Here is a 465,266-nt window from a genome sequence, read left to right on the forward strand (position 1 = left end):
CGCCCGCTAATGTCACCTGTGGCCCAAGTGCAAAAGGTGAGCAAACGTTGTGCAGCAGGGCAGCCATGACACCCTGGCCCCCATTGCTCCACTGCACTCGCCCAATTTTTGCACTTGTCCAGTCACACTCGTGCACAACGGCATGTGTCACGTTGCGCTGGATCCAGCTCCTGCAGCTTTTGTCCATGTCAGAACCCACCCCACCACTGAAATAACTCTCGCTTGGGGGGGGGTGTTACATTTCAACGGATTCGTTTTCATGCCGAGTGAAAAGGCTCACTCTAATCCTTTGGATGGGACACCCTGCCAGCCGAGCCCCCACCCCCACCCCCCAGGCCAAGCATGCAGACATGAAGGGCTGCTGATGGTAGGAACCTGCCAGGGCTGCTGCACAACTGAAAAGGCAACCATGAGGCCACTGGCATGGCAAAGAGCTGCTCTGGGAAGGCTGCTGGGCACTGGAAGAGTGGCAGGGGAAGGGAGGACGCGGCAGGAGCGAAGGGATGCTAGGAGGAGCCCCAGGGCCCTTGGCACCGCTCTAAGCAAACGGTATGTGCGAAATACGGTCATCCTCAGCCACAGTGGTCAGCATCAGTTGCGCAGCCCGGGTTGGATACAGATCACCCATGTTCTGGCCCACACTGGGTTCTGGAGGACAAAAGGGGTGTGGCTGCTCTGCAACTGCAGCACGTGTTCCTGGGTTATCTGAAAACAACAGGGTGAGTTAGCCCTGAACCTTTGAATGTGCTGACTAGGCTGCTCTCTCCGACCTAGCTACTGCCGTGCCATTCTCCTTACCTACCTGGAAGGGCTCCACACCTCAAAGGCCTTTGCTTCAGCCATGGCGGTGGAGCAAGTGCAAACGTAAACACTCCAAGCAGTGCAGAGGAGGCCTGAGGGTGGGGGGTTGACCATTTGGTTGACCATGGATGCTGCTTCAAGCCTGGCATAGGGCAGGGAGTTGTAGTCCAACATCATCTGGCCTGGGGAGCCTACATTTGAGAACTCCTGCTATATGGGGGGAAAGGACAGCAATGGATAGGGGCTCCAGAAAACTCCTGGGGGCCTGTAGCCTAGCAACACTTTCTAGAAAGTGGGACTACAATAGTCTCCCCAATGGACTGGCCAATAAATGATTGCGTGAGAGAGAGAGAGAGAGAGAGATGGATGATACCCCTACCTCTAACCCTTATATTGGTAGTGAGACCAATGCTCATTCCTGACTGAATTCAATTACCTCCCTCCCCAAAACTGGCCATTGTGCAACATGTTAATTAAAGCCCTTGCTCCCCTAGAGCTTGTAGGGCAGCAATTCCATGAATGATGGGTCAAAGAACCCTTCAGAATATCACTAGAAGAGCAGCCGACAGTGGAGATAAAGTGACAGAGGGCAGGTGAGGAATGAGGCCGAGATCAAATCAACCAGTCTTTGTGTATATTTGTACAACTTGTCTCTCTTCACACGCACCCTGCCTGCAACACAAACTAATGCTGTGTGTGCAGAGAAGGGCTAACTGCATAGCAGCTGTCAAAAACTAGTTTCATACATAGAACTCAAGACTCCTGAGAGATTCATTTTTTTAAAAAACACAAAAACACAAGTTGGCAGCCCTCCTAGCAGCAGATATCTTAAAAGGCAAAAGGCACGGACCACACTTCAGGTTGCCAAAGTGATTCCTCTTCCACCCTGTTCAAAGGCCCTGGTAGTTTCCAGTAGGTCCCCCCTCCCGTTATCATCTCTCCCCCACACCCTTCTCCACAAGTTGTCTCCCTCCACTTGTAACAGCACAAGAGGGATAAGTCAAAGGAATGGTTACCAATGATGTAGAGTGTGTGCATCCTCAATTTAATATATCTCAAATCTATTTGATTGCTTTACTAGATCAAACAAAGTAATATTTACATGATTTTTTTTTCTTATACCACCGTTGCAGAATTTGGCATTCCTAAGCAAGGAATGTTGATTTCCATCTGGCAGAAAGCCCACACCTGGGTGGGTCATAGGGCACTTCTGAAGGTGTCCCATATATAGCTTTAGATTCCAAACGGATGAAAACCAGTGGCAACGTTTCCACACTCTTGGGTGAGCAAAGAAGCTGACCATTAGGGGCTCATGGGGAAGTGACAAAAGGCTGAAGGACGACTGCCAGCCATCAGAGGCACAGTTTCCTGGGAACTAGAAAGCATACAAACCTGCAGTTCAAAGAAAAATCTTGATTTTTAAAAAATGTTCTCATGGACCATAAGTGCATGCTCACTGGTCCCTGGGGAGGGGTGGGAGGAGGAGAGAGAAAGTGTAGTTCAGGAGATCAACTCTGCCTGTACTTTATCTCAGTGACCAAATACCATTTCAAAACATGTCTTCTATGGAATCTCCTGGACCAGTTTCCCTAAAACAGCAGACTGGCCCCTCCATCCTTTCCCAAGATGCCTCTTTGGAGCCTCAGAAAGCAATGTTAGGGGAAGGAACTTGAGCAAATCCCATCCCTTCCGAGATTTTAGACTCCGCACGAAGATGCAGTAGCTGAGCACTCTGGTGCAGTTGCCCTTATGGTGAAAGGGGCAGCCAGAACGGCTCATCCAGGTCTTGGCTTGGAGAGTAAGAATGGCCACAATAGGTAGTTTAAAACCCCAGCAGTCGTGAGGAAACCACACCTGAAAGAGGTACGGTTGCCAGAGACCCGTTCTAGAAGTGATCCCCAAACAAGCCAGCAGTCCAGAGTCCAGGAGGACATGTGCCCATGTGGGAACTGACCCCAAACTATGAGCTTCAGGGGATACTTTTGCACAGAGAGAACAGGGCACCTTCCCACCACTGTCGTGGCAGTCTCCATCTTTCAATCTTTGTCAGCGTCCATTCTGTTACCAAGAGCATCTTGGCATTAAGCTACTAACGCTCAGACCCATTCCTGACCTACTGAGAGTGAAGAGCGAGTAGTCTCCCCTTGCTCAAAGGCACAGGGAGAACAGGAGAGGCAGCGGCAGCAGCAGCAGCAGCAGCAGGAGAGAGAGAGAGTGAGTGAGAGAGAGAAAAGGCCAACAACCACAGTTATGGTACCAGGGAGAGCACAGAGCTGGAAAGGTCAGGGGCCACCAGGGAACCCACAGGGAATCGCACGCAGATGGAAAGGGACCGAGCGGCTACTGCATGGAGGAAGACAACCCAGCAGTTCAGGTGGCACTACTGACTGCAGAGCAGAGGCAGAGCTGTTCCTTGGCAAGGAGGGCGGAGTCATGTCAATGGCTGCAGGGGCAGGGCCCGGAAATCCCCCGTCCACTCGGAGGAAGGACTCGAGTGTAAAAAGCAGGAGGCAGCACCCTGCCAGCCCTTTCCCCATGTCTATGTCCCAGCGTCCAGAAGAAGAGGCAGCAGGCCCCACAGCTGCCCTCAGCTCCTGCAGCAGAAGCCAAGCGTCTCTCGGCTGCCCTCCAGCCAACCTTCTTCCACCTCCCCATACCCCAACTCTCCCCTCCCCTCTCCAATCCCAAAGCGGGGAGGCCTCACTTAGGACCAGATCAATTATTTCTTTTAATAATGAAGGAACGGCTGATGAAGGGGGAAGCCCAGCATGCCCCAGTTTGTGCGTGTTCCAGCTCCTTGTAGAGAAGGTCCTGTCCCTCTCTTGCTCCTCTCCCAACACACCAGGGGTCGGACGCAGAGAGCAAAATGGGGAGCCCAGGGCAGCCAAAGGAGTGGTGATCAGCAGCAGTGGAGGAGGGGAGGGGTCCCAGGTATTATCATCCTTCCTGCCAAAACATGCACCTAAGGGGTGTCAGGTGAGCACCGGGGCCATAAGCGAGTTATCAACTCTTGTCGGAACCACTGTCTCTGTGCAGGGCACTCTTTTTCATGCTTTCCAAGTACTCCTGTTGCGACACTGCCAGCACTGAAGCCAGGATCTCGTCGTCATCCCAGTCACTCAGGCCTAGTGGAGGAAAAGGGGGAGGGAGTGGTCATTGATCGAGCCATTGATCCCTCTACTCTGATTTTAGCCAGGCTCTCCCCACCACCCACACCGCTTTCCTCTTTGCTGGCCTAATTCCACATGCTGCCCATGCCACTCCACCACTAGTATTCCCGAGCTCTAAATGGGATGGCAATATGGCTGCCTTCACATCAGCTCCCTCAACATTGACTACAAGACCCACACAAAGAGACGTGAAACTAGGTTTCATCCAGATGAAGAAATGCCAGAGTCAAAGCTTTGAATATATCCATTTCAGAACTGGTATTTGCAGTCTGGCACCTAACCCAGGAAAGAAAATGGAACAAATGGGTGCATTCCATCCCAAATTGAATTACCCATTTTGGAATGGAAGTTTGCAGATCGGAATTAGGAACATAGGAAACTGCCATATACTGAGTCAGACCATTGGTCTATCTAGCTCAGTATTGTCTTCACAGACTGGCAACGGCTTCTCCAAGCTTGCAGGCAGGAATCTCTCTCAGCCCTATCTTGGAGAAGCCAGGGAGGGAACTTGGAACCTTCTGCTCTTCCCAGAGTGGCTTCATCCCCTGAGGGGAATATCTTGCAGTGCTCACACCTCAAGTCTCCCATTCAGATGCAACCAGGGCAGACCCTGCTTAGCTATGGGGACAAGTCATGCTTGCTACCACAAGACCAGCTCTCCTTTCCAAAGGAATTCAGAACACAGTCTGCATAATTAAGGTCCTAAATTTAGAATTGGTTTCTGCTCTCCCCACAAGACATATCCACAATTCCTTCTCACACCACTTTTTATTTTTTACATTTATATCCTGCTCTTCCTCCAAAGAGATCAGAGCACTGGACATGGTTATGTTTATCCTCTTAACAACGCTATGAGGTAAGGTAGACTGAGAGATAAGTGACTGGCCCAGAGTCACTTTTCTTTCTTCTTCACCCTTGCCGAACCTTCAGATCTAGCAACCATCTCTGAATTAGGCAAAGTGCATCTTGGCTTGGGCCATAAGTAATTTCTTCCACATGAGGTGGTCAATCCACCTCTGAGAGAGGCTGCAAGAGGTTAAAAATCTGTTGTCCTGGAAAGCCACATGGCTATAATCATGCCATGTAACAAATGTGGCATCTATTGTGGAATTCAGCTATTTATGTGGAGTCTTGAGAATTACAGCTTCCCTTGTAAAGCAAGTTTAAAAGCATATTATTCTGGTAAAAACTGTGTTGGGCAGATGAAAACACTGAAATGAGAGGAGACGTGTGTATGTGTGTGTGTTTCCAGTGGTCAGGTGTTCCCATTCCCTCAAGATGGCTGATCCCTGCCCTTGCAGACTCTTCTTTCACGTCTTTTCTATTCTCCTTCAAGGTTAAATCTATCTACATAATTCTCTAAGGCATACCGGTGGCTAATCTCGTGTGTGGCAGCTCTCGTGAGAGTTCACGAGCAGAAGCAATGTGGTGATTGGGCAGCGGGGATTCCATATGCAGATAGGGGGAGGAGCCTGTGGCATCATGGTGATTGGGCAGGGGGGATTCCATATGCAGATAGGGAGGAGGAGCCTGTGATGGTTAAGGTCAGTTGGAATGCAACTGCTACTGGTTGGAAGATGTTCTTGACTGTAGAGGAGAGGAATCTATCTATATATAAAAGGATAGTGGGCAGGAGTCTGTGAAGAGAGGGGTCGTGAGGGAGGAAAGAGCCCCTTCAGGAGAAGGAGGCTACTGTTGTGTGAATTAGATGAGGAAACAAGATCTGTTAACTCAGAGAGAGAGGGGAGGGGGAGTGAGTGAGTGACAGAAAGACAGGGGAAGAGTGAGTGGAGGAGAGAGAGAAAGAGAGAAAAAGGGAGGGGAAGAGAGAAAGAAGGGCGTGGAATGGACCTGAGCCTGTCATTTGCCTGAGGGGAATGAGTGGCCATGGTGGTGCCAGCAAGGAAGGGCCCAGTCAACCACTGCTGCTGTTTGGGGTGACCAAGGCCATTGGTGGAGGCAGGCAGGCAGGCAAGGGACAGGCCAGGGCTTGTCAGCGGCCTGAGGGGAATGAGTGGTCATGGCAGTGGTGGCAGCGAAGAAGGGCCCGGTCAACTGCTGCTACTCCTGTGGGGAGAAGCAGGAGCAGGGCTCGGATGAGGAGATCTCTGGGGACAGGGGGCTGCATCTTGGCCAATAGGCCTACAATGCTGCAGCCGCAACCAAGAGGGGCGAGGGGGATGGAAGCAATGGGATGGAAGAGGAGGAGTGTGGCTCAGGTGAAGGTGGAGAGATCTCTGAGGTGAGGGGGGCTGTGGCAGGGGGTGAGGGAAGCAATCAAATACTAGCATGCAGATGCTCTGCACAAGTTAAGCTAGGTTTTTAAAATTTTGATTATTCCTTCAGTTGCTATACCACCTTTCATAAGGCATCCCAAGGCAGTTTAAAAAAAGTTAAAATACAATAAAACTCCATAAAAACCACACTTAAAACCTTCAGTTTTAAATCAGTTAAACAATAAAAATCATCACACTCCAAAAAATCACAACCATAAAAAAAGATTAACAGAAGCAGGAGGGCTGCGAAACCTGGCAGCCCCTGAGGGTTAAAAGCCTGAACTAATAAAGAGGTCTTTAGTTTTCCCCCAAAAACAAAAAGCAGCCACAGATGTCAGACATCACTGGGATGGCATTCCAGTGCCTGGGGGCAACAACAGAGAAGACCCTGTCCCGCGTGCACAACAATTTAGCCTCTCCATGTCTGCACACAGAGCAAAGGCCTCTCCAACAATCTTGTCTGGTGGGCAGAAACCCTTGGGAGCAAGTGATCCTTCAGGTATCCAGGGCCCAAACTGTTAAGGGATTTAAAGGTAATAACCAGCACCTTGAATTGGATCCAGAAACAAATTGGCAGCCAGTGTAGCTCTTCCAAAATAGGTGTAATATGCTCTGAGCAAGCAGTTCCAGAGAGAACCCTGGCAGCTGCATTCTGCACCAACGTAAGTTTCTGAATATTCTTCAAGGGCAGCCTGATGTAAAACACATTGTAGTAATCCAGCCATGACATGACTAAGGCATGGGTAACTGTAGCCAGATCTGCCTTCTCGAGAAAGCTGACGCACTAGCTTTCTCAAGAAGCTGTGCAAAGGCATCCCTGGCTACAGCCTCCACTTGAGCATCCAAAAGCAGGGCTGGGTCCAGCAGCAACCCCAAGCTGTACACTTGCTCTTTCCAGGGGAGGACAACCCCATCCAGATCAGCTTTGATCACTCTTTCCCGACTGGCTTTTCTTCTGACCAATAGCACCTCTGTCTTGTCTGGATTTAACCTCAGTTTGCTAGCCCACACTGTCTGCATCACCACCTCCAATCCCTGGTTCAGTACACCCACTGCTTCCCTGGGATCTGATGTCAGAGAGAAGTCGGGCTGAGTCTCATCTGCATATTGATGACACTTCAGTCCAAACCTCCCGACGACCTCTCCCTAGCTCCCTAAAATCCCTAGTTCTGAGCTCTCTCTCCTCCCCCAACCTGGAATACAAACTAGAAGCACCGAACTGTTCAGATCAGCAGTGGAGTTTGGGATTCTATGCAAAACAAAAAAAAACCTACAGAGGCTCTTGTTCTAACATAAAGAGGCCTGAGAGGACGAGAGCGGGATGCAGTTCTGAACGGTTGAAAGCCTGAAGCCAGGACTCCCAAACTGCCCTCCTGGCTTGGCTGCTTTGCCCAAGGAAGGGCACTTACCAAATGCCGTGGGCGACATCTGTTGCATGATTGCCCGACACTCTAGGGCTGGATACAATGACACTAAGGGAGGGGTTGCTCGGCCACCACCTGCCGAAAGCTGGCTGCTTGTACCTGGGTGGATGGGGAGATTTAGGGTGGAAGAGTTAGCTGTGCCAGAAGATGTTCAGGTGAAGTCAGCTTTCAGGATTTGTCACAGGACCATCTGCAAACCAGTCTAAACCTTCACAGCTTCCTTTAAAAGAATGCAGTATTTGTTGCAGGGGGGTGGTGGTTTACTGAGAATCAGAGATCCTCATCCCCTTCATATAAACCATTTCCAGGGTTCTTAGCAGAAGCTAAGACTATTAGAACTGGCTAAATTTCATTCGCAGACATGGCCAAAACAGATTCTCAAGAATCTGAGCATTCATTTCTCTCTGCTGTGATAGGAATTTCCATCTAAGGTAGACTGAAATTCCCAGCACAGCAGAGAGAAATTTGAATCCTCCCATAGGCATTTCCAATATCCAGCCAAGAAAACACAGAATGGTGCCAAAGTTCTTTAAGATGGGCAGTGCAGAAATACACCTTCCCCTCTAGCTCAGCTGACTCCTTAGATCACCTTGTTGCGTGGCACGTAAGGAGGCAAAATTGGCAAGAGTATGGAGCAGGGCCTTCTCTGTGGTGGCACCTCAACAGCCAAGCAGCCTCCCCAGGAGACTTGCCGGGCAATTCTGCTTTCCAGATTCAGTGCTAAGTTAAAACGCATTTTATGCCTTTGGGCTTCTCAGCATGTGTTGTTCTTCCTTGTTTTAAAATGGCAAGCTTTCCGCTTTCAGTCCTGCAGACTCACAGCTTTGAGACCACCCACAGTTTACGGGAAAGTCTCTTGACTAAAAAAGGTGTCATTTTTGACTGTATTGGATTGTTAATCATTTATTTGGAGATTGCATAATGTCTTCAAAGACGCATTCTGAACTTCCTTAGGCAACATAACTGGAAAAGTGGAATACAATTTGACTTATTTTCTACCATTGGGTTCCACCTTTCCAATCTTATCTGCTCCCCACCTCTATCCACCCCACTCTTCCCACCAGCATCCCCTGAGAACAGAAGAGAGGCTCCAGCCCTTCGGAAGGCTGCTGTGGTGCAGCCTTGCGGCAACCACCTGTGGCTCTTCTCATCTCTTTTTTAGCCCCCACCCCACACCCCCAGTCCTTGGAGGACTGGGTTAAGAACAGAACAGCACCATAGTGCCTCCAAGGATGGCGTTATCCCTACTGCACTGGCAGTCTGACTTCTGGACACTCATCCAGGGCAACCATTACCTCGCTCGAAAAGCGTCAAACCAGACGACCCTGTCCTGTTGTACGGTCTGCCCAAATGGGCACAGAGCCACATGGCTGGTAGGCATGCCCTAGGCTGGAATGGCATGCCCTGCACCTGAGGAAAAAAGCTGTCTGGTCTGGATGTTCTTGGAGACGCTCCCAAGCCCCTTCCACAGTGTGATGTCTTGCTGCCTGCTGCCCGAGAAGTCCCTTGCCCAGCCCGCCCAGGATAAGCTCCTCTCGGCCCCTGCCAGACACGCTTCTCTCCGTGACCCAAGGGGCACTCACCGGGAGCACACGGCGAGGGGGGTTTGGCCAGGGCGAGGGCGGTGGTGCTGCCAGGGGAAGGCGGCTTGGCAGCATTCAGCTCGTTGTGGAGGTCCGGGTGCTCCGGGGAAGACGCCGAGCTGCGCTGGCGAGGAGAACGGCCGCTCCATTCTTCCAAGCCACTGGCTGAGGCTGCTGTGGCAGAGCTGCAAGTCGCACTTGCTTTCCGGGGCTGTGGGGAGACAGCGGGAGGGATGCGGTTTAGTAGAGCAAAAGCATTTAATCCATCCGATCAATCCGTCGACTACTCAAGTGCCCCTGATCAGTTGGGTGGTATATTTAAAGACCGTTCTCGTAGTCTAAGGACGTCGAGGAGCTGTGCAGGCAGCAAGCACCATCCTGAAAGAAGCATAGGAGCACTCCCTCCTCCAACAAAACATGCTTCTCACCTCAGGACGGTTGCCTTGACTCACATGCAAAGTGAATCAATGGATTAACCTATTAACAGGGGCTAGCACACACAAGACTGACTCTGATTTCTTCCAGCGGCTGACCACCTTGCTACTTATGGCCAGAGATCTAGCTCCTCACTTCCCCTGACCTAAGTTGGCGTGAGAGTCCCTTCCCATGGGAGGGGAGAGGCCCACTGCGTCACTCTCCCAGGGATCCCCGAGATAAACTGACAGCCCCCCCTTTCCCCTTAAGGAAATAAGCGGAACCTGTCTGGCCTGCTTTTCCTGGTCACGCAGCCACTGTAAATAAGACTCCCTGGCAACCTGCTCTTCAATGGCCTCGTTGGTTGCCTCCCAGTCAGTTGCTCGCTTCTTATCCTCCAGCATCTGCTGCTCGATCCACGACTCCTCAGACGTCTTGATTGCATTCTTCATCAAAGACTGCTCTGCATACTGCAAGGAACAGGGGAGACTCAGCACGCCCACAAGACCACGAAGCCTAGTCCAAGCCCCACTACCCGAGCCTTTTCTTGAAGCAAGAAAGCCCACTGATTAGGAGAACGCCCTGAACTGTGGTTTAAGATGCTGGGATGAAATGAGAAGTGCCTGCATCATCCTCATGGTCATCTAGGAAGGGGGCAGGCTTTCACTTCCCCCCCCTGGTGGGGAGGAGGGCAAGGGGCTGCTTCATCACAAATGTGGTGCACCAGCCCTGGACTAATGACCGTTTTGCCCGATCCAGGAGGAGGAAATATGTGGCCATTTCCTAGCAGCCACCATGTATGTGCTTCTCCAGCTTCTTCAAAGCTGGCTTGGAAAGGCATCCTAAAGCTGTCCCATCTCCCTGTGCTTCTTCAAAACAGTCCTACCATAAACACAGAATAGTCACACCTGAAGTGCAATGGTAGTAACAATGAAACTGGCAGGCAGCAGTCCAGCACCCTGGACAGATTCCCCTAGCTGACAAGCAGATGGGTTGGCCTAACTCCAATCCATTCCCCCTATGAAGGCAACACATTTCTATGCAGGCCAACAATGCCTTTCCTCTAGCAAATGCACAGCCAGCTGCATCAACAGCACACTTCTTTGTAAGCCACACCTCTCCCCATCCCCTCCATCTGCCAGCCGCCCACCCCCCGCCCAATTTCCAGAATGTCCCTCATTCAATTCAGTCCAGTTCCTCCAGGTTTGTACCCTGAAAAAAGAAGACAACTGCAAGAAGTGGGGATGGGAAGGGATAGTGGCCCCCAACCCCTTACTCAGGCGAAGAAGCCCTCCCTTCCTCAGAACCCATCCAGAAAAGACTCACCCCTGGCTTGAAGGAGGGTAGCCCCAGTCCCACCCCAATGGTAGCTTTGTTGGGGTTCACCACGGAGTTGTAATGTATGTTGCGGTGATAGCTAACCCGGATGGGTTCATCCTCATTCTGATGAATGCCATGGAAAGTGTTGATGGGCTCTGGAAGGAAGAAGGTGACAGTTCAGTGAAATGTATAGACTGTCTCCCGTATCTTGCCCAAACACGTGTGACATAATGATCTGCCTTGATAGGGGCAGATGAGAGGCTGGGCAATATATCCAGCCCAGGGTGGGCAGGAACAAGGCTTAGGGGACAGATATGGAGATCGGGACCCCAGCATACCTGTGCCATATTGGTAGACCTCCACAGGTCGGTTGTACATCTCTGCCATAGCCTGCATCTCAATGTGGTTGCCATGACAGTTGTTTTTCCGCTTCCGGTTGATGTAAGTGGTGAAGTCTTCTGTCACGTAATTGGAGAAGTAATCCGCATTCTTCATCTGCAATGAGGAAGGACCTCAAGATCAGCAGGATGAAGAAAGACTCCCACATGGAGCAAGCAGCAGGGCAAGGAGAGAGAAGAACCTTTCTAGGAAAGGACTTGCAACGTGAACCCTCAGGAGAGTCCATTTCTTTGCAGTGTTAGCCTGGCTAAGGGTGGGGGGCCTCTTTGCAAGTGGTTCCGACGTGACTGGAAGTAACATTTAAATGACCCAACCACAGAGGCTCATTTGGGATAGTTACACTTAAATGGCTCCACCCGCATGACCGGATCGTTCAACACTACCCCAGCCACACAGAAACATGAAAATATAGCCACTAGCATATGGCTAGGGTGATGTTGAAAGTGCCCCTCAGGACTGACACATTCGTAGTTGGGCAGAGAGAATTTGAGTGGAGAGAGGAAACTGAAGCAGACATTGCAGGGCTCTGTAAGGGAGGATGGGGGAAAGAGCGGCTTCTGGGCTTTGTGACGGACACCAGTCAGCAATGAAACAGGCAGCTGTGCTGAAAAACAGGAGGTGGCTGTCACTTCTGCTGGTGCTTCAACACCAATGCAAGAAGAAAAAGCTGGAGAAGAAGAAGTTCGCCAGAGACCCAGCTTCAATGCTACCTGGGGCCCACGTGTGCTCAGCCTTTGTTGGCCGCCTGTGTTCTCAGGACAGGGAGAACTTGGTGGCTGCAGTCCTAAATGCCAGACCTAGAACAAGCAGAAACAACCCACCTACCCTCCCTCACTCACTCACCAAGTAATCCATACAGTGCTTCCTAACAACTTCGTGCATGTCTTGGTCACCATATACCTGGTCAGCTGCAAGAAAGAAATGGGAGAGCCTCATCAATCAACCCGACAGCTGCTTGCTTCTTGAAAAAAGAAGAGGGAAGCCCCAACAAACCCCACTTTCCGCACGTGGTGTGAATTCACAGGCAAAGTGACCCGTCTGAGGCAAACACCAAGTCAGGTAGCAATCCCCGTTCAATGTTACAGAGCAAGCCCTCAAAAACATTGGCTTGGAATGAAGTCTCATTGGTTGAGACTGAAGTCAGTCCAAGGCTGGCAAGCCTAGTTTTCGATATAAACTGTGCATCTGGTTCTGCTCCCTGAGTGGACACAAGTGCTGAAGATGGCATGAAAGACTCTAGCTTCTTCCCAATATCAAACCCAAAGACGACAAAAACAAGTGTGGCTCCCAAGCCTCAAATATTTACTTGGAAAGAATTGTGTATCACCCTGATGGGCCTGACTGATTACATATTTGGGGTTTGGAAGGAGATCTCCTTACAGGGCAGACTGGCCGATGGCCAGGGCTTGCCCTGGAGCAGGGAGCACCTTTTGCAACTCTCTCCGCCTGCTGTACACACCGTTCTCGACACCAAGAGGACCAGACCTCTTGCCACACAGTCATTTATTCCAACAGAAAAACCTTTCACATACTGTTTCCCCTGCTGAGCTGGTCTACAGTTGGAAATGTGCTGGGCCTGGAAATTGAGCTTTTGCTGCAGGTTTCTTCCTCCTCTGGTTTTGTGTCTGGTGCTACTTTCTGCAACACTCATCCCCCCCACCACCGCCCCGCTCCCTGCAGTTCACATTTCTGCTCAACTGAGTAATCTAGCAATTGAAAATGATTCAGGCTGCAACCTGAGTTTCATTATTGGTGAGCTGAGCCACAACAAGGCAGCGAACGAAACTAACACCGGCTAGCAGTGAAACAGGCAGCTGTGCTGAAAAGCAGGAGGTGGCTGTTGCTTCTCCTGTTGGTTGTTCAACACCAGTGCAAGGCTTTGCAGGTGTGCAACTCTTCCCAAGGCAAGACCCCAGACGCCAGCTTTGGGAAGTTCACTGGACAATGGGGCAGAATCCAACAGTGTTAAAAACCAGTCATGAAAAACAAAAACAAAAAACGAGCACAGTCCTGGCTATCGGCAATAAGAGATGGAGATGTGCCAAAGTCTCCTGCGATTTTGATTTGCTCGCATGCATATTGCTGCAGCTTCCTCAATGAGTGCAATGGCTGCTACAGTTCACTCAATGGAAGTATTCTTCAATGCAGAGTGTCTATCTGGGGGAAGACCACTCAAGCCAGGGCACGGGCACCCACCACAGGGAATCTCAAGGGCTGCCACAGTCACCTGCCCTGAACCGAGATTCACACTTCAATTCTTATTGGGCATAATGAATCAGAACCAGATAGTTTGCTTGGCACCGCCCACGCTCACCTAGTACTCCGGGGTCGTCAGATCAAAAGAACGAGGGAGAGAGCCAAGCCAGACCCCTTCTGGGAGGTGGAGCCCCAGCCCAGGGCTGCTTAACTACCAGCACGGATACCTGACACCGGGCTGGAGGGAGCACAGCTCCTGGGTTGGGAAAGAATCAGGACGGGCTGGGAAAGAGGAGTCCAAGGCAGTTTCTCTTTCAGCAGCTCTTATGCGGAGCTGAGCAAGCAGGAAAATCAACGCATGGAGTTCAGGGGCAGAGAAGCTCCACCAACTCTGCTGAGTCACATGCACCTCTGGACCACTTATTCTTTTATTTGCTTAAACACACTTGTATGCATTAAGTGCCATAAAGACACAATATAGAAGTAGAAGTTGCAAGATGTAACAGGAGCAAAACTAACACACACCGAATAAGCAGAGCTATAGAAGCAATCGTCTACGTATTGTACCACCACAGCCAGAACACAAACAAAACCAAATTAAGCCAGCTGATGAACACCAAAAGCCTGCGGAAAGCAGCAGGGAGTTTTCCCAATACTTCAAGGATAACCTGTTTGCTCTGTACCTCCTGGTGCAAGTTCAGGCTCACAGTTGCAAAGCCACATCACGAAACGTGGGCGGCTCACAGTTGCAAAGCCCCATGACAAGATGACATGGGGGAACCACAACATGGCTACCTGGGGACATGCCTTGCCTCATATGTCCCTACCCAGACTCTGAGATCTTCTTCAGAAGCCCTGCTCCAGATACCCTGCCAAGTGAGGTGAGTCGGATGACTAATAGGGAGAGGGCCTTTGCGGTGGTGGCTCCCCGGTGAGGCTTGCCTGGCATCAGCACTTTGTTCTTTTAGACACCAGTTGAAAATATTTATGTTCAACCAAGACTTAATTTTTCCTTTAAACAAAAAAAAGGTATTTTATCATCTATCTCACTATATAAAACGCTAAGGACATACGTGGCAATCCCTACCCTCACAGTGCTAAACCAATCAGGGCACTGCTGAGGTGGTGGAGACGCTCCGAGGGCCCGGAGGCGGCGGCTGTGGCTGTCCAAGCCAGGGAGAGAGGGGAGACCAAGGTGAGGATGGTGGTGAAAAATGATTCCATGAACCCTGCTGCTGCCCAAATGACAGGCCGGGCGGTTTGTGGCCCATTGGGGGAGAGGAGCTCTCTGCAAACGCATGCGGAGTGCCCTGAAATGGGCCAAAAACCGTCCGACCTGTCATTTGGGCGGCAGCAGGGCTCACAGAAGGAGCTTTTGCCACCTGTACCACCATCCTGGAGTCGGAGAACTAGCACACAGATGCTCTGGGCCGGCCCAGCTCGTTATCTTTTATTTTGTTTCAAGTGCTTTGCTTGCTTTTTATGTTTGTTTTACCTTGTCCAGAGAACAAGTTGTTATGGGCGTGGCCAACAAAGCTGTTGTTATTATGGTAGGATTGGGAGAAAAAGACGCCTGGGATAGGCGTAAGTAATCCTCATCATGGAGTTTTCGACAGGTACTTCTGACCATGGAGGCCATGGTAGCAGAAACTGGCGCACAAGGCCCAACAGCTCTACTAACCAGAATAGGAAGAGGACTCGAAGTCTGGGCCAGCCACACAGGACAACTCGTTGAAGAGCTGAAGAAGAGACAGGCTGCTCCATCTGGACCGTTTGCCGTTCTGAGAGAAGTGCTGAATAGCTGGCCTCTACAGGTGTCAGAGTTGCCCACCCTCATAGGCAGCCCCTGGGGGGGGGGGGGGGCAAGGGGAGTGAAGTTTGCATCTTCTTGAGCAATCGTCCACGCCTCTCAAGAAGCAAGATCTGCCTCTCACTTCGGAGGACGACTGGGTACCAGATGCACACAAATGAGATCTAATAGGGTAGGAGGCAAAAGCAGATGCATTCGGGCATAACATATCTGGCAGTGGAGGGGAGCAACTACTGGAATGGATCAAAGCCTTTGGCACTCCACCCCACAGCCACTGAATTAGAACCAAAGCATGACAGTGAATGAGTGGCAGCTGGCAAAGAAACTTCTAGCTCTGCCATCCATCCCAGCATCCCATGCAACGTCGGCACAACATACCAGGTTTCCCCTGCTTCAAAACATTTACTACTGCTGCTGGCAAGGAAAGGAGAAACTTGGTACATCATCACTTCACAATGAGGTAGCGCTATTACAGGGAAGGAGGACTACGATAGGAAGGCTCTTTTTTTTTTTTTAAAGCAAGCAGATCCATATTTTAGTGTAATGTCAGCTTTGACCTTGAGACATAAGCTGGATTCACTGCTAGCCTTTGGCTAGTTACAAGTGCAGGAAACTAGAGCGTTCTCTTAAGTCACTCCTGCATGAATATTTCAAAACACAATACCAGAAGGTGATACAGACAATTACTTTCAGGTGCCATGCTTACGTCGAGCCCAGAGAAAAGACTGACAGCCGGGAGGTGTGTGAAGCATTTTCCCAGGCACGCTGTTCAGATTAACATATGTGAGAGCTGGGGCAGCCAGTGGTTACGTGCGCGCGAGTTAGGCAGTCCCCACTCATCTCTCACTTCAGTCACAAGGTGATGAGGTTTGAAGCAAGCCACCATCTCAGCCTCAGCCCACAACCTGCCACACGAGGACATCACCTCTGGATGGCCAAGAGCCGCCGCTGCTTCTCCAACCACAGCAGCTCCTTCAGACTCGCTTTCCCTTCTCAAAGCATTGCAGCAATGGTTTCTCCCTCTCCCCTTTTCCTGTGCCTGCTCCTCTCCTTATTTCTCAAGGCTGCCTCTGTTCTACCTACCCTCCTCCACCGCAGTCCTATTCTTCTCAAGTTTGAGTATCTGGAAAGACTTCATTGTCTGTGAGCATTGCACTTGCTCTTTCTAAGCTGCCCCCGGGGAGTCATGGAAGTGGGTGGCCTTGAAACAGTGGTGCACATGCTGGTAACTTCCAGGCTCAACTACTGCAATGCACTCTATGCAGGGCTTCCCTCGTGCTTAGCCCAGAAACAGCAGTTCGTACAACATTTGGCAGCCAGGTTGGTCTCTGGGGCAACCCAGAGAGGGCATATTTCTCCATCTTGAAGACACTGTGCTGGTGCCAATAGGTTTCTGGGTGAAATATCGAGTGCTGGTTATTGCCTAGAAAGCCCTAGATAGCTTCAGCCTGGGGTACTTAAGAGGATGTCAACTTCTACATAATCCTCACCATTTACTAAGGCCATCCAGGGAGGTCTGCCTCCAGTTGCTGCCAACCCATTTGGGGCAACTCGGGATCAGGCCTGTTTAGCCCCATCTGGGCTTTGGAATGTATATCCTCCCCACCACCACATGAGATATGTGGGTTGGCTTCATAGCTGGCTTTTGAGAAGGCTTTAAAAATGCATCTTTTAAACCAGGCCTTTGGTGTCTGATTGTTTTTGTATTAACCCTTTTAACTGTTCTTAGTTATTAATTGCCAATCTAAAGATTGTAAACCATCTAGAGAGCACTGATTTAGGCCATATGAAAATGTAATGAATAAACAACAATGGAGAGCTCACAGATAGCCATGGAACTGGAGACCCGGATGCAATGTTATTTATGAGCATTCCAGTGTGGAGGAAACTACCGTGACTGAACCCGAGACAGGGCTAGGCCAAGTTGTTTTGATGCCCAGAGAAAGGTGCAATCATCATCAGCCCCCGCCCCAAATTAGGATTCAAGAACAAGCCCCATTGTGAAATTCGTGGGAGTTGCGCAAGAGCATTTCAGTGGGGTTGTGCTTCCCTTCAACTTCCCAGCGAATTGTGCTCCAAGGATCAGGTCCATCTGCTGCCTTTGTGTCAAAACTCTTTTCCGATACAGCTGCTTCACCTTGCCTCATGATATGGTCAATTCCGATCACATGATGGAACGGCAGTGGGCCAGCTTACCAATTATGGGACTTTTATTATGCCAGAGATTGCAGTGCCTGTGCAGCAGTTAAGGCAAGTTGTAAAAACTGCATTCCACCATTAGAAGTCCTGAACATTCTATTGGTCATAATACCCAAACCATCTGTCCAGGCCATCTGACATTGGCATGGAGCAACGAGGTGATAAGTGGAACCACCTGTCTGATTTTCATACAGATCTGTTGAGAAATGACCAAGAAACAGCAGTTTGAAAACTGACCTATATATATGCAGTAAGATGGTTTTACTTTTTGGAAATATATATGTAGCCAAGGAGAGATAAGGTCATAGATTGCTGATCCTGATACATCAAGGATTTGAGGGCAGAGTTGGGAGAGGAAACTATTGGCAAGTGGGGCTGCCTTTGTACATAGTCCGGAAACTACAATTGGTTCAGAATGTGGCAGCCAGATTAGTCTCCGGGACAACACAAAGGGACCACATAACACTGGTTTTAAAAGAACTGCATTGGCTGCTGATATTTTTCCAGGTGAAATACAAAGTGCTGGTTATCCTCTCTAATAAAACGCTTGGTGTCCGTGCCTCCCTGCCCTGTTCTGCGCCTGCGCGAAGCGCAGGCCCAGAACAGGGCAAGGGAGACACGACCGCCAGCACCCGGCGGACATCTTGGATGGCCACAAGCGGCCGCCCCGAAGAAGCCGGAGAAGCGCTGGCGGGGGAAACTGGCCGAGGCGGCGGCAGAGCCGCCGCCTCGCCCAGAAAAGACAGCAACCAAGCTGGGGAAACGGGGGACGGAATGGAGGCCAACAGAGGCCGGCGGGACAGAGCCGACCGTGAAGGGCCCGGGCCGGCCGCGGAGGATGGCAGCGGCGCCTCCAGAGACCGCCCGGCCGGTGATTGAGGGGGGAAGAGGCGGCAGGGGAAGCCTGTCCTCCCGCCACCCGCTCACCCGCCCTCCCAGCTTTCCAAAATCCCCTTCCCCGCTCCTCCCCCCAATTGATTACGGGCCAAAAGGGCCCATGAGAAGGCCGTCGCCCCCGCCTATCGCCCACCCAGCTGCCCGAGCCCACCTTACCCGCTCCAGCCCGCGATAGTCGGGTGAAAAAAAAAAATTATTTGCACAGTGGAAGTGAGGAGCTCAGGAACAGAGCTCCTCTCTGTGCTATGCTGCTGCCCAAACTGCCGCTATGGACGCAAAGGACGTCGCGTCCTTTCGTCCATAGCGGCAGTTTGGGCAGCAGCATAGCACAGAAAGGAGCTCTGTTCCTGAGCTCCTCACTTCCACTGTGCAAATAATTTTTTTTTTCTTCGCCCGACTATCGCGGGCTGGAGTGGGTAAGGTGGGCTCGGGCAGCTGGGTGGGCGGGTGGGCAATAGGCGGGGGCGACGGCCTTCTCATGGGCCCTTTTGGCCCGTAATCAATTGGGGGGAGGAGCAGGGAAGGGGATTTTGGAAAGCTGGGAGGGCGGGTGAGCGGGCGGCAGGAGGACAGAGGGAGGAGGGGATAATGAAAAAAAAAAACCAGAGAGAGAGACAAAGAAAAAAAAAACACTTAAAAAAAACCATTTAAAGGCGGGAGAGAAAGCTAGCGCCCGTTATCATAATGGGCTTAAAAATACTAGTTACCTATAAAGCACTTAATGGCCTGGGTCCAGGCTATTTCAGAAAGCACCTCCTTTGTCATGAACCCTCCCGCCTTTTACGATCTTCTGGAGAGGTCCTGTTATAGTTGCCACCAGCTCGTCTGGTGGAGACTCAGGACTGGGCTTTCTCTGTGGCTGCTCCAGGGCTTTGGAATATGCTCCCTGCTGAAATAAGAGCCTCCCCTTCTCTGTTTGTCATCAGGAAGACCCTCAAGACTCTCCTGTTCTTGCAGGCTTTTAATTCGAATTTTAATAATTTTAGTAATATGTTTTAATAACTGTTTTAAACTATTGTTTTTATTATGTATTATAATGTGTGTTGACTTTTAAATATTACCAGCCGACCCGCACAGAGCATCTATGCACTCTTTGGGGCCGGCTGTTCTCCCCTCCCCTCCTCCTGCCCGCCCGCCCGCCCTGCTCTCCCTCCCTCCCTCCTCTTGACCTCCCTCCTCCTCCCACCCGCCGCCACCTCCTTGCCCTCCCTCCTCGGCCCGCCACCATCTCAACTCCGCGGCTGGGCCAGGTCCGCCACCACTTGTCTCTACAGCCAGGCCAGGCCCGCCGCTTACCTCCGTGGCCCCCACTGCCACAGCGACCAATCCTCCTGGGTGCTCCTCAGCCAATCAGGCACCTCTGCCGCCCAGCCAATCAGCTGGGCACTGGGACACACATTTTAAGGCACACCCAGGAGAATTAATAATTTTAAATTTTGTACACCACCTAGAGATGTACATATCAGGCAGTATAAACTATTATAAGGGGGGAGTGTTTGAAAGAGAGAGTTTTGCTACTTAAAATGGGTGCTTGCAAGTTTAGCGTATTTTATGCGGCAATGGACATTTTTCAGTTGTTTTGGGAGCAAATTTGAGCCACCCCATCACCCCCTCAAGAGGAAGACCCATAGGAAGTGGGTCTTCCACCTCTGGGCCTTTCCCACAAAGCAACAGAAAAATGGCACTGAAACCTCCCTGACTCCATTACATTGTGGAGGCCTTTTTCAGTAAAGAGCATTGTACAAATGCTGGCAGTGTTCTTAAATCCTGCGCACCTCCCCCCCCCCCGCAAGTCCCTGTGTCTTTTTTCACTTTTCACTGACTCTGAGCACATATTTGCAAAATTATGATAATGGAGTACAGTACATAGCAGCATTATTGTAACAGTTTTCTCAATGTTACGTCCCCATAATCTGGTATTGAGAGAGAAAGTGCTACAGAATATGAAGGTTCCACTTAGCTATCTTGGCTAATAGTTGTTGGTGTTCCATGAATTTCTTTAAAGGATTATTTCATTTTCTAATGAATGACTGGAATTGCCTCACTTGTGTCAGTTACTGTTTGTAAGATTTTCGTAAGGGTTTGTAATCTTTGTGTTAAGTGCAGAATTAACAACAACTCAGCACAACTACTTTTGTGTTTAATGAAAACAACATAGTTGAAGTAGCTTAAACAGCTTGAGAAGCCACCTAATGGCGCAGCAGGGGAATGACTTGACTAGCAAGCCAGAAGCAGGTTGCCGTTTCGAATCCCCGCTGGTACATCTATATTGGGCAACAGCATCATCTCATACTGCATGGGAGTTGGCAATGGTCAACCGCTCCTGTATGCTACCAAAGACAACCACAGGGCTCTGTGGGCGCCAGGAGTCGACACCAACTTGGCGGCACACTTTACCTTTAAACACCTTGGTGCTGTAAAGTGGGAGGTAAATCCTCCCTCCCTCCCACTCACACCCTGCGTTGAACCAGAAATGAGGAGATGCAGGTTCCCATTTCCACTCAGCCTTGAAGCTCACTAGGTACCCCTGGGCCAGCCACACTAACCTACTTTACATGGTTGTTATGAGGCAGACCCTTGTATTATTTTTACATTTATATCCCGCTCTGCCTCCAAGGAGCCCAGAGCAGTGTGCTACATACTTGAGTTTGTCTTTCACAACAATCTTGTGAAGTAGGTTAGGCTGAGAGAGAAGTGACTAGCCCAGAGTCACCCAGCTAGTTTCATGGCTGAATGGGGATTTGAACTCGGGTCTCCCCGGTCCTAGTCCAGCACTCTAGCCACTACACCACGCTGGCTCCTTGGAGGGCAGGTAGGGTAGAAGTGTATAATTAAATAATAAAGTGATGATGTCCCTTTACAAAACACAAGGAAGGTAAAAATATATTTTAAAAGGCCCGTTTGGTTTAAGATTAGAATGAAGGTGCTCACAATATTCACTTACATTCCCACAAGTTTGGAGATGGCAAATTCAGGTGCAACCTTAACTTCCAAGCCATAAAATACATGAAATACTTCCTACGGTCTCGTTTGCAACTTCGCTTATCACTCTTGGAGTGAAACTTTCTCTTTCCCCCATTCAGATGGCAATGCAAGGGGCTTTCTCCGCTTGCAGCTGGAATGGAGGAGGAAGCAAGAATTCGCCAGGTTGCAACTCTTCCTGGCAACTCTTCCTGACAATACAGTACAAGAAGATGTGGAAAGATGCCGAGCTCACGATGACACATTCCTTCCTCCAAAACAGCAAACATCCAAGGCACTTGCAGGGTGAAATTGAAGAAGTTTATGAACCATCTCTCCCTGCCACCGCCCCCCCCCCATTTGGCTTCGCTTTAACTGAAGTAGCTGGCTGCAACTGCCCCCTCTTGTTCAATGTTCCCTTCTGTTCTACTTTCAGAGAAAACACTTCAGTTTGCCTTTTTCTTGTACATAATCTGAATGTGTCATTACCGTTTTCATGTCACTGAGTTCCAAAGATCAACTGGCAACAACTTATTTCTACTTAAATATTTATGGCCATTTCTATTTAGAGATATGCTATTCAGATATGATTTTTCAGGTTCGAAAGAAGTTCCTCTGAAATGCTTGGGAAGAATCAAAATACTTTATCCAGCTCTCTTCAGTTCCTCCAACTGCTGACACTACTTTTGGTTGAAATGTGAGCAACTGGTGTCAACTGCTAGGCAATCTTCCAGGGCTGGAAGTCTCTGTAGAATCCTGTGCCGGTTCTTTGAGGGCCACAGCTGGATGCTGATCGAAAGGACCTGTGTGATCCTGATGGCACATTTTAGCAGCCCATTCATGGGATGCTCTGGGAAATGTTGCAGTGCATCAGGCAGAAGTCCACCAGGTGCATCTGCAGCACAACTGCTGAATTTCTGACCCAGACTACAGCTGATGGCATTTTGGGGAAGTGCTATGCATTGTAGAGACGCACCAGGCAGAAGTTCATTAGGTATATATCTCTAGTGAGAGAGCAGGGAAGCTATACCTACTGAATTTCTGCCTGCTTACATGGTCCAGAAGTTAAGATGACCACTTTAACTTGCAATTTCCATCCTCTGTAAGCACGAGTGAAAACTCTATGCCCCTTGACTCTCAAATGGAAGGCTTTATGCTATTTTAATAGGACCAGTAACCTGCACTGCATGAAGAGAAGGGCTATTTCTGCTATAACCCAGTACGGAATTAGAAGGGCAGAAAAAGATGGTCTGTTTCGTGTGGCAACCGTGGCATGATTGATGGGGAAGCAGAACAATAACTAAAAATCTACATGCCACCATTCAACAAAAAGAGTTCAAAGCAGTTTACATAGCAAAAGAAAAAGAATAGTTCCCTATTCTTAAGAGGCTCACAGCTTTAAAAAAACAACAAGGGAGACACCAGCAACAGGCACTGGAGGGATGCTATGCTGGGGTAAACAGGAACAGTTGGTCTCCCCTTGCTAAATAGAGGAGACACGCCTCTCTAAAAGGTGTCTCTTTGCCCAGTCAGCAGGAGGAATGCAAGAGTGGCACGCGGGTAACAGAAGCATGGGGCCGAGACCCCCATTGTCTTTAACAAATCACCTTTCTGCTTCTTTGCCAGTACACTAGTGCGGGTTTGTATGAGGATTTGGTAGGGTGGGGGGAGAGAAGAGACAGCAGTCATTATTAGAGCCAGTGTGGTGCAGTGGTTAGAGTGTTGGACTAGGACCAGGAAGAGCTGAGTTCAAATCCCCATTCAGCCGTGAAACTCACTGGCTAACTCTGGGCCAGACACTGATCTCTAACTTGCTGAAGCTATCTCACCAAGTCACACATAACCATGTATGGGCTCCTCAGAGAAAGAGCAGAATATACATATAAAAATAAATAAGTCAGACCCTTCCCTATCAAGAGTCCTGATTGTAGCACTAGGACTCCCTTGCCTGCTAGAGAGAAGCGTCCTCCAAGGCCAACTCTGTGTCCTATTCTCGCTCCTCCCTCCTCCTGCTAGCTGCAGCAGAGCAGCAAGCAGGACAGAGCGACATGGATCAACAGCTTTTTGGCGGGCTGCGCACTGCATCATGGGAGCAGGTGACTCATCTCTAACCCCCATGTAAACAAGGATGTGGTTTCTGGTGTGGGGAAGTAGAGCTGACAGTTCCAGCAAGTCACATGGGGCATGGGCTTTTCTCCGAAACCTGTGCTGCGGTCAACCCGTGCCCCCACCCCCCGCCACAAACCAAGTTTGTGTTGATTATTTGCTTGTATGCACACCCATGCATGCTTGCTAATCTATACGGAGGACATGAAAAGTAGCCCATGGCCCTTCCAAATACATCCTGGGCTGGGATATAACTTGGGCCTGGGATAACGATCAGGGAGTCCTACTTCCCAGTTCTGTCCATAACCCCTGCTAACTTGGCAAAGAGGCACCTTTTAACGTGGCAATTCTCTTTATTTAGCAGGGGGAGAGTAACTGGCCCTACCCACCCCCAGCACAGGATCTCCAGGGACTGTTGCTGGTGTCTATCTTGTGTTTCTTTTAGACTGTGAGCCCTTTGGGGACAGGGATCCATCTTATTCATTTATTATTTTTCTATGTAAACCACCCTGAGCCATTTTTAGAAGGGCAGTATAGAATTCTAATTAATAATAACCCCCTTTCTCCTTAAGACCAAAATCACAAACACACAAAGAGTCACATGCAGGGCAGTTTTCTGCAGCCTGCACACTCAAAATCCTAAAAATACCTGGCATCAAAAGTATGCAATGTCTCTAGGTCTCATGGTTGTATCTGAAAACAAAACCACATAATGACAGAAATGCTCAAGAGCAGAAACACAGAGATCAGAAGCAGCCCCTGTTCATTTCATGCTGCAGCTCTCCGGACTTCTAAGAATCCTAGCAAAGCTGTTCAAGAACTGACACAAGCTTGTGTTTGCATTCAGAAACTCTGCAGGAACTCAAGAACAGAACTCATTTATTTACGGTCAATGACCAAATAAACACTACAGCAAAGAGCAATACAGTACAATGCAATAACTTAAGCAAAAAATCTAAAAATCAGTTTGCAGACACCTTATTTTACATGCCTCTGAACAAAAAGCAAGCAATCCTATGAGTAACTTCTTCATGCCTATCTCCTAAAAAAACAACAATAAAATGTTCCTCAGACCAATCCAAATGTTTCTTTTGAAAGGGGGCGATCTAAATGGAACAGGCAATATCATAGAAAGGGCAGTTAAACAAAATATGTGTTAATGTCTCCACCTCATGCAGGAACTCAAGATTAGGAGGATGGGACATGTCCCACCAGGCATAGTCCAACATTTACCAGGTTTGCAAAACACAGGGAAAGTGAGTTAACTATGGACATCTCAAATATGCAAGTCAGCTCACTTCTCCAAACCCAGGGTGTGCACTACTAGCCAAGGACCAGCCAGCACAATAGGCCACGAGGGCTCTTGAACCTCTTGGAGTACTTTGCATTGCCTACCTTCAAAAATGGCTGGGGGGTGGGCATGGGGTCACACAACTGAGGCAAAACAAACCTTTAATGCAAAAAAAGTATCTTTCAAAAGTATTGCCAATGGCCTACATCCAAACTAAGATTTGTTCGTGGGGAATGCTTCCATGTACAGGATGGGGAGATTTTGCCTTCCCTTTGCGGCGGCCTGTGCCTCTCAAAAATATGCCCCCGAGTGTCCCACAAGCCTCAGACATATTTCTGGGAGACACAGATGGCTGCAGAGGGAGGGAGGGCACGCCAAAACCACCTGCTTTGCGTATGGAAGTGCTCCCTACACACAACTCTTCGTTTTGGACGTAGGTCACTCATTGATTGCCAACACAGAACTTCTCAACAACGATCTTTCGGTCAAACAGTTCAACATACGATTATCACACCTGCTCTGCGCTTACCATTGCTCAGTGAATGCCCATAAGCCATCAATCCTGAACAACAAATTTCACTTGGTGCTTGCGACAGGCTTTTATGTCCCAGTGGGTCTTTGTTCTCACATAAATGAATCAGATGTTCACGAGTCAAGCCTTCTGGCTGCCATTGGCTTGGCTAGACCTGAGGCCACAGGCTGTGGTATCATAATGCAGTGTTCTTCACTGTGAGGCCCGGGGGCAGCCCCCTCCCCCCCCGGTCAACCCTAAACGCAGCTCCCTAAGTCTTTATTGGGCCTGTGCAGAGCTTCAGCCAAAGCTGAATACACTGCATGGCCCCCCTGGCACCATGGGGAGATGGCCATTCCTCTCCAGCACCAGTGGGGCTCCTTCAAGGGAAATAGGGCCCTCCTGAGCCCCTGCACCACCTTGGAAGGTGAAGATGGAGGTGTTGGGAAACAGCCCTTCCCAGCACTTTTGGCACAAAGAAGAGAGGCTCTCTGCCTCTCTTAAAGGCTCTCTGCTCCCCAACACTGAGAAGAGTGCAGTACTGCTCTTGCAATAAAGGTTGTTTTTCAAAGTGGCCGCTGCCTGCAAAATAGTGCAGATCACTGCCCTAACGAGTCCAGCAAACCTGGAGCCACATAGCAGCCTGGCTTAGGGCAATAGGGAAACCTACAATGCTACAGTCCAAGGTTGCTGGGCAAGTTTTGCTTAATTAATTGGCAGAAGTCAGGCACTGATGCCATGAGAGGGTGAATGCTGGTTCAGAACGATTACGTGGTATCTGAGAATATCTACCTTCTGCCATGGAGTATTACTACAATAATCTGGTGTTACCGAAATAGAAAGAGTCAAGAATCAAATTATACTTGGAGGTGGGGAGATGGATGTAAAGGACTGGAAGAAAGGTGATCTATAACACATTATGAAGAAATCTGGTGATTTTACTGCTATCAATCTCCCAGCTTTCAGAAAACAGGGGTCTCCAAAGATGCCCAAATGAAATGCCCTAAAGGAAAAAACTGGAATTCCAGAGGACAGAACAGAAGAGGGGAAAATGGGCTGGAAGAGAAAGAGTTCCAACAAGGGCAAGATAATACAGTCCAAGGTATCTTGAACACAAGCAGCAGAATGGAGAGTTTCTGGATTGTAGCAAGAGAGGAAGGACCCATCCTGTCTGCTCATGTTCCCCACACCCATTATAATCTAAACCGTCTCTCCCCACTGCCCCCTTTTGGCAGCCCTTCTCTTGAGGATTAGGATAGGGTGCAGTAGCGGTAAAGAGGGGGTGGTGGTAAAATAGTGAGGACAGCCAAGGAAAACCAGTTTCACAGCAGCAGCAATAGTTACACGGAAACCTAAACATGCACTGGCTGTTTCTGCTAAAGGGTTCAGAAACCTCAGTGTTAACCACATCTTGAATCTTTTTCGTACAGCAAAACGCAAGGAATTCAATGGTGAAAAGAAAACAGATGGCAAAACTTCACAGAAGTCTCTTCTCTTGACCCTTTATAGATCTATCCCACTCTTTCCTTTTTGTCATTTGATTAAAGGCTGCAGATTCTGAGAAATTAAGGGAGACCTCAAATCACACAGTGGATAAAAAACGGTGGATCTTTGATTTCTGCCAGTCTGCATAATTCACTGGCTTTCAGACTGTGCTCCAGGGAACCCTGGGTTTCCAGGAAGCCCATTGGGGTCCTCAGGAGGAAAATAGGTAGTGGTTGGTAAGCAGTGTTCCCTCTAAGGCATGCACATGTGCACATGCTCACAAGTTTTTTTATGTCCGCTCAGTTCATTTTAGATCCTGCTCAGGTTGAATCAGGAAGGCTCCACTCTGAATGCATGTGTGCACACACTGCCTTGATACTGCCGCCCAGAACAAAACTCATTACACACACCGATAAAAAGGATTAGAGGGACCACTGTCAGTAAGGTGCCTTAAAGTATGCTTATCCACCATGGATCTCCTCCTGTAACCTGCAGCCACAGGGAGGGCTGTGCTCTAGGCACACATACACACACTTGACACAGGGGGACAGTGAGGATGACCCTAAAACATAACCCAGAATCCACAGCAGTACAGGGAGGGTTTTTTAAACCCTCATTCACACTCACTCACTCAAGGAACATCAAGCGGAATCATTTCCACGCAACCTACTTTTCTCCATTTTTGAAAAAACTACCATGGCTCCATGATCTAAAGTAATCTTTGGCACCTGGGAGGACAATTTTTTTTCATCCTTTCCTGTTTTTGACAAAATACCATCTTTAAAAAAAACCCCAATCATGCTTTCCACTTGCCCTGCTCCACCCACCAGTTTGTGGCTTCAGCATCATGTTTTCCTCTAGGTGTGTGCGCATGCGCCACATTCAGCCATGTCTCTCTTCCTCTTGCTGATAAAGGGAAAGACCCACTCCTGAGAGGATAGTAAACAAAACTGGTTGATGATAGAGAATGAAAACGAGGCCATGGGCCCATGAGTCCCCAGATACAGCTTGCTTTCGTTGCGGCTTTCTTCAGGGCTGGGACAAATATTTCGCATTCCTAAGTGCCAAGTCCTACCTGGGAAATGTGAAAAATGACCGGGCCTCAGCCACACTGCTTTTGGACACCCTGTTCTTTTGCTTTATTATTCCAAATTAACGCCTCATTTGAAGTCAGTTTTTATTACAGTCTTTGACCAACAACACAACATCTAAAACAATATAAACTTTTAAACATAGCCATATTAATAACATAACTGTACATTGGATCTAATCATTAGCAAGCAGAGTGCGACAAACTCGTATTGCAGAACAGAATTTTGCCGTTGTATGTGTGATAGATGAATTCACATCTATTAGCAGATATTCGGCATAGAATTCGTCTGATTGACCTGGCACATTATGTAAAAGAGGGTCAATTAACCTTCAACTAAGGTCTATATAAAAGACACACCGCAGGAGCACATGTGCAACTGACTCAATCTCATCAGAGTTATAGGGGCAATATCTCTGTTCAATTAGAATTCTATTGTATCTAGGAGCCAAGAATTCTGAAGGGGGCAGGGCGTTCATACGGGCCCTCGAAAAGGCCCATCTATGTTTGGGGAAAGTGAGGAGAAACAGATAATCTGCTGGGCGAATTCTCATCCCTCCATGAGCAGGAGGAATGACCTAGATGTCCTCAACAGGTCTTTCTGAAACTCAATATCCCAGATCCTTCATTTAATAAGTTCTTTGGCCCTGTCCAAACCCACAGAGAGGAGCATTTGAAGTCAAGCTCCAGATAGGAAGTTTAAAAGCAATAAGTGTTCTCCAGAGGTCTTCTGTAACCTATCATCTCACATGGGCCTTGGAAGAGTGGCACACACATGGTTCCCTTCTTCTGCCAGTTTATAAAGGAGGGGAAATTTCCCCTCCCCCTCTTCAAGTGATTTCCCCCCAGGCAATACACCTTCGGGAGGTATTGTTTTCTGGAAAAATAAAAATAAAGGTGCCCCCTAAAGCTAAGAGGATCGCCAAACAGCTAATAAACTAGGGGTTGTCATGAACACACTTCAAATAAGTCCAAGGAGCTAAAAACAGCAAGAGGAGGGGATTTAAGAATCCAGGTGAAGAATGACCCCAAGTTGAAAAATAGAAGGGAAAATCTGAGAATGTTTTGATAGAAACTGAAACTGTCAGTTACACATCGATTAAAAAACCCAAGCCCTTTGAATATGGAATTCCCAGCTCCTCTTCCCACGCTCAATTACAAAATGGCATAAGCTACTCATGGAGGTCAGGTGACTGGGGAAGAGAGAGAGAAGTGAAGTCCAGGTGGGTAGGTGGCAACCAAGTTACAGCCAAGACTGCTGCACTGCAGCCCCTGTGGCTTCAATCACACCACCCAATAGAAGCAGAATGACAACAGGTAGGGTCTCACTCCTGTTGAGCAAAGATAGAGGAAAGCCACTACAGTCTGATCTTGACTGTAGTTTTGTCAGTAAGTGGCAGGGTGGGAGAATCTCCCCATTCCTTTCTAAATTTCCTACTCCAATACAACTCAAACACACTTCAATTTGTATAAAACTGATATTGGTCACAGAATTCAGCTTCTCTCAACAAAAGAGTTGGATTTATTTTTTAGCACAGTAGAAGGCTTTTCTCCTCCTCAAGATATTTATCTGGCAACTGAGCAGATGCCAGTTCCATGCATTTAACTATTGTTATAGCTATGGTTATTAAACATGCGTAAAGGACTTTTTACTCAGGACTCAAAGCTCTTCATCTTATAGTCATAAAGAACTGAAAAATGTTATGATCCTTATGGATGTATAACTGGAGCACTTGCAGGAAAGAGGAAAGCACCAGCAAACTCTGGGGTAAGTTGCAGTCAAGTTGGTTTCACAATCTAAGAGGCCAATCCCACCCACCCATGCAAAAAAAGGGAAAGAAAAAAAAAGAGCAACTCGTTACTCATTTAAGCGATTTCTTAGCTTTAAAATATAATCTCAAGACAGTCACAATCCCTTCCAGTTCTGGGAAGAAAGGTGCCTAACAGTTTCACCATGCTTAGGCAACATGTCCACATCAAGGATACACTGCAACATTTTGTTGCAGGTCCATACTTGTCCTCATTGACCCTGTGAAGCCAATTATTATCCCCATATTACAGACTGGGAACAGGGATTGCTGTGACAGAATGTGGCTTGCTTATGGCCACCTGGTCATTTTGGAAGATCTGAACAGAAACCCTAGATCTCCCTAGCTCTCCTTTTGAAGCAGTAGGCCCACTTCCCCTATTTAATCTCATTTCCAGTGAAAAGGCAAGAGAAACCACAGAGTCTATCTGGAGGCTCTTCTTCTAAGGAAATGTTCCTTCAGAGAGGAAAAAAAGAGAGAGTAGTGCAAGAGAAGCGTAGAAGTGACGACATTCAGAACAACGGTCAATGGAAAAACACACTAAGGGGGGGACATTTTGTGCTAAGAGAGTTTATGGTCATGGCAGAGGAACCATTATTGCATTAAAATTAATTACTTAAAATATTAATGAAAGCAGTTAATAGTTGTGGATCTTTCCCCTTTGGCAAGGGACCCACGATTTTAACTAAGCACAGTGGCCAGAAAATAGACTCTGTCCCTGCTCAGTCACTGGGGCACCTAGTGACATCTCCCAATGCCAGCCCCATACAAATGCAAAGTCCTCTCCTCTCCCTAAATTGCTGTTGCTTTCACGTTGCAATCCTAATCATGCTTACTTAGGAGGAAGCCTCACTGGGAGCCCTGTGGGAATATTTCCAAGTAAACATGCATAGGATGGTGCTGTAAGGCAGTTTCAGAGAGGATGAAAAGATGAAGAGGGAACTAACCCAGAGAGTGGCCCTCTTGTCTTTCTGGGGTGCTGTTGCTGCAGATTATGCCAACAAGGGGGTCAGCAAAGAAGTCCCTGGGGGCCTCATCTGGTTCCCGGGCCTTATGTTGTGCAGGCCAGGTCTCAGGAAACAGAAGCCCCACCTTCAACACCAACGGCTGAAGTGATGTTCAAAGCCCATTTGGGTTGCCAAGTCTTCAACAGACACTGCCTGCATGTATTTAAAAATTCTCTGAAAGCCTAAGGATGAAGCATGCCCCTGAAAGCAAAGTCTAGATTCTTAGAAAGTCGATTGTTACGTCAGAATCCAGATTCCTTGTTAGTGTAAGTTGCTGATATGCTGCATGCTAACAGTTCACAGCACATGGAGAGTAAACAGCCTCTGCCCTGATGAGCAGGAAGGACAGATAACAAAAGGGGAGAAGCAGAAAGTTAAGACACTGACCAAGTTAAGTCACCCACCAGGACTGTCAGAAAGAAAGTCCCAGCCAGGGACATTCACATGTAGATAGTCCGACGTGGAAGTCTATGATGCAGGCTGCAGGGACACGAAGCATTTCTGTTGGGATGATGCTGTTCACATGCACATTTTAAGAACAGGAGCCCTCAATCATTCCCTTGTCCTAGAAAACCACATGTGGGAAATCACACGAGGACATCCCAAAGTGCTTATGGCTGCCTCCCACAGTGCAAATGAGCTCTCTGTGGGTGAGAGAGATCTCCTAGGAAGGCAAAGATCAAGCTCAATATCTAACGCATTTATATGAGCATCCAACACAGGGTTAAGGCATTACTCCACTGTAAAGACAGTATAAGTTCCGATCCCAGCCTCCCTTGCCTCTCGATGCAAAACACAAAATGTTAAGGACTTACAAGTGTGCCCCAACACCTGTAAGTCCCCCAAGTGGGTCTTAACACAGCTGCCACCCCAAATGAAACTGAGCAAGAGCACTCAAATAGGTTATGCACATCTTGTATGGTTCAATATGAAATCCAATACAAATCTCATCCAGTGGCAGTATTCGAACAATGTCTTTGTGATAGACCCACATCACATTACATGCTCTCCTTTAGATGTCAAGGAGGCCAGGAGTGAAGGGGAGGAATCAGAGAGCAAGTATGGTAGTAGGGAAGTAAGGCTGCTGAGAAGGAAGAGCAGTTCTTAGGAGCAGCACAAGACGCTGCCTTATACCAATTCAGACCCTTGGTCCATCTAGCTCAGTATTTTCTACACAGACCGGCCACAGCTTCTCCAAGGTGGCAGGCAGGAGTCTCTCTCAGCCCTATCTGGAGAGGCTGCCGGGGAGGCGAGGGTACTTGGAACTTTCTGATGCTCTTCCCAGAGTAGCCCCATCCCTTAAGGGGAATATCTTACAGTGCTCACGCATGTAGTCTCCCATTCAAATGCAAACCAGGGCAGACTCTGCTTAGCAAAGTAAACAATTCGTGCTCACTACCAAAAGACCAGCTCTCCTCCATAGGCCTGTAGGAGAAGCCTCTGGCCCTGTTGGGGAGCTGTGTGCACTCCTGACTGGCCATTTTGAGAATCAACCAATCATCTTTATTATGGTCCAAGACCAGCATAAGATAGAGCGGTAGAGCATGATTGAAATGAATTATGAAACCATAAAACTGTGTTATTTTACATTTCTACACTAAGGCTTTAATATTAAAAGGCTGCTACCCTTAAAAGAGAGGGTAGCTATGAAATTATTAAAATTCTAAGCATATAAAAAGTGGAACATATAAAATGCAAAAAAGTGGCTAAAATATATAACAAAACAAAACATCTAACTAAGAACATTAAAAATATAGTATAGTATAAACAGCAGTTCAAAACTATGCAGAGTTGATGCAGAGAAACGGCCTGGCAGTCACGATCCAGTGGATCTGGATGCAGAACTTGGCGGATGCAGAACTTGGTGGGGTTACACATGAAGACTGGATCTTCATTGGAGAGCAGCAACCGTATATAGTCATGGTTTGTGCAGCCAGGGCGCTTGCAAAATAGCATAAATATAAACTTAGTCTGAATATCTCTGTAAGGGGGGCAAAAAAAGGAGTACATGTTCTGTGGTTTCTACCTCCCTAGTGTCACAGGGACTAAGTTTCTCTGCAACTGGGATCTTTCTGAACTGGCCTTCAAGCAGAAGGTTGCCAGTTTGAATCCCTGCTGGTATTGGGCAGCAGCAATATAGGAAGATTCTGAAAGGCATCATCTCTTCCTACACGGAAGGAGGCAATGGCAAACCCCTCCTGAATTCTAACAAAAGAAAACCACAGGGCTCTGTGGTGGGCACCAGGAGTCGAAATCAACTTGTCGGCACTTTACCTTTACAGTGGTGGCAAGGGCATGACAACGTGTGAGAGTATAAGCCCTTCTGTGGCTTGGGATTTCTAGCTGTGACAAGCATGCAGTAGAGGAGGCAGAATATCTGAGCCTTTCTGAGGTCAGGAAGGATGGAACCCTGCTGAGGTCAGCCTGGTGCTCGGTATCCATTAGCCTCTGTTTTTTGCCTGGCCATGGCCCATGGCAAGTAGCCGGGGTGGGGTAAAGCCCAGGGGTGACAATTCAGTTCACACGGCCCTTGTCCAGGAAGACTGAAAATTGTCCAGTAGGGCCAGAGGAGCCAAACTCTGAGGGTTGAGGGATAGTTTAAGCCAAAGGTTAAGAATGGACAGCCACACTCAACTGTTATCATGCCTGTTTCCAAACAGAGACTGGCATTTGAGACACAGCAAGGTACTTGGAGGAGCACTCTTAGGAATGTGGACTACACCAGCTCCAAGGGGGCAAGATTGGAGGGGGCTTCCCCGATTCGGCACCATAAAGGAGTTGTGCCAACATCTTGGCCTCAAACAGTTTGAGTGTTGCAGGAGCGTACTGGCCCCCTCTAGTCTGTGAGAACTTTAGAATGGTGATGGAGCTCCTCTGAGCGGTGAGGGCAACATGATCGCAATGGGCCTTTCTTGAGCCAGAGGCATGTAGGATCACTCCCAGATATTTGAACGCCATTGTGAGAATGCTACAAGGAAGATGTAGGGGAGAGAAACAAGCTGGGTAGGGAGGCGCACGGTGGCAGCAGCAAGCTCAGAACTTGCACCCAGCTCCAGAGTGAGGGTGGGGGAAAGTACTCCCCCGCCCCACCCCTCCCACCTCTGTACTAAGCTCCCAAACGAGCATTTCCCTCTCCTCCTAACCTTGCCTGTAGTCCTCACAATGGCCAATCAGAAGAAGGCCAGTTCCTGTACTAGGGTCAGAGGCTTCTCCTACCCTAGCGATCATTGTGAGAAAAGCCCTATTATGGCACTGAGTCTAGTCCCCTGAAGCTGACCCCACATTACTGCTTTAAAGCTCAATGCCTTTGCCTTTGAGCTTAGCACCATCATTAGGGCTACAAACTATACCTTTAAAGAGAGAGAATGAAAATAGGATGAGTCCAGAGTATGATAGACAACCTGGAAAGTCATGTTCTGTAATTCAGACTGCATATAAATTCTCAGCAGTGAATGAGGGCATCCATCAATAAACTTGTCCAAAGAGTTCTGCATTACGACAGAGTGAGAGGAGTAATTAACAACTACAGCCATTTGAAAGTCAAGAGGCCTGGATAAAGACAACCAGTGTCTGTTCAGTAGATTTACTAGTTTACTCTAGTTTTTCAGCAGTACGAACCCACAGATTGTTACAGTACTTCCATAACGGTACCAATTCTTGCACACATTTTTTTCTGAAGGTTTTTGAACCATGCCGCAAATGACGTGTGTAAAAATATCACAAAGGCAGGTAAATAAAGAAAATAACTAAATCACTAATGTGATTTTCGTGCTGAACTAGACTCTACAGTTACTGCAGAGTCTATTGTGGAAGTGTTCAAAAGCTCATCTTGTGTGATTAAATTGGATCAATATCCTTTAGTGACTCCCAAGGATGTGGACAAGATACTTGGGACACTGTGCCTTACCAACTGTTCGCTCGACCCTTGCCCAACATGGCTTATACGATCTAGCAGCAAGGTTACTGGAGAGGGCCTTGTTAAGATCATTAATGCTTCTCTGAGGGAGAACAGGATGCCTCTTTATCTCAAGGAGGCAATTAGACTGAGAACTTGAGACGGTGGCTATAAGTTGTCAAGAAGCCACAGTATTGTGAGTGAGTTGGCGGCCTTGTGGGAGTTGGAGGCTAACATCATTTAGCTTAAGTCATCCTTGATGTGCTTCATGCCTGCTCCCACAGAGAGGTGTCCAAGTAGACAAAGGGGGTGAGGGCAATGGTACTGCTGAATCGTTCGAAAGAGCACTCCCAATGAATCACCGTCTCCACTTCTTTCCTAAGTAGCTCTGTCCAACACAGAGGGAGAGATTATTTCCTTCCATGGCAGATGCTTCTAGCATCTGGTAATGGACAGAGCATGTGATTAGCAAAAGCTTACAAGGAATTCTAGGGGAAACTCTGCAGGATACTCCTGAGGTGACTTCACTTTACCTGGCTTCTTCTGCATGGTGAAGAGTGGAGCTTGTATTCCTGCACACAAATAAAGCAAGGTGCTCACAGTGACTCCACCAGGAGAACTGAGCTAGGGTCAGGTGGAGGGTGTGGGCCAAGACTGAGAGGGAACAGCAGAGCTGAGGGAAACCAGAGCCAGGAGGAGAGCTTTGGAAAGAGCACATACCACAAGCTTAGTGGTCAACACAAGAGAAGATAAATGTTATCTGGTGGGGACAGAAAACCTTGTGGTCTCAGAGGCTTCCTTGAATCCCGTTACCCTTAAACACAGCATAGCTCAAACCATACAGTTACCAGGATGGGACACTGTGAAAGGCAGTGGTTTTACAACACTGACCAAGGCCCCGACAAGTCTCTGGAGCCCCACCATAGAAAGGGCCACACTTTTTCCACAGCTTTCAGTCTCTAAACCAGCTATGTGCCTCTACAGGAATGGGCTGAAGGACTTGCTTGGATTAGGCCTACAATGTCTGGAAGCCCACTTTGACACAGGTGCCAACCCCTACCACTGCCATCCTCCAATCCATCCTCCCTGTACCCTATTAAGGCTAACTTAGCCTTCTAAACTACAGCATGCTACAGTTGTGGCACAACATACTAATACACCTTTTAAGTTGGTTGGTTTCCTCCAATTCGACACATCCAAGGTTTTGCCTGCCATTTGGTACTTGGTTCCTGGAGGCTAGGTCTACCAACAGCTATTAGCTATGATAGGTAAATGAGAATTCCATGGTCAGACTCTGTATCAGATGCTGGAGACAGACAACAGAAGAAGGCTATTTTCTTGTCCTATTTGTTGGCTTTACTGGAGACACTTGGTTAAACTCTGCGAGAAGTAAGAAGCTGAACTGGACTTTTGCTTTTATACAGCAGGACTCTTATGTTCTTAAAAATCCTGAGGATCTGCTTCTTTTTTAAGCTCATTTTTCGATCTCAAGGTTGTGGAAGTGCATCTGAGCACACAGAGTTTGCACCTTGCAGGGCTTCATATCCCCCCCACCCCCAATCAGAGTCATGTTCTTAGGGATCTAACCGTTTGGGGGCTATAGGTCCAGAAAAACCCTGCCCCTCCCATGCTACTGACAGAAATGGCTTACTTTTAAAAGTACTAACATATAAAATATGTATGAAAAAAAAGTTACAAGCCTCATGATTACATCTGAGTGTCAGGTTTTTAAAAAAGACCCAACAACTCACACTTCGAAAATGCTCTTACATAAAACAGAGCTCTGGGGGAAACCTGGGTGGGACCCCTCACTGAAGACTGTACCTTGTATCCTGCTGGTTTGTCCACACATTCCCCTTCCCCATTGCTCTCCTCCTCCTCCTCCTCCACACTTCTCCTTGCCCCAAGTTCTAACAAGCCTCAAGCATCAGTTAAGAATAAACCATGCTGACTTCAGGCTTATGTAAATTAAGCATATCTGAACCTATGCAATACTAATTTGTTATTTTTAGAACATAAACACCTGAGTTTGAAGAGCAGCATTTTAAGTAGTCGGATAGGTTACAGCGTACCAATGGCTCCACTCTTATAGCCACCTTATTTAGCCAACAGCCCAACCATGGCTTCCACTTGCAGTTTTGGGCTCACAACTTTATTAAGTTTGCTTCACGCTTACACAGAGGCACCAAATAACCCTTGGGGCTTTCCCTTTCCTGTCACACACAGATCAGGACTCTACTGGGGGAGCCCCACCACTCAGCTTGCAAGGCTGTGTGTCAGAAATGGTGGGGAGGTCAACATAGAGGCAAGTGTAGATGCCATCAGTGGAAAAAGAGTGGGGGGGGGGGAAATGAACTGTGACTCAGGGGAGGGCTTAAGCCCCTTGGGTCAGGGCTTTTATGTTTCCAGGAAGGCCACCCCAAGGACATGCTGAGACACAAATTTGGACAATGGAGAGGAGCTGCTTCAGGAGTTCCTCCAGGACCATTTCTGAGACCCATTCTTCACTTATTATTTGCCAGTGACCTTGGGAGGGGAAGAAACTTATACAAGCTGTTGAGCAGAATACCTGGGAGGTTATTTGGAAATTATGTAAACTGACTAGGGTGACCTCAAGCACTGGAGTTAAGGAAACAATAGCCAGTAGGGTAAAGTGTATGGTGACACACTTGAAGGGCCAAGGGCAAGCCTGTGACTGGGGACATCAGCTGGAAACAAAAGAGGAAGACAGCTATTACAGAATCTGTGCCATTCATAAGACAACAAGGAGCTGCCAAAACAAAATTGCTGCCTGTGGCAGCAAATACAATTCTTGGGTGCACTAGGGTGTATTTCCTGGGGAGGGGAGGGACAGACACTATTTAAGACACAATTACTACAAGACAGACAATTGCACACAATCAGAAGCGGCTGGTTTGGGGCTTGGAAGAGTCCTTACTCTATCCTGGACAGACAAGTAGAGCCTCCGGTTGGGGTCTACAACCCCTGCTCCCAGATGAGAGCTACAGTGGCAAGCTCAAAGCTGGGAAGGCCTCAGAGCATCAGGAGAACCTTTCTGAAATGCACCGCACAGCCAGCAGACAGGAAAGCCCATGATGTCAGCAGCCACACTCTGATTCACCACGAGGGAGAAGGAGGCTACACTAGTCCCATTCAAGTCATTTCAAGCAAATAATCATAGAGTTGGCTGTGCAGAGCAGCACATTAACTGAGCGCAACCTCTCCAGCTGGAGCTCTCTCTTAAGAACATGATGGATGGCTGACGGGACTCACAAACAGAACAGTAGGTGGGCACAAAATCCACAAACCCTGGTACCGTGGTTCCTGCTCTGCACTAGCCTAGCATAGGACCCTGGATTAGAAGCAGGGTTACCCGGCTTTGGACAGCCTGGACTTGGGTTTTCTGTCCTGGTTCACACATGCTTGCAAATCTGGGTTAGTGGCAGATCACCCAGCCTGGGTGATCATGTGTGAGGCTCAATGGCTTGTAACATCATCCAGGTTGGGTCACTTGCATTCACAAATGAATTAATTCAAGCCAGGCCACGTAAGGACTTGGATACATTTACTTATTTTTATATTTATATCTCACTCTTCCTCCAAGGAGCCCAGAGCGGTGTACATGGTTATGTTCATCCTCACAACAATCCTGTGAGGTAGCTTAGGTGGCAGATACATGATTGGCCCAGAGTCACCAAGCCGGTTTCATGGCTAAGATGACTTTAGGTATCTCAACAGCCAACTGTCTATGCTAACTAAAAACAGCAGCATAGTTAGAGCTCACCATCTCCCCCCACAGCTTGCATGAGCGCTGTCCACCATTAACAGCAAGATGATGGCCCCCATATCATCATCATCATCTATTCGATTTCTATACCGCCCTTCCAAAAATGGCTCAGGGCGGTTTACACAGAGAAATAACAAACAAGTAAGATGGGCTCACAATCTAAAGAGAAACTCATAAAATAGACATCAGCAACAGTTCTGTAGGTACTGGACTAGGGGTGGACAGGGCTAGTTACTCTCCCCCTGCTAAATAAAGAGAATCACCACGTTAAAAGGTGCCTCTTTGCCAAGTTAGTAGGGGCCATATGTAATAATGTCAAAGTTTGGTAGACTAAAAGCCAGAGGCTCTTGGCCTGCGGTCCTAGGTGCAAATTTGCAGTGTAATTGGAGCAATTTTGCAGAGTCATGTTTTCTCCAAATGCTGTAATTTGCTGAGTCAAGTAAAGCAGGGTGTGATAACACCAGCTCTCCAGGCCTCAAGGAATGGAGCATCTTATCTCTAGGTGACAGTTGAAAGCGAGAGAAAATAAGCAAGAGAGAAACCTCATACTGCCCTCTGCTGGGCCCAACTGTGAAGACGCTTAAACAGACAGCCATGGCTGTTCCTCCAATTTCCTACTTAGCAGTGGCGACTAATAGTTCCTGGGACTGCGGGGGGGGTGTGTGTTTGTGCGCGCGCATTAGGCAGGGCAGGTGATAGGTGAAGCCACAGGTAGTGAGAGGTACAGCTAGTTGTGGGCAGCTGCAGAGGTGGAACCAGGACTAGGCAGGTGTTTGAGTAATAACTGGGAAAGTGTAGATTTGTAGCTAACAATTGGGATCAAATCACAAAGATGTGTGTGCATGCGCACACATACACACACACACACCCAATTGCTCAACAGCAGAGGCATGGAGAACTATGGAAAACATCAGCTGCTTTATAGTGCTTAACGGGACTACAGTAGGGTGTAGATTTGTATAATACAGCAGGATCAGAACACACACACGAAAAGAACTGTACAGACCAGCTACAAAAGGCTGCTTCTGTGGAAGTAATGCATTCTCAAGTCACCAGGGCAGCTCTCATTATTTCAAAACAAATACTAACCAAACAACAACAACAACAACAAAGGACTCTGAGTCACAATGGTTAGTGTGCTGGACTAAACTGAGGAAAGCCAAGTTCAAATCCCCATTCAGCCATGAAACTCACTGGGTGACTCTGGGACAGTCACTGATCTCTCAGCATAACCTTCCTCATAGGGCTGTTGGGAGGATAAATGTAACCACGTGCACCACTCCGGGCTTCTTGGAGGAAGCACAGGCTATTCATGTTCAAGTAAATAAACTTACATAAGCTGTAGGTAAAGCAGAGACCAGCTAGAAAAGTGGAGAACAGATGCATTACAAGGGCAGCTCTGCCTGCCTATTTCAAAAATGCATACCTAAAAAACAGAAAACCTCAGGTTTTTCAATGATGCTTGCAACAGCTATGAATCATCTCCTGTAACTCAGAGGACACCATGGGAAGCAGAGATGCATGGGGACACCACCTCCCTACTCCATGCCTGCTGAACAGCTGGGTGCCCCTCTGCCCTCCTTGGGTGCCCACCACTTAGCCTGGGTAAGTGGCAAGCAACATTTTTTAAAAAATAGAGATCACTTCCTTAATCCTTGTCCAATGAACCATAACGCCCAATGGACATATTAAAGTTACAGATACTGGCCACAATCCAGAGGCAAACACTGTCCAGCTCTCTGCACAGAAAGTGGATTTTAAAAATTATTTTCCTGACCACAGAACCCATTCCCTCTCTACACCACACCCACATGGAAAGCCACTTTTGTAATTATCTGAAAAGCAGTTTGGACTCAGAAATCCACGTGTATGCCTTAAAAGAACTTTCTGGCTTCTTATGCCAGTTTCTAATCTAATTAGTCTACAGTTAGCTGTTGCTTCCAATGTTTTACGGCACATCATTGTGGGAATGGGCCATAGTGATTTGCATACACATTAGATCCGAGAGCAAGGGAGAGGAAGCAGAGGTTGCATTCCTCCCCTCCAAACACATACAATTTTACCAACAGCCAGCCAACCTGCTCTCTATCCCAAATGGGGATTGGATTCTTCTGAGTAACAAAACCACCCTCTGGGCATTCTGATTGGCAGCCTGAGGAGTCAATCAGCCAGTAAACTGTAACCTGATGAGTTCACAGGGTGGTCCTCAGACCGCCTACTTTGCAGAACCAAAAGTGAGCAGGCTTATTGGCTCCAACCTTATCTTCTTTATATCTGTTTCTCCAAGGCATACGCATTGCTAATCCCATGCGTGGCAGCTATCACGAGAGTTTGCAAGCAGCTGCCTGGTGAGTGACAGGGAGGGGTGAAAAAATGGGAGCAGGAAAAGAAGGGAAGGAAAGCACTGGCAAGGCCAGCTGGCAAGGGAAAGTGCATTGGGAGGGAGAGACCGGACTGGAGCTGAAGTGGGTGGGGGGGAAATGAAGATGGGGAGGAGAGACAGGGAGAACTAGGAGCGCAGATGCTCTGTGCCAGATCAGCTAGTTAATATTATAGAAGATTTGGGGCTTTTCATTTGTTCTTTGAGGCTGGTGCTACTGCTGCCCAGCTCACAACTGTTAAAGCAGAAGCAGATTGCAGGCAAGAGCAGCAGAATAACAGAGGGAGGCAGTAGGCACACAAAATGGAGGCAGAGATAACATGGCTGACTGAGAAATTTAAGGTGAATGCTAACCACTTTGCCCATAGATAAGATCCACCCCTGCTACTTGGGGAATAAAGTTTTTTTTTTTATTTTAATTGTTTTATTATGGTGTTTTCCCCCCTCCATTGTAAACTGCCCTGAGCCACTTTAGGAAGGGCAGTATATAAGTTAACTAACTAACATAAATACAATAGGAAAAAGAGAAAAGAGAAAGCTGAAGAAAAAATGGCCAGGAGTTTAAGTCAGCAAACTTCAGTGAAGAAAGGAAGAAGTGCCCTTTTGGACAAAGGAGTCTAAGCCAAGATCCAAACACAGGCTTAGCATATACTAGCTTAGGCCAGTAGTGCTCTTGGCTTATTTCCTTTGAGCAGCAGATCTCCACCCCACCATCCGACACCACATCATGAGCAGAGATTGAATCTCCCCTCTGTTTCAAAACCAGTTTGTCTTAGGACATGTAAGGAATCCAATAACCTTCCATCTCTCACACAACTCTAACTACCTCCCTCCAAGGTGTGTGTGTGTACACGTGTGCATGTATATGGGGGGGGGAGGGCAACCTCAACATATTGAGGTCATTCACACGATTGGGCAGGCAGGGAGGCTTGGCTTCACTCACCTTCCCAAGATCACTGGCAAAATGTTGGTGGAAGTGCCATCCGCACTCCCACATGAACCACTGTTGGAAAGCCGAGATGACAAGTCCCAGCCTCCGGGAGTCCCCCAATGCACACGCCTCTGTGTACGGTCGGTATTCACTTAACCTTGGCTAAAAGCCGGGCTAGCCAGCGCTGCCCTGACCAGATTGGGCCCAATCCCAGCAGTTCTCATATGCAGTCTAATCCAGGCTGGGCTTCCCTAGCCTGGGTTAGGCTGAGTGCGAGAACAGCCTCATTAAATGATCCGACAGCAATCTAGATGTGTTGAATGATAGCATACTATATCTGCACAATTTGTTTCAGTGACATCACAGGCAAGGTTTCTGGATCCCCAAGGTCTGGTGTTGGAAAGGCAGAATTCTAGACCTCCAAGGATTAGGAGTAGCTATTGATTTAGAAGTTTCTGGAGGAACAGCTGCCATGGCTTCCTACAACAGAGAAGCAGCTACCTCTGGGGCAGAACAGGTGCACTGCACAACACATGGGCCAAGATGTCATGTCTCGCTTAAGTTATAGGAAGGCACTGTGAGAGACAGAACAGAATAAGCCCATACCATTTAATTTGCAAAGAGTGGAGGCTCTCCCATCTGTAAGAGATATCTGTCCTTTCTGCAAGCTCTCTATTAGGTCTGCAAGCTCTCTGGGGAAGATACAGTCATTCAGCACTTTACGATGAGAAAGATTTAGAATTACTTTGCACATTTGAACTCCCACACTATGGTGAGGCAGGGCATAAAATGACAATTATTGACCGAAATTTCTAACTTGCACCATCACAAATGTTAGAGAGATTCAGTTAAGAGATGACTCAGGTGCCTTTTAGACACACATCAGCTGCGCACGAGTAGCTTTTCCACAGTTTCACCCCAATATTGTAATGCTTAAAGGCCTATCACCACATGGGCAAAGCTAGTTGTACAGCTCCTTACTACCTTATTGTTGCCCCAATACTAGCCAGGCAAGACTGTGTGGTGAAGAGCTGCACAGTTTGTCCTGTGCCTGTAGGAATGAGCCTTTAAACTGTCCCCTGCTAACTGAGCAAGAGGCACCTTTTCAAAGTGGCGGTTCTCTTTACTGAGCAGGGGGAGAGCAACTGGCCCTATCCAGCCCCAGCACAGCATCCCCTCCAGTGGCTGGTGTCTGTGTGAGGTTCCTTTTTTAGATTGTGAGCCCTTTGGGGACAGGGAGCCATTTTATTTACTTACTTATAACTATGTAAATCACTTTGAGAACTTTTGCTGAAAAGCAGTATGTAAGTATCCGGCATATTCGCATTCGTACAGCAGTGCTGTGGGATGAATCCCTGGAAAACCAGCTCCCATGCTACAACACCTAAATGGCATCTCAGTGGATGGATGTTGCGAATACTCTGACTGATGGCCTGTCATCATTTTGAGACCAGGAAGATCTTAAATTTGCCACCAGGTCAAAGTGGTCGGAGCTTGGGGGCAGGGTGGGGGGGGGCTGCTTCCTCAATGTGGTTCACTGGCATGAATCATCTGGAGTTGTTTCTGGGGGGCCCTCCCACCCATGCGTGCTTTCTGAGACAGGGAGCCACTCAGGAACAGAACACACACTTGGGAGGTAGGGAGTCCAGAGACCTTAGCCCAAGACATTGGGGAGCTAACTGGCAATCGGAACAGAAAATGCCAGGCTGAGTAAGCCCATGGCTTGAGAGTCAAAGGCAGGCTGGACGCGAGCCCATGAGGCTGCCTGATACAAACGCCAACCATTTGTCCATCTAGCTCAGGGTTGTCTGTACTGACAAGCAGCAACTCTTCAGGATTTCAGATGGGGGCTTTTCCCAGCCCTACAAGGAGGTGGCAGTGACTGGATGCCACTGAGCCACAGACCCATTCCTGGGCTAATCTGCAAGAGGCTTGTAGATGCATGGCCCTGCCTTGCGGCAGGGGACTGAATTACTTACTCACAGGTCCCTTCTGACACCAGGATTCCAATATAAACACACTCTTTGAAGGCTGCAACAGGAGTGGAATAAGACAACTTGTGGGGTAACCAACAAGGACTCCTCACAGCAGAGAACATCAGTATTGGAGAGTCTGTGTTTTCCAGGAACGGTTCAAAGATGCTGCTTTTACTAATGCCATCTCAAAGAGATTGGTCCTGAAATACCTTGGACGCCACTCTGACATGGAGGAAAAAGTAGAAGGGCAGCAGGGAGAGGGCCCTTTTTATTGGCTGCTCTCCAGCTTTGGGATCCCCTCACCCCCTGAAGACTTGACCAAGCAGGAGTCTGCTTCCTTAGAATCAATGCTTTTAGTGGGTGCAAAGAGGAAGGGAGACATGTGAAAAAGTATCACCATTAATGTGTAGTATGTCCCCATAGGTATTTTTAAAATAATTGTTACCCACCCAAAAGGACAGGGCAGACTAGAAGTTTATGTTAACCGCCCAGAGACAAAAGTTGGGGCGGTATAGAAGTTCGTTCAATCAATCAATCAATCAATCAATCAATCAATCAATCAATCAATCAATCAATTGGCTTCTTCTCTATTGGAAGGGGACATTCTTGATCTGGCTGGGAGACTGCAGTAGGACAAGAAAGCAGCTGGATTGTTAGGCATGCTGGATGGAGGCCGTTGACAGGTGGGGAGACAAGACTGACAGATAGTAAAGTTGCTTGAATTCAAAATGGAATAATCACTTGAATCCAAATTCAACATTTTGTCAACTCCAGGACTGCCTGGTCCCATATAACCCTCTTGGTTGTGTCAGCTCAAGTGAAGCGCTGCTCCAGACTATCATTATTTTTATTTTTACATTTATATCCTGCTCTTCCTCCAAGGAGCCCAGAGCGGTGTACTACATACTTAGGTTTCTCCTCACAACAACCCTGTGAAGTAGGTTAGGCTGAGAGAGAAGTGACTGGCCCAGAGTCACCCAGCTAGTATCATGGCTGAATGGGGATTTGAACTCGGGTCTCCCTGGTCCTAGTCCAGCACTCTAACCACTACACCACGCTGACTAGAGATGTGCAGGGAACCAGCAACTGCTGGTTCGAAGGGGTGGGTGGGCGGATAGCTTTAAGGACAGGGGAGGGTGCCCTTACCACCACCACCCCACTGCATTTCTCCCACCGGCACTGTCCTGAAAAACAGTCCCGCGGGGCGGCAGCGTAACCTCCTTGCTGTCCCGGTGAGCTGCGGACTGGGAGTGCCTGGTGCGTGTACGGGGGTGCCAGCGGGGGAAATGCAGTGGGGGGGGAGACATGGGGGAGAAGAGGACCTTCCCCAGTCCTTCAAGTTATCCCCCCACCTTCAAACTGGCTGAACTGCCAGACTTCCGAACAGGTTTGGAGGTCCATAAATGGTCTCTGAACCGGTTCTGTGCACATCCCTACTCCAGACTCTACTGTTTTGCAGTCAGGCTGATGTCTACTATGGATTCGAATCACTGTCTTTCCCCCCCCCTTTTTTTAACAAGTCTCATCTTTCAGTAAGCACCCTGTGCATGGATGGTGCTATTTACACAAATAAAAAAATAATAGGCACAGGTCTCGACACGCTTCTCTTTGCTGGGCAGGGAGCCCCAAAGAGGCCCAGGCTCTTCCAGGTATAGATGAGGTTTTACTGAGAAGACTCAGATCACGGGTAGCACAGTGGTCAGCGCATCACACTGCAGCGATCTCAGCAGGAAACCCTCTGGAGTCTACCTTCTCGTAAGAGCAACCGGGTTACTGCCCTGGTAAGTGCATTTCAGCTGTGGGAAGTAAGTGCATTTCAGCTGTGGGAAGGGAGGGAAAGGCGAGTTTCCCCTACAACCTGACCCATGTGTAAACGTCTAATCTCACATTTTTACAAGAAATAGAGCTAGGTTATCAACTCTAAGAGAGCTGTTTCAGGAACCGCTTCCGAATTCTCTTAAAATTTAGGACCCTCCATTACCTTTTTTGTAAATAACTTGACACCATCTATGTGCGTTGCACTTTACTGAGTTAACATATGCAAAAAGGTAGGTTTCCCACATAGTTTTCTTTACAAAAGACAACCACAAGGCCGCTGATCCTCTGTGTGTGTGCGTACGCACACACACAGAGAGAGGATCAGGGGCCTTGTGGTTGCCTTTTGTAAATGCACTCTTTCCCTAGATGCTATTTTCCCCCTTCAATTAAATCATGACTGGATAGATCAGATACAGAGCAATAATACAGTACTATAATAAAGCCCATTTTATTCTCCCCATTGAAAATCCCCCCCAAAGCAATGTACCCCAAAATACCTATCTGCAGCAAACAGCAGGTTTCAGGGTAGGTGTGTGTGTGTGTGTGTGTGTGTGTGTGTGTGTGTGTGTGATATTTTCCAGCAGGAAAACTGCATGGGAAGGGACTAAATCCCACTACTAGAGTCAGGGGCTCTATGGCTGCATTTCATCAAGAAAACAAGATCTGGGAAATTCCAAGCATGGGGTTCAAGTGTGCCATTAAAGTAACTTCTTGTTTGGTCCTCAGCTTCTGAAGCAACTAGGGACTAAAGGATTAAGCCAAAGGCTTTATGGGAAAGTGTGGGTTTTGAGGAGCAATTTGAAAGAAGAGAAGAATAGCGTCTCGGACATAAGGCCAGCACCATTTGTGGAGCTGGATAGAGGTAAGAGGAATGAGGAATTTTTAGCCTACTTTCCAGTAGGCTTATGAGATCACTCAGCATTCCATCCGTGTGTCAGTAGGGGTGTGTGTGTGTGTGTGTGTGTGTGTGTGTGTGTGTGTGTGTGTGTCTCCCCCTATCAACTTTGCAATGCCTGGACCAATATGAACCAAATCAGGCACAGTTGTAGTGAGTGACACTTAAGGACACCTCAACAGCGTTGTTTGTGATGATATCATCCGCCAAGATTCAAGATGGTGAATGCGTAAACTTTTGAGGCTCAAGAAGGCTAACATGTGAACCACCTAACTGATTTAAACCAAATTTGCTACAGCTGCAGGGACACATGGGGACACCTCAATGGCGTAGTTAGTGATGATGCCATCCACCCAGATTCAAGATGGCAGATGCGTGAATGTTTGAGACTCAAGTGGGCTAATATGTGAACCACCTAATCCATTTGAACCAAATTTGGTACAGCTGAAGTGAGTGGCACAAAGGGACACCTCAACAGTGTGGTTTGCAATGATGTTATCCACCCCAACTCAAGATAGTGGATGAGTGAACATTTGAGGTGCCATTGGGCTAACTTGTGGACCGCCTAACTGATCGGAATCAAATTTGCTACAGGTGTAGGGACACATAGGGACGACTCAAGAGCATAGTTTGTAATGTCATCCACCCTGATTCAAGATGGCAGACACGTGAACATCTGAGGAGCAAGTGGGAACTGATTTGGACCAAATATGGTACAGTTGTAGGGACACCTCAAAATGCAGAGTTTGTGATCTCATCCACCCCAATTCAAGATGAACACAGAGTGAGGCAAAAATCGGTTAATGTGGTCTGCCTAACTGATTTGGACCAAATTAGCCCAGCTGTAGGGATACTGAATGGAAAGCAGGCAGATTAGTTCTTACTAAACTTGTTAGAATTTTTGCACAGTTTTACAAGGAGAAGGTGATATGACCTGATGACAATCTGAATATGAGAAACAAGGGCAGAGAGTCAAAGACAATGGCCAGGCAAAAAGCTTTGACAACAGGTCAATGAATATCAACAAGGGAATGGCTTGGGAGAAAAGTTGAGCAGTTCAGTCTAGGACATAATAAGTTTCAGACTTCACCAGAAGTATCAGATGGTTCTGCCTAGATGGAGTGGGGAAGTTCTAGGGTGGAGAGGAAAAGCTAGTGTCATATTTTAAATGGCAGGTTTTTATACTGTCTTTGAACTGGCCTGCCTTTAGAAGTTTTCCCCTGATGAAAAGCAAACTTCAGCTCAAAATGCATTGGAACCATCGTTTCTGTAATAAATCCAGTCCTACATATCTATGTATGTCTCTAAAATGGGGCCACTTTCTCCTCTTTCCCCAATACAGGTAAACCCTTTACTTTTGTGAGTTCATTTCATGCGGTTCGCTCATTCACAGGCAATTTCCTTGAACACCAATTTCATTATCAAGGGGATAGTTACCTGGTTATTTGTGAAGTTTTCCACCTGGGAAACGACCCCCTAATTAAACGGTGTCCCTGGAGAAGCCCACGTGCCAGCTGAGCAATGTGCATGTTGCTCCGGGGGTGGGGTGGGGGTTAAAATTTAAATATCCAACCCTGTGAGCCAGCTGAGAAACGGTGAGAGATTGGGCATTTACACTTTAAACTCCCAAGAGCAGCCAAAGTACCATTCCTCAGAAACATACGCCCATATTTTGAGTATTTGAATATCGTGATTTGACGTTTGTGGAACTTTCCTGGAATGCTACTTCCACTATATTCAGGGGTCTCCTGCATTCACAAAACACATAAGAAGGCACGAGACACAAGGCAGCAATGACGCCTTTAACTCTGCTCCATCTATGGTCCTTCAGAAACCCAAACGCTAAGTGCTTCTGTATGCTGCTGCCGCCGCCACCTCGTTCAAATCCCATCATTTTGCCTCACAAGGCCCTTCTGCAGTGACTTCTGTCATGCCTCACTCACAAGCCTTTCTGTTTTTCCATCCCAATTTTCTGTTGTGGCAGATCCATGGTGTCTGCACACACCAAGAGACCTATAAAATCTATGTTAGGCCACTACAAATGGTCACAATGTGCCTGCCAGCCTCCCGACCTGGCCACAGTCTCTGCCAAGAGCAGATGTCAAATACCAGAACACTCTAAGTTGTCAGCCATCAAGTAAGAAGGCCAAAAAAGGAAAAATGCATTAACGTTTTCTAGGAGACAGACTGGAGACCTGAGCATGTCAGAGAAATCAAAAGGAGTGATCCTGTTCATGCTGGCATGTTCTGGACTCCCAGTTTCACACACTGCCCTTCCCATCTCTCGCTGCTAGCCCACCTCTGTCTGAGAGTGCTGTAAGCCAAGCTGCCCCCAAAAGGGGAGAAAGCGGGGGAGACATGGCAGTGATCAGACCCTATAAACAGCTGTACTCCTGGGAAGGAGGAGGAGACCCATTTCCTGCCCTCTTCAGCTGCCAGGCTCAACTATCATGTGCCAGTGGCTACTAGGCACCTGGATTTTTGCACTCTGACTGCAGGCCCAACAACAGCTGTCTAATGCTAAAGACTGCTGCCAAGTCAATGATCAAATCTAACACGCTGAAATATAATGGCAGGTGACAAATGTTTTATCCAATATTCTGCAAATATTTGATCTTAACATTTGCAGAGGGGACTTTGAAGATAACCGAGGGCGGGGATTTGTTTCTAGTGCCGCCTGCTGCCCAATCTCTAGAAGGAAGAGCCGTCAGCAGGCAGGACTTACCCACAGCCCGGAACAAGCAGGCCCCGTCTTCCTTCATCTGTTTTATGATGAACCCTTTCTTCTCTCTCAGCGCCTTCTCGAACCTGTGTTCCTGCTGGTGACAGGAGGGGCAGATGTCAGCAAGTTAGACAGCATCCCCATCCCTGAAGCCAGGGAGGGTGGAATATCCTATTGTCTCCCCAGTTCCACATGACAACCCACAAAGAAAGGTACCAGCTTGAAAATCCATACTGGAGGGGAAAGGGCATCCCCCACAGACAGCATGGCTCCACTGCCCTCTAGAGGCTGATTTGTGTAAAGAAATAATGGTTATTGCAGTCCTTGAGTTAGCAATGGACATCCCACCGATTAATAACCAACAGTGACCCAAATTGTGAGACAGTTTTGATGCAGGTTGACAGGTTCTCATGCCCACAACTCAAGAGTGATGTAAAATGGCTGTTCTGCTTCTATAGCTCTGCACAGAGAATGTTGCAGGCAGTCTAATACAGACACAGTCTGAGGAGCTCATATAGCACAGTGTAAGTCTCTAGCCCTCATGATCAGACATGTGGTAACGCATCCACAACACACTTTAAAGGGCAAAACTTCCATGCTAAGCTATGCATATGCTCCTTTCACACTTCCTTACCCAGACAGCTCCCACACTCATTTTCCCACAGCAGTAATCCTTGCCAAAAGTAGCACATTCTACTACTCTAGCAATAAGGGCTAGAAACTTGCTTTATAAAGCAAAAGGTCAAAATCAAGTTGCTCAGAATTCTAAGTTCGGAAGCTTCAGTTGGTTCAGAACACAGCAGCCAGGTTGGTCTCTGGGTCATCTCGGAGAGACCATGTTACTCCTTTACTGATGGAGTTACACTGCCAATAGGTTTTCAGACAAAATACAAAGTGCTAGTTATAACTTACAAAGCCCTAAACGGCTTAGGCCCTGGGTATTTAAGAGAGTGTCTTCTTCGTTACAAGCCCCACCGCCCATTGAGGTCATCTGAGGAGGTCCGTCTCCAGTTACTGCCAACTTGTTTGGTGGCTACACAGAGACAGGCCTTCTCAGTCACTGCCCCGAGATTGTGGAATGTTCTCCCTGCTGAGATACGATCCTTCTCATCTCTGGCAATTTTCAAAAAACACCTGAAAACCCATCTTTTTGCCCAAGCTTTCTCAGCTTCCTAATATTTTGGGGTTATAATCTCTGGTTATTTTTAAATTGTTAAAGTGTTTTTAAGCTTTTGTGTATGTTTTTAACTGGTTTTATGTTATTGTAAACTGCCCAGAGACGAAAGTTTGGGGTAGTATACAAACTTGATAGATAAATAAATAAATAAATAAAGCAAGCGTTTTGCTGAGTACTAGACTCTGCTTACAACAGCAGACAACTGGCAGCTTTAACTATTCTTGCCTGCCGCCCTTGGCATCAAGTTGCATCAGAGGAGAACATGCAAGCCAATTATACATTGCAAGCTATACACTGGAATCCTGCACTGCAAGGCCTGTTTCAAGAATACTGGGCAGGAACGTCTTCATTTGTTGGGCTTGTGAACTAATGCAGACCTCCTGCAGTAGCTCAAACCAGCTCAAAACTTTACTGACAGAACTTTCTGTGAAGGTTGTGCTGCCATCTTCTGGTAGTAGAAAGAATAGGCAAGTTCACTGTGCTGCCACGTTTTTCTGTCAGAGTTTCCTGAAAGAAAACCATCCCTTGTTCTTCCCATTGTTTTGTACAGGTGTTCATCATCTTTGGCCATCAAACTCACTAGGCAACTTCCAGAATGAGAGCAAATGGATTAAAAGACCATCTAGTCTGGTCCCTCTGCTGTAAAGCAGGACCATCTTCCATAGTACTGTATGGTTTAGTATTTCTATCATGCCCCCCACCCCAAGTGCTACTCATAGAGAACCGTTGACAGAGTTACCAAGAAAATGTCTGGTAGGCCATTGTTATGCCCATTTTACAGATGGGGGCTCCGAGGCTGAGAGACTGTGGCTTGTCTAAAACCACCTGCTGGCTTTATGGCAGAGGCTAGTTGTGAACCAAAAATGGCCCACAGGTGCTCATTCTATTACCTGCCACATTGGCACCACAGGAGCCTCCACTACCTGTCAACGGATCAGCCTATGCAATGCAGACCTAGTTAAAGAGGTCAGATGGCTCCGGAACCAGCACTTTGGTGGGTTCTGCCAGCTATGGCTCACTTTCCACAGGACCCTCAAGTCGCCTTTTTGCAGAGCGAGGTAGAACCATAAAGAGCTCAGACAAACTGCCGTGGGCCACTTCACAACAGCTGCATTGGTCATGCAGAGGATTTCTGCTCTTCCCCCCAGAGGAAGGGGGGCAGGGCATTGACAGGTGCGGCTCAACAGGCTGCCTGCCCCATGCATGCTAGATGTGCTGCTGCCCCTCTCCCCAGCTGAAAAATGCCAAGTTGAGCAACTCCAACCACAGAGACTAAAATGTGCTTTTAAAAAGAAACACTGGTAACAGAAATTATGTTTCTCCCTCCTTGTGATTAGCAGAGCTACAAGCTTACTTTTTTCCTCTCTTTTTTTTTTAAAAAAAAGTTTAGATGCTTAGGAATGGTGTTGGAGGACATATTATCTCCTTCGTAAGATGGATCATGACCCTATCGGAGTCAAGGTGCTGCCCGCCCCTTGGGCTAGGTCAAGACTGGACTGTGCAAAACCTTTGCAAAGGGGGACAACTCCAAGGTACCTACTCAACTATATGTGGATGATCTTGTGAGTTCACAGAACACCACGGTCTATTTCATGGAGACTTAAGACATTCTACACCAAAATGTAGCAGTGCCAAGTACTAAATGCTGTATAGAAGTAACATAGTCCTGCTCTAGGCAGCTAACAGTGTACATCAGATGGGCAAGACAGGGACACACTGACCTGGAAACTGTTTGGTTTCAAACCAATAAACTGATCTAGGAAATCTAGCAACAGAAGGATGTGCAGAATATACAAAGCGGCTTGCTATTCATCTGGTAGCATGCTTAGTAGAGAAAGTGCCTGATAACTGTTATAAGACATAGGAAACCCAGCCCTGATACATGGAAGCAGACACAAACCCAGTGTTCAAAGATGGATGTGCATGGAAAGAGAAGGTACCTGGTGCTGGTGCGTGGCTGCCACTACTGCCTCCATCCTCTGTGAGGATGAGCAGCGGCTGCTTTTAGGCTTCCTCATTCTGACTTTGACAACAGCATCTGCTCATTAACATGCAGCACCTTCCCAGCCTCAAGAACTGTTCTCCATACTGAACAAGACACAACTAGTTGATGGAATCACGCAGCAGCTGCTCTAGTCAAGGACAGCTAAGCAGGTGGAACACAAGAAAGTTGAGGAAGGCCACACACAGGCCCTGTTCTCAGCAGGGAAGCAGAAGAGGACTTGCCCACTTCTTCTGCAAAACCTTTCCTGGACCACAATAGCCTCCTTTCCCCATCCACTATATCACCTTCACCACCCTTTACCTGAAACACCCACACTACTCTTTTTATTAAGCTTGGTCCTCTCATTGGTTAAGAAAATACACTTTGCTTGGTCTGCCTTCCTCACTGGCATTTCTACAACCTAAAAGAGGGGAAGCATCAGATTTTCTGACTGGACTATTTAGGGGAAAGTGCCAATAGAGTTTTAGGCTCCTGGGTCCTTGACCCTTGCCTATTATGATTCACTGCCTTGCTGATTCAGGTGTTAATTACTCACTTCCTCATGGCCACCTAATGGCACTGCAGGGAAGCAACCTGCCTAGAGAGCAGAAGGCTGTTGGTTCGAAATTAATTCTGGTGCGGTTCCCAGAATATGGGAAACTCCTATATCGGGCAGCAGTGATATAGGAAGGTGTTGAAAGGCATCATCTCAAACTGTGCAGGAGAAGGCAATGGCAAACCACTCCTGTATTTCTACCAAAGAATCACAGGGCTCTGTGGTCGCCAGGAGTCAACACTGACTTGAAGGCACAATCTTTCCTTTTCTGACGAACAATAGGCCTGCATTGGCTTTGACACACAACCAACTAGACCAACAACCCCATCCACTTCAACGTGATAACCAAGTAACTCAGTCTAGGTATTCCCACTCACAGCTCTTTAGCACGTGTCTACTGCCCTTGCCACTTTACATGGAACTCATCTGCTGTGAAGCGTCTGAGTGGAATCTCAGCAAACACAAAGCTAAGATCTTGCCAGCCTCCCATTCAGTTCCATCCACAGCATCTCTACTGCCTGACAAGTTCAGATATTCCACAATCTCATCCCTGTTCACCCATCCTTGCCAGTCATACAACATTTTAAAATGCACCAGGATGCACTTCGAAATGAAGACACAGATGCAGAGAGAAGAATGCAGAGATTGCCAGGAGTCTCTCTTTGTCTTGGAAACCTGGCAGATCTAATCTTCAGGAAAATTATTTTCAGGAAAATAAGATGTTACACATTTCCTGCATGAGAAGCACCTTCATGCAAGAGACACAGTAAAACCCCACTGTCACACACAACGATTTATGTTTCGTGCTGAAAATACACATACTGTATATAACCACATGCAATGCACAATTGCCACATGTGACAATCTGCTACATGCAGGTGCTCTTTCCTACCCAAATGTGCTTTCCATGTCAGAACCCATAATATGTGGAACTGGTCTTACAAACTGATTATATGGACTAGAGTGAAGACCAGGATTCATTAAGCAGAGAGTTGTCTTAATTTACTATAGTACGGTGGCCAACCCTCAACCCTTTCAACCACAGCTCTTCTCCACTTCTTTCACTCTGAACTCTGCCACAGCCATACAGCCATGCAGCATTCAAAAAGCTCCTTTCTCAAACCTACGCTACAGTTACTAAATGGTAACCTAACCCACACCACATTGGCATCATGCAACATTTGCAGAATTTGCTGGTGAAGAGTGAGCATAGCAACTCATTGCCCCCCACCATCACTAATATTTGTGTGTATGTGTGTGCTTTGAAACCAATTATGTGATAGCCTACTGTGGGTGGGGTTCTAGTACTGCTCCTGCATCAACTGAACACTTTAGTGCAAACCATTTGCCAGCCACTTTACAGAAGAGGCACAGACCCCACTCGGAGCTTTCAATCTACCTCACAATCCTTTTCTCCATCAATGGAAAGCGTCCCAAAAGCCTCCTCCTAAACCAACTTTTACAACGGGGTCATTTTGTTAGCTCTAAGGTACCAAAGGATTCTGTTTTTGACACAATAAACTTAATGTGGCTATCATTCTAGAATTTCTCAAGGTTTACTTTGCTATTTCTGAGCAGCAAGGAGTATTTCTGCGTGCATCCATTTGTATGAAATAGTTTGTAAAGAGAGTTGATGGAAACCGAAGGAAAGAAACCATGTGCTGTTTCTGGGAGATTAACATTCTAGACAAAGCTGTGCTTGAAGGCAATCTAGATCAGTGTTTCTCAACCACCGGTCCCTGGACCGCTGCCGGTCCCCGAAGGGTTGAGTGCCGGTCCCTGACTGGGAGTCAAACCCCCCCCCCAACTGAAATCAAGGCACTCACTTCCTCAGTTTTGCACATGGCACGGAACAGGAAGAGTATCACGGAGGCATGGGACCCTTCTTGTGCCTTGCCTCCACGTGCTGCTGAGATCTTCCTACAGCTATCTTATTCCCTATCTTTACAGCTTCAAACTGTATGCGGTGCGGGGGCATGGAGGAAAAAGTATGGCAGTGGGCGCCACTTGAAGGGCTGCTGGTTCTTGCATGCTCATTGTTTGCAGCCAAAGGTTGGTTGATTGAAGCTGCCTGTTGTGGTCGAGGTGCCTTGAGAGGGAACGCTGTTTCCCTCTTGCATCAGTGGGGCTTGCTTGTATGTTGTTTTCATTGGCCCCATGTAGCTTTTGAATTTTTCTAATGGCCCAACATCCCCTCTCCATTGAGTAATCACAAGCACCTCCACTCCAGACATACTGGAGACAAATTTGTTCACCCAGGCTTTTAGATTCAGGGGTTCTCAACCTTGGGTACCCAGACGTTGGTGGACTTCTACTCCCATAATCCCCAGCCATAATGGCCAAATGCCATTGTTGTTGGGGGTTATGGGAGTTTAACTGAGGGACCCAAGGTTAAGAACCCCTAATATTCCATGTTTGCAAAAGATTCCAAATTTAATTATTTTAATGCTTATATTATTTTCATTCTAAACTGCCCAGAGATGCAAGTTTTGGGCAGTACAGAAGTCTGATAGATAGATAGATAGATAGATAGATAGATAGACAGACAGACAGACAGACAGACAGACAGACAGACAGACAGACAGACTTGAAACCCCTTTACTAACTGCTGGTCCGGGAAACTGCGCATGAAGAATGTAGCGGTCCTTGAAACTCTGCACGAAGAATTTAGCGGTCCTTGACTCCAAAAAGTTTGAGAAACACTGATCTAGATTCTGCAGCTGATTCAGAATACAATGCTTTCAGCTTCCAATGGAGTGGGCCTCCAGAGGCACTGGCTCCAGAATCTGTGCTGCCCATCTACAAACCTTAGGGTGCAAGTTAGGGCTGGTGTTTATCTAGAGCAGCGATTCTCAACAGTTGGGTCCCCGGATGTTATTGGACTTCAACTCCCATAATCCCCAACCAAAGGCACTGGGGGTGGGGATTGTAGGAGCTGAAATCCAATAACATCTGGGGACCCAGTGTTGAGAATCCCTGCTCTAGAGAATGCTAAATGCTTGGAATTGACAGTTTGCAGAAGGGACGTACCTCAAGCCTTTGAGGGCCATTACACATTAATGAAAGCTATACTCCATCCAGTCATGTCCCCACCCATGAGAAAGTCCTAATTTACACATGAACCCCTCAGAACAACTTGATGAGCTAGTGCCCATGTATGAGTTGATCCACACATTACCACAAGGAAACTCTCTGCCATGTGGAAATGTGCTCCCTGGATGGGCATGCAAGAGCTAGATCAGGCATCCCCAAACTGCGGCCCTCCAGATGTTGCTGAACTACAATTCCCATCATCCCAGCCACAATACATTGTAGCTGGGAGTGATGGGAATTGTAGTTCAGCAACATCTGGAGGGCTGCAGTTTGGGGATGCCTGAGCTAGATGATCAGAACTCCTGGGTGTGGGGAAAGACACTTTTCTCTCCAAAGAGTTATATGGTGTTAAAGACAGAGCTTGGCTGAGTTGCACAGCCTTGTAAAAAGTCATTAACTTAATCAACTGGGATAACTAAAAATCATCCTAGGCAACTTTGCAGGGGAACCTTTATATAAAAAAAAAATCTGTCCTGAATGCCACAAATGACAGAACAGAGGTATGTATGGGTACTCTGACTAGTAAAAACTTTGTGGAGTAGTAACTGTTGGAGGTTTATTTGCAAGACTGGTCCTATGCTAAGAAGAAAACTTCAGGGAAACCTCAGGACAACTGCTGAGATCCAGCACTGACCAGGGCAGTGGATCTTCCCTGATCTGTGGAAACCCTGGGTTCCACTAGAATAAGTACAGTCCACAGTCTACAAGAGCAGAGTTTTGATTGCTTCTCCAAACACATTTCAGGCTTCAAGAAGACTGGGGAGCAAAATCAGGAGAGGGTTATTGCCTTCACGTCCAACTAGTAAGCTTCCCAAAAGATCTGGATGGCCAGTATGGGAATAGGATGCTGGACTAGACAGGCCTTTCTAAGTCAGAGAAACACTCACACATCTGCAGTAAGTGTAGCCTTTCAAGTCTATCCCCCCAAACAGGTTGTCTGCTGAGCCTCTCCAGGCTCCGTATCAAGCACATGGTGAGCTGCACTGCACGGCCTGAAGGGCAGTGTGGTGTGCAGGCCTGGCTCCGACACCCTCTCCTTCCATATGCCCCATCATCAGATCACAACTGATGACTAAGGACATCTTAGCAGCAGCTTCTTGGCACAACATTAAAACAGCAACAGTACACCGAGGCATTCACAGCATCTGTCCTGTAACTTGTAGCTCCCATCCCTCAAAGACTGCTCATGTCAAAGCATTTCCCAGAAACAGAGTAAGGGTGAATTCACACAATGTTCACCACCTGATAATTGCATCATGTGGTGCATGACTGAAACCATCATCATGGATTGAATATCAAACAGAAGTTTTCTGTCCTACTATAACCGCAGAACACATTGCTTTCCAACTGAGCCAATACTCACACTCAAAAAAATAAAGTGACACACAGGCGTATATGTGAATACACCCCAAGACTTGCCTGTTGGTAACCAGAGCCCAACCACTTATTGGTAACCAGGGGCCAACCATATTGGTGCAACCCATTACACATTTCTTCACTGCTTACATTTGTTGCCAACACTTCAGTCCCATACATCATAAGGAAGCATGGCAACTTAATACTAGCATACTAACAATGGGGTAAGGGATGGGGCAAGCTGACCCAGTGCACCATTCAATTCCACTACATTGCTGTTTAAGAGCCTTTTAATTGAATATAGGGTTATAGCTTTTGACTTGGCATGTTTTCATTTGTTTGTAAACAATTTACTTGCGCTAAGCTTTTAGAATAGGGGCATAAACATTTAAGGAATATTGAGTCAGTTCCTCATTCAGAATACAAAATTCTGCAGTTTCCTCCAGACTTTTGCTTTGTTACCCAATTCTTACATTTAAGACACTTCCCTCCAATATTCAGGCCAAATCCACAGTGCTGTGATTTAAAACAGCTGCCTTGTCTTTTTGCTTTACAGCAGTGGAAACTGGTCTTTCAATCTCTTTATTGCTGCATCTGGCAGAACCTTAAGCTAAATTCCAAGCTGACATGAATTCAGTTTCAACCATTCAACATCTGGATTTCACATTGAGTTAAAAAAAAAAAAGCCCAGCATGGCAATACCAGCTATTCCAACTCTACCTACCCACATTTGCCACGTTTGAATATCAAACTGGCCTGAACCTCTTATTTCTAGACTGGACTGCTAGTGCAAAAGTCTGTTTAAGAGAATAAGAGGTTTGCCTCTATTGGGCTGGCAACGTAGCATACATCCCAGGGTGGTGCTGTAGAAGACATTCATGAAGGGATTCCTCAGTGAACTGTCAATGGAGAAAGTGTTCCCTGGAGATCAAGCACTGCTCTGGGGTCACCACAGCAGTCACTTTCTCAAACTAGCTTGCAGAAGCATTTTAGTGCAGTGGCTCAGCTTGCTCTCCGCCCTTTCCCTCTGTCTCCCACTGCTTGCAACCCTGACATCACAGCCTTGTGGGACATCGCATCAGCTTAACATAAAGAAAGATGTTATGCTTCCATCTTCCAAGCAGATTCCAAAATAAAGAGCTTACAGAGCAGACTTCCGCCAGTAGCAGTTGAATAGTACAGGGCTACTTTGCTCTATTATGTGGTATGCTGCTCTCTACAGAAAAGGATTAGCTTAAGCCACAGTTTGTAATGATCCCAACTAGAAACATTTTAGAGATTACCTACGGAGTCCTTCTGCATAGACAAGTCATGTACCTAACCCCACAATGGAGTGATCCTACAGCTTATTGGTAGAGTACATACACGAAGCTCTAGGTTCGAACCTCAGCATCTCCAATTAGAGGACTTCAGATAAGCATGGCTGAGAACTGAACCAGGAGAGCACCTCTCAGTCAGAGGAAAGAATACTGGGTTAGATGCATCAGTGGGCTGATTCAACAGAGGGCAGCTTAATCTGTTCATGTATACCAGGGCTGCACATTATAGCAGCTGTAGTCCAACAATAGCTGGGGAGCCAAAGTTGTGCAATAGAGGCTCTTGTGGGAAATACTCCTCTCTGTCTCATGCACAGTTTTCTCAATTCCTCCAGTTCACAAAAAGCTTTCCTCCATGGATACGAAGACGACAAATATTTATATACCGGTTTTCAACAGAGGTCCCCAAAGCGGTTTACACAGATACTCCCAAGATGTATGTATTTATAAGGACAAAACACAAGGTCCTACAGTGTATTTCTTATTGCCTTCTAAACTGGTCCCTATTCACATCAGTACCCCTCTGTTATCCCTTCCCTATAAAGGGATTATCTCCATTTTCCTTACATAAGCAAGCTTTCCTCAAGAAAAGTAAACTTCTCCTTTTGAAAACAAGCACACCATTTTCATTAGCAAGAGACTAACTGAAGTTGGAGGAAGGAAGATGCCATTTCTTGTTCAAAGGGAACCACTACTTTTGATTCTAAAAGTGACCTCAGGGGTCAAACCAAAGGCCCGATCTCTTCTCACACTGCAAGATGGTCATGTATGGACACAGGTCCCTCATGTCCTCCAATAAGAGGCCATCCTTGCTTTCCCTCTTGCACATCCAGATCTCACAGTCACTTCATACAGATCTCCACAAAGCACCCACAAGGTACAGACTCCCATCATATCTTATTACATAGAATGTAAAGGTCCCTTGTATCCTTCCCAGGGATGTGGTCTCCAATTGATTTCTAAGGTAATTTCATGTTTTACTCAGATTATGTACAATATATTTCCTTTTGAGTAAGGTCACCAAAGCCCTTCCCATCAGCAGGGCAGACCAGCAAAGGCTCTTTTCCCTCACACCCCTTTCCTCTTGTACAGTTCCCACTGTTTTTGTGATACTGCCCCCTCACCAAAGCACTAGAATAAGATCTTGTTGCAATCTTCAGAACAAACCTTCCTTTCAATCAACCATTGTTGTGCATATGTTTTCAGAAAGCACCCCACTATTTATTAAATACATCTACAATACATCGACAAGATTTCATTTCCCACAGAGAGTGGCCTCACGATTTAGCAAGCTGTTCCAACTAGATTGCTGCCAACTGAACGCTATTTCTGTGTGCAAGGGCACCAGAGATTAAACATGACTGGAAAGATGGCCCAACTCTTTTCCGTGTGGAAGACTTGCAGGATCTGTTCTCTCTCCTGTAGTTACTTCCAAGAAGTCATTCCCTGCCCTGAGCCCAGCAGGAGCGATTCCCCAGGAGTCCTTTGGACACCCCACACCAAGTGTTCTCCCACCTTGGGGCAGCAAACCTTGGGGTAAGTCCACACATTTACGTGATGAGGTGCACACTTGTTAGAGAGTGCGAAAGCGACGAACACGTGTACCACACCAATAAACTCCTCGCGGAGCCGCGCGACTGGCTGCCACTGCAAGCCGGGGCTTGGCTCCGCCTCATGCGCTGCAGGGCCTCGCTGGCTCTAAGGGGGCAAGGGAGGGACCCCGTTGCTGGCTGGCTGGCCGGCCAAAGCCCCGCGGGAAGAAGGCGCTTCCTGCCCTCCCTCCCACCCACCGGAGCCGCCCTGCCTCGCGGTACCTGCTCCACGGTGGCCGGGTCCATGCTCTCGATGCGGGCCGCCGCCGTCTCGTACTCGTCCTCGCTGTTGTAGCCGGCGCCGGCCTCATCTTGCTCAGGGCTGTTGCCTCCCCCTCCGCCGGGCACCGCCGCCCCGAGGCCCCCGCCGGGCCCCCCCTGCCGCCGCCTCTTGCTGTGGCCAGGCCCGGAGCAGCAGCCGCCCCCGACCCCGCCCCGAGCCTCGCCCACCCCGGGGTCCAGCAGGCCGAGGCCGGGACCATCGCCACCAGCTCCGACCCCGGGGTTCGGCGGCGGAGGGGACCCGGCGGGGGGCAGCCCCCAGCGGGGCGGCGGGGGAGGAGGCGAGGCCCGGGTACGAGCTCCGCCGCGGCCTGAGTGCGGGTCACCGGGGCCGACCCCTCCTCCGACGCCTCCGCCGGGGCCTCGCGGGTGGGAGTCGGCTCCGGAGCAGCCCCGGGGATCCGAGCCCCCGACGCCGCCCGGGCCTCCTGGGCCGCCCGGGCCTCCCCCTCGAGAGCCGGGTTGGTCCCTGTCCCCGTCCCCTGCTGCCGGGCAGGGCTTCTTCTTAGGCAGGATAGTCATGGCAGAAGCGGGCACAGGCGGGAGGAGGAGACGACAGGGTGGGGGGGGGAGGAGGAAGGCGGCCTCTGGGGGAGCACAGGTGGGCAAGTGCCCGGATGAAGAGGCTAAGAAATAGCTACCCAGACGGGCAAGGTGGGTTTGGAAAGTGCCCGTATGGAAGGGGTGATGTGGGTCAAGTCCGAGGGGGAGGGGGAGGGGAAGGAAACTGAAGGAAGAGCACCCTAACCGGCAGGCGAAGAGTAGAGAGCTGGGCGAAGAGGGACCTGGATGAAGAGGGCCCAGAGAGAAGCAGGTACCCGGATGAAGAGGGCCAAGAGAGAAGCCGGTACCCGGATGAAGAGGGTTAAGGAGAAAAGCAGGGTGGGGGGAGCAGATAAGCAGGTGAGGAGCTAAAGGGGATGATAATCACTCCTTTAGAAAGGGTAAAAGGGGAAGGGGAAGGCAAATGCCCGGATGACAGGATCAATCACAAGATATTGCTTTCCCCACCACCATAGCTCAGCGGGGAGACGAAAGAGGGCGAATCAATCAATCAATCCTTAGAGATGCCCGAGAGGAAAGCAGCAGTCCTGAGCAGCCGAAACCGGCCAATTCTGTCTCTTTCCGGTCCCTTCTATGGCGTTCAGGCCTTTCCTGACAGCGGCGTCTGCTATGGCCCGTCTGAGGGCCCGGCCTAGTGTCAACATCAACACAGCCGGCCTCTGACCCCGGCAAGCTCGACTTCCGTTTCCACGCCCCTTAGCAACAGGTAAGGCGGTGCCTAGACAGTCAGTAGCAACCGCGCCGCTCTCAATGGCTGAGGATCACATGACCACAAGCTCGTGCGCCAGGAGTGACGGAAGTCCTTTACTGAGTGGTCAGAGTGTCGCTGTCAGTTACAGAAAATCTCGCCTCCTACTAATTATCCTGCTCTCCGACTACCGTAAGAACGTCAGAAGGAGGTGGGAACAGCATCTCGCTTAGCAGCAGATCTCATCCTGATAGGGTAGATAAAGTAGTTACGATCTGTAATTCGTCAGGAGAGGCAAGTTTGAGGTATGATTGGTTTAGGGGACTGATTGTCTCTGATTGGCTCTAGCTGCTCCCAGGGTATGGGAAGTGATAGGTTGGGATGCAGGATTCTAGCCTACCTGATTGGTGGCGGTACGTTCTTAATTATGTTACGTCGTCCTCTGTTTGGTCCTGGACTCCTGGTGTTTGCTCAGTATTCTAAACCTTCTAAAGTAATGTAATAATGTAGTAATGCTGGGTTGGTACCTGCGTTTTTCCTCAATACTTTTATTAATGTTTATTTGGTGCATTTCGTGTTCATCCACTGGGAAGTCGGATGTTATTATTTATGATTATATTTTTAAGCCCCACCCCCTTTATATGGCTCTAATTATTTGGCTTGTAAGTAGTGTTCCCTATAAGGAATGTGTATATGCGCATGCACACACGGTTTTTTAAAATGTCCATCCCGTTAATTTTAGATCCCACTCAGGTTGATCAGGAAGGCCCCACTCGTGCACACACTGTCTTGATACTGCCACCAAGAACAAAACTCATTCTGTACAAAAATGAAAACAGGGAACTGGTTGTGAGCCCCAATGGGGACAGAAGTAAGGTCAGGTTGTTTACCCTGCCCCCTCTCTTTGAGCTCATAAGATAGAGCTGAAAAAATAAATATTACCAAATTGTAACCTGGAACATTATTTGAGATGCTGGTGATTGCCCCTAGTTTAGCTGGCTTTAAAAGAGAATGACAAATTCATGGAGGAGAGGTTGATTAATAGCTTTTTGAAATGATTATTTCATAGAACTTCCAGGTTCAGCAGCAGTTTACCTCTAAATACCAGTTGTAGCAGCAGTTTACCTCTAAATACCAATTGCTCTCATGTTCTTTTTGGGCTCTTATAAGTCTAATCCTGTGCTCTGCTATCACTGAGAAACAGAGGGTCAAATTATAAATTTAAAGTATTAATTCACATTCTAGGTCTTTACATTTTCAGCCACTTTGGTTGTTTTCTTCCAAACCAAAAGCAGGATGTAAATTTTAATAATAATAACTTTGTTGGCTGATCTATAATAATTGTTCTCTAGGTAGAGTTTATTTATATATCTAACAATCTCAAAATATATTTTTACTTAATATTTTCTCAACACAACTCTTAACATTCTCTAATCTGGACTACTCCCAATACCAAACCACAAATTCTAGCCAATTTTACATCTAGGTATCAATATAATCTTCAACTAGGATAGTTTATAACCAGGTCCCAGTCTTGGGCCACATCAAAACCTTGCCCTATGTTGTATTTAATGAGGCTACTGTGTTGTTTTGTTGTTTTGTTTTTAAAATGGCTAGGAAAATGTTACAGAATTGTAGAACAGATGGAGTTGGTAAGCCCAGGACCCTCAGTAACTGTTATAGCCATCCTTAAATCCTCAGACATATCTACAACCCAGAGAAAGAATAGGTCATCACATGAGTTTTGTTTGAGCTGTCGTCCAGTTTTTTTTATTGACACAAAACTACAGCAGCATCCACTTCCTTTTGAGCAGCCTCTTCCTCCAGTTCCCTGTTCCCCACTCAATCCACTCCACACCCATCGCTTCAAGATCCAAATAGCTTCGATATCAGTGTTTCTTCTAACAGAGATTCCCAGATGTTGACTATAACTCCCATAAGTTGACTATAACTCCCATAATTCCCAGATGTTGACTATAACTCCCAGCCAAAGGCCATTGCTGCTAGAGATGCTGGGAGTTGTAGTGAACAATATCTGGGAATCCCTGTTAGAGAGAACACTGCTTGATATCCATTGTCTTTTTCTTTCTTCACACACATTTCTTTCCTTACCCCAGGTCAGTTTTATGCTCCTTATTTCTGCACAAACAAGAACATGAGTTGAAGTGACTAGAGCAAGGTTACACAAAGCACGGGGACCGAGAGATGGCCATACCTTCTCTATCACTCTAGACTCGAGTGTAGAACTTACCCTTGTGGGGGCCTAAGCCAGCCTAATTAATACATTCAGCACAATGTCATTTTTTTCCTGGACTGTTCTACTTCAGATTGAATGCTGAGAGAGGCTGCTTATTTCAACACTTCTTCAATCAGAAATATCTGCATGCATACAGTTTGCATGTCAGGAGATGGATTCAGCCTAATCTCTCTGGCCTGCTATTTTTAGGTGCAGGAAAGATCCCGCTCCACCTTAGAGGAACATTCAAACATGCAACTTGCAGTTTGAAGCTCCTCAAGTCCAAATACAGCTTTACCACTAGATTCTGGTGCAGTGTTGTCAGGTGCTCAAGAATTCAGCATAAACAACAAATTAAGAGGTACAAGACCTTTTCCATGAGAATTTAGGATTGCTCCTTATGAACTGTGTGGTAGCAGTTCCTGATGGGTGGTCTTTTGTTATTATTTTCCTTGCTACTGCTGTCTCAGGCAGGGGCATTGGAGAGTTCTAATTGTGTATCCTCTCTTCTCAAGCCCACCCCTCAGTAACAGAACCTATAGCAGAAAAATGAGATGTGGGGCTTTCCTTCTCAGTTTGTCTAAATGGATTGTGGCAACATAGTTTTGCTGAGCTTGGGCCTATGTCACATGAACAAGTTCTCATGTTGAGAAAGTTGTCTGAATAGATCAGCACAGAGTCAATAATGATGCAATTGTGCGATTTCTTCACCATATGCCTATCTCCCAGATCACCCGTAGTGGCCTGTACCAACAAGCTAGAGGGGCAGAAATCTAGCTGCTTGGGTAGCCGCAGCTGCCTCACCCTGGCTGCAACTGAGCCATGTGGGCAGGTCATTCATCCTGTACCGGGGGGGGGGGGGGGAGATCCCTGAACTGGGTGAATGACTAAGCAGCTGGGGCTCATTTTCTGCTTCTCCAGCTTGTTAGTACAGGCCACTACTGCCACTTTTAAAAGGGGCTTAGACAGATTCATGGAGCACAGATCTATCAATGACTACTAGTCTGGTGGCTGTGGGCCATCTCCAGCCTCAGAGCAGAGTTGCCAGAACCTAAGGGGTATACTCGTGGGTCAAATGGGCCGTAAGCCAGAATTTGGCTTTTTAAAAGCCAAATCTGGCCACCTAGCCTCAGAGGCACGATGTCTTTCTATGCCAGTTGCAGGGAAGCAGCAGCAGGAGAAAGGCCATGCACATACCTCTTGCCTGTGGGCTCCCCAGTGGCATCTGGTGGGCCTCTGTGTGAAACAGGATGCTGGACTAGATGGGCCTTGGGCCTGATCCAGCAGGGCTGTTCTTATGTTCTTATTTATTTTGTGGCCACAAAAGTTATCAAAAGAGGGTGGGAATGCAGACCCACTGGGCAGTAAATCAGCTTTGCAGAAGCCCACACAGTTGTTTACTAGCCCATATTTCCACTTCTGTATTGGCTATATGCCCCCTAAAAGGAAAAACAAGTGCCAAGTCTGTCAGAGCTTTCTGTCCAATCACATAGGAAGCTGCCTTATCCCGAGTCAGACCACTGGTCCATCTTGCTCAGTATTGTCTACACAGATAGGCAGCAGCTTCTCCAAGGTTACAGACAGGAGTCTCTCTCAGCCCTGTCTGGAAATGCCAAGGAGGGAACTTGGAACCTTCTGCATGCAGGTGCTCTTCCCAGAGTGGCCCCATCCCCTGAAGGGAATATCTTACAGTGGTCACAATTTGTCTCCCATTCAAATGCAAACCAGGATGGACCCTGCTTAGCAAAGGGGACAATTCATGCTTGTTGACCAGCTCTCCTCCAGCTACCAGGTAAATAGTTATATAGCTTGCCTAAATGTAGACAGTGTGTGAGGTGTCATCTAGTAATGAGCAGCAATGATGAGAGCCACTTTTTTTCTACCTTATCTTGTTGGTTCTTATCTGTGGATACTGGACAGCCAAGGACAATTGTAAGATCTGCCAACGGAGATACTTTGCTGTGTTTATTCTGTGGGCTGCCGCCAATCTTCTGACTAATTGTAACAAACTTTTCACCTGGGTCTGCTGCTAGAAGGCGGGGCTAGCAGCCATTGCAACTATAAAGGCGAGGACTGTGTCTAGGGTGCAGCCTTTGGCACAGCCAACAGTGGGTTGCTGGTTGGGTTGTTTGTAGGTGCCTGGCTGGCCTTTGCAGTTGGGACAGAGGGCTGAGGCAAGCTATGCTGTTGCTTTAAAAACTCCTCTGTTTGTTAGATTTCATGCAGGTATGTGTTTTGGTGAACCTGGAGTTGTGGGGGAGCATGTTCACTGTTGAGCAATGTTGTCTAGGGTTGTGAGAGGGCTCGTACATGCCCCTCCTCCACTGAATGAATATTTGGCTCCACCAGTTACCCACTGTGTTGTTTTTGATGAGTTTTTTGCAGATAAAATCTCTCGAATTCATATTTGAGCTGAAATAGACTCTACAATTACTGCAGAGTCAACTCTGGAGGTGTCCAGCAGCTCCACGTGTGGTTAAATTGGATCAATTTCAGTTTGTGACTCCTGAGGATGTGGACAAGCTACTTGGGACACTTCATCTTACCATCTGTCCTCTTGACCCTTGCCCAACATGGGTTATATGATCTAGCAGGGAGGTTATTGTTTTTAAGATCATCAATGATTCTCTGAGGGAGAGCAAGATGCCCCCTTGACTCAGGGAGGCAATTAGACCACTTTTGAAGAAACCTGCATTGGATCCCTCAGAATTAGGCAATTGCAGGCCTGTCCCCAACCTCCCATTGTTGGGCAAGGTGATCAAGAGGGTGATGGCGTCTTAGGTCCAGACTGTCTGGGAAGAAGTTGATTTTCTGGACCCATTTCAAACCGGTTTTCAGGCCGGCCATGGGGCTGAGATGGACTTGGTTGACCTGTTGGATTATCTCCAATTAGGAATTGACAGGGGGAGTGTGACTGTTGATCCTTTTGGATCTCTCAGCAGCTTTTGATACCATCAACCATGGTATCCTGCTGGGGTGCCTGAAGGAGTTGGGAGTGAGAGGCATGGCTTTGCAGTGGTTCTGCCCCTATCTCTCAGGTAGGTTCCAGATAGTGTTGCTTGGAGACTGTTGCTCTTCAAAACAAGAGCTTTGATATGGAGTCCCACGAGGCTCCATACTGTCTCCAAATGCTTTTTAACATCAACATGAAACCGCTGGGAGAGATCATCAGGGGATTTGGTGCAGGGTGTTCTCAATATGCTGATGACACTCAGATCTATTTCTCCATGTCAGTTTCATCAGGAAGTGGCCTAACTTCCCTAAATGCCTGCCTGGAGGCGGTAATGGGCTGGATGAGGGAGAACAAACTGAGGCTGAATCCAAACAAGACAGAAGTACTCATTGTGGGAGGTCGAGACTAAGGAAGTGGTTTAGATCTGCCTATCCTGAATGGCATTACACTCCCCCAGAAAGAGCAGGTATGTAGTCTGGGAGTACTTCTGGACCCAAACCTCTCCCTGATTTTTCAGGTTGAGGCAGTGGCCAGGAGTGCTTTCTATCAGTTTTGGCTGATATGTCAGGTACATCCATTTCTGAAGATAAATGACCTTAAAGCAGTGCTGCATATGCTAGTAACATCCAGACTTGACTACTGCAATGCGTTCTACATTGGGCTGCCTTGTACATAGTTTGGAAACTGCAGTTAGTACAGAATGCAGCAACCAGTTTGGTCTCCGGAGTTGCCCAAAGAGATTATATTACACCCATTTTAAAAGAACAACACTGGCTGCCAGTCAGTTTCCCAGCAAAATACAAAGTGCTGGTCATTACCTATAAAGCCCTAAACAGCTTGGGCCAAGGTATTTAAGAGAACGCCGCCTTCTTCATCAATGCTGCCTATTAAGATCATCTGGGGAGGTCTAGTTGAGGTTGCCTCTGGCTGGGTTGGTGGTGACTCGAAACTGGGCCTTTTCCAGAGTTTCCCTGAGACTCTAGAACACACTTCCTAATGAAAGTTTTCCCTCTCTGAATGTTTTTAAGAAGGACCTGAAAACATACCTGTTTAGCCAAGTATTTAGTTTATAGTTTTAAAGCTTTGAGGTTTTGAGTTTTTATTTGTATTTTTAAATTGTTTTAATTTGGTTAATGTGTTAATGATCATTTTTAGATTGTGTAGGGACTTCTGTATGGGGTGATATAGAAATGCAATCAAGCAATCAATCACAGAAACAGCTCACCACATACTGAACTCTGAATGGCTTCACATGCCAGCTTCCTTACATGGCTTGTTCTCCTAAGCCTCCCCAGGTCAGGATATGAATGGACAGTATCTTCCCAAGTGTAACTAAATAGCCACAACTTGGCTGGCAAGCACAGAGCCAAGAAAAGTAAGAAAAGGTGACATGTGTTAAAGTTCTTGAGGAAGGGAGTCCAGGGAACATCCTTCCCCAACACCCTACAGACATGAAGGAGATGCTTCACTAAGAGTTGACATCTTTGGCTGGATCAAAAATTCAAGGCCAAAAATCCCGGTGGCAACTACCTCCACTTTCCACAAATTAATGTGAGGCACAATCTACTGGACTCCTGTACAGACCTTGTTTAAAAGAATAGGAGCAGCAAAATGACAAAAGAAGATTGCTGCTGGATGATATGAACATTGTGTCTAGTCTAGCATCCTGTTTCCAATGGTGGCCAGCCTGATCCTTTTGGCAAGTTCACAAGCAATGCCTGAAGCCAGCAGCTATCTCTTGGTATTTTTACCCAGTGTTGATGTACTGCCTCAGAACATGGAGGCTCCAATCAACTATAATAGCAAATAGACCTATCCTCCATTAATTTGTCAAACCCCCTTTTAAAGTCATCACCACATCATGCAGTTAATTCGTTAAGCTGAGTGGGTGATGTTTGAAGATATAGTTTCTTTTATCTGTCCTGAACCTACCATCAGTCAGTCAGTTTCATTGAATGATCGGGGATATTAATATTCTTGAAAGAAAAGAGAGAATAATTTCTCTCTCCACATCTTTCATAATGTTTAAACCTCTTTTATGTTTCCTTTAGGTCAGGACCAAACTAGACAAGATAGCTGAAGACCCATTATTGGCTCTCTTGTGTTTTTTCAAAGACTAAATGAAGCCACTAAAGGCCCCCAATCTGGCTCAGGGCTATGGTGCAGGGATGCGCAGAATGTTTCACTTCGAAATGGGCCATTTTGAGCTTGAAACAGAACACTCTTTAAATAATAGGCCTGTTCCAAGCTTGCAGCAGACCCCCCGTTTCAATCAAAACATTCTGAGTGCCATTTTGGAGGTCTGTTTTTCACTTGCTGATTGGCTTTCTGGCACTGTCTTGTGATCAGCTTGCGATCTTCTTGTTTCTTGGTTGGGTTGTTATCACAGAAATCAATTGTTGTTATAGAAATCAAGTGAAATCAAGAGCAACTGTGCTCCCATTGGCTGGGGAGAGGGAAGGGGGAAACATAAAGGGAGGGAATTTCAAATTTAAAATGTATTCAAAGGGATTGGGAGGCAGAGAGCCCTTATACTGTGCCTCTCTTGAAGAAGAGGATACATCAGGACTGGAGGAAGGAAGGTTTGATTTTGTGGTTTTCTTTTCTCAGCACTGAGTATAATATGCTGTGCTGCTGCTATAATTATCTGGTTTTGCTGGATCTCAGATTGACAAAGGCATAACCTGTGGTTTAGTTTGTTTGTGAGACGGTGTTGTGGTGAGACATGGACAGTGCCAGGTGTGTGTGTATAAGCGTAATATTTCTTGGTGATTGCTGTGATGAGCTCCATGTCCGGAATTGAGACTAACTTGTGCATCTGCTCTGCAATCTGCATTGCAAAGCATACTCAGTCAAAATGTGGCTGAAATTGCTCTAGTTGAGCTTATGGCTATGCTCGCTCAAAACGCAAAACCAGTTTCATACACATCGCTCCTATGGTGCTGAAGAATCGGAGTTAATCCTTTCCCTCTGCATTGTTTTGCCAAATGGACCGACCCCCCCCCAAAAGCTATTTGTTCTGCAGGGCAAAGCACAGGAGCCCCACCCTCCACAAAGCCTCTCTCCATTTTTAAATTATTTGTTTATTTAAATAAATGAACACAAAGTCCCAGTCTCTGCTGCCTTTCTTCATATTTATTTGTTTATTTAAATAAATAAAAAGTCCCAACCTCTTTCATCATAGGAACCCCCGAGGTTCTAGTATTGTGAGAAAGGGCAAAAGGTTTCTCGCCGTCCACTTTTCTCACATCATTCATAATTTCATAGACCTCTATTAGATCCCCCTCAGCACATCAGTATCTTTTTATTTCTACATTTAAAAGGCCTTAAACACTGCTGCTGTGCTCTTGTGCAGCTCCTTTGCATTGCAGTGGCACTTGTGCAGGAGAACTTCCCAGGGGATCATGCCCAGGGATCAACTTTGTCTTCCACTTTGCTAGGGATGGCAACTCAGGCTTAAGCTGTTCGTGGATATTTCTTCCCCAGTAGCTGATATCATGAGAAAAATTATTCAAAGTAGTGCCACTGAAATTAAAAATTAATTTCAATGGGACTATTTTGAGTCATCTTTCTCACCACGTCAGCCAATATTTTTCACCCTATCAAGCCATTAAAATCTCCAGGAGAGCTTTTGATGCCAATTCTGGAAGGTTGGCAATGCTATACTCTGCTGCCCTTTGAGCAGGTGGTCACATGGCCATTTTCAAGAATTTGCACTTGTTAATGTATAAATTAAATGTGAACATAGGGAAGATTGCAGCAGCTGCTTGTGACCCAAAAGTGGCTTACCATTTTCCTAGTCTGACATTGTTTTTCTTTTTCATGCTTCTGTACTGGTCAAAGACTGTAATAAAGTTTCTCTCTCTAGCTAGTCACGAAAGTAGCTGTTGTAATCTTCTGTGTGTCCTCACTTCACACATTATGCTGCTCACTAGAGTAGGCCAGTTGCTTGGATAGCTATTTACAGTTGGCTGTGATGCGCTAAAGATCCACAGTAGCACTAAAAAACCCCACCCTCGGATGGCTGCCTGTACCAGCACCATCTTTAGTGCATAAATGGGGTGGCACGATGCTTTTCATTCTACATTAGGAAACATGGAGGCAGGAAAAACGCTGTCAGGCCTTCTTCGTGGCCTAATCAGGATGTGAACAAAGAACTGGCCGGGGGGGGGGGGGAGAGAACTTTCATGTCACCTGGCAACGAACCGAGTCTCCTTACTTCACACTAGTAGGCCTAGTATGAAGGCCTACTTCACACTTCAGCAACTCTGAATCTGGCATACACACAACCTAATGCTATAGCCTGTTTTTGTTTTGTCCCATCCCCACACATTGGATCTGTGCTAGGAACAATCCAGATTACAATGGGCCAAAATCTACCAGGTGCAGATTTTCCCAGCATGGAGTGGTGGGTGGTGCAAAAACGGCACCTCCTGGATTTCTGTCTGTTAAAAGCTACAGAATCTTTGTCGGTCAAAGAGGTGGCAACTGTACCAGGGGTAAAACCCAGAAAATCTGGGTTCCTAAACAGTCCATAAGCCAGGCCTCCCAATTTTTTGACCAAGGTACCATCTCGGGATGAATGCTGATAGTAATTCTTAACAATGTCTGCTGCTCTAGAGATGGAAAATAGATGATATCATTGTTGCATTCCAGGTTTCTGGGTGTTATCACCCCTTCTTTATCCCTACCCCCAAATGACTGTAGTAAAATTGCAGTCATTTTTGCACAAAGGGTTAGGATAGGGTCATGGTAACAATGAACACGTACTTTCTCCACCGAGTAATCCTTGGAGGACGTTCCTGCCAATTTTCATTTCAGAGTCTTTTTTGTGTTTCCGATAACACCACTGCAAATTTGGCTGGTGCAGGCCCAGTGGTAAGGACAATGAAAACATGACGACCCACTGAAAGCTGAAGGTATTGCACTGCTAACATCTGCTTTCCATCTCCAGGAGTGTAGACAATCAAAAATCACAATGAGCATTCACACACACGCCCCGCCCCCGGATGGTACTGACCACCCCAGGTGGCTCATGTACTAAAAATATTTTACTAAGCAACTTGGGAGTGTGACAGGGAAGGAAGAGGAAGAACAGTCTCATAGAAGCCCACTTTTGCCTTGGTTACTCTAAATGGAAGAGGGCATTGTTTGCCCTTTGCATATATCAAATCCTGGGAATATTGCTACCAGTTTTATGAGGCTGGAGATCTCATGTTGGGCCTTGATGGGCACCGAGGAAGTTAAGCCTTTGGATGTTGTCGTTTGTGCTGTGCTAAGGGAGGCATGGTAGAAGTGGCCGTGGGGTAGTATTTATGTTCACAGTAACAGAAATAGCTACACTATGCTCCAGAAAACTGTTCACATTGTATTTTTCAATATCTCAGGGGGGAAACAGCATTACATTATGGATTGATCTTCCAGTAATAAAGTTTCTTAGCAAATTACTGCTAATCAGGTGTGAGCCCTACAGTGTTTAGGGAGGGTCACATTCAAGGTAGTACCTGCAGTGAGCCAGTGGTAAACAGCCAGAATGAAAATAATCTACATGGGCTGGACATTTTATTTGCTAGTTCTGGGATTGGAATCCAGGAACAGGGCCAGAAAAACATTCTGATCTGATCCACATTGACTTGGGAATAGGTTCTACTCACATACTTCGCAGGTGAACATCAAGAGTTGCAGCACTGTCAGCACCTCTCCGCTTGTGTAAACGCCATCTATGCTGCTGCGCTTCAGGGCAATACTGCTCCATTGTAAATTTCAAAAATGCAGTTATGCAATGCCCATTACTTGCGCAACTTTACGATGAAGTGGTATTGTCCTGAAGCACAGTCATTTACACACACCAGCACTTCTGCAGCTGTCGACGGTCCCTTCGTAGTATGAGAGCAGCTGTGTGCAGTGAGGCTTGCTCCCAGAGGGAGGCAACACTAGGATATAATGATTTCCCTACCTTTTTCTGTAGCTTCTGGAGTACAGAAATACAAACACAGTGCTTTCTCCAGCTAACCTCCCCCCCAAAAAACCTTCCTTTGGCTCCTCTTGCTTCTTTTCCCCACATCATTGCCTTTGCAGCAGCCTTTGAGATTCCATTAGCAGATATTTACACCTCCTTTAAGGCCATTCATTCATCACCCAGCAAACTCCACGTTCAAAGTGCATTAGAGTTAATTGATCAGCACTAAAGTGCAATGAAGACATTTATCAGGTATTTCTTTAACTGTCCAGCAGGTGGAGCTATTGCTTTGCATAACCATTTTTAGGACAGCTCTGGTTAAATGAATAGCAAATCTGGTGAAGAAATTGATTGGAGAGGGTGAGGAGGATGGGCTGCAGTCCAGATGAGCTGATATGTTTACTGTGGGCCTGTGAGTGCCACAGCACACACTAGACTTCACTCCTTTGCCAGAGCTGGGAACTGAACCTATGAATTTGGTCCTCACGCATCATGCCCCCTGTTCTTGCCTGCTGGGTTGCTGCTACTTTCCCACCCCCGAACAAGGAAGTTATCATCTCCTAAGCCTAACCCACAAGATCTTCTTTCTCTCTCTTAGAGATGACTTAAAATTACCAGTGATTCCCAGATGCCTCTTTTCTAAAGCAGGCCATTTCTCCACTCACACACAGGAGAATCAAGATACTTAGCTAACAAGGAGAGAAAGATAGCAGATCAAAACAAAAGGCGGCTCCTGATGAGAAAAGACCCTTTTCTGGATGCTGAGAGCTAGCCAGTTTGACGCATGCTACGGGGCTTGTGGCCCTCCTGATACCTAGAACGGTATCCATCATCTCACCAAAGTTTTTTTTCTGCTTTCTGCCATGTTCAACTCCTTCTTCATTGACAATGAAAGGTGTGAGGTTAGTATCAAGAGTCAGTCTGAGTCTATATATATTTATAATAACCTAAAAAATGTCCAGAGGGGGACTGCAGACTGCCCCCCCTGCTCTGCAGGTTTGGTTCAATTCTTCACAGCGTATCTTCAGTCAAGGTGAGGGGGTCATGGGGAGCAGCTACGCATGCATTTGATGCTTTGTAGCTGTGGACTTGGGACCCCACTCTTGGAGGTATAATACACATGCACAGTCTTGATGCTACGCGGTGGGGTGCAGGTGTGTGTGTGGGGATGATGCATGAAATTCCCATGAGGTGTAGCGTTTTGGTGCAATAGACTTTTTTTAAAGTGCAGTTTCCGAGAGACAGAACAGGTACTGGCAAGGAGAGAAAGAGAGAGGAAAGGGAGGCTTATAGACTCCTTCCATCCCGGTAACGTCTTGACTCAGCCAGTGGAGGCAGAAGATAGAAGAAATAGTTGGAAGCTTAGTTGATTCTGTCACTTTTCTGGAGTACTTACATCTCACAGGCAATGACCTGAACCTGAACTGGAATAAAATCCAGATTCCCCTGCTTTAATTGCTAGGCACTACTTCCCTTTCTGTGCTGGGGACAGAGCCCAAGAGCCTTGCTTCTCAGCCTTTCCTTTCTTTCTGCAAATCTAACCTTGAGCATGTCACCCATCACCCACTCCTGGTGACGTGAAACCCAACTATGGACTGCAACGGAATCAGTAGACTCCCCTTTCCACACACAGCCATGAGTAGCGCCCACGAGCCTCTGCTCCCCATTCCTGCTACTCTTCACTCCCAATTCCATTGGGAGTTTCCGCTCTCCTAATAAAAAGGCAGGCGTCTTCGCTCACCCCAGCTCTGCCTCGCCCACACAGGTCTGCTCCCCACCCAGGGGACAACAGGTTTGGTCTAGTGAAAGAGTCTCTAGGACAGGGTCCCATGTTAGGATACCTTCCCTGTGACCCTCCAGGTCCACCTACAAGGACCCAGTTTTCCCTGCATCACTCCGCCCCTCTGCGGTTGCATAGCATCTGGGACCCGCTTCCCCTTCCATATGGCTTTGATTGCAGCGGGGAGAGCTGGGCAGGCATCCGACCACCGTGTGCACTGGCTCCCCCACTGGTGGCCACCGCTATCGCCTCCCAAAAAGAACTGTGACACCCCCCTCGGATCTCCTCCCGTTTGCAACTAAAGGGTGGGGTGGGAGGCTCGTGCAGAGGAGCCCGTCCCCAGCTCATAAGCAGGACCCAGGTGGCCAGCAGTGATTCTGGGTAGAGAGAAAGGAGGAAGGGCCAGCACCCCCACCCCCACCCCAGTCTCCTCTTACAAGGAGGAGATCTTGACAGTCTCGTGGAGTATGTAGGGGGTGGAGAGGCTGGAGTTGCGTAGGGGTCCACCAGGGCCTCCCGGCGAGGGGGGCTGGCTCTCATCCGGCGTGTTGGCAGGAGGGGTGGGGATGCAGATGATGGCTGCTGTGAAGTCTGTGGTGTCACAGTTCAGCTTCAAGTTGTCATGGGTCTTGGCATTCAGGTTGGAGCGGCTGGGAAGTGGGGAGACAGAGAGATGGTCAGCGTGGCTTCTTTTCCCACCCCTTTCCCCAAGGTGCAGTCTTGGTGCCAATCAAGTGCATAGACCAGCCCTTGAACACATGAAATAATAATAATGATTTTAAAGAAGAGTGCTCATGTGCAGAGTGTCTCTTGCTTCACTGAATGACCCTTCGTTATTTGCCACCTAGGAACAGCCCTGCTGGATTAGGCCCCAGGCCCCTCTAGACCAGCTTCCTGTTTCCCACCGTGGCCCACTGAGAAGTCCACAGGCAAGAGGTGAGGCCATGCCCTCTCCCCTGCAACTGGTATTTAGAGGCATCTTGCCTCTGAAACTGGAAGTGGCCTATAGTCACCAGATTAGTAGCCATTGATACTAATGTCCTCCATGAATTTGTCTGAGCCCCTTTTAAAGCCATCTAAGCTAGTGGCCATCAACACATCCTGTGGCAGAGAATTCCACAGATCAATTATGTGCTGTGTGAAAAAGCACTTCCTTTTGTTGGTCCTAAATTTCCTGGCCTTCGGTTTCATGGGATAGACTCCTGAGAATTAAGAAGGGCTTATCGGCTGGAGCAGTTTTGAAACCCAGCACTTTTCATTTTGAAATTAATTGCCTCACCCATTGTTTTTTCACTGTTTGCTGGGCAGTTTCATTGGTGTTCGCTGCCCATCAGCAGTACATTTAGCACAGATTTAGTGGTAAGTACATCACATATTCTGCATGCATAGCCCCAAAGTCAAGTTGTTTGTGTGTGTTTTCATTGCTGTTCTCATGCCAAGAGAAACAGTGCCTTGGAGAACCTGGGCTACAAGGCTCATAGGGATCAGCAGCTGGAGGGCCTGGGGCCAAATCTGGCCCCTAAGGGCCAACAAAGAGATGAAAGAGGTGTGGCAAATGGAGCCTCTGTAGCAAGAGAACCGTGCTACCTATATAGCCAGTCTCTATACACCTTGAGAAGTGGGGGTCCATCAAAGTCAAGGAGTGTGCCTACCAAGGAAGCTTGGATTCCAGCACCCCTCTTTTGAGAAGCACAGGTGCTATAACACAACAAGAGTTCAGCTAGGGACCATTCGTGTGGGACTGCTACCCTCACCCCAGCAGGTGGCAGCAGATTCCACGCTTACACAAAATTACTCTAAAATGCATCGTGGAGAAGGGTCTGGTGTGGGAAACAGCAGCACTGGAGACCTGCTGCTCAATACCTGGCTTCATATTCCAACTCATTCAATAAATTAAATTCTGCCCTTGTTGCCTCCTTGGTTCCCTTGTCCTCCCATCTCTCTCTTTCCACAGATATTTCCACTTCTAGGTCCTAAGAGCTTTCCTTCTACCTCCTCTGCTCTATCCTTTCCCCATAGCTCTTTATCTTGTCCACTCATTTTTCTCTTAGTCAAGTGACCACCCCCTCCCGCATTCATTTCACCATCCTAACCCTGTGCTCACTTCTTACTCTGCAAGCAGACAGGACCAAACTACACGGTTTGTTAAGCCGGTGATTAGCATCGATGTGCTTGGTTTTTACAACAGAAATAGCCGCTGCAGGGAGGAGAAATCAGGACTTCAGTATGGGGGATGTGGGTTAACCCCTTGTCCTGACTATGGTTTTGATCCAGATTAGACCCACAGCTGCTATTCTCCCAAGGAGGCCAGCTCCCACTGTGGGAGGCGCAGTCACGGAACTCTCACTACAGCTACTCGTTGATATTATATGACTGAACCACACACACACCCCAACCTCACCAGTTGGAATGAACATTCTGCAGCATCACAAGAGCTCCGTCAGTTATTTGGGAGTGTGGCGTAAAGCTTAAAATAGCCAGTTTGCAGCGAGTTGTATCTTTCTGCTTCTGGGACAAGCTCTTCCTTCGACTGGAGCAGTCTATATAATTGGAACAGGCTCATAGTCAAATCGCAGTGAACTCCTCAAAGCTCATCTAGTCCACAAAATCCTCAGCCTTAAAACATCCCCAGCAAATGCTGATTATCCTGACTCTCTTGCTTCCTCCATCGCCCAACCACGCTTGCAACTAGGAACCGTTTCCGGATGTCCAAACTCTGCTGGCTTGGCTGCAATTGGTTCTTATCCTTCCCCAAGGAGGGACCCTGATAAGCATTCAGTCACTCTCCCTCTTCCTGACATCTTTTCCTTTTCATGTCCCCTCCCTTCAGCCTTTCCTCATACATCATTCATTCAAAACCCTCTGCCACCTCCTCTGAATCATTCCTGAAATGCGTACACAGATTTAAAGCTACAGTACGGTGGTGCTTCCTACGTTCCCGCCCAGTATTATGACTGTCCTGGTTTTGTCAAGACAGTCGAGAGCAGCGTTTGCTTTTTCTCTTCTCCGTTGCAGCAGGTTCACATTGCTGACTCACGTTGATCATCTTCCACTGTAAGAGTTAGATGGGTGGCCCTCAAAATAGGAGGTGGGGCTCCCCAAGGAGATGTAAGCAGATACATGGGGAGATGGAGGCCTCCCTCTGATCCTTCCTACCTCGCCTTTCTGACAGAAATGGATGGCCCCACTGCTCTGATCTACTGCAGCTACGACACCAAGCCTGGAAGTCAGGCTTCCGTGGACCATAAGCCGAGAGTGGTACATAGGCAGCAAACAACCAAGACTTCGGACCTGTGCACATCCCAAAGTATGTCCCATTGAACACAGAGGGGCTTACTTCTGAGTAAATGTGCATAGGATAGGGCTGCACAGCTGCAGGCATATGCATACGTACCTGTATTTACCCAAATAGAAGACAACCTGAATTTAAGGTGGAAACCCCCAAACACACTTTAAAAAAAATAGAGGTTAAATACAGGTTATACCTGTATTACATATATTAATAATGTATTAATAATCATGTAGTAATAATACACTATACATTAATACATTTAATACATACTGTATTAAACACAGGTCATACCTGTATTTACCCAAAAAGAACAGCACTCTGTATTTGAGACTACCCCCACAACCCCCAGCCAATTTCTAATATCAAAGGACTTGGAAAAAGTTAGTCTTGGATTTGGGTAAATACATTACTTGGGAGTAAGCCCCATTGAATTCAGTGGGGGTTGCGTCCAAGCAAACATACAGAGGATTGGGCTGCCTGGCTGAAAAGCTCACTATCTAGAAAGGTTGCCACTTTCATAATTTTTATGGTCTGCACATTGTTTGGGAACTTCCCGACATCCTGTCTAAATTTACTCAAGGAAGGCCCCTTGAGATCAAAAGGATAAGTAAGGCAAGCCTTTGATTTCAATAGGACATCCTTGGTTTAAAATTTAGTCAGGATGTCAGGCATGCCTAAGGTATCCTTAGGGTTTTCAATGGGACTTTCTCAAGAAAATTTAGTCAGGAAGAATTCCAGCCTCTGTCCTTATTAAATAGAAAAGTTATTATGTTCATTCTTTTCTTTTTTCTTTTTTCTTTTTTCTTCTCAAAAGCCAAACTGTGAATCTGAATCATTTTTCTAAAATAAGCAAAAGTTGCTTATGGAGTCAGAACAATAGGAAGTCATTTTTTCTAAAAATTTCTGTCTAATGACTTGTTTCACTTTGTGAATTGCATTTAATTGTGTTTTGTTATTCTGTGAAAGTGTTTTTGCTTCCTTTTATTTTTATATTGTAATTTTGTATGATGTACACCACCTAGAGATGTATATATCAGGCGTTAAATAAATAAATAAAGGGAAGGTTTTTTTCCAGTGCAGTGCTTAGTGTTATCTTGTTTGTCATACTCACTCTGAACATTTAACGTGCTGCATAGAAAAATGACAAGCATTGGGCATTAATGGCTACTTTTATAACTGCATTTTAATAATGAAAATAATTAAAACACCATGACTAATTTTTCTTCTAGGGTTATACTGGAGTCTCAACAAGCTCTTTGGTTTATTGCTTGTCTTTGTCCTACTGGTAAGGTGAAAAATTAGGTTTTTGAAATAATTTGTCAAGACAAGATAAAAGGTAGCAACCTGCGTACCAGGGAGTAAGTCTCATCAAACACAGTGGAACTTCCTTCTAAGCAGGGCTGGCATTGAGGGTTGGCATTGCTGGACAAGTGCTGAGGGCCCCAACACCACCTCTGTGCCCATAGCCTGGTAGGCCTGTGGAGGGCAGTTTCCACAGAACTGCCTGAACCCTGGAGCCAGCTTTGCTTCAGAGTAAACTTGCATAGGGTTGTTCTGCATATGCCTCCACTTGACTTACTCAAGTGAGTCAAGCTCCCCACTGCAGGTGAAGGCCCCAAACCTCTAAGTTTGCTAGAGGATCTGACTTGTGTGGGGATTGTTTCTCCAGGAGGAGGATGACCAACCTGAGTCTCTCCAGTGGTAGCTACAGACTACAGCTACCATCATTTATTTATTATTTAAAAATTTTTATATTTATTTATTTAACATATTTTATACCGCCAAAAACCTACGTCTCTGGGCAGTTCACAACCAGATAAAAACAAAGATAAAACATTAGTTTAAAACAAAACAAAACTTAAAACACAGCAATTTAAAAACAATTTTAAAAACAATATTCTAAAAACAACATTAAAACAATATCAGTTAAAAGCCTGGTTGAACAGATGTGTCTTTAAAGACTTTTTAAAAATTGTCAAAGATGGGGAGGCTCTTATTTCACTAGGGAGCGCATTCCAAAGCCTCAAGGCAGCCACGGAGAAGGCCCGTCCCTGAGTAGCCGCCAGACGAGCTGGTGGCAAATTTCCTCTGCCTATTGGTCATCCCTGCCTATTGGTCATTGTGGCTGGGGATGATGGGAGTTGTAGTTCAACAACAGCTGGAAAGCTTCAGGTTGGCCAGGATAGGCTCCACTTTAAAGCAAAGCCCCATAGCCAGAGCATTTGAAGAGCCTGTGGTGGTCTTTCAGAAATGGCAGACCAGGAGATGGCCAGTGCCAAAATATGAAGGTCCATATCCACCAACATTCCACAGATGCTCTTATGAACTTATGTAACTTCCCTCTTCACACACCACATATTACTACCTGAGTCTCCTGGCATGACTATTACATTGCTCTGCTGAAGTCTCTTCTAGTTCTAGGTTGTCTTCATTTACAGTCAAATAGCCTGTCCTGCTATTGTAAAACCCAGGGTCGTTTTGTTAGCAAACTGACCATAAATTTCATTGTATGGAAAAAAGAAAGCGTTTAGCATGTTTAATTGGCTGTTTAAGTGCGCAATGGATCTGGTTGTGTTTATAGTAAAGCTTCAACCCAGACAAATTCAGCCACACATATTATCTGGATAAGCACTTATAGAGCTGCGGTGATAGGGCTGTGTCCCCCTTGTTTGTTATCTGTGTACGACTGCTTTTTTATGTTCCCTTGTTATTTTGTTAAGTGCTATTTTATTGTGAGCTTGCTTGGGTTTAACAAAGAAAAGTGGGATAGAAACAGTAAAGATAAACAAGTAAATAAATACACTTTAGGGAGACATGGAAGAAAAGACGTCACTTTATGCCTGTGTGCATCTATTGACATACATACATGTGGTCTAACCTTAAGATGCCTTATTCTCTCCACAGAGACCCTGGGAGGGGGCTGAAACCTGTAGGCCACTAGTGCACCACTAACAACATTTTAAAAAGGCATCCCCAACATCTGCCCCAAAGGACAAAAACGTGGACAAAACAGGTCCTTGTTCTAGCAAGGACAAGTACCAGAAAGCATAACCTGTCCTTAATACATAGGGTCAGCTGGAGTCTCTCCCAGGCTGCAGGTTGATCTGAGCCCAGTTGTGCATGCCTGGGTCAAAGCCAAGTGTGGAGAGAAAGAATCCAAATAATCTGTCTGGTCTGGAGCCACAAAGGCAGGGATTTGGGAAACAGGAAAATGTAACTCCCAACCAGGGAGTGACCATTAGCACCAACTGCTGCAGGACCGACAGCCCTTATAGTCTCAAAGGTCTCTGTTGAGACGCCACCCATGTAGGCCTCAATCCTGCCTCAGTTAGTAGCACTCACTTTCTGCACAGGGTGGCCAGCGAGGCAGTGTTCCCCTATTATGCCCTCCCAAAAAAGTGATAGTAACAGTGATAAACAAGTATCACTGAGAAATAAGCCATGAACGGTAACGTATTTACAAACTGAAGTGCTGCCTCACCTCATATACATACATGGCAGGCACAAACTCTCTCACTCACTCACTCATGTTTTCATACACACACACACAGATCTGTGGCGCTCTCTCATTCTCATTCTCATATGCATATACATGGAAGCAAGGGTTCCTCAGAGCTGGCCTTTGCCACCACAAAAACAGCTGCTGCTATGTTTTTAGCAGAAAAAACACACACTATTTTTCACTACCATGACCAATAGATTCAGCGAGTTCCTCAGCAAGGGAACAAGGACTGGGTGGGCAGGCTTTCTCTGTTTTCCATATCTCCTGTAACCTCCACAGCAATCAGCTGATATAGCCAGAGCTGGGTTAAGAAGGACTTGGGGCAAGTGGATGAGCTCTGAAGAGCAGCTTGAATAATCTTGGGTTTCCAGCTATGTGTGGTTTGAAGTACATGGGCTCACCAAGAAATAAAATGCTGATGCATGGGTACTCTTCCATGCATGTGCACGCACACACACACACAACCTTGCACTATCTGAAGGGAAGGATTCATGTTGCCTCCATTCCTCCCCACCCCCCATTTTCTTCAGGCACACTAGGCCATTGCACCTAGGGAATATGGCGGCAACTGCAACATTAATCAATTCTTCATGTCAAGATGACTAAGTATCAACCAACAATTGACAGGTGGACTACCGACCACGTTTCACATATTTTAAGCAGTTGTCTCTCATTTTTCTGCTATGTTCAGGAATAAACTTTATTCTGTCCCCGATTCCTAGAACCAGGAGGATTCTGGTCTATGGTGCTAGTGTCTTGGTTCAAGCTTCCTATAGTCTCATCCTCTAACCAGAGGCCTTGCCTTGGCTAAGCAGGGAGCCAACAATCGGTACCTGAAGTACAAGCATCTTTGTCTTCGAGTACTGTGGTGTGTGTGTGTGTGTGTGTGTGTGTGTGTGTGTGTGTGTGTGTGAGAGAGAGACAGACAGACAGACAGACAGACAGACAGGACAGACAGACAGACACCGACATCCCTTCTGGTCCCAATATACCAAATCAGAAAGTATCCTATTAATGGAGGTATCTTGGTCTTTTATCTTGTCTTTGTTCATACAAAATGTCCAAGAAGACTCTTTTGGAATGCGACACCCCTAATAGTCATGAAACATTTCCTGGTATCTAACCTAAATTGGCTACTGTCCAGTTGGTAAGAGCGCAGTTTTCTTTCACTTAAATTGTTTATCCCCCTTTACGATTTCCTGTGTGTAATATATGTGCTACTCCCATAGGAAGGAAGTGCCCTAACCTAATGTGCCCTAACCAATTAAAGTGCCCTAACCAATTAAAACTTTTTAATTAGTTTTAATTGTTTTAATGCCAGCCTGATTTTCAGGGTTTTAATTGTTATGCTAGTTTGATTGTTTTTTAAGATGTTTTTTAATTGGTGTTAATATTTATATCTCTGTTTTAGTTGTTATTGGTTTTAATGGTTTCTTTTTAAATTGTAAACCGCCCTGAGCCTTTTCGGAAGGGCGGTATAAAAATCAATCAATCAATCAATCAATCAATCAAATAAATAAATAAATAAATAAATAAAATAAAGTTGCTCTCTTTCCCCTCCCCACCAGCAGGGGGCAACAGGATGCAAGCATTCCCTTACCTCTGGGGGACAATACTCTTCTGGCTGTGCAGCGTATCCAGCTCCTGAGCACTGGCACGACTCACGGACATTGTGGAATTGGTTAAGCGGGTGGTGCGGCGCTTAGTGCGGCGAGGGCAGCATGAAGTGCTCAAGCCCTTTCCAGTGCCTCCTTGTTGGGAGGAGAAAGAGGTGCTGCGGCTAGTGCGGTAGCCCAGGGGTTCAGTCAAACAGAACTCACTGTAGGTGTGCTCATCGGTAAACTCGTGACTCTACATGTGGGTGAAACAGAACAGAAAGAAAAAGAGAGAAACAAAACATCATTAGAGGATGTGGCTTGCGTTAGTAATGCTAGAGCAAGCCCGCTATTACAGCCTATTCCCACTCCACAGAACCTTCTTGCTCATGTCACAATACACAGTTTTCATTTAGTTATTGCACTTATATTCTGCCTTTCTTCCATCATGGAACATCCATCATGGTTTCCTACACAGTCACCTGTCCAAGCACTGCTGTGCTTCAGCAAGTTGACTATACCATGTGCCCTCCGATTATGTCCTGGGACGCTGTTAAGGGCACCACTGTGTGTATTTGATGTGTCTCATACCTGCACTGCATAAGCAAGGGACTCTGAATCTGGTACAGAATTCACTGTCCTGAGAATATCAGTGTGGATTGTTTTGTTTTTCAGAATTACATTTCTAGTCCTTGTGGATAAAGCAGAGATGTCCTTAGAACCACATAGGCAGTACCTGGCTAAATCTAACAAGCCAGGCAAGCTGCACATCCAGTTATCAAGGGGGGCAGGCTGGCTTTTCTGGTCTGCAAAGATCTGTGTCCTGAGCCAGAAAATGTATACAGTCAAATATATTCTTGTTTGAATAATTTATTCAGACTGCAGGATCTGGTTTTTATTGGGATAGAATTTGGATTTTAGAAAATGATGCCTACACTCAGCTTTGCTGAGTTTTGTATTTCCTTGCTCTTTGGCATCTCAGTTTCCCCAAGGTTTTGCTTCGATACATGTGTATTTCAATCCTAACCATGTCTACTTAGAAGTAAACCCAGTTGAGTTCCTAAGGCATTTTCTCCCTAGTTAAAGGGGTCCCTTACAGCACTGTTTGCCATTGAATATACTTGTTGATGGCATAGTATTCTAAGTCCAGGGAACTGTCCTGGACACTCGACATAATCACTTTTTTAAAAAAAGTCCTATTTATTTAGGCAGTACTGGATGGAGAGCAAACACCATTGCCCAAGCAAAAGGCCCCTTCCAGGGACCAAGCCCAATCAAGCTCACTCTTCATGTTGCCTGAACCCCTCCCTCATTTGCCACCCTGCCCTGCTACTCACGGTGGTTTTCTCCAGGCAGTGCAACAGGTGATGATGCTGCTGTTCAAAAGCTGATCGGTTGCGTACAGCCAAGGCATGAGAATCAGGATCTCTATCCTGTGGAGGAGAGGAGATGTCTGCAGATGGACTGAAGAAGACAGCACACACACACACACACACACACACACACACACACACACACACACTTGATTTCTGCAACTGGAAGATCCAGTGTGAATACCCACATGCATGCGGTCACTCAGTACATATGTAGCCGGGCACTTTCCAGATGTGTGGGGAGGAGCGTGCAAATCTTTGTGGATGGACAACCCATGTATTGGTGCCAACATAAGAAGCAGCCTAAACATGTGGATAATAAGACAGACTGATCATGTGGCACAGTTCTGTTAGCTGGTTCAGTTGGGCTCTGTTAGGGTGCATTGCCAATGCCAGAAGAGCAGTCGCCACAACATACCCTAGAGCCCCATATCTGTGAGGGACTGGGCCCAGTCACCACCTTATCCCACAATACCCTAGAATGACACTGTATGGGAAGAATTCGGAGGGGGGATGGTGGCAGCTACCTGCTGGGGATTGATGAGAGGAGTTCTGCTGCCACTGCGGCCTGTAGCAGTGGTGGTGGTGGTGGTGGTGGTGGTGAACCTAATCATAAAGATTGCAAGCTGCCATCCAGGTAGTCTGCAAAGCTTAAGGGGGCCCATCCACGTAGGAAGTGGGGGCCTAAGGCCCTCCCAGCTTCAGACCTGCAGCAAACCCTGTCTGTAAAGACTGTGTGGCTTCAGAGTGCAGGCGGAGGACTGCGTGCATACAAGAAGTGGAGTAGGCCCAGCTAGATAGGCCAGTCCCTACCTCAAGGCCTCCGTTCTGCTTGTATCGCAGGAAAGCATTGGTGGTGCGACTCTTGGCCAGCCGGATCCGGGCCAGGCGGACCTTCTGCGGGGGGGGGGAGAGAGACGAGGAGAAACATCTGTCAAAAGAGACACAACTGGCCTCCCCTCCCCCACTCTCGGCCTGCCCTGTCACCCACTGCCTTCCTTCCCCTTCCCCCAGTGACACCAACCTGCTGGGCTCGCCGCTTATCGGCCCGCTGGTTCTGGTGGTAGATGCGGCTGAAGTTGGACACGATGACAGGAACGGGGAGGGCAATGACCAGCACCCCACTCAGAGAGCAGATGGAGCCAAAGATCTTCCCTGCAATGGTGCTTGGGACCATGTCACCATAGCTGAAAGGGATATGGCAGTTACGGTCACCCTCTTGTGTCTCTCTGCGCCTTGCCCCATCTCACAAATACACGCACATACAGAGTTCTCCCTGCCATCTCACAGCATACATCTTCCTAAGTCAACATTCCATGGGGGCTGAGGAGGCATTTTGTCCCAGGTCAGATTGGCTAGTATCCAGCATGTGGTGGAAGGAGGGGTCAGCTTTTCCAATAGTCTGCAGCTTAATTCTCTTGCTTTGTTGTTGCGTTGGGGTGACTGCTCTCTGCTTTTAGTACACTATCAAATGAAGCGCTATATATTCCCTATATATCCTGCTTTAGAGAAGGAGCATTGTGCAAGATGACCTCCAGGTTCTTCCTAGAGCTGACAACATTTGAACTAGGCACTGTAATTATGGCCGCATTTGCATATAACACAGAACCCCGTGGTTTCACGCCCCTTCCCCCTGCTCTCCCGCCTGAATTTGGACGTACTGGAGAGCAGTCGCTCTGTAGTCAGCGAGACAGGAGGAGGAGAGGGAGCTGGCTGTGCAGGCTTCCTTCTTGACTGAAGAACAGTCCGCACAGCGAATCACACTGGAGTTGAGGGAGGAGCTTCCTCCCTCAACTCCAGTTCAAAGGGATGAAACCTGCGGTCCCAAATTCGAGCGCACCGCAGGTGGCGTGGAACCTCGGGTTGCAGTGATGAAACTCACTACAATCCTAGGGTTTAAATTGGAGTTCCATATCTGAACCCTCAGTGTTGTCGTCACACCGAACCACATTTTCTTGCATTTGGATCTAATGTCCATGGAACCGCTGAACCATTCAATTCTGGTTCCACGTTATGTGCAAATGCAGCCTATGTCTTTAATAGAAGCTTGCTGTGCAAATATTACTAAGATCATGTTGTGAAAAAATCCGGCTTCTGATTACTGTACATCATGCTGCTAAAAGCACAAGAATATGCCAGGTTGTTGTTGTTTTTTCTGGTCAGCTGGCAAGCTAGTTCTTAGAGCTGGTCTTGTGGTAGCAAGCATGACTTGTCCCCATAGCTAAGCAGGGTCTGCCCTGGTTGCATATGAATGGGAGACTTGATGTGTGAGCACTGGAAGATATTCCCCTCAGGGGATGAAGCTGCTCTGGGAAGAGCAGAAGGTTTCAAGTTCCCTCCCTGGCTTTTCCAAGATAGGGCTGAGAGAGATTCCTTCCTGCAACCTTGGAGAAGCCGCTGCCAGTCTGTGAAGACAATACTGAGCTAGATAGATCAATGGTCTGACTCAGTATATGGCAGTTTCCTATGTTCCTGCCAGGCCCTAGGAAGCTAGGAAGATCCTATTAGAATCTCCAACTCTTTTATGCAGGGGAGGAAAGCGAGTTCTTTATTTCCAACTTTGGAGAAGAAATGATCTGAAATAGGAATGAGTCTCATCTGATGAAGTATGCCTGCCTGTATCAGCAGACAGTCCAATTTAATACTCATGGAAAAATGGGAGGAAATGTTCTCCAAAGAAAACCAGCCTAAAATAAGAACAAAACTCACAGTAGTAAAAACATATCTGTATTAACCAACTGATGTTCATAATGAAGGCTGTGAGGTTTTGAGTTAACTTTTCTTTAAAATCCAGCCCAAGGAACACATTTGTGCAACTCAGAAATCTATATACTACATTATGAACGTTGCTTGTTCCTAGAGTTGCCAATTCTGACTGAAGCTATTTCTGGAGATTTCCCCACCCCTACACCCTCGCAATAATTTTCACAATATCCACCCTTAAAATTTCTCGAATTGCTTTGAAGAGTCACCTGGAGATTAATGTTGGTTCCTGGAAATTCCAGGCCAGTCCTGAAGAGTTGGCAACCCTACCTGGTCCTAATGAAGGGATTATTTTACTGATACTTTGTATACTCCCCACAAAAATAAAGGGAGAAACAAATCCTCAGAGTGGTGCTTGAAAAAAGCAATTTGTTTTTATCTAGAGACTGCTTGGCACTTTAGAAAAAACAGTCTTCCTGGGAGGCAAAGGGTTTAGCCTAAATTCCTCTGGTGCACCACTTAAGAGAACTCTTTTGGGGCTGGGGCTGTAGCGCATTGGTAGAGCATCTGTTTTGCATGCAGCAGGTCGCAGGTTCACTCCCTGGCAGCATCTCCAGTTGGGGCTTGGAGAGACACCTGACTGGAACCTTGGAGAGCCTCTGCCAGTCAGTGTAGAGAGTATGGAGCTAGATAGACCAACGATCTGACTTGTTATAAGCAGCTTCCAATGTTTCTAATTCACTCAGGGGGAATTTGGTGCTGCCCTGCCATTCTTCCTGCCTGTGAATTCCTCAAAGTGTAGCCCTTACTTGACTAAATCTGCAAAAAGCACCCCCTCCCACTTCAACCTGTTTCTGGAGATGTCACCTCAGTTGCGGACAGAGCTACAGGCCACATGATACCGCTTCTGAGATTACTGGTGTAGGCATCTCCCCACAGTGTATGATCCTCCTTCCCCACGACAACCTCCAGGTTGTCATTCCCAGTGTGCTGTGGAGGAAAACATGCTCCAAGTAGTTAACTTATAGGCTGGGGATCTACAGCTCCCATTGGCAAACAGCAGGCTCTGAGAATTATGACCTTAATAACTCCTTGGTTCTCTCTGATGGACGGGCCTCTGGGAATTCATTAATGGGAGTGATGCTGAGCAGGGGAGTAGGGGAGGCAGGTAATTGAATATTAAGACACAGCAGGGACTGGAACGAACGAACGAATGAATGAATGCTGAAGATCTCATCTCATTCAGGAGTTCCCTAAGTTATTTGAGTTCATACATATACTTTCTGATAGGGATGAAGAGGATGGAAACTCATCACTACGTTGTACAGCCCTGATTCTACGTGTCATTTCTCACAAGGTAATTTGTCCTTGGGTACAGACAACCTAAGTACAATACACACTGAATCAGGTATGAAAGGTGCTTACATGCTTCAAACACTAACCATTGCTTGCTGGTTTGGATTTAAAAAAAAACAACACTAGGGATGTGCAGAACCAGTTTGATTGTGAACTGGTCCACTGCAAACCAGGCCAGTTTGAGCAGTTCAAACATGAACCACTTCAAAACTGGTTTGAACTGGTTTGTGAGCCTGCCTGGCCCAGCCAATGAGTTGGTTCGGGGACCCAGGGTTCAGTCTGAATTCTGTTTGAATTTGGAACAAACCGTGGCAAGTGGTCTGTGCACACCCCTACATTCACCCACTATTCTGTCTCCAACAGGAGCCAGCCAGATGCCTCTTTGACTCTAGCATTTGATACTCACTCAAAGGTATACTGCTCCTGAACATGGCACTTCCATCGCGGCTGGCGAAAAACCATAAATCTAAATCTGCTAAATCTGTTTTCCATAAATTTGCATAATCCATTTTTAAAGCCCCTAAATGTGCCTCTCCGCTTCAAAATACTCACGTGGAGGCCCATTTTTAAAATGATTGCTGCAAGTGGTTACTTTGAAGGTAAGCTGCCTCTGAAACATGCATGTGTCTATCATACCTGTCACAATGTTTTGTACCCAAGTAGGAACATAGGAAGCTGCTGCATAATGAGTCAGATCCTTGGTCCACCTAGCTCAGTATGATTGTCTGCACTGATTGGCAGCAGCTCTCCAAGGCTTCAGGCAGGAGTCTTTCCCAGACCTGCTGAGAGATGCCAGGGAGTGAACCAACCTGGGACCTACTGCATGCAGAGGCTCTTTCACTGAGCTATAGCCCCATCCTCTATGGGGAATATCTTACAGGGCTCACCCATCCAAATGCAAACCAGGGCATACTCTGCTTAGCAAATGGGACGATTCACGCTTGCTACTGCAAGGCCAGTTCTCCTCAGTGCATAAGACTGTATTTACCTGAATCCAAGACTAGGCTTTCCCCAAGTTTTTTTGATATTAGAAATCAGGAGGCTGTGTTAAATTCAGAGTCCTGTTCCTTTCGAGTAAATGCAGGTATTTCAACCTCTACATTTTAAGGTGGTAATCTTAAATTCAGAGTTGTCTTCAATTCAGATAAATATGGGTATCTTTCTGAATCGGTCTAATCAGCAGCACCAGGCATGGAGTTGGTCATCTAGTACTACAACCAGCCCTAGATTATGGAGTCATTCACACAATCAAAAACTGTATTCTAATTTCTATCCAGGTTTGGGAGCTGTGTATCCTTCCAATTTCTGGTTGTGTGGAAGCAATCTACCCAGGTTTTGCTCCCACCTTGCTTCCACACAGTCACTTCTACCCAGCTTTTCCTCCTACCAGACAACCAAAAATTCGGAGCACACACAGCTCCCAAACCTGAGTAGAACACAGTTTTTGATTGTGTGAAGGGCCTCCATGTCTCCTTAGACCTTTTTGCATATTGGAAAACCATTAGCTCTTTCCCTCTTTGCCTTCTTGTCTCATTGCTAAACATGCGCTCTGCTTTCATCCTTTCCCCACGAGGGCTGCTTTCTGAATCCGCTATCATCTCTGCTGCTTTTCTCTGATCTCCAGTAGATTTACATCTTTCTTTGCATGGTGCTCACATAACTGTGCACATGGCTAAGCTGAACAGATGCAGGGCCTGCCCTCCCATTAGGCTGGTGGGGTAGGTGTTAGGCCTACAGGGACTTTTACACACATGGCTTTTGGCTCACATCTCCTCCAGAATGGAGGGTGTAAGTTCTCATGCCGGCCGGATTTACCCCGAAGTCGCAGAGGGCTATCAGGGACCAGTTCACACACGATTCTGGATTTCCTCGAAATAGGACTGCACATTCTAGCTTAGCCCAAATTATGTCTGGGGTAAAAAAAACAAAAACCCTCTATTTGCAGCAGTTTTTTCTGACCAAAAAAACGAAGTTTCTGGTATGCCCTGACACTTCTCTGCGATGTGTGAAGGGGCCATTGTGAATAAATCAGCTTTTTTCATGACTCACACTTTCGTGTTTTGGTTTTTAAAAAAATATTTGCTGGGTGGATTTGCGGAAGGCCAAGAGTCAGCAGAGGGGGCTGCTTGGCAACTTGTCTCACTGGCCTTCCGCAAGGAAGGGGAGTTTGCCAGCTGTGTTCCTTATTGTCTGTCCCCTTTCCTGACTGTGGCTAGCTTTGCTTGGGAAGAAGCCAAGCTGTTATTGAAATGGGCTAAACGGAGGGCCGGTGCCCTTTCGGAATCTGTAATCAGAGAAATACAGCAAAGGGCTTTGGACACGGGAAGTACTGCTTGCTGTACACTTCTTCAAAGCTGCCTTCTTTCCCCCTCCCGCATAGCCTGCCTTTTCCCAGCAAGACGGCTGGGAACCGAAGGCTGGAGGGGAGAGAAACTACCTGTGATCAGTCATTCAGATTTAGCAGTGTTTACCTAGGACAGAGCGCAGGCAAAATAGAGCCTGTAGCCACACATGCTTTCGCTGGCGATGGGGAGGCAGTGTTGTGGTGCAGGGAGCACAACTTTCGCGGGTGGGCTTTGGGCAGGGGGAGATCGCGTTTGCTTCTGTTCTGGCTGTGTTAAAAGGGTTTGGTGAACCTAGAAAATCCGTTCCAGGCTGAGCTCTGAGAACAGTGTTGGCAAGTGGTGGTGGTGGTGCAATCCTTCTAAAGAAAGGATTGGTGCAAGGTCCATGGGGGGCTAATGGAGGGGGTGGCTTTTCACTGGGTGTTGGAAACTCAGAGCTTAATTTTAAAAAATGAGAGGTGCCGGGACTCAAGTCCAGGACTCAGTTGCAACCACAGCGGCACTCTGCACATGCTCAAAGGGGCTTTCCCCCTTGCTTCACATCATTTGGAATGGTTCTAGGTGGGCCCTAGTATTAATAAAGCCCTGTCGCAATGTGAGTTGTCAAGAAGTCAGCCCAGGCTAAGGTCTCTCCAACTTCTCATTCATTTTTGCAAGTCGAGAAAGGAAACTTTGGGATAATTCATGTGTGTGGTGGGGAAGAAATCGCTGAAAAATAAGAGCCCATTGATTTTGTTCACACAAATAAATTATCCTAGAATTATCCTCAGTTGTTATACATGCCGTAAGGAGAAAAATTACACACACACCCCAAATTGAGAGAAGTTTCTACGAACAGCCACACAGATACATTCGCTGAGATAACGCTTCAGGTTAAGCATTCTGTTGTTTTGACCAGTCAATCTTGCAGAACGCCGACTGCCAAATTAACCAAATAATAAATAAATAAAAGGTCTCTCGCCGCCTCCTCTGGGATGTGACTGGTTGGAGAAAAAACCTAGAGCAAGCTGTGGGAATGCACACAGGAAAAAGATCTGCAGGGAATGCGGCGAGGAGCCGACCCTATGTGAACAGTCCATTTAATCCCCCAAATTAAACAACTGCGAATCTGTTGTGGAGCAGATTTGCGCTTCAGATACCCTGTGGCATGAAGCCATGTCTGGATAATTTCCTGCAGGGGACATGATACATCTAAAGGATAGGTACCTGCTACTGCTGCCCCTGACCACACTGCTACTATGGTGCTCCAATCCTGGTCAGGCCTTTGGGCAGGGCGAGGGGAAAGTTGCTAGGTTCAGAGGGTTCTCAAACTTCGAAGTCTGGCCTGGAGTCTCCAGGAATCAGCCTCAACATCCAGCAGATTATTGAAAATGATTCTGGAGATTTTGATGGCTGGATACCGTGAAACGTTTGGTGGGAATATTCCCAGGGGAGGGGGACTCTCCAGGAACTGCTTCAGTCAAAGTTGGCAGCCTTGGTCTTGTGCCTTGAATACTCATGTGAGGGGGAAAGAGGAATTCCCAGCAACTGCAGATTCTGTCTCCATTTCAGTGCAGCAACACAAACCATCACACCGGCTAACATTGTCCTTTCTGTGCATCCGTTAAAAAGTACAGGGACCCTCTCTGACCCCTGCTGAATCTGACAACTCCAGTCCAGGAAAGAAGCATGCTGTGGTGACCAAGCAACTCCAGATGCTGCTCCCTGATCACTTATGATTCTGATTGCTGTTGATACTGCCACATCAATTGACATGGTGCTTCACTAGACATGGGCAGGGCCCTGCCCCAAGGAATTTACAGTCTAATGGAAATTGGCCAGTGGGGAGAGAAAGGAGAGGAAAGAAAAGAGAGAGAAACAAGGAACGAATACAGACATAGTTACATAAACTAGGCAGGTGTAGCTAACTTTGGCTCTCCAGCTCTTGCGGAACTACAGTTCCCATCATCCCCAATTTGTTGTGGTGGGATGATGGGAGTTGTAGTTCAGCAGCAGCTGGAGGGCCAAGGTTGCCTGCCCCTGGCCTAGAGGCTAGTTCATATGCTTACCAGGTTAGAAAGACTATTTGTGTGGCACAGGAAAAGGCACACAGCCCTACTGTAGACACAGATGGCCATGTGTGGGGCAGGCCCTCCACCTTGAATGTATGAGGAGAGCTAATTCCCAAAAATCCTCCCGAGGGAGGGCAAGAAGAATCAGGCGCATATGGTGTACTCACAAGCCTATTCATATGTTATGTTCAACAGATGTACAATCTGTGTATTGTATACACATGTGCAATTCCGCACGCCTATACAGTTACTCATACATCATTTTGAATGTGCATACAGTAATACACTTCTTATCTGTACCTGCATTTGAGAAAGTTTATACCCAGGTTCACTTTTAAAACACGTACATTTGTGCAGACCCCTGAATGCACATACAATGTAACGGGGCCATTCACATGGGCGGGCAGGGGGGAAGCTGCTCGAAGCTTACGTCCCCCCCAGACGATCCATCTTTCGTTGCTGGGAGTGCAAACCAAGCAGTCCTCTGCTGCGCTAGGCCTAGGCAGCACGGAGCTCCAGAGGCCAGGGTGATGTCTCCTGACCTCCAGGTATCCTGCAAAGCATTGCACGCCAAGCGCTGTGCATTGGGGGATTCCCCGAGGAAATGGGCACTCTAGGTGCCTGTCTCTGGGTCTCCAAGGGCTGACGAAGCCTGGGCAGACACACAATCCCAGAGCCTGGGTTGGCTAATGGCACGTTGACGCCATTAACTCAGGCTAAAAAGCCAGGATAGGCGGCGCTGCCTTACCAGGATCGGGCCCGATCCTGGGGGTTCTCACGTGCAGCCTAACCCAGGCTGGGTTAGGGTTAATGGAGCGCTCTTGCCTCACACACTATGTGTGTAGTGGAAGGGGAGGAATCTGGGTCTATTCTTCTACCACACGAAGAAGATTGTCAGCCTGGTCACTGCATGCATACACTGGCCTTGGTTGCGATTGCAGACTAAAACTAGGAGCATTAGGCAAGGATGGCATGGGCAAAGAGCACCCTGAGGAGGGATCCGAATGCTTAATATCAGAGAACCGCCACTTGAAAAGGCGCCTCTTGGCCCAGGTAGCACTGAATCACATGAACCCCTCAGGAAGTCTGAAGTGGGACTGCCTAGAACAGGCTCATCATCACTTCATCGGCTGCTGTTTATGAGAACTAGATCTAGGTCTTATTTAAGCCAATAGAAGAAGTGAGTGATCCATCACTGCTAACTTAAGCCCTATTCGTTTCAATGGGATGTAGTCATAATTAGCGTTCGTTGTACTGGGCTCTATGTCATTTATATTTGTGTCATACTGCGACTTGTCCCACTACCTTCAAACCAAATGCTTGCAATTACATGGCATTCAATGTTTGCATGTCTCCCACTTGAATCCATGTATCCTTCTGTGGGGTGCGGCTGCCAAACCAGTTGTCCCCACAATGTGGGCTTACAGAGTGCTCTGAGTGTCGCAGACCACCCAATGGCACAGGAGTCCATGAACCTCTGAAGTAACAATAAAGAAAGATGCCTCTGCATATCTGTAGGGTACATTTCCATACAGTAACCACAACACGCCCTCCTAGTTCTGAGGTCCTCAAGGTGGCTTAAACCGTCACACCTGTTATATCAACCACTGTTGATGCTTTCTCTTTCCACCCATCGCTTTCTTTTCCCTGCATGTCTTTTGGCTTTGCTTTCCAACACACAGCAGTATATATTAATCTCGCCCTGAATTTCATCTTCTTGATGACAGACAGACCCATCGTCAATCTACCCAACTCATTCTGGATTCTAATCCTGACCTCCGAAATGTAATGCAATCACTGTCAGCTTTGCAAGGGCTGTGCATTTGAGAAGGCTCTTCTGTGCTTTTTCATCCGAGCCAGTGATGCAGTTGCAAATTCAGAAGTGCAGGCACTCTCCGTGGCCATACCCAACCCAACAGCCAGAGAAACTGAGAAGTACCGGCACTCTGTCCCTGCGCGTCCCCCTCCACTACACCCCTGGAAAACAATGAATAGAACAAGATGCAATAGAGCCTTGGCTGTGCAAGGTCCCTCCTTTGGTCTCCTCCTGATCTGATAACTATGCTAGTAATACATGGGAGGCGTGATTTGGAGAGGCAGTGTGGTGTGGTTAAAGGGCCCTACCACACTTATTCCCACCTCATTTTGCCATATGTGCAGATCCAGCCTTGACACCACACATTGGAAAGAGGCAGGGAGACATCTTTATTCCCAGCAAGTGGACGGCTTCCTCAGGAAGCTTGGCTCTCCTGTTGAGAATGGCTGCTTTATGTGAGTTGTGCTCACACAGGCCTAGGGTTGCCAGCTTTTATTTGAGTAGGTTGGGAGTCAGGAGGACAGAGCATGGAGGAATCTGAGAGCCTAGGGATGGCTCCACAATAAATCAGGGCAATCAGGGCCAGTCTGGCTGTCCCATTTCCACCCACACTAGTGTCATGGCTCGCAAGCAGGATGGGGGAGTTTCTGGCTAGGAGGGAAGGTTAGCATTGTAGAAACAGTCAGGAAGCTGGCCACAAGGTAAAGCTAAGAACAGGGTTTCCCAACCTTAAGTCCTCCTCGGATGTTGTTGCAATACAACTCCCATTTCCCCCAGATTTCAGGCACTGTCGCTGGGGATGATGGGAGTTGTAGTGCAACAATATGTGGGCACCAAAGACTGGGAAATCCTAGCTTCGAGCTAAGGAGCTAGGCAGGATAAATGCTGCATCATCAACAGAGGGTTATGGTATGCCTGGCAACCCTACCCTTTCTAGTCCATCAGAGGAATCCCTAACCCTGGAAGTACTTAAATTAAGGTCTTTTCCTCAGTCACAGAATTTGGTGATGTGAGGCTTTTGTGTTGCTGGGAGAGCACTGGGACAGAATGGCGGCTTCTGTCCAAGATCTCTGCCATCTTTGTGCTTGGGGTCCAAGGAATGATTGTGGGAGGTCTGGTGGCATGTGATAAGGGGTCCTTATCACATACCACTAGATCTTCCACACTCCTTAGACCATGTGAAGCCTTATCACAGCCTTCATCAGACATGTGATAAGGGATATATATCTGAGTCCTGGCTTCATGGAGTCTAAAATTGGGGTGTCTTTCATAATAACTGTCCCAGAGTGTCCACTAGGAAAAGCCAACTTCTCTTGGTCCCAGAATGTACTGGGGCTAGTCTTGCCCTGTCCCCCAGAATTTAGGGTAGCCACCAAATTTTGGCTCCTCCACCCAGCTGCTAAATTCTACCTGGATTTACATGGATTTCAAATGTGTTGCCTGGATTACCCAGATTTTACTCTGCGTCCAATCTCATGGGAGGGCAGAGAAGGAGGGAAAAGTATACAAATCTGTTGAATGGATAGATAGATAGATAGATAGATAGATAGATAGATAGATAGATAGATAGATAGACAGATAGATAGAATGCACATTTGCTGCCACATACTTTGCATAATATGCAAATTAGGCACCCTGGATTTGGGAAGCTTGAACATGGCAACCCTAACTGGGGCTCCACTTCCTTTTCCAAGGAGGTCCCACGGGCAGCTCTAGGAGTCCTGATACTAGCCAAACCTAGAATTTCCTGATTTCTCTACTATTCTAGTACTGGTTACCTAGCAGAAAATAGTTCCAATGGTCAGACCAGGAAATGGTCTTACTGGTCAGACCCTTCTGGCTAGTGGGAGGAAGTCCCGCCCCTGTTTTGTCAATCACCTTTGTGCCCCACTCAAGCTCACAGCAGCACTTGTCTGAAGAGAGAAGAGCCCCCTACCCATGGTGGCAGGAGCTTCCGTGATTGCTTGTCTGAAGCGGGAAGAGCTCTATGCGTGATGGTGGGTGCCTCCGTGATTGGGAGGCTGGATCGAAAACATCCGCCATCACCAGTAGGGCTCTTCCCTCTTCAGACAAGCTGCACTCACTGTAAGCATGAGTGGCGGGACGCGAGGGTGATTGACACAGTGGGGGCGGGACTTCCTCCCCCTTCGTGCTGCTGTATATGGCTAAAGTGGTGCAATTTTATCATGTCTGAGAATCAAGCTGTTATCTCCGTGGCACCACGTCTTATATTCTCAAGCAAGAGGGCACACTCAGGAAACTTAACAGGTTAGTTATGTCTTAACAGTTAAGAGAGCCTGAGTATGACCTCTTGCTTTGTAAATATAGAATACTTTGGTGGACGAATGAGACTGCTAGTTAAACACACAACACACACACACACACACACACGTAAATCACAGAAGCCAGCCCACCCTTAGTATAGGCCCCTTGAAAATGCATGCCCTTTATACGGAGCAGCAACTCGCCCCACATTTTTGGCCATTTTCACCACAGGGGCACATGTTGAGGCACATGTTGAGGCATGAAGTGGCTCCCCGCACGGTTTCTGCATTTTCCACCATGCCAATAACTCCCTTAGTGCTTTCTTGTGTTTTCTGCCGCTGTTGTGAACATTGTCAAAATGGTATGGAAAGCTGTTTCATACCGGTGGAAAGGGCTCCCACCACGCAATGTATGTGTGAGAACAGTCTATTGGACATCAGAGGCAAGAGGGACAGCGGCTTTGTCAATCCTTAGATTGCCTGATTCCATCTTAATTTTTTGGTGGTAGCTGTAAATTGATAAATAAACCCTGCCAATGATGCACAGCACAAATTATGCAAGTCATTACAAGCATAGCAAAAGTCATTATTGAATAAATGTGTTTTGTATTTCACAGACACATTATGGATTTACAGAACTGTGGCTGTATTTCATGTTCAAAATGCTTCCCAATTAAAGCACTTGCTATTTCAGATCTGAATTAATCAAGCATGTTTTTATCTCAAACTAAAACTCCCTTCCCCCTCCCTACCCACAATGGCCAATAGCCAAGGATGATGGGAGTTGTAGTCCAATATCTGCAGGAGGGATGAAATTGTGCTGGGCTGGTCCAGCTGGTTCCCTCACAGCTCCATCCCACCTTTACAGATGTGCACTGGTGCAAAGGACAGCACTCTCTCACTGTCTCAGCTATCCTTTTGTGACATCTGGTGACATCTGGTGCAGAAGAGGGAATTCTGGCAGTCGGTCAAAGCAATGGGGGAGTGCTTATAGATAGAGATAGAGATAGAGATAGAAACTATCATACTGCGGACACATTATGAAAAGACCCAGCTCCCTTGAGAAGTCCATAATGCTGGGGAAATTTGAAGGAAAGAGAAGAAGAGGAAGACCACCAGCAAGGTGGATGGACTCAATTACAACAGCAACGAATGCACCACTGAGAGACTTCAAAGGCCAAGTTGAAGACAGATCATCCTGGAGACAATCTATCTATGTGGTTGCTAAGAGTCAACACCGACTTGACGGCACTTAATCAATCAATCAATCAATCAATCAATCAAGAGATAGAGCTAGAGATACACACCAGGTTGCTACCTGGAGATTCCACAGATATTCACCTGGATGCAGCAACTATGGGTCCATTTTCTGCTTGGCTCTGTTGTTCACCTGCTTCCACAGCCTACTGTAGCAAGCAGGGGCCTAGGCATACCCCAAGTTGAGGGTGTATGTGCACAAATAAAAGCACTGGAGTAAATAGGTGAATGAAGCCATAGCCTGAATAGTGGAGTACTTGAAAGCACAGGTAGAATCTCCGGGTTATAATCTGGCAACTCTGTTTGGATACAACTAATATTTATATGCCGCTTTTCAACAAAAGTCCCCAAAGTGGTTTATATAAATATAAATATAAATATAAATATAAATATAAATATAAATATAAATATATATATATATATATATATATATATATATATATATATATATATAATCTGAGTAACAGTCAAGCATTCTTTCATTGTTCCAGTGAAGCCCATCTTAGAGGATCATGCTAAACATTAAGTTGAAAGCAAAGTGCATGCATTCGTTTTTGCAATAGCCTAGTAAGGGACCATTTCCCCAGCTCTGGAATGGAATTGGACCCCTTTTTCAAAGATGCCACGCAGCCGGGGTTTTGTGTCCACAATATGCCTTGCAAGCATGGAATGTTATAGGGGGACACAGAAGTCACCCTCCTGGGAATCTGAGTTTTCACTAGCCCCCCTCTACTCACACACCCCCTCCAAGTTGCTTGGAGCTTTAGCATTATTTCTATTATTTATTTATTTATTTATTTCTCAATTTCTCAGATGTGTACACCGCCCCAAACTTTCATCTAGTTCATTTATTATGATGCATAGCTCCTTGCCATTCCCCATACCCAACAGAAGCAGACCTCCTGTAGCACAATCCTGTGCATATTTTCTTGGACACAAGCCCCACTTTATTTAACAGGGCTTGCCTCCAAGTAAGTGCACAAAGAATCAGCCGAATTTATGCAAAATGAGCAAATATATGGGAATTTGCATCCGTGGCAAAACAGAGCTGGCGGAATGGATTTTCATTTGGGTTATTTGGGCAAAGCATCTGGCTTTGTGTTAGCACAGTTTGCCTGTAGCTCATCCAGAGAGTGTGTGGTAAAGGAAGGAGGCAGAGGCCAAGAGAGCTACACCAACCAGACAGTCATGTTTGATGACCATAGCAGTCCCTTGAAATCTATTAATCGCTAATGCTCAAAGCACATTTATAGCCATGAGTCAGGCACTATATCAGTTCTGGACACTGGTGCCAATATCATTTGAGGTTTCAAAGAAAAGGTTAGACAGGGAAAGCCACTGACAGTCCTTAGCCAAGAATTGTCACAGGATCTAACCTTATCCTCAGGTTATCTCTGTCAGAATACTGACCAGGGTTGGAGTCAAAGAGGCTAGGTTAGAGCGCAGCCCAAGGGAATCCATCCAGTCATCAGCTGTTCTAGCCACGAGAAAAGCTTGTAGTCAAAAAGGTTAGAGAGTATTTGTAAATAAAGAGAGGAGGGTCAGGCTGTAAACCTGGGCAGGCTGTGGTACTGGGTGGGGCACAGAAGACTGCCTTGTTTCAGCTGAGCTTTAATGCTTTTCTCTGATTGGAATGCTTTTGAGGCCTTTTATTTCTTCATTTTCTTGCAATAGGATTATTCATAAGAGCATAGGAAGCTGCCTTATACAGAGTCAGGCCACTGGTCCATCTAACTCAGTATTGTTAATGTTTACCCTAACTGGCAGTGGCTTCTCTAAGGTTGCAGGCATGAGCATCTCTCAGCTCTGTCTTGGAGATGCCAGGGAGGGAACTTGGAACCTTCTGCAGGCAAGCAGGCAGACACTCTTCCAAGAGTAGCCACATCCCCTAAGAGGAACATTTTACAGTGCTCACACATGGTCTCCCATTCAAATGCAAACCAGGGTGGATGCTACTTAGCAAATGGGACAATTCATGCTTGCCACCACAAGACCAGCTCTCCTCCTTGGGATACATGTATTTCTGGCCAGCGTACTGATTCTACACTCTAAGGCAGTTCACACAATGATTAAAAGGGTAGGAGGAATGTCCTACCCTGGTTCAGGAGCTGTGCACACTCCCGTTTTCGGCTTGTGTGTGAGAGTCCTGCCCAGCAGCTGTCCCCAGCGGCTGAATGAGGTAGGAGGGGAAACCCTCCCACCCAGTGGATGCTTGATCTCTGCCCCAGTCTCCGTCCTTGTTTTTCACACAAATGGAAGCAAAAAACAGGGGTTCCTTGGTGGCTGGGGTTGAAGGGACGTTGGAGCCCAGAACAGCTGGGGACCCAAGGATGGGAACCCTTAAACTAGGATGCCAATTTTTTTCCCCTTAAAAAAAAAGCTGGCCTGTGTTGATAACATTGCCATCGTTATTGGGAGGCAATAAAGGGTAGCCACAACAAATTTGTGGTGAAACGAATGATCATCGGTAACCATACAGAGATGCTCAGCAGCGATGCTACCTAAGTGGAATCTGCAGAGAAGACAATGACATCAGTAAAACTCAGGGGTGGCCCTTCTGCTGAGGGATCATACCACATAAGTGCATTTTAGATGCACTATAGTACATTAGCAGCCCCACCCCGCCCCGGATTTGGAGTGCCTTTGCCTCCCGTCTACTGAGCCTGGGAGCAGACAGCAGCACAGGGTTGCCAACTCTGATTGGAGCGCTTCCTGGATATCACACACACACACACACACACACACACACACACACACACACACACACACACACCATTCACAATATCAAGCCACTCCAGTCTCCAAGAGGGCTCTCAGTAGCCACTTGGAGACCGATGCCAGTTCCTGGAGAGTGCAGGCCAATCCTGGAGGAGGGCTGGCAACCCTACAGCAGTGCAGCCCTGGAGAGGCAGGCCGGACTCGATGCCATCGTCAAGGCCCACACTATCATCCCGTTCCTGTCCCAGTGTTCTACAAACAGTCCTGCAGGCAAGCCACCTATGTTTTAATACAGCTCTGTACTACAGCCTATCAGGCTGCTGACCTATCTTCAGTCTCTACTGGGACTTCATTTCTCCTGTTTGTTTTGACCTCACTGCTTTGCAGGTGGGGGTGGGCGAACTAGCGGCATCCCATGTGCCAACTACCCACCAAACCCACAAGCCGCTGGGTACTCAGTTTGTATTTTGGGGGTTTGGGGTGTGTGTGTTTAGACTCTTTGGTGTGTAATGAACCCTCATCGGGACTCATTATGAGGAAAGGTTATTGGATACCAAAGAGCCTAAAGACTTGAAAAAAGATCCTGGAACATAAACGGAGTCGTACCCCACTGCCTTGTAGGTGGGAGGGCAGTGTGGTTAGCACATGGCGGTTGGCAGTTGGCACTGTCATGGGAGGAGAGCTCGTCTTGTGATAGCAAGCATGACTTGTCCCCTTAAGCTAAGCAGGGTCCGCCCTGGTGACCAATGAAAGGGAGACTAAAAGTAAGATATTGCCCTCAGGGGATGGAGCCACTCTGGGAAGAGCATCAGAAGATTCCCTCTCTAAGATAGGGCTGAGAGAGAGTCCTGCCTGCAACCTTGGAAAAGCCGCTGCCAGTCTGTGAAGACAATACTGGGCTAGATGGACCAAGGATCTGACTCAGTAGAAGGCAGCTTCCTATGTTCCTATGTGTTCCTAACTTCTCCCCCCCATGCCCTTCCATGAGGCCAGGAGTGGAGGTCACCACAGACAGCAGATTACTGGGGCAGCAGTGAAGCAGCAAGATGCCCTCTTTCCCCCACTTAAACAGAAATAGGGAGAGGAGGGCACATGAAAGCGGTGGGGGGGGTTGCTATTTGACACCCGACCTCAGGCACACAGAAGTCTTGAGCCCCCCCAGTGCCTTCTCCAGCCAGACTGGGGGCTAGCAAAGCCAAGAGGGGATGAGCCTGGGGCGGGAGTCAGCCAGGAGTGGCAGAAGCCGCAGCTCCCATCTTCAGGTAACAAGAGCAGTTTCTGCAGAACCTGAAAGAGCTCTCAGCATATCAATCAGGGCTGGAAAAACCAGGACAGGTTTTTGTTTCTGGAATGTGTTACATCTAGATTCCATCTTTCTTCCGTCACGGAGTGACAAGAAGCCCCCATGACCATGGGGAGTCCCAGGCACTCACCCATGCAGGGCTAGCTCTGCCTAACTTCAGCAGGGAGGCCATCAGACCATGCCCTGAAGAATTTCAGATCATGGCTCTGCTGCTGCCCCTTGTGGTGATGAAGCCCTCAGAGCCACTGGTCAAATTGTTCTGGGGGGCTAGGATGTCCTCCTAGGCGCCAGTGGGGTAGCTCTGCTGGTCCAAGCAGTCCATGGGTCTCCCCTGCTGTGGTAGGGCTATAAAGTTCCCACTCCAGGCAGGGGCAGCCCTTTTCGTGAGGCATGGTGAAGCAGACGCCTCAGGGGGCAGATTACTGGGGCACCAACAGGGCGATGAGACGCCCCCTGCTGCCACCACCAGAGCAGCTCTTCAGGGCCACCCTGGCCTTTGCAAGCTTGACAAAGAGCATGGGGGTGAGAAGAGAGAAGGCTGCCTTCCTCACCTCCTCATACTCCTTGCAAAGCTTGCCAGAACCCTCTTCCCGCCTTGGCCACTTTCAAAGCTTCAAGGGTCAGTTTTGGAAGGGGGCTGGCCCCCATCAGGCACATGGGAGAAAGGAAGCGTTTGGCCCCTTGCCTCAGCTGCCGCAATACCTTGGCTGTGCCTGACTCCCGGTCCAACACGGGCAGACGTCAGCTTGGCTTTGTCCTTGGGTCTTATTCCCCTCCTTGAATTCCCTTCAGGCCCTGATCTCAGAGGCTTGTGCCCTTTACTTCCCTTCCTGCCGGCTCTCCGGGCTGCCTGCAGCCAAGAATTACAACACAGTGAAAGCTCCTGGGGAAGTTGGATGTTGCTCCAATGGGAGCCGGAGCTTAACTGAGCACTGACCGGAATAGCCAAGCAAGCCTGCTGGATGCCCAGCCTGCCTCCCCCATAGTAAAGGAGTTGCAGAAATGCAAAAGGGCACAGCTCTGGCTTGGAGCCATGCACTCGGGCATTGCTGGGTGGTTTCCAGACTTGTCATCTTCTCTGCTGAAAGCTTACCGGGGGGGGGGTTGGGGGTGGCTGGAGCTGCTGGTGAGATGGTGGAGCTGCTAACTCAACTTGGGGTGCCAAGCAGTGTTCCTTGTAACAGGGACTCTCAGATGTGGTTGACTACAACTCCCATCCTCCCCAGCCAAAGGCCTTTCCAGCTGGGGATGATGGGAATCATAGTCAACCACATCTGGGAAATCCCTGTTACAGGGAACGCTGGTGACAAGCCCCCCCTCCCGCCCCCCGCACTGGGTGGCCCACATAGACCTCGCCCCTCAGGTGTCTTGGGCTCAGCCAGATCCCTGAGGCAAACTCCTGAATTTGAGAGTTGGAAGGAAATCTAGAATTTTAGAGATGGAAGGTCTCCTCTTGCAACCTCCTGCTCAATGCAGGAAAGTGCTACGGCATCTCCAATGGCTGTCCAGCCCCGGTTTAGAAACCTCAAGTGAAGGGCAGCCTACTGCACGAGGCAGACTGACTGCCAAACAGCCCTTACACAGTCAGGTCATTCTTCCTAGTGTCTAGCCTAAATCTGCTTCCTTGCCATTGTCCCTGCCTTCAGCAGCAAGAGAGAGCAAGTCAACCCCATCTTTTATGCGGCAGCCCTTCAAATGTTTAAAGACAGCTCTTCCGTTTTTCTCTTCTCCAGGCTCTACAGCTGTAGACCCCTGCTGCGCCTTGGAGTCACTGAGCTGTCTTGGGGCTTGGACGTGACATCCCTCAATCCTCCTTGGCAGTGTTGTCAGGCATCCAGCTACTACACTTCAGCAAACTGGACTGGACCGAGATGGATGGGCTTCTCAAGTCTCTGCCTGAAGCATCCCAACAGATGCCTGTCCAAGCTTTTCTCAATAACCGTTCAGGAAACAGATTCTAATCCACAAGCATTGGGGACAAGTTGTGGACTGCCTTTACGGGCAGGAATTTTCCCTTAGATGTCCACCTAGATCTGCCTTCCTGTTGTTGAAACCCGTCGCTTCTTGCTGTATCATCAGCTCTATTACGATCAGATACAGAAAACCACTGCTTTCCTCCTGAGATCCTTTCCCATTAGCCTTGCAGATAAACCCACAAGAGCTCCTAGCCCACAAAAATTCTTCGTAACCTGTCTGCCCATTCATATATATATATCATTTGCAGTCTCCGATAATCCATTTCATAATGCCTTCCTGCCTGGTCAGCTAGAAACATGACTTCTCTACCATAGGTGATCAGGCCAGAACTGAACTCTGCACACCAAATATGTTTTTCCCCCCTTGCTTTCACAGGGCTGTAACAGGGAGTCGTTTTCATCTCTGAATACTAGTGCCTGGGGTGCTCATTTAATTGCTTTGATTGCTTAATTCCCAAGGCGTTGTTGGACTACATGGCCATTGTGGCTGGGGATGATGGGAGTTGTAGTCCTACAACATCTAGGCACCCAAAGCTGGGAACCCCTAGCCTCGTGTGCACACAGAGCAGCTGTGTCAAAGAGCACAGCCTGGTTGAAAGCACCACAAGCTCTTCGACTTGCAGGGTTGGCCTCTATCCTGGAGGGGCAGACAGGTTCGGAGCTGCATACCTGCCACTGTGTAGTGGAGTGGTTCTTTGGAACACGAGGCCTGGCTCTGCAATTGATTGCTTTGGCCATGTGCTGTGGAGTGAGTCACTCATGGGCTTCTCCGTTCCAAATGGTTTCAGTAGCAATGGATCAGCCATAATAGTCAAAACGGCTGGACTACAACTGCAAACGAAGCATCTTTCTGAACGCAAAAGGGCTGGAACGTTCGGCCCAGTGGGCCACACGTTGTGCAGACCTGCCGTGAGGGGGGTGTCATATATATGGAGCCACATGTCCTCTGCCCATCTTAACGACAAGCGTTTCATTCATTTCAATTCATGTTTTTAATGAGCCGACTCTCCAGTTTATTGAGGTTGTTTTGAACCACTCAGAGCAGCTTCGTCTAATACCTTCCCCTACCGCACCTGCCCTTAGGCAAGGAATAGGGTTCCCTGTCTCTGCCCCAATTCACCTGTCAGGTGAAACTGGACAAGACAGCAGCAGTATTTCCAATCCGGGAGCCAGACTGGGCAGGGGGAGAATGAGTGGGAGAGGAGCTGTGAGGAAAAATTAGAGGAGGGGTCCAGCCCCCCCCCCTTTTCCATTTCAAATTGCCACCCCATGGTAAAGCCCTCTGGCACACAGAGCCCATGTGTACAGGCAGAGCTCTGTTGCCCTCATGTCCAGTTCTGCCCTCGGCAACAGGACGCGGGCGGGAAAGAGGATTGATCAGACCCCGACAGGCAGCCCTTGCTGTTCTTAGCTGAGCCGGCCCCTTCTCTTGGGACAGGGACTGGTGCTAGAAGATGGCAGAAAGCTAAATAGCTTATAGAGCAACATCATTAATCTAACTAAAGTGATCTGCTATTATGTAATAAAATACACTCAGAAATGACATTACTAATTTAATGGGAGCAGTGATAAATCAAATGCTTATAAGAGAAGGAGATCAGCAAAGCCATCACACCAAAGGGAGAGGAACCCAGTGAGAACAAGCAGAGTTTTGATTAAGCATATTGAAGGCTGTTTGCAGGATCAGGCTGCCCCTCTGGGAGGGAAAAACCTCCACGGTGTGTAGTGCCAAGCTGGAGGAAGGGGGCTAGGAGGGAAGGGGCTAGTTTGCCTCTGAAAGGCAACCAGGACTGTCAACTTTTTCAGACCGCCCCAGTTTCTCTTCACGTCACAAAAGACTTCAGCTGCTCACTTCCGTATATCAAGCGGCTGTTAAAAGCACAAGAGCAGGCTGGGTCTCTTTCCCCCCTGGTCATTTGGCAAACCTAAATTTGGTTAGCCTTGGCTAGAGTGGCTGGGAAATGTTCTGGAATATTCTACTCAGACCAGTTCCTTAGCATTCCTGTGGTGCTTCCGTGTATTCAAAGTGCTTTAACTGTTTGAGAGCTTGGAGGGGAGATTTCTTTATCTACTCCAGCTGCAGCAGAAGTGCACAGGTCAGGAGAACACTGCTGGTCAAGATAGTCTGGTGGAGACATGGAGTTCAAGTTCCCAATAAAGTCAGTTTGTTTAGGAAATTATCAGGGGGATAGAGAAGGCCTACATACCTTGCTACTAGCTACATACAGGAAGGGTGGGAGAGAAGAAGGAATTCTCTCTCTCCAGGTGAGAGAATGAAACCTGAGATTATCAGACTAACAATGGGGAATCAGAGCAGAGAAAGCATAGTCAGAGGGGGGAATGCCCTTACTGGCTCTCTCTACCCCTAATGCCCCTAGTGGTCAACAGGGTTGCTGGCACTAAGAGCCAATGCCATCGGGAGCTGCATCTCCAACATTAATGTGGTGACTCTCTTATATTTAGCAAGGGGAGAGCAACTGATCCTGTCCAACCCAGCATAGTGCCTATCCCAGTGGCTAGTGTCTGATGTCAATTAGACTGTGAGCTCTTTCGGGACAGGGAACCCAAATCTTTTTCTTATTCCTGTACCAAGTAAATTGCTTTGAAAGCTTTTTGTTTAGAATATAAATATTCTAAATAATAACACATTATCTCAATAATATGTACAAGAGCCCTGAAAGGTAGGTAAGAATTGTTATATTATCTCTGTAACGGCGGGGAAGTGATGCTTACAAGTTCACACTGTTAGCCACTGTGCTATATAAGCTTGCTTTCATAATCCATGTGGCAAGGTATCTATAGTGCTGCACTGCTAGAAGAATTTCCTGTTTTGGAGCATAAAATTCTGGGATTGGCATACAAATCAAGAAAAACCAAGAAAATGGGTCTAATATAGGACTTTTTGACATTTTAATATATTAAAAATATTCTTTCTGCAAAATCTCCTTTCTCCCTTGTTGCCCCTTATACCTGGAATTCCTTCCCAGAGATCCCATGTTAATCCATATCCCTCTCTTCCTTCAAAAGGCCTTTTCATGACATCTATGACTTAAACCCTCATTTCTCATCCCCAACCAAAACACATTTGAAGTATGAGTAGCTACATTTGTTCACATTCGTCGCTTGTTTTTCCCTTTCTTTCCCTCCTGCCTTCAAAGTTGAAATATATAGTATAGCCTCAGGGCAGGGAACCAAATTTTTTTTTCCAATGTCACTCCATCAAGTGCTATGTACATCAATGTTACTATATAAATCAATACAATAACTGTTGTTGTTGTTGTTGTTGTTGTTGAATAGCATGATTATCATTTCAGAATCACAGAACTGGGAAGCTGCAAAGATAATCTTTTGCTATGTAAGCTGCTTTGAGAACTCTTGTTGAAAAGTGGAATGAATGAATGAATGAATGAATAATGTCCAACCATTACCCCATAACCTAGACTACGAAATGCAACAGAGAGAGGGCATTGCAAATGGATATTTTCAAGTCTAATACTTCAGATGACTCAAAGAATTGAGCCAAGCTACACACTGAGGGGACATTTATTTTATTTATTTATCATCTTTGTATACCACCCCAAACTCTCGTCTCTGGGCGGTTTACAATAACTTGACATGGGGGAAACAATAGCTCCACAATCATTAACCAATTCTCCTTGGGGTGGAAACACAAATATTGCTATCATGAAACTTTAAATGTGAGCAAAATCTATCCAAAATAAGTCAATCCAAGATAAAATTATAATAGGCACAATTCCACTCCACTAAGCATCCTGTGTGAAATCATGCCAGTCCCCGTTCCAGCAAAAGGACAAAACCCCTCACCTCAGTATCATATCCAGCAAGGAAAATTGTTCTTTTCCTGAACTCAATGGGCCGCACAACTGAACCATCAAACTAGAAATCATCACAAGATATTCTCCACAAATGTAGCTCTCTGTGTCTTGAACCAGTGAGATTCTTTGTTTCCGGATCAATTACAGGCAGACTAACCGTGAAAACCCTGCCTTCTCCAGCTTTCCAGGCTAAATTTGCTAATGCTCAATATACTGTTAGTGTTCTTGCTTCATTCTCTAATTTGTTTATACAATTAAGAGAGGCTTTTCAATAGCGCCAGTGAGTTGAGAGTGAGGAAAAGAGTCTTCAGAAAATGAAGGGCCCTTGAATCACTTTCATTTCAAATCACAAGTGGCCTTAGACAATGTAGTCTTTTGGACAGAAAGAGAGCCACTAAGTCCTCCGTGGCTCTGCCCCTCTTCATCTCTCTCAGCATCTCATCTCTCCGCACCATAGCCTCTGCTACCATGAATGCTTCAATCCTGGTTGCCCACTTGATATATGTATATGTACACACACACACACACACACACACACACACTATTGGTGTTTTAACTATTTTATGGTCCTAATTGATTTTAATATTTTAATGTGAGTTTATGGAATTGTATTCATTAACTTTTGTAAACCGCTTTGGGGGAAGTGTTATGAAAGGCGGTATATAAATTGAACAATACGTTAAACAAATAAATACTTTTTGCCAGCCAGGGATATAGTGTGAACATTTGTTGAGGTTGCTGCTGGGCATATAAAGTGGATTCAGGGAGAGGCAGTGGCAGGAAACAGGCATCAAAAGCCACTTCTTATGTACTCCCTCACTGCTGAGCGACAGGAACACATCAGAGGCAGCAGATAATTGCTCCTTATGTCCAATGACGTAAGGAGCAATTCTGAATGGACTAAAACACATAGGGGTTGGATGTGTGAGACGGTGACTCTAAGACAATTTGGGATTCCCAGGTGTATAAGCAAAGGTTTTTGATTCAGGATTATGTCCCTGAATCAACAAATGTGGCAGATCATAACTTTGTATATACTGTAGACTCGGAACAACTGAATTGCATGGGTTCCAAGCTGACCAAGATGCAGGGTCGGTCTTCTGTTTTTGGAAGCCTAGTTTCAAGGAGGAAAGTAGTAGATGATGAAAAAGGAGATTGAAATATATTATTATTATTATTACATTTATATCCCGCTCTTCCTCCAAGGAGCCCAGAGTGGTGTACTACATATTTGAGTTTCTCCTCACAACAACCCTGTGAAGTAGGTTAGGCTGAGAGAGAAGTGACTGGCCCAGAGTCACCCAGCTAGTATCATGGCTGAATGGGAATTTGAACTCAGGTCTCCCCAGTCCAAGTCCAGCACTCTAACCACACTTAACATCTTCTGATGAGGTCCCATTTTGAATTCCATTCTATGAGGAAGCTAGGTTAGCCTCCAATAGAATCAGTGCCTTCTCTGTAGTGGCCCCAGTGTGGCAGAAGGGATCCATGCAGCCCCCTTCTTGCTAACTTCCCAAACAATTATGAAAAACATTCCCCTCCCCCTCAGTCTTTGAAAATCAATTGCTTGTCCTTATGTGAATTTGGTTGCTATGCTATCTTTTGCTTTCACTTCTTTTGGTTGTCTTTGTTGTTGGTTGGTTTATTTAGATTGTATTATTTTACTGTTCTTTTAGTTTGTGGACCACTTTGAATTTATTATGAAATTGTGGTTGCATTTAATAATGTTTGCATGTTATTAAATAAATAAATACAATTAAATAAGTATTTTAGCAACACACTGTACCTTCAATTCAAAGATAAAAGGATGTGTTGATGTTAATGGAAACAAAAGGAGGTCATTCACACAGTCTTAGGAGTTATCCACCCAACCAGGCAGGCGGGGGAGCGGGCAGGTGTGGAGAAGGCTGCACGAAGCTTACCTTCCCCCAGCCGATCCATCTATCATTGCTTGGAGTGCAGACCACACTCCCAGATGATCCTCCACTGCTCTAGCCAGCACAGAACTCCAGAGGCCCAACACATTCTGGCCTCCGGGTATCTCACAATGCACCGCCTGCTGAGCATGATGCACTGGAGGATTCCTCCAGAAGATGAGCACTATGCACCCCTCTCTGCTCCTCCGTGGGCTAAACAAAGCCCAAGGAGCACACGATCCCGGAGCCTGGGCTAACAGCGCATTCACACAATTAACCCAGGCTAAAAGCTGGAGTAGGTGGCACTGTCCCGCCAGAATCAGGCCTGACCCTGGCGGTTCTCACATGCAGCCTAACCCAGGCAGGGCTTCCCTGGCCTGGGTTAGGCTGCGTGTGAGAACAGCCTCAAAAACTGTGTTCTACCCGGGTTGGGGTGCTGTGTGTGCTCCCAATTTTCAGTTGTGTGGAAGCAAGGTAAGAGAGAAAAACCTGGGTAGAAGAGATTGTGTGGAAGCAAGGTAGGAAGAGAACCTGGGTAGCTTTTCCTCCTACCTGGCTTCCACACAATCAGTTCTGCCTGGGCTGTCCTCTTATCTTGCTTCCACACAACCGAACATTGGGAGCACAGACAGCTCCCAAACCTGGCTAGAAGAACACAGTTTTTGATTGTGTGGATGTCCCCAAGGTATTAGTCCATGAGACCCTCCTATGTTAATGGACCTTGACATCCAGACCTCAAACAGATCTTAAGGTCCATTGGCCCTCTTAGTCAGGAGCTTTCCCAGACAGCAGGCTTTACCACTGGTTTTCTGCAAGACTTTACTGCGAGTTCGAAGGTGCCCTAAGAAAACCGAATTTAAAAATCGATTTTTTTTTAACCCTGGTTATAAATCAGGCTACACTCTCACATGCAATGACGAATTCGAATTGTGTGTGAAGTGCTCCCTGATAGCCCACAGAGACTTCGGAGCAGATTTGGCCGATATGTGAACACAGACCTTGATTCCAGAGGAGATGCGAGCGAAAAGGCGGGTGTGGAAAACGTCCAGGTCCCAAGTTCTGCATACAGGGCTAGCCTGTCCACTAAACAGACCTTCATGGTTGCCTAGGAGGACACCAGTTGTGGGGGGCGGGGCGGGGGGGAGGAGCTACAGTCCTCCCTTTCACTCTCCAAGCAACCCCTGACATGTCTGACTTGCTGGGAGTGCCAAAGGGGAAGTGGGGGCATATGGGGTGGGAGAAACAGCGAGCAAGAAAAGCCAGCTTTGCCTTGCCTCTTGCCCTCTCTCCCGTCCTGGCAAAAGAGTGGCCTCTACGGCTCAAGTTAAAGCTGGGGCTCTGCAGTTCTTGGCTGGGGGTGGGAGGAATGCCAAGGTCAAACTCCGCCGAGGGTGCCAAAAACAAGCCTAGGGCCAGCCCTGTCTGTATGCCTCCTGCACCTCTGGCTTCCAGAAGAGGAGACATACGTTTTGCCCAGGTTTCCTGCTGCAGGAGGGCTTGGCATCCAAAACAAGGGCTTGGCTGACTCTACAGCATAAGGGGAGTCAAGTCTTTGTGGGCCCACTGTGAGAAAGCCGAAGGGACATAAGGGCACTAGAATAGCCTTCAACCTTTTCCAACCCACACAGCCCACCCTTCTCTCCAACCTGTAACATGGGAGCCAGTTTAAGTTTATTTCCGCATATATCCCTTGTTCTCTCTCTCTCTCTCTCTCTCTCTCTCTCTCTCTCTCTCTCTCTGTCTTGGGGCATATCTGCACTGCAGACACACTGGTTTAATAGTCATTCCTTCTCCCTAGGGAGCCCTCGGAACTGTAATTCTGGGGGAAGGAGGGAACAGAGATCTCTAACAGAATTATTAGCACTTGCAAATGCCAATTCCCAGGGTTTTGTGGGGCCGGGGAAGCACTAAACTTAAACTGGTATAGAACTGGTATACATTTGTGGTGTCGACATCTTCTTTCTCCCCACCCCATCATCTTCCCCCTTTTTAAAAAATGAAAACCAAAAAGCAAAGGTGGTGCCTTATGTCAGGCTACAACCTACTGGTGGGTCCTGATCTGCTAGCTGAAGATCAGTGTTCTAACCAGCCCTACCAGGATGTCTCACCTCAAATGCCAGTTCTCGGAATCTATACATGAATACGAATATGACGACTAATATTTATAGACCACTTTTCAACAAAAGTGTCCAAAGCAGTTTGCATAGGTATAAAAATAAATACATAAAATGGCTTTTAGCAATACAGCCTACCCACAGCACCAGTCTGCACCAATGGGATATCAACACTGCTTCCAAAAGAAGGGCTCCCCCTATGGGACAGCACTGGTACAGCACTCCTTAAAGAGTGCTGGCGTTTTGCATACAGCAGGCTTTAACTGTGAGTTTGAAGTTGTCCAAAAAAAACTGATGCAAAAGGTGGATATTTTTTTACCCTGGATATAAATCAGGCAACACTCTTAACGTGCAATGAAAAACCTGGATTGTGTGTGAAGTGCTCCCCAACAGGTCACAGGGATTCCGGAGTAAATCTGGCCGATATGTGAACGCACACCCTCCATTCTGGAGGAGATGTGAGCTAAAAGCCCTGTGTGAAAAACGCCCTGGACCCTGACTGTACAGCTACCTAAGTGGTAATATTTTTAGGGACCACCAGTGAAACAGCTTGTAATCCAAGAGGTGCACCCCCAGAATCCTTTGCAAAATCACAAAGGATGCTAGGATGTGGCTCCTCAATTGTATGCACCTCTTGGCTCCTGGGTGTGCCTTCCGGGTGGTTCAGCGGAGTGGGCTTGGGCAGCCAAATGTCTTGGGCCAGCCTTAACATGACCCCTTATTATGAAATAGCTCCAACCAGCTCCCACTTCCAGGGTGACCGTCTCCCTTTTTGCTCTGCCGTTCAGTCTTTAGCCTCTGCCCACTCAATTGGAAAAATCAAAGCAAAGGCAAATTGGCAATTAGAAACTAATTACCCAACTTGGTCTCTTTTGCCTCTGCAGACGTCAAGGAGAAGAGTTTGCAAAGGATAGGAAATGGGAGTGACAACAGGGCTGTAAAATAAACACTCAGAATCACTCTTCTCCGCATTGGAGAAGGATATATTTTGCTGGCACAGATTATAAATACGGATGGCATGAAATATTCATATAATCCCCAGATACCAGCTCACAGCATTTCCGCTCCAGTGGAAAGAGGATGCAGTAACCTTGTGCTGCAGATTGCCACAGTGCAGGGGGTGAGGAGGAGTGGTGGGTACGGGTGGGGATTCTGGCAGGATCGGTTGGCGTGATCTGGGCGGGGTCTGGGAAGGGGGCTTCAAGGCAAGCTGGTTCCCGTGCAAAGAGCTCACGCAAGACATCCCAGCTGGGCCCATTGCTAAGACAGAGGCTGAGGAGAGTCAATAGCCCCTGTCGGATTTGTGATGGCGGCAGCAGCCATTAGGAGCTAAGATTTGGGGTGGTGTTGTGTGTGTGGATAATTTGGTTTGTCAGCATCTGCCTCCCTTGTGGTGAATGCACTGCTTCACATGTTTCTGAAAAAGTCAACCTTCCTGTATCTCTGCTGAAGGAGAAGGATGAGTCAGAGATGTACAGGCTGCCCAGGACACAGCAGTGGTGTGGCAAGGCATTTTTATACCAGTCTGATCTGGTAATCAGGAAGGGCTGCGAGCCTGACCTGATTGCCTCAATCAGTAGATTAATCAACTCAAACTTTAGCTGATTAATTGTCAAAGACCAATTGTAAGGGGTAGGGTTGGGAGTTAAGGGTAAACTTGTTTATGTTTTATGCTATTTTGGTTAACCATGTTAGGCAGGGCTGGGTATATGGCACAACTGAATGGGAATACAGAAAAAGCATGGCATGTGGTAGAAGGGGCAGAATTCAGTTTCCTGGAATCTCCACTTTGACTTAAAGTAAAGTGCATGTAACTAGCCCTTGTGGCTGTGAATGAATATGTGCCTGAAAGTGTGTGGACAAGGTCTAATGAAATTTCAGAATCCAGAGGGATGGCTGAATAAGACCTCCGGTGGTTGTGGGGAGTTCTGTGCCTCATAAAGCTCCTTGTCCCTTTCTATGACTAGCAAAATAAAAGAAACTATGCAAATGTGTTCAATTTGAAGAATTTAAACAGGCTGCAAAATCCAGCCTTTCTTGGTGCAGAATTTGGTACAGAGCCTGTCTGTGTGCAGATCTCTCTATATATATTTCTCTGGCGTACCTGTTGCTAATCCCATGTGTGGCAGTTCTCGCAGGAGTTCACGAGCGCTGCTAGCAGTGGGAGAGGAAAGTGGTGGGGCGGGAAAGAAAACGGCAGGGGGAAAGAAAACAGTGGGGGGGGGGAAGTGGCAGCAACAGCGGGCAGAGGCGAAAGCAGTGAGCAGAGGGGAGTGGCGGCGGGCGGGGAAAGTAGAGGCGCAAATGCTCTGCGCCTGGCCCAGCTAGTTTAGCTTAATTTAACAAATTTGTTGATTGCAAAAAGCAGACCATTAATCAATTTCACATTTTTAATTGGTTGACAGCCTTCGTTATAGGGTGATTACCCGTGCCCAGGACAACTCTTGTGAGAATATATACCTAACCACATCACTTCAGGATGGGATGAAATTAACCCAGAATCCTAGTCGATGCCAGCAGCCAAAGAATTGACTGCCTAGTTCAAAGCTATGTGTGAAGTGCCTTGCTTACTTTTCAGCTCACTCAGTTCCTCTAGCCACACTGCCTCTTGGTCAGAATCCCTAGTACTCCTGTCTTCATTCCCCATCTGAAAGCATATAGCCCCTTCTGACCATAAAAACAAGCCCTCTGAGGCTTCCTCAAAGCTTTTGTCTCATGGACTTCATCTTGCCTCTTGTTTCTGTCTCCTTTATCCCTGTTTTGAAACCTTCTCCATTTCCCCCTCAAGTTTCTCTCTGGACCATTTCAGATGATATTCCAACAAGCTCAACTGAATGCATGGTGGAGGAACGTGGACGCCTACATCTGCCCCTCACCTGGTGGGTAAAGGTAAAGGTAAAGTGTGTCATTGAGTCAATGTTGACTCCTGGCGACCACAGAGCCCTGGAGGGGTTTGCTATTGCCTCCTCCCGCACAGTATGAGATGATGCCTTTCAGCATCTTCCTATATCGCTGCTGCCTGATATAGGTGTGCCAGAGCCTAATTGTACAGGAGGCGGTTATTTATTTGATTTATCTATCTACTAGTATTTTTAAGCCCGTTATGATAACGGGCGCTAGCTTTCTATCCCGTCTTTTCTGTCTCTCTCTCTCTCTTTCTGTCTCTTTCCCCCCCCCTTGTCCCCTCTCTCTTTTTGTTTTTGTTGTTGTTGTCTCTGTTTTTGTTCTTCCTTATTTTGCTTATACTTTTGGGTGTGTGTGTGTGGATGAATAACGGCCAAAATGGCCCATGAGAAGGTGGCCGCCCCCGCCTATCGCCCTCCCGCGCACCCAGCTGCCGGAGCCCACCTTACCCGCTCCAGCCCGAAGGAGAAGAGAGGAACTCGGGAACAGAGCTACTCTCTGTGTTAAGCTGCTGCCTATACTGTCTCAATGGAAGCAATAGGCGTCCTTTGCATCCATAGCGGCAGTTTGAGCAGTGACTTAGCACAGAGAGGAGCTCTGCTCGTGAGCTCCTCTCTTTTCCCTCGGGCTGGAGCGGGTAAGGTGGTCTTCGGCAGCTGGGTGGGCGGGAGGGCGATAGGCGGGGGCGGCGACCTTCTCATGGGCCATTTTGGCCCTTAATCTTTTTTGTGGGGGAGCGGGGAAGGTGATTTTGGGCAGCTGGGAGGGCGGGTGAGCAGGCGGCGGTGGCGGCTGTGAGCGGGCGGGAGCCTCGTTGGCGGCTTCGCCGCCACCTCGCCCAGCTTCATTTTGGGCAGCTGGGAGGGCGGGTGAGCAGGCGGCGGCGACGGCTGTGAGCGGGCGGGGGCCTCGTTGGCGGCTTTGCCGCCACCTCGCCCAGCTTCCCTGTCCCCCATCTCGGTCTTCCCCCGCCGCCATTGCCCTCGCCTTTTTCAGGGCGGCCGCTTCTGGTTGCCTCGGCCTCCTCTCGCCGTGCTGCAGCTCATGGCCGAGGCGGCGGCTCCGCTGCCGCCTCGGCCACTTTCCCCCGCCGCCACACACCGGCTAATGGCCGCCCGTGGCTGTGGGACACTGGTGTCTGAGGTCCTGTGTCCCTTGGGCTCTTCTGGGCCTGCGCTTCGCACAGGCCCAGAACAGCCCAGGGAGGCAGGGACGCAGATCCCCAACATTCCAAAGCCACGGCCACTCACTTAGCCTTTTATTATATAGGACTAGTATTTTTAAGCCCGTTATGATAACGGGCGCTAGCTTTCTATCCCGTCTTTTCTGTCTCTCTCTCTCTTTCTGTCTCTTCCCCCCACCCTTGTTCCCTCTCTCTTTTTGTTTTTTGTTTTGTTGTTGTTCTCTGTTTTTGTTCTTCCTTATTTTGCTTTTACTTTTTTTGGGGGGTGGGGTGGATGAATAACGGCCAAAATGGCCCATGAGAAGGTGGCCACCCCCGCCTATCGCCCTCCCGCGCACCCAGCTGCCGGAGCCCACCTTACCCGCTCCAGCCCGAAGGAGAAGAGAGGAACTCGGAAACAGAGCTATTCTCTGTGTTAAGCTGCTGCCTATACTGTCGCAATGGACGCAATAGGCGTCCTTTGCGTCCATAGCAGCAGTTTGAGCAGTGACTTAGCACAGAGAGGAGCTCTGCTCGTGAGCTCCTCTCTTTTCCCTCGGGCTGGAGCGGGTAAGGTGGTCTTCAACAGCTGGGAGGGCGATAGGCGGGGGCGGCAACCTTCTCATGGGCCATTTTGGCCCTTAATCTTTTTTGTGGGGGAGCGGGGAAGGTGATTTTGGGCAGCTGGGAGGGCGGGTGAGCAGGCGGCGGTGGCGGCTGTGAGCGGGCGGGAGCCTCGTTGGCGGCTTCGCCGCCACCTCGCCCAGCTTCATTTTGGGCAGCTGGGAGGGCGGGTGAGCAGGCGGCGGCGACGGCTGTGAGCGGGCGGGGGCCTCGTTGGCGGCTTTGCCGCCACCTCGCCCAGCTTCCCTGTCCCCCATCTCGGTCTTCCCCCGCCGCCATTGCCCTCGCCTTTTTCAGGGCGGCCGCTTCTGGTTGCCTCGGCCTCCTCTCGCCGTGCTGCAGCTCATGGCCGAGGCGGCGGCTCCGCTGCCGCCTCGGCCACTTTCCCCCGCCGCCACACACCGGCTAATGGCCGCCCGTGGCTGTGGGACACTGGTGTCTGAGGTCCTGTGTCCCTTGGGCTCTTCTGGGCCTGCGCTTCGCACAGGCCCAGAACAGCCCAGGGAGGCAGGGACGCAGATCCCCAACGTTCCAAAGCCATGGCCACTCACTTAGCCTTTTATTATATAGGATATAATTCTCTTGGATGTGCCTTGGAATATGCGTCCCAGCACCCAGGTGATTGGCTGGGTGGCGGACGCGCCTGATTGGCTGAGGCGCACCCAGGAGGATTGGTCGCCATGGCGGCCGGCCTGGTCACGGAGGCCAGAGGCAGTGGCGGGCCCGGCCTGGCCATGGAGGCAAGGCCCAAGAGGGGGGAAAGAAATTGCGGGGGCAGAAGTGGAGGTGGGGAGGAGGGGCGGCTGGGCCTGGAAGCGGAGACTGGGGCAGAAGGTGGGAGGGGGAAGAGGTAACCGCCGGCCCCCAAGAGCGCACAGATGCTCTGTGCAGGGTTGGCTAGTATATGGTTAATCCGTACTATCCACGCCAACCAAGACACAGTTTTAATATTTTAAAGTAGTTATTTAATACTGCTCCCACGTACAATAAGGAGATGGTGTGCCAGTGAGTTGAGTGGGGTGAGATGTGCGCGCCCACATTCCTAGTCTCCCATGCATTTGCGAGGGCTGGTCAGCATATAGACCAAACAGCCTCATTTCTCCATCCATTGCCTACTCTGCTCCCTTCCTCCATCCATTTTGCCCCTCAGCTTCCTCTCCTATATCATCATCATCCACATTGATAAATTGCTTTTCAACAAAAAAGAATTCTCATCACATGTTTCTGGACCTCCAACAGTTTCAACAAACAAAAATCTCAACAGAATGTTTGGCCAGCTTATATATAATAAAAGGAATACAGAAATGATTCCTCGTCCCAAAGAGGCTCGCATGTGAAAACTAGCAACACACGTACACATACACGCACCAGTGACTGCCACCAGAGGGAAGCTACGTTGGGCAGAGCAGGGAGGATGGTTCTTTCCTTGCTAAACAAATAGGAAAGAGGCACCACCACTAATAGATGCCTCTTTAAGCCAGAGTTCATGAAAATGCCATGCCATCACTCTAGTTCAGAGGCCTCACCACAAGCACACTCCAGTCTAAATTAATAGGAAGGCTCTGTAGCCAGTACTGGATTTTCAATGAAAGCGGTTACGTGCTACCAGAGCTCTTAAGATTGCCTGGAAACATTCACACTGCTGCCCTAGGATTCCTAGTCTCTAGATCTCACTCAAAGGGACCAGGATCAGAATCACACCACTTGGAAAGCACCAAAGAAATGTTATCTGACACCAGCCTGCTCGAAGGCAGGAGCACCTATCCAGCAGCCTGCTAAAGGTCCCAAGTTCCCTCCCTGGCATCCCCAAAATAGGGCTGAGAGAAACTCCTGCCTGCAACCTTGGAGAACCGCTGCCAGTCTGTGTAGACAATACTGAGCTAGATAGACCAAGGGTCTGACTCAGTATATGGCAGCTTCCGATGTTCCCTTCCATGACCACCACAGAGGAAGCCAGGCATCCCAATCACAGTGTACGCACCACAGAAAAGCCACAAAAGAGGACAACAGCACCAAGCACTGTCGGGGAGGTGCACAGAAAATGCGTTGAATCAAACATTTAATATCCCAAGGTGCTTCAGTCTGCAAAACCCTTTGCCCCCCCTTTTCAAATGAAAATTCTTAGGCCAAGTGTAAGTACACTGGAGAGATGTGCCAGCATAGCTGCCTTAAAATTCAGTGATAAATCTGAAGTCAAGATAGCGACGCTTGCTCTTGATAAAGCTGCCATGCACCTTCTAGAATCTTCTGTACGGCACCACAAGAATCTACGGAGCAAGCTTGTTTTAGCGGACTTAAACAAGTGAGCCAAGTTGCACATAGGAGGCAGGCAAATCAGAGCTAACAGTGAAGAACAAGAGGAAATGGACATGGCAAGTGTTGACGGGGGACAAATGTACACTGACTATTCCCCTGCTGCCTACATGCCTACATGATTTTATCTGGCACTGGTTCCCCAGCTGCTGCCACTACTATGAATACTTATATGCCACTTTTTAACAAAGGTTCCCAAAGCAGTTTAAGTTGGTTCCCTCCCCTGGAGGGATGCTGTGCTAAAATTGGAATAGGGACAATTGTTCTCCCCCTCCTAAGCGAAAGAGAATCAGCACTTTAAGAAGTCCTCTGTCCATTCACACCACTAGCAAGAGCAGCATGGCTACTTCGGTAGGCCCAGCAGGAGAGGCATTTCATGTCACCCCATCCAGAAAATGTGCTTTTTCTACATCCCAAAACATCTTAAATGCATGAGCCCCAAGTCAGGAGTATGGAAAGCCGCCATCTACACATGCTCCAGGTACTTAGGGAGGGGCACTTTGTACATGGCTAGAAGCACTCTCCTCCAGGTACACCATTCCTGAACATTTGTAGTTGTTGTATTGGAGTTTCTAGAGCCTGGTGCCAATTTTTAAAACAGTCCACATTAAGCCAAGGAAACAATTCTATGCGTGGCAAGGAGGACGTTATATTCCCTGTGTGCAAATTATGTGCAGACTAGGTAGGTATTTATATTATACATTCCAGTATCTCCTTTAGCAAGTTAGGAAAGCAAGAGTCCGACAGATGACACCATGTTGCTTTCCCAAATGGCTACGCTGCATTGCAAAGGAGACTGAGGCAAATCCCTCAGAGAGGTGTGTTGCTTCACTGGCACTCCACACTGCCAACCCACACTAAGCACCCAGACCACGACTGACTGATAGATAGAGTCAGTCAGACTCAAGGACCTAGCCATCTCCCTCATCAACACATTGCCAAGATGAGGGGAGGCAGCAGCTCTGGGCATCTTTATCTCTGTCATGGCACCAGACTGGCCTTTTAGTGCCATGTGAGCGTCCTGTTGCGTCAGTCACTGTCCCAGCTGGAACTGCCTACGGTTGCCTCCTCTGACTAGGAGTCCTGAGATGGTTCAGGAAGCAAATGCCCGACCCACAAGAGTCCCAATTCAAGCCCAGCAGGCTGTTCTTGGCAATAACATTTCAGCGTGGTGAAATGTTTTCACCAGCGAGCCAGCAGTGGGTAGAGTGCTGGACGAGGACTGGGGAGACCTGAGTTCAAATCCCCATTCAGCCACGATACTTGCTGGGTGACTCTGGGCCAGTCACTTCTCTCTCAGCCTAACCTACTTCACAGGGTTGTTGTGAGAAGAAACGTATGTATGTACTCTGGGCTCCTTGGAGCAAGAGCAGAATATAAATGTAAAAATAAAAATAGAAGCTGACCCGCTGTATTTAAACCTAGTTACAAGGGCCATGTCTCCCCTGGATTCTTTGTGTGGCCTCGGGCAAATTACAACCTCTCATAATTTCCCTGCCTATAAAATGGGAGCAATAGAGGCCTACTCCATAGGGTTGTTTTGACATGAGTGCAATAAAGATGGCAAAGCACACCACACAAATTTAAGGTGCTATAAGGCTGAATGGTAAGAAACAGGGGCAATGTTAACTGGCAGGTTTATCCTTTCTCAGCCTGACCTGCCTCATAGGATTATCGTAAGGAATAAAATTGAGAACTTTACTACTACTACTGATTGATCAATCGATCGATCAAGTGGCGTCAAGTCGGTGTCGATTCTTAGTGACCGCATAGATAGATTCTCTCCAAGATTCTCTCGGTCTTCAATTTGGCCTTTAAGGTCTCTCAGTGGTGCATTCATTGCTGTCGTAATCAAGTCTATCCACCTTGCTGCTAGTCGTTCCCTTCTTTTTCCTTCAACCTTTCCCAGCATTATGGACATGTATTCCACTTTTCAAATTAATTATATACCACTTTTCAAACCAGGAGAGCTGGTCTTGTGGAAGCAAGCATGAATTGTCCTCTTTACTAAACACAATCCACTCTGGTTGCATTTAAACGGGAGACTAGGGGTGTGCAATTCGGGTTTTCGGGTGATTCGGCTCGGACCCGAGCCGAATCACCCCTGTTCTGTTTTGTGCCTGAATCTGGGTCACCCGAATCACTCTTGATTCGGTTCGGATTCGGATTTAATCCGAATCCGAATCCGAATAGATTCGGGGGGGTAAAAAGGGGCCCAGGGGCAAAATTTGGGGGTGGGGTGGTAGTGCCCAATGGGTAGAGTCTACCACCCCAATTTCAGGGGGATTGGGCAAAATCCTGATTTTTGGTGAATTTTTAAAGTTTTAGTGACTTTGGGGCAGTTTGGGGGCATAGCATGGGATTTGGGCAAAAGGAGTGGGGTGGGGTGGTAGTTCCTAATGGGTGCAGGCTACCACCCCAATTTCAGGGGGATTGGGTAAAGGGCTGATTTTTGGTAAATTTCTGAAATTTTCATGTCTTTGGGGCAGATTGGGGCATATTGGGGCAGAAAGTGGGGCCTGGGGCAGAATAGTGGGGTGGAGTGGTAGTGCCTCATGGGTTCAGGCTACCACCCCAATTTCAGGGGGTTTGGACAAAGGGGTGATTTTTTGAGAATTTTTGAAGTTTTGGTGACTTTGGGGCAGTTTGGGGGCAGAAAGTGGATCTGCCCCAAAATAGTGGGGTGGGATGGTAGTGCCTCATGGGTGGAGGCTACCACCACAATTTCAGGGGGATTGGGCAGAGGGCTGATTTTTTGAGAATTTTTGAAGTTTGGGTGTCTTTGGGGCAGATTGGGGGCAGAAAGTGGATCTGCCCCAAAGGAGTGGGCTGGGCTGGTAGATAGTGCCTAATGGCTGGAGGCTACCACCCATGCCCAATTTAAGAGTGATTGGGCAGAGGGGGGAATTTTGGTGAATTTATTTTTATGAGGTTTGTCTTCATAAGGTGAAGTGTGCTAAATTGATTACTTCCTCATATTATTCATAGTAAAGGAAAGTGTGAAAAAGTGAAAGTGGGGTCATGAGAGTTGTTTAATTGAAAAAAATCTCATTTGCTATGATAGAATGAGAATTCACACCTCAGAAAAAACTTCTAAGGTGTGAATTCTCATTCTATCATAGCAAATGAGATTTTTTTCAATTAAACAGCTCTCATGACCCCACTTTCACTTTTTCACACTTTCCTTTACTATGAATAATATGAGGAAGTAATCAATTTAGCACACTTCACCTTATGAAGACAAACCTCATAAAAATAAATTCACCAAAATTCCCCCCTCTGCCCAATCACTCTTAAATTGGGCATGGGTGGTAGCCTCCAGCCATTAGGCACTATCTACCAGCCCAGCCCACTCCTTTGGGGCAGATCCACTTTCTGCCCCCAATCTGCCCCAAAGACACCCAAACTTCAAAAATTCTCAAAAAATCAGCCCTCTGCCCAATCCCCCTGAAATTGTGGTGGTAGCCTCCACCCATGAGGCACTACCACCCCACCCAACTATTTTGGGGCAGATCCACTTTCTGCCCCCAAACTGCCCCAAAGTCACTAAAACTTCAAAAATTCTCAAAAAATCACCCCTTTGTCCAAACCCCCTGAAATTGGGGTGGTAGCCTCCACCCATGAGGCACTACCACCCCACCCCACTATTCTGCCCCAGGCCCCACTTTCTGCCCCAATATGCCCCAATCTGCCCCAAAGACATGAAAATTTCAGAAATTTACCAAAAATCAGCCCTTTGCCCAATCCCCCTGAAATTGGGGTGGTAGCCTGCACCCATTATGCACTACCACCCCACCCCATTCCTTTTGCCCAGATCCCATGCTATGCCCCCGAACTGCCCCAAAGTCACTAAAACTTTAAAAAATCACCAAAAATCAGCCATGAACCGAATCACCCGAATTTTTCGGGTCCGAAATTCGGGTGATTCGGCTCATGCCCGAAAAATATCGGGAGACATCGGGGGTGATTTGGTTCGGCCCCGAATCACCAGAAATTGTTCGTTTCGGGCACAGATCATTCTGTGCCCAAAATTTTTTGCACATCCCTACGGGAGACTACAGGCATGGGCACTGTAAGATATTCCCCTCAGAGGATGAGGCCACTCTGGGAAGAGCACCTGCCTGCTTGCATGCAGAAGTTCCAAGTCTCCTCCCTGGCATCTCCAAGATAGGGCTGGGAGAGACTTCTGCCTCTAACCTCCTGTCTCTAACCTGCACTGCCAGGGAAGGAGAGCTGGTCTTGTGGTAGCAAGCATGACTTGTCCCCATAGCTAAGCAGGGTCTGCCCTGGTTGCATATGAATGGGAGACTAGAAATGTGAGCTCTGTAAGATATTATTCCCCACAGGGGATGAAGCCGCTCTGGGAAGAGCAGAAGGTTTCAAGATCCCTCCCTGGCTTCTCCAAGATAGGGCTGAGAGAGTTTCCTGCCTGCAACCTTGGAGAAGCCGCTGCCAGTCTGTGAAGACAATACTGAGCTAGATAGACCAATGGTCTGACTCAGTATATGGCAGCTTCCTATGTTCCAGTGCTGAATGGACCAATTGTCTGACTCAGCTTCCTATGTTCCTATGTACGTATTCATCCTTGGATGAAGGGCAGGGTAAAAATGTAGCTAACCATAATAGTAGTTGTAGCAGCAGCAGCAGCAGAGTGTGAGAAGCATTGCTCCATCCATATTAGGAATGTTTGCATTCTAGGGCCCAGTCTTTGCACAGCACGCAGGTTTTTCTGGAGTGAAGCCTTTGCCATAGCTCAGCCATCAAATACACGCAATGCATGTCAGGGTCCAGTATCAGCATTTTCCGTTCTAGCAGCAGCTCCAGGAAAGGTTTCTGCCCAAGGAGCCAAAGGAGAGCTGGTTGAAGACCCAAGAGTGCCAGATCATGATGAACTATCGGCTGGTCTCACTGTAAAGTGGCTGCTTATGCAGTCCTGCCTGCTGCCTCCAACCTGGCAGCCGAGGCAGCATTCAAAGGAAGACAGGGTTAGTGATTCAGCAAACACAATTAGGCTCCAGGGCATCCAGGGGCCAGGTTAAAGGGAATTAAAGCATTTCTTCCATGTCTGCTCACTCCAAGACCACAACCCCCACTGATGGCTTCTCATTGATTATGAATTCTCTCATCCATGCATACCCTAGACCAGCGATCTTCACAATTATTCAAGTGGATGCTTATTTGGCAAAAACAAAACAAAACCCTCCAGTATGAGAGCCATTTCCCACGGCACTGACCTCCATGTGTCATGCTATGCTTCCCCCAGTGCTGGGGGAGCAGCCCTGGAAGGGAAACGGAATCCTCTCCAACCCCAGGGCCATCTTGTAAGGGGCACATGCCACACTGCTGTGCTGGTCAGCCCAGCCCTTCCCTGGGTTCTGAGTGCACTTTCTCAGGTGGTGGTGGTGGTGCTGGGGTTTGAGAGGGCTCCGTTTCCCTTAAAGGAGCCCCCACCCCAGCACTGGGCAAAGCACAGCACTGCATAGTGGGGATGGATACTTTCAGGAGGTGCCCAGCAAACTGTGAATGGATATTTGGCTTCAGCTGAAGTTTTGCACAGGCAGGGGTGTGAGGACAGTGGAGCAGGGGGCGATGAGCGTTCCCCAACCGCCAGGGTCTGGGGGAGCTGCCAAGGCACCTCCTCACCCAAGGTACCCCCCAACCTTCCCATACGCAGCTGGTGAGTTTACCGGCTGGGAGCGCGAGGTGCGACCCTCTCCTTTCCAGCCAGGATTTCATTGAAATGCTGGCTGGTTCAGGGCTTCCCCCTCTGCCTTGCTCTTAGGGGTGGGACTGAGCCAGCCAGCGTTTCAATGAAATGCTGGCCCCTGCATCCATGTCAGATGCAGGGGGTGTGATCTGTGTCCAGGGGGGACCAGTCAGTTGAATCACTGATAGGGAGCTCCTTTCTAAGAATGGAGCTCCCACTCAGCGAATCAATGAACCACTGACTGAGGAGGAGAAACTTTGCAACAGGGCTGAACAGCCCCACTCTGACACAGACCATGCCTCTTGCATCTGACATGGATGCAGGGTGTGTGGCTTGGGTGCACTTCAGAAATCAATGAAGGGAGCCACCAGCAGGTCCTTGTCCCATGGCCGCCAGCAAGCTCCCTACATGGCCGTGCTGCACAGGTCTAACAAACAATGGTCTGGTTCACATAATCATTTGAATCTAGGTTTAATGTGGGTTACTGATGTTGGTGTGGTTGTGTGAACCCATGACAAGGTGTTTATGGCTCGAGATGAATCTGAAATCCCTGCCTTGGTGTGGATTCATATTAGGGGTGTAGTGAGGGGGGGGATGTGTAGGGATGGAACGCCGGTACTTCTCGGCTTCTGTGGCTGTTGGGGCGGGCATGGGGGCTGTCATGGAGAGCACCCACACTTCTGAATTTGCAACTGCATTACTGGTTCACACAATCATGCTAATGTTGGTAACCCACATTAAACCTAGATTCGAACAATTATGTGAACCAGACCTTTGTTGGGAGCGGCACTTAGGATTGATGGGGGCCACCACTAGCTTGTAACGGGGGGGGGGGACACCACTGCCTAGTTCCTGCCACTTCATTGTTATTTAACAGCACTCTCTTGACCACAAGATCTGGCATCACAAATGAAGGGCAGAGAGTCCCAGTGGCAGCCCCACAATTATAAAATCCTTTTAGAGCTGAATTTTTAAAAAGAAAAGTGATGGGGCCCAAATCTGGCCCAAAGTCAGGCCTGTACGTATGCCATTGTTCTGTGGGCGAGCTCGAAAGCCACAAAAGGTGGCACTGGATGCAGAATTCAGCTTCCTGAGAATCTCAGTTTTCATTACAAAAAGTAAGTTCCTAGCCCTTATGGTTGCAAAGATGCATGCAAACATGTATGGGCAATGCCTGCTGAATCTCAAAAGCCAAAGGGGTGGCTGGATAAGATTTCCAGGGCTCTAAGCTCTAATGCCCCATACGGCTCCATGCGCCTTCCTTGGACTAGCAAGGACAAAATATATGTGAAATAAGAAAAACCATGCACATGCTTATTAACTCAAGTCTGTGGTATGTATGACATTATTTACAGACCACAAGCTTTGCATGGCACAAAATTTGGGTTTCTGTGCACAAGATATGTATTTCTTCCTTAGTACAGTATGCCCACACAGCCCAACCAATAGTCATACTCTCAGTTCCATAAGTCTTCTGCATCAGCTGTATTAAAGTGGACCATTGTCCCTGAATACGAATGGGATGCATTTTGTATATCCTCAGAAACACTCTCATTTTTGTGATTCACATGAATGCAGGTTCTTGGGGGCAGGGGGCGATTTAAACCCTGAAATATTTCAGCTCAATCTAAACCTGTGAATTCCATCCTTAAAAAATCAGAAGTTGAGCATTTTCTAGAACATTTTTCTTATTTAGAAGGAAGCTGGTAAATGGCAGACGGGAGTGAAGAAGTTTATTGTGACACGGTCAGCTCTGGATTAGGGCAGCTGACACTTTAGTTTAGTTCATCTGCATTACATTCCTCTCAAGTGTTGGGGAATCCAGGTTTCTGCCACCATAGGGTTGCTGACAGTGTTCCCTCTAAGGTGTGTGTGTGTGTGCATGCACTCACACATTTTTTGACGTCCACTCAGTCAGTTTTAGATCCCACTTATGTTAAATCAGGAAGGTCCCACTCTGAATGCATGTGCGCACACACTGCCTTGATATTGCCACCCTGAACAAAACTCACTCTGCACACAGATGAAAAAAATTAGAGAACAATAGTTGCCAACTTTAGATTTAAAACAAACAACAACAACCACAACAACAACAACAACACGGTGTAGTGGTTAGAGTGCTGGACTAGGACTGGGGAGACCCGAGTTCAAATCCCCATTCAGCCATGACACTAGCTGGGTGACTCTGGGCCAGTCACTTCTCTCTCAGCCTAACCTACTTCACAGGGTTGTTGTGAGGAGAAACTTAAGTATGTAGTGCACCGCTTTGGGCTCCTTGGAGGAAGAGCGGGATATAAAATGTAATAATAATAATAACAACAACAACGATAACAACAGGCTTCCTGGACAGAACCAGGGCAGGCTGAGGCAGGATAACTGGAATCATGGAGAATTAGGAAGGTTGGGGCAGAATCAGGACAAAATCTGGTTCGTTATGGGTGGAGCATGGCACAGTCTTTAATTTTACCTTTGTTAACTGGAGAAGGGAGCATATTTCAAAGTAGTGGTTCTTTATACTGGTATTTAACAGGTGGAGAGAACCTGCCCCTTTTCCGCCCAGCATAACATCCCTCCAGCAGGGGTGCAGACAGATGAAAAGCTTGATGGGGAACAATTCCTCACTTAATGTTTTGGGATAAGAAAAACATGTTCTGGGGAGACAGAAAAACATTGGGGGGGGACACTTCAAATTTTTAGGAAACAGGGAAGCATCTGCACCCCTCTTCTCTGGCGACTGTTGCTGGTGTCTCCTTTGGGTGCCTTCTTTAGGTTGTGGGACAGGGGGCAATTTTCTCACACCTTTTAAATAAATAACCCACTTTGAGAATGGGTTGGGTGTTTGTTTTAAAGCAGTACAGACATATTTTTAAAACCATCATCATAATACTGTCTGGTTAGAGCAGAGTCCTGGTTACCCGTGATGGAACATAGCACTGCATAGTGGCTAGCCAGAATTAGCTGGTTGGCAGTTCGAGTTTCACTTCATTCTGGCCTCGATGTCCCTCCCGCTGTGCCCCTCTTCAGTTCTGCTTTCCACCCAAGCCTCTCCAGCCTACTCCTCACCCTCAGGTAGCCTTTTACATTGCTTGCAAGTGTTTGATCGGAATTCCGTTTCAGTGGCAGCTGGTTCTCCCTCCCTGGTCCTGCCATAAATAATTCAATTCCTACGGACGCTCCTTTGCTGCCTGGAAATTTATTTATTTCATTCTCCCTTCATTGGTTACACATTAAATGACTTAGCCCATAAAGAGAAATTACTCAGCAACAACAATAAAAGCTTAGAAATGCTGACCTGGCTGCATCTGGATTGGGGGAAGCCCAACATTGGAATCACCCCCAACCGCAGAAGCCAAGAGGACAAAAGATCCCCATGGATTCCTCAATGAAAAGGAAGGACCAAACAGTGGGTTTTACCAGGGGATGTCTGGGACTGAAGTGCAGCTGGTTCTGGGGTGTGGAGGGGGCAGGAATAATCAGATATGTATTAATTAAAACAGGGTTCTCAAACTTGCATCCCCATATGTTGTTGGAATACAACTCCATCACCCTCTTTGGTCACTGTGGCTGGGGGGTGATGGGAGTTGTAGTCCAGCATCTGGAGATCCAATGGCTTTAAAGCCTTTCCTGCTAATTGGGCAAATAGGCACCTTTTAAATGTGGTGATTCTCTTTATTTAGCAGGGGGAGAGTAACTGGCCCTCTCCATCCCCAGCACAGTACCTCCAGTGACTGTTGCTGGTGTCTATCTTAAGTTTCTCTTCAGACTGTGAGCCGGATAGGGGGCCATCTTATTTATTTGTTATTTCTCTCTGTAAACCCCTTTGGAAACTTTTCTTGAGAAGTGGTATATCAATATTTGTTGTTGTAGTATCCCAAAACTTATGCAGATGTAGCCAGCTGTAAGGTAAGACACCTGCATATACAGGAGGCTTCAACACCCCCAGGCGGTTTATAACTTTTATTGTAAGGCATGAAGGAATTTTGTGGTGACTGCTAAGCTCCTCGCACCAATTAGCTAAGCCTGTAGAAGTGAGGACTAGAAAGCTGAGTGGGGGAAAGTTCCAGAAAGTAAAGAGGCAAGGTAGTAGGTGGTAGGCATAATGAGCAGTGGACTGAGAAAGAGAAACCTGCGGGGAGGTGGAGGGGTAGGGAAGAGAGATGGTGCTGGACCATAACCATGGACCCCACAGCCAAACCCTTGGGTACCAAGGCTCATATGGGGAGAACCAGGAGGAGACAACAATGCCACAAGTTTGGTGCCACAACTGCCGCCTGCTCCCCCATCTGTATATGATGTTGAGAGGAAGGTGGCCAGGGTGGGAGTCAGTCAAGAGTGCTGAAGGGTTAAGGAAGACGGTCCTAGAGACAGGGAGGGTGCCTAAAGATGACAGAGAAGAGACAGGGGGCTGAAAAGCAGATGGCAGTTATGGAGGCAGGGAACTGAAGCAAGGAGAAAGGAAGCAGGACTTGGGCAAGATTCATACAGGGCCGAGGGGCAGGAAAGAAGCTGTGTGCTTTTGGCAGGAAGGAAGTGGACAGGCAAGGGAAGTGTGGACCGTAGACCAAGAAAGGTTTCCAAGACCTAGTGTCGGAGAGAAGTCCTATACTTTTAAGAAGAACAAGGACAATTCAGCTACATGGGCCCCTGCTTACTGGGCAAGCCTCTGCTACCTTGGCAAAGAGGCACCTTTTAAAAGTGGTGATTCTCTTTATTTAGCAGGGGGAGAGTAACTGGCCCTATCCACCCCCAGCACGTACCTCCAGTGACTGTTGCTGATGTCTATCTGATGTTTCTTTTTAGATTGTGAGCCCTTTGGGGACAGGGAGCCATCTTATTTATTTGTTATTTCTCTGTGTAAACCGCCCTGAGCTATTTTTGGAAGGGCGGTATAGAAATCGAATAAAACAAACAAACAAATAAAATGTGATGTCTCGCACTACAGCAGCATGGAGACCCAGCTACCATAAGGTAGGCAGCAAGGGATAGGGGGCTAAGTGTCATGTATTGATTTGAAATGACAGCTTTGGAGCCACAGGCCAGACACACAGCTGCTTCACATTTATTTTACAAAAAAAAAAAGTAAGATTAATCCTGTAAGGTAAAACAGCATTCTTGCCATTTTACAGATGGTGAATGAACAGGTCTCTGGGTCATCTCGGAGAGACCATATAACTCCTGTATTGAAGGAGCTACACTGGCTGCCGATATGTTTCCAGGCAAAATACAAGGTGTTAGTTATAACCTATCAAGCCCTAAACAGTTTGGGCCCTGGGTATTTAAGAGAATGCCTTCTTCGTCATGAACCCCACCGCCCACTGAGATCATCAGGAGAGGTCCGTCTGCATTTGCCACCAGCTCATCGGGTGGCCACTCAGGGACGGGCCTTCTCCGCTGCTGCCCTGAGGCTTTGGAAGGCACTCCCTAGTGAAATAAGAGACTCCCCATCCCTGACAGCTTTTTAAAAGTCTTTAAAGGCACATCTGTTCACCCAGGCTTTTAATTAATATTGTTTAATGGTTTTAATGCTGTTTTAAAATATTCTTTAAATTTTTAAACTGTTGTTATGTGTTAAATTTTTCATTTTTGTCTTAACTAATGTTTTACTTTGTTTTTATTCTGTTGTAAAGCGCCCAGAGATGTAAGTTTTGGGCGGTATAAAAATGTTTTAACAAACAAACAAACAGAAGCACTGAGATACGGCGACTTCCAAAGCAATGAGTATATTGTGATTTGAACTCAGATCGTCTGCTTCCTTAAGGTAACACACTACTTACTAGGCCACACCATCCCCAATAGGAGACACACTTAAGGTGGCACTTTGCAGGATGCAGAACAGGAGAGACATGGATGTGAACAAATTAAATTAGGAGCCTATCGTGAAACAAAAGGGGAAGCCCAACACTGGAAACAATTGGGGGAAGCCCAACATTGTCCAAGAGTGGAGGGGCAGAGAGGGGCCTCACGGAGGAGGAAACATGAAGTGGGCCTGGGTCCTGACTCCGCTAGGCTGGGGGAGCTGTGGAGCCCTCTTTGGTTGTCGTGGTGACGCTGAGCAAATTTTAATATTCTGCTGCTTAAGGTACCAGACTGCTGAAAGGCCCGTCCATGTTCACCCAGCTTAAAGGAGGAAGAGCTGCATGAGGGCGGCTGGAGAACAGCCAATGAAAAGATTGCAGTGGGAAACAAAAGAGACTTTATTCTGGATGGAGAGTGATGGTTACAGAATAGGGTGCCAGGACACCTGGCTTCCTGGCCCAGTTCCATGGGGGAAAGGGGCTAGGAAACCTTTATGCCCCTTTAGGAAACATCAACGGAAGCAGAAGCCTCCGTTCATTAAAGCGCTTCAGGGTGTATCGCATGGGCAGCTCATCAATGCTGGGAACTGGGGGGTGGTTTGCCGACAGCGGGTGTCTCCCTGGCACACGCACAGGCAAGTTATTAAAACTTAATTGAGCGGATGGGAACAAGGCAGCTAATTAAGCTTCCCAATAATGGGAACTGCTGGATTTCAGGAGTGGAGGTGGGGTGGGGAGTGCAAGGGGAAGCAGGACTCCTGGGTCCCATTCCCCAGCTCGGAGGCCTGCTAGAAAGTGGAGGAGGAGTTGGGAATGAGGGCTGAGATTTCTTATTGGGAACTGTGATTCTCAGCAGAGGCCTAGTGGGGGCTGGGAGCGGGGAGGGGAGCCCAGAGTTCTTGCTAGCTCAGCTGCTGACACTGGGGAAATGTTCTAGCAACCAGTGGATTCTCATTAAGTTTGGACAGGGCAATGTGGGAAAGAAAGATGATTCCTCTTTCCACCCTAACTGGTCGTCGGCCACCTGTTTATCTACCTCCTCCCCCCACTTCCCTGCATCCCCATCAATCCTGATCCACAGTCACAGCTTTCAACCCCAGACCTGGATTTCTTCCTCCCACCCAGATTTATACCCTAAAGAAGGCCTGGGTTTGCCCCCTCCCGCTTGGCAGGCACCAACTCCACTCCGGTGGCTCGAAATCGGCAAATAACACCACTGCAGAGAGATGCTGGCTGAGCGGAGAAGAAAAAGCTTCCTCCACGCTGTCTCGTGCCCTGTGCAATCCTTCTGCCCCATAGTCCTCTCCTATAGCTGACTGTCCCAGTACTCCAGTGAACCACAGCCTTCCCCTTGGGGTGTAATGGAAGATCAAGAGCCACCTCCAGTGGCTTCCTCAGCTCATCCATCATCCAGACACTCAGCCTCATGCGGGACCAGCAGTTCCAATTGGTAGGATAATAAATAGCCCCCCTTCCATCTCTCCGGCGATCTGGGAAATTGCCCATTCATTCATGTATTCATTCATTCACTCACTCACCCTCCAGTTGGAGACAGACCAGCAAACACAAAAGCCAGCTGGTATCACCCCCCACTCCCACCCACCCCTGCCAAATCCTCTTCTTGCCCCACTCCCTGCAGAACTTAATCTGAGCTAGGATTCACCACAGGCTCGTCTCCAAACCTGTTTGACACAGAAGGTCATCCTTGGCACATCTGAAGTCATACTAAAAGAGACTGTGTCTCTGAGCATGTGCAAAGTGCCTTTCTAGTCCACATGCATCTGGGATTTCAGACCACTTGCAGCTTCCAGGGAGGTTTAAGCTCCAGCTCTGCTCAGAAGCTAACCATCAACCTGCCCATCCTTGCCTCCAACACCTGTTCTGATCTCCCTGCATCCCTCAAGCCAATCCTCACACACCTGGATCCAGTTTTCTTGATTTCACTCAGGACTTGACTGTAGATCTCAGCCAACTCTCCCCCCCCCCCCCACTGCTCCCTGTGTCTCTCCTCCCCTTTTGACCCTGTGGGACACAGTGCTATGTTCAAAGGGGCAGTAGTGAGACGAGAGGGATTGCCAAGTCAGCTAGTCTTCTGCTCAAAAACATGAATGGATGGGACAAAAGGCTTCATATTAGATATGGTCTTGTATTGTACTGGAAGACAAGACAAGGCCAAGGACTTGATGGACTATATAGGGAGAGCAGGACTGGCCAGGCAGCAGACGATGGATCCCAGAGCAGAGTTGGGAGGTGGCAAGAAATACAGTGAGCCTGAAGCTACAGGAAATACAGCCGATGTTGGTCAAGACCTGGGGACAGGGCTGTTGCCAACACCTGAGCCCCCTCAAAAGCTGCTTGAGGCCCCAGCACTGCCCAAGACCTCCCAGCCTGGGAACTCCATGGACGGGCTTTTCTAACGCACCTTCTGCAAGGGTGCCTGCTGGCTATATGGCAGTGCAACAAGCTGCACCCAAGTGAAGCTCATCATCCCCGATCCCTGGCCGTCAGGCTCTCTGTGTCAGGGGCTGGACCTCGTGTTAACCCCAGGTTAGCAGTCAAGTGGCCCTCCCCATGCTCAGACCATGCCTGCATGAGGGCTCAGGGCTGATGGCGGGACAGAGTGGAAGCTGGGCCATGGGACCTCGATAGGAGACAGTCGGCTGGCGCAGTGGCAGACGCCCAGAAGATTAAAGCGGCTGTCAGCCTCAGAAAGGAGGATGGATGGGGAGGAATCCAGACCCTCCTGGATCTGATGTATGTGTGCGGTTTCAAATTTCGCCAGTGGTGAAATGTCACCTGAAATTCATTCATACTGTGTCATATAAGATGGGATTACGAAAACCCATTTATTTCTGGGAAACCAAATGCAGGCATATGGATTTTTAGCATCCCTTCCCTTTGGGCACACAAGATCTGCTCCTTTCTTCCACCCCTCCCTTGAAACAATACTAGGAACACAGGAAGCTGCCGTCTCCCGAGTCAGACTATGGGTCCATCTGGCTCAGCAGTGTCTGCACTGGCTGGCAGCGGCTCTCCCAGGTTCCAGGCAGGAGTCTTTCTCAGCCCTACCTGGAGGCGCTGCCAGGAATTGAACCTGGGACCTCCTGCATGCCAAGCAGATGCTCTGCTGCTGAGCTACGGCCCCATTCCCCCACAGAGAAGGCTTGGCTCTCAAGCCCTTCTGTTGTCCTGATGGAGTGCTGGACTCGGCCTGGGGAGATCTGGATTCCCGGAACCTCCACTCACCAAGCTCACTGGGCCAGCCACTCTCCGCCTAAGCCATCTATCCCACTGGGCTGCTGTGGGGAGAAAATGGGGTGAAAACCCCCGAGCTCCTTGGAGGGTGGGTGAGAATAAATAAACAAGCGACTAGGCCTCCCACTGTCTTACTGCACGTTTATGATCTTTCCCAGATGGAATCTGATGGATTTTAAATCTCGCCAACTTTGATTCAACACTGAACTCCCGCAGCTCCTTGACAGTTCCCAGTAACAATAAAACTTCCTCTTTCCGTTGGGAAGCCCCTTGCAGGCCCTGCAGAAATAGATGTCACAAATAATGGATGGCTCATTAATATATGGGGTACACGAAGGGCCCTTGGTTATAATCCTGAGCTGCATAGCTTGAAGCTTCCCACTGACCTGACAAAAACAGACTGTCTGCACACTTATCAGGCCGAGCATCCCTCCACTGTGTATTTGCTTGCATTCACCCCTTATTACTTGGACCCTTCTTTCCCTCCTTCTCACACTGTCTACATTTTGATTGCAAGCTCTTTGGGGCAGGGACTTGTCTTTTGCTTATGCTGATCTGCAAAGTGCCGTGTACCCTGATGGCACTCTATGGAATAAGAAAATGAAAATATCTGACTGTAACCTTGGGGAAATGCAGCCCCAAAGGAGCCCTGACAGAGCCCTGGAATAAAGTGGAACTGAAACATTATGTCGAGATCTGATGAGACACCAGATTTCCTGCTCTTGTTCTGATGTCATGGAAGATATCCAGCATAGTCCAGACGAAAGGAGAGGCAGTCAATTGGCCCAGCAAAGCAAAGCAAAGCCCTGGAGGCAGCCAACATTTTGAAGTGCCAGGATTCCAGTCACAATTTCTGAAGCTCCGATATGCACACACATACAAACACCCATGTTAGTGTTTGGTTTGCAGCCAGGAAATAAAACTCCTAAAATGCAGTTGTGGATATCTGAATTCAGGATCTGAGAGTGAAGTCTGGATAGGGAAGACAGTGCCACAAAATCATGCTGTGGGTGCTTCCAATCCAAGCATTCCAGAACACCTGAGAAAAAGGAAGGGCTGACCAGGGCATAGGAAGGAATGTTGCTTGAAATGGAAGAGTTGAGTTTTAGGAAACGAGTGGGAATTTATGGGGCGTTTTTCCATGGGCTTTCTTTGGGTCTGCTATGGGTGGAGACTTTGTACCTATTCCAGACAAAAAGAAAGCCCCTGGGGAAACGCTCCATAAATTCCCACTCGTTTCCTAAAACCCAACTCTTCCATTTCTTCTCTGGTCCTCATTTCTGTTTGCAACTCCTGCACAAGAGACCCCATATTCCGCTCCTCCCTGCCTCTCTCCTGGGCATCTCACCATCTTGCCCCACAGGGAACAACACCCTTGGCAGCACTTCCATGAAGATAGCCTTGCGGTGCTATCTGAACCATCCATTTGTGAGGGGGCATGTTCTCTCCTCTCTTTGGCAGAGTCACTCCGCTGTATCACTTCAAGGGCTTTGGGTGTCTGGAGAAAAGATAGGCCAGGCCAGCTGGAAGAAAGCTGGGCTAGTATGAAGAAAGGGAGAGATACCCCACTCTCATCTGAACCATTCTGCTTTCCCAACATAGGCATGTGTATGGTGTTCATCTAGTCTCTTGGCTGTGATTTAAAAAACAACAACAATTGCCTCATTAAAACAAAACAAGCCAACCTACCTGTCAGGCAAGAGCTGAAATCCGGGTTCCCAGATGTTGACCATCTACAGTCCAGCAACATCTGGGGACCCGAGTTTGAGAACCTCTGCTATAAAGGAAGGCCCTTAAATCCCACTACTAATTCCCTGGGCCCAGTCTGGGTCAGGGTCAGTATTCCCTCTAAGAGGGATTCCCAGATGTTGCTGACTACAACTCTCAGCATCCCCAACTGCAATAGCCTTTGCTTGAGGATTATGGGAGTTGTAGACCAGGGATCCTTAACCTTGGGCCCCCAGATGCTGTTGGACTACAACTCCCATAATCCTCAGCCACAAAGGTCATGTCTGGGGATGATGGGTGTTGTAGTCCAACAACATCTGGGGGCCCAAGGTTAAGAAACCCTGTTGTAGACAACAACATCTGGGAATCCCTCTTAGAAGGAACACTGGTCAGGGTGCTTTAGATAAGGAGGAACAAAGATGCCAGCAAGGTGAAACAGAGTTTGAGCAAGAGTGGGGGCTGATGGGGATCAGGCCTCCTGGCTCCTCAAGGAAGAAAATGTGGTTGGGGCCTCCTGGGTTCTCTGGGAGGGTTGAGGAAGAGAGAATCTAGTGATGACCGGGAGGTCAAGGCCAAGCCTCTGGGGACTATTTCATGAATGTGTGCCACTCACCCAAGTGTGGTCATGGTAACAATCGTGTACCAGAAGGCAGCGGGGATGCTGGTGAAGTTGGTAGCCTTAGTGCCCTTCTCAGCATAGAACATAACGGTGGCGAAGATGATGATGGCCATGGTGAGTGAGAAGAGGAGGAAGCCCAACTCCGAGGCACAGCTCTTGAGGGTATAGCCCAGGATCCTCAGTCCTTGTGAGTGGCGCGAGAACTTGAAGATCCGGAAGACCCGGAAGACCCTCAGCGTCACAAACGCCCCACTGACATTTTCGTTTTCTGGCATCACCAGCCCGATGTAGTAGGGCATGATGGCCACCACATCAATGATGCTCATCACGCTCTTCATGAACTTGAAGCGGCTCGGGGCGGCAAAGAGCCGCATGAGATACTCAAAGGTGAAGATGAGGACACAGGCTGTGTCCATGCAGAAGAAAGCACTGGGGAACCGCTCTCCACAGGGCAGATTTCTCTTCCTCCCAGGAGGCGGCCGGCACGGGATGGTCTCCACCACGTTGGCAATGACTGACACAGCAATGAAGAACCCAGTCACGTAATAGAAGACTAAAGCCATGGTGCTGGTGTGGGGGTTCTCAAATGCTCTCCAGAGACGTTGGCGGAAGGTGCTGCCTGGGGGCAAGCCAGTGTCGGTTGCAATCTCCGCTTCTTCATCCTCGGCAAGGCGTTCAGCGTTCTCCTTTTTGCGGTCCCGATATTCCTCCAAGCAACAGTCACCAATCAGCTCTGGGATGATGCCATAGAAAGCTAACTCTTCATCAAAGGCCTGTATACACTCGTGGCGCGGGTAATGGAGTCTGCCGGTGCGGTAGAAATTGAGAATATGGCGGAACATCTCCGGGTCCCGGTCGAAGAAGTACTCCTTGCTGTCCTCATCATAGAAGAATTCTTTCTCTGAGCTGCCTAACAGGGTATCGGGATAGCGGTCCAGGGTATTCTTCCATGTTTGGAAGCGTTTCCCACTGACATTGACCACCAGGATCTCATCACTGCGGCGTTTCTTGTCAGCAGGAGGCTTGGGCATGGGCTTCTTGGCCAGTGGGAGCCAGCCCACAGCGGCTGCCCGGGCAAAGGGCAGCCATGTGGCCACTCCTGCAGCCATAATGTTGAGCTGACAGAGAAGATAGCTTGTACAAAGGTATTACACCATCCAAACCCAACTACACTCCGAGCCTTGTCCCACCAGAGACCTTTTGTAAAGAAGGGTCGTCCAAAGGAAGAAGAGCTGAAGGATCCCTGTTGACTGCTACTTTGCTTGATTGTGACGAAGAGGCAGTGGATTTGGTGACCCCAGGAGAGGCATGGCCACCCACCCGACTAGACCCTGAGAGTTCTGCCTCAGACATCAAAACCTCAGCATGTCCAAGTATTGTCCCAGCACGGAATTTCTAGCAGGATTCTTTTTAGCACAATAACATCCCAGTGGATCTTAAGAAGGATTTTTAGTGGATCTTAAGAAGTCCAGATGTTCCGAGAGATCTCCCAACCAAACAGTGCCCAGGGTTATTCCAGTCAGGACCCTGTGTTGTCAGCGCCGTTATAACTGTTGGCAGAAGTCATAAGAAGGTCATGCCCATAGGAATGATGCCCTCCATGGTTCCTCTGGTGACCGGTGTATTAGTCCAAATGGTTCTGTGCAATGTGAACCAGAGTGGAAATTCCTTTCTGGAAATCTGCAATGAACTGCTGTATTCCTCAGCCACTCTTCCTCCTGTGATCCTTTCTTCCAGGTGGGACAAAGAATGGATGAAAGGATAGAATAGGGGGAACAGGGGGGCTCAGTTGAGATGGTCACTTTGATAGGGGCAGTTTACACATAGCTGTGGGAACAGGGGGGGAAAGAAACACAGAGAGAGAGAGAGAGAGGCAAAACTATAAGAGAGAAAGAAATGTGTGCAGGGCTGCAATTTTTTGGAGTGAATGCGGCAGTTCTGAAGTTAAAAACTAGCCACGTTTCTAAAGCTGAAAACCAGAAATACAGTATATAGAAATATGGTCTGGGTTCTGTTCCTAGCTATTAGAGGGGAGAACAACAGAATTCAGAACTCGTTCTCCATTTCTGAGAAGAAAGTGGGTCTAAAGACAAGGCAGGTTGATGGGATCCAGGATTCTAAGAATGAGATCTAAAAGAACAGCAGTGCTTGGGATCATTCCCCCTCCCGTGCCCCCTCTCCCCACCAGTTCTGAGACAAGGTTCTAGTGAGTTTGGGGCTGGGTGGCTGAATCCAGGGCTTCTGGGTTCTATTCCCATTTGGGGAGAGGAGTAAAAAGACACATTAAAGTAAAAGTGCGATGACAATTCACAGTCTTGTGCTAGTGCATGCAGAGGTTTTGCCCAAGAGTTGGGAAAACAAAGGTGTTGTGTGTTGTTTAAGTGTGCCTAAGGTGTGAGAGAAGGTAGATCTCTCTGTGGTGAGCAAGACAGCCCCAGAGGGGGGAAAAGGAGGGGGGAGAAGATGAAGGAACAGTTGTCAAGAAACACCATCAGGGTCCAAACAAACTTTCCCATTAAGCCTTTGGCTCCTGGATTCCTTGGCCCTTCTCTCTGCAGTGGGGCGAAATGCATCTCTAGTAAATAGGCGTAAACAACTTGAAATAAAAAGGGACAAGCCTCCTCCCCGCCCCGGGCCCCAACCTAGGAAGGGTGGGATGGGAATTAAGAAAGGAATAGGACAAGTCTGTGGCACAGAGCAGAGGGAAGGAGGGGAATGTGGAAGAAGGGACCTTAGGCGAAGGAAGGGGCAAATCTGTGGAGGAAAGGAGGGGCAAATTTGAGGGGAGATGACCCATGGGATAGGTGGGGGGGGCATGAGACAAGGGTTTAAATCTCAGAAAGGGGAGTGGATAGGCAAAATCCATGGGGTATGTGGGGCAATGGCGGGGGGGTGGGGCTGATCGCGGTGTTCTTACCCCCCTGGGTGCTGGGTCTGTCCAGGAAGCAGCCAGCAGCGGTGCGACCACAAACCCCAGCGTGGGGCAGGGAATGTCCGGGTGGGGGGCGCCGGGCTGCCCCCCGTGCGTGGGCGAGAGGGCTCCCGTTGCCCCCGGCGGCGCCGATCCTCATCGCTCCCCTCGGCTCGCCCGTCTGACTGTGCCGCGCTCCGTCCCTCCCTCCTCCCTCCCTCCCGGCGGCGTGTGTGTAGCTGTGTGTGTGAGCTGCATTCGGCAGGGAGGGGGCAGAGGAGCGAGCGGTTGGCAGCCGCGAGTGGCTGCATCGCAGGCGGCGGAGGCGCGCACCCCAGGCAGCAGCGCACGGGCCGGCCGGGGACCAGCAGCAGGCGAGGGAGGGGAGGCGGAGATGGGCAAGGTGGGTGCACGCACAGGCAGGACTGGAGGGAGGGTGGCGAGGAGGAGGACAGGCAGCTCGAGAGGTCGATAGGCAGATCCAACTCAACAGGAGCCCCAAGCACGAGAGGGGCGTTTGGACTGGGGGGCAAGAGGGAGGGAGGGAGGGAGAAGCAGAGGGGAAGAGGGAGACCTAGACTGGAGAGACAGGGAGAGGTGGGTGGAGGGAGGGGGAGAAGGGAAAGAGAGGCGAAAGCGATCAACAGATAGAGCTAAGCGTACAAAAAGGGAGCCCGGAGAAGGAGGAGCCGCAGAAGCGGGAAGACAGAGAAGCAGGAGGAGGTGGCTGGCTGGCTGGAGAAAAGCACACACGCAGGAAGGCAGCAGGCGAACTTCGGCTCACAGAGATGGGCCAGATCGGAGGAGCAGCAAGGAGGGGGAAGCAGGCAGGGCCCTCCTCAAAGACCGGAGCGGAGACAATGGGAGGAGACACTGGCCGGCCCCCTGCTGCCCTCCTCCTCCCGCTGGAGCAGCCGATGATGCCCGCCCGCTCCCCTCGCCGGAGTCCTCCTGCGCTCCAAGTTCATCCTCCCCTCGCAAGACTCAGAGCGGGGATTTCCCTTTGCGCCGTTCAGGCGACTTTTATTGTTCCCCGTGCTTTGCATTTATGAGCCTCGGCTGGAATTTCAAATTTGGTGCCACTCAGGATTAGAAAAGGGAGCGGGCCCGGGCGGGGAGGGGGAGAGAGAGGAGGATCAGAGGGTGGGTGGGGGGGGGAATAATCACTATGCAGTCACAGTGGCTGGGGTGAGTTGAGCTCCTCTTAACGAGCCTTGGCAATCCCCTTTTGGCATGCCATCATCCCTCCTCCACCTCCGCCTTGCTCTGCATCCTTTCGCACAGGATCTCTCTAGACCTAGGAGCACCCCGGGCTCTAAATCAGAGCTCCTCCTGTGGAGACTTTGGGTATTGCTGCCTGCAGTACAGCGCCCCTGAATTCCATCCCCAACTCCGGTCTCTGCAGAGAAGCGTCCGATCCGGATAGAGAGAGGCTGTTCTCCTTCAGAGAATGAAGTGGTGAAGCCATTCCTAGACTACTGTAACCCTTCTCAGAATGCCGGACTGTTTCCCATTGCCCCCACGTTTCAAGGCCCTCCTCCTCGGCACACACACACACCCATACCTTCCTTGCGCATGTTTCTAATAAGCATCTCCGGGAGAAAACTAGACTGCATCCTTCCTGACATGCTAGTTTTCTGTGTGCAGGTAGTTTTTATTTTCAGTAGTGAGTTATACAACTTCTTTCCTGCAGTCTGAACTGGTACAATTCAGAGGGTGGGGAGGTTCACCGTTTGATTCTACTGAATGTATACACTGGCCCTTCCTCAATTTGAATAAATACCAAAAATTAATAATAACTAATAACAGCAGCAATAGTTTTGTTTAGTTGAACACTTGTTTTATGGTTATTAGAGCAGTTTATGATTTTGAGTTTTATTATTTTACTGCTTTATGTTTTTAATTGATGTAGATTGCTTTGAGTGCCTTTTGGCAGAAATAGCTAGTCACAAACACAATCAATCAATAATATAGCATCATAAATGTGCATAGAGCTTGACAGAGTGAATAACAGAAGGAGAGAGAGAGAAGTGTGTGTCCCCGACCCAAGAAGCTTGCAATCTAAATAATGCCTGTCCCCTGGTTCACTATACTCAGGACCACTAACACAGATTAGAATACTATCTAAAGTCACAGCAGTGCACCCTTTTACTAGGGTTGCCACCTTTTATTTCCTGGCAAGACTCTTGCTTTTTTAATAGCTGCCAAGCAAGAATTTTTTTTAAAAAAAATCAACAGGTGAGGTATTATCCCTGCACCTTTGTGTTAGGGAAAGCTGCACTTCTTGAACTACCGCCTGTCACACAGCTCTTAAAGAGACATGAATGCAGGAAAGAAAAAATAATGGCAACCCTAGTCAAGACTCAGGAGGAGGATGCTGCACACCCCTTCTTTGCTAGGACTGGGTTTCCTGGGCACATCTTTGTCACCACAGTGGGGGTGAAATCCTCAGGGAAGCCACCCCCACTTTCTAGGGTCTGAGAGGATCGAGTTCCTTCCTTTCCTAAGAAAACGCCAGGCTGCCCATGTTAGAGAAGAAGAGATGCATCTCGAAAAGCAGGATAATGGCTTGTTTGGTTTCCTTCAGCAGAGAGCTAAAATGTGAGTTGGCTAGAGCAAGGGGAGGAGGGGATGGACGAGAGATTATGCCGGCCCTCTTGTCAGCAGAAATGTGTAGGGAGGCCAAGTGCCTGGAAGCGGCAGCGAGGAGACGGACTCTTTCAAGCAAAGGTTTAGGAGAAGGGGTTCTGTCAGCTGGACCTGGCTCAGAGGTGGCTTGCTTCAGAGAGTGCACTCAGCGAATAAAAGGATAACGGGTGTTCTTTGTATTATAAATGCTCAAGTATTATTTAGTGCATTGTGGCTGTTCGAAGCCCTTCACACATCACTCATGCTGAAGGGTAGCTTATCAAACCATCCAAATAAATACACAGACAAATAAAACCATATGATCTCAGACTTCCTAGAGCAGCCCTGTAAGGCAGACCTGCATCATGAAACCCCTCCTAACCGGGCGAAGCACCGTCTACAGTGGCAGGGCGAGAACAACTGCCCCTGTCCAGCCCCGGCGGGCAGCATCTCCCCCACCTCCCGCCTGCCCCCAGTGGCTGCTGCTGGTCTCTCTCTTGTGTTTCTTCCCTGAGTCTCTTTGGGACAGGAACCCCTTTCTTTTTTCCTTTTTGCCATGCGGATGACTTTGAGAACTTTTGTTGCTGCTGCTGCTGCTGAAAAGCAGTCTGTCTCCTTAAATAAAACCCTCATATTGCGGATTTGAAGTCGTTGGCTTTGAAGTTATCTAGTGAGCTTCTGGCTGATTTGAAAGGAGAGGATGAGAGAGACCTCCAAGATCATGCTCGTACACTACAGCAGTTTGCCTCAATCAACACATCTCTCTCTTTAACCACCATGAGTGTGGAAGGGTGAGAAGTGCAGTCAAAGAGGTGTGGGTATTTAATCCATCCCAGGAATGGCCAAACTGTGGGGCATGACATGTGACACACAAGCAACCCAGCTGTGGCATTTGGGAACAGAAAGTCTTGCAATAGCGAGCACCAATTTTGTTCACTTTGCTAAGCAGGGGCCACCTTGATTTGTATTTGGATGGGACTGTGTGTGTGTGTGTGTGTGTGTGTGTGTGTGTGTGTGTGTGTGTGTGTGGTAAGATATTCCTCTTAAGGGATATCTAGGAGAGGAGAGCTGGTCTTGTGGTAGCAAGCATGACTTCTCCCCTTAGCTAAGCAGGGTCTGCCCTGGTTGCATATGAATGGGAGACTAGAAGTGTGAGCACTGTCAGATATTCCCCCTCAGGGGATGAAGCCACTCTGGGAAGAGCAGAAGGTTCCATATTCCCTCTCTGGCATCTCCAAGATAGGGCTGAGAGAGATTCCTGTCTGCAGCCTTGGAGAAGCTGCTGCCAGTCTGTGAAGACAATACTGAGCTAGATGGACCAAGGGTCTGACTCAGTATATGGCAGCTTCATATGTTCCTATGATGATGGGGCCATAGCTCAGTGGAAGAATATCCACATCTTTGCATGCAGAAGGCCCCAGGTTCACTCCCACGCATCTCCAGGTAGAGAGACTCCTGCCTGGACACTTGGAGAAGCTGCTTCCAGTTAGTGTTGACAAGACAGCTAGATGGACCAGTGGTCTGACTCGGTATAAGGCAGCTTCCTGTGTTCCTACATAGAATGAGGGGAATTGCCTGTGCAATCGGTTTTGTCAAACACCCGAGGTGGTGAGTGAGGCAGTATTGTAAAGGTGATGCCACCAAGCGATGTCCATTCCTGCGAACGCACCCATGCGTTACCCCAGCAGCACAGTATGTTGGTAACGGGAGCAGCCCACAGAGGCCATGTGGGAGGAATTGAGGTTATGGCTCCTCCCCACGCTAGCCTCTCCCAGAAATTGGGAAGAGGAACTACAGCATGGGCTCCTAACAGGCCGGGTGAGCTCATGTTACTTAGGTGGTATGGAAAGGAGGCACGACAGTATCTGCTACTCTGCAGCCATAACCGATAGGCGTCACTGCCTACTGGTAAGCTCCTCGACTCCACACATTTCAGGGCGGATTTTCTCCACCTCCACCACCACCCCACACACATCTTTCTCTCTAATATAATCTACATTTGTACTTCTGTTGTTTCCTTGTTTAGTATATATAAATGCTAAATTTCAGAACTCCCTGCCCTGATAAAACTCACACCTCAGGATGCAGGTTCTGTCTGTCTTCCGTGTCAGTGTGTTGATCTTACATTTGAAAGGTGTGTTTTTTTTTTTTATTATGGAGGCACACTCAAACACTGCAATGTTAGGAACCTGCAATGTATCTATCTGTATGTGAAGACGAATTCCTTGTGCTTTAAATAGCTGCATGGCAACCCAAAATCAACAGGTACAGTTCTTGCTCAGTATGGGAAATAAAAGCATCCCCTGTTAATTTCTGCCTGTCATGTCATTCTTAAAAGCACGTGCTATGTGCTTTTAAAAAATTGTCACCTGTTAATTTCTGCCTGTTATGTAATTCGTAAAAGCACAGAGATCATTAAAGGAGATGACAACCCTAGGTCTCCAGTACTAAAGATCCCATTATATCAGGGCTGTACAACTTCCAGCTCCCATCATCCTCAGCCACAGTGGCCAATAGTCAGGGATGATGGGAGTTGAAGTTCAGGAGGAGCGGAGGACCAAAGTTGTACAGCCCTGCATTACAGGATTGGCCTGCTCTTGTGCATGGAGATATACATAATCACTTGCTAATAAAATCTATCTATGTGGTCGCTAAGAGTCGACACTGACTTGAAGGCACTTAATCAATCCATCAATCCATCAATCAATCAATCAATCAAATCTGCAGACCAAGCCGAAGTCAAAGGCCCAGGAACAGGGCTGATTATGAAGTTGGCAACCCTCGTCCTCATATATTGATTGTGTCAGAATCTATCAAAGAAGAAGGCTGTCTCAGAAGGGAAACCTCCCCTCCTGCCACCCCACACACACTGAAGGTGAAACATATTAGGGGCAACAGTGAAGTACGAAATTAGTCAAGTTTTATAATAGACAACAGCTTAATGCACAGGATTGTTAAGAATAAATCTAGTACAAAGTCACAATACATCCAGATGACAAAAACCGGTCGACTTGATTCCTGCCAGACAACAAATCTGGAAGTCTGCAAAATATATTGCAGACCAAATTCCGTTATGGCAGATGAGTGGTCACTGAATCTGTTTCCACTAAATCTTAATTATGAGCTGTTATATGTATTTATTTATTTGTCTGAATCTGAATATTTATTCTGAATCTGTTCCATATATAAATATTTGTAGTAGTAAGCCCCTTTTCTGGGCCCTCAAGGAAGCTGTGTTGTGGGGTTTTTCACTTTCTAGCCAACCTTTCTCCCATAGTGGAACTTAAGACACTGAACACAGGCTTTTCAGGATCCCCCATGCACAGGAGACCAGTGGTGCTCTTACCCCAGGAGGCCCCCAAATCCTCCTTAGTTTGTCCTGGGTGGTGCATTCACCATTGTCCTGCAATGAAAGCCAGCATGGTGTAGTGGTTAGAGTGCTGGACTAGGACCGGGGAGACCCGAGTTCAAGTCCCCATTCAGCCATTGAGACTTGCTGGGTGACTCTGGGCCAGTCACTTCTCTCTCAGCCTAACCTACTTCATAGGGTTGTTGTGAAAGACAAACTCAAGTATGTAGTACACCGCTCTGGGCTCCTTGGAGGAAGAGCAGGATATAAATGTAAAAATGATGATGATGATGATGATGATGATGATGTGCTGGGTGGCTGAGTATGATTGGGACCTGTGCCAGGTGCTTTAGGGACAGAGGGGGGAGTAGGAAAGAAATATGTGGGATGGGAATATGTTATGTGATGAAACGTTTCTGCTCATGTATATTTGTATAAATATACCTGTTTTGTAACATGCTTGTGAATTCAGTTGCTGTTTGTGCCCTCAAAATCCCACGTGTTAAAAATACTGTATGTGTCACGGTGTGTGTGGATTATGTTTAACTTGCTGGGGGGTGGGGTTCAGCAAGGCGGGGGGGGGGGGGGCCTTCAGAGGCCTTTCGGTCCAGGCTCCAAAATTACCTAAATGCACCGCTGCAGGAGATTAGATTAGACCCAAACCTGCATCTCTCCTCAGACCCGGACCATCTTCTGGGACTCCCAACTTGGCTTCAGGAGCCTTTCATGAGAGAGTTTGAAGGAGTGAGCGGCGTGACTCTGCTCCCTAGTGGGTGCCCCCTTCGATATGGCTACCTCTTTCCTCTGAAGCACAGCGATCTCTGCTACGCTCCATAGGCAACCTGGGAACATGCCTTTGGCAGCTCCAGCAAAGGCAAGGATAGCTTTCACAGGCCCTCGTATCAGGTTGCCACTTGTTTTGGTCCGCCATAAACCCCGAGCCAACCATAGGGTGGCCCTCTTTCTTGCTGGCTAGGCTTCTGTGCTTTAAGCAGATGCGCAACAGCTAGACATGTGCAGGGGTGTCGTGGAGGGGGAACGCGCAGGGACGGAGTGCCAGTACCTCTTGGGTTCTCTGGCTGTTGGGGTGGGCATGGCCGGGTGCGGGGGGGGTGCTGTTATAGAGAGTGCTCCCCTGTACTTCTGAACTGGCAACGACATCACACTGGACTTGTAACAGGGGAAGCTTTTGCTGGCATGGAGTAAGTGATGGGGAAAGTTTCACTTGCTTCCTTTCTGCAGGGCAGGTGGTTGTTAAGGGTATAGGAGTATACCTCCTCACCCCAAATGGCCACTACAGAAACTTGTGTCCCTCCCCCCAAATCAGTGGGGTGGAGGGAGCAGATCTTTTTGTCTGCTACAAAAGCATGGCCACCGAAATTGCAAGGCTACCTGCAACTCATGAGAGCTATGGACAACAGATTTTTGCAGATAATACACCCTTGCTTGCATTCACTCAATTATCTCATCAGATCTCGTGACATTTGCTTTTGTAGCACGTACGCTTGGCTTGCCACCTTCCTTTCTGACAAGGCTCCTGTGCCTGTAGCAGCAACCTGGCACACAGAACCTGAGCAGGTGAACCTTTCACGGCACATAAAATGATAATGGAGAAAAGCGTAACCTCTTTTACTTTTGCAGATCAAGAGGCTGTTAAAGGCACAAGTGGAAACCCTCAAAAACACACATGTACAAGAATGATACAGCAGCTGTGCTGCTTCAAAACTAACAGTCTTATGATACAGGGCAACACTGGGCAAACTGCAGGGGAGAGGATAGTGGTTTGTTACTTTAGGACCACAAAACCCACCATGCAGTGCAATGGCCACCCAAACCACATGCAGAACAACAGATGGCTTTAAGTTACACTGACCAACTGAGAAACCATAGGTGAGCTAATGGGAGTGGATGTTGGCACTGACAAATGTTGTCTTCCCGGAGGGTGGGGTGGGGTGGGGTGGAGTGGGGGACGAGCTGTCAACAGAATCCTTCTATAAGTTTTGCTCATGACTAGTCAGCTGCACTGGCAAGCCTCAGTGTAATGGCCCAGTCCAGTTAATTGCCACCCTCCCACGTTAAGACCTCCCCCACCTCTGTTTTTGGTTTTGTCTTGGTAATGGTTTCCTCTTCAGCACTGAGCCAGTATTCCCTGTGTATGATTAATTAACTTCCAAATGAGCTCGGGAACTCCGCAGGAACCCCGGGGGCAGTGGGCTACATCAGGAGGTGCTTCAGTAGTCCCCTCCGTTGGATCTCACCTCCCCACCCTTCCAAATTGGCCTCTCCGGCATGAATCAACCTCTGAATCAGCAATGAGGGAACAACCAGCACTTAGCAGCGATCAATAGAGGCTCTGGTTAAGAGCTGTTCATGACGTTGGCCAAGCGCCAGCCCCTCCCTCCCAATTCCAGACCTGGCCGGGAACCAGAGGCACCTCCCCCTCCCCAAAATCCGAGTTGAGATGCTAGGAGACGGTGGCAGAGCCAAGGAAGGTGTGGGATGGAGAGAGGTACACATCCAGGGTGTGGGGTGGCAATCGGGGGCAAAAATGTACAGGCCCAACTTGACCCTAGGATAATAGGCAGAGGAGCATGCACACCCTATGATCCGGAATGGACTCAGGGCTGAGTGCCTAAGGAGAAGAGCTAGGCCCTTGCCTTTAACCCCAAGGACCCAGTTTTCCCATGATGCATCTGCACTGGACCCCTTCAGGCTGTAGGTGGTGGTGGGATATCTTTTTCCCCCCCTTCTGCTACATAAAACTATCAACACTTATAAAAAAACTTGTTATTAAAAAGTAATACATCAGGACTGGGCAAGGCTTCCTGATGTGTTGGGGTCTATTTACTTGTATTTTGTACTTGCCAGGAGTTCTTAACATGGGGAGCACTCCAATATTATATCCCCCCCCCAACACACACACACACAACCTGAAGTGGCACAGTCCACAATGCCAGCTCAGAGTTCTTCTATCTCCTTTTCCAGCTGCATGTGTAGACCAGGCTTCAGTGGCAGATAAGAAGGATTAGAGAGAGACTCCTGGGCTAGCAGAAGCTATAAGTCTGCCATGATAGTTAAATAGAAATTCCATGTCCAGGGGCAGTATACCTGTCAACACCAGATGCCAGGGAGTCAGTCATGCCCTGCTTCTGGGCTTCCTGGAAGCATTTGGCTGCCTCCCATTGGAAATCTTATGCTGGACCAGGTGAACCTTTGCTCTAATCATCTAGTCACCCTAGAGCAGGGCTGCACAACTCTGGCCCTTTTGACTACAACTCTCCCCATCGCCAGCCAGAGGGCCAATAATCAGGAATGATGGGAGTTGTGGTCCAACATGTGCAGGAGGGCCAAAGTTGTGCAGCCCTGCCCTAGAAGCTATCCCTTGCTACCGCCCCCAAATATCTGATTTGGTCACTTACATAGGGTTGCCAACTGACTGGGAAAAACCAGCCTGGCCTGTTGTGCCTAACAGCAGCTTGATTTGCAGAACTCAGCAGGCAAAGCTTTTCACAGCACGGAAACATTCTCGCCTGCTCACATCCGCAGGGGACACTGCTGTTAAAGGCACCATTACAGAGTCTGGTTAAACAACTGACCATTTACATCCCCCTGCAAATTAGCAGCTCCGGGGCCATTAGCAAACTCTTCAGCAGAACAAGTGACAGATGCCCCCACTTGTGCTCTTTCCACCATTCCAGGCAGCCCCACTCCCCCAAAGCAGGGCTGAGTCAGAACAACTGCCCCCTCTCCTGCCCCACCACAGGTCTGGCTCCCAGCTCTTTCCCAAAGAGGCAGAATCCTCACCCCCCTCCCCTCAATCCAGGCCCCCAATGCCCACATCAGCTCGCAATTAGCTCAGAGGCTGTGACAGCCACGGCTCTTTAATCTGGATCCTTCAAAGCCAGCTCAGCGACAGGCAGGAGACGGTGACCCTGATATGTCAGCACTTGGGAGAGATGCGCCCCAGAAAAACAACCAGCACACAAAGAAAGCTCTGCTCACCCCCACCCAGGACCTCCCTTCTTCCTTCCTCCAGACGGGAATGTGGACCCTAGAAGAAGGGCTGCAGTTCGGTGACAGGATGGATGGATGTTCTGCAGGCAGAAGTTCCCCAGGCTCTATCTGTGGCCTTTCCCCTTAAGAGGAGCTCAGCGGGGCTGGGAAGGATCTCCGCTAGTCAGAGTCTACAGTTCTGGCTTTGTAACATTAGACCCCACCAGAGGTGCCATTGGGGGCGGAGAAGGAGATTGTCTGCAAGGATTGTTCCAAGAGCTCTCAACCTGCAGTCCCCAGATGTTGCTGGACTACAACTCCCATCATCCCCAGCCACAGTGGCCAAAGGCCATTGCCACTAGGGATGATGGGAATTGTACTCCAGTACCATCTGGGTACCCAAGGTTGAGGATCCCTGGATTACAGGGTATATCCAAAATTACATTGCAAAGAAACAGCATTATTGCAACTTTTTAATACCTCCACAAGTTATGGGGTAAACAAGTTTATTTATTTATTTGACATATTTGTATACCACCCCAAATGCAATAAAATATCAATACAAACTAGCCTCTCCCACCCACCCACAAGATTGCGTGCCTTTAGCAGTAAAGTGTGCCGTTGAGTCAGTGTCAACTCCTGGCAACTACAGACCCCTGTGGTTTTCTTTGGTAGAATGCAGGAGGGGTCTACCACTGCCTCCTCCTGTGCAGTATGAGACATGGGCAGGGCTGGCCAGATCTGCCTGCTCCAAGAAGGGGTGCAGTGGTACACCAGCTGAAGCTGTGCAAAGGCACTCCCGGGATGCAGGCACTGCCTGATTATCCCGGAGCACACCCAGGCTGCAAGCCTGGCCCTTCCAGGGAAGAGCAACTCATCCAAAACTGGCCCTATTCCCTCTCCCAGATTGGCTTCTACTCACCTCTGTCTTGTCTAGATTAAGTCTGAGTTGGGGTGAACCTAACTCACTGAACCCAGACCCGTGTTCCATATATCCACTGCCTCCTCTAACGGAGGAGAGCTGGTCTTGTGGTAGCAAGCACGACTTGTCCCCCGTACTAAGCAGGGTCCACCCTGGTTGAATTTGAATGGGAGACCACATATGAGCACTGTAAGATATTCCCCTCAGGGGAATGGATCCACTCTGGGAAGAGCATCAGAAGGTTCCAAGTTCCCTCCCTGGCAGCATCTCCAAGATAGGGCTGAGAGAGATTCCTGCCTACAACCTTGGAGAAGCCGCTGCCAGTCTGTGTAGACAAGACTGAGCTAGATAGACCAATGGTCTGATTCCATATACAGCTGCTTCCTATGTTCCTATGCAGATGGAAATGAGAGAGTTGTGTATCGTCCACATACTGATGACACCACAACCCAGATCTCCAGACAACCTTCTCCAGCAGTTTCATGGAGATATTGAACAACACGATGGAGAACAAGATAGAACCCAGCCGGGGGTAGGGGTGGGGCTTGGACCAGGTGGCTAACCTGAGGCTCTCCAGCTTGACACTGGACTACAGCTCACATCATCTCAGAAACTGTGGCTGGGGATAATGGGAGCTGTAGTCCAACAGCAGCTGGAGAGCCTCTGATTGCCTACCCCTGCCTTAGGGTCAAACATAAGTCCCTCAGAACGCAGTATATAACCATAGAAACTCAAGAAGTAGATTCAGTGAGCTGGCCAGAAATATAGTGCCCTTGAGTTAAAACAAAACAAAACAAAACAAAACAAAACATAACAACAACAACAACAACAGAAAAATAGAATAATAACAAAACATAATAATAAGAATAAGAATACAAAACAGAAAAAGAGAACCAGAGTGACTGCATCCTGCGTTTCCTAAATGGCACCTCCAAGTCTTACAGAGATCCTAGAGCGGAGAAGTGTGGCTGGTTGCCCCTCCCTTTGTGTAGTCCCCAGAACCTAGGCCACCCCACTTACGGACTTCCCAAATGAGTTGCTGTAAGGCTCAAGTCACAGTGGAAGTTCTCACCACATTCTCTGATTAGCAAATTCAGGCTGGGGGTGGGTGGAGATGGTGGGATTCTGTACATGCTCAGAGGCACTGCCTTCATGGTTGTTTCAGATGTCTATCGCTCTCAAATTCTAGTATTTGAGAAGAGTTTCTTTAATGGAGCAAAGCCTTGGGGAAGCCCAACCCAACATGAAAGTCTGGCCCACTTGAAAAATATGAAAGAAAACCGGGATTGTTTTGCTATGCACCAACCCACTGAGAAGGCAAATCACATTCCCAGCAACCTGCTTATTTCTCTGCAGGGTTTAAAGGTGCCCACATTTGTACTGACCCCTGTTCCTGCGTACTGAGCAGTAGATTGATCTGCAGCCCAAATGAAATGATATTTATCTCTACGCTACCAAAAAAAGTTTCTCGATTGATTTCTGCTGTTAAAAGGCACAGGTGCAGGCTAGACCACTTTCATTTGTGAGCTGGCCACCCCAGATCATGGACGCTTGATTTTCAAAAGAAGGACAAATGTGGTGAATGAGTCAGTACAAAGAACCATAAGAGAACCAGCATCAAGCTGCTGTTGAAAGTAGAGGTGCAGGCCTGTACCTTCTGGGCAATCAACCGAATTAGCAAATTCAACCAGCAAATTCAGTGCTTTCAACTGGTGAAAAAGATACTAAACCTTGAACCCAGACATTTGAGATTAAACCCTGTTCAATTTCCCTTCCTCTTTCCACCCCCATATCCAGGTTTGGGGAGAAAAACCAGATTGTTTTACCTACAGAATCCAGCCTAATAGTCCTTCTCTTCCCAGTCCCTGATTATCCACTACTTAGCTTCCCCATACTAGATCAGACTCACAGCTCCCTCCTTCCATCAATTATATAGATTTTAAATAGCCTTAGCATCCTTATCTCTGTCATTACCACAACAATCTGTGAAGTAGATCATTATGATGCCCATTTTCCAATTGCAGAACTGTGCCTTTAGCAACTACGCAAGAGCCAGAAATCAACAAGACAAGCTGTCCCGCAGCATGGGGAAAGGGTTGCCTCTTGGTTTCGGCAACTGTTAAAGACACAGAGACTCACTCTGACTCTGCCCATAAAAACAGTGGCAACCCTGAGCCTGCACAGTGCTAATGGCCCCTTTGCTGGGTTGCCAACTAACCAGGAAACATGGCCTGGCTTGCTCTTGTACCTTCAACAGTAGCTTGACCTGCAGAAATCAGCAAGTGAAGCTGTTTACAGCATGGAGATGGACCTGATCAACTCCTAATTAATGCCTGCACATCAAGCTGCATTTTAAAGGCACAGCTACAAAGGCTGGCTGAGAAGTTGACATGACAACCCTACCCTAGTGAGCAAGGTCCATGTTGTGATCATCCCCCTGTTGCTGGAAAACCTGTTCATTTTCAGTTCCTTTTCACCAAGCACACCTCTCAGAGTTAAGGATTATTATTATGGCCATCAATTCATTTCACCTGAGCATTTTGAAAATGCCGATCAGTGATGAACTCTCTTGTTATTGACAAAGGAGAAAGAGAAGAGGAGAGGAAAGGAGGTGGTGCCTAATTTAAATTACTAGATAGCCACTGCTTGTGTTAAAAGATAGCCCAAAAAAGCTCTCTCTCTCTCGTTAACTACAGAAGTTGGAATTCTTAGAGTGTTATCAAGAATCCCTTGACCAAGAAATAATATCTTGGGATGGATTTTGAATACCTAATGTTAGCTACAAAGGCTTCCCAATCATACATTTGGGGGTTCTTATGACTGGGGGTTCTCGAACGTGGACCATTGTGGCTGGGGATGATGGGAGTTGTAGTCCAAAAACATCTGGAGACCCACATTTGAGAACCTCTCTATTACTGGGACTTGAAAATGCAATGGGCAGGGATGAAACCCTGACGGGGGTCAAGAAAGAACTAACACTCTGCTCCCCCCACTCAGAATGCTAAGAAAAATTCCAAGCAGGTAACGCTTTCCCTGTCTTCTTAAATGTTGATACAGCTTAAAAGATAACAATATATTACAGTAATTATTCATGACTTAGATCCTTTCTTTGTTTGTGCCAAGAGAGAGTGAGAAGTGTTAAGCCATAGACCATACATGATGGAGGACGTTTTCACCTGATTTTATGTTATTCCAGAATGAGGTCAACAAATCTTCATTCTGCCAACAGTGAGTTTCTGGCTTTGCTTTAGCGTATTCCTTATATACCTCTAATCTAATGTGTGAATTTGATCAGCTGCATATCAGACGAGAGCTGCCTTTATTGCCACGCTAGGAAAAGCTTTGTCAACTTAATTTCTGCGTCAGACTGCTGTTCAAGGCACAAAAGAAGCAGGACCAGTTAAAAGAACCCTCGCCACAATTCTGTCCATTCTAGAGTGTTGAGAACCAGCAAACCAGCACCCTTCTTCAGGGCTTAATATGGGCCAGGTCTCACCAGAAGGAGGTTGTTTAGCCTTGCAACCTCCTTTCCGTGCTGGTTGGTACTCCCTCCAGCCTCAGAGGCAAGATGCCTCTCAATATCTGTTGCAGGAGAGCAAGAGCAGGAGAGAGGGCATGCCCTCACCTCTTGCCTGGGGGCTTCCCAGAGGCATCAGGTGGGCCACTGTGGGAAACAGGATGCTGGGCTAGATGGGCTTCCTTGGGCCTGATCCAGTAGGGTTGTTCGTATGTAGTTCTCAGCTGTGGCATCTCTGCAGTAATATAAGCATGCTGGCGAACATGTGCAGAGTGCCTTTCCTTCATAACTATAGCTCAAGCCAAACCATCTGGGGCTGAAAAGCCAGACTTCTCCAGAGGGTGCAAGGCAGGGACAATCTGTACCTGGCTTTTCAGAAATGGACCACTGCTCCTCCCACACTGTGGGAGTCGAGTTGGGCTTTTGTTACTAACTTGTATCCTGTCCTCCCTCCCTCCAAGGAGCTCAGAACTTGCAGGCAGAGGAATGTCTCGCTTGATGTTCACAGCTAGGTTCTGAAGCAAGCTAGGCTGGGGCCCAAGCAATGGGCGGTGATGTTACCCCTGTCAGGGCTGACAGGCTTGACGGTAACTTTTTGTAGCTAAAAAGAGTCAATCAGTTCCCCTGCAGAGAGGGAACGTTCCCTGCCATGGTCCTGGGCCCTGCCCAGTGGCACTCCCAGCCCTGGACTCTCAGGGGCTGAACTCCAGGGACTCCACACCCCCTGGGGGGTCCCCAAATCATCTTCAGTCTGTCTTGGGTGATGTGGCTGTCTCTGGCCTGCACTGTGTGTTGGGCAGCCAAGTGAGATTGTGACCTGTGCCAGGTGCCTTAGAGACAGAGGGGAGAGGGCAGAAAGAAATCTGTGGGATGGGGATATGTTAAAGGCCAGGTCTAGGCTCCAAAATTCCCTAGAGTTAGAGCTGGTCTGGTGGTAGCAAGCATGACTTGTCCCTTTAGCTAAGCAGGGTCTGTCCTGGTTGCATATGAATGGGAGACTACATGTGTGAGCACCATAAGATATTCCCCTCAGGGGATGGAGCCGCTTTGGGAAGAGCAGAAGGTTCCAAGTTCCCTTCCTGGCATCTCCAAGATAGGGCTGCGAGAGATTCCTGCCTGCAACCTTGGAAAAACTGCTGCCAGTCTGTGTAGACAATACTGAGCTGGATGGATGAATAGTCTGACTCGCTATGTGACAGCTTCCAATGTTCCTAAGAAATGAGTTGTAGCGCTGAGCAGCAATTTCAGTCCTGGTTTGCCCATTCCATGTGCAACCACATCTAGTCCACATTGCCCACTAGATCACAGAGCCCCAGAATCTCTTGATCCTGCGAGAGTGCAAATCATTCTGAGGCATGTAAAGTGCGAAACACAAGACACCCCAGAGGACTGCCGCCCCAGAGACTGCTCCTTCTGTGCCTAATGCAAGTCAGACACATTGCTCGTTAGAAACGGTCATCCCAAGCCCTCCAAATGCTGGAGCACACTGGCCAGAGCAGTTTGTTGCCCCAGGCAGAGAGTCTCCCTTCTAAATGCAATGTGCACACATGCAACACAGCTAGGCTTGCCAGCTCTTGAACCCATTTCCCGTGCCTAAGAGCCATTTGATCTGCAACAATTAGCAGACGAGAACATTGATCTTCATGCCTCGGAAAGCTTCTGCTGCTAATTCCTACACAACAAGCAACTGTGAAAGGCACAAGAGCAAAGTCAGAACATTTTTTCCTGACCAGTGAGCAACCCTAAGAATTGCCCAGGGCACATTCTGCTGGGAATTTCTCCTGCTGTAGATACCTCCTTGAAACCAACCAGAGATGATCAAGAGCTCCAATGCACACAATAATCCTGCGTTTTCTTCTTGATTTTTTTTTTCTCTAGCAAAAAAGCAAGGAAGAGAGAGAGAGAAAGAGATTGAGATACATTCTGGATCTCACTCAATTCAAGCTCTGGAGGAAGGTGATCAAATTAGCAGAAAATGCACCAGCTTAGCCGGCTGTTGTGACAGCCACTTAATTGGCAGATATGAGCAGGTGAGGCTTTCCAAGGTAGGAAAAGATGAGTTACCTGCTAACCATTATGTCAAACTGACAGCCATATTTGGGTCCTGGTGTGGTGCAGTGGGTTCTCTGTTTGACTTGGACAAGGCAAACCTGAGTTCAAATTCTGGCTCAGCTATAAAACTCACAGGGTGACCTGGGCCAGCTACTGGTCACTAGGTTCACATATAAGGCAGAACCTGAGGTCACCCCACCCCACCCCACCCAGTGAGATATGGAGAGAACCTGAGGTTGGCACTCTCATATCTCAGTTTGTAGATGGGGTTGAGTTGAGCGAAAGAGCCACACCTTGGCTAGGCCTCCCAGCAAGGCCTTGGATGCTATCCCAGACTGCCTTGCATTGCCTCGCAGCCATTGGGCCTGATGGCAAAGGGGGTGGACGTGCCTGGAACAAACCTGAGGTTCAGGAAGAGCGGGGTTTCAGACATAACCCGCACTTGAGACGAAGCCATACCTACTTGGTCAAACCAACTTCAGATCTTGATTACAGAAGTTGGTTTGCATCCCCAGATGAACGGAAGGTTTCTGCTGTGGTGTGCTGTGGGTTCAGAGACAGTCACAGACAAGCCAGTGACCGAATTTGAAAGTAGGTTCCACATCATGTGTGAACCCACCCACCAGCCTAGCCCGTCTCGTAGGGTCATTGAGAGGATAATTACTGTCTGTGCCCTTGCAGAACTCCTTGGGGCACATGCAGGAGAACTTCCCAGTGGATGGTGCTGCATAAACCCGGAGGCGTATCTAAGGAAAATAGCGCCTAGGGCAAGCACTGAAATTGCGCCCCCTGTCCAAGCATCTGACACCCATCTTTCAGATAACTTTACCATAATATCAGCTCAAAAATACAAGTCAAGCTCGTTAATTTATTAATATTTCAAAAACTATTTAGCAGTGGACGTGGCCAGACCTAAAAATGCTGGAAAACTACAAATTTCAGTATGTGGGGGCTAATGAAATACCCAAATACTATGTGGAGGTGTACTTGGAAAACTAAACAGAAGTGCCTGTCTAATTCTCTACTATGCATTGTAGCATCACTATTACGTAAGTTTTAAAAATAAATGGAGAATTTGACTTTTCCAAGATACTCTGAAAATAATTAAAGGATATTCAGAGTAAACTGTGTCACTGCTTGGAATATATTCTAGTATTTCATAAAGACAGTTAAAATGAGAGAAAGAGAGCAAGAAACTCCCAGTGGGCCTTAATACTAAGGATTTCACACTGATTCAAAGACAAACTCACCATTAATAGCCATATTATTAAGACATCACATTTAACTCACTTATCACAAGAAGCAAAGTAAGAGCAAATGATTACAATCCTAGCTCATATGCTTCAGCTCAGTATTCACAAGCCCTGCTTCTCTGTACATAGTTCCAAACTTAATATGTGTACAGTGACATATAATATAAATATTTTTAACCTGTAGCCCCTTCAGGAGGTTTTCTAAAGGCTGTGGAGGGGTCTGCAAAGGTTCCCCCTTACCGCGCTGGCCCCTAGGGCCTCACAGGGACCATTTGAGCATGTGTCATGGCCATTTTTAAATATATATATATATTTAAAAATAAATGGTTGCTCAAAACAAAATGGTCACTGCGCATGCTCAAATGGCCTCTGTGAGGCGTGGCCTGGCCTAGGGCCTCACAGAGGCCATTTGAGCATGTGCCATTTTGTTTTTGGTGGCCATTTTTAAGATTTTTTTAATTTTAGAAAATGGCGCCCCCCCTTCAAGTGGCGCCCGGGGCACGTGCCCTGCCTGCCCTACCCTAGATACACCCCTGCATAAACCACATCTGTCTCTGACCCTGTCACTTGTAATGGTGCCCCAAATCTCTTTCTGGAGGCCTTTGACTCACCTTACCTTGTTTCCGTGCCAGCTCTCGGTGTTGGCTTCCAAACAGAGGAGGCTTTCTGGGCCCGGGTGACTCTTTCATTGCTCTGGGGCTGATGCCGCCTCTTCCAAGAGGATGAATCAGTTTTCCAAGCTGCTTTCATCCCACCTTTCCTGACAGATTGATTGACAACCAAGTATAATCAATACAGAGACAGTCTACAGACAAGGAAGGCCAGCCACGGTGGCTGTTTTGCAAACACTCAGCATATTTGGGAATAGGAAAATCACCACAAAAATATCACGCTCCCACAGTCACACACACACACACACACACACGGGGGCTGGCTCTGTTCTGATTATAGCATTATTCCTAATTCAGCTCCAGGGACTCCAAAGCCCCTCACAGTTTTAAATTCAAATCTGAGTGTTTGGCACATAAAAAAAGGAGGGGGATGGGGGATGCACCAGATCTCTGCAGTGTGTACACCACAAATCCAAGATGTGACTTTCCCTGGCTCCTGTGCCTTTTTGCATAAGAGGCAGACGCTTCGCAGATGCAGCTTGCTCCCCCTCACAGCCGATTTGCACTTGGAAAGCCCCATCTATTACATTGGGTCCCAGAGCATAGTCTAAGGGGAACATGACACAGCCACCTTGCTGAAGCGAAGCAGGTCTTGGTGGGATCAGGGTCTGGATGGGAGCAGCATTCTAATTTTGTTCTTCTCTGTGCGCAGTGAGTTTTGTTCTGAGCGGCATTACCAAGGCAGTGTGTGTGCACCTGCATTCAGAGTGGGGCCTTCCTGATTCAACCTGAGCAGGATCTAAAATGAACTGAGAGGACATCCAAAAACGTGGGCACATGTGCATGCCTTGGAGGGAACACTGGATAGGAGACCCATGGATGCCACCTTGGGAGGTGGGGCTGGAGCCCAGTGGCAGAGCATCTGCTAGGCAAGCAGAAGATCTCAGGTTCAGTTACTGGCAGCATCAATGGGTAGGGCTGAGAAAGACTCCTGCCCCAAACTTTCGGAAGCTGCCATGTACTGAGTCAGATCATTGGTCCATTTAGCTCAGTAATGCCTACCCAGACTGGCAGCGGCTTCTCCAAGGCTGCAGGCAGGAATCTCTCTCAGCCCTATCTTGAAGAAGCCGCCAGGGAAAGAACTTGGAACCTTCTGCATGCAAATGCTCTTCCCAGAGCGGCCTTGAAGGGGAATATCTTACAGTGCTTGAACATGTAGTCTCCCATTCAAATGCAAAGCAGGGTGGGCCCTGCTTAGCAAAGGAGACAATTCATGCTTGCTACCACAAGACCAGCTTGAGGAGCTGATGCCAGTCAGTGTACTGAGCTAGATGGACCAAGGGCTTGACTTGGTAAAAGACAGCTTCCTATTTTGGCTGATTGTGCAGAAGAGCTCTGCCAGGAAATGGCGGCCACCTGTGTTCCCTCTAACAGGGACTTCCAGATGCTGTTGACTACAACTCCCAGAATCCCCGGCTGCAATGGCTTTTGCTTGGGGATTATGGGGGTTGCATCTGGGAATCCCGGTTAGAGGGGCCACGGGCGGCCACCCTGGGACTGGCTCTGCATGTGGAATTGGAACCTCTCACGACAGCTTTGCTCAGGGTCTCCTTTCCCCTGGATTCCTAGTAAGTTGTGATGGCAGACAGGACTGCCAGCTTTTATCGACAGAAGTCGGACATGAAGACATTCAGCAGGTAACATTCGTCCCATCATCACTATCACTGTGCCAAATACCAGCTTGCCAGGAACCCTGTCGGAAGGACACACATTCTTTGGGGTTGGTGAGCCAAGTTGCCAACTTGCTTTTGCCAGTTTCTGTCCCCGTGCTTCTAACAGCAGCTTAAGCTGGGGATAAGGAGGACAATATGAATTCACCAACTCCAAAGAATGAACATGTGCACCTATGTGCGCACACACAGAGAGTTATGATGAATGGGTGAATGGTGTATGTGCTAGCCCCTTCATTACATTTGAATTGCCAGACATTTAGTTGGTTAGGTGGTGTGAGTGTGTGTATATATACTTCTTACATGGGGGAGCATTTAACAATGCAGTCTCTTACCTCCAGCCTGAAGTGGGATAGTCCCAATATGGAAGTAGCATGTGGCCATTCAATTTCACTCCCGTTGTAACTGTGTGTTTGGATTGCCATTCAAGACAGGGGATGCAGAGTTCGGAATATGCTGCAGTGAATGAGGAGCTGTGACTCCCTTCCCCCAGTTGTTTCTCATCCTTATGCCCACCCCCTGCCTCTGTTTCTGTATGGCCCACGTAAGAGGGAGTGACCTGTGGTGAGCCCCATGCAAATGGACAGTAGTTATTCTGGACTCATGACTGGAGAGTACAAGGCTTGATCTTGCCTAGGTCATTTTGGCCTTCCTCCCATGTTACAAATGATCTCAGTGAGCAACTTCCACTCACAGGGCTGTTGTAGGCTTCAGCTGAGATCAGGATTCTAGAAGTCGCATGGTGCATTGAAATGCATGAATAATCACCATATGCGTACAATATAGTTTGCACGTATGTAGCACTTATACATGTTCTAAGGACTTTTCAAAGCAGTAAATAAATATTAATAGTAGTCGTTTTCATCCATTCTCACAATAATCCTTACAAGAGCTCTGTAAGCTAGGCTTGTATTATGCCCCCCCTCTTGCAGATGTGGGGCTGAGGCGGAGAGAGAATGGCCTGCTACAGGCTTCCTAGTCAGCTCATGGCTGAAGTGAGAGTCAACCTGGAACTTCTGGATTTATAACTCAGGAGGCATTCTTAAAACAATCTTACTAGGAAGTAAGCCCCATTGAATACAGTGGGACTTACTTCCAAGTAAACATGCATCGGATTGTGCTGTTAGCCTCTGAGACACCACACTAGCTCGCATGCTCTATAACAGGCCTGCTCAACATAGGCCCCCCAGCTGTTTCTGCACTACAACTCCCACAATCCCCAGTTGTAGAAGGCCAACATTTGCAGGAGGGCCCAAGTTGAGCAGCCCTGCTCTATAAGTTGCTATTACCTGGCAAATACCTGGCTGTGAAACAGGGTAGATAAAAGCAGAGGAAGGATCTGTGCATTGCAGAGAGCTTTGGGGTATTATAATAGTCTTTGTGCAGCACTCGGAGACGTCTCCCACCCCCAGCATCCCTGTCAGTGGAGGCCAGGTTTCCCGTTGGGTGTGCTTTTTGTTCTTCTGAAACGTAGTGGTACTTTAGTTTTTTGTCCCAAAGGAATGAATGCAAGCCATTTGCTTTATCTCAAAAATCCTACTCATGTTCAGCATCAGTACAATCTGTGTACAGTGTATGTATATACAGATCTGTACACACATATGATTATTCACAGATTATATTCAGCACATGTGTACAGTAGCAAATTTCCCATCTGCACTCTGCATTTGAAGGGCCCTATGCCCAGTTCATGTTAAAGATGAACATACGTAGATACAGTCACACACAAAAATGCAGATGTGTACAGACACTTGTATGTACAACATAACGGCTGTATAGGACCCAAGTAAAGGGCTCAGGGACTCCACTGTGATAGGGGTGCTAACCTTCCCCAGTAAATCCAGGACTTGGAGGGACATGTTTTGTATCCTACCGGGAGCCATGGAGAACTGAGACTGCCCCCCACTGCGCTGGATATTTCTCATCCCCGCCATCTCCAGCTCAGGGTCTGTCTTCGTGTGATGAAATCTTTGGGTTTTCACAAGCGGGAGTGTGCATGTTAGAAACAGGCTATTACAGATGTCTATAGACATAGTAATTATACCCCAAGTGTGTGAATCCGTAGTGGGAGGGGGCATTTGTGGAGAGGAACGAAAGCAACCTGGACTGATGGATACAATTTGCGTCTCCGCTGCAGCTGGCAACACCCGCTATGTCGCTAAGCCCCTGATGCACAGATAAATATTTCATTGTTATTGTTCCCCCAGATCAAAGGCCCAGAGTTTTATTTAGATTCTCGGGGGCGTCTTGAGGAGTAGAGGAACAGGGTGGGGGCGGGGGCGAGAAATCAGAGGAAAGTCAGGCACTTTGGTTTCATCATCTGAAAGCTAGATTTTGAGGGTGAAGAAACATCTGAAGACATACCTGCCTGCAAAGCAGGGCGTGGAGGCAGGTCCTGTTGGATTGGGCGCAGTGGTAGGACCTGGGGAATCCATTCACGCCACCTTCTACGATTGCCAGGTCTCTCTCTGGTTCCCCTCAAACGGATCCTCATGGTTGAAAAATACTTGGAAGCAAGAGGAGTGACTGACAGGAGCTCAAAAGCTGGGAGCTGAGTGGATTGGGGAGGGGGCGATGTTTCAAGCAGTATAAAACAGGGTTCAGGGTTCACCAGCAAAGGTGTTTGCCTTTGCCCCGTAAGTTCTGCAGGGCTTTCAGGTGCCCGCCATTAATTTGACAAGCTCAGGGCTGCTCAGAAGCACACACTCACTAGCATCCCAGAGTGTGGGGTTGGGGGTGTAGTTATGAAAGCATTTTGCACATGCTCAGAGTTGCCCTTAACACATATTTCTGGGCTTTGAAAACAAGATGTGACGCCATTGCTGAGACAAATGGAGAGCTGACCTGCTTGCTTAACTGCAGTTGCCGCGCTCTTACCCCATCCCCCCCCTTACCACCCATTTTTTAAAGGGTCTGTCTTCATGTGATGAAATCTTTGGAGAAGGCAAGATATTTGAAAACCTGACATAGCAATTTCTTGTTTTTTGCTTGTTTTCCTACAGTGCAGTCAAGCACTGGTAATTTCCCCCACTTTTGGAGGCTGTGAGATTATGGGTTCAAATCTCCTCCTCCCTCCCGGCTCCAGGAGGAGCCTGCAGCCTGCACTCTTCGTTTGCAACTCCAAATCCTCAGGTTCAATCCCTGAGATCTCCCCGTTAAAAGCACGGCAGGTAAGCAGTCCAACTTGGCTTTGTTTACAGGAAGACCCAGCTTGCTATGACAACAATCTGAAAACCTCTGGTCTGAGACAGCAGGGTTCTTTCCTAAACAGAGCATGAGTGGCCGTTTGACCATAAGGCCTGGTCCAGAGAGGAACTTGGCAAGGAGAGGAATATGCTGGGGGTTGGGGGTGCAGGACTGGCAAAAAGCCTCTTAAGGGGCGCAGCGGGGAAATGCTTGACTAACAGGCAGAAGGTTGCCGGTTCGAATCCCCACTGCTACTATATCAGTCAGCAGCGATACAGGAAGATGCTGAAAGGCATCATCTCATCCTGCGCGGGAGGAGGCAATGGTAAACCCCTCCTGTATTCTACCAAAGACAACCACAGGGCTCTGTGGGCACCAGGAGTCGAAATCGACTTGACGGCACCCTTTGCCTTACCTTCTAGCAGGGCTGCTCTTCTGGAGGAGGAAGGAGGCAGCAGCAGGCAGAATTTCCACTTCTTCCAGAGTAAAAAATGCCTAGTGGGGGTGCTTTGCCCGAGGGCTCCCAAAATGCTAGAGCTGGCAGTGGATGGTGGGTGCTGAAGGAACTCTTGCAGAGGTAGTGAACAACTGGGGCCACTTGGATTTGGTGAGGTGCCTCAACCCCCACAGGCACGTTGGGACTGTCTCTCCCTCTTCTACATACTGTCGGCTCCCTGGCATTTTCTACAGGGCCAGCGATGATGCTTGGCAGGGGCTGGGACTGAAGGGGAAGACACTTGCAAGAAAGCAGCAGACTGTAACGGCTGCCCATCCTGTTCCTCCTAGCAAACTCCACTGCCCCCACCCCACCGAGTACGGGACCCTGCTCAGACTTGAAATAGCGAAGTTCAGTCCCCTTCCAACAAGGACGACACGGAGACAGAGCCAGTCAAAAATCATTGTTTGCATTATCAGTTGCTCAACAATTACAGCCTTGTACAAGTCATTGATACGTTAAATAAACACACACGCCACCGCCCCCCCCAACAGAAAGTGCCGCTGGGGCCTTGCACGAGCCCAAGAGCTCCCCTCCTGTAGGGCAAGGGTTTGCACCGCTTGGGTTCAGTCCCACCCAGAGGGAAGGAATCTGCGCAAATATATATATATATATTTATCTATAATATTTTATTCTCTCTCTCTCTCTCTTTTTTAATTAGCAGCAGCAGCAGCTGGATAGAACTGGGGCACGTAGACTGGGGGGCTGACCAAGCATGCAGAATGAGTGGCATGGAAGACCAGGGGGCTCAGTGGAGAGGGGATGAGAGTGACGGTGCTCGAGGGTCACACATTTAGCCTGTAAAAGTGGGGGTGGGGTGGGGGTGGCAGAGGCAGGGGGAGAGGCTTAGGAGGACGTTAGGACACCTGTTCATCCTTTGCTCCGAGAGACAATGGGATCCCAAGGCTGGAACCTGAAGCTGTTCTTTCCTGTGGCAGAAATACCTCCCATCCGGCTTCACAGCTCCACAGTCGCTCCAGACTCACAACACCCAACCTTCCTCTTTTTGGAGGCTGCGTGGCAGTCCTGGAGCAACCCTAATTGGCAGGCGACGACCCTCCTGCCCGCTGCAAAAGGCCACCTCAGTCAGTGCTTCTTAAAGGGCCAGCCATGACTGCCCCCAGAAGAAACAGCGTCTCTTGGCATGGGGGCGGCGGGGGGGGGGGAGAATACAATCTGTTTGTAGGGTGGGGCCTGAGCGGGCAGCCAGTGAAGGGAAGGGGTTTAAAGAGAACCCTTCTGCAGTGCTGAGGGAGACACAGCCAGCTGGAGAAAGTTAACATGTCTTCCGAAAACAGAAAGAGAGAAGTCATCCAGCCAAGGGGGAGGCAGGAAGCTGCCAAGATCCCCTCACACCGGCAGGGCAGTCGAGGGCAAAGCAAAGGGGGCGGATGTCGCAGGACGGACGGACGTGGGCTCAGACGGCATCATCCAAGCTAGGCTCAGCATCAGGGGAAGGGACACACTCCTTGCTGAGACGGACTATCTCTTGGGAGAGGACTTCCAGATCCTGTTTGGTGGAGGGGGGAGAAAGAGAGAGGTCAGGAAGCCACAAAGGAAGTCCAAGCAAAGGGAATTCTTACAGGTCCCAGGAAGAACCTGCCCACCCAGCCCAACTCGACATCCCACTCTGCCACTCAGGATAATGAACGGCGGGGTGGGGGTGTTGCCAACCAGCCAATACAACCATGTCCTCCCATGGAACCAGGATTTCAGGCAAGTAAGCCAGTCAACTTCATATTCTGCCAGGCTACGCACCCACCCACCCACCATCGGATTTTATCCTGGCTCTGACTGCACTGAATAATCCTGCTGGGTGTGGGGTAGCAGCAAGGTTCTTGAAATCAAAAGTTGGCAACCAGACACATGTGCGGAGTGGGGGAGCCACAAAAGTTCAGTTTGGGAAAGAAAAAGAAATGCACCATACAAAATAACAATAACAATAACAATAATAGTGCAGCAGCAGATGGTGAGTGTTGCAACCCCCACCCCAAAGTACACAGATGAATGGATGGACCCCTCACCCCCCAACTAGCATCCATTTGCATACCGATCTTCATAGTTCAATTAAAAATTGCTCATTGAACAGCACTGCGCTGAAATTAAAAATAAAAGTCTAGCAAGCAAAAAAAAAAAAGACTTATTGAGATTAAAAAGCAATCAATCAATAAGATGTATTCAGAGAGAAAGAACCAAGTGTAGGTTTTGATAGCAAAAAAGCTCATTTCTCAATGCAAGTGAATCTCCCCACTCTTTGCAGACCAGCATGGAGGCCCCATATCTCAAGACTGGCAGGTCACACTGCCTTGTGAACAGCTGGAGTGTTCTGCTCCCCAAAGCCTGCCCCTACATCAACCCACAGGGCTCCCCCCTGCCATTTCTGCTGCACATCCTGAATGCAATTTCTCAACTGCATACTGCCCCCTACAGGCCACTCCTGACCACCTACTTCACTCCTTCACCTGCCCCTCAGCCCCACCCAGGCAAGCCTCCTTCTTGTAAGCACCCTCTCTGCGCTACAGACCTCCCCTCAGCCTTGCTCAAGGCCCCACCTCACCCCGTTTCCAGGGCAGCTCCCGTTCTCTGCCCCATACTGACCATTCCTTTGCAGCCCCAACCTTGAAGTCCGTCCTCTGAAGCTGCTCTCCCCACCCCATTCCCTCCCCATTCAGAGGCAGCTATAAATAGCTGCCTCTTCCTGCTGACATCACTCTTTCGTCCCCTCGTTCCATTAGGACGTTGGAAGGATCAGATTCTACATCAAGCTAATACTGAAAAAACCAATATACTGCAAAGTCTTTCGCTGGGGTGGGCTCTCTCTCTCTCACCTCAGCATGTGCTTTTGTGATGAAGGGAAGAGAGCCTAAGAAGTGGCTGGCTGGCCCAGCCAGCCCAGGAATTGGTTTCTAACAGCAGCCAGCCAGCCAGCCGCCTTTGGAGGCTCATGAGCAGAGTGAGTGCCCTCTCCTCTTGTTTCTCCTCAGCATTTGATATTCAAAGGTACACTGCCTCTGAACATGGAGGTTCCATATAAGCCCTGTGGCTAATGGTTGTTGATAGACTCCACGAATCGATCTAATCCAGCGGTTCTCAAACGTGGGTCTCCAGATGTCAGACTACAACTCCCATCATCCTCAGCCACAATGGCTGTGGATGATGGGAGTTGTTGTCCAACATCTGGAGACCCACGTTTGAGAACCTATGATCACCTGTTTTCTAAATGACACGAGAATGGTAAACACCATGTCTAGATGTGATGACCACACCCGCAGGGCTTGCTGGCTTTTTTAACCCTTTGGATATAGTTGCTGATTATACACAGCCCTCTCACTCTTCTTTTGGGAAGGGTCAGAGCAGTTTGCCCGGGCACTGACCAAACCCTCACCTGCTTATGAGACCATCCACTGGCATAAGACAGACCACAAGGTGAGGGAGAGGCATTCTCAGAAGCAGCGCCCTCCCCTGCTCCCTGCAAGGTCACCATACAGGCCAGAACTGACGGGCTTCTGGACACTCTTCAAAAAGGTCCCATTCTTCCCGCCCCAAGCCGTTCTGTTTGGCTGCTCAGCCCCAGAGGCAGCTGCATCACGGCCCCCCCGGGAACAGATTTCCTCGGTGGCTTGAGGGAGGCCACCGGCTGGTGACACGGGGCGATTTCAGAATATCCGCAGAGCTTTGGCACAAGGAAGCCGTCCCCAGCTCAAGGTCACGGCAGCGTTAACATGGAAGGAAACCTGCTACTCCCTCAGCTGCCGCTTGGTGCCAGAGCCAGGCTCGCGTTGCCTCCCAGCAGTCACCTTGACCTACCAGCCGAGGCCACGCGAGGCAGCTCGAGGGCTGGCCGGGCGGCTGCTCCACAGGCTCTGCTTGGGCCAAGAGCAGAAGGACAGGCTGCAGGGACCCCAGAAGGCACCACAGTCCTGGAGGAGGAGCCGCCTGCTCGCATCCCCTTACCCCAGGGGCACCTTCCTGGGGAGAGGCAACCTTTTGGGGTCGCTGGAGATGGCTACGGAGCTGCTCCCATGGGCTGGGGTGGCAACATCCCTGGGCCCCCCACCCCACCCCAGCCTGCCTTTCCTCTATAGCCACCCAAGGCCATCTTTTGCAGCTGGTGGTGGTGGTGGTGGTGAAACCTACAGCTTTATCCCCAACTTGCCTCCTTCCTGGGGAGCTGCTGCTTAGAAGGCTCCTGACCTCACCTCCCTTTGTGATTGCCAACTTTTGTCTCCAAGACTTCCGGCACTGCTTGGGCCGTGCTCTGAGCATGCACAGAGTTCTCCCCCACCCAGATTCCTTTTCTTTTTTTGCTTTTTAAGAGGATCTAAGAGCAAAGCATCCCCGATGGACGGCAGGCCCTTGTCTGCCATGGATTCTGCCCCTGGTGTCCAGGGTAGCAGCAGCCTGAGAGGCGCCCAGGACAAGACAGCAGGCAGGCCACAAGCAGAGACCAACACACCTGGTTGCCAGATGGTCCTCGGCCGGATGCACCCCTGCTGCCACCTCCACCTCCACGAACAGAGCTCCCCCTTCCTGGCACCACATAGTCACAGTGCGTGCATGTGCACGTGTGTGTGCATGGGCACGCCACGCCCTGCACTAAAAAGGCAGCCCATCCCCACATCTCCTCTCAAGGCACAAGCGTGCATTACGGCACGCCCACTCAGGCACACCAAGGACAGAAACAGCTCTGCTGGGATTTTGACTGGCTTCACAGCCACCAGCCCTGGCAGCCAGCCAAGAGGGTAAACTTCTGGTCGGTTAGCAACTCTCTCCAGTTCTCCCCAGGTCCCCAGCCCTCATTTTATGCACCTCCCACGACAATCTGCTGTGGCCGGGTGTGTGTGTGTGGAATCGGTTCCTCATGGCCCCTTTCTCATTCCTACCAGCTGTGCTCCAATGTGGGCCCCTCCCTCTAAGTTTTGATCCGATTCACTTCCCCCAGTCCTAATGCAGTTTTGATTGTTGCTTCCCGATTGCAACCCAACTCGTACATTGAGGGGCTGGGCAATTCAGGCTCACTCCACAGAAATGCAGAGGCAGTGCAACTCCCCTTATTCTCCCCCACCCTCTAGTCACCTCACATCTGAATAATGCGACACAAATGGTGACTCTAAATCCCAAGACCTGAAAGGCTGACTATCATCCTGGATACTTGCCGTAGCTCTACTTGCACACCATCCCGATCATCCTTCTGGATGGCTCCCTGCAACCCCCTACTCAACTACTTTTGCCACATGGCAAATTTCAGGGGGTGGGGAGGGAAGGTGCCCTCCCAGGCTCTACCCACAAACCTTTTGCAAGTGCATGTTTTTAGTCAGCTGCTCCTCCAGCATATTCTGAAGCTTCTTGTTCATCTCACGCAGATTCTCATCTCCCGGCTTCACCAGGTCCCGCAAAACGCTGCTCAGGCTGCTGCGGTCCACTTGCCCATGGGCTCCCGATACATCTGCCAGAAGGGGTGGGAAAGAGAATCATGGGGGTGGGGGAGAGATCTGATTTGATGGATGCTTCAAGGTTAGTTCTCATGGAGGTGGCAAACCTATGTGTAGGTTGTACTGCTTTCAGACTGCACTGGGGGGTTTGCATGGAGAAAGAGAGAAGTTTTCTGAACATGGGAAACGAGCATACCAGGAGAGAAGTCTAGACTTGAACTCTTCTCCTTGACACGATCGCTTTCTGCTTTTCTTCGTCTGAGCTCCCACCTGTACACTGAAGTGGTAGAGTCCTGAAATAGGTGTATCACCTGAATGAGAACTAGGCCTACTCATTCAATGCTTCCTCCTGTTTGGATCACCATGGCACAACAAGATCTTCAGATGCTCTGGGTTGCCTGCCTCAGCAGAAGTCAGACTAGTGATCATATGGAGAAGGGCCTTTTCAGCTGTGGCACCTCCTGCCTGGAACCAACTCCCACAAGCTCTCTTGCAGTCACTGAATGTAACCAATCCTTCCTAGATGACTTTTAGGAAGCCCATGTCCAAACAGATTTATTCCAATAGACCTTTGAAAGTAGGTAGGAGATAGTGGATGGCCCTCATTCCCATGCTGCTGAACTTTTTTTTTTTTTTTTAATGGATTGGTTTTATAAAGTGGCTCTACAGCTGATTTATTGTTATGGCTTCATAAAGGTTTATTGTTTATTTTTGTTGTAAGCTATCTGTGCTGCCTGTTGGGCAAAAGGCAGGGAAGACAGATGGGGGAAAAAAAATATTGTAGACCTTGGAGCAAAACACAAGAGTACAAACAAGCCAGCTTTCTCTGCTCTGCTGCTGCAGTGTCACTATTTTTGTAATCCAGGCTGATTTCCTCCTGAATCGGAGATCACAGAGCAAACATGAGGCTACAGATAGCCAGTTTCGATATGATGATATCATGAAGCCAGTTCAGAATGAGGGTAGGAGGCATTATCTTCGGACTGAATTAACAGTGGGAGGGAGTTGCTCCCAAATGGTTTTGTCCCAATTCACAGCTTCCCCTGAAACCATTTTTCACCGGGGCAAATATATGTGTTAACCAAACCTGCTCCCCTTTTCAGCTCAACTTTAGTATTAAAAAAGCAACAGTGGGTGCCACTGTACCCCACAAATAGGAATGGGGCAATGGCACTTGTGCACCTGGGGTTGGAGGCCTGCCCCTCATCTACCTCCCTTGCCTCTAACCATTACTCATTGCTCTCTTTCCCAGAGCCTGAGATGGATTTCAGCCCATCAGGGGGCTGACAAATGTGGGGTCTTTCCCTGTAGGAAGGCTAAAAGCCATTCAGCCATGAAATTAGCAAAACAGCAGGAAACAGATAACAGCAGTAGCCCATCCTCCATCCACCCCCCCCCCCGAAACTGGCTTCAAAAAGAAAAACCAGAAATGGGAATTAAATGAGATTTTAACTTGCTTGCTCCGAGGAGGAAGAACCAACCAAGAAGCCTTCCTCCCAATTCTACAGCCTTTGTGTGGGGAGGCAGCGTCACCTTGCATGCTAAAGGGTTCTATAGCTGCCTCCGGCTGCTGGGGGGCAGGCAAGGGCAGGAAGCTACAAGAATGTGTGGAATGCCGTTTTCAACACTCAAGCTGAGTTCTGGATAAAGGAGGAGTGTCCTCTGAGTTGGTGCAGACTGCTTCCTCCTCACCACTGAGTAACTGCAACCAGGCCCCACACATGTGGGGCTAGAAAGAAAAGGCTCTGGGTTAGATGATGTTTGGAGATGAACTTCCAGTACATCGAGCTTTTGCACCAACTGTCCTAATGACCACTAGGGGCATTGGGAGTAGAGACAGTGAGTCAGGGTCTCCCTATCTGTCCCTAAACTATGAACCCTGAGCTGACTCTGCAGCACTTCCTGTTCTGAGTCACAATCCTTCTTTTCCTCCTAGAGAGCAGATGGAAATATATCTCTCTCTCCTTACCTATCCACTATGTAGTCCTTTAGATTAGAGATAGGTCTTTCCTATCTAAGTGTATTTAACCAATAAATGTTTAGTGTTTAGTCATACAAGGATCTCCATGTCTTTTCTTTAAATAGCTGCAATATCCGAACCATCCTCTGCTACCTACTCTGTAACTGGAGTGTGTGCTCATTCCTTAGTGCTCTGCTGTTTTACCTATTGTGGGTAAAAATCAACAACCTCTAACAGATGAGACATCCGGAACAGTTTGTGGCAAAAGCCACCAATCAGCCATTGTTCTATCAGCGTGTCCAGTCAAATCATGATCTGCCCGATAATCCTGGGTTTCAAGGAGCCAGAAGACTCCAGATTCTGCCAACATTCAGCCAAGACCTGCCAGGTTCTGTTCCGACTCCGCCTTGGCTTGCCAGATTGCTCTGTGCTCAACCCCTCTAGCTTTGCTCACGGGGCTTTAGTTTTGGAAGGCAAAGTGGGCAGCTCTTCTGAAGGCCTAACCACTGCTCCACTGGTGGGCTGCACTCTGGGTACAAATGCCTCCCTCTTCCAAATGGCCACCCAGACAAACCCTTAGCAGGAAGTGCCACCTGCACATTGTAGGAGGGCCCCCAATGCTCGGAAAAGGAATAGCACAAGGGCTAGGAATAGCAAACGGAGCGTCCAGAGGTTAGGAACACAGGAAGCTGCCACAGACTGAGTCAGACCATTCGTCTATCTAGCTCAGTATTGTCTTCACAGACTGGCAGCGGCTTCTCCAAGGTTGCAGGCAGGAATCTCTCTCAGCCCTGTCTTGGAGATGCTGCCAGGGAGGGAACTTGGAACCTTCTGCTCTTCCCAGAGCGGCTCCATCCCCTGAGGGGGATATCTTACAATGCTCACACTTCTAGTCTCCCTTTCATAGGCAACCAGGGTGGACCCTGCTTAGCATAGGGGAAAAGTCATGCTTGTTACCACAAGACCAACTGTCCTCCCTTTCCACAGGCTGTTGGAAAGGCCTGTGAATCTATCCCTTCCCTCTGGTGGCTGTCCACTGCAGTTTGCTCCCTTGATTCCCCAGACTGATGCCGGGCTAAAGCAACTCTGACATCTAGATCGATTCCGCCTGCTCTCCCTGCTCTGTGACTTCAGCCTTCATCAGCCGGGTTGTCTCTCAAGACAGAAATCCTCCTGTCCCTTGTACGCCGCTGAGCAGAACCCACCCACCCCAGACACCCTCAAGCAACAGAAAGAAGCCAGGAATGCTGGTTGCCAGTTTCAGCAATTCCCGCCAGGAAACTCAACTCCCCCCACACACAATACCCACCACTTAAGCAAAACCATACCTTGTATACTCTGCAGTAGTTCATCCTGAAGAATTACCACCATGAGCCACTTGTGCATCAGTATCAACGTGAATTCAAATTCTCATTAAGAGGGCTGAACAGGCACTATTTAAAGGCTAAACTTCTGCCCTATTTAAAAAAAACAACCACCACCCCTGAATTTCTGACCCAGTGGACTAATGGAACAGGCTTAACCTCTAGAGCCCAGGATTGTGGGTTCAAGTCCTATCTGGGCCTTGCTGCCTTCTTAGAGGAGATGCTGTAGCTCATTGGTTGAGCACCTGTTTTATGGTGCCCCAGATTCAGTCCCCGGCATTTCCAGGTACCGCTGGTAAAGACCCTCCTCTGAAACCCTGGAGAAGCCGCTGCCAGTCATTGTAGACAATTCTGAGCCAGATGGACCAATGGTCTGACTCAGTCGATGGCAGCTTCCTCTGTTCATACGAATTCTGCAACCGGCATCAGTTAGGCGAACTTGTGATCTAATTCTGCTAGTCATAGAGCTGAGCTAAGCAGGGCTGTAGCTCGGCCTCCTAAGCGCTGCTGTATTCTCCTCCTAACCCATCCTGTATTCCCACCCCGCTGCTTTCCCTGCTGAAAAAGCAGTTTCCCGGGATGCTGAATTTGGCGCCCAGGACCAAAACTGTGCAGTCACACGACTATGGAACACACCCTGCCCCGCCTAGGAGCATTCCCTGAAAGCATAAAAGAAGATCATCCTGACTGGGAAGATAATGGGATGGCAAAAAGGTTTTAACCAATACATAGAACACCAACATATACAGACCCTATACAGCTAACTGATCTTTAGGGACATGCAACAGTATCAGCACTGGGCCCTGCCAGGACTTCACTCCCATGCTCTTCTCCCCTCACAGAGTCAGCGCTATGCTTCGCCACTGCAGCCCTGTGGTGTCCAACCTTTTAAGATGCACCCCTTACACATCTCCATAATCATTCTGGCCACTCACCAGACTAAGCCACATCAGCTCCACAGCTAGCGGCTGCCCAGCCTGTGGCCTCACCCCTGCTAACTGGGCAAAGAGGCAGCTTTTAATGTGGTGATTCTCTTGATTTAGCAGCGAGGGAGGACCTGGCCCAATCCACCCCCAGCACAGTACCTCCAGTGACCGTTGCTGGTGTCTATCTTAGGTTTCTTTTTAGATTGTGAGCCCTTTGGGGACAGAGAGCCATCCTTTGTCCACCTTTTTAAAAACTGATTTGTGATTTGTCATTTTTTTAAAAAAAGGGAAGGCGACAACTAAACGTCATTACTCTTAGATCATAGGAGCAAGCATGAGAGAACTATCTCTCTGCTCTTCTCCACCTTCCCACACTTTGCCCACAAAGAAATCGTGATGGACAAGGCAACATTTTCCTGGGCCAGTCTGAACTGAAGGAGGGAGCAGAGGAGAATACACGTTTTTAAAAGGGCAGTTTGGTCGAAACTTGAACCCCCAACTTAAAACAAGGAAGGTGAAAGGATGCGATCAACAAATTTTTAAAAAGTCCAATACCTATATAAAATGACGGTTGTTAAAAAAACAACTATCAGACAATCCTGAGCGAGATGGTCCAATGTGGTCTGACTCAGTATGTGGCAGCTTCCTATGTACTGTGCATTTCACATGCACTGTTAGCAGAGCCATGCAGCAGCCAGCCCAGACAGTCACAATCTTGGCTTTCGTTATGGAGCTGATGGGAATATTCTAAATAGGGGGCAGGCAACAATGGCTCACCAGCTGTTACTGAACTACAACTCCCATCATCCCCAGCCACAATAAATTGTGACTGGGAATGATGGGAATTGTAGTTCCACACCAGCAGGCGAGCCAATGTTGCCTGCCCGTTCTAAAATCTGCAAGCTGTTTGAGCACTTGCCCTCAAACACGTAGTTTTTGCATGGAGGGGGGAGAATCATGGATGCTTGTGGCCCCCTCTGCTGCTGTTCTTCCTTTGTCTCCCTCATCCCAGCTGACGGGCACCAGGTCCCTACGGAGCCCACGCTTCTGTGCTTGGTCCTCGAATTCGCTAGTCTGCCCTGCTCTCCAAAGTTTTAGGAATAATGGATTGGGTCCTAAATTCTGTATGCAAAAGCAAAAGTTCTGCAAGGGAACTTTGCAGCCCCCTCCTCTGCACAGCAATGTGCTGCACCCCTTGAAGAGCCTCTCCTGAGATTGGGGAGACCCACAGAGATGGGGTGTGTGGGGGGGGGTGCGGGCTAGAGAGGGAATTGTCCAGTCATGAGCAGAGCTCCCACATGCCAAAATTGACTTCACTCAACTTTGGCCAATGCCTCCCCTAATTCCTTTGCACTGCACCCCACCGGCATCTCCTGACCCACACAAGAGGTTTTTCAGGGAGCTGCTATGGGGAGGAGAAGCAGAGAAATCCCCCTGTGGGCACTGGCTTCTCTGCATGGTACTTCGGATCTAACCCACTGCCTAGAACAGGGCTGCACAACTCCGGCCCTCCAGCAGCTGTTGAACTATAACTCCCATCATCCCAAACTACAGTGGCCAACAGTCAGGAATGATGGGAGTTGTAGTCCCAACATCTGCAGGAAGGCCAAAGTTGTGCAGCCTGAGTCAAGGGGTTTGGACTCCCATAGGATGACTCATGAGGAACATCTCCTCCTCCTTTAGCTCTGCGTTGCACCCCAAATGCCCTCACTGCCAGCTGCCTCCTCCCCAGTCCACTAGGCTCTGCTTCCTTCCCGGAGCTGGGCCAGGGGGGATTAAATGTGCCAAGTAAAAATTTCAAAACATAAAGTAATCACCTTAGGCTAAACCCATCAAGTTTAAATTGCAGCCGAGGTAGATGTGAAGGAGGAGTTAATTAAAAAAAAAAAAAGACAGAAAGACACACACCGAGGACCCTTGAGACAGGCAGGTCAAGTGGTTAGAGCAAAGGGCCAACAGCTACTTCTGGATTCGGTTACAAAGATTTGGAGGACAAATCAGACTGAGAATGACACACAAAGGCAGAGGGAAGGAGGAGAAGCAGGAGGAGGAGGAGGTGGTGGTGGTGGTGATTTGTATTTTTAGCGTTCATGAAATATTCACCGGCTGGGCTGTGTGTTGCCAAGCTGAGGCGAAGGCAACCCTGCACAAGCTATTTATAACTGGCTCCTGTTCTCTGCCCGCGGCGCAGTTCTGCGTGGAAGTACGGAAAACTTACCCCCAGCCACTCCAGAAGACCACCCTTCTGCCCTCCGGTGGCTCGGGAGTAACCCCCTAAGGACGGGAGGCCCTTTCCTGGCTTGGCCGTCCTGCAGGGCCCTCCGTGGCTGAACCAGAGGCCCCTGACCTTTGCTCCGGGTGCAGTTTGGGTCGGCCAAAGCAACGAGGAGGACGGCCAGCCAGCCAGAAGGAGGACCACAATGAGAAGGAATGGAGGCAGCATGTGGATTGCAGGAGACAGTCACAGGGTGGGGTGGGGGGGAGTGGGAGAGGAGAGAGGCTTGCAAGCCAGGAGAGCGCGGGAGAGATGGGCCACACACGGCAGGGGTGGGGTGACATGTGGCAGTGGCTGCCTGACAGGAACACCAGGAAGGCACTCAGAGACGGGACAGTGAGTTTTCCTCGCAGCCTGGTGTCCCGGCGTCCCGCTTCGATTGACTTGCCGAGTGAACAATTTGCTGAATCCCACACTTTCTTCCGCCAAGAGCAAGAAGTCGCCTGCTGCCTGTGCTTCTGCTTCGGAGCATTTGGAGCTAAGGAGCCCTGCACAAGACAGGGCTCCCTCCAGACTCCGCACCCCACATTGCACAGCAAAGCAACAAACCGTGCACACACACACACACACACACTCCATTCCACCAGTAGCACAGCCCCCACTCCTGGAGAATGGAAACTCCACCTACAAAACACACCACCTTCCTTCTCAATCCCTTCCCTGGCCAAACAGAGAGCCACCGTGGGCAGAGGGGCCATTGCTTTGATGTCGGAGGAAGAGTCACGCCTTTCCCAACTCACCCCCAGCTTGAAGCGGAGAGGACTCTCACAGCTACTAATTCCTCCCTCCCCCTTCCTCAAAACCTCTGCAATTCCTGTTTCACCGGTAGCAAGACGGAAACCACAGCAGCTTCAACCTGCTGTTGGACCCATGCCTTGGACAGCCTCATCCCCCAAGGTGAAGACTAGGGCTTTCTGTAGGCTGTGATTCTGGGATCACATTGTGCAAATACGGATTGTGGAACTGGACAGAGAATCCAGCAAGCTGACCCTCTCTGCTTTCCTTAGGGAAAAGGGAACAGAGGAGGAGGAGGAGGAGGACTCCAGTCCTTAAGGCTCCAAAGCTAGGGCAGAGTAGGTGGGCAGCTGAAGGTGAAGCTCAGGAGGCTGGAGGCAGCAGGGTGAGGACTGAGTAGGATTTCGAGTGGCTAGGAAACTCATTGCCCTATACTAGGGGTTCCCAAACAGGGGTACTAGCACCCCAAAGGGCACCTAAAGGGCTCCTGGGGGGCTTCTCACCCTCCTGCCACCATGTGCTGCCGCTGCGCTATTTGTTCCCCATCTGAGGCTTGCCGGCTTGAAGCTGATGTGTCCACTGCAGAAGGGGAGGGAGGCGGAGGAGGAAGACCCGCCTCCTCTGCTCTCAATTGGCTGGCTATGTCCTGAAGCTCAGCATACCCCTCCCTGCTCAGCCTGACCGACAGGCTTCAGGGGAATTAGCACTGAATACTCCAAATGAAACTGAAGTAAACTTGTCCTATTAATTTCAGTAAGACTGTTTATGAATAACTTGGCGTGGATGTGAGCCCGTAGCCTGTCTCCCTAAGGGCAACATTTAAAAACACACACACACATTTAAGTGTTTAAATTTGTGTTTCAATTTAAGTGTTTAAATTTAAGACAGGCTACTCCAAGCACTGGCTTACATCCAGGTCAAGTTACTCATAAGCAGCCCTACTGAAATTAATGGGACAAGACGACACTCCACCGCCCCCCCGCCGGGTACGTGACTGAAGGTTTGTGCCAGGAAGGATACACTTGTTTCAAAAAGGTGGGCTCTCCTGCCCTATACGTACCTCCTAGTCTCCACAACCCCACCCCATGAATAGTGGAAGTGGCACATCATGTAAATATATGCAACATTTCCTTATTTGTTTAATGTATGCATGTTGCAGAAGTTAGCATCTCTTGGAGTAGAGCGTAATCCCACCTCCCAAGCATAGCATATGCAGAATCTTGGTTAAAACTAGCAGAAGCCAAGGGTCAGGCAAAATCACAGCTGAGGACCCAAAATACCTATATCTGAGACTCCTCAGCCTTTGAGAAGTCGTGGGTCTGTACAGTCTGTACCTGGGGTGGGGGGTGGGGAAGGGGGCAGAGGAAAGAGCACAAAGTTAAAAAAAACCCGAGCACCCAAAAGATCAGAGAGTCAAAATTGCAAAGGATCTAGCAGGGATTCTCAACGTGTAGGTCCCCAGATGTAATTGGACTTCAACTCCCATAATTCCCAACCAAAGGCCACTGGGGCTGGGGATTATGGGAGTTGAAGTCCAATAACATCTGGGGACCCACACGTTGAGAAACCCTGATCTAGAGGCTCTCCTGTATCAAAGCCTCCTGCTTAGGGGGCAGGCTCTTCTTCACATCAGCCCCCTTACAGATCAAGGAAGTTTTCACACATGGAGCTGAACATGGCTCTCCTGTCAATCAAAGTATAGTGTGACTGCAAAAATCTACACTGACCAGAATACTCACGGCATAACAAATGCCTCTCCCCTGCCTTCTTCTCCTGCACATTAAGATATGCACATAAAGTGCCCTCTGCCCACGTCATCGAGACATCCACCACCTTCACAAGCTTAGGGCAAATGGCAGCGATCCAAAGGCTCTCAAAGCCATTCTCCAGGAGTTATGCTATCCAGAAAGCAACCTTGAGCATCAATTCTCTTTAAAAAAAAAATCGGGAGGCTAATAAATACCAGTAGTTATGCCATCAATTCCATTCAGCAGCAACACAGGGATGGAGGCTTTTTCAAGAGAGCTGAGCTGTTTGGACGCGATTCCCCTCCGTAGTCTTGGCTGAGCAGTGAGTAAGGTGGCAGGCCCCGAGACCCCACGTTCTTCTCTCTCTGCCCATCTTCCCCCACTGGGAAGCAGACACCTGAGCCAGGCGATCCTGTGGCTCTCCCTGATTCTTAACACTCCCACATCAATGCCAGGTACAAGCCCTCTCATTCCAACTGCAACATTGTGCAGTAAAAGAGATGGAGGAAGAGGAGGACGACATGAGGGGGAGGAGAGCAGGAAATGGGCAGATCTGTGAAGTACAGAGACACTGGAAGCCCTTTCTCAGACCACATCAAACATTTTAGTAGTAACCCATGCTCTTTCAAGCGTATCTCTGCGACCATCAGGACTAGGAACTTAAGCAAACAAAGCTGAGACCCTAATCCAGTGAACCGTAGGCTATCGTAGAGCGTCTGCTTTGAATGCAGATTCAAAGCCCCCCCCCCCCCCCCGATTCAATCCTTGGCACCTCCAGATAGGGCTGAGAGAGAGAGTCCTGCCTGCAAGCTTGGAGAAGCCGCTGCCAGTCTGTGTAGACAAGACTGAGCTAGATGGACCGATGGTCTGACTCGGCATATGGCAGCTTCCTATGGTCCTATTTGCAGCAAAGCCTTTCCTTTCAGTCTTCCAAATAGCAGCTGCCTCCCTCTTCTATATTGCAAGAGGCTTTTAAACCTGGGGGAGTTTTAAAAGCCTCTTGCAACGAGGTGCAAGAGCAGGTACCATGCAAGGAAGGGAAGGATGACGAGACCTGGCCAAATGTCTGGGTCTCCCTGCCTCCATCCCTGGATTGGGACCACGGATGGCTCAGGATTGAATGGACACTCGAAGTACCGTGCTGGAGCCAGACCCCTTCTGAGGCAGGGGAAAAGAGACAGGTCTGGCTGAGGCTGGACGTGTGCTTCCTCCTGTACTGCAGCAAGGTGGCGTGGGAACAGCCCCTTTCCCCTGCCTTTGTCTGGGCTCGATGACGGGAGATGGCGCTAACAGGTTTTGACAGCAGGTCCCCGTGGAGCCTGTCACTTCGGCTGCTGCAGGGGAGGGCCCTGCCCCTTCAGCTTCACGGATGACACAGAAAGCTCCCTTTTGCGGGCCAGGCCTGTCACGGAAGCAACGTGGGGGTGGGAGAGGCTTGATCCTGGACAGGCACACAGGCAAGGGGACGGACACGCACACTAGCAGCATTTCAAAGGACTCTGCTTCTGCCCCAGCTCCACATGGCTGGAACATTTCGACCTTTCAGACTCCCTCTTCTGCCCTACCCCAAGTGGTTGCTACTACAGAGGCAGTTCTTACACGCTGTCCACACCCACGCTATGCCAGTTCAGTGCAGGGATTCTGAAGCTGGGGCCCATGGAAAATCTTTGTCCCACTGAATTTGATTTGCTTCCTGGTGAGCCAGAATAAAATTCTGGAAAATAACTATCCTGGGTACTTCCCCCCAACCCCCCCCTCCCCCACACACCTTATTTTTACCAGAGCCTTATGAAATTATATGTGGGGTGGGGACCCATGGGTAATAGTTGAGGATCTGAGGGATCCATAAATGCAAAAAGGTGAATCGCCCCTGATTTAGAGTTAATACATAAAATCTGGATACTTGTTTTTAAAAAAAGGGAAGAAAACAATGACTAAATTCTGCATATCAACTACATTACGCAAATAAGCCAAATGGTTTAGCGGTTCAATGTAGTCCATGCACTCTCAACCTTCCTTCCCACAGGTTTCTGCAAAAATAAACTTGTCTTTCCAGACACAGGATTGCTTGAAAGCCATGGACGAATGAGGCAGCGAGAGCACATGGGTGTGGGGGAAAGGGGGCTATCACAAGCGATCTACCAAGGTCACTTCCTATGGATGAGAAACCCCTTCATACACTCCCACCATTTTGTTAAAAGGCACAGCAGCACAGTTGAATGGTCCATCCTATGCCCCTCCTGTGACATTTAAAGGCCTGCGACTGATTGCATGCATCTTTCCCACAGAATCAGCAACCAAGCTACCGATTTTGTGGGAACTTCCATATGACTTGCCCCACCCATACGGCCCTTTCAATGTTATAAAAGTGCCATGGGAGAAACCCACAAAACAGTACCTCCTATGGTGCAACATTTAAAAGTCACCTCTCACTACAAGTCAAGGGTGTTCAAGCTCAAAAGATGGAAATGTTTTACTAATGTTTTGCTATTCTAAGTTTCACTACATGTTTCTGGGAGCTAGAAGAGTGGGACCAGTCAACATACAGGGTGAGGAGTTCAAACCTTGGGATCCTCAAAGATCTGTTCTTTTTTCCTGGTTTTAGGCCGCACGATCCACACACTTGCAAACTCTCCTTGGCAGTCTTGAGAGATGTTCCCCTTTAATGTTAAAGCTGCGACATGCCAGATTCTGGATCAAGTCAGCCAAGGGGCATCCTGAAGCTCATGATTTAACCAAATAAATCTTGGTCTAGACATGTTTCAGCATGACTAAGCGAAAGAGCGGGAATATGGAGACACATTTCCCCACCACCACCCTGCCCCTTACATGCTGAGAGCTGACAACAAGCTGCACGAGGAGACACAGGCTGAGGAGTGGGCATCCCCTCATGCATGGTGTGGGAGAAAGTGGATAGAGAGAAATGTTTCTCCCTCTCCCATAACACTAGAACCAGGGGTCATCTCATGAAACTGATTGCCAGGAAATTTAGGACCAACAAAATGGAAGTACCTTTTCACATAACGCATAATCCACTTGTGGAATTCTCTGCCACAAGATGTGGTGACAGCCAACAACCTGGATGGCTTTAAGAGGGGTTTGGATAACTTCATGGAGGGGAGGTCCATCAAGGGCTACTAGTCTGAGTACTACAGGCCACCTTGAGCCTCAAGAGGCAGGATGCCTCTGAATAACAGTTACAGGGGAGTAAGAGGAGGAGAGAGGGCCTAACCTACTTCACAGGGTTGTTTTGAGGAGGAACTTGAGTATGTAATACACCACTCTGGGCTCCTTGGAGGAAGAGCGGGATATAAAATGTTTTTTTTAAAAAGGGAAAAAAAAGAGGGCATGCCCTCAACTCCCGTTTGTGGGTTTCCAGCAGCATCTGGTTGGCCACTGTGTGAAACAGGATGCTGGACTAGATGGGCTTCCTTGGGCCTGATCCAGCAGGGCTGTTCTTATGTTCTCCCCTCATGATCCTCCTTCAGACTTAACCCCGCTGTTGATCAATCTCCTCTTTCTTGAGAGCACTAGGTACAGTCCACTGGGCTGGTGTCGCTGAGGGAATGCTAGTTACGGAGACCCCAGTTCAGCTCTCACCCCCACCACGAGCCCACTGTGGCTTTCAGCAAGCAGTTATTCTTGGGAGCCTCAGGGGTTCTCCAGAACATGGCCTGAAAGCCACTTGCCTATGGAATCAAAGCAGATCGGACCCCCAAGAGAATCAAAGCGGATGGCCAATGAGGGCTGAACTGGGTTGGAACTAAAACAGTTTAGAAACATACTCTTTGCCCTCAAGTCGCCCTCTTCACTAAGCTGAGGCCACAGCCCCCCAACCCTGCCTTGCCCACACAGGTGCCCTCCTGAATGCCAGCATCCTCACCGATGCGGCTGTCCATCACGTAGGTTTCAATGATGGCGCTCTTCCGGCACAGATCCTCAGCCATGGAGGCACTGCTGACCTCAAGGTGCTTCACCTAGTAGAAGAAGAAGAAGAAGAAGAAGAAGAAGAAGAAGAAGAAGAAGAAGAAGAAGAAGAGGAGGAGGAGGAGGAGGAGGGGGGGGGAGGGAGGGAGGGAGGGGGGAGGAGAGGGGAGGAGGGGGGAGGAGGGAGGGGGAGGGGGGAAGGAGGAAGAGGAGGGTCACCCCTTGCAGACCGCCTGGCTTCTTCTGGACATCCAAAGTGTTCCCAGCTGCAGAGCAGGAGCTCCTCACAGTACTGGCTTTGATGTCCTTGAAAGTCTGGGCTCTGGACAGATGCCCAGAAGTTCAGAACTGGCCCCCTATACTGGGCTCCCTCCTGGAAGTTGCTCCTCGGCTTTCTTGGGACCTGCATGCAGTCTATCACTGTGACATGCCCCATGCCAGGGATACCTTTTATCTTGCTCATCCCACAGAGCTCTTTCCTCCGCCTCCAAGATCTTGCCTCTTGGTCAATGGCCTCCTTTCCCCTCCTAAGGGTGGCCTGCCCAGTGCTGCTGCCTCTCTTCTGGCTGGTCCCAGCAGACTGCAGAGGCACTGGCAAGAACCCAGTGGTGTGGGGTGCCTCACAAAACCCTTGCCTGCCATTCCCAATCCAGGTCCTGCTCCAGCTCCCAGTTGGTACCTTCTCCTCCAGTAGCCACTTCTCCTGCTGAACTTCAGCCAGACGCTGGAACAGCTCAGAGATCTCCTCGTCCGAGAGGTCAGCTGGCCGCGGGGGCTGCGACTGTGACTGGGGACTGCCTGTGGTTGACTGCAGCAGAGGTGGTGAGGAAGAAACAGAAAGGCTGGTCACCACCACATCACTTGGGGGCCTCTGCCATTTATTTCCCCTCAACAGCATGGGGAGGCTGCGCCAATTTCCTCCCAATTAACTGAGAACTTTCTCGCTCACCTTTCCGTGATGCTTAAAGGTGGCTCACTCTAGGAGTGAAAAACGATCACATAGAAACTGAATACAGAAAGAATTTAAAACCCCAACTGTGACAGTGACATAAACCAGAAACGATCGATCCAGCTCCCACAGCATCTCCATCCACCCAAGGCCTCTAGAAACCAGTGGGCTCAGGAGAGAGGAAGGCAAGACACACACCTCCATTACACCAGGGCTATTCCTATTCATGAACAAGGAAGTTCTAGATCGAGTTAAACCAATAATACCGCTAGAAGCTAAGATTACTAAACAAAGACTGACATATTTTGGTCATGTCATGCGAGCTGATTCACTCGAAAAGACAATCATGCTGGGAATGATCAGTGGAAGAAGGAGACGGGGACGGCCTTGTACTCGATGGCTGGATATAATTAAAAATGACACTGGAATGACCATGGCAGAATTAAAGGAAGCTGTTCAAGATAGGATGGCATGGAGTGCATTGATCCATAGAGTGACCGAGAGTCGGATATGACTGAACGGATAGAAAGAAAGATTCCTTACAGCAGGAGGTTCAAACTTCTTAACTTGAAGGAAGAACCTGGATCAGGGCCCTTAAAGATACCTCCAACCGGTGGGCAGGCCCATATGGGAAGAGGTGCCAGATCTAAGCTGGGACATGTATATGCCTGTCTTCCTGTTTGCAGAGGACTTTCCTTGCTATTGGGCTATCAATTCCATGCAACTGTTTTCAATAAAAATAGTGCATATAACAGTTTTTACTTATTATGCAAGTTTAGCATCCCCTTGAATGCAATTTTTGTCAGAGGTTACAGCCCATAAATATAGTAGGCTTTTAAAAAGTGCACGGAACAAACAGAGCACACAAGCTTTCCGATGATAACGCTGTTATTCAGTTATCTGATTAAGTGGAATCCAAAACGGGAAGTTTTTCACACAATGGCCACACAGCGGGGTTCATGTGAAACTAGCCCTCAGGAAGAGAATCCAATGCGATTGGTTGACTACATGTGACATCATGTGACCCAGTCCAAGGTGGATCCTGTGGCATGGCCATGCCCCCCTACTCCTGAAACCTACTGTGCTGTAGATGATTCTACTCCCAAGACAAAACAGAAAACTTCCTTTCCCACATCTACATTGGCCTATACACTATGTATGAACATTAATGCATGTCTTTAATCAATCAATAACGCATCGCTTTAGCCACACATTACACATCCTATGAGTTATTTATTGCTCTCTTTCAGAGGATCTACACACTTTTGAAACAGAGGGATTCCATTAAGGTGGAGACTTCCCCTTCACTCTTATGGCACAGATCTAAAGGCAGAAATAGATGTGGCAGAGTGACTTGTGGTTGTCACTGCAAGGGCACCCCCACAGTTAGGTCTCCCACTTTCCTCCTTAATGTCTAGCAAAGTTCATCATATGATGTGACACTGCTAGCTTCCCTGCCTCCATCAGTGATAGGTGATGATGTGGGGTGACAGCATGACAGTGTCATGTCATTCAGGGAGTTCTACTGGACCTTACTGGGTGGGGTGGTGGGGAGTCAGAAATAGACGCAGGGATGCCATTTATGGCAGCAGCCCCGTGTCTGTCACGACATCTAGCTCCACTCCAGCCAACTGTTCAATGAAGGGCTGTGAAGGCCTATTTCTCTCCCCCGCCCCTCTCTCATCCTCATAGAAGCCAGCTTTCCTTAATCCGGGAGGAGGGCAACTCCAAGGGCACCCTTTCAGATTTCAGTGAGGGACAGATTCTCAGACGGTTTAAAGGTGTGTTATCGGCCATCTTCAAGATTAGACTGCAAAATGAGTAAACAAAATAAAAGCTGTGTATTTCAAAAGTGCTTGTGAAAACTAGGGACTTGTGCTTTGGGCATATATAACTAGTACACTGGCTCAGTTACTAGACTATGAAACAAGCTCTTGGTGTGTCAGATCAGTGAGTTGGCCAGAAATACAAGGGTTGCCGAGGAATAATCAGATGCTGTTGGCTAAACGAGCTGGGTAGGGAGAGATCCCCCATTCCTTCGACCTCAGTAAATGGCACCGCTAGAAAACTGTTTGCAAATAGGAGTCTTGTGCCCACTGAATACTCAGTAGGATCCTGGCTCTTTAGGAGAGCCTTCAAGGCCCATTTATGACAAGGCCACACCCCCTCAGGAAGTGATGCAACACCCAGCTGCTGGAGGCGGGCCTCAGTTCCTCAAAAGCCCTAGCATCCTCAGGCTCCTTTTACTCCTCACCAGCCTTTCTGCCCTCAGGCCCCTCACCTTGTTACTGCCGGTCCCGGAGCCCTCTTTCATGATTTCACGATAGCTGAAGGATGAGATGCTGCTGCTGTCCCCCGTCTGTGCCCGGCTTGGTGAGCTGATATCTGCCAGAACGAGGTCCTCAATTCCTGGGGGCAGAGAGAGATGTTGGGACCCCAAGAGGAGTACTGGTTCTGGGGGTTCAAGACTGCAGGGAAGCCACCCCACACACTCCGCTGCCCTTCAAACCCCAGTGTGGGATGGACAGTCAGGGCAACTCAGTGGCTGAGGAAAAACACTCTCAGCATGTCCAGAAAAACCACTACCTTCACTAGCAAGCCTGCACACAAAAGGGAAATAAACCCAAAACAAATTAGACAGCAAACTACAGCCTGGTATCTACGGAGCTGGATATCAGTAAGCCCCAGCTCAAATTAAACACTGATGGCTCTTCTGTGTATCCAAGTATCTTCATAGCTAGGAAACAAAACAGCACTAGCTAGGATAGTTCCTTAGAGGATCTGGCATCTGAACAGTTTCTATTTTCTTACATATCCTCTGTATAAAGGAGGATTTGGAAAAAGATGATCGCACAAGGCAAGGGAGATGGCCTGTCTCTAGGAGGATTTATCCGAACAAACTTGAACCAACGCAGTCCAATCCCCACCTGCCGTGTTCCAAAACTGAGCCCTGGCCTAAGTTGATTCCTTTCTCATGTCTTCCCCAATCAAAGAACACCTTTCCTTTGGAGCCTCTCCTCACCCCATCGCTCTCTGCAAATGCAGCACTCTCAAGAGGTTTGGAGAAACCAGACAGTAAAGCTCTTGTTTACATAATCATTAATAGACAAGGTTCTGTGCAGAGGGTAGGATTTCCTGTCCTTAACCACAGGAGCAGCAGGCTGTGGATCCCATGTTCTTCCATCCCAGGTGCCAAATCTTCGACCCTCCCTCTTTGAAGCACCAATATTAAACCATGGCTAATGCTAACCAGGGCTTGCGCTTTACCAGGATCTGGTGTTAGCCAAAAATGAACTCTGGCTAGCATTAGCTGTGGTTAAGACCAATGCTAACATAACCTTTATGGCCAGTGGAGGAATTTGTGAAGGAAAAAAAGGATTACTGGGGAGATAGTCACTCCCCAGTAAGAACTTCCCCTTCGTATTCATATACACATTAAGAACCGCCCTGAGCCATTTTGGAAGGGCGGTATATAAATCTAATAAATAAATAAATAAATAAATAAATAAAATTCACTAATGGGGATCAAGAGCATTATGTCTATGTTTACTACACTGGCTCAAGTCATTTAAAATATACTTCTCCGTGTTAAGCTTCCATGTTATGTTGTTTCCTGCCTATGTATGCGTGTGCTGCAGTCTCATCTGGAATCCCTCCTGAAGCGTTGTTTCTTTTTTCAAGGGATGGAATTGGGGAGCTGTTCCAAGTGCTGAAAACCCAGCATGAAGACGATATGAAGCAGCTTTATATTGAGCCAGTCCATCTAGCTCAGGGCTACAAGACTTTGGCCCTCTGCAGATGTTGGATAACTCCCACATTCTCTGGCTATTCACCACCCTGGTTGGGGATGATGGAAGTTGTAGGCCAAAAACAGCTGGAAGGCCAAAGCTGTGCCATCCTGATCTAGCTTAACACTGAGTTACACTGACTGGCAGCAGCTCTTCTGAGAAAGACCCCCTGTCTGAAACCCTGACTTTCCTTGGGATGCCCGAGACAGAACCCAGACATCCTACATATAAAACGTGTCCCCTCCCATTGAGCTATGGCCCTTTCCCACCATGTGAGCTGGTGTGGTTGAGTGGAGGGCTAGGCAGAGTCGTCTAATGTGGCCTAGACCCAAACCCCTGCGGCCCAATGATGTATTTTACATTGACAAAGCAAGTATGCATACTGAGGATTCTCAGTTTGCTTAACCAGGCCTGTGTTCAGTGATCCTGAACACGTGCTTTTGCCTAGAGTAAGTAATGCCTTCCTGCAGGTGTTCTCCATCTTTTTGAGACCGTGACTGCCCCCGCCCCCGCAATAAGGTATAAAGTTACATGACCCCAGAATGAAAGTGACTGATTTGATTAAAGGTAAAGTTGTGCCCTCAAGTGGGTGTCGACTCCTGGCAACCACAGAGCCCTGTGGTTTTCTTTGGTAGAATACAGGAGGGGTTTACCATTGCCATCTCCTGACTGATTTGATTAGGCAGAGACAAATAAAGCACATTTACTTTTACAACTGGAAGGATGAGCTTGCTTCCTCCTGCTTAGTTCTTTAAAATCTGGGCTTTATGTTTGAGACTGCCCAACCAATTTCTGTTTCCAAATTTATTTTAGATTGATAAGTGCTCTTTATAGTGTCAACTGCTAAAAACTCCGATTCACACAATCAGTATTTTCATAGCTTCCTCACTTAATTCTTTGTCCTCAGCTCTCACATTAAGCTAAATTTCTGGAAGGAGCCATCATCATCATGGTGATGGCACAACAATGGCACCTCTTTGGCCAAAGGGCCAAAAGGGTGTTTGGCCATGAAGACAGAGTCATGGAGTTGTTTTAATATGGGGCAGCACTACTGGGTTGAGCAGAGCCAATGTTCATCTGTGGAATAACTACAAGACTCTTATAGAGTACTTTGAGAGTGAACTCCAAAAGGTTGGTGAGCCAAGATTTACCTTTGCAGAAACCATCAGCAGGGCTTGTTCTATATGCTTAACAATTTTATCTTTGGGAATGCTTTCCATCAATTTGCCCAGCATAGACGTTAACTGGCCTGGATCCCCCTGGATCCCTTTTTGAAAACTGGTGTTACACTGGCTACTTTCCAGTCCTCCGGTACAGAGCCTGATTGTAGGGATAAGTTACATATTTTTGCAAGAAGGTCGGCAATTTCACATTTCAGTTCTTTAAGGACTCTTGGGAGGATGCCATCTGGCTCTGGCTATTTGTTAATTTTTAATTTTTCCAGACAGTGTAGAACATCATTTCTCATCACTTCTAGCCATTATTCCCCTTTATGTTTTTAGCTAAAAGTTCCCAAACTCTCTTTTCACCTCCCTTATTGTCTCCTTGCATTTCTTTTGCCAGAGTTTGTATTCCTTTCTGTTCTCTTCATTTGGACAGGCCTTCCAATTTCTGAAGGAATTCTTCTTCCCCTTTATAGCTTCCTTTACTTGTTAGCCATGCTGGCATCCTCCCAGACTTGGTGGTACCTTTCTTCCTTTTTGGTATACAGTCTAACTGTACTCCTATTACTGTGGTTTTGGGTAAACTCCATGCATTCTGGAGCAAAGTGATCTCTTGATTTCCCCTTTCAGTTTTCTTTTCACCAAACTCCTCATTTTAGAGAAGTTTCCTCTTCTGAAGTTCAAAGTGTCTATGCTAGACTTGCTTGGAGATTATCTCCTCGCATATATGCTGAATTCGATCACACTATAGTCACTGTTCCCTAAAGGTTCCACAACACAGATATCTCACACCAGGACCTGCACACCACTCAGGATTAAGTCCTGGTCGTTTCCATGACCAACTGTTCTAGGACACAGTAGTTCAGCATATCTAGAAATCTGGCCTCTTTGTCATTACTTGAATGTGAATTTACCCTGTCTATGTGTGGGTAATTGAGGTCACCCATTATTATAGCTGTCTCTCTTTGATGCCTCCCTGATTTCCTTCTGCAGCTCCCAATCACTGTCAGCATTTTGGTCAGGAAAGCAATAATACGTTCCTAGTAGCACATTTCCTTTTAGGCCTTGTATTGTGACCCACAGAGTTTCTGTGGAGGACTCTGGTCCTCCTAGGTTTTTTAGCTTGTTAGATTTTATCCCTTTTTTTTTTTAACAAACAGTGCTATTCTACCTCCAATTATTCGCCCCTCACTGTCCTTTCTAAAGTGTTTATATCCAGGGTTAACAGTGTCCCATTGGTTCTCACTGTTCCACCATGTTTTTGTTACACCCACTATATCTATTTCTTTGTTAGTGACCAAGCACTCCATCTTGGTTCCCAGGCTTCTGGCATTGTCATATAAGCACTTATATGCGGAATCTCTTACCTGGCTTGTGCTATCTTTCTTATGGCCATTTGATCTCTTTGGCCAGCTAGCACATTCTTTTGTCTGCTCTTTACCTGGGTCTGCTCTGTTCCTTTCTGGTTTATCTGAAGCATTTACACCCTCGCACCTTAAGGGATGGTATTTGCCGAATCGGATACTGCCCAGCTCTTGTCGGCTATCCCCCAGCCATCATTTTAAAAGCTGCTCTTTGACCTTTTTTATTTTAAGTGCCAGCAGTCTGGTTCCATCTTGGTTCAAGTGGAGCCCATCCCTTTTGTACAGGCTTCGCTTTCCCCAAAATGTATCCCAGTGCCTAACAAATCTAAACCTCTCCTCCCAGCACTACCATCTCAACCATGCATTGATACCCCTCAGCTCCACCTGTCTTGCTGGCCCTGAGTGTGGGCCAGGTAGCATTTCGGAGAAAGTTACCTTGGGGGCCCTAGACTTCAATATGCTACCTAGCAGCCTAAATTTTGCTTCCAGGACCTCCCAACTACATTTCCCAACATCGTTGGTGCTGACATGCACCATGACAGCCAACTCCTCCCCAGCACTGCCTATCTAGATGCTATGGGACATCTGCAACCTTCACACCAGGCAGGTGAGTCACCGTGCAGTCTACACATGAGTCACAGACTCATCTCTCTATACCCCTCCCTAATGATCGAACTACCCACTGTGTGAGAGGAGATGGGCTCATTGGAATAAATATGAATACACACAGGCATACACACACACCTGAAAGCCAACATCTAAAGTAAGAGTTGCGCACAGGGAACACACCTGGTGCACATGGAGGGGAGGAGTAATATTCAGTGAGCCTCACCTCTCTCTGCAGCTGTCCGTACCTTCTGAAAATCTGTCTTTGAGGATTGTGGGACCCTCCGCGACATATGTTTGGGAGGCATAGACAGTTGCAGAGGAAGAAGAGACAGCTGAAAATTGCCCTTCCCCTTCGTGCATGTACAGAAACTTTCCCTGCATGCAACTCTTAGTTTGGATACAGGTAGCTGGAAACAAACTAGGACCAATTTCAGATTGAAGTCAGATCATAGATCAGTTCTCACTTTGTCCTTGGGTTGTGGCTTCAGAGTGTAAGCCATCAAGCTCCCAATTCAAATCTCATTTCATCCACCGTTAGTTTGCTTTAGGCTAGCCACATTGATCTTCGCCCTCACAATAGCATTTCACCCCTCCAGCAAGAAGCCTAGGAAGGCATAAGAATCTTGTCCACTATTTTATCCTCACAACAACCCCATGAGGTAGACCAGGCTGAGTGTATGCAGCTGGCCCAAGGTCATGGCTAAGCAGAGATCTGAAGCATCTTCCTGCTCCTAATCTGACATTTTAATCACTACCCCACATTGACTCTTAACAGAGGATAATCTACATATTTAAGCGCCTTAGGACGTATGTCGGACATCCTGTGGTACGTGGCACATCTCATGAGAGTTGTCCAGAAGAGAGAGAAGGCACGGAGTAGGGCCGAGCGGCGGACGGAGGAGGAGGGAGGGCCGAGGAGGAGGCGGAAGAAAGAAGGAGACACTGAGCAGTGGCCTTCGTCATCCTGCCAAGTCTCCTCACGAGGAGGACGGCTGGGGAGGAAGAGCACACCGAAGGCCGTCCATGCAGGCAGCCCCAGCTCGGCTGTTCTCCTCACGAGGAGACTCGGCAGAGCAACGGAGGCTGGCCCTTGATGTGCTCTCCCGCCCAAATTGGCCATTCGCCTTGTAAGGAGACTTAGCAGGATGACCTGACGGAGGCCAGTAGTAGGAGCTGACCTAGGCTGCCACGATGAGAGAGAGAGAGAGAGAGAGAGAGAGAGAGAGAGAGAGAGAGAGAGTTGTGGTAGGGGGAGAGCAAGAGAGAGAGTTGTGGGGCAGGGGGAGAGTGGGGAAGGTTTTGCCACCCCGGATAGCAGGGGTGGCTTAAGGAGGGGGGAGGCAAGGCAGGCGGCTGGACACCTCAAACACAGGCCCCTCCCTGGCCCGGGATGTGCCCCCAGACCCCTTGCAGACCCACCGGCCCACCTCAAGCACCAGCCTCCACGGCTGCTGCTTTCCAGTCTCTTCCTGCAACTCTCTTTCTTCACCCAATTTATTCTGTAAAAAGCTGAGCTGGAGGTCACTTGCCCTTTGTGGAGAGCCCCGTGGAGGGAGGAGGCCTCTTTTGTGCAGACTGCTCTGGAAAGGAGTTGAAAGGAAGAGCTCAGAAGGCAAGAGAAATCCCTCCACACTGCAGGGTGCATTAGATCAAAGCAGCAAGATAAAAAGCATCTCTGCAGTGCAATTTGCCAGGGGCCAAGTGACAATGCCTCCTGGGGCCCAGGGGAGCACAGCACACTCCAAGGCCTACTTTGAGAGAGGGTGGTTGGGCAGCACAGCGCCCTCTGCAGGCATTTCTAGTAGCAACAGCAAGCAATCCCTTTCCCAGCAATAGCTGATGGCCAGGCCAGGGTGCGCGCTGAAGGCTACTGAACGAGTATTAGTTACCGCTTTAAATATCCTTTTATTTATTTTATTTATTTAGAATATTTGTACATTTGTATCTCTGTGAGGTTTACAACAAACATAACACCAGTTAAAACCTGAAAACAGTTTAAAAACCACAATTCTAGTTAAAAAGCTTGGGTGAATAAATGTGTCTTAAAGAGTCTTTTTAAAAGGTGATACAGATAGGGAGGCTCTTATTTCGGCAGGGAGGGCATTCCAAAGGCTTGGGCCGGCAAAACAAAAAAAAAGGCCCGTCCCTGAGTAGTCATCAGATGAACTGAACTGGTGGCAACTGCAGATGGACCTCTCCAGATGATCTCAGTGGGAGGTGGGGCTCATAGCAAAGCCAGTGTTCTCTTAAATTATTTTTAATGACTCACCCTCAAAACTAACGCATGGTAAAATTCCCCTCCCCACCCCCTTTTTACTAACGCATGGTAAAATTCCCCTCCCCACCTTTTTTCAAACGTACACCTGTGGTGTAGGGAAAGATTGAACTCCAAGCTGAGAACAAGGGTGCAGGCGTTTATGTGTCACACAAGACAAACGGAGTAATGAAGAAGTGAGAGGAGGGAAAGTTGGGACCTCCTGGATGGGAGAAGGCTGGGTAGGCTGAAAGTTAGGAACCCTGGCAAGGAAACGGAGTTTAATAGGGAGAGGGGTCAAGAGACCAGTTTCCAGCTCTGAGAAGAATCAACAGAGCACTTCTCTTCAGTGTCCAAAGCACTCCCTACAGATAATTCTGGTGATCCTTACAAAAAACCTGCAAGGAAGGCTAGTATTATTCCCTGAAATACAGACGGGCAGGGGCTAAAGCTCAGAGACAGACAGCCTGTACTGACCGATGACGGCTTTAGGGCAATGGGTGGGTGTGTGGGTGGAGAAGTGGGGGTAGGCAGGACTGAAAGCCCAACTATTTAATTCATAAAGCAATGGAATTCTTACACAAAAACCCACTCCTGTGCTGGAATAATGCAACAGTTTGGTGACCCTAAAAGCTTTGTCAGCCAAGAATATTCATTCAGTCTTCAAAATCTGGCCCTTTTACATAAGCAGAGTGCTCAGACCACATAAGAAACACTGAAATGTTTCACTTGGCAATTTTAAAAAGTCTGATCTATTTCAGAGGGCAACAGTAAGCTTCCAAGGGGAAAGCAACCCGTGTCCTTCCCAGGAATCAGAGCACTGTCCTTGTTCTCCTCGGCCTCAACAGCCCCTCCAGTCTCTTGCTGAAGAGGAGACTACAAATCCTTTTGCCTTTGGTCTTCCTCCTCTCCCTGCCTCTGCTACAGTCCTCACAGATTTCACCTTCGGTCTCTCCATGGAGGTTAACTGGTACTGGCTGTGTCCTCACAAGGACAGCTCAACTCTCCTCCAAACTAACCCCCATTTTCCCCTCTCTCTTTCACACATTTCCCACAAACATATACAATAAAAAAATAAATATATATAATGGTTCAGTACAGACAGACAGACACACGCCTCCCACCCACATGCTCTCACTCTCGTCCCAGAAAATATCCTCCCTCTCGCAAGACTCAACCAGATGGCTTATTCAAGAGACCAGCTGTTCCAAATGCTTCCAGTCCCTGCTGCCCATACCTGCAGGGCACCTCCAGTCTCCAAGCGCCCCAGCCTTCCCTATCCATGCAGCTGACGCGGCCAGGTGTTTGACCAACACAACACAAGTCAGGCAGCTGGCTTCTGACTGGAGCCGTGTTGGGAGAAGTCTCCGTTTCCCACCCAGGAATACTTTCCATGTTTGTGACTGCTCACTGCCGTGCTGAGCCAGAAGCTCGTAAATCTGCTGTCTGAGCAAGTTCTTAGCCATTTGGGGAGGCAGAAGGCAAAGGAGACTCCAGTTGGCTCCAAATGCTCAATCTGTTCTGAAGAGAACATTCAAGAGGCCTCAGTGCAAAATGCAGGGTGGGAACCAGACAGGGCTAGGGGAAAACCAGCCCCTCATCTTGGAATAATTAAGCATGGCTTCTTTCAGTGGTGGTTTGGAGCTTCACTGAATCCAGGGCCTGAGAGGGACTCTCAAAAGTCAAATGAATAATGTTCTCTAGAACAAAGACAAGCATGGTCTACCTGCTAAAACAGCAAGATTTTAGAGTACTTCACACACACCGTTTTAAAACCCTGCATTATGACATAAATGCAGCTACAAGAGCACCAATGGGCTCCCCTCCATAATGGGCATTAAAAAAAATATATTCTCTCTCTCTTTAAATTCATAAACGAGTGGCTACTTTAGCAACATGCATGAGGTTAAAGAGATGACCACATCAGACACTGTAGTCAGAAGTATGTCTGGGCTGAGATCCTGCAAGAGCAGAGAAACCCATTACACAAGTGTAGCGTCAAGTACTAGATTTGGTTCCTGGAGAATAACAGTTTTCATTAACCTAAAAATCAAAACCAGTTTTTAGCCCTTAAGGCGGGTGAACAGATGCTTGAAACGTGGGAGAGGAAGACCTGGTCAATCTCAACAGTCAAAGGGTGGCTGTGTAAGACTTCCAGGAGTCAGGCAGTGGACCTCGGTGCCCCTTACAGCTCGGTGTCCTTCCCCATGACTAGCAAAACCACAATCAATGAGCAAAATCGTCTATATTAGGGAACCAATTGTGCTTAATTTGCACAATTTAGGGAGACTGTAGAATTGAGCTTTTTCTTGGTGCAGAAAATAGGATCCCTTGGAGCAAAATCTTGACTTCTCTTTGTAGCACAGAGCCCCAATGATCGTCTTTAGCGGGTCTGTAATAGATGCCTGTTAAAACTGTTAATGTGTGAAGGGCCCCTAGGGAAGGATTTCTAAATAGGAAGAGCTGTTTGCATTCACATGCTTCTTCCCTGACCCCTGCAAGATTACCCTCACTATGTTTTGTACTTGATTACAAGACACCCCAATCCACGTGTAGCAGCAGGACTGTAAAGAAGAATGAATGGATGGCTATACAGCTGCACGTCCTGCTAAGAGAGATGGAAGAAGTGGAGTTTTCTTTCCCAGTCCCCTCTTCCAAGGATACTTTAGAAAGGAAAATAGGGCTATTTTTACACGCACGTGCCCTTGACAACTGGCACGCCATGTGTGCTGTTTGTACCTTGAGATCTGCATTCTGATACAGAAACGAGGCACAAGAAGCCACCCTCAGCACGAGCCATTCATAACAGGGAACACTCACAGCTCCCTCTACTCCTTTCCAAGGCCCTGTCACCCTCTTGATTACAGCTAGGAGGGGAGGCAGCACCCCCTAGAGGCAAGACGGGGAAGGCCCGACTCTTTTCCTTCTTCCCTGGTCACCACCCCTTACCTGTCCTGCTCTTGCTATTGGTTAAGATTTCCTGGAGCCGCTCCTGAAGCTTGTCCGCTCTTTTCCGTTCCAGGTGGAGCTGCCGCTTTAGATCCTTCAGCTATCAGTGGGGGGAAAGGTAATGGTGGGGAGATAGGCTGGTGAGCCCTGCCTCCAGCCCTATGTGCAATCCTGGAGATCAGCCCCAAACATGCATAACCCAACAAGATTGCCACTCATGTGTCCAGAATGTCTTTTTTTCTTCAGCAGTGAGAGACCCCCATAAGAGGCAGCTAGAGTGGCACAAAATCCTAGCTTCAGGTCCCCACTGGAGAACCGTCCTTTAGCAAAATTGGCCATGATCTCGTCCTAGCAGTGGAGGAGACATTCCAGCCATCTCTGCGGCTGCCACCTCAATGGCCATGTGCCATTGGAAACAGGAAGTGTCAGAGAGAATGAGAATGCCACTGAGAATGAGACTCCTTGAGCCTCACACACCTCTGCAATTAGGGTCAGAACTTGCAGGCTTGAGTCCTTCAAAATTAAGCACTGGCTGGAGACCACAAGAACCCTCTGTTCAGGAGCGGGATTACTCAGCAACTAAACAGCAGGGGCAGTGGGTGGGAAAGGGGGCCACACGGTGCAGGGAACTTAGGTGCACTGTCCCTAAAGGGACCAAGGTTACAATCTCCACCACCACCCTGCCCCCAAACTCCTGGGTTGGCCCTGATTCTGGCAATCTGCCCCTCTACCCAGCCTTTTCTTTCCAAATGCTCAGATACCAGGCTGGGAGTGAGGTGACGAGCCAGATCGGCAGGATGAGAGGCTATGCCCCTGGTGGTGCAGTGGTAAAACTGCCGCCCTGTAACCAGAAGGTTACAAGTTCGATCCTGACCAGGGGCTCAAGGTTGACTCAGCCTTCCGTCCTTCCGAGGTCGGTAAAATGAGTACCCAGAATGTTGGGGGCAATATGCTAAATCATTGTAAACCGCTTAGAGAGCTCCGGCTATAAAGCGGTATATAAATGTAAATGCAAGTGCTATGCAGGGGTCATGGCTCAGCATGGACCTCGAGGACCATCACTGCGGCAGCTCCTAGTTTAAGGTGCTCAACCCCTAAGGCAGGGGGATTGCCAGTGGGTGGCACGGTGGCTGTGCTCTTACAATTCACAGCGGCCCTTTCTTCCGAGGCTCTGTTGGGAGCTGCTGTGGTGCACTGCTACTGTGCAATGGACCTTCTTGCTCCCGACATTCTCTTTGAGCTTGAAAGGGAGAGTGGAACTCGGGAGAGAGTCCCGATTTCCCGTCCACCAGCAATGCCATGAGCAGGCAAGAGGCAATCCAAGAAGCCCTGGCTCTCAGATCAAACTAGCCTTCTCTTTCCAGGGCTACTTAATGGTTAGAGCAAACAGGAGTGGCTGCCAAGGGCTATGGGTTAGATTAACAGGGGTCTCCCCTTCCTTTATCACTACCCCTCCCCAAACTCCCATGAGGGATCCCCCAGCTCACCGCTGCGCTGCCTTTCTTCTCCAGAATCCTCTGCCCGTCGACCGTGTCCTTCACCTCCTGCCGAGGAGACAAGACTGTCACACATTTGCCAGCTCCAACTCTGCTGAAGCCCAGGGGTGGCAGATTTCGATTCTATCACACTTCAAGGCTAGTAAAATATCTGGCAATTCTCTGTGCTCACAACTACCATCCTCCAATGCAGAATTTGTTATTCATTATCCCTGGATAATGGAAAACTGCCTGGATGCAGTTAGGCTGTAAATCATAGCCCTTATCTACAGATTCCTTAAAAAAAAACCACACACACACACACACACACACACACACACACACAACTCCCACACATGGAAATATCTGACCCCTCGATTCAATCATTAATAAAGTTCCGCTCGCAATACAAGCAGTTTTTGAAAATTAAGAAACTCTCCAGTTATAAAGATCAATGGAGAGAGCTAGGTCTCTGTATAATCCAGAAAAATGATAGGAAGTTCTGGGAATTGGTGGCAACTGGCATTCAGTCATGAGAGGAGAGCTGGTCTTGTGGTAGCAAGCATGACTTGTCCCCATAGCTAAGCAGGGTCTGCCCTGGTTGCATATGAATGGGAGACTAGAAGTGTGAGCACTGTCAGATATTCCCCCTCAGGGGATGGAGCCGCCGCTCTGGGAAGAGCAGAAGGCTCCAAGTTCCCTCCCTGGCGGCTTCTCCAAGATAGGGCTGAGAGAGATTCCTGCCTGCAACCTTGGAGAAGCCACTTCTGTGAAGACAATACTGAGCTAGATAGACCAATGGTCTGACTCAGTATATGGCAGTTTCCTATGTTTCCTATGTTCTACGTTCCTATCTCAGATGCACATATCCCAGCTGAGACCTGGTTTCAATACTTCGCGGCCATCTATGGTAGCACTCAGAATGGGGCAACCTATGAATACCCAGTTCCTGAATCTGGCCGAGTGGCCTGCCATCACAGCACAGAGTGCAAGCAGCTGATGGGTGCCTTGACCCTGGGGAAAGCCCCTGGAGAGGACATGGTGTCTCCGGAGGTATTTAAATTGAAAGTCCACTGGTGGACTCCCATTTTAGTGAGGCTTTTCTCAGAAACTGATAACACTAGTGTGGTCCCCCCAAACTGGAAACAAAATATCCTTTATCCAATATACTAAAAAGGCAATAGGTAGGAGCATGCTAATGACTGTCCAATCAGCCTCCTGGATGTAGCCTCCAAATTATACACTCGACACCATTTAAACAAGTTGGAGGATTGGGCAGATATGATGCAACTGTTTCACCCAGAGCAGGCAGGCTTCCGTAGGGGTCACGGCAGAATAGATCACGGTACCACCTTGAAGGCCTTCACCCAGAAATATGCTAACTGCCATTAAAACAAACCCCCTTTATGTTGCATTTATTGACCTTTCGTCAGCTTTTGACGCTATTGATAGAGCTAGATTGCGGGGAAAGTTTAAGCGGACGAACATTGACAAATGGCTTCTCAGGTTACTGACTGAACTACACTCTAATCAAATGGCCAGGGTGAGAGTGGGCTGACAAGGACCGTGGTCTGGCCCCATTTTATTAAACAGAGGAGTTAAACAGGGCTGTCTATTGGCTCCCTTTTAAATTAATTTTTATGATATGGTACAGGCCATGGAGTCTCAGAAATTCTTCTGCCTCTCATTTAAAGGATGCAAAGTCTCGATCTTGACGTATGCCGATGATATGGCACTTATAGCCTGTGTCGAGATTGGGCTTAGAAAAATGCTGGTCAGATTGGCCGATTACTGCAAGTAGGAAAAGTTGAGGATCAACTATGACAAAACAAAAGTGGTCGTTTTTGGTACCAGTAGAATCAAACACAGATGGACAATTAACACTCAGCAAATAGAGCAATGCCCCTTCTTTAAATATTTGAGTGTCTCCTTTCAGAAATCTTTATCTTGGTCAGTCCATCTTAATGAAGCCCTATCAACTGCATGCCGTTCAGTGGAGATCATTTAAAAATTCTTCTTCTCCCCAGGGTGTGTGTGTGTGTGTGTGTGTGTGTTCGTGTTCAGTTAATAGCTCCTGCACTCAAAATATTTCAGGGCAAAGTAATTCCGCAGCTTTTGTATGGGGCAGAGATTGGGGTGGGGGTGGGGGTTTAGGAAAGTAATAGAGAAATTAGAAATAGTCCAGAATAATTTCCTGAGAAAAATTCTGGGCCTTCCCCGGGCATCCTTGCTGAGCGTCTAAGAATGGAGGCTGGGCTGCTTTCCATCTCTGTTGGAATCCATTTGATACTGCAAAAGAAGACCATCTAGTTAAATCATGCTATTGGCACTACCAAGAGGGGGAATCAGTGGGTAGATATGCTATCCCATATCCTGCAAATGTACTCTTTGCCTTCACCAAAGTCCTGGGACAGGGAAAAGAGAACAATTTGTTATGGGGTGGCTACGAAATACAGTTTATTATTTATTTTTAAAAAACATGATTGGCTTCTTGAGCAGGACGCCAGCCAAGACACTGTTTGGTCCAGCCTTCAAAGTTCTCCCTATGGTATCCTCACTTCAAGAAAAAAACAGATCCACTTTGCAGCACCTACTCAATCTCACCAGTGCACCACTAAGGAAGGCATTTACCAGTTTATGTTTTCAAACCATGCCCTCAGCCTATCCCGAGGATAGATTTCACAAAGTTCCTGTGGAACAGTGGTCAGGGGCAGGTGGAGGACATTAAACATTACGTCCTACACTGCTCCTTTTATGGAACAGTAAGAGAAAAAATACTGGGTCAGATCATTGAGAAATTCACAGGTTCTGAAACAGAATGTGTTAATTACTTGCTGGCGGATGTGCTTCCTTATGTCAGTTATTAAGTGGCCATTTCTGCTTTATCTTTTAAAATTAGGAAGAGAACTGGATCTGCTAGCCCTGCTACATATCTGGCTCAGTTGTAGTTCCAGGACTAGCTCTCTTACTTGTACCCATCAGAGTTATAACCACAGTTAGGTATTTAGGATTAAATATCTTTTTATTTTCATGCATGTTGTTCAGTTAGTTATGTTTTTTACTGCCTTATCTGTTTTTCCTAAGTATGATGTATTAGCTATTACGTTTTATGTTGTGTTGTTATGCTTTGATGTGTGTGTTATGATCTGTGGTGGCTACAATAAGCTTGCTTACACAGACTCTCTTTCAAGAAAGAAATAAGATTCTAGTTCTCATGGAGATAGTTATTACCTTAAAAAGACAAGAAAGAACACTAAAGACTCCGAGATTGTGGGTGAGCCTCCCAGGGGAAAAAGAAAGTCTTTGCACATCTCCACCTCTGCTGACAGAGCTCAGTTGCAACTCCTTTGGCTTCATCTTCTGCCCATACTCCCGCTAGAGACTCATTCCCCCCTTACTGTTTCTCTTACAGTTAGAGGCTGCACATCCATAAGAGTAGAGGTAGCGCCTCCAGACCTTTGATCCAAAGTAGAACGAACAGGTATCCTGAGTGGGATCTACAGCACAGTCATTTCCCATCCAGCACCAACTTTAGCCGCCAGGATTCCCAGCTGCAGCAGAAGTCCAGGTCTGGGTATCTGGACTGGGCAAGGAAGGCGCCACCTACCTATCTATGCCGGACACTGCAAGGATACTGGAGAGATACAGAGAGATGTAATCTGACAGATGGGCGATCCTGGCAGGATGAGAGAGCACAGATGGACCTCGGAACCACACGCTGCCAAAAGCACCAGCTCCCAGGGGAAGCTGGCAGGCGACAACACACACACACACACGCACCTGTTTCAGCCGACCGATTGTGCCCATATGTTCATCCCGGACTCTTTCGATCTCTCGCAGCTGCTCTTTGACGGCTTCCACCTCTTGGTCCTTGAGCTGCAAGAGCGACAACCAAAGAAAGTGGAGGGGAGGGGAGGAACACGGCGCCCAGAGGCAGAACCACGCGTCGAGTGGCAAACCTGAGATTCCCCAACTCAAATTCCCCCGCGACGTGCCAAGCAGCAGAAGCAAATGGGGGGAATTCACAGAGGAGAACTGGAGTGGGGCAGCATGTTTCAGCCTTCCTCTGCACCCCAGCTACTTCTCTATCCTTCACTAGCAAAGATCTCTTGGAAGCCTGACTGGTGGGTGGGTGGGGAGGGGTGATGAAAGGAAAAGTGACCAGCAAGGCAAGAATCAAGACCAAGGACAGGAGAGCTGGTCTGGTGGTAGCAAGCATGACTTCTCCCTTTAGCTAAGCAGGGTCCACCCTAGTTGCATATGAATGGGAGACTGGAAGTGTGAGCACTGTAAGATATTCCCCTGAGGGGATGGAGCAGCTCTGGGAAGAGCATCTAAGTTCCATGTTCCCTCCCTGGCAGCATTGCCAAGATAGGGCTAAGAGAGACTTCTGCCTGTAACCTTGGAGAAGCAACTGCCAGCCTGTGAAGATAATACTGAGCTAGATAGACCAATGGTCTGACTCAGGATATGGCAGCTTCCTATGTTCCTCCCCATTTTCACTGCTTTGCACACAGGTGACAAACGTACTGGGAGCACTATGGAGCTCTACCCTCATATATTAATTATTATTATTTCTTGTTTACACAGTCAGACAGGTGTTATTGACTGGTTTGTTTTATCCAGACATCGAGTCCTGCCCAAGGACCTGAGATGGCTGAATTTTATTGTCAATATTTTTCTTGTTGTTATTACAGATATCGTCGCAGAATACAGGCTGTTTTCAGTAAAGCTGCTTTTTGTAATTGGCTGATGGTGATTTCTGTGGCCCCTATGGTGTTGAGGTGCTCTTCAAGGTCTTTTGGGACTGCACCCAGGGCGCCAATTACCACTAGGATTATTTTGGTCTTTTTCTGCCACAGCCTTTCAATTTCAATTTGTAGATCTTTGTATTTGGTGATTTTTTCTATTTCTTTTTCTTCTATTCTGCTATCCCCTGCATTGCTATGTCGATTATTTTGACCTGTTTTTCTTTCTTCTCGACTACAGTTATATCTGGTGTATTGTGTGGCAGATGTTTGTCTGTTTGTAATCGGAAGTCCCATAATATTTTTGCATCTTCATTTTCTACAACTTTTTCAATTTTATGGTCCCACTAATTTTTGGCTACAGGCAGCTTGTATTTTTTGCAGATGTTCCAGTGTATCATCCCTGCTACTTTGTCATGACTTTGTTTGTAGTCAGTCTGTGCAATCTTTTTACAACAGCTGATTAGGTGGTCCATAGTTTCATCTGCTTCTTTACAAAGGCGGCACTTGCTGTTTGTTGTGGATTTTTCGACTTTTGCTCTTATTGCATTTGTTCTTAGTGCCTGTTCTTGCGCAGCCAATATTAAACTCTCTGTTTCTTTCTTCAAGTTGCCATTCTTAAGCCATTGCCAGGTCTTGGTGATGTTTGATTTTCCAGTTATATTGTGCAAATATTGACCATGCAGTGGCTTATTTTCCCATTTTTCTGCTTGGTTCTTGACTTGTTCTTTCTTGTAGGCCTGCTTTCTTTCATTGGTATTGAATAGTTTCTCGTTATTGACCATTTTAAGTGCATCTTCATCACTGTCCTTGATATATTCTTCAAGGCCTCTTTTCTCCTCCTCTACTGTTTGATGGACTTGCAGTATTCCTCTTCCACCTAAGCTGCGAGGGAGGTATAGCCTATCTACATCACTGCGGGGATGCAAAGCATGATTGATGGTCATTATTTTCCTGGTCTTATGATCTAGCCTCTCTAGCTCAGCCTGGGTCCAGTCTATTATTCCTGCAGTGTCTCTAATAATAGATATAGCCCAGGTGTTTATGGCTTGTATGGTGTTCCCGCCATTGAGTTTGGACTTTAATAATAATAATTTATTATTATTATTATTATTATTATTATTATTATTATTATTATTATTATTATTATTAAAGATTTTTCTAACTCTCCTGATGTATTCACTTCCAATTTTTCTTTTAACTTCAGTGTGTGCGATGTTATCAGCCTGGAGAATGCCCAAGTATTTGTAATGTTCTTTCTCTTCCAGGTTCTTGATGTTGCTTCCACTGGGCAGTTTTATTCCTTCTATTTTTGTTATTTTTCCTCTGTTATTATTATTATTAATCTGATTTCTATATTGCCCTTCCAAAAATGACTCAGGGCGGTTTACACAGAGAAATAATAAATAAATAAGATGGATCCCTGTCCTCAAAGGGCTCACAATCTAAAAGAAACATAAGATAGACATCAGCAACAGTCACTGGAGGTACTGTGCTGGGGGTGGATAGGGTCAGGATGCTGCTCACAAACAGCAGCATCCACCCTTTCGAACTTTTAACAGAGAACCAGAATCTGGCCTTGGGAACTACATCTACAGTGCAAACCTACAATGATTTAAGTGTTGGGGCATCTTCAAGGAACTCTGGGAACTGCAGTCCGAGAGGCTGCCGAGAATTCTGTCCAGAGAGCCCTCGATGATCCCTTGCCCAGTCCTGCTATGCACTCATACAAACGTTCAGGTTTGGGGCAGAGGAGGAGGGATATTTTGAGAAGCAGGCTTACGTTTATCAGGTAGCCCAGCTCACCGCCCTGTACCAACATGTGGGACACCTCAGGGGAGGCAGCCTCACAGCATGGCAGTGCAAGGAGAGACAAGAACCGCTTTACAACAAGTATGGCAAGCAAGGCTGCAGTGAGTTCCAGGGTCTCTTCTAAATCCTCCCCGTGGCCTCCATGGCACAGCCTTAACTACCCTATCCCACCCAAACACACACACACACCATGAAGGAGGAAGAAGTTATCTCACTGATCCTCAGCGCGTGCACCTCAACAAGTGGGCGAGCAGCGAGTGGGCGGCACCAGCCTGATTAACACCACAGACGAACAAGAGGCGGGAGAGGAGGCTAGGAGAGAACTTGCAGCCCCCAGCCCCCGCCAGGAACTGCTTGCAACTCCTCCAGAAAGGCTCAACCCAGTTTTGGAACATGCTTCCGTGGTTCAGTTATCCGAAAGACCCAGCCTGCAGGGCGCAGTTCCCAGAGCGCTCAACACCCATGGCTGGAAGGAACCAGAAGGTCAAACCCATTCAACTGCAAGCCCAAAGCAGGACGATCTACACTCCAGAGGAAATGACACAGGCTGCCACAAGCCAAAAACAGAGAGCAGAAGTAGACAAGGAGGACCAACCAACAGAGGCCTCTGAGCTGAGTAGCCTCTGATAAGGGGTGTGTAAGAGGAAGCTCACTGGTCTGTGTGGAGGAGGCCCCAGCCACTCCTGCGGACCTGGAAACCTACAAGACCCGCCCCTCTCCATACCTGCAGGTCAGCCACATGCTGCTCCTTACAGACTCGCATTGCCTCCAAATGTTCCTGCTGGTGCTTCTCTATCAGCTCCTGGGGAAGAGGAAGAAGCCGATCAGCTCTCAGGACAAGACTGGAAAGGAAGCGGGGGCGGATGGGGGCCCACTGATCCATCGACTTGGGTGCCAGCTCAGATCGGCATCCCGTCATTTAAGAGAGGCTTGATTCAGGAGGAAGGGAAGACAAGAGGGAGGTCTGCCCCGAAGAGGCAGAGAGTGCTACAGGTTGCCACCTCGAGGGCAGTGCCCACCTCTGCGTCCTTCAGCTGCCGCTCAAACCAGCCCTTGGTGCCATCCATGGACTGTATCTGCAGGCGCAGCTGCTCCACCGTTTGCTGCATGGACTCCAGTTCTTGGCTGCGAGCCTAAAGTGCAGAGGAAAGGGAGAAGGGGCAATGGACATAGGAAGTCAGACCGCTGGTCCCTCCAGCCCAGTACTGCCTATGCTGACGGGCAGCGGCTCACCAGTCTCCCCGCCCCCCATCTGGAGATGCTCTCAGGGAGTGAACCTTCTGCACGCAAGCAGGCAGATGTTCTTCTACTGAGCTACGGCCCCATCCCCTAAAAGGGGACTATCTTATAGCAGCGCGCACACGCCGTCACCCATCCAAATGCAGACCAACACAGACCCTGCTTAGCCAAGGAGACAAAACGTGCTGACAGCCACAAGACCAGCTCTCCTCCATCTCTCCCTCGTGGAGGGATGACAGGGTGGAGGGGAAACAGAGTAGACCATGGGTCCATTTAGGAAACAGGCCGTGGGCCCTGAAGGACTCTCACCCTACAACAGGGAGTTATAGGAGAAGGAACTCCATGCTGCTTGCGATATTTTTTTTTAACTTCCTAACAAAAACGCCCATCACTACAATGGGGAGGAAGGGCAGTGAGGGTGGGTGGGTAGGGGGGAGCTAATGTACTGCGGGGATACTGCCTGGTGGGTTGAGGGCCCACAATGCCAAGACACACTGTGACTCCTGTAGGGGGTCAGGTGGCAGGTTCTGCTCCCATTCCAACACTCCTGGACCTGACGCCATAGGACCAAAGGGCAGCCTTGCACTTCTCTGGGAATCAGGGAAGCAGCAGACACACTGCTGGGGTGGGGGCTAAGCCCACGAATGGGCCAGTCTCCCCTCCCCCGAATTCAGTGTCTTGGCCGCACAAGGGCGTGGCTTCTGTGTGCATGGCCCAGCACTTATAGCTCGCGTGCAACTTTTACCCTGCACTTGCTCTCACAACGGCATGGCAAGAAAGGCCACAACCCTAATCCTTTGACATTGTGAGCATCAAAACTTGAATAAAGGAGTGGGGGATGGGAGCGGTAGCAAGTTTCTCATCCTTGAGACCTGAGCACGCGCACCTCTGCAGGGAGACCGGGCCTGGGCTTCCGGTTCTTTGGCCGGCCCTACCTTCTCTTCCTTCAGCTGGCCACGCAGGTCGTCCTCTTGCCGCTTCTTGTGCTCGTGCAGCTCCCGCAGCTCCCGCTCGTAGCGCGCCCGCACGGCCAGCACCTCCTTCTCGTGCTGCAAGCGGAGGTTGCTCAGCTCTTCCTTATGGCGCCCCTTCTCTTGCTGGGTCTCAATGGCCATCTCGTCTAGCATGGTCTTGCGCTTCTCCGCTGTCTGGGAGGACGACACGGGGCAGAGGGGTCAGCCTGCATCCAGCAGAGCGGTGGAGTCCCGGCTCTAAGCGACCCGGCCCAACAGGTCTCACCCCTTCACCGATCTCAGGGGAGACCAGGGTCAAGGCTGGTTGATTAAGCCTCTTGAATGCTTCTTAGAGGGAGGACAGGGAAAGAAAGAGCGGGGAGGAAAAATGACACGGTGCCAAAAGGCCAAGGGGCAAAAAAGGGCGGGAGGGCACAGATTCCCAAAGATGCTGAATGGGTATTGGTCAGTTCTTTATTTAACTTTTTGCACGATGTGTTTCTGTGCTTCTTAAGAGGGCCCACTGCCCTCTTAGAATGAGGGACAGATAAATCATGCCCCGTAAGCTGTACCTCAACGTTTTGGAGTGGGAATGAAGCTTAACGAGGGCTGTGTAGATGGCACGCAAGTTTGTAATTTGAATCGTGAAAATCTCTTTTATTACTTATGAAAAAGCACAAGCGCATCAAGTTTCTAGTTCTCATGGCTGCAAATCAAAATTTGAAAGTACATGGGCAGTACGTGGAAACCAGAGGAGACTGAGTAGGGGGGTTCTGTAAGCAGGTGCTGCTTTAGTGCCCTGCAAAGCTCCCACCTCGCCCCGCTTCAACATGACCTTCACTCGCCTCCATTCGCCCCACTATCTGCCTTGAAGTTTTCAAAATGCACAGGGAAGCCTGTGGGTTTGGGGGTGGGGGGAGGGCAGACAATACCATTCAATCCAGGATGCAAAGGTTTTCCTCAGGTGAGCTGCAGTCAAGCGCAAGTCCTCTCCCTCTCTGCCTCACTTACCTTCCTGGCTTCGTCGAGGTCTTGTAACAACCTCTCCTTCTCTTGCCCAAGTTCCTGCAGCTGCTCCAAGAGACGAGAGTTGGCTCGGAGTGACTCCTAAGGGGAAAGGGGAAGACAGCTGAAAGCGACAGCCCGCACCCCAGTCCAATTATTTGTCCAGCTCCCCAGTTCTGTTTGAGAAACTCCTACACCTCTAACCCCTAATATCAGCCAACTCTGAATAGTTACCCCTTCCATACATGCAGCACTCCACCTGGTCACCTGTACAGATCACTTACCACAAATGCGCTCCCCCCTACAATGTACTCTAACCACCCTTTCTGGTTAAACACAGACTAGAGGAGTCCAGCAGAAAAAGGCCGCCAGGATTCCAAACTGATTCATCTGGCGCACAAGTGTGCGTGTGTGGCAGGGCGAGCATCTTGCAAACGCATCCATTCTCTTGGAAGGGACTGGGGCCAGGGGGCCCACAAAAAGGAAGCGAGGAAAGAACAGAAAGCCAGGGAGAAAGTAGGAGAAGAGGGCCAGAAAGAGAGATCAAAAAGGAAAGAGGAGAAAAGAGGGGTAGAAAACAAAGAAGTCAGGCAGAGGCTGACTGAAGGGCACTGAAGCAGGGATCATACTAGGGGGGGTTACCTTCTGGCTGCCACTAGCTCCTTGAGCAGAAACGGTTCTGAAACTGGCCATTTTGCATACTGTGCACAGGGGGGAAGGGGAGAGGCAGCTTTCCTCCCCTTCGGACCGCATATGCAAAGCAGCCTGTTGGGTCTCAGAAGCAGCAGCCGGAGTCAACGTCCAACTTCCTGGCCTACCTGCAGCTGTGTGTTCAGATCCTCCCTGTGGGCAGCCAGCGCCTCCTTCTCACTCTGACACTGCTGCAGCTCTGCCCCCAGCGCTGCCACCTGATCCCGCATCAGATTCATCTCTTGGGTCTTGGACGTTTGGATCTACAGGGCAAGGAGAGAGAGAGAGAGAGGAAGCGAGAGGGGCCTCAGAGACTTTCAAGAGGATCACCATCATAGGACGCTGTGTCGACCCAAGCCAGGCTTGGTCTTCTGGGCTTGGCAGACCTAGATATGGTCCCAAGGCACATAGTTTCTCCCCCGCCAAACAAACACACACACACCAAACCATACACATCATAAGATCCCACAGACCACCTCCTCCTGCATTTGCAATATTGTTTTTTACTCAACTATAATGATAATGAGAGTTCTGCATCAGACTTTGGCCCAGGCAAGACGTAATACTCCCAGTCTCTAACCACAGTTAGACCTTAACCATGGTTAATGTTCACCAGAGTTCCTGTTGTCACCAGGGTTTGAAGTTGATTTGCAAACCCTGGTTGAGGGGGAGCCTGGATTGTGTTAACAATGGTTAAGAGTAGGTGCAAATATAACCCCTTAAGGCAGTCAGGGGAGGAGCTGGGAAGAAAATGCATGGTGTTTTAACCATGGTTAGAGGTGGGAAGTTCTATGTCTCCAGAAGGCTGAAAAGCATTTAGTCTATGAAGGCCCACACGACAACAGAAATCTGTACAGTGCCACAGCAGTCTTTGGTGTTTTTCCTACTGTAGGCCAACATGGCTTCTCTTTCGGAACCAACTGTATAAAATGAATTGCATAATTGTCTAAAACTTAAATTGTTTAAAAGCTGCAAAGCTTTTAAATCCTGACTGCCTTTTAGTGAACATATATGAACATAGGAAACTGCCTTCTATCAAGTCAGTTCACTAGCCCATCTTGTTCTGTGCCATCTGCACAGACGGGTGGGGGCTCTCCAGATGTTCAGACCAGGGGCTTTCCCAGCTCTATGGGAAGATGTTGGGGACTGAACAGGGACAACCCTGAGACCATTTTGCATACAGAGCATAGGCTGGGCCATGGAGCAACAGCCCTTGTGGCAGAACAGATGCCTTCGCTTTAGCATGGCTGAAGCAGGGTTTTTAGCCGCGGCATTCTTTTTCATCTCCTCCTCACAGGTCTAGAACGTACAAAGGTATTTCAGAAAGACAGGACACTTTCCAACCATTAAGGTTTTTAAAGAGCGAATCAGAAATCCCAGATTGGGGGGCTGGGTGTGTCTGTCTCAGCAACCAGCCGTTTGAGCCTGCCCACTTTAACAGCTTCTGCACCACTGAAGATGCAGAATTCTCAATCGTCTGTACAGCACTTTTAACCAACAAAACACCTCATGAGCTTCTCCACAACAGCCATGGAAAGGAAGAACTCTTAGGCTCACCTCACAGATGAGAACGAAGCAGCAAGGTTAACGAGGCTCTGCCAGCTGCTATCCGGTGAGGTTAGGCCGACTTTCTCAAAATATGCTAGGAGACATTGAGGTTTCTTGCATTTCTGCAATGAAACCACCCATTTTGCATCATGCCCTGCACTGCTTCCCTCCCATATTTTCCTAAACCAGGGGTGGCCAACCTGCACCGTGGGTGCCCCAACAGTATAGGCAGCAGTGGTGGAAGACATGTCTGGCCAGGAGCAAGGGAGCCTAGCCGTGCCCCAGAGTAAGGTTTGCTCGACCAGAGGAAAAATACATAGATAACTAAAATAATGGATAAGATCCACACCAAGACAATGTGAGGTGCTATGTGCACACGGCAGCACAGATCATACATACTTGGGACTTGACTTGTGGCACACTTCTCAAGTAGCTTGTCCACCCCTGCCCTAAGCAGTCTCTCATCCACGCCATGGTTAGGCGACTGGAGATCAAATCCAGCCCCCAAAGCTTTCCATCTGCCCCCCACCCCCCGCCTACTCCCCAGTCTGAAGGACACCACACAGTCTTATGCATCTCAGCCACTTTCTCCAAAGCAGAGACACGAGCAAAAGGGCTCTTTCCCCCTTTCTTCTGCAATGTCAACAGCCCAAGAAGCTTTGTCAAGACCTCCGTTATGCACCCTAACTACTCACTCTCAATGCGCAAGCCAAAATGCAGAGAAGTTGTAGAGAGCGGTGCCTCAAGTACAGGCTCTACCAAAAGCCTCTTCTGCCATTCACCCTGGGAGGAAGGAGTTTGGAAGAGCCCTTTGCCTGAGTTTTGGCTTGTGTGGAAATTCATCAGAAGTAATATCGTTAACCCAGAGATTAACAAATCCCGGGAAGCAGGGAGCCATGGTGAATAGCCATGGTCTAGGCTATTCAGAGGTAGTGTCCTTTAATAAAATATTTCTTTGTCCCAAGCAGCTCCGTTCCTGCTGTAAGTATGTTACTTCAAAAGGGGATAAAGAAAAGCCAGTTTACACTCTCCCTCCATAATGGCCATCATTAAGCCCAGTAATTTTGTCAAGTGCCCACTGTCTGGCTCCTAAATCTTTGAGCTGGCTCTTAGAGCCAAAGAAAATTTGTCAAGGCTCGCCTTCAGCTTTTATTCAGCTGAAAATGTGGCTGCAGTTTAAAACTATTTGCCAACCATGGTGTTCAACGGTACCACCCCTGATTGCCAGCGCCACCCACTACCACCCTCTGGGCATTTCGCTCCCACAGAGGGGCCGGCCTGGTACCTGTTCTAATGCTGCCAGGTTGGTTCTCAGGGCATCGTTTTCAGAGAGAATGGTTTCAACCTGTTCCTGGCTCTCCGCACTTTGGCAAGCAACCTGATGCCCCACGAGGTACAAGACAGGCGGAAAGGCAAGAGATAAAATGAAGCAGGAGAGAAATGAGAAAGGCAGGATTAAAAAACACAGAGCAGAATAAGGAGGCAGCAGTACTATGTTCAAGGTTTTAAGGCAAAGCATGCTTTGTTTACTTCAAAATCAAAACGGACACAAATTGTAATTTTTAAAAAAAGACACAGACAAAATAAAAGATTTCCTAAATGAAGTTTGGAAAACAAGATGTGGTTATTTAAAATTAAAAGCAATTACAGAGCATATTCCAAAGAGGAAGGATTGAGAAATGCAGATTCAGAGGGGGCAAAGAACTCATTAGGCATTTAGAAGAGAAATGTGAAAGTCCAAGAGGGAGGGAGAAAAGAATAACTGAATGTCAAAACCCAAGGCAGGAAGGGTCCTGAGAGTCATCCAGATAAACAACCATCCCAGAGGCAGGCTTCTCAATTAACCCACATGACCTGAGTTCTGGAGTATCACAGAGTCAGAAGATCAGGGGATCTGGCATTTGAACTAGGAACTTCATTATCCGAGGCCATGGTTTAACTCAGGCAATTTAGGTTTAACATGGCCAATTAGGCAGGCAATAAGGTGTCTCTGGGTTGGTCTGACCAGGTTAGATATAGATCCTGGCCTTCTGGCCTTCCTTGATCAACAGGACTGAAGCACCCTCTACTTCCAATTCCAATTCTGACGTCCAGGGACCCAGGCTTGAGAGAGAGAGAGAGAGAATGTGCTGGGTCTGGTTCCTGACATGGACACACATTGGCCTGACCCTGACATAGAGTGAACAAGGTGAACAAGAAGCTTCCTAGGAATATTTTTATAAATCCAAGGATGAATATTTATATACCATTTTTCAACAAGAGTTCCCAAAGTGGTTTACATAGATACAAATAAACAAATGGCTCCCTGTCCCCAAAGGGCTCATAATCTAAAGGAAAAACACAAGAGAGACACCAGCATCAGCCACTGGAGGGATGCTGTGCTGGGGTTGGATAGGGCAAGTAGCTCTCACCCTGTTAAATAAAGAGAATCCCCACTTTGAAAAAGGTGCCTCTTTGCTCAGCTAGGGAAATAATCCAGGTGGATCATAATCCAGGTGGATCACATATGGAAGCCACGCTCTGTTATAGTCCACTTTGCTAAGCAGGTGACCGGGGGGCGGGGAATCCCAAAGCTCCCTCTTTTTCCAAGTAAGACAATCAGTTTCATTCCAGGTATGAAGAAAAGATCCTCTGCCCTGCCTATCCAAGATAAGCTTCTCTTTGGCCTCACACAGCTACTCAGGGCTGGGGAAAGTATGTTTGCTTCTTAGAAACCAGCTCAAGGTGCCAGCATTGGAGTTTTAGGAGGCTGGGGTTTTTAAAAATTACCTCCATAGTGGTGTGTTCTGTGATCCTATAGTCACACCAGGCAGGCACCAAAGTAGTACAGAATTTCACACGCTGACAATTTCGGCTTAACACCAACACCAACACACACACACACACACACACACACACACACACACACACACACTTTCTAGTCATTTAGGCTGTAAAGTATGTAGACAATGAAATTCCAAAAGTCAGACAAGGGAGGTGAGCGCCCAATTCTCTTGAGGAATTTGAGCCATTTTTGGAAGGGCAGTATAGAAATCGAATAAATAATAATAATAAATAATAATGTCTCCGCTCAGACTTTAAGATCCAACATGAGGCTCTGCTTCACATTACATCTTGCATGGAGGCCAGTTGGCCTCCACAAGAAGCATGGTCTTTCCCCCCCTTTTTTTCTTAGCTACAGCTGCCATATTGGGGAATGCTCTCCCACAGGTAATATCCACGGACCACTTGCTATCTTTTTCCTGACAGATCAAGACTCCTTTGTTTCAAAGGGCTTCTAACTGTGGTTTATGTACTAGGAACATAGGAAGCTGCCATATACTGAGTCAGACCATTGGTCTATCTAGCTCAGTATTGTCTTCACAGACTGGCAGCGGCATCTCCAAGGTTGCAGGCAGGAATCTCTCTCAGCCCTTTCTTGAAAAAGCCAGGGAGGGAACTTGAAACCTTCTGCTCTTCCCAGAGCGGTTCCATCCTGAGGGGAATATCTTGCAGTGCTCACACTTCTAGTCTCCCATTCAGGTGCAACCAGAGCAGACCCTGCTTAGCTAAGGGGACAAGTCATGCTTGCTAGCACAAGACCAGCTCTCCTGGTCTCTGCTGCTGCTGTTTAGACTTTGTATTCAGATTTTTCAACTGTTTTTGCTTATTTTAGGTTAGTTTTGATGTACACTGCTTTGAAATAGCTTTGCTTTTAGAAAACGTATATACTACTTTCTCGAAAAACAGTGTAACCAATACATTTTCAATACTCAGGGCAGGACCAGAATCAGTATTTATCATGACTGGACATCTGTAGAAACCCAGCCTCTGGAAGAAGGGCCCCAAAATCCGGCCTAAGCTGGACTGCTTTTCCTAGCCCAGAATTTCAGTTCCCTTGGTGCAGAACCCCCACTTCCACCCCCGTCCCTTTTAGCACAATAGCTATGACGTCCTGCTCATAAGCGAAAGGAATGGGAAACATGCCCACATATACAAGACTTTGGGGAAGGCGGTTCAGGGGAGGAAACACTGTTGAGATATGAGGGGAAAAGTGATATCCTTACAGTGCAATCCTATGGATGCGTACCCAGAAATAAGTTACATTGAACTAAATGGGATTTACTCCCAAGTGAACGTGCAAAGGACTGCAACCTCAATATATCTCATTGAATCTCAGGTCACTGCTCTTAACATTTGTCCCATTCCATAATGTCTGTATCTTATAAAATTATCTGATCCCCAACTTTAGCAATAGCAATAGCAATAGCACTTACATTTATATACCGCTCTATAGCCGGAGCTCTCTAAGCGGTTTACAATGATTTTAGCATATTGCCCCCAACATTCTGGGTACTCATGTTACCGACCTCGGAAGGATGGAAGGCTGAGTCAACCTTGAGCCCCTTGGTCAGGATCGAACTTGTAACCTTCTGGTTACAGGGCGGCAGTTTTACCACTGCGCCACCAGGGGCTCATTGCTCAGAACAAGAAAGATGTAGAACGCATTGTGAAAAAAAGCGTTGAAAAGAATAGTTCAAAAAGAAGAAACGATGAAAACATTTATTTTGAAGAAGAGAAAAACCAAAACTCACCGAAGACAGAGAGAGAGGATGTGAAACTCAACATTCAGCACAAGAAATCCCAAGGAAGTTCCAGATGAGCAAACAGTAACCAAAAGCAAAATAAACCACAGTATTTGACAAAACCCACCCACTACCTCCCTTGTAATAAATCAGCTGTCCCAGCTGAGCTTTGAGCTCTTTTAATATAAAGGGGATGCCCATTACTATGACCACTGTTTATGTGTGCACACATGCTTATACTTATAAATACAACAAATACTTATACAGTATACCACTTTTCAACAAAAGTTCCCAAAGCGGTTTACACACACACGCACACTAAAAAATAAACACAAGATAGACACCAGCAACAGCCATTGGAGGGGTGCTGTGCTGGGGATGGATAGGGCCAGTTGCTCTCCCCCTGCTCAATAAAGAGAATCATCACTTTAAAAAGGTGCATCTTTGCTCAGTTAGCAGGGGACTATATATAGTCCCATAGATAGATAGATAGATAGATAGATAGATAGATAGATAGATAGATAGATAAGGCCTCAAACCCAGTACAGAAAAAGAATCAGGGGGTCCGAGCATCAAGGGACAGATGGCTTTGTCCTAAGGAGGAGGAGAAATTGGAAGGTGGTAGAGAAAGAAGAAAAACAGTAGGGAAGTTGGCATGAAATGTGTGGGACCGACAACTGGAGTTTGAGCAAGATTTGTAAGATGGAGCCTCTGTGTTGTTGTTTAATACATTTCTATACCGCCCAAAACGCAAGTTCTCTGGGCAGTTTACAAAACAAAAACAGCCAATAAAAGAATAAAACATGTCAACAATTAAAATTAAAAAGTTAAAACTACTAAAACGCAATTAAAACAGTATCTAATTAAAAGCCTGGGTGAACAAATGCATCTGGGCTGCTCTTTTAGAAGTTGTAAGAGATGGGGAGGCTCTTATTTCAGCAGGAAGTGTGTTCCAAAGCCTCAGGGTAGCAATGGAGAAGGCCCGTGTTGCATCACACTGGCCTCATGGATGGACTTAGTGTCAGAGCCGGCCAGGCTAGACCACCCAGTCTCATTGCCATGTCAAGAAGGCTTTATATGACATCAGGAGACGAAGTCTATGAACAAGGGGTCTAAAAATGGGTTGATCTGAACATTTTGAGTGAATAAATGGAAAGCAATAATCCACTACTAGGGTCATTAAAACCCCAGTAGATTAGCCATTATGGCCTTTGATGATGAGTAACTTTCACCTCAAAAAGCCAGCTTATTGTGTAAAAAATAACTTTAAATGCATAACAACAATAAATAACTTAAAAACAACAGTGAGCATATGATGGCCAAACAACTTTACTAATCCAACATTTTCTATCTAAAGTAACAGTAAAGTGTGCCATCAAGTCAGTTTTGACTCCTGGCACCCACAGAGCCCTGTGGTTTTCTTTGGTAGAATACAGGAGGGGTTTACCATTGCCTCCTCCCGCACAGTATGAGATGCCTTTCAGCATCTTCCTATATCGCTGCTGCCCGATATAGTACCAGTGAGGATTTGAAACGGCAACCTTCTGCTTATTAGTCAAGCATTTCCCCACTGAGCCACTTAAGGTGGCCTGAAGTAACAGACTAGCAGCTAAAAATGAAGAAGAATTATTTCCTTGACAATATTGATTATTTTATTCGTATTTTGAAAGCATTAATCTACAGAAAACACACAAAAGTCACAATATTTCTGTAAGAATTTGTAGGCAACTGCAAAGTTCTCAAGTAAAGTTCTTGTAGCTAATCATAAGTCATTGCATAGTCATTGCAGAGAGCCAGCATAGAGTGGTGGTTAGAGTGTCGGACTAGGACCGGGAAGACCCAGGTTCAAATCTCCATTCAACCATGAAACTCACTGGGTGATTCTGGGCCAGTCATGTATCTCTCAGCCTAACCTACCTCACAGGGTTGTTGAGAGGATAAAAATAAGCATGTACATCACTCTGAGCTCCTCGGAGGAAGAGTGGGATAGAAATGTAATAAATAAATAGTCATCAACTGCCTGTTTCAAAGGCATCCTCATCTTTGTCCGCTTGGTTGTCACATTGCTCCACATGGCATATGGTTGTGCCTGTCCAACCATTCTTCAAACAACTATATTTGAGCCAAACACAAGACTGTTTGCACCTGATAGCAAGCCCCATCAGTTTGTAATGTAGGCAGCAAGCTAAAACCGCCCTGTGCAGTCATGCTTCGCTAATATCCTTTCTGCCTCTTAATTTTCTTTGCTGTGAATCATCTGTTTATGTTTTGTTAGCCACTCCGAGGGCCCTTCTTGGGGCTAGAGATACAGGCTATAAACCCACTTCTTATACTGATATGGCCCCAACAAAAGGCTGTGTTTGGACCCAACAAGGAATCTGTGCTGTTTAACCTGCAATGCCAACACCTGGTGATCTATTATGTATTTCACTTAAATTATTTATACCCCAACTTTGAATGCTTCCATTCTCAGTGCAGTTTACAAACTAAACACACACACAGGACCACACACATTAAATAAATCACACCACAGAACTGAAAAACAGACTGTGTGGACCAGTGTTCCCACTAAGGCGTGAGCACACTCACAAGTGTTTTGATGTCCACTCAGTTTATTTTAGATCCCACTCAGGTTGAATCAGGAAGGCCCCACTCTGAATGCATGTGGGCACACACTGCCTTCATCCTGCCGCCCAGAACAAAACTCTTTCCGCACACGGATGAAAAAAAGATTAGAGGGAACACTGGTGTTGACCACTTGCATCATCACGGAACGTGAGAGGATGAGCCCAGGAAGGCCAAGGCGTGTTTGGGCAGGGAGTGCGGGGAGGGGAGATCAGCCATACTTGGATGGATGATGTGAAAGAGCAAGAAGAGGAAAGCAGATGAGTCTAAAAGGCACCGTTCACACAAACTGCAGATGAGGCGGTAAAACTGTTCCTGGGCAATACTAGTTCACACGGCAGGTTGGGGATCAGATGACCGAGGTTTCCTCCATACAGAAAAAACTCCTGCAGATGCAAAACTAGCTGTCATGAAATACAGGATGTAGCACAACCTTCTCCCAGAAATGGCCAGCTTCATATACGCAGTTTTCATGGGGAAGCATTCAGCCACATGACCCCTTTACCAGTAGCCTGAAGTGTTGCCATTGTGTCTAGGCCTAAGGCAATGCGGGTGCAGGGGAGTCTGGACATGACACCCTCAGGAGAGCAAGGTCATGTCAGTAGCTGGTGGACCCTTTTTGCAGGGACAGGCAGTGTGATCCTGGCACCATCTCTGGAGTTAATGCAGCTGAAGAAATAGCAGAAAGAAAGCCCAACGTCCACTAAAATATATCTAAGACTAAATGAGTTGGTGATAAGTTTGGTGCTTTTTAAGCTGGGTTTAGATGGTATCAAACTGTTCCGCATGTTTATATATGTCTGTGTTCCTTTTTACCCACTGTTTCAAACACTGTAGTTAATGGCATTGATTTTAAATTGTTCGGATTTATATTGATCTTTGTGTGAGACTGCATAAAACTTGTGTTCAAGGCTTCCCCTCAAATCTGAGGATGATTGCTCTTCTGCCACTCCTCACATTTTATGTAACCTAAAATTTTGAAATTATTATTCTCCTTTCCTATTCTGAGCCATCAGGGATTCCCCAACTAAAATCAGTTCAGTGGGAAGCAGCCAGATGAAATTAGTCATGGCAGTTCACTACTGAAATAAATGAGATAAGTTAATTATGACTAACCTAAGTTCCATTAATTTTGATAGGATTTATTCATGACTAACTTAGTCTGGATCCTGCCCACTGAGTGGGGTCAACTAGCATCTCAATGGTTTTGTTCTACAGGCAGGAACCACGAGGTCCACCAGGGTATCTGACAGGCAAGAAGGCAAGTCAGAGTTGCAGTTCCATGGAGAGCTCCACATGAGCAAATTGCTCCAGCCATGGCCAAAGGTGGCCCCAAGTCCCTTTCCCCCAAACTCAGCCTCCCTGCCTGGAGAGCAGAGAAACTCAGAGGGTCAGCCCTCTGGTGGTCTGGAGTCTTCCACTCCTCTGTCACATCCCTCCTGGCCCTTTGCTGGCATTGGTGTGCAGGCTCAGGAAAGCCTGAGAGGTATGGAAAGGGCTGGTTCATGGAGAGGTTTGGGCTCTAGGGGTGCTGCCTTTGGGAGCTCTGGGCTGGCAGGCCCAGGCTCTAGCCTGGTGTTGGGGATTGGAACTACGTCCAGGGTGGGCCTTCCTATGCAGCTCATCACTCTTCATCAGGCTGATGATCTATTGCTCTTAGGGGGGTGGGTCATCATAACACCAGTAAGCATTTCCTTTTCTCACATGTAGCATGTACTGGTGAGCAGAGTTGGAGATCTTCCCTTTCCTCTATACACTGGGGCTTCACTCCCTTGCTTGGGTCAGATGGGTCACTATGCTTTGCAAGTGCTGAGGATCTTGCCTTGTGACAGACAATCTGCCTCCATGATCTTGTGGCCCATGATCATCATTTAATTCCATACTGAAGTTCTCTTGTGGTTCAGTGACACACTGGGACTCATCAGCACTTCCCAAATGTTTGATTGTTGAGGCATTATTGAATACACACACACACCTGGAGATGCACTGCACTCTTACCAACAAGGTAGGGGAACTATTCACCCTCAGGAACTCTCCCTCTCTTTCTGCTTGAGTCACCATTCTGTGTGTGCCCACAAACTGCAAGTCCATAGCAGTAATTCACAGAGAAGCAACAGGCCACCTCCTCTGAAAGTGCTTAATTTTGATGCAGCTCGGCATTGGAAGTAACTGAATGATCCAAATACACCTGATGCAGAGACACTGCAGAATTATCTGCCACTTCCAAAAGGTTATTAGAAGGAGGCAATACAAGGCATCATGCAGAGATGCAACAGGCAGCCTCCCCTTTGGGTGAGATCATTAGGATCACAAGAGCCTTTAATAACTCAAGTCATTTCTTGCACCACATTAATTGTTTATTACATTTATATCCTCTTCCATTATGAAACCCAAGACAATGTACATAGGTACTGATCAGGCCTAGACCTGCTTAGCTTCAGCAAGGTAACTGCATCACATGTCCTTAGGCCGTGCCCTAGAAACAGCAGCAGTTCTCTCATGGCACACAGTGTGAGAATTACTCTTCCAGACTATTAAAACTCATCCATACTGCCAGCAGCTATATGAAAAGTGCACACAGTTTAAGGCCCGGATTGACTGATTGATTAAGTTCCGTCAAGTTGGTGTAAACCACATAGATAGATTCTCTCCAGGATGATCTGTCTTCAACTTGGCCTTTAAGGTCTCTCTGTGATGCATTCATTACTGTCATAAATCGAGTCCATCCACCTTGCTGCTGGTCGTCCTCTTCTCTTTCCTTCAACTTTTCTCAGCATTATGGACTTCTCAAGGGAGCTGGGTCTTCGTATAATGTGTCCGAAATATGATAATTTGAGCCTGGTCATTTGTGCCTTGAGTGAAAATTCTGGATGGATTTGTTCTATGATCCATTTGTTTGTTTTCCTGGATGTCCATGGTATCCTCAAAAGTCTTCTCCAGCACCAAAGTTCAAAAGCATCAATGCTTTTTCTCTCTTGCTTCTTCAAAGTCCAGCTTTCACATCCATAGAGTGTCACAGGGAAAATCATTGTCCGAACAATTCTAATCTTTGTAGGTATTGACACGTCATGGCATCTAAATATCCTTTCCAAGGCCTTCACTGCAACCCTACCAAGTGCTAGTCTGTGGCGTATTTCTTGACTGTTGGATCCTTTACTGTTGATGGTCGATCCTAAAAGGCAGAAGCTACCCACCACTTCAATGTCTTCATTATCAATTCTGAGGCTGGTTGCTGTGCCCGTTGTCTTTAATTTAGTCGTCTTTACATTCAGTCGTAGTCCCATTTCTCACTGTGCTCCTTTACTTTCATTACTAGAGCTTGCAGATCACCTGCATTCTCAGCTATCAGAGTGGTGTCATCAGCATAGCACAGGTTGTTGATGTTTCTTCCTCCAACTTTAAAACCACGCTCATCTTCTTCCAATCCACCTTCTCTCAGAATATGTTCAGCATATAAGTCGAATAAAGAAGGAGAAAGTATACAGCCTTGTCTTACTCCTTTGCTGATCTGGAACCAGTCTCTTTCACCATGTTCCAACTGGACTGTGGCTTCCTGTCCTGTGTATAGGTTTCTCATGAGAACAATGAGATGTTCTGAGACACCTATTTTCCTAAGGATATTTCACAACTTGACATGGTCAACACAATCAAAGGCTTTTCTGTAGTCAATGAAGCACATATTGTCTTCTTTTTTGTATTCTTTGGCTTTCTCAATTATCCAGCATGCATCAGCAATGATGTCTCTTGTTCCTCTGCCTTTTTTGAAACCAGCTTGAACATCCGGCATTTCCCTTTCCATGTAGGGCTCTACTCTGCATTGGATGATCCTGAGCATTATTTTGCTAGCATGGGAAAATAAGGATATTGTGCAATGGTTTATGCAATCTATTAAGTCTATTTTCTTTGGTATGGGTATGTAGACCGACCTCTTCCAATCTGTTGGCCATTGTGTCATTCTCCAAATTTGCTGGCATAGTTTGGTTAGAGCCTTGATGGATCCTTCTTCTGTTGCCTGCCATATTTCTGTAGCTATTCCATCAATTCCTGTAGCCTTCCAACTTGGTAATGACCGGAGTGCTGATCTAACTTCATCTTCCCTTACTAGAGGTTCTTGTAAGTAGGGAATATCTAGAAGATATATCTTGGATGTTGAAGAGTATCTTGGATGTTGATGTTCCTGCTGTACAGATTTTCAGTATACTCCTTCCATCTCTGTTTGATCTTCTCTGAATCAGTTACTATCTGTCTTTGGTATCCCTTAACATACCAATTTGAGGTTGGAACCGTCTTTCGAGTTCAGAGATCTTTTGGAAAACATTCCTTGTTTTTCTGTCCATCCTCAATGTCTTTACAGATGTCATTGTAGTATTGCTCCTTGTCTCTTCTAACAGCTTTCTGAAATTCCTTATTAAGTTCCTTCCTGAGGTCTTTATCTTTCTTGACTTTGGCTCCTCTCCTCTTCTTGGCAATCTCTACTGTCTGTTCTGACATCCATTTTGCGTTCTTCTTTTTTTTGGTCTTTGACAGCCTCTTTTCACATCTGTCCTTAACAACTTCTTTGACTTCATTTCACAGTTCCTCTGGTTCCCTATCAATGAGGTTCAGAACTACAAAGCAGTTCCTGATGCTCTCCTTGAAAATGGTGGGTACATTCTCAAGATCATATCGTGGAAACTGGATAGCTTTGTTTTTCTGCTTTAGCTTGACTTGGAACTTGCACATGAGCAGTTCGTGATCTGTTCCACAATTGGCCCCCGACCACATCATGACTGAGCTCTTCTACCTCCTTGCACCAATAATGTAATCAATTTGATTTCTGTGTACTCCATCTGGTGATGTCCATGTGTCTAGGTGCCACTTTGGTTGTTTGAAGAATGTTTTAGCAATGAAGAGATAATCGGCTTGGCAGAAACTTATAAGTCATTCTCCTGCTTCATTTCTGTTTCCTAGGCCATACAGTCAGGCTGTGATTTCCTCCTTATCATTTCGAAATTTGGCATTCCATTCTCCAATCAGATTACCAAGGCCTAGCTTACCAAGTCTTTTTTACAAGGAGCTCTGAACTTGCATAGATATGGAGAAGCATGAAAGACCCTAAAACAGCACACACACACACACACACACACACACACACACACACACACACACAGCAGCAAACTGGAACTCGGTTTCTTTTTTAAAAGGATGAGGACAGACATAAAATAATATCTGTTTGGGAAAAGACCTGAAAAGGGTATACTGGAAACAAGAAAAACATGTTGAGAAGATGAGGGGGAAATCGAACAGGAACAGAAAGCCAAAGTACAATGTGTATTACTGAAATTTTAAAGAAGAAGAAGAAAAAGGCAAATAACTTTGTGGGAAGTAGCAGATATTCATGTTGCCAAGACAGACCAATGAAGCTGTGGCAGTTGCATTAACATTACAATTAACCTATTTGTTCTTCCATTCCTGCTGCTGGCAGGACTGTGTGTATGCTGGGATTCCATGGAAGCATAGAAATGCGGCCGTGGGATCAGGATTCAGTTCAAGAAGCAGCAGCAAGTTTCTAGCCTTTATGGCCGAGAAAATGTGCTTAGAGGTTTGTGGGCAAGGCCTGCTGAAATATCAGAAGACACAGAGGTAGGGGCTGAATAAAGTTCCCAATGGTTGGAGGTGGGCCCATGCCCCTCCATGGCTAGCAAAACCAGAACTATTGTATGCAAGATGTTATTTACTGCAAATCTGCACGATTTGCATAATTAAAAGCAGGTAAAATAATTCAGCTTTACTTGGAGCCAAATGTGGATTGCCTTGGCATAAATAATTAGGGCAGTTCCCCACCCACCGCCACTAGCATGGAGATCACACAGCCTAGGCCAGAAGCCAAGATACACTTCTGGAGAGAGAGGGGGAGAGGTTCATGTTGCTGCATTACATTTTGCTACTATTACAGTTTGACATAGACCAGAGTTTCACAGCAGAGCAGCCCCTGCCCTGGGAGGGGGAGAAAGGAGCCAGGGAGGCACTCACCTGCTCCTGTAAAGCCTGCAGGGCCACCTCATGCTCTTTGCGATGGCTCTGCAGTTGGTCCTTTAATTCTGAGCAGCCCTGAGAAGGAAAGGTGAGTTAATCAGGGAACAGGGTTCAGGGACAAGATTTCACAAGCACATCGTGCAAAGGATTATGTCACATTTAGAATAGATTAGCGGGAATCTAGCTGACACCCCAAACCAGGATGTGCTGGGAGTAGATGGTAGATTTTCTCTCTCTGTATACTTTTTAGAGGCTGCTCTATCCTCTAGAGCAGGGATTCTCAATGTGTGGGTCCCCAGATATAATTGAACTTCAACTCCCATAATTCCCAACCAAAGGCTACTGGGGCTGGGGATTATGGGAGTTGAAGTCCAATAACATCTGGGGACCCACACGTTGAGAAACCCTGCTCTAGAGCAGCTAACAATGTGCCTATTAAGTTTCACAGTTGTGGCTTCCCCCAAATAATCCTGGGAACTGTATTTCTGTGAGGTGCTGAACAGTCCCCAGTGGAGACTTGGATTCGGCTCCCTCGCAGAACTATTCTGAGGCCTCCTTGGGCGAAGCTGTGACAGTTATTCATGGCAACGCGGGCATGCCTGGAACCATGCGAGGCTGCAATGATTCCCACTGTACAGAGAAGAGAATTGAGGTGGGAGAGAGCAGGGCAGGGGGGAAGGGAGCCAAACAACCTTTTCAGTGAGTTTTCCTGTCTAAAGGAGAAAGGGCCGGGGCTCTGTGTCTGAACTGCAAGCATCAGCCACAGCACCCATGTGGCTCACACTGGAGTTGGAGCCTCTCAAAGAAGAGAAGGGCGGCTCTTACCTGGTTTGCTGTCTGCAGCTCTTGCTGCAGCTTCTGGTTGCGAATCTGCAGGGATTTGAGCTCATCCTCCTTCCGCTGCTGGATCTCATCAATTTTGGTCCTGAAATATGGGACACGGGGGGCCAGGGTGAGGGATTGTTTATAGAGAGGGGCTACGCATGTGAGGTATGTCTCCTGGGTTGCTCTTATCCTTAAAGCTTTGCACTGCATCCCGGTAATTCTCACAACAGTTGCAGTTCCCTATCCTTATGGTTAAAGCCCAGACAGCATCTCCTCCCTTGCCTCTTCACAATTTCAGCGATGCTGCACCCTATGGTCAAAACTTCCTCCTCTTCACATTTCTTCATCAATCGCTTCTTTAGCAGAACATTTCCCGAATCGCCTGCACGTGCCCTGCCACCTATCCTGCCCCATATCCAGAGCTGACCAGATTGAAAGAGTTAAAGCTCTGCATCCAGTTGGCACAGCTTTCACCCTCAAAAAAAAGAGGGATCTTGTGACTTGCACAAATTACGCAAGTTTAGCAAATCCAAATCTCTTCTTTTGCATAATTTATTCTGGGTCTGCTAGTCACGGAGGGGGACAAAGAGTGATGAAAGATGCTGCAGCCTCACTCCAAATCACTGCCGAGATTTCCTCAAGCTTTCTTCACATTAGCCCTGCTCAAATGTTGCTATTATGGCCGCAGGATAATGAGGTAGAGGAGCAAGGAGGCAAATTTCCAAGTCAAAACATTCCAAAGAACACACATCACTGAACAGGAGCACCAGAAAAACCCCACATCCTGATGCTCTTTGTCTCCCCAACTCCTGATTTCTAATCTGGGCATTAAGATCTTGGCTTCCAATTTAATATTTTTGAACTAAAATATATTTTGCTTATACTGGTAGGGAAAAAAACCCCAACCATTATTTAGCATAGCTGAGAAGGGGAAGCCAAGGTACGGGTTTCTTTGCCAACAGTGGATAACTGGCAATATTTATATCCCAACATATACAGATGGAATCAGAAATGGAAGAATAAGAAAAACTGAACATGGCTGTGTCATTTTTCCTCCCCCTCCCCACCTCACACTTGCACAGAGAGGAAAATGCAGCATGCACATCAGGGAGCAATAGCACCTCTACTGTAAAGCAGGGGAGTGCCCCTGAAGTACCATTAAGGGCAGCAGAGTAGAGGGAGGGTGATAAACCTGGCTCATTCTGAGACTTGATCCCTTGGGAAGCTCTCCTGCACAAACCCTGCCAAGATGGACAGAAGGTGCCCAGCAGCACTAGCTTCATGTAGATGCTGTTTGGATTTACTATCTCAGAAACCCCAATGTGTCGGTCTGTCCCTGTCCCACCCAGGGTGCAGGGGAGGCAGCAAACACACAGGCAAAGAGGAAACAAACCAAGTTTCAGAGGAATTCTTATTGATGCGACAGGGGAAGCAACTTCCACCTTTGCAAAGAGCAGAATCTGCCCTGATGACTCTGCTAGGGACTGGAGAACCATGTGGGGGAAAGTCCCATCAAGAGGCTTCCATCTCACGTTTTGGTTCCAAGTCTCAACTCCATGGTCTAGCCCAATCCCCTCTTGGTCTGGTTGTAGCTGCACTCCGCAATGCCAGGCCCCACTTCTTCCCATTCTAAACACTCTCTTCCCGCCTTCCAATTAAATCCAAGGCTGAACCAGGAAGATACGGAGGCAAAGGAGGAGGTTGTCTCCAGTTCTTCTTGAGGAGGCTGGGCAGAAGGTGAGATTCCCGGGGTGGGGAAATAAGGGGCTCTTGAGTCTGCATGCCCAACAGCCTCCACTCCACTCCAGCCAAGAATGAGATATTGTTCATGCCAAGCCACTGACAGGTCTGTGCAGCTGACCCCACTCATGGTCAGCAGACAGGCCCATTAGGTAACGCCACTAGGCTACTACGACTTTCTGCAGGCTGGGACTGCAGTGTCGGCTGTCACTTCTCGCTCCTCATCACTTTGTACTCCTGCACCTCCCCTAGGAACCCCACCTTTGATCTAACTCCACCCCAATAACCTCAGAAGGTTTCCTCCCAGGCCTCTCTGAACTCCACATCTACCACCCCCACAGGTCAGAAGGGGCACAGCTCAGTGGTGGAGCATCTGCTTTGCAGGCAGAAGGTCCCAGGTTCAATCCCCGAGATCTCCAGGGACAGCGGAGGAAGACTCTGGCCTGAAAGTTTGGAAAGCTGCTGCCAGGCAGAGAAGACAGTGCCCAGCTGGATGGACCCATAGTCCGACTTGGTATAAGGCCGCTTCCTAGGTAGTTCCGTCAGCGCAGAGGCTGCAGTCCTAGCTCACCAGCTCCATACCTGCTGTCATTGTAGAGCGCTTCCTTTTCAGTCTGAAGTCGCAGAAAACTAGAAGGAGGAAGCAAGGAACTGGGAAGTTACAGAGCAGGAGTTACAGTCAGAAAATGGACAAACTCCCCCCGCTGAGTGGGTCAACCATTCTCTTCTAATCCCTCTGCGTGAGTTACTACTCTGGGTTTCTCTCTTTCCAATCAAGAGGCATGCCCCAAATAGTGACAAATGTAGAAACACAGGAGGGAGGCAGGTGTGAGACACATTCCAAAACAAAGTATTAGGGACTGTAAGAATGAAGTGTGTCTCCAGTGTTTCTTTTTTCAGAATTAAGCTGCATTGGGAAGCCATTTGGGGAGCCTGGAATTAAGGATCCAGGACCAGCACCACCCACCCAGAGTTCTAGGCAACTTTTGTTTAAAAAGAAGCGGCGGGGGTGTGGGGGTGTGACACTGCTGAATCTGTGATTAGAATCCACTATGCCAATTAATTGCACAGTCATATGTTATTCTGCAAGATGTGTTCTGCTCCCAAGATTGAAGATTCCAAATGGACCTCGCGGGAGGCTCAACTACATCCTTCTTTGACATACCCTCCACGGACAGGTGAAAACAGGTCCGTGTTGGAAACTGCTTACTGATTGCTGCACAGGAGTTGTTTTTAAAACTGTTTTGAGCAAACCTTTCCCAAAAAGACACGATGAACAATTAAAACGTGTTTTTATCTTCTCCAAGGACGTTTGGGTAGCTTGCTTTTCATAAAAGGCAAAAAGATGTGGCTGCAAGATGCCAGACTGGACACCTATCCAGTAATTCCACAAATATGCTGAATAGACACAGCTCCGCCTATATACCCTCTCAGGGGTGCCAGCGCCCACTGACAGGAAGCACGTTTCTCAACTGAATGAAATACAGCGCTTTCCTCACCCTGGTGGAATCCATCTTTCTGCCCCCAGACTTACCTCTCCTGTTTCTTCTTCAGTTTCTCAGCAAGCTGTGTGGGAAAGAATGGGCCGTGAGTTCCCACTGGCATTAGCTATCGCCTTTACCTCCCGTATTGTCCCCGCCCTCCACTTTGCCCCTCTTTCACCCTAAAACATGAGGCACAGAACACCACACAAATTTCCCATTACCTTGCTGAGTTCTTGCTGCAGCCGGGAGGTCTCTGTTGTCTTCGATGCCTGCAGGAAAAACAGGAGGTGTGGTGGGGGTGGGTGGGTGGGGGAGTGGAGAGGAACGAAACCATCATTCTCAAGTTCATCTCAGCAGTCCTTCCGAACTCTGCAAGGTAAGAGCTGGTGCGACACAGTGGCAAGAGAAGGATGGAGAAAAACCCACACACAAAAAGCTGGGGCAGTGTTCCCTCTAACAGGGATTCCCAAATGTTGTTGACTACCAATCCCAGAAGCTCCAGCCAAAGGCCACTGCAGCTTGGAATGCTGGGAATTGTAGTGAACAACATCGGCGTATCCTTGTTAGAAGGAACAGTGAACGGGGGTCGAGAGGGGCAGGCTCAGCCCCCATCCCATGGAGCTTCCCCAGACAGCAAGCTTTACTGCGAGGCTTTTATGCGAGTTCAAAACTGCTAAAAAAAACACCAAAACAATGCAAGAAGTGGGGTTTTTTTACCCCGGATATAAATCAGACTACATTCTCACACGCAGTCAAAAACACCCAAATCGTGTGTGAAGTGCTCCCTGATAGCTCGCAGGGACTTTGGGGGCAGATCTGGCCAAAATGTGAATGCACCCACTCCATTCCGGAGGAGATGCGGGCTAAAAGCCGGGTGTGGAAAACTTCATAGTATTCCTTCATTTTTTTCTGCATCAACAAAAGGCTGAGATTCATTCCATCCGGGGTGGGAATAACGTATATCATTATGATGGGGGGAGGTGGGTAGAGACACAGGCTGGCCTCAAGCCATCTGGTGAATTCATGGCTGAGGCCAAGATTTGAACCAGATACTTCCCAGCTCATTCCTTATTCTCTTCAGGGACTCACGAGTTCTCTGCGGGAGTGGGGGCCCAGAGCCACGGAGAAGACATGGCTGGAGCAGGCTGCCCTGTCGCCACGGCAACAGAGGCACAGGCCCACAGGTATCCGCAGAGGACTGCCCGGCCATTGCCAGACGGCGGAGACATGCAAGACCCAGCAGTCTGACAAAGGAACCAGAAGTGGGCCTTAGCTGGGAGGAAGCGTTGAAGGGCCAGAGGCAGGTCAAGCCAAGGAGGATCCCCCTAGAGCTCAGCTGGATGCCTGGAAGAGAAGCTGGGTGCTCTTCGACGTCTTCCGGGCTCTCTGTGAGGCCTCCACAGGAACTCCAAGCCCTGACCCGTGTGGGCAGGACTCTTCCCAGTCCTGCCCACATTCTCTAGGGAAGTTTCTTGGAACTGGCATTTCATTTGCCGAGTATTTAAATGGGGAAGAGAGCCCAGAGCAGCCCTCCCTACCGCGGCTGACTTGTCTCTAGAAGCCCACGCGCTAGAGAAGAGCAGTACCCAGGACGGCCTCTCTCACCTCAAGGCTCTGCAGCTGCTCTTTCAGGAGCCTTTTCTCCTCCCGCTCCGTCTGCCACTTCAGCTCCACCTCTGACAGAAGCTGCTGAGAAGTGCTGCTCTCAGATGCCGCCGGGGGCTCCAAATCCTCTTGCCCAGCAGGAAGAGGCTCTATGGAGGCATCGCCCTTCCCGCCGCCTCGGCTTTCTGCCTGACGGGCCACCTCCTTCTCATAGCGCTCCTGCAAAGCTGAGAGACAGCCGTCAGCCATTCAAACTGCTCCCGGGATGCAGCTCCAGTCTCCCATTAAACCCAGGCAGCCCCACCACCCCCACCCCCACCCAGTCCTCATCTCATCCTGTTGCATTATTGTTAGATGACGGTTTAAAACCATGTCAAGAATTTTACCTTCTTCACTTTGTTTGCACTGGCAGCCATCCTGGAATTTTTTTTTTTTTAATTAAGATTTTTTTCCTTCCCCTGTTCTCTCTCTCTCTCTCTCTCTCTCTCTCCCCACCCCTTCTCACCATACAAGGCAGAACCCAGAGGCTGAGAAGGAGTGACCGGGTTCGAAGCAATCCAGTCCAAACGTCCCCAGAGATGACATGTGAGCTTTGCCCGGAGTTCATAACTGTTTATTGACCCTGGAGAAGGATAAGCCTCACTATTCACTTTTCGCGATGAGTGTTTTGGGTTGCAATGGCCACTTGTGGGGTATCAGGAATCTCTCGCCCCTGCAGGCTCCTCTGAGGCCACTTGAGCTCCCCTAGTTCTGGTTTCCCAGCAGTCCCTACAAGAGGCAGCTGTGGACAGGCTGGGCAGCAGCAGCAACAGCAAGTGCTCCTTAGCCGGGCTTCCAGCCGGTTGTTCTTGCCTGCCTTGCTGTGATTCGACTCTCCCTGAATCTACACCTCTCTCTCTCTCTCTCTCTCTCTTTTAAAGAATCCCACCTGGTTTCTTAGTCTGTATCCCACCTGCCCTTAGCTCTCCTTTCTACCCAGGTAAGCCATCTGCATTCTGGGTTGCCCTGACAAGCATTGCCCCTGACACAGTGAAGCACAAGCAGGATTCCCATGAGGCCCAGAGGGTGTAGCCACGGTCCAAATCTCTCCGGCCAATTGCTTGCCTGGCAAGACTGCCCAGCTTATAGACTGCAGCAAATATTCCTTCCTGAGGTGCCACGTGACAATTCTCCCCACCGCCAATGGCCAACTTCTTCGGTTCCCTGGACTTGCCTGTCCTTAATCAGAGCCACCCCAGTTCAGTTCCATTCCATTCCAGGCAGTACCTGCCATGTTCTTCTGCAGCGCAGCGTTCTCTGCTTGAAGTCTGAGCAGCTCTCCATCCACAGGAGTGGCTGGGGAGGCACCGCCAGTGACGGCCACGTCCCCTTCCCGGAGACTCTTGTTCTCCTTCTCCAACTGCTCAATCTGAGAGCACAGCTGTGTCAGAGAGAAACGAGGGTTCATTCCTATGTCAGCACCTCTCCGCCCAGTTAGGGATGGGAAGAAGAGCCCAGAGGATCTTTAGAAATGGATGCACAACTGCACCAAGACCTTTATTCCAAGAGGAAGTACCGCCTAACCTGCACCCATCCAAAGAACGGTCACGGGAAGCTGCTTCGACACGCATGTGCAATTATGAATATGATTAATACTTATATACTGCTTTTCAACAGAAGTGGTTTACATAGATATAAACAATCAAAACAAATAAAGTGGCTCCCTGTCCCCAAAGGGCTCACACATACACAAAAACATAAGATAGACACCAGCAACAGCCACAGAAGAGATGCTGTGCTGGAGATGGATAGGGCCAGTTGCTCTCCTCCTGGTAAATAAAGAGAATCACCACTTTAAAAAGATGCCTCTTTGCCCAATTATTTTGCTCCCATGGCCATTCTTTGGAGGGCTGCAAAAAGCCTAACATTATAGGACTTTAAGGCTCAAACGCCTGTTTAAGGATCTGCACACACTGATGTCCCGTAAGTTACTCCCATGTTATCCAAATTACAAGCAGCAAGCAGAATGCAGATTCCGCTCTCAGAGACCCTTGTAAAACGCAGGTGTTATGTTTTGTAGCGCCATACAAAAGATTCAAGCAAGGGAGCCAAGAAACACACTCCTGGAGGAAGGGGGGAAATCTTGCAGTGATGTCAAACTGATTGGGCAGATATGGAATGGAGGGAAGAGAGTCTTTTACAAACTCAAATCAAGCAGAGCAATATTTTAAATAGGGAGTCTTAACACTGGGCATCCAGAGACAGCCACACTGCAGTACATCCAGCCTCTATTTCAACAAGCTATGATGCTTCAGAGGAGAGAGTGGGGGAAACAATGAGGTCTTAGGGGCTGGGGGTTAATTACTCCTTTGTAGCTTGAGCTGAAGGTACCAGATTTAAAAATACCAATACTGGTAATCTGGTAATACTAATACCAAATTTTAAAAATCACATTACCCGGTTCCGACACCAGTGCTCTTCTTTTGCTCCCATGGTTGCTCTTTGGAGATCATGTCAGAACTATCTAATTAGTGATCCTCCTCAACCAATGCCGCACAGCGCCCTCTAGCAGGCTACTAGTGCTACTACACAAGTAGTTTTCACAGTCAAGTACCTTGGAGAGCTCCTGCATGAGGGTGCTATTTTGCAGCCTGAAGTCATCCTCCTGGCTGTGTAGTTTTCCCTGAAGCATTTCATTTTCACTAAGTAAGGCATCTACTTCCTGCCAGAGAGAAGTTAAGGATACTGCATGAGAACACAAACACAGACAGAATCCCTGTAGCACGCCTCCCTATACCCAATTAGGGAGCAGTAGGTGATTCACAAGAAACCCACAGCTCCTTTACCCGTCTCTCCAAGGTTTCAGGGCAGGAGTCTCTCCCAGCCCTGTCTTGGAGATGCCAGGGAGGGAACTTGGAACCTTCTGCATGCAAACAAGCACATACTCTCCCCAGAGCGGCCCCATCCCCTAAGGGGAATGTCTGACAGTGCTCACACTTGTAGTCTCCCATTCAAATGGAAACCAGACTGGACCCTGCTTAGCAAAGGGGACAATTCATGCTTGCTAGCACAAGACCAGCAATTCTCCTCTTCCTGTCCTCCTCCCACCAAGATACAAGATTACCCTGTCCTAAGGGAAAGTGGTACTTAGTTACATGTAGGGTGCCAGCAATCATGGGTAGAAATAGAGAAAATGGGATAGGGAGGGGAAACAGCCAAAAGGAAGAGCAGGAGGAACACAACCTGCTTCTAAATTAGCACAAGAGATGTGGAAAGCCTCTTTCTTGTCCCATATGGACCCCTGTTTGTCCCAAAATCTTTTCCCCAGCTCCCACTTTCATGGAGCTCAAGACAGCACACATAGGATTCCCAGGCTGTGACCCAGCCCAGATTTAGTTTGTTTCAGCTTCATGTAAGATCAGCAGAGTTGCTGCATCATGGCCCATCAAATCATGCCAATTGCACCCTTGAATTTTCATTTTAAATGGCTCTCAGGTAGGGATTGGCTAGAACGGGATGTTAGGTTCAGAGGGACCAGGGCTGTCCAATCTCACCCAGTTTAGATTATTTTTACTCCCTGGGCTTGGGGAAAAGGAAGAAGAGTGGTGATCATGCAGACAGGTGGGAGGTGGTGGGGAAGATGGTATAGATCTAGGCAGGTGGGTACTGGGAGCACCCACAGCCAGGCCCTGTCACTGTGGAAGAAGCCTTACCTGAGCCTTTTTGCTCTTATTCAGAGCCTGGGGAAAAAGAAAGACTAGTTAATAATACACCAAAGGGAGGAAGGAAAAGAGAGAGAGCAGTCACTAAATATACTCGAGTCAGTTGCATCCAAGGGTTGGTTTCTCACTATTCTGACCAGTGGATCTTAAGAGCTTCGGAAATAGATCTGTCTGTCATACTACCATTAGACTGACCAAGTCCAACACGGTCATCCATTTCTTTTACCAGGTACTGCTACTGCATCTCTTAGGATGCAGGAATGGGAATTTAATGTGGTGGAAAGTTGCACAGCCTTTGCACAGAAATCTTGCTTGGGAAGTAACTGAGTCTAAAAGAGCCAATCCTGACACCAAGGTAGATCTGTTGTCACCTCAGCCTTCATTAGAAGTGGTCCATTATTTCCAGGGCATAGTGCGCAGACGGTTAAAGTTAGGTTCTGCAGATCCCCTACTCTGCAAAACACCCCAAATGGGGATACATTGAGCCCTCAAACCACATACACTCTGTTCCATTAAAGAGGGTCACTTTACCTTCTGAGCCTTGGCAAATTCCTTATCCAGAAAAGCCACCCGCTGTCGAAGCCCATTTAATTCTAAAATAAAGAGAATAAGAAATCAAAAAATATTTTTGAGAAAGAGCCAGTTGGTTTCTAAGCATGCCTTTACTACGTAAATACAGAACTCCTGAGTATCTCATTTTGGTTTATTTGGGGTTTTTCAGCCCCCATTAATTGCAGCAATAATACATTCATTCTCAGCTAAGGGAAATGGGGTTTGAGAAGCAGAGTTTTTGTGCGTTGCTGTGATAAATGCACTTTCCTAGGCATGAGAAACAGTAGTGAGACCTCAGACTCAGGGGGTGTGGCACAAGACATCCAAATAGGATTGTCAAATGAGGCAGCAAGATTCCAGGCCTTCCAAATGAGAATGGAGAGCCAAGTCATTCCAAGGAAGAGAGAAACAGCCAGAAAGGATGACAAAGTATGGAGAAGGAGAAAGCCCACCTCATACCCAAGTGTATGGCTGAAAAAGGGGAAAGATGATGGATGACTGGCAACCTCCATCTTTTGTCTGAGGCTTAGAAGTAGAAAATTGGCAAGTCCCCGAGACCTTGCAAAATTGGTTCTACTTTTGTCAACTATGAGGAGGGGTGAGGAACACTGATGGCCCAGCCTCTGACTATTGGAAGGCTTACCTGGCAACTCATCTAAGATTACATCAGGCATTGCTCATATACTTTCAAGCATGCCTTCACAACCATGAGGGCAAGAAAGTTGATTTTATTTTTAGATCAACACCAAGATTCTTGGGGAGCTCAATTCTGCCGCCCACATGACATTCTGAGCTTGTGTCTGCCCTCCTGAAAAATCACAGCATACAAGTAGCCCTGCCTATCCCCCAAGCATCATTTCATTCCTCTCCTCCTTCCAGCACTCCTCTCCTTAAAATTCCAGATTCTGCAAGAAGTCATATACAAGGAGCAGGCATGTGCAAATCCATGCATATGCCAATAAATGGGAGTAAGGCTTATTGGCTTAATTTTAGTCTTGGTGTAAAATACAACCACCAAGACCAGAGAAACAGGATAACAATCCACACCTTGTAGCAGACAAGTCTGGTGGGCTCAAGAGCCCCCTTCTTACCAGCAGTGTTCTTGCGGAGTTCATCAGAGAGCTGGTAATTCTGTGTCCGAAGCTCCAGTAGTTGTGCCTGGGAAGAGAAACAGCAGAGAGTGACCAGGCTGGTTAAGCCAATCAAGCAAGCAGGTTAAAGACCAGAACCCTAGGTTCTTTCTACAGCTCAGAAGTGAGAACTGGTCTAAAATGCAGGCTTCTTGAGATATTGTGTGTGTAGCATTTTTAGAACTGTGGGGAATCCCTTTTTTCTCAGTCTGTCCCCAACTTTATGAAGCATGTTTGTAATATTATTCTCTTTTTTCTGTCTGCAGCCAAAGAATAAGTTCAAAACCACCACTGATATGAAATGTGAACCTTGATTTCAAAAGCCATTCAGTGAATTGCACTGGTTTTCTACTTTGGGAGTTGGAAGGATATGTACTCTGTGATCCAGAAGAAATGGAAATGCTTCCATTGTCCCATCAACATCTCTGATGGGTCAATGGAAATGCATCTATCAAAGTGCATCTAGAGCATTTCCCCCCATTCATTACCCTTGGCATCTAGAGCAGAACTACGCAACTTTGGCCCTCCAGCAGATGTTGGCCTACAACGTCCATCACCCTGTCTACTGATGGCTGGGGATGCTGGGAGCTGTAGTCCAAAAACAGCTCTTGAGTGGCCCTAATCTAGAGCCAGTTGAGTAGCCCTAATCTAAAGACTTGGCCAGCAACTAGTTTTTCTGGCCACTTTGAAAAACAAGAGGAGGGTAGATGGGCCAAAGACCCAAACTGTATCCCCACCACCAGCAGTCTTTTGGCAAGCCCGATTGCTGCTGCCATCACCTCTCCTTCTACACCCACTTTGACCTCTGCATTGGCAATTAGGGAGGCCAGTTATCACTCCTCAATAGTCCAGATTTGGGCCAAGAGTCTCCAGTTGCTGATTACTAGTCTCTCTGTCCTCACACCATGTCAGCAGTGTGTTGGTCTGTGCCAAAGATCTCTTTATGAACTGCCCTGTCCCCAAAGACAGATATATTTCAGCACCAAACAAAATATATTCATGGTTCACAAGTCATGAATCAGAAATCAATCACAAGGAGCAAGTTAGTTTGAATAGTGGCAGAAACAGCCCTTGTGTTTATCACATGACAAGTCCTTCTATCACTCCTTTCATTCCCAGCTCACAGCTGGTTTCTCCTTACAATACACTGTCCTCATCTTGGCTTCTAACAAGGTTGAAGCCAGTAGTTCAAGAAGTTCCATACAGTATGTGCTGTTTTGCGAATATAATAAACCCACATGCTGAGATGGGAAATACCTTGACTGGGAAACTACCATATCCCTTGATTTGTAGAATTCTCTAGTGCATGTCTGCATATACATACTGTTAAACAAGGAATGGTGGGCCTTTTGTGCTCTGGAGATATATATTTGTGGTCTAGCTGTGGGATGGGGGCAGGTGCAATTAGAGATCAAGAGATGACCTGTCTGGTTTCCTCTTTTTAAAAGCAGTGTCTAGTTACAGGGAAGGGGGAAGGAAGAGTAGCAAAACCTCTCAACAACAAATCAGGAAGGATTCAAAGGCAGCTGCCAGGGATGATATTTGGGAAGCGGCAGCAAGCAAAACACACAGGATAATAATAATAATAATAATAATAATAATAATAATAATAATAATAATAATAATAATAATTCAATTTCTATACCGCCCTTCCAATAATGGCTCAGGGCGGTTTACAAAGAGAAATAACAAACAAATAAGATGGCTACTAAGATGGAACAGAAGGATACTGTTCCCCATGCAGAGATGAGTGGACTCCCCAATGGCTAGGGTGCCCAGGAGGTGTGAAATGATGCAGCTCAACAAGGGAGGAGCGTGTGTACGTTTGTAAATATACAATACTGGGGTGATCAAATGCAAAGGAAATAATGTCCTGTGCAGAAAAGGGTATCTTAGCAGACACAATTTACCATGCAGGAGGGAGAAAAGCTGCACTTGCTAGAATTCCCTCTTCTACACAATTACTTGAAAGGAGCCCTAATGGCTACTCTAGATTATACAGCACCAGTAAACCCTGCAATTAAGTGAGAGGCAAAAGTGGGGTTAGAGAGCAACAGCCTGGGAGAGAAGCTGTATATGGCATTGACAGTTGTGGGGTGGGGAGACAGCAAAAGATTGGCAGGGCTGCTGTCTTGATAGAACGATATTCCACAATTCACACCACTGCCTGAGGACCACTCTGGACATTTACGTTTTAGGTGCACGCCTAAGATGCGCTCTAAGCATGCGTTCGAAAGCGTAAATTCAGAAAACAGGCACGTCGTACAGGGAGCCATGACGGGCTGCAGCGCCTTGCTAGGTGCATGCTGGGGGGCAAACCTGGGCTTGCCCCTACAGTGATGATGATGATGATGATGATGACCCCTTTGCACCGCGCAGCAGCCCTGGCCTTCCCGTTTCCAGCCCTCCCTGCCTCTCAAGCCATCCTCCATGACGCCCCTACCGCAGCTGCACTTCTCTCCCGCCGCCCCCGGATCTCAGAGAACCTCCCCCCGCCAGACGCACCTGCATGCGCTCGAACTCCTCTCCGGACAAGGCCTGCGCCATCTTCCCTCCCCCCCTCCGCCCCCCACGTTCGGACCCCGCTTGGTTCGACCCGAGAAGGCGCAGAAGGAGGGGGCGGAGGGATAGCCAGATGCAGGAGAGGGGAAGCCCACCCCCGCTCGGTCCTGGAGGCGGGGTGGCTTTAAGAGAAGATCATAGAGAGACAGGAGGACGGGTGGCTCATTCTGGCTTGCTCTTTCGGCTCCTTCCTCCCTCCGCCAGCCTCCGGAAAAGAGCGGTAAAGAGAGTCCTGTCGAGGGGGTGGGTGGGAATCACGAAACCGGGAGACTGACGCCTGGAGGCCGGAAGTGAGGAGGCATAGAGATTAAGAAATGTATCGAGCCGTAACCGGAAGGTCGGTGGAGAAGCCGGAGAAAGCTTAGCTAAGGAGGGGAGAAAAGGCGTCAGGGCATATTATGGGGTGGAGGAAACGTAAAGTTGCTGTACAGACGCTCCTGTATATGGGCGCTCTAGGAAAGACACGGCTCTTTCCCGGACTCTATAAACACGTAAGGGAGATGCCGGAAGTGGGGTGGGTTACCGCAGATCATAGAGACTCGCAGCGAAGCAAGCAATAGCGTCATGTATAAAGGCGGAGATCAAAGACAAGCGAGGCTTTGGAAGTCAGAGCTAGAAAGGGCCTAAGGCTACAATCCGTCGTAATACTGATTGACACTTCCGGTCTCAACTTGAACCGGTTTTCCACTCAAAGTCTAGGTTTTTCACCATAGAGAGTCTAAGGAACGAGACTCATGGCCACATACCGACTTTCAATTAGATTTGTAGAAAGGGAAAAGACGAAAGTTACATTTCAGAAAGCGGAAGTGGGCAACATAGAGGTCTCTCTTTAGACGCGGCCAATTGTTCCTAGAACGGCTTCTACCTCCACAAGAGGAATATCTGGTAGTTCGAGCTAGTCTCGCTGTTCTGTGTTGATTGCCTGTCCACTGAACTGGGGAGTCCTTGAAGAGCTACTGCTGCACTTGCCAGCTACATTCCTGAGACCAACCAACAGAAACCCTTAAGATGGAAGGGTTTTAAGCATGACACAATGGGGAAGTAACTTGCCTAGGGGACAAGAGGTTGCTGGTTCAAATCCCCACTGGTATGTTTCCCAGAGACTATGGGAGACTATGAGAAACACTTGTATCAGGCAGCAGCGATATAGGAAGATGCTGAAAAGCATCATCTCATACTGCGCGGGAGATGGCAATGGTAAGCTCCTCCTGTATTCTATCAAATAAAACCACAGGGCTCTGTGATCACCAGGAATCAACACCAACTCGACGGCACAACTTTACTTTACTCTGAACCGAAAGGCAAAACTAGCCATGAGGGACATAAACTAAGCAATGACATGGTTACTGAGGGCGGGGTGTCTTTGTGCAACCTTAGTTGCCACATGGTGTTTTATGTAATAAGAAATGGGTGTGTGATGGAGAAGGAACACGCAAAGGATGGGTCTGCAATGAGACATTACATAAGCTTTTAATCCTATCCATTTTAGTTATTTCTATCTATGTAAACCGCTTTGGGAATGTCTGTTGAAAAACGGTATATAAATGTAGCTAATGTAGTCGTTCATTCAGCTAAGAAATTGAAACAACTTGTGAGAACAAAGTTATATGACCGGAAGTGTGAAATGACAGACTGTCCAGTTTGTGAAAGAGGGGAGCTGCAAATTGAAAGGAGTGGTGTATAAAACAACATGTAAAGAGTGTGCTGAGTTCTATATAAGAGAAACGGAAAAAGAGTTGATCACCAGGTTTAAAGAACACATAGCAGATGCGAAATACACTAAGAGAGAGACCGTGGGCAGTGCATATGTTAACATGATGGAATAACAATGCCCATAAAAGTAAATGTGCAGAGCAGTGGAGCAGTGCTTGATGCAGAGAAACATTAAGGAGGCAATATACATAAATTAAAGCCCAGTGTAAATGGTAAGAAAGAGCTTAAAGAAATTGTGAAGTATATATTGGTTACTAAAGGATGTGGAATGAAATGGAGAAATAGACTGTGAAGTTGGCTTTTAAGGGGTGTGTGGTGAAATGTAGACAACATAGCTGTATGTCTTTGAATGGTTCCCTGCTTCCCTCTTCTCCCTTTCCTAATTTATTTGCTAATTAAGAAATTGCTGCCCAGTTGTGTGCAATTGTAGGAGAATAATATAAAATTGTGATCCACAGAAGGAGGAGGAAGAACACCGAGGCTGACGTATAGACGTCAAAACGTTTGTTTTTACAGTGGACTGATATTTGTCTTTTTAACGCAATAAACAAAGGTCCTGAAGAAGAAATAGAGAAGTATATAAATATTCGTCAAATTCGTATACACTCACCTGGCAGTCTGCCCTATTGCACACAAGCAGTGGGGGTTGCATCTGAACAAATAGGCATAGGATTGCTCCATAAGCCTTCCAGATAGAGCTATTAGATATACCATAGCAAGGGCTTATCATCCTTATCTTGGGCATTGTGCAAACCACCTAGATCTTACCTAACAGCTCCTTCCCCCACCTTCCCAGGAGTACGGAAAGACCTGTGTGCCCTGAGAGGAAGGCAAGAAAGGAGGTGCCTAGGCGAGCAAGCTCTTGTCCTCAGCTCCTGAAAAGACCAACAGCCTGAGATGTTTTATTAATCTTCTGTAATTTGCTTGTTTTAATATTGTAAACCTCTTTGGGTGCCTTTGTCAAGGCAGAAAGGCAGTATAAAAATGTAACAAATAAATAACCTGGTCAGTTAAGTAGTTTTGCCAGAGTGTACTGCTAGGTGACAGTAGGCAGAGTGACCGCCTAGCAAGGCCCATATGTGTAGCTGCCACTTCCTGTATAGATCTCCTTCTGCCCTGGGTTAACAGGGCCAGGCTTTACCCCTCAAAGGCTGAATATGTCTCAGGAGGGCTCCTGTTGCTGATACCTCATCTAAAGCATAGAAAGGATAGAAATTTTTAAAGAAAACAGTAATTTGGATTTTATCATCTTCTTTGATTAAGTGCTGTCAAGTCAGTGTTGACTCTTAGTGACCACATACATAGATTCTCTCCAGGATGATCATCTGTCTTCCACTTGGCCTTTCAGGTCTCTCAGTGGTGCATTCATTGTTATCGAGTCCATCCACCTTGCTTCTGGTCGTCCTCTTTCCTTCAATTTTTCCCAGCATTATAGACTTCTCAAGGGAGCTGGGTCTTCGCATAATGTGTCTAAAGTATGCTAGTTTGAGCCTGATCATTTGTGCCTCGAGAGAAAAAATTTGGGATTAATTTGTTCTAGTATCCATTTGTTTGTTTTCCTGGCTGTTCATGGTATCCTCAAAAGTCTTCTCCAGCACCGAAGTTCAAAAGCGTCAATACCTTTCCTGTCTTGCTTCTTCAAAGTCCAGCTTTGAGTGTAATGGGGAAAACCATTGTCTGAACGATTCTAATCTTTGTAGGTATAGATACGTCACGGCATCTAAATATCCTTTCCAAGGCCTTCATTGCAACCCTGTTAACTGCTAGTCTGCAGCGTATTTGACTACTAAATCTTTTTCTGTTGATATTCGAACTGGTTGCAGGTTCTGAGGCCCATTATCATTAGTTTAGTCTTCTTTACATTTAGTCATATTCCCATTTTTTCACTGTGCTCCTTGACCTTCATTACTAGAGCTTGCAGATCATCCACATTCTCAGCTATCAGAGTGGTGTCATCAGCATAGCGCAGGTTATTTCTTCCTCCAACTTTAAAAACACATTCATCTTCTTCCAATCCACCTTCTCTCAGTATATGTTCAGCATATAAATTGAATAAATGAGAAAGTATATAGCCTTGTCTTACGCCTTTGCTGATCTGGAACCAGTCTGTTTCACCATGATCCGTCTGGACTGTGGCTTCCTGTCCTGTGTATAGATTTCTGATGAGAACAATGAGATGTTTGGGGACGCCCATTTTCCTAAGGATATTCTACAACCTGACATGGTCAATGGCCCTGAGCCATTGTGGAAGGGCGGTATATAAATCAAATAAATAAATAAATAAAATCAAAGGCTTTTCTGTAGTCAAAGCACATATTGACTTCCTTGTATTCTTTAGCTTTCTCAATTATCCAGCATTCATCAGCAATAATGTCTTTTGTTCCTCGGCCTTTTTGAAACCAACTTGAACATCCAGCATTTCCCTTTCCACATAGGGCTCTAATCTGTGTCGGATGATCCTGAGCATTATTTTGCTAGCATGTGAAATTAAAGATATTGTGCGATGGTTTATGCAATATGTTTAGTCTCCTTTCTTTGGTATGGGTATGCAGACTGACCACTTCCAATCTGTTGGCCACTGTGTTGTTCTCCAAATTTGCTGGCATAGTTTGGTTAGAGCCTTGACTGATTCTTCTTCTGTTGCCTGATATACTTCAGCCTTCCAGCAGTCCTGCCAGCTCTTTGACCTTGGGGAGCAGTGCCGATCATCCTTGGAACCTCACCTTGCTCCTCTGTAATGCCAGGTCAGTCCAGAACAAATCAGAAACCATCCATGATTTGATTCTGGATGAAGGTGCCAACCTGGTATGTATTACAGAGACCTGGCTGGGGGAGGCTGGGGGCCCAGTGTGGTCCTGGCTTCTTCCTCCAGGCTACTCTGTTGAGGAGCGGGTGAGGGACCGTGGGCGGGGAGGTGGAGTGGCTGTGGTCTATAAGAATAACCTTTCCCTTACCAGGATCCCTGTTAGAGTGTCAGACCCTATTGAATGTGTGTACTTAAGTTTGGGGACCAGGGATAGACTGGGACTTCTGTTGGTGTACCGATCGCCCCGCTGCTCAACAGAGTCCCTAACTGAGCTGACGGACTTGGTCTCGGAGTCCCCCAGGCTTTTGGTGCTGGGGAACTTCAGTGTTCACTTTGAGACCAATTTGTCCGGGGCGCCTCAGGAGTTCATAGCAGCCATAGCAGCCATGACAACTATGGGCCTATCCCAAGTGGTCTCAGGGCTGACACACATTGCTGGTCACATGCTTGATTTAGTCTTTCACTCTGATCAGGGTGGTGTTCCATGGGTGGGGAATCCTGTGATTTCCCCATTGTCATGGACGGACCACCATCTGGTTAAGGTCGGACTCACAATCGCTTCCCACCTTCACAGGGGCGAGGGACTTATTAGGATGATCCACCCAAGAAGGTTATTGGATCCAATAGGATTTCAAGAAGCCTTGGAGGGATTTAGTGTTGGCTCTGCTGGTGATCCTGTTGATGCCCTGGTTGAGAATTGGAACAGCAAACTCACTGGGGCAGTAGACATGATTGCTCCTAAGCATCCTCTCCTACCTGCTTCAAAACTGGCCCCGTGGTATACGAAAGAACTACGGGGGCTGAAGCACAAGTGGAGAAAGACTCGGCTTGAATCCGACAGATTGCAACAGAGCTCATTTGAAGACCTATGCTCAGGCGATACATGCAGCAAAGAAGCTATTCTTTTCTGCCCGTATTGCATCCGCAAGTTCACATCCGGCAGAATTGTTCAGGGTTGTGAGAGGGCTAGTGAGTGCACCTTCTCCCTTGAATCAGAATCTGGAAACATTGATTACCTGCTGTGATGTGTTTAATGAATTCTTTGTGGGGGAAATCTCTCATATTCGGGCCAACAGACTCCGTCTCCACAATTACCTCAGTGTCTGATGTGGAGGTGTCCAGCGACTCCTCTTGTGTGATTAGGTTGGATCGGTTCCAGTTTGTGACTCCTGAGGATATGGACAAGCTGATTGGAATGGTGCGGCCTACCACCTGTTCTCTTGACCCTTGTCCGACATGGCTTATATTATCTGGCAGGGGGTTGTTGTTGAAGGCCTGGTAGAGATTATAAATGCGTCTGAGGGAAGGTAGGATGCCTCCTTGTCTTAAGGAGGCAATTATTAGACCGCTTCTGAAGAAGCCTACCCTGGATCCCTTGGACTTGAACAACTACAGGCCTGTCTCCAACCTTCCGTAGCTGGGCAAGGTGATTGAGAGGGTGGTGGCCTCCCAGCTCCAGACAGTCTTGGATGAAACTGATTATCTTGACCCATTTCAAACTGGCTTTCGGGCTGGCTACAGGGTAGAGACTGCCTTGGTCGGCCTGATGAATGATCTCCAATTGGCAATTGACAGAGGAAGTGTGACTCTGTTGGTCCTTCTGGACCTCTTGGCGGCTTTCGATACTATCAACCATAGTATCCTTCTGGAGTGTCTGAGGTGGTTGGGAGTTGGAGGCACTGCTTTGCAGTAGTTCCACTCCTACCTCTCGGGCAGGTTCCAGATGGTGTCCCTTGGAGACTGCTGTTCTTCAAAATCTGAACTTTTGTATGGTGTTCCCTAGGGCTCCATATTGTCTCCAATGTTGTTTAATATCTACATGAAACCACTGGGAGAGCTCATCAGGAGATTTGGTGCAGGGTGCTACCAATATGCTGATGACACCCAAATCTATTTCTCCATGTCAGCATCATCGGGAGAGGGCATAACCTCCCTAAATGCCTGCCTGGAGTCGGTGATGGGCTGGATGAGGGATAACAAACTGAGACTGAATCCGGCTAAGATGGAGGTACTCATTGTCCGGGGTCGGAACTCGAGAGATTTTGATCTGCCTGTTCTGGATGGGGTCACACTTCCCCAGAAGGAACAGGTACACAGTCTAGGGGTGCTTCTGGATCCGAGCCTCTCCCTGGTGTCCCAGGTTGAGGCGGTGGCCAGAAGTGCCTTCTATCAGCTTCAGCTGATACGCCAGCTGCGTCCGTTTGAGGTGAATGACCTCAAAACAGTGGTACATCTGCTGGTAACCTCCAGACTGGATTACTGTAATGTGCTCTATGTGGGGCTGCCCTTGTACGTAGTCCGGAAACTATAGTTGGTCCAGAATGCGGCAGCCAGGCTGGTCTCTGGGTCATCTCAGAGAGACCATATAACTCCTGTATTGAAGGAGCTACACTGGCTGCCGATATGTTTCCGGGCAAAATACAAGGTGCTGGTTATAACCTATAAAGCCCTAAACAGTTTGGGCCCTGGGTATTTAAGGGAACGCCTTCTTCTGCATGAACCCCACTGCCCACTGAGATCTGCTGGAGAAATCCGTCTGCAGCTGCCACCAGCTCATCTGGTGGTCACTCAGGGACGGGCCTTCTCCGCTGCTGCCCCGAGGCGTTGGAGTGCACTCCCTAGTGAAATAAGAGCCTCCCCATCTCTGAAAGCTTTTAAAAAGTCTTTAAAAACACATTTCTTCACTCAGGCTTTTAATTAATAGTGTTTTAATGGTTTTAATGCTGTTTTAGCAATAGCAATAGCACTTACATTTATATACCGCTCTATAGCTGGAAGCTCTCTAAGCGGTTTACAATGATTTAGCATATTGCCCCCAACATTCTGGGTACTCATTTTACCGACCTCGGAAGGATGGAAGGCTGAGTCAACCTTGAGCCCCTGGTCAGGATCGAACTTGTAACCTTCTGGTTACAGGGCAGCAGTTTTACCACTGCGCCACCAGGGGCTCCAAATATTATTTTAAAATTTCTAAATTGTTGTAATGTGCCCCCCCCCCATTTTTTGCCTTAACAAATGTTTTACTTTGTTTTTATTCTGTTGTAAACCACCCAGAGACGTAAGTTTTGGGCGGTATTAAAATGTTTTAAATAAATAAATAATTTCTGTAGCTATTCCATTAATTCCTGTAGCCTTCTGACTTGGTAATGACCAGAGTGCTGATCTAACTTCATCTTCCCGTACTAGATCTTCTTGCAAGTAGGGAATATCTTCTAGAGAGTATCTTGGATGTTGATGTCTCTGTTGTACAGATTTTCAGTATACTCCTTCCATCTCTGTTTGATCTTCTCTGAATCAGTTACTATCTGTCCTTTGGCATCCCTTAACATACCAGTTCAAGGTTAGAACCTCCTTTTGAGTTCAGAGATCTTTTGGAAAGCATTCCTTGTTTTTCCATGTCAATTTCCATCCTCAAGGTTTTACAGATGTCATTGTAGTACTTGTTCCTTGTCTTTTTTAACAGCTTTCTGAAATTCCTTATTAAGTTCCTTCCTGAGGTCTTTATCTTTCTTGTCTTTTGCTCCTCTCCTCTACTTGGCAATCTCCACTGTCTGTTCTGACATCCATTTTGCTTTCTTCTGTTTTTTGGCAGTTTTTTCACATCTGTCCTTAACAGCTTCTTTGATTTCATTCCACAATTCCTCTGGTTCCCTATCAATGAGGTTCAGAACTTCAAAGCAGTTCCTGATGTTCTCCTTGAAAATGGTGGGTACATTCTCAAGATCATATCGTGGAAACTGGATAGCTTTGTTTTTCTGCTTTAGCTTGACTTGGAACTTGCACATGAACAATTCCATTCGGCCCCCGACCCACAATCGGCCCCCGACCACCTTTGCTGTTATAACTGAGCTCTTCCACCTCCTTGCACCAATAATGTAATTAATTTGATTTCTGTGTATTCTATCTGGTGATGTCACCAGATGAGACATGTTCTTGAGTCTCAGGTTACTTTTGTTGTTCAGAGGAAGTGAAACTTTGGATAGTCTTTTTCCGTGCCGTGGTTGTTGCTTATTAGGTAGCATTTGCATTATCTTGCAATACCCCTGTAAGGTAGGTCAATATCCTTACTGCTGAGAGGGAGTGACTTCTCTAGTGCCGAATTATAAGCCACACTAGTGCCAGCATGGTGTAGTGGTTAAAGTGCTAGGCTAGGACTGGGAAGACCTGAGTTCAAATCCCCATTCAGCCGTGATACTTGCTGGGTGACTCTGGGCCAGTCACTTCTCTCTCACAGCCTAACCTACTTCACAGGGCTGTTTTGAGGAGAAACTTAAGTATGTAGTACATCGCTCGGGCTCCTTGGAGGAAGAGCGGGATATAAAATGTAAATAAAACAAATAAATAAGCTGAGGCTAAATCAACTAGGGTCTCCTTGATTTTGATCTTGGTCTCCACTATGATCATTTGCTTGGCCAGTGACTGTCATATTCTTGAATCTTGGGCTATAAAGATGTATCTGTAAGCTTCATGGGTGCTGGGTTCTGTTTGCCTAGGCTTAAAGCTTTCCTCTCCCTTTTTGTATCAGAAGTCTCAAGAACTTAAGGCCATCGAGTGGCTTTTAGCCTTTTTATATTAAAGCTGCTTTAACTTCGATAGGCCTTCACATGTACACTCTTTGCAGGACACACACAGAAACATGCGCACAAAATGAGGAAGCAGGTGCTATGGTGGCTATAGAAAATTGTTGTTGCTGGTTTATTGGTTTAGAAGCCTCTAGTATTGGTAGTGGGAATGTTTAAACATAAAAAGTAAAAAGCAGAGAAGTTGGTGTCCAGGTCAATAAGGGTGTAGAATCCACAGTTGGGAAGCCAGTCCTTTTCCTCAACCTGTAAGTCTCCCCATTTCATCTCCCGAACACTGCCTTTTAGCAGAACCAGATTCCACTCTGAAGATCTGCAACCACTTACCGTATTTTCATGCATATGCCACACAGGTTATACAGTTTTCTCCTTTCCTGCAAAGGGTGGGTGTGGGTTATACTGAATTATGACTCCTTGTCGTCCCCTCCCTCTCTCACTGTTCTTTTCCCAAGTGTCTCTTCCCACACTATCCTACCCCAAATAGGAGCTACTCCTGTGCCGCTGTTGTCGCTGCCTCAACCTCCCTTTCCCTTTTACTCTTGGTTTTGTCATACCCTGTTGGCACACAGCCCCTCTTCCTCCTCCTCGGGACAGTGCACACTCCTGCTCTGACACCAACTCCTCAGCAACTTTCCCCTTTCCATCATTCTGTGAATCCAGCAAATCAAAGCATGTCGCCGCCGCTAGGGATGTGCACGAACCTGTTCAGCGTTCTATTCTTAGAACACCGAACAAATCTGGAACCCCGCGTCCGAACCGGTTCAAATGCAGGGGCGGAGGTGGCTTTGCGCTTCCCCCCTCCGGCGCTCCGCAGATAAGTAGTCCCACGGGGTGGCAGCGTACCTCCCTGTTGCTTCCGTGACCGGAAGTGCCTTGTGCGTGTGTACGTCGCATGCACAATGTGTGTGCGCCCGCCCGCAACATGCGCACAGCACTTCTGGTCATGGAAGTGGCAGGGAGGTATGCTGCTGCCCCGTGGGACTCTTTACCTGCAGAGTGCCAGAGGGGGGGAAGTGGGGGGGGAGTGCACCCCCACCCCACCATAAAGCCACCCCCACCCCACCATCAGCTCAAAAGGAGCCGGTTCTGTGCACATCCCGAGCCACCGCCTCTCTCCCTTCTCTCCCCTCACTCAACTCCTGGCTTACAGTAATTGGCTGAGTCGTGGCGGGGGGAAACCCAGGTGCACACTATGCAGGGTTTGTTTTCTAAATTTAAAACAGAAATTCTGATTTCCCATTTGGATATACTGGGATTCAGGATATGCCCATATGTGGGGTATATGCACGAAAGCATGGTAGCTAATCCCATTTTTCAACCTGCTCTGCCCTCAGTCCTCTTTCTTTTCACAAGCAGACGTGTCAAAGTACAACTGGATCTAGTTTGCACTGATCACTCGCACCTCCTCCTCAAGAGGATTCTTAATTCAGAACCTGCCCAAATGTGCAAGATGCTCTCCCCACCCCAACTGCAATTCCCACCTCGTGTCCTCCAAAGATACTCCCCTTTGGATCCGTAAGTTTCTAAGCAGTAACACTTCAGACTCCATTCCTGCAAGGCAACTATTCCCCAAATCAACCTATGCCTCCTGGAGGACAAGGAACCCACATTCCATGTTTCAGCCTAGACACATCAAGATCTAACCGCACTGTGGTTCCAAAGGCATCCGGTTTCCAGATAACCTTTTGAACTGCTCCACGGTGACCTTTTCTGTTTGGGAGCATTCACACACACACACACACACACACACACATATATACAGTGGTGAGGCTTATGCTGGAGTCCAAATGATTGTCTCTGCAGCAATCATCCTATCCTTTCAACACCTGACAAAGAACAGGTCATTCAGAAGCCTGCTTCCAATATGTTCAAAAGACCCGTGGATTCAATAAATAGTACAGTCTCATTTGTTCTGTGTTTCTCCTAGTGTCCATTTGGTATGCAAAAATTCCTTTTTAAAAATTGATTTGTAATTTGTCATTTTTTTTAAAAAAAGGGAAGGCGACAACTAAACGTCATTACTCTTAGATCATAGGAGCAAGCATGAGAGAACTATCTCTCTGCTCTTCTCCTCCTTCCCACACTTTGCCCACAAAGAAATCGTGATGGACAAGGCAACATTTTCCTGGGCCAGTCTGAACTGAAGGAGGGAGCAGAGGAGAATACACGTTTTTAAAAGGGCAGTTTGGTCGAAACTTGAACCCCCAACTTAAAACAAGGAAGGTGAAAGGATGCGATTAACAAATTAAAAAAAAGTCCAATACCTATATAAAATAAAGGTTGTTAAAAAACACAAAAAGGAAGTGGCTCGAAACTATGAGTCAGCTCTAAAGAGAGCCACTATCCTCTTCCTCCTTAATTCCCCCAATTACATATACAGTGAAGGTGCAAGGAAACAGAGCAAGGGCTGGGGTGAACCAACCACAGTTTGTGGCTGTGCACTCCTCACACCGTGTTAACGAAAGGCCCGACTCACGTTAAAAACAGGGCAGGTTCAGCGAAGCGTACAAACCCACTATTCCCAGAGTATCAGAAGCTTGTGAGGGTACAGCAGGGTTGATGGTGCCCCACTTTGTGATGAGGTACCCTATTTCTACTGTATCTGGGGAGGTTCGGTGTTAAACAGCGTTGCAACCCACTTTGCCACAGGAGGGAACTATATCTGCCCCCAACAGATTGTGGATGGGCCAAAGGGTAAACTCTGCACATGGAATGTGGGGGGGGGAGGAGAGGTGGTGGTGCTTCAGAAGGGACACAGCCTACAGCGGCAGAGGGGAGGAGCCTCCAAGATCTGAGGCCAATAGGAGAAGTCTGAGAAGGGGCGGAGTATGATGCGAAGGGATGGAGCTTTAGCCCGTTCCTCCTTTCCCACTGCCAAAGTCTAAGTGCTGCCATCACGAGTCGTCTTCCATGCTGAAGCTAGAACGGCGGCTGCTGCCCTTGGAGGCACCAGGTGAGACCGAGGAGAGCAGCGGATCTGAGGCGCCAAGTGGAGATATAGTCATCCCGTCGTCCATAAGAACATCTTGCAGGCCTCCACTGTCAGATCCCAGCGCAAGCTCCAGCCCCAGTTCTCCAGCTGAGAAGGGCAGATCCAGCGACTCTGCAAATGTGGGAGCCGGATCTCCCAGAGACTGAGTCATAAGCCCTGGCGTGGTCGTCAAAGGCAGCCCGTGCATCTGGACCTGGAGTTCCAGCTCCTGTGGAGAGATCAGACAGAAGCGAGTGAGCCCCAGCAGCACACCTAGGCCATGACTTGTCCCCTTCTCCGCCTCCCCCGCTAGAGCACACCGCCGCCTTCTCTACCTGCACTCGCAGCAGCAGGCTCTGATTGGTCTGCTCCAACTTGTGCTGCTTGATCTCCATCTCCTTTGAGCGCTGCTGCTCCTTCTGCAGCTTCCGGATGTAATCCACCGAGGCCTTCAGGATGGTTCCTTTATTCCAACGCATCTCTCTGAGAAGAGCCAAGAAAAAGGAGCTGAGCACCTTGGACTGCGCCCCACAATCCTTGGACTGCGCCCCACTCCAACGAGAACTGCCTTGCAAGAGCAGACTAATGTCCATTGGCTCCTCCAGCCAGAAGGAGGTCTCTTACCTGGGAAGCTAATGAGCAAAGCATAAAGAGGATGGATTTCCCCCTGCTTGCTTCCAAAATCTGGCACTGTAACATCGAGTGTCTAAGACATGGGGACGTAGAGTGTCTAAGACATGGGTCCATCTAGCTTAGTACTATCAACACCAGTGTTCTTTATTGTAAGCGTCGGGGACCAGTGGTGGTCCCCCTCGACCCTAAGAGCACCTCCCCAATTGTTTATTGAACAAACTCTGAATACCCAGAGATGTACATATCAGGCAGTATAAAAATATGATAAATAAATACTCTGCACAGTCCCCCTGGCACCATGCAGAGATTACCATTCTCACTTGACCCAGTGCTGGGGGGTGGGGTGGGGTGGGCTCCTTTAAGGGAAACTCTACCCCATTAAGCCTCTGCACCATCTTGGAAGATGCTCACAAAAGTGCTGGGGAAGTATTATCCTTCTCGGGGCTTTCCGCATGGAGCTCTTAAGGGAGGATGCTGTTTCTCTTAAAGGGCCCTCCCAGCACTGAGAAAAGTGCAGTACCATGCAGAGGTCAGCACAGTGGGAAATGACTCTCACATGTTAAGGTTTTTTGCCAAAGTGGCCCCCGCTTGAAAAACAGTGAAGATCACTCGTCTACACTGACTGGCAGTGGCTCAGGGGTCTTTCCCCAGAGGCTCTACCACACCCTTCCCCATGGGCGTTCCATTTAGCTACGATGGATAAAATGCTGTACAATGCCAACTATTATTAATAACAATATAGACTTCTCAGCACTCTAGTAACTTCGCTAGCATTTACAGAGATGGCCCAAAGGAGGGATTCTGCCCTCTAAACAGGCCCAGCACAACAGACCTGGAATACAATTAAAAGTACAATAGTTTTGATATCTGCATAAAACCGCAATGCTTAACAGAAACACAAACAAATCATCCGGAAAAAGCAGCATGACCCAACACAACTCTACAAGGACAATCCTTTCAGGAGGAGTTCACCAACTACTTAAACAGGTGAGCATCAGCACTGGGATACCCCTTTGGTACATATTCTCAATTAGAAAGCACGTAAATGCTGTACTTACACCTACAGGATTCTCACGAAAGACTGAGAAATTCAGAGCCTTCGCACACAACCCCATCCTACAGAACAAGCCTTTGTCCCACTTTGGCAGATAGCTGCCGCAACTCTGCCAGACTTACGGGTCATTCGACTTTGGGATGAGGGTCCCCAGCTCTTTGATTCGGTCATTGATGTTAAACCGCCGCCGCCGCTCAACTGCAAAGACAATGAGACACGTGTCAGGGAGGAGAGTTATTGCAGGGTCGCCTCCGTAACCACACACCCCTGACAAAATTATTCGGCTGAAGTCTCACAGACCGGAATGAGACAACTTAACCATGGCTCATTTTAACAGGATTTTTGTCAAGTAACTCAGTCAGGATGTTAGCCAAAGTGACTTTTAGATCATCTCATGTAAACTCAGAACAGCCCTGGAAGGTAGAAGAGGTGGGGACGTGGTGACTTGCCCAAAGTCCACCACGCCAAGGATGTCCACGTGCCTGCCACACATCTAAACCAGTGTTCCCTCCAACGGATTCCCAGATTATGTTGACCAACGACAACTCCCAGCATCCCCAGCTACAGCAGCCTTTGGCTGGGGATGGTGGGAGTTGTAGTCAACAACACCTGGGAATCCCTGTTAGAGGGAACACTGATATAAACCCCAGTCTGCACCACACTGGTCCGGGATCATTGTTCCCTCTAAGGTGTGCGCATGCTCACAGGTTTTTGGATGTCCGCTCAGTTCAATTTAGCTCCCGCTCAGGCTGAATCGGGAAGGCCCCACTCTGAATGCAGGTGCGCACACACTGCCTTGATACTACCGCCCAGAACAAAACTCATTCCGCACACTGATGAGAAAAATTAGAGCGAACACTGTCCTGGATCCAAGCTGTATTCAGGGCTCTGTGTGGTGCTGCGATTTCTATACCACTGTAGGATGTGGTAGTGAACATAGAATTTCGCTTCCTAAGGATCAATGCTCTCTTTAAGAGACAAAAACAAAAAAGTAAGTTTCTAGCCCTAATGGTGGTAAAAATATTCTTGAAGGCATGGAGCCAGAGCTTGGTGAAGCCTCAGACACCGAGCAGACAGGCTGATGGTGGTGTCCAACAGTCACGGATCTGGTGCCATGCATAGCTCCTTGTTCCTCCCCATGACTAACAGCAATGGAAGTATGCAAAGGAGAAGCTACTCAAATATGCTTGGTCTGCATAAACCTATTCAGATCACAGAATTCAGCACTTCTTGTGACAGATGCCGAGTTACCTTAATGCAGAACTTGGGTTCTGTATTGCACCACACTCGGTGCCAATGCCACATTCTGTGTTTTCCCCACATTCTGCACTTGTGTGAAATTTAGGTTTGCACACCATACAACTCAGGTGCAAGGTTAGTGGGGCGCTTCACAGAAGAGGCATGGCAAAGTGCACAGATGTGTGACCTCTACCAAATAAACAGTTTGTCATTAGCTCCATTACCAAACTAATGGTGATCTGCCCACATCAGAATAACCCAGGGCTTTATCTGCAAGCTAGCCCAACCGGTTTGGTCTTCCTCATTCCTCAGCAGATCAACAGGCCTAGTATTTTGTATTTCATCCAGTAGTAGATCAAGTGGTTTCAGTCAACCTTCTCTCATTTTTTTCTGCGAGATCAGACCAACAGGCTCAGCTAGTTTGGCGTCCTCAGCCGAATTTACACCTAAATTAATAGCACCACAATCCCACCCACCCACCCCCACTTGAACTCTCCTGCTTTTTACTTTAACAAATATTTACCATTACTGCAGCATTTTTCAGCATACAGAACATACCATTTCTCACAATCCTCCCAGGAGGTAAGCTAGGCTACGAGACAATAACTTTCCCCGAGGTCATCCCATGCTAAGCAGGGATTTAAACGAGGCCTGTCGTCTGATGAAAGAAGAAGTCCTCATTGATTTATCATTTGGAGTTTTAATCTCGTCAATCTGTAGAAAGGCCCCCCTCCCTCCCATTTTTAGGCATTTATTAAGGACACTGGCCTACATGATGAGGAAAATTGCTCAAAGTAGTCCGACTGAAATTAAAAAGACAAATTAGGCATTGCCTAACTTTTAATTTCAATGAGACCACTTTGAGCTGAAATGATCATAAAATAAAAGTCTGCTGAAATGAATGGCCTACATGAGGAGGAAAATTACTCCAAGTGCTATCATTGAAATTAAAAGGACAAGTTAGACAATGCCTCATTTGTCTTTTTAATTTCAGTGGGACTACTTTGAGCAACTTTCCTCATCATGTAGGCCATTCATTTCAGCAGACTTCTACATTTAGAATAGTGTTTTTGATATGATCATTTCAACTCACTTATTTTTCTGCTGCTCTAGTACTGCTAAGAGATTGTGCAATTTTCTTTGTGCTGGTCTGTGACTGTAATAAAGGGATGGATTGATGCCATTTTCTTATTTGTTTTTCAGTTTCTGGATGCCACTTGGAGCAGGCAGAAATGAAACCGAGCAGACGGCTATTTCTTTTGGCCTTGCGCTTCCTCTTCCTATAAGGTGGGAAGAAAAGCAGCTTAACTCACATGGTATTTGTGAGGCCAGATGAGTAGAGAAAGGGACGTTCCTCCAGTATGAGTCTTAGGGAGAAAAAGGTACCCTTGCAAGCTGAACCCAATGTTTACTCAGAAGAAAGCCCATTAAGGTCAATGAAATTTAAATCCAAGTAATGGGCTGCATGCTCAGAAAGGTGACTATTTCTGTTTCCCCTCCCAATACTGAAGCATTCACTTCCCGTCTTTCCGATGAAAATCGCACACGGCTCCCCTAAGACAGCACTCACTGAGATTATGGTTGTCTTTCTTCTGCCTTTCCTTCAGAAACGCTTTGGCTTCGTTTTCTACCAAGTGGAGAAAAAGATGGTCAGTGTTGTTGACTCTGGAGCGGCTCGCCCAGTCTTGCGGCACAGCACCTTTCAGTGCTAAGCCCCACTGCGTGGATCCCGACAGCCCAGTACCTGACATTTCTCTCTTGATATTGGGCAGGTCGGCTGGGCAGGAGTTGCTGACTGTGGCCGCTGGCTCCATCATCCCTTGGCTGTTGTACACATCCAGGAGGTTTCCAGAGACCGGCAGCTGCACAGGACAGAGAGTTCAGTCTGCTTTCAGCCCTACCCACCAAGAAGGTTGCCCCAGGAGGACTGTCTGATGAAGGAGGCCTCCAGATCAGAAGGCTAGGCCCGTGAGCTCGGCTTGGCTCTCCCCTGAATTCTAATGGATGTCCACCATGAGCACATTTGAACTTAAATTCCACTATGGCCACCCACCACGGTGGCTGGTATGCCACAGAGCATACTGTGGGCAGTCCGAGCACACTGCTGTGGGCATCAGACAATGCCGGCGTTGCTGCGCAAGAGCACTTTTGCACTAATTGGTGAAATTGCATAGTAGTGCTTCTACAACGCTACAGCCATTATTTCAAATAATGGCCAAAATTAAAACGTATTGATTGATACAATCAATAACAATATTGACTGAGAACCAGTGTTCCCTCTAACAGGGATTCCCAGATGTTGTTGACTACAACCAACATAATCCCCAAGCCAAAGCCACTGCAGCTGGGGATTCTGGGAGTTGTAGTCAACAACATCTAGGAATCCCTGTTAGAGGGGTCACTGCTGAGAACCTAAAAACTGGTCACTGTACAACTGGTTAACTGATGAGAGCCTTTTAAAAAAATAATCAGTGGGACTACAAGTTAAGAGCATGCATACTTAATTTTTAAAGATAATTTGGTATGTTACTGTAAGAGAGAATGACAAAGAAAATATTAATAATGTCCTTTTGTTCTAACAATGGGGGATGATTTGTGTTTATTAACTTGCACCCACATCTCAAAAAAGCAGGTTTGGTTAATATGCAAATACGTTTAGTTAATCAATCTGTTTGTATGGAGATGATTAATCATCTTTTAATTCATGGACAGATTTATTGCATGCACTCATGTTGCCTGGAAATTCCGATAAGTGTGAAATGCCAACTCCCCCGCCAAGACCCCCTTCCCTTTAGGACACCCATAGAAAAGCCACTCACAGTGCTGGGCATCTGCAGGGCCCCATAGTTAAGGATCTCTTCATTGTAGCTGGATTCCAGGCTGATGATCTCATCAATGACATCATCAATCTAATGCAGAAGGGGGGAAAGGGGGGATTACACCTGAAATGGGGAGCCACAGCAACTTAGAAAGCCAAGGGAGGAGATGAGAGAAGAGAAGAAAAGCACCAAGACAGGCAGGCAGGGTGGTGGGGTGGCTGGGTTTCTACTCACCTCCTTCTCGGAGCTGGAGCCAATGTTGAGCATCGCCATAGGGCTGTTGGGGGCGCTGCCAGTGCCTCCTGCCACTCCCTGCTGCTGTGCCAAGCTGTGCTGGGCCTCAGGAGCAGATGCCGCCTGCGGGGAGCAGGTCGGTGCCCCCGGGCTAGCCCCAGACAGAGCCTGCGTTGCTATTTTGTTGCCCATGGCTGTGGAAAGGTACTGCTTGACCTGCTGCCGCTGCGCCTGCTGGATGTGGTACTTGGTGGGGTTTTCGAGGTGGGTCTGGACCTAGACATGGGCGGCAAGGGAGGGGGACAAGAGTCAGCCATGACTCGGCCGTTCATCGCTCACACAAGACCCAGGTTCACTCCCCAAGGCCAAGCAGCGCCTGTGCCCAGCCCTCTGGCAAGATGGGATGTGGAACCTGCTGCCCATCGAGCCCGACAGCCATAAGACAGAGCAGGGCATAAACCAAGTGCTGCCAGAGAACAGCTAGAGGGCCACAAGACATCAGCTTGTCCCCGTTTGCCGGTTCTCCCTTGCTAGGCAGGTATACGACCGCCACTCAGTCCTCTGGTGCAACTTCATTTTGTCCCACCAGGGTAGTTCAGGGGGTGCGGGGAGTGGGTGGAAACAGCTCAAACCAAACCCTTCACTCCCTCAGGAGTCACTAATGCCTCCTGCACCAACATTGCGCCTAAAAAAAAAACACGCTGATGAAAGTTTTAAACACAGAGAGAGAGAGAGAGCAGAAGCCACGCCCACTGGACTCCACGGCGAGTGCAAGACCCCAGCTCCACCCCCTCTCAGCCACAGAAGAGGAGAGGATTCTGACTGACAGATTCAGTAGCCAATCGTCGCCCCAGGACTAGACATTCCACACAGCTCCCGCAGCAAGTCACATGGTAGGGAGCTCGGCCTCTCTGCTCCCATGACCGGAGCACCAGGAGCACAAGGCGGGGTCTGGCAATGGGGAAAGGGCACTCGGCAACCAGGAGGCCCTTCGCACAAGCAGACAAGGCCAGCAATAAAGGGAAGGGCAGGTAGACAACCCTGGTCTTCTCAGAACCCTGACCAGGACTGCAGCAGGACTCCAGCCCCAGAGGCCTCTGTGGGAAGGGCCGTAGCTTCCCAAAAGGGAAAGGCAGAGCAGGCAGAAGGCCTGGGTTCAATCCCTGGCACCTCCGAGTGGCGCTGGCCAAGATCGCTCCCGAAACCCTGGATTGCTGCTGCCTGTTAGTATAGACCAGGGATTCTCAACATTAGGTCCCCAGATGTTATTGGACTTCAACTCCCAGAATTCCCAACCAAAGGCCATTGGGGCTGGGGATTATGGGAGAGGAAGTCCAATAACATCCGAGGACCAAACGTTGAGAAACCCTGGTATAGACAATATGAGGCAGACCAAGGGTGTCAAACAGCTGTCCTCCAGATGCTCTTGGCCTACAACTCCCATCATCTCCAGTCACAGTGGCCTGTAGCCAGGGAGAATGGGGATTGTAGGCCAACAACTGCAGAACAGCCGCAGTCTGACTCCTCTGTGCAAGACCTAGGGAACCAAAAGGCCATCTAGCCCACCCTATCCTAAGGTAGAACACCTATTCACCATCCCTCTCCCTGCACGCATGCACATACACCCAATCAATCTAAGCCACCCAACCAGATCTACAGGATGCCACCACCAGATAACATCAAGGTGCCTTAAGAACCAATAGCTCTGGATTACTCATGCCGCCTTTGAACTATACACAGTTCGGCCATCGTACTATTGGATCTTTAATAAGAACAAAGGAAGCTGCCTTATACTGAGTCAGACCATTGGTCTATCTAGCTCAGTAATGCCTACCCAGACTGGCAGCGGCTTCTCCAAGGTTACAGGCAGGAGTCTCTCTCAGCCCTATCTTGGAGATGCCAGGGAAGGAACTTGGAACCTAGATGCTCTTCCCAGAGCGGCTCCATCCCCTGAGGGGACTCTCTTCCAGTGCTCACACTTCTAGTCTCCCATTCAAATGCAACCAGGGCAGACCTTGCTTAGCAAAGGGGACAATTCATGCTTGCCACCCCAAGACCAGCTCTCCTCCTCTAGCAGCACTTGAGAGGGGGACACACACCCCATCCTCACTGAGCCCATCTGCCCCAAATCGAAGCTCCCACCTTCACTTCCCCCCGTTCCCTTTACGCACCCTTCCTCCATGCCCGACTCATTCCTCCTCTCTTACCTTCAGGACTTCCACAGGCACCTGGGCAGGTGCAGGCCGAGCCAGGGGGCTCACAGAAATGGCAGGCGTGGAAGGCGCAGGGGGCACAGGGGTGAACTGAGCTGCCTGCTGCTGCTCCCGACGCTCCTGCTCTTGAGTCTGGGCCCGCATCAGCTGTTGCCGCAGAAGCACCCGGGAAGACATGGTGGGACCTTGAGCGGGGGCACTCGGAGGGCTACGGGCACAAAGCAGAGGCAGAGAGAGAGAGAGATCAGCCACCCCCAGAGAATCTGCTTACGGCCTGGCCAGAGCTGCCATGCAGTGTCGACAGGGCAACATACCAAGGCGGCCTGCCCTGGGCACAACCTGTACAGGAGAGCCCCACAGGCATCACATGGTCCTGTAGCATAGGACATGTGATTACAATATTAAATGATGTCTGCCCCACCCACCTTCCCCGTATGGAAAAATTAGGCACATGTTGCAGAGGGTCAAGGAGAAGCCAGAGACTAGCTTGTTCAGAGGCTTCGCATTGGGCAGCAGAAGTAGCAACTTTGGGGCTTCTTAGAGGCCCTGAGCCGAAGCCTAAGGAGCCACTCAACCCTGACAGTGATGGAGGATGAAAAATGCAGTGCCGAATAGCAACAGCCAGCAAGTAATTTGCTCAACGGCCTAACCAGGAGCAGCGAGGACTTGGCATTTCAGCAGCAGGACTGCACCATTTCAGCCCTCCAGCAATTCTTAGACAACAACTCCCACAATCCACAGCTACAGAGGCCAATATTCAGGAAGTGTGGGAGTTGGAGGGCAACATCCGCAGAAGGGCCAAAGCAGCGCAGCCCTGGCGTACAGCTATTTCCAGTCCAGCATTCCTGTCATTCTGGCCAGGAGGCAGGACGCAAAACCGGGGGACTGCCCCTTGGGCCAAAGCCTGTTCAATCACAGCTCTCATTTTCAAGCAAAAGCCAGTTTCCAGCCCCTACGGCTGAAACATGTGCCAGTGCTTTGGGGAGGGCTCAGAAGCTGGAGAGAGGCGGAGCGGCATTTCCAGCGGCCAACCGGTGATGCTGCAATGCCCTGGGGCCCTTTTGGCTCCAACTAGAAGAAGCAGAATAAAAGTTATGCAAAGTAACAGATGCAAATATGCTACCAACGTCTTATATGACTGTAAGGATAGGAGCATCATTAGCAACCCAGGAAGCAATAGGTCGGCTTGGAACCACTGTTCCCTCTAAGGCGTGCACACATGCACACACTCACAAATTTTTAGATGTCCACTCAGTTCATTTTAGATCCTGCTCAGGTTGAATCAGGAAGGCCCCATTCTAGATGCAGGTGCGCAGACACTGCCTTGGTACTGCCGCCCAGAACAAAACTCACTCCGCAGTCCACACAGAGATGAAAAAAATTAGAGGGACCACTGCCTGGGACTGGCAAGGTCTCATCCAAGACATGGTGTTAAGCACTGGTGGGCACAACATGTGCAGAAAGAATGCTAGCAAAAAGTTCAGAACACAATGTTTGCATTCTGGGAGGAAGTTAGAGGAGTCCTTAATAAGGGAGGAAAATTGTACCCCATAGCTTCCTCCCCTTCAGCCTCCTAAAAACAGGATCTAAGGGGTACAAGTTCTCTTTGCCACACACACACACACACACACACACACACACACACCTGAGCATAGTTCCAAATCAAGCTAAGAGGGAAATAATAAGACAGACTGTAGGGTACCCACATTATAACCTTAAACTGCTTCAATCAACTAGTAATTAAAGCCTCAACCAATTATTATTTACTTAAAATATTTATATACACCACCCCAAACCTGCACGTCTGGTTCCCCCCTCCCCTAACCCCTCCACCCTGCTTAATAACATTTGCAGCCCAATCTCATATATACAACATTCTCCAGACAAAGTTATTAGCTTGTAAGCCCCATTGGGAGAAATTTAAGCTCATCTTTAAATGCAGGCACTGAAGTCAATAGGATTCAAACGTGCTTCACTTGGGCTGGATTGGGCCCTGCATTTTCTCAGAAGGAAGCTTTGCCAGTTCAGCCAGGCTATTCATCTCTGATCTTGTCGAGCGGGAAGAAAGTGGGAAGAGAAGCTCCTTCCATGCTTATTAGAAGGAAGTAGGCTGTGCATGTCAATATTTCCCAACAAGTCTTTCATAATCTCTTATAAATGTACGTGTAGGGGGTTACAGGGGAAAAATTACAGACAGGGATGCATTATTACACAAGTCTTGAAACAAATTAACACAACTACAGTGAAACTCCTTAAGTAGCATTCAAGCCAAGGTTGGGAAAATCTCATAAAAGTATGGTACTGAAACTTAGGAATGTAATCACTTCTCTCTAACTTAAGTCCAGGTCATTAAGTACTTTTACAGAGGATAACGACATGTTTAAAAATAGCAGTCAATGCATTGTGTTCATTAAATGTCCACCAGGTGGCGATGTTGCCACACTACCATCCTTTAAAGGAACACTTCAGATAAAGGAACCCCCTTTGACCATATTAAAGGTAAAGTTGTCACTCCTGGCAACCACAGGGCCATGTGGTTTTCTTTGAACGAAAGAATACAGGAGGGGTTTACCATTGCCATCTCCCGCACAGTATGAGATTATGCCTTTCAGCATCTTCCTATATCGCTGCTTCCCAATATGGTGTGTCCCATAGTCTGGGAAACATACCAGCAAGGATTCGAACCAGCAACCTCCTGCTCCCTAGGCAAGTTACATCCCCACTGCACCATTAGGTGGCTCTTGAACATATTAAGCTGCCTTATACCAAATCAGACTACTGATCCATCTAGTTCAGTAGATGGCTGAACTAGATGGCTGAACTAGATAGATGTAAATGGCTGAACTAGATGGCTGAACTAGATGGCATCTAGTTCAGTAGATGGCTGAAATGGTTTTCCAGAATTCCAGGAAGCAGCGTGTCCCAGCCTTCCCTGGAGATGCCAGGGACTGGATCTGGAACCTTCTGTATGCGCAGACCTCCCAAAGGGAGTTGATGCCAGATCACCATCGCGTGTCTCAAGGAATTCTGCATGAGTTGATCTGGAGAATGTGAACAATTTGCCTAAGTTCTCCTCCACACTCTTCCTTTTGAGCACCTGCCCCAATTTCTCCATTAGCTGCTTTTCAATCCTCCCCAGTCCCATCATCCTCTTCAGAAACTCCCAAAGGCTTGGTTCTTTGTGAGCAAGAAGCACTCATATGAACACATGAAGCTGTATTCTATGGAGGAACATCGGAAGCTGCCTTCTACCAAGTCAGACCCTTGGTCCATCTAGCTCAGCACTGTCTTAGATACAGCCCTGCACAACATAAGGCCCAGGGGCCAGATCCGGCCTGCAGGGTCATTTCTGATGGCCCAGGTAGCCAGCAGCAGGAAAACTGAATTTGGCCCCACCATACATTGTCATGATTGTTTCTGGCCCACTGGGACATCTGAGTTGTGCACCCCTGGTACAGACTGGCAGCAGCTTCTCCAAGGTTGCAGGCCCTATCTGGAGATGCCAGGGAGGGAACTTGGAGCCTAGATGCTCTTCCCAGAGTGGCTCCATCCCCTAAGGAGAATATCTTACAGGGCTCACACTTCTAGTCTCCCATTCAAATGTAAACCAGGGTGGGCCCTGCTTCGCAAAGGGGACAATGCATGCTTGCTGCCACAAGTCCAGCTCTCCTCCCATAAGGAGGAAGACCACTGATCCATCTAGTTCAATACTGACTACTGGTAGCAGCCTAAGTCGAGGCATATGCTATACCCCCAGGCTAGGGCCACTCCAACACCACGAGACTGTTCAGGGTCCATGCTGGCTGTACAACTAGGGTTGGCTGCAGCCCAGCAGTTCCTCTGCCCTGGGGCCACAATGCACCCTACGCTGCCTCGGGAGATCATGGCTGGGAGAATGCCTCTCTTTCACAACAATACATCTGCCATGCCCAGGGTTCCCTTCTGGCTGCCGACTGGGTAAGAAGGGAAGCGGCTGTGGGTTGAGTTTCTCTGTCTATCAGCTGGAGATTCTCTCCCCTCTGCTGTTCAGCGCTCCTTGTCCCAGAGAGGAAGGGACAGCAGCTGGGGACTTGCTCGGAGATCTGCTGCCCTGCCTCCTCTAACAAATCGTCTGCTGTCAGATTTGCTTGGCGTGGCCTCTGGGTCCGTGGACACCAGATGAGAGCACAGATGAAGGGGAAGGGCTGCCTGGCTCGGTGGCAGACCACCCTTGCTTTGCACACACAAAAAGTTCCAGATTCCATCCCTGGCAGCCCCAGGCAGGGCTGGGGGAGACCCGTTCGGAATTCCAGAGAACGGCACTTGCTGACCACGACAGACCAAGGGTCAGACTCATGAGCTCAGACTCATCTCCGGCCATAAGCCTCCTGGGTGGGTTCACACAATCAGACCAATGTTGGCGGCCCACATGAAAGCTAGATTTGAACAGCTGTGTGAATGAGGCCCACGTCTGTCTCCAGTGTTCACTTCCCAGAGGAAATAAGCCCTGTAGCCTTCCTCTAGACCGCAGGGATTCTCAACGTGTGGGTCCACAGATGAAATTGGACTTCAACTCCCATAATTCCCAACCAAAGGCCACTGGGGCTGGGGATTATGGGTGTTGAAGTCCAATAACATCTGGGGACCCACACGTTGAGAAACCCTGCGGTCTAGACCAGGGCTGCTCAACTTTGGCCCCCCAGCTGTGTTTGGACTACAACTTCCATAATCCCCTGCCACGGCAGTCAATAGCCAGGGATTATGGGAACTGCAGGCCAACATCTACAGGAGCCCTGCTGTAGACATATCCCCCACTTCCCTGCCCAGGGAGTGCTTTATCCATACCTCTATTATTATGTATTGGGGGAAGAAGCTATTTGGATATTTGGCCACAGGTCAACCCTGCCACCACATATCTGGAGCAGATCTTTTGTAATCCACATGAGGATTACAGATGCTCTGCAGAGTATGGGAAATACCCTGAAATGCAAGCTCCAGGCATTGCCACGGAATCCTTCAAATTAGAGCTTCAGTTCTAAATTAAGAAGAAAAATGGAACTTTACAGCTCCCATGGATGGTGGGAGGGGGAGGAACTTGAGGAGGCGTGGTCTGTTTCTACTAAATAATTAGCAAGAAGAGTAGCTCAGGGAACATATCCCTGTGATTAAGGAGATATCTTCATGCAGAGGTCATGGCCACTTAATTGCTCCCCAGTCCCTCTCCTCCTACACAGTTAATCTCCCTACAAAGTTCTCTTCCCTGCTCAGTAGCCAATAAAATGGATTTAAAGACACACACACACCCCATCCTACCTGCTAGAAAAGGAAAGGGATTTTATGTTGCCATGTTAGTAAATGTTATCCTACCTGAAGAACAATGACTTTCTTCCACTCCTACTGAACTGAAGCAAATACAGATACCTTCACTTAATCTAATTACCCACATTCATCCCTTGTGACTTGTTCCGGGTGCCCCTTGTTCTGAGAGTCCCTGCCAAATGGGGTGAGGCGGGTGGCTACCAGGGAGAGGGCCTTTTGGGTGCTTGTACCCCATTTATGGAATAACCTCCCCAGTAAGGTTCGCCTGGCTTCATCACTTTGTTCTTTTGGATGCCAGGCAAAGACCTTTTTGTTCACTCAGGCCTTTTTAAATTCAAGTTTTAAAATTTGGCTTTTCAGATTTTATCTTATTTTTAACCAATTTTAAAATGAGTTTTTAATGCTGCTTTGTATTGTATTTTCACCTTTTTTTTTTGTCTGTTATGATTTAATGTGTTATGTGTTTTTACTGTATGTATTAATCCTCTGTTGCGATCTACCCAGAGAACAATTTGTTATGGAGCGGTTAACAAATAAAGTTGTATTATTATTATATTACTCCTACTCCTCTTGGCTCCTCCTTCCTTACTCTCTCTGTCCTCTTCCCCCACCTCTGTCTACATTTAAATTGCAATCTGCTCAGGGCAGGGACCTGTCATAGGTTTATGTCACTCTGTAAAATGTCACCTACATTAGGAATCCAATATTTTTAAAAGCAAGCAATTTCTTTGGTAGCAGAGAAGCAAGGTATGAAAAACATACCATTTCTATGCAGGAAGCTGCATGACATCTGAATTTAGACTGTCACATGTGACAATTATATGACACGTGGGGCACCTGCATATGCACACAATTCACCATTCGCGGAGAAGCTGCGAGTCTTCTCAGAGCACTGATCACTTTGCCAGCACATGTACCTCTGGCAGCTTTCACACGAAACCACAACTGGCCTTCAGTGCAAGCGTCAGGGATGGGCTGGCGGCGGAGAAATCAGGTTGGAGAACCCAGCAGCAGGCCTGGTGCTTTAATGAGCTGGATGCAGAAGGTGACAGGAAGTTCACAGAGCATGGGAATTTCCCCCATGATGTTTGCTTCCCTTCCCACTGTTTGCACAGCCTTAGAGAAGCAGCTGTTTTGCTAAGTCCAAAGGGTGACATGGGTCAGAGGAAAAACAACCACTACCACTGCCACCAGCTTCTCTGACCAATGCCCTCCAGACCCAAGGCCTAGCCCTAGATTTGCACCCAGCCCTCCAGTCCAACTACTGCCCCACACCGTGAGCCTTAGGAAAGGCTTCCAGAGTGCTAATGTACACATCATATTTCAAAAGACGTTCAGAAGGAGTAGGCCTGAAATAAACTTAAAGCAGGGACAGGCAAAGGAGCAGCGTTCCCTCGAACAGGGATTCTCAGATGCTGTTGATTATAACTCCCAGAATCCCCAGCTGCAATGGCTTTTGCTTGGGGATTATGGGAGTTGTAGTCCACAACATCTGGGAATCCCTGTTAGAGGAACACTGCAAAGCAGGGCTAGACCTGATACCCCACTGCCAAGCCACCCATGCAGGAGCAAACCAAAAGGAGATTGGCGTGTGTGTGTGTTCCTCATCAAGGACTCCTGAGGAAACTTAGCAGTTATGGGATAAGGGGACAAGTACATGTGTGATTTGCTAACTGGTTGGAAGACAGGAAACAGAGAGAGTAGGTATAAATGGAGAGTTTTCACAATGGAGGGAAGTAAGAAGTGGGGTCCCCCAGGGATCTGTACTGGGACCGGTGCTTTTTAATTTATTCATAAATGATCTAGAAGCAGGGGTAAGCAGCAATGTGGCCAAATTTGCAGATGATACCAAACTCTTCCGGGTAGTGAAATCCAAAACAGATTGTGAGGAGCTCCAAAAGGATCTCTCCAAACTGGGGGAATGGGCGAAAAATGGCAAATGCAGTTCAATGTTGGCAAGTGTAAGGTGATGCACACTGGGACGAAAAACCCCAACTTCAAGTATACGCTGATGGGATCTGAGCTGTCGGTGACTGACCAGGAGAGGGATCTTGGGGTCGTGGTGGACAGCTCGTTGAAAGTGTCAACTCAATGTGCGGCAGCTGTGAAAAAGGCCAATTCCATGCTAGGGATCATTAGGAAAGGGACCAAAAATAAAACTACTAATATTATAATGCCCTTATACAAAACTCCACACCCGGAATACTGCGTACAATTCTGGTCACCACATCTAAAAAAGGACATTGTAAAACTGGAAAAGGTGCAGCCACAGAAGAGGGCAACCAAGATGATCAGGGGCCTAGAGCACCTTTCTTATGGGGCAAGACTACAACACCTGGGGCTTTTTAGTTTAGAAAAAAGACGACTGCAGGGAAACATGATAGAGGTCTATAAAATCATGCATGGTGTGGAGAAAGTGGATAAAGAGAAATTCTTCTCCCTCTCCCATAACACTAGAACCAGGGGTCATCCCATGGAATTGATTGCCGGGAAATCTAGGACCAACAAACGGAAGTACTTTTTCACACAAAGCATAATCCACTTGTGGAATTCTCTGCCAAAAGATGTGGGGACAGCCAACAGCCTGGATGGCTTGAAGAGGGGTCTGCATAACTCCATGGAGGAGAGGTCCATCAAGGGCTACTAGTCGGAGGGCTATAGGCCACCTCCAGCCTCAAAGCCAGGATGCCCCTGAGTACCAGTTGCAGGGGAGTAACAGCAGGAGGGAGGGCACATCCTCAACTCCTGCCTGTAGGCTTCCAGCAGCATCTGGTGGGCCACTGTGTGAAACAGGATGTTGGACTAGATGGGCCTTGGGCCTGATCCAGCAGGGCTGTTCTTATGTGTGCCACCAGATGGGGGTGCAGACCCCCCCTCAGCATTTTAGGAGTTCCTCCCCTCAATGTATTAAACCCGCCCCCAACCTAACCACCCATATCTTCAATCCTCAAAAAGTGACTTTCCTGTCCCTTCCAAAAAATTGTGAGGAGTGGCTCCTCAAGTTTCCCCTCTATTTGCCCCCCTGCCATCAGCCAGAGAACTAAGTGCTGCTGGGTCGTATGCGTACATCTGATTTTTTCAAACTGTTGAAAGCTGCCTTAGCCCTATTCACACATTCTAACACACATACAATCTGCATACAGTTTACACACAGTTATTCATATGCTGTTGTACAGCATTACATTTCCCACCGGTATGTTGCATTTCAGGAGCCTGTACCCAGGTTAACTTTTAAAATGAACTCACATATATTCACACAAAAACATGTGCATGTGTAAAGACACCTGAATGCATGTACAGTATAGTGTGAATAAGACTCTTGTCCCTATCATTTGCATTTTATACACTCATTAAAGTGCTAGTGCTATTAAACATTCTTCAGCTGACTTACAGAAAAATAAATTTAAGAATACATGCATTATATTTACGCAAATTAACAGGCGTTAACACTGTTACTTTTCAACAGCCTCGGGTGAAATGGCTGGTTGGTAAATTAGGATCATTCAGCTGAAGAACAAGTTACAAATCTTCAGCATTAATTCAGTACATCAACCAGCTAGGTTCCAAACCCACCATGACTGTTGCTATGACTATCCCCTGTTCAGTACAGTATACTGGAAAATATGCCCAGGATCTCTCACTTTAAGGGGGCATTCTCCTACTTCTTTTATTTTTATCTTTTAAGTTTTTTTTTAGCTCCCATGAATGTGTGGGGAAAAGCTGCCAGTACCAGCTGAGATCTCGGGCATTTACTGCACCCCTATCACACATGTGTGTATGTTTAAAACAAAAATGGTGGAGGGGAGAAAAGACACACAACTCCAAACAGGCTTCACTCTGTGTCTCTGCAGCTTTGAAAACAGCTCTGCCCTCTAAGAGGCAAAGATGTCACCACTGCAGATAAAGACAAGGCAAGACCGGCCTAACACAGACCTTGCTTCACTTTGGCCCTCTTCCTTTTTTTCCAGATTCAGAATCAGATTCAGTTTATTATAATCATACAGCAATACAGAGCATAGAGCTCTTCCTTTTTCTAGGCAGCAGTCCAAACACAAAGGTGACCTTCAGTCTCTACTAGATCAATAATATAAAAGAGTTGGAGACATCTGCCCCAGGAATCTCACCAACCTATACCCAACGAGAGGCTGTGGGAAACACTGTAAGGATTGGGGGCCCAAAGAGGCTGATTAGTTTTTGAAAACACACAGAAGCCACCAGCAACATAGAACAAAGAATTCTAAGGAGGTATGTGATAAAAACATGTCAGAAGGATTCTCAGTATTTGGTTTCTTGTTTATCTTTGTTATGATGTGTGCTAAGAAGGGAGAATAACCTCAAGGACCCCATTTGAATTTGGCATATCCAGGAAACATCCCCCGCAACGTGAAAGAGTCAGCCGATTAGTGGTGAAGCCATAGCCGCACACAAAATGGCTACCTTATAAGATGGATTCAGGATGGTTACCCTCCTCCTCTTACCTTACACCAATAGGCTGGCTCTTGAGTTCATAGAAGCTGTCGCTGTTCAGTGAGAGGATATTCTCCAAATCAATGTCGGCCACGATTCCAGACTCAGGAAGCAGGGAGTCGAAGCTGTACAAAGAAATGTAGGGTGAATGCAACAGGATGGTTAGCTCTACTTGATTTGTAAGGGCCAGTATTTCAATCATCAGACCAAGACTCAGCACTTCTGAACCTCCCATTGTACAGGAGAAGACACAACAGGACTTCATAAAAGTAACAGTGGTTTACATTTCTATTCCTCTTTATTTCTTTACAATGTCTTTAAACTCACAACTATCCCCACACTCTGAATTTGTTTTTTTTAAAAAGCCTGTCCCCATGTCTGCAACTTAAGCTCCCTCTCATAGATGCTTAAGAGAGGACACATTAGGGCCTTTTCACAGTCAAATGGATGCGATGAGAATGAATCTAGGCCAGGTTTGCCACACAACCCATGGTTACAATCCCAGTGCAGAAACTGTGGCTCAAGCCACTTTTCAATCCATGAAACACTTGGGTTGAAAGTGTCAAGCAGCAATCATGATGACATAAATCACACAAAAGAACATCACCAACATTAGTCTGCCTAGCCAATATGGCTCTTAGGAGAGGGTTGTCTGTGCAGCTTGCATAGGGCTTTCCTGTGTAAATGCAAGACAGTGCTATCTATGGTGGCTATATGTGCCGCAAAATGTTAGAAGTGAGAATTCTAAAGCATTGCTATTAGCACCGCAGTAACCTCTCCTGGCCACTAGAGGCATGAAGAGTTATGTTAATAGGTCTCTCTTGATCAGTTACAGAACTGTTGTTGTTGAACGCTAGTGCCTGTCTGTGTATGTTGTTCTCTCTCTCTATGTGGTGTTTTAGTTTCTTAATAAATTGTTTTTTAAACTCAACCACCCGTCTTCAGATAATATCTTGGTCTGAATTTCTTTGCCACCAGAGTTCACTCTGCTGTGTGAGGGCTTTAATGTTTCTCCCCACACCTGCTAAACACAAAATTTTCCCAGGGTTGCAGATAATTATAGAAAGAGATGGGATACATATGGTCAACAGGACGAAATTTTCATTTGCCCCAAAGGAGTACTAGTGGTCAGAGTGTTGGACTAGGACTAAGGAGACCCGAGTTCAAATCCCCATTCAGCCATGAAACTCACTGGGTGACTCTGGGCCAGTCACTTAACTTTCACCTAACTTACTTCACAGGGTCGTGAGGATAAAAATAACCATGTACACTGTGGATATAAATGTGAAAATAAATAAATTGCAAGGCAATTTTTAACAAAACAATGAACTGGAAGACTAAAAGTTTTTCAGGAGATGTAGATTCAGGAGGTGAGCAGAATCTATATATTTAATTCTCTTGGGACATGTGGCAAGCGGATGGGAGGGAGAAAAACGGCAGCGGTGGCGGGACCCTTCTTGGCCGCCCGCCACGGCTCTGTGTGGGGGGAGGAACGGGAGGGGAGGAGGGCTGGAGAGCGCGGGGCTGGAGGAAAAGGGAAGAGAGGAGAGACTGGGGCAGGAGGAAGAGGGAGAGGGAAACAGCTGGCCCCAAAGCGCCACACAGATGCTCTGTGCGGGGTCGGCTAGTACATAGTTATTCTGCTGTATTAAGAATAAACCCTCCAGGTTCAAGAGCAATGTACCTCCTCCCATTACCAGATGCTTGGAACAAAATACGAGTTGGGCAATCCCTTACAGAAGCCAAGTTCAAACTCTGCACCCCTCAGTTCCAGAACCAGCAAACAATAGCTTCACTTCGGAAAACTAAACGGGGCTTTGGGCCATCTAGTGTGGCTCGGGCTGGACAAGTCTACTCTAGTGTAAAAACCCTTTGGTTTAAGACTTTTACGAATTCATTAATGTACCCAGAGCAGAGAAACTGTAAATGCAGGGCCATGCTTTACCTTCTGCACCACTTAAGCATTAAAGACCTTCTCCATGGTCACATACTGTGCTCTCGTACAACTTTGCTTCCTTGTGCCCAGACTTTCCCTTGGCCTTTCAGCCCCAATCTTCTCCTCTGTAGGCGGTGGATAAAAGTGAAGCAAAGGACATTGGGGGTGGGGTGGGGGCCTGTGGCTACACAGCTGCACACGGAACTCTTGCTTTCATTTGGGTTGGGGAAATGGCACCCTTTGATAGTGTGGTGGGCTGTATGGTCATGGGTTGGTCTGGCAGCAGGCAGGAGTCTTTCCCAGCTGTAGCTGAAGAGGCCAAGGAGTGAACCTAAGACCTTCCACATGCAGAGTAGATGCTCTACCTCTGAGCTACAGCCCCATCCCCTAAGGCCAGGGGAATATCTTAACCTCTGCTAACTGGGCAAAGAGGCACCTTTTTTAAATGGTGATTCTCTTTATTTGGCAGGGGGAGAGTAACTGGCCCTATCCACCCCCAGCACAGTACCTCCAGTGACTGTTGCTGGCATCTATCTTATGTTTCTCTTCAGATTATGAGCCCTTCGGGGGCAGGGAGCCATATTATTTATTTCTCTATGTAAACTGCTTTGGAAACTTTTGTTGAAAAGCGGTATATAAATATTTGTTGTTGTTATAGCAGTGTTCACGTGTAGCCGGCTCAAAAAATCAAGGGACGGAGGCAGCTTAGCACAAAACCTTTCTGGACCTGCATAATTAAAAATGCATCTGTTGAAATAGACTCCATGTCCGGGCTCTGCCTTCATTCACATGAAGTAACTAGGCTTCTCAAAATAAAGATAAAAAATCCGGCATCGTGTGTAGAATGCCCCTGAGCACATGCAGAGCACTTCTTCCCCCAAGGGGATCATCATCTCTTTCTCAGCCAGCCAGCCCCCAAAAAAGATCCAAGGGCAACACCAAGCAGTTGTTAAAAGAAATCAGTCTGCGCAGCCCCACAAAAAGTTGTCATTTTTTAAATAAATAGAAAGTAGGAAAATAGTGAAGAGGAAACACCAAATTCACTTCCCCTCATCCCACCTCCAGTTTCATAACTTTTCTGGAAATTACTAGGGAGGATGAAATTCTGGCCTGTCCCAGTAGGAGTCTGAGAAGTGGGAGCCCTAGAAGTAAGACATGAGACAGAGAGAAAGAAAGCTGCCAAGAATGAGCAGAGTTCATTTTGCTCACAACTTCCCCCCTCTTATCTGATAAGGAGCACCAATGCCTCAGCTACTGCACAGGGCAGAAGAGCTCATTATTTACTGGAGGGAGTGGAAGCAAAGATTTCTGCTCCACTAATCATAATTTTTAAGACGCCATTACCCAACCAGTTTCCCCCTGAATTTCCAAGATTACATCAGCTTATACACTCTGACGTCAACTTTACATTGATAAGACAATTTACAGCAATTTTATAAGGAATACAACTGCCATGCTGTATAATAAACTGACACTTAATTTATGGCTCTAGCATCAGACCACCTATTATTTCCTCCACTGCTCTGTGACTTTTGCAGTCACACGGAAGTAAGGATTTGGAAGAATTTTGTTGTTCAAGAATCTGTAAAGGATTTCTTGATGTTTTGGACAAACTCACTTTTATAAAAACATTAACATAATTTTCTGCATTAGGGCTCATCACATTGGGCCCTTTTACACAATCAAACTAGGCAAACTGGGATTTTTTTAAAAAGACAATGTATACAGCAATGTATCATTACTACACTGTGAACGAGCAGAGAAGTCTCCAACACTGGTTGGCTGAGCTGCTATGACATCATGGAACATTTACAACATTCCAGTTGCTCAAAGTTTGCAGCTTCTGGGAGGGAAGATAAAGTTGCCAGTTTGGCCAGTATTAAAGCATGCTACAGGCCCTGGGGACAGTAGTAGCTTTGTAGGGCAAGTTCTGGAGGGAGGAATCGACACTAGGAGAGTAGGAGACATAAGGATAAATTGAGTGAAAGGAAGATACAAGAGGAGGCTTTAAGAAAGGGACAGAAGAGGCAAAGAACTGAGACAAGAAGGGACCAGTGAGAGAGGAGACTCGGGAGAAGCCGCACGAGGATTAAGATCAGGAGGGAGTGACTGTATGGCCTGTCTGCTGTCAATTCAGTAAAGTGATCTGGCAATCCTGTGAAAAGGTTTGGCCTACAATGGGTGGGTAGCTGGAGGAAGACAGACAGAATTTCACATGGATCCTTGATTAAGACAGCCAGTTCGGCTGCAGATTTCCAGTACATTTACATCACGTTAAGGAAGCAGGAAAATAGACAAGTTAAATATTAAGTTATAAGGAAAGGGCATGTTTCTCAAAGCCATTACATAAACTATAGCACACCCACTTTTAGAAGAGCCCATCTCAAAACGTTTATAGTAGAACTGGAGAAGAAGAGGGCAAGTCAAAGGATAACAGGACAGAGCATAGGCACATAGACAGCTGCCATATACTGAGTCAGACCATAGGTCCATCTAGCTCAGTATTGTCTCCACAGACTGGTAGCGGCTTCTCCAAGGTTACAGGCAGGAGTCTCTCTCAGCCCTATCTTGGAGATGCTGGGGAAGGAACTTGGAACCTAGATGCTCTTCCCAGAGTGGCAGCTCCATCACCTGAGGGGACTCTCTTCCAGTGCTCACACTTCTAGTCTCCCATTCAAATGCAACCAGGGCAGACCCTGCTTAGCTAAGGGGACAAGTCATGCTTGCTACCACAAGACCAGCTCTCTTCCCAGAAGACTTTATAAACATTTTGCATTTTTTTTAACTGATTATTAAAATCATTTCTACCCCCACCATGCAGCCTTATTAGAGAAGAAGGCCGAAAGGGATTATGATAGAAGTTTAAAAGACTATGAATAGCATGGAGAGAAGGAACAAAAAAACCAGAATAGAACAAGAGGCCAATGTGAAGGTCACCCAGTGATATATAGTTGTTAGGCACAAGACAAAGGGAGCTCCCCCCCCACACACACTTGTGCAACACATTTTTGGCTTATTGAAGCAACTATCACAAGATTAGTTTATTATAGTAGCATAGCTATGTCTTTTTTAAAAAAACAACTAAATTAGCAGTACAAGCTTAAGCATGTTTACTCAGAAGAAAGTCTTAGTTCAGTGGGGCTTTCTCCCTACTGAGTGTTTAGGATTACAGCCAAGCTCTTCGATGACTATTAAGTAAAATAATAATAAAGCTTCCACATTCAGGAGCAGTATTCTTCAGATTACTAGATGCCATGGACAACTACCAGGGGATTGATCTCTCTATCCAGTTCTGCTCATAAGCTTCCTATAGGCATCTGGGTGGTCACTGTGGGCACTAGGACTAGGTCGACTCTGGTCTGATTACCAAGGTAATTCTGATGTTCTTCATTCCAGTGTACACCATCAGATGTTGCAATTCATCTGGCTCTCTAAATCTTCCCATTCCATCTCCATAAGGATGTCTTGTTCCCAGACCAAAGAGCAATTTAAAACCAGTGCCACATTCCCCTACATTCTACATTTGTCTTGCAGCTCAACAGCTTTCATGGACAGCTAACTGTCCTCTGCTAACTGAGCAAAGAGGCACCTTTTAAAAGAGATGATTCTCTTTATTTAGCAGGGGAAGAACAACTGGCCCTATCCGACCCCAGCACAGCATCCCTCCAGTGGCTGTTGCTGGTGTCTATCTTGCGTTTCTTTTTTAGATTGTGAACCCTTTGGGGACAGTATATAAATATTCATCGTATTCGTAGCTACACAGCTCACTATACATCCTGCCTCACTGTTACAACTGGCCCCTCAGAAAAAACAAAACGAAACCAGAACCCAGGGGCAGCTGAGATATATCCAGTGAAGTCAGCAACAGATCTATGAACCATCTTGCCACTGCCTGAAGAAGTGCAAAACTTAATCTTGAATGCAAGCAGTAAGCAAAGATGTAAGGATAAAAACCAAGGAGGAGCAAAGGACATTCCAAACCCAGAGAGCAGAGATTGCACAACCAGTGTGACAGGTAAGAGGCTGAAAACAGGGAGTCTCTCTCCTCCCATGTGCCAAACATGAAGAAGTGGGAAAGATACACCCACTGCCAGTCAGGGTGGATTTGATTTAAATCAAACTGATTTAAATCATGATTTAAATCACTAGCAGGGTGGATAAAAATCAATGATTTTTTTAAAAAAATCAAAAAAATCAGATTTTTTTGATTTAAATCAGATTTTTTTGATTTTTTTTTTAATCATTGATTTTTATCCACCCTGCTAGTGATTTAAATCGTGATTTAAATCAGTTTGATTTAAATCAAATCCACCCTGCTGCCAGTGCATGTACATCACACACAGAGAATGTGTGCCTGAGCCTGGGAAAAGGGGAATGAGTATTCACCAAGTCCCAAGAGTATTCTTCTTATTCTTATTAACATTTTATATCCCGCTCTTCCTCCAAGGAGCCCAGAGCGGTGTACTGCATACTTAGGTTTCTCCTCACAACAACCTTGTGAAGTAGGTGAGGCCGAGAGAGAAGTGACTGGCCCAGAGTCACCCAGCAAGTCTCATGGCTGAATAGGAATTTGAACTCGGGTCTCCCCGGTCCTGGTCCAGCACTCTAACCACTATGGAGCTAGGTCTCCCTTCCACCTTGCCACAGCCACTTCATAGCCACAGGCCTGTTTCTGTTATACTTTAGCAGGATAATTATTTACACTGCCAATAATGTAATCTTAAGATTAAACATTATCAACAGTGTTTCTAATAGTGCTGCTTAGCATTTTTAAAGTGACCAAATAAACTTCATACACAAGCCCTCTTCAGATCTTTTTAAAAAATATTTTTAAGCGGGGAGACTACTGGTGTACAGCACACCCACAAACCCCATCCTGGCAGCACTGATGCGCTCCAAAGACCCCACGCCAAACATGCTTACAGTGTTTGTCTGCAGATGAACAGTCTTTCCATGAACGGAAGGCTGGGGCCCCTTGGTGTTTATTTTAATTTCCTTTGCTTATTGTCCGGCAGAACTCACTTATTGCATTTAATTGTTACATTGCTTTGTTTTTACATTTTTGTTATTTTAAGTCATCTCAAGTTTTCCCCAGAAAAGAACACAGGGTATAATTTTTTTAATACATAAATACAAGATTGCAAGTTAAGAATGAGCACACTGTAGCAGTTTGTCTAGGGCCCACAGGTGAATTTGTGGCAAAGGCAAGATTTAATCCAGGGACACTGGTTCACCGTTCAGCTTCTTAGCTGTTCTGCCTCCAAGCTCCTTACAGACATATGATCAAATATCCTAGTCAAAATAAGAAATTTACTGTGACATAGGCTTTAGCCTACTTCACCGTATACATCGCAGTGGTATTAAGGCAATGGTACTATAGGAGGGCTTGACAAATCCTAGGGGCCTAGAAATTCAACTGTGTCATCTAGACTAGGACATCCATAGGTAGAGTTAATAAAATCTGTATTTGTCCCAGGCAGCTCTGTTTCTGTTCTAAATATATTACTTGTAAAGGGAAATCCATTTACCCTCCCCCACAACATCCATCATTAAGTCCGGTAATTTTGTCAAGTGTCCACTGCCTGCCTCCTAAATCTTTGGGCTGACCCCTAGATCCTAAGAAAATTTGTAAAGGCCTGTTTATATATATACTGATTACACACACACACACACACACACACACACACACAAACACAGGGCTTGCATGTTCCTCTCCTTAGCTGTCTTCAAAGAGGCTGTAAAAAACATCCCTCTTCCATACAGCTTCTAATTGATTTATTTTTATTGTCTGTGCTTGCTGCTGTTGCACTTTGATTAAAAATTCCAACAGCAGCAGAGTAAACAATGTTCATCATATTTTTATATGTATTTTATATTTGGAGTTCTAAGCCACCTTGGAAGACCTGTGGTCTGAAAGGCAGATTCTAAATTTTGTAAATACAGTCATCTCTCACCAACCGCGGGTTTCCCAATCGCAGTTTTCAGTATCCATGACAGGGAAATTGTGGTAGGTCTCGCCAACCGCGACCTGAGTATCTGCAGTTTGGCAAGATTTTTTAAAAAATTTATTTGATTTCTATACCTATACATAATCAAATAAATTTATTTAATTTCATAAATTTTTGGCAATTTACGTTTTTTTCCACGATTTCCAGAGGTCAGGGAGTGATTTCTGGGGATACCCTTCACTCGTCTTACTGACTTGTGGTGATTTGGAGGGATTTTTTCTCTATTTTACTGTATTCTGCAGTCCTTTTGCAGCCCTGATTCCCCATACCCCCTGTCTGCCATTGATTTCAATAGCTCGCCAACCACCAATTCACCAACCACGAGGTTTTCCTGGAACAGAACCCTCCCGATTGACGAAGGATGACTGTACATACATGCAGTAAAATGAAGTGGCAGAATGGACTAGACCACATCAGACTCCAGGTGGGGCATGCCATTTTTAAACTCCTCACACAAAAGCTTCCCTGCAAATAGCACTTCTACCCACGATTCTGGTTTTGCTGGTTTTCTACCTGCAAGAAGGGAAACGTTTGTAAAACGCGATTCACATCAGCAGTCTCAAGTGGCACAGTCCGTTCTCCCACCTCAGGATTCTCCCACCTAATTCTACTGCATGTGTAGACCAGGCATACAGGCCAGTTTCAGTTCCAGCAGTGAATCATACCAGCGACCACCATCTCCAATTATCGCCATGGTACGTTTCCAGTGCATCAAGTAGACTTCAAAAACTCCTCTAATTTACTCCTTTGACACCAATTTATGGTTCCTTTAAAAGAGTGAGAAGTTATCTTTGGCAGTATTTGGTCATCCACCTGGAGCCAGAATGTCTAGAAATCCAGGCACGGCACCCCAGATGTGGAGAATCAGAAAATCCTTGAAAGGCTTCTGTTTCTCAAGCTATTCCCATACTTCACACTAATCACACCACACATGGATAGACAAGCTTCTCTCCATTCGCCAACACATTTGCAAGTGACACAGGACTTTGTCCCAGTGCCCACCAGCCTTCCATTAACATGGCACAATGGACAGAGTATTGGACTTCAGCCAAAGAAACCCAACTACAGATCCCTACTCAGCCATGAAGTTTCCTGAGTGCCTCGGGTCACCTGCTACCTCTTAGCAGGACGTACGTTACAGGATATTTGCAATATAAATATGACAAGATAAATGTGACACTTCCCTCCTTAGGGGAAGAAAGGGGAGTCTGCATCTAACCATAACCCAAACCCATAGTCTCCCAATGTCTCCACAATAGGCCTACAGCAGCATCTCGTCCCTGACACGCGAAAAACACACGGCACCCACAGCTACCATCTCACTATCTCCAGTCTGCAATATTGAGATGAAAATACAGACTTACTTCTCGGTATTTTATTTATTAACATTTATAGTCCACTCTTCCTCCAAGGAGCCCAGAAAATTGTACATAATTAAGTTTCTCCTCACAACAACCCTGTGAAGTAGGTTAGGCTGAGAGAGAAGTGACTGGCCCAGAGTCACCCAGCAAGCATCATGGCTGAATGGGGATTTGAACTCAGGTCTCCCCAGTCCAGCACTCTAACCACTACATCACACTGGCTCTACCACAGTCACACGAACATAGAAAGCTGCCATATACCATTGGTCTATCTAGCTCAGTATTGTCTTCACAGACTGGCAGCGGCTTCTCCAAGGTTACTCCTGCTAATTTGGCATAGAAGCACTTTTTAACATGGTGATTCTCTTTATTCAGCATAGGGAGAGTAACTGGCCACATCCACCCCCAGCACAGTACCTCTAGTGACTGTTGCTGGTGTCTATCTTATGCTTCTTTTAGATTGTGAGCCCTTTGGGGACAGGAATCCATCTTATTTATTTTATTTTTCTGTGTAAACCACCCTGAGCCATTTTTGTAAGGGCAGTATAGAAATCGAATAAAATTATTATTGTTGTTGTTATTGTTGTTATTATTTAATAAGGTTGCAGGCAGGAATCTCTCTCAGCCCTATCTTGGAGAAGCCAGGGAGGGAACTTGAAACTTTCTGCTCTTCCCAGAGCGGCTCCATCCCCTGAGCGGAATATCTTACAGTGCTCACACTTCTAGTCTCCCATTCATATGCAACCAGGGTGGACCCTGCTTAGCAAAGGGGACAAGTCATGCTTGTTACCACAAGACCAGCTCTGCTCTGCTCTTTAGAAGAATCCTGAAATGATGCACCATATAAATACTAATGCACATTTGAACGTACTATACAAATCGAGAAGAAAGGAACTGTTTACCATAGGTGACAGAGTATTAACTACCCCCACCACTAAAGCTGTTCTTCCAAACACCCTCTCCTTAACACCTGTACTACTTGCAGCAATACACAGAACCACAGGCCACAATGCAATTCTAATGCACACAATCTGCAAACATGTCTACGCTAGACACAAAGAAGCATTCCTATTACATACTTGGAAACATGCTGATTTAGGCAGATGTAATTGCTTAATAGATTAATTGACTAGAAGTAGATAAAACAACTACAGCTTCTTTAACCGCATTTCAGCTCTAATTACTATCCTAGCAAGTCCCTTGTAAGGACTGTTGTCTAAACTTTATCCATTCCTGAAACGTAACACGACATTCCAATGCAACACAGAAGCTATTGCTCCAGATAACACAAATCCTCCATCGCCCTAGCCCTATAAATGACATCTACCAAAATGTCAGTTTACAATTCTCCTAATGTATTCACACATAATGAAACTCAGGGTTTTGCCTATTGAACCACAAGCTACATTACAGAGATGCAAGAGGTTTTGAACACTCACAAGCAAGTCTCAAGGGAGTCGCCATGGTTACTTCTACTACAAATTCAGCCATGTAAACAATACAGGAACAACACATCTTGCACCAGACAACCCAGTACTGTGTACAAAAACCCCTTCAGCATTCTCATCCGGATCACGCTTACCTGGAATTATCTCGTTGATTTCAGTGAGTGAAAGTTTATTTCCAGTATTAAGTGTGCCAATATCAGGCATGCCATTTTAAAACAAAAATTCATTATCCAAATCAGCTAACAGCAACATTAATGAGGGAAACAAGTATTAACTGTTTGACTCAAAGCTGTTGCAACTTTCATTTTAACATTTTATTTTACAGCCACAAATGTTGCTGTTAAATGTTAAATGAGAAAATATTAAAAAGTTGCCCTTTGCTTCTTATTGTGGCAAGCTTTTGTTTTGTTAAATTGTAGATTTCATGTTTTCTCTAGTATTTAAAAACAGAACATATGTTGAGGTTTTGATAATATCCACAGCAATTAACTGGTGAAGAGCAAACAATAAATGAATTCTTTCAATCAGCAGATAGCTCCAATAATAGTATTTATACAGAACTTGAGATGGTTAAAAATGGTTCCTATACATTATCCCAGTAATCCTTACAAACAACCCTGTAAGGTAGATCAGCATTGTAATCTCCATATTTCAGATGGATAGCTGAAGTAGACAGAAAGGGGCTTTCCTAACATGGCCAGAATGAAAGCAAGATTTCAACTGTGGCCCTCCTAGCTACGACTACTACAAATATTTATATACTGCTTTTCAACAAAAGTTTCCAAAGCGGTTTTCATAGAGTAATATAATAATAAACAAGATGGATCCCTGTCCCCAAAGGGCTTACAACCTAAAAAGAAACATGAGAAAGACACCAACTACAGTCACTGGGGGTACTGCGCTGAGGGTGGAGAGGGCCAGTTACTCTCTCACTACTATATAAAGAGAATCACCACTTTTAAAAGTTGCCCTTTTGCCCAGTTAGCAGCTCACCTTAACTATACAGCTCTGGGCCAAGGAGTTGCAAAAATGTTCTCCACCATGTACACGCCCCTTCCAACAGTGCTCGAAACAACCTATAAAAACGTCGAGGTCTTCCTCTAAGAAACTGCATTTCTTAGATGCATTGGACTGGGTAGTAAATAACTGATATGAATGGCATTTCTTCGGGGGCGGGGTGGGAAATACTGGCTCTTATGTCAAATCATGACTCGGTATATTTGTATTTGGATAGTTTTTCCTTTGTTAGTTTATGTGCGAGGAGAACTGAAAGAATGAGATTATTGCACAACTTCTAAATCCCCGAATCTGCTTCCTGTTTCCCTTTAAAATGTCAATCAATGAAGGGATGGGGGGGGGAGAGAGAGAGAACTCGCTTCCGAAGCCCGTGAGAACGTAGATCAAGCCCGGATCTCGCTCACCTCCACCTCCTCTCCAGCTGGGCTCTTCCCCAGCCCTGCCGCTGTGTGTCTGCTCCACAAATCGGCCCTGGGCAAGCGGTGGAGAAATGGAGCCGGGAGGGAGGGGAGGTGCTCAACCCTCTTTTGCGATCCCCGCTGTTTGGCTGGCTCCGAAAGTGCCTTCGGTTTCCTGCCCCTGCCCCGCTTTAGGCCTCTGCAAAGTGCTTGCTGCATTTCCTGGTGTGGGCCATTTTGGAGAAGCATTTTAACCCGGCATCACTGAATGCGTGGGGAGGAGGGAAGAAAAGCAGAACCCGCCCCGTATTTACAACACACACGCCGCCCTCCCCCTTCACCAGACGCCTGATCCGCTTCCCGCAAAGGGGCCCAATTACTCCGCCCCGCTTTTCGATCCACACAGGAAAACACAATCCTGGTTGCGCATTCACAAATGTGCCCGGTTTTAGAGCTATTAATAGTGAGCCAAAGACGAACGACACACTCAAAGCAACAGCAGCGGAGCCTCGCCAAGTCAACACCACATCCTATCGGCGGCCAGGGGGCGCAGCACTGAGTCCTCATTCCAGCCCCCACTGCTCCGGCACTCCTTCCCCATCTCCATAGGGTGACCTGCTTAAAGGGGCCGTGCCTGGATTCCTTAACCCGGCTGCTGCTTTTGCGGGGGCGACGTTATTATAGCCATGCATTACCTACACACCCTGAGCAGAGAAACCTGAAGATCGAGGAGGGAGTTACACCAAGAACTTAACTGGGGGGAAGACAAGTTTATTAATAGTAATAGCAATTCATAAAAGGTTATGTGTTGTTTTCCTCAGCCTACTGTGGCATACCTTCCAACATGTCCCTATTTTCCCATTCAGGTAAATGGGACTTACTTGGAACTTATTTACTTGGAGGAAAATTCCATTGGACTCTGTGGGGTTTTGATCTGAGTAACCATTAGGGCTGCACGTGAGTTCTTGCGCAGCCCGATCCTACACATGTATATTCAGAAGTCCCACTTCCTTCAGTGGGACTTACACCTCGGGAAGGACTCCAGTCTTAACAATTCATTTTAAAATGTCTTTTCCTATACTACTGTGAATATGCATAGCATACAGTTGATGTGATGCACATAACTATAACCAGAAATTATGTATTTAATCAGATTGTTTCCTGTTCTAAATATATATGGATGAATCTAATCAATAAAAATGTAACTCATTAATCACTACAACTGCCATGTGTGAAATAGATAGCTATTATAATACAGTATTATTCCTACTTTACAAGTGGGGGAAAATGAAACTGAGAAGATGATGCAACCAAGGCTTACACAATAAATCTATAAAAGAGAGGAGACACTTGAACCCAGATCTTGCAGGCCACATTCAACTGTCTATCCACCAGAATAGTGGTTCCCAAAAGATGGACCTAGGGGCACCCAGAAGTTGCAGTTGGACTACAACTCCCATCGTAATCAGCCACAATGTAGATGGGGATGATGGAATTTGTAGTCCAATGACATCTGGGTACTCAAGTTTGGGAACCTGGCACCTGGGTACCCAAGTTTGGGAACCTCACTAAGCCATTAACTTGGGCATTTTATTCGACAGACATGCCTCCCATCCACACCTCCATTAATGTGGGTAAACTCTTGAGTCTTATCTGGAGAAGGCAGTCCTGGGATTACAAAGCTTGGGGATAGAGAACAACTGTTCTGACTCCCCCAGCCATACCCGCTTCTCTTGATCTAATCATCTGTTTTTCCCAAAACTACACTCAGGACACATAGATTCCACCTCCCCAGTCTTGAATCTATCTTGTTTCAAACTGCAGTATTACCCACCCACCCAAGACTGCATATCTCAGCAAAAGTCCAGCTCTTCAGTTTGAGACACACATGGTCTCAAAGAGGAGGGAGAGGAAGGGAGGGAATGGAAAGGAATTTGAAAGTCAGTGAGGAAGAGATCCCAACAAGGCTGGTGTTGATGGGTTCAGGTAAAAGCTGAGGTCAGCAGAACATTGTTCAAAAAACAAGAAGTGAAAACTGAACCCTGGGGAGGCACTGCTGTCAGCAAAACCAAAGGAAAGTGACTCATTTGAAACCTTCCCCCACTACCACCACAGACACAGAGACACACACACACACCACATTTGTAGTTCACTGCAAATTCAAAGCACGGGGCTGGGACACAACCAGGACCTGGAACACACAGAGTTTTTGTGTCTCTGTTGCAGGCTTGGATGTTGAAGCTCAGCCAGAATGGGATAGGAGAATTCCTACTACTCTCAAGAGTTTTGATCTTCATCTTCTCTGTGTACTTCCACCTTCCATTGGTTAACTTCCAGGTTTAGGTCCCCCTGGAAACTATGCTGTAAAATTTGGAAATCATGCACCCCAGCAATATGGGAGGTGCTGAAGGAAATGCTCATGGCATGTGGTCAGAGACACTCTCTCCTCTGTTATTACTTTACATGTTCCAGGACTGACATTAAAAAATGAAACAAAACACAGGTTTCTGAGCTAAACAAGACAGATTCCTGAGCTCAACGGATGAATGAGTTCAGGCACAGATTAAGAACTATTCTGACATTAAACAGAATTAGGTGATAGATTGAAGTGATACAATTCCTGGACTCAGGAGGTTGACTGGCACTCAAGGATCCTCAACGAAAACATGATTTGTATCAGCCTGAGACATATAAAAAACAAAAGCACTTGTTTAAAAATGCTCTACAGTATCACTTCCTCTCCTACAATTTTTGTAGATGTGGGTGGAGTGGAGGGCGGGGGAGAGAAAGAAACCAGGAGTCCTGATCCTTAGCTTCAGTAACTTCAGTGCTCTGGAGTCAGACAGGTAACTCTTCCTCTCCTGACTGATCCACTGCTCTTTCTGGGCACAAAGACAGGTTTTCACACCAGTCACACACTGATGAAGAACTTGACAGCAAGCCAAAATGCGCAAAGGCTCTCCCAGAAGTCGCCGCGTGGCCATGTGGCGTGGGGTTCTTCCCTAGGAAAGAACTCATTTCCCCCTCCTTCCTTGCATGAGGATTCAGAACCGCGCAGGTGCCCTTGCACCGGATTATTTCACCGTGGTGGGCCGCTATTGAGTCCCAGAAGAGGTGCCTAGAAAAGATGCCCCTCTGCTCCTTCCCTGCAACTCCGGTCCCATCCCCCTTCCACTTTCCCGCTATTGCAGCCCCACAAATTGGGTCTTCTTCTCACCTGAGCAACTGGACGGCGTCAGTCGAGCGCGGATCCTCCACCAGGACGAAGACAGTCGCGGGAGGCGGCTCAGGGTGGGGGGGTCTCTCGCTAGTGTCATGGGACATCATTCCCCCGCCCCCCCCAACTGGAGCCCCCACACCGGAATGCAATCTAGGGCTCGCAGCAGTTATGGGGTGCGGGCTTGTCGAGATCCAAGCTCGATACAATTACTTAAAAGTGCAAATAAAAAAGGAGGGAGTTATTTCAAAAGCTCAGTGCCGAAGAAAATGGGAAGAACCGTCTCCTCCCAAAGCTAAAGAAAAACATCCAGCCGGGATATTGCTTCATTTTCCGGCTCACGGAGGAGAAGGGGGGCCTGCGGGGGGGATCTCCAAGGGAAATGACATCAGACCGGGAGCCACCCACTGGTCAAGGTGGGAGGGTGTAAGGGGCACTGCCAATCAAAGGCAAGTCAAAGTAACGGGTTGTTTTAATGTAGCAGGAGACCTCGGTCTGGGTTAGGCTGATCCTTCTGCTATTCACGCTTGCAAATTTGTTTCTGAGTTATTCCCCTCTTGTTTTCAAAGTATATTTTGATGGACACGTGTGTAGTAGGATGCACACTCTGCAGCAGTAGAATTAAGGCGGTAGGATTCTGAGCTGACCGAGTGGACTGTTAGCATTTCACACGGCAGGTGGGGGATACCGTTTTTAAATGTCCCCTTGGATTAAGCCCAGCCCGCTCCATGCTATGCTAATGTGAAGGGACTTCTTTATGTCAAAGCAATGAAATCCGTGATCCTTCACCTGCAATCTGAAGTGTTACAGTCTCCTCTCTGTCTCCTCAGGATTCTGCCATCTTATTCTACTGCATAGTGTTACCATGAAGAGAATGTTGCTTGAAGGTGTGTATCCTACACACATGTCCATCAAAATATACTTTGAAAAGAAGATCCTGCCTCCTCATTCTGGTACATCGGTAGACCAAGCTGCACATTATGCAGAATGAGGTAGGATACTGAGAAGATGAAATGTAACCACTTCAGGTTGCAGGTGGAGGGATCCCATATTTTGAATGTCTCTTCGTGTTTAAAAACTCCCTGTAAATAGAAAACCAGCACAGGAGGTGAAAAACAGGGCTCAAATATTTCTCCCTGATGTACCAGTGTTCTGTGCATGGGAAGCATATTATGTGAACGGAGAGTCAAAAGCGTTTTCCCCCACTTGTTGTCTAAAGCAACACAGTCACTACCTCAGGATTTCGTAGAACCTGTTGCCCAGGCTCAGCTCATATATCTGCATAGCACTGGCCTGCCGCCTAACCTGTTGTTGGCCCTCACTGCTGCCCTGACTGACCGGAGCCAGTGACCTATGGCCTACATTCAACATTCCCCTGAGGCTGCACATCCCAGTGGAAGATCAGTCCTGATAAGCAAGCTGCCTTTCAAGGGAGGTGGTCTGCCATTTCTGATCATCACATTGAGGAACCCCTGATAAGCTGGAGCACAACTGGGCTCCTTGGAACACCATTTAAATACCACCACTGCCTTGACCTACTTTAGGTCAAAATATTACTCAGTGCTTTTACAACTTGAATAAATAGGGGGGCTAATTCTGCTGTCCCACCAGCCAGCACAGTTTCTTATAATGCCTGTTGATCAGAAATCACAAATGGCCTTTGCCCACCACAAATCATGCTCAGCCTTTTCTCTGGTTGGGGGGGATTTTACCAGGCCTTGTCTGCTCCCCAACCCAGCATGCTATTATAATCATGGGTTTTTTAGCCTACTTTCCAATAGGCTTATGAGATCACCCGGCATTCCGTGTGTATATCCGTGAGTCCATGTGTCTGTCTGTGCCATCAACTTTGAAATTCCTGGACCAATATAATATGAACCAAATAGGGTACAGTTGTAGGAACACATAGGGACACCTCAGTGGCATAGTTTGTGATGATGTCATCCACCCCAATTCAAGATGGCAGATGTGTAAACGTTTGATGTGCAAGTGGGCTAACTTGTGAACCGCCTAACTGATTTGAAACAAATTTGCTACAGCTATAGGGACACATAGGGTCACCTCAATGGCATATTTTGTGATTATGTCATCCACCCTGATTCAAGATGGTGGGCGCATAAATGTTTTAGGTGCAAGTGGGCTAACTTGTGGACCATCTAACCAATTTGAACCAAATTTGGTACAGTTGTAGTGAATTGACACATAAGGACATCTCAATGGTGTAATTGTAATGATGTCATCCATCCTGATCCAAGATGGCAGATGTGTGAGCATTTGAAGAACAATAGAACTAACTTGTGGACCACCTAACCAAACTGAACTGAATTTGGTACAGTTGTAGTAAGTGATATACCAGGACACCTCAATGGCATAGTTTGTAATGATGTCGCCCATCCCAATTCAAGATGGTGGACACATGTACATTTGAGGCACAATTGGGCTAACTTGTGAACCTGCTAACCGATTTGAACCAAATTTGCTACAGGTGTAGGGACACATAGAGATGGCTCAAGGGTGTAGTTTGTGATTATGTTATCCACCCTGATTCAAGATGGTAGATGCATGAATGTTTGAGGTGCAATGGGCTCACCTGTAAACTGCCTAACTGATTTGGACCAAATTTAGTCCAGTTGTAGGGATAGTGAAAGGAAAGAAGACAGAGTAATTCTTACTAGAACAACTTGTAGGTGCACTAAAAAGCCTCAGATATTATAGCCTCACCTCATAATGAAGGTGCTCTAGACCTTGATTATCTTGGTTGCCCTCTTCTACACCTTTTACAGTTCTTGCCCTCTTCTGAACCTTTTCCCCCAGATATGGTGACCTGTACACCATATGTACACATGCTGTACACATGCTCCAAATGGAGTACACATATTCCAAATGTTGCTGCACCATAGATTTTTATAAAGGCATTGTTTATTGTATTTGGGCCGACTTGGACTCCACTATTTCTGCAAGGTCTATGAAGGAGGTGTCCAGCGATCCCTCTTGCAGTATTAGGTTGGATCAGTTTCAATCTGTGACTCCTGAGGATGGGGACAAGCTGCTTGGGGCGGTGCGGCCTACCACTTGTTCTCTGGATCCTTGTCCAACTTGGCTTCTTCTGTCTAGCAGGCAGATTGTTGGAGGTGGCCTAGTTCATATCATAAATGCATTGCTGAGGGTGGGTAGGGTGCCTCCTTGTCTGAAAAAGGCAATGGTTAGACCGCTTCTTAAGAAGCCTTCCCTGGATAATTACAGGCCAATTTCCAATCTTCCTTGGATGGGCAAGGTAATTGAGAGGGTGGTAGCCAACCAGCTCCAGGAGGTTTTGGAGGAAACTGATTATCTAGACCTTTTCAAACCAGCTTTAGAGCTGGCTATGGGGTTGAGACAGCCTTGGTCAGCCTGAAGGATGACCTCTACCAAGGAATTGATAGAGGGAGTGTGACTCTGCTGGTTCTTTTGGATCTCTCGGTGGCATTCAGTACCATTGCCCATGGTATCCTTCTGGATCGCCTGGGGGCTGAGGATAGGGGGCACAGCTTTGTAGTGGTACCACTCCTATCTATTGGGTAGATTCCAGATGGTGGAGCTTGGTGACAGTTGCTCCTCAAAATAGGAGCTGTTATATGGAGTTCCTCAGGGCTCCATTCTGTCACCAATGCTTTTTAATATCTACATTAACCCACTGGGTGAGTTCATCAGGAGGTTTGGTGCTGAGTGTTATCAGTATGCTGATTATGCCCAAATCTACTTCTCCTTTTCATCTTCATCATCAGGAAATGGCACTCATTCTCTAAATGCCTGCCTACAGGCAGTAATGGGCTGGATGAGGGATAACAAATTGAAGTTGAATCCAAGCAAGACGGAGGTGCTCATTGTAGGGGCTCAGAATCTGAGGGATGAGTTAGATCTTCCTGTGCTGGATGGGGTGACACTTCTCCAGAAGGAGCAGGTGTGCAGCTTGAGGGTACTCCAAATCCTGGACCCAGGCCTCACCCTGGTATTTGAGGTGGAGGCCATGGCCAGGAGTGCTTTCTATTAGCTCCGACTGATTCGACAGCTGCACCCATTCCTTGAAGAGGATGACCTCAAAAAAGTGGTGCATTAGCTGGTAACCTCCAGGTTTGACTACTGCAATGCGCTCTATGTGGGGCTGAGGATTATGGGAGTTGCAATTCAGCAACAACTGGAGTACCACAGATTTAGAACCCCTGGAGTAGACCATTTAAGGTGGTTCTGGTTGCGGCTTTTGTTTGTCTGGTTTTTCCTTTGGGTTTTTTTGCTGCGGGGAGATTAGTCTTGTGAGCTACTGTGGACTAGCTGCACTGAGGCCTCAGAGTTATCTTCAGAGAACTGAAGAGAAGAGAAATGTGTACACAGGGCTCTGTGGTCATCAGAAGTCGACACCGACTCAATGGTACACTTTACCTTTTACCACTAATGGTCTTCTAACTGGCAGGTGGTATACAAATACGATTAATATGATGAGTATTTATATACCGCTTTTCAACCAAAGTTCCCAAAGCGGTTTATATACAGAAATCAATCAATCAATTAATTAATTGGCTGCCTGTCCCCCAAAGGGCTCACAGTCTAAGAAACATAAGAAAGACACCAACAACAGCCACCGGAGGGATGCTGTGCTGAGGCTGGAGCATCTGGATTGCCAGGACAGGTTTTCAGAGCCCTGAACACATATTTGTCTGGCATGGCTTTCCAAGGTTTTAAGATTGTTCTTAAACATTGTTAACTGGTTTTAAATTGGGTTCCCCCCCCCATTTGTTTTTATATTGTTTTAAGCTGATTGTTTTAAATGGCTGTTTGTTTTTGTTTGTAGTACACCACCTTTGCTTGGAAGTCCTGGCTTCCCCAGCAGGGGTGTAGCTATAATTAAACAAGGAATAATAAATGTCCCTGGGCACCTGAGGAAGGGAATATCCACTGGCCGGGTGACAACTCACTCTTCACTTGCCCTCTCACCTCTCTGACTCACTGACATGGGAATCAAATCCTCTCCAAGTGAGACAAAGCCTATCTAAGAGGGTGAGTGTCAGGCAGCATCTCTCGCTCCTTCTCTCCTCCTGACTGACTGTGCTAAGGTTCAGCCCACCCCTCCCTCAGCCTGCCTGATAGGCTCAACAGTGAGGGGAATGTTGCTGAGCATCAGCCAGCCAGTCACACGGAGAGGAGGAGGGAGAGATGCCTGCCTGACACTCTTCTCCCTTCCCTACCAAAACTGAGACAAGGCTGGGGGAAAATACTCAGTTAAAGGAACCTAGGGATAAGGGCGTAGCTATAATTGAGTGAAAGGGTTCAAAGAACCTGGGTCCCCAGCTCCTGAGGGGCCGCCAGCTCCACCCCTCCCTATTTTCTTCATTATCTCCCTCACTCTGAGGAGCCGCCAGAGAGAGGAGTGAACAAGGGGCCCCTCTCCTCTAGCTGCGTCCTTGCTAGGGACCCTTCTTGGATCCTGCCCTCCTTCAAAAGAACTGGGGATGGAAAAGATGGTGACACCCAGAGACTCAGGGGCTCATCACCACTTTTCATCCCAGGGCCCACTCCAACCTTGCTATACCCCTGTTCCCCAGGAACCTTTGTTTCCAGGAACCCTGAACTGGAGAAGAAGTCCTCCTGGGTCTAGATGGCTGCAGTCTGGCCATTCAGGGCCATTAATATCCTGAATGTATACTGACCAATCAGGACCAGTTCTTCTATCACTGCGACCAAATGGGGACCCCCTTGAAAAGTGTGTCACTATGCTGTGAGCAGTGTGTGTGTTCTTTGAAGTTCTTTGAACCCTTTCCCCTGCCTGCAATAGGCTGGAGCTGCCAATCGGCCCCTTCGAATCACAGGTGATGTTTTTGGACCAATCTCTGAGCTGCAATAAACCCCCTGTTTTATTATTTTCCTGTTTTGTCTAAACCGTCACAAAAATATTCAGTCTTTTGGAAATAAAACATAGGAGCTGCAGATGTGGGCCTGGGGGAGAGATTTGTGTTTCTGAATTGATTATTGGGAGCTGAATGAACAGAATTGGCAAAAAAACCCACCCCATAACCCCCCAAAACTAACAGCTGAACTCTGATTTGGATTCGGCGGCCTGCAGTGATTCTGTTCTTGAGTTATTGCTGCCTGTGCTAATTATGACTTCCCAGGCATTACTTCTCATCTGTACATTTGCAAATGAACAGATGTTCACAAGGTGAGACACTCCAGAGCTTTCTCTCCTCCAAAGAAAATCCATCCTGCTTCTGCTAAGCCTACCCTCCACCTCCTACTATTTGGAGCAGGGCTGCTCAACTTCAGCCCTCCTGCAGATGTTGGCCTACAACTCCCATAATCCTTGGCTATTGGACACTGTGGCTGGGAATTATGGGAGTTGTAGTCCAAAAACAGCTGGGGGGGCCTAAGTTGAGTAGGCCTGATTTGGAGGATGGGTGAACTTTGTCATAGCAGTAGAAGCATTATCAGATAGGACAGAATAGTCAGATTCTCACAATAAATGGAACAAACAGTGGAAGAATCGCAGCTCAGGGGAAGGACCAGGGGCGTAGCTATAATTGAGTGAAAGGGTTCAAAGAACCCGGCCCCCAGCTCCTGAGGGCCCTCCAGATCCACCCCTCCCTATTTTCTGCATTATCTCCCTCACACTGGGGGGCCGCCAGAGAGAGTGCTGAACACGGGCCTCCTCTCCCCTAGCTACCCCCTAGCTACGCCCCTGGGAAGGACTGTGAATTAGGAAACTTCTGGTTCAAATTTCACCTCTGCCATTAACCCTCTAGGTGGTCTGGGATGAATCACCCTCTCTTAGCCTCAGCTCTCTCATCTGTAATGGGGATGATAATACTGGCTTATCTAACAAACCTAGATAATACACATGAAGCACACTGAATATTCAGTGAATACTATAGGAATAAACCTTATGGACACATACATAAGGAATCCACAATGGAACTGGGACATTTGGATCACTGAGGTTCAGATAGGGAGGTTTCCACTGTAAGCCAATAGAATTGCTCTCTCTTGTCCACTGCTCCGCTGAACGTATGAAGCCTGCTTTCTACTGAGTCCAGGCCATTGCTCTGATCATTCATCTGGTACTGAGTCCACAGACTGACAGCAGCTGTCCAGGACTTTTGGCAGGCAGGGGGTCTTTCCCTGGACTGAACCAGGAACTGAAGCTGGGGTCTTCTGCCTGAAAAGCATGGGCTTTACCACTAAGCTATTGGTGCACCTTGATGGCAAGTTTCAGCCCCTTTCTAGGAACAGAGCATAGGATGCTGCCTCATACCGAGTCAGAGCACTGGTCCATCTAGCTCAGTATTGTCTACACTGACTGGCAGCAGCTCTCCAAGGTTCCAAGCAAGAGTCTCTCCTAGCCGGGCCCCTGTCTGGAGAAGCTGCCAGGGAGTGAAACTGGGAGCTTCTGAATGCAAGCATGGAGGTGCATCTCCCACTAAGCTATGGCCCCGTCCCCCAAGGGGAATGTTTTACAGTACTCACATGTAGTCAGTCACCCATCCAAATACAAACCAGGGTGGGCCCTGATTAGCAAAGGGGCACAACTAATGCTCTCTACCACAAGACAAGCTACCCTCCTTCAACTCCTTCACAAGGATGCCTGGGAGGAGGGGCGGGGCTCGCCCACCCAGAAATGATCTGCCCCTAGAAGGGGCGTAACTATAATTGGGCAAGGGGAGACAGTTGTCTGGGGGCCCACTGCCTGGGGGGGCAGAGGCAAGTCACATGACTGATTCCCCCAGCCGCGCACCCGCCTGGGCTTCCTTCAGTTGTATTCATTCTCCAAAACTGATGTGAGTGTTAAGACCTGGAGCTACCCGAACAGCAGGTCTTTCTCTAGTACCATTAAATGACTTGCATCGTCCACAATTTACAAAACCTTAAAAAAAAAAATTAGGGTGATGTTCTATTGTGGCACATAGGTTATATGTGCCACAATTGTACTATGCTTTTTGTTACCACTATTCAGCCTCATATAAGATTTCTTTACTTCATGAGCTGAGCTTCAGTGAGGGCGAGTGGCATTTTAAAATCTTGTCTCTGGGCCCACTCCAGCCTTGCTACGACCCTGGCCCCTAGTCCCTCATCCTTCAGCTCTCTCTCCCCCATCCTCAAGGCGGCAACCGGTCTCTCAGCCTGTACCAACATAATTTCTTCTTGAGCGGGAAACACGTTTGCAGTTCTCAGGCAGGCCAGAAGGGGATGCTGTTGCCACGACCGGTTGTTTCCAAGCGGCCCATTCCTGCACTCTCAGACCACCTACGTTTACATCAGGCAAGGAAATGATGGGACACTTTGCAGATGCCTGGGTTTTATTGCAGCTCAGCGATTGGTCAAAAAATATCACCTGCGATTCGAAGGGGGGCCCTTGGCAGCTCCAGCCTCTCGCGGGCAGGGGGAAAGGTTCCCTGCATTGTTAACATCAGCTCGTGTCATTCCAGGACTCCTGGGTTGTGTCTGCAGCTCTGTCTTGGAGAAGGAGAAAGGAACAGACTCTGTGTGTGTGTGGTGTGTGTGTGTGTACCATATGTCTGGTATGCAAAGCTGTGCAAACTGCTGGCTGCAAAGGCACAACGCCAATAGAGAGCACATTTTGCTGGGATTATCTCTCTTTCTCCTCTAGGCTCCCGCTCTTCTTTCTCCCTCCTTTATCTACTTGTTCAGTGATCTAATCCTACATCCCCATGGTGTTTCCATTCTGCATCCAGTATGATGTACTCCCTGGGGAACTGGACTTCTGGGAGAGAGACCTGGCTTCAAATCCGAGCTCAGCCATCATATAAGTCACCACCTGCCACTTTTCCCCAGCATTACCTACACACCACAGAGCCTTTTGGTGGCACTTGAAAGGTTAAGAAACGTACCTGGCAGTCGCCTTTGTGGACTACAGGCTGCTTCAACAGATGTATTGCCGTATGGCTTGTGGACCATGAAAGCTTCTGCTGTAATAAATGCATTAGTCTTTCATGTGCCACAAGACACTGTTGTTTTTGCTGCTAGCGACTACCATGGTTCCCACTCTGGAAGTGGCTACCTCTCACAGGAATGTGGTGAGGATTAAATCTCCTCCATGTAGGGATACAAATGTCATTACTGCAAATAACTATTCTGGCATTATATTTCCTTCATGGTTTCTTCACTGCAGTGGCAGCCCAAGATACTGAGGTGCCTGAGGCATGTTGCCGAATGGTGCCTTCCTTGCCCCCAGAGGCACTCTTACTCATGGACTTCCAGGCCAAAGTCCAGGGCCTCCACACACCCTAAGTAAGTGTGCCATCGAGTCAGTGTCGAGGACTCCTGGCTCCCACAGAGCCCTGTGGTTGTTGTTGGTAGAATACAGGAGGGGTTTACCTTTGCTATGAGATGATGCCTTTCAGCATCTTCCTACATCATTGCTGCCCAATATAGACGTTTCCCAGTCTGGGAAACAAACTAGCGGAGATTCGAACCAGCAACCTCTGGCTTGCTAGTCAAGTCACTCTCCCACTTCTTTAGTCTGTCCCGGGTGGTGTGGTGGCTGCGCCATGCTGCCGGGTCACACTGCGCTGGGAGGCCAAGTGTGACTGCAACCTGTGCTGGGCGTGACCTCTGCTTTAAAGACAGAGGGAGGAGTGGGGAAAGAAGTCTGTGGGGTGGGAATATGTTCATTTGTGTGTTGAAATGTTTCTGCTAATGCAGTGGTTCCCAATCTGGAAGCCTCCAGGTGTGGCTGAACTGCAACACCCATCATCCCTAGCTACCATAAATTGTAGCGGGGAATGAAGGGAGTTGTAGTTCAGCAACTTCTGGAGGCGCTCAGATTGGGAATCACTGTGCTAATGCATATTGGCATAAATATATCTGTTTTATATTCTGACATTCTTGTGAGTTAAGTTGCTATTTGTGCCCTCAAGAACCCACGTGTTAAAAATACTCTGTGTGTGTGTGTGTCTGTGTGTGTGTGTGTAGGGGGATGATGTTTAACTTGCGGGGGGGGGTCTCCAAAGGCCTTTAGGTCCAGGCTCCAAAATTACCTAGGTGCACCTCTGCTTGTCCCATGCCCCTGGTGGACGCCGTCCCCTTTCAGAACTGATCCTTGCCAGCTTGAATGTGATATAGGGGGCAAAGAGCAGGAATAGTTGCCAGCAGCCTCTTCTTGTGCTTCTTGCAAGCTTTGCAAGGGCTGTGAGGAAAAAAGGACCGCTTCCTCTCTCCTTCCCATGCTCCTTGCAAAGCTAGCAAGGGTCAGATCAGTCCTGAAAAGCTGCTCCAGTGGTGGCAGTGAGGGGCATCTTGCCGTCCTGCTGCTGCTGCACTACTTGAGGTGACTGTCTCTCACACACACTCTAATAAACGTTTAAATCAAGTATTTGAAACATTCAAGAAAGCCACTGTTCTCTCAGCCTCAGCCCCCTTTCCATCTTCATATAGGGATAATAATCATACCTTGCAGGGTTGTTGTCTCATCTCAGTCATATTTACAACAACCCTGCAAGGTATGATTATTATCTCTATATGAAGATGGAAAGGGGGCTGAGGCTGAGAGAACAGTGGCTTTCTTGAAGCCACCTATTGAGTTAACTGTGGAGGCAAGGTGGGAACAGCTCTGCCTCTTTTGCCTTTGCACACCAAACCTTGTCTGTTCAAATTTATCTATCTATTTATTTGTCATATTTCTATACCGCCTGATATGTACATCTCTAGGTGGTGTACACAATTTGAAATATTTGAAAGTTACAGATTAAAATACATGACAATAAAAATGACAGAATAAAATAGATATTAAAACAAGTTTTTTTAAATTATTTAAATTAATTCTAATTAAAAGTCTGAGAAAACTGGAGAGTCTTGAGGTTCTTCCTGAAAGCAAACAGAGAAGGAGATGCTATTTTTTCAGTAGGGAGCATATTCCAAAGCGTCAACATGCAGATTCCTTTCATCTAATCAAATTTGGCCTTATTGTGTGTGCCGCTTTTTCCACTTCTGCAGCTTCTAATCAGAGTTGGTAACAATGTGGCTGTTTCTTATCTGGGAGTAAATTCGGTTGAAACCAGTAGGGCTTACTCCTAAATAAACAGATTTAGGATTGTGGCATTGGTGTGTGGCTGACATCCTGACTCAATTTACTTGTGGAAGGACGTTCCACTGAAATTAAAAGGACATGTTAGTTATAATTTCAGTGGGACTTCCACAATTAAATTGAGTCAGGATGTCAGCCATGCACCGATGCCACAATTCTAAACCTGTTTATTTAGAATTAGAAGTTAGAGAAGAGAGCTGGTCTTGTGGTAGCAAGCATGACTTGTCCCCATAGCTAAGCAGGGTCTGCCCTGGTTGCATCTGAATGGGAGACTTGATGTGTGAGCACTGCAAGATATTCCCCTCAGGGGATGAAGCCACTCTGGGAAGAGCAGAAGGTCCCAAGTTCCCTCCCTGGCTTCTCCAAGATAGGGCTGAGAGATATTCCTGCCTGCAAGCTTGGAGAAGCGACTGCCAGTCTGTGTAGACAATACTGAGACATTGTTACCAGCTCTGATTAGTAGCTGCAGAAGTGGAAAAAGCAGCACACACAATAAGACAAGATTAGATTGAAGGAATCCACATGTTGATGCTCATATATTTGAACAGACAAAAGTCGCTGTTCTCATCTTGCCTCCACAGTAATTAATATATGGAACTCTCTGCTGCAGGAAGTGGTGACAGCCATTGAGGACAGGTCTATCAATGGCTACTAGTCTGGTAGCTATAGCAACCTCCAGCCTCAGAGGCAAGATGCCTCCAAATACCCGTTGCAGGGGAACAACCAGTAGCGTAGGGAGGCTGGTGGCGGTGCGTGTGCAGCCATGGCAGCCCCCTGGCCCCGCCGCCCGCATCTGATGTCAGGCGCAGGGGCCAGGCTAGCCACGCCCCCATGTCTGATGTCAGATGTGGAGGACATGGTCTCCCTCCCAAACAGGGCTGCACGGCCCCATTTGGAAGGGAGATCGGCGCTGCGTTGGGCAGTGTGGGCCGGAGCCGTTCCGGCCACACGGGCTGATCTCTCTCCTAAATGGGGCTGCACAGCCCCATTTGAGAGGGAGATTGATAGGCCCCACTGCCTTGGCAGAGAGAACAGGCAGGGAGAGTCACTCCAGCCACACTACCAACGCAGCGCGGTCCGATTTCAACTCCAAACTGGGCTGAACGTCCCCATTTGGGACCAAAATAACGCCCGCCCCCCCGGGCGTCTGACGTCAGACACAGGGGGCATGTCTGGGACCACACTCGCAACCCCTGATTGGTGGTGGCCCAGGTTCTTTGAACCCGTTCACCCAATGGTGACTCCGTACCTGGGAACAACCAGGGTTACCAACATTCCACTGCCCCAATAAGGGACAGGAAATATGTGGGAGTAATAGGGAGCCTGGGTGCTGTATGTGTTTTTACCACTTCCAACTTAAACTACAGTGTACAACGTAGATTCCTTTTCCTCTGCTTATTGATATAACCATGGTTAGCCAAACTGGGTGTGATGTAATTTTGTTTTCTAGAAAGAGAAGCCTTGTTGCCAGTAAAAATAGGTTTAACACATGCAAGCACTAGTCACCACTTACAGGATTTTCATGATTCTGATACCTGGATAATGCAAAGTTAGCCAATCATTGGTGGATGTTAATGTTAATTTTTTTGTTAAGCTCTCTAATATGGGACTGTTGGCAACCCTAAAGCCTGCAGCCCACCAGAACCGCAGAGTACTCTGGTAAGGAGGGAGAAGGGAAAGGAGTTGGAGCTCATTGATTATTTTGTTATTAGTGAATTAGCTTTATTTGAGCCATAGGTTCTTCGCATTATCTGGAAACAAGGGACAAATGGCAACCCATAAGGGACAGACAATTCTGGGGTGAAATAAGGGACGCCCCTGCTAATAAGGGACTGTTGGTAATCCTAGGAGCAACAGCAGGAGAGCAGGCATGCCCTCACCTCTTGCCTGTGGGCTTCTCAGAGGCATCTGGTAGGCCACTGTGTGAAACAGGATGCTGGACTGGATAGGCATCCTTGGGCCTGATCCTGCAGGGCTGTTCTTAAGTTGGATGTCAGCCAGTGTGTTTCACCTATCAAATCTGGGGGTGCTGATACCTTCCAAACCCTTTTTGGGCCTCACCTCAGGGGGCACCAGTGCTGGAGCCAGTGCTGAAGCTGCAGGAACATAGGGAGGGACATAGGGAAGCTGCCTTCTACTGAGTCAGACCCTTGGTCCATCTAGCACAGTATTGTCTACACAGACTGGCAGCAGCTTCTCCAAGGTTGCAGGCAGGAGTCTCTCTCAGCCCTATCCTGGAGATGTTGCCCGGGAGGGGACCTGGAACCTTCTGCATGCAAGCAGGCGGGTGCTCTTCCCAGAGCGCCCCCGCTAAGGGGAATATCTTACAGTGCTTACACATGGAGTCTCCCATTCATATGCAACCAGGGGACAATTCATGCTTGCTGCCACAAGACTAGCTCTTCTCCCATCCCAAGGACACTTTGGAGCTTGCCGCCTGAGGCTCTTGGAGAGAAGCAGGTGCCTTGGGGAGAACGGGGCAGCTGGGGAGAGGTGGCAATGGAGCCAGCCTCTTGGCTGAGAGAGTCGTTCTATTGCCTTTCCTCACAGGGCACTAATCCCACTCCAAGTTGCCCCAGCAGAGGTGGCCCTTTCCTCTTTATTGCCACCTCAGGGCTACAGAGGAACCATTTAGGCCTGAGGGGAGGAGACAGGAGAATCAGTGGAGAGCAGCATGAAAAGAGCAGATGAGTCAGCCTGCAAGGGAGACAGAGAAGAGATCTGAAAGGGCAATGGAGAGCAAACTTTTAAGGCCATGGATTCATTCACTTGCCAGTATGCCAGTATGGGGTGTGTGTGTGTTCTTCTTACTGTGCCCTTCTTCTCAATAACGGTTACCCCTTGCTGCATGCTGCAGGACTGCATATAAGGTGGATGAGGGGATCTCCCCACTTCCATTCCTTTATGACCATCTTTGGTCCATTTTAATCTGGCGTTTAGTTCTCTGGCTGCTCTGCTATCCTGTTTCAATTGTACTGCACTTTTAATAGATTGATTGCTGCTTTTAAAACTTTACATGAACTGCTTGGAGTAGCCAGTGGAAACAACCTTATGGCTATGATGATCAGTACATGCCAGTTTACTTCAACCTAACCAATCTTACGACTTACTGCTCAAAATTTTATAATTTATAAAAATATAAATTATGCTGTGAGTTTTGCTTTCCTGTTTATTTCTTCTTCTTCTTCTTCTTCTTCTTCTTCTTCTTCTTCTTCTTCTTCTTCTTCTTCTTCTTCTTCATCCTCCTCCTCCTCCTCCTCCTCCTCCTCCTCCTCCTCCTCCTGTTGTTTAAAGTTGGACCTACAAGCTTACCAAGGGGTGTGTGTGCCTGGGGACTTTTCCTTACTGTTCTACCAGTGTGAGTGGGATATGGATTGCCTATGTGGCTTAGATCTCTCTGTATGACAGCATATAATGTGTACTTGTGCATGTATTGCTATGCATAGGCAAGAAAGTATCTAAGAGTCCATAATGCGGGATGTGGGTTTATCTGCACCTGTATGTGCTACAGTGATTCAGAGGGTGGGGCTGCAGCAGCTCAGTAGCAGAGCTCTTGCTTTGCATGCAGTAAGTCCCAGGTGCAATCTCTGCCCGTCCTAGACAATACTGAGCTAGATGGACCGAGAATCTGTCTCTTGGTCTACGCCAGTTTATTTTGAGGGATAGGGCCATAGCTTAGTGGAAGAACATCTGGTTTGCACGCAGAAGGTCCCCAGTTCAATCCCCGGCATCTGCAGGTAGACATTAGTGTAGACAATACTGAGTTAGATGGATCAATGGTCTGACTTGGTATAAGGCAGCTTCCTCTCCTCCTTTATTTATTTATTTGTGTGTTTGTTTGTTTGTTTATTTAATATAGCAATAGCAATAGCACTTACATTTATATACCGCTCTATAGCCGGAGCTCTCTAAGCAGTTTACAATGATTTAGCATATTGCCCCCAACATTCTGGGTACTCATTTTACCGACCTCGGAAGGATGGAAGGCTGAGTCAACCTTGAGCCCCTGGTCAGGATCGAACTTGTAACCTTCTGGTTACAGGGCGGCAGTTTTACCACTGCGCCACCAGGGGCTCCTAACCTATATACCACCTAACATTGAAATCTCTAGGCGGTATACAGAACTGACAATATAAAACATAAAATATGCAAAATGCACATAAAGATTTTTAAAAATCCTAATAGATACAAATACATTAAAATTTAAAAATTGGATTGTCAGTTATCAGTTCCATGTTGTTATAGAATATGTGGGTCAGTGTTAGGCTGTCTGATGTAAGGATGTGGAAAAGCAGTCTGATTGTGAACTGGACCGCTGCAAACAGGGCTGGTTTGAATGGTTCGATCGTGAACCATTCGAAACCGGTTCGAGCTGGTTGGTCGAACTAACTGGACCAACTGATTGGTTTGGCCAAACTGGTTTGGATACCCATGGTTTGGGACAAATCCAGACTGAATCATGCCAACTGGTCCATGCACATCCTTAGTCTGATGCATTTTGGACATCTGCTTGTTGTACAAGCAGTTCTGATACTGGTTATTTGTCAGGCTGTGGTTTAATATTGGTGAGCCAATTGTTGTGCTGTGAAATAGTGCATATAATCTAAGAAGGAGCAGATATTTGTGCCACTTGTACATTACTTGATTTCCCTACATTGGCTGGAACCATGTAGGGCTGGTCCACACAGGCATCCTCATCACCGAATGACTGCAAGATGTTGAATTGCATGGATAAATGAAATAACAAACAGAACTTCAACATTTTATTCATTCATTCATTCATTCATTCAGTTTCTATACCCTCCTTCCAAAAATGGCTCAGGGCGGTTTACACAGAGAAATAATAAATAAATAAGATGGATCCCTGTCCCCAAAGGGCTCACAATCTAAAAAGAAACACAAGATAGACACCAGCAACAGTCTCTGGAGGTCCTGTGCTGGGGGTGGATAGGGCCAGTTGCTCTCCCCCTGCTAAATAAAGAGAATCACCACTTTTAAAAGGTGCCTCTTTGCCCAGTTAGGGGTCACCTCAGACACAATGCTTTACAGTGGAGTTGGCTCAGATATTCAGCTGCTAGTCATCACGTGTACAGTCATCAAGTATTGACTAATATATTTGTGAACCAGACTGGTGATTGGCAGCTGACTGTGTGAACGAATCTGCAGTACAATAATTGCCTGTGGGGTTATTTCTGTGATGGATCATTCACACATGCAGATCATAATTAGAAGTTGTCGTTGCTTAGTGATGGGCACTTATACTTGAATGAGACCCAAACCTGTTGTTACCAATGTCTGCACAACTGCATTGACAACCCAGATGTTGTCAGTTGTCACAGTAAGTGTGCTGTTGTGTGAGTTATTACTGCATTGTATCCTAGCATATTGTGCCAATTGTCCTTGTGTGAAGGATTAGTAGCACTTTTAAAGAGCAAAGTGTCTGTATATTTTATTTGCACAACAAACCTGTGAAATGCTGAGTACTGGTTATTTTATTTATTTATTTAGCTGGGGTTCCTGGCTATCCGCAAGCCACACTTTCTGATTTAAAAGACTTGGTTTCTCTGTTGATGCCTAAGCATTCTGCACATGTTCAGAGACATTCTTGCCATCATCTTTTATTGTTACTGCATTCCCTAGAATATAAAACAGTTTCTGAGGCCTAAATTAAGCTGCACCTGTAAGGAGAGTTAGTTCTCTCTTCTTTTTCAGATGGAGAAATAGGAGCTTGAGAAATAGTGACTTGACTGTTTAGTGAAATAAGATTTAAATATGCAAGTGTATGCATCTCTCTGACCCCATGTGTTCCCTTCCTCTTTGTGTATACTCGGGTCAGTTGGACACCTGGACGTGTGATCTCTTCTTCTTTTGAGAACATGTGTGCTTCCCTTGCCTTCTGGATGTTTGACCTGCTTAAATTTCAGAAGCAAGGAGAGGAGGACTGCTTTCTTCGTCTATGCTCACATAACACAAGGCTTGATGTGAGCTCCTCACTCAGGCCTGGATCCGGTAGGTCTTAGGAGTCATGTAGACAAGCCAGACCTAGATTGGCAAGATTATAAGAAGAAGCAGAGGGGAACTGGGGAAGGGGTGTGTGAGCGTGTGCATAAGTGTGCACGCCCCTATCTTTGGGATGGAGGTCACTGCCGCCCCTGACTCCATCTCCCTGGAGCCAGACTTAAGCAAAAACATTAAGACTGCAATCCTATGCACACTGATACTAATTTAGGAATAAGGGCCATCGGATTCAGTGGGATTTACAGGTGTGGGGTTTTTTTGTTTTGTTTTTTTAAAGCATAGGATCGGGCCGCACTCATTCTTAACACTGGCTGGATCATGTCCTTTTTTTTTTTTTTTTTTTTAATGCCAGGGCTCCACAAAGTCAGAACAAAGACGAGAGTGCCTCTGAACATGTGCCACGTCCCGCCCCCGCCCATTCCGTTCCGCCCCCGGTAATCGAGCTCGCCCTTTCCCTTCCGCACGCGTCTGGGATTATACGGCGGGGTCTTCCAGGTTAGAGAGGGCGTGGTGGATGCCAAGGAGAAAGCTGGACTGAGCCCCGGCACCAATTTCGCGCGCGTTCTCTCTCTCCCGCTTTCTTGAAGAAAGGAACATCGCCGACACTCACACACAGGAGGCACAGCAGGGATGCTCAGATCTCCATCCAGCGCCCGAAGGGTTAAAGCATACAGCAGGAGAATAACGCGCGCACACACACACCCTGGCACACACACCATACGTTGGCTGTGTGCAAGCGACGAACAGCCACACTACAGCCAGCCTCTGCGTGTCTGTGTTTGTGTGAAAGAGGGAGACGCACGCACGCACTACTGGGAAAGAATTATGACCCATCAGGGGCTGGACGCGAGGAGGTAAACAAACAATAAGCCCCCCCGCCCCGTTCTCCTGTCCTCGGCTCCCCCCGCCCCCATTTCGTCCGCCTGATGGAAAGCCTGGAAAGGGTGATTTTCTAGCAGCTAGAGACCACCCAACCCTCTTGGAAATGGGGTCGAAGAAAGCTGGCTTAGCCGACTGGAGATGGGGTTGGCGCTGGGAGTGAAACCCTCCCCGCTACACACAGACACACACCTTTTGCCCTCCGGGTTTCGTCTTCCCAGCCAAGGTCCGGCTTGTCTACACGGCTACAAACCCGAACCCGGATCAAGAAGGCGTTATCTTGGAGGAAATGGTGAGAAGAAAAGCCAGACAATTGTCTGTGTATGTGTATGTGGCGGGGGAGGGGGTTTATTATGTTGGAGGGGTGTGTGTGTGTGTGTGTACTGTAGTTCTCCATTATCCACCTTAAAAGTTTGCCAGGGTGAGTGCTGCAAAAGATCCAGTCATCCATTGATTCCAGGTAGGGAGGTGGGACGGAGGCCCTCTTGCTGGGAGAGAGAACATTGGCTATGGGCCAATTGGTGGGTTGGGGAGAAGGGGAAGAAAACCCGGACACAAAGAGGCAGAACTGGAATGAAAAGCCTTTTTCCTCCGTGGAAATTTGTTAGCTCAGATCTACTTGGTGGTTGTTGGTCCCCCCCTGCCCCCCGCGCCCTTGAGTGTGGGGTGGGTGTCAGGGACAAGGAATCGAAAACAAAATCTTCATTTAGATTTATAGCCCATCTCATTCCTAATTCTCAAGGCAGATAACAGTGGATGCTTTATTATGCAAGGGGGTCACTATTGTTCCCATTTTACAGATGATGAATGAGTAAAGAAAGACTAGAACTTGGCCTGAAACCACCTGGCTAAATCCATGGCAGAACTGGGATTTGAACCCTGATCTGTATCCAACGTTCTGTCCAGTGGGCCACACTGTGGTGGCTACTACACCCTCCAGCCCAGCCCCAGGTCAAGGGCTTGCTTGGGGTGGGATGGGTGATGACAGCAGACCAGGTCTTGGGGAAGTATATCCCACTTGCTTCCTCTGTCCATTTCCTTGGAGTTGTTGGGTGGTGGGAGAGACCCAGGAATTCCCCACTGTCGATGGGCACAGCAGGTCTTCTAGACCACTTCCCACAACTGGCCGTGGGATGCAAGAGAATTTGTGAGCTTGTGTATGTGAGGAGAGGAAAGGTCTGCTCTCCTCTAAGGATCAGCTGCAGTGTTTATTTTAATAGTGATGTTGTGGAGCAGGCAGGTGGGGGTGGAGTGCAGGCAAAAGGAACTCAAGAAGAGAGCATTTCCCCCTTGGAGTCAACAGAGGGCAGAGACCTCATTAGATGGACAGATGACATCTGAGTGACTTTGAATGATCTCAGTGCGATGCTGTAACCGCTCTCCCTGACACACCTGAGAAATGACTGTCACTCGGTATGAGCTAATCTATCCATGGCATAAACGGTGTCTGAACCTCAGTGCTTAGGTGAAGGATCACTGCATAAACAGCTTCCCGTCACCATCCGAGAAACAGCTGAATTTCAGGGCTGGAGGAATAAAACCCCCAGGATAAACAGCTGTTTATCCTGACCTGAGTGGTGGCTGCATCACTTGGGTGAGGCAGAATTTGAATGTCCAGCTTGCTTGGGTCTTTGGATCCATTTAGGAGAATAAAATTCCCTTGAGGATTGACCCTGTGGCCAAATCTGCCCTGTGAAGTAACGAAGGCTGACATCGACTGTTGCCCGTGCACTGGCACAAACACCCCATTTCCTATCGCACTGTGAATTAGCCACCGGGACCAATTAAATATTGAGTGAGTGAAACAGGGCAGAAAGGAGAATTAAAGGAGACCAAACCTGATCAGGGGCAGAGCTGTGAGAAACGGCAGGTCAAGAGCTTGGCGTGGAGTGAAGGTGGCTGCTGAGAACTAGGACTCATGTTTGGGGTCTCTGGCTCATAGTGACAGTGTGAGCTAACTGGTGTCTAGGAGGACCAGGGATACTGTTCCTGAGAGCTCGAACTTCTGGGTTCTGCTCCAGCCAGAAAGCAATAACTGGCCTAGCGCAGGGAGGCTGGGAGCAGCTCTGCGGCAGCCTGACCTAGTTTAATTTACTGGGCTGGTGTCGAATCCCACCCACTCCTCCCTCTCCCTCCTCCTCAAATCAACCAGTGAAAGAATCCACTGGAGGATTTTTGTATACCTGGAGAGCCAACACCAGAGGGGTAGTGTGTTGCAGCAAAACCCAGGAGGAATCTTGTAGCACCTAAACCATTGAACAGTTTTCTTGTGGCATGATTTGAGCCCCTTTTTGCCAGATGGAAATTAAGTAAACAGGATCTGATTCTTAAGAGGCTGTGGTCCAAGTTTGGGAGGGGAGAATGTTGGTCAAAGGAGATGGTGATGGAGATGGTGATGATCTGATTTTATACTACTTTTAAAAAAAAAGTTCTCAAGGCGGTTTACATAGAAAAAGAAATAAGATGGTTCCCTGTCCCCAGAGGGCTCCCAGTCTAAAAAGAAACATAAGGCAGATATCAGCAACAGCCACTGGAGGGACACCATACTAGGGCTGATGCCATTTTGAATTGCTAGGTTCTTTGCCACCAAGTTTCGCCCAGGTTTGCACTCTCGGATCAGGGCCCATACCACCCACACCCACACCCATCTAGGGCCTACTCCTCCCCAAGGAGTTATTGGAAGGGATTTTTGCACAAGGGTCTAGATTTGTCCAGGACAGGTTGGCTGCTTCTGCCACTGACGGCTCACCATCCCTTGTTGGGCTGTCTTGATTCTCCAGGGAAGTGAGGAGGGAGGAAAGAAGCACTTGGCAGTTGCCTAGCAACTATCTGATGTTGTTTGCCTTTGAACGCTGGGAGGGAGGGGTTGTGGGGTTGGGAATAATCCGAGGACATGGCAGATAACTTGGCCTGCAACATCTAAAACCTACTGGCTGAAAGTGTATGAGTGGCAAACTGATCATAGAAAGATGAGAATTTTGTTTGGGGGTGGAGTGGGGTGTGTGTAGGATGAGTCCAGAATCTAATTCAGCACGCACAGTGGTGTGCTAGAATTCCATCCTGCAAATAAAATGTGGGTGTGGGTGTCCCCGGAGTCTTGAATCTTCAGAGGCGATAAGTTTCCCAGCCCCAGTTTCAAAGTGCGGTCCAGGCCTCCACTGTGTGTGGAATGTCCCACACCCTGCTTCTCTTATGAGCTGGAAGTTGGGGGTCAAAATCCACATTCTTTCTTCCCTCATCCCCTGAATAAGGGTCTAATGGGTTAGAACAGGGTGGGGCTGGGAGACAGACATTCTGGGAAAGAGACCAATTGGAGTGGACGAGAACAGGAAGTGCAGAGCCGGGACTTCTGCCCCTCTGTGCCGTGTATGGACAGCGGGTGGACGGATTTAAAGAGTTAAGCCTTCCAAACGGATCAGCAGGGTGGGTTTGGGATTCCCCTGACTCCTGAGGGAAAGGGGCATTAGTGGGAAGGAGCAAGAATTATTACTATTACGGAGTGGCTCCCTGGCCTCTCCTTTTCTAAGCCGATTTAAAGTCAGGTGACGGCTTCTTCTCCTGCAAACTTTCTAATCTCAACTTCAATGAAAGAGGAATGAGTGGGAGGCAGACAGATGAGGGGGAATCGGAGAAAGCACTTAACTGTCTAATCTCCATGCCCCTCAGGGCTGGAGGAACAGTACAGAATTCCTGACTCCCACTCTGCAGAAATCCCCTAGACCCCCACTTTTTCAAGCATGAAGCTGGCCTTGCTAAAAGGAGGAACAAACGTTTGCTGGGCTCCTCCTTGCTTGACTCCTCCCTGCCTCCGCTGTTCTGTGTGCTGTGGTTAAAAAATCATTGCATCCGTGCAAGGGATCTGTGGGAAGGGCATGTAGCTGTGTGAGGCTGTGGGCTCTTTCTTTGCAGGGCAGTATGGATGGGAGGGGATGTCTCATGCCGCCTTTGCATACCGATATTGAATCTGCTTCAGTGCTAGGAACCAGATGCCCTTAGTAGAGCAAAGGGACTGACTCACATCACCGGCTGTGGTGGCATCCCGTAGCATCGGCCTGCTCCCTCCATTATTCCCTCTGCAATAGAAAGCCGGGGGTCACACAGAGCACTTGAAGCAGAGGAGGATATCTACTTCCCAGTGTAGTGCATCCATGATGTGCTGAAGATGGTGAATTCAGGAATTCTGCAGTGAAAACAAAATAGGGGTTAGGCCACTGGGCATTTGCTGGGTGGGAACTTTGGCCCTCTGACCCACTTGAATTTGATCCCCCCTGCTCTAGGGGAAGCAAGAGGGCAAAGATCCAGAAGGAAGTCCTGCATGGCTCCAGTTAAAGCCGGGATGGAGAGAAAAGAGAGAGAGGAACACACACACACACACACACACACACACACACACACACACACACACACAATTAGATCATATAATAAAAGGCTAGGGTACCTGCGTCCGTGTCTCTGGCGGGTGTTCTGCGCATGCGTGTGTTCTGCACGAGGAGAACCAGCACAAGGAGAACCAGCGGGCCAGGCTGTGGGCGGCCATGGCCGGCCAAGGCGAGGAGGCGGCGGGGGAAGCCGGGCGAGGCGGCGGTGGGCCTGGCCGGAGCCGCGGGCGGCGGTGGGTGGTGGGCCCGGCCGGAGTCTCTTCTAGCGCCCGTTAATGGAACGGGCCTAATGACTAGTTAGATCATAATGCACTACGGAGGGTTGACTGGCTGGCAGACTGGAATTATAACACATCATGGCAGAAGCAGCCGGCAGCGAGAACAGTTGGCTGAGGTGGTGAGGCAGGCGCTCGACACCTCATCGGGCAGGCACCCACTTGCTCACCTCATAGAAAGCTGAGTCAGACCCTTGGTCCATCTCACTCAGTATTGTCTACCCAGACTGGCAGCAGCTTCTCCACGGCTGCAGGCAGGAATCTCTCTCAGCCCTATCTTGGAGATGCTGACAGGGAGGGAACTGGGAACCTCATATGCTCTTCCCAGAGCAGTGGCTCCATCCCCTGAGGGGAATATCTTGCAGTGCTCACACCTCTAGTCTCCCTTTCATATAGGACCAGGGCAGACCCTGCTTAGCTAAGGGGACAAGTCATGCTTGCTACCACCAGACCAGCTCTCTTCCTCTGCCTGCTGTTCCAGCCTGCCGCGGTGCATTATAATGATTTCGCTGTGCGACGCAGCAGTGTCATTATAATGTGCTGCCACTGTTGTGGCAGGCCAGCAGCAGGATTGGCAGGCAGGCACCCAGGATGGGGAACACCTGCTTGGTCGCTCGCCATGTGCCCACTCCTACAGCCCGCCTGCAGTGGCACAGGTGACGCAGGTGATCCATGTCCTTGGCCCCCCTCCCCACTTTGTGCCCTAGGCGACTGCCTAGTTCACCTAGTGGGTGGGCCGGCCCTGAGTGAGAGTTGGGTGACATATCAAAATGTGTTAGATCCCTGGTAGTACCTTAACTAGGACTGGTTCTAGGACTAGTCTTAAGCGGTCAAGAAAAATGAATCAGAACATTAGAAACTATGTTGGTTCCACAGAATGAGCAACAAAAAACATGTGAAATGTTCTCATTGGAGCCTCCCATGTTCAAAAGCAGTATACCTCTAAGAAACGGATACTTAAGACGGACAGCAGAGAAAGGCCATCATGCCCTGCTAGGGAACTTTCAGAGGTATCTGTCCAGCTGATGTTGGGAACAGACATGATGAGAGGGACCATGGACTGGTCCCCCTCATCTCAATGTCTCATCTCAATGTCTCAAAGGACATTGTTGAACTGGAAAAGGTGCAGAAGAGGGCAACCAAGATGATCAAGGGCCTAGAGCACCTTTCTTATGAGGCTAGGCTACAACACCTGGGGCTATTTAGTTTAGAAAATAGACGACTGCAGGGTGACATGATATAGGTCTATAAAATCATGCATGGCATGGAGAAAGTGGATAGAGAGAAATTCTTCTCCCTCTCCCATAAAACTAGAACCAGGGATCATCCCATGAAATTGATTGCAGGGAAATCTAGGACCAACGAACGGAAGTACTTTTTCACACAACGCATAATCCACTTGTGGAATTCTCTGCCACGAGATGTGGTGACAGCCAACAACCTGGATGGCTTTACGAGGGGTTTGGATAACTTCATGGAGGAGAGGTCTATTGATGGCTACTAGTCGGAGGGCTGTAGGCCACTTCCAGCCTCGGGGGCAGGGTGCCTCTGGGTACCAGTTGCGGGGGAGTAACAGCAGGAGAGAGGGCCTGCCCTCAACTCCTGCCTGTGGCTTCCAGCAGCATCTGGTGGGCCACTGTTCGAAACAGGATGCTGGGCTAGATGGACCTTGGGCCTGATCCAGCAGGGCTGTTCTTATGTTCTTATGACTGATCCAGCAAGGCAGTTTTTACTTTTTGCATGTGAAGTAGCAATCCCCTTTGAACTAATTGTTTCAAATATTGCAAGCAAGCAAGCAGTTCTCCTCTCTTTAGCCCTGTAGACAGGATCAAATAATATTGATGTAACTGAACATCAGTGGTTAAATAGGTGCACAATTAGTGTATGTGTACACACATGGACTGCAGCTATCGGTGTTGGTATACCACCACACCTGATGTTCAGGGAGGAGTTAACCATACTCGCCCCTACACATCTTTAGTGTAGTTAATTCCTTCTTTGTTGTGGACACATGTCTTTGGAAACGGCTGAAGTACAAAGTCTTAATTAACTGCATTTCCTCCTTGCAAAGAGGCCTGACCTTGCAGACCTCCTAATTAATTTCCCACAGACACTCCCAGGGTGCATTTGCATTCAGACAAAGACCTCCTGATTTCATTTGTTTACATAGACGGGAAGAGCCAAAGATATGCCTACTAGTATCCAAGCAGGCAGTGGTCAATTTACAAGTGGAATTAGCTCAAACCTGAGGGAATCTCCGAATTTATTTCACAATTACAAGCAAGCTGTTGGGAACAACTTCTTCTCCCCTTCTACCAGCGGGGAGAAGCACTGAGGAAAAACCTACCCAGCAGTACCACATGTGGATGGTTGTCAGGACTGATGGTCTAGAAGAGGTACAACTGCAATTAAGTCAGGCAGGCAGAAGGCTGGCTGTCACTGGATAGGCAGCCCCTGGGAGGTGAAGCAAAGCAGACTGGTGACGGGTGGTTTCATGGTTGCTCAGGCTTTTGCAGATTGAGGGCCACCACAGACCACACAGAGTTTTTGAAGCTTTATAGGGCCTGGTGAATCCTCATTGGCCCCTTGTGTCACCTGATCACTGCTGAGTCTCCTGCAGTACTGCCTTCTGACCAGCAGCCTTGGTGGCACCCAGGCATTGTGGACAGCAAGCTAGAAGCGCCCTCTTCTGCCCCAGTCTTATGTTTCTGTGGCTGGGCAGCCTTTTCGACGGGGCTCCTAGGCCCAGAAGAAAGACCTAATTGTTGACGCTGCTGCTGGGACAGAGTCACTGGCTTCCACATCTGTACGCAGAAGAAAGAGCTTTGGGCTCTCCTTCCAAGCCACTGCAAAGCATATCCGCGCTGCTCGTGAAGGCGAGGGGCTACTTGTTATTGCCAAATTCAGTTGTGATGCTACTCTAATTGGGAATGATGAGGGTCGCACTGCAATTGCCTTTTTGCAAGGCTTAGTCGGCACGCAAGAGCCCTGCGGGCCTGCTTTGTAGGGGCTCGGAAGCAGGACCTACCACCACGCCCCTCTTTTATATGCTCAGATATCTGCAGGATATCTGCACAGTATATAGGAACATAGGAAGCTGCCATGTACTGAGTCAGACCCTTGGTCCATCTAGCCCAGTATTGTCTTCATAGACTGGCAGCGGCTTCTCCAAAGTTGCAGGCAGGAATCTCTCTCAGCCTTATCTTGGAGATGCTGCCAGGGAGGGAACTTGGAACTTTCTGCTCTTCCCAGAGTGGCTCCATCCCCTGAGGGGAATCTCTTACAGTGCTCACACATTGAGTCTCCCATTCAGATGCAACCAGGGCAGACCCTGCTTATTGTAGTCATTCTGCACCTAGTGCTGAGGTGACTAGGGATAATACAGGAAAAAAAAATAATGCACTTTTATCTCACTCTTTCTCTAAGGAACTCAGGAGGATGGCAACCATGACTCCCCATTTTATCTTCAGAACAATCTGGTGAGGTAGCTTAGGCAGAGATGGAGAGAGAGAGAGAGAGAGGCCGGCTGGCCCAGGGCTACTCAGCACATTGTATGGGCAAGGGGGGATTTGAGAACTTGGGTCCTCCTCCTAGTGATAGCCCAACTCTCTAGCCACGGCACCACATTGGGAGGCATACCAGGAGGAGGCATTTTCCAGAGGGGAGTGATGGCTGCCTCTGGAAGTTGTTTATACCTTATCCAGCCACCTCTGGGGGTAGGAGATGGCTATTTATAACAACCCTCCCTCCCTGGGTACTACTGAGCCGCCACCTCTTGAGTTGGAGGGTCAGGGAAGAGGAGCAGAAGGTGCTCGCTGCCATTATTGACCAAGAGGGGAGAAGATTGCGTGGGAGGAACCAGGATGGCTTTGTTCATTCGCCTGTAGCCAGCGAAGCAGGTTTCCTGTGGCAGGAAACTCCAGGCGCTGCAGTGCACTATGAAGAGAATCAGCCAGGAAAGGTGGCTTTCACATGGGTCCTTTTCCGGCTTTTTTCTTCCTTCCAGAGCTGACTGGATCGGTTCCATGTGTTTCTTCCCCACCCTTCAAGCAAAGCAAGCAGAAGGGAGAATACGTAGTGGCCTCTGCCGCTATGATTCTGTTGTCCTGGTGTTCCAATTGACTCAGTGTTAAAAGATACGAAACAGGCAAGGTGACCCCTTTTCCTTGCTGGTGGCAGAGCCATGCCGCTTTTGACCTACAACACGGTGCAAAGCGCTCTGAGTAAGAGTTCTGTGCAGCTTGGCAGTTGCATATACTCTTAAAGTCACAACAAAAGAGGTTATTGTGTTCATATTTTGTCTGTTTCGAGCCCTGTAAGGCAGTGACTCTCTATGTGGAACAATTACAGGACTTGCTGTGGTGTTTTCTATTTTCCTGCTCTGGGGTGCACAACTTGGGCCCTCCAGCTACTGTTGAGCCAGTGTGGTGTAGTGGCTAGAGTGCTGGACTAGGACCGGGGACACCCGAGTTCAAATCCCCATTCAGCCATGAAACTAGCTGGGTGACTCTGGGCCAGTCACTTCTCTCTCAGCCTAACCTACTTCACAGGGTTGTTGTGAAAGACAAACTCAAGTATGCAGTACACTGCTCTGGGCTCCTTGGAGGAAGAGCGGGATATAAATGTAAACAATAATAATAATAATCTCCCATCATCCCCAGCCACCTTGGCCAGTAGTCAGAGATTATGGGAGTTGTAGTTGAACAGCAGCTGGAGGGCCCAAGTTGTGCAGCCCTGTAAATCCACAGCCACATTAAGATGAGCAGGGCACTAATAATCTCCCCACCCAATGCCTCCCTGTCCTATTCAGTATAGAGGGATAGTGGAAGGTCGACTCTTATTCAAAGCACCATATTTGTTTTTTTAACTTTCTGTCTTCCTGATAATGCCTGTGCATTATTCACTGAGGTTCCTCTAAAACCTGTTTCCACCTTTCTCAGAGCCATTGCCTTGTTATTGTTATACAGAAAAGCAAATGAGCAACACTAAAGTGCACTGAAGTGCACAGTGTGAGTATTGCTTTAGCCATCTATAGGTGGAGCTATTGCTTTGTTGTAATGAAGTTCTGCCATAAACTTGAACTATAGTTGTGTACAGAGCCATCTAATGGTGCAGCGGGGAAGTAACTTGCCTAGGGAGCTAGAGGTTGCTGGTTCGTATCCCTGCTGGTGAAACACCTATATCGGGCAGCAGCAATATAGGAAGATGCTGGAAGGCATCATCTCACACTGAGTGGGAGATGGTAATGGTAAACCCCTCCTGTATTCTATCGAAAGAAAACCACATGGCTCTGCGATCGCCAGGAGTCGTGACGGCACAACTTCTACTTTACAGGGCCATCAATGCACATGGCACTTCACAGAGTTTCCACAAGCAAAAAGTCTGATTCCCTGTTCTCAAGGAGTTTACAATCTAGATTTTGATAGTCAGGGAGAAGCTAAGGAAAGGGAGGGGAGGAGAAGGAAGAGTCAAGGGTAACAAGGGAAGAATGTGTGTAGATGTAGGTACACAGACTCGGTTGTTTCTGTTAACAATACAGCCTTGTTTATATGGGAGGGTTAAAAATACAGGGTGATAAAGTTTGTGCTCCACCTTCTGATGGGAATATTATTGCATCCCAAAACAGGCTGAAGATTTCTCTGCTGGGAAGTACAAGGAATTGAGCAAGGCACATAGGCCATGTCATGTTGCAGGTGAAGACCAAGACTCTGGCACTCGCTAGTTTTGAGCTGCTGGAAATAAAGCTATCCCTAGGTGGTTCTATGCTCTCTCTGTATGTTTGCATGTATCGGAGGGAGGGGCTGGCTATGTTTGCTCAGTGGTGAGGGGAAAGCACTCTGCATATGATCAGAGGCATTTCCGTCTTCTCCCAGCCTGCAGATGCAGAGAAAAAACAGCTACAGGTGGAAACTGCTTTTTTGTTTTGTCTTGTTTTATTTGTGTGTTGTCAAAGAAAGATTTTTCATTTGTTCTCTGTTCCTGTATGCCTCTGTTTAGTCTGAGATATCTTACACAATACAGTTAGGCTGCAGGAAGAACTTTCTACATTACCATCTGAAAACCAAAACAAATGGCAGACAGGACCCTTCTCAGAAATACGTTTTACCCCTTTTAATATCCAACTGGAGGAAGAATTCTGTACAAGTCAAAAGCTTGCTTACCACATTAAAAAGTGTTGGTTTTTTTTTTTAAATAAAGGCAGCCCACAGTCATGAACAATTCAAGAGATCTGAGTTCCAGAGCCAGACAGTGACACGCCCACCCGTCTTGTGTTTGTTCTTTGCTGTAAAAATGACACAGGACCACATAAACCAGAACTAGAGAAGATCTCTTCTGTTCCCCAGAGTTGGGGAGTAACCTCCAGGACCACATAGATTCTGATTCTATATTCCACGATATCCCAGCAAAATAGCAGTGCGCTGGCATGTGAAATGAACACTGCAGCAAGAAGCGCAGATGTTTTCCATCTAACCTCTCCCCGGTGCCCTATATCCAGAGCCACCCTTAGGATGCATTTTTTTGATAAATGTGTGTATATTCTAGGAAACGGGTTTCATAAAACCCACAAACAATTTTCTTCTGTTCTGCTCATCCTGCTTCCCTCCCAGAGCAGTGCGCAGCATTTTTTCCAAACATATTGCCCCTGGCAAGACATTTTCATTCTCTAGCTCTTTCCCCTTGTCCTGGGACCTGCCCCATACAGAGTGCAGGTTGAGGGTGCATGGGAGTGCTGCAGCGGGCACTTCGGAGATGCAGGTCATTCATACAGAGGGTGTATTCTGAGCCATAAGCAACGGACTGAATTGCTTCTATATGGGATAGTGTACAGAATACTGGGGGTCCTGAAGCCAAGGAGACATGAGTTTTGGGCGACATATAAATATGCCAAATAAATAAGATAAGATGTGACTGGTCATTTCAGATTAGCAGGTGAACGTCGACTTTCCTCACCTCTGCGGTTCCTGGCCATGAACAACTCTCTTCTCTGCCCATTTCTCCCTTCATATTGGCCCTTCCCTCTGCCACTCATCCCTTTGGCCCAGTCCATCTTCCAGCCTTCCTTTCCAAGGGTTCCCTGCCCTGACTGACTTAGCCTGCTGCTTTTTCAGCTTCTCCACTGAACGCCTTCTGTGTTGGCAGGGACACCCCAAGGTTTAAAACAGGGCTTTTTCTCAGCCTGAGATCTTCAGCATGCAGAGTATCTGTCTGCTCTGCCAATGAGTGACAGTTCCATGATCCATCCCCCTGTGGGTCAGTGAACATGTATTTATTTTGGGTGGATTACATTGTGGAATTCAGGTGGGGCAGGAGGTTGACAACCCTCCTTCCTACCCAGTGTGTTTGGTGTTTTCCTCATTCATATGCAGATGACATGCATATTTGTTCTCAGGCCATGGGTAGTTACTTCTCATTAAACAAACAAACCTCGTAACATGCCCTGAAGGTCAATTCACCCAAGTGACTTGCCAGTGGGTGTCACTAGCATGGAAGGGGGCCAGTGGTCCCTTCCTACAGATATCCCTGGAGAGGTTCCATTAAATTTAGAGTTAAAACAGGAATGTAACAGAAATCTAAAGAGGAGTTCCTCTCCCACCAGCAGAACCCTTTGCATGTGCTAATGCCTGGGTTCTCAGCCCTGGGTTCCCAGATGAATGTCAAAGGCCATTGTGGCTGGGGATGATGGGAGTTGTAGTCCAACAACATCTGGGGACCCAGGGTTTGGAACCCCTGTGCTAATGTTAACAGGTGGGGTTATTTAATTTCTTCCCAGGTTCTGCATGATCCAGAGACAGAAGAGAAAATAGCCTGTGGTCTGCAGCAGCTAAAGATGAAGCAACCAAGAGCCCTTTTGGAATTTGCCCTTGAATTAAGTTGCCGTTTTAATCTCACCTCAGTGTGAGCTTACTTGGCTGCCCTAAACAAACCATCATTCTCTGAGTTTCAGACCATTGGTTCTGCAACTTGGGGGGAAACCATACTGCCCTACCAATGGTCCCTCTAATTTCTTTCATCTCTGAGTGGAGTGCATTTTGTTCTGGGCGGCAGTATCAAGGCAGTGTGTGCACACATGCATCCAGAAGGGGGCTGCTCTGGTTCAACCGAGTGGGGATCTAACATTAACTGAGTGGACATTAAAACACTTGTGAGCACACACACATGTGCATGCCAGAGGGAACAGTGTGTCCTACCTTATAGGAGCATTGTAAGAGTTACTGAAGTAATGCACATGAAGCTCTCTGCACATATGTGCAATATAAGTAATAATAAGTGATAATTCTTTATAGTATGATTGATGATCATTGTATGACCGTATAATATTAATTAAGGAAGGTCAGACTGAAAGTCTGATGGGGATTGATTAATAAGAGGCAACTGAAAAGGCTGAAGGAGCAGGGTGGAAATGGGCAAAAAAAGGATGGATTCGAACCCTGGCCTCCGGGAACAAGAGATACGCCACACACAGGCAAAATGCAATACTCTGTGACGCTGGGACAAGAGAATGCTTGATATCCTTCTCTTCTTCGTGAAGGGAGTAGGACAGCCACTAGGTGGAGCCTGAGACTGACGGAAGGAGCAGTCACTCTTGGGGGGCGCTGTGGGGCCGGTTCTTTTAGGCTCTCTCAGTTTTCTACCTGTAGGGCAAGGAACCAGGAATGTGCGGAATCTGATCTCATCCTAGGCTAAGACAAACACAGGGCAGCGATACCTAGAGCTGGGCTGTACCATTTGTCTGGGAAAGAGGAGTAGGAGTGGCTGCAGGGAACTGTAGCTGATGAGGGCGGGATTAACTCCAGTTTTGCTTGATAGTATTTGTAGAAGGAGGATTTGCAGACCGATTGTTTTCGTGTTCTTCAGCTGATATGGATTATGCATGTTTTTACATGCAGGGAAATATGTGTCTTTCTCCAGAGCTTTTTCACACCTCAGACACTGGTTCATGGTTCATCATCACTTAGTATATGTGCTAATGGATAGTATCAAAAATGTTTAGGCCATTCGATGTGGCCTGATCTGTATGTGCAGCAGAACGAGGTGGTCGAATCCTGAGTTGATAGAATAGATTGCAATCCCTTAGATTGCAAGTGAGGGACGGCTTGGTTGATTGCTTCCTTATTTCAAGCAAACTTCCCTGCATGTACAAAACTAGCACAACAAGGTACATAACAGATCTTTGTTGCTGATATACTACTTCTGGCAGGAGCTGGGTTGTTGGGTTTTTTGTTTTTTTTTTACATAAGGGAACTGTACATTCAAAAGTGGTACCCCACCTGCAGCCTGAAGTGGTACAATCCACTCTACAGCCTCAGAAGTCCTGTTGCACATGTAAACTTGGCCCACATGACAGAATGAGGTGGTAGATTGCAGTGGTAGGATTCTGGACTGTACCACTTCAGACTGCAGTTGGTGTGTGGGGGGGTCATTTTTGAATGCTCTCCTTCACTTAATCAACTTCCATCCATGCAGTATGTTGATCTATGCATCAACAAAACTTTCTCTCAGGGCCAGCTAATTTGGCGTGCACATAGCTTTTTATTTAAGGGAGCAGTCAAAAATGTGACACCCCCCCACAGATCTGCCCAAAATCTTACCACCTCTTTTTGCACCATATGTTGAAGGGTTCTTAACTCCAAGTTTTATCCCTTAACAACTGCCATGAACAGGCAGAGCCCAGCCAGTTGATGCCAATTAGATTTTTCACGGGCTGACCTAAACCATTATTCCTTTGATTTGGATGTAATGGTGTGGGCGCGGGGAGTGCGTTGTGTGTGTTCTGGTATTGCAGGTTGTGTGTGTGTGTGTTCATTCACAAGTGAATGCATTTGCATTTGTTCTTGTTTGGGTGTGAGAGTTACTCTGCCTCCTTGTGTGTTACAGAGGTAAAGGTAAAGTGTGCCCTCGAGTCGCTGTCACCTAGGTAATTTTGGAGCCTGGACCGAAAGGGCTTTGGAGCCCCCCCCCAATTAAGCATCATCATGCTCTGCCAGGTGACCACACCACCTGGGACAGACCAAAGAGGATTGGAGGGTCCCCAGGGGCTGTTTGGATTTTGGCCCCGAAGTCCAGGGGGTAAGAGCGCCTTGGGTTGCCTTATTTGTGCATGGTGTGCTTTCATTCATTCTTCTGTATAGGATAACATTGTGCGTGTTGCTCTGTGCCCAGAACTTGGCTGTGTGTTCATGCATGTTTGTCCACATTCCTGATGAAAAGGATGAACTCTTATTGGTGTGCTTAGTGTGCATAGGTTATTGAATGTGTGTTTAATGTGCATGTGGCTGAGATGGACCTGCCGCAGGAGCATAGCAAGGTTGGAGTGGACCTTGGGGCAACAAGTGAAGGTGGGTCCCTGCCCTGCCCCCACAGCTCTCGCCTTCTTCTTCTTCAGAGAGGTGCAGGGTGGGAGGAGAGACACTGGCCGAGGAGGAAGTTGTTGCTCAGCTGTTGGCCCTTCAGGGCCCAGGGCCCCAGAGACATTTGTCCCCTTCCCTGGAGCGCGGATGAGTTTCAGTTGTGTGGTGGGCTTAATTTGCGCCAAAGCTCCGAACCTGTTTGTTTTCAGTGTAGCGCCGCGATTCAGACTTGGAACATGTGCGAGACATAATAAAGACGACACTGCTACGAAATCCAAAGTGATCACACCTGTCCCGCGGAAGATTAACGAAGCAAGGCTTCCCGATCCAAAAAATGTCGGCTTGAACCCCGCCGTCTCTCTGTGTGTCGGTGCGTGCCTGGGTTTCGCTAGCCCCTGGCAAGGCCAGGGTTAAAAGGTGTGGCCCCTCCCCCCTGACTTGCTCTGGGCTGTTCGCCGCCTTCCTCGCAGTCACTTCGGTTTTGCCCAACACTGGAGCTAGGCAGTTGTGGGGCTGGCTTCCTTGCGATTTGGAGGGGCCATTCCCACCCCCAGAGTGAAGAGTGGCCAACCTGGGCAGAGGTGAGTGGTGGGCGTTTAGTTGCACTGCGGGTCGTGCAAAGCGGCTGGTCGCGTGGGGTGGGCACTGGGCAGGAAACTTCCACAGAAGAGTCTCCAAAGTTTGGGCAAGTGTTCAGAAGTTCCTTTAAGCTCCTTCTTGGCGAGGTCAGCCAGTGGGCAAGAGGGCGGGCCGATCCGCTTCCGAAGAAAGGGTTCAAAAAAAGGGAAACCTCTCCCGGCGTCTCTCCTTCGGCATGGCCCCTCCGCGTTCCAGCTACCCCCCCCCCGCGCGCGCTTTGTTTCTTGGTCTTTTTTTTTTTTTAGCGGGGGCGCTAAGCCACAGGTCTCCCACGAGATTTTGAATCCGGAGTCGCTCTCCTGACTCCATCGTTAGTCTAATGGCTGGCTCTCCACACCGAAGCTGAACCGCATTGTTATGTGGGTGCTTGCAAGTGTTTTGAGAAAGTGGGAGTGTTACTAAGATGGATCTTAAGATGGAATAACAGAGAGAGAGAGAGAGAGAGGGGCAGTGGGTGGAAGGCGCTGGTTGAGTTTCTAGGGAAAACTTGGTGGTTAAGCTTTGCCACTACATTTGTGGTCCGGAGACATTTGGAGTCCCTGGCCTGTGCATTCCTTGCTTGAATTCTAAGGAGACAACCAATTTCTGTCCTTAGGAAACCTGGTAGGAGAAGAAGGGGGGATGGGAGTCTGATTCAATATTCCAGTATCATACTGTATATATATATTTAAACAGCAGCATTTTCCTAAGTGGGAGTGTGAGAAAGAGAAGGCAGGATGGGGAAAATGCACCAGGTGAAATGACATGCAGATGGGGAGAGATTAAAAAATAGATTTATTAATAATAATAAATAATAGGGTTGGGAATATACCAGACACCTGATCATTGAGCCGTTTAAAATGTGTGATGACGGCACTACTTCTGTTGTTCGATATTCCCTAATTGTATGCATAGCTGCTGTAGCACAGATGACTAAGAGGCCGAGCTAGGAATCAGGAAGTGGCCAGTTTCACCTTCTTTAGAAGTCCTTAGGCAATTCATTCTCTCGCAGCTTCAGCACCCCCATCTGCAACAGGGGGATCATAATACACCCCTACCTTGCAAGGTTGTTGTAAGGATTACAACAAAACACTCTGCCTCTGCATGAAGGGCTTTGAACGCTTTGTAATTGTTCAATATTGTTACTGTTCTATACAAGCTTGGTTCTCCCAGAATTTCCCAGGCGTCAAGCTACTTATTCATTCATTCATTCATTCATTTAACGTATTTATCTACTGCCCCAAACCAAAGTCTCAGGGCAGTTCACAACAACAAAGCACCAAAAAAAAACAACATTAAAAGCAATTAAATGCTAAAAACAGTTTAAAACAAATCAATAAACTATCTAAAATTTAAAAAGTTAAAAAGCCTGGGTAAAAACAGTAAGTGCAGGGTTTGGTTCTGTGTATGGGTTTTTAATGGTAAAAAGCAGCGTTATTTACCTGGGTCTGAGGAAGAAGGAAGAACAAGACCCTTTCCCCTTGCTCCATGGCTCCAATAAAAATCATGCCCCCAAAGCTACTATTAATCCGGGGCGGGGTGGGGTGTGCTTCCTGTTTTACAGATGGGTTACTAAAGGCACAAGAGCTCTTCTTGTGCCAGGACCACTCAGCAAGTCAAAGAGGGACTTGAACCTCAGGTGCCCCCTCTCTCTCTTCACTGGTTTGGGTTGACAAAGTGTGTTATGGGAGATATGCTTTTGTCTCCATCCTGCATAAGGAGTTCATCACGGAGGAGAGCTGGTCTTGTGGCAGCATGCATGGATTGTCCCCTTTGCTAAGCAGGGTCCACCCTGGTTTGCATCTGAATGGGAGACTCCACGTGTAAGATATTCCCCTCAGGGGATGGGGTTCCCAGTTCCCTCCCTGGCATCTCCAAGATAGGGCTGGGAGTGGGAGAGACTCCTGCCTGCAACCTTGGAGAAGCCGCTGCCAGTCTGTGTAGTAGACAATACTGAGCGAGATGGACCAATGGTCTGACTCGGTATAAGGCAGCTTCCTGTGTTCCTATATTCCTATCATGCCGGCAAACAGAGGGGCTCAGCCTCTGAATGGAAGGCAGCAAAAACAGGAGTCCCTGCCCTATGATATTTGCAACAAAATGTTGGAAGGGATGAGCCCCAGTGGGTGCCTCTGCTATCTCCTCTTCTGGTTCCGGAAGCATAGCTAGAGCACTTGGAACTGAAATGCGTGAGTTTGATCTGCAGCCTTCCTGGGTGTCTGGCCTAGGCTTTAGAATAGGGCCAGACCGCACAGCTTGGGCCCTCCTGCAGATGCTGGATTACAGCCCCCCTAATCCCCAGCCACAGTGGCCAATAGTCAGGGATGGATGGTGGGAGTCATAGTTCAAAAACAGCTGGAAGGTCAAAGTTGTGTGGCCCTGGAATAAGGCAGGGGTTCCCATTGTTGGGCCCGCTGATGATGGTGGACTACAACTCCCCTCTTTGGCCATTGTGGCTAGGGATTAGGGGAGTTGTAGTCCAACAACACCTGGGGACCGAAAGTTAGGAACCCCTGGAATTCTGACCTAAGGGATGCTGGGTGTAAGCCTGCTTGGAAGCCACTGTCCTGTATCATGCCATCTGCATGGAGAGACGCTGGTGGTGATTCCTTGGCCGCATCGGAGAGGCTGTCTGTACACTTTCAGGGGCACTTTCTTTGGGTACTGCTTAACAAAATTGGGGTGAGCTCAGGTGTGAGAGGTGGGTCTTGAGGCTGTTCCATGGATCCTATGAAGCCTGTAACTGCAATCCAGACTTCCTGGACAGTATGCTCAGCTCCGAGAGAGGATTCCTCGTTGGAAATTAATGGTTGCAGAGGCAGGGCTGGGGTGGGGGCAGTTGTAGGAAATTGCTACCTTGCGACTTGTGGAGGATGTGTTGTGTCCTGCCTGAATTGACTCTTGTCTGGGGATTAGGTGAACCTTTGCCTCAGGCTGCCAGCCAAGATGACGTGGTGACCAGGTGTCGCAAGGGTTTCCGGGGAAGGGCCCCACCTGCTGAATTCTGCCCCGTGTCTTGCAATCCCAGCTCATACAATCCTGCCTTGCCCTGCCCTGCTCTCCGTTTCACATGTAGCTGCGGTTCGCCCGGTTACTTATATCTCCCAGCCTCAGCCTTCAAGTCTTCTTGGAAGAACAAACCAGTAGCCAAGCTGGGATTTGGACATAGGCCTACTGGGCCCACCTGTCTTTCCCATCTTAGATTTCCCAACATTTAAAACAGGAATAGTAGCATTTCTTTCCTTTAATGACCTCCTTTCACTAGTCACTCTGCTTGGAAGTTCTTGCGGGGAGGGCAGGCATTTGATCTGCTGACCAACTAAGTTTTTATCTCCCTGGTATTTGTTCTGTCTGGGTTGGTGTGCGAGAGAGATCAGTTTTTACATCTTTTGCATTTTAATTGTTTTAATATATTATAAGCCGCCTTGAGTGTGTAACTGACTGTAATTATTTTAATAAATTAAATAGACATGTCATAGGACCATAGGTGAGGATGGATGGCAGAAAGGAGCTATGCAGTCCCCTGAATAAGAAAATTAATTCCAACCCTGGGCCCCCTTTAACATGGCTAGTGGCTTATGTGTAGGACTGATCATATTCTGCATGCCCCTATCATACAGGCATAGAGCCCCGTCTCTGGACCCACAGGTTTTGAGGAAGTCAAAACTGCCACCATTTTAACTTCACATAATGAAGTCAGAGGCTTGCATGAAGTGAAAGAGTGCAGAACTCTCCTAGACTTCTCTGAAGGACTATGAAGACGGGACAGATGCCACGCCTGGTGGAGGCACTCTGGGGCCTGTTCTCCATTTACACTTCCTCTCCCTCTGGTTCAGGGGACCCATTAATGCAGCAGGCCTTGACAAATTTTCTTTGGATCTAGAGGCCAGCCCCTGCTCAAATTAGGAGCCAGACAGTGGGCGCTTGACAACATTACTGGATTTAATGGCAGACACTGTGGAGGGGAGTATAAATAGGTTTCCCTTTATCCCCTTCAGAACATAAGAACAGCCCTGCTGGATCAGGCCCAAGGAAGCCCATCTAGTCCAGCATCCTGTTTCACACAGTGGCCCACCAGATGCCGCTGGAAGCCTACAGGCAGGAGTTGAGGATGTGCCCTCCCTCCTGCTGTTACTCCCCTGCAACTGGTACTCAGAGGCATCCTGGCTTTGAGGCTGGAGGTGGCCTATAGCCCTCCGATTAGTAGCCCTTGTTGGACCTCTCCTCCATGGAGTTATGCAGACCCCTCTTCAAGCCATCCAGGCTGTTGGCTGTCACCACATCTTGTGGCAGAGAATTCCACAAGTGGATTATGTGTTGTGTGAAAAAGTACTTCCATTTGTTGGTTTCCTGGCAATCAATTTCATGGGATGACCCCTGGTTATAGTGTTATGTGAGGGGGGAAGAATTTCTCTCTATCCACTTTCTCTACACCATGCATGACTTTATAGACCTCTATCATGTCTCCACGCAGTCATCTTTTTTTCTAAACTAAATAGCCTCAGGTGTTGTAGCCTTGCCTCATAAGAAAGGTGCTCTAGGCCCCTGATCATCTTGGTTGCCCTCTTCTGCGGCTGCACCTTTTCCAGTTCTACAATGTCCTTTTTTAGATGTGGTGACCAGAATTGTACGCAGTACTCCAGGTGTGGTCGCACCATAGTTTTGTATAAGGGCATTATAATATTAGCCGTTTTATTTTCAGTCCCCTTCCTAATGATCCCTAGCATGGAATTGGCCTTTTTCACAGCTGAATTGGCCTTTTTCACACATTGAGTCGACACTTTCAACGAGCTGTCCACCACAACCCCAAGATCCCTCTCCTGGTCCATCACCGACAGCTCAGATCCCATCAGTGTATACTTGAAGTTGGGGTTTCTCATCCTAATGTGCATCACTTTACACTTGCTAACATCGAACTGCATTTGCCATTTTGTTGCCCACTCCCCCAGTTTGGAGAGATCCTTTTGGAGCTCCTCACAATCTGTTTTGGATTCCACTACCCAAAAGATATGGATATCATCTGCAAATCTGGCCACCTCTCTGCTTACCCCTGCTTCTAGATCATTTATGAATAAATTAAAAAGCACCAGTACAGATCCCCGGGGGACCCCACTTCTTATTCTTCCCTCCATTGTGAAAACTCTCCATTTATATCTACCCTCTGTTTCCTGTCTTCCAACCAGTTAGCAATCCACACATATACTTGTCCCCTAATCCCATAACTGCTAAGTTTCCTCAGGAGTCTTTGATGAGGAACTTTGTCGAAAGCTTTTTGGAAGTCCAGGTAGACTATGTCAACTGGATCACCTTGATCCACACACTTGTTGACACTCTCAAAGAACTCCAAAAGGTTTATGAGGCAGGATTTACCTTTGCAGAAGCCATACTGGTTCTCTCCCAGCAGGGCATGTTCTTCTAGGTGCTTTACAATTTTATCTTTGAGGATGCTTTCCATCAATTTGCCTGGAATGGACATTAAGCTAACCGGTCTTTAATTTCCCAGATTGCCCCTAGATCCCTTTTTGAAAATCGGTGTTACATTTGCTACTTTCCAGTCCTCCAGTACAGAGCCTGATTGCAGGGATAAGTTATATATTTTAGCAAGGAGGTCAGCGGTTTCACGTTTGAATTATTTGGGGACTCTTGGATGGATGCCGTCTGGCCCTGGTGATTTACTAGTTCTCAGCTTTTCCAGACAGTTTAGAACATCGTCTCTTGTCACTTCTATCTGACTGAGTTCTTTAGCCTCCATCCCCGAAAAGTCGGGTTCAGGAACAGGTATATGCTCAGTATCCTCTGCCGTGAAGACAGATGCAGAGAACTCATTTAGCTTCTCTGCAACCTCCATATCCTCCTTAATAATCCCTTTCACTCCTTCATTGTCGAATGGTCCAACTGTCTCTTTGGCAGGTTTCTTGCTTCTGATGTATTTAAAGAAGTTTTTGTTATTCCCTTGATGCTTTTAGCTAAATGTTCCTCAAACTCTCTTTTCGCCTCCCTTATTGTCACCTTGCATTTCTTTTGCCAGAGTTTGTGTTCCTTTCTGTTCTCTTCATTTGGACAGGCCTTCCAATTTCAGAAGGAAGTCTTTGTCCCTTTTATGGCTTCCTTGACATTACCTGTTAGCCATGCTGGCATCCTCCTGGACTTAGTGGTACCTTTCCTCCTTTTGGGTATACAGTCTAACTGGGCTTCTAGTATTGTGGTTTTGAGTAAACTCCATGCACTCTGGAGCAGTAACTCTCCTGATTTTCCCTATCTCCTAAATTTCCCCTTTTAAGCCACCTAATGGTGCAGCAGGGAAATGACTTGACTAGCAAGCCAGAAGCTGCCAGTTCGAATCCCCACTGGTATGTTCCCCAGACTATGGGAAACACCTATATAGCGATATAGGAAGAGGCTGAAAGACATAATCTGATACTGTGCAGGAGATGGCAATGGTCAACCCCTCCTGTATTCTACCAAAGACAACCACAGGGCTCTCCTGTGGTTGCCAGGAGTCAACACTGACTCGAAAGCAAACTTTACCATTTTCTTTATCCCCTTTACTTGGAACAGAAACAAGGCTACCTGGGACAAATAAAGATTTTCTTGGAGGTGCCATGAGTCTCTGAGGCCTGGGATTTGTCAACCCCTACATGAATGGCCTCTGAAGGAGCCCCCAGAATCATGGTGATAAACCAAGGTGACACCTGAACTTTCTCCTGCTCCCCAACATTTTATTGGGTCGGCATAACTTCTGCGCAGCAGTAAGATACCTTCAGGTTGACTTAATTCGCATAACGCATTGCTGGTGCAGGTTGCTTTGGGGTTTTTTTTCCTGAAGGGGACACACCCCTGCCCCACAGCAGCCACCTTCCTTGCTGACAAGATGCAGGCAGCAGTAGTTGGGAGGGGTGGGGAATAAGGTGTTGACACGAAACAGTCATGGGAAAGGAATTGGCTGCAGCAGTTTCAAGAGCCGAGGAAAAAATGGTTCTCTCTCTGCCACCTTTCCACTTCCAGCTCCCATCTTTTTACATTGCAGTAAAAAGTGTGCAGCGGGACTGATTCTGGTCATCAAAAGACAGACACAGCAAGTGTGTATGCGTGTGTGTGTGGCGTACATGGATTTTAACCGTCTGGATTTACATTTTGCATGGTGTGGGTGTGTGTGAGAGGGTGTGGAGAAATCAATCCAGTCCAGTGGGCTTTGTGGGGCAAGGGGTAGGAATCTTGGGTATAAAGGCAGCTGCAGGACAGCCGCCCCTAGCACGTGTTGGGGCCTCTTTCTGCGGCTGTTCTACCTGACATGGATGTCGTTTTCGGTGTGATTCATGGAGAGCTGTGCTGGTCTCTGCTGCAGCTGGGATTAGTTACGTAACTGGGGAGGTTTCCTGGCGGTGCTGTTCCCTGGGCTCTCTGTTCCCTGGGCTCTCTCAGCTGGGCTTGGCCTTGATCTGGTCTCACGGGGAAGCAGCTGTGGGATCTGGCTGCAACCCAGAAACAGAGAGAGCCCGTCAGCTGTCGTGCCGCCCCCAGACTTCCCGTCCTGCAGGATTTGGTGGTCTGGTTCTTAGTCCGTTGGTTTAGTGGGAGGTGGGAGAGGAGTGCAACAGGCTCCTGGAGCTCGACTCCTGTTAGGAGCATGGGCTTTGAGCCAGGCTCAGGGAAGGAGGAGAGGCCACTGCACCTCCCTGAGCAGGCATGGTATTTATTTTCTTTAGGTTTCTCTTTCCCTCCAGCCAGGGCTGCTGTTCTCAGCTAAGGAAACTATAAATTATACCAATCAACATAACATATGCAAATACCTATTTAAATGGAGTGCATTCTGTCACACAGGCTTGGGATAGGCACAACATCCATTTAAAAGCATGTATATAAACTAGCCAATTAGAAGGAAGTTAAAGCAGATAAAATGTAATTGCTAAATGCAGCCTCCATCATCAGAGGCGATGGGCCTGTGATTAACAGATGCTGGGGGCAAACCCCAGGGGAGCGCTGTGACTTTCCTGTGGCGCTTGGGAGTTTCCCGGGGGTATCTCACTGGCCAGTGAGATAAGTTGGTTGTTTGACGAGATGGAGCCTTGGGCTGATCCCACCCTGGTAGGGATGTCGCACACGTGATGTGTGCATGTGCAGTGGGCACTTCCAGTCTGAGGAGGCACCGGGGCGGCAAGGAGGTACACTGCCACCCCACCAGACTGTTTTAAAAGACAGCGCCGGCAGGAGAAATGCAGAGGGAGGGGTAAGAGCACCCTCTCTCCTCCTTAAAGATAGCCCCCCTCACCTTCGAACCGGCCAAACTGCTGGACATTCAGACCGGTTCGGAGGCCCATAAAAGGGCCCCCGAACTGGATCGTGCACATCCCTAGCTGCAAGTACAGTCTTTGCACCATGCCTGTGCCAGGGCTGGTGCTGCTTTGGGCTCATGCTGCCGTCTCTTTCTTCCAAGCAGATACTGCTACATAGCGAGGGCTATGATGTTCCATTTGGGGGTGAAAGTGGCACTGCACAGGATTGTCCCAGCCCCACTCTGGGCATCAGCAGGGAGGACCTTACCTAGGAAGCTGCCTTAGACAAAGTCCGACTGTTGGACCATCTGCTTGAGTATGGTCTACACTGACTGGCAGCAGCCCTCCAGGATTTCAGGTGGATATTTTCCAACCCTTCCTAGAAATGCCAAGGTCTGAAATGCCGGGGACCTTAGGCGTGCTACAGTCTTTCCCCATGGAAACTTGGAATTTCTGCCCCAGTGAGGTCCAAGGCTTGTCCCAGCTGAGCCCAAGGAGAGGGAGGAGGAGGTTGCCCCTCGCAGGAAGATAAGGGGCTTTAATCTAGAAGCAGAATCTGGGCAGTGAAGCTCCTCTTGATCTCCTCCCTGCTCTGCTCTGCTTAACTGACCTTGAGCAGATCGGTTTTCCCTAAGAGCTTCTAGCCTAGCAACTCCTCCCATCCCACCCAGAGAGAGAGAGAGAGAGTCTGTCTGTCTTTCTCTCAACATTTTATTAAAGTTTCAGTGAGAGCCACTGTGATGTGATGGGTAGAGTGTTGGACTAGGACTGGGGAGATCCAAGTTCAAATCCTATTCAGCCGTGAAACTCACTGGCTGACTCTGATCTTATTTCTCAGCGTAACCTACCTCACAGGGTTGTTGTGAGGATAAACATAACCATGTACACTGCTCTGGGCTCCTTGCAGGAAGCATGGGATAGACGTGTAATAAATAAACGAAAACCCATTAGCCCCTCCCCACACCCTTCATACGGATGGAGGAAAAGAAAGCGGGGACAGCAACAACGGCACCATCATCAAATGCTGCCCCAAACGCAAGTCTTGGGAGCACAGAAGTGATGCCCCTGTCTTTCTCCTGTGTCCTCCACTGAATTCAGCAAGGTTCTCTTCTGCAGCATCATGCTGCCACTGATGACTCACCAAGATCGCTCCCCTGACTCCTTGCTCCTCCTCTGTTTCCCTGTGACAGTAGCCAGCTGAGGTCCTCCATCTGGGAGTTTCTGATGGGTCTGGAGGCAAAGTGATTCCCGTGGAAGCAGGAGACGAACCAATCTCTCCCAGACATGGAGGTGAAGGGGCAGCTCATCAACTCGTCCAGCTACAGCTCTTCAGGTAGCTTCCTCCCTTTCCCCATATCTTCCCTCTTATCCTCACCTGGTCAGCAAGCACCCAGCTGATAACCTCCCTCCCATCACTGCACCCAGGGAAATTTGAAGCTATGACGGGCAGTGATGAACTAGGACTGAGGAGACCTGAGTTCAAATCTCCACTCAGCTGTGAAGCTCACGGGGTGACTCCGGGCCAGTCGCTTATCTCTCAGCCTAACCTACCTCACAGGGTTGTTGTGAGGAGAAACCACCTCCTGGAGGAAGAGCAAGCTATCAGTGCGAACATAAATAAATAAAATGCCTCTTAGGCCTCCACTGCTCCTTCACTGTCTGCTCTTTCCCCTGTAGAGGCCTTGCAGCGGGAACCCTGTCCCCGAATTCGGCTGGAGCGGGTGCAGGAACTGCTGGAGAAGCAGCGAGCGCTTCAGCAGGTGCTCAGCCTGCGCCTTAAGGAGCTGCGCAGAGTTTGCCTGCAAGAAGCTGTGAGTAATTGTTGCATAGCGGAGGCTAGAAGTGGGCGAGCAACAGCAGGGCGACTCCAAGGGACGGAACTGGAAAGATGGTGGAGACGAGGATGCTGCTCTGTAAGCTGTAGCCGGGGCATTTAGGAAGCTGCATGCCTTCTGTCGAAAGACACAGAGGCCGGAGGCTCTCGTTTTTAATTAGGCAAGTTTCTAACACTCATGGTTGTGGAGGAGGAAGAAAGCTGGCAATGAATGTGCAGTTAGAAGCCGAAGGTGGGAAGGGTCTGGAAAACAAGTAGGCCTTCATTCTCCAGGGAAGGAAAAGTAGGAAGGGGGGGGACAGGTGAGCTTTCCTGGAAATAAGCCTTCATGATGTAGGTGGGTGCTGTAACCAAGAAGGCCCTGCTCTGTATTTTGATAGTACTTTCCTCTATAAAAGCTGACACACAACCACACACAACAGGGTTTTATTTTTGCTCACTGAGGTTTTGCTCAGCCCTGGCAAGGTTGGGTTTTAAAGGGACCATTCCAGCTGCTTGTATGCTGCAAAATAAGCAAATATATGCCCGTCTGCATAGATGCATGGCAGTTGGAAAATCCTGCTCCTTATGGTGTAGAATGTTAATTCTAATGACAGGTGATATATCCCCCTGTTGAACTCTGGTCCCCTCACCCTGTCGGGGTTGATTCATGCTGCTTGTCTTGCCTCCCAATGCCAGGAGCTGACAGGGAAGCTGCCTCCAGAATACCCACTAGAGCCCGGCGAAAGGCCCCAACCTGTGCGAAGGAGGCCAGCCCCTGCCTACCGGGCCCCCGTTGTCCTCAAGACCGAGGTGTGCATTGAACAGAGAGAAAGGGAGGGAGGGAGGGAGAGGGAAATGAGGCATGAGAGACTGAGGGCAGGGTTCCCTCAAACACAGATTCCCAGAGAGTGTTGATGACAACTCCCAGAAACCCCAAGCCAAAGTCCTCGCAGCTGGGGATTCTGGGAGTTGTAGTCCTCTGAGAGGGAATCCTGAGGGGTTGGGTCTCATCGTGACAAGGCCGCCTTTCCTTTGGCAGGATGCACTTTCTTTGGAAGAGCTGGCCCGCGAGCTGGCCCTGCAGCAGCAAGTGGCCGAGGCTGCCCGGCGCCTTGCCGTGGCCCCGGACTTAACAGCGGAGCAGCGCCGTCGCCGGAGGCAGCTGCAGGCAGATGCGACCCAGCGGCTTTGGGAGCTGGAGGCGCAGGTCGCGGAGTGCCGAGCACGGCTGGGCAAAGGACTCCCTCAGAGGGGCAACCCTGGTGAGCTACGGATCCATCCCCTGCCACTCCCCCCTGCTCATAATCCTGAGGGTGTCCCACCGCCCCCCTGCCCCCCACCGCCACCTCGGCTCAGGCTTCTGAGTTGCTGCTGGCAGTTTGCAGGCCCGTTAGCTTGCTCGTGCAGAACCCTGCTAATGAGAACTTCATCTGGTTTTACCCGTCCCGTCACCGCAGGGAGGAGGAGAGCAGTCTTCCCCAGCTCCAGTTCGTCACGCCCTGAATCTCCCGTGCTCCCCTTGGAGTAGGCGCGTATTGCAACAGATCATTCGGCGAGAGGCGATTCTGTCGAGTGGGGCTGCACGCTTTTGGCCCTCCTGCCCATGTGGGACTATTAACTCCCTTCATCGGTGGCTGTTGGCCATTGTGGCTCGAGATGATGGGGGCTGTAGTTCCGCAACTACCCTGCTAACTGGGCAAAAGGGCACCTTTTAACGTGGCGATTCTCTTTTATCTAACAGCGGGAGAGTAACTGGCCCTCTCCACCCCCAGCACAGGACCTCCAGTGACTGTTGCTGGCGTCTGTCTTATGTTTCTTTTTAGATTGTGGGCCCTTTGGGGACAGGGGTCCATCTTATTTATTTGTTATTTCTCTGTGTAAACCACTCTGAGCCATTTTTGGAAGGGCGGTATAGAAATCGAATGAATGAACGGCGGGAGGGGGAAAGTGGTGCAGCCCTGCTGAAGAAGGACCCATGTTTCCTTCCAGAGATAGCTAGCCTGAATCCCCTTTCTTGTGGGAGGCATCTTGCGAGAAGTAACCATTTCTCCCATTCCAGCCACATGCCATGCTGGATCAGGGATGTACTATCCACCCTCTTAGTTTTCTTGTCAAATACTTTCTCTCTCTTTTCTCTCTCTCTCACTAAAAAAAAGATGAAGCTTTTCATTCAGAGAGCAGCTCCCTCTCGGAATCGGCCAGTCATGAAAATGGTAAGTGTGGTCCAGAACTCCTTGGGTCTTTCCCAGTTCAAGGAAGGTGGGTGGTGGGGAGAAATTGCGATTGCGGGTGGTGGGATGATGCAAGCTCAAGCAGGGCCTCTGGTTAAAATGGGTTGCTGAAGGCTCAAGGGTCTGCCTTGAAGATTTGTCCATTAATCCCCAATGTGTATAGACAGTGAGGCAAATATACTTTGTACATGCTCAGAGGTCTCATGCCGGCCAGCCTGCAAAAATAAAGGGGTGTGCCTCAGTCAGTGCATGATCTGGATGTATATTGGGCTTTGTATTGAAAACGGGATCTGGGAGTGAGTTCAAAAGAAACTCTGATTTGGAGCCAGAATGGTTCTATGGCTTGGGTCTGGAAGAGAGGAATGATCTAGTACGTTGTTGGGTTGTTGAGTTTTACCATAGCAGACCAAAGGTGGTGATCCTCAGATGTAACCTAGTAGAAGTGGCTTGGCTGACGTTGCTTGCTTTAGCTCTTCAGAGTGAGCAGGTCAAGGGAGTGGGGGCCCAGCCAGGCTGCAGTGCCCTAGAAGGTCCCTCTGGGATGGATCTTCAGGGGAGAGAAGGCAACCTGACCTTTGCCCCATGCAAACAGTGCTACCAGTCAGGATAGTTGAGTTGGGAACATGGAGTCCACATTTGACTTCCGGGAACTTTCTGGTTCAGTCAAGATGACCATGCAAAACTGGGTTACAGAAGCTGATGCCTCCCTTATATGCCTGTGCCCTCTTGGAAGGCCCCGCATCAGACTCTCTCTAGAACAGCGCTTCATAGAGTGAAACTGTTCCTGGACTGTACCACTCCACACCACAGGTGGCAGTTGCAGAACTGGTTGCTCTCCCACCTCCCCCCCTTTAAAAAAGTGCATTAAAAAGTAGCATGTTAGCAAGAAGGCTAGCATGATAACCCAGGAGTTCCCATCCCAACTACGATGCAGCGGTGGGTGATGGGAGTTGTAATCCAACAACATCTGAGGACCCTAGGCCGGGAACCCCTGCTTCAACCCACCTCCCTTGGCGTCTGATTTTCTATATGCAGTGAGGGTGTGTGTTGTTCTATATGTAGGTGTATCAATCCATAGAATCCCTGGCCTGCAATCTGGAATGCAATCCAAGAACAGCTTTACACAGGTTTTGTCTAGGGCTCTGTGAAATTACCCGTTTTTATCTTTTGTATTTTTGCCGAGGCAGGGCCATGCGGATGCTTCTATCCTGTACATTGTGCTCTGTCCTCAGACGACCCCCACAGTTTCCAGCCCTCCAAGGTCTCCAACCACCAGGGCTCTTTCTCTGACCGACCTTCGCCCCCCAAGGCCCGGGACCATCTACGTGCCATCTCCAGCAGCCCTGACCGCCGGCCGGGATGGCGGCTTTTGCAGCCAGATCTGTACAGCCAGGCCAAGGACCGTAGGAACTCCGTCGCCAGCCCAACCAGGTGAACAGGGAATGCCTGGGGAGCCGGGTCTCGTGCGTCCCTCTCCAGAAACAAAAGGGGATGTGGGGAAAGGCGACTGCTGGCCTGTTGCCACTCCCTTTAAAGGGCCTACTCAAGGCCTCTTGCAAGGACGTAGGCTTCTGGTTTGCTTTCTGAGGTGCAAGGGTGGACTGTCCCGCTTCCGGTCATAAATGTGGGGTGCCACCTTTGAATGATCCCCATATTTTATTTTTCAACCTAACTCTGCAAATAGTAAACTAGTACGTTAGATTCTAGCCCAGCCGTGAGGGAGTGGCAGGGAGTGCACGATGTCTGAAATGGTACTGTTTGGCCACTTCCCGCCTCCTTCAGATGCTTGTGTAAACTAGGCCAAAGATAGAGGAACAACTAGCCCCTTACAGTTTGGAAGGGGAGGAGCAGGGTAACCAGCTGCTAGAGCTAACCATGGAAGAAGTAGGAACCCAGCTAGGAGACAACCTCTTCAACAAGAAGCTGCTTGACTGAGGACAAGCCTGAAAGTGCTTCCCTCCTTCCCAAGAATACAACCAGGGCTAATGCTTGAAGCCTCTCTAGCCATCTCTGCCTGTAGGATGGGTAATGGAGGCAGCCTTTCCGTCTTCTATACCAGGGATCTGAACCTGTGGTAGGAACATAGGGAGCTGCCATATACTGGGTTAGACATTTGGTCCATCTCGCTCAGTATTGTCTACACAGACTGGCAGCGGCTTCTCCAAGGTTGCAGGCAGGAATCTCTCCCAGCCCTGTCTTGGAGATGCTGCCGGGGAGGGAACTTGGAACCTAGATGCTCTTCCCAGAGCGGCTCCATCCCCTGAGGGGAATGATTTCTTACAGTGCTCACACTTCTAGTCTCCCTTTCATATGCAACCAGGGCAGACCCTGCTTAGCTAAGGGGACAAGTCATGCTTGCTGCCACCAGACCAGCTCTCGGTCTCAGACGTTGCTGAACTACAACTCCCCATCATTTATTGCCACTATTTATTGTAGCTGGGTATGATGGGAGTTGTAGTTCAGCGACATCTGGAGTACTCCAGGTTCAGAGCCCCTGTTCTGTACCAACTACTTCCCCACATCTAGCTTTAGTTTTATAGCCTGATCTTTCTATACCTGTTTGTTCAGAAGCAAGTCCCACTGAGTTCAATTGGCCTTCCTTCCAAGAAAGCACACAGAGGACTGCAAACTTAAGAGTGTGAGGGGTGGCGGTGAGGTCCCTATTGGTACAGACCCTGGGTTTGCTCTTTGGAGTCTGTAATCCTCATTCCATCTGTGTGTTCTGCAGCCCAAGCCGCACCCTGCCCAGAAGCGTGTCCAGCTTTGAGGGCCGGAGTGTCCCTGCCACTCCAGTGCTGGCAAGAAGTGCTTGCAGCGGAAGCCACCAAATCAGGTAGGAGAAATGCTGTTGCCAAGCTTGCAGTCGCCCACCCAACAGCTGGCTATGAAGTTGGACTGGAGACAGGGTGGGGTTAGAGTAAGAGAGAGAGTGTGAGTGTGAGTGTGAGTGTGTGTGTGTGTGTGTGTGTGTGCGCGCGCGCGCATGCGGGGGTGGTGCGGAAGGAAGCTGTGGATAATATTATTGTAATATACACATTAGGCAAAGTGATGCATCTGTTATTGGACCAGTGCTGCGTGCAACTCTTTTAAGTTCAACAGTGTAGGAACAGTCTTTATATGTATGAAGAGAGGAGAAGATACTAATAATAGCATCTTTCCCTTCTTCCCTAATGTGTTTTGGCTTGACCTTTTAGAATGCAAGCTGCCGGCAAGGCCTGTTTTTGATGTTATTGCTGTGTTATTTTGTACAGCACCTAGCAATTTTAGACACTTTATAATTAATGAACAGTCACCATGATTGCATCGTTATGCATTATTTATGAATGGTGATGAATTATTCATCAATGATAGTCCTAGTGATGATAACTGCACATATAGAACTGTACTGAACAGAGGTCATGAAATCAGCGTTGGAATCAGTGTGGGGACAAGGGATCCAAGGAGAGGTTTTGGCGGTGCTGGTGGGAAGGCACAAGATCCCAAGAAGTGCAGACTGAGGCGGTCTTATCCGGTGTTTCCCAGATATCCGACAATGGAGGCACTTGTTGAATGCAATATATAAAATCAGTGCCCTCATGTATGTGACACTTCAAAGAATGAGAGGATGGCTCCCTCTCCCAAAGAACTTAAATACTGATCAGGGATTCCCAGCCTTGAATCCCCAGATGTTACTGGACTGCAACTCCTATCATTCCCAATGGCCTTGGGCCATTGTGGCTGGTGATGATGGGAGTTGTCGTTCAAGAACATCTGGGGACCCCAAGTTGGGAATCCCTGATCTAGATGTTGACACAAAGGGGAAAGTGGGTACACAGGGGTAGGCTATGCAGTTATTTCAGTTACGTGTACTTAAGAGTTTAGTTATAGTAGGATCTGGAGTCTAAAATGCAAGACATGTTTTCCCTGTTGCTTACAAGGATGTGTAAGAGTAAGAATTACCTGCCCTGAAAAGAATCCATCCCTCTCCTAGTGTTCCTGCACTGGGCATGCCTCCTGACTTTGAAGGAGACCAGCCTATAGCAGTGACTCAAGCTGAGACTTGACAGAAGGCCACCTCAGTGGTGTGGGTCATTCGGAATTGCTCCACTCACACCCTCTGATGGAAGCCGAGTGGAAGGCCAAAATGGCCAATCATGCAGTGGGCAACCTCCTGTGTGGGTGGGTAGTCTGGGTTCACAGGAGCCAAGACTTAAATGTTTCTCAAGGCACATCAGCAGTTAGCTTCTTTCATGGCACACAGCTTGGAAATTATTAGTCTAATCTCTTGCTCCCCACCCCTCTCTCTCTCTCTCAGGCCTGAGGCCCCAGCTCTCCACCCCCGCCAGTGGTCAGGCAGCCACGATTCCCAGCTCGGGCCCCCAAGCCGTGACACCAGTGCTGACCGGGCCTCCCTTTTTGCTGCTCGGACCCGTCGCAGTAACAGCTCGGAGGCCTTGATTGAGCGGGCCCCTTCGGAGGACCCTCTGTTGCCCTCAGGCCCCCCTTTTAAGAGCACAGAGGCCCTGACCCCATCTGTCGCAGGCCGGAGCCCTCGCCCGCCATATAACGACCCCCTTCTGGACTACCTGGAACGCAGGTGTTGGGGGGGTGGGGAGCATCTGTCGCGCAGGGACGGGCCTCCCCCTCCAGAATGGGGGGCCTTTCCCGAGAGTCCTCTGCAGCGCCGAGCTAGGCCAGCTGCCCGCACCAAATCCTGTGGCCCGCTTCTGCCCCCCCAGTCCCGGGAGATGAGCTACGGCCCCCCCTTGCCCCCTCACCGTAACTTCCACAAAGCCCTGGCCCTGGAGGGACTCAGGGACTGGTACTTGCGCAATGCTGGAGTCAGCCAGCGGGGGCCACCAGAGAGACGAGGACCGGCTCAGCTTGTACACCAGCAGCTGCGCAGCTACTACGAACCGGCACCCACCAACGCAGAGATGGGCTACTATGCGGGGCCAGGAGGTCTGCCCCACTCACTGAGCTATGCTGGGCAGCCGCTATATGGCAGGTATAGGGCTCGATTCTATCCCTTGCCCCAATAACACCCCTCTCCTGCTGGCCTGATGCCAGCTCTCCCCTGCTGCCCTCCTTGTGCTAGACTCCTGCTTTCTCCTAGCCTTTTCCACCTTTGCTCTACCTTTTTAACTGCTGGGAAGATCTTATGCTTTGGTTTCTTGGTGCTCCTTCCCTATCCGAAGGGCCTCCTTGGGTGGAGGGGGCAGCTCCTATTTATAGCCCCTCCTCTTGATCTTGTTATTAATGCTAGAAAAATTACTGTGGTGAGCAGAGGGCTGGAGGGTGTTGGGGCTGCTATGGGGCGAAAGGGACCTAGGCATCCAGGAAGGGGTGATAGCTTAAGCTAGCTCTTGCGTGTTTCCTTCCTGCCTCTTGGTCTAATTCTTGTTTTCTTTCTTCCTTTCTCTCCTCTCTGCTTTTCTTTTGTTCTCCTCTCTTGCTCTGGCCTGCTCACCCCAGACCTTTTGGGGAGCTACTTTTCATGGATGATTCTGCTGGCCCCTACACCTTGGAATCCACAGAGCACCCGACCCCAGGGACACTGGTCTGACCCCCGCTTTTTCCCCCAAGGGGAACTGCAGTTCTTTTTTCATTTCTCGCTGGTGCCTCCTTTTTTCCCCCTTTTTTCCCTGTGTTACACACCGTGTTGCAGGTGGGAGTCCCTGCTGGCAGGGGATGTGTGTGTGTGTGTGTATGCGAGTGCGTGAGAATGGATTGTTGCATGTCACACTGGACACACCACTGGGGACAGGAATGCACCCCCTGTCCTTTCTACACACTGTTAATCTTGGCCCAGTTGCGACTGTGGGATATATGACTACTGTATTCCCTCCTCTGCCCCCACCCTGGGGTTTTAGTGTTGCAAGTGGTGCCTCCTTGTGGTTGCTAAGGAGTGATGCAACATTACCAACTGGGTGCTGTGGGCAAGGTGCAGCATTTTAAAACTCAAGACCCTGGAATATATAACTGGGGGGCGGGGGGAGAGTGTGTGTTTGTGTGTATCTTTCCCCTCCACTCCTTCTTGTGAAATGTTAACTTGCACAGACTGTCAACTTGCTAATAAACATCAGTCTTGTAAACAAAAAATGAAAACAAAAATAGAAGCCACATCCCACACCCCATCTCTTGGTCCACATCAGTGAGCAATTTCTGTTTACTGTACATTTACTGCCCCCTTTACCGGGCTCTAGCAGGTAAAAGACCAGCTTCTGGAGAGGATAAGGAGAGAATCCCCAGATAACAGAAGCCTTTTTGGGCTCCATTCAATGATTCCTTGTGGTGGTCCAGCCATCTCCTGTCAAATGAAACACACACCCTTCGGATGGGTGTGGGCACAGGTTTTTTGGCTTCAATTCAGTTCTGTAGAGGTGGAACATCAACCTGTTAGGACGGCATCACCTGTTATGATTGGAGTGGGAAACAGCAGTGCAAACACATGTGGACTTCCCACATGACCAGATGTGCATCTTCTAAACATCTGTGTGCATATCCACTCATGGATGACATCCATGTTGTGTGTTTGCTAGCGGAGATAGTAGTGCAGGACTGCACAACTCTGGCCCTCCAGCTGTTGACTACAGCTCCCATAATCCCCAGCCACAGTGGCCAATCATCAGGGATGATGGGAGTTGTAGGTCAACATCTGCAGGAGGAACTGAAGTTGTGCAGCCCTGTCCTAGTGTAACATGGCCATTTGCCCCAGCAGTAGTAACTTGTGGAACTACACTCTAAATTTCTAAAAGTTACTGCCCCCTTGAAACGTTTCCCCCACACCATCCTCTCTCTTATGCCTCACAATCACCCTCTCACCTTGTTTATTTAAAACACATGACAAATAGTGATAGTCCCCCCTTCCACCTCCCAATTGCGCAACAAGGAATCTGTTTTAAATTCTGTTTTTGCCAATTAAATCCAGCTCATATGGATAATTATGGGATGGGAGGGAAAGAGACTCAGTCCCTCTTCCCTTGCCCTCTGTATTTGAAGGATCAAGAACCATAGCAAAGTCACTGTCTCTTGTGTGTCTTTTTAATGTACACTAATGTATAGATTGTTTATGGGGGTCTGAATGTAAAACTGAGCACTGTGGCTATGAAATGGGAAAGGGTTTCTATAATAAAGATTGTAAAGATGAACATGGCTGGAATGTGCGTGAACCGTAACAGTCCATGGTGAGGTCAAGGGAAGGGTTGGCTATCCTTGGCATTGCCCTCCCCCACCTGCCCTAGGTACAACCCAGGCCATGGGGACAAAACCTGTGGGGTGATGGAATTCACTGCCCCAAGTAAGCTAGATCACTGTTGCTCATTTGCACTCAATACAGGATCACTCCTTCTGTGCTCTGCATTAAGTAGGAATAACTACCACTACATTCTGTACTTTGAATTACTAGCCCAGATTAGAACACTCCCGTTTCAGGCCAAACTAGGCGATATACCTATTGCAGCCTTGATTTTTCTAATGTAACTAGCAGGCATGCCATCTTGTCTCTAGTGTGGTCTTAAATGGCTTTCCTCCCATTCCACCACATGGTTGCTGTTCGTCCCAGGAGAAAAGTACCCCAGGATGTGGAGAGAAATCCCTCTGGATTAAGCAAACTAAAAGTGATCTGTTTACAGTGAACAATTTATGTACATGTTTTGGAAACATTTTTAAGTCACAGATACATTCCCCCCACCACAAGCGGGCATAATTACTTAATTTTCTTTTTACCAAATGTCATTACACTCTCGAGGACAGTGAGTTTTTCCCACAGTGAGAAAGAGGGCACAAACATAACCTCATGCCCGATTACAGGTCCCCTGAAATGCAGGATGAGGAGCGGAAATGTACTGCTGTACCTGCATTCAATCTAACGTGAAAAACTGTACCCATGTATAGGACTAAAGCTGTGTACACAGTAAACAGATTGTATGAGTATCCTATATAATAAAAGGCTAAGTGAGTGGCCGTGGCTTTGGAATGTTGGGGATCTGCGTCCCTGCCTCCCTGGGCTGTTCTGGGCCTGCGCGAAGCGCAGGCCCAGAAGAGCCCAAGGGACACAGGACTGCAGACACCAGTGTCCCACAGCCACGGGCGGCCATTAGCCGGTGTGTGGCGGCGGGGGAAAGTGGCCGAGGCGGCGGCGGAGCCGCCGCCTCAGCCATGAGCGGCGGCACGGCAAGAGGAGGCCGAGGCAACCAGAAGCGGCCGCCCTGAAAAAGGCGAGGGTAATGGCGGCGGGGGAAGACCGAGACGGGGGACAGGGAAGCTGGGCGAGGTGGCGGCGAAGCCGCCAACGAGGCCCCCGCCCGCTCACAGCCGTCGCCGCCGCCTGCTCACCCGCCCTCCCAGCTGCCCAAAATGAAGCTAGGCGAGGTGGCGGCAAAGCCGCCAACGAGGCCCCCGCCCGCTCACAGCCGCTGCCGCCTGCTCACCCGCCCTCCCAGCTGCCCAAAATCACCTTCCCCGCTCCCCCCAAAAAAAGATTAAGGGCCAAAATGGCCCATGAGAAGGTCGCCGCCCCCGCCTATCGCCCTCCCAGCTGTTGAAGACCACCTTACCCGCTCCAGCCCGAGGGAAAAGAGAGGAGCTCACGAGCAGAGCTCCTCTCTGTGCTAAGTCACTGCTCAAACTGCCGCTATGGACGCAAAGGACGCCTATTGCGTCCATTGTGACAGTACAGGCAGCAGCTTAACACAGAGAATAGCTCTGTTTCCGAGTTCCTCTCTTCTCCTTCGGGCTGGAGCGGGTAAGGTGGGCTCCGGCAGCTGGGTGCGCGGGAGGGCGATAGGCGGGGGCGGCCACCTTCTCATGGGCCATTTTGGCCGTTATTCATCCACCCCCCCTCCAAAAAAAAGTAAAAGCAAAATAAGGAAGAACAAAAACAGAGAACAACAACAAAACAAAAAACAAAAAGAGAGAGGGGACAAGGGGGGGGGAGAGACAGAAAGAGAGAGAGAGAGACAGAAAAGACGGGATAGAAAGCTAGCGCCCGTTATCATAACGGGCTTAAAAATACTAGTTAAACATAATGTGTGAATAAGGCTCATCCGCCTTTTCCTGTAATCTCTGCCTGTGGAGACTCTGTGATGAAGGGAATGCACTCTGCACCTGCTCAAGGAAGCTGTTCTTTCTTCATGTTTCATGGGTGCTCCAACAATGAAAAGAGATGTTGGCTACCACATTAGAGATCCATCATATCAGTGAAGATACACAAGGAAACTAGTAACACATCTGAGAAACCTAAACATATATTTGAAACAGTGCAATCATACCACAAGACTTTAAGAATATGCATAAATGTAAAAAAAAAAAAATGTCGCCAAAATGAACTGTAGTGTAGAACTAAGTTTTTGTGTTTTAAAGGCAAGTACAGCTCAGGTTTCTCCAGGTCCTGTCTCACTACTGCATCTAGTCTGAGCCTGCATACTGCACATTAGGAACTTGGGAAAACCAAAGGCCTACATAAACTTGAGGCAAGTTCTTCATCTTTCACAGTGGCTGCATTCCACAGATGTTGCATCTGAATATGTGGAACCAGAGTGGTGCAGCGATGAAACCAAGGGTCCAGTCTGAACCCTCAAGTTGTAGCAAGCTTCATCACAACCCGAGGTTCCAGGCAGGCTGCAGTATGTCCAAATTTGGAACCCCAGGCTACTGGGCCTGGAACTGGAAGCTCCTCCCTCAACTCTGTGATTGGCTGTCCTTCAGTAGCCTGCACAGCCAGATTCCTCACCTCTCTGCAATCTGCACTCCTGAATATCCAAATTTGGATGGGAGAGTGGGGTGGTGGGGTGCGGACCCATGGTTCCACGTTACATGTGAATACAGCCATTAACTGTCTGCTGAGTTGTGTTTAGGGGTCCTGTTTCCAAAGTTGTCAATTTTAAATAGCAATCTCAACTTTAAATAAAATACTTATTTTTATAAAGGAAGGGCCACATTGCTAATATCTGAAGTATTGCTCAGTTATTCTGAACAGAATCAAGTGATAGTCACAACTAAATTCCATTGACCAAGCTGATTTACAATTAGCTGGAAGTACACTCCAGATATTACAGTAGCCGTAAGCATTTAATTGTTTCAGTTCCTGTTTTCAGTAGTGCTTTTTTCATACATGCACATCTATCATGCAAGTGCAATACCAAGCAATGACTTTGCCTGTGTGAATAAGCCATGGCAGGCTGAACTTCCATATTACCACAAATGCAGTTCAACGGAGTCAGTTCACAAACGTAGCCAGCAAACCTAGAAGACCCAGGAGTAGCATCCTGCCGTGACTACTGTCCACTGGATTACACCCAGTGTGTTTTCCTTGTAAGAAGGCATTCCAGGGAAGCTCAGCATTTCCAGGAGTTCCAGTCCTCCCCCCACCCTTTATTAGAATATGGAAAAGCTCTTTTTGGAAAAGAGCTTTATTTTTAAAAAGCTAGCCACAAATGCTAGAAAACAAGTTTTTGATGTATAATAAAGACCTCAGATCAAATCTTGGGCATCCTCACTAAAATAACTTGGGGGTCAGACAGAGTTGAGAAAGGACCTAGGCCCGAGGCCTTTGTTAGCCTTGCAGTGCAAATGAATGTTCCTGTAGCTCTTTTTCCCCCTGTGCTGTGTGCAGCTCTGTTGTCATGCTTAGCCTGTGACAACATGCCGGGAAGTGGTGCCCCTGCATTTTTATACTGGCTGCGAAACAAAAAAATGGCTGGAGAGAGGTGGCAAACATACCCTCAAGAGAAATACCACAGCAAAATGGCCCCAGGTGACTCTGTGAAACAAAGCCCATGGCTCAAATTTTACAGCTGCTAGAAGTTTACTCAGTAGACATAAGCAATCCATAACCAAGCCATTTCAAGCATGCAGAAGATTCAGCCTCAGTCCAACCACCAGCCTGCTCAGAACCACCTTTCCATCTTACCAAGTTACGAGTTGGTAAGTTACCAAGCTACTTGGTAACTACCGAGTTACCAAGCACTGCCTGCCCACACTCTGTCTACAACATTCACAGGGAGTTTTAGGGGTCAAGCACTGGGTTAGCAGCGCTCCCCTGTAACAGGGATTCCCAGGTGTGTGTTTATTTAACAGATTTGTACCTTGTGTACCCCAAACCTTTGTTTCTGGGTGGTTACTACAACTCCCATAACCCCCAGCCAAAGGCCATTGCAGCCAGGGATGCTGGGAGCTGTAGTCAATACCTGGGAATCCCCGTTACAGGCCACACTCCTGGTTAGATGTGAGAAACAGGAGACAACCACTGCAGTCGTGTGGAGCCCTGGCACAGAAGAGTTAATCCTGCCAGCACTAGGCCACACAAGCGGCTGGGCTGGGCTCTACTCCTGCCTTCCCACAACCACGGAGCAAGTAGTACAGAGGGGTCCACTTCCCTATAAAGCAAAAATATACTATTTAAATGTCAAATTATTTGTCAACCATTAACTTTTTTCTTTTATTTTTTTAGCAAAAAGTGTTATACAGGATTTTATTACTGATCCTGCCCCCACCCCCCTCCCAACTTGACCAAATAAATACTGATTGTGGACATAAAGATAACAAAAGTGCAGTGTCCCACTCCAATAGTTATTTTTTTGGCAACACTTCAAAAATCTACCCTTCCTTCATTTATTACTTAACCCTCTACTCCTTATCGACGTCTTTTATGCTACTTGGAACTACACAGGACACTAGGCCTAGTCAGACATTATGTTGTACATGCATCAGGAACATAGGAAGCTGCCATATACCGAGTCAGTGTCTGTACATATGAAGCATGTTTTTGTAGCCCTATTCAGACATTACTTGGTACACGCATACAGGTATTTGTATGCATGTACCTGGTTTTTGTGTAAATGACCATACATGTGTTCATTTAAAAAGTGAACCTGGGCACGCACCCTCTCACATGCAAGGTGCAGATCAGCAGTGTCATCCTAGACGTGCACTGAACATAAGGGGCAGCATGAGAGTAAGCTAGTGGAAATGGCTGGTTCCTGGCCAGTGCATGCCAATACTCCTGCCTCTTTCCGTGTTGTTGAAGCTCACCAGTGTCAGGTTGACAAAGTTATGCCTCCCTTCCAGAACCCAACATTCATAAACTACATTTGAAGTCAGGTGGCAAATGTTGGGTAGTGGAGAGAAATGCTGCTTGTGTACCCAGTGTTGACAGATCTAGATGACACAAAGTGGTGGAAGTAGCAGCTTGGACCAGGGGTCATGTGAAGTCACCTTACATGTGAATAGTTGTAGCTGCACACCTTACGTACAATCTGTGCACAGGTTGTGCGTGCGTTGAACAGAATGTGTGAACAGGGCTCCAGTGTTGGCCCATTCTGTGGAGTTGGACCCATCTGAAATACAAAAAGGCTTGGGGTGGATTTTCCCCTCCTTGTGCATGGGAATGTATACTTTTGCAAGAGGGATCCTTCTTTATTGCCTGCCCGCCTTTTGGAGTGTCCCCTCCATGCTGAACATAAAGGGAAGCCTAAAGGATTAACTGACTGCTAGCCTTTATCACTCATTGTAATACTGTTCTACCTTCTTCAAAAATCTCATTTAGGGCCCTCAACCCCTTTGACCTGATCCAGTAGGACATATTGCTTAATGTAATGTGTCTCTCTAAAAATCAAGAAATCAGAAGTTCTACCGAAGAGCTGGTGTAATGTTGCAGCTAAGGCTACAGTCCAACACAAACTTACCTGGGACTAAATCCAATCCCACTCAGTGGACTTATTTCTCAATAGACATGCATAGGATTGTGTAACCAGTCCCTAGTTTGAATCTCACCTCTGCCACAAACCTCCCTTGGCAAGCCACAACCTCTACTCTCCACTCCAGCTAAATTATGGAGATAATAATACTGACTTGTGCAACAGGGTCATTGTAAGAATTAGAGCAAGATAATGTATGTGAAATGCTTTGGACATTTGATAATGCCATATAAATGCTACGATGCAGTATTCTAAAAGCCAGCCTTCCTTGGAATAACTAGACACAGACTGCTTTTTAATCTGTTAACCAACCTGGTCCTAGGATCAAGTCTCAATCCTTGGTTTTTAAAAGAATTAAGTGTCTAGGAGTCCCCATAGGCTAATACTTTACAGACCATTTAAAAAAAACACAAAACCTGCCTGGTCTTTCTCTAAATCGTACTTGCTGCCTCTCCCTTTCTCTGGTATACATGAGAACCTTTCTAAGCTTAAATAAAGATAATCCTCACTAGTTAATACATTTTCAGATATTGCCTTGAAATACTAGAAATAACTGCCTGATTTAACAGAACCCGCCCCCACCACCTGCCCCTTTCAACGCTGCTATTAAATCTCACGGTCTGCACGTAGAGGCAAGGAGTCCCATAGGTTATCCACTCTAATTCAGCGGATACTGCATCTTTGACAGCAGTTCCTAGGCAGACCACCAGGTTGGTTTAAGTAAAGAGATAAGACAGGCCAGGAGTGGGGGAGCCAACAATCAATGGAATGAAGGTAAACATATTTCCAAGTGAAGGGAGTCCTGCATGGTGGTGATAGATCTAGGATCCAGCTTCCTGTTCCTGCCCAAGAGCTTCCAGGAGTAGCCCCATGGGTGTGCGTTTGAGTCCGATGCTCTCCATTTTGTTCTCAATTTTGTTTTTGAGGTTCCGGAGACGCAGAGAGGCATGAATGATGATCACTGGGGTTCGGGGGGAGCGGGGGGAAGCAGGAGAGAAAAAGTCAGAGGTTTAGAATCAACAGTAGAAACTGGCAGCTATTATGTCCACCTGCTATTGCCCTCTCCCTTCTGGGGTATTTAAAATGTTTATATCCCACCCCTCCAAGGACAGGGAGGGGGCAAGTGCCCCAACAAGTAGCTTGCCCCCACATCTACTCCTCCATTTCTGTTTTGGAAGTATAATATGTGGCTCATAGCTTGTCCACCCATAAATGCACTTTCCCCCTTCTGTGCCCCACCCACCCCCTTTTTTTTGGCCAGTGCTACCACTGCACTCCTCTAGTGCAATACTGCTCTGGGTAGGGTGACCTGTGGGGTAGCAGAAGAACAGATATTCCTATAACTAGGCTTGTAAGAGCCCAGCCTCCAGGAGGACCAGCAAAAGTGTCCCATTGTCTTTGTTGGCCCCAAACTTTGCTACAGCAGCTGCGGAGCAACCAAGTGGTGATCTTTGAACCTGTTGGCCCAGTGGTGGCTCTGCCCCTGATCTGAGGCCTGTATCTGGGATGGCTGTTTTGCAAGAAACTGGAGTGTGAACTTTGACTCTGCCAAGCCAAAGTAACTGAATGGAATTGTTTATTCTGTAGTCAAGGCCTGGCCAGAGGAGAAGACTCGCCCCTCCCTGCCTTGAAGCTTGCTTGTGCATTGTGCTATGCCAAGGGTAATCATGGGAACTAGCTTGAAACTTTCGAAGAGTAATCATATTTAGAAGGTCTTAGGAAACCACATATAGATATCAGTACCTACACATTTAGGGCTACATGATATTCACACAGTTAGCTGCTGAATCTCTTTGCATGCTATCTTTTAACCCATTCCTCTGGACTGAAAGGCATCAACCCTGTTCTGAAATGACCACAAGCCTGTCAATCTGGAAAGAAATAGGAATGTTCTGAGAACAAGCTCCATCTGTGTCTGTAAACATTTGCCGGATACGCACCCCAAGAATGGTAGACGCCTGAACCAAATATGGTAAGAGAGTCTGGGAGGGGGAAACCGGAATGTTTATATCAGACTGGAGACACAGCGAGGGATGATATGGCTGTTTCTGATATAAGATATGGATAAAAGGCCTGGAGGAAGGTATAGAAAGGGGGACACCCCCCCACACGAGGAAGGGAAGGCATGCTCTCACTCCATGGGAGAAGTAGCATGTAATCGCCATCCTGTGAAAGGGACGGCAAGCTCTCATTCGTGGGAGGGGTAGCATGTAGCCCCTAACTCGGGACTAGCACACTGCTGGAATTGCCCTGATCTCTAAGATCGGAGGGACTTCCATTCCTGCATATTCGATTGCTCTGCAAGCCACCTGGACAGGTGGAAGCCTTCCTACGCACTCAAGACCTGCACTCCTGAAATTGATGCTGGCCTACAGACCTGGTAATTATACCTGCAGATGTGCATTCAGCCCGGCATCTTCTAAACTAACATCCTTGTCCAATGTCCCGTCCCCCCCTTGTCCCATCACCCTTGTCCCTCCTCCTCTTCCCATTCTGCTTTCCAGAAAAGCCTCTGTCTCTTTTGTTTTAGCCTGTCAGCTGCCAGTAAGGCAGCGTATTCGCTTCAGCCTATCCCACACCACTTTCCCCAGCTATCAGCTCATTCCGGACTGTCGGCCCTGTAGCCAAAATGGGCACTTCCTCCCTCCTATGCGTTCTCTCTCCTTCATTCCCATCCCCCCACTTTCTCACACCTGTAGTCTGTTCTGTTCTCAGCATCTCTCTGCTTAAAACCGAAACTGTCTAAATGTTGTGTCTTAGCTAAGGAACATCTGCTAACACCACACACACACACGTTTCAATTCTAGTCAGAGAGAAAATGCTTTCTACTGCTATGCATTTCTAGTGAAGGAAAATTATTTTAACTGTTACCGAAAACACTACACTACATTTGGGGAAGAAAACCAACTGATTGATTTTGCTTGCCTGCTTGATTGCTCAGATGTAACAATTCACCTCAAATAAAGCTTATAAAACTGCAGTTGTGTGTGGCGTCTCTTCTCCTCCCGATTGCTCCATGACCTCAGAACCGAACTAGGGGTAACTTCTGTTGGCCAAGTTGGGAGGGGCTGTATCTCTCTCTCCCTTGCAGGGATGGGCGCTGCAGCCTGCTCACCACACAACCATGACCAAACTGGCCCTCTATACAGAACTTGTAACCTGCCTTGTAATTATGTAATTGATAGTGTGCTGGTCTTGGAGGAGAAGAGGTGGATTCAAACACCTGCTTGATCATTCCACTCCCAGAATGGTCTTGGCCAGTCACTTTTTCAGCCTAGCCTACCTCCCAGGACAGTGGCAGGAATAAAATGTAACACCTCCAAATACGACAATGAGTTCTATGAACAATGGGTGGCATCCAAGTGCTCCCAGCCCTCTGAAGTTCAGCACCACCAGAAAACCAGAATGGATGGAGATATCTTAAGATAAAGTGTGCTGTCGAGTTGGTGTCGACTCCTGGCAACCACAGAGCCCTGTGGTTGTCTTTGGTAGAATACAGGAAGGGTTCAGCACTGCCGCACAGTGTGAGGTGGTGCCTTTCAGCATCTTCCTATATTGCTGCGGCCCGATATAGGTGTTTCCCATAGTCTGGGAAACATACCAGCAGGGATTCGAACCAGCAACCTCTGGCTTGCTAATCAAGTCATTTCCATTTTAAGGACCAAGTCGTTCTTTAATCCAGGGTAGACATTCAGGGCTAGAGTGCCCTGTTCATCTCTACTATTCCCAGGCATGAGTTTCCCATCAACCAATGAAGAAGAAAAACAGGGAGACAGCCTGGCCTAATCTCTTCTGGAAGGAACAATAACCAGGGCTGTGTGGACTTTGCTCTTTAAAACCCAACCAAGCAGCAATATTCTCCAACAAGAGCCAAATTATGCAACTTGTACAAATCGACTTGACAGCATACTTTACCTTTTACAAATAAAGCACCTTTGCATGCACTCTCATGATTTGCATAGCCTATTCTGCATTTTTAACTATTTGCATAATATATTCCATCTTCAGTGGTTAGAAGTCATGCTCAGAAACACCTCTCAAGTATTCCCCACTCAAACTTATCTTCACAACCATCAGGGTTAGAAACAAACTTGCTTCTTTTAGAACAGGCACAATGTAAGTCTGGGGAGCAGGATCTGGCCCGCGGGGACGTCTTTGCTGGCCCGCAGGTAGGAATATCCTGCAATGTTAGTACCCCAGAAAGTCACTCTTTGGGTCAGTTCTCTCTTCTCCAAGGGGGCTTTCTCTGTCTTCTGTGGAAACTGCCTTACAGCATCATCCTATGCAGGTTTACTCAGAAATATGTACACAGAACTCCCAGTGAGGCTTACACCTAAGCAAGCATGCTTAGGACTGCAACCTGAAAGCAACAACGATTTAGGAAGAGGAGAGGACTTGGCATTTGTTTAGGCCTGGCATGCACCCACAGTGCCCCAGTGACTGAGCATGGACAGGGCCTATTTTCTGACCACTATTCTTAATTAAAATTGTGAGTCCCCTGATGAGGGGAAAAGATCCACAAACAACTAATAATGGCTTTCATTAATATTTTTAATTAATTAATGTAACTAAGTACTGAAAATTGACCTCGGTCCCTGAATACCAAATGGTGATTGGTTCTGGCCCACCAGGACATTGGAGTTGTGCACCCTTGGTTTAGAACAAGTGGGATGTTACTGTGGAGCTACATTCAGCCCATTTGGCTTTGTGCTCATAAGTGTATATGAATGCAAGATGTGAGAAGAGGTCTTTGCTGCAAAAGATTGCTGCAGCAGTACTCGCCATCAACCCCCGCAAAAAGAAAGAAAGACAGAAAGACAGATAGATGTGGGGGAGAAGGATGCATCTATGCACTTAAACTAGGTTTCAAGAAGCTTGCTATAGCAATAGATTAATACATTGTCCTAGTGCAGAAACTCTGCTTCAGGAAAAATGCAACCCAACACAACAGCCGCTGCACTTAAAGAACTTCACAACCATGCAATCCAGGTTCAAAGCATTAGAACTGCAAAAGACAAAACTTAATGCAGGCAACTGAGTTTTCTACCTATGTGGTATTCAGTGCAGTATTTGGAATCCAATGCAAGATGTGAAAGCCAGAATCATCTTCAAATTTCTGACAAGCAAGTCTATATGGAAAGGGCAAAGGAAGGACACAGATAGTCACCCCATGAACGCTGGAGCCATTTGCACATAATGGCTAGGTTCAGACTCAAGGCAAACCATGGTTTCTGTTAACCATAGTTAAGAGCACATACCATAGTTTTAGCTTCTAGACATACCACCCACAAAGCATGGTTTACAGCAGCTGGTCTCCATTGTTTCTCATCTGCTCAGGACAGGTTCACAGTTCACTCCCATCTCTATAGTACAGCAGCCCTCTTGAGGCAGAGCCATGGTCTTACCTATATTTGGCAGTCCTATGAATTCAAGCATAACTAATGTGCAGAAACTGATTTGCAAGCCAGCTTCAAATGTGGCTCCAGATCCTGGTTTGTTGGCTGCAAACAAACCAAGGTTTGTTGACAGGGTCAGACATTAAAAACAAACCATAGTTTAGCCAAACAAATCTTGGTTTCGCATTATGCCTGAACCCAACCACAGTGTATTTTCAGCTTTACTGGACCCACTATGAAGGTTACAAGCTTGCTTTTTAAATTTTAAGCAAAAGCTAAGATTAAAAGTCTGCCCAGGAACTTTTTGTAAAAGTCCATCCAGTGACTTTTTTTGCATAGGGAGGTATACAAATGTACTAAATAAATAAACAAGATCCTCAAGTTTGTGTCAAAACAGATTCCACACATGCAAAATCAGAGAAGACACAAACCCTATTCACACATTTTGTTCAACACTCATACAATCTGTGTACAGATCTGTACACAGGTACAATTATTCATGTTTAATCAATCATATTTGTATACCGCCTGACATGTGCATCCCTAGCAATGTACATAAGTTAAAATACAATATAAAAACAGAATTAAAACAGTTATGATATAAAACCAATTATCAATTAAAATTAATTAAAAGCCTGAGAAAACAGGTGCTTCTTAAAGGTCTTTTAAAAAAAGACCAGAGCTGGAGAAACTTTGATTTTAACAGGGAGTGCATTCCAGAGCCCCAGGGCAGCCACAGAGAAGGCCCAGTCCCTAGTAGCCACCAAACAAGCCGTAACCAGACCTCCCGATGATCTTAATAGGTGGGAGGGTTCATGACAAAGAAGGTGTCCTGGATCCAAGCCATTCAGGGCTCTATAGGCAATAACTATCACTGGTTATTTTATTATTTATTACTTTGTACTGTTTATTACTTAATAAACAGCAATAACCATATCCTGATTTCAGGCGCCCTGAATCGAGGTTCACTTTTAAAATGAACGCAGGTACAGTCATTCACACAAAAACAGGCACATGTGTACAGACACCTGAATGCAGGTATAACGTAATGTCTGAATAGGGCTAAACTATTTTGTTTGTGTTTTGCTAAAGTACCCTATGGATGCTCTACGGTTCCACTGAAGCTTAAGCCCACAGAACCCCAGCAACTCAAATGCAACCATCATGTATCCTGGAGGCATCAATGCCATACCAACTAGTTACACCCTTCCCCCCACCCACTCCCATCCATTCCCATTTCTGGACTCACACATTATCGGCAGGGCGATGAAAACCAAGAACGTGGCAGAGCCTTCAAAGAGAGACACTAGGAAGTAGGCAGAGCCCAGGACAGCAGAGAGGCAGGTGCCAGGATAGTTCCGCCGGATGCGCCGCACGGGGGCCTTGTTCTCGGCAGTCCAGACAAAGCTCATGAAGATCAGAGTGATAAGAGTACCACTCAGCAGAGTCAGCATGGGGCGAAAGTACCTGCAAGAAGAAGGGCAGGATGGGACCCAGCATGCAATCCAGGTTCAGTTAAGTTAGAAAGCAAGACATATAAGCATTACTGAAAGATGAGAGAGTTCTCTGAGTTTTGCTGAGGAGCACGGGAGATGTCATCTGACTCAGAAGATGCCCAAAGACGTGGTCTGTGGCCAGGGCTGCTCCACATCTGAGCTTAAATCACAGTCCATTCTGGATCCAATGGAAGAAGTTCGAGTACAACACTAATTCAGTCATTTCTCTCTTCCTTCAGGGCAGTTTGGAATGGTAGAGTTTTATCACCAATATATATATAGTTATATCACCAACATACACTGCTTTGCATTTAAAAAGGTACTGAGGTTATTCACACAAATGGTTGGGTAGGATGGGGGGCAGCGGGGGAAGGCTGGTTGAACTCATCTTCTCCTCAGACAAGCCCTTGACCTTGATAGGAGTGCAGACTACACTTCCAAATGATCCTCGCTGTGTGGCAGGGTAGCGCTCTGGAGGCCGGGATGATGCATCCCAGCCTCTGGATATCCAACAATGCACTGCATGACATGCGCAATGCATTGGCCGATTCCCCCAAGAGATGGATGTTCTAAGCACCTGTCTGTGTCCGGTGGGGCTGAACACAGCCCCAGTGAATACACAATCGCTCGAGCCCTTAACCCCAGCTAAGAGCCAGGATTCAAAGCGGGACCAGGTGGTGCTGCCCTACTGGGATCGGGCCTGATCCCAGCGGTTCTCACGTGCAGCCTAACCCAGGCTGGGTTTCCAGGCAATGGAGACCTGACCTTGGTATATGTGCTTTTAAAAAAGTGGGAATTTGTGTATCTGTGGTGTCCAGAAATGATCCTTGAGCTCATTTCTGGCCACCATTTTGTGAAATGGAGCCATTTTAGGTACTTTCCTTAAATTAACAAAAAAAAAAAAAACCCTGTGATTTTTCACAGATTGGCATAATTGCAGGTTTGGGGTGGTATTGCTGGACCTGCAGAGCATGGCACGCAGTATTCCCTCTAACAGGGAATCCCAGATGTTCTTGACTACAACACCCATAATTCCCAGCCAAAGGCCATTGCAGCTGGGGATGTTGGGAGCTGTAGTCAACAACATCTGGAATGCCCTGTTAGAGGGAAGACTGATGGCACAGTATGTTATTTCATCAATTTCTGTCTTCTTATTATTTGGTCTCCAGGAACCTAACCCCGCAACTGCCATTCAATTAAAGCTCATCATCCATGGTTTTGTTATTCGCGAAAATTGACGGGAACGGAACCCCCGCAGATAACAAGGGTCACCTGTAGTGTTAGACTACAATTCCCACCATCCCGTGGCTAGAGGAAGATGGAAATTTTAGTCCAAGAGTATCCGAGGATGCAAGAGAGCTCCTGTTCTAGAAGGAAACTACTAACACACTGTCCAGGAAATCCTGCATCCTATGAGAGCATGAGCTTCCCATCTGAGGGCGAGTGGTGGCGAAAAAAACACTGAATGGTACTTGCGTCTTCGTATAGAAGGGGGCGATGAGGTTTTGTACGTGTGGTGTTTGTTCCACTCAGTAGTGTAGGGAGGGCATAGGCTGCCCCATGCCTGGCCGCCTGCCCTCCCACCCCCAGCACCAGCGGCCCTCCCCCTTTGGGCATTCCTTCACTTTCTATCACACATGCAGGGAGCCCCTTCTCTCCCCAGCTCATGGTGGCAGTTGAGGCTCCCTCAGGTAGGCAGCAATGACGGCGGCTGCCCCCACACCACACCCACACCCACACCAGGGAGAAAAGGGGTTCTGGGTGCCCCTCACAGTGAGCATGGTGGCCCTGGAGGGAGCTGCACAAGCATTCTTGGAAGCCATGCGCACCGTTACAGCTCTGCCTCTGGTTTCACGTGGGAAGGCTTCTGTGCCTTAATTGCTTCATGGCAGAAAAACATGAAAATGTCAACAGACATTTCCCCCAAGCTGAGAATGCAAGGAACTCTAAAGCATCTCTACTGAATTGCTGCCTATTGGGCACAGAAGTCCTGACGACGGAAGTAGTCACAGCACTCTTAGGCTGAAGCCTGGCGCTGACTGGCTCTGCTTATGCTCAACTGTCTCTACCCCACTTGTGCTTTTTAGTGGGCCTGCTGCTCCCCAACTACCACCCAGCATACAGAAGCAGGGGAAGCTTTTCCTTGGCTAAAGAGAAACAGCAGACAAACTTGACCTGACTTCCTGCACGTCAGGCCGCTGTTAGGAACACAGGAACAGGGGCGGGGCGGGGCGGGGGGGACAAGCCAGGGCATCTCCTTTCCCCCTACCTGCTCTGCATTTCCTTCAGTATACCCCATCTGCGGAATGCTAACTGTTCCGCCCCTTAAGGAGCTCTCAGCTTGCACAGGTTCCCTTAAAAGCCGCTCCCTCCCCCATTTTGGACTCTACCCCAGGCAGCTACATATTTTTTACCTGACGCCGCTGGATTCTGCATCCCGCCACGTACAGAGCTCGCGTATTAGAAGGGTGTCAGATGGTGGTGCATTGCCTTTCTTCGCCCCCAGGAGGGTGCAAAGCACACACACACACACACACACACACACACACACACACACACACTCCCCCGCCCCTCTCCACCGATCCCCCCCACCCCACCGCCCGCCCCCGCGGCACAGGCAAGGAACTCACGCGCCCAGCAGCAGCCCGGCGCCCAGCACCAGCAGATAATTGCTCTGGTAGTAAAGGAGGTTATTAATGACCCGGTTATGCCACCGTTGCAGATCGCGCAAGTCCGGGGTGGCTAAGCGAGTGGAACCCAGCAGAAAATCATCCAGCGCCCGAACCGGGGGCAGCCGCACCTCGGACATCTTCCCTTGTTTGGGGAACGATGGAACTACAACCCCCATAATGCACCACAGTCACAGGCCTCGCCTCGCCGCGGGGAAAGATGGGAAACGGAGTCTTAAGACGACCACTTCTTTGCTTTCATGGTTTTTCTGTTCTCGATGTTCTTCTTTCCCCACTTTTTTTCTTTTTGGAAAGAAGTATTGCAAATGCGCAGCGCTGCCGTTGTTCCTTTGCACGATGATTCATGTATGCAAATAAAAATAGCAAGAGGAGAGCGAGGCTCCTTGGTCAGGTCTCCAGCATTTCAAATCCTGACACCCAGATTGGTGATGTCACAAGGCGGGGCTTGCCGATGTCACATGGTTCCCAACTCTTGAAAGACAAAAACACAAAGGAGTCTTGCCGCATCTTAATGACTAACACATTTTTGTGGCATAAGCTTCTATGGATTCAGCCCAACAATCTGCATCTGATTGTCTGAAAAATACATTTTGAAAAACAGAACAGTTAAGAATATGCCAACCAAGCCGGTAAATGCAACAATCCAGAGTTTTGGAGATGGGGCTGCATCTCTAGCGGTTCCAGGCAGGAATCTTTGCTAGCCCTACTTGCCAAGGACTAAACGTGGGGTCTTCTTCATGCAAAGCAGATGCTTTACCAATGGCAAAGCAGATGCCGTTTTCCAACTGGCTCCATTTGTATCAGTCGTATATTTTTAATTATTCAATGACTAGAAGGCATTTATAAAAAGCTCCACTTTCTCCCACTCTTTGAAATATTTAAAATAGACTGACAAAGGAGAATTTCATTGACTTCAGGTTAGAAGGGCTCATCAAAGAGCACAAATGTCACACAATCAACTAAAGTGTTCACAGCACATAGAAGTTGCATAATTTCATGACAAACGGTACCATGGAGCCCAATGGTAAGTGGCAGAGCCCAGCGTAAACACTGTTAATCCAAGGTGTCCAACTACTGCCTGTGCTTTCAAGCCTCCTGTCATCAAGCTAGGCAAGCATTGTATCAGGCCAACATACACAGATGAATCTAACACAATCCAGACTCCAAGTATGTAACAAGCACAAAGCAAGAACTGAAAGTGAAGAGCCCAGCCAGGTGAGCCCAGCCACAGGACAATTGGCATCCACGGCAGACAAGTCAAATACTCCTACAAAGGAAGTCATTCAAGTGAGCTGCACCTCACATCAAGGGAATCCATGGCAGTCAGTGCAAAACAAGTCACTCCAAGAAGTTAGCCAAGCCACATGCATCAGATGAATCACAGAGAACACAAAATCCATTCAAAACAGACCACTCTAGGAAGTGAGCCAACTTTCATCTCACTCATACACACACATTTCCCCCCTGAATCCTACCTTCCCCCGCCCTCACTCCCCCCCCCCACACACCGTCTGACTGAGATCTGGGGCTCAGGCTACCTCCCCTCCCAGTATTTGACTCATCTGGGGGCCTAGGTGTTGCTGCTGGACAATGCTCAATGCCAGCGATCACTTCAGGGGCCAAGTGACCCCACAGAAAACATGGCACACACATGCTGCTAGTGTCATTAACGCTCTGGTTCTGCCTCCCTCTCTGCCTGCAGGAAGGGGGCCAAGGCAGCTCTCTCATTTTGTGCACGCGCTCAACAGCGTGTATGCCTTCTCCAGGTTTTCTGTCTCCAATACTCCTAACAGACTGGAGATTTAAGCTGCCAAGCCTGGAGAGGTTAACCAAGAGTGACCACCGGATGCAAGAGGACAGGGCTGTAGTACCTTGAAGACTGCAATCCTATGCACAATTCTGTTAGCCTTGCTGAACACATTAAGACTTGCATCTGAGTAACTAAAATTGTCACAGCATTAAACTCCCAGCATGTGTTTTTATGCCTGTAATGTATACTGTAAGGAACATTAGTTTAAGGATGTAGGAAGTCCACTGAAAGATCAGGAAAATTTACACTTTCCAAACCTAGAGCGAGAAGGGAAAGGTTGTGCCGTTGAGTCGTTGTCAACTCCTGGCGACCACAGGGCCATGTGGTTTTCTTGGTAGAATACAGGAGGGGTTTATATTTGCCATCTCCTGTGCAACATGAGATGAAGCCTTTCAGCACCTTCTTCTATTGCTGCTGCCCAATATAGGAGTTCTCCATATTCTGGGAATCACACCAGCGGGGATTCAAACCAACAGCCTCCTGCTCCCTAGGCAGGTTGCTTCCCTGCTATGCCATTAATTCTCTGCAATTTGTATTTATTTTAAAATTGCATTTTGGATAATTGGCAGCCATGGAGGTATGTGCATATTTTTAAGAGATGTTCTTAGAGGAGTAGTAATATGTGAAGGAGCCCCAGGTCACAGGAGAAAAAGAAGCACAGAGCGATATATGCACACCGTTATCATGATCAGTTACTGGATTGTCACACTTCAGACCATCACTGGGGGGCAGTGGAAGGAAATGTTCGTTTGAATGCCTCCTCACATTAGACTAAAAAATAAAAAACAATGCACAGAAGTAGCCTGTTAGGGAGAGCAGCTTGATTCTGCCCCCCCACCCCCCACCCCCGTGTCAGGGAGTTATTTTACATATGGGACCATTCAGTTAAGTATGCCCCCAACCTGCATTCCAAAGTGGTACAGTTTTGCAATCGATGCACCATGGTAGCTGGCCAACTGTACGTTTCAGTTCTAAGAAGCCATAAGTGAGGGGAGAGGGGACCAAAAAAGCTTAGAGACGTGTACCTACTGGGGTTGAATTGATACACTACCTCATGATGATAATGTGCAACATCACTAGGGATCAAGTGACCTCCAAACCGGTTCAAAGGTCCAGCAGCAGGAACAGGGAGGGTGCTCTTACCTTTCCGCTCATGTTTCCCCCACCAGTGCTATGATAAAAAACGATCCCACGAGGCGGCAGCGTGCCTCCTTGCCGCCCTGTTGCAAAATGGACTGGAAGTGCCCAGTGCGTGTGCGCATGCACATCACGCTCGCATGCATGCGCACAGGGCACTTCTGGTCCATCGCACACTGGGGCAGCAAGGAGCTATGCTGCTGCCTCACGGGACCGTTTTTTATCACAACGCTAGCGGGGAAAACGCGGGTGGGAGGGTGGGTAAGAGCACCCTCCCAGTTCCTTAAAGATAACACCCCCACAACCCCACTGCTGTCGAACCGGCCACCACCGGTTCTGTGCACATCCCTAAACATCACTTTCCAGCAAATACTGCTCCCTCCCTTGGGCACAAGGATATATGTGACATATATGAGATATGCCACTCCCATCCCATTGATGCATGACATAAGAATAACTCCATTGGGGGAATAATAGTACTATTTTCTCACCACTCTAGCCAAGCTAAGCCTGGACCCATATCTTGGACTTCCACGCCACATGTTCCTTTTTCAGTTCTTCAGTCTCTCTCCCGCCATCTTTTACTAATTATAGATTGCTTTATTGACAAACAGCACTTACACTGAACTTCAATTACAGCCCTCCCTCAAGTCTCTTCAAGAGCCGGGAACACCCAGATATAACCAGTAAAAAGGATCTTCCCCGCTTCCAAAATCCAGGCTGAACAGAGTCTGTGACAATGTCTCCAAAGAAGTCGACCTTCTGGGCCCTCTCATCGATTACCAACATGAGCTGGGGAGCCAGACCAAAACAGCAATAAACAGGACACCCAGGATGGCAGGATAAATGATTACTCAATGTGCTCTCCTGGCATCCATTCCGGCCTGCTACAGCAGCCCAGCAGAATTCCCAGCACGCCTTGTTCTTCCCCAATCTAGGCCCTCAATATGCTCAAGGCCAAGCAACTTTCCCAAATTGTCCGTGGGCCTAGCGGTGCTTCTGCCTGCCCATGGCAGGCTTAGCTGTGTTCAAAAGTCATCGTCGTCACATATATCCAGGTAGACGTCAAAAGCCTCACGATTGCAGTTGCCGTCTGGAGTGAAGACATACTTGTGGAAAGTACCATCCACACAGATAGCTGCAGGATAGGAAAGAGAATTGAAACACTCAGGACAGGCTGTGAACAGAGCTCCCAAAATGCAACTCCCATGGTGATAAAATAACTAACCACCACCTAAACAATAAGCATTCTGTTGTCCTTTAATGGCACCCAGAATCTACCACCCATGGCAGACTGTGTCGCCATGCCTAATGGTAGGGGTGGCCCTCGGACACAGTTGCAGCTGCCCCTAGTAACTTTCCATGCAGCCAACACAGGGCAAAACAGTTCACCTGTATACAAACATCAGTGCCACTTACCGATGACTGAGTTGACATTCTTGGAGGTGTTCCTGCCAAAAGCACAGATGCAGGCAGACTCAGCCGGCACAGTGAAGCTGGCTAGACTCCACTGAGAATCCACGTACTGGCCTATCATGGGGCCGACTTTTCCCACGCGTGCTAATCTGCAAGACGAGGAGGAGGATGACAGTCAGAATGGTCCAGTGGGCAACACTTTCCCTTGTGGGGTGTTTACCCACTACTTACGCTGAACGCCGATTTAAGCGGGTGTCTTTTAGGGCAAAGATGTGGACGGTTCCTTTGTCGCTGGAGGCACAGAGGAAGGAAGAGTCGTGACTGAAGTTGATGCTGTGGGGAGAAGAGAAAGTGAATCTGAGGCTTCGTTAATGACCTCTTCCTTCTCCCACTACTATGTCCACTTAACAGCAACTGCCCTGTGAGAAGGATAGGAAATGCAGCAAAGAGTCTCCATTCTAAAGCCTCTTGCTGAAGCCTCAGGAAAGTACCTGGCCCCATGTAGGACTACGATTTGTCACTCTTTTTAAAAAAAGAGTATTTTTAAAGATCTGCAATTGAAGAAGAGCAAAAGTTTTAAAGGCTGCGATTCTCAAACTGAAGTTCAACGATGATCTGCAATACACTTTTAGGTGGGCCACCGAGACAAGAGAAATAAGAGGACGACACTAAAAATCTCGTCCAGAGCAAATGCATGAGTGAATGTGAAATTTAAAAATACAGCTCAGCCTGGGGGAACAGGGTGGGCATATTGCTAGGCTGGCAAATATACTCTACATCAGGGCTGAACAACGACAGCCTTCCAGCTGTTGTTGGACTATAACTCCCGTCATCCCCAGCCACCATGGCCAATAGTCAGGGGTGATGGGAGTTGTAGTCCAACATCTGCAGGAGGGCTGAAGTTGTGCAGCCCTGCTCTATATCATTGGGACATCTGTCAACCAGCCAAATGAATTCTCCTTGAACAGCAGTGCCCCACTGACCAGTGTAACAAGAGGCCTGCTAGACTGGACCAGCAGCCCAACTAGTCCAGCACGCCAAGTCCAACCGCAGCCCAAAGGATGCCTCTGGGCACTCATAAGCAGGGCATGGATTGTTCTCTCTTATGGTTGCCAGCTTCGGGACTGACTTCTCTCCAAGTGCCCTCCAAACAGCTGTTTGACCTGCAGCAATGAGCGGAGGTTAATGTTCAGCTCTATATCATGAAAAGCTTCACCTGCCAACTGATGTGGATCCAACCTCTATGAAAGACAGAGGGCCAGGTGGGGGCCACTCGTTGTCAACCCCCCTCCCCGATGCTGCTGTTTGTCTCCAGCACTTTGCACTGAGAGGTCGACCACCTTTCATGGAACAGGGAGGTTTCATTTAGCTACTATCTTCTATGCTTTGCCACAGCAGCCAAGCCCGGCAGTGCCTGCACACCCAGGACAGCTGCATCAGAGTGCAGAAGGCATCTACTTTACGGAGCAGCAAAGAGGGAAATCTTAATCTGTCCGTGTTTCAAGTGCACAAAATAAAAACCCAACACACAACATCCTCCACCCAAATGGGGAACAGGGCCGGCGGAACACGGTAAGCAGGTTCCGCGGGGCAGGGGGGTTGCGGACTTTGGGAGGGCGCCTGCAGCTCCCATCCCCATGCTAGGAGAGGCCCCGCACTAGCGGGCAGGCACATGGCTGACTGTGCTTCCGAGGCTCCGGGTCCGAGCAGCCTGCCCCGCTCGCTGCCGTGCTGGGGGCTCGCTCCCACCGCAGGAGCAGCAAGCAGAGAGGCAGCACATCTCACTGTCCCAAAACTTCTGGGTTGGGTGTCCCATCCCACCCGCCTCCACATCATCCGCTGTCTCAGAGACAGACTCCGGGTAGCCCGGAGAGAGCCCTGCCCTGCCCAGCACTACAGTGCATAGTTACACAGAGTCAGAGGCTGCAGCCTGCAAGAAGCAGCAGCAGCAGGACAGAGAGAAGGGTGGCGATCGTTGTTTCCCCTGCCTGTGTGCCGCCTCGGAAGCTTTCAAAATGAAAGCGAGGGGTGACAATGGGAGAAGGAGGTGGAGCAGCCTCAGTCGCTCCCCCCCGCCCCCCCATATCAGGAAGCCTGCCAAGTGGCAGCAGGTGACACAAGCCCAGCCAGCCAGCCCGGGAGCAGAGGGCAAGCGTTCAAAACCAATAATACTTGTGGCCACTCGACTACTTTCCATATCTCAAGACTCAAACCAAGTTTCCTCCTCACGGCTAATTCCAATCAGACAAGACAGACACGGAGGAAGAAAACCACCAGCAGTACGTCACACACTATCCTATCCTCATGTTGAGCAGGGGTGGGGAGTGTTCTTCTAAAGCTCAGCCGGATGGTCTGATGATCAGCAGCAGTCATCTGGTGAGAACACAAACCTAACTCACGAATAAATGGTGATTCGTGCTGCAATGTTTCCCCACCCCATGATAATTGATATTAGTGCAGCAGAACTGTGGTTTGAGGTACAAACATGTCCACACAACCCCCCCAACCCTTTTTCTTGTTCCCAATGCTTTTCGGGATCATTCACACACAGCCATCACCCCCCACACCTCCTGCTTCTGTGCCATTCTGTTTAACCTGAAAGAAGATGGACTGCACTCGTTTTTGCAGACCATTTGCTGTGAGCTGCTGCAGTGCTACACATATTGTCTTGATGCCCATTAAAAGACTGTTTAAAAAGGAAAATAAAACACCACCTTTGGTGGGTTGAAGAAAGGAGCAGGGGTTGGTGGTGGTAAGTTGTAGTGAACTTTCAGGGGTGAGGATGGGACGGATTAGAGAAGGGCTAATGGGAAGGGGGAGGGGAAGCAACAGGATCAAGCTGTGTGTGGTTTGATATTCTTATCTGTTAAACAAAAATGGTAAACACAATGAATTTCAGTGCACAAAGGGTACGGGTTTTGCTGAATCGTGCCCATTTTTCTTCATGGTATTCCTGCTTTTGTGGAAGAAGCAAAGTAATACACTTGTATGCTTCACAAAGTATTTTACTGACAGTTTTAAAGACAGGAGCAGCTATCATATCGGGGTTTCTGTCCAATATATTCAACTAGTAGGGGGTGAGGTCTGTTGTTGGTTGGGAAAAGTCATTTTGCATAGATTGCACTGATAAGAGGATGTAAATACAGGTAACAGATTTTTTTAAATTAATGTGCTTGCAAAAGGAAGTAAAAGAACAGTTTGAAATTTGTAGGATTCATCTACAAATGTTATTCATTTTATCTACAATTTGTCACACACACACAACTGGCATTTGGGTATACTGCCTCTGAGCATGGAGGTTCCACACAGCCATCATGACTAACCGCCAGTGATACTTCTCAGAGAATTTGTCTATCCTCTCTTAAAGCCATCTAAACAAGTGGTCATCACCACATCCTACGGCAGCAAAACATATTCTGCTCACTGTTTTAAAAAATTTAAGAGGGGGCTCCGATTTATAGGTTGCGGGGGGGCACCAGAAGCCCTAACACCAGCCCTGATAGTGAAAAACAGTATTGTGCAAAATGGCAAGTTTTAAGGATCACTACTTGGAGAGATGAAATCCCATCTGTCTAACTGGCTGTGTTACTCCTCTCAGTAGGGGTGTGCACAGACCATGTTTCATGCACCAGTCCAATGGACTGGTTCAGCCCAGTTCAGCTGAGCCTCAAACCAGTCCGGTGGTTCAAGGTGGCGAGCGGCACCTTTAACAGTAAAGATGGAGGGTCTTACCAGCTGGACCACCGCTCCAAGCAATATCCTGCTGCAGCAGTGCCTCCCCACCACAGCCTGTGCACGGCTCCGTCACTCACCTGACCTCTGCGCATGCACAAAGGTTCGGCGAACAGGTCTGCTGGACCGCAGACCGGTCTAAATTCAGACCGGTGCACGAACCACAGTCCATGCATACCCCCACTCCTCAGCCCTCAGAACAGGACAGGCTATACCCAGTAATCAAGACAAACGATGCTTCCTCGGTGTCATGAACTACCCTCACTGCAATGCCTCAGCAGTAGTTTTTCTCGTGTGCCAAGCTTCTCTGCAGCCTCAGAATGGTTCTTTTCTAGAACACCAAGGCATCAGTCTCGAATAGAGGTGCCAGCTCCTCATGTAGATTCGGTGCCTATAACTTTGAATGCTCCAAGGCACCAGGAGAAGCTGCAACCCAGACTTCCACTTGTCCTCTCGCCCAGCCTCACCTCTTCCTGCAACAAGACACTGCTTCTGCTTCACAACAAGCAGGGTGAAGGTTGTGCAAGAGGACTAGTGAAGGAATGAAGCAAAACATGCAGCAGCCACAATCTCGCTCAGAGATCTGGTCCTTTCTGAGTGAGGACTTGTGCAGGGTTGGGAGTGGGGGAATTCTCACCAGTACAAAGTTGCTGGGTCTGTTCCTCTCCTGAGCTCCACCAGTTTTTCCTTGGTCTGTGTATCAAAGAGGCGGATGAGGGTCCCTTTCTTGGAGGCAGAGGCCACAACGGTACCCTGCTGGTTGAGAGAGATGCAGGCAATCTCGCTCTGATGGGCATTGATGGTGAACGGAGCGGAAGAGGTACCTGGCTTGGTGCTGGACAGATCCTAAGAAGGGGACAAATAAAACAAAAATGGGTGACCCAATATCCAGCCTCGCTTGCTCTCATTTATGCTGAATGGAAGATGTGGAGTCAATGGGAACCAGTGAACAAGAAGCAGATCTTTCACTTGGAAGCTCTCAATTCAAGTTGCAGCTCAGGCAGGCAGGCAGGCAAGAGGCCCAGGCTGGCTCAGACACAATGTTCCCAATCCTCTAAACCAGGAGTTCCCAACCTATGGTGCTCCAGATGTTGCTAAACTACAACTCCCATGATCCCCAACTACAATTTATTGTGGCGGGGGATGATGGGAGTTGTAGTTCATCAACATCTGAGAGTACCACAGGTTGGGAACCCCTGCTCTAAACCATGGTCTGGAGGATCAAGAACTTGCTGCAGGCTTGGGCACTCTCCTTCCCTACTCCAATTCCCTCTCTGGCTTCTTGGCTTGATCAAACCATAGCTTGCCTGAACATAAGAAGTGCAGTGGGGAATGGTTTCAATGTGTGGTTTCTAATTCTGATTCACAGCACGTCACCGTTTGCTTAGTTCAGATGTAATCACAAGCTATGGTTCAATCAAACCAGGAAGTCAGGGAGGCAATCAGAACGTGTGAGCCAGATGCTCAGGCATAAATGGCAAAACTGCTATTTGGTGAAATGGGTGAACCGAGTCTGCATGTCAACCCTATTGATTTATTATTATTTATTACATTTATAAACCGCCCCATCCAGAGGCTCTGGGCGGTATACAATGCAAGTCACAGTCCCTCAAACTGTTTCTCATGTACAATAAAGACCTACCTCATATCCAGGGGTCAGTGCAATTTGGAATTGCACAAGTGGAAGCATAGAGAATGCAGTTATTCCAAGACTCAATTTTATTTTAACTTTATCATAAAATGTTTTAACTCAACCTTAATTTTATTTCTAGCTCTTAGGGATACGAAGACAAGCCTGATAGCACACTGACGCTGCCTGATGAAATCTCAGAAACCTTAGGGCAGTGGCTGGCTTTTGGACTAAACCGAGTAAGATTTCCACTTGTCAGGGAGTGGGGCATCAGTACCCTGCACAACCATTTGCCCATCCCCATGGAATAATACATGTGCAAATGCAAATGGCCTTATCTGCACAAATCTCAGGTGGCATTTGGCTTCTGCATCATTTTCTTATTTCTTATATACTTGCTGCATATTTATACTACCTAATAAAGTTTTTCCTCAAGAAGGTTTACAAAGTAAAACAAACCATTAAAAGATCAGTCAAAATAGTGGCATGGGATATAGTGCCTCTGGTACTGGATGTAGCCCTCTTTTTTTGGTTTATTTGTTTAATAAATTTGTATACTGCTCACTATCAAACTCTCTGGGTTTTTTTTAATGTTTGGAAAGGTTCTTGTTTAGTCCAAAGATCCTCAAGCTGGAGCCACAGCATTTCTGAATAGTGGTGTGCACAGAACTGGTGCCTGCCAGTTTGAAGGTGGTGGTGGGGATATCTTTAAGGAGGGGGGGAAGAGTGCTCTTACCTCTCCCGCCGTGTTTCCCCTGCTGGGTAAAACTGTCTTTTAAAAAGGTCCAGCAGGGCAACAGCATACCTCCTTGCCACCCTGGGGCCTCCTCGGACCAGAAGTACTCAGAAGTGCCTGGTGCACGTGCACACGTCGACGGACTTTTGAACCAGTTTAGAGGCCCAGGGCCTCCGAACCGGTTCCATGCACATCGCTATTTCTGAATTCTGCCGAGTACCAACCACAGTCCTAGGAGCACAGTCCAAAGCTTTAAACCATGTTGTAACAAGCCAGCCCTCACTGAGGAAGTGGCAATTAGCTGTTCTCCCCCTGCCTGCCCACCCCATAAGCCCCTTCTCTCTGCATACTCACCACGAGTTGCAAACTGCCACATTTGTGCCCAGGGAAAACTAGGAGCTGCTTCTCCAAGCTGGGACAGAGATCACAAAGTCCTAAAGTGCAGAGGAAACAAAAAGAAAGGCAACGATCAGAGATGAGCTTGTTTCTTATGAACACAATAGTTCAAGGGACTGTGAAGGGGGTCTGCTGCCATGAGGCGGAATAAAGTGTGTGTGTGTGGCTAGTGCATGTGTGATGGGGGTTCATACCTTTGGGGTTGTCCCGGGTGTCAAACTCAAAGAGTTTGGTAGGGTTGTCCGGGAAAGAATAGACATAGATTCGATTGCGTAGGACAATGATTATCCTGGAAGGGAGGAACAAAAACATAGAACTTGGCAAGATGAAGAGATCCAGAACACCACAGAGTACATATGTATATGCGAGAGGTGTTCTGCAAAAGGTGTACCTAGTCCTGGAGAACGCTGTTACATTGACAAAAGGTTGCTCCTATACAGCAGCATACACAAAAGCAAATGTTTTTGAGCATGTAAACTTAATGGCCTACGTACAAACTAAAAATCACACGTGGAGAATGCTTCTGCATGCTCACAAGTAGGAAAGGTGATATTCAGCGACCTCCCCCTTTCCTCTGCAGCCACCTGTATGTCCCGAGAAATATATTCCTGGAGAGAGAAGTGGATTTTGGGGGAGTTGCCAAAAATTGCCTCTCCCCTCCATGTGCTTGTGGAAGCATTCGAGACAAGCAGCTCTTTGGAACATAGGAAGCTGCCATATCCTGAGTCAGACCATTGGTCCATCTAGCTCCAGACTGGCAGTGGTTTCTCCAAGGTTGCAGGCAGGAATCTCTGTCAGCCCTATCTTGGAGATGCTGCCAGGGAGGGAACTTGGAACCTAGATGCTCTTCCCAGAGTGGCTCCATCCCCTGAGAGGAATAATATCTTACAGTGTTCACATGTGGTCTCTCATTCAAATGCAACCAGGGTGGACCCTGCTTAGCCAGGGGGACAAGTCATGCTTGCTCTCCTCTCCAGCTCTTGATGTAGGCCAGTTTCTTTGTAGCCATGGAACACGGGGCTGATTTGAGACCCCCTGGTCCTTTTAAGCTTCAACTTGCTAGTAAATCTAGAGAATATATTGTGCATTCCAGTATGATATGTTTAATTCTGTAACTTCTGTTTATGTTGGATACTGCTACTTTTTACAGATGTTATTAGTGCTCCCTTTTTATTATTACTCTAAAGTTGTCAGTGCTGTCAAGTTGTGATGGTCCCAGCTTCAAAAAGTAAAACCAGCCTATACTGGGTTCAGTCTATGCAAGTTGCACTGATATGCACAGCAGATTTTTAACAGCTGAATTTTCTTGGGTGCAAGATTTGGATTTTGGGACACCAAATACAGATAACTGGAAATGAAGCAATCAATCTATCTATATCCAAGTTCTTCCTCTAGTGTGAATAACACATTCATATAATACTTTGTCCCAACTAGTCCCTGGTATCAGGTGAGCTTGATTTAATCCCCATACATACTTGTCATGCCTCATGCGAACTGCCAATGCCGGCTTGGTGAAGGTAAACTCCAATACCAGCTTGTCTTTGCCCTCCTTCCCTTCACGGGCATCATCCCAGATCAAGACTGTAATGAAGGAATTGAACACAAAAGAAGTAGAGACACAATGAGGAGAGTGTGTTTACCCGTTTGGAGGTATGAATAAGTTGTTCTGGTAAGAACTAATCTGCCTACTTTCCTTCCACTATAATCTTAGTTGATAATTACCATCCTCACAAGTTAGCCCATTTCAGCCTTAAATGTTCACTTGTCCATCATCTTGAATTGGGCTGAACGACATCATCACAAACTATGCCACTGAGGCATCCCTGTGTGTCCCTACAGCTGTAGCAAATTTGGTTCAAACTGGTTAGGTGGTTCACACGTTAGCCCACTTGTGCCTCAAACGTTTACGCGGCCACCATCTTGAATCAGGGTGGATAACATCATCACAAAGTATGCCATTGAGGTGTCCCTATAACTGTCCCAAATTTGGTTCATATTGATCCAGGCATTACAAAGTGAATAGAGATGGACGGATGGAGACACATACACCTGGGTGATCTCATATGCTTATTTTCCTTAAGGAAAGTAGGCTAAAAACCATTCGTCATTTCAAAACCATTTCATCACTGATGAAAATCCAGGGATCACAATGTGAGATCCCCTTGTTCTGATCCATTAGACTCCCTAGATAGATACACACCTGAGATCTCCGAGAATTTGGGGTTGCCGCCTCCACCCACAATAGCCAGAAGGTTGGACCGGTGCAGCATTTCAACTAACCCCACGCTGCCAACCTGTTCATGATCTGGTAATTGGGGAAAGAGAGAGGCATGTTTAGAGCCAAAGCTAGATGCTTCCACTCCTTGAGCTAGCCAGCACTTGCATCTTGCCCTAGATGCAAGCACATGCACATGCACACGCACACGCACAAGGGTGGAGGACATGGATGGCCCACAATCCCATTTTCTGGCTCTTCCATTTCTTACCAAGGTGCCCTTTCTCCATGAGAGGTTCCACATTATAGATCCGGACACCAGTCTCCATAGCACAGCAGAAGCAGCCTGAGATGTGAGAGAGTGAGTAGATCAAACTCCTACCACAGGAGGTGGTATCCCCCCTTACTACATTCACCGACTGTATGGCTGCTGACCATAGTATTCCAATGCTCCTGTGCAAGGCGAGATAGTCCAGGGTGCCGACAACCTAGGGGTGAACACCTCTTACTCCCTGGGTCTTGTTTTAAGCAGCAGGGTGTAATTATAGTCAGGTTTGAGGGAGGATTAGGCCTCAATTAGAGTAACTGCTTGGAGGGTTGGCATCTCCAAATAAGTCCTGGGATAATCAAATCCCGTGGCCCAAACCAGAGTGAGGGGCAGGGTTTACCCAACAACAGCCTATAGAGGAGTAGGGGAGGGTTGTGTGAGAGTTCAGTTCTTCCCTGGAGGCCTCTAAGTGAAGTCTGATCGGCAACTACTGTAGGAAAATGGGAATTTAACATTCTTAGTCTGGGAATCAACTGAGAGTTCCTTACCTGGAAGTAAGCAGGAAGGATAGGGACCAGTTTAGCTAGACACATCAGGGAATTTATCTTTGTTTAAGTGCTTGGATCTGACTACATGGTTCTTGTAGTTCCTGGGGAAGAGTTCTATTTGAATGGAAGCAGTGATGGTTGATGCCTCTCTAATTTTCCTGATCATCTAATTTTTAATAAATCCTTGTTTTTACAGAGCGTCACTCCTGACTGGGTCCTGCCCTAGTCACATGCTCCTAAAGCCCTAAGACTGCTCAAGCCTTTCTTGTAAGAAGGGGTTTCCCACTTTACTCTCCCAGAATATTCCCTTGGAAAGGTGAATCTGCTCAGATAGAAAGTGGATGGTGGCAGCCTACCCACAACTCCTCGCAGCTATAGTGGAGGAATTTTGTATTCCTCATCCCCCTTTTGATCATTACATGTCTAGCCCTTGATGCTGCGCTCACAGTGCCTCCTCTTACAAGCCACACTCCTCTTAATTTCCCTAAAGAAACTGGGTCCTGACTCCTGGTTAAAGGGAAATAAGTGGAGAATCTAGACTAGTAATCCAATAGTGGGAGATCACTTACTCTGATCTTGGTTGAAGCGCAGGCTGTTGACCCCTCGTTGCTGTGCCATGATGAGCCCTGAGGGACACCCCTCAACAGGGCCAGGCACACAGGGCTTGTCTGCTTTATTTGTTTCCTCCCTTGCTGTCATGATGGGAAGAGGAAGAAGCCAGAAAGGAGAAACAGACACCAAGCAGCAACACTAGCTCAGATTGTGACAGAGCAACCCTTCTTCCCCTCTATAGACCTCGTCACGTGTGCTTCTATCTCCAACTCCACTAGAGTCCTTTATTTTTATCTTCCCTTTGCCCTGTCCAGGTTTAGTCTATACCCCCCACAGCCCCTCATACTTCCTCCTTTGGCCCCAGATCCTCTTCTCCCAAGCCTACTCCATGGGGTGCAGCTGCACTGCCAGCTACTTGGGCCTGCTGCCCTTCCCACTTCCCCGACCTCTTGGCCCTTGATTCTGTTATACACCATATCTTGCCCTATTGGCTTCCTCCATCTCTTTTGGGCAGCTCCCTGCTACAAAGCGTCCCCTAAATCCCTCCTTCTGACATTATGCCAGCCTCCCCCGTACCCCGCAATAAACACAAAAAGCAAGCCCACAGGCCTAAGCAGCCAGTCTCTCGCTGCCCCCAAGAATCCTATTGCCTCCTATCTCAGTGCTGCTAAATTTAGATCTCTCAGTCACTTTGCCTTCTTCCCAACACTTCCCCTTCGCCGCCCACCCGCTCTGCTCTGCTCTGCTTCCAGCCGCCTCACCTGTAGTACTCCCAGCCTTCGCAATTCCCTTATTTACATCCAGTCGGTCTCCGTACAGTAAACACAAATACCCAGCCCCGGGCTTGTAGTGTCAGACCATAGAGAGGAAGCATAGAGTGCCCCATCACGTGATCCAGGAAACGCTGAAGCTCCAGAGGAGGTTGGAACGTAGTAAGAGCTGAAGCTCTAGTTCCAGAATCAGCAGAGCCGACGTTTGCCCACGGCGGCCATTTTTCATACTGGCATCCCCAAGTCTTTCATCGCCGGGGACTCCAGTTTGACTTGGGAAGGAGGTTTGGAGAAAACTGGAAGCTGAAATCTTGGTTTTAGCATGGCTGTCACGGCAGCGGAAATGTACGCTACTGACTGGATCTTCTTCTCAGCTAAATAAGTTATAAATACACTAACCAGTGTGTAAACTCGATCGAACTGTTAGGATTTTACTTGAGTTGAACATGATCAAGATTGTACTGTACCTCCTTGCAATTTGTCTCACAGAGCAACTGAGAAAATACCTTTTAAATGCAAGCCCCCTCCCAGACCCTCAGGGGATTTTGCCTTGATCTGAAGAGATTAAAGTAGCTGTTTCCCTTTATGCCAGGGTTTATGCCAGCCTTTGCATAGTTGGAGCACTTGAAAGTTAACAGGGTTGCCAATGTTCCATTGCCTGAATGGGACATGGTGTGGGGGAGTATGCCAGGGTAAACAAGAGCCTGAGTAGCGGTACTGTATATATGTTTGTATATGTTTAAACCACTTGCAACTTAAATTTGTTACAACTTAAGATTGTTTCTCCTATGCATATCTATGGTTTTATAGCAAGAGAAGCATTGTTAGCCAGTAAAAATAGGCTTCACACACATTGCTTACATGATTTTCATGAACCTGATACCTGGAGAATGGTAAGTTAACCAATCACTGATGGCTGTTAATTTTGTTGTTAATGCCCCCAAATAGAGGACTATTGGCAACCCTAAGCCTACTGCCCACCACAATTAGAGTAATCTGATAGGTAAGAAGGGAAAGGAATTGCTGTAATGTGTACAGCAACAGGCTCCTTTAAAGACACAGAAGGAGAACGTAAACAAGCAGTAGTAGGTGAATCAGGAGCATTCACTGAATACCTGCCACATTGAAACATTTCTTTAAATTCTCTTTCTTTGAGAAAAGAAAGATCTGATCATGATGATCACCACCTTCATTTCTTTATTAGTAAGAGTGTTGAGTTTTTACCTTATTACCAGGAATATAGTTGAGGCTGTGACACCCTTTCTATAGTAGTAGCTGAAAATAGGGGACAAATGGCATCCCATAAGGGACAGACAGTTTGGGGCTGAAATGAAGGCCATCCCTGCTAATAAGGGACTGTTGCTAGCCCTTTTCACTCTCAGTTCCCTTATCCAACCCCTTTTGTTGCTCTCACTAGAAGTTTTGCACTGTAGCTGTAAATTCAGGTATAAAATACCATCAGAGGGTGGAGGCCAAGAGAGGAGTATACATGAATCAGTAGTTAGGAAAATGAGTCATGGGAATACTTGAAACCATAATTTTAGTAAAAATCTGGCAGGAAACAACTAGGTTCAGAATAGCTCAAGAGTCCTGAGCAGCAGGCTCACTGCCAAGTTAAATTAGGCCAGGGTCATTTGCCTTTCAAAATCAAGGTTCACCATGGAAGACAGAACAGGCAAAGGACATTCTTTTTATTAGAGTCCTCTAATAGAAGACGGACTACCAACCACACAGAAAGAACAGGAAAAAACTGATGGGGTTTATTTACAGTTTATAACATGATCCAACTTTTTAAAAAGTAATTCCACCCATGAGAACTGGTGTGCGTGGCAAATGGGCACTGCCAAATCAATTTCTGCAGCCATTGCAAGATGGGAAGAGTGTTCTCCCACGCAGCTTCTAGAGGGCTACTTTGACACAAGTGCTTCCTTTGACACTTCAGGCTGCATAGGCATCCAGTTCAGAGGAAGCTTTTGATCTAACTTTGTCCGGGTACTAGCACTATTTAAGACTTCGTCTGGATATGCCATGCTAAGGGTTCAGTTGGTTTTCCTGGTGAAACAGCATCCATTTTGCACAGTCCCCTATATATTTTAGTAATTACTTCTTCTGCTCATTGATTTATTCAAGATCTCTCTTGCAGCTCCACATTCAGTGTGCATCAACCTATAAGTGCCATTCTGGAAAGAAATACACTAAATTCCATCCTTGGATGTGAAAAGCATTTTTAGCTTATTTTAAAAGCAAAATGTCTGAACACATCCAATATCAGTTTCCCACTCATGTTTCACTAGACCCCAATATGAACTGCAGTAGCCATTCTCCAGAGAACAAGCAGCCATTGACAAATCCAAGACCCCAAAGTATCACTATGGAAATCCAGACATGTGTCAGAGGCACATCCAAGCCCCGTTGTTCTAGGCCCAGCCTTTGTATTGCTCTAGAACCAGCCAGAGTTGACCTGCAACTGTCTGGCTGTATTCTAGATTTTATTCACTATGCACGTTCCTGTCCTTGACAGTCTTAGATAATTTTTAATGTTCTATAATGTCATCATCTGTTGATAAATCAAAGTCTCTGCATGTTACTGGTGAAAGTCCCAAGTAACTTTGCATCCAGAGCTGATTAAAAGTAATCCTCTAGAACCTTATGAGGAACTTTCAGACAACTACCCAAAATATGAGACAGCCATGGCCACCTGCAAAATTCCTCTAGGCGTTCAGTTTTTCCAACTCCTCTCCCTGAAGGAGACAAATTGCAAGACGGCCCCTTTCTTGAACCTATGCCTAAAAAGTTCCTCTGTCCTGCAGATGATGTGCATTCTGAGGTTCTCTGAAGGTCAGTCATCCTCCGATCCGCCAACGTAATGACAGACGGCATCATAGTCCAGGGTCAGAAGCTTGTCCTCATCCCGCTGCAACTGCACTAGTGCACAGCTCTGCTCCTTGTTTCGACGCAGAATGCGGCCCACCTAGTTGTGGAGGGGAGAGAAAAACGTAGAAAGTTATTGGGGAGAAGAGCCCACAGTATGTAGATCAGGGCTGCTCAACTTTGGTCCTCCTGCAGATGTTGGCCTGCAACTCCCATAATCCCTGGCTATTGGGTCATTGTGACTGGGGATTATGGGAGCTGTAGTCCAAAAACAGCTGGGGAGGCCTAGGTTGGGGAGGCCTGATGTAGATTTAGGATACTGCTTTCTCTGTTCATATTTTATTCATCTTTAATCAGGAAATCTTGGCTCTGCCTCATTTTTGTTTTTAAAGCTTCTAGCCTTCCTGCTCATAGTGCGGTTTCACTGGCTTCTGCTGTCATTCACACAAAGTCACATCTGGGTATTATTAATTAGGGCAAAGGGTGCAACATCTTCTTCCTTGTGGTAGGCTTATTTGCTGGCACATTCCAATCAGTTTAGTCAAGTTTTGTTGTATGTGTCTGTATCCGTTTGGCTTCATGTAGTGTAGCAATGTCACTACAACTACCTATTGTATGGACAACTCACAAGGTGGGCATGGGGGCACACAAACAAACAAGAAGCACTCACAGCAACACCCTGTTGGACTCAACAGCCGCCTAATGGGAGGGAACCTGAAGAGTGAGGCAGAGGAAGACACCTTACCCTAACTCCATTGTTAGGAATTGCACTAACAATTCTCCAAAAATGTGCATGCTTTTCAGATTGCTATTTTAAAATCCTGCAGTTCCTTTCCTTTTGGGGCTTGGGTCCATTTATCTGGCTTATTTTTACTACAAGTCCTGTAGTGGATATTAACTCATGTACACAATTCCAAATTAATGAGCACTGTTTGGAGCCCTTGGGATAAGGTGGTATATAATGTGATCAATGAAAGGGCTTATGAGGTTCTAAGCCTGCCTCAAAGCCAAGTTTCCAATGTGCAGGCAATAGTTACAAAGAAATTAGGACATCACTCTTTACATGCTCAGAGGAATTTTGTATGTTTCAGGGCTGAGCACTGGCACTGAAAAGTTTTTCAACAAAGCTAAGCCCAGTACCTTTAGAAATGAATGCAGACTATATGCTGCCCAACCCTGGGTGACAGGGAAGGTCTTCTACATCCTGAATAGTTCCCTGCTTCTATCTATGTTACTACACTTGTTCCCATGAAACCGGCCACCCAACTCCATGTTATCTCTTACCATATTCACTACCAATACAGTCCTTCCCAATATAATCCTCTCTAATAATCTGCACACCATTTTGAGAGCAAGATCTTTAGGGTTAGGTGCAGATGCTAAGGAATCTCAGAGGAGATTCCCCAGTGACTTGCCATGAGGGTTTGGTGCAAGATCCCACTAGTTCTCTGGATTCTGCCCCTGAAATAAGCCCTTTGCTATAGTTAGTCCTACAGCCACTTAAACCTAGACCCTGCTTCCCATGTTGATGAGCCAGGCTCCAAGCTGCTCTCTGCTTGTATGACTCACCTGGCCAGCATGCTCCCCGAGCACCACCATGACCCAGGCTGAATCACCCCGAGGGATAATGGTCTCTAGCATGGACTCCTGAATCCCTGTAAGGGGGAAAACAAAAACAAAAAGGAGGACCACCTCAGTTATTAGGAGAGGCAAGAGGTTGTAAACTGCTGGAATTAAATCCCCTACCCTGGGCATCCCCTCCCCACTTCTTCCTCCTGGTTAGAAGCCATGTTGGGCAATTCCCTTCCGACACCTTCCCCTGCAATTTTAGTCGATTCTGAGGACTGGCCACCATGCAGTGATCCTCTTACTCTTCTGCAAGATGGTCCATGTGCTGCAGGCTGCACAAATGCAAGTTCATGGCTTTAAAATATATACACTCTTAGCTGCAGATAAAGAGTTGAAGATATTTAAGCAGTATCTAGTAAAGGCTCCAAAACTGAGCCAGGCTTCTAGTAGTGAGGTGCAAAGCACCTCATTGCTAAAAAATCAACTTACATATATTGCCATTTTATCCCTACCCAGTTCTTTAGAAAAAGGAAATAAAGAGGGGGTTGGGGAATGACTAAGGGCCATTTACAATTTGTTACTTAATACAATCTCAGTGTGATTAAATACCCATATCTGAGGCTCACTAAAAACTAAGGCTGGAAGCTTTAACTTCTTCAATTTGTAAATCAACCAATTAAAGCTTTTGTTGATTGTATTTTAATCAGTGGATCTATTTTAGAGGCCATTCTAGCACAGTAATTGGGAATGAAAAATAAGCTAAAGGACTGTTATTTTTTTAATGAACAGTAGTTTATTGGAATTCTATCTTTTTACACTTAATCTCTTTAAAATGTTTTTGCACTGAGATTTTTGGTACAATGCAAACTTCAGTTGATGCAACAGTTGCGTACTTGGTCAAAAGCAAGCCTCTACAAATCCAATTGCCAGCTCGCCAGTCGTGAGTGCCCCCAGTCCTCTGGCAAGCAGGACACCCAGCAACACAGATCTCTTCCCCAGAGGTCTCATTTCTACTGCTATTTTTGAGAAGGCAAGAAACAGCCGGAATCCTTTCTGAACAATAGGAGGGCTCCCATCCCAAGTGACAGAAGACCTGCACCTGTGTGTTAGAAAAGGATCTAAGGGGAAAGGGGATTGGTGGCAACCACAAATAGCTGGCTGGTGAGATAAGCTTAAATTTGTGGATACCTGGTCATAAATTTCACAGGGCTGTCAACCAATTAAGGTAATACAATACTGCACACTGAAGCACACTTTACCATGCTTCCTAAAGTGTCAGGAGTCTCATCTCCAGTTAATTTGGTATCTTTAGTCCAGATTCCCCAACAATTGAGTGCTAGGTCCTAATCAGCTCTGCCTTGTCAAGTTAGTTTGACCAATCACAAACTGTCTTCCACCCTATCTATTTAAACAACAGCCTCACACAGTCCAAAAGAAGGAGGACTGAGACAGGCGACAAAGAACTCACCATCGAGAATCCGACCCTCTTCCGTTCGGCAGGCACATATATCTGGCTTCAGGACATCTTCAATTACCATCTGGGGGAAAGCAACAAGGGGTTTCAGGACATTTTGCTTTGAAGCAACAGGATAGGATCAGTGGTTGTGACTAGGGATGTGCCCTCCCTAATTGAAGAGGGAATGAAGAAAGAGTAGAGCAGGGATTTACCTGTTCTCCGTGGGACTTTTGGGGATTCTCTTTCCAAAAAGCCCCATGCAGCATCAGCACACTCATGGCAACCACACAGGCACTATCTGCGTGGTCAGCAACACCATGCTGAGTACACAAAAGGCGTCCGCGCATGTACGTGCTGACACCACGTGGGGCTTTTTGGGAAGCATGCTGCCCCCAGCAGGAAGGGGTGAAGATCAGGTAAGCACCTGCTCTCCTTTTCCTTCAAGTTCCCTTTTCAATGTCCCTAAAAGTGCTCGAAGTGCACTTCAGACCTCAGTTCAGGCACATCCCTATTTGTGACCAAGTTGAGGGCTGTGTATAGGAGAGCCTTTAATAGCGAGAGCATTTACCTCACCGAGTTGGCCATCAACGCAAGCACAAATGTTTACTCTCTCACAAATGTCTTACTCTCTAGGTGGCATAGGCCTCTTATAAAACTACACCATTTCACTTTTCACCAGGCAAGTCACTTGCTTGAGAACATGGAGGGCAAGTCACTTGCTTGAGAACATGGAGGGCCTTTATTGCTTCAAGGCAGTGAACTTTTGACCACACCAAGACCCAGTGTATCCATGGCAACAGCTGCACAGTGTTTACTTCGGACGCAAATGCTCAACATGGCAAATGGTTGGTGCCATGCAGCTCCCTTCACAGTTTCCACAACTGCTTCAAACAACCACCCATACAGATACTGGCATCTGTAGATTACTGAACTTCACAGTTACATATACTCTTGTGTGCTCTGCATAACTCTTGGTTTCTTCCCAGTTAGCAACAGTGTGCAAACTGACATAGGTAATTGTGCTGCTTTTGTATAAATATATTTCGTTTGCAGAATTCACATCTACTTCATGCTTGTTTGCCCTTGCCTCTCCCCATATTCACATGCGGTCTAAGTTTAGACTTCAGGCTCTTGAAGAGAAGGAGTTGGTCTTTTTGCTTATGTTATTCTGCAAAGCACAACTGTGGTGCCAACCTTGTTCTCATCACTGAGCTGTTACCTTAATCAGCACATGGTTAAAAAGGAACTTTCATAAGTACCTTGGTATTATAGTATTTGCCCCCCTTGTAGAGCTTATCCACAAAACGGACTCTCAGGTCTCTCCGCAGCCAGTGGTGCACTCTGGAAGAGGAACTGCTGCTGTTGCTGCCACTGCTGCTGCTACTCTTGCTCTGCTTTCCAGGATGGTAGTCTCTATGAGCAGAACACATACAGAAATTACAGAAACAGTGTCACAGTGCCATAGAATGCATGGCTGTGGAAATCTAGAATCAGTCCATGCCCTGGCTTTGGTTTGAAGCTGGTGGGGCCTGGTAGTAGCATCTGTTCTCAGGATCTCCACCCCCAAACACAAGACTGGTGCAGTAGAATGCTCTGAGTTTCAAGGACCTTTATTTTGGCCCCTCGCTTCCCCTTCACTCTGCAATATCATTGCTGCAGCCACTAAATATGGTGAACATTAACACCAGCAATACTCCTCCTCTTCTCATGTATCCGTTATCTATCTATCTATCTATCAAATTTGTATACCACCCCAAACTTTCGTCTCTGGGCAGTTAACAATAGCATAAAACAAGTTAAAAACATATACAAAAAACTTAAAACAATTTAACAATTTAAAAATAAACCAGAGATTAAAACCTAAAAAATTTAGCAAGCTGAGAAAACTTGGGTGAAAAGATGGGTTTTCAGGTGTTTTTTTAAAATTGCCAGAGATGGGGAGGATCGTATCTCAGCAGGGAGCACATTTCACAATCTTGGGGCAGCCACCGAGAAGGCCCATCTCTGTGTAGCCACCAAATGAGTTGGCGGTAACTGGAGACGGACCTCCTCAGATGACCTCAATGGGCGGCAGGGCTTGTAGTGAAGAAGACACTCTCATTACCAATGGTATTCTAGTTCAGAAAACAGATATGACTCCTGTCCAGATATCTTACTATCTATAAGGCTACGGACACCTCAAAGAAAAAGGTGATGGAGAGGTAGGGCTTAATAAAGTATTGGAGGGGGAAGTTGAGAGGCAACAGAGACCTCTCTAGACTCAGAGTCACTGGGCAACATCCAAACTCTGTCATGACTAAGCACCATTAATATCAATGGGACAAGTTAGTCATGATGAAGTCCTATTAATTTCAATGAGACTTAATCACTAGCTTAGTCTGAATGCTGCCCACTGTAGTAGCTACTTACACAGCTGGCTGTTTGAACATCTAAGTGCATTGGGATTAACTAAGCCACTCTAAGGTTATTACTTATTATTATTATTACATTTATATCCCGCTCTTCCTCCAAGGAGCCCAGAGCGGTGTACTACATACTTGAGTTTCTCCTCACAACCACCCGGTGAAGTAGGTTAGGCTGAGAGAGAAGTGACTGGCCCAGAGTCACCCAGCTAGTATTATGGCTGAACGGGGATTTGAACTTGGGTCTCCCCGGTCCTAGTCCAGCACTCTAACCACCACACCACGCTGGCTTCTTACACTGATGGCTTCACTTGCTGTCAGCTAACTTTGTGGCAAATGATCAGGCTTAGCACAACAGCTCTGTCAGAAGCCCCTCACAACAGCTAGTTTTTTTTTCTCGGTGCATCTGGCCTTGCACAGGCTGCCAATCTGAGAATGTGAGGGCAGCTGCTTACCTAGAAATGGCAGCACACTTGCCTTGGCCTCCCCACCTGCACTGACACATTACCTCTCAGCACCTGCTGGATGTTTCCTCTTTTTCTCTCTCTCCTCCTTTGTGTCTTCCAAGGCTTTGTGATCTGGACTACTTTTGACCCCATTTCTTTGGTCTGATTCCTTCTCCTTGTGGGCTTTGCTGAGGCGGCCTGTCACAGAAAAAGCCAAAAACCCAAGATGGACACATACACCTGGGGTGAGAGGAGATTTTCTGCAAGCGTTCAAACTGAGCTATACAATCAAGAATGCTTTTTGTTTGAGAAGGTAAGGGTTCATGTCCAGAATCTCTACGAGACACTACTATATGGTAGTCCCCAGAGCAGAACTGGAAAATACAAGTTCTCTGGATTTGGGCAGTATCATTGGAGAAAAGAGCCAACACTTACTTAGATCTTTGGCCAGCTTATCGTATTCCTTCTGTGTTACAGGCCGCACTCCATGCTGACTCACAGTCACTATTTGGCCACCGATGGCCAACTTCACCATGATGCGAGCATTATCTGCATCCACACCTTCAATCTAAGACAGACAGACAGGGGGTTTGTGAGTGGAATGGTGCCCAGAAACAACAAACAAGTGGTGTAAAAATCAAGATACGACATGAAGTAGAGTGCCTTCTGCCATCTGAAGGTAGGACTCCTTGACAGCCGCTGACTAAAAGCACTATGGGGCTTGCAATTGTACCAATTATGTAAAGCAGGTTTCAAACTTCACTTATAAGCTTCACTTATCAGGGCCTTTCCACTTCCAAAAGAAGCCTTCAGATCATGGTTTTCCAAAATGGATTGTGAATTTAAAGACTGTGCAGTACACTGTGAAAACTACAATCCCCAAGAGCCCTTGAGAGATGCAAAGACATCACATTTACAAATTGAGGAAAGAGAAAAAGTAGAGAGGAGACAGGTAACTATGGGTAACAGTGTGTGGGGTAGGTTATTGGACCTTGTTAGTCTCTCAGATACACCCCCAGTGGCTTAAGGACCAGGGAATGGAAAATAAAGTCTATATGTTGTATAGCTGAGACTTTCAAACACTATCAAAGCAAGCCTCATCACCAAGACACATGCCATACAGATGGCTCAACCCAGGTCAATGGAAAGAGGGAAAGAACTGATGGTGTACCCTATAGGCATGGAAAAAAGACAGAAGCAGTAAAATCATGGGAAGCCAGGCATCACTCCTTCAGTCCTCAGCTCTGTCCATTAATAAGCACAAGGCATCCTGCTAGTAATTTGACACTGAAAGGGGCTTTTGGGTGGGTTCATCCTGTTCCAGTCAAGATGCACACCAATTGGAGTGGTCTATTTTATTTATTTACTTATTCAATCAAATTTGTACACCGCCCCAAACTTTCGTCTCTGCGAGGTTACCAATAGCATAAAACAATTTAAAATATATACAAAAACTTGAAACAATTTAACAATTTAAAAATCACCTACAAATTAACACCTTAAAATTTTAAAGAACTGAAAAAGCTTGGGTGAAGAGGTGGGTTTTCAAATGCTTTTTTAAAATTGTCAGAGATGGGGAGGATTGTATATCAGTAGGGAGCACATTCCACAATCTCAGGGCAGCAACCAAGAAAGCCCGTCCCCATGTGGCCACCAGCCAAGCTGGCGGCGACTGGAGACGGATCTCTCCGGATGACCCCAGTGGGCGGTGGGGCTCATAATGAAGAAGATGTTCTCTTAGATACCCAGGCTTTCCCTAGCAATTGCTTGTAACTCTACAGGGAGGCCCACTACTCACTTTCAGAATCTCTACTCTAGGGAGCATTTACACTGGTCTCAGTACAAAGTGAAAAAAATAACTCTAGCAAAGTAATAGCTCACCTTTCCATACAGCTCCTTGTGAGGCCCAGCATCAATGAAGACTGCACCTCCAGGCACCAATCCCAGAGGCTCATCCTTGTTCTTTGAGGACTCCTCACCCGGCTTTGGTGGTCGTCGAGGTCCTGAGGGCTGCAGGTCCTGAGCTGCTGAGAGGTTAGCGCCAAGGCCAAGGCCCTTAGGCCGAAGGCGGTTTTCCTTTGGCTTCACATCCCTAGGGGTTTTTTGTTTTAGGGGGAGAGGGGGTCAAGGAGAAGAGCAGGATCAAACAAAAGGAGAACATTTGATCCTGTCCATGTTTGGACAGTACTTCAGAGTGTGAATGCATGTGCTTTCATGGACAGAGTACTGAATAGACAAGGAAGCATTGGGTTCAAATCTCAGCACACTTATAGAAAACAATCATTCCCACTAAGATAATTTTAGGTTCGTAAGAACTTCAAAAGAACCCTTAAAACCTCACCTGAAAGCAACTTCGATTAAACATAATTTAAACCTATGCCACCTTAAAATGTAGTTTATAAAATATACCCAAGAATAAAAACCACATGCTCACAAGTTTCTAAAGGCATATCGATCAAGGCCATAATTCTAGACAGCCGTGTGCATGGAGTGGGATAGGAACAATTCACACTGTATGCACAAGCTAGAGGGGCTTCCAAACATTTTTACTGCAGCCATTCAGGTGGTACATGGGGCAAGCCCCTTTTTCATTTAGAACTGGCTTGTCCATTCTATCAGGCAACTGGCTGCAGTAAAAACTTGTGCTTCTCTCACTGCTCCCATACTACTGCTGTCTACTACTTCCACACAGCAGAAGTCTAAAATTCACTTCAGTAACATTTCCTTCTTGAATAAACACATTCCTAAGGACAGAGGTAATTATTTCCTACTTATGTAACACCACGAAATGCCATATCACAAGAGCCTCGGGGCACCTTAGCAATTAATTTATCAGAGCACAAACAAGCTTGTGTGGATAACAGCCCACTTCATCAAATGTTATCCTCAACATGGCATGCACATTTGTATATGTGCACATGTACACACATATATGGAAAAAGATGTGAACTTGTCGTTTATGCTACAATAAACATGTTAATTTTAACTGTGCCACAAAGTGCTTTGTAGTTCATGCTGAAACAGACACACACAGCTACTCCTCTGGAAGCTGTCAGGTGCTGTGCACAGAGGGATAACAGCAGCAGCCAAATACCATCTCAGAACACTCACTGTTTGAAGGTGTGCCCGATGCCCTCACCCGCCTTCCAGCCCATGCCCTTCAACATGGCCAGACCATAGGCCTCCACTGGAACCTCCTCATAATCTGTCTCAGTCGACTATCAACAGGGGGCGGGAGAGAAAAGAAGACAGGCATTATATTAGTTCCACTGTCTATTCATAGAAAGTCACTGTATTTATATTTAAAATATTTATAACCCACTCCTCCAGTACAACACTGCTCAAGGTACAACAGAGATAACTTGCAGAGATAACAAAATTATTAAAATTCCACTTTTTAAAAAGGACCCAATTAAAGCCAAATTTGCAGCAGTTAAGAACCAGCTAACTAGCTCTTACCGATTCTGGGCGGAGACTGACATCAACTTTCTCTCCATCCTCATAGCCATCAGGGACACGATTCTGCATGAGGAGGGGAATGGTAAATGTGGGGTCTAGCTTCGTACCACTCTCCCATTGCTCCTGTGACTTCTTGGATTCTGAATATGAAGAGAATGAATAAGCTAAAGCATAAGCAAGTAACAAGCCACAGAGTTAAGTCAGGGGAGGCTCAGAAGTCCCGTATTCTCTTCTATGCCCAGGAAAAGGGACTGGCATACAGCACATCTGCCTATAAGATCCCAATTGTCAGACAGGGAAGCTGGATGCTTGCCGATTCAGACCACTGTTTATGCTTCCATAATCTTAAGGTTAGACTTTGGTGGTCTCTCTTACTAGGTTATTGTGATAAGAAATGGAAAGAAAAAATGTTTCCTGCCCTGGCCATTAAGAGAAAGCGGAGGGAGTTCTCACCTTCAATAAGCTCTCTAACTGCTTGTGCCTCAACACCATTGTTCTCCTCTTGTTCCTGGAGAGTTGCAGGGACCTCTTCCTTCTTCCACTGGTTCCTCTGGATCAAGGGAATGATGAGCTCTTTTGGCTGTGGGGCTGGCCGAACACTGCAGAGGAAGAGAAGACACACCAGTTAAAACCAGAGACAAGACTTGTTGACACATTTGCAGAATCTGATGGTGAAGTACAAGAGAGGCAACCTTCTGGTAAATTCTAACCTCTCACACAACTGATGGGTTAGATCACATTCTGGGTGGGAGAAAGAATACTAATGAAAACCACTGAGAACAATACACACTTGCAGACCTAAGACTATTGTTTTACATTAGGGCTGCACAACTTCAGCCCTCCTGCAGATTTTGGCCTACAAACATGATCCCTGACTATTGGCCACTGTGGCTGGGGATTATGGGAAATATAGTGCTAACACAAATGGAGAGCTGAAGTTTTGCAGCCGTGTTTCACAATCTGCACATTCTAATATCCTGTGGCATCACAGATATACACATACAGCACAGACTGGAAGTGCAGCAAACATTTGACAAATGCATACAATATTTTCAGCCTGTCTTCTCTTCCCTATGCATTACAATGCAGCCCAAACGATGAACATGCGAAACTGTTTCCCCCAGGAAGGAAAGGCAGGCAAAGGGCTAACCGAAAGACCATTAATTAGTGGGATATACCTTTATTACCACTTGCTCTAAAGACAAAACACTATCACAGAAGTCCTATTTAGGTTATGTTCAATCTGCGTACAGTGTACCTACATACAGAGCCATACACACATATGGTTACTCACACATTATGTTCATATACAGTAGTAGACATTCCATCTGCTCTGTGTTTGAGGCAGCCTGCACCCATAAACATTTAAAATGAATCTAGGTACAGTCATTCATGCAAAGAACTGTAAAGCAGAGTCGGTGTTGACTCCTGTCCAGGCAACCAAAGAGCCATGTCGTTTTCTTGGTAGAATACAGGAGGGGTTTACCATTGTCATCTCCCACACAATATGAGATGATGATGCCTTTCAGCACCTTCCTATATCGCTGCTGTTCAATATAGGAGTTTTCCATATTCTGGGAAAGACACCAGTGGGGATTCAAACCAACAGCCTCTTGACCGTACAGATGCTCTGTTGTAGACTGAAGCCCTGACTACTGCAGGGTTGCCAGCTGGTTCACATCTTGTGCAGTGGCCATAACAATCTATGACCTCTCCCCTGCCCCCACTCCCGGTTGAAGAAGCTGCATCTAGGCTATACTATTTCAAGCTAGACCTCTTCTCTACGACAAGCTAATTTTTACATACAAGGGTTTGGGGTTTTTTGGTAGGAGGGAGAGGTCTGATATGGGGGAATGTTCCTTCCTGAAATAGTACAGCCCAGATACAAGATCACAAGCCAAAAGTGAGAGAACCAGGCCTTAGCCTTGGTCACAAAACAGCCTCAAGACCAAAGATTTGTATTTTCCTAATAAAATGTGATATGGAAACAAGTCTCTCAGCACTAAGTCAGCACTAGTCTCTCAGCACTAAGGCATGAATAAGAAATCAATTCCAGAGAGGTAGCCTTGTTAGTATTTGCAGCACAGTCTTGGAGTACATTGAAGGATAATATATTTAATGTAGCATAAGTTTTTGTGAACTGCATGCCTCCTAGTCAGATGCATGGCATGTTCTCCTTAGTTGGCAGATATACAAGATGCCCATGTGAAGCCAAGTGGCCATGAAATACAAGAGGCTTAATCTGTGACAATCCTACCATAAGTTGAACTGTGTACAAGTACAGCAACCATTCACAACAGCTATAAGCAGGGATAAGCAGAGAGCCAGCATGGTATAGTGGTTAGAGTGCTGGACTAGGACCAGGGAGACCCGAGTTCAAATCCCCATTCAGCCATGAAACTAGCTGGGTGACTCTGGGCCAGTCACTTCTCTCTCAGCCTAACCTACTTCACAGGGTTGTTGTGAAAGAGAAACTCAAGTATGTAGTACACCGCTCTGGGCTCCTTGGAGGAAGAGTGGGATATAAATGTAAAAACAACAACAACAACAACAACAACAACCAGATCTTCCTAGCTTTGCTAATTAACCCTGAAAGGTGACAGGAAGCCATTTTTCCTATTCAAGTCTTAACAAACTAAAATATGTGGATACATTCCAATTCAGCAGTTTCACAGTGAAGGGGGTTTCTCTCTTTGAAATCCCCTTGTTAAAGAATCGAGACTTTCAAAGCATCAGCAAAGTGTCATGGGAGACTAAGAGGTTCTACCACTCACCAGCTTCTGAATGTGGCCCTCTCATAAGAACAGCCCTGCTGGATCAGGCCCAAGGATGCCCATCTAGTCCAGCATCCTGTTTCACAAAGTGGCCCACCAGATGCCACTGGGAGCCTACAGCAGGAGTTGAGGGCAGGCCCTCCCTCCTGCTGTTACTCCCCTGCAACTGGTACTCAGAGGCATCCTGGCTTTGAGGCTGGAGGTGGCCCACAGCCCTCCGACTAGGAGCCCTTGATAGACCTCTCCTCCATGAAGTTATCCAAACCCTTCTTAAAGCCATCCAGGTTGTTGGCTGTCACCCCATCTTGTGGCAGCGAATTCCACAAGCTGATTATGGGATGTGAAAGTTGTGTGAAAAAGTACTTCCGTTTGTTGGTCCTAGATTGCCTGGCAATCAATTTCATGGGATGAGCCCTGGTTGTACCCATCTATTCCACTGACCCCTCTCTCTTGTACCCACCTATTATTCTACTGCCCCGTCTGCCCACCGTAGCCAGCAGCAGGAGGAGGCGTCCATGACATGCAGACGCGCCCCTGCTGGCAGAGCTCAGCTTATTACCAGGCCCGGTAAGAGGGGTTGTTACCTGGGCGGATGGCAGAACAGAGCGGGCGCTCGCATCCGCCGCAGGGCCCTGTGCTGGTGTCTTTCTGCGTTTAGAAAGGAATCGAGTGGTGCCCGGTGAAGGCAGCCAGCCAGCCACCCGCCCGCCCGCCTCCCTACCTGCGGCCTCCCCATACCTTTGCAATTCCCGTCCCTCAACGGCACGAAGGAAGTCGAGTTCCTGCTTCTCTTCGCCGCCAGCCCGCCCTGTTACAGCCAGGAGCCGCCTCCGTCCTGTCGTTCGGGTGAAACCAAACGACACCGGAGCTGCCGGAGCAGCCGCGGCCTTCTCAGCATTTTCCGCTGGCTTAGACGCCGCTTCGGCCATTTTCCCTTCACTTCCCCGTCCCAGTCCCACCCGGGAGGGCTTCCGTCGCTGCCGTTTGTTGGCATCATGGGAGACGTAGTGCCCAAGCCCCGCCTCTTCTGATTGAACATTATAAATTGAAAGAAGACGAGATGACTACGACTCCCACAATGCAATGCGGAGAAGTAAAGCGTTACCCAGGCAATGAGACCCAAAAACGACACCTCCCTTCAAGTATTGGGGGACGACGACGCTGGTATTACGCGCAAGCGCACTGATAGTGGTACGTGCTGGTTTCTGAAGTGCGCATGCGTCGTGTCGATTCTCGGGGAGAACAGATTGCTATTACTTTCGCCTCCCAGGTATCTGGAAACAAGAAAGAGCCAATTGCATCGCGCGATTTGGTCCCGGTAGGTGTGAGGCTTATTTTCAACGGAGTGGAGTATAAGCAAGATGTGGTGGGCGCTTACGGCAAAACTCCTGTTCAGGATGTAGAGGCAATTGCGCATGCGCCTTGTCCAGCCGCGAAGTGTAGTGGTTTTCTAAGGTGGTGTCTTGCTGCGCGAGGCTTTTGCTGAGTTCCGCAGGGTGTCCACAGATTAGGGGTTGCTTTTGTGGTGGGACGGAGAATGTGCTTTTACCAATTGTATGATTGGCAAATGTTCAAGAGGTGAAGCTTTCTTCCATCACCGCAGCTCCATACTCGGAAATGTTTCACCTGTTGATTTCTGCCTGCTGTGCAGCTGCTATAGACATAGAGCTTTTGTTCTGGGTAGCGTTAGCATGAACCCAGCTTCATTGGAGCCCCTGGTGGAGCCCCTGGTGGCGCAGTGGTAAAACTGCCGCCCTGTAACCAGAAGGTTACAAGTTCGATCCTGACCAGGGGCTCAAGGTTGACTCAGCCTTCCATCCTTCCGAGGTCAGTAAAATGAGTACCCAGAATGTTGGGGGCAATATGCTAAATCATTGTAAACCGCTTAGAGAGCTCTGGCTATAGAGCGGTATATAAATGTAAGTGCTATTGCTATATTGCTATTGATGGCCTTAGACCAGCGTTTTCTTGCAGGCTTAATTCTTAGAAACAGGAGTGCAACACATCTGATCAAAGACAGGGACTCACGTGATGAAATATCCCTGCATCCAACTTTTTTGTTTTTAATAGAAATAGAAAAGCATTATCGTCGAAGTCCCCACCGGTAGTGGTAATCTTGAAAACCAAGTTGATTATCTTATCTGCTTCTGTGAGGATTAGGCCTTATTAAATATGGAACATGCAGGGTGAAGTATGTGAAAGAAGGTGGAGTTGTGCTCCTCACAACTCTAGGCATAGTACTACTAACAAACAGTTCTGGAATGTGGAGAGAATGAAGAGTAGCATGCATCTGAAAATGTGCAGAATGCATTTCTCAGCATATATTCAAGATGTTGGTTATCCTATAAAACCCTAAATAGTTTGGATCCAGTGTATTTTAGAAAGCACCTTCTCCATGCCTCAGTGAGATCAGCTGGGGAGGATTTGCTCTGGGTTCCATCCACTCTTGAATCAGTTTCAGTTTGTGATTCCTGAGGATGTGGACAAGCTGCTTGGAGCAGTATGGCCTACCACCTCTTCTTTGGATCCTTGCCCAGCATGGCTGATTTCATCTTGCAGGGAGCTTTTTGAAGCTGGCCTAGTTAATATCATATCATTAATACCTTACTGAGGGAGGGCAGGATGTCACCTTGTTTGAAGGAGGCAGTGATTAGATCCCTTCTTAAGAAGCCCACTCTGGATCCCCTGGCGATGGATAATTATAGGCCAGTCTCCAACCTCCCGTGGTTGGGTAAGATGACCGAGAGGGGTGGCTGTCCAGCTCCAAACAAACCAATTATCTAGACCCATTTTCAGACTGGCTTTAGGGTGGGCTATGGGGTTGAGATGGCCTTGGTCGGCCTGATAGATGACCTTCGCCAGGGAATTGACAGAAAGAATATGACCCTGCTGCTGCTTTTGGATCTCAGTGGCTTTCTGTACCATTGACCATGGTATCCTTCTGGATTGCCTGAGGGATTTGGGGATAGGAGGCACTGTTTTACAGTGATTCCACTCCTATGTCTTGGGTAGATTTCAGATGATGGTACTTTGTGACAGCTGCTTTTCAAAATGGGAGCTGCTATATGGAGTCCCTCAGGGCTCTATTCTGTCACCAATGTTTTTTAGCATCTACATGAAACTGCTGATGACACCCAGATCTACTTCTCCTTGTCATCAATATCAGGAAATGGTATTAGTTAGAGTGTTGGACCAGAACTGGGAGACCTGAGTTCAAATCCCCATTCAGCCATGAAACTCACTGGGTGACTCTGGGCCAGTCATGTCTCTCAGCCTAACCTACCTCACAGGGTTGTTGTGAGGATAAAAATAACCATGTACCATCTGGGCTCCTTGGAGGAAGTGCAGAATATAAATGTTAAAATAAAATAAAATTAAATTAAAAATAGCCCCTTAAATGCCTGCCTACAGGCAGTAATGGGCTGGATAAGGGATAATAAACTGAAGCTGAATTCAAGCAAGATGGAGGTGCTCATCGTTGGGGGTCATAATAAGCAGGAAGGGATAGAACTCTCTTTTCAAGAAGAGGTTGAAAGAACAGGTTGATAGCTTGGGAGGTTGATATCCTGGCTCTTAAACCCAGGTCTCGCCCTGACGCCTCAGGTTGATGCTTGGCCAGGGGTGCTTTTTACCAGCTATGATTGATTTGACAACTCCACCCATTCCTTGAGGAGAATGACCTGAAAACAATGGCACACCAGCTGGTAACCTCCAGGTTGGACTACTGCAATGCGCTCTATGTAGGGCTGCCTTTGTACGTAGTTCGGAAACTTCAGTTAGTTCAGAATGCGTCAGCCAGATTGGTCTCTGGGGTATCCTGGAGAGACAACATTATACTTGTTCTTAAACAGCTACACTGGCTGCTGATAAAGTGCAGGTTATTACCTTTAAAACCTGAATGGCTTAGGTCTGAGTTACCTGAGAGAGTGTCTTTCTCTGAAAGATCCCCACCACTCATTAAGATCATCAGGAGGGGTCCATCTTTGGGTGCCACCAGTTTACCTGCTGGCGACCTGGGATCAGGCCTCAGTTGTCACCCCTGGGTTGTGGAACACATTCCCTGTGGATATAAGAGGATTGTCTTCCTTGGAGGCCTTCAGGAGAGCCTTAAAGACCCATCGTTCTAGCCTGGCTTTTAATGATACCTAGTTTTAGTTTTAATCTGGCTTAAATGGTTTTTTTTTTAATGGTTTTATTGTATGTGTGTTTATTTTAATGTAAACTGCCCTGAGCCACTTTAGGAAGGGCTTATTTATTGAATGAATGAATGAATGAATGAATGAATGAATATTTTTTTTTGAAAATGAAATGTCAAAGCAGGTAATAGAACCTGTCTCCCTGATATGCCCCATTTCTGTAGCAGAGGATGATTTATTGTCTGGTTGAGCATTCAGTTGTGTGAGCCCTCCTATGCAGTCTGAAGTGGTATAATTGAGAATGTTTCATTTAAAGTTTTATTTTAAAGCCATTTCACCTGGCTATATGCAGCAAAGCTTACTCGATTACAACCACGAATATTGATATACCGCTTTCCGTCAAAAGTTCTCAAAATGGTTTACACAGAAAAATAAATATGGTTCCCTGTCTCAAAAGGGCTCACCATCTAAAAATAAACATTAGGTGGGCACCAGCAACAGCTACTAGAGGAATGCTGTGCTGGGGCTGAATATGGCCAAACACTCTCCCTCTGCTCAGTATCAGAGCATTGCCACTTTAAAAGGTCCCTCTTTGCTCAGGCAGCAGTTAGCACCCCATTGCCTGTGTAGGACCACCTGCCCTCTTTGACTCCACCCAGAACTGTCTCCATCAGTGGCTGTTCTAGCAGTTGTGTAACATTATGTAAGAATTGGTATGTGAATTTGCTTATTTTCCTCTTCCCTCCTCATCCTTTTTCTGTTGTGCTTATCAGATTTTAAATTGTAAATCATCTGGAGCACATTGACAGGAAAGTGGTGTAGCAATATAGTAAGTAAGTAAACATATAAGAACATAACATAAGAACAGCCCTGCTGGATCAGGCCCAAAGCCTATCTAGGCCAGCATGCCCTCTCTCCTGCTGTTGCTCCCCTGCAACTGGTATTCAGAGGCATCGTGCCTCTGAAGCTGGAGGTGGACCACAGCCACCAGACCAGTAGCCATTGATAGACCTGTCCGCCATGAATTTGTCTGAGCCCCTTTTAAAGCCATCCAAGCTTGTGGCCATCACCACATCCCATGGCAAAGAATTCCATAGATTAATTGTGTGCTGTGTGAAAAAGTACTTCTTTTTGTTGGTCCTAAATTTCCTGACTCTCAGTTTCATGGGATGACCCTTGGTTCTAGTATTGTGAGAGAGGGAGAAAAATTTCTCTTTGTCCACTTTCTCCAGTCCATGCATAATTTTATACACCTGAATCATGTCTCCCCTTAGTCACCTCTTTTCCAAAGTAAAGTGCCCTAGATGCTGTAGTCTAGCCTCATAAGGAACGTGTTTTCTGTCACTTTCAGCACCTGTTCTGTAAGTGGAGATGGGACGTTCCTCCAAGGACAAGCGTGACATTTATTACCGTCTGGCCAAAGAAGAAGGATGGCGAGCCCGTAGTGCATTCAAACTTTTGCAGCTGGATGAGGAATATCACCTCTTTCAAGGTGCGTCAGGAAATGCACTTTCAAATTACATTGTGCAAACCTATTTACTTCCTCTGCTAATGAGTCTGAACTATGGCTTAACCCTCAAGCCTGGATTTTTTTATTTTTACATTTTATATCCCGCTCTTCCTCCAAGGAGCCCAGAGCGGTGTACTACATACTTGAGTTTCTCCTCACAACAACCCTGTGAAGTAAGTTAGGCTGAGAGAGAAGTGACTGGCCCAGAGTCACCCAGCTAGTATCATGGCTGAATGAGGATTTGAACTTGGGTCTCCCCGGTCCTAGTCCAGCACTCTAACCAGTACACCACACTGGCTCTTTAGTGCCTGGGCTCATCACCAGAACCTATGAAATATTAATGTTTTTGCTTTAGGGTCTCCTGCTAAATCAGGACACCCTTCCAGCCCTTAAGTAACCTTTCCAGATGCCGTTGATCCTATTTCGTGAACTATAATAGAACCAGCCTACTTACCAGGCTGATCTCTTCTGTTTCAGTTCTTGGATTCACATATCAGGTGTTTGCCAGAATTGTTGCTCCTCAGCTAGCAGGCTGGTCAGAAGGGATGTTGCTTCTGAGCATACACACACTCGAAGGATAGACAGTGTCCGAGCACCATTGAGATTCTATAGGTATTCAGGATGCAGAGGCAAGACTTCCCCATGTGACTTTTTCAGGAAAGCTGAAGCCCTCACTTTTGATAAATCGCTAAAAATCGACTGCCTTTCAGTCAAGAAGAGAGCCCAGGGCTTCTAGTTCCAGTGCTTTTCTTTTAAGTTCTCTTGTAATGGCACTGCCTGATCACTCAGCTTTTTTCATTCTTGCCAGGTGTCTCTAGGGCTGTGGACCTCTGTGCAGCTCCTGGCAGCTGGAGTCAGGTTTTGAGCCGAAAACTCAAGTAAGTGAACCACTTGATTCATGGGAGGATGGGAGGCGTTAGAACCCGCTAGAGCACAAAGGGAACTTCATCCTCATTGCTTTCCCTGTTTCCTTTCCTCCCCAGGGGAGATGACGCCAAGCACGCAGATGTCAAAATAGTGGCCGTAGATCTGCAAGCCATGGCTCCACTTCCAGGTGTCGTTCAAATCCAAGGGGACATCACCAAGGTGTGTGGTACCCAGCCAAGCCTAGAGTTAAGCCATGGGGCTCAACCAACCCCGAGTTCTGCCTTCACCCTACTCCAGCACAGAATAAGAGGCCCACTCAGTCATCAGCCCTTTTGCCTAGGCACAGTTGCACACCCAATTCTCTTTTCCAGGTCTCTACAGCCGAGGAGATTTTTCGCCATTTCGAGGGGCAGCCGGCTGACCTGGTGGTATGCGATGGAGCCCCGGATGGTAGGTGGGGAATGATAACTCCAGTCTTATTTGGGACTGGGGACCTCGACTGGTCAACATCAGCTTTGCAGGGATGGAGGGAAGCTGCCTTCCCTCAGAATATCTGATATTTTTCTTGAACTCTTGCAGTGACGGGACTCCATGACATAGATGAGTACATTCAGGCTCAGCTTTTGCTTGCTGTGAGTATCCCTTGGCTTTCTTACCTGTGTGTAATAGCTAAATTCAACCACAAGAGGTGCTATGGGAGCTATCCCCAAGGTTGTTTCACAGGTTGTTCGTTCAAGGCACAATCTGCTGGGGCCTCTTCCTCTTCTTTCTTCATTTCAATGCAAGGCTCAGTGAAAAGAATGGGGCTTGTGGAAGGCTGAGAAGATAAATTGGCAGGTGTGGGCTTGTGCCTACAGTACTTTTGGTGACCACTCTCTGAACGTGGTGAGGAGCAGGATTGGGACTGTGCCTTACCTCCATACCCACTTGCCCCACCATCAGCACCGCTGGCTGTGCACAGGAGTATCTCTTACTACTGCTACTACAGCTATTTAAATACTCTAATATCCAGTTGGTGCCCAAACATATTATCTAATGGGCATATGCTCAAATCATGTTGTCAGTTTTCACGATGAAATCCAGAAATCAACTGCGCGATTTGAGCCTACGTTCGTTAGATTGCCTCATACGTACAATCTCAGAAGCTCAAGAGCAGGAGTTGGAAGTGTGTGTGTTTGTACACATGTACACAAGTGGCTGGCTTTAGTGTCCTGCTTAGCTCTGTGGCTCCCTGCCCTTTGCTCAAAAAATATTGAATGAAGTTCTGCAAAATAACCAAGTACACGTACATGGTATATACAGGTCCCAGAATTGAGTTTTTCTTGGTGCGGAACATTTATATTTGTGCCTAAAGGATATGTATACCAGCCTGTCTGCAGTGGGAAGGGGTCTAAGAGGATTTTGAACCAGGAGGTGCTAAGGCAGAATGCCAAGTGCTCAGCAGCTGGTTCCACCAGGCAAGCCAAAATGTATCTGAAGGCCAGACCTTGCTTTCCCCCAACCAACCAGGAAAGTGATGTTTGTCTGAGGCTTGGCACTTACTGTGAGAACCAACCTCTCTCTGGGATGAACCACTTCAGACTGCTGGGTGGTCTAACATGATTGAATGTTTGTCCATTCCAGAAAATTCTTCTCACATAGAAAACTAAAGGAACGAGGGTTCTCGCCTAATCTTCTCCCTCATGCTAGTTTTCTATGTGTGAGGTTAGTGGGGTGTATGTGTGTGGTCTGGTGAAACATTCACTCACAAGAGTCTTCACCGACAGACTGAACAGTCCTGCTCTACAGATTGAAATGGTATATTCAAGACGTAGATTTAGTACTCAGCGTCAGGGTGGTTGAAGAGTGCTTATAGGTGATGTGGAAATATGTGTACAACCCTTAGCGATCTAGGGCACACTGGACAATTCCATTCTGTCTCCCTTTCAGGTAGTGAGTCCTTGTTCCGTGTGACTTAAAAAAGCTTGGCTGTAGCAGGCAATTTCTCTTCTTATTCAAATATGGATATGTTCCCCATCTACTCTGCCATAGTAATACCTGCTGCATCTCAGTGCTAAACAAGCTTGATCTTGATCCATGTGCTTCTGCATTCCCAAGCGTTGATTTGTCTTCCCTTTCTTCCAGGCCCTGAACATCACTACACATGTTCTAAAGAAGGGAGGGACTTTTGTAGCAAAGGTGAGCACTGCAGCAACCAGAGAGGAGTTCATGGGTACAGCAGTGCCCATTCCAAGTCCGTGCCATTGTGGACCTCTAGCTCGCTAAAGCGAGTGGCTTTCCCATATTGGTTCTGGTACCACATCACATTGGTCATTAGAATGTAAGGTACTGCAGCAAGTGGGATGGGAATTGAGTGGACATGTCCTGTTCAGGGTAAGAGCTACAAGTTCACAGACATCCAGCTGGACTCTAAGGGGTTTACTGGGGTCAACAGTGAGCCAAGAGGCAGCAGGTTCCTCAACACCTAGGACAGCAACAAGGCAACTCACACAAAGGTGTGAGAAGCATTATGGATCGCATCAGTTCTTTGCACCAAATCTAGCTCTATCCAGAGTTCTTAGCTGAAGACATCTTCAGCGGTGCTGGAAAATTTCCTAACGTGCCTTTTGTTGAATCCTGTGGGGGTAGGTGGGTTGTTCAAACCCCAGAGGCAGAAACTGAGTTGTTGGTCAGAGGCAGAAACTGTGGCTCACGGCTGCTGTCATTGAGCCTGGGTGCAGGGCTGAATGGCGAGTTTCTCCTAGATTGTTCCCTCTCAGCATCTGATGCAGCTGGGCTCAGTGCCCCCAATCAGTCTTGGCCAACCTCCTTTTGGCTCCTTTGGTGGAGGATCCTCTACCTCTGTGCCCCTGTCTGGGACCCTGGGTGATGACTCAAGAATGTAGCTAACCCTGTTGTTACAATGGCACTGTGCTTTCCCACCTCAGATATTCCGAGGGAAGGATGTTACCCTTCTCTATTCCCAGTTACGGATTTTCTTCCCTGATGTGACATGTGCTAAACCCCGAAGTAGTCGCAACTCCAGCATTGGTGAGTGAATGGAGCAGGATTGGTAAAAATCGATAATTTTAAAAAATAAATAAAAGGATTTTTAAAAAAATTTAAATTGGATTTTATTTTCTAAAAACCATTTAAAAACTCACTTAGGTCAAAGATATCATCATTAAAATTAATCATAACTTCTAATTATATTCTGTGAACATGTTAACAGCAGTATGTGAGGATGAGAGATAGCAGACCTGATCAGTCCTATTCTGCAGGTGGTGTACATGCAACACATGCACACACGGTCAAGCCCTTGCCCCTCCCCCCCCCAAAGTGCAAAGACAAAGAAGGTCAATAAATGAATAGAGGATTTGTGGGGATAGATCTGAGCAAGGACAACGACTCTGGAAATAAATAGAAGGGATAGGGGAGGGAATAGAAAGTGGAAACAAATGTGAACAGAACATATTCATGCAGTCCTGCAGAAACCTTTTTGGATTGTATCCTCTGTTGTAGAAGGGAAATGCCTATCATGGCAGCAGGCTGTAAAAGAGACCCCATTTGGGAATATTGTAATGCAGTTCCTGTACCTGTGGGTAAGACAGGTGTGTGTGTGTAATGCAAACAGTGCAACAAAGCAATCTAAAGCCTGGTTTATTGTTTATTTATTACATGTATATACTGCCCCATCCAAATGGCTCTGAATGAAACCTCATTATGAGAAGTGTGTGCCTGCCTTCTAAAAATGAAACCTACATCTTTCTCTGAATATTAAGGTTATATTAGATAACAAGAATGTACTTTTATTAGAAAATGATGATTAAAGAGAATCTTCCTGACTAATGATTTAAATCATTAAAATTGAGTCCTTTTGTTAAGTGATTTAAATCATGATTTAAATCCATTTGAGTTAAATAAAATTAGCCTGGGAGTGAAGGGCTTTGTGCAAGCCTGCTAGATTCCTTAAAATTTCCACTTTGATTTAACCCCTGCTAACTGGTCAAAGAGGCCCCTTTCAAGTGGTGATTCCCTTCTGTTTAGCAGGGGGAGAGCAACTGCTCCAGTTCAGCCCAGCATAGCATCCCTCCCAGTAGCCATGGCTGGTGTTTCCTTTGTGGTGGTGTCATCATCTTCATCTTTTTAAGATTGTGATTAAGATTGATTTGTCACAGCATGCTGCCAGTGTGTCAGGACTTATTGGGGGGGACTGAGGATGTGTGTGTTATTATCAGAACAGTAGCCTCAAAAATGATAAAACCCCCCCTTTTTTTTGTTCTCCCAGAAGCCTTTGCTGTCTGCCAAAACTATAGTCCCCCTGAAGGCTATGTGCCAAACATGTCCAATCCCCTGCTGGATCACTGTTATGGTAAGGAGCCTTGGGAGAGAGGATGCCTCTGAGGATACTGCTGTCCATTTTGGAGCCGGGCAGAAGGGAGGAAGGTGGAGGATTTGGGATCAGTGGAAAGAAGGCAGAAGAAAGAGTCAGGCCAGTGGGGAGGTGGGCTGCAAGACATCTTGCAAGGGATTAAGAGTGATGGGACTTTAGGAGTGATCTTCTGGCACTAAAAGACAAGCAGTGACTTAGGATTCCACGCTTAGGCTGTCTCTCTGTGTCTCTCTCTCTTTGAGATCCCTGAGCTGGAACTTTGCAATTGCTTGCTTGCTTGCTTGCTTGCTTGCTTGACATTAGAAACCAATCTTGTGTAGTGATTTTAATGTCACTGGTTCACAGTGTATTAAAAGAAACCAATAAAACAGTAAAAGTGCAACACAGAAACAGCACCAATAAGGAAAATAGCATCCCTTAAAATATAAATGCTTAAGTAAAGATCCAGGGCTTTACCAAGGATCCTTGGGTTCACTACCTTGAATAGCCAGACAGGTTTGGTACTACAGGGAATGGAGTATTAAGGGATAGGAAGCATCCTAGGCTAGCCTGCATAAGCTAATCATCGCAGTTCTCCATTGTTTCTAACGAATTCTGTCCTCACAACTTGGAGGTGAGTTTAGGAAACTCTTGGCACCTACATAACTAACCGTGAAGTTTGAGGTACAGGGATTAACTCACTGGCTCCTTAAATACTTCACTGACCAGTTCTAGATCTTAAGGAAGATATTTATTTAGGAAAACTTCCCTTGTATAATTACTAGCATCTCAGATAACATAGAAATCCCGAGTGAACCTATCATTATCTCAATTGCACAAACACCAGTTACTTTTATAGTGTAAAATCCAGGACCTAAAACTTAAAGGCAGAAGAAGTTAGCTTCTCTGACCACATGCTTTTTCAGAGTTGGTCTCTTTGCCTTTAGCCAAGTACTTCAGCACTGCTTCTCTGACTTCTAAAGATTTTAGAAGATAACTTTAGATAGCTTTTTATTTTTATTTCTATTTTTAGATAGCTTTAGATTTTAGATTTTAGGCCTCTGAGGCCTAAATTTAATGCAGACGATAACTAGCATTAAAAGATAGCTCTCTTTGATGCTCACACACAGGATGTGGTCTCCTTAGAATGCTGCATAGGTGATGTAGTTGAGTAGTCACATCCTGATGGCACAATGGGCCCATTGTTGGATTGCTAGACACCTTTTTTGTGTGTAGGAGGACAATGATCTAACTGTCTGCAGCTGTGACAGAGACAGATTGTTCCCTGAGTGTGCATGCAACTTCTTAGACACATACCTCAGTTTTTCATTAACTCAGCACTAGAATTTCCAAGCTTCTTCTTTACAGAAGTGTATGGGCACATCTACAATACACATTAAAACCTGTGGGAATGGGACTGGAAAGTCATGACTTCTCCCCAAAGAATGCTAGGAAATATTAGTTTTCTGCAGGTGCTGGAAATTCTTTGTGAGCCCCTTCATCAGTAGTGGCCAGTCTTTTTGGCATCTGTGCCACAAGTCAAGGCTAAAGTATGAGATGTGTAACTCTAGTGTACATTACAGGAGAACCTTGTTGTTCGTGGAACCACTATTTTATTGACACCTGTTTCCAGTATCTGCGGATACAGTCCCGTATCTGTGGATACCCACCAGTGTTTTCTCTAATTTTTTCCACCTGTGTGCAGAATGAGTTGTGTTCTGGATGGAAGTATCAAGACAGTCTGTGTGCACTTGCATTCAGAGTGGGATCTTCCTGATTAAACCTGAGTGGGATCTTAAATTAACTAAGCTCACATCAAAAACCGTGTGAGTGTGCGCACATATGCACGCCTTAGAGGAACACTGATACCCACGTATCCGCGGTTCCTAGAGGGCCAGAAGTGACCATGGAGGTCATCTCCGGCTGCCATTTTGTCTCAAGGAAGCCTGGAAGAGACAAGAGGAGCTGTGGCTCATTTCAGTGGGGAGAATGGACTTTTTTCACGGTTTGGGTGGCATTCTGTCCTTTGGGGGGCATTCCTGGGCACATTGGAGACCTGCGGAGCACACCGCAGTAAGTTTTGGCCCATTTGGGGGCTTTAAATTTTTTTGCCTCCACCATGGAACCTAACCCTCCTCTCCCCATAGACCTAATGGCTCGTAATTTGCAGTTCCATTACTCGCGGTAGTGAGCAAGGAACAGAACCCTTGCGAGTAACAAGGTTCTCCTGTACAGTGCTTCTGAATCTGGCATCGAGAGCTAAGCATATAAACAAGAAGCCCCTGGCTCAAATCTTGCTCTGGACATGAACTTGCTGAGTGGCCTTAGCCCAACCTTTATCTCGTAGTCCAGTCCTCCCTACTCAACATACCCATCTGCAATATGGGGATAATAATATTACTCTGCCTTACAAGGTGGTTGTAAGGATTAGCAAGATAGTGTGCTTTTTTTAAAAAAGTACTTTGAATACTTGAATGGTATATAATGCTAAGTTTATTTTTCTACATCATCTGCTTCCACTATTTTCATTCTGGGTCTTTACAATCACCTGGGTTTTTTTCCTTGCTTAAACCGTAGATTCCCTCATCTGTTTCTCTTAGCAGATTTTTTATTTATTTGGCTTTCTCCTCATCTTATTTCTGGTCTTTATTTTCTCTTTTTCTGCCATCTTTTTAATGTAATTGTAGGTGATGAGCCTCTCGGTAGGGCTATATTGTGTTAGCTTTTGTTTGGCGCCTATTTGCCAAATGATAAATATGTCATTATTATTATTGTCATCATGATGTTGATAGAGGGGCATCTGTGTTACTCTGAAGCTGCAAAAACAACAGTCTTGTGGCACACAAAAGATAACACATTTATTATACATGAGCTTTTGTGGATTACGATCCACTTCAATGACATTAAATCCTCAGTAAGCAAATACATACACATGCGCACATGTGCACACACGTGTCAGGAGCTTGATACCATCAAAAATAGGTGGAGTTACATGTATAAAAAGGGATGGATTTGGGCAGTTGAAGTCTTGGAGAACCAGGAGAAAAAAATGCTGTTAAGAAGAGAGAGAAATAAAAATAGAGCTGAGAAATCACTGGGAGAGTTAAGCTGAAGACTCTTGAATCACTCTCAAAGCTGCTGAAGGAACAGATTGGAATTGAACCCAGCAGTACTGGAGAGAGTGAGCAAGGCCCATGGCTGAGGAAGGGAAAAAGCAAGTCTTGATTCAGACACACACACACACACACACACACACACACCACTCCTAGTAAGGACTCTGGGTTAAGGCACAATATTAGGTATAGGTTAGATTGGATGCTTTTCTCTCTTTATTTGTTCCTTTATGCTTCTATGGATGCTGTTTTCTTTGTACTAAGTTTTCACACACAAAAATCTACTGTTTTGAATTGTACTGTTTTTAAGTAACATTTCTCATTTTGAATTTAAAAATCCGTAGCTTCTATCCAGACTACCTAACTTTGAATGCAACAGAGGTTTGAAAGGCTGTTTCAGTAGACGCAGCCAGAGAAAATATAAAAGTCTGCTTGGTGGTTAGAGTGTTGGACTAGGACCAGGACGACCCAAGTTTGAATCCCCATTCAACCATGAAACTCACTGGGTGACTCTGGGCCAGTCATTTATCTCTCAGCCTGACCTACCTCACAGAGTTGTTGTGAGGATAAAAATAACCATGTACACTGCTGAGCTCCTCGTAGGAAGAGCAGATATGAGTGTGAAAATAAAAAAATAAAAGCTCAAAATCATGGGGCTGGTTGAGACTGGGCCGTGACAGAGATTCAGTTCAATTTAATTTTATTTGTTACGGGCATAGATCAGCAGAGGTAGATATCATACAGAATCACAATATGATTTTGCATTCCTTTTGAGCTTATCTCAAAGACAAGGCCTTTGAATTTGTGTATGCTGTTTTTCAAATTTTTTGTATGTACATGCACGCACACCCACCCACCCACTGAGCATTTAAGTTTATGCATCTGATGAGGTGAGCTGTAGTCCATGAAAGCTTATGCTACAATAAATTTGCTAGACTAAGGTGCCACAAGGCTCTTGGATATCCTGTTGGGAGCAGTGCTGGAACCAGGTTGGCCTGTGCCACATTGCTTTCAGTACTGAGTTTTGGAACTGCTCCTTCTGAAGCAACATGGCCACAGGAGGTGAAGAGACCACAGTCCTGAGTAGGTTTCCTTACAAGTCTTTAGGCTGGAGAGTTTCTTCTTCCCAGAGAGAAAAAACAAACAAAGGTGTGGTTATAAGGGTCTTTCTCAACTGGGGAGTGGGATGGTGAGGACAAACCTGAGGGTATTTAGTAAAATACAAGAATTGTGGGAGAAATAGTGGTACTGTGGGGGGTGGGGAGGAGGCAAGGGAGTCTTTGTGGCAGGAATGGCAAGCTGCCTGCTCCAGAGACTGGGAGGGTTCTCTCTTTGCAATCGGCACTTGTTTCCCAATACAGATGTGGATTTCAACCAGCTGGAGGGTCCCAATAGGGTCATTGTCCCCTTCCTGGCTTGTGGAGATCTGAGTGCTTATGATTCTGACCGGACGTATCCCCTACAGGTAAGGCTGGCTGAGGACCTGGGGGCCCTTCCCTCAAAGGTGCGCGCACACACATTCCCCAAGCCCTCCGTGCAGCTTCCTAAAACTGCCACTGCTGCTCCCCCCCCACTCCGCTGCCTTTCCCCATCGCCTCACACCACTGCACTGAGAGGGTGGTGGAATGTATGTGGGGAGGGTGCCTGGTTTTGAGCAGAATGGGGAATTAAGGATGGGAGTTGGGGCACAGGGGCGCCTTGTGCGTGGGGCGCACTGGGAATATGCCCTGTGGGCCAGTCAGCGCCTGTGTACCACATGTGTGGTTGTATGTGTGTATTCATGTGTGTGTGGCTTGCAACCTGTTTCTCCTGAAAGTGTCTGGAGTTGTATTTTTCAGCTGATATTATGGTAAAGTGACCTGAAAGATGGGTGTCAGATGTTTGGACAGGGGCGCAATTTCAGTGCTTGCCCTAGGCGCTGTTTTCCCTAGATATGCCCCTGTGCGTGGCGCAGTGTTAACATACATTTCTGTGTGAGAGAGATCATTAAGTGCGCACACGGCCTTGAAACTGCCACCCAGAACAGAACTGTTTCCACTCACTGATGATCACAATTAGAGGGAAGACTGGTCTGGAGGCAAGCCGGCAGCCAGACAAGGTGCCTATTCCTAGACCCCTTGGTTTGGGACCCCTGTTGCATTCCAGTCATTGGGAAGAGAACCTGGCAGCAGGTGAAACAGGCTGCATGGAGACTGGGGGAGAGGATGGAGCAGGTGGCACCTTAGCATGGAGCGGGGAGATTGGCAAACGGGATCCTGACAATTGGGGAGAGAGGGTTTATAGATCAGGGAGGTTGCTGGGCTAATTTCAGTCTCTCTCCTCTTCATTTGGGCAGCTGGATCCTGAGAAGAAATATACCTACGTGCCTCCGACTCAGCCTCCCATCCGCCCTCCCTATGAAGAGGCCTGCTTCCTAAAGAAACACAACCTTCTCACCAAGGAGCCGACACCTCAACCCCAACAGCAAGCCATACCCTGTGATCCTCCACAGCAGGAGGAGCAGGAGGCACTGCACTGTCCTCTAGTGGCTGAGGTCATAGGCTCTATGGAGGAACTATCCACATCCACGTGATATAATCACAAAGCCCAAAGGGGAGAGGTGTATATGCATCTTGTCCCCTTCTGGCTTGAAAGACTTTTCGTTTAATACTTCCTGGGTAGTTTATAGGAGTCTCTAGTTCATCGCTTTAAAAGCCTGGAAAAAGACCCAAATATAACATTGTTTTTAGTAAAGTCTTGTTACTTGATCACAGTTTTCTTTAGTGTAGTATTGCTGATGGGGAGCCCTGAGCATCAGATTTGTAATCCACTGTCTAGGGATCACTTTGGGTTAAGGACCTAACCTGCCTCATGGGATGGCTGTGAGGGCAGGTGAAAGAAGGTCGTTTTATATATTCAGCAATCCAAAAACCTTTGGTTTAAGATGTTTTACATTTTCACTCATTCTCTGAAAATAACAGAAATGGCAAGTTAAGGTGCCCTTCTTAACTTCCGCACCATAGGAACAGAGGAAGCTGCCATATCCTGAGTCAGATCATTGGTCTATCTAGCTCAGTATTGTTTTCACAGACTGGCAGCGGCTTCTCCAGGTTGCAGGAGTCTCTCTCAGCTCTATCTTAGAGATGCCAGGGAACAAACTTGAAACCTTCTGCACTTCCCAAAGTGGCTCCATCCCCTGAGGGGAATATCTTGCAGTGCTCACACATGTGGTCTCCTATTCATAGGCAACCAGGTGGATGGACCCTGTAGCTAAGGGGACAAGCGATGCTTGCTACCATAAGACCAGCTCTCCACCCCTACTCCTGCTTCTGGAGAGGAGAGACTTCTCTAGATTCTGCAACCTTTGGGGCTCCTGGAGACTCCACCCCTGAACACCACACACATGATGGCCCCATTCGGAGTTAGTTACCCTCGCACTTCTGACGGGTCTCCCCTCCCCCCGCGTTTTAATTACAGCTCGGCCAGTTAGGCAGGTAGTCGAGAGCAGCTCTGGAAAGAACTGGATTGGAACTGAGCAGAGAGGCCAATTAAAATGAAGTCGCCTGTCTGTCAAGGCGTCTTTCTCACCTCTCCTGCTCCAGCCGGATCTGCCCGGGGCTCCAGCACCTGAGATCCATTGTCAAGTCCTTCCCCTTCTCTGGCCCCCACAGGTGCCACCGCCCTCCTCCTCCTCCTCCTTGCTGGAGAGAGTCCAAAGGTGCAGTGAGCAGCAGAATGCAAACGGCTGCTGAGGAAATGGGCCCTGATGGCTCCCTGGCCTGGAGAGGGGCTGGGATCTCTGCCTCCTCACTCCTCCAGCCCTGGCTCAGGTAAAAAAGATCTCTTTGTCTGGTCTGAATGGGCCACCGCCTGAGCGAGGCAGATCTCTCCTCCGTGGGCCCCCAGAACACCGCCTGACCTGGCTTCAACTCTTTCCTCCATCCCACCCAAGAAAGGAGGGAATCAGATGTGAGCTATGTGCGGCTTCCCCGCCATCATCACTCGGGAGTTTGCTCGGAGTTCTGCTGCCTTCTACCCCATAATCCACAGGATCGCTCCTGACAGGGAAGGGAGGGGGCACCAACCAACAGCCAAGCTCTGGAGAGGTTTTGTGGCTCTGGAAATAGCGAAGGGGTTAAGCCGTCCCAGCACATCTTGGGGGAGGCAGGGTCTGGTTATCTGATACAGGAGGCAGAGGAACTCACATATAAGCTTTAAAGACTTTGTACAGTCTGGTATATATGATGATGGCTTGAGAATGAGGCTCCATACACCTACACTTTGCCTTGATCAGAGATGCAGCAAGCAGAAATTCATCAGGGGCATCTCTAGGAAGTTATTAGGGAAATGGCACCTTTTAAATGTCTGCCTGAATGCATCCCTCTCCAGCCCAATGTCCAACTGAAAGACCAAGGCAAAGTGTGGGCGCATGGAGTCTCATTTCTAAAGCCATCATATACCAGACTGTACAAAGTCTTTACAGCTTATATGGCACAGAAGTTAGTAGGAGTAGTCTTTATTTCAGTTGGAGACCAAATACAACATCAAGATTTACATAAACTGCATAATAATACATTGCTCCATCAACAATATCTTATTGTCCCACCATCTGTTCCATCTAGTGGTACTTGGTGGGCTGCACCAAACTAATGACAATAACTTTTTATTTATTTCTTTGTCATGTTTATATACTGCCTGATATATACATCTCTAGGCAATGTACATAAACCAGATTACAATCTAAAAATAAACTCCAGACTCTGGAATGCTCTCCCGGTGGCTATTCGCTCCTCGGTCTCCATCACAGCTTTTAGAAAGCATGTTAAATCGTGGCTTTTTACCCAGGTTTTTATTTGATTGTCTCTGCTGCTGCTTCTTTGTACTCTGCATTGCTTTTATGCTTTTAAAATCAGATTTGTTTTATATTTTTAGTTCAATATTTTAATTGTGTCTTTTTTACTATCTTGTTTTTAAATTTTGCTGTAAACCACCTTGGGATTGTTTTAATGAAAGGCGGTATATAAATTTAACAAACAAACAAACAAACAAACAAATAAATAAGCACTTTCACAGAATAAAAATAATTCACAGAATTAAACAATTAAAATAATTTCACAAGATAAAAACAAACAGTGTGAAATTAATTTTAATTAAAAGCCTGAAAAAACAGGTGTATCTTAAGGGTCTTTTAAAAAGCAATCAGAGATGGAGAAGCTCTTTGTTTTGGTAGGGAGTGCTTTCCAAAGCCCTGGGGCAGCCACAGAGAAGTCCCAGCCCCAAGTTACCTCCTGGCAAGCCAGTGGCAACCCTAACCAGACTTCCTCAGATGATCTTAATAGGCAGCAGAGTTCATGACAAAGACGGCAATCTCTTAAATACCCTGGACCTAGGCCATTCAGGGCTTTATAGGTAATAACCAGCTTGCCCGGAAAGATCAGAAGCCAGTGCAGTTCTTTCAGAATCGGTGTTATATGGTCCCTTCATGTTGTCCCAGAGACCAGCCTGGCTGCTGCATTCTGTACCAGTTGTAGTTTCCAAATTATATACAAAGACAGCCCCACATAGAATGCATTACTGTAGTCAGTCCTGGAAGTCACCAGCATATGCACTACTGTTTTAAGCTGATAAGCATTCCTGGCCGCTGCCTCAGCCTGAGAAACCAGAGAGAGTTTTGGATCCAGGAGCACTCCCATGCTATGTACCTGATCTTTCAGGGTGGTGTAACCCCATCGAGAACAGGCACATCTGTCCCATGTCTCACCCACCCACCCCATTCAGTATCATACTTGGATTCAACTTCAGTTTGTTATCCTTCATCCAGCCCATTACCTCCTCCAGGCACTGGAATGGAATGGTGATACTCTCAGATTTCAGTCTCACTTTGACAACAACTTTGGCCTCATTGAGATCTTGGCAGGTATTAGGTTCATTGTTTCTCAACCTGTATCTTTAGCAGTGTTTAGTGTTGCAACATATATATGGAGAGTTTGGGGCATAGGCAGTTTTTGCACCCTTATATGCACAAAGAGCTTATGCTGTGGGGAAATCTAAGTTTAAAGATTTCTCATTAATCTTGGTTTTTTTGGTGCCGTTTGGCTTCCTATCGTCTTAACATGTTGGATCAACTTATTATGTCTGGCTTTGTTTTTAAATCTTTTGATAGTTTGAGAGATGAATTTGAATTTAAAGAGATGAATAAGACCAATATTAATTATAGCTGAGCACTTTTGAATAGTGAACTTGAGTGCCCTGTCCTTTTAATTCAAAGGTGATGGCCCTGAAGGTAGTGTAATGTGCTTCTTTAGCCCTGAGAATGAGGTTATGCAGCAGAAGCTTTTCTTTTGTACTTACTGCACACCAGCACAGAGAATGTTTAGGGAAGGTTGGCTGCAGACTCCCAAATGCTGGAGATGTAGTTTAGAGGTGGGGACACTTATGTGTATGGTTGGGCCTGTCCAATTCATAGGACTGTTAATATGACTGTACAACATTATTTGGTTGTACAAGAAGATTGTGTTCTTTTGGGTTATAACCCCCCCAAATATAGAATTTCTTTGTCTCGAGAATTATGGATTTTTTTTTAGCATGGGGAATTGCCAAAAGGATTCTTAGACAATATAGGAAGGATAAATTTACTCCTGGTTTGGAGACATGGATTATGGCTTTGAATAAATGGTAGGGGAATAAGCTCTCGCTCTCTTGCTGATTCAATACATTTGGCTGCTTTCAAAGGGAACCAGAATACACCATGACCTCTAGAACTCAACACCACAATCCTTGATTTTCTGCATTTAGAGCTATTAAGAGAAGCAGATTGCAAAGAATTTCACCATTTTTCGCATAATGTTCCCCGCCCCCAGCCCAATCTTGTTTTATTGCATTTAAGCCACAGCTCTCATGAGTGCACCTCCTCCCAGGTAAGTGTGCAGCAGAGGACTACAACCTTAATTGGCAGAAATTTTCAATATGCCAGGAGTGAAGAGCAGAAGGCATCTCACATCTGTCCCTTTTATTTATATTCTTCAAAATCATATTCCAACTTTCTTCTTCAAAGTTTTAAAATCCCATCAGACATGGATGAAAACTACACATTTAAAAATACATCAAGAAATGCAGTAGACACAAGAGTTGTCAGTCAACCCACCCCATAAATCTGACCACAAAATATCTTGGCTGAGTTTGGCAGGCATCCCTCAGGAGAGAGTTCCCGAAGCATCAGCTCATCAGTGGCAAAGGCCTTGCTCCAGGACATCATCAGCCTAAGCGCCAGAGGAAGGACAAACCATGCAGGTTCTCACCACTTTGGGAGTTTTCTTTGTGCAGGCTCTTTCTAGGCCAAGAACAGCCAGGATGATGCCAGCAGGGCTGATGGAGCAGGAAAGCAGTGCAAGCTAGGAAAGGCAAGCAGGTTCCCTAGTGAAGGCAGCAACATTTTGGATACAGGACAGCAAGAAATACTCAAAAGCCACTTGTCAGTTATTCTGGGCACTTGAACATATGGACTGTTGCTTGTGCATTTTATGAAACGCTAACATTCTGAAAACCCACAGTGCTTGCATCCAAAGTCTCACCCGTCCACGATTTTCTCTGGCCTACCATAGCTATGTCTACACTACAGATTTTAAATCAACCCTCCTTAAGAATCATGATTCCAAGTCAAGGGATTCTTGGAACTGGAGTTGTCTAAGGGGCAAGATCTTTCTAGCACAGGCCTGCTCAACTTGAGGCCCCCCCAGCTGTTTTTGGATGACAACTTCCATAATCCCAAGCTAGAGTAGCCAGTAGGTATGGGAGTTGTAGGTCATCTGCAGGAGGGCCAAAGTTGAGCAGCCCTGTTCTAGCAGGGCTGCTCAACTCCCACAACTCCCAGAGATTTCAGAAAGGGGAGTGGGAAGCTATAACAGTTAAACTCTTTTCAAGGCCCTATTTGCAGAGGAAATGTTTGCCTTTTAGCAGTGAAAAGCTGATACAATCTGGAGAAGCAGATGTGAAGAGCTGGAAACCGGAGATCCTCTCCAGTGTCTTCCTTTAGGCCATCCAGATGTTGCTCTCTAGTTCTTCAACTTTTTTCTTCTGGAAATGTTGACATTGCCCGTTTCACCCAGGGCTTTTTAGGATCAGCACAGAACTTTTGACCACCTTTTGTAAGAAGCCTGCAGAAAGAAGACAAGATAGCTTGGCTTTGGAAATTATACCTGAAATACACATCTTTTGAAGATATATCCGCCTCCCTTTTCTAACCAGGGAAGAGAGCTGGTCTTGTGGTAGCAAGCATGACTTGTCCCCTTAGCTAAGCAGGGTCCACCCTGGTTACATATGAAAGGGAGACTACAGGTGAAACTCGGAAAATTAGAATATCGTGCAAAAGTCCATTAATTTCAGTAATGCAAATTAAAAGGTGAAACTGATATATGAGACAGACGCATTACATGCAAAGCGAGATAAGTCAAGCCTTAATTTGTTATAATTGTGATGATCATGGCGTACAGCTCATGAAAACCCCAAATCCACAATCCCAGAAAATTAGAATATTACATGGAACCAAGAAGACAAGGATTGTAGAATAGAACAATATTGGACCTCTGAAAAGTATACAGTGTACTGTGCTTGATTGGCCAGCAAACTCGCCTGACCTGACCCCATAGAGAATCTATGGGGCATTGCCAAGAGAAGGATGAGAGACATGAGACCAAACAATGCAGAAGAGTTGAAGGCCGCTAATGAAGCATCCTGGTCTTCCATAACACCTCATCAGTGCCACAGGCTGATAGCATCCATGCCACGCCGCACTGAGGCAGTAATTGCTGCAAAAGGGGCCCAAACCAAGTACTGAATACATATGCATGCTTATACTCTTTTGGATATATCTGTGACATCCTTCTGAATCATCTGGGGGATTTGGGAATAGGGGGTTCTGCTTTGCAGTGGTTCTGTTCCTATCTCTTAGGCAGATTTCAGATGGTGTCACTCGGGGATAGTTGCTCTATGAAACGAGAGCTATTGTATGGTGTCCCTCAGGGCTCCATCCTATCCCTGATGCTTTTTAACATCTACATGAAACCACTGGGTGAGCTCCTCAGGGGATTTGGAGCAGCATATCAATATCCTGATGATACCCAAAACTATTTTTCCATGACATCAACATTGGAAAATGGAATAGCTCCCCTTCAGGCAGTAATGGGATGGATGAGGGATAATAAATTGAAGCTGAATCCAAACAAGACAGAGGTACTAATGGTGAAGCAGGGGCATATCTAGGGTGTGGCAGGCAGGGCACGTGCCCTGGGCACCATTTGAAGGGAGGTGCCCTTTTCTAAAAAATTTTTTAAAAATTAAATGGCCACCAAAAACAAAATAGCCACCACACATGCTCAAATGGCCTCTGTGAGGCCCTAGGCCATACCAGGCCTCACAGAGGCCATTTGAGCATGCGTGGCGGCCTCCAAAATGGCCACCACGCTGATCTTTGCAGGCCTGAACAGGCCCGAAAATTAGCCCGGGAAGGCATTCGGCAGTGAATTAAGAGGCTGGCGGGGGGGCGGAGTAACCTTTGCAGACCCCCCCCACGGACTTTAGGAAGCCCCCCAAAGGGGCTACATGTAATTTTTTTAAATTAATATAAGTCACTGTACACTTATTCAGTTTGGCACTATGTACAGAGAATCAGAGCTTGTGAATACTGAGCTGAATGGTGAGTTTGTCTTTGAATCAGTGTGAAATCCTTAGTATTAAGGCCCACTGGGAGTTTCTTGCTCTCTTTCTCATTTTAACTGTCTTTCTGAAAGACTAGAATATATTCCAAGCAGTGACACAGTTTACTCTGCATATCCTTTAATTATTTTCAGAGTATCTGGGAAAAGTCAAATGCTCCATTGATTTTTAAAACTTATGTAATAGTGATGCTACAATGCATAGTAGAGAATTAGACAGGCACTTCTGTTTAGTTTTCTAAGTATACCTCCACATAGTATTTGAGTATTTCATGAGTCCCAACATACTGAAATTTGTAGTTTTCCAGCATTTTTTGGTCTGGCTACATCCACTGCTAAACAGTTTTTGAAATATTAAAAGATTAATGAGCTTGACTTGTATTTTTCAGCTGATATTATGGTAAAGTTATCTGAAAGATGGGTGTCAGATGTTTGGACAGGGGTGCAATTTCAGTGCTTGCCCTAGGCGCTGTTTTCCCTAGATACGCCTCTGTGGTGAAGGGTCATAATTTGATGGATGTGATAGAACTTCCTGTTCTGGATGGGATTACACTCCTGCTAAAGGAACAGGTAAGTAGCTTGGGAGTGCTTCTGGACCCAGGCCTCACCCTGCTGTTGCAGGTGGAGGCTATGGCCAGGAGCACTTTCTATCAACGTTGGTTGATGCAACAGCTGTGTCCCTTCCTTGAAGATAATAATCACAAAACTGTGGTGCACTCACTGGTAACTTCTCAACTTTACTACTGCAATGTGTTCTATATGGGGCTGCCTTTGTATGTTGTTCAGAAACTTCTGTTAGTTCACAATGCAACAGCCAGATTGGTCTCTGGGGTTTCTCGGAGAGACCATATTGTTTATTTATTCTATTGAATTTCTATACTGCCTAAAATAGCAGCAATCTCTAGGCGGTGTACAGATTAAAACATAATATAAAATATAAAACATTTAAAATTCATAAAAACAGATAAAAATAATGATAGATAAAAACACATTAAAATTGTGCCTGTTTTAAAATAGTTCCACAGGCTGCCAATATGTTTCTGGACAAAATACAATGTGCTGGTTGATTGATTGATTAAGTGTCGTCAAGTTGGTGCCAACTCTTAGCGACCACATAGATGGATTCTCTCCAGGATGATCTGTCTTCAACTTGGCCTTTAATCTCTCTCAGTGGTGCATTCATTGCTGTCGTAGTCCATCCACCTTGCTGCTGTTCTTCTCTTCTTCTCTTCTTCTCTTTCCTTCAACTTTCTTCTTCTCTTTCCTCTTCTTCTCTTTCCTTCAACTTTCCCCAGCATTATGGACTTCTCAAGGGAGCTGGATCTTCGCATAATGTGTGCTAAGAATGATAGTTTGAGCCTGGTCATTTGTGCCTTGAGTGAAAAGTCTGGATTGATTTGTTCTATGTGCTGGTAATTACCTTTAAAGCCCTAAACAGTTTAGGACTGGAATACCTGGGAGAGCGCCTTCTTCAGTATGATCCCCACCACACTTTAAGGTCATCAGGAGTGGCTCACCTGACAGTGACTTGGGATCAGGCCTTCTCTGTAGCTGCTCCGAGGGTCTGGAATGTGCTCCCTATGGAGATTAGAGGTGTAAGAGTTTCACCAGCTTTTTAAAGTGTTGCAGAGAAATTACTTATCTTCTATAAGTAATTGTAAGGAAGCAACTTTAACTGAGAAACAAGAGTTTGATATTTTTTACCAACTGAAACATAGGCTAAGAAAACAATAAACAGACTAACAGTCTCCAATGCAGTGAGAAGGAGAACCTCTTAGTTTGAATTCAGGACAGCCAGTAAGAAGCTAGAAAGAGGGAGGAACTTAGTCTCCACCCCCAAACCCTAGCATAGATACAAACATATACAGACAAGCATGCCCCTAGACAAGAGCAGGAATAATGCTTATTCAGTAAATCCCAACAAGAGAGTCCTAAAAACATCTATTTTTAGCCTGGCCTTAAGTGAGTGCTGAAATTATTTTTAACTGGTTTTAATTTTGTTTTAATGAGTTATTTGACCCCTGCTAACTTGGCAAAGAGGCACCTTTTAATGTGGTGATTCTCTTTATTTACCAGGGGGAGAGTAACTGGCCCTATCCACACCCAGCACAGTACCTCCAGTGACTGTTGCTGGTGTCTATCTTAGGTTTCTTTTAAGATTGTGAGCCCTTTGGGGACAGGGATCCATCTTATTTATTTATTATTTCTCTGTGTAAACTGCCCTGAGCCATTTTTGGAAGGGTGGTATAGAAATTGAATTAATAATAATAATAATAATAATAATAATTTGTACCCCCCCGCCCCCCAATTTTTATATTTGTGAATTGCCTAGAGCCATCTGGGTGAGGTGGTATAAAGACCTAACAAGCAAACAGAGAAAACTCTCCTTGCAGCCATAATGTGATCAAACATATGGTATGATCAGGACTGTATTTTGGCAAAAAAAAGCCCTGGTTAAGAGTTTCAATTTATATAGGGCTAACCCAGAGGCAAATAAAACCCAAAAATTTTTAGAGCTGAAGAAAAATTATAAAATGCTAATAAGACAAAAGAAGGAAGATGCAAGGAAGGAAGACTGGGACCAGTTATACGCTGCCTCTAAAATGAAGGACTCCAGAATTTTCTGGAGAATAGTGTCAGCTAGCTCTAAGGGGTCCGCCTTACAACGGGGGGGGGGGGCGGGGGGAGATATTCCTGCAGATATTTGATCGTGGCATTACAGCAGGCCTTCCCCCGGTTATACCATCTGGATATCCTTCCCCTCTGGCTGCCGGTTACGGTTCAAGAAACTACTAGTCTGATAACTCAGTTAAAACCGGGTGAAGCACCCGGTTTGGATTTGATACCAGGGGAGTTATTAACGGCAGAGATTGATTGGTGGGCACCGGTCTTAGCCAGTCTTTTTACATATATAGATCAGGCTGTGCAAATTCCAGAAGAATGGAATACGGCCGTTATTGTTCCAATATTCAAAAGTGGTCAGCACTCCAATCCTGCGAATTATTGTCCAATAAGTTTGTTAAGTACAATAAGTAAAATGTATGCAAGACATCTATGTCAAAAGCTTATTGAGTGGGCGGAGCAGAATAATGTTCTTAGAGAGGAATAGGCCGGCTTTCGACCTGGTCGTTTCACACTGCACCAGGCCTTGGTTTTGCGTCACCCCACGGAAAAATATACCAGTAACAATGCCTCTTTATATGTGGCATTTATCAACTTCCAAGCTGCCTTTGACTCAATTCATAGATCTTGTTTATGGAGTAAACTGGCCAAAACTTCAATAGACCCTCGCCTACTCTTAAGTGCGATACTATTGGCCATTAATCTGATCCAGTTTCCACACAGAGGGGGGTTAAACAAGGTTGTATTTTAGCCCCCTTTCTTTTCAACTTCTGTATTAATTTTTTTAATTCCCCTCCTGGATAGACTTGATGTTTATCAACCAAAGCGAGCAGGTAGACCTACTTCTATACTGCTCTATGCCGATGATGCGGTTATATTATCTACAACACTCGTCGGCATGCGAAGAGCTTTGAGAATACTCATGCAATTTTGTGAGAATGAATCTCTTTTCATTAATAACCCAAAGTCTAAACTCATGGTATTTGGCACGAGACTGAAAAATCATAAATGGGTAATAAATGGCATCAGGGTTCAATAGGTTAAAACTTATAAATATTTAGGTATTGTTTTTCACTCTAGAGGGTTGTGGAAACTGCATTATGAGTATGTGGCAGCAAACTCCCAAAGGAGTGCAACTGCAGTTATATTATATTCTGTTTGCCCTCAAGGTGCTCCAGGCCAAAATATTAGCCCAAATATTATACGGGATTCAAATCTTCCCTACAGGTAACTTTTCTATATTGGAAGCTGTTCAGGCGGGCTTCCTACGGGCTATTTTTCATCCTCCTAAATGTGTTTCCAATGCTGCCTTATGCCTTGAATCTGGAGTGATTAGAGTTGAAGCCCAGGCATGATTATATCTGATTAACTTTTGGCTTAAACTCCATGCCCGCCCCTTGGGCCTTGTCCCTTTCTTGTCCCATTGTTCTCATGGCAATATCTGTAATCATTAACACCTGATGTTGCTAAAAAGATGGTCAAGCAAAGAGTGCTAGATATGGAGAAACAAAGAAAACTAAGTTTGATTACTGCAAAGAACACCTTAGGCAGTTTTTCGAACTATCCCCAGCCAGCAGGATATTTGATATGCCTGACCACTTTAAGTCATAGAAGAGCTTTCTCACAGGCACGCTTTATCATGTTACCTTCTGCGGTGTTAGGAGGGAGGTTTAAGTGAATTCCCTTAAGGAATCAGTTATGCCTTTGTGGCGCTGGAGTTGCTGAATCGGTAGCACCTGTCCTTTTACACTGTGCCTTTTATAGGACTATTTGCCCTATATGGATAGAACCTCTTTTAAAAGACAAACCGGGTTATTCTGATGATTATTATGTTTCTTATTTTTTAATGGATTGCCACACAGAGGTTACAGAGAGGACTGCAAGATTCTGTGCTGCAGCATGTAAAATGAGACGAGATACGCTTAGCTGTGTATGACCTTACCATCCTTGTAACTCAGTTTTATGTAATTTATTATTTTGATATATATTTTTATTGTACTATATTGTTTTTATTCCCTGTTTGTTTGGTTTTTTGGTCATGGACCGTAATAATACATTTGATTTGATTTGATCAAACCAGTGGATTTGCTCACAGTAGAATTGCAGTGAGAGGTTTCTTGGTTTAGCTAGTTTTAAATGGATTAAAGGGTCATCTTTATCCAAAACATGTTGGGCACAGTAAAAGAATTCTGTAAGGCACCTAAGGGCCTCCTCTCTTCTTGTCCTTCAAGAGCCAGCCGTATCCTGAACAGGACTGGGCTAGAGGCCTGCTGTACCCAGGACAGGGATGGCGAACATGTTGGTGGGCCAGCTATGAACATCTTAACTCAGGGCTTCCCAAACTTGGGAACTTTGGCCATTGTGGCTGGGGGTGTTGGGAGGTGTAGTCCAACAACATCTGGGGACCCAGTTTTCAGAACTCTGTCTAATCCCTCCTTTTTTCCAGGGAAGTCTCACATCCACATTCTCCCTTCAGCAGTGTGGAGAACAAGGAACTGTGAACTGCTGACTTTGCAATGTGCAAATTGTCTCCGTATATCAGGGTTTTCAGTGTTCCCCTAAGGAGAAACTGAAATTCTCTCAAGATTGTAAGTTTCTTTACAAGGAGAAATTTTGAAGGATTTGTTAGATGGTTTCTCTGCCTTCCACAATAGAGCGTGCGTCCACCCACCCAGAAGGATTTACAGCAGCTGAAATTGATGCAGAGGCCACCCCTTGGGATGCCTAAAAGAGAAAAGGCCAGCAGTTGGGGACTGCTCTTTAGCAATCCTCCCAAACACTGAGGATGGGGATCTGTTCCCCAGGCATTCTCATTCTGTCATTTGGTATATTTCAAGTGCCAGATCACCTAGTTGGTATGAATAAAGAACAACAGATGCTACAGAGATTTACTGAGACAAAATGTGGTGAGACCACCTGTGATGTACATGGTCTATATTTCTCCTCACAACAACCCTGTGAGGTAGGTTAAGCTGAGAGAGAAGTCACTGGCCCAGAGTCACCCAGTGAGTGTCATGGCTGAACAGAGATTTTAACTCGGGTCTCCGTGGTTTTATTTATTGGTTCTGTTTCTAATGTGTTTATAGATTAAAAGTTTATATCACTTTTTTACATTAAAAAACACTCAAAACTTTATAATAGAACTGAACCATGGGACAAAGTGAGATTCAGAAAACAGTAAGAACACCAACTCCCCTCTGCACCCGCCCCTCCCTGGCCCTGGCTGCTGACTCAAGCAGTCTGGCCTACTGGTTGCAGGGGTCAGGTTGCAGGGGACTGCGGTCTCCCTGCAGGGGTGCATTTCCTGGCTCCAGAGGCGTATCTAGGGAAAATAGCGCCTAGGGCAAACACTGAAATTGCGCCCCCTGTCCAAGCATCTGACACCCATCTTTCAGATAACTTTACCATAATATCAGCTCAAAAATACAAGTCAGGCTCATTAATCTTTTAATATTTCAAAAACTATTTAGCAGTGGACGCAGCCAGACCAAAAAATGCTGGAAAACTACAAATTTCAGTATGTGGGGGCTCATGAAATACCCAAATACTATGTGGAGATGTACTTGGAAAACTAAACAGAAGTGCCTGTCTAATTCTCTACTATGTATTGTAGCATCACCATTACATAAGTTTTAAAAATCAGTGGAGAATTTGACTTTTCCAAGATACTCTGAAAATAATTAAAGGATATGCAGAGTAAACTGTGTCACTGCTTGGAATATATTCTAGTCTTTCAGAAAGACAGTTAAAATGAGAGAAAGAGAGCAAGAAACTCCCAGTGGGCCTTAATATTAAGGGTTTCACACTGATTCAAAGACAAACTCACCATTAATAGCCATATTAGCAAGACATCACATTTAACTCACTTATCACAAGAAGCAAAGTAAGAGCAAATGAATACAATCCTACAGGTAGCTCTTAAGCGTCAGCTCAGTATTCACAAGCCCTGATTCTCTGTACATAGTGCCAAACTGAATATGTGTACAGTGTCTTATATTATTATTATTATTATTATTTTTACCCGTAGCCCCTTTGGGGGGCTTCCTAAAGGCTGGGGTTTTTTTTTGCAAAGATTCCCCCTCACCCCGCTGGCCTCTAGGGCCTCGCAGGGACTATTTGAGCATGTGCAGTGGCCGTTTTTAAAAATAATCTTTTTTTTAAAAAAAAAAGGCCACTGAAAACAAAATGGCCACCGTGCATGCTCAAATGGCCTCTGCAAAGCCTGGCATGACCTAGAGCCTCACATTTGAGCATGCACGGTGGCCATTTTGTTTTTGGCAGCCATTTTTTTTAAACAAAATGGCGCCCCCCTTCAAGTGGTGCCCAGGGCACATGCCCTGCCTGCCCTACCCCTAGATACGCCCCTGCCTGGCTCTCCAGGTTGCTGGTGGAGAGGACTGGATCAGATCAGGAGCTACAAATTAGGGAATCCCCAGTCTGAGCTCATTTCCTCTTTGTATTTCCAAGGTGGCCTCTCAGGCATCTTCAGACTCCCTCCTCTTTCCCAGCTGTAGCATTGGGTTCATCCAGTGATTCTCAAACTTGGGTCCCCAGATATTGATGGACTACAACTCCCAATCACCAAAGGTCATTGTGGCTGGGGGTGATGGGAGTTGTAGTTTGTCAACCTTCGGGGACCCAGGTTAGAGAGCCCCTGGATTAATGGTTCAGTATGGGTCCCAGAGCACATTCTATAGGCACATGATACAGCTACCTTGCTGAAGCTAAGCAGGTCTTGGTGTGGTCCGTGCCTGGATGGGAGACTCATGTATGCTGCCTTTGGGGATGTGGCTGCTTGCATGCAAAGAGTCCTGGGTTCATCCCAGCCCTACCTGGACATTGCCAGGTAGGGCTGGGAAAGACTCCTACCAGATGTGGCACGAGAAGTGTGGGCTCCTTCCACCAGGCTCCAAACCTAACCCTCCACCAATCTTCCTCTCAGCACCCACCCCCATATCTTTCTTAACCAAATCTGCTGCCACTATCTATCCACTCTGGGACAGAAACTCAAAGTTTAAAAAACAACAACAACCCACAGTAGCTTGGTGAAGTCAGTATGAGGGTGGAACAGACAGACCAAAACGAATGCAGCCAAAAAGAAATCACTTGACTGACATCTAGTAATAAGAATAAATTGGTGATACTTGGTGATGTAGAGGTATTTACTTTGCTTTTCACTGTTGCATGAGCACTTAAATGTGTAAAATATAGGTAATTTGCATCTGATGCAGTGGGGAAATGACTTGACTAGCAAGCCAGAGGTTGTCGGTTCGAATCCCTGCTAGTATGTTTCCCAGACTACGGGAAACACAATACTGTATATCGGGCAGCAGCGATATAGGAAGATGCTGAAAAGCACCATCTCATACTGCGCAAGAGATGGCAATGGTAAACCCCTCCTTTATTCTACCAAAGACAACCACAGGCCTCTAAGGTCACCACAGTCGACACCGACTCGATGACACTTTACCGTTACCACCTCCTGGGACTCGGCCCAGGAGAATCTCTTCTGCAGGTCCTCTCTTGGCTGCTCGAGTAAGTAAGTAAAACTTTATTTCGGCCGTAGACCAGCAATACAACAATATAAAACAAATAAGAAAATAATAATAATAATAAGATATAGTTGTAATATCGTTCTTATGAACTCAGTTTGAAGTGTTTCTAGCAGAGCAAAATTACTAAATGGGCCCAATTGTGCACCATACAAAATCTGAGGATACACTTTGACCAATAGTAGTTTTATTGCAACAGGGATGTATGAAGCTCCCTGTGAAAAATGAAATGATTTAATTAGCTTCATTGATAATTGGGCACTCTGAATAATATGTTTTTGGTGCGCAATACAGGAGCCAGATGAATGGAATACAACGCCTAAGTATTTATAGGATTTAACTTGTTCAATTGTATCCCGTTCATGTGCCAAGTATATTGTTATATTATATGCCAAATGCATATAAATGTAGTTTAATTTTATATGATATTATTATTATTATTATATTCTTATTGGTTTTATATTGTTGTATTGCTGGTCTAGGACCGAAATAAAGTTTTACTTACTTACACTTTATCCAAGCCAAATGAATTTCAGCCGGTTGTAGATTTTCCTAGGTGGCAGTGACAAGACAATTCTATTCCCTTTGCATAAAGATGGCAATTACTAGCCAAACTCTATATACAATAGTATGCTAGAAATGACAAATAACTAAAGATTAACAATTATAATTGCAAAAAGCAAATAAGTCAAAGAATAAGAGAGAATCTGAACTGGTAAGTATCTGTCCTCAGGTTTTTACTGGAACGGAATATTTTGCTTGCAATACTTACACAGTTCTCAGTGTGCTGCTCTCCACAGAAGTGGACAGTTGCTAACAACAAAGATTTAAATGCTGATTCTTCAGCTGAATCTTATTAAAAAGACTTGTTCTAAAATGCAAAGTAAGGTAAGGATACAGTCCTGATTCTGCAGATACTTATATACAGTTTCCATAAAGCAGAAACATTATTTGTTTAATACAATGACCACCGTAATATTATCTGCCTTAGAATAAGAGACATGAAGTCAAAGTCATATTGATAATTTGAAGCGGAGAAAATCACATGGAAATGGTTAAAATCTCATTTTTTAAAAAAAGAGTGTACAATAAAAACCTAAAATCATATTGATGTGAATTCGGTTCGTCCCTGGGTCCGCCTTTAGCCAATCAAACAGACTCAGTGGGAATCTCTTTAGAGGCTTTTATTGCACTGCAGTTGCAAGGTATTCAACGGCTAATGGCTCTACATTGAATATGAATTGGTTACAGCTGAGGTTCTTCTTTTATACAATCAACAAAATGGATGCTGACACCCTAGACATAGTATACGTGGCAATAAAATGGTGGACTAAGTATCTAGTACGCATGCGAATGATTCATTGTTCATCTGGTGATCACTCCTTATTTGGTTACATCCTGTTTTCTTAACTGTCAGCAAAGAACAGTGAGAATCTTGTGAGAACCAAGTTTCTTAGATACAATTTAGTGGAGAGAGATAACAACATTGATCATGAGAGGCCGTGATGTCCCTGAGCTGGGCTGGGGTTACTTTAAGTTAGAATGAGGTATTCTGGGCAAACATGGAGTTTCTTTGGTTTTCTAAACACATCAATTCCCGCCTGAAAAATTGGATCATCATCAAGGCTTGTAAGGGTACAGATGTATATTTGGGCCCTATACTGTGGCGGCGTCTAAAGGTTTTAATAAACATTTGGATTAAAGCTAGAATGCATTATAAGCAGCAACATGTGATTATCAATAAAAGAAAAATACATACTGTAACTAGAATTATCTTCTTTGCCCATAAATCAATAGGCTCTCCATATTAGTTAAATGAAAGTTCTAACTGTTTGGAAATATTAATAATAGCTCTTTCTAACACATAAACTCCTAGTCTTGGAAATATAGTTCTGTGTTTTGTGTGGCTAAAGGATTTGGGACATATGTGGTTTTGAGATGCCTTAAGCATTTGTCATACATTAAGCATAGATTTTACAGAAATAGTAGGTGCTGAGTGGGCTGTACATATGGCAATAAAACTAGATACATTGCATACAACATCCTAGAGCTACAAACATAATTAGTATAATTCTATAAATCACACACATATCCTTAAGCACCCATATCTGGCATGATTTGATATAGATAAAAAGTTTTACACAGAACAGCAAGGTGTACATATAAAGATCATACAACTTATAACAAGCAACATTGTTTTAACCCATCTTTATCCCAAATAAAGTATCAATAACATTGTGGAACCAGGTGCTTCTGGTGATTAATGGATTATCAGCTTGTGGAAAGCGATAGTAATGACAAGTCATGTACAATCACATTGATTAAATACAGGTGTCTATAAAATTAGCAGGTAAAGCTTGGGCTAGCTTAATGTCTTCAGAGTGCAAAAGGGACCAATAACTTGGGGATAGGTGTAGACTTGCAGGTAAATGCTCTGGGTGAAACAATGAGATGATTGGCACAATATGTCAGTGAAACAAGCATGTGAGGTCCATGTCCTTACAGCACAGGAGATAGCAGGGTTTTCAACATAATGATAGCACATAGTCACTACAAGAAAGTAATATAAGAAAGTGGTGTAAATCATCAACTCCCACCCCCCCTTAGTGTCCTCTAGAGTCTGTCATGGCCAAAAAGGAAGCCATGGAGAGCTTTAGAATAAAAACAAAAACTAAGTCCTTGGTAAGAAAAAATATTGTAGTCCTTCAATTGAGAACCAAATGCTCTTGTATAACATTGCAGGATTTTGGCTATCCTGGATGTTCTCTGATCCGTGTTGTTTTGGCTTGTTTGGCTAGTGTCCATAGACAAGCTCGAATGTTCATGTGTTTGGGAGCCTTGACTCCCCCCCTTGTGGGCAATCTGAAATAGTGTCTTTGGCAGAATTTGAAATAGTGTCTTTGGCAAGGTATCTTACCCAGGTAGGATGGTTGTTGCATGTATGGCTCCAGAGAAAAGTGAACAAATTGGCTTGCCTGTTTGTTATCAGGCAGTCTTCAGGCATTTGTCGTCTATCCCTCTCCTATAGCACTTAGGAGCAGGAAGATGAACTTTGCATTAAGCCCTCTTCTTCAAACACAGGATAGGGTAGCAGATGGACGTTCTGTCACCATTGGGTTGGATTGGAAATGCAGATAGGGACTGCCCTCTGGTAGCTGCTGCTGCTGATGGTTAGTTTTCCTGGGTCAGTGTTGATGTCCTCTGGAGACTCCCTTGGGATCACGTTCTGGCGACGGATCTAGGTATTCCTTCGATCTGGGGAGGATCAATCCTTCTTGGAAAGACAATTCAAGGCACTGTTGGTTGCAAACCTGTTTACTTGAGAGAAAGACAGGCAAGTGAGTTGCCAATTCCCTCCCCCCCACCATGTAGGGACAGCGTCCTGAGACTAAGTCTCTGGGTGCCAACCATCAGCACAAAAGGAAAAGTCAAGTTTTCAAGGCAAATAATACAAAGGATGGATAAAACCTGAGGCTATTTTCAATTTGGACTTTTGGCAATTTTTTTCTCTCAATTTATGTTTTTGTTTCCCTGCTTGCCCTGGGCCCCTCTTCTCCCGAAGACCAGAACAGGGGATGATGTCCTCATTTAGGGCTTGGTGGTTTGTGTTGTAGGCTGGTTTCTGATCACGAGAACAAAATGGCAATCCTGGGCAAAAGCAAAGCAATAAAGTAAAAAAGAAAAAGGCATTAACATTTTTCACCCCCCTTGTGAGTTTGGGGTGTTGAGGAGGCATTAAAGCCTTTCAGGTCAAACATAGTCTTATCACTTGTGAGGCTGCAACATAAAACTTCAGCGCTTGAACTTCACCAAGGCCCTTTGGGTGTAACAAAGTCCTGTTTCCATGTGGCATCTCACATTCTCTTCTGTATCCTGTTCTTCCTCCTTACAACAACCCTGTGAGGCAGGCCAAATCATTTGAGTGGCAGGCTCTGTGTCACCCAGCAAGTGTCATGGCTGAATGAGGGTTTGGACTCGGGTTTCCCCGGTCCTACTCCAGCACTCTAACCACTGCACCACGTTGGCTGACAATTATACTTACAGGCCTTTGTCAGGGCAATCAATCTCCATCCAGTATAACTGACTTCCTTCTCCATAAAGGGGTGATTCGTCAGTAACATCTGGCTTTGGGATCTTCATCTAGGTCACATGTAGATAGTTGTGGTGTTCCAGCTCTCCATCTTTAGCCTCATAACTTAGCAAATGACCAATGAGTAAGGGTTTGGGGTTTGACATCTTCTGGGAAAAACCTATATAAGAAAGAAACAGTCCATGCCCCCAGGCAAAATACTATACCTTGTTGAAATAGGATTGAGACTTCTGGACGAGGCCTAATGTCTCATGAAGCAAATCAAAGTGTCCCTTTTTACAGACCTCTTTAGCAAAAGGTGTTATCAGAAAAATTGTCCATAATCTTGCAGGGGGGTGAAACCTGTGGTAATAAAGTCAAGTCTCTCATCAGGAGCTGTGAAAACAGGGTATGGGTTTCACAGTAACACACAAAGCTTGATCCTTTCAAACTGGGAAGTCTTCTAGGTAAAATGCAAATTGGTACTTTGGAACTCCCTTCCACTTGCAGGAGTAGCAAAACAAAATTCCTTTCATCAAATCTCATGTCTGGGATCTGGAATTTTAAGATTCAGCTACTGTGAAGGCAAAGCAGGGCTACTGGATAAGACAAATTTAAAATTTAAACCTTAGACCATTTGATTATTAGCTCTCAGTTTACATCAAATCAGTTAGCAGAAATATTGCATAGATTTTACAAAAACATGACAGTAATACAATTAGACTAATTTATCTTAAAATCCATTTTTCCTTCTCACTCACAATTAACTGGCTGGAACACAAACTGCTTTACAGAGAACCTCCTTCCCCCTCCCATCTGGAAATGGGCGGAGCTGTCATTGTTCATCAGAGATCAGCTTTCATTTGTGAGAAAGAATTTGGAAGGGAAACTTCCGGTTTAGAGAAAGGTTTTGAGCTCACAGAAAATAGGTAAGATAAACCATGTCAGTAAATATAACATATAAAGGCTCATGACACTCAGTAGTGGCAGAAATATCACAATCAACTTGATATAAGAATGAATGAAATAGAGCTTGCTCTTATGTCTAATGCATTTAGCCAGCCATAAGCAGCACTTTTGCAGAGGTGGGAAGATTGAGCACCCCAGTTGGCCAGCTGGGACTGTAAGTTCCCCCTGTTGCTCAGGCCTTGACCAATTTTATGTTCAATTAATATAATAACTGCTAATTTTGGAATTCAATGTCAGAGCAAGTTTGGTCTGGAACAGTTTACAGAAAAAGAGACATGTCACTAGAATAAATACATTCACAAATACAACAGAAACCTCATCTTCACAGAGATGAGTTATAAGATGGATGGGGGGTTGAATTCCTACACAGAACCAAAGCTTTGGACTCCCACTCAGAAACCTACACACACACACACACACACACACACACACACACGTCTTGTGTATTTCACAGAACAAAGGACTAAACAAAGAAAACTTCATATGAGTCACAAAGAATTTTATAACATTTTCAATATATTAGCCATAAACTCAGTTAAGAAAGTAGCTTAAACAGAACAAACTTATCACAGTCATCTATGAAACAATCTGTAATTCCATATTACCTTTCCACAACGTACGACTTACTGGTGCTTCTCAATCAATTTTTGTTTCTTTGTTAACAACTTCCAACCAAAATCCTTTCACGTCTCCTTCTAGTCTTTTCTCTGCAATTCCCTGCACAGAACTTCAACATGTGCATTCCTTCAAACTCCATTTTCTTTCCTCTTTTCCAACTGCAAGCAGCTGAAGAGAGAGAGAAAAAGAAAAAGAGAACAAAAGCAGCCTTTTGTTCGGAGAAACTTTTTGCAGCAAGAACAGTGTTATCTTTTGGCTTGGTTACAACGGGACAGCAGCAGCAAGAATTTAGACTGCTCGCAACACAAAAGCAGCTAGCAGCTGTTTGAGCTTGGAAACAGATCACAGAGACAACATGATTTTAGCAAAAGACAATCATTCTTTCTTCTTTAATACTTTCTTCAGACCCCCCCCCCTCTTCACAGACTAAGAGTTCCCTTGTTCTCCATAGCATGTTGGAAAGGAGAAGCTGCTTGGAGCATGATGGTAATACATATGGTGGGGGTTTCTTTGGTGGGCCTGCACATATTGGTTTTATTAAAATTTACCGGTATGTGTATAAAATAAAAGCAATTGCAAAAGGATGTTATTGAGCTCATGATATGGCCAAACTTCCATACAGAGGCATTTTAAAACTTTCATTCTGAGGGCGCCTCCCCCTCCCGTGAGAATCATCCAATTTTTCAACACGCATTCTAAAGGTGTACATGAAGTCTGTTCAGATTTCGTGTACTTGCTATTTCTACTCCCCATAGCCCCCCCCCTTTTCGTCCCTGCACGGACTTCCTAGTTTGTCCCTTCACGGACTGCCCCTACACAGGCTGTATTTCGTCCCTGCACGGACTTAGGTTTGCCCCTTCATGGGCTGCCCCTACATGGGCTGTAATTTCCCCTCGCCCCTGCGCGGACTAGGTACTCACCAAAAGACGTCTCTGGATTTCACTCTCTCACTCACTCACTTCGTTCACACTTTCACTCACTCTTGCCTCGATTCCCAGATGTGGCGTGTTTGTAACGACTGGCACGTCTCGGGCCTAAGAAAATCCTCCACAGACAAAACGCTGTGGGGCGTGCTGGATTTCGTTGTCCCGTGACGGGTCAGACTGTCCACCCAGAAGTCACATCCGAGTCACGGCACCAAATTGATGAGACTTCGGTTCGTCCCTGGGTCCACCTTTAGCCAATCAAACAGACTCAGTGGGAATCTCTTTAGAGGCTTTTATTGCACTGCAGTTGCAAGGTATTCAACGGCTAATGGCTCTACATTGAATACGAATTGGTTACAGCTGAGGTTCTTCTTTTATACAATCAACAAAATGGATGCTGACACCCTAGACATAGTATACGTGGCAATAAAATGGTGGACTAAGTATCTAGTACGCATGAGAATGATTCATTGTTCATCTGGTGATCACTCCTTATTTGGTTACATCCTGTTTTCTTAACTGTCAGCAAAGAACAGTGAGAATCTTGTGAGAGCCAAGTTTCTTAGATACAATTTAGTGGAGAGAGATAATGACGTTGATCATGAGAGGCCGTGATGTCCCTGAGCTGAGCTGGGGTTACTTTAAGTTAGAATGAGGTGTTCTGGGCAAACATGGAGTTTCTTTGGTTTTCTAAACACATCAATATTTTTTAGTGAAAGCAGGAAGTGAAGGGAGTTAATACGAGCATTTATCTCAAAGACCTCCTAATTAAGTCCTAAAGGCATGTTTGTCTGTAAAGTGTGGATCTAGAATGGTTCACATTGTAAAATAAATCTCTCTGTTGTCTCTTCAGTACCACTGACTTTTTCTAGGCACCAATGCTTTCGATCTTCTGATTTATGGCTCATTGCAGGAAATGTTTTACCAAAGGAGCTTGCAATCTCCCCCTCCAAATTCAACTTTTATGTTCTGAAATTCAAACTTGAATTAATTGAGTTGTCTTTCCAACATACAATAGGGGGCATGGACACTTTAAAACATATATCACCCCTTTGGCATTGCACATGAAAAAATCACATATCTCGTGCTCCCTAGAATCCACCAGATTAGTACATTTCTTTAATTTAACACCATTGCTTCATTCAGAACAGTTTCCACAACCATGGTGACTATGGTTCACATGGAAAGGTTCACAATGGAGAGGTGGGGCAAGATGGTGACCATGGCAGCAGCTCCAGCCATGTGTTGGAGTGTAGCAGCTGATTTAATGTTTTATCTTTAACTAGTCTGGTTTTAAACTTCATTGTTTTTACTCCCTGATTTTGGTTGTGACATGAGTTGTCTGTTTTGGCTGAGATTGATGGCCGTTGCCTCCTTCTTTATCTATTGGGATCTAGGCACAGCTAGGATATGGGTCCAAAAAACAACAACAATCTGCGTTTGTCACCACAACTGCTGGATGCCAAGGCAAGAAAACAGCTGTCCTCTGTTAATCTGATACACGATATTACACATGTCCTTAATGTTCTTCTGCAGCAGAGACATGGGGCCAAGAGAAGGAGAGGAAGGCAGCAAGAGACCCATTTTTCAAATCTCATCTTTGGGCCCACTCCAACCTTGGTACGCCCCTGGTTTGCTTATCTCTACAAAACTGCGGGGGAGGTGTTAGAACTTGATCTTATTCTTCCTTTTTAAAAGGAAGAATAATTGATATTAAGCTCACTGGTTGTAACATTGATCATTAATGTTTATTTCCCTCCTCAGAAACTATACTCTGGAATTAGAGCTATATGGATAGATTTTGAAGCTTCTATTCATAAACTTCTTATGATGTACCAAATTCTTATATCATCATAGCTGGTTATTTTAATGCTAGACTCGACCCAAATGAAGTTACTCAACTTATCAGAGATACCCTCCAGAAAGGGACTCCCCCTCCACCCTGCCAAACATGCCAGTCCAAAGATCAGGTTAGTCATCTTGCAGGCCATTGTTTGGCCAACCTAATAAATTATTTGAATCTCTTTATGATGAATGGGGCAGAGAGGGGGAGAGAGGGGGAATTTACTTGGTGGGCTGGGATAAGGGCAATTTAAGATAGACAGTTGAATAGATAGTGACCATCTTCCATTAGTCCTTTCCCTGAAACCTTTGTAGAGGGATTATATCTTGAACAGATACATCAGATTGCCCTCAGAGATAGCGATAAGTTTACTAGAGTGAAATGGTCTACCCAGCTAAATAACAATTTAGGGAGCTGTTGCTCTCAGATAATTTATTACAATGTCAGGCTGCTCTGCTAACTGAGCACACTAAAGGTAAAATGTGCCGTCGAGTTGGTGTCGATTCTTGGCGACCACAGAGCCATGTGGTTTTCTTTGGTAGAGTACAGGAGGGGTTTACCATTGCCTCCTCCCGTGCAGTATGAGATTATGCCTTTCAGCATCTTCCTATATCACTGCTGCACTAGTGACAGGGTATTTGACCTAAGGGTTTCAGACCCTTATTCAGTCGATTCAACAGTCCCTTGCCCAATGTGTTAAGAATGGACCTAGCTGACATAGATGTGGTACCAGTAGGTGATTTAATCAAGATTGTCTTAACGCAAAGAAGGCCTTAGTTGCCAACTTTAAACTTTATAGGGCCAACAAGGGCCTCATTACAGAACTTGATCAGAAATCACAATACAAAACATTAATAAAAGAAAAAGAGAGAACTACACTTAGGGAAACCTGAGAGTGATTATGGGTCACCTCTAGGACTAGTGACACAACCACCTTTTGGTATCTGCATGTTCCTTGGGTAGGGGCCCTGGGTTGGGTTGTCACATCCCTGTGGATGTGTGGGTAATCCACTTTAGGGCTTTGTATGGGGCATCTGTCTCTGATGAAATGCCCTTATTGTCTCTTCCGGAATCTATACTGATCTGGCCTCCAGTTTCCATCAAGGAGATCACTAGTTTAGTGACCCAGCTCAAATTGGCTAAGACCCCAGGTTTGGATCAGATCCCTCCTGAACTGTTAAAATAGATTATCAAACGGTGGGCCCCTGTACTTGCAAGACTCTTTACTCATATTGATCAATGTACCCAGAGGCGTAACTGTGGAAAATGGCACCCAGGGCAAGCTCTGCCCCTGAAATTGCGCCCCACCCCCACATACCTGCGCCCTGGCCGGAGTGAGCGCGGCGGCGGCGGCGGCGGGCGGCGGCGGATCGCGCAGCGGTGGCGGGCAGTGGCGGATCGCGTGCCCCATGGCTTGTGGTGGCGTGGGAGTGAGCGCGGCGGTGGCGGCAGATCGCGTGGCGGTGGCGGACGGCGGCGGCGGGAGTGAGTGCGGTGGTGGCGGGTGGCAGCGGATCGCCGAGTGCAGAGCGACGCCGAGGCCTGCCGTCTGGCCCGGCGTCGCTTCCCAACTGTGAGGCGCGCCTGCGCAGTTCATTCTATGCACCCATAACGTTGTTTGTGGCCAGATTCTGTGCGTCTGCATGTAAGATCAGGTCTAAGCTGGTTGAGTTACAGTTAGTAGTACTATGGAGATTCTGACACTATGTATTTGTACTACTTATACTATGTTTTGTGCTATTCTTGTGTTGTTGTATCAAAGACCATAATCAAGTATTCATTCATTCAAGATTCACAATGGACTAACCCAAATCAGGAGAAAAGTCACAAACAAATAAACAAATCCTATATAATAAGATCCCTGGCGTGTGTGTCTGTGTCTCTGGTGTCTGTGTCCCTGTCTCCCTCGGCTGTTCTGGGCATGCGTGGTGCATGTGCGCAGAAGAGCCGAGGGGGATACGGCCGCCGGCGCCGGCCACCATGTTGGCCGGTTGGTCGGCCTGGCCGCGGGAAGGCCAGAGGCGGCAGCGGCGGCGGGTCCGGCCCGGCAGCGGGGAGAGCAGAGGTGGCGGTGGCGGGTCCGGCCTGGCCGTGGGGAGAGCAGAGGTGGCGGCGGGTCCGGCCCGGCCGCGGGGAGGGCAGAGGCGGCGGGTCCGGCCCGGCCGCGGGGAGGGCAGAGGCGGCGGCGGGTCCGGCCCGGCCGCGGAGAGGGCAGAGGCGGCGGCGGGTCCGGCCCGGCCGCGGGGAGAGCAGAGGTGGCGGCGGGTCCGGCCCGGCCGCGGGGAGGGCAGAGGCGGCGGGTCCGGCCCGGCCGCGGAGAGGGCAGAGGCGGCGGCGGGTCCGGCCCGGCCGCGGAGAGGGCAGAGGCGGCGGCGGGTCCGGCCCGGCCACGGAGAGGGCAGAGGCGGCGGCGGGTCCGGCCCGGCCGCGGAGAGGGCAGAGGCGGCAGCGGCTCCGGCCCGGCCGCAGGGAGGGCGGCGGTTCCAGCCCGGCCGCAGGGAGGGCAGAGGCAGCGGTGGGTCCGGCCCGGCCGCAGGGAGGGCAGAGGCGGCGGCGGCTCTGGCCCGGCCGCGGGGAGGGCAGAGGTGGCGGCGGCGGGTCCGGCCCGGCCGCAGGGAGGGCAGAGGTGGCGGTGGCGGTGGTGGGTCTGGTCTGGCTGCGGGGAGGGCAGAGGCGGCGGCGGGTCCGGCCCGGCCGCAGGGAGGGCAGAGACGGTGGTGGCGGGTCCGGCCTGGCCGCAAGGAGGACAGAGGCCGCCATGTCAGGCCAGACAGCAACGACGGACGCAGGCACGAACAACAGCAATGGGCATCAATTTTCGGGCCCCAGCCACCCGAAGCCCAAAAGAAAAAGTAGCACAAAGCACAACACAAAAAACCATACAGAACCGCAGACAAAAGCAGCAGCCAAGTCTGACGCCCCCCACCCGCCCAGCCGCCTGAGAGCCAACACTAAAAATAAAATAAAAACAGGCACAGACAAAAGCAGCAGCCACAGCCGCCCCCCGCCCCCCCCAGCCGTCCGATACTGGAGCAGGAAGAAGCCCCCCCCCACCAGCCAAGGGCGGGAAAACAAGGTCTGTAATTTGCGCAAGCGCGCCACAAACAAACAGACCGACGGTCACCGCCGCGAGACTGCAACAGTGCCACAAGCACACAGCCGCAGCCATCCATGAATTTTGCTTCCACAACGCCTTGACAATTCAGGGAAGAAGCCGGGAGTCAAAATCCCCTGCGGGGAGCCAGCCACCCACCTGGGAAGGAAGCCCTTCTCCACTCTCAACTTCAGAGCTAGTGAGGGTGAGGGAGAGGCACTCTGCACACGCTCAGGGGTCGCCACCTAGGTTCGCCCAGCCGGACCGCGTGTGGGGGAGTAAGACCAAAGCACCCATTCCTTACCCCACCACGACTGCTGGCCAGCAAAACAGGCAAATACACTTTGAAGGGAGTAGCACTGTTTAGAGCAGTGCTTGCTCATCACTAAAATGAAGTGATTTGAAAGATAAGCTTGAAAGAAAAGTTGCAAAGAAAAACCTGAAAAGTTTAATAGCAACCCCCCCCCCCACAAAAAAAACACATTACCATGTAAAATGTAGTTTGACCGTGAGGTGACTAATTTCAAGGCCAAACACATATATTTGAAACTTGAGAGAAAAGAAACAAACTTGACCAAAAAAAAATCATAAACCAGTGCCTCTGCCTTGCAGGCCATGCCATGACACTCCACAGCTTTCAATAGAAAACACTTCTCACTTCAGCTCTCCAGCCTAGATCCTCAACACAGTAGGCAGTGAAAGCTCAGGAAAATCTGACCCAGCCTTTAATGAGGAGGGAATTTGGAAGGGCAGACCACCCCTATATTTCTGCTGATTCCAGCAGCCTGAAAGGAAGGGGGGGGGGAGCCAGAGACATATACTTGATAAAACATCTACCAGAAAAATTAGAAAGAATAGAAACATAAACTTTCAAATAAAAAAGACACATAAACCAGTGCCTCTACCTTGCAGGCCATGCCATGACGCTCCAAAGCTTTAAATAGAAATTACTTCTCACTTCATTGCTCAGGCCTGGATCCTCATCTCGGTGAGCAGTGAAAGCTCAGGGAAAGCAGACCCAGCCTTTAAAAAGGAGGGAATTTGGAAGGGCAGACCACCCCTATATTTCTGCTGATACCAGCAGCCTAAAAAGAAGAAAAAATAAGCCAGACACATAGACTTGACAAAACAACTACCAGAAAAACTAGAAAGAAAAGAAACATAAACTTGCAAATAAAAAAGACACATAAACAACCAAACATGGCCTCCAAAAAACAGGAAGAGGACAAAAAAGCCAAACCCAGAAGACAAAGACAACAAAACATAGACAAACAGCATATAGAGGAAGAGATGAAAGCTCACCGGGAACAGTTGAACAAGAATAAGGCCACAAGAGAGAGAAAAAGACGAGCAAAAAGAACAACTGAGCAGAAGGAAAATGAACAGCACAGAAACGCACAAAGACGCAAAGATAGGAGAGCAAACCAGACTCCGGAGGAACAACAATTACAGCGAAAGCAACACGCTGAAAAAGAGAGAGCCAGAAAAAGAGAGCAGGCTTCTGATGAACGACAATTACGACGACACCAACTGGCCCATAGGAAAAGAGTCCAAACCCAAGAATCAGGGGCAGCAATACACGCAACAACATTTCTAACTGACAATGCAAATATTAAAGAGGACGACATCGAACCACACACATGTGGAAGTTTAGAACAGATAGAAGACATCAACCAGAAAAACTTGAGGAAAAAGACACATGAACTTGCAAAAAACACAAAACACATGAACCAGTGCAAACAAACAAACATGGCCTCCAATAAACATGAAGAGGACAAAAAAACCAAACCCAGAAGACAAAGACGACAAAACATAGACAAACAGCATATAGAGGGAGAGACAACAGGTCACCAGGTACAGTTGAACAAGAAAAAGGCCGTAAGAGAGAAACAAAGACGAGCAAATAGATCAATTGAACAGAAGGAAAATGAACATCACAGAAACGCACAAAGACGCTAAGATAGGAGAGCAAACCAGACTCCGGAGGAACAACAATTACAGCGAAGGCAACACGCTGAAAAAGAGAGAGCCAGAAGAAGAGAGCAGGCTTCTGATAAACGACAATTACGACAACAGCAACTGGCCCATAGGAAAAGAGTCCAAACCCAAGAATTATGGGCAGCAATACACGCAACAACAATTCTAAATGACATTGCAAATATGAAGGAGGACGACATCGAACCACACACATGTGGAAATTTAGATCAAATATGTGACTTTTGTAATGCAAAACATTTTGAGAGAGAAAGACCCACGGATCGAAAATTTTCACATTGCTGCTCAAAGGGAAAAGTAAATCTTCCCCCAGTAAAAACAAATCCATTCATCCAGCACCTTATGACAGGTCAGCATCAGCACAGCAGGAATTTCATGAAAAATATCAGATCAATAAATAGTGCCCTAGCATTTGCCTCCATGGGAGCAAACATTGCTCCACCACCTGGCCATGGGCCATACTGTTTCCGGATACACGGTTCAATTTGCCACAGAGCAGGCATGCTGCACCCACAGCTGGGCCAAAACAGACAATTTGCACAATTATACATTCTAGATCCCACTGAAGCTGCTGAACAAAGAATGCAAAATTCAGCCAACACAAAAATAAAACCTCAACTTATGCAAACACTAAGCACACTTATGGCGGAAAACAATCCATTTGCAGAAGCCTGCAAAATGTTGCACCAGGTTGAAGAAGAGTATCAAGAGGATGCCGACAGAACAGGCAATGTTATTACGGAAGTGTCCATGACAATAATGCAAGATCGCAAAAATGACGCAAGGCGGTATAACACACCAAAGCATAATGAGGTTGCATTTATTTTTCTGAACCACCACTTGAAAGAGAACCACCACTTGAAAGAGATCTTCTAATACACTGCAAACCAAGTGCAGGCGATCCAGACCAGAGAAGAACACAGAGAGTCAGTGTCCTTGATCCCAATCTAGAACCGATGGTGTACCCATTGCTATTCCCCTATGGGGAACAAAGCTGGGGAATTGACATACCTTTGCAACACAGACCACAAGCCTTATTAGACTTAACAAATCAGTCACGAGCACCAAGAGTGAGGGTAAGCCAAATGCAATACTATGGCTACCGCCTTTCCATCAGAGACGTCTATAACGCCTTCTTAAATGCTGGACGCCTTACACAGCAATATATAGTTGACGCATATGTCAAAACAGAAGTCAACAGACTCAATTATGTCCACCAAAATCAACCAAAATTGCGAGTAGAAAAATACTCAGGATTAATGGACCATTTACATAATGAAGCCAATGGGGCAGGCCTGATTCCTGGAAAACCTATATTTTGCCTTCCTCATTTGCAGGTAGCCCCAGAAACATGCTGCAAAATTATCAAGACGCAATGGCGATTGTAAGAAAATATGGTAAACCTGATCTCTTTATTACCATGACGTGCAACCCCAAATGGGAAGAAATTGTTGATAACCTGCAACATGGACAAACTGTGGATGCATGACCAGATTTAGTGGCAAGAGTCTTTCACCTAAAACTGAAAGCACTAATCGATGACATCTGTAAAAAACATATTTTGGGGGCACCCAAAGCCATTGTGTACGTCATAGAATTTCAAAAGAGGGGTTTACCACATGCACACATACTACTCATTCTAAAAGATGAGAGTAAACCAAAATCCGAAGAAGTGATAGACAAAATTGTATCCGCAGAAATCCCGGACATACAAAATACTCCACGATTATATGCAATCATAACAAAACATATGATTCATGGACCATGCGGAACACACAATCGGAATTCACCATGTATGACAAATGAAAAATGCACAAAGGATTTCCCAAAACAATACCAGCAGCAAACTATTGCCAACAGCAATGGCTACCCCAAATACAAAGACGAAACACTGACCAAAGCACAATGGAAAACAGCAGGACAATTGATAACAGTTGGGTTGTACCATATAGGAGGAGTCATCTACGGCTCTTTGTGATCGGTTTGCCTGTCGCTTTGCAGATAAAGTCGCTTGCATCCGTGCTGACCTGGACTCCAGAGTTTTGGCAGTTCCGGCAGACATGCCTCTGGTACCATCTGGTCCCGTTGTTTTGGATTCTTTTCAGTTGGTGCGGCCTGAGGATGTGGACAAGATCCTGGGCAGTGTGCGGGCGACTTCGTGCGCTCTTGACCCTTGCCCTTCATGGCTAATAAAAGCTGCCAGGGAGGGGACAGGCAGATGGCTGGAGGTGATCGTTAATGCTTCGTTAAGGGAGGGCAGGATGCCATCGTGCCTTAAGGAGGCAGTGGTAAGACCTCTGTTAAAAAAGCCCTCCCTTGATCCCTCCAACCTGGACAATTATAGACCTGTGTCTAACCTTCCCTTCTTAGGCAAGGTGATGGAGCGTGTGGTGGCGTCCCAGCTGCAGAGGGTCTTGGATGATACGGATTATCTGGACCCTTTTCAATCTGGCTTCCGCCCCAGGTATGGGACTGAGACTGCCTTGGTCGCTCTAGTGGATGACCTACGCCAGGAACTAGACAGGGGGAGTGCGTCCCTGTTGGTTCTGCTGGACCTCTCGGCGGCATTCGATACCATCGACCATGGTATCCTTCTGGGCTGCCTCTCGAGTATGGGAATCGGAGGCACTGCGTTGCAGTGGTTCCGGTCCTTTCTTGAGGGGAGGGTCCAGAAGGTGGTGCTGGGGGACTACTGCTCGGCCCCGTGGCCGTTGGCCTGTGGGGTCCCGCAGGGTTCGGTCTTGTCCCCCATGCTGTTTAACATCTACATGAAGCCGCTGGGAGAGGTCATCTGGGGATTTGGACTGAGTTGTCAGCAATATGCGGATGACACTCAGTTCTATCTCTCCTTGTCATCTGATCTAGGGAGGCGGTGGATGTCCTGAATCGGGGGCTGGAGGCCGTGATGGGTTGGATGTGGGCTAACAAACTGAAATTGAATCCGGATAAGACGGAGGTACTGTTGGTCAGTAGGAGAGCCAATCGGGATGAGGAGATTTTACAGGTTCTGGATGGGGTTGCACTCCCCTTGAAGGAGCAAGTACGCAGGTTGGGGGTACTACTGGACCCGGCTCTGCTTTTGGAGGCTCAGGTGGAGGCGGTGGCCAGGGGTGCCTTTGCACGGCTTCGGCTGGTGCGCCAGCTGCGTCCCTTTCTCGAGAAGGCAGATCTGGCCACGGTTACCCACGCCTTAGTCACTCCGGCGATCGGAGGCCCGGTCTACCCGGCCTTTTCCCGGCGGGTAGACCGGGCCTCCGGTGTCCTTTGCGGTGTGCGCATGCGCGCGCGCAAAGCACCTTCATTCTGCAGCAGGCCTTTCTAACGAGAGGAGCTCTGTCCGGGAGCTCCTCTCGTTTTCTCCTGCAGCTTTCGGTAAGGACTCGGGCGGGCAGACGGGCGGGCAGCTGGGAGGGAGGGAGGGCTGGCTGGCGGGCGGGCGACGGCGGCAGGGGTATGGGTACTTTTCTATGTGAATCTGCTCAGGGGGGGCGGGGGCGGTGGGGGCGGCTGGTTTCCAGCGCCCCGTTATTCAGTTAAATACGGGCGCTGGAGGGGGCGAAGAGGCGGGAGGGGTAAGAAAGCCCTCCCGCCCTTAAAGTTATACCCCCCACCCGGACCCGAACCAGCAAGGGCCGAACCGGTCCGGCAGTTCGGCCATTCCTTAGAATGGCCGCTGGACCAGTTCGGACTTACCCCTAGTCTGGGTTAGGCCCCCCCCCTTCTTTGCAATTTTCTTGTGGGCTTGGATTTTAGGTTTGGGGGGTGGTGATGCCTAGGAAGGCTAAGGAGAAAAAAGGGGGGCGGCCCATTCGGAAGCCTAGAAGGCCTGCCCCCCCCCGCCATCTTCCTCGGAGGAGGAGGAGGAGGAATTGGGGTCTTATTCGAAGCTTGATTAACAGGATGGAGGTGTTGGAGAAGGCCAGGGCTGCCCCAACAGACAAGGGTGCAGGGCCCTCTGGCGGTGGGGGTGTGCCTCCGCCCAAGGTTCCTCGGCGGACCAGGGGCTCTGTCTGCAGCCAGTTATTAACATCCCTTTCTAGCAGGCTGGAGGCATTGGAGAAGGGACTGGACCCTGCCGGCTCTGCCCCCCCTGGCGGGCCGGTGGCGCCTTCTGCACCTGGAGGACCGGCCCCTGGACAGCCTGCTCCTGCGTTGCCGCTTCCATCGCCTTTGGATCCGGTTCCAGAGCTGCCTCTGCTGTCTCTACCTCAACCTGCTACACCGGTTGACCATCCACCTGCGGACCCGACTCTGCCAGTAGTCCTGGGTGAGCCAGCAGCACCTACACCTCCAGGCGGCACTGGACAGTGGCCTTCTGTTCCCTGGCCAATACCTGCCATGGGGGGCTGGGGACCAGCTCCGTACTGGTCCCCTTACACACAGTCATGGGGCATGGGTTTCCCTTTAGCTTTTCCTGGGGTCACTGCCAGTATGCAGGGCGCTGCAGAGCTGGTTTGGATGGGCAATAGACCTTTGGGTAGTACGTTGCCTCCTCCCGGTGGTGTTCCCGCTGCTACTCAGGATGCTGGTAGCAGGCCGGGTTATTACCCTATGGGGATTTTACCTTCAGCGCAGCATGCTCCCTATGGGGGTATGGGGCTCCCTCTGGGGGATCACTTGCTGCCTTCCACTAGGGAAAAGATCCTGAAAAGTGAGTATGTGGACATCTTTAGCTTGCTCTTTAGGGAGCCAGAAGTTAAACACAAGGAGGGGAATCGTGTAAAGAGCATGAAGCCACTAAGCGAAAACCGGTCGAAAAGACCTGGAATAATTGGTTATCTGGCTTCACTATTTATATGGGGGTGATAGTGCAGGCACAGCCGGCGCGTGGTCCGGCGCTCTTGAAATATATGGATATTATTCACCGTGCGGTTTCTGATTTTGCCGGATCCTCCTGGATCCGTTATGATGAAAGTTTCTGCATGAGGGCGGCCTTGGATCCCACCCTACCATGGGACACACCCCTCCAGGAATTATGGCTGGTGATTATGTCCCCGGCTCGTCCTGTTGAGGGAGACCGATCAGATAGTGGGCATTTGTTGTCCAGGCCTTTGGGTGTTTCGCCGGCATCGGGGGCGGGCCAACAGTGGGTTCAACCCCACCTGGTCTGCTGGGAGTATAACTCTAATGGGAAATGCTCCCGTTCCCCCTGTCGTTTCAAACACGTCTGTGGGGGTAAGCACCCAAGTGCCTCTTGCCCTAAGGCAAAGTTTAGCAGTCCCGGGTCCAAGTTCCGGGCGGGAAACAATAGGAAGGGCGGTCCTCCCCCACCCCCTACGGGTAAGGGGTCCCAGCCCCATCAGGCTTGAGGTTCTGGAGCAGCTGTTGCTGGACTACCCTGATCGGTCCGCAGCTGTTTACTTGTTCATGGGCTTCAGGGACGGGTTTCGGATTCCTTCTTCCTCTCGCCGTGGGATAGGTAGTCCCCGTAACCTTAAATCCGTGATAGGCAAGGAGGATATAGTGCTGAGGAAGATTAATAAAGTGGTGGCCGCTGGAAGGGTACTGGGCCCTTTCGACGGTCCCCCTTTTCCCGGGTTACGGGTCTCGCCTCTAGGGGTGGTCCCTAAGAAGGTCCCTGGTGAATTTCGATTGATTCACCACCTTTCTCATCCTAGGGGGTCGTCGGTCAACGACGGCATCCCTGATAGTCTTTGTTCCATGCGCTATACTTCTTTTGATGAGGCAGTCAGGGTGGTTAGGAATATGGGGCCGGGTGCCCTCCTGGCCAAATGTGATATTGAGTCCGCTTTCCGTCTGCTACCTGTCCCCCCAGATGATTTTGAGTTACTGGGCTTCGCCTTTGTGCGCCAGTTTTACTTTGACTGGGCCCTGCCTATGGGTTGCTCAATTTCTTGCGCAGCCTTCGAGGTGTTTAGCTCTTTTCTGGAGTGGGCGGCCAGGCGGCGGGCGGGCCTTCTATCCACAGCTCATTATTTCGATGATTTTCTTTTCGTTGGCAGGGGCAATTCAGGGGAATGCCACCATCTGCTGCACTCCTTTATGGAGCTTGCAGATGAGCTCGGGGTGCCGTGGCTAAGGATAAGACGGAGGGGCTGGTTACTCAGCTATCCTTTTTGGGAATAGAGCTTGATACGATTGCAGGTTGCTCTAGGCTACCTCAGGCTAAGCTGGCTGTGCTCCTGGAGCTGGTTCAGTCATTGGGGCGTGCCCGCAAGGCCACCCTTAGGGAGCTCCAGGTGGTGGCGGGACATCTCAATTTTGCTTGTAGGGTTGTGGCCCCTGGCCGGGCTTTTCTGCGTAGATTATGTGACCTGACGGTGGGACTCTGTGCCCCCCATCACAGGGTGCGGGTTACGCAAGGTGTCAGGGCTGACCTGGCGCTTTGGGAATCCTTCCTGCTAGGTTTCAATGGGGTAACCTTCTGGAGGAATGAGCTGCTTATTGAAGCTGATCTGCAAGTTCATTCAGACGCGGCAGGTGGTGTGGGGTTCGGGGTTTACTTTAGGGGCCGCTGGTGTGCTGCCCGTTGGCCCTTGGAGTGGGTAGAGCAGGGGATAGTTTGGGACTTGACTTTTTTAGAGCTCTTCCCGATTGTAGTGGCGGTTCACATTTGGGCTGAAGAGTTTGCCAACTCATCAGTTCGATTCTGGTGCGACAACCAGGCGGTGGTCCAGGTTGTCAACACACAGACCTCCCATTCTCCGAGGGTCATGGGGCTAGTGAGAGCTTTGGTTTTGCAGTGTCTACGGGCTAATATCCTTTTCCGGTCCCGCCACGTCCCAGGGATACGGAATGACATAGCTGACGCTCTGTCTCGTTTCCAGGTAGACAGATTCAGGGAGTTAGCACCCGAGGCTGCGCCGTACCTGGATCCTATGCCAGCCTTTCTGTGGCAGCTTGGCAGGCGGAGGCACAGCAGGCCATAGCGGCGTCTCTGGCGCCCAGCACCAGAGCGAGCTACGCAGCCAAGCTTGAGGCTTTTTCCCTTTTTTGAAGGGCTGAAGGTTTGCCTGAGGTTTGGCCTGTTCCGGTGGGACAGTTGCAACAGTTTTTGGTCACTTTACGTAGGGCAGGGCATGCCGTGTCTACTTTGGGTGGCTATTTGGCTGCTCTGGCCTTCGAAGCCCAGGTAAAAGGGGTTAGTGACTTTTCCTCTGACCCTCGCATGCGGCGCATGCTGGAGGGCTGGGCTAGGGGGGACCCTGGTATAGGGGATTCTAGACGCCTGTTTACACTGGACATGGTGGCCGCCACACTGGGTCGCCTGGCAGGGTGCTGCACAGATTCCTGGGAAGTTTCCCTGTTTCACGCGGCTGTACTAGTGGCCTTCTTTGGTGCCTTCTGGCCCGGGGAGCTATTGCCGCGCAGTAGGGGCTCCCCTAGGGACTGCTGCTTGCAATTCTCCGACCTGTCTTTCTTCGGAGATGAGGATCGGTTGTTCCTTCGCCGCTCTAAGACTGATCAGCGTGGCAAGGGTCAGGTGGTGCGCTTAGCGGTGGCTGGGGACCCCCAGCTGTGTCCCGTGCCTGCCTTGTGGCGCTACACGGGTCTGGGTCCTGCCTCTGGGGGATGTTTGTTCGTTCATAAAGATCGAACTCCTTTAACTCAGTATCAATTCCTGGCAGTGGTCAAGAAGGCCCTGGTGGCAGCGGGGGTTCCTCTTGAAGGAGCACTTTGCACTCATTCTATATTGGGGCAGCTACTACTGCCACGCGTATAGGCCTTCAGGAGGCCGAAGTGCGGAGGATAGGCAGGTGGAAATCCGTGGTGGTCAGACGCTATGTGCGCTGACAGCGGACACTATCAGCTGCTATTGATTTGTGTTTTCTTTTGGCAGGTGCTGGGGGAGCAGCGGCTCCGGTACGGGTCCTGATGTGTGGCCATTCGCTGGTCTTTTGGGCCTTCAAACGGGCCAGCACCTCCCACTGGGGATCGCAGTTGGGGTTCGGGAGAAGGGCCTCGGTGTACTGGTTGGGCATGGGGGGCATGCTCTGGAACCAGTTGCTTCCTGCGATTAGACAGCATTTAGTTAGTTTTCCCGCACCCGAGATTTTGGTCTTGCATCTGGGGGAGAACGACTTAGGCCGGCGGACTGGCCTGGCTATTGTTCAGCAAGCCTCCGCTGATTTGGCTTTGTTGCGCAAGTGGATGCCGGGAGTGCGCATTCTCTGGGTTAATTGGCTTCAACGCAGGGTTTGGCAGAATGCCCTTTGTGGGCTAAACTTGGAAAGAGCACGGCGAAAGGCCTCGGCCGCAATCAGTAAATTAGTATTAGCGGCTGGAGGGGCCATAGTGCGGCAGCCTGACATAGCTGCCCGCTTTCCTGAGTTATACCGCGCAGACGGCGTTCACCTCTCAGAGTATGGTTGTGATTTATATCTACACAACATCCAGCGGGGGCTTGCTGAGTTTTTAGGTGGGCATGGGGCAAGGAGGTCAAGCAATGGCTGACATCCCTGGGTGGCAGTAACAGTGTGGGCTGAGGGGTAAGTGAGGTATAGATTATCGGTGAGCACCCTTGGATATTTAAAGGTGGATTGGTCAATCGCTCCTTTGTGGCCTGTGCGGCACGGGGAGAAATTTGATTGCCATGAAACCTGCTTCAGGACTTCACCAACCTTTGGGCTGTGCGGTCTGGGGGGGTGAAGACCTGGAGATGTCCAGATCCCCTCTTCTAAGGGGGTGGTTGGCGTTGAAGGAATGGGGCGGGATGTACCTGCCTCTTTCCTGAGCCAGGGTGTGTCGCCCAGTGAGGCAATGGGTAGGACAGGGGAATCCTAGCCCATGCCTAGGGGACCGCACTGTTTTCTGTTTTCTGATGGTGATTAATCACCTGCTGTTCAGTCCGCCATGCCTGTTGTTCTATTAATAAAGCGTGGCCCTTTTCACCCAAAAAATGTCTCTGTGTCTTCTTGGGCTGGGGTCTGGGAACAAGAGAAAGCAAGGAACATATTATACTCGGACATTCCTTTTCACTATGTCTTTGACTCTGCAAATTGCACTTGGAAATTACGACAATGTGGTGCAGACAAAGTGATCGGACGAATGTATTCTGTCAATTTACCATCGGACCCAGAGCGCTACTGTCTACGCCTCCTACTGCTGCATGTACCAGGTGCAGAATCCTTTGAAGATCTCAGGAGTGTCTATCCCACTTTCCAAGAGGCTGCCAAAATGAGAGGACTCATTAACGATGAGCAAGTGTGAGAGAGCACGCTGGAAGATATTTTGCAGCCATACACGCTGCAAAATACAGAACTACTTATGAATGCCTACGACCAGGCCTATGAAAAACAAGCAGCTGAGGAAATGGCAAGAAGCCTCAACAAAGAGCAAAAAACAGCAATGGAGCAAATATTGACAGCAAGCCAGAATGATAACCTTTGCCACCGTTGTTTTTTCTTGGACGGCCCAGGAGGCAGTGGGAAAACCTACCTATACAAGACCCTTCTCAGCACAGTTCGTGGACAAGGTCAAATCGCACTCCCTGTAGCCTCCACAGGAATAGCAGCCAATCTACTAAAGGGAGGCAGAACATACCACTCCCAGTTCAAATTACCAGTGCCTCTACTTGAGAACTCCATATCAAATATGCGCCTCAATTCTGCAGATGCAGAAAATTTGAGAAAAGCAAAAATACTCATTTGGGACGAGTCTACAATGGCCCCCACTTTAGCGCTTTCAGTAGTCGACAAACTAATGAAAGAAATAATGGATAACAACAAACCCTTTGGAGGAAAAGTTTTCCTGCTTGGTGGAGATTTCCGGCAAACACTTCCGGTGGTGCCACACGGTAACCAGACACAAATTGTAGAAGCCTGTATAAAGTATAACAACCTTTGGCCCACATTCCAAGTCCTCAACCTTCGAAACAATGTCCGATCAATCGACACAGAATTCAGCGATTGGCTACTCAAAGTTGGCAATGGTGAGACACCACGCATTGACGGTCTTCCAGAAGACATCATTGAAATCCCATCCAGAATTTTATGCACAGGGGATATCGTCAAAGACATTTTTGGAGACAACATTCCTGTTGCCAATGTTCCCAAAATAGCAAATAGATCTATCCTTTGCCCAAAGTACTCAACATTTTGGAAGGAGAAGAAGTTACATACCTCAGCGCAGACACAATTGATGACTCCAGTGAAGATGATACAAAAAACTATCCAATTGAGTTCCTCAATGAGCTAACGCCAACAGGAATGCCTAAACATTATCTCACCCTGAAACTGGGAGCAATAATTATGCTCCTTAGAAATCTCAACAGCAAAAAAGGATTATGCAATGGCACCCGCCTCATCATGAAGAACCTGAAAAAAAACCTCATCATTGCTCAAGTAATAACAGGATCAGCTCAGGGAGACATGGTCTTCATCCCCCGTATTTATTTGGCACCATCCTGCACTGATTTACCCTTTACCTTGCGAAGGCGACAATTTCCAATAAAATTAGCCTTTGCCATGACAATAAATAAATCTCAGGGTCAAACCCTAGAAAAGGTAGGGATTTATTTGCCAGAGACAGTATTCAGCCACGGTCAGTTATATGTGGCATTATCAAGAGTTAGGAGTTTTTCAGACGTCGTGGTCAAGGTACTAGAAGGCCCAGACCAAGGCAAACTATTAGCAAACTCAGATAGAATATTCACAAGGAATGTGGTGTATACAGAAATTCTATAAAGAGAAAAAACAATACCAATTTTTTTAAAAAAAGAATAAACAGACAATAATCTTCAAATATGATGTATGTGAGATTGAAGATTGATACAAAGATGAAAACTTAGACAATAGTATTCACCCACAAAGTATTCTCAAAACCTTTCCTGATAAGTGTGTAAAAACTTAATGGGATACATATCGGAGAAATAAACGAGACTTGAAAATTAACACTTAGAAAGAATTACTAAAAAACAAAAGGGGAAAAAAAAAGGGCCAAGAACAGAGGAAAGTCCACAACCCTTGCTGTGGAGGAAATACAGATCTGACAAACATATCTACACAACCCTACTAGCGCCTGTTATTTTAACGGGCTTAAAATTACTAGTGTGTGTAATATTTTTACAGTGCTGGAGAATCCCAGTTCTGAGACAAGTCTCCAACACAAAACAAACTCAACCAATTTAAGGAGAAAAAGCACAAACTGGTGCTAACCAACTAAATATCTTGCTGTCCCAAAGAATCCCAGCTGAGAGATGTTTGTCCTGATCTTCACAAAATGACCGGAACAAAATAAAAAAGAAATAAATATTATTATTATTATTATTATTAATCTATATGCAGAAATCTAGCCCTAACCTCCCTGCCAGAACCCTCAACCTAATCTATATTAATTTTAAAACAGCATTTAAAAATATGTGAACATCAGAATATAACAACTAATATGCTAAGATCTACTGATTATTTAAAATGACATCATAAAACTTGCTATCATCTTGGAGGGAAAATCTGTAATGTAATGTTTGTAACCTGCACTCTTTTCATTCATTTATAACATAAAAGCAGGCGGCTGTGCAAGATCTCCCCCATGAGTGACTCCATTAAGGGAAAGCCCCCCAGCTGGAGATTCTGGAATAACCACCACCGGATCAGGCCAACTCCAACTCTACCTCAAGCAGGGGCCTCCCAGGCTTCTTCAGGAGACACAATCGATCTGAGTTCTGCAGAGCAGAAGATCCTCTGGTGGACGCAGTTCTTGATGTCCATTATTGATAGTGTTAAAGACACTAAGTCCAGTGGAAATGAGATGATGTCCTATGAAAAAGACAATGCTGTTGATGCCATTCTGGAAATCATGGAGGACGTCAAGGTACATCTGGACCCTGGGTCCCTCTTGAGACGAGCAATGGACGCTGTTGCGGAGCTCACAAAAATGAAGCCAGCTTTGCTATACAAACTAAAATAGGCAGTTCTGCACATGGCAGTGTCTAGAGTCAACCAGCTGGACCCATAGACCCGGAACGAGAGCACTGAGGCACTCCAGAGGATGATCATAGGGATGCTGGATGAGGCCCCCTCTGTCCAGAACTTAATCAACATGTTGAAGGAGCTCATCAGATACACCAGTGCTAAGGAGCCCCAGCTACAGGCTCTGGGCAGAGAATCCTGCATCTGTGCTCTGCATCACGTTGCCAGCCTGCCCAATTTTGAACTGGCCACATTGAAGGATCATTTTCCTAAGGAAGTTAGGAAACTACATTTTCAAGAGGAGTGGCCTCAGGAGATCAAGAGAACCATTTCTCTCCCATTTCCCCGCTCTTCTTTTTAATGCTAGCAGCCTCAAGCTGGGAGTAAGGCTTCCTGAAAGAATTATATATATTTTTGAATACATATAATACATAATACATAATAGATTTTAAAAATGTCTTTTAAATGCTTCTGTATTGTATTTTGTATTTTCTTCCCCCACCCGACCCCCCCATTTTTTGTCTGTTCTGATTTAATGTATTGTGTGTGTTTTATATCATGTCTTAATGTTGTGCTGTAAACCGCCCAGAGAACAATTTGTTATGGGATGGCTAACAGAGTTTGTTTATTATTATCATTATTCTTCCCTGTCTCCAGGTGGCCTGCTTAAGCAGGAGCAGAGCCACTCAGGTCTCCCTCCACTTTCTGCTTTTTTCACCTCCCAGCTTCTACTTCTGGGTAGAACAACCTCCCGGTCCCTCTTCCTAGTAGGAATTGAGGCATCTCGCCCCCACATCACTTGATTTGATTCCTAGTGATTTCTTCTGCTGCTGGGGATGGACTGCCAGCTCTAGGTCACAAGTGGGTATTTTCCTCATGAGTTTTTCTGGTTGTAGGGGAATGGGTGTTTTGGCCTTATCACCAGATCTTTTCTTCCCCTCAGCATTTGGGCCTCCCCTCGTCACCTTCAGTGCAAGTTCTCCTTCAGTTCCGACCCATCTCCTCTTCCCATTACTTTGTTTTGGAATGTTCCTGCCAATCTCCCTTCCATCTAAGGTGTCTTTTTACTTCTTCTTCTGCTTTTAGCATTTGGGGAGAGGGGTGAGGGGAGACAAGAAGTCAAGGAGTTGCACTCTTGGTTTGGCATCTTTGCTTTCAGCCTGTGTCTTTGCTGGGGGTACCAAACTTGATGTAGGTCCCCCAGAAGGCACTTCACCCAAAGAAGTCCCTTTGGTTGGCTCAGGATTGCCAGTTCCCGGGCCTTTTGGCTGCAGAGGAGTTGGCAGATAGGCCTCCTGGGTCCCTGCTTGGGGGGATGGGGAAGAGAGAAAGTGTATCACTAGAGAATTAGAAGTCTTTTGTTTGGACACAGGCTGACATTTCAAACTTTCCTGAAAGTTAAAATAATGAAAATATTTCATGACAAGGAGAAGACATTTAATAATGGACAAGAGCTGCAACAGAATAGCGTCCCAAAAACTGGCCTCAGGAGACATTCTGTGGAATCTGGAACTGGATTCATTCTTGTGGGGTGCTTTTTCCCATCCTAAGGCAGAGATGCTCAAGGAATGACATTCCTCTAAGCCCAGTGGAACCTTTGGCCAAAGGGGACCCATAGCCCTTCTAGAAGGACTGGATGAGGCCAGCCAAGGGATGATTCTTCCCCTTCAATAGTGAACACCCACCTCTGATGACTCTGAACTCTTCATCCTGGGTTCCAGCTGCATAGGCAGCACAGTCAGGAGGTCACTCAGCTGGGTGAGAGCGCTGGTGCTGGAGCCCTCTCCTTCCCGAGCTAGAGCCTCCTGCTGTTGGGTCCAGCAGCTAACAGTATGGGGCTATATGGCTGACCAGCAGAGGGAATCAACATTGAAAGAGAAGGACGAAGAAGGACCAAGGGATCGGTCAGGATCTGATCCAGAGCCAGCCCTCCCATGTGGTAAGGGGAGATAGTGGATTAGGTCCACCTGGGAAAGCATTGGAGGAGAAGGGGTCAGTTCTAACCACTAGGAGGCTCAAGCAGTCAGGCGGTGGGGGGAGCAGGAATTCTAATCAGAAGAGAGGTTTCAAACCTTCTACCATCGGGGCAGACATTAACTATCAGATGATCAACTCCTGCATATTGCAGAGGACTCTGGGGTACATTTCAAGATGCACGCTCCATTCCTGTGGCCAGGCCTGGCAAGGTGTCTCCCATTATGGGAACTGGGAGTAGACTGTGTGCTCTAGAAATGCTGTCCTGTGGCTAGCAGGATGAGTGACAATGGGGAGGGCTGAGCTGACTATGGGGAAGATTTCTTGATCTTCTTGGCAAAGAGCCCCTGGAGAGTGAATGATGAACCCCAGAGTACCCAAGATCATGGCTTGAGGACCACAGCCCTAAGAGATGGGTTGCATTAGACTAATGGGAAGGACACAGGGAGCCCTAGGTGGGAGGACACCTCTTTTACAAACACCAACACAAACCTCTGGAGGCACGACGAATATAGCTTGGCTTGGTGCTCTTGGGCTGAACTGCTGGGGCTGGGCGAACCCCACCAGCTGCAGCAGGGGTGATGCTGCTTCCAGACTCCATCGTGTGGAAGAGCAGAATCGTATTCCTGTTTGGCACTGCTGGTGGGTGCTGGGACAGTTCTGCCCACCTGCACCAGAGGCGTTCTTTCTGCTGAGGGTATGGGGGCCAGTCTTCCATGTCTGTAGACAAAGCCCCACCTCCCAACTTGGAATGGTGCCTGGATCTCTGCTTGCCCTGGAGGCTGCAGCTGGACAAGCTGCAGACTTGGCACTGCATGGATGTGTGGATGCCAAAATACTTGAGCCATGGGGCCCACAGTGGGCAAACTGGAGGCCAGCAGCCAAAAGAAGGGACCGAGGAGATGGTAGGGGAATGCCGCCACTGAGCCAGGCATTCAGTGCTCCCACTGGGGCTTCCCCAGATCTCCTTGTGGGAGAGAAGGTGCCAGATTTCTGTCCCTGCTGACTCTTCCTTGGACGGACTCAATAGAGAGGTCAGGGACAGTAGACCAGAGAGGTGGAGCTGATGGTCGCCACTAGTGTCTTGCAGATGCTGCATGGTGAATGTCCTCCTTCCCCTGCAGAGCTCACAGTCGTAAAGGCTGAGCCAGCAGACAACCGCTTGTCAGTGGACTCATCTGTAAGAAAAAGGAAGGGACATCCTGGTTTCAGTCATCCCCACAACAGCCCTGCAAGGTAGTTCTGTGTTATGCAGATGCAGATGGGAGAGGCTGGGCCTGAGAGAAGAAGTGCCTGGCCTAAGGCCTTCTGCTGAATTCATGGCTTCAGTCTCTTGGAAGGAGGCACAGTCTGATGTGAAACCCACCTCTCTGCTGGGGTGCTCTGAGGGCTACAGCATTTTTCAGGTGAGGAAACCCAACAACCCTGAGGCTGAGAACTGGTACACTCATCCCACCCTCAGTCTCTCAGTCCTGAAGTCCTTTCACAGATGCTCCTGCATCTCGTAGACTATTAGTTGAGATTGATCTTGGAAGTCTTCAGTGCATCCGCCTCCTCAGAGCAGGGGGGATGCCCTCAAACCATCCAGTCCTTGGTCGTGTAGGGCTTCCTGCTATTCTTATCTCCCCCAGAACCCCATTGCTAAAGGTCTGGTGATCCCATCCCCTGAGAATCACTTTCCCATCCAATCTTAACTCCTCTATTCTATAAAGAGAATAGGAACGTGCCCCCCGCTTGTGACCAGACAAGATTGAGGATGTGTGTGCAGCTGGCCATGGTCAGATACTAGTCTCTAGCCCAGTATGGTCTGCAATACCCAACAGAGCTCTCTAAGGACTGGGGCAGGGGTCTTTCCCAACTTGAGCTCTATTTAAATGGATGCTAAGAACTGAACCTGAGGCTGTGGGAAAGTAGACCATTGAGAGCTCTGCTCTGCTCAGAGCATTTCTGAGGCCTCTTAAAGTTCCAGGAGGCCACATGATGTGACGATGCAAATCTGGTTCCAGAGTGAGAGGCAGTTAGCCTGAGCTGAAGGTGCAGCCCTGGAAGGCAAGAGACGATTGTAGCAGGGGGAAATCCTCCAACTCTACCACTCATAGCCACCTGAAGGTCTTCCGTCATCTTACAGGACTCTCCCCATTCCCCCCTGCTTGCGAACCCCCCCTCCAGAAACCCTGTGTGATGCCAGTTCCTCTCTCTCCCCCTTTCTTATACCAGCTTCAGGCCCACTTTCTCCAAGAAGCCTTTTAGCTTAACCCTTTCAGTGCCCTTTACATGTGATACAAGCACCATTGCAGGTGTTTTCCTGTGGGGTCATTGCACAAAGCTATTTTAAAAGCCTACAGCCACATGGGCAGGGGCTGGATCTATGGGTATTTTCAGGAGAAAAAGCCTCCTGTCTATTATGGTTAAAAGGCATTCTACTCCTATTTCTGAACTGAAATGAAGGACTTAAAACAGGCCTATGTCAACCTTTGTGGGCCTCAGCGACCTCTGCCTCCCCATTCCCTCCCTGTTGTGCACGGTTACCCCTACTGACAACATTTAGATTGTAATTTCTTCGGGACAGGGAACTGTCTCTTGCTTGTGCCACTTTGAAAAGGCCGTTGATAAGTCCAGTTAAGAATGAACTAAATAAAAATGCTAGGGAAAGGGGTAACCTCTTTGGACAAAACAAACTGGAAAGGGAAGGTGTGGTAAAGGACTTCCGGTTCCAACGCTGACTGAGCAAGACGCTTCTCTTGGAGTCTCCGAGAGAAGACCTGCAGAAAGCAACTGGCAGGACTCAACAACCAACCCCTACCCCACTGGATTAAAGTGGGAGGCGAAGAAGACTCAACCAGCCCGGAAAAGTCAGCTCCTGCTGCGAAGGGGCATGGGGAAGCCGAGGTCTCTTTGTGCCAGTCGAGCGACAGGGCTAGAGTCAAGGAGAATACTGCAGTGTGGAGTTCAAGTTGTCCTGAAACTAAGTTCAGAAGTGTCGCAACTTCTATCAAACGCCAACAAGTCAACAAAGGAATTTATTAAGAATCTCATCTAAAAGAACAAGGAAAACAACAACTTGCAAGATAGAACCTTATTTAAACAATGCTTTTTGGATGCCAAGGTATGGTTGAAATATCACAGCCCCAGAGGGAGAGAGACTAAAACTTTATAAGCACATCTACAGGAGAAGAGGAGCCAAAACTTTGTAGTAGTTTTGAAGAGAGGGATGACTAATGCCCACCCCTGCCTTTGTGTTTTCAAATGGTTATTAAATCTGCTAAAGTAATCTAAAGTAATCCAAATCTTGCTAAAGTTACTCAAAGAAGCCCAAGTTACTATATTGTTAGCTCACAATACGCCCTAAGTGCAAAGATTCAGCGCTGGGGATCACTGAGGTGAATACGGTGAACTTCCAGGTGTTTTGAAGAGTGTGAAGTATATCTCCCACCTCCTTTCGGGGCATAGTTGACTTTCAACGTGAGTCTACAAATGTGAGTCTACAAATGTGAGTTTGGGTCGAAGGGAGCCTGTGACTATATTTACAGAGTGAACGAATGGATACATCTTGAGCGAAGAAGAGTTAAAAGAGTCAAAGGATGAAGTGGAATTAAAGTGGAAATTACACTTTCCCTTTTGTAGTCATAGGAGGTCCATATTGTTTAAAGAGTTAATTTTGTTGTAAACATCCAATATGTTACTGTAGGATATGGTTAGTATATCAGAATGTCTAAGAATAAGAATACTCCAACTGGACCACAAACTCACATGGCCAGAAAACTATCAGTGGGAACGATTCCCCAAACGGATAGGTCCACTGGTGAAATTTGGGAGTTACTTCAAACCATTAATAGTAAATTAGACACAAATAACAAAGTGGTACAATCTATGGTCCATGATATGCAAACTCTTAAAGAGGACATGCAACAGATAAAAGCAGATTCACAGGACTTAAAGCAAGATATGTTGCAGTTGAATAAGGAGGTACAAGTGATGAAACAAGGGATTATAGACAACTCAAATAAATGTAACAACTTGGAAGAAATAAATAAAAGGATAGTGGAGGATACTAAACAAATTTCCAAAAGAATAGACGCTGCAGATCAGGAGATAACGGAGTTGAAAAAGGAAAATGAAGAGTTAGCTGATCAACTTGCAATGTTGCAACTGCTGCAGAGGGAATAAATGCTTAGAATAAGGGGAATTTCAGAAAGCACAACTCAAAATTTAGCAGATTTGCTGACAAATGAATTAGCCAAGCTTTTGCAGATAGATCTACTTAACATGGTAGGACTTACTGAAGGTGCCTTTAGAGTAAATGCCACTTTTTCAGCCACCCACAAGGTGCCTAGAGATTGCATAATTCAACTTAATTCAAAATCTACCTGAGACCGTATTATACAAGCCCATTTTCAAAATAAATGGGAAATTAATGGACAAACAAATATGGTGATGAAAGAAATCCCAAGAAGACTTCTTAGGAAACGAAAAGACTTCAGGGATTTGACTGATATTTTAAAACAAAATAAAATCCCCTTTAGATGGGAGTTCCCTCAAGGGGTTGCCTTTACCTATAAAAATGAGAAATATAGATTAACTGAAGACTCTAAAATAAAACAATTTCTCTGCAGGTACAGAACGATCTTCAGGTCTCAGGGGATCTCCAAAAGACACAAGGCAATAAATAAGGGGGGGATTAGAAAAACAAATAAATAGTCAGTATGGAAATAAAATTCTTTTCCTTAAATATAAAAACAAGACACCAAAAAAAATTCCATGATCTAAAGAAAAGAAAATTAGACTTGATTTGCTTACAGGAAGTGCATATAAGAAAGAGAGACAGAAAATACCTACAAAGCAAAGCACTTGGCCAGCAATTTGAAACATTAGATATTAAGAAAAAAAGGGGAGTAGTCTTTTATATAAAATACTTTTTAGAGCCAAACTGATATATAAAGATGATTATGGAAGAGTTTTGATAGTAGAAATAAAGGTTGGAGACTTAAAATATACAGTAGTGGGCATATATGCCCCTAATGAGGCAAAAGCAGACTTCTATAGAAAATTGGAAAAGCAATTAATAGAGACAGATAGGCAACGGATTATATTAATGGGAGACTTTAATGGAGTTGTCTCAACGCAGGCTGATAGAGATTCTATAGACTTGAGAAAAAAATTATGGGAAATTACCAAAAGCCATTTTTTAATATGGTTGAGCACTTTGGTTTACATGATATATGGAGAATCAAAAATACAGATGCTAAGGAATATAACTTTCTTTTCAGATAGACGTAAAACACACATGAGAATAGATATGATTTGGGCTAATGCAGATGTGTTGATAACAATCAAAGATATTGATATATTGCCAAGGATATTTTCTGACCATAATCCTATAGAATTAAAGTGGAAAATCGGAATAAAGAAAAACTATCAATGGAAATTAAACGAGTCCCTTTTGAATCACTCTAAAATTATGAAATTAGGTTTACAAAAACTATAAGAATATTTTGAGATAAACCTAAAGGACGATCTACAAATGAAGACAGTATGGGACGCAAGTAAGGTGGTGATGAGGAGTTTCTTTATTCAACAAAATGCATACTGGGGGGGGGGGGAGAGAACAAGGACCTAATCCAGATTCAAATTAAGGACTTGGAAGGGGAACTAATTGGAAAAAAAGGTGAACAAACTAATACAACAATTAAAGATATTAAAACAGAAATATTCCATGTTGACAGTGGAGGAGATGGAAAGAAATTTAAAATTTCTAAAACAGAAATCTTTTGAACAGGCAAATAAACCGGGTAAATATCTGGCCTAGAAATTAAGAGTTGAACAGAAAAAGAATTATATAACGAGTCTGAGTACGTCCAGTGGTATTATTAATAAACAGTCAGTAATTAAAACATAATTTTATAAATATTATAAGGAGTTTTATAAAAAAAGAAAGGTTGATATAAATAAAGTAGAACAATTCTTACAATTAAGGAATTTACCAAAATTAAACCCTAAACAACGGGAAATATTGAATCTTCCAATTTCCAATGAAGAAGTTAAGGATGCTATTAAGCGAGCAAAGGGGAGGAAATCACCAGGACCAGATGGGCTCTCTATAATATACTATAAAGCTATTAGTGAAGTATTGTCTCAACCATTACAATGGACAATGAATGAAATTATGATGAAGGGTTGGTTCCCTGATTCATGGAGGCCGGCGACTATTAAATTAATACCAAAACCTGGCCAAGATCAAACTCTGGTTAAAAATTATAGACCAATCTCCTTACTTAATAATGATTATAAATTATTTGCTTCTATACTTGCTAAAAGAATGGAGGGGGTCTTGGTAGAGTTAATTCATGAAGATCAGGCTGGATTTCTACCAAAAAGGCAAATAAAGGACAATGTGCAAACTGTTTTAAATGTATTAGAATATTACGAAAAGCATAACGATAAACAACTGGCTATGCTATTTTTGGATGCAGAGAAAGCTTTCGATAACATCTCCTGGTAATTTTTGTTGAAAATCCTGGAAATTGTAGAGTTTGGAGCTAATTATATAAGGGCGATTGGGTCTATATATTCTGAACAAAAAGCAAACATTAAGGTTAATGGAGAACTTAGATTATTTAGTATTCAAAAAGTACTAGACAAGGTTGCCTCCTGTCTCCATTATTATTTATATTGGTCTTGGAAATTATGTACAGGATGATAAGGGAAGAGACCAAAATACACGGATTGTCAATAGGGACACAAAGATACAAATTAAGAGCCTTTGCAGACAATATAGTGTTGTTTTTACAAGATCCTTTAGAGTCAATTGATACATTATTGGAAATATTAGAATCATATGGGAATTTGGCAGGGTTCTATATAAATAAGGATAAGACAAAGGTATTGATTAGAAATATGAACAAAGAAGATATTGAAAAAATTGTCTTGAGATCTAGTTTCAATGTGGAAAAAAAGGTAAAATACCTAGGAGTTACGCTTACACCAAATAATGCAATAATTATATTAAAATCTGGAAGGAAATAAAGATAGATTTATGTTGATAGAACAGATTGAATCTATCGTTAAGTGGAAGAATTTCTGATATCAAAATGAATGTTCTTCCTAAAATGCTATATTTCTTCCAGACAATACCAATAATAAATACAATGTCTTTTTGATCAATGGCATAAAGACGTAAAGAACTTTATTTGGCAGGGCAAAAAACAAAGAATAAATTTTAAAAACCTAATGGACAACAGGAAGAGAGGAGGGTTTGAGTTACCGAATTTTAAGTTATATTTTGAAACAATATGCCTAAGCTGGATGATAGAATGGATTACATTAAAAAATCCAAGACTCTTAGATTTGGAAGGATTCGATATAAAATATGGTTGGCATGCATATCTATTTTATGATAAGGTAAAAGTAAATAAAGACTTCTTAAATCACTATGTTAGAAAAAGCTTATATATGGTATAGATGAAAAACAAACTTGTGTTAGAACCAAAAATTCCACTTTGGGTATCTCCACTGGAAGTTATATCTAGAAAACAGAAAAATATGCAACAGACATGGCCTACGTATCGACAACTGCTTGCTCCCCAAGGTGCAAAATACGAACTTAAAAAACTAGATTTTATGCAGGATTGGAATATTTCTTGGTTTCATTATCACCAGATTAGTGCCTTATTCAAGCAAGATTGCAAAAAGGGTTTTAATCAATCAAAGTCAGAATTTGAACAACAGTTGTGTGACAAGGAAGACAAACTAGTTTCTAGGATGTACGAAGTAGTGAAAACTTCAATGATTAAATGGGCTCAGGATTTTGGTTACAATATAGACTTGGAGAAATGGGGAAAACTATGGATAGAAGATATGAAATACACTGCCTGTTCTAATTTAAAGGAAAATAATCTTAAGATGATGTACAGATGGCATTTAACTCCTAAGAAGTTGGCTTTAATATACAAGAACATGTCAAACAAATGTTGGAAGTGTAAAAAAGAGGAGGGTTCCTATATACATTTATGGTGGACTTGTAATAAGTCTAAAGGCTATTGGGATTTAATATACAATGAGCTTAAGAAAGTGTTTTAAATGACCTTCTCTAAGAGCCCAGAAACAAAACTATTAGGTATTGATAACAGTTCATTGCCTAGGAAATACTGGATCCTCTTTATGTATCTGACAGCAGCAGCAAGACTGACATTTGCATACAAATGGTAAGACATCCATTGCCTGAGTAAAGAGGATTGGCTACTTAAAGTGTTAGAGTTGGCAGAAATGGCAAAGCTAACAGCATTATTAAGAAATAAATCTGAAGTATTTAAAAGGGAGTGGGACCCTCTTCTTGTTTACCTAAAAACATATTATAAAATGGATTTCTATCAGGCTTTTGAGTGGTAACAAAAATGTTTTTAAAATGCCCTAGAGTTAACTTTCGTACGATTTATCAGGGGGAGAACGATAAAATTATAGGCAAGACTTGGTTATTGTAACTGATACTTGTTCTAATGATGAGATGGAAGTCCTCTTGTTGTTTTGTTTGTTTTGTTTGTGTTTTTTCTTTCTTTTTCTCTCTTTTTTTCTTTTTGTGTGTGCATGTGTGTATCTTATGTTGTGAAAAATTGAATAAAAAGTACTTTAAAAAAGGAAGAAAGGAAGAAAGAAAGGGAAGGTGTGGTAAGAAAGTAAGAGAAAGGAAAGCAAGACAGATGCAACCCAAAAGAAGAAACCGGGCACAATCCACCAGAATGAATTACCCCTGGGCCTTTCTGAAGGCCATGAAACCCATGGCACCATTGCCTACCTGCTAGGATGACAGTAAAGGTCCAAAGACAACGACTGGCGCAGATATTCTCTCCGGTGAAAGCAGACTAGCATCTGCATGCTGTAACTGCTGGAGAGTCGGTTAGGGAGTGGGCAACTGAAGAACGATGATGCCAAGTTGTTTATTGCAGTCCCTATGGCAACCTGCAGGTTGTGGCGTAGGGGCCAGAAGAATGTTGGAAGCAGAATGTGACGATGGAAGGTGAGGTCATGGCGGAAGGCGGCAGAGTGGACCACTAAGAGCTGGACTGGAGGGAGAGAAAGCTCATTTCACCCAGCCTGGCAGGCAACTCATCTTCACAGGCTCTCTGCAGACACCAACCCATCCATCCAACCTTCAGACTTCTTCACCTGGACTTTCAGAAAGGGGAAACCAGACCAAGGTCCCCAGAGTCCTTTTCAAATCTACCTGGCCATTTTGGGCTTGAAGGGCCTACCTCTTCAGGAGACCCTTATTTTGGGCTCCGCTTTCAGGAGACCAACCTCAAGTCTTAGTCAGTACCACATTGGGGTAACTTGGAAAAATATTGCAACTTGAAAAATTGCCCTAAGGAACTTGAATTGGATTGCCTCACATGTGGCAAAGCTGGAGTACAGCTCAAGCAGCATACCATTGCGTTCAAAATTGTGATAACACTTTTGCCTCAAAAAGCTTAACAGCGAAGGTTAAGATGGGCACCTTAACTTCCCATTTCCATTCTTATTAGAGCACGAGTGAAAATGTAAAGCGTCTCAACTCTCATCTTAAACCAAAAAGTGAGACACTATATGGAAGCATTTATCCAAACCACAAGGTAAAACTTGCTGCTGTTGAACACCAAAAACTTTGCCAAAACTTCAGCTGATTGTCATACACACACACAGCCCTTAAAAACAACAACACACAATTAAATGAAATTAGTGGATTCAGTAATAGTGACCATGTGATCTCACCTCACGATTATTCACTCAGCATTGAATAAGAACACAACAAGAAGTAGCTAATTTGTGTTCACTTTAAATCCGTTCCCCCCTTTTTCTTAAAAAATAAAACCAACCCCCACACAAACAATAATCATCAAAAACAACAACTGCTTTTTGAACTCTGTGTTCAAAATTATAGATTCTCTTCCTAGATATTTCTGACAAACCTCACAGGCCTGCTTGATTTAATTTCCTTCCGGACGGTGTTCGCAGCGGTGCTGTCTTGTGAAACCGTGGCAGGCCTTAAGCCAATCTGACTGAAATAGGAGGCCTTCACCCTCTGAATGGTGCCTTTTTGCCACACATAGTGAGTCACAGCCTGCCTCCTCATGAGCCCCCTAGAGAACCAAAGCCCCCCAATTCTTGAAACCCCTACTCTTTTAAGGGAGGGAAACCTCTGGGGGAGCCCTTAAATCTCCTCCTTTCCCTCCTTCCTTCCTTCAGGACATCCAGGCCTTGCTCCCCCTGGCCTTCCCAGGGCCTGTTCACTGGCGGCTGTTGATCCCCGAGGAGCTGCTATGAGCTCTTCTGGCCCTGGCTCTTCTTCCTTTTTTAAATAAAGCTGCGGCATGTTTTAATGATACTTATTAGTGTCTGTCTCTTTTCCTTCTGTCTATAAAAATAGTACATTTTAAAAGTGGTACACAAGTGACATTGCCTCTAAGCACAGACCGAATAGATTTCTCCCCTTTAAACCTCAGGCCTCGGTTTAATGGTTAACGGCCGGTAGGCTAATGGCTTACTCAAAGTAGTCTCACTGAAATTAAAAGGATGTTAAGCATTCCTCAACAAGGAACAGAGCCAGTGTGGTGTAGTGGTTAGAGGGCTGGACTAGGACTGGAGAGACCCGAGTTCAAATCCCCATTCAGCCATGAGACTTTGGGTGACTCTAGGCCAGTCACTTCTCTCTCAGCCTAACCTACTTCATAGGGTTGTTGTGAGGAGAAACTCAAGTATGTAGTACTGTAGTATGTAGTACCGCTCTAGGCTCCTTGGAGGAAGGGTGGGATATAAAATGTAAAAAATAAAATAAACAAACATGTTCTTTTAATGTCAGTAGGATAACTTTGAGTAATGTTCCTCATTATGTCAGTCGCTATCACTTTCTTGCGGCATTCTCCTCAGAGTAAGGGAGGATGGGTTATAGGCATTTTTTGGTTGAAATATACTAACAGACCTTGTGCCCTGTGGGATGCTTTGGCTAATGTCAGATTCTTTGAGAACGATCTGTGTGCTGGGTGGGGTGCTGGTGGGTTTACCTCACAGGATTTTTACCTTGTTTTCCACTCACATTTTTAAAAGGACCTTTCCATTCTTCTCCCCTCCACCAACACATTTTTTCAGGGATTGTTTAATTGTTCCCTCATTATTTGGAAGCAAGTCCCACTGACTTTAATGAATTTTACTTCCTTCTAGGTGTGTACATAGAATTGCAGGTTCAGCTATCAAACTGCGGCTGGAAAAAGCATGTGTACTCCAGCCCAGCACCCTCTTTCTCACAGTGCTCAGCTACACGCTTCCAGAAAGCTCCAAAGTAGTACAGCAAGGGAATCCCAGAAACCATTCCCACCGAGCACCAAGAAACTGTTATTCTGGTGTAGGCGGCCCGTAAACAGGAAGGTTCTGCATCAGAGCCAAACCACCTGTGAATATGGAGGCTTCATTTATTAAGTATGGCCAAGTGAAGCTTCCATATTCACTGGCAGTTTGGCTCTGATGTAGAACCTCCATGTTCAAGAGCCATCTACACCAGAATCATTCTGGTGTATCTTGGTGCTGGGTGGGAATGGTTTTTAGGATTTCCTTGAGGTTTCTTCTTTGGAACTTCCCAGCAGGTGGTCCTTGGTTCCAATACTATACATGTTTACTCAGAAGTAAGCCCCACAGAAATAAATGGGGTCCCCGCCTTTCTATACTTTGCTGAGGGGCTAGGAGGACGAGTGTGTGTGTGTGTATGTGTATAAGAGAACCCACATTCTTGCCTAGGATTTTACTCAGAAGTAAACTCCAGTTAAATAAATGGGCTAACTTTCTAGTAATTTATTCCAAGCTTTGCTGAGGGCCTCTGCTTCCCCACTTGGTAGGGGGGAGAGAAAGGGGACAGAGAGAGAAAACAGATGACCATGAAAGGGAAGGGAGCGGGAGGAATGGTTGTTTAATTATACAGTACAAATGCCAGAGTGCTCACAGACTGTCCTTATCAGGCACCTATGTTCAGAATCAGGAAGTCACTCACCAGAAATTGCCAGGAATTGCCCCTCCCAACTTTGACTTCTGGATTCTCGGTGGGCAGACACAGTTATGCTCTTAGCTGGCTTTCCTTTAATTATTTTCCCTGTTATTATGGGGATTTCAAACAGTAATTACTCCAAAATCATTAGATTGATGTTTTTCAAACCAGCAAAAGGAACTTAATTTGGGGGGAATGCTAAAAATACATCAAAAATTTTAAAATATACATTATCTGTGGTGAAAAAAAGTTGCCAACACTTTGAAACCTCTTGTGAGGAGTTAAAAACCTAAACTTCAGTACCTCAGCCATTTTGCAACAGATGTGCACCATATTTGGTGGAGTGGTGTCTCCTGTCCCCTAGGTGATGTGTGCAAAATGTCATGGGGATTAGATTGATACTTTTGTCTTTATAAGCAACAGAATGTTCAGGATTTAGAATGGCAGAATGTTGAAAACACTCATCTTAACTATACTGGCACAAATGTGCCAGTATAATAAAGTATTTTGTACACTGAAAAATTCTGTAGAGATTAATAATCATTTTTTATGGATGCATCCTGTTTCTCAACCTCTCCTACTCATTGTGTGTTTTTCCTATGTTATTATTCTGACCTTAGGACTGTTGAGCAATATTCCTCTTGAATCGTGCAGTCAGTACTGCTAGAGATTGACTGAAATGCCCCATGATGCCATTGTTCAAGGTAAACTCTTCTCACCCCAGCATGGAGTTCAGATTGCTATCCATTTCATTAAGTGGTGATCTGTTCCGTAGGTCATTTAGGCCCTGGGGAACAGATGTTCTCCCTGGGGGAGGGAGATTGTGGATTACACAACAGTGATTCCATCAGCATCTGCTTTGGCAACCTGAGCTTGGATTTGGATTCCTGTTGAGGGTGGCTCAGTTCCAGGTCTTTGACCAGACAAGCTTGTCCTAGGCCTATCTGCCCTTCGTGTTCCCTTCTTCAGGCTGCCCAGCCCCCAGCCCCCCTGCCCTCTGTCCACAGGTCCCCCGATACTAAAATCAAACCGATCCAAAGGGGAATGTTCAATGGTACATAAAGACTCATCACAGACATAGCCAGGGTTTGCTCCCTCCACAGATATGTCATCTCCAAGGCTGCATGGGCCAGATGGGGACCTCTCAGTCTGAGAAGCTCGGTGGCGAATGTCTTGCTGGGTGCCCGGTTGTGGTTCAGTTCTTCGGAAAGAGTAATGGGCAAATATGCCAATAAAGAACATCTCAGCAGCCAACGAGTAGTAGTAGATCACTGGAGAAGGGAAAGGAGAGTTAATCATACAGTGCTCCCTATAATTACTCCTGTTAATTGGACAAAAAAGCACCTCTTATGTGAAGGTGAATCAATAACTATGGGGAATTTACATTTTCCCTAGACATATGTACTCATTACTACATACCCTCGTTACTGTACATCTGAACATGTAGTACTCACAGTTTCCATATAAATTTGGCAATATTGTCACCAACAGTTTTCAAGACAGGAGCCCCTCTGTCAGATTGCACTGCAGCTGAACAGTTAAGTGCCTCTTGATTTAGTGTCAGTAGGAGTTAAACCAAGTGAAATCCATCATGGAAGGTATGTACAATATCTTTTGGAACTTTCAAAAAGTTAAGTGTTCCAGTGACAAGTGCTTCTTCCTGTGAACCACTTGGCAGCACTGTGAAGTCAGCAATTCAGTCGAAAGTGCACGGTGCCTGAACAACTGGAGTTTTATTCTGCAAGAGGACAATGCTCTCCCCCACACAAAGCGACACTGGAATGCATCCAGGAGTTGAAATCTGAGATTCTACCACATCCACCATATTTCATCCTAACCTCACACCTGATTTTCATTTGGGCCACTTAAAGATGCACTAAGGAGACGCACGTTCAGGGATGAAACAGATGTTCAAAATGTGGTGCATGTGGAGTTCACGGCTATCCTCTTTACCAAAAATATTTTTCTCTGATGCAATCAGAAAGCTTGGCAGTTAACTCGCTGAAATAAATGTGTCAAGACAGGAAGTGATTACACTGGAAAATAGTGTGTGTTCATGTTTTTGGAACAACAACAAATATTTATATACCGCTTTTCAACAAAAGTTTCCAAAGTGGTTTAGAGAGAGAAATAATAAATAAATAAGTTGGATCCCTGTCCCCAAAGGGCTTATAAGCTAAAAGAAATGTAAGATAGACACCAGCAACAATCACTGGAGGTACTGTGCTGGGGGTGGATAGGGCCAGTTACTCTCCTCCTGCTAAATAAAGAGAATCACCACATTAAAAGGTGCCTCTTTGCCCAGCAGAGGTAATAAACTGTTTCAATGCTATATTTAAATTCATCTTATTAATAAACTATATTTATTAATCGCTGAGGGAGGGTAAGGTGCCTATATGCTTGAAGGAGGCAATAATTAGACCTTTTCTTAAGAAGCCTTCCCTGGATCCCTCGGTGATGGATAGTTATAGGTCAATCTCTAATCTCCCTTGGTTGGGCAAGGTGATCGAGAAGGTGGTGGCCGACCAGCTCCAGGAGGTTTTGGAGGAAACTGATTATCTAGACCCATTTCAAACTGGCTTTAGAGCAGGCTATGGGGTTGAGACAGCCTTGGTCAGCCTGATGCATGATCTTTACCAGGGAATTGACAGAGGGAATGTGACTCTGTTGGTTCTCTTGGATCTCTTGGCGGAGTCCATTACCATTGACCATGGTATCCTTCTGGGCCACCTGGGGGAGTTGGGGATGGGAGGCACTGCTCTGCAGTGGTCCCACTCCTATATCTCGGGCAGATTCCAGATGGTGGAGCTTGGTGACAGTTGCTCTTCTCAACGAGAGGTGTTATATGGAGTCCCTCAGGGCTCCATTCTGTCACCATTGCTTTTCAATATCTACATGAAACCGCTGGGTGAGGTCATCAGGAGATTTGGTGCTGGGTGTTATCAGTATGCTGATGACACACAAATCTACTCATCCTTTCCATCTTCAGGAAATGGCACTCATTCTCTAAATGCCTACAGGCAGTAATGGGCTGGATGAGGGATAACACATTGAAGCTGAATCCAAGCAAGACGGAGGTGCTCATTGTAGGGGCTCAGAATCTGAGGGATGGGTTAGATCTTCCTGTGCTGGATGGGGTTACACTCCCCCGGAAGGAGCAGGTATGCTGCTTGGGAGTACTCCTTGATCCAGGCCTCACCCTGTTATCTCAGGTGGAAGCTATGGCCAGGAGTGCTTTTTATCAGCTTAGGCTGATTCGACAGCTGCGTCCATTCCTGGAGGAGGAAGACCTCAGAACAGTGGTGCACCAGCTGGTAACCTCCAGGCTTAACTACTGTAATGAGGTCTATGTAGGGCTGCCTTTGTACCTAGTTCGGAAACTTCAGTTAGTTCAAAATGCGGCAGCTAGGCTGGTCTCCGGGGCATCTCGGAGAGACCTTTTAGTTTTAATGAGATCTTTACAGTTGAGAGTTGAAATGTTTTCTTTGCATTATCATGATGTCATAGACCTTTCTGTAGTGTAGTGTTATGTACGGAGGAGAGCCAAATATGAAGTGATAATAGATATACGTGAGGATTTTGTTGCATGATTCGGTGCTGAGCTTTACATTTTGGCAGATTGTTGCTCTGCTTTGAGGAAACCTTCTAAGTACTTTGCTGGAGATATAAAAATTATATTTTCATATTATTATAAAAATAATATCATTTATTATTTTTATACTATTATTTTGGAGTTCCTATCTAGAACTCATGGCTTTTAGATATCTGTATAGAGGCGGGCCTTCTCTGTAGCCACTCCTAGATTGTGGAATGCACTCTCTGAAGAAATCCATAATTTGAATTATTTGTTGGCATTTAGGAGAGCTCTAAATACCTACCTGTTTGGCCTGACCTTCCAGTGTTTTTAAATTGTTTTAAAGGGTCTTTAATGTATCGGGTTTTTATAAGGTTTGGAATTGTTTTACTTTTTAGCTGTTTTATTGTATTTTAGAAATTTTTTATGCTTGATCATTGATTGATTTTAACTGTTTTGTGATATTTGTGAACCGCCCTGAGCTGTTTTGTAAGGGCGGTCTAAAAATTGAACAAACAAACAAACAAACAATAAACTGGTAATAAACTGTTTCAATGCTATATTAAAAATTCACCTTACTCCTACTCGTATTTAGCAGAGGGAGAGCAACTGTCCCGGTTCAGCCATGGCACAGTGTCTTCTCAGTGGCTGCTGCCTACCTTGTGTTTCTTTTTAAACGGTGAGCCCTTTTGGCATAGGGAGTCATAAATCTTTTGTATATGCAAACCAATTTGATAACTTTTTAAATTGAGAAGTGGCAGATAAATATTCTTAATACAGAAAGGCTCTGTACATTCCTCAGATTTCACAGAAGCACAGAAAAAGCACAGAATGTGATACCAAGTATAAAATTAAGCATCTTTAAAACTTCAGCGTCATTTTAGAGCAGGTTTCTAGCCTTTATAACTGCAAAAATGCACTTGTAAAATGTGTGGCCAACTGCTGGTGAAATTGGCCACACATCTCAGAAGTCAAAGGATCTGCTGAATAAGATTTCCAGGTGGAGTGGAGGGGATTTCAATGCCCTGCATAGCTCCTTGCCCTTTCATACAACTAGCAAAATCAGCCGATACGCCAGCTGCATCCGTTTCTTGAGATATACTCAGAACAGTGACGCATATGCTGATAACTTCCAGACTTGACTTCTGCAATTTCAGAGCAAAATACAAGGTTCTGGTTATCTATCTATCTATATAATTCTCTAAGGCATACCCAAGGCGAATCCCACGTGTGGCAGCTCTCGCGAGAGTTCGTGAGTGAGCGGCCGGGAAGGAGAGAGGAAAGGGGCAGCACTGGTGGGCGGCGGGGGGGGGAGAGAAAGTGGCAGGCGGCTGCAAAAAAAGGCAAATGGGTGGGTGCAGGGGGGAGAGGAAGCAGTGGCAATGGCTGGCCAGGCTGAAAGAAAATGGCAGGCAGGGCAGCCCAACCACAGCTGCCCTCCTCATGAGGAGACTGGCCGAGTAGGTGGCAGAGGGGCCTGGAGATGGTGGCACAGCCTCCATCTCCAGGCCCGCTTTCTGGCCAATGACAGATCAGGCCGCACTGGGGCCTAATGAGACCTCTCTGTGCCTGTGCAGAGAGGCAAGGAGATTGGCCGAGACCATGGAGAGGAGCGTGGGGGGGGAACGAATGGGCAAGTGGCAGGCGGAGGAACGGGTGAGAGAAGTCTCCAGAGGGGAGGGCAAAGGCTGAGTGCACTAGTGCACAGAATCTCTGTGCAGTTTCAGCTAGTAACCTATAAGGCCCTAAACACCTTAGGCCCAGGCTATTCAAGAGAATGTCTTTGCCATGAGCCCCATCGCCCATTGAGATCATCTGGAGAGGTTTGTTTGTAGTTGCCATCAGCTCGTCCACACAGGACCAGGCCTTCTCTGTTGCTGCCCCAAGATTCTGGAATGTGCTCTCTGCTGAAATAAGAGCTTCCCTGGCTCTGACAACTTTTTAAAAGTCTCTAAATACTCATTTTTTTCACCCAAACATTTTAACCTGACTGGGGTTTTTAATTGTTTTAATGTTTTGATGTTTGTTTTAATTTGCTTTATTTTGTTGTAAACCACCCAGAGACAGAAGTTTGGGGTGGTCTACAAATTCGAGTGAGAAACAAAAATAAATAAATTGATAAGTAAAATCAGAACAAATTATGCTGCAGCCAGGTTCAATTTGCATAACTTATGCAGCTCACAAAAATTCTGTCTCAGGAAAAGCTGACTTAAGGGGCGAGTTGGCATGGAATACACGCTGTCCTGTCTTGTTTGGATGAACGGTATATAAATATTATAGTAGTAGTAGTAGTATACTGGTATGTCTGTGCCAGTATAATAAGGAAGGAAAGCAGGTACATCTGTCAGAGTTAACTCTGCCCTAGTTCTCCTTGAAGTGGTAAACTCTGACTGGGCTTTTTGACTTCAGACAGCAAGTGGAGCCTCATATGATTGAACAACCTCAATAGAAAGTGGCTCTCTGATATATTCGTTTTCCACATGCAGGGGATATATATCTCCCCTGCATATATAATGGAGTATTCCATTCTGAGATTCCCCATCTCCAGTCTGAAGTGGTACAGTTCAGGAGCAGGTTTACCACTTCACTGAGAAGCCCCTGTACAACAAAGTACCTAGGTTATGCAGCTCACAGCCTCTGTTCCTTGCCTTCTGCCTTCCTGTTCTTGCTTTGCTTCCTTGCTCTGCAAGTTCTCCCCTGGTTCTTTATTCCTGCCAGCCCTGCTACTAGCTTCTTTCCGTGCGTACCTCATCTCCTTAGACAGCTTTTACATAGTTTATGTAAGGAGCTGACCGATACCAAGCACAAGCTTTGGTCCATCTAGCTTAGTCTTGTCTACAATTACTAGCAGTGTCTGTATAGCATTTCAGATGGGCACTTCCCACCCCTATCTGGAGATGCCAGGGATTGAGCCAGGGACTTTCTGCATGCAAAGCAGATGTTCTTCCACTGAGCTACAGTTCTTCTGACCACCTCAGTTGGCCTCCATAGCCTATATCAGAGATTTAATCTTGCCCATTGGTCTGTTGCTTAGTCCTGACTACCTTCACAGGGGAAAGCCCATCCTTGACCTGAGAGACCTCAACCTCTTGGGCGTAAGGCATGGGATGCCTCCAGTGTCTGGACCAAGCAACAAGATAAGCAACAACCCCTGAGACGGCAAGTCAGGGTGCGACCTGGCCACCAAGTTATAATAAATGCTACCTATTACAGGGCTATCCCAAGGATACCTGTCCCATAGAGACAACTTACTCTGGGAGCGGGTCTCAGGTGAGAGGGGCGGTTTGCAGGGGATGGCACCCACTGCTCCCATGGTCTCCAGGATCCCACTCTGCAGACCACAAAGGACGAGAACCAAGATGATGCAGACGAATTTGGAGCGCAAGCTGTAGCCAGAGAGCGCTGGCTTGGTGGCCTTGTAGAAGAGCAAATAACCATAGAAGGAGAGGAAAGTGGAGATGCCTATAATGGCATTGATGTAGGAGTTGGGGTTGGTGTAGCCTACCTGGGTGAGAGGAAGGAAGGAATGAGATGCTGGCTTCTATGGCTCTTTCCAAATGTGATATCCAACAATATATATTTTGGCATAGTCCCCAGTTCTTCGAATAGCCCAGTGAAGATCTCCACATTTAAAATGTGTAGATCAAGATCATGTACATCAACCCTCCCAGGGCAAGTCTCATATACTGTATGTTTTCAGAACAAATAGAAAAAGCTCCACTTCAGCACCAATCCTTGAATACAACTCACACTATCCCAGTCCTATTAAGACTGGGAATTATGGGAATTGTAGTCCAACAACTTCTGACCCAAGGTTGGGAACCCTTGCTCTAATTAACCTAGAAGTGTTGGCACCTTGCATAGCTGTATATGGACATACAAAGCCTACTGTTCCACCTCCATATTTCAGCTCAGATTTTTACTATAGTGAATACTGTGAATCTATCACCTAATTAAATCCATGCCTCTCACTGGCTTTAAGGAAAAGGTCAAATGCAAAACCCATGGCTCTGTGTATTCCTAACATATTTCCATCGGATGGTATCTAGTGATAGCTTAGAGCAGGGATTCTCAACGTTGAGTCTCTAGATGTTATTGGACTTCAACTCCTATAATACCCAACCAAAGGCCACTGGGGCTGGGGATTATGGGAGTTGAAGTCCAATAACATCTAGGGACCCAGCGTTGAGAATGGCCTAGACCAGAACGGGTGAAGGCTCTACTTACATCATCCCAGGGTGGCTCCTTTGTACATACATGTGCCAGTCAAGGTGACATCAGCCTTATTCACACATTATGTTCCACACTCATGTGATCTGTGTACAGTGTACAGAGGTACAGATCTATACACAAGTACAGTTTATTCACATGTTGAACACAGGCACAGCAGTTAATGTATCATCTGCCCCATGTATTTCAGGGGTCTTGTACCCGGGCTAACTTTTAAAATGAACACAGATACAGTCATTCACACAAAAACATGTACATGTGCACAGACATCTGAACGTAGGTACATCATGTCTGAATAGGACTATGGTTATCTGAACCTACTGCCTTTCCCCATTAGCCTCCTTCTGCCCAACCTTTGCCCTGGATTTATTTGGGGCTGTTTTGCTATATTTTAGTCCCAGGACTGTGGAATTTGTTTTCTGAAATCCTGATGAGCCACAGAGAACACCTGCCAATAATTGCCCAGTTACCAGATGTCTGCCCTGCCCTGGTGGACTCCAACCTAATGCTTAGCTGTATAATATCTTTGCCAAGTCAACATCCAGGAACAACAACATGCTCTCCCACCCATCATCCAAAGGAAATGTGGCTTTAACCTTAGCCTCCTAGAGAGAAAATAATCAACCTCTCAGCCTCCACCCAAAACTGTTGTTCAACAAGAGCAGTCTCTGTAACAGCAACTGGGAGGTCAATACTGGAACGCCCATTTTTATACAAAGGCTAGAGGTAATGTGGATAATGCATGAAAGTTTCAGAACCTGGGTTACCCCAGCTCCGTATTTGGTTTTGTTTAGCTGTAGTTGCAAAGCAGGGACAGCTCTAATGAAGGGCAGCTATGTTACTCAGCCATGGCAGACACCACCCAGATTCCATTCAGCCCAACACAACAGAAACATCTATCATCAACTTAGCAGCCCAGGCATATGGACAAGCACTGCCCATTTCTTTCCCAGCCTGTAGCACGCAAAGCAAAGACCCATTCTGTGCAGAATGAGAATGCAAGATTAACCCAAGCATAGTGTTGATTCGTGGCATCTCTGGGACATCACTCACATCCCCATAGTCATATTCCTCATCAGTCCAGAGGATAAGGGTGACAAAAAAGAGGATGGTCCGGATGAGAGAAAGCTGGTACACAGCCAGAGTCATACAGCGCAGGTTTGTTCTGCAAAAACGAAGGAGAGGGAAGAGTGATTTGCTAAGATGCGGAGAGGAGGCTGGTACTAAATGCTCCACACATTACAATGTTGACGTTGCCCAAACCAGAACCAGGTACTGTTAAAGCTATAAGAGATGCAAAGCAAAGTTAAAGATTAACTTCAATATTACTAAACCTATCTGTAGAGGCCCAGCCAAATGATTCCCATCCATTCTTAGTACTATCTGACATTGATAGAGCATCCACAGCATGTCAGGGCGGCACTGGTCTTCAGTTGATGGGCTGCAAAATTTTACCTAAAATAGGTTGCACCAGAGGAGTCATGAGGAGTGTTTGCAGAGGAAGGGGCAGAAGGGAAGAGAATAATGGACAGAGAATGAAGATTCTTGAGAAATATCACTTTCTTTTATTCTCCCCCCCCCCGCCAGTAGTTTCTAGCCCTTAAAGCTGTAAAGATAAGCTTGAATATGTGCAATAAATTCCTAGTGCAAACCTGGTAGATAAAGAGGGAAAGAAGATGAGCATCTCCAAGGGCCGGGAGGTGCAGGTCCATTCCCCCATGAATAGCCAAAGCAAACGATGCAAATTAAGCAAATGTGTACTCATTTTCACATAATTCAGCCTGGACTTATCCAATCTCTCCCCCTCCCCTCAAAACACAGATTTTACACAGTGCTGAAAATAAGGGTAGAACTACAATAAGGGATATATAGGAGGAGGCTTCAAAATGAAAGACGAGACAGAAGCTATAAGGCCCTGAAGGGAGAACTGATGTCATACATTATGGAGAGGACATTTCACAGAGGTGTTCTGAATCCATTGCAGAGTGAAGCACTGGAAGAGGCAGGCTTCCTTTAATTGGGAAATTAAAGGAAAGGCACAATTCTGTCCTGGCACAAAAGCAGGCCCTTACCTGTTGGCAGCAATCTCTGGAAGACAGCAGCAGCAGCAGCAAGGGAAAGGGTTTGGAGAAACACGTTGCCCCTCCAGCTGCTGGAGCATTCGGTCTGAACCACCAAAGAAATCTCGTATCAGCGCAAGAAATTTCCAAAGGGTGATGGAGTGGTACCTACAGGAACAGAAACAGCAGGGTTAAGTTGCACAGCATTAGCAACTCGGTTACCGCCAATAACATAATACAGCTGGGGAGAACTAGTTGGCTGAGCAAAATAAACACACTATATATTCAAGGGGCCAAGAAAGATGGAAAACAAAAAAACAAAAAAACCCTATCCTATAATATCTCCTGAGAGCATGAAGAGACCACAATGAAACACTCTATCTATGCTCACAACCTAGTTCTAAATTTTAAATTCGAATACCAGCTTCCCTCCCTCATTAATTTTAAAGGGAGGAAGAAAGCTGTAAAATACATTGCAAGACAACATCACCCTTGAAGACTGAGTTCTCACATTATTTATTATTATGTCAGAATGAAAGCTGGTGTTCATGTTCAATATGCAATTTTACACTTCAGGTTTGAACATCGGACTGGCCCCCATTATTTTCAAGGGAGTCTGAAAAGATTTAGCACACACTGTAATGTGACATGTCCCAAGAGCACTGAAAGATCACACAATGTAATTCTACATTTCAGATTTGAACACCAGCTGTTCCCACACTGGTTTTTAAAAGGGAGGAGGGAATAAGCAAACTACATCAAATTGTGAGTCTAACGTGAGCCCCTTGGATTGCTTCATAATCATGGCACAGGTGCTGTAGCATCTGAAGTGCTGGCAAATAAGACAACAGTGAGTTTGGACAGAAGGTTGTGTACCGACTGCTGTATGGAGTGGCAGTCTAGAACCATGGCTGTGATTGCATTTCAAAACATTAAACTGAGATGTGGGTGCAGGCAGCTGGTGTTTCCAGCTTCTTTATGAGGCATAGAAACATAGGCACATAGGAAGCTGCCGTCTACTGAGTCAGACCATTGGTCCATCTAGCTCAGTATTGTCTACATAGACTGGCAGCGGCTTCGCCAAAGTTGCAGACAGGCGTCTCAGCCCTATCTTGAAGATGCCAGGGGGGGAATTTGGAACCTTCTGCATACAAGCAGGCAGACGTTCTCCCTAGAGTGGCCCCATTCCCTAAGGCAGGCCTGTTCAACTTTGGCCCTCCTGCAGATGTTGGCCTACAACTCCCATAATCCTTGGCTATTGGCCACTATGGCTGGGGATTGTGGGAACTGTAATCCAAAAACAGTGGGGGGGGGGGGAATTGAGCAGGCCTGCCCTAAGGGATGGTGCTCACACATAGTCTCCCATTCACGCCAAGGGTAGACTCTGCTTAACAAAAAGGACACAATTCATGTTTGCTACCACAAGGCCGGCTCTCCTAAGGCAGCTGTATGCCTTTTACAGCTGCATCATGATAGGCAGAAATTCAACACATGCAACTTTCTCAGGAAAAATGAGATGGCAGCCCTAGCTGCATCCTGTAGAATGCTGAAATTAAAAATGATCCACAAATCAATAAGAGATTTCCGACTGTAATTCTGACAGGACAAACTTCCCATAACAAATTGAACCCCCATTCCTTCACCCACCCCCATTCAAAGAAACTCACATGGAGGCCACAAAGGTGCAGACGAAGGAAGCTCGAGGAATGTACAGACTGATGAGGCAAGTCAGGCTGAACACCTGTTTGAGGAGGAGATGGGTTAGGAGGACGTTCCGCATGCCACATAGACTTTTCCCTGGATTATTTAATCTGCCTTATTCTTCATGGTGGCACTCCTAATTTACATTAGTATTCGGCAACCTGGTCATTAAGGGAGATCTCTAGGGAGCAGAGGTTGGTGGTTCAAATCCCTGCTGGTATGTTTCCCAGACTATGGGAAACACCTATATTGGGCAGAAGCGATATAGGAAGATGGTGAAAGGCATCATCTCATACTGCGTGGGAGATGGCCATGGTAAACCCCTCCTGTATTCTACCAAAGACAACCACAGGGCTCTGTGGGTGCCAGGAGTCGACACCAACTCAATGGCACAACTTTACTTCTGGAAGAAAGCTTCCAGGTTCCATGGAACTGACTCAATGATTCACTAAAGCCACTAAGAACATAAGAAGAGTCCTGCTGAATCAGATCAAGTATTCGTCTAGCATCCTTGTTGTTTCCAGTAATGGGCAACCTCTGGGAAACCCATAGAGAAGGCATGAAAACAACAGGCCTCTCCCACTGTTGCTCCCCAGCAGGTGTTTAGAGGTACACTGCCTCTGAACAAGGGGGTTCCATTTGACAATTATGGCGAATAGCGATTTATTACTATTACCTTACACAAATTTGTCCCCTTGTAATGCCATCTAAGCCAGTGGCCATCACCGCAGCTTGGGGTGGTGAATTCCACATGTTAATTATGCACTATGTTAAAAAGTTGTTGAGTGTGACTGATTGTACACATCTAAAGCAGGATCAGTGTCTGTGAACACAGGAACATGGCAGTTATTCTAAATGAATTATTGCAAGTGTGTGTGTGTGTGTGTGTGTGTGTGTGGGAGGGAGGGAGCACATTTTCTGGGAGAAGAGCTGCATCTGTACACTCCACATACATGCAGGTGGAAAAGAAGTGCCCTGCAGTGGGTAGAGGTGATGCCATTTGGATAGTCAGCCTCAGGTTCCAGAGTTTCTTGGACTGGCTCTCTCTGGTTTGTTTGAACACTATCAGTCAAACCAGGCCTAGGCAAGTTTTGTTCAGAGACTCAGTGAAACCTGCTTGCTAGTAAGTGTGCTTAGGACCGCAGCCTCTGTTTATTTATTTATTTGTCAAATTTGTACACCGCCCCAAACTTTTGTCTCTGGGCAGTTAACAATAACATAAAACAAGTTAAAAAATACACAAAGATCTTAAAACAATTGAAGCAATCTAAAAATCAAGAACAGATTAATAACAACAAATAATATTTATATACCATTTTTCAACAAGTTTCTAAAGTGGTTTACATAGAGAATAATAAATAAATAAGGTGGTTCCCTGTCCTCAAAGATTATAGCCAGTTTTCTTTATCCTATAGGATTTAATGAGCACCACTAAGAAAGCTAATCTACCAGTTAAATTATTATTATTATTTATTCGATTTCTATACCGCCCTTCCAAAAATAGATCAGGGCAGTTTACACAGAGAAATAATATAAATAAATAAGATGGATCCCTGTCCCCAAAGGGCTCACAATCTAAAAAGAAACAGAAGACAGACACCAGCAACAGTCACTGGAAGTACTGTGCTGGGGGCGGATAGGGCCAGTTACTCTCCTGCTAAATAAAGAGAATCACCATGTTAAAAAGGTGCCACTTGGCCCAGTTAGCAGGGGACACTGCTAACTTAAAACTTTAAAATTTAAATTATTAAAGTTTTATTTAACTTAAAATTTTAAAAAACGGAAAAAGCTTGGGTGACGAGGTGGGTTTTCAAGTGCTTTTTAAAAATTGCCAGAGATGGGAAGGATCGTATTTCAGTAGGGAGTGTATCTCACAGTCTTGGGGCTGCAACCAAGAACACCCATCCCTGTGTGGATGGACACACACAACTGGAAACAACACACACACAACTTCAGACGACCTCAATGGGTGATGGGGCTCATAATTAAGAAGATGTTCTCTTAAATACCCAGGGCCTAAGCCATTCAGGGCTTTATAGGTTATAACCAGCACTTCGTATTTTGCCCGGAAACCTATTGGCAGCCAGTGTAGTTCTATCAACAAAGGAGTGATGTGGTCTTTCCGAGATGACCCAGAGACCAACCTGGCTGTTGCATTGTATGCCAACTGGAGTTTCCAGACTACATACAAAGGCAGCCCCACATAGAGTGCATTGCAGAAGTTAAGTCTGGAGGTTACCAACAGATGTACCACTGTTTTGTTAGAACTAAGACTGTTTGATTCCTTTGTCCCCTCTTACCGGATAGACCCCCAGGATCCAGAGTGAGAGGCTGGTACGGTGAGAACTGTTGCCATGACGCAAGAAGAAGCCTGTCTGCTCCAAGAAGAGGCCAACCTGCACAAGCCCCAGGGCCACTGGGACCAAGAAGATCCAGATCTGGGCCTTGATGACTGTGGGAGAGGAACAATGTGGGTCAGAAGAGAAGAGGAGGCAGCGTCTTCCCTTAGCCAGGTCTCTGGCTCTTCCTACAAGTTATATTATCCTTTACAGTTGAGATATTTGAAGGCTAGCTCATGATACTTAGGTGTGAGGAAAGGCAAAGTACTCTGCACATTGTCAAGGACACTCTTATTATTTTGTCATGTTGCAAGGATGAACTGTGGTATTGAAAACAGTTATGGGCTGGGGTGAAGCTATGGGGACCCCTGGTTGAAACAAGAGAGCCACAGGGCTCAGTTTCAACCAAGACTCCCCATAGTTTCATCTCAGAATTGCTTTCAGGGCCACAGAGGCCAAAGGCTAGAGGCCTAACCTCTGGTCAAGGCCCACTCCTGCTCTGAAAGAGCCCTCAGCACACTGCCCTCTATGTTGCCCCTTGCAAAGTCTGTGGTGGGACTAGGGCATCTGATCTTGTCCTTTCCCTTCCCCTCCCCCTTTCCCCTGCCATCTCTTCTCTTCCTGTCTCATCTGCAAATGGGAATGCCCTTCCAGGCCCCCTATAATGATGCAGGGGTCTCTGGGGGATGCTCTCATTTGCAGATGGAATCTCCCAGAGAAGACAGAAATGGAGCAACTCTTTCAGCTGAAGGAGTTGTGCCACTGCTGCACGAAGGGGCACCAAGAAGCAAGCCTTCTGTTGGTCCTGGGCCCTCGGCAACTGCCTGAGGGTGCTGATCCCTGATGCCAGGCCTGCCTCAGGCCATCCTTCACCACCCCCTACTTCAGTCTCATCCTAGATTTTGTTATCCATCCTTCTCCAGACATCATACCTGGAAAGATCTCCGATGACAAAGGGAATCGATTGCTGGGGAAGGAGCAGTTTGGGGCACGCACCATCTTCTCTCCAGAGCAGGTGCCTCCAGCTTCCCCTCTGCAACCAATCATCTCCTCCTTTCCCATCATTAGTCACCGAATTAATCATTTACACAGGCCAGGAACGGATGTCTTGGCAACAGGGCCAAGTCCAGCTCCTTTCACCTGCCAGGGATTCCAGAACAGGGCAACTGCCTGCATCTGTGTCAGAAAAGAGAGGAGTTGGGTGTCCCGGGGCTTTATAAGCATGGAGCAAGACACACAGCAGTTAGACTCTTGCAGAGCTGGCCCTGCAGTCAAGCAAGGGGAGACAGCTTCCTCGAGCATCATAGGAAGCTGCCATATACTGAGTTGGACCATTGGTCTATCTAGCTCAGTATTGTCTTCACAGACTGGCAGCGGCTTCTCCAAGGTTGCAGGCAGGAATCTCTCTCAGTCCTATCTTGGAGAAGCCAGGGAGGGAACTTGGAACCTTCTGCATGCAAGTGCTCTTGGATTATGAGCAATGGATTATTATGAGCACCATTCAACCCAACAGAGTGGAGAGAGACCAATCTGATCAATGAAGAACCATCTGCCCAGAAGCGTCCCTGCCCAAAGCCCATTGAAACAGAAGTTTTGCTCCTGCGTGGCTCCTATATGATTTCAATGGGGATTGCACATGAGAGCTTCCTGGTGGGTTGTGTCCCATGTGTGAGTCTATTATTATTGAAGGTGCCACTTGTATTTTTTGCCTGAAGCCACAAAACATCTTAGGAACGTAGGAAGCTGTCTTTTACCAACTCAGATCCTCAATCCATCTAACTCACTATTGACTATGCTGACCGGAAGTGCCTCTCCAGGGTTT

At 47.2% G+C, this 465,266-nt stretch overlaps 10 protein-coding genes, 2 long non-coding RNA genes and 1 other non-coding gene across 43 annotated transcripts; 3 read left to right on the forward strand and 10 right to left on the reverse strand.

Annotated features, from left to right (window-relative positions):
* Nucleotides 1-1,413: 1,413 nt before the first annotated feature.
* OTUD5 (OTU deubiquitinase 5) lies at nt 1,414-61,940 on the reverse strand. Of its 5 annotated transcripts, none has more exons than XM_053298460.1 (9): nt 60,449-61,940; nt 49,156-49,249; nt 12,231-12,295; nt 11,327-11,483; nt 10,995-11,143; nt 10,010-10,138; nt 9,255-9,465; nt 7,657-7,770; nt 1,414-3,926 (listed from the first exon to the last, which is right to left on the reverse strand). In XM_053298460.1, exons 1-9 carry the CDS (start codon nt 61,028-61,030, stop codon nt 3,805-3,807), a joined length of 1,623 nt encoding a protein of 540 aa, XP_053154435.1. In that variant the 5' UTR covers nt 61,031-61,940; the 3' UTR covers nt 1,414-3,804. The 5 variants fall into 5 exon arrangements, with proteins under 5 accessions (XP_053154435.1, XP_053154434.1, XP_053154432.1 ...); XM_053298459.1 differs by having other exon boundaries at nt 9,962-10,138; XM_053298457.1 differs by having other exon boundaries at nt 9,953-10,138; nt 49,156-49,246; nt 60,449-61,938.
* Nucleotides 61,941-70,064: 8,124 nt separating this feature from the next.
* KCND1 (potassium voltage-gated channel subfamily D member 1) lies at nt 70,065-139,547 on the reverse strand. Of its 3 annotated transcripts, none has more exons than XM_053300138.1 (7): nt 139,130-139,547; nt 136,207-137,942; nt 85,475-85,637; nt 85,264-85,347; nt 84,415-84,510; nt 83,083-83,333; nt 70,065-75,338 (listed from the first exon to the last, which is right to left on the reverse strand). In XM_053300138.1, the coding sequence occupies exons 2-7, from the start codon at nt 137,319-137,321 to the stop codon at nt 75,122-75,124; spliced, it is 1,926 nt and encodes a 641-aa protein (XP_053156113.1). In that variant the 5' UTR covers nt 137,322-137,942; nt 139,130-139,547; the 3' UTR covers nt 70,065-75,121. The 3 variants fall into 3 exon arrangements, with proteins under 3 accessions (XP_053156113.1, XP_053156111.1, XP_053156112.1); XM_053300136.1 differs by having other exon boundaries at nt 136,207-138,039; XM_053300137.1 differs by having other exon boundaries at nt 136,207-138,764.
* On the reverse strand, nt 133,684-133,753 carry TRNAA-GGC (transfer RNA alanine (anticodon GGC)). The gene has a single exon. It is a non-coding gene; the product is annotated as a tRNA-Ala (tRNA).
* Nucleotides 139,548-163,248: 23,701 nt separating the features above from the next.
* On the reverse strand, nt 163,249-234,831 carry GRIPAP1 (GRIP1 associated protein 1). Of its 2 annotated transcripts, XM_053289661.1 has the most exons (26): nt 234,521-234,830; nt 231,977-232,043; nt 230,865-230,926; nt 230,325-230,351; nt 229,226-229,333; nt 227,899-228,052; nt 226,633-226,859; nt 225,249-225,296; nt 225,078-225,109; nt 224,126-224,173; nt 221,804-221,903; nt 220,976-221,053; nt 209,059-209,151; nt 206,354-206,488; nt 205,542-205,637; nt 204,513-204,725; nt 203,358-203,471; nt 203,063-203,140; nt 199,559-199,654; nt 195,791-195,847; nt 194,304-194,403; nt 184,458-184,585; nt 181,907-182,035; nt 181,184-181,277; nt 168,152-168,306; nt 163,249-164,370 (listed from the first exon to the last, which is right to left on the reverse strand). In XM_053289661.1, exons 1-26 carry the CDS (start codon nt 234,560-234,562, stop codon nt 164,278-164,280), a joined length of 2,574 nt encoding a protein of 857 aa, XP_053145636.1. In that variant the 5' UTR covers nt 234,563-234,830; the 3' UTR covers nt 163,249-164,277. The 2 variants fall into 2 exon arrangements, with proteins under 2 accessions (XP_053145636.1, XP_053145637.1); XM_053289662.1 differs by lacking the exon at nt 209,059-209,151 and having other exon boundaries at nt 234,521-234,831.
* An 11,013-nt stretch (nt 234,832-245,844) lies between these two features.
* TFE3 (transcription factor binding to IGHM enhancer 3) lies at nt 245,845-280,349 on the reverse strand. Of its 2 annotated transcripts, XM_053289665.1 has the most exons (10): nt 279,990-280,348; nt 264,616-264,729; nt 254,834-255,047; nt 252,627-252,902; nt 252,393-252,482; nt 251,318-251,435; nt 251,144-251,200; nt 248,457-248,532; nt 246,983-247,130; nt 245,845-246,876 (listed from the first exon to the last, which is right to left on the reverse strand). In XM_053289665.1, the coding sequence occupies exons 1-10, from the start codon at nt 280,097-280,099 to the stop codon at nt 246,571-246,573; spliced, it is 1,509 nt and encodes a 502-aa protein (XP_053145640.1). In that variant the 5' UTR covers nt 280,100-280,348; the 3' UTR covers nt 245,845-246,570. The 2 variants fall into 2 exon arrangements, with proteins under 2 accessions (XP_053145640.1, XP_053145638.1); XM_053289663.1 differs by having other exon boundaries at nt 251,144-251,435; nt 279,990-280,349.
* A 17,367-nt stretch (nt 280,350-297,716) lies between these two features.
* Nucleotides 297,717-333,025, forward strand: CCDC120 (coiled-coil domain containing 120). 6 transcript variants are annotated; one of them, XM_053301904.1, is made up of 10 exons: nt 297,717-298,246; nt 323,039-323,181; nt 323,526-323,659; nt 324,361-324,474; nt 324,704-324,926; nt 325,821-325,877; nt 327,083-327,326; nt 328,624-328,728; nt 330,190-330,882; nt 331,350-333,025. In XM_053301904.1, exons 2-10 carry the CDS (start codon nt 323,133-323,135, stop codon nt 331,438-331,440), a joined length of 1,710 nt encoding a protein of 569 aa, XP_053157879.1. In that variant the 5' UTR covers nt 297,717-298,246; nt 323,039-323,132; the 3' UTR covers nt 331,441-333,025. The 6 variants fall into 6 exon arrangements, with proteins under 6 accessions (XP_053157879.1, XP_053157881.1, XP_053157878.1 ...); XM_053301906.1 differs by lacking the exon at nt 297,717-298,246 and adding an exon at nt 313,215-313,327; XM_053301903.1 differs by lacking the exon at nt 297,717-298,246 and adding an exon at nt 313,334-313,538.
* A 2,079-nt stretch (nt 333,026-335,104) lies between these two features.
* Nucleotides 335,105-348,579, reverse strand: PRAF2 (PRA1 domain family member 2). 2 transcript variants are annotated; one of them, XM_053297040.1, is made up of 4 exons: nt 348,095-348,579; nt 345,218-345,435; nt 343,620-343,701; nt 339,399-339,533 (listed from the first exon to the last, which is right to left on the reverse strand). In XM_053297040.1, exons 1-3 carry the CDS (start codon nt 348,310-348,312, stop codon nt 343,631-343,633), a joined length of 507 nt encoding a protein of 168 aa, XP_053153015.1. In that variant the 5' UTR covers nt 348,313-348,579; the 3' UTR covers nt 339,399-339,533; nt 343,620-343,630. The 2 variants fall into 2 exon arrangements, with proteins under 2 accessions (XP_053153014.1, XP_053153015.1); XM_053297039.1 differs by lacking the exon at nt 343,620-343,701 and having other exon boundaries at nt 335,105-339,533; nt 348,095-348,573.
* Nucleotides 348,580-351,680: 3,101 nt separating this feature from the next.
* WDR45 (WD repeat domain 45) lies at nt 351,681-363,507 on the reverse strand. Of its 7 annotated transcripts, none has more exons than XM_053297034.1 (11): nt 363,356-363,507; nt 362,612-362,730; nt 361,498-361,572; nt 361,212-361,316; nt 360,487-360,592; nt 359,206-359,300; nt 358,970-359,049; nt 356,887-357,095; nt 352,749-352,850; nt 352,521-352,666; nt 351,681-352,239 (listed from the first exon to the last, which is right to left on the reverse strand). In XM_053297034.1, exons 2-11 carry the CDS (start codon nt 362,658-362,660, stop codon nt 352,130-352,132), a joined length of 1,077 nt encoding a protein of 358 aa, XP_053153009.1. In that variant the 5' UTR covers nt 362,661-362,730; nt 363,356-363,507; the 3' UTR covers nt 351,681-352,129. The 7 variants fall into 7 exon arrangements, with proteins under 7 accessions (XP_053153009.1, XP_053153007.1, XP_053153006.1 ...); XM_053297032.1 differs by having other exon boundaries at nt 362,612-362,734; nt 363,356-363,504; XM_053297031.1 differs by lacking the exon at nt 363,356-363,507 and having other exon boundaries at nt 362,612-363,349.
* Nucleotides 363,508-365,040: 1,533 nt separating this feature from the next.
* On the reverse strand, nt 365,041-379,324 carry GPKOW (G-patch domain and KOW motifs). The gene is made up of 11 exons (XM_053291278.1): nt 379,080-379,324; nt 376,021-376,166; nt 375,568-375,707; nt 375,220-375,326; nt 373,990-374,200; nt 372,544-372,676; nt 372,171-372,306; nt 370,520-370,673; nt 369,273-369,342; nt 367,805-367,890; nt 365,041-366,335 (listed from the first exon to the last, which is right to left on the reverse strand). The coding sequence occupies exons 1-11, from the start codon at nt 379,268-379,270 to the stop codon at nt 366,204-366,206; spliced, it is 1,506 nt and encodes a 501-aa protein (XP_053147253.1). The 5' UTR covers nt 379,271-379,324; the 3' UTR covers nt 365,041-366,203.
* Nucleotides 379,325-379,392: 68 nt separating this feature from the next.
* FTSJ1 (FtsJ RNA 2'-O-methyltransferase 1) lies at nt 379,393-398,863 on the forward strand. Of its 5 annotated transcripts, none has more exons than XM_053291280.1 (11): nt 379,393-379,532; nt 383,829-383,969; nt 384,796-384,865; nt 384,971-385,073; nt 385,226-385,304; nt 385,434-385,486; nt 386,979-387,032; nt 387,782-387,884; nt 389,122-389,205; nt 393,680-393,783; nt 394,654-398,863. In XM_053291280.1, exons 2-11 carry the CDS (start codon nt 383,849-383,851, stop codon nt 394,888-394,890), a joined length of 1,008 nt encoding a protein of 335 aa, XP_053147255.1. In that variant the 5' UTR covers nt 379,393-379,532; nt 383,829-383,848; the 3' UTR covers nt 394,891-398,863. The 5 variants fall into 5 exon arrangements, with proteins under 5 accessions (XP_053147255.1, XP_053147256.1, XP_053147257.1 ...); XM_053291281.1 differs by having other exon boundaries at nt 379,529-379,659; XM_053291282.1 differs by lacking the exon at nt 379,393-379,532 and adding an exon at nt 379,689-379,796.
* A 12,486-nt stretch (nt 398,864-411,349) lies between these two features.
* Nucleotides 411,350-448,967, reverse strand: LOC128343002 (uncharacterized). 7 transcript variants are annotated; one of them, XR_008315297.1, is made up of 4 exons: nt 447,478-448,163; nt 446,328-446,595; nt 415,825-416,005; nt 411,350-414,613 (listed from the first exon to the last, which is right to left on the reverse strand). It is a non-coding gene; the product is annotated as an uncharacterized LOC128343002 (long non-coding RNA). The 7 variants fall into 7 exon arrangements; XR_008315296.1 differs by having other exon boundaries at nt 411,350-413,829; nt 414,224-416,005; XR_008315292.1 differs by lacking the exon at nt 447,478-448,163 and adding an exon at nt 448,602-448,967 and having other exon boundaries at nt 411,350-416,005.
* On the forward strand, nt 448,320-452,284 carry LOC128343003 (uncharacterized). The gene is made up of 3 exons (XR_008315298.1): nt 448,320-448,726; nt 450,161-450,244; nt 451,032-452,284. It is a non-coding gene; the product is annotated as an uncharacterized LOC128343003 (long non-coding RNA).
* LOC128342999 (organic solute transporter subunit alpha-like) lies at nt 450,063-464,609 on the reverse strand. The gene is made up of 7 exons (XM_053291279.1): nt 464,377-464,609; nt 463,406-463,557; nt 461,072-461,145; nt 459,417-459,572; nt 458,398-458,509; nt 456,367-456,619; nt 450,063-450,811 (listed from the first exon to the last, which is right to left on the reverse strand). The coding sequence occupies exons 1-7, from the start codon at nt 464,507-464,509 to the stop codon at nt 450,369-450,371; spliced, it is 1,323 nt and encodes a 440-aa protein (XP_053147254.1). The 5' UTR covers nt 464,510-464,609; the 3' UTR covers nt 450,063-450,368.
* Nucleotides 464,610-465,266: the final 657 nt, after the last annotated feature.

This window comes from Hemicordylus capensis, chromosome 2 (genome assembly GCF_027244095.1).
Source record: "Hemicordylus capensis ecotype Gifberg chromosome 2, rHemCap1.1.pri, whole genome shotgun sequence".
In the NCBI taxonomy this organism is placed as follows: Eukaryota; Metazoa; Chordata; class Lepidosauria; order Squamata; family Cordylidae; genus Hemicordylus; species Hemicordylus capensis.

What these genes read in the sequence shown, in the direction of transcription:
- OTUD5 (XM_053298456.1), bottom strand. Translation starts at nt 61,030, where the DNA reads ATGACTATCCTGCCTAAGAAGAAGCCCTGCCCGGCAGCAGGGGACGGG. An exon ending in CCCCTCGCCGTGTGCTCCCG is followed by an intron (nt 7,771 to 9,254) that starts GTGAGTGCCCCT and finishes CCATCCACCCAG; the next exon opens with GTACAAGCAGCCAGCTTTCG. An exon ending in GATGTCGCCCACGGCATTTG is followed by an intron (nt 3,927 to 7,656) that starts GTAAGTGCCCTT and finishes TTCCTCCACTAG; the next exon opens with GCCTGAGTGACTGGGATGAC.
- KCND1 (XM_053300138.1), bottom strand. Translation starts at nt 137,321, where the DNA reads ATGGCTGCAGGAGTGGCCACATGGCTGCCCTTTGCCCGGGCAGCCGCT. An exon ending in ACTGCCTGGAGAAAACCACC is followed by an intron (nt 83,334 to 84,414) that starts GTGAGTAGCAGG and finishes ACCCACATGTAG; the next exon opens with AGTCACGAGTTTACCGATGA. An exon ending in AAGAGTATTGTCCCCCAGAG is followed by an intron (nt 75,339 to 83,082) that starts GTAAGGGAATGC and finishes CCCACTTCCCAG; the next exon opens with CCGCTCCAACCTGAATGCCA.
- GRIPAP1 (XM_053289661.1), bottom strand. Translation starts at nt 234,562, where the DNA reads ATGGCGCAGGCCTTGTCCGGAGAGGAGTTCGAGCGCATGCAG. An exon ending in GCGCTCTACAATGACAGCAG is followed by an intron (nt 221,904 to 224,125) that starts GTATGGAGCTGG and finishes CCCATATTTCAG; the next exon opens with GACCAAAATTGATGAGATCC. An exon ending in GGCAGCTGAAGGACGCAGAG is followed by an intron (nt 203,141 to 203,357) that starts GTGGGCACTGCC and finishes CCTCTTCCCCAG; the next exon opens with GAGCTGATAGAGAAGCACCA.
- TFE3 (XM_053289663.1), bottom strand. Translation starts at nt 280,099, where the DNA reads ATGATGTCCCATGACACTAGCGAGAGACCCCCCCACCCTGAGCCGCCT. An exon ending in GACGCCGTCCAGTTGCTCAG is followed by an intron (nt 264,730 to 279,989) that starts GTGAGAAGAAGA and finishes TTCTTTGTACAG; the next exon opens with CTTCGACTCCCTGCTTCCTG. An exon ending in ATCCCAAAGTCGAATGACCC is followed by an intron (nt 247,131 to 248,456) that starts GTAAGTCTGGCA and finishes GGCTCTTCTCAG; the next exon opens with AGAGATGCGTTGGAATAAAG.
- CCDC120 (XM_053301904.1), top strand. Translation starts at nt 323,133, where the DNA reads ATGGAGGTGAAGGGGCAGCTCATCAACTCGTCCAGCTACAGCTCTTCA. An exon ending in ATCGGCCAGTCATGAAAATG is followed by an intron (nt 325,878 to 327,082) that starts GTAAGTGTGGTC and finishes TTGCCGAGGCAG; the next exon opens with GGCCATGCGGATGCTTCTAT. An exon ending in TCCGTCGCCAGCCCAACCAG is followed by an intron (nt 327,327 to 328,623) that starts GTGAACAGGGAA and finishes TGTGTTCTGCAG; the next exon opens with CCCAAGCCGCACCCTGCCCA.
- PRAF2 (XM_053297039.1), bottom strand. Translation starts at nt 348,312, where the DNA reads ATGGGGGTTGTAGTTCCATCGTTCCCCAAACAAGGGAAGATGTCCGAG. An exon ending in GCCGGGCTGCTGCTGGGCGC is followed by an intron (nt 345,436 to 348,094) that starts GTGAGTTCCTTG and finishes TTCTTCTTGCAG; the next exon opens with GTACTTTCGCCCCATGCTGA. An exon ending in CATCGCCCTGCCGATAATGT is followed by an intron (nt 339,534 to 345,217) that starts GTGAGTCCAGAA and finishes CCCGAACCCCAG; the next exon opens with TGATCATCATTCATGCCTCT.
- WDR45 (XM_053297031.1), bottom strand. Translation starts at nt 362,741, where the DNA reads ATGACAGCAAGGGAGGAAACAAATAAAGCAGACAAGCCCTGTGTGCCT. An exon ending in CATGGAGAAAGGGCACCTTG is followed by an intron (nt 361,317 to 361,497) that starts GTAAGAAATGGA and finishes CCCAATTACCAG; the next exon opens with ATCATGAACAGGTTGGCAGC. An exon ending in CACCCGGGACAACCCCAAAG is followed by an intron (nt 359,050 to 359,205) that starts GTATGAACCCCC and finishes TCTGCACTTTAG; the next exon opens with GACTTTGTGATCTCTGTCCC.
- GPKOW (XM_053291278.1), bottom strand. Translation starts at nt 379,270, where the DNA reads ATGGCCGAAGCGGCGTCTAAGCCAGCGGAAAATGCTGAGAAGGCCGCG. An exon ending in GAGGGACGGGAATTGCAAAG is followed by an intron (nt 376,167 to 379,079) that starts GTATGGGGAGGC and finishes CTTCCTCTGCAG; the next exon opens with TGTTCGGCCAGCCCCACAGC. An exon ending in CATCCAGCAGGTGCTGAGAG is followed by an intron (nt 370,674 to 372,170) that starts GTAATGTGTCAG and finishes TTCTGCTCATAG; the next exon opens with AGACTACCATCCTGGAAAGC.
- FTSJ1 (XM_053291280.1), top strand. Translation starts at nt 383,849, where the DNA reads ATGGGACGTTCCTCCAAGGACAAGCGTGACATTTATTACCGTCTGGCC. An exon ending in ATGCGATGGAGCCCCGGATG is followed by an intron (nt 385,305 to 385,433) that starts GTAGGTGGGGAA and finishes GAACTCTTGCAG; the next exon opens with TGACGGGACTCCATGACATA. An exon ending in GAGGGACTTTTGTAGCAAAG is followed by an intron (nt 387,033 to 387,781) that starts GTGAGCACTGCA and finishes TTCCCACCTCAG; the next exon opens with ATATTCCGAGGGAAGGATGT.
- LOC128342999 (XM_053291279.1), bottom strand. Translation starts at nt 464,509, where the DNA reads ATGATGGGAAAGGAGGAGATGATTGGTTGCAGAGGGGAAGCTGGAGGC. An exon ending in CCAGAGATTGCTGCCAACAG is followed by an intron (nt 458,510 to 459,416) that starts GTAAGGGCCTGC and finishes TCGTTTTTGCAG; the next exon opens with AACAAACCTGCGCTGTATGA. An exon ending in ACCTGAGACCCGCTCCCAGA is followed by an intron (nt 450,812 to 456,366) that starts GTAAGTTGTCTC and finishes TCCCTTCTCCAG; the next exon opens with TGATCTACTACTACTCGTTG.